A 576716-nucleotide genomic window follows, 5' to 3' on the forward strand; every position below is an offset into this window, starting at 1 on the left:
GGGACTGATGTTCCAATAAGCTTGAATCTTGGCAGTTTCCCCGCTGCTAAATTTCCTCAGCCTCACCCACTTCCCTGGCCTCAATAGCTAAAATTAGGAGGGCAGAATTTCCAATTCATAGTGTGAGTCCCTGGCAGGCTTGAGTGCTGGCATCTGTTCTATAAAGGAAGTGTAGTCATTGGTCAATGGAATGGTCCAAACAAATGGGAAGTTGAAAGAGAATCCCTGGGTGAGACTTACTGATAGCCATAGTGAATGTCCACAGTGTATTTATGTTGTTGCTTATTTCACCCTCAGTCTAATCGGAGCTCAGCTATGAAAGAATAAAGCACCTGAGCTTTAAAAATAAATTATTGCAAGCCAAACACTTTAAAAGATAGAAAATCCCATGTAGCATCAATCACTAGAATTGGTTACTACAGCATTCCTTTGGACCACAAGGAATTGCTTGTACAGTTTCTCTTAAGCAGGTGAAATTTCAGGCTCATGCCGAATTAAACTCCTTAATTGGAAACAGACCATTTTCATTAGCTTTATGAAGGTTGATCAAGGGATCCATTATAGAATAAATTACTTCCCTCCCCTCTGAATATCAAATTTAAACATTTCGCTTTCACCTTCAAATACCTACACTTTTGTTGTAAGCTTGTACCTAAAACCCAAATCATTTTATTTCACTTCGGTATGCTTTGTTGGCTGGGGAAACCCAGCCAGATGGGCTAGGTATAAATAAATTATTATTAGTTCAAAAAATGTCTCCTCCAAGAAATAATATTTCTCCCACCTTCTTCTCTTAGCTGGGTATGGCTGAAGATCTGAGGCTGTGTTACACTGTGACAGAGGACCTGTTAAGAACAGGGAGACAAAATATTTGGGAGCCGCAATGCCAGTACTTGTTTCCCCACCATCCCCTGAATGAAAGTATGGCAGAGAGGAAGAGTTTAAACACCCACTGTAGTCAGTGTAGTGGTCCTGAGATGGTTGACTCCTCACGTTTAAGGTTTTTAATAAGGTGTTGGGAGACAGAGCTCTCAACTCACACGTCGCTCCTGCCATAGGGTCCAGTGTTCCCATATATTTGCATGCAGTATATTTACAAATGTACAAATCCACACATACGCACAAGGGCATAAGCATTTGGTCATGTGAGAATCATTGCCCTCGCTTACGCATCCGGAAGTTTGACTTGGCATCATGTATCCTCTCTGCACCCGCATTCCTACAATATTTCAGCCATCCATATTATACTCGTTTCTTAATTAGGGCTGCCAGTTTAATCGGTAGATTAATTAACTAAAGCTTTCATTGATTAACCAGTGGGGACTAATTTTAATTAGTGAGGGCAAATTTTAATTGGTGAGGCTGAAAATGAACAGTGCAGTTGTTTATTTTTTTATCCGCAGCTATTTTGGTTGCAGCATATTACTATTATAGGCTGGAAAGAAAAAGAATGTATTAAAGACGGCCCTTTGTTCTAGCAATGAGCTTTTGCTTAATAACTTATTTCCCCTTGTGCTTCAGTGTATTATTCACTATGTAGGGTCAGTGATGTAAAAATTCTGTAATCTTTCATTTTTTAAAGGGCTTATGCAGTTTGCCATATTTACGTAGACCTAATGCGCCATTGAATATAATGCGCACCCTAATTTATGCGATGTAATTTGGCAAGAAAAGGTGTGCATTACATTCAAGTTAATATAGTATATTCTGCTTTGCGGCTTGTTGCTGCTGGTTTTCTATTTGGACCCTGCCACATGGATAATTTTGTTTATTATTATGTTCATATCCCACCTTACCTCCAAAGAGCTCAAGGTGATGTACATTGGTTTCTGCCTCCCCGTTTTACCCTCACAACAATCCTGTGGCGTTAGGTTAGCCTGGCCCAGTATGAGCTTCATGGCTGAATGGGGATTTCAACTCTGGTTTCCTACCATAGGAACCAACTCCTAGGGGCTTTGGGGGCTTTGGCCCCCATAGTAAAATATTTGAGGGGGCCTGGCCCCCACAAAGCTGATGGGCATTCCCATTCAAATGGTGTGTGTGTGCACTGCACCTCTGCCTCCTTGGAAATGAAGGAAGAGTTTAAGGAGCTGGCTCAGTGTTGGGTTCATCCCCACATGCCTCTTCAGAATGGGACAGTTCTTCACTGTTGGGAAAAGGTGCCTGAGTCATCTCAACTAGTTGTGGCCCTGCACTTTGGGGTAACTGGAGGTGGGTCAATCTCCTGAAATCCTGCTCAGCCCTTCCCCTGAATTCAAGTATCTGCCTCCCAAGCCGCTGGTGCCCTCCCTGGGTTCAGACTCCTCCTGAGGTCCTGAACTCCCATACCCCAACCCCCTAGGACCTTCCCTCAGTTCTGTCTCCTCCAACTCCCTGATCTCACCCCACTCCTCCTCATCTGATACCCTTCTCCACGATGTTTCCACAGGGCTCGTGGTATTCGTGCAGCGACTATAACATGAACAATGCCTTTAATGTTTGGGGCACTAACAATCTGTAATGGCCCAGAATTTACCCAAGCCTGGCATTTCAATGTTTGTTTGTTCCTGTGAGGTTCAACAAAAATGTTGAGAACTGCGTCCTGGTCCCCTTGTTCCCATTTTGCTGAACACGGAAGCTGCTAACATCTACATAGAGCTTAGGATTTTAGTTGAATTACTCTGGTGAAAGAGCAACACAAATATTTATTCCTTGTCCAGAACGTCTATTCTGAATGAGTGTGAGATTCTGCATCATGTGTGATGGAAAAGCTCAGTAAGAGCTTCCCAATTTCACTGTGTTCATCTGAAGTTATGAATAGTTGTATGCACTAAGAGCATCTCTCTGCGATTGGGAACCCTGCCGTAGACATTATCCCTGATGTCTATGAATTTGCAACTGTAACATATAAGCTCTTTTTAGATCTTCAGATAAATGCACAAATGTTGGAAGCTGGGATTGCATGCACAACCTGATTCCCCCGCCGCCCCGCCCCAGATGTTCTTTGAACACGTGAAAAGGGCTAATGAGACAAGCAGACCAATTTTGAGCAATATATAATTCTATTTGTCCTGTTATAATTCAATACTGAGAAATGTATCACTTCTTTTGTCCCATCAGTGGGGGGAAAAGACACCAACATTGGTTAAGCTCTTTGCACCACAGAACAGAAGGGAGGGTGGGTGTTGAATATTGGCATCCAATGTAATCTGAGCATGTTTCAGAGGGTGAGTTCAACACAGAGGAACTGAGCCAGTGCAAACTGGAACTGAGCAGGAAAAGCAAATAGCACTGTGGCTTTTTTAAAGGGATATTTACAGAGAGCTTTTATATCTGCCACTGGAGCTACCAGTGGGCCCATTGATACCCATGAGTGTGATGTTGGCAACCCCTGGTCTACCATCGGTGGCAGGAGCTCTCCAAGATACTGTATTTACCTGAATGTAATGTGTACCCTTTTTGGCCAAATTATGTCACTAAAATTAGGGTGTGCATTAGATTTGATGGCACATTTACATTTGCCAGCAAATACTTTTTTGGTTTCAAGGTTCTGAAAATTGAGGTGCACATTAGTTTCGATGCCACATTCAATTTGCTTAAATACGGTGTTGGGTTTTTATACCTGAGGTCCCTTTGTAGCAGGAGATAGCAGGAGCTGAACCTTGAGACCTTGTGCGTAGGGTTCTGCTACTGGGCTATGGCCCTTCTTTCCAGTGGTGTAGAATGGGTGGGCATAGGGGCAGTTGCCTTGGGTGCAATATTGCTAGGGAGCACAAAATTTCAACACCTGGTGCTGCCTCAATACAACTCTTCTTTTCTCATCTCTGCAGCTGTGATTTCCTGGGTGACGCAGATACTGTTTGGCAGCATGTGTACTCCGTCCATTTCCCTCCCTCTTACCCCCCTTCTGCAAAGCCCCAAGCACTGGCAACCCACGCTATGCCACTTCTTCCCTCACATGCATGCAGTCATTGAATGAAGCACATGCATATGTTAACCAGCTCTCATTCAGTCCCTGCTAACTGAGTACCCATATATTTTAAAATAGCAATGTTTTATGGAATAGAACAGCTTTTTTCTCATGTAGTGATGGCCATGTCCATAATCAATTTACCTGTTCTTGGTATTCAGCAGCCAGCAGCAGGCCGTGGGACAGATTTTCACACAGAGCTCGCTGATTCATTGTCAGATTTGGCAGAACTTAACAAGCTAGTTTTGGCCACTTCCCCAACGCTTCCCTGTGAAGAGACAAAAGCAAGTAGGAAACATGATTTGCTTGGCTCCCTGGACCTTCCACCAATCCACTCTGTTTAAGACAATCAAAAACAAGCCTCATGCTGTTTTGGATGGCGAGTCTCCATTTCTGAATCCATTCTCCTTGTTTGGCACAGATTGTTTTTCAAATCTGTGTGCATTAAAGAAGGAAAAGAAAAGCCCTAAGGAGAGAATGATTTCACAACGGATGGGCTCCCAATGACGCCGCTTCATGCACAGATTATACAAGCCACCGTACTTATGCCAATCTGCTAGGATGGCAAAAGGAGCCTGTTCACAGATTGGCCACATACCCTGAACTGGCCCTTGTAACTTGAGCGCAAGCCAAGCTGGCCTTAAAACAGCAGGTGGGCCACTGTCCGTGTTTCGTCTTTTTTAAACAAATCCTGTCATGTAGCTGTAGCAGATAGTAACATTTTGGGCTTGAGCTGCAGCCTCAGTCTGCCATCCTTGGCCCAATTACCTGTGAATAAGCACTACAGAGCTCAATAGAATTTACTTCTGTGTAGGCATGCATAGGATTGCATTGTTGAATCCTGAAATGGAATTATTAGAGTATTCTAGTTCCAGCACCATTTCAGTAATCCTTACATTGTAAGCTGTACAACAACAGATGGCACCAGCAGAGGTTTCTTTCTGAGCTTAGCCTGTGCCTGCTCCCATGACTTGAACTTTATATTACCTGCTGTGATAGGGTGCCAGTTAATTGACAGAATGCTGGTCCAGCTCTGGATTCAGCCCTCTGGCCAGATTTACTTCCTCACCTATTATCTATGTAATGTGGATGAGGCACTGAGACTGAGAGATTGGCGAATTCAGCCTAGCTAGGCACATTAATGGAAGTAGCAAAATAAACATTTGTATTGCTTTTTAGTACTACCAAAAAGTGGCATTCACTGAAGGTTGCATGTGTGCAATACTATTAAATTATCAGAGGATGGAATGATCCGTTTAAGAAAGGGAATGTGGCACAAGAAACCTAATCATTCTGATATTGCTGTGTGAATTATTTTCATTTGCATCTCTTCTCAGGCTTCTTGGGTTTCAAAGAGTTTGTTGAAGAATAGAGATGCTTAGAGGGAGCTGTTGGAGAAAAGCAAATACCTTTCCTTCTTCTGAGCTTCTAGTTAATGCATGTGTTACTTTAAAATACACAAGCACTGTTTGTCTAGCAATCTAGCCAACACTTGCTTATAGCCTCTCTGCCTAAGTCAACTCCACCCCTAAAAGCTGAGCCATTTTTCTGTTATTCTTTCCCAACTTGTTGAGACAAGATGTCAGCCATTTCTCTTTCATCTCTACCCACCTTGTAAATAGATCCTGCATGAATGAAGCCTTTGAACTCCTTAAACTGTAAGTTGCCCATGCTGCAAGCTCTCCTAACAAGAGCAACTGAGGACTCCTCATCTGTTTTCAGGAAGACCAAGGCTGAGCATCACACATTTATGGCAATCTGAGGCCCGGTTACAGAATAAGCCCTATTTCAGACGTTAGTGGTCACTTTGGCCTACCACAAAATTACAAAGAGGCTAGTTCTACCTCCTTACTAACTCTTAACCCACAATTTAAAAGGCCCAGCCAATTCAGACCTATTTTGCTATTGTGAAAAGAGCTTAATTCCTGGACACTTATTTCAAGACTTGGGTATGCTTCTTGCTACTTCACAGTGAGGGGTGGGTGGGTCACCTATAATCCCCAAATACTCTAGGTGGTGCTGTTGAACTACATCAAAATGTAGAGGTTCCTCACAGGGCAGCAGACCACATAATAAGGATATATGATGCATTGTCAGAATTCAACAACTTGTGACCTGGATGGGAGACTGCTTAGGGGTTCCATGCAAAATGCTATGAGCTTCCAAAAGGAAGAATGAGATACCAACGTAATAAACAAGCGGGCTTTGTTTCTTTGAACAGGTGTGATCCAGCAGATGGTTAGCGTCTGACAACTGCAAAAGTTGTCTACACTAGGAAAATATGCTGGCTGTGTTATGCCCAGCCCATTCAAAACAACATTGTTTTTATGTACCTCATCAACTATTTGAGAATTATTTGTCTGTCTTTAGAACAAGAGTAGATGATTTATAATTTTCATTTCCTTTTACAAACCTGCCCTTGTGTAGGTGTATTTAGTTCATAATAGACAATAGGCAATGAAGATCTGCACAAAGGATATACTGATTACTAGCTGGCAATGGAAGCCAGTTGTGCCGGAACTGGAAAACAAGACTTGCTTTCTCTCAGCTTTGACAGGGCCTCCAACGGAGCTGGGGATGGCTGACTACAAAAGCATAGCTTGTTCCTTTACGCCCCCCTCCATATTTTTTTTTTTAAGTAGTGTGTTCATGTATACCATTTTTACCATGTACTGGGAGGTCAAGGTCAACAGACCTGACTGCTTAGGGCCAGGTTTTGTTTATGATTTAGCTCTATCCTGCACCGTTACCACATTGGTATTCTCAGGACAGTTTACAGTCTCAAAGGCAGAATAAAATGATGGATCAGGTCCCTAGCATTTAGGATCTAAACATGCTAAGTCAGGTATAGGAGTGAGTCTTAACATTTGTATGCAGTATTTCCCCTATAGGAAACACAACATGTGTCTATGAGTTCCACACAAATGGGGCATCTGAGGAACTAAATGTAGACCTATGTCGCTTCCAGATACCTACCTCTCTCTCTCTCTCTCTCTCTCTCTCTCTCTCTCTCTCTCTCTCTCTGTGTGTGTGTGTGTAAATGTGAGGCTGAGTTTTCATCCTGGACCCTACCACATAGAGATCTAGCACACCGGGGACTTATGTAAACCACTGTAACTAATGAGGCCTTTCCCCTCTACTTGTGTAACAATCCCAACACATTGTGGCACCTGAAGCAAATCACAAAATGGCGCCCACTCCCCTCCTCACCAGGGAAGAGGGGGGTGAATGAGGATCTACATCAGGAACTAGGGGGCAATACAGATATACATCAGAATCTGCTGCCCCTGTGGATCCTGCCGTCTGAGGCACTTTCCTCACTTTGCCCCATGGGTGGGCTGGCCCTGATAACAATGGAAGAAGCAAAGTCCACAGCACATGGGGTTTTGGGGAGTGGTGATTCCTAGGCATGAGCTGCCAGCAGCTGTCATTTCCCTGCCTCCCAGCTTTAAAAAAACCCTACTCTCATTTCTCATGTGCTAAAGGGATCGTTTGTGCACCACAGTAAAATGAGTCTACTGCCCAGATTTCATTTCATACAGCCAATGTATATAATACCATGTGGGTGAAGGAAAGAAAATTGTTTTGAGCAAGTATTGGAGCCTTTGTAGCTTTTTAAGAGTTTCACCAAAAGCAGTAGGTTTCTGACCTTTCATGCCTAAAACTTCCACAATGGAATTGGATTCGGTTTCTAAAGTTATCACCTTAGAGACCAGGAGACAACTCTGAAATTGAGGCATGTTTTACTTGGACAGCTACCATTAGTGGAACTAACCCTTTTCCTGCATGACAAAAGGAGCTTATAAATCCGTGGTTGGATGCAGATGAGAAATGTATGTTTCGTTCACATAAATCGTAATAAGCTCATTATGGGCAAGCTCTCCACTGATGCAGTACCAATTGTATATGCTGGAAAAGCTTACTGCAGGACCAAAATTGTATGGAGATTTCAACTGATGTCAAGACTGTTGTGGAAGGAAACATAGTCAATATGCGACAAGCATATTGGCCTATGGAAACTACCTGAGCTTAAGAATGATCCACCAAACCTTTCCTTGTGGCAGCCCCTGACTCAGTTTTGTCTCAACAGTGCCCCTGCTGGGGGGTGGGGGTGGGGCAAGCACACAGAGACAAGGGAATTTTTCATCCCCAGCACCATGATGTGGATTAATATTGCCTTTCCCCACCCATCAGATCAATCATTTGATGACTGGAGAGGGCGTGATAACCTGTAAATGGCTGTCTGGGTATGGTATATGATGGAGAGCGTGGAGGGGCCATGCCTTCCACCAGCATGTGGTCTCTAGAGAGTTGACCTAGGTTGAATGCAGTCCTAGAGCTGGAAAAAGCTTATCCAACCCTTTTGAAGAAGATCCTCCAAGTAACGTGGTATCAAACTATATCAAACTATAAAGGTTAGTTATATTGAGCTTGGATACAATTTGGGTAACCAATGCAACAGATGCAGAATGCCTTGACATGAACAAATTTCCTAGCCCACACACACACATTCTGGCTGCTAAATTTGTCACTAGCTAATATTTTTGGACAGATTTTTTAAAGGCAGCCTTATGCCCAGAGCATTACAGCCATTTAGTCAAGCTACAGCCGCTGTGGTTGCAACTGAGACCAAGTTCCCCTTCCTTCGGATGGGGTTGCAGTCAGTCAGCCAGCCTGAGCAGCTAAAATGTGTGCAGTGCTGTATGCCTAAGGCTGCAATCCTGTACACACTCACCTGGGAATAAGTTTCTTTGAACCCAATTTAACTAAGTTCTGAGAGAACGAATGAAGAACAGAAAGGAGACGTTTTATGAGATGAGGCAGCTCTTGCACTTGCAAGCTTATTACTGGAACTCTGTGCAAATGGCAATGCCTCATTAGCATTTAATTAACAACTGTTCCTAGTGAGCAAGTCCAATTAATATCCCGCTCATATGCAGCCTCTACAATCAACAGATTTCCTGCAAGAACATATTTGTGTGCACAGGACACAAATTGTTTACCATTGTTTACTATTACCCTGTGATAAGGGGAGTGAAATCCAGTACTCCCCAGCAGCAGGGTTTACTGGGAATGGTGGTGCCAAGAAACGTAATTATTTCTGGTGCTTCTACTCCATTTCACTCCGTGACTGAAGATGAGCAGTAATGAGATATAACCGCGAATCTCTATCCGTTTTCTCTTAGTCGAGTTCTTTATGGAAGTGATGATCCTTATTAAACTGAGTCTCTGTGCCTGCAAATGGAATGATAAACCTTGTGTTAACTAGAATGCACATTTTTAAATGTCTCTCAGGGGAAGGTAAAATTAGCATCCTAAAATGGATGTTTGTTCTCTTTGTTCTCCCTCTCAACAGCTGAATGGTACCCCCCCCACACACACCAGCATAACACCGCTTAAAATATGACAAGCAGAGAAGGAATAGAGGCATTCCTAATTCTGTGAAAAATCTTCCCAAATTTCTTGCCAGCAAATGTTTAGGATAACAGAAGTGCAGGAATGGTCTCAGAGGAGCGAATATAATATCAGTCTAACAAGCACTTGACAACTTCAAACTCTTGTTTTGATGATATAAAAAATGACTTTAATGGTGTTAACCCTAAGTTGTGAGGATTGAGTAAATTTCCAAGGGTTTTTTTATTCATATGTTTTGTTTATATTCTTCGCTTTATTTTTAGATTGCCGTTGCAAACAAAAAAAATTATATGATAACTTTTGATCTAGGCTACTAACCACACTCCCCAAATGTGTCCTGTAGCTCTCCTTTTTTTTTTTTTTTTTTTTTGCTTTAATCATAAACAGGCTTTACTAATCATTTAGTCGAACCAAAAAGTAAAGAAGAGGAAAAAATAGAAATAAAAAGCTGGGGGAAAATTGGCCCTAGTAGACATTTGATGTTCTTAATATCGTTGCAGGAAAACTCACAAGAAAGAAATTGTAGAACTTTATTTAAAACAAACAAAAAATAAGAATCCATCAGAGAATCATTTCAGAGAAGGGAGTTGTTGGCACAATTAAATTACTTAAAAACAACAAAGTTCCTTTTATTAGAAAATATTGTGATTTTAATTTATTAGTATCTACTGCTCAGACTCCTGATTCATAGACGGTGGGCAGTGGTAATACCTAAGCCAGGCAAAGCCATCAGTGAGCTAAATTTTACTTCCATGGTCTCCTCTTTAATAAGGACTGTTTCAAATAGTGTTAGAATAATAGAATCACAGAACTGCAGAGTTGGAAGGAACCACGAGGGTCATCTGGTTAGAGTATCATCAAGCAAATAACTCTATTTAAGCGAGCTTTCTTTAACTTCTCTCTCCGACCCTGCTGCTCTGCTTTCTGTGCAGAATCGCTTCCTGGTAGTTGTTCCCTTCACCTGTGCCTTCCCTCTGTATCATTAAGTCTCTCTCACTGACTGCTGTTCTAACCCTTTTACTTACATTGATACAAGGACTTCACATATTTTTTTATTGTTTACTTTTTTCTGCTCACAAAATGAAATATCATACCGCATGGCCAAAATGTTTTCCAGCCAGAAACAGACACAAACATGAAAAGGTAACGGGAAGCAAACACTGTGCAATATGGGGTTGAATTAAGCAATTGCAGAAGAAAAACCCCTGCCTATTTCAGTGCCTGCTCATTGTTGACACACGTTTTTACTCAACGCTCTTTCCATAAAACAGTCAACTTTCGGGAGATCATATCATAACCTCCACTTTGAACAAGTCAGAGAGGCGCAGCAAACAGCAGCAAGGCCTTCACATAAATAGTAGTCTTTAACAAATTTAGCACACATTTCGTATGAACTGAAAGCAAGTTGTGGTTTGAATCTGCTGGAATGGGGGCAGTAAAGTGGGAGTGTGTGTGTGTGTGTGTGTATTCTATACCCTTCAACATTTCTCTGATGAAAATAGGGGTGTCCTATTTAATAATAATGATGATGATGATGATGATGTAGCTAATCTGTCTACATACGAAAGAATTGCTTGTCAAAATAAGAATGGATAAATACGAAGAAATTTGGAATGAATATATAAGTGACAAGGCGGATAACAGTGGGAAATAGAGGGGGGAGAGAGTGGTGATAAACAAGGAGTAGTAGGCATAGGGATATTACGGTATCTAAATTTGTGTTGTCAATTTCTGTTATTATTATGTTTTTTTGTTGTACGTGTTTTTTTAGTTTGGTGTTTGTACTGATTGAAAATTAAATTTAATAATAATAATAATAATAATAATAATAATAATAATAATAATATCCCACCATCTGATTGGGTTGCCCCAGCCGCTTTGGATGACTTCCAACATGTATAAAAACATTAAATATTTTTAAAAACCTTCCCTGTTCAGGGCTGCCTTCAGATGGCTCAAGGGTTGAATAACTCTATACCCTCCAACATTTTTCCAGTGAAAATAGGGTCGTCCTAAGGAAAAGCGGGACATTCTGGGATCAAATTGAAAACCAGGATGGCTTCTGTAAATCTAGGAAAATAAGGACACTTGAAATAACAAGAAGTGAAGCAGAACAGCCTAAAGTTTAATACTGTTGAAATACTGTTATATATGCTAACTTAGAATTGTGACTCCACAATCCAGACAGAATTAGACTGTGAATAGAGATTTATGTTCACATAACAGCTATGGGGAGGGGAAAGAAGCTTGCAATGCAACACTGAGGATGATGTATGTACTCTTGACATCTTGAGCTACTTCACAGCTTTATTTAACAAATGGCAGTCATACATTTTATTGATTGAAACTCCTTCCTCTACTCTTTACTTGGTGCAAGAGTGTCCCCTTCAAGTGATAGTCACACCTTCAAAAGCACCACTTCCTCTATACAGGGCAGTAGATCATAGAAGTGAGCTGTTGCTTCGGTATCTCTTGTCAAAGGCAGAATTTTATTTACTGAGCCAATCATTCATTTTTAAGAGAGACACTGATGAAATGTATTTACTTCTCCAGAAAGAGAAAGAGTTGTTGAATTGTCCTGGCAAAGTATACAAACATGGTAGCACCTTATAAAGATTTAACCACTGGATTGTGGAAAAAGCAAAACAAAACAATTTTACTGAGAATGCAGGTACGATGACCTAAAATATTTACAGGCAAAAGAGCAGCAGAATGTAGAAGGAAGTGCCACATTTATTGGAGACAACTGTCCCAAAAAGGGACTATACCCTTATCTTCCAGTAGTACATTATTTCCATGTAGATGAAAGCAGTAATTGTTGCATCAAGAAGCAGGTGTCTACCTGGAAAATAAAAATGATGTAGAAGGATATTCTTCAGGTAGCTTTTTGCTACCTTCGTATTTGTAACATCTGCAGCCATGTGCACAATGACCCACCGGAACTTTAGCTCTGTTGTGATGGCAGTTGCAATATAATTTCAACAGAAGTAATTAACAACCAGGGCTTTTTTTCAGCCAGAACTCACCGGAACTCAGTTCTGGCACCTCTCAGGTGGGCGCCATTGCCATTATAAGAGAACGAGGGAGGTGCTTTTTATGAGAAAAATGACATTGTTAACAACCATCTTAAAAAACAGAGATGCCACCAGGCATTAATTATGTGAAGTGGGTGTGGGAGTTGGAGAAAATAGGGGTACAAAACCAATGGAGTTAAGCATTTTAGAATTCCATCTATTTAAGCGATCAACCCTAGTTCTGGAGGAAAGGGGGTACAGAACATGACTTATTGTACAGAACTAACAGTGGGTGGAACAAATGAAGCCTGCAATGTGTTGCCAGCATGGCACGCTACCACCCACGATGGTAGAAAACATTCCACATGCTAAAGCAAGGATACCAACTATGAACCCCGACATTCTCTGGTCCCGGAGCAATTATAAATAACCCTTTGACTAACTGTGATAGAAACAAATACTGAGGACTTGGTGCCGGGGCAGTGTTCCATGATATCCCTAGCGCACCCATGGAGCAGTTCTGCAAGGAGTGTCACATCTTCACTGTTGTGGGAAGGCTTCACATATGCTCTCAACTTCTTGTGCACAGAAGGAGCCACTCGGTGCATATTGGGCGCGTGCAATTTTTCCAAGTGTGGCAAGAGATGTTTTAGACATTGTGCTTAGGTGGCTTAATATTTCATCCAGTTTAGCTCTCGCAAACACAGTTCCAGTGCAGGACTACAGAGCAATGGAAAGCATGTCACTTTATATTAAATTATTTAGAAGATTTATAAACCACTTAATCACAGAGCTCTCCAAGCAGTGTACATAATAAAACTGTAGATGAAGCACAGCTAAAATCCACAGAAGCATAAAACATATACATAAAAATAATAATAATAATAATTGAAACACAGATAAAATCGGTAAAACTTTTACAAAACCGATATAGGTAGCTAAATTATACATCTGAGTAGGCTCATTGAAAAAGGTTTTAAGCAAGTTTCCGAAGCTGCATGCATTCCATGTATTTAAAACAGCCCCCGCCAATGAAAACTCTAGTTTGTTAAGGGTGTTGGTAACAGTAGCTCTGCGATGAGTTTACTACAGTTCCCATAATTCTTGGAGTGTGCTTTAAATGTATGGTATGTATGCAGTCTATAATATTTAGCAAGGTCAGCTGTTGTTATACTATATAATGAGTAACCAAAAAAATCACATAAAATACAAACCCATTTAAAGTAATAGGTAATTCTCATTTTTGTTGAAAACAAGATTTCATTGAAGTACAAATTAAATTGAAAATTGAAAACATACATAAGTGGCCCAGTTGAGCAGGCACAGAACACTGGATTGGCAGCTCACTAGAGAGAAGTCCCCAGGAGGAAGAAGAGGGTAGGGGCGAGAAATACATTGCACCCCCACTTCTTGCAAAAATAAAGTTGATTGATACTCATGTCACTGTATAGTGGCACAGCTATGTCCACCCAGCTCCAGCTGCTGTGCAGGTAGTTCTTATCCAGCAAGGGGCATACATGCAAATGTCTGCCTCCACACATACATGCCTCCTGGTTGGATTGTCCCACTACCATTTGAAAGGGAGTACAGCACATAGGGGGACGCGGGTGGCGCTGTGGGTTAAAGCCTCAGCGCCTAGGACTTGTCGATTGAAAGGTCGGTGGTTCGAATCCCCGCGGCGGGGTGCGCTCCCGTTGCTCGGTCCCAGCGCCTGCCAACCTAGCAGTTCGAAAGCACCCCCGGGTGCAAGTAGATAAATAGGGACCGCTTACTAGCGGGAAGGTAAACGGCGTTCCATGTGCTGCGCTGGCTCGCCAGATGCAGCTTGTCACGCTGGCCACGTGACCCGGAAGTGTCTGCGGACAGCGCTGGCCCCCGGCCTATAGAGTGAGATGGGCGCACAACCCTAGAGTCTGTCAAGACTGGCCCGTATGGGCAGGGGTACCTTTACCTTTTACAGCACATAAAGGTAAAGGGACCCCTGACCATTAGGTCCAGTCGTGGCCGACTCTGGGGTTGTGGTGCTCATCTCGCTTTATTGGCCGAGGGAGCCGGTGTACAGCTTCCTGGTCATGTGGCCAGCATGACTAAGCGCTTCTGGCTAACCAGAACAGCACACGGAAACGCCGTTTACCTTCCCTCCTATTTATCTACTTGCACTTTGATGTGCTTTCGAACTGCTAGGTTGGCAGGAGCAGGGACTGAACAATGGGAGCTCACTCATCGCAGGGATTCGAACCACCGCCCTTTTGATCGGCAAGTCGTAGGCTCTGTGGTTTAACCCACAGCACCACCCGCGTCCCTCACATACAACTACTCATAAAACACAGTACTTTTCCATTCCCCCTTCCAAGCCTGACTTATCCTGCGTTGCTCCATGTGAAAAACAGCAGCAGCAAACACTCTTAGCAAACATGCTTGCGTCCCAGAGGACAGTACATTTTCTGGTTTAACACTAAGCCAGCCAAATAAATAATTGAGAGCTCTGTAATCTGACATGCTTTTAGAAAGCCCTGCAAGTGCTGATTGTATTATGAGTGCATTATTATTATATTTCAAGAGGAAAAGCCAGCATATTAAATGATTAGTGAAGAGGTTAGCGAGCTACTTCATCGGCAATCCATGGCTTGAGGGCTGGGACCCGTTCAGCATTGACAATGATGGCATTACGAGACGGCCCACAGTGCCATACGGTTGTAGTCCTGTGAGTTGATGCTGCTGTGGCAGCAATCGCCAGGTGCAGGGCAGCAACAGACAAGGGCGTTACCCAGGTGGGAGCATGGTGGGATAATTCACCTCCATGACATTTTGGTAACTGGGGAGAATCCTAATTTTTTAACTTTGCATTGGCTACATCCATATACTTCTATGCACAAACCATTTGGAGTACCTGTCTATCATGGGATTGTAACTGAAATTTGGCCTGCACATCATTTGGAAGAGTGGTATCTCAGTGCATGAGTTGCTCCACTGAAAAGCACTGCGTGCAACATGACAGGGAAGCTTAGGTGGTACTATATCTATCATAGCCTCCATCCCAGGCAATCACCGGATGTTGCAATATTCAAGAGATGAATGAATATAAACCAGGCCTATCTGGTACCTTTGCCAGACCAATTTATGCACCGTACGGTTTCTATGCTGATTATTGTGCTTCAACCATAGGAACTACTCTGTCTGAGTCACCAGCTATGGCAACTGGAGTGCCTGTTTCTGCTTTTGTTCAGAGTTCCTAGACGATGCCCCCCCCCCCAAGTTATGGTTGACCAGTGCTATTTTTCTTGAAAATGAGGTGCCGGAACTTACTATAAACACCTCCCTCATTCTCTTAGAATGGCAATGGTGAGGTGCTGGGACACATCTGAGAGGTTCCGGAACTGAATTCCGGCTGAAAGAAAACCCTGGTGTTGACTTATATTTGGCTTCCGGCAACAGTTGTAATCAAACAATACGAATCTTTTAGTCATGAGAGAACCAAGCAGCATTCTTACAATACTTAAAGAGGTGGGTATTCTCAGTCCAATTAAGCTATAAAAGCATGGAGAACATCTTGCAGAATGGCAGGTGTTTTAAGCTATGTAATTGGGCAGACAGATTTACATGTCCCATGTATCAGCATGTTTTATTGTACCATGCAGACCAGTTTACTAATATATTTATTCAGTATTGGCTTCTTTACATACTATTCATTGATACAAAATACTGGGTTAAAAAAATCTTAGTTCCGATTGAAGTTAAAAGATGATTTGCTGTCGTCTTAGGCACTGAATCTTTTATGGAATATATTATTATTATTATTTTTGCAGAGAGTCATGCTATGTACCTCAGTACTGAAGGAGGTAATAAATCTTGATAATAAGAGTAATAGTAAGAAATTATAACAAAACTACACTGTATGATGGTGGCAGTAAGAGCCAGAGAAACATTTCCCTCAAGTATTGTTTGTTGAACAGTATTTGTCTAAAAAGTTGTCTTTCTGCAGCTAAATAAAAAAGCTTAAGACCTGCATATAGTAGAACTAATCTGGCAATGCTCTTACAAGGCCAATTTACATTGTGTGTTGCCTCCATAGAGTAGAAAAATAGAACAGCCACGCAAACCTATTATTACATTTGAGAAATCATTAGTCTCAAAGGAGTAATAACAGTATGCTATTAAAATTCTGAATACATTTTCAGCTTCTGTTTTGTTTAAGAAAACTTTATAAATATGCAAATTTCCGATAAACAAATCCAAAATAAAATGCACTGAAAATACTGATATGTAGACAAAAGTTTATTTACACCATACAACATTTTAAATATTTTATACACAGCTGCAGCAGGAGAAGCTACTCTGAGCTTTCCAGAGAAAACTGCAATAATAAAGATGTGAAATATATTATTCATATAAAAGTGAGATTATTACTTTATTGCATTTAAAGCAATGAAGAATGTAGCTCAACAGACATTCATTTAATGACGACAAAACTTTGCTTTTTTATATTATAAAGTAAAAAGTGTAGTAATGGCCAAACAGACTGTTATAAACTTTAAAAACTGCATAAATATATACATTGTGCTTCATGGTGAAGTTTTTTGAAAACTAAACCAGATGAAGCTGTTACAACATGAACCGTTGCTTGAGGTTTATCTATAAAGATTTACCTTACAAATCCATTCCACGGGTACTTACAAGACACGATGGTAAGAATTGTACACCTGGGCTCTCCACTAGTTTTGCTAGTGGGAATATATCGTACGAAAAGAAACCACTGACATTTGGCACATGAAGGTGCTGGCACGCCTCAGCCACAATGTTCAGATTGGCGTGTCAGGCTTCCCAAGTCTCTGGAGTGTCAGTGCAAACAAAATTGTTCTATATCTCGCTTTCGCTTCAGTTTGTTTCCTCTTTCGTTAAACCTCCGTTTGAAAATCACCTTCTTGTACATCTAGAGGCAAGTTCAGACACTTCTCCCATTCTGATGGTCTTAGTTCTAAAGCATCTTTTGCCTCTGTATCTAATACATTTATTGTGGTATAATGTGGGTAGTCACTTGTGTTTTTGAAAGTGTCCCAGGGAGCCTTGCTGGCTGCTGTTGGATTTTCCTGCGGGAATGAGGTGGGGTGCGGGAGGGAGAGGGAGAGGGAGAGGGAGAGGGAGAGAGACAGAGAGAGAGAGAGAAACTTTTTAAAACTTCCTCTTTGCCGATTTGATCTTTCAAGAGATCACATGTAAAAACTGACATCAAGAGAGATAAAATGGCTTTGAAGGGTGCCAGACTGGCCAAAATTCAGCCAGTTTTCTCATCCTTTTATACACGCAATCGGCACACTGAAAGGCTTGCCAGCAGATCTGCCAACAAACTCCCAGTAGCAGGGTTGGAACTGAGTGAAGCAAAGGTTCGCTGACCATCTCTGACAGCTATATATTTACTTGCAATTTCCTAGAAAGGTGAGCAGGAATTAACTTGACAAAGAGCACTTCCCACCAAATTGGATTAGCTGCACGTTTTACAGCCTTCTTGGAAACCGACTGTGTGTTTGGGTTAGTGGTGGGCCCTGTAACATTGAAAGCTCTCCTCTCAATTGCAAAGTGGGATTTAAAGGCTCATCATAGCCAGTGTAAGTGTCCCTCGAATACAGCATGTGACAACTTGAGGCTAAGTGTAATCCAAGCTCCCAGATGAGAAACATCTCTATCCAGTGCTGGCTTTTGACTTTGTAAGGCCCTCAACAGCCTTTCCTTGCCTCAGCCCCATCACAGTATCTAAGATTAATCAAGGATACTTGTCTTGTTCATTGTAGCTGCATGCCAAGAATATATGATGAGGGTAAATATAGGGAAGCATAATTGGTGGTTGCCCAACAGTTAGATGATTCTTTTCCTCGGAGACTCATCAAAGCTTAGTTCCTGCCGGATGTGTAGTCTATGTCACTTTTCATTGCCTTGGCTGATCTGATATAGGAGCAAAGGGATTAAGCTGATACTTAATCTTTTAAATATTTTTTTTAGGACTGAAACGAGCTAGTTTCCATAAATTCTCTTCAAAATTGGCAGCAAAGTGGGAAATCTTTTAACAACTAGTCATCAGATCCCTAATAATAATAATGATAATAATAATAATAATAATAATAATAATAATAATAATAATAATAATAAAATCTACTCAATTCAGTACATGGCCATAAAATTCTAAATAGATATATTGCCATTCCTTCTCTGGGAGCAAGAAGAGAGCTTGCAAAAGTAATGGAAGCCAGATAAAATTCTGATAGTGGCACTAAATGTGTGAGCTTCTCATTCTAAAGAAGCTCTCATATCAGAGAAGCAAACAAACAAAGGGCCTTACTAATCCTAAATATTTTTCTTCTAACCCGACATCCTTTTCAAGTTTACACAGAAGCTAATAAAGCACTTGCTAGTAAACCCTGAAATACAGCTTATTTTTGTATATTGAACCTTTATTTTTAAGACTACCATAAAGGCACATCACTACAGCTGGTCTTAAATTAACAGCCTAGAGATATGATGTTGGAAGGCTTTGGCATATTTCAGGTTCAATTTAATGTTTTTGTTATAACTCCAAATTGTAATTCTAAACTATTTTATGAGGAAATAATATATACAATTATTTAAAAATGGTCTTCTGTGAATGTTGATGTTGAATATTCAATACATATTCATTCTTAAGGCAATTGTTTTACATCCAATAACATATAATACGAATATTTGATTGCAATGATTTTTTTATGTATTTGGGAGTTGATGTTACTGTTACTTAGGCTGCAGCCCTTTAAAGCTATTTGTGCATTTAATCATCTGGGAAGTGCAAGTCCCTGAAAAGTATGAAAAGGAGTAATGGGAGAGGGAACACCTTGAGGTTTTGTGTACTCCATGCAGACAACTGCATGGCTGTCTCCCATGCAAGTTCTCAATTTCTGTCACAGTGAAACATGACAGAAGTGAAAGAACTGGATATTATTTATGTATCCCACATTTGACCCAAGAAACTCAGGGCACCGTACATGAAGTTGCTCTCACCCACTTAAAAGTTGAGTAAGTGCTTTAAGCTTGTCCAAGACTCTCCAGTAAAATTTGCAGCTGAGCAGGGGATTTGAACTCTTGTTTTCCACACCCTCATGGCCCTAGCCCAGGAATGGGGAACCTTTTCCAGCTCAAGGGCTTCATTTCATTTCTGAGGGTGGTGTGCCAGTTGTGGATGGGGCCATAGACACAAATGGATAGAATAATGGATGTAATTCTTACCTTTGTAAGCTACCCTTTTGCCATATAAAAGTCAGAGGGCTCCCCCCCACCCCTGGGCATACACATACACATTCTTCATGCAGGAAGCCAGAGGTTCATGGACACAGTTCAAGGACACAGTCAAGCTTAGAAAAAGTACTCAAGTAGTAGTGGAAGCAGGCCAGTGGGGAGCATGGCTTGGAGTATGGGGTGGTCTGCCTAAAGAGACACACCTGGCCCCTGAGCCTGAAGTTTCCCACCTCTGTTCTAGCTGCTAGAGAGCTTTCTACTTATTAGGCAATTCTCACTGAAAGAGAATAATAAGTTCTCATTTTGAGATGACCCTACCTTAAATTCACAACTTTCTTAATAATTCTTAAATGGTAAGAGATTAAAAGTACAAAAGAGGATAGCAAAATAAAACAGTATACTTACCATACTGCCTGATTTTGGTACATCTCGAAATCTGTCTAGTGTCTGAAATTTCTGATTTAATTCCTGAAACAATTCCATGTGCCTCTTCCTCGTATGCATGACCTTCTGCAAAATAGAATATAATTGCTTAATACTTTATAATGAATCATGGCACAGTTTTAAAAGAACCATTATTTCATCCAACTTAATAAAGCAAATTGAATTTGGCTGGGCTGGGCTGTCTCTTTCCTATAGACACAATGAACTCAAAATTAATTGCACCGTCTCCTATTTGATCTTTGTAATATACTTCCCAGATACAGAGCGTTGCCTTTTCTCCTTCCCTTTACTGAGTTGCCCAAACCACTACCCAATTCCTTTGTGCTACCCACATATGTGCTATGAATATAGCAGCTATCACTAAGAACAGGCTACATTGCTTGCCAATTAAAGCCAGTTTTTTGTTTTCTTTAAAGTAAGGGCTCACCCACACTTACCTTTGCTGTATGATTTCTACATATAGGTTCGGGCTTTCCTAGTCCATGTCTGAACAGTTCATTTTTTTGTCCTAGTGCTTTTCCCAGGAAAACCCGTTTTACTGCTGAATTGGAGCAAACAGCAATCCACAGAAACCCTGATTGCTGTTTGTTGTGTTTCAGCAGTAAAGCACGAGTTTCCCCAGGGAAAGTGCTAGGATACACACACCTTCTTGGACATGGGGCTAGAAAGTCCAGACCTTTGCCTAGAAATGCAGCACAAAAGAAAGTGTGGCTGAGCCTTAAGTGTTGAAAATGTCAACACAACCCCAGGGGAGACTCGTTTTTTAATAGGTTGATCATTAAAGGTCCCAAAGTCTCTTAGATGAGGGATTGGCAGCCTCAGGCTTGGAAGCTAAATGTTCCCCTCTAGACCACTCTTATCCTAGGCTGCATCTATATTATTCTTAGGGTACACACATTAAGAAAAATGCGACATAATCATGGCCAGCACCCATGGATTTCACTGGGTCTACTCTACTCAAAGCATGGCAAAGTCTGGATCTGAGTTCTGCTCCAGTATAAATTAGTTTAGGATCAAGGTTATCAGAAGAAATCTGAATCTGAGATTATATTTCTGATGCCTCAAGCAGTGGCAACATAATTCACAATGTGGGCATGAGAACATAGCAAGCAATTATAAACCAATTAACCTCTAAAGAATTGTGGGGTTCTGCAGGATTCAGTGAGATCCTTCTTGCAAACATAATTCTCCTAAGAGATAGTAGACCTAGATTTATGAAGGAAGTCTCACATAAGTGATTTCCTGGGTTTCCAAGGTAATAATCTTACTGTTAGTAATGCCAGGTAGCAAACTTGGCCCTACACACATACCGTAACTGGTTCCACTTCCAAAGATAACAGGATTGTGGAACAGTGGCTACAATCTTAAATCCACTTATTAGGAAGTAGTCCTCTCTCCTGAATTCTGAGTCTTTCTGTGAGTAAATGTGGGTAAGATTGTGTTGTAAGAGAAATTCCGTTTTGTTTGCATTTTAATGAGAACTGCCTAATTCGCACTTCTCAAACCAATATGCGAAATGAAAGACAAAGCCAACTATCCTACAAAATATTCACTTCTCCAAATTTTGTGTTGTGGTTTTTCAACCAGCAGGTACAAAAATGCACATGGTGGGGGAAAGTGTGCATAATAATGCATATATTTTAGAACACAGCACACAAAAATACACTATATTAGGAGGAACTACTTGCAAAAAATGTGAATATTAGCAACAACAGCATAAATAAAAGTGTTTATTATGAAAAATCCACACTAAAATGCTGGTTCATTTTCATGAGGATTTTTCTTTTAATTAAAAATTGCACACTGTTGTGGAAATATAGAGAACTGAATTTAATATTGGGCAAACTAGAAGCTGAGAGAAAACAAAATTAACAGATTCATCTACTCCTAAGTCCTACTCATGCATGATTTGCATATAGCACATGGATTCAAGCCTGAGGGGGACTGGGCTTCTTGCCTCCTCACTGCACGAGCTCTGACAAGAAAGCATTGAGCATAGCAATCCGCAGAGACCTCTCTGGAGAGACAGTATGGAATGGGCTGTGGGGGACTGCAAAGAGAAAGAACTTTCCTTTTGGGAACTTACTTATGTAGAACACAAGCTTGATTTTGAGAGATTCCCACCTCCCACATTGGCCCTCCATTGTGCCCCATCCCACATTGTTCAGGAGGGGAGCTTGAACTACTGGAGAGGCTTCTCAAGGGTGGGAGGTATGAGAAATTTCCTTTATGCAAGCTTCCTGAACATCTTAGGATCCAGCCAATATATATATATGTGTGCCTTTCCATACTGAAGGGGCACCTGTGGTACTCCCGCTTCAACAACAAGAGGAGCAACAGTTGGTGAGCTTGGCAAAATGTACACACATCCTTGCAATCACTTTGTCAGACAATTTAAAACTATGTAACAGGATGACAGATAAGGGAGAACAGAATGTTTTAGACGTGCAAGGCATCATCTGTATTTATCAGATGCTGAAATCTGCTCTCTTCAGTGATAGGAAGGATGTCTTCAAATCAGTTGCCATAGAGAAAAATTCTCGAAGAAAGAGAACCAAGCTGAATATCTGACTTTCTAAATGGCATAGTTATGAGTCACAGTATTTGCTCAGGATGGTGATTATATAATTTCTCCTTATATACTTTTTTAAAAAAGTTTTAATTGCCTTTAAGGTAGGTTGATTTAGTTGTTAATGCGTCATAGCTTCCTACTCGGTAAGAAGATTCATTAAGTGGATGCCTGGAGAAAAAAATCTTTTGGGCGGTGGGGCAGGGGATAATGACACATAGCCAAAATATGCAGAATAATCAGGACCTGTGAGTCCAAGCTTGAAATGCTGCAGACTGAACCTGCATCTTTTCTCCATTTCATGTGCAAATGACAGTTCTTGGAGGAAAACAATTGAGCCCACAGGCCTGCCTTCCAATGTTGCACGTGCACAGATTCTGTGTAGAAGAGCCCATCTACGTGTGGGGATGAAGAGGTGAGACAAGCAGGCTTAATTTCATTCTCCCCTCCTCACCTCCGTTGTAAAGCCCAGAGATGGGGAATGGCCAAATACAACCCTCTGTGCCTATCTATAGCCAGTCCCTTGGGCACTCCCTAGGTCCCAGCCCTGCTCTGCACCCTCTTTGAGTGCTTTTGCAGGAAGGGAGTCTGAAAAACTGAGGCAAATAGGGTTGATGATAGATGAAGATCTAGGCCTAGCAGACAAAATAAAAACTGACAAATCACTGTTTCTGGATGGCATCTACCTGAGAGTTCTTTAAGAGCTCTAATATGATCTTCTAACAAGGATGTGTAACTTGTTCCTCAGATCAGCTTCCATGCCTGAGGACTGGAGCTGTGCCAATGTAACACCAATTTTTAGAAAGGGAACTAGGACGGAACCTGAAAGTTACAGGCTGGTTAGCTTAATGTCTGCCCCTGAAAAGCTGGTGGAAAGTGTCAAGAAGATGCTCTTGCACTTATGCTTACTTGGATGAAAGGGCGTGGGTGTGAGAATGTGCAAGCCTCTTAATTTTACATGAGTGGAAAGTTGCCTACTGTTACAAAAGGTAAGAATTAGTTGCCTTGCCTATTTTTCCCTCTGGTCTGACCCCATACTGACATGTTGCTCCGGTAAGGTTGCTCATGAGTTAATATGGCCCTCAGGCTGCAAAGGGTTCCCCACCCCTGATATGGGGTTACATTTTCAAGAAGTACAGAGTAGAATTGCATTGAGTGTTCTTCTCCTCCCCACTTCCTTGACCTAAGCTTGTATTTCGTTATGTAACAGCAAGCGCCGTTTCATCCTGGTTCACACTTTTGTATCTGCCTTCTCCTCCGCTGTTCTTTCCCTTGCACTCTGAATCAGCAGTGTGGGAAGTAGGGACGGGCTAATCTGTCAAGTTTGGTTTCTTTCTGTTTTTCATCCCCCCCCCCCCCTAGTTTTAAGTTCTATTCTCCACATCGCTTTATGATTCTTTAAAAAACCCTTGCGAGAATTCTCCAGCATTTTAGTGCAATTTTCTCCTAATAATACAGATCCGTGCGCAGTTTTGTCTAATGTACATGTTTTTGCCAAGCCTATATTCCCTAATATTTATGCTCCCCCTAGTATAATGTATTTTACATTTTCATTCACGAATATATGCATTTTAATGCACATTTTACCCTAAAATATGCATTTTTGTACCCCTTATGTGGCTGCAGAAGGGTGAATTTCAAAGGATGGCCATCTGTCTTGGATGCTGTAGTTGAGATTCACGCATTTCAGGGGGCTGGACTTAGATGACTCTTAGGGTCATTTCCAACTCTATGATTTTATAGTCAAGTTTCAGTTCGCATGCTGGTTTGGAAACTGCAAACTGGATTCGCTTTTAATTGCAAACTGAATCAAATTTCTCCCCCACCCCATGGAAGTTAATGTTCTAAAGGGGGCATAATTTCTTCCCTCTAAAGAACTCCTAGGGCACGGCATTCTTCCACAGGTGCCACTTTCCCCTTCACTACACCGCTGTGTCAGGAGAAGCTGCACCTGCAGAATGTCTACCATCTTCAGAGCACTTGCAGAGTTAGAATCTCTGGCATTTTAAAAATCTGACCACCCCAAAGCTAAGTTAGTGTGGCTGATGATTGAAGGGGGGTGGGTGGGAAGACAGCAATAAGCAAATCAAAGTGTGTGGGTAAATGATCCTTATATGCATTTCTGCTTTTATTAGATCTCCCACTTGCAGAGACAACAGAGTTTCCTGGCCATTTTTCCACACACACAGTGGGGCTCAGATAGCAGCAACCTGAGCAGCTTTATAATAGTTTTGCCCTACAGCAAGTTTGCAGCCTGGATTTTGAGGCAGCTGGAGAGCTTTTGTCAGTTGCCGGGGAGAACCTTTAACTGTTGAATTCAGATTCCTGAGCCAGTGACTCATTGATCCTACTGCTGCTAGGCATTCACTAGCCAAAGGAAAAAATATATATGGAAAAACAGATAGTTGTCTTTGGTTCCTTTATAGATGTTCAGTGGCTGTTTAAGTGCCACCTAATGCTACAAGGGCACAAGCGCTGACTGACATGAATCATGGCCAGGCAGGGTTTCTAATGGTTAGATATTTCAAGCTCAGCAATACATTACAGACACATTCTTAAAACTAATCATATATATTATTATTAATCACATGTGACATTATGTTGTTAATATCAATTTTTTTGGGAGGAGGGGAGGTAATCACTGTCTGTCTGCTTGTAATATGAAAGTTTTAGCTGCAATCCTAACCATATCTACTCATAAGAAGATCCCAGTGAATTCAGCAGAGCTTACTCCCTGGTAAATGGAGTAGGATTGGAGCCTCACTCTGCAAGTGAAAAAAATCATTCTGCAATCAAAATCTTGTACTGCAGTTATTGGTGTGGGTTGAGATTACTGTCTGTTCTTCATAGTCATACTATGATGCTCCTTTGAATTAACAACAGCTTCTTAATTATGCTACCTGGGAAATGCTGAAGCTCATTGGTAGAGCACCTGCCTTGCATACAGAAAGGTACCAGGTTCATTCCTTAGAATTTCCAGGTAGGGCTGGGAGAGACTTCCTGTCTGAAACTTTAGAGAGCTACAGCTTGCTTGTCAATATAGACAGTACTGAACTAGATGGACTAGTGCCATGGTTTGAATACCTTTCCTCTACCTCCTGGAACACTTGAAAATTGCTGGTGGTCTTGGTGGACCACTGAATGATTTTTCTCCCCACTGTAGCAACTGCAGTGCACCGTGCTACAAATGCTGTATGGTTTTTAATTGTATATATTGCTTCCATTATTATCATATTGTATTTCATTGTATTACAGTTTGCAATCTATAGAACTTACATTGTGTTTTATTGCATTACAGTTTCAGAAAGGAAGCAATAACAATACAATTAAAATTTAATATGACTATTTAATGAGGATAATGCTGCAGACCACCTGAATGAAGCTTGCAGATCAGATGTAGTCCATGGGCCACAGTCTGGGAACCCCTGGACTAGTTGATCTGACTCAGTATAAGGGAGCGCTCTGTGTCCCTATGACAATTCAGGCTTTTAAGATTAGAGGTATTTTTTTTATAAGGAACAGTTCACGAAACATTAGGCTTTTCTTTTAATAGCATTTTTATCAGGTATGTGCTAATGGTAAATCAGATTCTTCTCTCAAATGCAAGAAGGCTGTTCACAGCATATCTTGTGCTTTATACTGCTCTGCGCCCATTCACATTAATATGGATTATTTTTCAAATTACAGTTACTACATGCTTCTCAGGCGATGATAAAGTGGTCCTAAGTGTATATTGGCTATGCAAACATGGTGAAGCTTCAGCTTCACAAGAGGAACACATAATTAATTATATCAGATAGTTAACTTGCGTGAACAGGAAGCTTATGCATAAACCAAGATCCCACAAATCATTAATATTCCACTGAATAGACGAGGGACATTCTGCTCTGAGTATACAGAGGCGCTGCTCAATTCTAAACACATTTCTTGAAAGCATCTTCCACTGAAACGGGTGGCACTCATATTCATGTAGTGGGGATATGATCAGAGTGTTAGGTACTAATCCTATACATTTCATTAATGACTTTGAACTCTCAAGACCCTCTGGATAACAATTGTGTTTAGGATTAAATAATCTTAATAGGTGGAGATTTTATACAGCACCCATATCTCCATTGACTGAATAATCAAGCCCAGGCTTTCCAAAAACAATCAGCTTTAATATTTAGATATCCAATTTATAATAACCTAAATGGACCTGAAACTCCAAAATCAAGTGCTTAGAAGATCTAGAACAGTAGATGATAAGTGACAGTGTCTCAGAACAGAGAAAGCTGGAGCTGCAGGTCATGGCATCTTCAGTTAAAAGCTCTCATAGCAAGGCTGTGACCACAGAGATCTGGTCTGATTTGGTAGACAGCAGCTTCATATAAGTATGTTTCATTTCTCTCCATGCCTCATTACCTAATTCAGTTGCAGGCCTGATTCCCACTCACTATGTACAATTGCCTCCCTGCATGTTCACAGCATACCCCCAGAGTTTCAGAGGCCATAAAGACCTGGGAATATTGTCATGTGTACAGCACAGAGTTACAGATTTCTCTGGAAGTACCTATACAGGCTTCAGTCCAGATTGTTAAATATGAAATGGGTGATGCTATCTGGCCATTGGTCTGGCTGACAACAGCCTAGCTCAGCATGCAAGAGAGCGTTATGACCTTTTTTCCCCTTAACTGTTCTGGCTGGTTGCCCTGACTGCTAGCTAGAGTTTCTTTTATCCAGCTCAATCTCAAAATTCAGCAATGAGGCTCTCGCTGTGCAAAGCGTTTAAATAGATCAACATATGTAAATAAGCTCTAGTCCTCTTCTCTCACAGGGAAAGCCATAATCCTCAAGAAGGGAGGGAGTCACAGAATATTGTATAGATATTTAAAATAGGGGGGGAAGTTCCATTCATCCAAGTTCAAATGGACTGTGAAAGTGGAGCTTTGGAAATACTTTAAAAAGTGAAGATTTATGATACATTGAAAAGACAACTCTAGCATAGCTTTCAAAAAATGAAGTTTAGCAAAAGCTGTCTCTATAAAAGCTGTCAAAATATTTATTAAGATAAACACTTCACATTCACATTGCTTTAAATCAAATACAGCTGAAATAATGCAAGAAAACTTACTTCAAAGTCGAGGTCAGAATAGCGTGATTTTCTTCTCTATTAAGGATTGAGTGAGGGAAACAAAACAAAAAAACACAAGTGCATATTAATTTGAAGTTTTCACATTAAGAAACGGCACACATTTCTTAACTGAATATTAACATGACAACAGAGATTCACCTTATGAAATATTTTTCAGTTTCATCTTCAAGCAGATTTCACTAGCTCATCATGTGAACTTGCAGTTTTTGTTTTAAATCACCATCCTTCTGTACAACTACCGCTCCAAAGTTTGCAATAGTAACTGGTTACCTACAGAAGTGAAAACTGAGATCCTCCTTAAACTGGGTTTTGTAAATGATAAAAAAACTTGCTGGTTGTTTGGTTGTTTTTTTTAAAAAAGCTAAGAATATTTGAGGATGCCACCAGCTATCTGCCATGAGCTTAATGATCTTCTTGTGTGCCAAAGCGCTGTGAAACTGCTGCTTCACTTGAGATTATTGAACCACACATGACAACATTCATTTGGATCAAATAAGGCCACAACTTTATTGATTACAGAAGTAAGGGGATTTGACCTAGGTATTGGGTGTATCCTATATCAGCCAGCCCACTTGCTGGATGTTTTATGGCCGTCGATGCAGGGATGAGGAGGACCTATGTGTCTACTTGGGGAGTACTATGGCTGTAGCCCCCTCCTGGGCTTCTGGACAGAAGCACCTCCTCCTGGATCTGCTTAACAGGATACTCCGTTTCCTCGGAGCAGAAGACAGAGGCTAACAACCTCTCCTCTGAACATGAGTAAGGCTTTACCCAATGTCTAACCCATCAAAGTTGTGGCAACTGCTATGAGGAACTGCTATGCAATTAGTCCTCCCTGGCCCCAAATACGGCAACTGAGATTATCCATAGTGAGGTCTACCACCAAGCAACTACTCCTGGAATGGGGAGGCACATTCCTCTGTGTGGGTGGGTGGGGTTTTGAGTAGAGCCTGGCAAGAAAATGATGTGTTCTGGTAGACAATGGTGGGCCCAAAACAATCCAGATTTAAATGTGTCAGGCACTAGAAGGGCAGGCAACCATCTGCTTCCAGATGCACACACACACACACACACACACACACACACACACACACACATATATATTCACTACATGTCATTTATGTTAGTTACAGGACACTAATCCCATCTTACACTAGATAACATGCCATGTAGGTTATATGTTTCTACCCTGCAACAGAGGGAAATGGAGGTGGGTGGTGGTCTAAGGAAGAACAACCAGCATCTGCTACCAAAGGCAATTGCCTCCCTTTGCCCAATGGTAGATCTGGCTCTATATCACTGTAACTAAAAGGCATGTACTGTCTAAAGGGCCATTTAAGTGTGGTGATAACTCTTTGCTTCAGTTTATACCAAAGGCGCCGGGAGGCGCCAGGAGGGGGGGAGAATAAAAAGTTGCTTTTTGAAAAGTGGGATCACTACAGTCTCTGAAAGGCATGGCTATCCCAACTGAAATGGGACAGTTAGAAGGCAACTGCGAACAATGCTTTCATTTTTGCAACCCCACTGATTTCAGTGAAGGCAATTTAAAGAGAATTAAGGTGCTGCTATATTTTCTACTGATTTTGCAACCAGAAAGTTAAGAGTTTACAGACTGACCTTATGCCTGTTTACACAGGTGAGCCACTTCATTTGGGTTTACTTTTAAGTGAATGTGCAGAGAATGTTCACAGAGTTCAGTAGGGCTTATTCCCAGGAAAGTGGGTATAGGATTGCAGCCCTCATGATAGAAAAGAGATGATTAGGTTTCTTCCCCCCCCAGTAACTAAAGAGGCTGTTTAAATATTGCTTAGAACACTTACAGTACAAAAATAAAAAGCCAAAGGTTTAAACAAGAAACCTTAAACGTGGTTTTACAAAACAGTAATTTTATAGGGGTTAGGATATCCTCTTAAATCAGAATGTCAGATACAGCAGATCTGCCTCTATGACCACAGAGAGAAAATAGATGATTCGACAAGTAATTAGGTCGTTAAAATTGTCATTTGAAAACCATCAGGTGACAGTAAATTTGTTTTTGCTCATTGGCTTGATAGCTGTTATTAAAAAATGGATGGATGTGGTCTGCTGAAGTCGGCACTTCAGGAAATGAAAAACGAAGTGGTTAGAATCCATTTTGCACTCTCCCCGTTTCTCTGCTAATGAGTGACACAAATACAGCGGCATTGTGTATGTAAGTACATAACTGGGCAATTAGTCTTGAGTGCCCACACAACACCTGCTTAACGGGTCTGTTTAAGGCTTCTGGTAAAGTTGAGAAACTTATATTTTCATGATATCCTGAAGGTGCTCCTCTTTACCCTGCCCTTTGACACTTGAGATGTATATTTCTTAGGACTCACCCTATACTTTTGGTTGCAATTTGTTTTCAGTATTGCATTTTACATTGGTGTGACCTGCCTTGGGACATTAGCATGAAGTGTGGGTCATAAATCAAAACAGTAATAACAATGTCTACTTCAAATAAATTCATAAATCAATTTGTAGCCCTCCTCCAGATTACCTCAAACCCAAGTAGTTAGCGGAGCACCCACGCAGATGGATCCAGTTCAAAATCAAATTTCCTTCAATTAATAATTACCCATTTCACTCCATAGTACTCAGTTCAAAATAAATAGAGTGTGTCCAATTCTTTTTAGATGAAAGGTAGGGTATATCTTACTATAGATGGCCAGGCTGCTAGGGGGGTGGTCTTTTTTACTCAATCAAAAAGCTGAAAGCTCTGCACAAATTGAAGCCTCACGTCTGCCCTGGGATACAGCGGAGAATGATGGCATTTCATCAGTTTTACTGATAGGGTCATTGGACAGAGAACTAAATGGCTGTCCCCATGGGAAGCCCATTGGGGTAGCCATTTCTTTTCCAAACAGTGTCCCAGGAAACGACGACTGTGATAGCATTCAGCTGTTTTCCAGTGCCAGAGTCAAGGCTTCATTTTTTAAAAAAGCAAATAACTTTATAGAGCAATTGCATATGAAATACTTTAACATGCTGAACTACTTCCTACAAGTTATGTGGTATCATGATGATGATCTGATGTTATTATGATGTTATGCTACTTTCCCAAGAAAGTAAGATATCTATTGTGCTGGAAGAACAATAGATGTCAGAAAGTAAGATATCTATTGTAATGGAAGAAACAAATGACAAACAGGTCAATGCAGGGAGATGTTGGAGCCAACCTTTTTGCACTATTTCTGATATACTCTGCGTAATGTCACTTGTGAAATGTGCGTATGGGGTGGTGGGGTGGCAATCTGTCACTTCAAGAGTCTGGCACCTCTTTTCAAATTGTGCGCCGATGCGCTTAAAATACTTTCTGGCAACTTATGTTTCTAAAGGAAATGGATCTTGCATAAACTGTGCAACTCATAACCTATTGTTTGTGAATGCCATCGTTTTCGCAGTACGTAATGGTCTTGGACTGTAGCACAGCGAAGCTGACACTTTCCATTGACCTTGTTCACAACCACCCATTGTTCTAGTAAGCAATCGGACAAGCTTAAAAAGTAAGTGTCATGTATTAAAATAGCAGGCTAAAATGTTATATCAATTAGCAAAGAGAGAAACTGCACATAGACTTAGGGCTGCTTCACATACTAAAAAATGTTCTGTGTACTGTAAGGATTGAAATGTACCCAAGAGTGTTTCCTATTGTTTCGTTTTTTTTGCTGTACTTGATAAATAATCTGACTGGACAGCTCTTTGTGACAGCAATGGTTGGGTGAATTTGTCAATGTTTGTTTCTCTGAGTTTCTCATTTTTCCCATTTTAACGTTCTGTTCTCCACATTTCCACACTAGTTTGTGAATTTAAAAAAAGTTCTCATAAAGTATTATCAGCATTTTAACTCAGATTTCTCCTAATATACATACTTTTTTTGCAAAGCAATTCCCCCTAATATAATGCACACATTATGTTGGTATATGCATTTGTATTCATATTACCTGGCACTACAAAATTTAGAGAAGGCCAAATATTGAAGGATTGCTGTTTGGGTAGGTGCATTGTTTTGGAAATTGCAAATTAAGTAGGTTTACCTTTAAATGCAACCTGAACCATGCATCCCTACATACTACATTATACTTTCCTGCTATGTGCTTTTTTCGTACATGGAGATCAATCACCATATACAAAATTGTCTTCTAGTAAGTGCCCTTTGACAAATAACGATGAGCAAAACCCAATTATAGCCAAGTACATTTAAATCCCTCTGACCTCAATTACTTATTCATTCATTTATTATTACTCTCTCCCTGGAATCAACACAGGACCTAAACATAGGTGGTTCATGTCCCATATTATAGTTGATGAGATCATTGCCCCTCCCCCAACAAAACCTGGTGACTGAATAAGTCTGTGGCAGTAATGCATACTGAGTAATCTCCAAAGGGAGGGATGGGAAACTTGTGGATCTCTAAAGCTTGCTGGACTCCGGTGTGGCCAATGGGTAGGGATGATGGGAGTTGTAGTTCAGCAACATCCGAAAGTTCACAGGTTCCCCAGCCCTGTCAAAAAGTAAAGGTGAGAGCTGGGGGTTTTGTGAAAGGCTGAATGGCAAGATAATACCCAACGAACAAACAAACAAATAAAAAAGTTTTTTTTTACAACAGGTAAAAGTAAGTTTAAAAGCCATCCAGGTTGGATAAGCTACTGTTCTGAGTCTGGGGGAGGTATTAGAAGTAAATAAATACCAATTAATTAGGCATATATTAGGGTGGTTGTTGCTTGAGAAGCTGTTCATTAAGAACAATGGGCCGAAATGAAGAAAAGTGTATCTAGGTTGAATGCCAGAGCAAAATTTTCCCATTAGTTACTTTGACTGTAGAACAAATTAATATGGGGACTGCATTGGGCAAGAGGTTTGAGAGGGGGCGAATGTAATCTATTCACACTCCTGCATTGACAGGAAATGATGACCCAGTGGCACCTTTTCCATCTCGCTTATTTCCATGGTTATATGACAGTGATGAAATCCACATTATAGGTACAAAGCCTCATCCTACAACGGAAAGCATAAGAAAGAAAGAGAGAGAGAGAGTAAAAAACCCAGGGAGAGGAAGACTGCAGCAATAATTCATTTTAAGTCAATTTAGCTTTGAACTAACCATGTAGAGCTTTCGCTGTATAATTCCAGAACAACTTTGAACTCTGCTCACTGGAGGACAAAAATAGAATAGCGCTGAAGGATAATTTTCATGCAGCAACCTGCACTAAGCTGCTGGCAGCAAGGAGGGAACGGCTCCCACCCAATGACTAATGCAAACCCTCTCCTTCGGTGAGACAGGGTGAATGCCTGCTGTATTCCTTATTATAATCGGCCACCTGATTAATTACATAAGATATCACTCAAGATACATTATGCAGTGCAGGCTATAATTGAAACAAGAGATATAATATTATGGTGAAGCTTGTACCCATGTTTCCATTAATATAAATCCCTATTATCGGTGATTTATAATTCACTCTCAGATTAAACTTGATATCCAAGATCCCAGCCCAGGACAAGATTTCCTTTTCTCTCTGCAAAATTAAATGCAAAAAGTGAACCCCCTTTTTTTGCTTGTTTTAGATATTTTTAAAGTGCAGTTGAAAAAACGACTTGCTTGTTTCTCCCCCTCTCCACCCCCACCCAAACTTAAATATCCTTTTATGAGGATCTCTCTACTGCAGAAGTCAGGCTATAAGGGCTGGATATAAGGTTTGCAGGCTATTAGTCACTATTATGGGCTAGTCATAGAAGAATGATTTTGTATGAATAAAAATATTACACATGGAGTTAGAATCACTTGAGTGCTGAAACAGACTGAGCAGATTTATTATATCGAGTTACTATATATCAGAAATATATATGGGGTGCATCAGTTCAGAACTGTTCTGGGTGACATATGAGTGACATATCTATTTACTTTAACAGATCTCTTCTAAACTATGACTCAAGCTTTTTGTTTGGGTCTATGCTACAGCGAAAGTTGAGAGTCAGAAAATCAGTTCTTGAACATTCGCAAAATGAATCTGGAATTGCTGCATGTAACTATCAGCCTTTATCAAATTTTGGCCTCGCACAAAGGTTGCTTTCACACTATTCCTTTTTAAGAGCCATTGTTTGATAGCTCCTTTTACACAGAATCTAGAAGATATATATTATATTTCAGGATGTGAGCCATAGTTTTTATTTTATCCCCTTCCACTGCTATTGCTGGGATGTCAGATCTCACTCTTGCAGTGTAAAATGACCCCAGTGCTATTCTGGCACTGTAGGCTTTCCATGGGTGCGTGCTGAAACAGCATGATAGTGGAGTGGTGTGAGTCAATTGTGAACTAGGCCCACTGAGTCTGGTTGTACAAAGCCCAGTTCTCAGAGCTTTTGCTTTACTGTTTTGAGCAGGAAGACTCAAAGGAACCAAGCCTCTGTATTATCAGCAGCTCATGTGAGGCACCACTGTGGTGTAGTGGTTAGAGTGTTGGACTAGGACCTGGGAGACCAGGATTCAAATCTTGGGCCAGTTACTCACTCTCAGCCTAAACGATCTCAGCAGTGTTGTGAGGAGACTATGGGAGGAGGAGAACTATGTGTATCACCTTGCAGTCGTTGGGAGTAAAGGTTGGATATAAATTCAATAAAGATATAAATAAGTGTGGCAGGCAAGAAGGACTTGATGTGCCCCTCCTCCACCTTACTGTTTCAGCACCCCCTGGCTTCCATATGTGGAAGTTCTACCTTATTTTATTTTCATTGTAATATCTCATTAACAGAGCACATCTTGAAAATGCTGTTGATTTAATGAAACATACTTCCAAGTAAGTGTGTGTGCTTGAGCACAACCTTAATTAACATAGTGCAGTTTTGCTCGGGGGTTTGTTTACGCCACATTTCTTGAGAGAATGAACTGTTCCTTCTCCCTGAGGATGTTTGTGTTTGATACATTTCTGAAAAGACAGAGAGGCGAAGATCTGTTTCCTTTGTGTGTGTGTGTCTGCATTTTCCCACATCATTAGAAGACAGAGTTGAGCTTAATTCGGAGGTGGCTTGCAAAGATCTCCACCTTCTCCCAGACTCTCCCGCCCTTCATCTGTGAATCGAGACACCTGGGAAGCTGCAGCTCCCTTTCAAAGTAATTTCCTTTAAATGAGAACAGTTGTCTGGGCGTATTCTTTCAAAGCACAACCCAGTTCAAAAGGATGCAAAATGATTTTGTCAGGAAAACCAAACACTTTGAACTGAAGGAGTGCACTCCAAGAGATTTCCTTTGAAGCCAAGGAAGTTGAACCAACTTCAGTCTGTCAAGACAGGAAATGGCTGGATGAGAGTAGGTTTGTGAAAGCAAACTAACACACACCACAGTTGTGATGGCATGGCAGAAGGAAGAAGATCTTAAGTGCATTGTGGCTTAAGAATAATATAGTATACTACTCCCAAAATATAGACACATTTGGATATAAAACTGCAAAATGCCTGCATGCTGTCATCATCGCATGACTTGATCCCAGGTTCAGCGAAATGTGTGTGATGATCATTGCTCTTGATGTGACTTCTTTTTGACCTGTGGACCAGGCTTCAATACAAAACGAAAATGTAAGCCACATTCACTTTGCAATTAAGCTGAGATGTGTATATATTTAAGAAAGCCAATGTGAATGGGCAGAGGATAGTGTATATTGACAGGTGACAGCTTCATGAACAGGAGTAGGTGTGGGCTTCAAGGACGGGGGAAACCAAACAGATAATGCACATTGGGTGGAGACATCTCTACCCCTCCTCTGGTGTGTACAACAGTTAGCTTGCTGCCTCTTAAACTACTAATGTGTACATAATCTTAAAGTCAGGTGAAAGAGTTCATACGAAATTTAATGGAGAAAAGACAAGGCAGGCTGTAGCTACTATATGGGGTGGTGGGAAAGGAAACACGCAGATCATATTCTGTTGAAACTGAACGCAGAATACGTAACAGAAACTGACTATAGCTCCATCTTATTCCTGACAAGGTACGATCAGCAAGATGCACAATTGGGACCTAAAAAACAAGTTCATCGACTGAGGTTCTGCCAAAGCTATCTTTTAAGACTGACAGTGATGGTACTATTCAAATCAAACTACCCAGAAGGCTTTAAGATTTAGAGATGAGTAGCTGGAAAGATTCATGCAGGAGAGGGCTATCAAAGGCTACCAGCCATGATGGCTATGCTCTGCCTCCACAGTTGAAGACAGCAAAGCTTCTGAATACCAGTTGTTGGAAACCACAGGAGGGGAGAGTGCTCTTGTGCTCAGGTCCTGCTTGCAGGTGTCTGGCCGGAGAACAGGATGCTGGACTAGGTGGGCCATTGGCCATAGGCAACAGGCGCTTTCTCTAGTTTAGATACTAGATGGCACTCTGAGTGGCATCAGGAGTTTCAGGTTATTGTTCTAGTCTTCTTTAATAGAGACAGCAATGTTTTGTCTAGCTTCCTGACTGGCATGCCCCCCGAGAAGATGACACAACCCAACCACTACTGAAGTATGATCCAATGTTAGTCATACTTTAAAAAAAATGTGTTTTTAATAGTTTTTTTAAAGTTTTATATGTATGATTGATGTATTTGGCTCCTTTGGAAGGCAGGGTGAAATAAAAATAGAGTAAATAATAGAGTGAGGGACGCGGGTGGCGCTGTGGGTAAAAGCCTCAGCGCCTAGGGCTTGCCGATCGAAAGGTCGGCGGTTCGAATCCCTGTGGCGGGGTGCGCTCCTGTTGCTCGGTCCCAGCGCCTGCCAACCTAGCAGTTCGAAAGCACGTCAAAGTGCAAGTAGATAAATAGGGACCGCTTACTGGCGGGAAGGTAAACGGCGTTTCCATGTGCTGCGCTGGCTTGCCAGATGCAGCTTGTCACGCTGGCCACGTGACCCGGAAGTGTCTCCGGACAGCGCTGGCCCCCGGCCTCTTGAGTGAGATGGGCGCACAACCCTAGAGTCTGTCAAGACTGGCCCGTACGGGCAGGGGTACCTTTACCTTTACCTTTAAATAATAGAGTAGACTCACTTAAATCAAAATGTTCTAGTAACTTGTCTATTGATTTCACATGGTCTGCTCTGAGTATGACTAACATTGGCTCCCCCCTTTGCATATATCAACTGTAAAACTCATAGAAATGCTATTTTACACCTTGCACTGGAGCACTGCTTGAGCTTTTGCAAAAGGATAAGAATTGTTAAAGGACCTACTTATTATAGGACTGAGCAAACTCTTCCACCAGTGATTCCAGAACAGCACTAATGCCTATTTTCCTTTTGCCAAAGGTTCTTTGGATTCAACCCAGTGATTTCCCAGAAAAGGATGGATATTAGTTTCAAATGACTCATATAAGTGTTCCTTTCCTTCAGCATGTGAGTACAGTTACAGCAATGGGCCTATATGTACTGCAATAGTTGCAATTCTGCAAGGTCCATTTGATGCTAGCAGTAAAAATACAAGATCAAAGAGGAGCCACTAACAACCCACCAAATTTCTGTTGGAAAGTAATATTTGATTGCTCCATCATTATCAGTGTTCTGCCTGTTAGAGTGAAAAAATATTCTGAGGTTAAGCTACACCCAGAAAAGTATGAAGTTGATCAGAGTCCCCACTGGAAATGGGAGCTAGAAGGACTATTTGTATTATGGTAGTTTGGTAAGTAATTTCCTAGTTAAACAATTCCCTTAATTACCTTGGCAATCTTTCCTCTCTTTTATTATGCATCCAACAATCTTTGGTATTGCATTTTTAGATTTTAAAATTGATGAGCAGAGGCCACAAATCACACAAGTGCCCTTTACTGACATGACTAATTAATTACATGGAAGTAATGATAAAATGGCAATGTAAATTATGCAGAAAGCTATCATGATAGCAGAGGTTATGATTAGACTGAACATTGGGGAACACATCTTCCTGTCATCTGCTCAATGGCATGTTCAATGGTAGCTTCTGCTTAATGGAAGGGAATTCCTTTCTGTCTCTGACACCTGTACTGGAGAGGGACAATTCCATAAATATGACAGACCAATCTATAGCCACATAGATTATATGACGACATGGCTTTGACAGCCACTATGGTGTAGTGGTTGGAGAGATGGACTAAGACTTGGTGACCAGGGTTCAAGTCCTCATGTAGCCTTGAAACTTATTATGTGATTTTGGGCTAGTCACCATTCTTTCAGCCTTACCTACTCTCAGGGTTGTTCTGGAGGAAAGGTGGGATATAAGTGTAAAAATAAACAATTATTATTGCAATGAAGTGATATCGGCCAAATTCTCAGGTAGCCATCCAACTGAGTTTTCTGAGTGGTTTTCAATATGCAAATGACACCCAGCTCCATTTCTTTGTTACAAGTCAATCAGGTGTGGTGATGCAAGCCCTGCATTGGCCAGGTTTATGGTTTTGCGGTTTAACTTTAGAGCTCTGAACAGCTTGGGACCTGCTTATCTGAAGGAATGCCTTCAACCATATAGACCTGCCCATCTATTAAGATCTTGCAATGAGTCCTTTCTAGTTGTTAGATGCCCTGAGCCCGGCTTCGGCTGGGGAGGGCGGGATATAAATAAAATTTATTATTATTATTAGTTGTGCCACAACCTGCCAAAGTACATTTAGTGGAAACCAGGGGGAAGTCTATTCCATTGTAGCATTCAGTGTGTGAAACCTTTTCTCTCTGCCATCTCTTGAAAAAGGCAGATATTAACTATTTTGACGTTTGGCTACCTTATGAAAGTTCATTTATTCACTCAGACTTTTGTGGGCTATTGACATAGCAGTCCATGAGATTATCTGGCTCCTGCTTATTACTGTTTGTGTTTTGCTAGTGTGTTTGTGTATTGTGATGCCCTGTTATTTTACCTTGCTTTGATATACGGTGGTACCTTGGTTCTCAAATGCCTTAGTATTCAAACAACTTGGAACCCAAACACTGCAAACATGGAAGTAAGTGTTCTGGTTTGTGAAATTTTTTCGGAAGCCAAACGTGCTCCGTTTTGATTGCCACACTTCCAATTTGAGTGTTACGCTTAAGTCTGTCTGTTTTTGCTATTTATTTTGTGTTTTTTGTTTTTGTGACTGTGTGGAACCCAGTTCAGCTACTGATTGATTGATTGACTGCAGTACATTGTTTATTGCTTTCATTTTATGGTCTCGTCGTAAAATTCATGTTAAATTGCTGTTTTAGGGGTTGTTTTTAAAAGTCTGGAATGGATTAATCCATTTTGCATTGCTTTCTATGGGAAAGTGCGCCTTGGTTTGGGAACACTTTGGTTTTGGAACGGACTTCCGGAACGGATTAAGTTTGAGAACCAAGGTACCACTGTATTGTTTTCTTAAGCTGTTGTATCCAAATATTTTAGATTAATAAATATAAACCATAATAAATTTTGCATGTATCGCAGATATTCCAGTGTGAAAGTAGATCCCAAAATCTGCCATTTAATTAGTTAGAAGAATTTGGCAGTAAACTCCCCCCCCCCATAAAATAGAAAGAACTACCCGTTCCTCTTGAAAGTAGTAGTAATAATAATAATTGAAAATGACAATGATGCCAAAAACACATGTGGTTAAGAAGCCCACTTATAGGCAATCCAGCTTCTTTTTTCTCTCAAGGAACATCCAACATCACTCTCCCTCCTGGTCTGTCACAAAGGTCTTGTCTTGTGATACATCTACCCCCCCCCCACCCCTAATGTCATGCCCTGAGTCTTAGTACTTGCCCAAACCTTTCAACAGAAAATCTCTACCCATCCAACATCACGGCCCTTCTCTCATAAAAGAGATATAAACAGCTGCAGGATTCCAGTTAGCACAGCCCATTATGATGCATTAAAACCAAGGAAGTGGCTAACTACACATTTTGCTAAAATGGGTAAGTTGGAGTCCTGATGGGGACTAAGAAAAATGGTTTTGAATGTGTTTTTTGAGAAGCAGGGGAGGGATAAAGCAGTGCCATAACCCTTCCAACATCCCCATTTCTGCATTACAAATCACTCCAAAGCGGACGCTTGAAATACATGTGTGCCCTTCAAATGCATTTTTAAAACCCTTCCTTTGTGGAGTAGAGAAACAGCAGGCAGGGAAAGAGTTCTGTCTCCAGAGAGCCTCCAGTTCATCTCTCAACTTCTACCTTGTCTGTTTATAGTTGCTAGGCTGGCAAAGTTCTGGAGAACACACCGCACTCAACCATCCCATTATGTTTTTAAGATAAAAAGCAATGGTAAAACCCAGGAACACTGTGCCAAAGTTCCTGCTCACCCCTGCAAAAGCAGCTGAAAAGTGTACTTTGGTTACATTGGGGGAGCAGGAAGAAGAGTTTTATTAAATAGGTTGGGGCTTCAGCACTGGATAGTTTTGTAACTCTGAACTAAGTACATTTTCTGAGAGCCATCACATAGGCATACTTCCCAACTTGGACCTAGAACCACTCTTCCCAAGCCTGGTGCCTTCTTCTACTTCTCTTCCTTCCAAAGTCCTACTTGGTCAAAGCTCTCTTGTGGCTTGGGAACACCCGCTGTCCCTGCCTTTGGATCTACCCTATCACTGAGGATCATACACGCCCTACCTTCCTTTGCATGTCTAAGCAGACACGAGGCTAGCTAGTCCTGCTCATTTTCAATATTGTGACATTAGCACAGCACAGACATGGTGATGTATGGCTGGTGAAAATGCACCCCAGGGTATGGTTTGAAGGCAAGTGAGGCCACCACCTTGCTAAGGATGTCTGGGTCTGGTCTGGATGGGAGCCTGCCTGGGAACCTCATGTATACCACACTTTCTTCCATGATGGAAGAAAGGTGGAATATAAATGTTAAGAAAACAAACAAATGGAATATTCATTGCACCCCGAACCACACCATTCAACTATTCAAGTCCTCTATACACAAACACACATATAACAGTATGGAAGCCACTGCCTCATGGTGCAAGCTGATGTCACTGCTCTCTAGAGAATCAAATCATAAGAGCAAGAGGGGGCTCCTGGAGGAGACCAAAGGCTCATCATTCCAGTATTCTCTTTCTCACAGAGGTCAGGGTGGTCCACAAACAGGACATGAGTGCAATAGCCCCTCACCCAAGTTGTTACCAACTGGTAACTGAGAAACACAGTGCCTCTGAACTGGAGGATAGCATACCGTCATTATAACTTGTAGCCACTGCCAAATTTATTATCCATGAATGTGTATAATCAGTAACCCATGTAGGTGTGCATGATCGTGTCAGTCTTTCTCACTGAATTAGTGAATGATCAGTACTACTAATGCAGGCTTCCTCAACCTCAGCCCTCCTGTTATTTTTGGCCTACAACTCCCATGATCCCCAGCTAGCAGGACCAGTGGTCAGGGATGATGGGAACTGTAGTCTCAAAACATCTGGAGGGCCGAGGTTGAGGAAGCCTGTACTAATGGAACTTTGATATTCACCAGTACTCCTCACTACTATATGATTGTACCATGGGGAAGTAACTTCCATGCTGCTGCTGCTATTGCTGTGTATGTGAAGGGGGTCAGAGACCCACAGCTACCTACATCCAACACACCTAGAACAGCACGATGAATACACTTAAGTTTTTATATGACTGACCTCCAGAGAACTCATTGATATGGTTGATCCGGTTTCACTTCTTGCTAGTCCTGTGCTATCATCCATCTCTGAAGCCATGAAATTCTTTACTGCTGTGCGAGGTTCAAAAGGCAAGTTCTGCATGTGTTCCTGGGTAGGGAGATGTTGATCTAAATTCATACTGAACTGGTCCATTACATTGGGGTTCATACTAAACTCAGGATTAACTTTGTAGTGCAATAGCCTTTCATGAGGCAAGGTCTCCATGCCTAGATTCAATTTGCTGTCATCCTTTAGAGATGTCTGTGCATTCACTGAGCCTCTGGGCATGACTATATAGTCACTCTCCATCATTCGGTCCTGAGGGTGGACTATGTCCATATCTGCACCTCTCAGGTTGTCATCAGTACATAAATACACAGTCCGCCGCAGCTCTGTGTTGTCTTTTTTCAGACACTGATTGGCCAGCTCACTCATGCTCATGGGCATATGCATGCCTCCAGACTGCTGAATGATAACTTTAGAAATTATATTCCCAGGCAACGTTGAGTAGCTCATTCCTTCGGGGTTGGCAGGTTTCTCCTCTTCGTCATCGTTCAGTGAAATTCTAGAAAGGGTTCCTGTTATTGTAGCTGCTCTGCAGGGTCCAATATCCTTATGGAGAACTGCGAATGAGAGAGCAGGGCCACAAGTTTTCAAAAGGTCCTGCAGGTAGAGTTCTCACTCTGGTTGCAAATATGTCATCATCCCCATTTAATTTAGGGCAGGAGTGGCTGTTTTTTCTTGGCCCGGGGGCTGCATTCACCCTACGCTAACCCTCGTGGGCTGTGTACCAGTGGGGGACATGGCTTGCATGCACCCAGAGGACACCCACACAGGCATTCGGACCTCCTTTCTTAGCTGATCTGTGCAGTTCAGCTGAGGAAGAGGGTTATCACCCCTTCTGTGCTAACCAAATTAGTATTAATCTGCTGGGTTCTGTTCACCCCATTGCTATATCTACTTGAATTTATTTTCTTTTTTGCCACTGCCAAAATCAGTGGTGTTTTGGGGGTCCAGAAAAATCAGGCCCTCAAACTGGGAGTTGGCCACCCCCAATCTAGAGCAAGCTTTTAGCAATGTAATAATGCCAGTAAATATAAAGGTGGAATATTGTCATTTGGGGATACATTGTGAGAAGAAGCGAAATCATTTCATTTCTCCCTTAAGATTTGTTTCTGTTTTGGATAACACAGGCCCTGATATTATAACACATGTCACACTATCCAGGTAATATACACCAAGACAGCCTTTTCAATTAAGACAGATGTGATTGCCTTTCCACTTTCAATCAATATTGGCCTTGCAATATTGGCCTTGAAGCAAGGATATGTATGAAAGAGGCGAGGCCATTTCAAATCTCCTAACAATGCAGTACTTAACAGAAAATGAGAAAATACATTTTAGCAAATGTTAAAGTGGTCATTACACTATTTCTAAGCACACACTTCTTATTAAGACTCTCATTTATTTTATTTTAAAAAATTAATCCCTTATTTTTTCAAGGCAAAGTCCAATCATGTCTGCCCTATCTTCTTCTGCAAGGCATCTTTTTCTTGTTCCGTTTCTAATCATGAATGCTCTGGAGAGCAGTACCACATTCCCCCTGTCATTAGGGAGCTGACCTGGGTGCTCATGTTCTTAAAGGCCACACCTAAAAATCGCAGGACCATTAAAGTACTAAGGAAGGATGATAAAGGCATTATGACAACTGTTCATACTCAGATGAGGCAATGCAGTTCTGAACAGGCATCATGGTGCATAGCTAGCGTTAATGTACTGTTTCCAGTGTTACTCTAGGACATTTTACCATATCCAGTACCAGTCCTATGCAGAGTAGACCCATTGAAATTAATGCAAGGATTTACTTAGGTCCATTAATTTCAATGGATCTACTCTTGAGTTGGACTAGAATTGGAATGAACTCACTGACTGAAAAAATCTGTAGCCTGGTGACTATTTGCTGGCACATCAGAGCCCAGGATTAGAACCGAGGAATATCCCATTCCCGTTCTTAAGCCCTCTTAAGCAACATTTTGTTTGCAGTTGCCAAAGCAAACTGCTGATCATGAACCCTTTTTTAGCCAGCACAATCAGAAACTCTGAACCATTTAAAATTCAGATTTTTTGAATTCATTGATGGCAATTTGCATTTAATTCAGAAGAACGATAAATGCACTTTAATCTGCTATAGTATTAATTGTATATTTAGAGAACATGTTTTTTTTGGGGGGGGGAGATAGTAAGGTTGTGTATGCTTGTTTAATTGCTATTCCTATTACAAGCAGCTTTTCAAAGGCTTCTTACATGATAGTCTGGCTGCATATAATTACCCCAATCCAGTGAATGCTTGCAGATGCAAGAGCTCTGGTGCGTGCAGACGCAACAGCTTACAAGGAGCTGTTTCTCAAGCCTGTTGCACATAAGGATTAGACATTTATTAGCCTCTTCCTGTACCCTAGCTTCTTTGGCCACACTCATGAAGATTACTAGAGACTGAATTTTCAGAACTCTGTGCCTGCACTGTCATGCACATTTTGTCATATTCCTGGTGCATAGCAAAATACATTTCTGGCCATGGCATCAAATATTTATATCCTGTAAAGAAATTTCTACCTCCATATTGGTAAAATGGTCTTTTTGGTAGAAAAAGTCTTGTCTAAATACATATCTGACACTTCAGTTACACTAACAAAGTAAATTTTTATCTGATCTTCCTACATTCACATGGTGATCTGACAGCCTTACCTGATCGACAGGCAATGTCCACATCTTTTTCAAAATCTGTCTGTAACAATAACAAATAAAAGTTTATTAAGACAAGCATTGCCACTCATCAACATCCGTGGCACCATTCATATAACAAAAGCTACCATAAAGATATCAAAATTTTCAAAGTAGGGTGTTCATGGTTTAGCTTTTGAAAAACAGGGGGCCTGCAGTACTTAGCTAATTGTGAACCACTGCTCTAGAGGTTTGGGGAAACCCCTATAACAAATTTAGAGGCATGTTGGACAGGGGAGAGGGGAAAAAATGTTCTCTTGTGCAAGCAAAAATCCTTGCACGCATTGAATGATTGCCACACTGCTACGTTGGATCCTACACTTTCTGTGCTAGTGTGTACTCAAACTCAACAATGGGCTAACTTTACTTAATTGTCATTTCTACAATGTAGCCCCTTGGATTGATGGCTCCATTTACCGTATTTTTCGCCCTATAGGATGCACTGGCCCCTAGGACGCACCTAGTTTTTTGGGGGGGAAATCAAGGGGGGGAAAATTATTCCCCCCCCCCAGGTTTGCGCAGCCATCCCAAAGCTAGAAGAGGGAGACGGAGCGCTCCGTCTCCCTCTTCTGCCTTCAGGGACAGCCTCCCTAGCCTCCGTGGGGCAGCGGCTTGCCCTGCTGTCCCCGGAGCTTGTGGGGCTGGCGATGGGGAGAAGCAAGCTTGCTTCTCCCCACCGCCAGCCTCCAAACCAGGTCAGGGAATAGCGGGATGGCGGCGCTTCACCTCCCCGCTGTCCCCTGAGCTTGTGGGGCTGCCCGATATCTGCACCAATCGGGATGCAGGCTGCTATTCGCAAGCCTGGAGAGCCCCCGCGGGGCTCCCCAGGTTTGCGGATAGTTTCCTGAAGCCTGGAGAGCGAGAGGGGTCCGTACGCACCGACCCCTCTTGCTCTCCGGGCTTCAGCGAAAGCCTGCATTCGCCCCATAGGATGCACACACATTTCCCCTTCATTTTTGGAGGGGGAAAAGTGCGTCCTATAGGGCGAAAAATACGGTACATCAAGCGTAGGGATACACCATGGAATATTTTAGCCCAAATTAAAGAATCCAGAAGAAGGCATGCTGCTGTTGAGTATGCCACAGGAAAACTCTCACTTAAATATCTCCCTGTAATCCTATATTTGCATAACCAAAAGAATCAGCTCTATAAAGCTTCCAAGCTTTCCGTTGAGGCAGGTGGCTTTGGTGAGTTTCCACATAAAAAAAACCACTTCCACACTTAACACTGTACACATAAATATACAGCTGAACATTTCACAGCTACCGTTTTGTAACATTTTCAAGGGCATTAATTTGCTCTTTGCAAGAAGAGCCTTCCAGAGTGCTCCATGTGTTCTACTGCGCATTTCCTGTGTGTACATGCAGTGGGCTATTATGCAGAGCTTAGTCAAAGCAATTTCCCCAGTATTAGTGTGGAATTCTAAGGGAGCTGCTGGGATTCACTAAGTTCCTTTCTGCCATATGCCATTCAGATGACTATGCAGAAGACCATCTGTATACTTATTTCTTGTAGTCCCTTGCATCAATCACAGTGCAATTCCCAAATTCCAAATTGAGCTTCTGAGAAAGGCAGGATAGAAGGATAAGTGAATTCTGCCAAAGTCACTACCATTTCAAAAACGGTTATGGTGTAGCATAATGGCCAGCAGTCTGAGCTAGCAATTTTACCTCTGGCACGAGCTTGCCTTAAGAAACCCACTCTCACCCCCTAGACTGCAATATGGGAAGTATAATATTGTTCTATAGACTCATATATCATATAATTTTAGAGTTGGAAGGTACCTTGGAGGTCACCTCTCTCAGTGCAGGAATCTTGCAATGACAGCATCCTTGACAGATGGCTCTACAGCCGCTGCTTAAACACCTCCGGTGGAGGAGAGGCAACCATCTCCCAAGGCACTCCCACTCTTAAAACAGCTCTTACCATTAGATATTTCCCCTATCATCGAGCCAAAGTCTGCTCCCTTGCAATTTCTGCTCATTGGTTCTAGCCCTGTGACTCTGAAGCAGCAGAGAACCAAGTCTGCTCCACATTCTGTTGCGTCTTACCCTTCTTAGGTGCCTGTTGTAAGGATTACTGTGATAATGTACACGAAGCACTTCTGAACATTTGAAATGCACTATGCAAATGGTTATGTTTTATTACTATTTTTAACCCTACATGACCCTAGCATTCTTTCTCAGAAATTATAATTCCATGCAGGAAAAGTGGCAACTAGTCTATATGAGCAAGAAAAGGTGTTCATAGTGTATGTATAAGTGTGTATTTTGTACTGTGTATTTGTGTGTGTTTATTCCCATTCCATCTTCATTGACATAGAAGCTAGAGTGTTGGACAAGGACCTGGGAGGAGGAGGAGGAGTTTGGATTTGATATCCCGCTTTATCACTACCCTAAGGAGTCTCAAAGCAGCTAACATTCTCCTTTCCCTTCCTCCCCCACAACAAACACTCTGTGAGGTGAGTGGGGCTGAGAGACCAGGGTTCAAATTCTCACTCAGCCATGAAACTCACTGGGTGACGTTGGGTTAGTGACTCACTCTAGCCTACCTCACAGGGTTGTTGTGAGAACTATATACACCACATTGAGCTCCTTGGTGGCAAGGTGGGATATAAATGTAATAAATAAATATAAAATCAAAATGATAATCTGACAGATACAATAAACATTAGAACAATATAAAGCGAATATATATTACAACTCCTCCTCCATATACCAGCCAGTGACTAAATACACCAAGAACCCACATCACTAAGAGCATGGCTAAAGAATTATTATTATTATTAGCTGATGCTGAAATCCAACCAATACCAGTGCCAGCTGGATTTCAAAAGAGAGAAGGCATTCTATTTACAAAATATAATCTAATAAATTGAATAATGAAGGCAAACTTATCCTTGTGGGGTACCTTTAACAACCAAACCCTGTACACTATTGAAATGTTCATTTTGCCCACAAGAGCCAACTGGAAATAGCAGGCAAGGAGTTATAAAAACTAACCATGATTTGAGCGTGTCCATTAGGAAATGAACTTGAAGAATCTGCATTGATTGGATCCTGGCAGTTTCTTAAACGGCATCTAAACGCATCTTGAACCTGGTGAAAGATGCCAAGAATTCAGCACACCTCTTTAAAATATAGACAAAATTATTAAAAAGCAATAATAGCAACGCTTCAGTTGTGACAGAGTAGCGTTTAGGATGCCATCTTTGGATGATGCAGTACACTTGACAGGACTGAAGCAAATACATAAAATGGTACCACCATTGGGTTAATGCACAACACACAAGTGTGTGCCTCCCTGCCCATACCTCAGATATCAGGAGACACAAAAGGCACGTGCAACCACTGATAGGCCCAAGAGCACCCCCAACGCTGCAAACCCGGTGATAAATTTAATGCATGCTTTGTAAGGCCAGCCAGATGGAGAACACTTCAGACTGGTACTGTTTGTTTGCTAGCTTTTGCTGAATGCCAAGAGCAAGCAAATGACGGCTACCATGCTGTGGGTGATCTCCAGTATTTGAGCACACTGCAAAACAATTGAATGTGAGAGCCTATTAAATTCTTCTCTGTAGCTCCTCTGGCTTTTCTGATATTCAGTGCTCAAGGTATATTCTTTTAAAGCGGTTTCTTCAGGTTTTTTTTCTTACCCTCTGACGTGAAGCTGCAAGCTTCTCTCAGAGCCAGACACAGCAAGAGAGACAGATGTGCTGAACGTGCGGGTACCAAGGAAGTGGTTTCCTTAGCAACAGTAACCAATTCAAAGCTCTTAAAACTTGCCCTCTCTCCTCACGTGTCCTCCATTTTTATTTTTTATTTTTAGTCTGTGCAATTTAGATATGGGGTGGTAGTATAGCTTTAAATGCTAGGCATGGGTTAAAAAGATACAGATACAGATATATATCCCAATAATTAAGAACACAGGAAAAGGAGAAAACAAATAAGTTTTTTTCCTCACTTTCTTGCCAATCTTTAGTGTTTGAGATAATTCAAATTAGGATCTAAACACCCCCCTCCCCCATATCTATCACCTATCTCAATAAAACATGTTTAACAAATTGCTGAATTCAAACCTAGTAATTAAGGATTCATGACTTGGGGTCATTTTACACTTGTACTGAAATAATGTCTACTTCTGCCTACTTGAGATAGTAGCCATTCTATCATTTACATCAAGTGTGGGGGACTCCCAGCCCTCCAGATGTTGGTGGCACATGCACTGGTTATTTCCTGCTTGGACTACTGCAGTGCGTTCTACCTTTGAAGGTGACTCAGAAAGTACAATTAATCCAGAATGCGGCGGCTAGACTGGTGACTGGGAGCAGCCGCCAAGACCATATAACACCGGTCCTGAAAGACCTACATTGGCTCCCAGTACATTTCCGAGCACAATTCAAAGTGTTGGTGCTGACCTTTAAAGCTCTAAACAGCCTCGGCCCAGTACACCTAAAGGAGTGTCTCCACCCCCATCATTCAGCCCAGATACTGAGGTCCAGCACCGAGGGCCTTCTGGTGGTTTCCACACTGTGAGAAGTGAAGCTAGAGGCTAAAAGCTAGAGGACCAGGCAGAGGGCCTTCTCAGTAGTTGCGCCCACCCTGTGGAATGCCCTCCCATCAGATGTCAGGGAGATGAGTAATTATATAACATTTATGAAGCATCTGAAAGCAGCCCTGTATAGGGAAGTTTTTTAAGGTTTAATGTTTTTATATATTCTGGAAGCTGCCCAAAGTGGCTGGGGCAACCCAGTCGGATGGGTGAGGTACAAATAAATAAATAAATAAATAAATAATAATAATAATAATAATAATAATAATAATAATAATAATATAATAAGAAGAAGTGGTACCCTGGGTTAAGAACTTAATTTGTTCTGGAGGTCCATTCTTAACCTGAAACTGTTCTTAACCTGAGGTACCACTTTAGCTAATGGGGCCTCCCGCTGCCGCCACACCTCCGCCGCGCAATTTCTGTTCTCATCCTGAAGCAAAGTTCTTAACCCAAGGTACTGTTTCTGGGTTAGAGGAGTCTGTAACCTGAAGCGTCTGTAACCCAAGGTACCACTGTAATGGACTTGGTTGGTGGTGCTTGTCTTCATTTTGTGGGTTTACTGTGCAACATTTTGAAATCAACATTGTGAGAAGCTTCAGATTGTATCAGAAGCCTCCCTGGGTTTTTTCCAGTCCTAGAGCATCCCTCGAAGCAGACTCAAGTAATTACGGAGAATTCTTCTGGACAGCGTGATGAGATTTAGTAAGACACATTCTAAGACATATAAAAAAAACTCCAACTACAGCTGCTTTCATGTCGGCACTGATATCATTTGAAACTTTTTATAGAAACTGAAGTTGCCAGTTCATTTATTCACCACACCTATATATGTTTCTCTGTTTTCATGTACTAAAATGTCTGTTGCCGAGAATGAGAGGAAATGGACTATTTTCCAGTCTACAGTTTAAAAATGCATTATGAAATCCATGTTTCTTTAGATAACCATCTTTGATGGTGAGTCAAACTCTTAGGTAAGCCTTTCAGTGTAATATTTTATTAGCATTGGTTTAATCACATAAGGTTTCCAGGACAGATCCATTACGAGGATCTCGGATTTCAGATGGCTCATGCTCAAGGATTCTGCTCTGCACAAACGGTACAGATGCATGTTATATGGGAGCTGGAAGGAACTCAAGTGGGGAAGGATCTTGTGATTACCAAATGGTCTGATCCAGATTCTGAAGCCATTTACTATTGTTGGTTGAAATACCAGAAGGTTGTAAATGTCAGAATCACAGAAGACCTCTCAGAAAAAGACAGAAAAGAAAACCTTTAATTTGTTGGGCTATTGGGCTCTTTTTTCCCTCTCCTTTTTTGCTACATTTGCATCTGAAATTAATCAGGTTTCTCTTGACTTTAGCTCTGCCCAATCTCCACTTTGACTTTTGGTTCAGTCCACTGGTTCTTTGTAGCTATGCATGGTGGCTTTTTTCCTCAACAGGCTGTCACATCTGTTTGTCACAAAAGAACATTACTCAATTGCCCTGCTTTTGATCCCAGATTTTTCCTTGATATGCAACTGAATTTCGTGGAGCGTTTGGTATTGCTGTAAAATTTCACAGTGGCACATGACAAATGCCATTGGGAAGCGGTTTCCTTACCTCCCTTCGGAGAATGCAGTGGACCATGACAATGACGAAGCCCTGCAATGAATCAAACACAGCAAAGAGTATCTGAAATAATATCGATCTCTTGTCAGTCATCGCCAGAACTGCAGACATCCAAGTCAGAGCCAGGAGAGGCAACACAACACAGGAACTCCAAAGGGATGCCCTAGAGAGTGACAAAGAGGAAGGAAAAGAGTGACAACAGTGACGTTGTAGAACCATAAGTGGACAATACAACCCTCTCTTCACACATATATGCAAATGTATAGATAACATATTTAAGGGTGGCAACTTGTTAGTTAATGTGAAGACCAATGACAAATATTTAGAGATCTATAAAGATTGATATTTTATTTTCTACATGTTACTCCAGTTGAATTAAAAAGTGTGGTTGCCATTTCTTTTCCTTTAAATTAACTATATCCAGCATTACTAATCATAGTTTTTCATCACTGTAGCAACCCCGCCCCCCACATGCACTGTATAAGATTTGTAACAAGAAGATGTAAATGATTAGGACTAACATGGCATTACTGGCGGTGGTGGCTGACAAAGCTGTTGTTGAAACTACTCCACACTTGGCACATTTGAGCGTCAAACCGCTATGAGGCTCACTCATCTGACTGCAAACAAACAGAACACCCACAAAAAAGAACAAAATATTGAATTTTTCGTCACCAAAAAAAGTCGCGACTGAAATTTAGCTTTTTAAATATGATGTCATGCAAGAAAATAAAATAGCAGGTAGACTTATTCAGAATTTACAAAGCTCTATTTGAATCATACATTGTTTTACATTTTTTAAATTAAAAAGTAATGTTATTTGGGGGAGGGAAGTTTCATTTCATGCAAGGCCTAGTTCTTTCATTTAAGTCTTTTTTTTTTAAGGCCTTCAGTGTCCAGAGATAAATGTCACTTGATAACACCGAAGTAAACAAGCACGTGCTAGTGTAGGACACACAAGGTGAGATCCCTCTATTCAGACCTTTAAGAAGACCAAAATGCTCATGATCATTTATTCGCTCAGAATGCAAGAGAAAGACAAATTGCCAGGGCAGCGTGTGCATACCTCTAATTAAGAGGTGAACGAAGTTGGAAAATGACCACACACTAAGATGGCTCAGTCAATGTGCACTATGACATTGGCTGAAAGGTTGAAAGAGCTTTAAAACAAGATAGAATAAGCTCTTTCTTAGCTTACTCCAAATTTTTACCAGAGGCTGGTCTGGATACAGGGTTTGAAATGTATGGAATTTAATGAAAGTATTATTTCAGGCTTGAAAAAAACAACATTTTAATAAAACACAGTACACAAGCATTAAGGTTAATATATGTGTGTACAGTACATGTTTGTTTGTACAACACACTGTATCACAACATTGAACAACTGGTTCTGTTTTCTTGCCTCATAAATTATAACAACTGAATTGCCTGGCTATTTCCAGACTTTCATCCACCCTAACAGTTTCAGTGCCATCTAGATACAGGCTGGCTGCCAGTTAGCTATCAAGCTAGGCTTAAGGTCCTACTATTAACATCTGAAGTCCTAACAGCTCCAAACCAGGTTACCTCTGAAATATGGCAAGCACCAGCAGTGATGCACTAACCATTGCTCATTAAAAACAGGCATGTTTCCCCAAGTGTTTCCCTGACTGCTGATGCAAGTTTTTAATTATTCACCTACTGTAATGATTATTTTAACTTTATGTTTTCATTTATATCCAAGGAGCTAAAGGTGGCCTGTGTGGTTCTCCCTCTCCCTGTTTTATAATTTGCAATATCCCTGTGAAATAGATCTGAGAGAGAGTAGCTGGCGCAAGGTCACTCAATAATGTTTTTATTATTTTACGGATATGTTTTATTACTTTGTTATACAATATTTTATGATTACATTATTTCACTGTAGCAAACTTCTTTGTGTATGTTTTCCCCCCCTTTGATTAAGAGAGTGATGCATTACTTTATTAAGTGTATTAAATGCAAAAAGTAATATGTAGTGGAACGGTTTTAATTGATTGGCAGAAGTTGCTGCAGATGAAATCCATGGGTGTCTGTCCAACAGCAGAACAGACTCCATTGGCAGAATGGATCCCGCTCCCTGCTGCAGCTCTACATATGCCGCCCCCAATCTTCTCAGGAGGGTTTTCAGAACCTTCAGATTAGATATGGGGCAGGTCGCAGGAGGATTCGGGGCAAAGAGAGGAAGGAGGAGTCTTGCTGTGCAAGTGAAGTCTGCTCATGTAATATTGGCTGTCACCCTGAATTTTTATAAAATGAAGAAAAAAATCTTATTACTCACCCCACCCCCTCACACCATCTGCCTGTGAAAGCTTACATGTACCAAACAACTCATCCTATAAGATGAAATTTACTATTGGAATAAGCAATAGATAAAAAAAATAGAGTGACCAACTTGATTCCTGGGGTCCCTAATGTGATGGATGTGGGCACCATGGCAGCCTCGGACACCCCCTTGGTCTGTTGCAAGGTCCTGCTGCTCCTTCCATTTTTTATTTATAAAAGTGCACGATGCTTCACTCTTTTTATTAATTTCGGGTAGTATTGAGCTGGCTGGACAAGGAACTGCAGGCTTGCAGTCACTCTGTCCTCTTATCTCTTTCTCCTCAAAATGCCTCAGGGTCCCAAGTAGGGACGTTTTATCTGCTTTGTTTCCTTGTGTGCTTTTGGTTTTCCTGTTTATTTGGTGTGCGTGTGTGTTTTGCATCCTTGTTATTTTGTTTGTTTGTTTGAGAGGTGTTTCGCCAATTTCAAGGGAAGCTGTTGCCTGCTGCTTTCTCCATTTCATTTGTTTTGCAATGTGTGTCGGCCTTTGGAGCATTCCTTGGTTGTGGTAGTGTTGGTAGTTTTGCTCATCACCAGATTATTTGTGGTGCCAACAACAGTTTCTTAGATTTTCAAATGCGTTCTCAGAATCCAAAAGGCTAGGGACTCTTGGTGTAATGGCTCAGCTATTTTGAGGAATATGGTAAGAGGGATCAGCTTGCTTGAGAGATGGAGCTCAGTTTTTGTTTTTTGTTTTAGATTCTGTCAAGAATATAGATGTAAATACTGTAGCCAAAATCCATATAAACACGAAAATCTACATAACTATGTTGATGTTTCATCAAACAGGTTCTTGGAAATGAGAATGTTATGTTAATGTTTTTTTCATGTTGCTTTTTGGTGAAAGGCCCATAAAACAGCATACAAGAAAAATCAAATACACAATAAAAGTAATTTAAAATTGTCTGGGAGATAACATAGTCCCTGAGAATGGAGGCTAGCCTTAGCCATCACTGGCCTCTGGTATGCTCAGAGTCATCATTTGCTGGGAAGATTCAGAATTGTGGGTCTGGAAACCAAGCTTTATGAGGAACAGTTGAGGGTGATGGATATATTTAGCTTGGAAAAAAAAGAGGCTGACAGGATATGATAGCTGTTGTCAAATTATCTAAAGGGCTGTCACATGTGAGATGGAGCAAGCTTGATTTCTCCTGCTCTGGAGGGTATGACCTGAACCAATGTCTTCAAGTTACAAGAAAGGACACTCCAACTAAACATTAGGAAGAACTTTTTAACTGTAAGAGTTGTTTGATAGTGCAATGGACTCCCTTCACTGGACTCTCCTACATTTTTAAGCAAAAGTTGGGTGGCCAACTATCATGGATACTTTAGTTGAGATTCCTGCATTGCCAGGGGGTTGGGCTAGATGAACCTCAGGGTCCCTTCCAACTCTACAATTCTATGATTCCATGATTCTTTGTCAGATACACCTCACTGTAGGAATAATTCTGGGTTCCATACAGACATCATGCAATTTCCATTCCTGTACCGGAGATGAGAGTGATTTTTATTTGGAGAATTTTTGGCCTCTTGAAGCTATAAAGTGGGGTACAAGTATTCTAAGTGAACATATATATATGTATATATATATACATATATATATCTTGAACTTTGCAAAGTTCAAGAGGTCAAGACACAAAGGCTTTAGCAACTAATCCACACCTAATGACCCACCTAAGTGGTACTCAGGATACAACTCAAGAAATCACTCAAGATATCCCTCAAATAATTAAGGAACAAAAGAAGAAAAGGCACACTAGCCTGGGAACTTCCTCTCTGCCCAGAACATTGGAGGCCACACCTCCTCAACAGTATTTATAGGAACTCAAACACTGAGATCCTGCTCTGTTCCAGTAACAAGAAGCCGAAAGCACCAGCCTGAAGATGACGAGTGAGACCTCGTCGAAACGTCGCCTAGACACCCCAACTTTTACACGGGAAGACACCCGAGGACACCAAAACCTGCATATATATATATATATATATCTGTGTGTGTGTGTGTGTGTGTGTGTGTGTGTTGAGAACAGTGCTGCAAAGAATTGCTTGTTTCTGAAACTTGGATCAAGCAATCTTAAATAGGAGATGATTATGTGAAAGCATATGAGACTGGATCTTACCACCTTAAGGTATGTTATAATATTCCATAACCGTTTGTTACATTCCTTGAATGAAAATGCATAGAGCCCCTTGACACCGATTTTGCAATGTGAAATTGGCAACAGCTGCTTTATGGCTGCTGATTCACATAGCCCTATCTAGAGGATAACTTCAACAATCCTAACCTGTGGTGTCTGAAGATTGACAAGTTTGCATGGACTAGAACCTCCTTCATCTGATTCAATTAATGGATATACATACATATTGGTATTTGTGAGGGGATATAAGTGGGACCAAATCACGTGTCAACAAGTCATGGTATAGTCTGCCTGTGAGAAACAGCTATTGAAGAACAGCTTTGGTTAACAGAGCAGTCTTATCATGCTAATTCAATATTCTTCAAAGGATGCAATCTTATCAAGATTAAATAGAGCATTAACAATCAATAATGAAATATCATGGAGTAGGAGCTAGTCAGAGTTAAGCACATGTAAGTCTCACTGGGAGAGTTAAGCCCATGTTTAGATCTTCCCCACTGGATCAATGAACCCTGATCTAAGAGAATGTATGCTTGCCTGAATAAAAGAAGCTGAAATATTGATGATCAGCTGTTTGGTGGAGAAGGGAGAGCAGAGGTAACAGAATCTAGCACCCAGACTCTCTTCTGGACAGCCCCTAAGTTGTAGAATTCCCTTATCCGAGTGGTGTGTCTGGCACCTGAGATGTATATATTTTAGGGCTTAAACTACTCTCTTTATTGATTTTAATATTGTATTTTGAAATTGCTGTTACCTGCCATGGGACCTTATGGTGAAGGATGGGTAAAGAAAATGAATAGATAAGCAACAACAGATTGGCAGGTATCCAGCTTTTTCATGGACTCAGGCTCCCAGGCCCTGTCTGAAAGGAAATGCCTCACAATTGCATGGACAGAACCCACTCAATGCAAAGAATCTCCTCTCACAGACAAAAAAGGGGATCAATTTATAGAAAACCTTAACCATTAGCAAAGTAATATTTTGTTTGCCTGGTGTTATATTCTGATACTTTGTTGTGGTGTATTACATATGCAAGCAAGCAAATGGTCCGCCTACCACCCATTTTATCTTAGGAATTACCTTGGAAAATCTTTTAGGGGAACATTCTGACTAAAGAGCATTACATAAGTCTGCGTCTCCATTCTGTACAAAGCCAATATTTTAGAAAGCCAATGAGTTTGACATGCATAATCATTATTCAGGCTTTTGACTGACTTAATACCACTGTACTTGTGTTTTATTATTTTACTGTTGCTCAATCACATTTCCTCAGTTTTGGAGATGAATAAAATTGGTTAGACAGCTTGTTAAACTATGCAAAAAAAGATTCAAAGTGCAATCAAATAAATAGACATTTGGTAAACATAATATATACATAGAGACAAAATAAATAATTGAAAATAAGTAACAGATTTTCAGTAGGCCTGGGGGGGAAACCCAACTTCTGCTTACCCCGCTCTGTGTTTGAGTTTTTTATCTAGGATTCCATCTCTGGAAACCAGTTTATTAAACACCAGAATGCCAATCACCATGTTGACCTGTTAAATATAAAACAAAGAGACGAAAAACAAACAGTCACCCCTTTAAGTGATACTGAATTAAGGACAGGGCAGGGGGGAAGATAATAAGTATGTAGTGCAGCACAGGCAAAGGGAAATGCATGGCATTCAAGGGGGGGGGGGGAGAAAAAGGGAAATAGCAGGGCATTCCTGGTGAAAGGGAATACCGTATTTTTCGCCCCATAGGGTGCACCGGCCCATAAGGCCACCTAGTTTTTTGGGGAGGAAATAAAGGGGGGAAAATTATTCCCCCCCCCCCGGGTGCGAGGCTGGGGCGGGGGAAGCCCAAGCACCCCCCGACCCCAGCCCCCAGAACAGGCTGCTCTGCGCAAGCCGGGGGAGGGCTCCCGCGGCTTGCGCAGAGCTACCCAAAGCCCTGGCGCGACTGCTGAGCGCACCTGGGCTTCGGGGTGCAGGCAGCTCTGCGCAAGCCATGGGAGCCCGGCGGGAACTCCCGCAGGCTCCCAAGGCTTGCGGATGGCTTCCTGAAGCCTGGAGAGCGAGAGGGGTCGGTGCGCACCGACCCCTCTCGCTCTCCAGGCTTCAGCGAAAGCCTGCATTCGCCCCATAGGACGAACACACATTTCCCCTTCTTTTTTGGAGGGGAAAAAGTGCGTCCTATAGGGCGAAAAATACGGTAGTTTTGCTGGTATGCACCACTTCTTATATCTTATATAAATGCATCAGATTCAGAGGTGCTCCACTATGAATGGAAGGGCTCCTTTGGTAGAGGGAACTGTGATTCTACTGAAGTTCCCACCTAGAGGGAAAAGGTAGTATCCCCCCCCCCATTCCTCCTCCTTTATTTGCAGGTTCCAGTCGCTTTTCAGACATTGCGGTGTAGGATCCCTGTCAATCCAGAGCTGATTTTTGGAGCTGCAGAAGTAAGGGGGACTTAGAAAACAAAATCACTTCCACTCTCTTGCGAATGGGCTTATCCACTTCACCGACATCTGCTCTGCACAACACAGAATCCAACTCCTCCAATCCCTATTTTGCAGAAAGGATTAGACTAGGCATTTAGGTTTGTGATATAAGAGACTTTTTGCGGTAAGGAAAGTGATGGAGAAAGGCACTAAAAAGTGTGGGATAACAACTGATAGATGGGAAGTCTGCACGAAGAAATTAGAATTAACTATCACTGTCATATAACTTTCCCACAAACAAATCAGAACAATAAGCAGCAGTCACCAAACAACCTTAGTGCAAGCTTTGTGCAACTGAATTAGGATAAGTGCTCAATGAATAGATTGTCTGAAGGATCTCTCTCGCCACCCCCTCTCTAGACTACAGGAGTGCTTCCACAACCTTGTCTGAGTTTAAAAGGCAGGGCTGATATTAATTGGAAGACACAGGCAAGTAGTTTGATCAGGCAAGTTGATGCTGATGACATTCAAATGACCTAGATTATTTTCTTGACTGCTATCATTTTTAAGGCATACAGCCAAAGTTGATGGGAAAATGCGCATTTCTGACAAGAAGGCGATTATGAAAAGTGACATTGCTTTCTTTTGCTTGGATTACTGAAGTGTTTCAGATACGATGGCTTGTTCCTTCTGCACTGTGTTAGTTACAAAAAACAAAACCAGGCAGAGATATAGATTCTTTGAGGCTTCAAAGTGCTTCAGAGCCAATAAATATATGGTAGTTTCGGCTCAAAGTCAATTCACTTCAAAGGATTAGTAAGATTGGAGGCAGATCTGCATTCAGAATATTCAGAGGATCAATAGACACACAGTCAGCGTTTTCTGTGTTTGTGCATTGGGGGAAGGAGTGAGTATTAAGCAAGTAGGTGATTGTAAGCTTCTTAAATTAATTTCCCCCTCATACTTTCACTAGAGCTTATTAATTTGAAGGAATGAAGGAGGCAAGAATGTAAGTTTGCATGCTCTCTTCTTGCTTTTTCTGAATTTCACTACAAGGTGATTCTACCCTCCCCTTGCCCTGAGAAACCACACAAGAAGTTCCAAAAGAAATTGTGTAACACAGCCATACTGGGACTGCAGGCTGAGAAAAGTTTGATTTTGTATTCCTTTACAAAGTGCAATTGTTGAAAATAATCAAAACATGGGGCAAAATTCAGGGATGGCGAACTTGTTAGTGGGGCCAAATGCACCCCCAAAGCTCTCTACAGTGGTGCCTCGCAAGACGAAATTAATTCGTTCTGCAAGTTTTTTCTTCTTGCGAGTTTTTCGTCTTGCGATGCACGGTTTCCCATAGGAATGCATTGAAAATCAATTAATGCGTTCCAAGGGAAACCGCCTTCAGACCAGGTCCGGGGACAGTCTCTCCCCCGACCTCTTCTGAAGGCTGGGGGGGGGGGAACAAGGGCTTCTGAAGGCTGGGGGGGGCTGGGGGGGAACAAGGGCTTCGCTGCCGACCCCCAGCATTTTAAAATCTCACCGGGACACAGGGAGATTTTAAAATGCTGGGGGTCGGCAGCGAACGCTTCGCTGATCCCGGGACGGCAGGCAGATCTGCACTTAGCGCCCCGCTCGGGATGGCGGCACAGATCTGCCTGCAGTCCCGGGACGGCAGACAGCTCTGCGCTGGCATCCAGAGCGGGGCGGGACTTAGCACCCCGCTCGGGATGGTGGCGCAGATCTGCCTGCAATCCCGCGACTGCAGGCAGCTTTGCGCGGCCATCTGGAGCGGGGCGGGCTTCGCCCCCGGCTCCCGATGGCCGCGCAGAGCTGCGCTGATCCCGGGCGGCAGACAGCTCTGCGCCGCCATCCCGAGCGGGGCGGGACTTAGCACCCCGCTCGGGATGGTGGCGCAGATCTGCCTGCAGTCCCGGGACGGCAGACAGCTCTGCGCCGCCATCCCGAGCGGGGCGGGACTTAGCACCCCGCTCGGGATGGTGGCGCAGATCTGCCTGCAATCCCGCGACTGCAGGCAGCTTTGCGCGGCCATCTGGAGCGGGGCGGGCTTCGCCCCCGGCTCCCGATGGCCGCGCAGAGCTGCGCTGATCCCGGGACAGCAGACAGCTCTGCGCCGCCATCCCGAGCGGGGCGGGACTTAGCACCCCGCTCGGGATGGTGGCGCAGATCTGCCTGCAATCCCGCAACTGCAGGCAGCTTTGCGCGGCCATCTGGAGCGGGGCGGGCTTCGCCCCCGGCTCCCGATGGCCGCGCAGAGCTGCGCTGATCCCGGGACGGCAGACAGCTCTGCGCCGCCATCCCGAGCGGGGCGGGACTTAGCACCCCGCTCGGGATGGTGGCGCAGATCTGCCTGCAATCCCGCGACTGCAGGCAGCTTTGCGCGGCCATCTGGAGCGGGGCGGGCTTCGCCCCCGGCTCCCGATGGCCGCGCAGAGCTGCGCTGATCCCGGGACGGCAGACAGCTCTGCGCCGCCATCCCGAGCAGGGTGGGACTTAGCACCCCGCTCGGGATGGTGGCGCAGATCTGCCTGCAATCCCGCGACTGCAGGCAGCTTTGCGCGGCCATCTGGAGCGGGGCGGGCTTCGCCCCCGGCTCCCGATGGCCGCGCAGAGCTGCGCTGATCCCGGGACGGCAGACAGCTCTGCGCCGCCATCCCGAGCGGGGCGGGACTTAGCACCCCGCTCGGGATGGTGGCGCAGATCTGCCTGCAATCCCGCGACTGCAGGCAGCTTTGCGCGGCCATCTGGAGCGGGGCGGGACTTCTCTGCTGTCCCGGGGAGATTTTAAAATGCTGGGGGTCGTCAGCGACCGCTTCGCTCCCGCCCGCCAGCATTTTAAGATCGCCCGGGGCAGCGGAGAAGTCTCCGCTGTCCCGGGAAGGCAGGCGGGGGGGAGCAAAGACTTTTGCCCCCCGCCGGCCTTCAGAAGAGGTCCAGGACCTCTTCTGAAGGCTGGCTGTGGGCGAAAGTCTTTGCTCCCGACCGCCAGCAATTTAAAACAGGTCCCCGGAGATTTCCCTATGGGCTTTCGTCTTGCGAAGCAAGCCCATAGGGAAATTAGTCTTGCGAAGCGCCTCCGAAACAGAAAACCCTTTCGTCTTGCGGGTTTTCCGTCTTGCGAGGCATTCGTCTTGCGGGGTACCACTGTATTTGCTTCTCGGAAATCTCCTCAGCCCACGCCCCCTCTGTACAGGCCACACCACTCATTGGCACACATATTATACATACCCCTTTTATAAATACAAGTGCACAAATTTAACATGTGTTAAGAGGGACAACCGCCCTTTAATCACCTGTGTATTTGAGATACTGAAAGTATATGCAAAATAAGTTTGCATTCCTAACTTCCATATCAGAATTTAGAACACTTAACATACTAGCCAGTCAGTGATTATATTTCCATGGTTACTTAAAATAGGTGATTTTAATGTTTACCAAGACAACAGCGGCTGCAGGTCCAACAAAAGCATAGAGAAGTCCTCCTTCGAGAGAGAGCCAGCAACTGGAAAGAACATTAGAAAAGAACTAATAAAAATTAATAAGGTTTATTATTTGTCTGTCTATATATCTGTCTACTGATTGTGGGGCCTCACTGATTTTCTCAGTCTTGGAATATCAAAATGTTTAAGATACTTTCTGTTAGCAAAGTCACTTAAATAACACAGACAGGAGAGAAAAGAAATTCTAATTATATGAGGAGAAATAAACAGAGATTTTGTCTCTCTTATTTCAGGCCTTGTTTATAGCAGGGTGACATTCAACCAAATTTACAGAGGAACAATTCTCTCATATCTACACAGCCAACCAGAAGACATGCTATTTCACCAAGTATCTGCTTAGTTACTAAGCAACACCTCCCCCTCTTGGCTAGATGACTTTAATAACAGAAGTAATCCTTATGTTCAAATGGAATGATCCTGCTGTTGCACTTTCAACACTTTCACAACAAACAGAAAACAGAGATTTATTGCACATGTAGGCCAACAAACCCCAATAAATCAGGAAGTCTGAAAACTAGCCATTTCCAAGACTATTTAGCTGCAGTCTGCAATGTATCCAACCCTGCAGAATGCAACCTGTACTTAATGTTCTACTACAAGGACAGAGCATATATAGCTGTAATATCTTGTGTATTACTTAAGAAATATGAAACCTGGTTTACTTCTATGTGGAAGAATATGTCTGAGAAGATATTGTGTTTCATGTTCGCTAAACATTTCAAATAAACTGTCCATAATTCCCCCCCCCCCCCGCCAGTAACTGAATATTTAACATTTTTCATTCAGCAGTTTTCAAGTTACGGCACCATGGCAAAAAGGAAATCTACCTTCAAGGAAACTCTTTTTTTATGTGTGTGTGTTAAATGCTAAAATAGCTAATTTTTAATACTGTTCAACGTACAATTCTAATGCTAATTTCTCACACTTTGTTGCATTCAAAGCATCTTCCAAGTATTTTTTCACAGGTTGAACGACACAATTTAAGTATTTTTCTGTTAATGCTTCATTGATGACTTGCTTTTCTATTGAAAATACTTCATGAAGTAAACACCAAGTCACTCATCTAAAGCTCCTAATAAGATGTAATGATTTTAATGGAATACATGTAGCACACTCTCAAAATATGGAGCTCTTAATCCATCTAAATTCTAAGTGCCTTTAGAGCAGAGCTTTCCAAATTTTTCATGTTGGTAACACACTTTTTAGATATGCATAATTTCGCAACACAGTAATTTGGTTTTACTAGCAAACTGGAGGTTGAACTAACCCCTTTCCAGCCCTAGGAGGAGTGTGAGGAGCGTTCACATGACCCATCTAATGAGTTGCGGCACACAGTTTGGAAAGCTCTGCTCTAGAGAGCTGTTGAATGCCCTCTGTGCTCTGGGAACTTTAGCTCATTTGCCCAGCATTTGCAAGAGGAATGGTGAAGTAATAGCTGCTTCAAGGCAGCTTTCCCAAAACTGTTGTCCTCCAAATGTTTTTGTCTGTAACTCTCATCAGCCTCAGCCAGCATAGCTCTGTTTGCTGGGGCTGATGGGAATTGCAGTCCTAAACATCTCAATGATCGTGCGCTATATTCCTAAGCCACCTGTTTCCTACTCACTGGCATTCCCTACCCTGCCACTACTGAATCTCATTTCCTTTTCCATATCAAATCCTGCAGAATAGTTGTTCAGGGAGAGATAAATGAATAGGAGTTGATATGGGCACACCATGCCTCCTTTGCCGAACTCTTATTAATCACAGTAACCTCTTGGAAGAAAGGGGATGGTAAATCTGCATTTGAGTAAGAGGCTGTTTGCTAGAAACAACTGAACAAAGAGGCCAGAACAGGCACACTAGGGAAGAAGCCCCAGGCTCAGGTACTTCTGTAGTGCTCTGACAAGATGAAGACAATTTCCCCATTCAATAGATAGCAATTTGATATCCTTTGGTAGCTTTCTGCCACATTTCTCCTCAACTGGGCCTGCCCATTGTTAACCAGTGCACTTATTATTCACCTTTAAACAACTTCCACGTCAGCACAGAAGAGTAAAAATACCCAAAAGCAGGTTGTGTGATAAACAGGGATGGAGGAGCTGGCGGTCATTGAAAACATTTATTATTATGGAGTGACTTACTAGTTACTGGTTCCGTATCCTTTTGTCTTGGTAAAACCTATTGATATAGCCACTACCAATGCTGGTAGACCTGTAAGAGAAACCCCCAGTGATTAGCTTAGTGTCAGGCATGTCCAAAGTCTGTTTTGGGGGCCTAATCCGGCCCTTGTGGCAGTTTATTTCCTGGGGTAAAATCCTTAAAAAAAAGCTTAAGAACTTTGGTCGGCCCCCACGGCCCTTCACTTCATCAAATCTGGCCCTGTTTGGAAAAAGTTTGGACAGAGCATGAGATACTTAATCCCAGGGTCATGGGTCTGAGTCCTCCATTGAGTGAAAGATTCCTGCATTGGGTTGGACTAGATGATCCTCATGATCCCTTCCAACTCTACAGTTCTGTGATTGTATGATTACTTCCCTACACGTTTAATGGCTCTTGCCACAACATATTTGTCAAGTCTCTAAGGTGCCACAATGCCTTTGTGGTTTTTGCTGAAATATGGGCTACTCTCTTAGAATTTATCCAACAATCGTTATTCCTGTGAGCCACAATGCATGCTTCTTATGGGATGTGAAAAACCACAGCTTACTATATTAACCTATAGAGATTGATTTCATAGGGAGGGGTGGGGGGGAAAAAACACCTTTTCACCAGCATGTCATGTTAATGCACACTTCACCTACCAGGAGCTTGTCAACAGTTCAGCTTCCATCCCAGCATGCATCATTTTTATGTTGCTAAGTGACCAGTACATTTGACATAGTATACAACAAAGAAACCACACTGAGCTGTGATGTATTTCAGTAAGGGTCTTTAAAATAAAATAAAATAAAACATTGCTTGTGTTTTTGTTATTACCGTGCTTTACTGAGAATCTGCTAAAGGCTGTAAGTTATGGTGTGATAAACTCTCATAATCAATGAGACATTCATCACCAGCCATATCTTGAAGCAGATCAATAGAATTAAATTATATTCCTGCTTGCAATTCTATAGAAAATCTCCCAGTACTAATATTCGGTTTAGAAACCGTGCAATCTACTACCTGTCAGGATTATTGAAACATGCATTCATGTTCCAAAGGTTATCCGTGCATGAAACATTAAGCTGAAAAACATCTTAGCTGAGTCATATGAACTCACCCCATCCAAGGCATAAAAAGCGTTTCCTTATGAGTCGTGTCCTAATTTTTCCAGTAACAGCCATGTAAGACTGCCACGCTTCCGTCAAAACCCAACAAAACGAAGCTAAGAAGAAGAAATGTAAAAATGCTGTGGTCGTGGTACAGATCCCCTGCAGACAGAGAAAAAGAGAGATTGGTTGTATTTAAAACTCAGAGATAGTCAGTTAATCAAAGAACTGATAAAATTTCAACATTTTGATTTCTACTATGCAACAAACTCAGCTTTTATACCAGAAAAGGATAAAATGTCTGACTACATGCATTAATGTACACTAATTATGTGTGGGATGGCGTGTCTTCTGATGGAAGCCCAGACTGGCCTCTTTGTAAACCATCCATGTCTCCAAGCAGTTTCCTTGTCCCCCCAGTTGGAAGGAACAGTGGTCATGCTGTCATCATAGGGAACACTGAAAGTGCACTGCCCAGATAACAAAAGGAACAGGAAAATAAAGTACAGTACAATTTATAATCCCTGCATTACACAAATGTGAGAATTAGGACAGGAAAATAGTGTCTACCTGGTGTGCACTTGTGTGCAAGAATTCCAACACATATGTGCAGGAATAATGCACCTGGATGCTGCCTTCTATCACAAACTCCTTGCATGTGAAAAGACAGCCCATTGGGGGACAAGGATTTTGTCTATACTGGAGTTTAATGTGGATTTGAAGCTGCTTGTGTCTCTATTTTGGGGGAAGAGAAGCGTCCACATAATGTCTTCCTTGTCCAAAAAGCAGCCCACAATTCCCACCCCTGCTAAATTTGGATGTTTCCGATCCTCAGATAATTTAACGAGGGAAGAAAAAGCAGTACAAGATAGCACATTACCCAACTAGGAATTCATTGACGCACATTGAGTGGGTAGGTCTCTTTAAAAAACCAAAAAGCGTGTGATGGCATTTCTCTGGGCCACATTTATCAACACATTCCCTGCTTCCATTTTGTTTCTATTAGCCCAAAGGTAATAATACCACCTGCCTTTTTCCACCACTTGTAGTATTTGTATTTTTAAAGCAGCTCTTTTGCATAGACCTGCTCTTGTTCTAAACAGCCGTATTACATTTTTAATGCCCATGTAAGTGCAGGAGGCTGGAAAAGGAGAAGAAAGGAAGTAGCAGCCTCCTGTGTGAGTGACTCCAAATCCTTTCCTGCCTTGAAGCAACACATTTATTTTAAAAAAAATGTTGGCTGCACTTATGGTCAAATCTGGTATATAAAAAAACTTGTGTGTGAGCACAGGTAAAACGAGTACCTGCATGCATGTGTACAACACACCTCAGGTTTCCAGAACTTATGGTGCATGCAGAAGTACTAATTGAGGTTAGGAGAGAACCGTGCTCAGCGCAAATGCATCTTATCAAGCACTGCCCACTAGTGTGGACAGGAAACACAGAGAGAGACTTTGGAGGCATAAAACTGAAAGTGCTCATGTGTGGCCAAAAGTGCACAAACCCACGAATACGGCAACACCCCAGTGTGGACACAGGCTGGATATCTTTCAGACATACACTAGTTCTGCTAACCATCCACGCTTAGTTTGAGTAAGAAATGCAATAGGGCAGAAAAGGAGGTTGCTTCTTGTGTTCCCTTTGGCTATGAAACCTTACAAAACATGCATGACACAACAGCTGCAGAGCACTCTTCAGCTTTCGAATAGAACCAATGCAAACCAACAATCCTAACAGTATCTCTCCCCCCCCCAACAAATTGCGAGTGTACATTTGAACTCCAAAGGGGGAAAGGGCTAAGCTCCTTGCCTTATGGAGATTTCACTGCAAACTGCAAATAATTTCAACCCATGGGAAGCCTCTTTATATATTCAGCTGCCATATCTCTATATATTTTGAAGTGTGGTTTACACAATGTAATAAAACTACACCGTTATTTGGGTTATCCCCCTCCCTCCATGCATGTCAGCTTCTACCATCTGAGAGGCTCTTTGAAGCCATCGATAGAAGGCTCTCATCTGACACTGTACCACTTAATTAAACTTGACACAATGGCTCATATAAGTGAGCTTGACTTTCCTATTGGAAGTAAATTATGATCCATCATGTCCCTGCTTTGCATTCACTACAGAGCCCTAGATACTGGAGATTTCATAATATAATATGAAATGGCATAGTAGCACTCTAGCATCAAAGTAACATGGGTAATTTAAAGGGATACACTGCACAGGTTACATTTCCTGGCAGCAAACAGTTGTTTGCAACAGACAAATGAACATTTAAAATTATTAAGTTTTTAGTGTGGGATGGGTTGCTGATGGCTAGGAGAGGATATACTAAATACAATTTATCCCTCCAGTCTCCCATGTGTGTGTGTGGGTTAAGCAGAGCATTAAATTTCCATCCTTAGCAACAAAAATATAAGCTTTGGAACTAGGCTGTGAAGCCTTTCCTTTTCTGAGCAATTCCAGCTCATGAAAGGGAGCTGGCTTCCCCCCATTTTAAACCCCTCTTAACAAACAATCAGACGACAACTTAAAAAGGAAACTTAAAAATAGCCTTTGCTTACTTAACAGTATTGCATTGGATCACAGCAAAGGCTGCAGAACTATGCAGGTAAAAATAGTTCTAGGTTTCAAGATACTTAGTTGATTACAAAAATGGATTCTGTGCTCAAGGACGGTACAGACACCCGTCCATAGCTGTCAACTTTGCCCTTTTCTTGTGAGGAATCCTATTTGGAATAAGAGAATTTCCCTTTAAAAGGGGGGGGGGAGTTGACAGCTATGCACCTGTCTGCACTGGAGACTTGGGGGGGGGGGGAGAGGTGGCAGGAAGAATTAAATGTCTTGGTTTTCCCTGCTACAGTAAACAGAGGAAATGACATCGCACAGAGCTCTCTCTCCACCAATTGCATTATAGTGGTACCTTGGGTGACAAACACCTCGTGTCGGGTTACAGACTCCGTTAACCTGGAAGTTAAGTAAGAACTTTACCTCAGGACAAGAACAGGAATCGTGCACCAGTGGCGCGGCGGCAACAGGAGGCCCCATTAACTAAAGTGGTACCTCAGGTTAAGAACAGTTTCAGGTTAAGAACGAATTAAGTTCGTAACCAGAGATACCCCTGTACTATGGTAAGAGCCTGCTTATCTAGCAGTACAGTTCTGTGGTTGTTTGCCCCTAGACTTTCTAACTGTTAGATATTTGACTGCCAATGTCCCACAATTAGAGTCTTTCTACTCTCTTCCCAGCTCTGTATACAGGCGACAGGCACTTCTGTGGGGAAGGATTTTGCTGCCAGTGTTTATGTATGCAGAGACAAAAGTGGATTTGGCAATTTAGGCACTTATCCTGGGGTGGGTTTCAAGCTCATTTTTTAAATGCTTCATTTTCTGTGATCTCAAATCAGCATCTAATCCAATTCAGTCATAAAGTGCTACTTGACTTCCTGATCTTAAGTATATAAACTGATGTACCTGCCTGCTATACTGGTGTTAAGAAGATGCCTTGTCACAACACAGAAAGAGAGCAGAATTATTCCTAATCACAAAATGATAAATAGAAACAGCATAAACGTGAAGGTAAAGATTACTAAAATACTTCAAAATATATACAAATCATTTATGCAAACCGAATGATATATCCATCAAACAGCACAAGTTTGCTCTGGCTCCCAGATGACTGCAGCTAACCACAAAAACCATATATGTCCCATAATAAATGTTTTAGGCCTTTAGAGTGGCACACGTCTCTCCTTTTTTTAAACAAAAGAAATAGTAGAGCTATCAAAATCAAAATACTTTCCATAATATTTTGTCGGTGAACAGTATTACAAGTCATAATGAAACCACAGAGTTGCTTTAAGTGAAAAGATAAAGGGATGTTGCTCCATTTTAGAGCATCTTTGTTTCATGCAGAAGCTTCCCTGTTCAATCTCTGATGTCTCCAGGTAAGACTGGAAATATCTCCTATGTCAAAGCCACTGCCTGTTAGTCGGAGACATTACAGAGCCAGGCAGAATAAAGGTATACAGCAACTTCTCACAATCAGTGGGCTGAAGTTTTAGGTAGCAAAGCTCACACCATGGCAATCCTCAAATAACTTCCCAGAGTTTAGACTTAATGGCTTGAATTCTAGAAGCCCACTGCATTACAAAATGGGAGAGGTCACCATTTTCTGCTAATAACCTCCCTCCTGTATCTCCCCCCTCAGTACTGCATCGCATGACATACCGTCTAACTTTTTCAAGCCTCAAACTAGGATGCACTCCGAGGCAAGTCTTGTGACCTGCGCTTTTGCACTTTTGGGGGGACAAGAGCACAGCGTGAGAGCATGCAAGGTTGTGGCACCCCAAATGGCCCCTGCGATCTTGCTTAAAAAAGGGGATGTCCCATTTTTTTTCCCTGGGGCACTTGGGAGGTATGTGTTGATCTGGAGTCTCCCTGCCACCCTTAGAAGCAGCTTTTCAAGGAGCGCCTGGGGGCTACAGCATGTGGGGCCATTGTGGGGTGGGTAGAGAAGCTGCTTTGAGCCATCAGAACTTAGCCTGCAGTTTAAATCCAAATCATTAGTTTCAGGGCTGGTGAGCATATGATCTGAGGGTGTAATGAGAGTTGCAATGTATAGTGGTTTGAGAATCAGGCTCCAAGTCTATGCAGAATGTTTAGCATGGCAATTTCTAAAAAGCATGCTATTTTAATCCCCATGAAATCAGGGACAAACGTGTTATTGACTTCGGTGATTAAAAATTTAGGCTCAACACGGTGTACCTGCGAATGCCGGCAGTGACAGGCAGGGAAAAACATACTATGCACTAAACCTACTAACTGGATTATTTTCAGTTACAGGAACAGACAGGGGAGAATAGAAGAGAGGGAAGTTATAGCGTGCATATTGATCTTCAGAAGCAACCACAGTAGGTAGTTGTGGAATCAAACTCTATTTTATTACCATTCATCCTTATATTTAACAGCTTCAGCATGCTATCCGATCATCCCATTCTGGTTGCTTGCCGCCTCCCCTTGACTGGGTAAAATACTGCAGTATACAAGATTGTCCACATAAAAAGATGGTTTTGAAATCCAACCAAGGAAACAAAAATCCCAACCATGTAAGTATACTTGAGCTACTAAGTTTATGACGGATAAAAAAGAATTCAGCGTTTAGACCAAATGCAAGTTGCAGAAGATAACACTTAAATTCAGATGATTAACAGTGCAATTATTTTACTGCCCACTCAGAAATAAGTCCCATTGACTGCAGTGAGGCTTATTCATAGGTAGATGGGTATAAGACTTTAGCCTAAATGTGTGTGTGTGTTTTATCCCCCTCCCTAAGTAAATTTAAAATTACATTTGGTTTTCTTATGAACAATAGAAGTGTGTGTTGGTATGCGGGAGAGAAATCCAATTCTGGATTAGGTGAACCCTGTTACATAGGCTCTGGAGCTCACTGTCAAGAATGTGATTGTGCTTGGATCCCACTTGTGGGTTTTCCCACAGGCATCTAGTTGGCCAGCCACTGGGAGAACAGGATGCTGGACCAGAAGGCTCATTGGCCTGATCCAGCAGCCTCTTCTTATGCTGTTGTATAAAGTTTAAGCTAACACACCATGGCATGCCTGCTCTGGGATCATCTCAGGGTCTGCTCCCCTTCCTTAAGTTCAGCAGAAAGGGAAATTTCTGGTGATAAATTCCTGTTTTATGCATCTCCCGGAGGGTGGGACCTTGGGGCAGCATCTCCCCTGGACGGTATGTAGTGTCCAATCATGAAAATCCTCTCCAGGAGCAGTGTCCTATTCTGAAGGTTCTAGAAAGCCTTCTGGAAACTATACGAGAACTAAATATTCTTCGTTCTGGAGGGCTTTTGTTTAACTTGTCAGGTGGTTAATGGGACAGTTCATAAATGTCACCTGTCACTTTGAGGATTCTAGGTGCAAAGCAGGATGTAAATCAAATAAACAGCATTCAGCACATGCGTTAGGGCTGCCGTGCAGGAGTTGGTGATAAAGATACTCAATGTCATTGTCAGACAGTGGTCACCTGTAGTCTGTATAGCCTTGCATGACCTTTTTCAGTTACAAAACACACAGCTGTTTTCTGATTAAGAAAGTGATGGGAAAATGTGCCAAAAAGTTTGGGGGATGAACAAATTCTTAATTGGAGGATGTGTAAGCATTTCACAAGCAAATTCAGGATGAATGCTCATTGTCAAAGCTCGTTGTCATAAAATGTCATAAAATGAATGAATACACAACGGCGACTGGAAATAGCCTAATTTCCTTTTACTCTGAGGTGTTTTTAAAAGGTCTTAGTCATGCTTGAGACTTAATAAGCTCTGTTGAATCAACATGCTAACAGTAAGTGGAGAGTCTAGGGCATCATTTGGCACTGATGTCACTTGCTGAACGATTATACTATGCTGGTGCAACTTGGTGGATTGATGCTCCTGCATTGACAATACGTGCAACTACTAATATATAGCACAGAAATGGATGGGCACAGGATGAGGTGGGGGCAGAAGTCATGAAAAAACTTGCTTATGGGTTGCATGGTAAAAACATGTTTAGTATGTATGAGATTGCAAGTCACTACCAGGAATATTATGACAGTGGAAGCACAGAAAATCAGAGGATACCCGTGCTTACATGCTGTAGGTGGGACATAAATATTAGGAATTCATTCTGCACAGTTATTATTTGCCTTCCATGGCAGATTTTGTAAATTTTTAAGAGTATTTTTATATTGCAGAGTTTTGCAGCAAGAGAGCTCTTGCCAATGCAGAATCCTTAACTGAAAGATCACCAAGGAAACCTATTCTGCGTGAACAGAACACTGATCATGTTGAGAAAAGTGCACACTCACTACACTGATATAAGGAGAGAAATAAAGACATATATAGTTATGGAGAAAATTGGTCTCTTTAATTTAGTCAAAATGTTCTATTCAACACACATGGAATGTGAATACCTGCACAATACAGGTTTGAATAAGAGTTACAATGGTTGGCTTGGATTTTTCAAGAAAGATGATCTCTCAGCACTCTGAAGTAATGGAATATAATGACCTCCCTCACATAATTTATATGAAGCTGGATGTGATGGCGAATAATTCTAAAATGAAAGCACTTTGTGCACAGTGAAAGTGGTATAAAATTAATATTAATAGCTGGCATTGGGTTACTTTGTGCCATGTAGAAGTAGCCTTTAGCAGTTTGTATTTCTTTTCTTTCAAATGATGTAGAGCAGAACCTAGGAAGTTGTGGCCTACCAGAGGTTAGGTAAAGGGAAAGGAACCCCTGACAGTTAAGTCCAGTCGTGAACAAATCTGGGGTTGAGGTGCTCATCTAGTTTTACAGGCCGAGGTAGCCAGCGTTTTTCCGGGTCATGTGGTCAGCATGACTAAGCCGCTTCTGGTGCAACGGAACACCGACACCAGAGCAGCGCACGGAAATGCCTTTTACCTTCCCGCCGGAGCTGTACCTATTAATCTACTTGCACTTTTTGGTGTGCTTTCGAACTGCTAGTTTGGCAGGAACTGGGACTGAGCAATGGGAGCTCACCACATCGTGGGGATTCGAACTGCCAACCTTTTGATTGGCAAGCCCAACGCTCAGTGGTTTAGACCACAGCGCCACCTGCGTCCCACCAGAGGTTGCTAGACTGCAATCCCCATAAACCCTGGACATTGGTGATGCTAGCTTGAGCTGATGGAAGCTGTAGTCCAATAACATCTGGAGAGCCACAGGTTCCCCATTCCTGATGTACATGGAAGATGAGGAGTATCCCAACTGGATCCAGAACCTAAGATTTAGACGTTGAAGATAAGTAGGTAAAGGTAAAGGGACCCCTGACCATTAGGGCCAGTCATGGCCGACTCTGGGGTTGCGGCGCTCATCTCGCTTTATTGGCCGAGGGAGCCGGCGTACAGCTTCCAGGTCATGTGGCCAGCATGACTAAGCCTCTTCTGGTGAACCAGAGCAGCGCACGGAAACGCCGTTTACCTTCCCGCCGGAGCGGTACCTATTTATCTACTTACACTTTGATGTGCTTTCAAACTGCTAGGTTGGCAGAAGCTGGGACAGAGCAATGGGAGCTAACCCCGTCGCGGGGATTTGAACCGCCGACCTTCTGATCAGCAAGTCCTAGGCTCTGTGGTTTAACCCACAGCGTCACCCGTGTCCTGTTGAAGATAGGTAATCTGGCAATATAGTAATCTCCTATCTAGTACTGAAGTATCTTGAAAATGGAACACTTTGGTTTGGTTTTGTTTTCTACAAAACCTGTAAGTTGATTGTGTATGTGTGTGTGTTTTAAAAATGCCAGGAATCTCATGCACAAGACAGGGAAGTTTTAAGGCTCACTTAATACATGAAACCTTGAACTTGGCTAATAGTCTTTCAACACCCATGTGATATGTGTGAATCCCACTAAGCACTTTAGCAAATGTATTTTTCACTAGCTGCAGTTTCTGAGCCATGCACAAGAGTTCCCCCAAGTACAGTGCACTAATAAAGAACACAAAGTTACCAATGTATGGACCATGGTGGAAAGGCTACTCTTGTCCAGGAATTGCCATAGTTTGTGCACCAACCAAAGTTGGTAATGGGTGCTCTGGCCTATTGAGGTCAGTAAAGCCTTGAGTGACAGTAATGCTCGTTAAAACTATTCCGGGCTATTCATTGGGCAGATGCCACTGATGTACGTTTTCCCCACAGGTTCCAATTACAAGAAGAGATGTTATAACAAAGCATGAATAACAAAATCTGCTAGAAATAAAATAACTGCAATATCAAATTTTATGAATTGTTTATAAAATAAATAAATAAATAAATATCTATCTGAGCGAGACCAGTGGAAGTGAAAGACTCCACCCCGATTATAAGATTTTCATCCCCACTTTGGACCTGTCACTATCTCTCAACTTAACCTACTTCACGGGGTTGTGATGAAGATAAAATGGGAATGAAGAATGATGTATACTGCCCTGAGCTCCTTGGAGGAAGGGGTGCAATAAAGATAAAGAAACAGACTCAAGGAAACCCAATTTGATGCTGATAACCTCTGTGAGAATATTTATGAGTATGAAACTTATTTCACTTTCATTAAATGAAGTTTATATACCGGTAAGTTTCATACTCAGATATATTCTCAGAGAGTTTATCAATTGTCTCTCTGTGAGTCAATCTTCAGTAATGGAGTGTAAGTTCTTATGCAGGCTATATAAGTACAGTAAGTAAGTAAGTAAGTAAGTAAGTAAGTAAGAGTTGAAATAATCTTAAGTGACTGTCTTTGACCTCCTTCAGCTTTCCCCAGTACGGCTATATTGGGACTTGGGTAATTTATAGGGCTTTGGTTTTTTCCATTGCTCTTTTTTAGTGCACTCGTGAAGCAATTTTATCTGGCTCCTGGTGGCCTTAATCCAATTGTAAACAAGGGGTAGTGAAATGCTTCCCCTCAGTTTTTCTCATGAGGAGAAGGCGGGAAATGATCTTAAAGGTGTAAAAGAGAGAAGGAGAGCCCACATTTTAATGTGGCATCTTGCCGTGAATTCTCTAAATGATGCCCTGACTATGCCTGAGCATCTGTGCTCTACAAGTGTGAAGCTCTTAATGCCAGATGGCACCAACTTTATTGTAAATCCTGACCCATCCATATGGAAGTCAGTTAGTGTGGCAAAGTCTACCAGTGGCCCCAGCGGGTAGGGATGCCTTATTAACATTCAGGAGGAATTTTAAAAACATCCCTGTTCACCCAAGCATTTGACAGCTGAAATATACTGACCCTGGCAAGCTGGAACTTAATAGCTGTAAGGGCATTACTGCTTTAAAGTGTCTTAGGAATTTTAAAGTGATTTTAATTGTATTGTTTTGCTGTTTGCTGCCCTGGGCCCCTTCAGGAAGAAGGATCAGGCATAAATGGAATAGATTCCTTTGGAATTCCCTTCCCTTGAATCTTATAGACAGGTTCCATTTTTGTTGTCTTTTTGGTGCCTACTGAAGACCCTTATCTTTCAACAAGCCTTTTTAAGCTGAGACCTACTGCAGTCTGCATTTGTATTGGAATGGTTTTTAAGATGGTTTTCTATCTCCAGCACCACTTTCTGGAGAACATAGGGCCACCCAAGAATAGAGGAATTGTCAATGCTTGGTTCAGTGTCTATGTAGTTTGAGACCATTTTTGGGTAGCCATTGTTCTAAGGTAAGCATTTCAGATGCTTTTGGATTCTGCTTGCTGGGCGGTTATATCTAGCATAGTTCTGATATGGCATGTCAGTTTCCTTGACTGGAAGAGAGGGGGGTGGAGATGGGGATGCTCACACTGTCATTGTTTCAAGGTAACTTGACAGTGAAGTGGTCTTTGGGTACTCTTATCCCACAGACACCACAAGGAGAAAGATATTGGCTTCAGCTTTTCAGTCGCTGCAATTTGCATTACTTCTCCGGTTCTTCAATGCAATCTCTGTCTCTGGAAGACTTAATTGAGCTTTCAATGTTTAACTTGCATGAATATCTGAGTAACCTGCTTCTCCTCTCTTTAATAAACAATTTGCCTTTGAAGACAGATGTCTGTGTCAGGTAGCAAATTATTCTGTTTTTTTCATGCTTCTAGGAAATGCAGTCACAAGAGGGAGGGAAGAGAAGAGAAGAGAAGAGAAGAGAAGAGAAGAGAAAGCTGCTGCACACTTCAGATATATAAACAACAAATATTGGAAATCCAAACCAATTCTTAAAATCTCCTCTTTCCTACATCCCTGGATTATTATTTTTTAAGTTCTTAGATTCATCTTTTTTTTATTAGTGTTGTTGCTAAATCCAACCATTTGAAAATTCTCCACTGATTTCAGAATACTAGTTTGAGCCAAGCTCCCATGATATTCAACAAAGAGATAACATAAGGAATTTGTTTATATATTTCTTGTTAATTTGTTATTTCAACTCATGGCAGCACAAAGTTTATTTGGATTCTCCAAAGCCCTATTAAACATGAAAGCGAATAGAAAGGGGTTAAAACCGTGGCTGTTTTAAGGTAAGGTTACCAGATTTATTTTCAGTGAATCTGGGGACACTTTTCAACTTCAATGGATTTTGTCAGGGGACTGATTTGTAAATCCGGGGACTGTTCCCGGGAAACGGGGACGTCTGGTAACCTTATTTTAAGGGGTATTATAAAACTGTTCATTTAACAAAGAAACGCACCCAGTATTCACAGTGACACACAGGCAGTTCCTTCTGTGCTCTGATTTTGTGGCTGCTCCTTCAATGCCCCACCCCCAGAACTGCTGCCACAGAGACAAGGGAGGAACCGTGTCTCAGCGGTAGAGCACATGCTTTGCCTGAAGAAAGTTCCACATCCTACTCTCCAACATTCCTCAATTTATATTTTACCATATAAAAACATTAAAATATATACCTACATATTTTAGCACTGATAGTTCTAGATCACCCTTGGCTAAAAGGCATTCAGCTGGAGAGGGATTTAATGTGAGCAACATGTCCTCTCTTCCACACTTTAGACTGTGAAGTAACATCAGTGCAGCTTTTGTGAAACTCAAGTAATCCCTGCTTGGGTCCTTTGTTCCCTTTGGGTTTCTGTTCCCAAATATTACTTTTAACTGCCAACACCTCTGCAGAACAGGCAAAGACCAGTTTGTTCAGTTTCTTAGCATGTTGCTTCATGTAGAGATGGTGGCATTTTCAATCACCGTTCGCTGAATGGCTTCTCGCGTTCATGCAGAACAGCTCTGTAGCCATGCCAGTTTTCTCAGACCATTTAAGACAGATTGGGCAGCAGTAGTGGGGATTTATCCCACAAACTCTGGCACAAGTAATTCCTTTCCAAATGTTTCTTTTGGAAAATATTCCCTCCTTGGCCTTCCTTTGAGTGGGCTCTAGAATATCTGTAGGTATTTGGATAGTTATTATAGAAAATGTGTTTTTAATTTTCTTCTACAATTTGTTTGCCACTCTTGAGAGCTTGTGCATACAAGCAGCATACAAGTTCCACAACAAAAATAAAAATATGTATACAGTAAAGAAAAGCTGAATATTAAACATGCTTTTTCTCCCTTGGAAGGAAGCACCTAATGCAGTCTGCACAGCTTGCAGCACTTGGAGCTGAATGATGCTTAGAGTCTAACTGCAAGCAATGTTAATCTCACAGCCTGCCCTTGAATGCCAGTTTTTTTTCTTGCCATGGTGGGATCCTAGTCCAGATCAGAAGCCTAGTGTAGGAGTGGAAGAGAGTTTATCATTTTGCTGCATTGTGGTCCTGATCTAAACTGGTCCTCTCCAGCCCCCATGCTTGAAATTTGTATTGGGGAGAAAAGCTCCTATTGGAACAAATGGGTCAGAGAAGTAATACTGCCTTAGAAAATAGTTCTGCCAAAGTATACAGTCCACAAAGTTGAAATTTTATTAATTGCAACTTTAGAAAACAACATGACCCTCAGTGCCTCCTATGTTGAACAGATATTTAGACAAGATAAATGCACATCCTTCCAAGGCAAAACAAACTTACACATGTTAATGTTACGATAGCTAGTGACAATTGGAAAAGCCAGAAAGAAGAAGTGAAAATTGCTTGCAATTGTACATAGCTTATAGTTAGGATTTGTCAAGATGGCCTGGTTCACATGGCATGGTAAACCAAACTATGGCTTAGCAAGACAACGTGAATGTGCAGATTCCTGTAGCAGAGCTCGCAACCTCTTGGCTCCTCATCCCAGGTCCTTTTTACTGCTGCACCATACTGAACTAAGCCAAGGTAGCTCAGCCATGAGACACTTAATCTCAAGGTCGTGTGTTGAAGCCCAATGTTGGGCAAAAGATTCCTGCATTATAAGGTTGGACCAGATGACCTTCATAGTCCCTTCCAACTCTACAATTCTATAATGTTTGTCTTCGGTAAATTCAATGCCATATGCACAGAGTCTTTGATCTAACCAAATATGCACTGAGCAGCCTAGGCTTGCCACATGTTGCCTTTTAAAAATGATGGATAGATTAGATAGATAGATAGATAGATGATAGATAGATAGATAGATGGATAGATATATATAGATAGATGATAGATAGATAGATAGATGATAGATGATAGATAGATAGAAGATAGATAGATAGATAGATAGATGATAGATAGATAGATGATAGATAGATATAGATAGATGATAGAATAAAACATCTTACCAAATATCTGTTTAGTGGGGGATGATGGAATTAAGGGTTGTCTCCAAGAAAGCAGTCCTGTTAGCGCAAGGGCTTCTGCCCATGCAATGTGACTTCCTCTCCCTTTCGCTGTGCTCCCAAAATATGTTCTGTGGTTTCACCCAACCCTCTGGAGCAGATGGGGTGGGGTGCACAGAGAGAAGATGAACAGAACATCCCACTGCACAGGCAGAAGTCCTGGCACACAGCAAAATTACTTTGTTGAATGCAACCATAAATACAAGCTTCTGCTCGCCATCTTGGATCAGAAGGATTTTGGCTTTCAAAAAAAAGATATTGGAGAAGCACAGGTGTTGTAACTCTTCATCCAATTAGGCCTGTGTAAATGGGAGGAGTTCAGGGCCCAGAACCAAATGTGGCCCTCTAGGCCACACCCTCTCTCCCCAGCCCACTTCCCTGTACTGGTTCTGCTCTGCATTCTGCTTGAGTGCTTTTGCCTGGCTGGAATGTGCTCTTGCACATTCAGTGCTTCTCGCTTGCCTGTATGGAGGATAGACTATGCCTGAGTGTGTTGAGAAACTAAGCTGCTTCACATTTGTTGCTCTGCCAATCTTTGGCTCCGGTCATACCCACTACTGGCATGTGGCCCCTGAAGAGTTGTCCAGAAGGGAAAAAAGCCCCTGAATGGCTCTCCATCCTTGCCAAGCTGAATTAGGATGTGAATTGTTTTTCAAAGGATGCTACCCTTTCTGACTCTAGCAGTTCCAGAATGTTTTCAAGAGCCCTTCAGAAGCACATAAAGCCTTTCCCCCCTTTTCCTTCAAAGATAAAATGGAAAATGAAGAGAAATGCCCTTGACAAGGCTACAGGCATTTTTATAACAAAGCTTCATAATTAAATATTAGGGCTATAGATGACTGGCAATCACATATTGGACATGTGCCATAGCCTGGTTTAATTTAATAAAAGTCTGCTGGCCTGCAGTATTCACAGGTAGATAGACGATTGCATTAACAATCACGTAATGTAAATGCAACACAAATTAGAGTTTAGAACCAAAATATTTCCATAGGTTGTTTCTAGAAGGACTAGTCCTGCAGACCCAGGTCTGGTTGTTTTGGAATTGGGTAGTTTTGTCCTTTGTATGAGAGATAACTACATCTCGGAGCCCAATGGCCCAAGAACTGAAGAATAATGCCAAGGGCACAATTAACACCTGCAAGAGCAAATGAATGTGCAAAGCTCCTTAAATGGTTTGATTTTCTGCCCAGGAACTCATCTGCAGATACACATTTTACCTATCTCACTGCTAACTTTCATATCTTCAAAATTCCAGCTACAGAACATTAGAAATCATCACCATCATCATCTAAATCCTTACAAATTACAAAGTGGACTGGTGAGGAAGAGTCATCTTTCAAAAGAAACAAAACAAAACAAATACAGTACACCTAAAACTGGTAAGATTGGTATCACTGAGCAGGATCTTGCCAAAGCAAAACAGTTTCATTTCCCATTGAAATGTTGAAATGATCAGGACTGAGAAATGTTTTAGGTGACCCTTGTTTGATGCTGGGTATTTATTTAGATACAGGACATTGTAGCCACACTAAACATACACCTCTCCCTCCTCTCTTCTGACTAAATGGCAGGTGCAAGTCTTATGTGTGTTTGGAATATATGAGCATTTCCTCATCAAAGTGTGCATGCCCCCCCCCACTCCTCCAGTACAGATAATGCAGGTATTTGGGGGGCATCTGCATTAATTGGTGTTTACCACAGTATACTTCCATCCCACATGCGCCAATATCGATTCAGATTTCATATTAGATCTTATGAACAGAAACTGTTGCAATTTTGAGGGCGTTTCCCTGCTAATCAAAATGATGGCTGGAAAGGGAAAATCAGCAGCAATTCCATTTCTCACTATTAGTGATTAAAATAAGTTGAAGCAGCAGCAATCTGGTTTTATTGCATGGCAGCCTGCCATGGTATAGGATTAAAATAGTGTATTGATTTAAACCCATCCACTTTACAGTTCCATATCAGAATCCTCTAAATAAAGAAGAAACAGGCACCTTTCCCTAGGAAATGCACACTGCATATGAGATCAGTGGGAGAGCAGCTGAAACAAGAAATTATTTAATACCAGCAACTGTCTGGCTGGATGGAGCATGCAGTCTTCAGTGTATTCCCACTGCAGGTATTCTGACTTTCCCATGTTGTCTCTGCTCTGCAGAAAGCCATATCACCTGCTAGAAATGTCCTTCAGCAGTTTACAACAGGATAGTCCCTGTTTAAGAGAACGAAAGAAGCCACGCTGGACATTAAAAATGTCCCACTAGTGGAGAGCATTTCAGTAACTCATGGCACAGAGGCACTCTTACCCTGACCTTACAATTGATATGCTGAAAAGTTGGCTGTGCTGAAAAATTATGCTCCCCCCCCCCTTTTAACCACTTTCCATCAACAAATGAGGGAAAGAAAATTTCAACGAAATTCTCAAAGGTGGGGTGCAGCTGTTTTGTTGTGCAGACTGTGTTTTTTTAGATGGCCAAGGGATGTTTGCGAGTGCAAATAATCTCTTTGGTAGTCTGCAGCCTTCCTGGGTCCCCACTCTTCCTGAAAACCCCCTGGCTTCCTCTGCTGTGCTTTTCTGCACGCATGGGAAGGTGGAGAAGATTCCTACTGCATGCCTGACAGCTGTTCATGGGGGGCAGGTTTATGAGAAGCCCATTTGCTTTTAAATAAATCATTGTGGAAAGATTGTTTTTAAAGCTAAAAGAAACAAACAAAATAAGCAAGCGCACCAATCTAAGGTGCTTAGTAGCCAGGCACCCATGCTTCCCATACTTCAATTAAAGCTCATGGGGAGATGTTCTGAGGTAAAGTCTCCTATGCCTTTCTTTTTCTACAGTAAATATAGGCAGGTGTGAAACTGGAGAGTGTTGGAGAAATGTATAATGGAAAGAAGAAATACATGTAACCCCCCCCCCCCCAAAAAGCATGTTTACTTCTCATAAAATAGGCAATTTTGAAGAAATTCTAAAATGCCCAGAGTACGAGACAGAAAAATAGGAGTGGGGGTTTTTTGGGAGGGGAAGAGAATTTTTTAGAAACTGGAGTTCAGTCTCACTCAACAGAGCACTAACTCAAGCTAACTCAAACAGATATAAGTAATGGCAGTAATTCTTTCCTCTTTTTGTTAATTTTTATATTATTAATTGGCAGTAATTCAAGACAACTGGTTCTTCTACTACATGTTTCAGAGGATGGCTAAATTACGAACAGGCATAAGAACCACAACTACAACAACACCACACAGGGTTGAGGCCATACTCATGTGAGGCTGCTTCTCACTCCCTCTTTCTGGCAACAGTCCCACATTTTGAAGCTCAGACACCTGGAACAGAACCCCACGAGGCTGCCAGATTCATTAGAAGCACCTTCTAGTAGGGGTGCCAACTTGAATAAAATATTGTGGGGGCCCAGGTAAGCCCTGCCCCACATAATCGATCCCATGATGCAGTGCACACACACCATTTGAATGGGAATGCCCATCAACTTTGTGGGGGCCTGGTCCCTTAATTTTTTTTATTGTGGGGGGCCAATGCCCCCCACAGCCCCTAGGAGTTGGCTCCTATGTCTTCTACACATGCATAGACGCGCCCCTCCAAGCACACAGAAGCACTCACAACAAAAGAGAGGGGATTGTATCCAGCCCAAAAGACCCAATCACTGCAGGGGATTGAACTAAATGGCCCTTGGGGTCCCTTACAATTCTACGATATTATGATCATACAGTACATAGTTTTATTGCAATATGGTAAGTTTCATACCACACAAACACCTGCAAAGGCCCATACCAACTCTCCAGAGACTTTCATTTCTCTATCATGTTAAGGGTCTCCACCAAAATTACTGTCCATTTACCTAGAAAATTATGTACATATGTTGTTGTTTTTTAAACTCATCTGCTTACTGTTAAAAGAAATAACCACACCATGTTCCTCAATGGCATTCCTTTAATTTTAACACAATGAATGAAGCAAGGGAAATGTTCCAGCCATGTGTTAATCAGGTGTTAATGGTTCTTAAGGAAGTGTGAATGCCTGCTAAAGAGGCCTTAAAGGCAACTGCATAGGCATTATAAGGCAGATGGAATCAGCAGGAAAAAGTCTTCATAGCAAAGATTCCTAACATTTTATTGAATTTTTCCATGGCTTCTCTAGAAATAATCTTTGTGCATATCCTATACACAGGATCTCCTTCCTTCTGAATTTGCATGCTTGGATTAAATTTGTCAGAGTTTTACAGCTGTACCAGTGGGTGGGGCTAGGGCAGGGGCATTTGCAACATTCATGCACCCCCAGGTCTACAACCCATCACACTCTTTTATTTCATTAGATTTATACCCTACCTTACTTCTAGATCTGCCATCCAGGCACTGACCTGCCACAGACCTGCTTAGCTTCAGCAGGGTGGTGGCCTTATGTGCATTCAGACAACACACTGGAACCACTCACCCACATGCAGACACACACAGGCACAGGCAGGCACACATGCACACATCTGATGGGGAGAAAAACAGGTGGGAGTGGAGTGGGCTATCATGCAAACAAAGAGACGGTAGATTGTTCCACCCATGCAATGTTCTGCACTTCGGAACACCTGGGAAGAAAAACCTCCTTCTTTGCACTCTCCCCATTTTAAAGCAGATTTCCTTAGACTGTGGCACTAGTGATCTGTTTCAAAGAGGGTTTCCAATTTTAAATCCAAGTACCATAAGCTGCCATCCTCCTTGCACCAGTTTCCATCATCTATGGAATATTTGGCCCCCTCACACACCCATAAGCCATAGTGATTTCCTTCCCATTGTCACTGTATTGGGAGTGGCTTATACAGAATGCTCATATCCCATCAACCATTCATACACAGGCAGCAAAGCTAACCAGTGTGTGTATAGGTGAATCAGGATGGGTGGGCTTGGCACCTGCGCTGGGCCACAGGCGACACATATGGGTTGCCCAGTGTCAGAGACAAGGTGGACTATGCAACAGTATCTGGAAGTTATAATGGATGACAAGGTTACAAGTCTTGATTGCCACATTCCACTTGTAGGTTTGGAGGCAGTGTGGCTCTGAATACCATCTGCTGGGGAACCACAGCAGGAGGAGGTTATTCCTCTCATGTCTTGCTGGTAGGCTTCCCAGAGGAACCTGTTTTACTGGAGTTGGGTAGAAGCTGCTGGACTACATAAGCCTTTGGTCTGATCCAGCAGGGTTCTTACTTGGTTCTTAGAAGCAGCCATTTCTGATGCAGCCTTGACTGTGTTTCTCTGCATTGCAAAGTGAAATTCAGTGTTCCTCAAAGTCATATTGCTGTAAAGCTCTGTGCCAACTTTCATTTTACCTCCAAATTATAGATAAATGTCTATCGTTGAAAAGTTGTGTAGGAGTAGATATTTGCTTCTCTTTTAGGATTTTTGGTGCTTATTTGGAGAGATATGGCTGCTTACATATGCATGTATGTATAGGTAAGAGATTCATGCTTAATGAGGAAGCATGATTTGTGTCCCCTAATAAAGTGCTTGCGATCATTGCACTAAGAGGATATATGTTTCCTGTAAGCTGGCCTTTCACTGAGGATTTACTAAAAAGAGAGAACACATTTAAATATCCATGACTTCTAATTTAGAACTTTAAATCATGCCCAATTTGGCTGGCGGCTTCTTGTTTAGACTGCAGTCTCCTTGAGGAAGGAACAATTTCTCCTTCTCTGCTAGCTACACAGCCAGTCGTTCCAGCAACATTCAATACATTTGTGTTATTAATCAATGATGCTATAAATTAGGGCGATGCTGTAATAGCAGTTTAATTTCAGTATTGTCTTCTCCCAGTGGAAAAATGAGATTTCAAATGAAGTCTAGGCCACAGGGCTTCGGAACAATTCTGAGTGGTTTGCTTTGTACATTATCTCAACAGTTGTGTCAAGCTGCTAAGCTTACAGACCTCAATATTTAGGCCTGAAGCACACGTCCCAATGAGGGCAGAATTTTCAGTAGGTGCTCAGCTAAATCTGTCACTGCCTAATAAATGACTCATTTGTGTGGTTTTTTTGGTGCCTCTCGTCATTGATTTTAATTCGTCTCTTTAAATATGCCATTATTCACCCCACTCCACCCACGATTCCTTTCCTCATTAATATTCCCTTCCTGATGCATGACAAGCATATCATTTCAGGAGATAAATGGTTCCCCATCCTTCAAGGTGTTAACACCATGACAGCTTTATGGTAAATCCTTGTTACTAATTATTTTAGAAGTAGGGCTGTGGCAACATCTGGATGAGGCTGCAATTTTGCCTACCTCTCTCCCTTCTATCTGTAATTAACATTGCTATTCTTAGCTGCTAAGCACAAATCTTAAGTTGTGGTACTTGGCTATTTCATTTTGCATCGAGTTGGGTGGCAGCACGTTTGTTTTCCACCCATACTGTACTCTATTATCTTTGGTTGATATCACTATGTATAGAATGATTTTCCATTCTCTCTCCCCTCCCTGTGCTCTTATGCTGATGACACTCTGCTCAGCTAATCAATTGATCCTTGCAACCTGCATTGGCAGAACCATTTCAACACTGCCTTACAAGTTTCCTTGCTCTGACTCACAAATCACTCGGATGCCGAAGATGAAACCTTTAATTAAGGAAATTCAAGGGTTTTTTTGCAGATTTGTAGCGAGCTCGCTAGCCCCTAAAGAAAGCCGGAATGTATTCTGGCAAAGTCAAAATGCTGCACCACACTCTTGGCATGTATCACTGCCTCGTGTCAGTCACTGTGGGAAAATTGGAAAACGAGAAATGGCAGACCACAATGTGGTTTGCCAGTGATGGATCCAGATAAAGAGACAGAAGTTTAAAAAGCAAAAGGAGCTTGCTTTCCATTCTAAGGCTACCCCCTTCCCTGGCCAAAATAATAATAATAATAATAATCAAGGTTTCCTGTCATTCATAACAGGGCTGGGAGCACTCTAGTGTAGAAGAGATGCTCAAGCATTGCCAGTGATTAAGCAGATGGAGATATGCTCAGCAGCAACTGAGCACTTAACAGGGCCTGTGAGATGGCAAGGGAGGCCAGGAGGAATCCCAGGGCTTGGTGTCCTCAGAACCACATCTGATGCTTCCCAAGAAAGCCACTTAGTGAGAATTCTGCATGGCTCTTCCTTGACATGGAGACTTTGAGGAGGTGTGAAGCTTCTCTGAGGCTTTGGGAGAACAGAGGAGAGGGAAAGTCTCTGCGGTTTTATTTTTCTCAGAGTGTGCCGCTTGAAAAGCTGCAAGACACAACCTTCCTCAGCTACTTCGGCATTATTAAGCCATTCCAGGTAGGTGCCGTTTCATTATCGGACAAGCAGTCCCTGGCTCCAGTCACCATATGGGCACCTGGAACTCAGCTGCTCTGGCAAATTACTCTCTTTCTGTCTCACCAGCACATGTTGTGCTTGTAAAATCTGGCTCGATGCTGCACAAGCCAACTGGGTACTCATTCAGTGTATGCTGATTCTTGTCTAGTGGACTGATCACACGCTGGGCATGCATCCAATGTAAAATGACCTGTGGATTTGTGCCACTGCAGGCCAAGCTGGTGGTGAGGTGCCACCAGCAGCCCTGGAAATGGAAGACAAATATTCCTGGCTCATTTCCAGCCACGGCAGAGCCTCCTTGAAAGTGCCTTACCAGGAACTGAAGCAAATCCTCTCTCCCTCCTGCCACAATGCTTTCGTTAAGCCTACTACTACTACTATTATTATTACTACTACTACACAACAGTACCGGAGCCAGCAGGAAGAATCAGGAGGTGTTAGGACCCCTTAAAATAAAATATAAAAAAGCTTAGGGTATTGTAACGAGATGCAAACTGGCACACCGTGAAGATGGTTTTGCTGATCTTTGAAGTTATTTTGATTTCTGTGGTAGTCAAGGCAACCATTGTACAAAGCCTCAGCAGGAACGAGAAAACTACCCAAATGGAAATAAGAGAACCATGCAGAGTATCGCCAGTTTGTTCAAAATGTCACCTATCTGCACATTTAGATCAACACACTGACTTAAGTTCAAAATATAATAATGCCACATCAGGAAGCTGGGGCAGGTGGCTCTCTAAACCTTTGTACAACTCTTGAGCACTATAGGTTTTTCCTTCCCCCACCCTCTTCCTTTTCTCTCTGCTGCATTCTATTCGTCTTGGACGGTTTTAAAGAGTAAATGTAACACAATTCTTGAAATTATATATACGGCAAAATAACATTGGCACACAGAGCCATGTGATTTGTTCCACTGTCAATATGCACAGGGAATTCATAAGACCCCTCTTGGATCAGGTCGAAGCCCCATCTTGTGCAGCAACTTGTTTTCATTTAGATGGAAAGCCCTCAAAGCAGGACGTGAGCAGAACATGATTCTTCTTACCAGTGATCCCCAGCAACTGGTAGACAAAGGCAACTGGTAAGACAGTGACAATTCTGGTGACCCTCCACTGAATACAATGGTGACATTTTTATACACCTCTGAGCCCCCCAAACTGTGTTGTGTGAACAAGGCCAATCACTTTCCAAGCATGGGTTGAGGGTAGTTCTGCACAACCTGTGGCCAGCTAAGCAAGCCTTTCCCAACCTGCTGCTCTCCATACATTTTGGACTACAATTCTCAGCGGGCACAGTCCAAGACATATGGATGGCACCAGGTATGGGAAACCTGGGATAAGCTGAATACAACCCAGCACTGGCCACAAATGGAGCCTAGAGAATTGTAGTGTGGGGTGGGGGTGGCAAGTCACATTACTTTTAACCTACGTTTGGTAGATTACAAGATGTGTAGGCCTAATTTTAGAGTGAACGTGCACAAGGTTTGTTTCTGAATGCGGTCGATATCTTTTTGAGATGATGGAATACGTCCTAGGAATTCAGTGCAGAAACTTTGGCATATCCTCTTGCGGCTAAAGACACTTCCTTCTATAAACTTATTCCATGCAACCCTAACTCTATGTCTTATACACAGGGACAGCATTGTCAGGCACTTTTCAAAGGCCCACATACCTACAAGACACCTGCTGATGATCTCTGGAGCTTCCTGGCTCTCCTCCTCCTTGCTGAAATTGCCCCCTTCAAGTATATACAGGCAATGGCAAGAGTGAGGAGGTGAAACAGTACCCTCCACCTGCCGTGTGGTATGCCTGGGCAACTGTGCAGACTGGGCCCAAAGGGAAAGAGAACATGAGTAGTGCAGTGCTTACTAACGGTGAGGAGGGAGCAGATCAAGTCAGATACACGGGTCCCATTGTGGGTCTCTTGGGCAAGGGCCTCTCAAAATTTGGGGCTGGCATTGCTTACACAGAACCTGGCAATTCCCCTACAAATGGTACGCATTTCTGCAAGGAAAGGCCATGTACTCATTTAGCAGAGTTGTGCTAAATGAGAAAGGAAAGGAAAGGAAAGCATCTTCTGTTTAAAATAATTTGTGCTACATTGTTCATAGTAAAGAAATATTAACCCTGGAAGTTCACAATGTACTTGGCAAATCCCTAATTAAAAAGAAAAGCAAAAAGGAGCCCTCCTCCCTCACACTTTGAATAGTTCTATGTCACTGCCACAAAAGTTGTCAGAGGCGTTACAAAGCACTTAGCAAAGGCACCGGTGTGAATTTCGGTAGTTTACTACTTTTTGCAGTTGCTGACACAGTACAAATGGAATTAAGGTGCCAGTACCCAACCAATTAAATTTAGATGATAAGCCAAGGGGTGCTGGTCTTTCATACTGAAACAACAGGGATCAATTGTTCTCATTAGCCAAGGAGGACCGAAGGAGAAGCTTAAGTTACAGGGGAGAAAATTAGGTTAAATATGAGAGGGGAGGGGTGCAGATTTCTAGGCACAGAGCTGCCACGACATATTACAAAATTGTCCTTATTCTATCCTTGACATTAGCACTCTCAATGGCAGCTTGGGAAGAATGAAATCAGACAAGATGAAGGATGATTGAGATGATAACAAGTCCAAAGGGAAATTTAGTGCACTAACTAATTAAGCAGCCTTCAAGTACATATGGGTGGTGGCCACCTAGGTCTCTCATGCTCAGATCCTAAAAAACTACTCCACTGGCACAAGCTCAATTAAGTAAATGAGCTGTATAGCGAAGGGATGCTGGTTTCACAATCCAAATGCCTCATTTTGAAGATTTTTGAATTAAAGAAATTTTGCTACTTGTAACTTGGGAATACTGTTGAAACCACATGATTTCCATTAAAAAAAAACACAGAATGGAAAGAATGGTGGGTGGGGGAGGGGAAAATTAGGTTGCCGAATGCTATTTAATTAAAATATATTACTCTTTAAAAACAACAACCAAAACCTCTGGAATGTGTTCATCATAGGAAAACAAACTGCAACTCTCAAGATCCTTTGATGTTCTGCAATGCTTAATTCTAGTCCCACTAATCAATGTTATCTCTTAAATTAGATTTTACACATTTGCTTGTACTCTTCTTTATGTTAAATTAGCTCTAATTTTCCAGTTCTTACTTTGCCTTTATGATAAAAGACATCTTAAAAAAAAATAATACTGCAGCAAATGTGTTTAAAATAGATTCTCCTTTGTTATTCCACCCCACCCCCTTATCCTTTTAGCTTTACTTGTATTAGCCATTTTATTCCATCAATACAGAACAACTTTGACAGACTAACTGAACGAATGCCAAAAAAAACAAAAAAAAACAAACAATTTCTCAAGCACAATGATTAAACAAAGAACAAGGCAACTTTAACCATCCTTTCTTTCTCAGCAACCAATCTTTCCCTACTTGCATCACTGGGGATATGGAGTGTTCCCAACTGTCTGCGAACAAGAGGATCTTCTGTTGGGCTTTGGGGTAGGTCACTAGCAATGGACTCCCATAATTTACTCTCCTTTGTGAAGACCTATAATGCTGATGTAATTATAGACAATTATGCAGCTGAATCCTATACATGTTTGCTCAGAAGTAAGCCCCACTATAGGGACGCGGGTGGTGCTGTGGGTTAAACCACAGAGCCTAGGACTTGATGATCAGTAGGTCGGCGGTTCGAATCCCTGCGACGGGGTGAGCTCCCGTTGCTCTGTCCCTGCTCCTGCCAACCTAGCAGTTCGAAAGCATGTCAAAGTGCAAATAGATAAATAGGTACCGCTCCGGCAGGAAGGTAAACGGCGTTTCCGTGCGCCACTCTGGTTCACCAGAAGCGGCTTAGTCATGCTGGCCACATGACTTGGAAGCTGTACGCTGGCTCCCTCGGCCAATAAAGAGAGATGAATGCCGCAACCCCAGAGTCGGCCAAGACTGGACCTAATGGTCAGGGGTCCCTTTACCTTTACCTTTAAGCCCCACTATGTTGATTACTTTTATTTTTTGGTACGTACATCCCATCTTTCTCCTGGCAGGGAACCCTAAGAGGCATATATGTGGTTCCCCTTCCAGACCCAGAATTGCTTTGCTTCAGCAAGATGTGGCCTCAGGTGTCTTCAGACCACACTCTGCGGTTCACTCCCAAGTACATGTGCATAGGATTGCAGCCATATTGCTTTAAATTCACACGTTGTAAGAAAAATAAAAGCATTTCGTGACCTGCATATAATTCTCCCCCATGTGAGGTTCAATATTCACATGTGAAGGAATCTATAAAGCCCTGTTTATCCGCCTGGCACCTCATGCGCACAGAGAAGCGGACCACCAGGACATTCTTGGAGATACTGGGTTTTGTTCGCCTCTCACTGGTGTTCCCTCTCAAGATTTGGATCTTGAGTAACTTTGGCAGTGCAGAGAGGGAGGTCTGGACAGTGATGTGGGAGGTGCACATAGATCACCTGGCCCCTAGAAAGTTCAGGTGCACAACTTCCATGTGTACCCACTGAAGCAGAGCAGAGGAAGAGAAGCAACAGACTCATGAATGCACTCAGGCACTGTCCCCTCATGCAGAGAAGAAAAATGTCCACGGGCCTACATTTTATCTCCTGGTTGCCTCAATACCTCAGTGTACTGGGCATCTTGCCGTTTGGAAACCCAGATTCTCCCAGGTGGTTATAAGCAATTATGCAAAATAAGAATTCACACAAATGCTTTGTTTGAGCTCATAAATCAACCAAACTCCTTAAAAAAGAGAGAAAGACACAAACTGAGTTCAACAGAAGTGGTAACAGTTGGAGATAACACCACCTCCACTTGTTTAGGGCTGCAAAATCAGGCATAGCTGAGCAGCAAGACAGAAAGGAAGGGTAGGGATTCGCAGGTTGTAAGCAGGAAAACGACGACGACAGATGGAAGGTTGGATGAAACTTTCAAGAACCATTCGGAATGTGCGTCAATCTTAAATTTATGGGCATTCATTTTTGCTCTAACAGTATATCTATCATATCTGGGATACAGCTTCAGATACAATGGAAGGCAAGGACCACATTCAGACACTAGTTAATACCTGTCAAAGTACTCTTTGTTTCCTCATTAGCAGATCTGGATGAGCTATTACAAACCTGAAAGGGCACTCCACTTGGGGGTTTTATCAGTGTGCTGGCTGAGGAGCCAAAACATTTGAAATGGCCCGGAAATATAAACGCAAAACATTTCTCAAATTTGAAGATGTCTGGGGCCTGGCCAGCTCTTATGCTGAATTATGATGCAATTCTCTCTGCTAATAAGCATCTTGGGTTGTCATACACAATGAAGAAGTGATGGAGTCTGGGCACTGACAGATGATTTCAAACCTGACTGGATCATTATGACAGCCTCAACAAGCTACATTCCCAGAAGGCTAAGGATGGCCTCTCGCCCTTTTTAAAAACAAGGATTTAATATTTCAGAGTGCAGTAGCCTATCCTGCAGAGAAGACTTGAAATAGAAATGCAGTTTTCCCCCTAGTTTTTTTTTTAATGTTTTAATTAAATTTGACTCCAGAATAGGTAACCTCCAAATAGAGAGAATTATATGGAGGGGTTTGAATCAGGCTAGGAAACCAATCTCGTTTGGTTCCTAATCAACAAAATGTTTATTCTAAATGCCATTTAGCATCTAATGGCTTTGGTTCACTCTTTCTCATCTAATTACCAGCCACAAGCATCATCCTGAAGATAGTTGGTGTCTTTTTCGTTGCTGTGTCTAAGAATCCAATCCAGAGGAATCTATTCTTATTACTAGGGGAGAGCAGCACAATTTTTTTAAAAAAAAAAATCATTCCCTACTAATATGCCATATTTATTCAAAATAAAACCAATGTTTTTGTTTGTTCCTAGTGGCAAAATGCCCAGTAAAACTGATACAAATGCAATTCAGCAACCCAGCTCAACGGTGCTGGCATGAGTCACACGCTTCCATTTTACCGCTGATGGTACTTTGATACTTGAGTGACTCTTATTGCTTCGTTTATTGAAGGCAATAGATAGATTGGTAATAACAGCTGGCGAATGCAAAAGGGGGGGGGGGAGCGCTGTAGTTGGCTCTGCCGCTGAAACGGATGCTAACTTTCTTGAGCTCAAAATCACTGTATCCTCTTTCCTGATTACTTGTTTTCTGAAGTGGAGAAGAGAACTGAAATTAATAATTAGACCTATTGAGAAAAGATTTCAGCTAAGAAAGGGTAATCCTGATATAGCAGGGGTTCTACAATTTGGGCCGGCTTCGATAGTCATGGCTGACATGTTGCCATGCTCACCTCACCCAACAGCAGGGTTCCCCAAATTCGGATCTCCATGTGTTGTTGGACTACAACTCCCATCATCCCTAGTTAGCAGGACCAGTGGTCAGGGATGATGGGAATTGTAATCCAAAAGCAACTAGAGACCCAAGTTTGGGAAACCCTGGTTTACAAAGAAGAACTTAACTGTCCACCACGTGGAATTAACTTTACACTTTTCACTCTAAAAATCCTACCTAGCGCGCAGTGAGAGGGATTTTTTATCTCCCAATCTCAGCACTGTGGTCCTTTGTACTGAAATCAGAGATAAAATATCCCCTCCCCCCACTGCTCTTTAGAGATCCTATCTAAAAGACAGCCAGAGGGGTCTTTTATCTCCTGTGGGGCCAGGGAATAAAATACTAAGTCTGTCCTTGAGCTCTATGGAACAGAGAACTATCTCTCAGTCAGATCTTGAGGTAAAGCTGTGTGGGTTGGCAGGCCACATTCAGCCCAGACTAAACAAAATAAAACACTTCTCTAATTTTAAAACAGAAACGGGTATTGCTGAAAAGTGCTGTCAGTGAACATTTCCGAACATGAGCCAAAGGAGTAAATTTACACCAGTTATTACCAAAATGAAATGCACATTAACATTCATGGTAATACATAGATAATTTCAGTGGATTATAATGTTGTCACAGGATAATGGTCTCCTACCGCCGGATAAATCCTGAGGAGATTTTGCTTTCAAAGCAAAAGACATTTAGCCTCTGACAAAATACTTAATCCATTAATTAATTTTTACTATACCAAGTGATTAGTCGAACACATAAAGAGGCTGATGGATGGCGTTGCGGTGAAATCACACTGACTGACTGTGCCTTTTATGACAGGTTGCATTTTGTCTGCCTAGGAAGGCCCCCTCTGCTCCTTCATTGCTATTGGCAATGTTAAGTCTGGGCCCTTATTGGTAGAGCAGTTCAGGTGGGGAGAAGTTACCACTCAGTGGCAAAGCACATTGGTTGCAGAAGGAAGGCCTCAGGTTCAGTCTCTGACCGCTCCAGTTAAAAGGATCTGGCAGGAGATGATGGGAAAGACCAACTTCCTGAGATCCCCATCTGACGCTTTGAGGAGTTAAGGTCAGGTGCCAACTTGCGCTCTGACCTTAAATATTTGCGCTGCCAGTTCTGCCTACATCACATGTGTAGCATCTGTGCTACCCTAGAACAACATCATAGCTTGAGGTAATGGCAGAATGCTCAGTGCATCACATTATAACTGGGGTGGTGGTGCAATAAGACTTATGATTAGCATGTGAATTTTTTGTGCTAAGCCTTTTCAGCTGGCAAGAGAACTGAAAAGCAAGTGCTGCTGTTGGCCTCCGTCTGTCTCGAGAGACAATGGAGCACACCTCCAGGGGTGAAGTCACACCGCTGGAGAATCACAGCGCCTGCTGTGGCTACAGAGACCGATAACTCGTAACTGCTGCCTCTCACATTGTTTTCGCTGCATTGGCAGCACAGTACTCCAAAACGGACTTATAAAGATAACTAGAAAGCACTCCTCTGAATTTGTTTCCTTAGCTGGACAAAGCACAAAAGCAAACAAGCACTGCACAAGAAGGTTCCTGGAACTAGGAAACCCCATTTGGTGTGCGATGCCCCCATCAGATGATTGGTTATCCTCCTGATCATCTGGGAGTGGAAAGAGGGGAATAGGCAGACTGAACCTCCTATCGATTTCACCTAAAAAAGCATCAGTCCTGTCACAGATGACCAGGCAAGCGCTAACCAACTCTTAGTATGTTAACAGTCTCTTCCCTCAGTCTTCTTTGCCTCATATGGTGTCATTAGGTCTATCTTTTCTCATGCAGGCTGGCAGTATGGCACTAACATCCAGATCATTACGGCTTGCCTTATTCCTTTGAACTGCACAAAACAGGGTTTAAATGGATGGGTTATTTATCTCTCAGCTACGCCATTATATGACAGATGATAAAAAAGAGTGGTATTTTAAATGACGAACATGCGGTGTTTCTGTGTTTTGATATTGCAGACCTGGCGTATGCAGATGTTATTTATTCTCAGCTGTTGTGGGAACTGATTCATCATTATTAGCATGATTATAAACACACAAACAAAGGGAAGCTGGGCACAAGCAATGCTGCTGGAAAATATTTTGTTTGCCAAAACAAAAAGCTGACACTTCATCAGTGCGGGTGTCAGTTATACGCATAATGCATGAGAAGATGCGGAAGCTGGGGGAAACACACGCTGGATGATACAAAATACAACTCAGGAGGCAAACAGCTGATTATTCTGATGGCTGAACTGAACTGCTGTAGCTGATATTACTGGTAAAAAAATGAGAGCACATATAAAGACTTTCATATGGTTCTTCTGGGCTGGTAGGTCTGCCCCTGGTTCTTTTTGCTGCTGCACCAAGCCAAGCTATGGTTTGTCTCAGCATGTCATTTGAATTGGGACTTGTGGTTAAACTACCTCCTCACTAACTACAAGCTATAACCAATGATATTTATTTATTGCGATGTGCAAACTGGGGCATAGACCACTAACTATATATACAGATATTTGCAAGGCTAAACTGCATGACAAACACTGCATCTAGATTGGTCCTGTCTATGTGTTCTGCTACTAGCATGATAATAAAACAATGTCTTCTCAGCACAGCTAACTTACCTAGTTGGTGACTGCATTTGCTATGAGAGAGGGGGTTAAAAAGCCCTAGTTAGAAAATTCAGGATAATCTGAAACTAATCCCTCGAGACGATTTCACTGCCAGGAGCCTCATTTCAAAATATCAGCCCAAGAGGAGAAACCTGCATATCATATGCTTATAACTAATTCATCACCATATTTTTTTTAAAAAAAAATCTGCTGTAAATGTCGTAATGTTGAGATGGCGCTGATAAGAAAAAAGGTGAATTTTCACATAATGTGCTCTATGAAAATGATTACTTCTTTCATCAGCTTAATTGTATAGCCCATAACCAATTCTTGGCTATTTATGGGACTCTTTGCACCCTGAGGCACAAGGATGACCTACAGAATTACATGCTGTTTCCTCCATCTATTTCTTTTTCATCCTGTGTTGTGTGTGTTTGTGTGTGAGCGTGAGTGAGTGTGTGTGTGTGTGTGTGTGAGAGAGAGAGAGAGAGAGAGAGAATGTGTGTGTGTGTGCGAGAAAGAGAGAGAGAGAGAAGGAAGGAAGGGGAAAAAAGAAAGAAAGAAAGAAAGAAAGAAAGAAAGAAAGAAAGTAAGTAAGTAAGTAAGTAAGTAATGGGCAACCCATGGCAATAAAGGAGGATGAGAAAATCAATATATGAGAGGAGGGGGAAGTTGAAAAGGAAATAGAACATTGAAGATGTTAATAATAACACAGCTGCCTTCATCTTATTAAATGAAGTGCTGCTTGACACCTTGAGAAAAGTGTGTGTGTGTGTATATACACATACACCCTGGAAATACTGGTAACAATTCACTAGGCATTGCTTGTAGAGCCTTCAATCATTTCAACAAGAAGAAAACTGGCAGTGTGGCAAGAAGAGCGGCAGCCACCAGCACAGTGGGGACAGGACATCGATAAAGCAGCCTTCTCAGCCCAAAGCCCTCCAGATGTTGTTAGACTACAACTCCCAGTGGCCAGGGCTGATGGCAGTTGTAGCCAAACATAATTGGGAGGGCAGCAGGTTGCGTAAGTCTGCCATAAAGTACATCCTTCATGAAGAGGAGGGGAACATAGCAAAATTGTGACATAGGAGGGGTTTAATATTAGTTTTTAAAAGTGTAGCAAGTGAGAAGTTAGATGTTGTTTTTAATAATCCCGATGAAGTGAGGTATATATTTTTGGACAGTGCCAGAGTCACCTGATTTTACCTACCAATAATTGCACACCCTGATATAGGACTGAGGATCCTTAGACGCCTACATAATAATGGAATGTATGGTTTCTGTGGCTTCAGGTGGCAATTATACACACATTTTCCTAGAAGTAACACTTATCCCACTGGACTCAGTGATTAAAAAAATAAAATACAGAAAAACAGTACCAGAGGGGCATTGGTACAATAAGGAATGACCAAAACAGCATTGTGCCTCACAAATCAAAAGGTAAGTAACAATAACAACAGGTAAGTACTCTCCCCTGCAACTCAAAATTTCACCAGGATATCTTGAAGATACAGAAGTCTAGTATGTTCATTCTTGCTGAATATGTTCAGGATTTAACCACTGTCTTTATTATTTCCTGTTTCACAAGATTACCGGAACTTATCCCAGACAATGGATAACTATTTAACTATTAACTCATAATTGTGTAACCCCATTCAGCCAATTATGAGCCTCTTGCTTCCTCAGTAAAAATCCTCAATGAAATGTTAAATATCATTACCAAGGCACTGGTTAAAAGGGCAACAAAACAATACTTTTATCTTAAAGGCAAAATGGCATGGAAAATGTATTCAAGCTAGTGCCTGTCTTCAGACATAATGCTAAACCAGGGGTGGCAAATGAGGAGCAATCTGATGTTGTTTAACTCCAGTGTCCGTAATCCTTGCTGTCTATTAGCTATGCTGGCTGGGACTTATTGTAGTCAGAGTTCAACAACCACAGGGCAGACACCCCTGTATTAAATCATCATTTAGTGTTACACACAGCAAGCCTTGGCTCATTATTATGCTTTATTATTTATTAAATTTGTTAGTGGCTTTATCTTGCCCAAGGCAACCCAAAACAATAATCAACACCCCTTCTAGATACATTAAAACCGGAGGGGGGGGGGGAGAGAAAGCTACATTACAAACATCCCAAACACTTTTAAAATGCCACAGATAAAAGGCTAAAGGTTTGTTTATTATGACGGCACCAGGTGGGCCTCCCTGGGGAAAGCATTCCGTAAATGGGAAGCTAGCACAGAAAAGGCTTGTTCTTGTGTTGCCACCCTCCAGACCTCTTGTGGAGTGGGCACTTGAAGAACAGCTTCAGGTTATGATTGCAGGGCTTGGGCTGGTTCATATGGGGAGAGGTGGTCCTTGAGGTATTGCAGTTCTGAGCCGTTTAAAGCTTCATAGGTCAAAAGCAGCGCTTTGAATTGGACCCAGAAACTAACTGGTAGCCAGTGCAGTCAGACCAGGATTGGTGTTATGTGTTACTCTTCCCCTGCCCAGTACAGCTGTGAGATGATCAGAAGATTGCTTCTGCTTTCAATTGATCACGTTTCAGGGATATGCTTCGTCTTAACTTTGGCTTATTGAAACAACCCAGATTCATAAGCCAAGCAGCCCAATGATCCTCTGTGACACCTGAGCTTTTGTTAACATATAGTAACTAAGGGTTATAATTGAAGATCTGCAAAGTTAAATCAGATTCATGTTTCACAGCAAATCAATGCAAAGTTTCCATTCCAATAATAGATTTCCTGCCTGGTTCCAGGGCTTTAGAGGCCCAAGGAACAAAGGGCACAATTGCTCTGAGGAATAAACCTGTCATTGCTCCTTGAAACATGATTGGAATACCCACAATGCCTTAGGAGACTGCAGGCAAATCAACCTGCCCTGCCTCAACTCCTTTCAACCAGGGGAGCCTTGTCAGAACTGTGACTGCACAGAGAAAAGTGTAATAGAAAGAACAATAAATTCAGCCAGTTATAAGGTCACAACTATTTAATATAAAAATATTGTCTCGACTCTCCCTGCATCCTCCAACAGGAAGAGAAGTGAACTAAAGGAATTTGGTTGCTGGATGTATTTGTGGGGTTTCAATATTCATTCAGTTTTACGATTTTCTTTCTTTGCTTATACTGTCTTGACCACATGGACCTGAGATGTCACGTGACCAAGAAACCTACAAACAGAGTGCACTGGAAAGCAGGCAACATGTTGTATATGTAATACTTAGCAAGGTTAGCATGACTTAAACTCTAACACAAGAGCTCTGAGGTGTGGAACCTGCATTTCTTGCTTTACTGTCCAAAATAATTGGATATATACAACAAAAAGACTCTCTTTCACGCACACATGCACTAGAAGACACCAAATTGGAGAGGGGCCACTATGTATAATGCAGAAACTGAGCCTCTAGTTAACTAACCAACACCATGACAAATACAAACTCTGTTTTTATGCTCCATCTGTTGTGATTAATCTTTTATGGTATCATCTAAAAGTATGCAGAAGTGTCGCGTTCTGATGTTCTGCCTGAAGTACTTCATGCTAAGGGGTACATCTGTAGGATCAGTTGCCTCTGTCCCATTAACATTTATGTGAGTCTCTAGGCTCTCTCCCCCATTATTTTTCTCTTACGCTGTTCAGAAAACACTTTTCATTTGAAGATCACAGCAATATTTGATTTCATGTTACTCCCATTACAACCAGGCAGATCTCACAATTTAAGAGCCCCAAGCAAGGCTTTGAAAACATAGCCCTAAATAACGCCACTCCTACCCTGGTTCTGGAAACCCCGAAGTCCTTCTTCTTCTGCATCTCATTTCTTGAGAGAGATGTCTGAAAGCGATGAGAAAGCAACTGTTTCGCCAGCATCCAAGCAGGCAGCTACTGAATATCAGCCCAGGAGGCCAAATCCTGTACAACGCTTGGGCTGTTTCCGAGTTGCTCCAGTGATGCAAAGCAGCCACAAACCAGGTGCTTAATCAGCCACTTAAAAGGGGTATGGTTTCTGTCTGTCAGCAGAGCAGTGCAAAGGAACTGTTCAGCTGATGAGAGAGCATATCTTTCACTGCTTTGTTCCATGGGCTGACTTACACCAAAGTGTGTTTCTGCAATCAAACGTTACGCAAGAAAGTGGGGACCCACCTCCTGTTTTTGAAGAGGACTTTGAATCACCTGCCTAAAAAAAATCCTCTTACGGGCAAATTTCATTGAAAAACTCGGCAAAGAACAGTGGGGTGGATAACAGTATCTACATGAAGCGCACTGCTCCCTCGGTGGCTACAAGCCACAATGGCCTTGTTATACATAATGTGTTCTTGTAAGGTTGGCGGTTAGGCATCAGTTCAAATTGGTTGGTGGAGGGGTAAGTGCCTACCCCTCCAATGGTGGTGTGGAAAGGGAATTCCGTTAAAGGAATCCAGGGGCTTGCCATTCTTTTCGTCCTTGTTCCTGGCATCGGACTTGGTCAGCGCAAGCCACCAGGAGCATGAGGGTGAGAAGTGAGGGACTGAGGCCCAGCTTCATTTTCTCCCCAAAATTGTTTCCCTCACTGGCTTCCACTGGAATCTGGAAGTCAGTTCTGTCCCTGGGCAAGGACAGATAGTCGGAACCAATGCCTAAGCAACCACTCACTTATGTGTATTTAAATAAAGTTGTGGCCAAAATCGTGCCAAAAACCCAAACTAAAATTGATGTGTGATGTGTGAATTATTGGGGGGTGGCTTGGGGACCTCGAGACGCAACCACTGTTGCAAGTAGTATGCATTGTTCTCTTTCTGGGGAAAGATTGTAGCTCAGTGTAGAGCATCTGCACTGCCTGCAGAAAGGGCACTGGATAAATCCCTGGTGTCTCCAAGTAGGGTTAGCAAACATTCCCTGCCTGAAAACCCAGAGAGTTGCTGCCAGTCAGTGCAGACAATACCCAGATAGATGGACCAATGGTGAGACTCAGTCTAAGGCAGTTTCTTATGTTCCTTTGAATAACAAGTTGCTAGAAACTGCAGGGGTGGGGGTGGGAGAGTGCCCTTGTGCTTGGGTTCTGCTCAAGGACTTCCCATGGGCCACTCTGAGAAGAGGATGCTTGACTTGATGAGCATTTGACCTGAACCAGCAGGCTCTGTTCATGAACGAGTGAAATTTCCAGCATGATGTTCCTAACTTCTAACAGCACCAGGGGCAGCCTGAGGCAAAATGGGAAGGTGTCCCCCGCAAGGCTGCCCCCTCCCCATGCCAAAGCCTCGCTTACTGGGATTGCGTGGCGGCGGCAGCGAGGGTGGGATGCCTGTGGGCCACTACCCTGCAGGATTCCATTGCTCAAGGTGACTGCACCACCTTGCCTCAAGAGTGGGCCGGCCCTGAACCCTGAAAGCTTGAGTTTAGCCTGGAGGACTTATTTTCCCATATGGCCTCATCACAATACCCAATCTGTTGATTTATTCAGTTGCTCGATCAATTTCTTTTGCTTTTTGCTTTTTGCTTTTTTAATTACAGTGACTTTAAAACGGTTGAAGATAACAACTGGTGAAAAAAGGATTAACTGAATGAGAAGCAAAGGCAACATTGCAAAGTAATTAAAGTATAACTTCATTTTAACAAGTAATCAATAAAATGTCCTATAATCTGATAAACACAAGAGTTACTCTTAGTCAGTTTTACTGATTAAACAGAAGCGTGTATTCAATGATCTGAGGTTCCTTCGAAAAAAAGGGAAACATGATTCACACATCTCCCCAAGTTATTTTCTTTGCAATGGCCTATCTGCCTGTTGAAGGGGGTAATGATAAGACTGTCTTAACTAATAAGGATTGTGAGGGGGAGGGGAAATAGATATTTTGCTACAACTCGAGGACACAGGGTAGGGGGACCTGGCACAAACAGGGATATAAAAGCCATTTTGGAATTATGTTGTGATTAAAAAAAATACAGAGAAAAAAATACAGAGAAGTGCTTCAGGAATTTGACATTTGCGAATTCCCATCCCAAATGACCTGATTCATGACTCTCGGGCTACAGTGCCGATCAAAATTTAGCTATCTACTGTTTCCCTACCCCCACTTCTCTAAATATTGTAGCACAGTTCTTGGTAGTTTAAATAAATCAAAATCCACATTTACATAATTCTTTGAGAAAAGGCACACATTTTAAAGCATATTAATATAATTTCATGATTAATATAATTTATAATATAGAAAAGAGTCAATGGAAGCCTTTCTTTTGCAACAGAGGTAAGTTTTTCTTCAGTCATCTGCATCAATATTTTTTAATGACTAACACTGTTGGAAGTTCCCAGCCACCATGAGCTAAGCCATAAGGAGTGGTTCATGCTGCTGCACTTCAGCTGATGGAGAAGTCAATCAGTGTGAGGACATGTGCAATTCATTGCTATTGAAAGTCTGTCCTTTGAGAGGAATGTTAGTGTATGAGGCGGAAGGTGGAAGGAAGTGGAAAAAGGGAAAGGTGAAGTAAGAAAAGGTGTGAGAATGAAAAGAAAGAGAAGCCAAACTGGAAGGGGGGGGGGGAGTCATAGTTGATACAATAATATCTTTTTAAAAAAACACCTTGAAAAGTTGGGTTGAGAATAGTTTGGGAAATGTACAAGCAGAAGAAGGAGGAATGGAACAGCAAACAATGAAAACCATATTGGGATTACGTTGTGAAATAAATGACAGAGATAAAAGATGAATGTAGAAAGCTGGATAAGAATGAGAGAAGGGCAATCACTGGGAAACACCATGCTTTAAGACAATTAGATGCTTTTAAAATAGATTTGCAGCTCAAATCACTTTTTTTCTGCTCAAATATTAAAGGTAGACAATTTAAAGGAATGTGGCTGGATCTCTTCTGTTACAGACTCTTGCCCTTCAACTATTATGCGGAGACTCGAGTGGATTGCTCCTGCTGGGAAACTTTGGACAAGAAATGAAATACCACTGACTGAATGCTCTTCACACGCATTCACTGTGTCACCAGTCCGGTACATTGTGGTAATACACTTAAAAATACCACGCCACTGAAAACAACTCAAGGTTATTTAATCAATAGCAAGCCATCTTACGAGCATCACTGCAAAGGAATGAAAATATGCTACAGACGTGGATTTGTATGCATAAGAGCTAAAGCCATGCATACCAGTTCCCCTCCCTGCCTGCCCTGGACTGTTGAGTGGTAAATGAATGAATGAAGCCACCCCTGAGCCAGAGAGCCTCAACATGAAGGAGCACTGCAGAGAGAGCGGCAGGGAACCAAAACAATTTGTTCTCTTCCTTGCACCAGTGGCAATGTAGGCTTCTCAGAACACATGGAAGCTTTTTCCAGAAGCAACAGGAGTGGCTGAAGGTGATCCAGTGCTCAGGGTTAATGTGATTCTCAAACAGCTTAACCCACTGTGCATTCATCATGCTATCTGCGGCACAGAAGTCAGGAAGATCATTTAGGTTGGGCAAACGCCACTGGCGGCTGCATATTAGCTTAGCTTTTAGTAGTTTTCTTTTTTAAAAAATACAACTAACAGTTATTAGCAATTCCATGTGTTAAGTTCTCTTCCACACAATTCACATCTGCATGCTTTGTAAGATATATAGCCATTGGCAGTAGCAGGTGATGCATTGGGGCTACAATGCTTACCTAGCTGCAGGTAAGAATGGTTGAGTCACTGTTGCAGGCCAGGATGGAGAGGGGAAGGTGCGGGGGGGGGGCAGCATGGTGCAAGGTCAACTTGCTGCTCCCACCAGTGTGTTTGCAGTGGGTTGACCTTGATGCTGCCTCACCCTTCCTCCTCTTCATCCTGGTATTCAGCATCCACTGGTCTGGAAGGAGATCAGGTACATTGCACAGCCCCACTGCACTGTCTGCTGTAGACTATTAACAATTACAGAATTAAAAATTACATATAGTGACTTAACGGCAGGCCAACATCTAATCTCAGGGCTGTCCTGTGGTTGGTAGAAGCTCTGGCAGTGCTGAATTGGCTGCCATTGCTCCTGTATCCAGACTCTGTGAAATTGAGAGGAACAGACCAATATTTCTCCTTATAAGGGTGACTCTTGCTCATACCACTGACTTGCCATTGAGGCTAGGTATAGGATTTCATTAGCTTCTGTACTGGCAACTATTTCTAAACTATTTCTGGCACTCAGGCCAGGTGTTGTGTGAGACCTTGTCACACCTGACAGCGTGTTAGACATTGACAAATTATGCTGCCAGCTCTGCCACAAAAATCTCTATTGTTATTTGAAGCAGAGCACATCCTATGTATGCAGAAGGTCCTTGGTATCTCTAGTTATTGGAATCTGGGAAACCACTCAGATTTGGTGGATGGATCATCATTATCCTGAATTGGAACAAGGCTGTTCCTTATTCTTTTATTTTAACCATATATATCTACCCTTCAAAAAAGAAGAAGAAAAAAAAGAAAGCAGTTCTATCTCCCTACCTTTTATGCTTTCTTTCATCATGCTGAAATACACATATATGTTTTCTTTTACTGTCAGCTTCCCACCAAAGACATACAAGCTGGGTGGCAAGCAGAGCCCAGTCCGGGCCATAGAGATCATGCCCATGTTAGCCACTCAGTAGTCATTCTCCCGCACATTGCTGAACTAGTGGTTCTGGTGCCTCCTTCACTTTGTTGTAACACCCTCCATTAAGGGCACTCACTCAAGGTAAATCTTAAAAAATGTAGTATAAACACCGACAACTGGGAAACACTGGCCTGCGAGCACTCCAATAGGAGAACAGCCTTTACCAAAGGTGTCATGGACTTTGAAGACGCTCAAACTCAGGACAAAAGGGAGAAATGTGCTAAGAGGAAGGCACGCTTGGCAAATCCACACCGTGATCAACTCCCGCCTGGAAACCTATGTCCACACTGTAGAATTGGCCTCCATAGTCACTTACAGGCTCACTGCTAAAACCGTGTTCATGGAAGACAATCTTACTCGGCTACAAGTGATTGCCGCCAAAGAAGAAGAAGAAGAGTAAGGGCTTCCTTACTCAATTAAGGGCTGCCCCTCAATTGCCAACAACAATTTTACAACAAGCAATGTAGGAATGCCATATTTCCACAAAGACATATCTGGCCACAATTTATTTAACTTGTGTACCACTTTAAATCTCTATGTTGTTTGCAAAATATCATTAAAAAAAAAATACAATGTGAAGTGGAAGTGATGACAATTTCACAGTCAATACCAAACAATACCAGGATTCTGGAAGCAGAATGCCGCCATAGCTGGACACTTGGTCTAATATAATCTAGTAAGGTAATTTTTATGTTCTTACATTAATTCATGATGAAAGTATGAAATGAATCCATGCATTGTTAGCCTTGGGTATAGAAACCAGTTGGCAGAAGGACTAATTCAGGCTAGCTGGCATTCCAGGGTTCTTGACAAAGTGCATTCCTCAACAACTGCATTTTTTTGTGAATGGGATTGCCTTTCTATGTTAGAACTTTGTTGGAAAAGACATATGGTTTAAACAAATGAGTGCGAGTAAAAGACAAAGTAGCTGCCAAAGTGGTTGGGTGAGCAGCATGTGGAGAAAGAGGGAGCTTTCTTGAATCTATATGGCCATCTCCAAGTAGTGAATCTGAAGTTAGGCTTTTCTAAACCAATGTTGAAATCTCCGAACAAGCCATTGAAACAAAATCCTGTATCGACCCAGCGCAGGTACGAAAAGATTTGTTGCAGCAGAGTACTGTTATTGCAAAATCCATCAAAAAGAACTCAGGAGAAGTAATATAAAAATATATTTTCATGAGCATCTATAATTGTCCATTTTGCTATTCTCTGCTTCATTTTGCACCTTTCAGAAATCTCTAAAAGTACCATCTAAGCTACAATAATGCTGTAATAGGGATTTATTTTTTGATTTGCTATTCTTCCCAGCCTATAAAAGAGGAACGTGTGAAATTGACCATTTGGGGAGAAAAAGAAACTTTAAATAATGATAAGAGAGAAAGACAATGAAACACTCATAATTATTTCAAGTAGTAAAATATATTACTAGCCATTCCAAATGTGATTTCTTGTCTCTTCATCCTGGCAATATAAATACTGTGGTAAATTCAAGGTTTTCCAGTCAAATAAGGGCAGATTCTTCTCTTTAACATATATTTAATGGGTTTCTTAGAGGCTAGCACAACGTCTGACCTACCAAGCCAGCACAATCCACCAGCCATGAATTGTGGCCCACAAAGTGCCTGTCTGCCACTCCCCAATGCTTTTTACAACCTGAGCCAAGAGGCAAAATGGGGAAATTTTATTGAGATCCTAGTGGGCTTCTATTAATCACTGCAGGGCTGTGTTCTGCTTGGCCGGTCGCTTAGTGACCATATGCAAATACTAAGCCATGACTTAATGCACCAGGAATGGGCTGCAACGAACCACAGAGTGATGCCCCCCTGCTCTTTCTGCACAGATAAAAGGCTGCAGTTCAGAAGATCTAAACCTGGTGACTTAAATGTGAAAAGTATCAGTCCCTAGTGAATTGTTCTCTCTGCAAGTTGCACTTTTAAGTCCCATGCAGTTATACTTATCAGCCCTTGATTATGAGAGTTTATGCTAGTTATAAAGACAGTCCGAGGGCCCAAGCAACACTTTATGCAGGAGATCCATACTGGATCTCCAAACCTTTCTCTTTTTAATTAAATGCAACTGTGGAACCCTTCCCACTTTATCAGATGCAGCAAGGGAGTGTGTTTAACACCTTTCTATTTGCCACATTCCCAATTAAAATCCTCCCAGAGAAGAAAAAATGTAAGCTTATTTATTTTGCTCCCTGTGGGGCAAATAGCAAGATGGTGGTGGTGATGGTTAAAAGGGCAGGGGTGTACGCAATGATGATAAGCAAAATAGCCTAAGGAAAGGGTTAAATATTCTTACTGCAGTGTTCCAATCAAATTGGCAACCCAGGTATCTGCATTTCATTAAGCACAAATTGTAGACCTCCTTCTACACAAGGTGTAGCTTGGCCCTAGGATGCCACACACTCATCTAAGTAGTGCAATCAAATTGTAAATGTGTGACACTCCCCACCCCGAACCCAGTCACCATATGAGGCCAACTCTGCAGTTCCCTGTATCAGACTTTTCTATGCCTTGCCATGCATAATGAGGCTCTAAAAATAAACTCCATCAGATTTTAAATTTGCAGAAAGAAATGCAACTTGCTGCATATTGATGGGTGTGCCAAGATGGTGCCGAACATGATCTGCAGTTTCAAGTCACTAAAATCAAGCGAAGGGTCTATAAGCGGATTAAATGTTATTTGATTAAACTCCCAACATACAGTGGGATTAAGACAGGGATGTGGTTAATCACTGAACTACATCCACTAAAAACTAAGTCTTTCAGATTAACTGTGTTGGCCTTGACTTCATGTACACTAGCTTACATGGGTTCTGGGTGGTATCACGTGATTAAAACTACTCTTCTGACCTTAACTATAGTGGCATGAAGTGCCTGTGATAGGGCAAGGGCCTCCATGCTCGGCAATGTTGGAAATGTGTGGTCACAGGGGAGGATTCCACACAGGGCTGGCGCACCCATGAGGCAAGGTGGGATGACCACCTCAGGCAGCAGGATCAACAGGGGCCCCCAAGGAATGCATCGCTTGTTGCTATTGCCATGCAGGCAGCAACAGCTGTGGCATGCTCCTTGGGGGTTGAATCTGCCTCCTCTTCAGCTGTCTCCCCCATGCTGTTAGGAGACACTGCTAGTCTCCTCCCACCCCTAGGGAGGAAATGGAGGGGGCTGCCCTCTGGGGTCTCCTGAGCGTGTTTCAGAGTGAGCCCCCTCCCACCCCATGATGGTTTACAATCTCCAATTCAACTGTTGGATAAAGTTCAGTTGATCCTCTCCCCCCCCCCCATTGATCCCAATGTAGATCTTTATTCCCTTCCAACCCCATTCCCAACATAAATCTTCACTGTCCACTCTCCCCCCCCCCCCAAATGCCGAAACGTCTTGGGCTGGCTCTGAGTCCACCCCTTGGTGTCTTCCCATGCCAGCATTGCTCCTATTACCATCAATGGTAACACCAGCATGGGAAGGGGTCACAGTGCTGGCTCTTCCCATGTGGCCACAGATTTCCAGTTTTACTGGGCAATTCATAAAGAAGCTGTGCTGCTAAAGGTAATATGAAAAGTGCACACACAAGTTATAATTTGTAAAAACCTATACACTTGGCAGGTCTAGGATGTCATTCCAGAGAAAACCATGTAAGGGGCTGGGATAGGAACTCTTTTCTAAATCATCATTCCAATATTCCCTATATCAAAAGGACAAGCTTGTTCCCTGCTGAACAGGGGTGTTTATTTACGGAAGTCACATAGCTGCTTTTAAAGCTTCTCATCTTTAGTGCCTTAGAATTCCCTTGCCTTTTTAAAAAAATGCATGTTTTATTCATATATAAGCAATGGAAAAATGGTTTAATGACTGCTGGCTAATGAACACAAACATGGAATTCAGATATTTATGGAATGAGTTATTAATTCATTTTGCAATTTTAAAAAATCTGTGTGGAATATGTTTATATAGACACTGAGTTATATTCATTGTGGTGTGGAACTTCTAGCTAATGGCTGCCCTCTGCAATGTGTTTTTCAATGCTACACAGAATTTTCACCTGTAAAAAAAAATCAGGGCAAAAAAGGATTTTTTCAGGAGGTTGTACAGTGTCACCCGGAAAAAAAGAAGCATTTTCTCCCCCCCCCTTTTTTTGTGGCTGTGTGCAGGTAGATTGTTTCCCTCCTCTCTTGCTTTTCCAGAGCTATTTTCTTATTTCGCACTATGTTATCCCAACCAATTAGGAACCACATAGTGAGTGAGATTATGTCATGACACAAGATAGCCAATTAGATTTGCCAACACAGCTTAGTTGCATAGAGCAAACAAAAAATAATTTTCATGATGGTGGGGGGAAGGAACATATCCCATGTTGTCAAGGCAACTGGTTGATGCTCATTATCTTTCCAGGCTCTGCTTTGAGGACTGTTTCATTGCCTGCCCTCACAGCATATCTCAGTAAAAGGGGGAGCATCAACCAGTTGCCTTGGCAATGCAGTGATGTACTGCCTGTCTTGTTATGTTGCGCTACAAGGGTGGGCAACAAATTCACCCTTGCAGCACAGCAGGACAAGATAAGGAGCATTGCCTGGTTGCCTTGACAACATAGCAATGCATTCCACACACTCCTCCTCCATGAAGCAAAGAAATTGTCCATAGACTAGGTTGGGCAAGCGGCCTATTGCTCTCTTTGAAAATCATTTGGGCCCTTCAAACATTTATATCAAATGTCTGAAACCTCTTGAGGAACAAAAGGCCCAGTTAATACAATTCGCCTACCACCAGTCACTCCTTTTCCCTCTCCCATGGGAAAAAAAATCCACCTTGCAGAAGTAGGATAGGGGCCTCTCCTTCAAGGAAGTGATGCTGACAGCATCATTTCTCTCTGTCATTCAGTCCCCAGTGACAAAAGACATGAGCATATTCTGTGGGATATATCCAGTCTCATATAACCAATATGGTTAAGCCTAATTAATACTTGAAGGGGTTAAGACCACAGAGTAAGCTGTCCTGCCAGGCTTAACTAGGTCACACCCCCTCACCTTGGGAGGGAGTGTTACCAAACTCTTTGTTATTTTTTCTTCCACTATGTGAACCCGCAAAGGAAGGACGTTGAAGCTAGTCACTCCAAGCTCAGACCACGTGGCTTTAGCAAGCGCTCTTTGTGTTTCTATAGAAATAATTTATAAATCCTTGCCGTTTTTGAACCTAAGTTATATAGCCTGTCTTTTCTTGCTGTTGCATGGAAAAGCACATGAACCTGACCTTTGAAGAGTTTGTAAGTAAACCATTTTAAACTTACCAAACATGTGGTCTCTTTCTATGCTAAGGGGAAGTGTGTAACTTTGGAAGGAACTTAAGGTAAAGGTAAAGGTACCCCTGCCTGTACGGGCCAGTCGTGTCCGACTCTAGGGTTGCGCGCTCATCTCGCTCAAGAGGCCGGGAGCTTTTGCAGTAGATCGACTATGCCTGCTCCTTAACGAGCATTCATTCTGGGGTGTGTAGTTATACAACAACGAACAGTCATCCTGATTTACTTGTAGAATGGTTCTGTGGATGTCCTGCTAACCAATCATTTATCTCACAACTTTTAATGCATTCCCCATCGCTTTCCTAATGGCAAAAGGTAATCCCCCCCCAGAAGCAGATTCATTGTGATAGAATAGCAGAGCACTTCAACCTACTTTAATTCTGCAAATCTAAATTTCTAGTGTGCAATTGAATTCCTCCCACAATATATTAAAAGTCTGGAGACAACTGGAGAGAGGCAGAGACGGAGAGGCAAAGAGAGAAATGAGGGCGGATAGTGATCCTAACCTTCCTCTTTCCCCTTGTCACCTGCATGAGATTTGGCTAAGGGCCTTGAAACCACATTTTACCCATTTCTAGTACAAAATCTTGCCTATGTGATGACTGAAGTGAAGATGCATGTAGTATAAATGGAACTGTTCTACACAAACTATGTCCCACTGCTGGGATCCCTTGGCTCAGTGAGTGACACATACTAGTATTCTTTATCTACTTCCATTCATTAGCTGCACCAAAATGTGGCTTTTTATAGCGGCAATTAAATTGGTAACACTTAAGACTGAATTCTGACTGACATGGCATAAGAGGATAGGCAGCCAAAGGCAGACACTTGAGAACCTTCTGAAATACGAAATACATGAAATCTCAGTGCAAAGAACAACAGATTTAAATTAATCCCATCTTCTTAGAACTCAAGATTCAATGAGCAGTGTGTTTCCTGACTTGCTGGGTTTAGTCATCCCTCAGAGGGCTCAGTGAAGATTTTTAAAAGACAACATTTTGATTCTGTGCTTTCACCTTACTGTACATTAAGCTTGGGAGCATTACTCAGACCCCAGCGCTTTGAGAAATTATTAAATGCAGTATGTTTGGAGATTTAATCATCATACTGTAGAAAAATAAAACCCACTTCAAATTATATGCAGTTGTTCTTTTCAAAGCCAGATTATATAACTGCTTGCTGTCGTTTCACAATTTTGTTGCAAACTCAATTGTGTCGCCATCCAGCTGCTGGACTCTTCTTATGCCAGGGACACTTCAGTTTTAATCAGGGGAGAGATCTTTGAATGTGTTCTTTACCCTAGCTTAAAAACTCACTAGTCTGAACTTTCCGACACTACAGAAATTCTATCAGGCTAAACAGCTTGAGGGCTATTTATTTATTTATTTATTTTTTAAAAAATTGAATTAAATTAAAGTTTCCCTACGGGGATCTGAACAATCTGCCTGCTACGTTTGTTAACAAGGCCGTGATTACTGGAAAAGTTAATGCTTCTTAACATTTTGCAGCTTTTCCTTTTGCAGTTTTTCTTTGGACAGTCACATACTGAGAAAAGCACAATGGGACTTCATTATTTGCCTGCTGTATCCTTCTTTGTCATAATACCGACAACCACAACCATGGAAAAGGAAGAAATAAGCCCTAGGTGTTTGTCTATAATTGTGGTCCTACTTACACGGCAAACCGGTATAACTTGGTATGCCTGGTGTTCTCTCCCCAACCTCCTCCCTCAAACACCATCTGATGATCTTTACAACAGGTGATGGGGGAAACTCGACCTGAGACCCGGGATAGATGCTGCTCGTCAGAGAAGCAATACAGGGCTAAGTGGACTAACCCAGGGTTTCCCAAACTTGGGTCTCTAGCTGTTTTTGGCCTACAACTCCCATTATCCCTAGTTAGCAGGACCAGTGGTCAGGGATGAGGAGAACTGTAGTCCAAAAACAGCTGAAGACCCAAGTTTGGGAAACATTGGTCTAACCTAATATAAGATAACTTCCTATGTTCCTTTACTACTACTACTACTACTACTACTACTATCCACAAAGATGAAACCACATTGCAGTTGACAATTGCCCCCATCTGGTATCCGGTGGTGGAAACACATCATCAAAACTAGCCATTAAACAAAACTCTGCAAACACAGGCAGTGATAATCCCAGAACTACTTGCTGCCAACTTCCCCGAAAGCAGCTGGTACTGGCCACTGTTAAGGCCTGAATAATGCTCTGGACTGCTCACATATCTTCCTCAGTGTGACAACTCCATTAACAAGTATTTAGAAATAATTTTCAGCCACTGCTCCTGTACAAATGCAGGCATAAAAAGAGCTGCAAGAGATAGCACAGCGGTGAAACCTAACAGAACCCGTTGCCGTCCTGGCATGGATACAAAACACACAAAGCTGTCAAAAATTCTATGCGCTATCCTTCCAGACTTCTTTTTTTAACTTAAAACTATTTATGAGCAAATTTCTGCCAATATGGCCAAAATACTGAAGTGTTTAAGACTTACTATGTGTAATGGTGGCAAGTTGCAGGATTTATCCGCCTGAGTCTTGGAAAACAAAAGAGCGTGAAGGTTTATTATAGAAAGGAATGTTATCTTCACATATCTAATTGCCCTCCGACTCCAGCAGTTATCCCATAGGTAGAAATCCTAATTGACTCAACGAGGATAAGAAAATGCTGCTGAGATGGAAGATCACAAAATAACACCGAAGTTCTACATGCCAAAGCTTTTCATGCATTCACAAAGATATATAGGCACACAACTAGAGGAATTTGGAAAGGTATTGACAGCACTCAATAACCTTGCTGTGCAAAATGCGCATTTTTTGTGCCATTCAGAATCAGAACTAGCCTTCAAAAAGGATTGTGTCATTTTTAACATGTTTTAGCACTCAGGAGAATGAATTGCTTTCAGAGATTTATTATCAAGGAACCAATTTTTAAAACCTGTTTCCCTGCAAGTGCTTTTACTCACGCCTATGTGATATGTGAACTGTCATGGTTTGCCAAGAACGGAGGACAAATGGCCATCACTTCCCTGTTAAACAAAAGTCTTCTCTCATGCAGCTGGATTGCCAAATAAATGGTTGGCCATTACTAGAATGATTATTTCAGATACTGTCAAATCAGAAAGGTATTTGCTTTTAAGGATCCTTGTTTGCCATAGCTACCCCTACTTAGCATCAGCTCAGACACTGTATTTCTTGTGTGTAAGAGGGATGACTGGCTGAATATATGCTTCTGAGTAAAATAAATAAATTAATAAAAGGACTGAAAAAATAAGTGAACCCAAGCTATCATAGTTACTGGTGGACATCAGCTTGCATGACTATAGCTCTTCTTCCTCAGCTGCCATACTTACAAAAATTCTAATCAATTGGTAACCCTACACACAATGCCTGAACCAGACTTTAGAATCTCAGGGTTACTTCCAGGGATCTCTTTATTGAACATTCATTCTGATTTGTTCACAGGGAGGTTAGATGATGTTGGCTATTTACTGAGCATCCATTCTGATTTGTTTACAGGAAGGCTGGATGACATTGTGCCAAGCAAGTGTTGTGCCATACTTTCCAGTGCATTTTCATATCACCTTCGATACCACAAACGGTCCAACTTCGTGTGGAAGCAGGTTTTTGGTCCAGACTACCTCCAAAGCAACTTTAACTGTGTAATCTGAATTTGCAACCCGAAAATAGTGATAGTGGCCCATGTTGTCACCTCTACCAAACACAAAGGGCAGGAACTTTTTTCTTTCTTTTTAACACATCAGGGATTGTTCATTTGCTCAGTTGCAGCTTTTGCCATTTGAGCTGGAATACGACCAAATGTAAAAGCATAGGAAGGGGGAATAGTGTCACACCAGGAATAGCTTCCTTGAGTCATCAACAGATTGCCTGGAACTATTGCAACAGGTGCTTTCAAAGGGACGTGTTGTTGCTCTTCGTGGCTGTGGTGTGGGGTGATTTCCAGAGGAGAAAAACAATTAAAAATAGGCCTAAGAGAATGCACAGCAACAAATTCCATTTTCAGAACAGCATGTCATGATGTCATTGAAACAGTTCAGACAGGACTCTGAATCCTACAGGAGTAAATTGCAGCAAAGTGCCTCAAATTATACACTTTCCCTGTTGCAGTGATGCTTTCAAGGGCTCACTGCAGCTCACCACAGGGGTGTCTCAGCTAGGTCACCTAAATGCCGTAGATCATCTTATATTCTAATTCTGATACAGCCAAAGTGGTAGCAGCCACACATTATAGGAGGGCATCAGCAGACCCGAGGTTTGCAGAAGTGCAACAAATATTTAGGTGTGCCACCTATCTCCATCACCCACTTTTTGCCTACAGGGAAAAATCACCATGGTAGCTGCCAGCTAACCTCTAGGTAGATTGGACATTGTTGAAAGCTTCACGCTACACTCAGATAGTGAGGCAGGTAAGGGATGGCTGTAGCTCAGTGGCATGGCACATGTTTTGTGTGTGAAGGATCCAAGGTTCAGTCACCGGCATCTCCAAGTAGAGCTCCTACCTGAAACCCTGGAGAACTACTGCCAGTGCTGGATATGATTCTTAGATAGCCAAACCAAAGGTGTAAGGCAGTTTCCTATACCCCTATGCTAAGGCAACATGAAGTTTGCATTGGCAGAGCAACATACAGGAATGTAAAATAGGAGCTGGCAATGGATAGTTGGCATGTCAAATTTGGGCCGCTTTTAAATGCAAGCAAGTCCGTTCCCTGTTCAGTCAAGCCTGCCCCACTTTTTTTGCTTGCCAGAAACAGCTACTTTGGGGCATTGCTTCACAGTATTAAATGAGATGACCTCTAGGAGCATGGTGTATGGATTTCCCCTCCCTGAAAAGCCTTAAGTAGAGCATAACAAATGTGATGCTCTCATTTGACAGGGTATTCTGCCTGTGTTGTGAAAAGCTACCTTGCATTCTGCCTTAAAGGATCATGTGTTGTGCAAACTCCTCTAAGGCAGTAGGACATACCAGTAGACTGAAGCATATGCACACCAAGAAGGAGGGAAGGTGCGACATAATTAGCTGCCTCCATCTGCCTTGATGCATTTTTGCAAAGGGTGCAGACTTCTTGTCTTTACAAGGAAAATAGGTAAAGTGTTTTCTTTCATTTACATTGCCATTGCTAATGAAGCTGAAAAAGGCAGTTTCAGAATATGAATAAAATGAAAGTGTGTGTGTGTGTGTACACACACAAGTTATTCAGGCGGATACCAATCACAGTCTCAGTAGGGGAAAGCCTACAATTGTGTTAAAGCTGGAACATAATCAAACAATTTATAGTAGCAAGCAGCAAGGTCCAGAGTGACAAAATGCAGCAATTTCTCTTGGTGGCATGGAGAGCAACAGCAAGCAGGTAATAATATGGAAAGAGTTATGTGATATAGGCCACAATCTAAAGAACCACGCAGCACACTTTTCTGGAAGCTATGAAACTCAAGGGAACTCCAGAGGCAGCTTTTCATGCAGTGCAAGGAGCAGCGAAAGAGAGGAGAGGAAATAAGAAAGCACCTAAGACGGTATGAGAGGCCAGCAGAGACTAGCGGGTAGGAAGTGGCTGCAATGCTGAGCAGCAACTGTGGCAAAGAAGGGGCTAGATCAGGGTGCTGCAACACGAGGTCCGCATGCGGCCCTCAGTGTCTTTTTTGGTGGCCCTTGAAAACATTTGACACCCCCCAGGCTTCTTGCTGCCTTCCCAAAGCCAGGAAAGTGAGGCACTGGGCTTTGAGAAGGAGGCATGAGGGCTTTGACAGGGTCCTAGAGTCCTTCCACCTCCTTCAAACTTTTGGGAAAGCCTGGCACCTCCTTACCCATCTTTCGGTAGACAGCACGAAGGTTGGGGGCATCAAATTTTGGCCTTGGTCCCCCTCCTCCGTGCAGCCCACGGGTTCTGTGTCAAAGTACACTTGGTATGAAAAGTTGGGCCGTTCTGGTCTAGATCTTCACATATCTAAATTTCCCTGTACCCCATAACCTATCCCCCCCCCACTGTCCATCTTTTCAAAAGAGCTAAAAAGCTATGTGACCTACACTTCTGAAGCTTTAAACTTAAATACTAGTTCACAGAGCAGGAAGTGGGGGTGGAATGTCTCTCTGCAAGCTATGTGCATTTGAAATTTTTAGAAAGTACTTCAGCTTTGAAGAATTCAAGGTGGTTTTGTAGGATCCCAACTATACAAGCTTAAGCTTCTTCTTCCTGTGGCACAGATACTGCTTAACCCCATTTCTACTGAAGACAAGAAGTAATTTAACAAGGCAAAAGCACAATCTTCTGAAGTCATTGAAACTGCTATCTCCTCTTAATTCATACAGGGGAATTGTATAAAGCTAACAGAGACATAGTCATAAGACCTAATTTATAAGAACTGGTGTTTAATATCATCCTAAACTATTCCACTGCAATGATTTCATCCTATTTTCTTGCAGACCTCCTAAGATAACAACATATTCTGTGGGCACTTTCGGTTAGCTGGCAAGAACAGCTTATCTACATGTTCCTCATGCATATTAGTTATTGTATTCAACTCTAAAATATATATTTAAAACAACCTGGTTTGATGTTTTATTCTATTTAATAATAAAAGTCAATTAGGTATTTGTTTGTTTCTATGTTTCTCTTAAATGTTCACCATCAAGACAAATGCCTTTGGATTTTGAACACATGCTTTTATTGGGTTTGGAGACCTGCTATCATGAAAGGCTTATTGCCTAGTAGAGGCCCTGCTGAATTTCTATGGTCTGGCTCATGTAATAATTCAAGAAATGAAATGCAAGGCATGAAGTGGGCAGTCATGAACATAATGCATCATAGCAATTAATGTTGTTGTCACTAGAGGTAATACAACCTTGATCATGGGAATGGCTGTAGACAAGCCTTCACTATCCTGGTGCCTCCAGATGTTTTGGACTAACTCCCAACAGCCCCAGCCAGCACAGCCATGCTGGCTGGGGCTGATGGTGCAGGATAGATACCAGGTTGGCAAAAGCTGATGTAGCCCAATAGAGGCTGATCACCCAAAAAAGGGGACACAGATGTACGTAAAATGTGCACACACTAGTTTATATGCACTGATGCAAATTTAGAAAGGATAGTTATAATTTAGATACAACGCATCTCACCATAATTAGGTAAACGGTGACCAGGTGACATATGTTCCTGCTTAGTCTACTATCAAGGTGCTGCTAACTCTTGATGGGCAACCTCCAAGCCCCTGCTCTCCCTTCTGATGCTTCTTTATCAAACAGAGGGCTGTTCTCTGTAAAGTAGGGCACATGGCCACCCTAGACGAACAACAGCTGCCTGGCCTTTATCCATGTGAGTTATATGTGCCCAAGGACAGTGAGGCTGCTGACATAAATTAAGAGAGTATTGCATGAATTTGCATTAAGGAGTTGCTTTGAAGAAGGGAGCCAATCACAATGCTACTGCTGAGATGACAGAACTGATTGCCCTAATGCCAGGGTGCAGTACAGGAGGGCAGTTTATCTTGCCACCATCTGTGGCAGCAGACAGATGCTCAATAACCCAGGAGCTGTAGATCTTGTGCTTGTCCAAAGAACAACAACAACCCAGGAGACTTATATATTGTCACTGTGTCTTCAGTAGCAAGGAGACAGAAGCAGCAGCCAGTTACCGTAACTGTAGTTAGAAGAGCCAGTTCAAATACCGTATTTTTCGCTCTATAACACGCAGATTTTTTCTCCTAAAAAGGAAGGGGAAATGTCTGTGCGTGTTATGCAGCGAATGTGTGGTCCCTGGAGCCGAAAAATGAGGCAAAAATCAAACCGCGCTTCAGGGAGAAGGGAGCTCCGTGAGAGAGGAAGTGGTGGCTTTCCTGCATTCTGCCTCAGGGTCTTACTGCCCACCCTGCTCTGTTTCGTTACTGTGTTTGCTCAAACGGAACAAAGAGCAGGGAAAGCCCCTCCCCTCCAGGCAAGTAGAGGGGAGAGCAGAGCGTCCCTCGTTCTATCCTCTCCCTGCTCCGGAGGGAACAATGTTTGTGAAGGGAAGAGAGATTACAGGTTCGGCTTAAAATTCTGATTTGACTTCCTGCTTTTTGTTTTTGGAGACACACAGCATTCAAATATGCTTTCTTCCATTTAAAAGGATGAAATCCTTAAACAGTGTTTTGCCTGTAAATTCATGCGATCTGGAAGATTACAGTGTCTGTACCTCTTAAGGGATGGCAAAGCTTAGGTTTCGCTGCTAAATAGTTCTTAATGCAGTTAAAATGCTTTCTTCTGTCATGCTGGTGGGAGGGAGAGGGAGAGAGAGAGAGCGCAGGCTGGCTGGCTTGTGTGGGTGGGTGGGGGAAAACTTTTGCCTTCCTTTCCTCACGTTATAGCCCTCCTGCATTCTTAGCCTTCTGTGTTTTTCCTTCCCTCCCCACTTAAAATGTGGTTACAAAGCATGGATCCACATGGATCCTCAGGATCTTTGCATTGGGTCACCCCAAATTCACCATCAGAGCACACAGCATGTCCATGGCTACAGCCTGCCCCCCCAAAATCACACACCCATTGTTGCCTGGGGCTGCAATGGTGCAAAAACGTGGTTACAAAGCATGGATCCACATGGATCCTCAGGATCTTTGCATTGGGTCAGCCAAAATTCACCATCAGAGCACATAGCATGTCCATGGCTACAGCCTGTCCCCCCCCCAAAAAAAAATCATGCACCCACTGTTGCCTGGGGCTGCAATGGTGCAAAAACGTGGTTACAAAGCATGGATCCACATGGATCCTCAGGATCTTTGCATTGGGTCAGCCAAAATTCACCATCAGAGCACATAGCATGTCCATGGCTACAGCCTGTCCCCCCCCCCCAAAAAAAAATCATGCACCCACTGTTGCCTGGGGCTGCAATGGTGCAAAAACGTGGTTACAAAGCATGGATCCACATGGATCCTCAGGATCTTTGCATTGGGTCAGCCAAAATTCACCATCAGAGCACATAGCATGTCCATGGCTACAGCCTGTCCCCCCCAAAAAAAATCATGCACCCACTGTTGCCTGGGGCTGCAATGGTGCAAAAACGTGGTTAAAAAGTATGGGTCCACATGGATCCTCAGGATCTTTGCATTGGGTCAGCCAAAATTCACCATCAGAGCACATAGCATGTCCATGGCTACAGCCTGCCCCCCCCAAAAAATCACGCACCCACTGTTGCCTGGGGCTGCAATGGTGCAAAAACGTGGTTACAAAGCATGGATCCACAGGGATTCTCAGGATTTTTGCATTGGGTCACCCCAAATTCACCATCAGATCACATGTCTGTGGCCACAGCATGAAGCACAAAAATGATACGTCCACTGTTTCATTCAGAATATTTTTTCCCTTGTTTTCCTCCTCTAAAAACGATGTGCGTGTTATGGTCAGGTGCGTGTTATAGAGCGAAAAATACGGTACTTGGCAGGGGTTTGCTGCATAACTGGTCCCTTTGCCTTCAAAGGCTTGTGCTCATGTCAACACTATAACAAGAGACGTGCTTTTCTGTAAACCACTAATTGCATGTTTTATATTTTTTGGAGTGATACATTTTCTAAGGTAAGGTAAACAACAAATGTTAGTGTTAATCCTTGGCCTTTGATGGAATATTGTCAAAAAGTAGGGTTATTATTTAGCCATTTGCCACATTTGTATCACCAGTTCTTCTTCATCCAAGGACATATGGTACATACAGTTAAGACTTAATCACTGAACAGGGATTTTAATGTGGTTTTCTTACATCTACACCAAACCATTCTTCCTATATACATAAAAATGTAATGCTGTCATTGTGCAACCCCCACTGGAAAATTTGTAGTGCCACATCACAATCCTGAATTTGCACGGTGGGGGTGGGAGAGGGAGCAAAAGAGAAAACAGAAGATAGAGAGACACATAGGAAAATGGCAGTTTTAAGCAACAGCAGAGGGTTGAACAAAGCAGAGCTGCAGAAAACTGAGAGGGGAAAACTGGTGATTTTAAGCAATAGCAGAAGTTTGGGTAGAGTGAGCAGGGGGTGATACTGAGGAGGGAAGTAAAACAATGGTTGAGTACATCATTAAGGGAATTTGGGAAGGCTTTGTTGTGTTAGCTTTTTGGTGTTTGCTTCTGTGACTATCCATCTCCTTGTTAAACTGGCCTGTTTTCTTGAAAAATAACCCCTTAGTGTCATTATATCCCTGCATTATTCAAACCTCTGCCATTGTTTGAAATCAGTATCCTTCCACCCCCACTTTACTTAAACTTCTACCATTATTTGAGTACAGTGAGAAGGGGATGGACGGACACAAAAAGGAAATAAAATGGCTGTTTTAAACTTCTCCTTCTTCTATTACTCAACTCACTCATGTGTGAGAGATATAGAATGTGGAGTTCTTAAGTATCCCATAACAACTTCCGAGAATATAGTTCACTCCTGCCACCATTTGTTGCTTTCAACATAGTTCCAGATTCTGTGTGGCAATTTAGAGAGGTTTTATTAACAACTGAGCACCCACTTATATACAACACCCATCAACTAAAATTGACCTTCTCTAACTGAACAAGCTAGCTGACAGCCTTGCTCTTAAGATTCTACTGATCTTAAAGATACAGAAACATATATCAGCAAGGGTTGGTGCGAGCCAAGAGGGCATGCAGAGAGAGGAGGAGGCATGGAAAAGTGGAGTGGTCTGTGTGCCCTGGAGAGTTGAAAAAAGAGGAGGTAGAAAAAGGGGGTTGATAATGGGGTATGTGTGTGCAAAGGGAGAGAGGACAGGGCATGAAAATGAGAGTGATATGTGTTCAAGGGAGAGTTAAGAAAAGTAAGGAGGAGAGTGAAGGAAAAAAGAGGCTAAAGGTAAAAATGAGAGTGCAGAGGGGGTTGCAAGAAAGGAGAGATTAGGAGGCATGGGAATGCAGTTGAAAATGAAAGCAGGGGCACAAAAGGGTCTGAAGTATGAGGGTGTGGCTTCATAATTGGGTGGATGTGAAAAAGGCACTCAGCAGCTGAAATGCGTGGGAAGAGAAATGCAAGAGGTTGCCATGGGGGTCCTATAAGAAGAAAATATTTTGAACATGGCCTCAACTCTGTTTTGAGTGGGAAGAGCAGGGTTACATCTCCCTTTCAAAAATCCCCAATAAGTATTATTGTTCTGTTAAATACTGAATCAGAGTACAAAACCCACAAACTGGAATCTCAAATAAGAATGTGGTTATAGTAATTCACCCTCAACCTGTATTGGACACTATAGATTAGATTTACAGACAACTTTGGAGACATGCTAGTTCCAAGCTTAAATATCTTCATGTGCATGAACAAATAAATCATACAGGCGAAATATAAGCACAGACCTGGTTTCACACCTGCATTTTGAAGTGTCATATCCACCAATTTTAATCAGAAAGGTATGGCAATATCTGGCCTCCATCAAAGCAGCACAAAGCATTGCTGAATTGTGTCCATACATGGGAATTTATCATTAAACACATGAGATTGCAGAAAATGAAAGGCTGAGCTGGTATCAAAATATATTAGCTAGGCAGCAAACAAAAGTGTTAAAATTAAATTTTGCTAGTAATTAATGAAGACACATTTTGGCACAGAATGTCTTACTCTGTCCTCCATCCATATAATATACTTTCTCAGCAATTCATATCTATGGACTGAGAGATGATATAGACTAGGGGTTGGGAACCTTTTGCAAAATCGTTTTTAAGCTAGAACAAAGCTGGGTTGTAAATTTGCTTTGATTTCATTTTGGGGGGTGGGGAGGAAATCCGGTAGCACTTAAACAAGACAGGGCATTAAATCTCAAAATACCTTTTCAGAAGTGATATAGTGAGCATTTTCTCACTGATAGCTGATACATTTTGTTGGAAATGCCAATTATCTGAATAGATCAAGATGTACACACCCCTTTTCTAGGCACACACTTTCCTCCTGCTGGAAGGATGTTGGGAATCTTCACACACATACAAAGGGAGAAGGAGAGGGAGTTTCCAACAGTGTGGGATCACACACCATAGGAGAAGGCTCATCTCTCTCTCTCTCTCTCTCTCTCTCTCTCTCTCTGTGTGTGTGTGTGTGTGTGTGTGTGGCTCTGTATAGGGAGCTATAGGTGTCATTTCAGATACGAATGATAATTCATGAATTATATTTAAGACCTCACATGAACAATCTATCTGAGTGAGCAGTAAAAGATGGGAGGAGGAAACTCACCCAGTTTTCAGCTTTTTGCCATGCTTTGTGCTGCTGCTGCTGCTGCTGCTATGGTAGTTGCTTGAGTTACTTCCACACTGCACTACCACTTGAATGCATGACTAAGTGTAATCTAATAACCCACCCTATGACATGAGGTGCAGGAATAATGGAATATCATGGTGGCCTAAAGCGCCACAGTTTTATGATACCCATAGCTGTAAAGTCAAGACTTTTGAGGTCTATTTGCTTTCCCCTTCTTGAGAACAATAAGAACATCTAACTGAAGTCAGTGGTAGAATACTCCTTGATTTTGATGGATTGGTTAGAAAATGGCTAAAACGAGTAGCAGCTGTTTTTAAAGTATCACACATACATATATTCAACATCAATCTGGCCCAGATGCAGTTAAAGGCAAAATGCTGATATTAGCTCTTCAGCTTCATCCCACAATCCTAAACATTTGTCATGGATCATCCACTGCAACACAGAACCCTTGCAACACATTTGCACTAACAATATTGGAGTGACACAGTGCTAGGTATACCCTTCTAATTATACATTTGCTGGGGCAGCAGGTTTTAGAGATCAGACCATGCTCTCTCTCTCTTTCCAACTAATCAATTTACCAGCAACTGGAAATATTAACGAAGCCAGGAATCCCTCATAGAATTTAGAACAGGAAGACCACAGAGTACAGAATCCATGCACCAAACACATGTGCATATCTTAAAACACTAATTTGCCTTAACCGAGAAAGCCAATGTACTCATACTGCAATTTTCATTTGTTGCCTGCACAAATGCCTAGCCATGATCCACATCCTAGTTATACTTCCACATGACTGAATATCATCTTGATCCATAAGACAGTACAAAGGTAAATGGATTGAAGCTAATAGGTAATATGACCCAAAACCAATACAGGAAAGTAAGCGACATTGGTTTGAATGGAACTGCTGTGTACTGGGTTTAGGATCAGATTGAAAGGATCACGGAATAACCTCATGTATTTCAACTAGGCTGAATCATGCCTGACAGTCATGTCCCAATACACAAATATAGGCAGAAAAGAAGTCACATTGTAAAGAGAAGATGAGCAATGAATATGCAGAACACAACAATTATCACCAGCTAAATCAGAGTTTTTATAGCATTCACATGGCATATAGGTCTGTTCAAATCTTCAAGAATAATACCTTAAGGCTGAAATCTTTTGTGCTATTTACTTGGGAGTAAGTTCCACTAAACTCAATGGAGCTTAGTTCTGAGTAATACAAATAAAATTGTGCTATAACTATTTTCATACCTCCCATTGAATGTCGGTATGCTACCAAAAATGATAAAAATACAATCCCATCACAACACCAATTTGAGCCAGAATCTGTGTTTTTGAAGTATCATGTCTTTGAGGTTTTTTAGCTCTGAAATTTACACAACTTTGCTACACAAAATGCTAATTATTGAGAGGGAAGGTTATCAAAGGGAAGTTTGAAAGGGGGGTTCTTTGGCAACATAGGCAACATGTTGAATAATTTATTTGGCTTTTATCTGCAATTTAAAAAAAACACCTTAATTTTTTTGGACAAAAAAAGAGAGCAAATGTATTCAGCTATACAAAAACAGAATGCAATTATAATATAAATGTAGTTTATTCATACCTTATTATGTGTCTGCGTTTGTCCAACCAGTATAAGAATATTTGATGAGATAATAGACAGGCAGAAATTAATTAGAATTATTGACCTCTCAGATCTGATGTATCTGTCCAAAGAAAGACACACAACAAAAGGCTATCTAAATACATTGCATACCAATATTGTAATTTAAAAAAAATTAAAAATAAAACATTAATTCTGACATTTTTAAAAGTTTTAAATAGCACTTCTGAAAAATAAAATGCCTTCTGTCTGAAGGTCTGAAGATAACTTTTAAAATCATTATTTTTTTATTAATAATAACAGCATTGCATAAGAAAAAAACAAGTACTCCATAATGCTCCAACAATTCCAAGAGATTTGCTACATGTGTGTTGGTAATTGGAGTTCATAGCCCTTGATGCTTATGACACAGCATTTTGAAATTAGCAGCTCGCACCACCTAGTTCTAGAGCAATATAGCTGCTTATGACTGGCTGCAACCCCCTGGGAAATGATTTACAGAAGCCCTACTAAAATTAGTGCTTTTGCTCAGCTGCCACTCATTTCAATGAGACACCCACCGCTTATTGTCTGATAGGAATATTTGAGCATATAAGTTTAATCCGCTCATTAATTATGATGCTAGGTTATACTTACAAAATAGCTTGTGTATAGAAGCTAGAATACAGATAATTTATGCTACTGCCAAATAATGCATTAAGTTGACAGTTCCACATACACACCACTGCCAATAGTTGCTTTGCCAGTAATTTAGGAAACTTTTTTAGTGTGTGAAAGTTCAAATTTTGTATACCTTACATACACTTTTGCATGCTGTTTGATATGGAGAATCATTCAGAGCAAAATATTATGGTTCAAGATCAAGTATCTACCAAAAAGTAGCCATCTTTCAATTATTGGCTCTGCTGCACAAGATGCCTCCCCCCGTTCTTTGCTGAACTCCTTTCCCAACTGCAGCAAAAACAGGCAAACAGAACACCAGCCTTGCATAATGAAGAATATTAGTTTTGCATTGAGAAAACTTTATTGAAGGGTGCATGGGCATTAATCCACTTCAGTAAATTACGAAAGCATTAGGAGTACTAGTCAAGTTTTACTTAGAGTAGACCCACTGAAATTAATGAACCTAACTTAGTCATGTTTATTAATTTCAGTGGGTTTACTCTGAGTAAATCTTAGTTGAATACTACCCCATGTGATCTAATTTTATTGTTGCACTAGGGAACTGATCATCATAGGATCAACACAAGTCCATTTCACTTCTAACAAAAAATAGAGCTAAGTAAGCAAACTTGTAAAGTCTTTTTTTTTTTTTTTAGTCATAGGAATAATTTCACAGGAATAGGAAACCAAATAATTTGTTACCCCAAACCCTGATACTTTCATCTGTCCTTGCCAGTGAAAAAATGTTGCCCTGAGATATTCCTGTGTTAAATTATCAGTGTGATGTACAACCCAGTTGTGCTGAAAAGATTTAAGCACATCTATATGGGCTGTGATAGCAATCCAAATTCTTCTACTCAACTGGGTTGTGGATCAACTAGAAATATGTTGGGGTTTCTAGTGGTTTGCTTTGCATTAAGTCGGGGATGTTCTACTGGCAGCCCATGGTGCAGATCTGTTCTCCAAAGCAATTTTATCTGCCCATTGTTACTCCTCCTGGTTTCTAATCAAAGTGTTGTGAGAGCCTGAGTATACTTTCATTCATAAATAAATAATAGTGTGTGTGAGAGAGCCATTCCACTCTTTAATGTTACATCTCTCTTTCAGTTTCATATAAGACACCTGGGGGTATGCCTGAGTGCATGTGCCCCATAATTGTGAAGTAAGGCAGACAGATGCAAAAGAGGGCAGGACTCCCACACCTGCGATAGATGTGCAGGAGACGAAATTTCAGCTATTGTAGCTTGCCATGCAAGTTAAGCTGTTGCAATGTCCTCTTCTGCAGAACTATTAAAGGTGGGGAAGCCTTGTCCTATTTTGCATCCGGTCACCCTACTGTAAAGCCTTTATGGCTAGGAAGTAAAACATGATTGTACCATACATGAAAGTATGCATGTTTGTTCCTATCTTCAGAATTAATTTTTAGAAAGTTAAAAGAAGAAGAAAGTATTGGTTTGTGTGGCCAAAATCCCTGCCACCTATTGGGATTCTGCCCTTAGAACAAAGTGGACTCCTCAGATATAGGTCCTTCCCTGTACTAAAGAAAACTCACTGTTTCCCCACATGCTACCCAAGGATTCAAATAACTCAGGCTTTGCTGCATTTTGTTCTTGCTGCTGTTTATGCATTACTACTTTTAGTAAAGACTGGGGTGCGTAACATTTCCACTCATTTTGGAAACAAACAACCTCAGTTGGGTGTAACATTCATGGTTATAGACACTACCATTTAGAGACTGATACTAACCCTAGGCTTCCTTAGTTTTAGACTCCATCAAGTGCTAGAAAAGTAATCCCACAATGCACCGGGCCAGCTCTGCCAAATAATTAGGTGTGAGGACAGTGATGTATTAGCCTTCAAGTTTCCCCACCATGATGCTGCTAGGCTCACTGTGTTCGTTTAGATCAGAGCTTTCCAAACTGTGTGTCACGACACATTAGTGTGTCAACTTCAGTGTGTAAGTGTGTCGCGCAAACGCTCCCAGCGCTCCTCCTGGGGCTGAAAAGGGGTTAGTTTAACCTCCAGTTTGCTACAGTGTCACAGAACGATACATTTCTTAAAAAGTGTGTCACAAGCATGAAAAGTTCAGAAGGCTCTGATTTAGATAAATGTGTAACTATATGAGTATTCACCTATGGTTTTTATGTGGATTTAATCATTTATTTGTTTCATCAGTGTCATGTGGCAATAAATAGTACTGATAAACCATCAGTTAGTACTACAATGTTCTTTTAAAACTATTTTAAAAATAATAATTTCAAGAAGTGTCCACTTGGGAAAGGATGAGCTGTAATCATAATTCACTGTCATTTTACAACTCACAGACAGATTCATCCCCCACTTCTAAACTGCAGCAGCTTCAGTTGGAATTTCTCCATGGCTTTCATTTGTGAATGTGATCTATGGGCAGCTCACATAGTCAATCCTCAAGATGATCCATGAGGATGCGTTCGCATAAGAGCTGTGATAAGGAATGTGCGACCATCCAGATTTTGTTGGATGACAGCTCCCACAATCTCTGGCCATTGGCTGTGCTGAGATTTGGATGGGAATTGGAATCCAACAACTGGAAGGCCACAGATTTCCCCATCTCTCACACAGAGCCTGTCTCAGATCTCATCAAATAGAGCTGGGCATGTGGAAATCACTATAGGAAATCTCAGTTTGTGCGGGATGTTCACTGTGCTAATGTTCACCTGGGGACACTCAAGGAACGTTGTGTTAAGGCAAAATTGAATGTGTGAAGTTGCCTCAGGTCAGAAATTACTGAGGAACCTTTGAGACCAAAAGTCTGGGTGATAAAGCAAACAAAAGCAGCATTTTTTTGTGTCATAAGGCCAGGATCCTGGAGTAGATACCATCTAACTTCTCATTTTAAAGAGAAATCACTGATTAGAAGTGTGATTACAATGAAGGGCTATCACTTCATCCCAGAGCTCTTTTCATCTTATTTATTTACAGTTTATTTATTTGATTTATCTACTGCCCTTTATCAAAAGATCCCAGGGTGATGTACAATGTTTAAAACATATCTTACAGAGCATAATAATAGACAGCATAATAACAAAACAAACTTAATAACAATCCTTCCCTCACCACCTTCAACAGGCCATACATTATTTAATGGCTGAAGGCCTGGGTAAAAAGGAATGCTTTCCCCTGGTACCTAAAGATATGTAAAGATGGCACCAGGCAAGCCTCTTTCGGGAGAGCATTCCACAGATGAGGAGCTACTACAGAAAAGGCCTGTTCTCATGCTGCCAACCTCCAAACCTCTTGAGAAGGGCCTCAAATGTCAAGTACAGGGCCTGGGTCTGTCCATTTGGGGGAGAGGCAGTCCTTAATGTATCCCATATGTGGGATTCTCAACTGAAATGCCAGGCCAACACACTCTTCTCCAGTGAATTGAAAGGGGAAACCCTTGACGGTGGTGGAGCTTTGAATGTGGCTCCCCAGTGTTGAGAAGAAATGGTGATAATAATAGCAGATTCATGAATGCTGAATAGGAAGAGAAAAGGGGGCATTTGATCACCACCAGGCCAAGCTTGAACAGAAACCGTGTCAACCTAATCAGACTTATTAATACGTTACAACTCTTCCGCAGTAGCGATCTTGTTTTTCCTAGATTAATAGAAACCCTTCTTCAATGACCCCTCAGTTCTGAATAATTGCACATTTCTATAAACCCACACGATTCAATTACATACCTCCATAGTGCTGCATAGACAACTGCTAGGGTGATCAAAGCCAAGCATGAAAGGCCACTGCCTACTATAAGGGTTACTGAGGGAGCACCAGATGATTCCATGATCTGTGGGTCATAACAAACATCTATCAGATAAAACCATGTTCCAGTAACTAAAGCACAAAACCAAAACAGGAGAGATGGATATCTGATGTAGTGATTAGCCACATCATCTAAATAGCATTGCCAACAAGTAACCACATCTCTCTACTTCAGCCTCTGACCTAGCTCCTAAAGTAGCCGAGGCCTGGGATTTACAGAATACCAAGACAGTAACCCCACTGGTCTTTGATGATATCCTCAGCAGTCTATTTTATCTCATGAAAATAAATACATAGAATTTTTTAAAAGAGAGAACAGGGAAAGCCAACAGTCTGATGGGCACCCATAACATTAATTGACATTAAAAAGCTCTCTAGGTTTTGCTTTGAGGGGAAAAACTACACAAGTAAAAATGGCTTTCCTCCTTGAAAGGCAGACGTATTTGGATAGCAATGTTCTAAACAAATTGTGTGATTTATTCTGACAAATGTAATGCCAACTAATTTCTTATCCAAAATACAAGATCAAACTTTCTAACTCAACAGTAACTTTGCCTTAAAGCCAGCATTCATTTTCTTTCTGTCTCTTAGCAGCTAAGAGAGTACCAATTTAAGAGAAAAAGAGAACAAAACGTATGCATCATTTGTAAGATCTGGACCTCTGAAACAATAGCACTTCTAATGTTTAATATTTATAGGAGCTGAAGTATAAATGACCTTGAGGCAGAAAAACCATTTTTTTGAGCTATGAATTTACCCCCAACACCCCACCTTTGCCCTAAACACAAGCATTTACACTGGTTTTTTATTTTGTTGTGTTTCAAAATGTACACATTCAAAACAATTAGACCTGGAAGTTTGCAGTGATCTGCTGCTTGATTTAGCAGTGTGCTGCTGAAAAGCCTCAAGGCTCCAGTATAAATTGCATTTTATCAAGATACAATTTGTAACTGAGGTGAGGCAAACTGTATATCTTATCCAGGGTTTTAAGTTTATTTCTGCCAAACACTTCTAGTTTACTGCTGAGAAGAACCTTGGCCACACACTGAAAATCTTTTCCCCTTAAAGCTTCAAGGTGCTTGCTCTTTAAAACCAAAAACCAAAAAAAACCCCCCAACCAACCTATTTTATAGGCATTAATACTGTTGAGTTCCTATTTCTCAATCTTCCTCATTGCATTCATACTAGAGGGTCTATTTTACAAGATATCAACAGACAGCATAGATTCCTTGTAATGCCCAATGCAGAACTGCAATCTGTTTAACTAGTGTAGCTAGGTTCCTGCTTCTACCAGCAACAATAAAAAAAAACCTTGTACATTCTTTTTTTCCTTAAAAAAGAAAACCCAGGACTGTAATACATTGCATTACAGTTGCTAAGTTTTCTCTAAGAAAACAGGAGTACCTCAGCACCTGAAACTGGCTAGCATTTAGTTATAAGGCAAAACCAGCAATTCGTTCCCAAAAACTATGAACAGCTAATAGATAAGAGAAAAGCCAGTCTTTTCCAGACCTGCAACGCTGATACAATTTCTCATCTGAGTTAATGCTGGACACATAAAAAAACACACCAAAAACCCTCCCAGTCGTTGCATTAAACTCAGGGATTTTTTCTTTTTCTTTCCCCCGTCCTTTGTTACTTACTATTTCTCTAGGTTGCTGAGCCAAAATGGCGAAGGTAGAGAGACGATCACATAAGCATTTCGTATGGGATGCATCGGTAAGCACAGTTTTACATCCCTGGGTGGACCAGGTTCCCAAAGAGTCGTTCCTGCAAGAAGAGAGAGGGAGGGAGACAGAGAAAGAGGGAGGGAGAGAGAAAGAGAGAGAGAAAGAAAATCGGGATAATTACGGCTGACGGTCAATTCCTTGAAGAGAAAATGCAGTTTAATTGAGAGCAGAGTCTAGTGTGGTTCCCGGACAGAAGAGATCTACTTGTTGTTGAATAGGACTTAATTTAGATGCATCTCCAGCTGTACAGTAATGCGGGGAGGGGGGCGAGAGAGGCGGCGAGGGAGGGGGACAGAAGGCAAGCAGGCAGCTCGGCGGCGCGCAGTGAGCTGTCCAGAGCTCTTGGTGCTGAAAGGGCTCTGTAAGAGCTCTCTCGGCTCGCCGTAGAAGCGGAAGCCTTCCCCGCTGCCCGCCGCTTTCCCAACTGCTCAGATCACTGCGAAAACTCATAGCGGGGGAAAATAAAACAAAAGACCCTTGTGGTTCCCCCACCCCCCGTCTTTCATACCAGCTCTGCCACGTTTTTGTGAAGCTATTACCTCGCTCCCTCTCTTCCGTGCGTGCGTGTGTGTGTGTAATTTAAATGCAGATGGCTCTGTAATATCTGTCTGATTAACACTGGTTAGATTGGCCAATTCTGGGTCTTCTTTTTTTCTGGCTAGGATTTCGTAGGTGGTGTAGCTATTTTGTTCTCCTTGTGGGTTTTAAAGCTCAGCCTTGCGGATTTCACCCTGGAAACGGGCGGCAGCGGCTGATTCCTTCTCCAACTCTTCCCTTTTTCGCCTGAGCTCCAGCGCAGGGGTGGATTTCAGCAGGGCAGCGCATCGTTCAAGAGACACCAGTTCGCCCTCCAGACATCCCTCCGTCCAACTCGCCCTGCTTCCCTCCCTCCTTTTCCTTTCCATGGTGCTGGTGGGTGTGTGGCGGAGGCGGGGGGGGCACGGGACACACAAGCGCGAAGAGATCGTTTGCTGGAGCTTTATCCACTACCACCCTGTTGTTAAGGGGGGGGGGGGGCTCAAGAAAAAAAAGAAAACGCCACCCTTGATTTGATTAGCAATTTAAAAAGTACAAAAGCTTCTTCTCTAATCCTCCCCGGTAGAACAATAAAATGGTATCAACCCGCGTTTTCCTTGTGCGGAGAAAAAGAGCAAGGCGGGAGCAGGGGTGGGTGGTGGGTGGGAAGAGAGAATCGCCTTGTTTTTCCATGTGAATCAAAGGGGTTACGGGGTCTCTCCTCAAGGAGAACTGCTCGGCTTCTTCGGACTCAAACCAGTTTTCACGCATTTAGTGTTTTGCGAATTGGAACAGGCGGGTGTCGTTTTCTCCCCCCTCACATGCCTCCGCACAAGCTCTCTCGCCCCCTCCCCCCGTTTCCAGAACCAGGCTCCGTATGCAGGGATTCATGTATTGCCTAAGCTATCTGTGCACGGATGCCAGGAAGTCTCCTGCCAGCAACAGCGAGTGCTGTCAATTCCATCCCCAAGGCACTTAAAAACAAGGGGGAGGAGGAGGTGGCGAGAGAAGGAGAGGGAGGGGAAGAGCGCTTTCACCTTCAAATTCCTCCTCCTCTCAACTCCCTTTGAACCAGCCCTCCTGCTCTGGCTTTCCCACGTCTGTTCGCGGCGATGACTGCGAGCGCGGATTCTGGAGCCCCGGCCATTTGGGCTCCGAAGCGCGCGCCTTCCTATCCCACCAGGCGCCACTTGCCTTCCACACCCCGCGAGCTCAATAGTTGGCACTACAAATGGCTTCGGAGCCGAGTCATAAACAAAGCAAAAGACGGGGGCGGGGGTGAAGAGAGTCCCCCCAAGAGAGTCAGGATCTCATTCGGTACCCTGTCCAGGCCAGCTGTAGCCTTCAAACTCACAAACGCCTAAAAACTCCAGGACTATTTTCCTTTAAATTGTGTGTGTGTGAAAAATTAGTATTTATGTTGTAATTCACACAGACATATATAATTGGTATATATTGTCTAATTTCCATACACACACACATACATACATACTGGAATCTACCTGCTACTGATTAACCTCACCTACTCAATTTATTCATCCCTCTGAATCTTGTCTTGTTGTGACACGCTGTTAAAGCCCAAATGAAATACATTTATCAGGGGTGATTAAATATTAAAGAAGATGGGAGCTTAAGGGAAACTGACGTGGCTTAACACATAAAGGCAGTGTTATTATCCATTCTCAGAGACGTTTAATACACTCAGGGGTGAATTGGCCATGGAAAGGATAGGGCAGCTGCCTGAGAGGTGGGTCTCATGAAAGCTACCATTTCCAGGAGTTGATTAGTGCAGCTGGACTGGCTCGCTTGATTGCCACCATACCTTGTCACAACCCTCAGTTTGTTTCTAAATTACACCACTTGTATCCAACTCCTAGGTTTGCAATAACACTACAAGCTGGAGAGCAGAGTGAGATTTTCTCGGCCTTCTAAGAACAGGTAAATTGGCTCACACACCCATTAGGCTTAGATAATGTAAGACTCTTTGCCCCTAACCCCCAAAGCCCCTTTGGGCAAACACAAAGTTTTGCCTGCATGTTGTAGACTTCTGTTTTCTTTTTCTTCTTCTCCTCCTCCTCCAATATGCTAACTCAAACTCCACAACTACAATTATCCTGAGGTTTGAGGCTGGCTTGTCTGATGGTAGAGAGGGACAGAGGAGACCGAGAAGCCCTACTGACTGTACAGAGTTTACAATGCAGCCCTTTGGACACTGCCTTCATCTGAGCTACTCTGCAAGTTACTTTTGCAGCCAGACTGCCTTTGAAAAATCACCTCTCCTGGGGCTGATTCCCATGCCTCATGTCATCAGAACCACTCCACCTAGTTGTCCAGAATGCCATGCAGTTACTTCCAATGCCAGCATCAGAGGCCTTGATGGAGGTGTGGTTGTAGCATGGGAGATACTCATGAGATCAAGGCAAGCAATATAGTGCAGATTATGGAACTTCGACACGCTTCTACTGAAACATGAAAGCCAGCCTTGGGGAAACGGCTTTGCAGCAAGCAAGCAAGCAAGCATGCTGCAATGGCAAGCTGCACATTGGACCTAAGCTAGCTGAAATGTGAAGGATGTGCCATTTATATTTATTTACTATGAAGAACTGCTCTACCATGTGTGCTGCTCTACCAAACACAGAAGTGCAATTCTGACCCATGGGATTCAGAAAGGAAAGCAAATATTGACTATTTATACACCATTGTGTCAGTAATATCCCGAAACGTGGGCCAGTATTAACATGCATGGCCGATTCAAAGAGGTTTGCCTACGTCCACCTATTGAGCTCATACTGAACTGTGAATTGACCCATGGGCACTTCTGTTTGTACTCTCAAGCCATTGCATTGCAACTGGACAATGCAATGGAGGGAGAGAGGCCTTAAATGAGCGTTGAAGGTATTAGTGAGCATGGGGAATGAATACAAGCAGAACTTACCCCTTCCTGCAGTGAGTGGAATGATGCATGTGTGTGGAGAGGTTATGGCCCATCCTGGGTGAAGTGAGGTGTCTGTGGACTGGGCTGGCCACTGTGGCATCAGGAGCTGCCTTTGCAGAGACATGGAAACCTGCTCATGTCTCTCCTTAGGCAAAGTGCTCAGGCATGAACAGACCACCCAAGAACAACTGCAGCAAAGAAATCCAGGTCAGTACCTTGGGTGGATAAGACCCTACTCCCTGCACACATACCCTCCAAAATTTATTCCGTCTTATTGGTTTATGATTTGAATGTACATGTTTTAAAAGTTGTGGCCATTATACTTCATGGGCTTACTCCATCTCTTTTTTCTATCCACAGGGACCTCATTTGAAGGTATTAATGCATGGGTGACCTAGTTTGCCTCTGGAGTCACGTTCAGTAATTGACATTTCCAAGTACAGGTGGGAAAGACTCCCATGTGAACTCAGTGTAGATGACACCCAAGACTGATGAACAAATGGTAATACCAGCATCTCAATGTTGTTTCCAGAAGGGGAGAGAATAAAACCCATTGACTGAGTGGACTAAAACTTGCTCTACTTTGGATCCAAGCCAAACACCATGATTTTTGCAAACTGTCTCCTGAGTATCTTACTGACATGCTTTCCTTATTTGCCTTATGGGAATGCCTGATGTTAAGACTGACACAGAGCAGGGTTCAATATTGTCAAAAGTTCAGCTCTCATGAATATGGTTTTGAGCTCCACACTTGGAGAAGGGTAACAAAATCTTATTGGCAGGTCTGGCTTTTCAAAAAAAGAAAGAAAAAAAAAGAAAAAAAATGAAAATGAAACAGCAGTCATGAAAACTTGCAGAAAGTTATACCAGAGAATTGACAGAATAAGGATAATAAATCAAGGCTGCATAATAATGTGACTAGTTAAATTTATTCCACAGCTTCATTGTTCACAACATGCATTTGTGTATGGGGAGTATATTCTTGTGTATTTATTTAGAGGGGTGTATGGGATGTTAGGGGAGGGGGGGTCATACCTCTGGCGGGGGACACGTCATGCTCCTTCTGGGGTAGTTTGTCAATCTTTGGTCCCCACCCTACACTCAGCTCTCACCTGTGGCTTCTAGAAGCTGTCAACATGAGACAGCAGCAACACCCTGGGAACAGCTTTGGCTGGCTGGCTAAACCAGGTGAGGATAGCCATGGGGTGAGCACACTTGGTGCGTTAGGAACTGCCCCTTCATGCCACTGTCTGAGTCAAGATAATGCAACTGTATATTGGTACTTCTGGGGCTCATGCTTTAATCTGTTTATATTCCTTAAATGGAATCTTGGGAAATGTATTCTGTGTGGTGAGTGGCATTCTACCATGGAGAATTCTCAGTAGCACCACAAAAGTTTAATTTTAAATTCCTTGGGGAAAGCTATGTATTAGAAAGCAGTTAACTTTAAAGGTTTGCTAGTCATATACAGTGGTACCCCGCAAGACGAACGCCTCGCGAGACGAAAAACTCGCAAAACGAAAGGTTTTTTCGTTTTCGAGTTGCCTCGCAAGACGAATTTCCCTATGGGCTTGCTTCGCAAAACGAAGCTTGCCCAGGGGACAGCGGGTCTTCTCTTTTGAAGCAAGGGGCGGCGGGGAGAAGCGATCTTCTCCCCGCAGCCCCAGGTCCGGGGACAGCGGGAAGCGCTTCCCGCTGCCCCCGGACCTCTTTTGAAGCAAGGGGCTGCGGGGAGATCGCTTCTCCTCACCTCCCCTTCCTTCAAAAGAGGTCCGGGGACAGCGGGAAGCGCTTCGCGCTGCCCCCGGACCTCCTTTGAAGCAAGGGTTTGCGGGGAAAAGCGATCTCCCCGCAGCCCCTTGCTTCAAAAGAGGTCCGGGGGCAGCGGGAAGCGCAGCGCTTCTTCCCCGCTGCCCCTGGACCTCTTTTGAAGCAAGGGGCTGCGGGGAGATCGCTTCTCCCCACCGCCCCTTGCTTCAAAAGAGGTCCGGGGACAGCGGGAAGCACTTCCCGCTGCCCCCGGACCTCTTTTGAAGCAAGGGGCTGCGGGGAGATCGCTTCTCCCGGTGCTCCGAAGCCGGGCGGGGGGGAGGGAACACCTGCCCCAGCCGCCCCGCTTCGGAACGCTGCCCCGAAGCGGGGCGGGGGGGCGGGAACACCTGCCCCAGCCGCCCCGCTTCGGAACGCTGCCCCGAAGCGGGGCGGGGGGCGGGAACACCTGCCCCAGCCGCCCCGCTTCGGAACGCTGCTCCGAAGCGGGGCGGGGGGGCGGGAACACCTGCCCCAGCCGCCCCGCTTCGGAACGCTGCCCCGAAGCGGGGCGGGGGGCGGGAACACCTGCCCCAGCCGCCCCGCTTCGGAACGCTGCCCCGAAGCGGGGCGGGGGGGCGGGAACACCTGCCCCAGCCGCCCCGCTTCGGAACGCTGCTCCGAAGCGGGGCGGGGGGGCGGGAACACCTGCCCCAGCCGCCCCGCTTCGGAACGCTGCTCCGAAGCGGGGCGGGGGGGCGGGAACACCTGCCCCAGCCGCCCCGCTTCGGAACGCTGCCCCGAAGCGGGGCGGGGGGGCGGGAACCTCTCACCCCGCCGCCGGGCATCGGAACGAGGTCCTGGACCTCTTCTGAAGGCAGGCGGGGGCAAAAGTCTTTGCTCCCCCCGCCTGCCTTCCCGGGACAGCGGAGACTTCTCCGCTGCCCTGGGCGATCTTAAAATGCTGGCGGGTGGGAGCGAAGCGTTCGCTGCCGACCCCCAGCATTTTAAAATCTCCTCGGGGCAGCGGAGACTTCGCTCCCGCCCGCCAGCATTTTAAAATCGCCCCGGGACAGCAGGGGCTTTTAAAATGCTGGCGGTCGGCAGCAAAGCCCTCCTGTCCCCGGAGCTTGCGGGGCGGGAGGTGGGAAGAAGGGCTTTTCTTCCCACCGCCAGCCTTCAGAACAGCCTTCTGAAGGCTGGCAGTGGGAAGAAAAGCCCTTGTCCCCCCCCCCCCCAGCCTTCAGAAGAGGTCGGGGGACAGACTGTCCCCGGACCTGGTCTGAAGGCGGTTTCCCTAGGAACGCATTAATTGATTTTCAATGCATTCCTATGGGAAACCGTGCATCGCAAGACGAAAAAACCGCAAGACGAAGAGACTTGCGGAACGAATTAATTTCGTCTTGCGAGGCACCACTGTATATCCTAAATAAGCTGTGTCAAAATTAAATTATTTTAATGCCGCAACACTTGAATTCTGTTTGTTTTGAAGAAGGCACATTTCTTAGGGATGGTTGTTTAGCTGTCGCCACAATATGTTTGAAACTTTCAAGGTATCTGGCCACAATAATGGCACCAGACTTGTCCTCCTTCCTATTCCCCCCCCCAAAAAAAAACCCCTATCCAGTCATGCTTCCTTTTGTTCTTTGAACTTCCCTGAGGTTCCTCTATTGAGTCACTGGCTCAGGCTTGTAACTCTGACCTCAAACCACAAAAGCAGCAGCAAATACTCAATGCTCCCAGCTGGAGCCATCAGCTTTTACAAGAGAGGCAGAGCTGCTGACCTGAAGGAATGCCCCTTGTTGGTTTATGGGGAACAGCCTGCCACAGCAGTATGTCATATTGGTCTCATTGCAGAGCATCACACGGGATGCTGTATTTGCTGAACATTTATTTGCTGTACAAAGATGTAACAACATGTGATAGCATGTGTCTCACCCTTTTATCAGGGCAACTCTGCTTGCTTATTTGGACCTAGGATTTAGCCTTGGAACCAATTAAGTTATTGATAAAGAGGACAATATCCTGTTTCCTATTGGGAAAGTTTTCCTAATTATTCCTTCTTTTGTTATAAGGTTATATTGTTATAAAGCAAGGCGTATGTGTGTTTGTGTAATAGTTATAAAGTGGCACACCTACCAATATTACTTGCTGGTTCTATGTCAAGTTAAAAATTAAAAATGCTTTAGCTAAATTTATTTGCCCAGGTTGACCAGTTTCAGAATGGTGCAATACAATTCTCAGCTAGGGCAACTTCTGTGACTCTAGCATCATCCTGATACAATTTTAATTGTTTCAGGATTGCGTTTTTATTGTTGTGAACTACCTTAGAGGCAGAAGATGGCATATAAATGTATTTCCTTATGTCCGATAATATATTCAATATATGAATATTTGAAAATGATCCCTGTTTATGAGGACTTTGAGTCTCAGGACTGCCTATCTATATGATGAGGTTTTAGCAAAATGAATGCCAAGTTATTTCCCATTCATCGTACATAATCACAGCATCTTCTTTTGAGATTAACCTTCTCTTTTGGAGATATTGCAGTCACCTAGCACTGGATGTACTGTATATTGTGCAGGAGAAAACACTGCATTCCTCAAGGTTGCTCATCCTACTCCTATTTCTGGTCTATTCATTAGCAATTTGACAGCCTGTGTTATCACAAGCGAACAACAATACAGTAAAATTATTAACAAACAGAAGAGTAAAAACATTCAATGCCCTGAAAGCCAGAGTTTACATACAATGATAAAACAAATAAGGTTCTGAGCATGAGCATATTTAATTCTTCGGTTCCTCAGTGACTTAGCACTCCCCTTCTCCAAATCCCCAGTACTGGAGTGCTCATTCAGCTCCATCCTTTTGTCAAATGTTACTTTTTATTTTTATTTATTTGAGTTTACATGCTGGTTATGCACTCCCCTGTTGGGCTAAGTCTGCACTTGAAACAATAATTCAGCCCCATTCAGGACCCACATTTTAGATTGAGATGAGACCTGGTGCTTTAAAACGTTACCTCTGAGCATCTTTGAGCAGCAAGAATCAAGCACAAAGATGGCAGCGCCAAAATTGATCACAGAGTTATGATCAGGCCGCACACGATGCACTTGCAGCCACATTTTGTAGATAGCATGCCCATGCATGAGTCTTAAGTCTTGTTGAAATATATGCTGCAAATGTCATATTAACTGCAGTGCTATTTTGTATAATTAAAAATAATGATTACTGAGAATGTGCCAGGGTACTACTGTAAAATACAATTCATGTAGCAATGCACTTATCACATAATGTACACCAATTACCACATTATTCTCCTCTGATGAATCCTTGCCAATATAAGAAAAAAAGGATTTGTTTATTACTGAGTGGATTGTTATTCCCTCACTCACATTGGTGACTCCTGATTCCAGTTACTAATTAACTGAGTAATTGCACACCAGTGTGCTTACAGGATATAAAGCCTACTCTTATGTGCTATGGGCTTACTTTAGTGATGCAGGATGGTGCAGAAAACTCCCACTATTGTCAGATAGTTATGGAAATTTATGCATAGGAAGACTGACCACAAAATATTTCTCCTTAACACCACATTTAGAAAAACAATTATGCCATCTTTGATTTTCACATCAAACACCACTTGGCCAGATGCTATGTGTAAACATGGAAGGAAGACGCAGAATCTGCCTTGTTGAGAAAAGTGCTTTCTTTCAATCTGTCTTGGGAAAGGGCAGGCCAGGAATCTTGCCTCAGGATGGTACTCTTACTTCACTCCTTTAGTCAGAAAGAGAACCTTTGTTCTCCTTACTAGAATTCAGCTAGTCAGAATATTGGAAACAGATTCACAACCTCAGTCATTTCATCTCCTTTACTCTTCCAGTGCACTCCATTGCTATAGGGTAGCACAGGGATGGAGGAGGTCCTCTGATCCTCCAGACTTTATGGGACTTCAACTCCCATCAGCCCCAGTCAGTATGGCCTATAGTCAGGGATGATGGGAGTTGGTAGTCCAGCAACACCTAGATGGCCACAGGTTCCCCATCCTTGGTACACAGTTCAGTGAAGAGAGTGCTTATGGTGTGCTGAAGCCCACTGAAATCAATAAACTCAAACAGGCCTAACTCTATGTTGAATCATGGTCATTGAGTTGAATCTCACAGCCAGTTGCAAGGGAATTTGTGTAAGGGGAATCTTCATATTCCTCCTTCAGGCCACAGCAGCTAATAACATTTTCTCTGAAAAGTTCATATCAATGCATTTTAAACTCCCAAGTGACTCATTTGATTAGCATCTTTCTTATGCTTCATTTAAACAAGGGGGGAAATACTGAATATATGAAATGAACAAATACGAGAATATGGATATAAATATTCTGCCATTCAAATACCCATTGAGTCTGTACAGTTTGGATTACGGACTGCAGTTGAAATCAGACAGATTAGCAATTATATTTTCCCTTCTCAAGTATATAGGAGGATTTCAGCATTTTGGTTAATGTAACTAAACACCCTCTGGATGTGTACGTTTGCCAATAAAACAAAAACAAAAAGCCCTGAGATTTTCTCTTCCTGATCTCTAAATCAAAAATTAATCCCATTTAAATATTATTTTTGCAAAACAAATGTGTATCTGGGCTAGAAACCAAATTTTAACCCAATGAGATTTGAAGCTGCTCAGGAAATAAACCTTAGGAAAAGAAACTCAACTCCATAGGATTTATCACAGTAACACTAAAGTAATGAGCATATGCTATGTATTGCAGTAGCTCAGTTATAATGCCTGGACAGCCAAACAAGATCTTCATACCAGCTTCGCTGCCTTCTATTCTGTATTAAATAGGTAGATATTTCCCCCTGGACTTATGTAAAATTCATGAGGTGTGGATTTAGTATTGACATGGAACACTGGAAAGGAAGTGATTGACGCTGTAGGGGGAGAGCACAATCTGAACTATAATTTGGCCATTTTTCTATCTTCATTCATTCCAGAGATAAACTGTATACATTTTGCCTGCTTCAAAGACATTATGAGGCCGATGACAGATACTGAGACCCACTGGTGCCAAACTGTGGATCCCAGCAATTATGACACCAAGGTCACACACAAAAAGCACATTTGTGCTCCACAGGAGATATCAGGATTCAGACATCTTGGGCCAATAAACAAATGGTTTACTGGACTGGAAGTGAGTTGTGTTACTATATTTCCTTGACTTTCCCTTTCTCTTGTCCCTTCATGCATTTGGCTTCAGCTATTTCCTGGTTCTTTAAGCCATGGTCTCCTGCAGTGTTTGAACTGGGAGACTATAGCTTAAGCTGGCCAGAACAGAGGTGCGGAGACAGTTGTCTCCTTTTGTGAATGGAAGCTCCTACCATTAATGGAATGAAAAATTAGGACCCAAGGCTATGAATCTACAAAGACGCTAAAGTTACGGGATATCTAATTCACATTAAGGCTGCAGTCCTGTACACACTACTGGCATCCTACTGAAGACAATGGGTGTAATTAAACTAAGTTGTTGTGTGCGCAGAATTGTGTCCACTCATTAAATGGGACTTCTCCCTTCTTCTCCACATGCACTGCGTGCCCCTTAAATCTACTATGGGGGTTATGGGGACCCCCCTCAGAACAGGATTAGGGGGTACATGGGGAGGAGCAAGGCCATAGCTAGGGGGTTGTGGGGTGGACCCCCACCAGGGGTGCAGGCGATGCCCCCCCCCCCAAAATTGGCTAAAAAATATGTCCATAAATATACAGTGGTACCTCGGGTTAAGTACTTAATTCATTCTGGAGGTCTGTTCTTAACCTGAAACTGTTCTTAACCTGAAGCACCACTTTAGCTAATGGGTCCTCCAGCTGCCGCTGCGCCGCCGGAACACAATTTCTGTTCTCATCCTGAAGCAAAGTTCTTAACCTGAGGCAATATTTCTGGGTATGTAACCTGAAGCGTATGTAACCTGAAGCGTATGTAACCCGAGGTACCACTGTAAATATATTGATTATTGCCTCATAAGAAATGGTTTTAAATAGGGGAAGAATTGAATGGGGGGTGGGTTGGAGGAGAGGCAGAAATAAGAGCTATTTTGTCCATGGCTAGGGGGCGCAATCTGGAAGGTTCTACCAAGGACGCAAGAGCTACGGCTCTGGGTAGGAGAGGGGGGAAAGTTCCACTGCATGAGTGGATCTCATTCCCTCTATGTGCATGTCCCTTACATTGAATTCCATTCAATGAGGTTTAAGCTAATAGTGTACAGTATGGAATTTGTGCCTTAGACTGCAATCTTATATTCACTTATATTCACAAGAAATCTAGGCAGTCTACATAGAATAATATAATATAATTATCAATGCTACATAGATAATGCACAACTATGCTTTTGAATAGGCATAGATAGGGTTGTGATGTTAAGCTGTTTTGACTAAATCCCTCAAACCAAAGCAGTGCCATTGTCTTGAGGATTGCACTGTTTGGATGCTTTAAAAAGCACGCCTTCCTGAGAACACGCTGAGTTGAGAATCTATATTTTATCTCCTCTGCAAATTCACCTTTGAATTTAGGGACATTTCAGATGTTTTAATCCAGGGGTGGGTAGAAGGCAGATGGTGATGTACCATTAGATCACTGAGTGATTTGGTGCAGATCAGCAGGGCTTCTGACTCTCAGCTGTTTAACAATAAGAAGAACAAAAAAGTTGCTGAGATGAAAAGAGCAGAAGGGTGGGAAAACCAGAAGTGTGCTTCTGTGTGACCAGATCAAGAGTTCTGTCCTGAACTGGATGGGGATAAGCATGTGCTTGGAAGCACTCTTTTCCTTGATTCTGAGTTGCCTCTAACACTATTTTGACCCTGGCTCCGTTTGGTAGATTTCAGGGTTTTATGAAAGAAAAAGAAGGGCTGGTATCCAATGAAATAGTTCCACTAGTGCAAGGACTTCTGGCTGCACAATGGAACTTCCTATCCCTCTCTTCTCCTTGCATGCTCTCATGTGTACTCTCTAGATCTATTTCAGGTTCCTCCCAACCCTTTGGCACAGATTTGGGGAGGGGGCATGGAAGGAGACCAAAGGAAGGGGGAGTTCTGTTGCACAAATTAAAATCCTTGCACTAATGGAACTGCTTCGTTGGACACGGTCCAGGGTAGATCCTTCAAGCCTGAAGTCTACCCACTCTTGCTTTTAATCTATAGATTATAGGTGATGAAGGGTTATTTGGTGATTTTCTCCCAATGTGTACCATGGCCTCTAGTCATGTGCTGCCTTATTAAAGTACTTATTGCCATAGGCCTAAAATAGAAACGTCAAAAACTCTTCCTGGAAATAAAAAAATTGTGTGTTTGCCAATGATTGGTGAAAGGCTGCTGCTGCTGTTAATTTTTCCTTAAATGACAGGGATATTTAAAAATGCTACATAGGGTCACTATAAACTTTGGCAGCGTGGGCAAGCCACTAATCTTTTACATGTAGCCTTGGACAGTTGGGGTGCAGAATAAGCAATAAATGATGTTGTTGTTGTTGTTTAGTCGTTTAGTCGTGTCCGACTCTTCGTGACCCCATGGACCAGAGCATGTCAGGCACTCCTATCTTCCACTACCTCCCGCAGTTTGGTCAGACTCATGTTTGTAGCTTCGAGAACACTGTCCAACCATCTCGTCCTCTGTCGTCCCCTTCTTCTTGTGCCCTCAGTCTTTCCCAGCATCAGGGTCTTTTCCAGGGAGTCTTCTCTTCTCATGAGGTGGCCAAAGTATTGGAGCCTCAGCTTCACAATCTGTCCTTCCAGGGAGCACTCAGGGCTGATTTCCTTAAGAATGGATACGTTTGATCTTCTTGCAGTCCATGGGACTCTCAAGAGTCTCCTCCAGCACCATAATTCAAAAGCATTAATTCTTCGGTGATCAGCCTTCTTTATGGTCCAGCTCTCACTTCCATACATCACTACTGGGAAAACCATGGCTTTAACTACATGGACCTTTGTTGGTAAGGTGATGTCTCTGCTTTTAATGATCCTGTCTAGGTTTGCCATTACCTTTCTCCCAAGGAGCAGGCGTCTTTTAATTTCATGACTGCTGTCACCATCTGCAGTGATCATGGAGCCTAAGAAAGTAAAATCTCTCACTGCCTCCATTTCTTCCCCTTCTATTTGCCAGGAGGTGATTGGACCAGTGGCCATGATCTTAGGTTTTTTGATGTTGAGCTTCAGACCATATTTTGCACTCTCCTCTTTCACCCTCATTAAAAGGTTCTTTAATTCCTCCTCACTTTCTGCCATCAAGGTTGTGTCATCTGCATATCTGAGGTTGTTGATATTTCTTCTGGCGATCTTAATTCCGGCTTGGGATTCATCCAGCCCAGCCTTTCACATGATGAATTCTGCATATAAGTTAAATAAGCAGGGGGACAATATACAGCGTTGCCGTACTCCTTTCCCAATTTTGAACCAATCAGTTGTTCCATATCCAGTTTTAACTGTAGCTTCTTGTCCCACATAGAGATTTCTCAGGAGACAGATGAGGTGATCAGGCACTCCCATTTCTTTAAGAACTTGCCATAGTTTGCTGTGGTCGACACAGTCAAAGGCTTTTGCATAGTCAATGAAGCAGAAGTAGATGTCTTTCTGGAACTCTCTAGCTTTCTCCATAATCCAGCGCATGTTTGCAATTTGGTCTCTGGTTCCTCTGCCTCTTCTAAATCCAGCTTGCACTTCTGGGAGTTCTCGGTCCACATACTGCTTAAGCCTGCCTTGTAGAATTTTAAGCATAATCTTGCTAGTGTGTGAAATGAGTGCAATTGTGCGGTAGTTGGAGCATTCTTTGGCACTGCCCTTCTTTGGGATTGGGATGTAGACTGCAATTAATAGGCATATGCAAAAACACTGAGGACAGAAAGGATAATGTCTTTAATTATTTCCATATACGTTATCATAGACTTTCTGTAGACAGGATCTTCCTTTTCCCCATAGCCTGGGCACTCCATACTTCCATGGCATATGAAGTAGGAGTGCACAGCGGTTTCAGTGAATCCTGAGCCAAATCATGGTGCTTTGGAGCAATTCAGAGTTTGGCCGAGCTGATATAGGATTTGTATGAGGCAACATAAACTGAAGCAGGGACCACCAGAAAAACTTGTTGATGCCTCGGCAATTTGGACCGAAAACAAGAGCAAAACAAACCAATCAGCAAAAACACTGCTAAAAGCAAAAACGAACATCTCTAAGCTTATCATATAATGAAAAGGCTGGGTGCAGCGAGGGAAAGATCTGCAGAAGGGGGCCTTACTGTTGTGAGCATAACTCGTCTTCAACAGAATTTTGTATTTAGATGCTCACCTGTTTGGGTCCCTGCTCTCTTAATGCCAAACTTCTGAAAGGTGCTTGCTCAGTAGATCTGTGGCCTGCTTTCCCAGCCTGCTGTGGCATGCTGCACTCATTTCTCATTCCTGGTTTCTGCTGCAGGAACAACTGGATGATGCTCCTGATAATAATCACTTCTATTGTTTTGTTTTTTTAAAAATGCTGCTGGTATTGAACACTGGTCACTATCAAGTTTCAGAGTGATGTCATAAATCTTTACTCAGGTTTGAAGTCCCACTGAACTAAAGGGGGCTTACTTCTGAGAAAACACACATAAGGTGGAATTGGGGTGTCCGTGATGTTAGTCTCCTGTGCCACAAGGGAAGGAAGAAGGGCTGTAGCTCAATGGTAGAGCATCTGCCTTCCACACCCCAGGTTCAATGGTTCAATCTACAGCATCACTTGGTGTACCTGGGAAAGACCCCTGCCATGAACCATAGAAAGCTGCTGCCCCTCAATGTAGTCCAGGGTTTCCCAAACTTGGGTCTCCAGCTGTTTTTGGAGTACAACTCCCATGACCCCAGTGGTCAGGGATGATGGGAATTGTAGTCCAAAAACAGCTGGAGACCCAAGTTTGGGAAACCTTGAGTAGACTATGCTGAGCTGAATGGACCATCAACTTGATTTGGTATAAGACAACTTCCTGCAAAAACCTCAGACACTTGCTTATAGTTCTCAGAACCAGTCCCAACACAAATATGGTGTTAAAACACGCTATTAACATATTAATACTAGTAAAACAACTAAATATCAATACAAAATAGTAAGCATGATTCTTTCCCCATATCCTTAAGAGTCTCCAACAAAGCCAATGTTATGAGGTCTTTGCATTATGAAGCCCTGGTTTATTCCTCTGCAACACAAGGTAGAAATGTAGTTGAAATGGGTAGGTGCAAGATTTAGACCAGTGTTTTCCAAACTTGGATCTCCAACTGTTTTTGAACTGCAGTTCCCATCATCCCTGACCACTGGCTCTGCTAGCTAAGGATAATGGAAGTTGAAGTCCAAAACCAACTGGAGAGGTAAATTTGGGAAACACTGATTTAGACTAATCACATATTAATTAGAATTATAAAATAATTTAAGTGCATGACATGGATATCAACACTAAAGAGAATCAGCCAAAGCCATAAATCAGGTATCAATTGAGCTACATAATACTAAAATGCTGTTTACAACTAGGAGTGCCTCATCTAGCCCATCAACACCAAGTTTAAAGAATGTGCTTCTAGAAAGTATTGAGGCTCTATCTTGGGAGTGTCTCCGGGATAAGAAATTCCCACATTTGTGAAGTTGACTTTCTACATGTGCTTGTGGAGTGGAGTGGACTTGTAAACTCAATGCATTCAAAAGATTGTTCTTGAAGATCATGATGGAAAATAAGTCACATAGCAGTCTTTAACTGATCAAGATATGCTGAGCAGTGAATTCCTTTCCCCTGCCACCTGAGAAGGATTCTGACTGGATGTTTGCAACTCTTTTATGATCCTTTATGATCCTTCACACTACACCAAAAGAAGACGGAAAAAGAGCTACAGCTGGAGCAAGGAAACAAACCCACAACCCGTTGATTGAAGTGCTCAGTGACAGACTGAGAAGGATATGAATTGCTGTATTTGAAAGCTCCTTCATCTCTGTGGAATACCCTAAATCTGCCAATTTTTTTGACTATCAACTGCTACATTTAGTTCAAAACATCCATCAAAGGACTGTGCAACAATGTATTCAGTGCTGCGAGAAAGCAATCCATTACATTGCTAAATGGCTCTGTATTTAACATTTGCACAGGCATAACTGCTTAAGATGCTATGATAATCACCAAATGACAACAGCATGATCAGTGTCACATCAAGTTTTGGCTTTAGGGTCGAAACAGACGCAACAGGAAGGTCTCTGATCAGATCTCCTGGCTGCCATCCCCACTTTGAGGCAGCTGTGAGGGCTGCTAATTTGATCAGGGAAACAGTACTGGGGTAGGAGGGTTATTCCTCTCTTCAAAACCATTTCCATGATCTACATCTACTCCCAAACCTCCTGTTAGACCCATGTGGAGAAATGCAGATACTAGCACCAAGCCTCTAGTTTTCAAAAGGCAAATAAAAGAAAAAAAGGAGGTGATCCTCAAACAGGTGTAAAGAATAAATGAATTTTTATTAAGTTGTCCAATGCAGTTTGATAAAATCTTCATCAGTAGTGATGCCTGTACCTTATCCTAGAACCAAAAATAAATATTGTGCTGGTCTGGATACTTTGGAAGGACATTTCTGTCCCAGCACATCAAATTAGAAGTATGTCGAGCAAATTAATAAAGCTTACATCTGTCTTAGGCAGCTGCATGAGGGTCACCTCATTTTGATGTTGCTTTCCTCTATCTTCTACTTTCACAATACAGCATTGTGGGGTGGTTAGAGCAGAGAAAGTGCATTTGGGTGGAAGCCCTAACACCACTCCCAGCATTGCTTTCTGGTCAAATTGGCAGTCTTTCGGCTATGCTGAAGTAAAGACAACATATTAGAAGATTCAATCACAGATATCCCGCATTGCATCTGTTTGGGCCATTTGTTCCGACACAACTTGGAGTTTACTTTTCAACAAGACTGGAGCTAACTTCTAACAACAACAACAACAACAACAACAACAACAATTTTATTATTTATATGCCGCCCATCTGACTGGGTTGCCCCAGCCACGCTGGGCAACTCCCTCAAAAATATTAAAAACATAAAAATACCCATACTTAGGTTTGCGCAGTAAAACTGAGCATGTAAAAAGTCTACACTTCAATGGGGATCAGTCTCTGTGCAGAAGTAACTGAACTGCGTTCTTTCTTGTTGTGCAAGCAATTGACATTCTCCTGCATTCTCCTGATACATAGTGGTTTGTGAGAGTGCCATAAAAATGCAGAATGCAATTAATTTATATTAGGTTACTTTCTTCGGAATTATATTTGGATTACTTAATATATGGAGTTTATTATCCTGAATACATTTTCCAGAGCACTCAATAATGATGAATATAGAATAGTTATTGAGGAAGGCAGAGGGGAGTCAACATCTCTGAGACATGTCCTCCTACCTAGCTAGGTGGTGGTGCCACCTGATGATTAAGGACAAGTCACTTCTCTAAAACTGACTGCAAAAATTAGAGGATTCTTACCAAAGAAACATGGCAGCAAACCCAAAATCACAAAACATGCTCACACACCAGAAAACAAAAATCCATTATAGGCCATAACAGGCCTATAAAAACAAACTAGCGCACATCAACTGGATTGCATGCCTGTAAAACAGAACTAAAAACCGTAAGTTATATAGAGGGAGAAATTATAAGGAATGCATCTCAGGGAGCCTAACCCACATATTCCTGTTGTCCAGAAAGAAACATGGCTTCAATGAACACCCGTAGTGGGAGGCTGCCCACTTAACAAGAATGATAACATTCCCACTTTCTCTGAGGAAAGGTAAGAGAACAATCATCATCTACATGAATAATGGCAAGTCTGCTCACAGAGAGGTAGCTCAGGGAAAGATGGAGATAGTGGCCAGCACTTTCAGAGATGCTGATGAAGTTTCAGAGAGTTTGTGCTACCCAACCTATACTCCCTTGTCACATACGACCTTGGGAGCCCTCTCACCCTCTGAAGGAATGACTGCTGAAGAGGACAGTGCTGCAATATAACATGTTAAGTGGAGGAGGACAAAGATGAAGGAGAGGACTTGAGCCAATGTGGTGCAGTTGATAAGGTGTTGCACTAGGATGTGGGAAAACAGGGTTCAAATCCCCATTGAGCCATAAAGTTAATTGGGTGATCCTAGGCCAGTGACTATTCTTCAGCCTAACCTACCTCAGAGGGTTGTTGTGAGGATCAAATGGGGAGGAGGAGAACCATGCACACTGCCTTCTGGGTGAAAGGCAGGATGTCAATGTGGCAAATAAGTGGGGGAAGCCCACCATCTTGAGCTAAAAGGAGGGGGGGGGAAATGCATAACAAGTAGTGAGATTGTGAAAGAGGAGAGTTAATTTGAAGCTGGCTGTATGAAAACAACAACAACAACAACAGCAACAACAACAAATGGAGACCTGCAAGAAAATGTAGTAGTATAATCCCGTCCCTAACAGGATTGCCCATATTCAGGGCTTGTGGGGCAAGGGGACGTTTCAGGAAGCAGGAAAGTGAAAAAGGAAACCCTTTTCTTTCCTGCTCTCTGAAAGTCTTTCCCTATTATAGGTAAAGGTAAAGGGACCCCTGACCATTAGGTCCAATCGTGACCGACTCTGGGGTTGCGGCGCTCATCTCGCTTTACTGGCCGAGGGAGCCAGCATGACTAAGCCGCTTCTGGCGAACCAGAGCAGCACACGGAAACACCGTTTACCTTCCCGCCAGAGTGGTACCTATTTATCTACTTGCACTTTAATGTGCTTTCAAACTGCTAGGTTGGCAGGAGCAGGGACCAAGCAAAGGGAGCTCACCCCATCGCAGGGGTTCGAACTGCCGACCTTCTGATCGGCAAGTCCTAGGCTCTGTGGTTTAACCCACAGCGCCACCCACGTCTCCCTATTATACTTAGTGCTAAATAGCTCTGGTTCAGGGCTGACTGCTTTGATCAACCTGATGCATATGGGACGACATGAGTGTATGAGCCCTCTCCTCACTTATGAACTCCAGCAATTGATAGAGTTTGGAGACAACAAATAGTCATCCTAGCTAGTACTCACGGATAGCGTCCAGGTGTTTGTCTAATCCCCCTTTAAAACTATTCAAGTTGGTGGACATGTCCACATTGTAGTAGCAAATTCCATTGACTAACTATGCATTGTGTAAAAAACAGTACTTTCTTTAGTGTGTCCTTAGTCTGGGACTGAACTTTGGGGCCCGATCCAGAGAAGAACTCTAAACGGGCTCTGGGGTTTTATAGCATTCTAGTAACAGTTTAATCATTGCAAGGAAAAGATTTCATTAATTGGGAGAGGGAGTTTATCTGAAACGTTAGTTGTTCATTCTGCTCACGTAGAAGTCAAATTCTTATTGATTTCCATGAATCCTAAATTAGGCCACCGTAGCAGCTCGGCTCTGCAGCTTTCTGTTAATACCTCCAGACAGATATGGTAGAATTGCTTGCTTTCACAAAGTGCTGCATTGTCAAATGTTTGTATTCCCACCCCCCCACCCCAAAAGGGAAAGCTATTGTACTGTTAAATATTTGTTGTATTTCCAGTAGTGGGTTTAAGAAATGGCATAGAAGCAGAACTGTACCTGTTTATATTCAGAAATCATCTACACCATGCTGCCCAAAGGCTAAATTCATACAAAAATATGATTCTGCCCTCCAAAACTTTAAACCTGGTTCTTAACTATGCAAAAATACATGGGTGCTCTTCCAGGTGTGAAGAGTGAGTTTGCTTGTGTAGAACTAGGCACCTGCCTCCTTACAAACTTGGAATGGACAGTCTGATCCTTCCCTGCTTTGCCACCTATCAAATGTTTAAATAGATGATTCTAAGGTACAAAGCAACATTTTACGTGAAGCCCTTGAATATTTCTCACAAAGCACATGCTCAATAACTCTCCACCATCTTCTTTTCACACAAAAGAGTTCTGATGCCAACCGCAGTACTGGGGACATAAGAGACTGCCTTACACTGAGTCAGAGCCCTTTATCAGTCTAGCTCAGTATTCTACACGGACTGGTGGCAACTCTCCAGGGTTTCGGGCAGGGAAAATTCTCAACCTTACTTGGAAATGCTGGGAATTGTACCTGGGACCTTCTGTATGCAAAGGGAGGCTTTAACCCTTTCAATCCTATGTTGTTATCTCCCCCACATTTTTGCTATTCCCCCTCCCCTTCCCCAAGTGCGATTTCCTACAAATAAACAGGTCCCTGATCTGCCTTTGTTACAGAATGAAGGTATCAGGACCAAGGGATTGTGCGGTGTGAGGTGAATGGGGCTGAGAGACTTAAAGAAGTGTGACTGGCCCAAGGTCACCCAGCAGCTGCATGTGGAGGAGCGGAGACACGAACCCGGTTCCCCAGATTATGAGTCTATCACTCTTAACCACTACACCACACTGGCGGAAGAGGTTCCAGGCAAGGTGGGTTCCAGCAGGACCATTCTCCCCAAAGAGGAAGTTCCAAGACAGTGATAGCAGGGTATCTAATGAAAGTGGTTTTCCAGGGGAACAAAAGAGGTGGAGATGGCCAGACTACTTTCTCAAAAGAGAGGCACTGAATGGTTGTATTTGGTGCTAGATGTAAGCCTGCAGATGAAAGCAGAGCTCTTGGTATTGCTAGTGATTGAGTAGCAGGGTGTTGTCCTGATTGCATTAGAGGGAGATTGGCTTTTGAGAGTCCCAGACTTTCACAGCCGAGGGCAATTAGGATGGCAACCTCCATTTTCTGGCCCAATCAAAGATGACAGTCAGCCTTAGCTGTCAATCATTATTGTCCTGGTTAGAACCCATTGCCAGCTTAGCAACAATTAGAAAAAGATGGAGCTAAGGATGGCAAAGTAGACATGATTTGGCAACAGAGCTTCTGATGTGAACTTGGAAGTTTCTGAAACTAAAATAGCTGTGTCAACATTGTCTATCATGCTTTTATAACACTTTTAAGGTAATGGTCAACACAGCTTATATTAGACTGACTTGTTTTATGTTGGTTTTATGCTGTAACAATGAAAGGAAGCTTTCTCTTGAAAAAAAATGAAGGAAATAAATAAGAAAATATTTGAGATATATACCCAGAAGAAGTCCCTGCAGAGTGATGTCTCCACAAAGGCATGAATGGACAAGTTTCCAGCCTGAGCATTTCACCATCCTGTACCTAAAAATGTCACTGCTTTGAAGTCCTGCCCTGGAGAGTCCTGCAGAGACTGAAGAAGGAACTGTGCAAAAGGAAAATTCTCAGTGCTCTTTTTAGACACATAGTGAAGCTTCCAGCCTTGCAAGGCTGTGTGGAATCAAAATTTTCAGGTCTGACATTTTAAACAAAATGTATATAGAAAGAACTTTTACAGGGACAGTGTATTTAGGTCGTTCAAAACATTTTTATCATTTTCTCTTGAGATCTATCTCACGGGGTTTTTGGATGCCCAGAGAACATAAAGTATGAGCTTGCAGAAATCCCCAAAGGTTGGGACAGTTCAAATGCCTAGTGTAGTCCCACTGTGATTAATAGGGGGACATGAGTGCAAGCGAACATGAACTGCCTTGAGGCCCCTTTGGGCCCAAAGGCAGGGATAAAAATAAATTAAAAGTGACCTGAGAGCCAAGTCCTGAATCACTGCACCAGCAAATAAGTTAGGGCACAGGGTGAGTTGTTCCACTTGTGAGACTTCTGCCACAAGACCTGGTGTTACATTGGCTTTACAGGGTCATTATGCTGTTATTTCAGACATGCATGTCGACCCCACCAAAGTCATTGGTATACTTAGGCATCTGCCAGGGTCCATATGCTAGGAGGAGAAGAGCTGCCTACCCCCTCACCCATCTTCCCCCTCTGGTGCTTTTTAATGAGCTGCTTCTACCTCAGAAGCAGCTCACAGGTGTGTGAGAGAGTGGGAAGAGTCATTGGCAAGTAGGGTGAAGAAAAACACAATCAGGGAAGGGAAGAAGTAGGAAACAGTTAAGTTTAAAGGATTTTATGTGTACGTTGGAATTTGAGTTTTATTTGAGATGCCTCTACGTTGGTCTTTTTCAAGGGGGGGTTCAGGGATGCAATTGTGAAGTTTCAGTTACCGATGCGATTCTTATATTCTGTGGCCGCTTACCTCTGGGGTAGGTGGGGGATCTTCAAATTGCAAAATGAAACAAACAGCACCATCTACTCACTTGCCAAGGCACAATTTGATGCAACAAAGCATCTCACAGAAAGCAGAGGTTATACCACATCTCACTTAGATGAATCCAGCAACTCATTGTATCCTCGCTACTCGTTCCCGTCTTTTGGACCTTCTGTTTGATAATCTTATGGAGGCGTGGGAAAGTTTCTGAGAGACTGCAGTGCGGCATACTACCCAGCACAGTAGCAACTTAGCAAGGAAGCAAAGGATTCTGTCAGACCTCTGTGGGTGTTGCTCTGCACCCAGAGTTCTCAGACACTAAATGTGGGAAATGCATATAAATGGAGCTTTGAAGACACCTCCCCCTCCTTTTATTAAATCTCTGCCTTTTAAAGCAAAAACGTATCTGCAAGGTCAGTGTGTTCCTTTTTCTAAGTTTATTTGGAAAAGTTGTCTTAAGAAAAGTTGGTCGTGCTTCATATATTCATATATATATGTAATATATATATCTATATGTAATATAGATATCTATATCATCTATCTATCTATCTATCTATCTATCTATCTATCTATCTATCTATCTATCATCTATCTATCTATCTATCTATCTATCATCTATCATCTATCATCTATCTATCATCTATCTATCATCTATCATCTATCTATCTATCATCTATCTATCTATCTATCTATCTATCTATCTATCTATCTATCTATTATCTATCTATCTATCATCTATCTATCTAATCTATCTATCTATCATCTATCTATCTATCTATCTATCTATCTATCATCTATCATCTATCTATAGTAAAGTCCACATGTACACATATATTCAGAATATACCAATGACAGAAACCCATTGTCACAACTATATTCCCCTGAACTTTTGATATGGACAGAGCAAATTAAACTCTTTTCAGGCATTTAGCTTGACCTAAGGTAAGGGAGGCAAATCACCAAGGTTATTTAGTGGGGTGAGGGCACCAGGAATCCTTTCCCCAGCCTTTGTGTATTTAATGCAAAAGTAAGAAGGAGGCTTCTAACTACTTTCATCTGAATGTGATTAGAAGCATCTGCTAAGAGTCAATCATTCTGCATTATCAGGATCCCCCAACGTACAAATATTTTTTGACTGCACCCAGTTGAATGTAGAGAAGGACCCTCTTCAGGCCTTTGTTTCTCTATGAATGGAAGTCTGAGAAGTGCTGTTACACATGGGGCAACTGGGGAAGGTTTGTGTGTACCCTTGCCCCTCTACACACTTTGAACCCTTGTGTGTTCAGGTCTTGATTCTCTCCCTGATCTACGTTCAACATTTTCCTGGCAAAATTGTTGCTTCGGTATCTGCAAAGTCAGATGAGATTTAAGGAGTTAGGCCCCTCTCATAAAAAGTCTTGCAGCCAGCAACAAATCTGCTGCTAACACAAGTGGGTTTTTAAAGGCAGTTTTCCTCTGTTGCGCCAAAAGATGTTTGTGCTAGGAAAAATACTGCAACAAAGTGTAGGACGAAGGGTTTGTAAATTTTGCATGCAGGAATGAAGCAGCTAGATGGCTCTGCCCCACTGCAACAGGTGGTCAATGCAGCTGTTGTGGTATGAATTTCTGTTTATGGTGCAGCCTTGAAGTGATAGTCAAGATTGGGTTAAGGCATCTAGACCATAGCCTAAATGAGAAAAACAAATTTAAGTTGATTTATTCAAACATGATGCTTTCCAGTGTAATCATCTAACTGATTCATGGTGAGGCCAAGCTCCTCTGAGCATCTTTGTGGTGGGACAGGGGATTCACAGTGGTTTCCATGAAAGACATCTACTAAATCAATTAAATTAATTTGGAACTGGCTTTGAGATGTGCGTAGGGTATTGTTACCCAGGTTTGACTCGGGGTGTAAAGAGGGAAGGGCAGGTCAGTGGATCCCTTTGCTCTAAAATTAAGATGTTGATCTCTGATTTTTCTAAGGTAGGCCACTGTGTTGTCTGCTTATCTCTCATGTTAGCTTGTTCTCACCAAATCAAGAAATGCTCTGTATGCCAGAGTTATTTCTTAGATGTGCTGCTATTCACTCCCTTTGAAGAAAATTGTATTTAACAGCATGGCAATGACTCATGAGATTTCTACTCTGTGGAAAACACCTATAAATATATTAGCCAAAAATGTTTTTTCTCCTTCCCCGAAGCATAAACATCAGCTTTGTCTTTCTACTTAATGTGCAGGCAGCTGTCTCACACCTCAGCTCTAGAGTCCCAGATGAATGATGAAATTAGGAGTTTTAATAAATGGACAGGCGTTTTTATGAAGCTTTGATTATTGCTCAAAGTATTATGTCACCCCAAGCTCTAAAACGGCAATGTCCTGAAAAGCTTGTATGGCACAATTTTGTCCACCAATCAGGGGCCAATTCAGAAATGATTCTGGAGAAGAATGTAAACCTACCCATGTTACACAGTTCACTTTTATACAAGCCTTTGTGGTTGTATGTATGTATGTATGTCATGTGTATGTATATATATATATATATATATATATATATATATATATATATATGTACCCTGATGTTGGGAAAGAGTGAGGGCAGAAGGACAAGGGGACGACAGAGGACAAGATGGTTGGACAGTGTTCTCAAAGCTACCAACATGAGTTTGACCAAACTGCGGGAGGCAGTGGAGGACAGGAGTGCCTGGCGTGCTCTGGTCCAAGGGGTCACGAAGAGTCGGACACGACTAAACGACTAAACAACAATGACAACAACAACAACAACATGTGTGTACTGTATATATATATGTATGTATGTGTGTGTATATATATGTGTGTGTGTGTGTCACAACTAGTCCTAAGCTAATCCAGAAGGCAGCTGTTTCTGTTGTCGTGCTTCTAATGCATAACTTTGCATTTTTCTTTGACAGCAGACCTTTTTAGTGCTGTTTAATGATAGCAAACTCTAAATCACACACTTGTGAACTGAGAAGCTCCACTTTTTTTGTCATTTCAGTGGATGCCGCATGATTTGAGTGGTGATAAATTGGTTCTTGGTGATTTTTATCTCACATATGGTCCAGATGGAGCACTCTTTCAACTCTGGAGTAATTTTAATAGTTCATATTTGTACTCTTGTCAAGCTTTTTTTTTTTATCATAAGCAGTTTAGGATCTGGACTGCCTGGTATATTTGCAGAGTGCTTGATAAATTAGGGCCTTGAGGCATGAAGAGACCCGTGAGCATGACATTCATAAGGCACATAAGAAAACAAACCTAATATTGCCTGGGCTCCTTTGGGAGGAAGGGTGGGAAATAAATTTAATAAATGAATAATATGGCTTGTTGTGAATTGTGCATATACACAGCTGGATAAGGAGTGCAGAGCTCTCAACATGTTCTCCACCACAACACTAAACACAGACCAGCCTTCCTCTTCTCAATAAGGAAGTATGCCAAACATGAGCACACCTTCTACTTTTGCACATAACACTGCATGTGATGATGCAAAACCATTAATGTTTGTGGTGAGGTCCCATTGGGAAACAATGCTCAGAGAAGGGAAACCAAAATGATCAAGTAGACAGAGCTCCCCTATAAGGAAAAGCTGCAGCAATTGGGGTTTGGTTGTTTAGAGAAACAGGAAGTAAGCTGTGACATAATAGACGTGTATAAAAGCATACATGTTCATGAAGAAAGAGGGCAGAGAAAGATTTGCCTCTTTCATAAGCTGGACTTCCAGTGAAGCTGGACATTGGAAGATAAAAGAAAGTACTTCTTCACACTGCACAGTTAAACAATGGTACTCGCTCCCACAGGAGGCAGTGATAACCACCACCTTGGATAGCTTTCAAAGAAGATTAGACAAATTCATGAAGGATAAGGCTATGTGGCTACTAACCATGATGGCTACATTCTGCCTCCATGGCTCCATCCCCAGCAACATCTCAAAGTAGGGCTGGGAAAAGACTCCCTGCCTGAAACCCTGGAGAAGACACTGCCAGCCAGTGCTGACAATACTGAGCTAGCTGGATCACTATAAGGCAGCTCCTATTCAAAGATGAGATTTCTGCATTATAGAGGGTTGGACTATATGACCCTTAGGGGTACCTTCCAACTCCACAATTCTATGATCTTTTCAATGATCAACTCTTGAAAAGCCACAGAAGAACGTGACGGCTCCTTAAGACACATTTTGAAAGCCAACTTCTTGGAGCATTCCCACAACGACGTTCAGCACCCACAAGAGTTGATGTCATGCCCCCTTTCCCTACAACTGAATGAGAAAGTGTGGCAGCAGAGTGCTTCTGATTCAATTATACTTTGTAATTCTTCTCCCATTGTTGGCTTCAAGGGCAAAGCCATCCATCAACCTACTACAAAATGGCTGTATAGAAACAGATGTTAGTGTTATTTACACAAATGCTAAATTTGCAGAGGAAGACAAAGGCTAATTGCAGTCTTAAATATTCTAAATAAAGGATGCACATTAAGAACAAATTTGATATGGAACTCAGTTAAAGCCCATTTCACATTTACACACTGGGCCATTATAAAATCACAGCTAACCTTCCCTATATAAAAATGCTATTTATAATTTGCTGTTTTTTTCTGAAGTAAGATGCAAAAGGCGGGGGGACATTTGTAGGTTCCAGGGTGTGTGTACTTCATTTTGCTTTGGCCTAGTTGATTTTGTTACCGTAATCCAGTTTCAGGGCCCCCACCACTTTTATTTGTTTGTTTGTTTGATAAGGTTTTGCAGTATTTAGTCACCCCTCATAGCCTTGCCCATCTGGAACCAAACGGTCTCTTTTTCAACCTGGTCTCTGGGTCTCAAAGCATCATGAACAGTGGTGCTTTGCCCTAGGCCAACCCCAACCTCTCTCACCACTAAAGGAACACAAGTGAATAGCAGAGAACCTGCACAAGCGACGCTGACACAAAACCCCACAGATATATTAAGTAAAATAGAAACATTGCCACCCGACCCCACCCCCACTCACCTTTCCCCCCTCCACCTCTTTCCCCCTTTTCTTCCTAATGTCTCAACAAATGAAACTGATCTGTAAAAAATGTTACTTGCAAAAAAAGAGAGAGAGAGATTGCACATACTTTTGTAAATCAAGAAAATCTTTAATAAAAATACATTTTAAAAAACCAGTGGTGTTTTGGTGAGGGAACTACTAGCAAAACATAACAAGAGCCCCTCCCACCTCTTATATTCACTTGAGCATTTAGTATCATCTTTTGTTTTCTGGGTGTATGGAAGAGGGTTAAATTCCTCAAAGAGTCCTTGAAGTAACACAGCAAACCAAAGTTTTCAAGTTCAGTGTTTTTGTGTGGGATTTATAAATAAATTAAAGGGTCCAGTAACTTACTTTGCTGCAGCAGAAACAATCCATATTGGTGCTCACAGAGTACATTTCAATGCATATCAATTTTCCTATCTTCTGTGTAATCCTGAACATCTGATTTCAGGTTGAGGTCCTGAATTGTCTGAAGTTAGCTCTCAGGACTCGGTGCAGTTTACAGTCTGTTTACCAACCGCTATACATTCCCCCCCCCCCCCCATGGTATAGCATCACCATCTGCCTTGCATTTAAAAAGTGAATCTGGTACAGAAACATTTCCCTGGACCACTCATTTCTCAATAAGTGTCCCACAACTGCTTGTTCAGCATCAGCAGTGATGGGTTAGCTGTTGCAAACTTACTGAGTTGGCCCCAAGTCTAGCAAGTTTACTTTGCCCCTTTCTCCAGCTGTCCTTCCCCAATCACATTAAGCATAATGGATAGCATGGAAAGCTGAATGATACATATGAAAACAGATCTCTCTCTCTCTCTCTGGTGCTCACATGGGAATGTCTTTCCAGAATCCCCACTGATATTACTTAGCTTCACCATGCAGACAGAGAATGAGGATTCCTCAGTGAAGTTTAGCTACGTTATAATTTCATAATGCAAAGAACGACAACATCGTGTCTGGTCTTTTTGTTCATCTAGTGACTCCTAGGTAGGCAGAAGACTCCGTGCAAGAGATTTTAGGAAAGATGTTGCCTGTTATTAAGGCTCAATTCACAAGAAGCATATATTTGCGTAACATTGTTTGAGCCTGAAGACCAATCTAGATGTGAAGTATGAAGATTTATTATTGTGTTTCCTAGCTGTGATGTGGGAGGGGATCCCAATTGGATTGGTACTGCATATCTGCTGCACCTCAGACTGTTTCCCCAATCTGCATAGAAGCTTTGGGGGCAATTTAGACCAGGACAATGACATGAGGAAATAGGTTATTTCAATCTAACAGCACCAGGGCTCCAAGTGCTTTGGGGCTCTTCTTCCCCACAATTTTTACAAAAGAATTAGGAGATTGAGTATTTGGCTTGAGAAAAGTTCCACCTGTGCTTAGCTATGGAACCTGGGATCCATGCCAGGATAGAACCCTGGAGGATATTATAAATGTCGGTTATCTGCACATGGGCAGAGTGCTATTCCCCCACCAGCAAAAAGAATACTTGGATCTGTAGCATTGGCAGACAAGGCTTCTAGCTCCAAGCTGTTTAGCCATACCACCACCTCTGGGTTGTTGTTTTTTGCAAACTAAGCCCTGTGACGCTTCATTCCCCCAGCCACCCATGAAACCACTCTTGCCAGTGCCACACTCTGGCCTTGCTTTCTAATAGGCACATGTGTTCCCTAGACAACCTGGTTTATCAATGCAGCCTTACATTAATATTCTAGGGGAAAGCATATTGATGCTCTAAAATTATCTCATAATATTCCTTCAGCCACATCTGCAACATGTGCTTGCCAAACTAATGTGAAGGTTTGGACTGTAGAAATTTTCCATCATTTACCATTTGCAAAATATGGACCAGACTAGAAATTGAGAGCTAGCACCCTATTCCAGAGCTTTCCATGGTGGTAACACACTTTTTAGACATGCATCATTTTATGAAATAGTAATTCAGTTTTACTAGCAAACTGGAGGTTAAACTAACCCATTTCCAACCCCATGAGGTGCATGGGGAGCGTTCACACAACACATCTTCACACTGCAGCCGACACCCTAATGTGTTGTAACACACAGTTTGGAAAGCTCTGCCCTATTCCCTTCTTATAAGGTATATTTGTGGTTCTCTTGAAGAGCATTTCACAATGCATATGAAGTTCTAGGCTCAGTTTTCACATTATGAATTTTTAGTCACAGGAGTGCAGGGGGTTAATGGGACTATCAGAATGATGGGTTCTCATTCTTGCCACTTAGATTCTGTTATGGCCTTCCTCAATAATTGAGCATGCCTTTGAGACGACAAATAGGTCTTAAAAAGCAGGCAAAATTTATATCTGGTGCATCCATAATGACATGGGTGTTAATTCTTCCTATCACTCTTGCTCGCCTTGCATTGATCTGCCCTGTGCCACATGCAGGATTTCTTGCTATAACACAACTGCCTATGGCAAAGTGCCACTCCAGAGGTGGATTCGTGACCCATTACTGGCAGACTAAGCATAACATGAGGAATTTAAACCCAAACACAAGGTTACCCTTTGCTTTCCATTGACCACATCTGACCAAGGGCAAAATCAGAAAATAATTACAGGTGGCAGATCAGAGCACAGAATATATATCCAACCACAGAGAGCAGCATGAATGTAGGGGTCCCAAGGGAAACTTTTCAAAGTGCTTTAGGATCTCAGGAAAAAAATAAGCCAGAGATGCAAAATAAGAAATGGAAAACAGCATGCATTTTTCAAGGCTTTCAAAGGTCTCCAAAATGGATCCAGTTACTACTCCTGAGCAGCTAGTAGTGGTAGTGGAAATACTATCGGTATATAATATTTATCCAGCATCAATAGTAACTAGAGGTGGCGTACTGGCCAATGAAGCTGCTACCATCCCTGCCTATAGAATTAAAATCCATAATAGACATGGCACTTAAGTAGGGGATGGAGGATGAATGAAGTTGCGAAGAAAATATGAAATACCAAGTCAAAGGGAAGGGGGAGCACATGAAGGAATTGATTTTCACAAAGCGAAAATACATGAAAGATTAGGTAGGTTTCAGCGGATTCTAAAGATTGTTAGACCAGTGTAGATATCAGGGGGATGGAATTCCAGTACCAAGTCCTTTCCAATTTTAGATGAAGAAACAGGGCAATGATGACACAATCAGTCCTAAGAACACAAGAACAGCACTGCTGGATTGGATCAATGGTCCCACTGATGGATATAACCTGGTGTCATGAGCCTGGACCAGTTATCCTCAGATGTAGAATCCTTCCACAACAGTAGCTCAGAGGAGGAGGAGGAAGGAGATGAATAAACTCCCTCATCTCTCCCATGTGGATTTGCTAACAGTGGAGGATCAGGAAGGACCTGAGGAGCTTTCCCCAAATATGTTTCTGAAGCTTGAAAGTCTGAGGCCGAGAAGAAGCTATCTGCTGCAGAAAAAGCATTCTGTCTTTACTGGCTGGGTGGGGCTTTCATCTTGGCTATCTGCTATTGAAACACTACCAGTTGCTCCAAGACTAAAACAACTTGCTTTTCCTCCCTCAGTTGTAGGACTTCTAACTGTGGTCCTGACCTTGCTTTATCTTAAGCCTGCAGTCTATTCCAGAACTCTGGGGTACTGCTCTCCATAATCTTCGGTACCCTATTTGAAACATGTTACTAGTTCCTTGTCCACTAATGCCTGCAAAAGGTGCTGAAAGTGATATACCATGTTGCTCCTTTATACTAGGACCTTATCAGTCACGTTGCAAAAGTGACCCATCTTGCAAATTTTAGCTGGCAAAACGGTCTAAAAACACAAAGATGCCTATAATGTTTCTTGCAATATCTCTTTAAAAGCATAGTGCTGGTATCTGGTAAGCCCCTGCGTATACTTCCCACAGACTCACAGTGAAAAGGACAATACAATACATGCTAAAAAGGCCTAGATAGCTCAGTATAATAATATCCTCCAGGCAAGTGATATTGGTATAAATGCTACAAGATTCCAGAATACAGCTAATAAGCTGCAGTTTGCTGCAGTTTGCTTCAAAAAGCAGCAGGAGTACCACCTCAATACATGTGTACTTTAACATCAGAAGTAAATAAACCTTTGGGCAATAAGTGAAATGTGCTGGCCTGAGATTACCCCAGAAAAAAGCCTCTAGTATAATCTCTCTCCCACAATGCCTGGAGAAGTTAAGAAACAAGGAATGACAAGTGAGACTTGCAATGAAATGTTGCAGTGTGGACAACAGAAGCAACCGAGGTCATAAAAATAAATGAATCATTGCCACATTTATTTTCCTAGCCTTTCTCCCCAAAATATTTTTGGTTTTTGGTGTGAGATGAGGAATGCTGCAGCATTTCATGCATTTGTAAATCTTACTTACACAAGTGTTGTTGGCTTTGAAAAGTACATGAAAATCTAGCTATTTGCCAGTTATTCAATTTACATTTTTCAAACTATTGATTTAGGCTGCATTCTCACACAGCTTAAATCCCCAGTCAGTGGAAGAACAGCAACCTGAATGCAGGAGTGCATCTTAGTTTAAACATGTTCTATCTGGTCTAGTTATTCACGCCATGTACTAATTCACTCTCCTGACCTCTATCTTCATCTACCTTGACAGTCAATATGGGTGGTTTCATCTGTTGTGATCCATTGTCAGTAACACTCCCTTGCCATTAAGCTTGCTGCTAGACTTTATTTTGCACCTTTACAACCTTTCTAAAGGAAAGGTGGTGCAGTATCTTCACACTTTTGCCTGTGGAATAATACATTACCACCCTGACATAAAGGATGCAATATAAAATTTAGTGCATATTATTCCCGTGTGATCAAACTTAAGTATTACAAAGGGTTTAGGAGCTACTGTGTTGCTAAACTATAAAGCAAAATCTACAACGACACTTGACACGATGTTAGAGCCCCAGAATCAAGAGTGATAGCCATGTATGTACCAGAATTAGGCTCAGGCTGAAATCCTGCACACATTTACCTAAGATTAAGCCTCACTGAAGGAACAGGGTCTTGTTCATAGGTAAATATTGCTGGAATTGGGACATGAGTAACTGTGACTGGAATCAGATTGTGCATGTATTTACTTGATCGTTTCAGGATGTTTCTATACAGCAGTCCTACACAGTTCTGCCATTTCTTTCCGGCCACTTAAATATTTGTAATGAGTTTTGGTTTGTTTTTTTTGTTTGGTTCTGTTTTGTTTTCTACATGGGTGCTACATGGGTTCCTTCCAACTCTATAATTCTATGCATCTGTGATCCTGGTGGCTCTTGGGTTTGGATTGCTCCCTAAGTCTCACTGAAAGCACTGGCATGGGGCTTAGTCTGAAATCTCATTTATTTCAACAAGACCAAAAGAAAAACCCAGCTGCGGAATTTATCAAATTGCACCCATAGTGTAGATATACCGGTAATATTTTGTTTCTTCTTGGAAGATGTGGCTTAAGCCTAACAGAAATATGTGGATGCATAAATTCTCTTGAATTATTATTATTATTATTGATGAAAATCCATTTAAACAACTTGCACAATTTGCAAGAAACCTGTTGCTAAATCCACTTTGCCAAGGCTGAATAAAACAAAATCCTGAAGTTCCAGAACTATAAGTTTTTAGAAGTCAACATCAAAATGCCCAGCTTTTGACTGCAAGTAAGGATAGAAAAAAACAAACACCACACATTCCTAGGTTCCAACATCAAATCTATAGATGTGCGGAACTATTGCAAGGAATAGTTTTCTTATCAGAGTGTTTCCCTGTTGCAATAAGCTTTTTGTAAACTCCACCTGTGGCCATCATACGCTGAAGTGGAAGTTAATGGAGAGGTTATTTCTTTCTTCCCATTCTTTTAGATGATTCTGAGAACTGCTAACAGGTTGAATCAAATGTCAGCCAAAATCAATAACCTGGAGGTGAGAGTATCTATGGACTAAATCAACCTTAGTGGAAGGAACAAAGTGGCCACAGGAGACAGAGTCCACTTAGAAAAACCGACGTCCTCCTCTGGCACTTAAAAGAAATTGCATCCTGCAGTTATGGGTATTTGCTGTAGGTTAGGAAGGACAGAAAATAACTCATCACACCATATTGTCCAGGTCCCTAATTGCTACATGGTTATTTTGTGTTGTTAAGAGCTTGTATGAAACATAATAAAAGAAGCCCAGAATTTGAAAACTTCTATCAGTACATAAGCCAAAAACCAGCATGACAGTCAGTTCAAAGTACACATTGCTCAAGGGTGCAGACCTGCCCCTACTTAAGCTGCCTAAATCCTTATTGAGTTCAATGGCACTCAACAGCCCAAGTGCTCCAAATCTTAGCCAGTCACTTGGATCTTAAGAACTGCAAGTGGAGTTATGCTTGCGGAGAGGGCTTTCCTGCCTCCCCCCCCCCCCCACGGCTGACCTGCACACCATACAAAGGCTACATTGGATTTGAGGGCCTTGTTGTTGTTTAGTCGTTTAGTCGTGTCCAACTCTTCATGACCCCATGGACCAGAGCACGCCAGGCACTCCTGTCTTCCACTGCCTCCCGCAGTTTGGTCAAACTCATGCTGGTAGCTTCGAGAACGCTGTCCAACCATCTCATCCTCTGTCGTCCCCTTCTCCTTGTGCCCTCCATCTTTCCCAGCATCAGGGTCTTTTCCAGGGAGTCTTATCTTCTCATGAGGTGGCCAAAGTATTGGAGCCTCAGCTTCAGGATCTGTCCTTCCAGTGAGCACTCAGGACTGATTTCCTTAAGAATGGATAGGTTTGATCTTCTTGCAGTCCATGGGACTCTCAAGAGTCTCCTCCAATTCAAAAGCAAATTCTTTGGCAATCAGCCTTCTTTATGGTCCAGCTCTCACTTCTATACATCACTACTGGGAAGTTGGATCCTCCTAACAGAGGGTCCATGTTGTGCTCAGCCCCTGAAACTCTTCCCCAACTGGCTTGTGGGTGGGGTTTGGTGTTATGCCGCTGCCCTTTAGCCAATTGGCATCGTGGCAAAGGTTGGGGGTATCTATTTGGCAGCGCGACGTAGGGACCTCCTTTTGCTTCGCGCTGCCGAACACCCACCCACCCACCCATTAATTAGGTTGTGTTTGGCCTTGCTTTGGACTTCGGTTGGTTTGGAACGGGGGCCAGGTAGGAATTTTTCCCAATGTGGCAGATTGGCTGTGGCCACTTGAATTTTGCCTACCTCTTAGCAATTGTCACAACTTTGTAAGGTTTGGCGGTTAGGCATTGGTTTAGGGGAATGTGGGGAGAGGAGGTGCAGTCATCACCTGCCCCTCCAATGAATAGGATATTCCTTTAAAGGAATCCAGGGGCCTGGATCTCATCCGAAGCCCAGAGAGGGGCTAGGGCCATGCCAGGACCCCCGGGAACCCCAGGGGTGAGAACCAGTCAATATACACTGACAGAGATCCCCCTGCTGGTTGTTTACCCTTACAGGCTTCCTGCAGGGTGGGGCAGGAGCCAGATATAGTTTGATACCAATACCTAAGTCAATACCAGTCACATTTGTGTATTCAATAAAGTTGTGGCCAAAATTTGCCCATTAACATTTAAAGTAATTTCTGTCTCCACTGTGTCTTTATTTCCATGAGGGATGGGTTTTGGGGCTCGGAGCACAAAACTATAGCTTTAACTATACGGACCTTTGTCGGCAAGGTGATGTCTCTACTTTTTAAGAAGCTGCCTAGCATCTTAGGGCCTTGAGGGCCTTAGGGAAAGGCAATCAATGTGGTATACAGGGTGGAAGCTGCAGCAAACAAGGTATCAGTGCAGAAGGCAGGCCCTGCTTGCATGGGCAGGAGTACCTTCCACTTACACTAGGGCTCTGTTGAATGGAACACACCCAAGGAAACTATAAGATCATTCTGTTGCTCTTAATTAACTTTTGAATGGAGCAGCAGCTGCCTGTTCTTTATTCAGCATTCCTCATGGCAGGTTCCTACTTCATGAGATGCATGGACAGTGGGAATTTTCTATCCAGCAGTGAGTGTTCATCCTGAATTGCTTGCACAAAGATTATATATGTTTCCTGGCAATCAACTGTTCTCAGTGCATTTCACCATTCTAATTGCAAAAAAATCATTTCCTTTTCTTTTAAGAGGATTCATTGCATACCCTCCAACATTTCTCCAATGAAAACAGGGATGCCCTATTCCATAACAACAACAACAGTTTTAGTATTTATACCCCACTCATCTAACTGAGTAGCTTCCAACAACTACCACTCTGGGTGGCGTCCAACAAATATAAAAACATAATAAAACATTAAACATTAAAAACTTCCCTATACAGGGATGCCTTCTAAAGGTTGGACAGTGGTACCTCGGGTTACAGGCACTTCAGGTTACAGACACTTCAGGTTACAGACTCCGCTAACCCAGAAATAGTATCTCAGTTTAAGAACTTTGCTTCAGGATGAGAACAGAAATCGTGCAGCAGTGGCGCGGCAGCAGCGGGAGGCCCCATTAGCTAAAGTGGTGCTTCAGGTTAAGAACAGTTTGTGGTTAAGAATGGACCTCCAGAACGAATTAAGTTCTTAACCCAAGGTACAACTGTATAGATACTTATCTCCTTGGCTCGGGGGTCACATCTCCTTACCCTCCGACATTTCCCTGATGAAAATAGGGACTTCCTAAGGAAAAGTGGGACATTCCACGATCAAATAAAAAACCAGGATAGCTTCTGAAAATCCATGTCTGTCCCTGGAAAATAGGGACACATGGAGGGACTCTCATTGTGCCAGAACACTTTAATGCGCTCTAATTGAGCAAACTTAAATTTCTGATATGTGATTCCATAACTCCTGCAAGATACTGACAGAGGTGATCTAGATAAATATGTCTCACTTTTCAAGGCCTAAGCCTTCCCAAAGTGACTGACAATAGGACACCAATAATATATATATTGAAAGGAATAAAAATCCAGCAGAAAACTAAAATACATACATATGTCCAAATTGACTGACTTATGTAAGCTGTCTACTTTCATGTACAGTGTATGTTCAGTTTTCAAAACCCAAAAACAAGTATTTATTTCTTCCACTGTGAGAGAGAAAGAGAGATAGAAAAATGGTCACTGCATCCCATCAAGCAGGGACTTGCCATAAAAACCCCATGGCGCAATGTTTTTGTTGATTTTTAATGCTGATAGCAAACTCCCAAAATTATCAGCATATTAATTACAGGAGTTTCTTCAATGACAAAGGTTGTAATCCGCAAAGTCCAATATTTCTTCCTAGCAGCAGTTCCCATGTCAAACCAGACACCAATAATGAGAAAACATGCACTGCTGGGGGGAAAATGCACCGAAAAGAACAAAATGTTACACCAGCCCTTTGATATTTTAACGGAATGGTGTGGAAGAACATATTGTCATCTACCGCAAGCTCCAACATGTCTATGAAGGAGGTTCCATTTCCGTCCTGAGCTGCTGCTCTGCCTGATGCAGATATGTTATGAACAAATGGTGCAGTAGGTGGGTGTTGCGTGTATTTATCCATACACAAAAGACAGGTACAATTTGACACTGCAGTTCTGTTGTCCACAGAGACAATCTGTGCTTGCAAGCTAAGAACTACTTATTAACACTGAGGGGAAAATGTAACGCCGCCTACACAGATCGTTTTCAAGTCAGATTTCCATATACTATGCCTCATTTATTTACTTATATATTACATTTCCACCCAGCCTATTTGTAAAACAAAACAACACAATAACAACAACAAAACCCCTCGGTATGGCATATAGTTGAAAAAAAGAAAGAAACAATTTTAATAATTAGCAATTTAGAATACCGTACATTAAAAAAACAGCATTCAAAATGAATATCCCAATTAAAAACGAATTCAAGATATGTATCTCACAGCTTTCATTCATCTTATAAAACCTTCATATACAAAAACATGTTGCAGCATCAGAGGGAGGAATCTGCATAATTGGGCTCTGGTAGAAGTATGTCTCTTGGAAGGGAGTTCCATAATTGTGAGACCAGCACAATGATCACCGTAATACTCGCTGATTTGTATTCCTGTGCACAGAGGATACCTTCAACAGAGATCTTAGCCATTCTTACAGTATAATCCTACACATGTCTGCTCAGAAGTATGTCCCATTGAGCTCACATGTTGAAAGGATTTCAGCCTTAAAAATGTTTACAAGATGAGAGTTTAGCTAAAGGTATGCAGGACTAGGGCCATTTAGAACTTTGTAAATGGTCCTCAGAAGCTAGTTCAGTGATTGAAAGTACTGGTCTTACCTGATCTGCCCAACCTACCAGTATCAGATGAGGAGCCACCACATTATCACTAACTGGAGCTTATTGAATGCTCTTTCTCAGTAATACAACAATGATATTCTTGGGTGGCCTAGTTCACCATGAAGAACAGAAGGGGGTGTAACTATCCTCCCTACCCCCACAATACATGGGGACAATATGTCCAAAGTCAGGCTCTGTGCATAAAATCAAATGTGCAAAGACCTCAACTGAATAGTTGATTCCCCAGAAAATACCTGGAGAATTTATCATGAAGTTGAGGCCCATGTATATTTGACACTGGTTGCATAGGCAGAGCTTGGATATGTCACCCCCAGATTACTACCAATACTAATATCAATACTAGGAGTATTATTGCTCGGTGCCTTGGTAGCTATACTACGGGATTCCACAGGACTCTATTTATTCCCTCAGGTTGTTTAACAGGTTGTTGCTTAGATGCAGACCAAGGTGTCATCAATACACAGAAGGCACCTAGGTCTATCTCCCTTTTTCATTAATTCCAGGTGGATGCTCTAATCAGTGCTTGGACACAAGAGTGAACTGAATTAACTTTTTGAATGTTTCAGAGAAGTGTTAATGAGCAGTATAGAAATGTTGCAAATAAATTGATAAATACATGTGACTCTTAATCTCAGGGTCTTGGGTTCGATACCCATTTTGGGCAAAGGATATCTTCATTGCAGGAGGTTGGGCTAGATGACCCTCGTGGTCCCTTCCAACTCTACAATTTTACGATTTTATGATTCTACACCAGAGAAGTGATCTAACCCATAGAGTAGGTTCTATTTTGTTGGTTCTGTAAACAAATGGAATTACATGGACCATAGAAAAAACAAAAAATGAAAGCAGTCTGTTTCTGTGAATTTGGCCTTACTGGTAGAGAAAGAACCTCATTTGTTCCATCACTTTAACACAAACTGTTCACTTTCTGAAATAATGCGTAAGATCCTTCTCAAATCTGGTGCCCTCCAGATCTTGCTGGACTCCAACACCCAACATTTCTGACCACTGATCACGCTGGCTGGGGCTGATGGGGAGAAAGACTGGCAACATCTGAAGGGCATGAGGCTGAGGGCAGGCTGATGTAGAATAACTGGGCAGAACTCTTAACCACCCCCCCCCTAATTTTGGTAACAAGCTGCTGAAGATACTGACAACAGTGACCTACTTTAACGGCAATCAGTGGCACACACACAGTCGTCATGCTCTGATGATAAGCTAAAAAGGTGCAATCTTTTCCTCCCAATACCCAAGCACCATCCTCCACAACAACTAAGAGAGAAAATCATTAGTGCTATATGACTTCATACCACAAAAAGCTCTTTAATGCTGAATGAGTCTTGCTTCTACTGCTGCAAGTCGTGGCAGAAAATAGCTGGCATTAGTGCTTGTCTTTCAAGCAGAGCATGTTTCTAAATACAAGGTGAACCAAAAGATGATTCTGGAGCCATAATATTCCTATGAGAAAGATGCTTTGTAAAACTTGCACAGTAAAAGAAGACTCAAGCAGCAATTCCTGGTTACTAAATTTCTCTCAGCAGGATTGATGCAGACTTCTGGGTAGCGCAGCAGACCAAAATCTTTGCTTAGCCATTCAACCACAATACCTATGTTTACTGAGACCCATTGTTTGGAACACATATGACAGTCACACATTTAAGATGTAACTGAAACTCTCCACCCCCCCCCCCCCATGTTAATGGATTGGAGCCAGACTTCCCATGAGCAAAATCCCTCCCAAGAGATTCTTCTGCTGGAGATGTGGTGGTGGTGGGGTGTGTGTGCCAAGTCCTCTTCCCTGCAGTCCCTGCATCCATGGAAAAGCTGCTCTCTGGAACAATGTGAGAGGCAGCACTGGGACTTCAGTGGGACAAGGGAGCCAGCAGAAATCACATCTGTCTCCTCCAGTGGGGAGAATCTGCTAGATCTCACTCATTTGGGCGAGTGGAAGAAACATTTCCTTTTGAAGACTGGCAAGTCTGAATCTAACCCAAGGTTTGTAGAATTTGAAATGTTCTGATGCATCCTGATAAAACATTAACCATATGAGGTGTGCAGTTGGCTTGGTTATGGCAATGTTCTGTACCCAAGCCAACACTGAATTTATGGTAGTTCAAAATGGTAGCTGAATACCACCCACGGTGAATTTTAGACTTGAATTCCCTGTTTGTAAGCAGCCAAGAAAATTGCTCAAATCAGTGGGGTGGTGGTGGTGGTATGAATTGCAACACTTGTGGCCTGCAATTTGTGTTTGTGTGTGTGTGTATGCTTAGTTACACTTAAATAAATGAAGCCTATTTCTGAGTCAACATGCTTCCATTGTCTTGATAGTATTTTCCAACAAGTATGTATAGAAGCACAACTGTTCTACACAATCATTAGACTGAATTCATGTTAAAAATAATGATATGCCAGATGAAGAAATGGGGGAGGGAGATTGCTCAGCATAAATGCTTACAAGCAAGGGATGTGCTTTAGCAAAAGCTTTCATAAAATGTTTTGAAACTATTTTTATCTTCAATCTCATGAGTAAGCTTAATATCTCAGCCTGGGTGCATTGAATAATATCTGCTGGTAGTTCATTCACTTGACACACTTTTCAGACTAACTGTTTCACTTCTGCAGATCTCAGGGCAGTGCCTTGATCACAGTGAGGTTGGTCATGTGTGTCCTTCAAATATATTTTTTCAGAGCCACAGTTCAAAAGCAAAAAGAACAAAGAAACATCTTAAAGCAGTATTGGGAGAAAGGAATTACATTTATGTCCTTCTATCCCACAGCACATTCTGTCCACTGCTTTATGTTTTTTTTAAAAGTCATAATATTTTCAGGCCCCTGCAGTGGTGTCACAGATTTGAAAGGGTCTCTCTGGAAAATGAAAGATAAGGGTGTTTGGGTTTTTAAGTGAAAGGGATGATTTCAGTGACATGGGATTAGAAGTAAACTTTCTTTCTTCCCCTTCCTTCCAATCACCAAATAGATAACAAAACACCTATCAAGTATAACAGCAATAAATAGCTAATCTGTGTTTATGTATGTTATTTATGTTTCCCTAAGACTTTACTTTTATTTGGTTATGTTGGTTGTGGCATTGCATAAGTGGAATGAAAAATTGCCTGAAGCTGCTTCATTTATAACTCAGGGTGTAATCACTTTCGGTAAGTGGAATTGCTCGGAATGGAAGCACAGATGAAGGAACCGAAATAAAAACAGAGTGTTTTATTGGGTACTCCATGATAAGGCCTTATAATTTTAGGATGAAAAGAACTAAGGTGAGAAATCAGAAGTAAAATAAGTTAAACGTTTTTAGTAACTTAAATCCACGGAGCATAGATTTTTCTTTTTTCTTTTGCTAAGGTGCAGAAGTGAAGGTGGCCACATAGACTTCCTATTATTATGTAGCAGTTTCTAGCCAACATGAAAACAAGCCCATACTGCTGAAATAATTAGTCCCTTGTTGGAGACACATACAGTGGTACCTCGGGTTAAGTACTTAATTTGTTCCGGAGGTCTGTACTTAACCTGAAACTGTTCTTAACCTTAAGCACCACTTTAGCTAATGGGGCCTCCTGCTGCTGCCACACCGCCGGAGCCCAATTTCTGTTCTTATCCTGAAGCACTATTTCTGGCTTAGTGGAGTGTATAACCTGAAGCGTATGTAACCCGAGGTACCACGGTACAAGTTATCGCTGGCAGTTAAGATTATTGCTGAGAAGGAGCAGTAGTAGGAGCAGTAGTAGTATCAAATGATGGTGCACAGAAGGAGGAAGACTATCTGGAGTCAAATGAAAGAAGCATATCTTCCCTGGGTGGGAAGGAAACACAGAGATGGAATGTGGAGAATAGAGAAACAACAGACTTTGCACTTTCTCTTCCTCTCCCTACAGAACTAGTTACTAGACAATGTAGACCCAAATTTAGAACTGGGCTGTTGCGATAGACTCAGATGGACAGGCGCTGTTTGGATGTGAAACTTTATAAAGGTTAATGGATGGAAAACTCAAGCAGGCACAGATCCAGAAAGTGATGCATTATCTCTCAGCTGAAGTGAGATATATTTTATTTATCCAGTTTCTGCCTTCGAAAATGTTAGCTTCCCTTTTAGAGACCAGCATTAGGTTGACTGATGAAGACTGATAAGCATGCCCCTAAGTGCATGATCCAGGAATGACTCAGCTTGGCCTAGAGTCTACTGGACTTGCTTAGATATCTAATGCGGCTTGATATAATATAGTCTTGGCAACATACTTTTGACTAAGCACATACACTCCAACAGGCCTTGGGGAATGTGTAAATCTGTAGAGGATTTTGTACAAAATCTCCCTTCACCTCCACAACCACCTATATGCACCACTCATAGCAGAGGGAAACTGAGCAACAGATAAATGGAGACTGAAGCAACACTTTCTTTCTGCTGCTCCTCAGCTGATCTGAAGGAGGGGATCCCATGTCAACAATAGGCTGCATGTGGCCTGTGGGCTCACCTCTCAATGAGTCAAGGGATGAAGGCAGTAATAGCCAATGTGGTAGATCACTACCTCCCAACACCTCTATTGCCTCAGCTTACGTGTATGATGCTAGGTTAGGGCAGCGCTGGGGTGATGTTGGGACTGTGCTAACGCATAGGTGGAAGTTCTGGATAAGTTCTGCGAGTACATCTGAGCTGCCCAATCTCGATAGCCTGTGGTGATGAATTCAGATCTAGGAAACCTGAGCAACACCGATGATGGGAGGCTGGATGACTGTGTGGTGGGGTAGCACCACAGTAGCTGTGGAGAATGTGATATTGGTTGGAGAATACACAAAATGCATTTGAGATATGTACATTTCCCAAAACCTCCTGGAGAGTACTCAGTGGGCCAGAGATTCAGCTAAGTTGTCGCACTAGTAGAAACCAGCGCAACAAGTTCCACTAGCACAATAACCCTTCCCCACCCCACTGTGCCCTCCTCAAATCTCCTTGGGGTGGTCAAGAGAACCTCAGAACAGCACTTGGGGGAGGAGAGGGAAAACCATCCCGCCAGTGCAAGTAGACTCATTGTGCTACATTGTTAATTTCACCCAATATGCCTAGAAAACCCAATGCTAACCCTAAACAATGCAAAGAACTCCGTTATACATCCAGTTACATCACAGTAGGTCTTTCACCAATTCCTCTTAGGCTGCCAACCCTACATTCTATGCAAGACCAGGCCTGGAGGAAGTCAAAAGAGATTTACAGCAACACTGTTCAGATTATCATGCTTGGATAAATTCAAGATTTAAATTGTTATAAAGCAAGCTGTTCACTCTGTTGTTGTGACTATGTATTCAATACCCATAATAATTACAGCAATGAATCAGCACAGGCCACATACCAAATACCACCCCCCCCCCTTTTGTGTTGATATGATATACCCTCAGGAATAACCAAGCCCCCAAGAACTCCCACCCTCTATTTTGTTATGGTTTTCTCAGGGTAAACTTACATTCCTCAAAAAACTTTAAGGAAAGTTTTGTATATCATTCTAAGAATAGCCCCTCAGAAAGTGGCCTTGGGCAGTATTGTCTATTGGAGAGCGTGATGTCTTTTCTCTTTGACACTCAACATTATTATTTATTTATTATTTTCACCTACAAAAAATATTTGCCTGCGGACAATTACATGCATGCACCTGTGTCCTTCGCTGAGAACAGTCTCCTTCGTGGGTCCATCTGAGTTTTGCATCCCCCATTCTAATCTGTCTTCTTTCAGCAAGACATTTGTTAACACTGCGGTCACTGTAATCATGACAGACCACTGCAATGGCAACATGTGCACAGAGGTGCCTTTTCAATGTCCTCAATCTCCGGCAAGCCCCAAATAACATCATCCCACATGTCAGGTTTTAAATTACCATTTTCTGCTATCAAATTTAACAGATCTCATATAGTAGCAGCAAATGTGCCATTTCATGTTTTGTGGAAACAAGATTATCAGCAAGGTTGAATGGTTTGACTCTTGGATATGCTAAAAGATTAAATTGCAAAAGGCAACCTATTGTAAACACATTTATTTTGGATATACTTGAGCTCTCATAACATCACTATAGTTTCTTATTATCGACAATGGCTAAGTAGTGGCTCCTTTTTTAAGCAATCTTCATCTTTGTGTGGATACATAGGGTTGTGTGTGTGTGTTTTTTTAGAAGTTGCATAGATACTTTCTTTTCTGTTTATATTAAGTGTCTAACAATAAATAAATACTACAACAACTGCCACTACAGGGGTACCTCGGGTTACAGACACTTTAGGTTACAGATGCTTCAGGTTACAGACGCCGCTAACCCAGAAATAGTACCTCAGGTTAAGAACTTTGCTTCAGGACGAGAACAGGAATCGCGCGCCAGTGGCATGGCGGCAGTGGGAGGCCCCATTAGCTAAAGTGGTACCTCAGGTTAAGAACAGTTTCAGGTTAAGAACGGACCTCCGGAACGAATTAAGTTCTTAACCCGAGGTACCACTGTACTTCCACCACTACCACCACGCCAACGTTGCATTAGCTTCTGGGTCCAGACCCAAAGAAGATGGAAGCACACTTAGTTGTGTAGGTGATATAACAACGTTGCTTCTCTGTCTCCCCTGATATGACAGTGAAAAAGCGGCCTAGAAAGAAGGAACCTATGGACTATCTATTGCAGTAAGGCGACTTTTGGTAACGGGAGAAGAACAAACAATGGCAGCTCTGTCTGAAACAAATGGCTCATTGGAAGTATTCAAAACCAGACAAACACCCACGGCCCAGTTTCTGCTACACTCTGCCATACAAGGAGTACTTTGCCCCTTGATAGCAAAAACATTTCCTGGCTCTCTGGAGCTGTGGTTTGAGGAAAGAAATCTATGAGCTTGCCATTGTGCATGGAGCAGCAACCGGAATAATCTGATCTTGGCTAAAACCACACATTACTGCTCCACTGATTCCCCCACTTCCCCAAGGATGCAGATACTTAGGACTGCAGGCATACTTCGTTTTACTGCACTTCACAGATATAGCTCCTTACGGGGATGCAGCTGCACCTGCAAGCAGCCCAGCTGCTTCTCGGGGAAGGAAGCCCCCATTGCCCCTCTTCTGGCTATGGAAGTCTATTTCCCTATAGGTGTTCAGCCTTAGATATTGTGAACTGAGTCTACTTTTTCCTCTGCATTTCCAATTTCTTTTAGCCACATTCTATTATTGATCATACTTCACAGCAATCAGCTATTACCTAAGGTAAAAAATCATTAATATGCTGTTTATGTTCTTTTTGAGGTCATTAACAGAGATATTAAATAACTTCCTGTCTTGGCAATCATCTCTGAGCCATCCCTTTCAATGCCTCCTCTCAACCTTGTACGTTGTTTATTATTTCTGTAGAGTCTTTTAAACTCATTTTTCCATGAGCACGATCACAAATAATGCCAATTATAATATGCAATTGAAGATCTGAAAGGACACTGAACCAATTGCTGCATAGAAACCCCAAATATATTATGCATGCATTATTCCACACATCCATTAATTTTGCAGTTGCATTCAAAAAGTAATCAAAACTGCACGATGAGGGTTTTTTTTAAAAAAAATAAATAAACCCTGTTGCCTACAATTATGTGAACCTTGAGGTAGGAAATTTAAGCCTGCAATCCTATTCAGCTCCTTGTGAGTAAACACTATCCATGCCACCTAGTGCTGGAGGAGAATTTTGTTTGGTCCACAGTTATTCAGAGAGTTGACTCAGTTCACACCCTCTGAACTAATACAGTTTGGAACAATTATCAGATTTCACACTTCTATAAATTTTGTGAGACAGTTCTTGGCTGAAAAAAGCACCAAAATGCATATAAAAACAACATTTTAGGATAAAATACATTTAGAGATGCATACATTTAGATGACACACATATTGAAATACAACCTTGGTATGGATTTTTTTTAAATAAAAAAAAAACAAGATTCAGGCAGAATCGGGACCAAACAGACTTAAAAGGAGCACATGTGAAGTTGACATGGACTAGAAACTGACTGATTTGCTCATATCTAATCCCCTTCCATATATATAGGATGCATGTTGGCTGAAAATGTAATTTTCAAATGTAAGATTTTGCGGCTTTTAAAAAAATACAACATTCTGATTTTCTTCAGTGAACCAAGTCTTTTCAAAACCAATTAGCAGTGGCTATAGCCAAGTAAATATGCAAGAACCTGGAACATATTTCATCCAGACATAATCAGGTACATCTGTATTACATGCACCTTAACTGGCTGAAAATATGCTTTACAGACTTTTCTCTTTTTCAGCTGCAGTAGTGCTATGAATCTGACCCCTAGGGCTTGCCAACAAAGTATTTTGAGCACTGGTATCCAAATTTAATTTGAACACATTTGTAAAATGAGGTCAGCATCTCAGCTACAAAGAGCAATTATTTATTTCTTCTTCCTCTGCTACTTAATGGAGCAGCTTTCTTCCCAATATTGTTTTCTCTCTCTTGAATTGGTTTAAAAGTCACATTTGATTAAAAATTATGTTTTTGGAAGAAGGCATCTAAAATAATTCCATCCTCTAAATTTTGATATTACCTGTAACTGCTAAGTTTCCAAAACAATTCCAAAATAATACACCAACACTCCCATGATTTATATATGTATATACATATATATGTATATACATTTATCATGTATTTATGTATGTATATGTGTATGGGGTGTTAGGGGAGCGGTAGTGCCTCTTGTGGGGGCATGTCATGCTCTTGTGGGGTAGTTTGTCCACCTTTGGTCCCCACCCTGCACTCAGCTCTCACCCATGGCTCCTAGAAGATGTCAGCATGTGACAGCAAATACAAGCTGGGAATGGCTTTGTCTGGCCAGCTAAACCAGGTGAAGGTAGCTGATGGGTCTCAAACCCTTGGTGAATTATGGACTTTCCCTGCATGAGAAAACAGGCTCCAGTGGATTGGTCTCCAGACAAGACCAACAGTGGGTTCAACAAGGCAGTTTCTGCACAAGTTGTAGAGGGAAGTGAGGGTCAGATGGGGCCTGTCAGCATTCCCATATAGAAGAAGGAAAACTCTGATCCTAAACCTTCACTGCTTTGCAGGATATCCTTGCGAGAAGGAAAGGCTAAGGAGTAAACTTGAGACAAATCTGGAGTGAATTCCCTAAGATGGTTGGATGGCACCTTGAACGCCTCCTTCCAGCAACTCCTTCCTGCAGCCAAGCTGGTGCAATACGTACTGCTCTGCTTTCCTTCAAACTACATCAGTGAGGCCAAGAGGGAGGAAGCCCAGGACCTCCATACACACTGCCCAGGCTTGTACACATTGGAAGGTCACATTGGTGCTGCTAGCACAGCAGTTTGACTTCACCCCTGAGATGTACTCCATTGTCTCTCAAACATGACTGACCAGTGCTTTTTTCAGGGGGGACGCAGGGGTATGCATACCCCTAAACATTTTGCGAATCCAAGTTTGGCCTCATTGAAGGGCAGTATTTCAATATGAGTAGGGAAACTAGAATATGCATTGGCAAAATTGATGTGGCCTGATCTTCTAAGCTGCTGCCCTGAGGAAGTAGGAGGCATGAACTTCTGCAACAACATTTCGAGGATGTGGCTTGCATGGCAGAGGTTCTTCAAGAAATGTGCCACCCTAGTTTAAGAACATAAGAAGAGCCCTTTTGAATCAGACTAAAGGCTGATTCAACCAGATATCTATGGGAAGCCTATGAGTAAGACATGAGGAAAATGCCTCCCCCCCCCCTGTTATTTCACATACAAACTGAAGTTTGTATGTAGCCAACATGAATACTAGTCACTGAATTTTGTCTCAGAGTAGAATGCATTCCTTACATGGATCACACAGCATGCTTTGATACAATCTTTCTTTCCAGCTCAATTCCCTCTACTGTTAGGGAATTCTGCTTCTTAACACCAGTTGCTGATAACCACAGGAGGGCAGAGTGCTCTTGTTCTTGGATGCTGTTTGTGGGCTTCCCATAAGCATCTGGTTGGCCACTGTCAGTACAGAATGCTGGACTAGATGAGCCGTTGGCCATTGGCCTGGTCCAGCAGGCTCTTATTATATTCTTATAAATTCAACCTTTCCTCACCTGCTGAAAAGGGAACTTTATTTGTCCAGTTCATAGTTTGTCTGGAATCTGGTCTTTCCTAGTAGCCTATACTCACTTTTCTGGAAGTAAAACAGCAATCCTAATACCATTTTCCCAGGTATAAACCCCACTGATTTCAACAGGAGTTACTTTTGAGTAAGCATGGTTGGGATTGACTGAAAATCGGTGGAATTTACTTTTGAGTAGATATTGGATTAAGTTGTTAATCACCCTCCCTCCCTCCCTGCCTGCAATCCTATTTTCAAAGAAATTAGGCAGGGATTACTCACTGCTGTTTTTTGGCAGAAAAGTAATATTGATTTAAAAAAATTGCTCTGCAATGACCAACTGGTTTTGACAATAAGCTATTATATGCGGTGTATCTATTTTTACATCCCTAGCTGTGGCAAACGTTTTTGTTTTGTTTTGATATTTTGCTACTGATGAGATTTTGCTTCTGATGAGAGAGGCTGAAATATGTCTAAAGCAGAACCTCTCCCAATCCATAGATGTGGAAGTCACCCATACTGAGAAGCATTGATTCTTTATTTCCCTTACAAAAGTTCACTAGCTGTGTTGTGATTTTCTGTAGCTATGTTTATGCTTGTCGTTTGAGAAACAGTATAGCATTGCTTCTAGAGTTACGCTTTTATAGCATGGGTGCCTTAAAACATGTTAGGAAGGTAGAAATGCTGCCTTAAAGTCAGGGACTGGGATTCCTGCATTCCCCTCCCCCTTCCCATGCAAACCCTCCTTCTTCACTGCCAACTAAAACAGGGACTTTGGAAGCAATTCTTTTATTACAGTTACTGTATATTAATGCCATTTCTAAGATTGCAATACATTATCAGCATGCCTCTTGCATAATACATTTTCCCCTCACTTAAAAATGACAGGCTTTCATGAAAGACCATTTTATTTAAATGCAAGTCATTACATTTAAACAAATGTCGCCTAGAAGTAAAACGTCTGTGTGTTCTGATGTGATGCGCACCATTTTATAATAAAAATGAACACGTGGAAACCCAAGTGAATTCACAGTGTTTATGGGTCTTTATTTGAAAAATACTGTTGGTGCCCACTGTTTTTCACTCCCTCAATGCTGCTTCAGTCACAGAGGGACGTCAGCCCTACTCAGGCATTATCCACTGGGGTTAAACAACTTGTGTATGGCTCGCAGGACTGCGCACGCAGCTGCCACCGCTCCACATCTGCATCCCAGCCACCTCCACTTTTGACCATTGGACTTTTATCACAAGGCCTGAAGGGTTCACCTAACCACATTCTGCTAGACATGGTTAGAAGCACCCCCATGACCGAGAACCTTGATTGCAAAGGGTCCCTGGTCACAGGGGAGACTTCTAATGTAGCCAAATGCAACTGAAAGCCCCCTTCAGGCTTTGGGAGAAATGTGCAAAGGCTTTGGGAGAAATGTCCGATGAGGAGCCAGTGTTAGGGAGGGGGGTGCAGCCAGTGTGCAGAATCCCACAGCCCCTGTGCAAGTTAATTCACTCTTGTTCTATGCCTGAGCACGTTCAATGTATACACACAAAGGTGAACTCTATTTATACACAATACTCATGTACTCACACTATTTACATACATACCTTTCTGTAATAGATGGTCTAGTTTTAACTGTGCCTTTGATAATGCTGCTTAGTCTCATCTTGGCTGAAACTTTTCCCAACCAAAAGCGCACAGCCATTTCTGTCCCTAAGCCTGTGTCATGACTAAGGCTGGGCTGGTTTTACCTTGTTTCGGGGTTTGATCTATCTCTATCTATCATCTATCATCTATCTATCTATCTATCTATCTATCTATCTATCATCTATCATCTATCTATCTATCTATCTATCTATCTATCTATCTATCTATCATCTATCTATCTATCTATCTATCTATCTATCTATCTATCTATCTATCTATCTAAAAAGCCCAATGCAAGCTGCAATCACCAGGTGGAGAGGCAAGGCATTATAAGGACATGTGTAAGCTTGTTTACATCAGAGATGCACCCAGCTTTTAATAGTTGTTTTGATATGCTTAATAAGGATGAAGGATACATCATGCTGAATCTATTGTTTCTTTTTTGATATTGTACTCCCTACTCCATGCAACTTAAGTTGTTGTTCCACTGGCAAATTCCACTGCCAGCAACTCTACTCCAATAAGGGAATTTATTGCTGCCTCTGGGTCTATAATGTATTTGGTTTCCAGATGGGATATTTGGGCTGGCTGACATTGCTGTCTGTGACATTAGCTGCAAGGACGATGTTGATTGTTTTGACTGTATAATAATGATCAATGCTCCATTTGCACCAAATCTTTAAATAGCAAAATCCACTGGCCTGGTTTGCCACTGTAAATAGAGAATGGTACACAATCTGTACAGTGGTACCTCTGGTTAAGTACTTAATTCGTTCCGGAGGTCTATTCTTAACCTGAAACTGTTCTTAACCTGAAGCTCCACTTTAGCTAATTGGGTCTCCCGCTGCTGCTGCGCCACCGGAGCACGATTTCTGTTCTCATCCTGAAGCAAAATTCTTAACCCGAGGTACTATTTCTGGATTAGCAGAGTCTGTAACCTGAAGCGTATGTAACCTGAAGCGTATGTAACCCAAGGTACCACTGTATTTCAGAAATCCCTGTGCCCATGCTAGGGTGATGGCTAGAGTGATGAATTTAACTATGGGCAATCCAAATACAAATCTGGCTTTGACTAAGTTATTTTGCTTCAGCCTAACCTACCTCATAAAGTTTTGTGAAGCTAAAATAGTGTTGATTTCTGTGGAGGAAGGGTGAGATCACAACCTATGATAAACAAATGTGTTTGCACACTGGTGCTTTACAGCAACCATTGCCAACTTGGTGCCATCCAGATCTTTTGAACTACAGCTCCTATCAGCCATGCTGGCTGGGGTGATGGGAACTGCAGCCCAAAGCATCTGAGAGGCACCAGGTTGTTGAAAGCTGCTTTAGGCAGTGATATTCTTCTAAAGAAGTGCCAGAACTCACCACAAACACCTCCCTCGTTCTCTTAGAATGGCAATGGCACCCACCTGATGGAAAATGAGTTCTGGCTGGAAAAAAATGCCCTGATTTTAGGTCTATAACACCCAGATGTCTTGTATCAGCTCTAAACATGCCTTCTCAGAATAGGGCCACTGAGTTCATTGGGATTTAGGTATGTATAGCTTAGTGTGTTTAAATTTGTAGCTGGGCAGAGTGATCCAAACAATAAGGGGAGAAAGCGTCAAAGATGGATGATCTGCTTTCTTCCAGTGGCTTGGGCTTTTGTGTGTGTGTGGAAAGAATGGGGAACCAGCTCCAGTTTCAGGGCCTGTATATGCTTTCTCCTGTTTCAGGGGTGTGTTGGGGGAATGGGAAAGCTATGGATACTTTGATCCAAGTCTTCCGCTAGCAGGGCCACCTTTTACCTCTACTGAAGTCAAGAGTTCCAAGGTCGGTAAGACAAGGTCTGAGGACGTTTCTGCAGTGGTGAACAAAGACCTTTAGGATCACATCTCTATGCTTGTCCACCCTTCACTTATCCCATGCCTAGAAAGCATGGGTCAGATCAGTTTTCCACTTATTCCGTGCTTTATAAGGCAGGGGTCCTACTGGTTTTCCATTTGCCCTGCCACTTTCCCTGGGAAAACCCATCTCTTTACCACTGAATCAGAGCAAATGTCATTCCATGGAAAACCTGATTGACATCTGCTCTGATTCAAAGGTAAAGAATGGGTTTTCCCAGGGAAAAGCTGCAGTGGCAGTGGAGACAAGATCTCTGAGGGGTTCTCTTTCATCTTCTGTAGTAGCTTCTTGAATGGAATACCTTCCCCTTTGAAGTCTGTCTAGTGCCAGCTTCAGCTCAGTTTCAGCGTTAGGTTAAGTCATAGCTATTTTCTTTGGCGCTTATGAAACTGTTCACTGTGAAATAATAGGGGTATCAGCCACTCTGCATTGTTGTTGTCTTCCATTCTTGTTTTATTTATGTAATTTTTTTTAATGCATTCTTGCATCCTACCCTGAGAGCAATTTGATAGAGGGAATGTTATTAATATATAAATAAATAAATAAATAAATAAATAAATAAATAAATAAATATCCCTTAGCCACAAAAGTGGTAAGAATTTATCTACACTAAACTGTCCCCTTGAATTCTCAACCTCTGGGGATTGAAGGCAAGAAGAACATTTCTTCACCCAACCACAAATACAGGAAAATTCAATTCCCGGCTTAGTGGAGCACAATCAATATAAAGTTAATATAAACTTTTACTAACTGGTGGTTATATCATATCTGTTTGAAGTATATTCAATAGAATACCCAGATCCTCCAAAGACACTCTGTTAGAAACATTATGTATGCATCTAAAATATTTCTAGACAACCCTCCATCTGCACCGATTCTCGGAGAGTGTGCAATAAGCATAAATAAAAATTAGTCATACCAAGTGCAATACAATAAAAGCAACAGCCTTCATGCAAATAAAAGATTGAGATTGTAAAACTGTAAGGCCGATTGCCGCTGACATAACCATTCCAAAAGCCTGGGCGAATTAAAATGGCTTAATCCAGGGATAAGCAGAAGGTAGATTGGGGTGTACTGCTAGATGTTTGGGTGATTTGAAAAAGATCATGGGATGGACATAAAGAACAGATTTTTATGTGGAAAAATTGTGAGTTTGGTTCAATTTTGGTACTCAAAACAAATTTATGGGCTAATCATTTATTTGGGACCTGGCTCCATTTGGTGGGTGTTGGGATTCTAGTAAAAAAAGTAGATCCTGCAAGCCCTTGCCTTTAAAAGCAAACGTTGTTCATTTGATTGGTTTTGAAAGATAGAAGTGACATTTAAATATGTCTGAGAAAGGCACACATTCCTTAGACTTCTTGCATGGGTAGGCAAAGGATGAACACAGCTAAACATCTTCATTTGGCACCATCCTTGCTTTCGCTTATGTTCCAGGTGAAGTCTGCCCTGTTTTTTTCTTGCTTTCAGTGGGATTTAAGATCCCCTTTATTTGCTATTAGGAGCTTTTGTGTGCTTATTGTTTCATTGTTTTGTTGCACTGTTTTCTGCTGTTTTATTAAGGTTTTTGTTGATTTTTAACTTTGTTGACTGTTTTAAAATCTTAATTGTTGGTAAGTTGCGGTGAGGATTTTATTTGAAAGTCAAGGGGTGGGATACAAATCTATTTTCACTGCAGGCTAGGCACACATAAAAAGGTAAAGGTAAAGGGTCCCCTGACCATTAGGTCCAGTCGTGGCTGACTCTGGGGTTGTGGTGCTCATCTCGCTTTATTGGCCGAGGGAGCCAGCGTACAGCTTCCGGGTCATGTGGCCAGCATGACTAAGCCGCTTCTGGCGAACCAGAGCAGTGTACGGAAACGCCATTTACCTTCCTGCCGGAGCGGTACCTATTTATCTACTTGCACTTTGACGTGCTTTCGAACTGCTAGGTTGGCAGGAGAGGGACCGAGCAACGGGAGCTCACCCCGTTGCGGGGATTCAAACCGCTGACCTTCTGATCGGCAAGCCCTAGGCTCTGTGGTTTAACCCACAGCGCCACCCGCGTCCCCTAGGCACACATACACAGAGCTAAACACTCATCGAGTTCAACCACTCCCAGGAAAATGTGTAAAAACCAGCAACCTTAATGAAAAAACTGTAACAAGTTTTTTAAAAGCATTCTCACCATGTAGACAGATGCCTCAAAGAAATGGCTTCTGTGCTATCGTTAGCACTTGGTTAGGGTTAAATTATATCCAGCCACTATAAGACTTAATCTGGCCATTTCATTCTTTCCTCAAAAATAAAAAAACAAAAAATTCTGCGAGTTGTCACCTAGCTGTCTTGTGGGGAATGCAGCCCATGAGCTTTTTGTTGCTTACTCCTGTCCTATTAAACTAAGCATTTAAATAATAATGTGTTCTAGATTGTGCCCAGTGGACTATTGCTTGTGTTTTACTATCTTATTATATGTCAATCTGAAAGGCATTATAAAAGCTCCCAATTATAATAACATTACGGATCACAGAATGAGATCCTAGAAGACCTCAGGCATCATTGCAACCCTTGAACTACCCAGGAATCTGCAACGTCAGAACAGGTATGAGCTAATGTACTGAAAATGAACAGTGAAAAAGATATCCTTGCTTTTCATGAAGACTGATGAAACGGGAAGATCTGTGCACATCCTCTTTGCATGACAAAGTTTACAGTTCTAATGTTCAAGGGTAAGTAAAGAAGGACAATACATCCTGGGCAGTCCTGCAGCAGACTTGACCCTGAAACTCTCCCATAGGCCACATCACAATTACCAGCACATCTCTTAGTGGAGCCAGCCTCATAGCCAGATACTGTACTTTTGTGGCTGCTAGACTGAAGCCTTCCTTGCCTTTGGGTTCTGAAATGCCAATCAAGACTTATAATATGACCTTGTGTGCTAGCTCTTCCCTTAAGGAGGTCATAAAAGGAAGCCACATCAGAGGCTTCATCATCAAGCAAAACCGTGACTGCCTTTGTTTTACAACTGCAATTTTAGAAAGCCACAGTACTGAGTTCCCTGTATGCTGGCAAACTCAACAAGGTAAACACAAGGTGGTGGTGGTTGTTTTTTAAGATGAAGAAAAAATCCACAGAAATACCAGCTATTTTTCCAAGGTACCTTATTTTGAGCTTTCTTTTGTAATCAACCCAAGAATGAAAAATTAAAGACTACACTTCGTTTCCTGGACTTCCGGCAATGCATTGTAGACTCAATAATGCATTGAGACAGGCAGTAAAACATCATAGCCGAAACAACCAGAGTAATTATTTTGCATGCCTTGAATCTGAAATGGGAACCCGTTTCACTAGATTTAATTAGGTGGTATCAGTGAAATCTCTGCCAGTGTTAAGTAAGCATCCCTCTCTTATTTTCAAGTTGAGCCACATTTCTTTGTAGGGATTCAGTTTAAACCACTAATTTAGGAAGAGATCTACTGATTCCATCCATTGGTTAAATCCACAACGCATCATCTGCAGCTGTAAAAACAGTGAGTTCTAGTGAATACCAGTAAAAGGTAAAGGTAAAGGGACCCCCGACCATTAGGTCCAGTTGTGACCGACTCTGGGGTTGCGGCGCTCATCTCGCTTTATTGGCCGAGGGAGCTGGCGTACAGCTTCCGGGTCATGTGGCCAGCATGACTAAGCTGCTTCTGGTGAACCAGAGCAGCACACAGAAACGCCGTTTACCTTCCCGCCGGAGCAGTACCTATTTATCTACTTTGACGTGCTTTCAAACTGCTAGGTTGGCAGGAGCAGGAACCGAGCAACGGGAGCTCACCCCATCACGGGGATTCGAACCGCCGACCTTCTGATCGGCAAGTCCTAGGCTCTGTGGTTTAACCCACAGCGCCACCCGCGTCCCTGAATACCAGTAAAGGTCTCACTAAAAACCAAGAGTTTGGAAGGATTTCAAAAGGTGGAGTGTTGTGCATCCACCTTCAAGAGCCTGTTCCTATTTCAAATGTAGCTTGGTCATCTGAATGTACCACAAATCTGATGCCACCAATGTGCATTTCTTCAGAGCCAGTAGTTCTGAGGTGGATGGGGCGTGAGGAGGAAATCAGATCATTTGCTACTGCAGTCATTATAGAGACAGATTCACACAGATTACTAGCCCTTCACGTACACACACATGTAGAGTATGGTCAGTCTGGCCCAGTGCACACAGACTGAGTAGACAATACCAAATTAGATGGATCAGCAGCCTGACCATAGGAAGCTACCTATGTTCAGACTGTTGAACCATCTAATTTGCTACTGTCTGTTCTGACTCACTAGCAGAGGCTCTCCAAAATCTCAGGCAGCAGTCTTTTTCACCGTCCCCCACACAATCCCTTTGAAGGGAAATGCCAGATAATCAGCCTGGGACCTTGTGCAGGCAAAGCATATTCTGTACCACTGAGCTATGACCCGTTCGCTAGTACTTCGGTTCTCTTTTGATTTCACTGTGTGCACCTCAAGTCATCATGGAACTTAGGACTGGACTAGAAAATGTAAATAAAGTCACCAGAAAAATTGACATAACTGTAAAAGAAAATTGCTTATTTCAGCTTTTACTGATAAGGGGGAAAATGTTTTGTATTTCCATCTGTTTTAAGCAGATGAATATTTTTAAAAAAGGATTGATGATGCAAAATGTTTTCCATTTCTGCAGATCTTTGAATCTGCTATGTGTAAGTCTTAATATTTTGTAGAAGGCCTACATTAAATAAAAAATAAAATAAAAAGAAGCTGGTGAACTAAATACCATACAACAGAATTACAGGTCAGTTCACCTGCAGTTCAGCATGGTTATAAAATATCCATGCATAAAGACAGTAACCATTTTAGGTGTGTCCAAATGTCTGTTGTGTGGGTCCTTTGGGATCCAGAAGAGGGCAGAATGGCGACGGGGCAGCCCTATGCTTTGACAGGCCTGGAATGTGTCCCTAAGCTGTGATAATGGCTCTTGCTTGGCTGAATGGAAGACAAGAGAGATGTGGTAGGTTGACTGTAGAAACCTCTTGACGTCTGCATAGTTGGACGTACCCATCCTATATTGTAGAAAGGTATGGGTCACATACATTGCTCTATCCACTTTGCCTCTGTTCCTGTCCACCACTGGCAAGCATTCATTGGAAAGCAGCCCAAGACGAAATATGGCCACTGGCTGAAAAATGGTTCCCAACTCCTGCCCTAGGAGTCCTGTGTGAAACTTCCCAAACTGGTAAATTATGTCTCGTAGATGCTGTAAAAGTAAAATATTTATCTCAAGATAAATAGTAACTCATTACAGTGGCTGTATTCAGACATCACATTTGCTAATCCCCCAAGCAATGGGTTGGAGGTTTGGGAATGAGGCATATGTGCACACACTCCATCACCCCTTGTGTTCTTAGTTTAATCTAACATTTCCTGGTTTGCCAAAGTACAGTTTGCCATGAAACTGGTTTTAGTGATACTTCTAAACCAGGAAGGGAGATCTGAATAATATTTGAATGCCAGATGGCATCTGTGGTATCTGAACGCAGGCATTGTAAGTGAGTCAAGATACCTGGTAGACCAAGGGCAATTTAACCATCCATTTCTGGATTTTTGAGAAAGTACCCCTCCCCTATACTAGATATGACTAAACCAATGTGAAACAGGAGTTGGAGAGATACAATAAAAAATATCAAACCTCATGGTAGTACTTCAACATAGCCACTTCTCAGAGTAGAACTGCACTCTTAAGTTTTATTAGATTAGCACGGGGTTTTCTTTTGTTCAATTCTCCACAATATTTGATAATGGACTCACTTTTTGTTTTAAGGTACCCTGATGCCAATTTGTAGTTGTGCAGTTTTGCCTCATGAAACAGAAAATGTGGGTTGTGATGGACATTTAAGCTGCCTACATAGAATTGAATTGCATAATTTCCTAGAGAAAAAGAAACTGAAGAAAAATTGTAAACCAATATACTAAGAATGAGGTGGGGGGAACCACTTTAATATATTATAAACTTTTAATGCTTGCACTTGTCTTACCCATTACCTTGCTTGGTTAAAGGCAAGCAATCTGTCATGAGACATACTGACCGATTCATCAGGACTATGCTCACAGGGGGTTCTCAAAGTGGCAGCAGAAATCCCACATCTGCTGTAAAACTATGTCTATCCAACATAGGTATAGCACTCTGGCCCCTCCCCCCAAAACAATAGCCTCTATTACAGGGTTAAAGAACCTGTGGCTACTCAAATGTCACTTAACCACAACTCCCACCAACCCTGACCATTGGCTATGGTGGCTGGGAAGGAAGAGAATTGTAGTCCAGCAAAATCGGGAGAGCCACAGGTTCCCCCACCCTGCTCTATTAGCTTGGTGTTGTGCAAGAGAGATCTGGGCCTGGCTGGTCATAATGGATCCCACCCATTGCTTGTGTCATACGTTTCCTCCGTTTCCTTGAATCTATGTAATCTGATGCCTCAGATGAATACTTTCACAGTGGGGGAAAAGTGAAATAAAGGTTATTTTACTCAGACTCTACAAGCTGGATGTGTATGCTGAGGTTCAAACAAACAAACAAAAATATAATTTTATTAATAAATTAATTTATATCTCACCCTTCCTCCCAAAGGGGAACCTACCGCTCACTAGTGTTAGTAAGCATGCAGATAACTAGGGTTGTCGTTACCACCCAAGCAATGTACAATGTAATTAGATTTTGCAGTTTCCTGGCAAAGAAAAACACCTGTACACAGAAAAATGATTGATTAAGTAATCATTCATTTTATCCTGAGATTAAAAGGATAAGGGGGAAAACAACACCTATCATTTTAAACCAAAGGAAATAAAGAAAAAGAATAAATAAATAAATAAAATGTTTGCTTTCCTCAAACTTTTATTCCAAAAGGATATGAAAACCGCCCACTGCTCTACAAACTTATTCTCACGCATTATACTTTCTCTTGTGTGGGTGTAATACCTTGGTTTATTCATAACAACTATGTTCTAAATCCCCCCAAAAGGTAAGGTTAGGTGAGGTAAGGTAAGGAAAAAGAAAAGAAAAGAAAAGAAGAAACCCAAAACATTTAGACGGAGATGGTGGAATTATTAACCCCCCAATACTGACCATTTGCGGAAGGGAGAAAAGGAACTATTTCAATATGCACAGCTTCAGAGTATCATTCCAAATAGTTTAAGAGTGTATTGATAGGTTCCATTGGTAATTTATAACCTGTTATTCTTTGAGGTCTCTCAGTACTAAACACTCAAATGTTTGAATATTATGGCATTTCCAGAAAATATGAAGGTAATCTGCATGCAGTTCCCCCCATCTCCAAAAATTATCATGGGGGAACTTATGCATGGGCTTCAATCTACAGGTGGTTACATTGGTGTAAGATTTTATAATAGTTCTCTTTCAAATTCACAGATATCAGTATACACATTTTACTTTCTATCTATTTCCCACACCCTTTCAGGTATATTGATATCCAAGTCTTTCTCCCAGTTTTTGGGTGGGATTTTCTCTTTTCCTCCTTTAACTCATGAAGTAATTTATAAATTCTACTCTTCCCTTTTAGTTATATAATATTACTTTGGTTTTTGCTAGATTTTTAAAAAATACTTCCAGATATTCTTACTAAACTCTTTACGTATTTGAAAATATTTAAATCTGAGGAGTAACTGGGAACATATTATTAGGTACTTTACAAATTAAGACCCTCTGAATACAGCAAGTTTTCTTCTGTCAGAGAAAAGCTGTGAATTCTCATCATTAGACCTCTCCTACAAGGTTTATTTTTGAACACAAACGAATCCCTGGCTTCCTGCAGAGGCCATGTTAAACTAAACAAAACCTCTCGTTCACATCTTAATCTATCCTCCTGCAATCTCTTCAGTCACAGGCTAGGATCCTCTTAACCTTTCTCTGGATCTGAAGCTTTTAGTAGAGCCCTCAACCTCCCGAATCCCTCACTTCTTTCAGCATTATCTCCACATGCACTTTTCTTAATGCTCCAGCCTTTCCCTCACACCCACAGTGGCTGCTCATACTTATCCATCAGCCCTTGCGCTCCGAGTTCTAACCCACGTTTTATGCTGCCCCCTTTCAGAACACCCAGTTCGGCAGCTACTCCAGCTTCCCTGCCCTTATCATCGATCAGTTATTTGAGTGAAATAACCTCTGTGTTATTAGACTTCCAGAGTCTTGCAGAGTGCACAAAGTCTTGCGGAGCGCACGAAGTTCGTTATTTCCCCAATTCTGCCGTATTTCTCTTTGTTTTATTTGTTAGTTATATGTGCAAGACGAGTGTCCAGGAGAAATATTATTTTTATATTTTAACCAGACTTCAAAAGATGCTTGAAAATCCTTCAACCTATATATTTGTTCATTTCCCTCAAGATTAACGAGTCTGATATTATGAATATGGAATGCTGCGCAGTACAAATAAATATCAGGGACTGAAAGGCTTCTTTCCCCCTTTGGAGCACACATTGAAATCAAGGCCATTCTCAGTTTCTTTTTCCTTTTTTGCTGTTGCAAATAAAGCTAGAATGGAGATCCTGCCATTCTTGTCAATGTTGAAGTACGAAGTTGCAGTAAAATGGTCTTTAATCATAATAAGAATTTGAGGATAAACAGACATCTTGATAATTCCCATTGTACCATCCATATTATTATTATTTTTTAAACTGTAGATGTTTTATTGAATGGTTTTCTTTTTTAACAATGGCATGGAGAAAGATGACAGTGAAATTGTTTTTTACCTCTTTTGTAACACAAGTGGGCATCCAATGAAGCTGAAGGTTGGAAGACTGAGGATGGATAAAAGAAAGTACTTCTTCACACAACACTATGGTTGTTAAACTATGGTACTTGCCTCCACAGCAGGCAGTCATGGCCACTAACCTGGGTCGCATTAAAAAAGGGTTTGGACAAATTAATGGAGGATACAGCTGCCACTGGCTACTAACCGTGAAGGCTATATGTTCCGCCTCCATAGTTGGGGGGCAGGCAGTAATGTTTCTGGAAGACACAGAGGGGAGAGAGCTGTCGTGCTCAGGTTCTGCTAGCTCGTTTCTTACAGGCATGTGGTTGGCCACTGTAAGAACAGAACGCTGAACTAGATGGACCATTGGCTCAATCCAGCAGGCCTCTTCTTATCAAGAGAGATTTATTAGGGAAAGGCCATAGCTCAGTGATAGAGCGCCTGCTTTGCATGCTTGAAGGACCTAGGTTCAATCCCTTTCATCCACAGGCAGGTCAGGAAAAGAACATTGTCTGAAACCTTGGGGAGCCATTGCCAGTCTGTGTAGACGATACCGTAACCTCCAACACACCAAAGGCAAACACCAGGTGTCAAATCACGATACCCAAAATGGCCACTTTCCTCTCATGAGAAGAAACGAAATGTTCCGGTTTTTCCGGGTCACTTGTTGGTATGTGGTATGAACTATAAGAATCATTGGTCTGATATACTATATGTATGCTCTATCTATCATCTATCATCTATCTATCATCTATCTATCTATCTATCTATCTATCTATCTATCTATCTATCATCTATCATCTAAAAGGCTGATCGCCGAAGAATTGATGCTTTTGAATTATGGTGCTGGAGGAGACTCTTGAGACTCTGCAAGAAGATCAAACCTATCCATTCTGAAGGAAATCAGCCCTGAGTGCTCACTGGAAGGACAGATTGTGAAGCTGAGGCTCCAATACTTTGGCCGCCTCGTGAGAAGAGAAGACTCCCTGAAAAAGACCCTGATGTTGGGAAAGATTGAGGGCACAAGGAGAAGGGGACGACAGAGGACGAGGTGGTTGGACAGTGTTCTTGAAGCTACTAACATGAGTTTGACCAACCTGCGGGAGGCAGTGAAAGACAGAAGTGCCTGGCGTGCTCTGGTCCATGGGGTCACAAAGAGTCAGACACGAGTAAATGATCAAACAACAACAACAACAACAACAACAACAACAGGAACATCTATCTATCTACACACACACTAAGGCAGTTTATTTAGGGGCCTGCAGGGGGGAGAAGCAGAGGCGGAGCTAGCTGCTCTGGCACCCAGAGTGGCGCACATGCTGTGCACCCAGCGGTGGGGCTAGCTGCCCGCTGGGGCGGAGCATCCCAGGGATGACATTTGAGCATCCCAGGGATGACATTTGAGGTGGACCACACCCACCACTCCCCCCTTCCTCTGCCAGTGGGGAGAAGGGGGTGGTAAAGCTTCCTTCTGTGAAATTCCTTTAATCTTTCTTTGGATCTAAGCCTATGACTGCCACTTCAATTTTTAACTCACTTTTCTCATTTTTTTTGTCTTTGAAACAATCGAAGAATGCTAAAATATTGCTGACAGAAGACAGAATGGTGTGGCAACGGAAGGTACAAATGCACAATATTAATTTTTAGCATTTCTGTAGCACATACTTGAAAATACTTGAAAACATTGTCTTCCTTAATGCTTCCAACAATCCCCGCAAGGTAGGTCAGTATAATCCTTATAATATAGATCGAGGTGTCGTTTACAATTCCCATCATCCCTGACCACTGGTCCTGCTAGCTAGGGATCATGGGAGTTGTAGGCCAAAAACATCTGGAGGACCGAGGTTGAGGAAGCCTGTCATTAGTTGTACACGACCATTTCACAAGTTCACAGATGTAGCAACATCTTCAGTCAAAGGACTTCTTGTTCCACAATTTACAGTCTTCATTCACAGCACATCTCACACATACTGACTTACCGGTATCTAGCAGACAGCAGAATAAAGGTTTGGGGCTTGATCCTTTAAAAAAATGCACACTAACTACTATGTTCTAAATAATATTGATTGGCCCTTTGCTCCTCTTGTAGTTGTTTGGGATTTCAACACATTTTGCTTATTACAGTACATGATTCAATCTAAAATGATATCCTCCTGGAAAGAATGCATAAAATTTAATACAAGGAGAAAAATGTGATATGGTGCTAAACTGAATATGCCCTCTCCTGCACACTGCAGGAATATAAGAATTAAAGGATGCCTGAAATGAGGATGGCCAACATCTTTTCTTTTCAAAATTATCATAGAACTGGGAAAATGTGAAATTACTCAGATATTGACACAGAAGAGCAGGATTTTAATATCTGTGTCACAATACAGTAAACTCTTGTTATAATATAGACTTGTGATAATGCTGTTTAACTGTTAATTAACTCTTGTTATGTAGCACTGTCTGCTGACATCAGTAATCCACTCGCACAATTCTTGCAGCTTAATAAGTTCCAGAGTAAACTGTGACCGTTATCGGCCCTGTTAAATTAGTTTTAATATACAAACACATAAAAGTGGCAGTTTCTTCGGGCTTGAGAAGGAGAAAAAAGTGACACAAGCCACTTCATTCTAGTTGAATTTATATCTTTCAGAATATTAAGAGAGACAGCTGGATCGTTACTTGGTGAGCTTTCTAGCTTTTGGAGATGATTTAAGAGGCTATTAGAAATATTGAGATCCAATTGTTATTAATAAATCAGAAAAGGGTGGTCTCCTTTGCTTTTGTCACTAGGCAAAATGAGGTTGAATTTTCTGCTTCACAAATTTCAGGCCAACTCATTATTAAGAAAATATGACAAGGGAGCTGTAAAGTTGGAATATTTAGCCTGATTGATTCTTTGCCCATATAAACTGATAAATGGCGCACACTTGTTCTGACAGGTATTGAGGCCCAGGAGAAACAACACTGTTGAGAAGAACACATAAAGGGCTGCCGTAAAAGACTTCGTACTTCCCAGGTATCTATCCTTCAAGCCAGAGATTGGATCTATTTGCATGTTAGTAGTCTGGAATGCAGAGTCTTACATCACTTTAAACACAATTTGACAGCTCTGTCGAATCCCAGGAAGGAAATTTGCAGAGGCCTACAAGACTGCAGTTTTCAGATTGCAAGGAAACTGAATTAATATCTGACCACTTTCCATTCTCGTTACAACTGTTGTCATGCAAACCGATTGATAGTGTTCTATTTTCCTATTTGCTACCATTTCTACTCTGTAAGAGGGAGCACACAACATCAATCTGGCAAATGTTAATAGTTTAAGCTCTAATTTTTCTGTCAGCAGGAGAAAGAAATTTTAGAAAAGTAGAACTGAGGCCATGTGAAGTTTCTTAGGTAACCAGAAGATTCCTACCTTCCTGATAATGCAGAGCAGGTAGAAGACATAGAATAGTGGTCAATATTATATTATTGGAGAGCTGACCATAACCCTCACACCAAGACCTGAACGATCTCACAATAAAAAGCTGATTTTTTTTTAAAAAATGTGCTGAATTCCATAGGGGCTTGATCTAGACACATCAAAGAAGCGTTTCCGTTAAACGCGTTGTAAATCTGGTAGGGGAAAATGGGACTCCACAGAGACATCTGCTGGCACAGTGTTATATTGCATATACAATGCATATAAATCACTTTTTCTTTACCAATCTAGCTGAGTCCAGGGTTAGTGTAAGACTGTAAGAAAAGCTCTGCTGGATCAGACCAATGCATATCTAGTCCAGCATCCTGTTCTCTCAGTGTCTGGCTAGTTGCACTTGGGAATTCCACAAACAGGACATGAGCAGAATCACACTTGTGGTGTGGGCAAAGAACCAGGAGCAGACGGAAAACAGTTGCCTACAAGTATTCTGCAAGCACTTGCAAAAAACCATGGATGCTATCCAACCAAGCCATGCCCATTAAAATTAACAGACTGAAGTGCATTGATTTCCATGGGTCAACTCTAAGTATGTCTGATGTCAGATATCACCCCATGTGCCCAAGTTCATGGAGTGCTGTAAGAAACAGGTGCTATAGAAAGATGTCGAGTTTCACCTTATGCCACAGCTTCTGCAAGCTCTTGCAAACAATGGAGGAAGAACAAATTTGGATTTATCTTCACTTTTCTTGTGCAGTGTTAAAGTGTGATGTATAAACAGACAGAGCTCCAGATCTGTGGGGACCTAGGTAAGCTGCAATCAATGAGCCCTTCCATGAGTGGAAGATATGTTCTTCATGCAGAGGGAAACCTTCAGATCAAACTCATTATTTGTGTTCCTGGACCTATATGAGACTTAAACATGCAACAAACTTTCTCAGTTTCCCTCTTTGTTCTCCCCCTTTTTTATTTTCTGACCTGGTTCAGATTTGGGTTAGGGGACGATGGCAAGGGAAAAAAAGACCATGTTCCTCTTTGTTCCTATTTAAATAATGTAAACAATAACAAGACAGCAACATGCAAAAAATAATCTTCTGATTCCCCACCCCCCAGAAGGGTGATGCAAGTAAACAGGTCTCATTCTGCCAAACTATATATTGAAACAATAGGAACAATCTCCATTTTCTGCACTCAAATGATATAGTTCTTGAAATTCTAAAATGAATGCTAAGAGGCAGGGTTTAGCTCTGAGCAGCGCAATATGGTTCTAGAGGCTAGAATAAATGCTGAGACATAGGAGATATTTCTATTTTGTTGTTCTAATCCTGGCTGTAGCACTGCCTCACTTTGCTTTTTATGTTTTCTATTGGCTCCAGATGACCCAGATAGAAAATTGAGATACAATAGTAAAGCTCAGAGGAAATGAAAGGTTGCATGTGACCTAACCCTTCTTAGATAAACAATTACAAACTAGGAAGAAAGAGTGATTGTTAAAGAGACACTACTGGCAGCCTACAATATAAAGGGAGAATTGGATATTTATTTGTTTAATGCGGCAGGTTTCCCCCTCTGATACAGCAAGCTTGATGCAACAGCACAGAAAAGTACATTTTTAAAAGAAAGCAATCTGTTCTTTAATTTTACCTCCTTTTATGTTGAGAATGCTTGCTATCTGATCTATTGTGGCTAACTGTATATTCTATTCTATCAAGTAGCAGAGTGAACAGGTGATGGAAACCCATAATGCTGCTTGGAATTGCTAAATGTAAATCTTATATCTTTCTTTTTTATTAGTTTCCAAGAAAACAGAACCCCTTCTCCCACCCAACCACCCCCCCTCTCTCTCTCTCTGTGTGTGAGTGTGAGTGTGAGTGAGAGAGATTTATACACAAGTTCTTGGCTTTTCTACCTCTTCTTAGTATCCTGCACAAATTCAGAGATTAAGGCGACCAGTGGCTACAAGTCATGATGACTGTGTATTGCCTTTAGTAACAGAGGCGGCATGCCTGTGAATATCACTCTCTGGGGAACAACAGCAGGAGACCGAGAAAGCTATTTTCCTCATGCCCTGCTTGCTGGCTTCCCATAGGCAACAGGCTGACCGCTGGGGGAAACAGAATGTTGGACTGGATAGGCTGGTTGAGCCAGGAGAGCTCTCCTTATGTTCCCAGTAACTAAAACCCTGTCATGCACTTTATTTATTGTTGTAATCAAACTTCAAGAATATTCAAAAGAACTAAGGAGGGAGTGGAGCTGGGCCAGTGAGAAGTGTGGCCTAGGGAGAGGCGGCATGGTCTGGGCAGAGGTTCATTGGCCCTTGAGAGTGTCGTGCATTTGGTATCCCAGGCCCAGGGTTTCCCCCGCCTGCTTTGACAGAAAAGAAACAAGGTGTATGCTGTGTTGTATGAATTCTCACACTTCGTACTTCAAGCTCTCAGTTTCCCCAGTTTGTCAAAAGCCTGTTGCATCAAGAGTTTTATTAAAATAAAGCTCCAAAATGCTAGGACTTCCAATCCACATTTAAGAATAGTATAGGTTAAGCATACCTGAAGTGAGTAATTTGTGAATTGCTTATTTAGTACAAATCCAGAAGATATAAGCTGTCTTTCAGGCAAACATCTTCCAAAAAACAACCATATGTTTGTGTATTATGTGCCAGACACACAAAAAAAGGAAGACCAATTTCCTACTATGGAAGTTTTAACACCTTCTGTTGCTGTTGTCCATGAAATGTCTTTCAAATCTATAGTGGTACTTACTAGAGGTGTGGGACTGACCACCAGATTCAGCTGAACCCCAGCTTGGTGCTTTAACAAACAATCCAGTTGGGCTTAGACCTGTGCTGGTAACATTGCTGTACTTATTAGGCAGTATAAATAAATAATACCAACAAGCGGTTTTAGAATATACTGTTCAGTCATGAACTTGTCCCAGAATGGGTGTCTGAACCTTTGCTGCTGTAAATCTTAAATCTCTTTTGACACCCTCCTCGCCCCACCATCTGAAATACTATGTCAGGGGGATCTTGCACAGAATGTAGTATGGCCAGACTAATATCAATGGATTAAATACCTACAGTAGCTTGAAACATGAATTCTTTGTATGGTTTAGGGCTGGGCGTTCAGGGACAGCAGCCATCAGTTCAATGGATTAAGCCTTTTCATGTATGGAAGTGCAATTGTGGAAAAAGCATCACCTCATACCATTCTGTCTGGCATATCTTTTTTTTTTTTACTGGTGTGTGGCCCCCCAGTTTATTTGGGACACTCTGTCTCACCTGGAAATTTGCATATGGCAGAAAAATTCAATTTTTATTCAAAATTTGTTTCCTCTTTTGCAGGTACGCCAGGGGGCCAATCCACACACAGTATTCTTGGCACCTCTGTGGTCAATTTAGGCAAAATGGCAAACTGATTTACTGAGATACGGAGAAACACGGAGCATGTGATGAGAGGAGGGAATTTTAAGACAGAAGCTAATGTAACTCCAAATCATGGTTTGGTGCTACAGGTTAAGCCAAATTAATATGTCTCGTTTTACAATATGACTATAACATAGAACTCAGTCTGCCTCTCCACAAAGCAAGCCATTCATGTGTACAGTGGTACCTCGGGTTACATACGCTTCAGGTTACATATGCTTCAGGTTACAGACTCCGCTAACCTAGAAATAGTACCTCAGCTTAAGAACTTTGCTTCAGGATGAGAACAGAAATCGATCGTGCTCCAGTGGCGCGGCAGCAGCAAGAGGCCCCATTAGCTAAAGTGGTGCTTCAGGTTAAGAACAGTTTCAGGTTAAGAACAGACCTCCAGAACGAATTAAGTACTTAACCCGAGGTACCACTGTATAAGCTTGCTGCACTGATTCCATGGTCTCTGCATTCCATGGTCTCCTAGAAGTCAGCACCAGAAAAGCTGGATACTAACAAGGAGAGAAGGTACATGAGGGCCAATCCTCATACTGAATCAACATACTTGAAACTCCTTAATGCAAGGAGGAAGGGCTATCATGCTGTGACTATTTCAATAACCCTCCATTGTCAGCCATAATGTGAGAAGCAGAAGTGATTTCAGTGATGGCCCATGGACAAACTGGGTGGGGACCGGATTTGAATCTGATGAGACAGTGCAGACAGCTTGCAGCTGCTGCCACACGGAGGCAATTTCAAGTATTCTCCATGTGAGGCACAATAAATCCGGACTGCAACTCAAAACCTTAATAAAAAATTACTATATTGAGCTACCTTTGATGTAAAGGCAAATGCTTCCTTTATAAGTTAGGGCTATATGTAGTTGACCAATTTCTTCAGCAGCCAATTTCTGCTTAAAAGTGCTGGGCTAACAGAAGGCATGCTATTTATTGCACTGCTAACTGGGACGCTGAAGGACTTTTGGATACTTTTGAGATATCAAAGTATAATTCCGGGACTTCAAAGGTGAGCATTTTGTGCATTGCTGTATATCATGAAAAGGCTTCATTTGGGCTCAGTATAGTAACTGAGTAATCCATTTGATGTCATCCCCCCTTCCTTATTTGAACAGTTTAGGATTGGTCCCCTATTAGGTTGACCTGAGAGTCTCAGCTTAAGATATGCAAAAGTGCCATCTACTTTTGTCTCCTAGCACAATGGGGTCATAAGGCCAACCATTTCAAAGCCGTTGATGGGATAGAGCTTCAACATAAGCTTCTGCTAAAATGCAGTGCTTTGTGGACTGTGCTCTGCAATAAGTAGAAGTGTATGTCATGTTTGCAGCAGTAACTGCGGCACATGGGATTCAGATTCGCAGTGTATTATTTTTTTTTAATTCATTACTGAAGAATAATAGAATGGATTGGAACATATTCTCCAGCACCATCACTTCAAGTGTCTATGTACACATTGCTTTCTCCTAATTAGCCAAGAGCAAAATATATTCAAATCCTAGTTAATGTTATGAGGGAACACAATAACATTTCTTTTAAAAAATCATCACAACAATGTGATACTTTCAGCCGTATTTTTTTTTTAATATAAAACCTATTCATCCATAATCTGGTGGTTATTCAAGAGGGAGCCTTTATAGTGAAATCTCTTAGCCTGATGATGCTCATTTGACACTAATACTTTCCATTTAAATATGCTTAAATCCCAGTATATTTTTGTATTAGTCTTACTAAATATGACCATCCCACATGAGCTTAATAAAAGATCTTACAAATGTAGTAAGTAGTATGAACTTTGTCTTTACTAACCTAAAGAAAATACTCTGTCTATAAGGGGATAATAAATCAGAATTTTATTTCTTATTTTTCTTGCAAGCTATTTTAATGGTTTTTTTAAGGGGTGGGGTGGGGAGCTTAAACTCATATTCCTATGAATATATTCCTTTTGTCTAACACTAGAGGACATAATCTTGGCTTCTAGTATTTATCTTTCAAAAGGAATTCAATCAGTCTAACCTGCATAGAGAATGTGAAATGATTTAAAAGGGAGGGGTGGGAATTAAATGCAAATTGTATCTATTTCTTCTGGAAGGCAGTGTAGTCATAGACTAGATTCAGTGCAGTACATCATAAAGCTGAGCCACAGAGTAACCTCATATAAAATGAAATATTCATTTAATTGTGGTAAGATAAAAAGCAAAATTGAATGCATTTTATTTCAATATTTGGCCAGATGAAACTAACAAAACAAGAATGCATGTCCTCAAGGCATTGTTTTGAAAGTTTTGCATTTGTCTTCCTGTTTAAAATATTATGCATACTTTGTCACATTGATAGGCAAAAGAGTGCACGCCTCTGTCTTCTGAGAAATGACTCCTTGATTCATCCCCCTAATCATTGGAGGCCGTAGTCCCAAACTGTTACCAATCCTTAAACTACGAACAGAGTTCCTAGGGGAGGGGTAGCCATTGTGGTGTCCTCCAAATTCCCATCATCACAGACCATTGACCATGCTAGTTGGGGGCAGATGAGAGCTCTAGTCCAACAACATCTGGAGGACAATACATTGGCTATCACAGTCCAAGAGGTTGTTGATTTGGACAAAAGATAGTAAGAGGGACTAAACTCCATGTCTTTATTCAAGATACCTCAGATGTCCTAGGGCTAGGCAGTGCAGCACTTTAGCTAGCAATGCCTCCAGCAGATGGAACCCAGCTGATCTTGAGGAATACATTTACTCTGCCTCCAGCAGATGGAAGCTAGCTGATCTTGAGGGATGCATTTACTCAGGCTGTTGCTGCTGGCTTGTTTCTCTATTCTGGTCTCTGGAGTGCAACCTCAGAGCTAAGGCTTTTACAAAGCTGAGGTGTTCACATGTTCTGAGGATATCTGCACTCACATTGCTGATCCCAGGTGCTTCTCAGTCCCACCGGTCTACCACTTCTGTCTTTGGCCTGCTTACCAGGTGAAACACAGTACACTTCACATGGCAGATCCACACTCCTCTTTCCCATCAGCATGGGCACTGCACATGGACCACACCTATTCTTCCTTTAAATCCCAGCACAGTCAATTCAAATTTCTGGAAATGCATGTGATATAAACCTCTTGTGGGACTGTGTTGCCTCAGAATGTGCACAAGGGATTCCCTCTCTGACAGTGCCCACCTGGCCAAGTCTTCCAACAAATAGGCAGGCAAAAACACATTGGAGAGCGAGAGAGCTAGTTCTCAGCCTGGATACCTTTGGGCGATATTCTTGTCTGGCTATGGAATGGAATGTGGAAAAAGTCAGAAATTAAGACTAGAATGAGCCGTGGCTTCTCAGGCTACTCCAGATTACCTAGTCCACCTGTGCCAAAAAATGCAACAGTGTTTTATTTTGTTTTGTTTTAAACCCACCTGCCTGAGGTAGTCACACTGAATTTAATAAAACCATTCTGTGGTAAATAGATTGCAGAATTCCCCCACCCTGCTATACTATATTATGTGTATACACACATACACACACATATTACCTATCTATTTAGCTAGCTAGCTATCCACCCACCCATATATATTTGTGTGTATTGTATATAACAGATACCACCATGGCTATGTTAAGAGACTGTTCTACCAGTACAACAACAAAAAAGAATAGACATCAGTCACATTGAGAATTAATCTATGTCTAGCCCCAGCTGAGGCTCCAGTACTTTGGCCACCTCATGAGAACAGAAGACTCTCTGGAAAAGACCCTGATGTTGGGAAAGATGGAGGGCACAAGGAGAAGGGGACGACAGAAGACGAGATGGTTGGACAGTGTTCTCGAAGCTACTAACATGAGTTTGACCAAACTGCAGGAGGCAGTGGAAGACATGAGTGCCTGGCGTGCTCTGGTCCATGGGGTCACGAAGAGTCGGACACGACTAAACGACAACAACAACAACAGCCCGAGTGTGTCCCTTTCTTATGTATGGTCGGTCACACACACACACACTCTTATGGGTGTATTTATTGAAGGATTTTAAAATTGCTACAGCAACACCTATGTTTCTCTAACTATTTGGATGCTTGGAATCATCTAAGCACACAGTTTGTAAATAACTTGATGCAATTCTGACGGAAACCACTTGTGCAGTATTTTAAAATCTAAAACATAATCTTGAAACTGTTAGTCGTCCAAATAACTGCAACATATTCATGCTAAAGTATGGGATACTCCAGTGAACATGGACCTGTCAAATTCAGTCCCAACCCAATGGTGATATCTTGAATTTTCAAGTGAAGCACAGAAAAAAAAACCTGTTCTAGTTTGGGACAATTATGTAGCCGTGGGTTACCCAAGTGGCTAGTACATCAGCTCTAAGGGCATTTTGAGACATTTTGTCTCAGAACAAGCTTCATATGCTGTATAACATAATCAGCAGTGTTATAAGTCATTTACTTAGTGGTGACTCACAACTTCTAGTGCAGTGAATTACTTGGATCTGTGCAGATGGCCTTCATATTAATGCCCTATGCAGCCAGAGGATTTAGGATCCCTCCAGGCTCTGAGCATGTCTTCTCCTAGCCACACCCCCTATGATGTCTTGAGGGATTCACATCCTTGTCACATCCCCACCCCCTGAACCCTTTGGCACTAAGCAGGAGTACAACAGGCATCAACATGGTTCCATTCTCTCCCCCCTGCGAGATGTTGGCCTAGGGAATCCTCCTTCACCAGCTAACCAATGCCTCAGAGGGCCTGCTGAATCACCAAATATTATGCTACCCCTTTAGCAGAATTCTCTCCACTCCCATTTATTTATTTATTTATTTATTTATTTATTTATTTTAATTTACTTTAATTTATTATATTTATTTATTCATTCATTTATTTATTTATTTTGTAAGACACCCTGAGTAATGGGGTTGCAACAGTAGGGCAAAGTACACATTTAAAATCAACACGCCCATAGAATAATAGAACTGCAGATAGAACCCAAGGGTCATTCTTGCTCAACTCCCTGCAATGCAGGAATCACAGTTAAAGCATCCCTGACAGATGGCCATCCAACCTCTGCTGAAAAATCTCAAGTGAAGGAGTGTCCACCACCTTCAGAGAAGTCCAAATTCAACTGGACTCCCCTAGCCAGTTTGGGCCATTGGGGAAAATTCCTAAAGGCAGCTGACGTGTCCTACTTTGTCCTGTGGAAGGGCAAGCGGTGCTGATTTTCTGTTGCAGAAGCAAGTCAAAAGTGGATGCTGGCTTATATTCTGCCCAGCTCTCCAGCTCCCACTGTTCAGCTAGCACAAGGCTGATGCTTTCAGGCTGCTGAGGTCCTGCCCTTCCATGGGAGATAGCCAGCAATGGGATAGCCCATCTGGTCTCGTTATCACCTCTCCTCTGGTCTTCAACATACCTATGTGTGGGGTGTGCGAGGACAGGACTGGGCAAATCTTTTAGAATTTGGCATCTTAGGTTAGCCCAACTCATTTGGGAAGTTGAGAAATGGGGCTGTCAAAGTTGTCCAACTTCCTTGCTAAGCAACAAGCTTTGGTCAGTTTGTGTGTTCAGACTTGGTGGAAGGGAGAAGTGACCTCTTTGCTTGGACATGATGGAAGACAGGAAAACCTGCCTATCTTAGAGGGACATGTTAGGGCAGGTCAGACTTTCATGACAGCATTATCCTCAATAGTAGGTGTACAACAGTACCATCATCACGAAGGGCTAACATACCATATCCATTTTAGGCAATCTTGCGATGTAGTGCTAGGATTTTATGTGAATGAATCATCTTCATTTTTGCCAAACTTACTCCCACTCTGCAATCAGGTAGGCGCAACAGATCCTGATATGTGGATATGTTAATTTTGCAAAACAGCATGATGTATTTTTTTATGTAAATAATAAGCACCTTGCTGGTCCGGGGCTCATTTCAAATAAAATAAACTTTCTTGACTTCTCTGTGCTTCTTAAAATATGCATGTTAGTTGAAACCTTGTCCATGTTGTGATGGCATGCAATGAAGTGTAAAATTAACAAACACACTGCAGTGCAAAATCGTGCACCATTCCACTTACTCATAAATCATTTATGTACATGTTTGATAATCCTGTCTCTTACATTTTCATTCAAGATTTCAAGTGAACCAACTTATCTGCATTCTTTTTCTTTCTTACGCATTTGATTACTGTGAGCTTCACACGTGATACAGATAAAGAAGCAAAATTGCAACATTGGCATACAACCCAGCATTACAAACACACTATTTAAAAGCAGAATATTGTAAAGCAGGCATAGGCAAACTCAGCCCTCCAGATGTTTTGAGACTACAATTCCCATCAACCCTAACCACTGGTCCTGTTAGCTAGGGATGATGAGAGTTGTAGTTCCAAAACATCTGGAGGGCCGAGTTTGCCTATGCCTGTTGTAAAGCATCATCATCATCTTTTTATATTTTTATATGCACATAAAATCCCAGGGCACTATCTTTTTAAAGTTAAGCCAGGCTCCAATGCTACAACCATGTATTTAGGAATAAGATTTGTTGAATTTATTAAACATGCATAGGATTGGGTATTTAAAAGCCACCAATCTTAATGGGAGACTCAAACATAAATATATCCCCTATTGAAAACAAGAAAACTTCTAAGATCTACCTTGCAAAAGCACTGCCAGACTCATCAGATTAGGGTGGACTAGCCATAACCTAAGTAACTCTTAAACTGGTCTTCATTGTAGTGACTTGCAAACACAAGTCTTCTTCAAAATTTACACCTCCAAAATATATTGATTGCTCTTTTGTCACGAAACAGAGGTACAGTATTCAAGTTTCCAGCTGTATTAAAATGTGCAAACTGTAAATATTAGTCAGTATGAGAGCCGGTTTGCCCTTTCTGCATTTTCAAGGCAGGACCTGAAGGGCTGAATGAGAGTGAGAGAACCAAGTTATTGGTGCACATAAGCAGAAAGGAAATTTGAAGGAAATTTGCAAATTTCATGATTTATAAGGAGGTGCTCCTGACTAAGTCATGTTGTTCCCTTAATCTCACCCCACACCCCTGCCTCAGCTATCAAATAGTGAGAAAGGATGTAGCCTCTAAAGTACCACAGAGCTTTTGTTTTTGCAAATTTGGCCAAACATGACTGAAATGGAATAAAGCAGTTCCTGAGATGTGGTCATGACCATTCACGAAAGGCTGGGTTAAAGAAGTTGAAAACTGATAGTAGGAGGAGAAGCTATTCCAGGACCACATGTAGCCTTTTTGTTTTGTTTTTCAAGGGTCTGGCAGTTCTGTTATGTAAAAAGAAAAATCACATCCTGTACAAAAAACACACCCACACCTCGCAACTAATTTACCATGCTCTGAATAAATTATGCAAATGAGCAAAATGTAACTTTGATTAATTTAAATTGCAATACTTGTATTTGAAGGAGTTCAGAATCTTTTTGTGAGTGGGGAGGCGATACAGTGTAAGGAACAAATGGACATAACAGATGGGAGTGGTAGTGGTAAATTAAGCTACAGGGCAAAAGGCAGAAATTCAGAATAGAAGGACCTGACAATTTATTTTAAAACTTTTCTCTACCACAAAGCCTAACAACTTGGACTTTCTAGAAGAAATCAGATTTAATTGTGGAACACAAGCCATCACCAGTTGCTTTCTCTTATTTCCTGAGTTGAAAAATGTCCAGCGGTAACACAAAATTATGGGAGAGGATACTTGAATTGATAATGCATAAATAAACATATTGCTCATGTACTGTGTACTGCAAACAAAACTTAATGTACCACTGGGCAAGTTACGGTAGTTATATGTTGCTCTTGTATTTACATGAAAACCAATAAACATTATTTGACCGGGGGGAGAGAATTATGGGTTTAGAATTATGGTTAATGGTTAATCCCCCTGCTGACTGACCCTTGAGACAAAAACATAAACCTGTTTGGAAATGTGCAAGGCCATTAAAAAGAGAGAGAAAAGTGTCCTTTGTCCAACTACTTACCAATTTACTGCTATTCACTAGATATTCAACTTGCACAAAATGGTATGGGTAAAAGATCGCTAAAATATTTAAGAAGAAATTCTTAGTGCTCAGGTTTCTATCTGTGTCTAATTTTAAGGTTGTCCCAAAACAACAACAGGTCCTATTTACTCCAGAGCATCAACTGAAGGTGCATGAAGCGACTGCATCACCAAAGCTAAGCAGGTTTGGGTCTATTCAGTGCCTGGGCGAGTGACTGTCTGGGAACCAGATGCAAGCCACCCTGGGTTCCATGCTGGAAGGAAGATGGAATATAAATGTAAGGAAGCAGATCAATAAATACATTTCTGATTTAGGAAGGCAATATCTGAGATTTCAGTTTTTTGGTGTGTGTGTTTTTTACCCTGTTTTCCTGATGGGTTCAGTGTGGCTTGGATGCTGTGTAGACGCATCAAAAGCCACTGTGAGTAGTTTTGTCAGCAGTGTGTTGATGGAGAGGAAGGACGTGAAAGGACATGTGGATCCAGAATTGGCCTCCACAGTCACTTACGGACTCACTGTTAAAACTGTGTTTATGGAAGACAATCTTACTCGGCTAAGAGTGATCGCCAAAGAAGAAGAAGAAGAAGAAAGTTGATGGAGACAATTGTGCCTTGCTCAGAAGCTGCATTATGCTAAATGAACCTTACACTGCTCAAACTTTTTAACTCGGTGACACCATGAAAAAACAAATCATCTTAGAGGAGTTCCCTCCTCCAAAACTGTTGCTCTGAAGGAACGCCAATTATGAGAATAAACGGGTTACCAAAAGATGGCATGTTTGTTTCTAAGGTAACCATTTTGTCTCCAGACAAAAGCTAGCTTCGTCCTTGGGACAAACAATACAAATAACTTTGTTTATTCAGGGGTCTGATTCTTTGGGTTTCAGCAACAGCACAGAAATATACATGTTAATGGAAATGGCAGCCCCATGCCAAGTTCTCCTCCATCCTGCCTCATCTAGGGTTACCTGTGTAACCTCAATGCCCCACATTACTGGCTGCTGCTGGCAGGTATAGAGAAATAAAACAGGAACATATAAGTAAATGTTACAAGGAGAGAGGAAAAAATTTGACAAGTTATGAACATGCTCCATCTACCAACAGGAGTCCATTGGGATTTTAAATGAGTACTGCCGCACTCATCTTGACCTTGGACCACATAGTCACTCCACTGTGTTCTAGAACATGTGGCTATCCTCTGTAGACCAATATGACTATATATTTGGCCAACTTGCACTTGCTACATACTGAGTGATCATTGTTGTAAGCAAATGCATGTCCTTGTGTACTGGGCATGAATTAATGGGATTTGTACCTCTGGCATGCCAAAAGGAAACAAAAAAGTTTGAAAACATAGGTTGAAAACATTGCTACAGTTATTAGGATAAAAACATGCTAGCACACCAGATTATATCCTTTTAAATATGTTTGTGGGAGGGGGAGTTATTGTTTTCTTTTTGTTCTTGCTTTTATTATGTATTTCGTGTTTTTATTTAGTTGTGAACCACTCTTTGATCTTCGGATGAAGGGCGGTATACTAAACAAACAAAGAAACAAACAAATAAATAACTGATTATCCAAACACAATGGGTTTTTGTTTTGTTTTGTTTTGTTTTAGCAATGTAGCCTTGAATGGGTGTTTGGATCTTGCTGCCCCTAGAGCCTTCCACCCAAATGTTAATATCTCTTTGCCTCCCCACTCCTGAAATCTGTGATGTTCCTTTCTTGAAGAAGCGGGGGGGGGGGGCTTTAGATGCTGGATCACAGCTTCATAACTTAAAGACTTGGCAGCTACGGGATGCTGTTTTGGTGGCCACAGCATAAATCATGTTGTGCCATTTTAGCTAAAGCAGATCCTTAAGGTCAGACACCTTCTATAATACAGTGTTTGCATTCATTTTACACACTTGGACCTGCAGATAGCAGCGGCAAGGAGGCAAGGACCAAAATCATGGTGAAAGACAGGAGTTACTTGTAAGGTTATTTCATCTTGCTACCATCAAATATGCTTCCATGGCAAAGCGGGATCTCAGCAGGGCAAAGAAGCAGGAAGAAAGTGTGATGATTCACACTACAAGGGAACAAAACTATAGGGTGCATGTGTCCTGTATGCAAGTCAAATACCCCAGAAGACAAAAAGGAACAGCTGGAGCAACGGCTTCACAGGCAGCAAACTGCTGTTGCTACTGTTCTCTTTGTGTTTGTTTGTATGTTACTACAGCAGTTTGCAAGCGGAATGGGGAACACTGTGACTGCTTAACTCAAACATCCAATTCCCTAAGATTACCATTAATAAAAGCCGGAATCTGCTTGGCAACAAGGCCAATCCGCTTAATGCTTTCAGCTAGGTTTTTTTGTTTTGTTTTTGTTTTGGTGATGAAATGCCTACCAATTTGAGGAAGAAAGGTTTAAGTGGGCTAGGCTGTTCAGATTCTCATCACAATAAGCTTCGTGTGTTATTGTAAAATTGGTCATGAAAACATTCCCTGCTCTGCCCAGAATACTGGTGTTTTGGAATATCAATCTGTGTGAAATTTCATGAACATTGAGGAAAAATTGATCTGAGCAAGACGAATATTTTGCCATGCCTTGGAGAAATAGTTAAAGTTCCCAGTCGCTATGGTTTTGAGGCTGCTCAGTTTTCCAGTTGATGGTTATTTACATAAAAATGTGCATGTCAATTGCATTCATGTCTACTTTGGCCCTGAAATGTACCCTAAAACGTACCAAGGATAAATCATCATTCAAATAGCTTCTCAAAAACATATTCCCCATTTTCCAGTGGATCCATTAACAACATGTGAGAATAGCAGAAAACACAATGGTGTTGTGTTGTAATGGCTTCAGTTGCATGTCTCTTTAAACCATGGTGCCCTCCACATGTTGCTGGTCTACAACTCCCATCATTGGCTATGGTGGGGCTAATGGGAGATGTAGTTCAACAATATTTGGAGGGCACTATGTTGGTTAGCCCTGATTTAAACCATAAAAGGTAAAGGTAAAGGTACCCCTGCCCGTACGGGCCAGACTCTAGGGTTGTGCGCTCATCTCACTCTATAGGCCGGGAGCCGGCGCCGTCCGAAGACACTTCCGGGTCACGTGGCCAGCGTGACGAAGCTGCATCGATTTAAACCATAGTTAAGCTTAAATATGGCTTAAAGGTGAAGAAGCAGGATGGTGGTGCACAGGAAGAAAAAAAGCAGCTGTCTCATTTTTCTCCCACTCTGCTGCTGCCATGCTACCAGGAGATGAGCCACGACTTAAGTGTTATGTCTGAACTTGGGCTCATAGTATGTCTCCCCAACACAAACCATGAGTGATAAACCAAACGCAAGCCTTGGTTACAGTTCACGGTTTGTTTCGGGAGAGGCAAACCATGAGCCTGGATTCAGGCAAAATGCTAAGCTAAAGCACAGCTCGGGTCCTTGATTGTGCAGCAGGAGTGAGGGAGAACAGAAGAGGCTGTGATTTTCTTTCCGTGCACCAGCACGTTGCATGGTCCACCTTTAAACCATAGTTAAGCTTAACTGTAGTTTAAAGTGGCGTGCAAACTGGGCGCATGAATGCATGGCCCAGGATATGGCTATTGATTCTTCTGCTCATGGTGATCTTACGCAATGCAATGAAATGAGGACCAATTTCAGTTAAAGCTTTCCCCCGTTTTCCAGAGTCAGCAGTGAATAAGCAAGAACTCCTGACTAGAAACAGTCCACTCTCCTGCTGGATCGGTGCCAAAGGGACTGCCAAATATAAACTGCAAAACAACCGAAGCAAAATGCCATTCATTTTTGAAGGCTGTGAGGACATCCCAGCTTTGTGTGATTTATAAACAGTGGATCAAGACTCTCAACCTGCCACATGTGGAAAATATGATGTTATAGAATGGAATGTAAGTATAAAGAGAGGGTGATAGAGACCTGGAGGGGGAAAAAATGCAGCCTTACTATTATGCATCTGTTCAATGGCACGACGCTGCACATTTTATTTAGATTTATATAGCCTAAGTATCCTTCCATGCTAGCACACTAGAAGCTTTCACTCTAATTCAAAGCCTACAATATCAGAATACAAATTCCATAACATAATCAAATAGAGTAAAATACTCCATCATAAATCACTGCTGAGGGGGGAAAATAGTAATGAATCATAAAACAACCTCAGTTAACATTATGTCCTTACATTCTCCCCCCCCCCAATAAGTTTAGAGAAAAAAGTGATAGCAAAATGAAAGGTGGGGAAAAAAGAACACTTTTCTGACCTCTTGTGGGTGATGAGCTTAAGCTCTGAGGCAGGAGAAAAAAGCACCAGCTCCATAAAATGCATAAGCAGCATGCAGTTGCAAAAGCCATTTGATAAATTACAGAAGCGTAACAAATGGTACTTAGCATCAATCTTTTATGGTCCCACCTACTCTCGGATGACTAATGCATCTCCTGCTGGATTCCCCCCCCCCCCCCGTTATTGAAAAGCTTTAAGCAGCTTCAAGGAGAGCCATTTTTAAAACTCCCAGTGAAATATTTCCTTGCCTGAAATTTGGAACCTTTTCCTAGCATAAGTTATTTTATGTCATTTTCAGGGATTCCTAAAATATGTTACTGAAAGACAGCCATGCTCTGCACGGGCAAAGGAAGGAGGAGAGGGGAAGAGAGATGGAGCCAGCCTGCACGAGAGCCCACTGCACTGCGGGCGGGGGGGGGGCTGCAAAATGGAGCTAAATTATACAAGCTCTGCTCTAGGCCCTCTTTCTTTTACAGCAGCATAGGTCTATATGCAGGAGCGAGCTATTGTGGCTCTTCCAGGGGTTCTACTGATTGAGCATTCACCCTGGTTTGCTTGCACGAAACTGACACAGAGGCTAGATCCTATCTGGTCTTTTTTGAGCTTTCCTTCTGATTTGTATGTGGGACAGCTATATGACTACGAGCATTTATCCTGCATGCATTCTGACTTTCCTGCGGGCTGTTTACATGTCTTCCTGTTAGTCGCTCATTCATTTCACACTTTTTAAAGGATTTCAAACCTGCAAAAAGTCCCATTTTTTTTTATTTTTTTAAGTGGATTTGTTCCACTAGGGTAACATAGTGTTTTGATCTTCTTTAAATACATGAACCTTAAGTCCTGGCATGCGACTGAATCACTCCTGCAAAATACTGACAGCCTAGAGGCACCCTTAATCATTGTCTTTTCCTTCTGAATCCCCGAGTATGTTTTAAATGTAGATGAGCACAGCTGGGAATTGTACTAACTACTACCAAGTACATACTAAAATGCTGAAATGCTTCTTCAGAATCAGTGGCTTTCTGTAGCACCCAAAATAGCAGCATGAAGTTGCTTTTTCTGACAGAATGGTGGTTTATGAATCGCTTGTGATAAAAAGCCCCCAACAATTCTGAAGCACCTTGTTAGTTTTTAAGGTGGAACATTATGAGACTCTTTGCTCTCCAAATGATAGGTACATGTACACATTACAAGAGACACATCAAGTTTCATCCGTGTGTGTGTGTGTGTGTATCCATCCAGCTGAACAAAGACTAGCCAAAAACTGCAGGCTCGTACTGAAATATACTGGCAGCAAACAAAACAGCCTCTTCACCTCTGAAAACATCCAGCTCTTCCAGCTCAGCTCAGTGCTCACTCACTCTCTCTCAAATGAAGATAATGAAATCACATGAACAATACTAGGGTTCAGTGGGGCTGGCTTGCCCCTCTGACTGCGGGTGTCCGGGGCCGCGAGCCATCACTGGGCCATGCATGCTATGTCATCACACCCCTAGCATGTATTATGTCATCATACCCCCCAGCGTGTGTGTGCTGACATCACCGCACCCTCTGGCATGCTGACATAATTTGCACACGTAGCTGTGCCACACCGGTCCCCTCATTTAAAATGTTGTGGGAGCCAGGGCATTCAAGGCCCCAGGGACTCAGCACCTATGCTACAGTTGTCACCTCTTCTGGGGAGGTTCTGTAGAGAAACATAATGAAAATCAGTAATGTTGGGTGCCAAGCCAAGGGGCCCCAAAATTGTTCAGATCCATAACAGTGAGGATCCATTTGGGGTCACCAAATTTTGGCCTTGCTCAGGGTACCATCTTACCAAAGACTTCCAAAGTCTGCCCCTACACACGTGCCCAGTTACTGATTAGTAGGGCATTGGGAAGAGACCTCCGAAACATAGGCGTTACAAAACCATCTCTGTAGTAACAAATGTATTGTTGCATAGTCAAATAAATATATTTGCACATTTATGTGTGTGTGTGTTATTGCACTATATAAAATCTGCAGCAAACAAGTGATGGAGAGAATTGCAAATCCTGAGTCATTTTCAGGGCTTAGTTGTCTCTCAAAAGCTACTTCTGAAAAGAGGCTTGCAGGACTATCTCTCGCAGAAACTCAGACTGTCAAACCATTCAAGACCACACTGGTTAAAAATGGGCTGAGTAGAGGTTAAAGTCATTCAACTGGTAATAAAGCAGCATAGTTTCCTAATATACATACAGAAATGCCTACAAGGAGAAAAAAAATGTGCAAAAATGTTTCTCTGTACACAGGAGAATTAATAAAGATGTAGCCTGCAACACTGAACTTCTTACAATTCAATTTTGTGCTTGTTTACTTGAAGCCCCACTGCATTCAGTGGAGCTTACATCTAGGTAAGGGTACATAGGATTGCATCATAGTCCTATGCATGGGTACTCAGAAGTATGAGTATGTCCCACTGTCAACAATCGGTAAGCACTCATTAGTAAGTCTGCTTAGGATTGCAGCCTTGGTACATTCATTGATTTTAGTGAGGTAAAGATTGATCAGCCTATGATATTTAGTGATGGTTGAATGAGAGCTACCACTAATTGCTACCATGAATCCAAACTATGCACACAGAAAAGCACACATGAACATCTCTATAACACTTGAAGTATTCATTTGCATTTTCTTTACACTAGTACAGGAAACCTTACCTCCTAATTGTTTATTTGACAAACTGGAGAGAATCTAGCAATAAATATATTTTAAGCTATCAGTTTTGAAATCAGTAACTGGAATCCATTATATCAACCACAGGAAGTATTAGGTATTCTTATTTTAAAAGTCGACACTGTACTCAGTATGTTGCCCAGCAACCAACTCTCCAGTAACGAAAGCAGAGACAGGCATTTAATCCTCAGGCATCATCTTGAAATCATGTATTCCTGTAAAGATTTCCATGCACATCTAGGCACTGCCACAACCACATGGGTATAGTGATTTCTAACAGATCTATACCATGACACATGACAGCACACAAATGTGCATGATTTCTAATATTTTAGTATGAATATCTAAAGCAAAAACATTGAAATTAGCTCTGCAGCATATCAGGGCTGTTATGTATTTCGTTCCTAGTGCCTCATAATCATGCCTTTTTATCTACTGGATACATAAACATTCTGATGTGATCTGGAATATTAAATCCCAAGTAATAGCAATAAACATCTGTTACTTACATTTTTGAATCATCCCATAGTGCACAATAGGGATTCAATGTGCCCTGAAACAAATAACAATTACCCATCAAAATTTGTTCTTTACTGACAGAGATAATGAATGGTTATGACCAAATGTACAGAATTTTAAATGGAAAAAACATCCTCAACCCTGAATTTTTAAAAAGGAAGATTTGCTTTGCAAAGGCAATCATTTCACTACCCTTGTGAATCAAAGGATCCCATCACCCACCCATCATCACAGTGTTGGAATGTGGAAGACCAGAATGCAGAAGAGAAGCAGCACATGTTCTTTTCTAGTTGAAGAACTCAAATGTCAAAGGCTGGTGTTGTCAAACTATTAATTGTCCAATTATATATTGGGCAAACTAGCTACACCCAATCGTGTCCTGAGACCTGCAGATGCAATTTGCACATGCTGCAGCATTTATATTTTGCAACTGCTAATTGGTGCTTCCTCTTGTCTCCATAACAGCTCACATTGTCCTAAAAACATTAATATTTGATTGCAAAACTTAGGTAGATTCTTAAAAATCCCACTCTCTGAAAGATGCTGCCCTTGTGGCACTAAAACAGGTCAAATTCATCACACACATTTTACTTTATTGCCCATTTTATGCAAAAATATGTAAGTATTTGTCCCCCTTATTGAAGGAGGGGATTTATCGCGCTGACTCTTCCAGGGTGTCTTGTCTGCTGAACAATTGTAGTAAGGACGTTGTGGAGAATGTGGCAAGATTTTTGAGTGACGCTATAAAATTACATCACCATAGGTCCTAAGAGCCATTTTCATACCTCACAATGTCTGGACAGTTTTATCCTAAAGTATCTCCCACTATGTTTCGTTAACTATGTTGCTTTCTGATCCATGTATACAATGCACTTTTTCTATGCAAGGAAATTGATTGATTGATTGATTGCAAAACTCAGCTTTTTTTAAATAATTATAACAAAAAGACTGATGGAAATAGGGGATATCTACTGGCTGGCATGAAATGAGCCTCGTTTTGCTGCTCTCATTATAAACACTAGCAGAAAAAGTACTTGGGAAGCTGTATGTAAACAACTCCATAAACAGCATTTCGTATTTGGCTGCAGACCAGGTCATTTTGACCTGGATTGCTGAAAAAGTGCAAAAAAGAAGAAGCTTTCCCTTAGATTTTGCTACTTTGCTTTCTTTATTGATTTGGAAACTTTATTGCTGGTGTCCAGAAATTACTGGAAACCTCCTCTTTAAATGCCTGCCTCTGGATCAGCCATCTTATGTCCAAACAGCATAGATAATGAAACAGATCATATACAATCTTTTGTGGCAGTTCCACTCCGGCAAATTCAAGCAGGATATGTACTCTAGCAGGCTGCTGATTAGTTTGAGGTTTCAGCCAGAAATGTGTGTGGGGAGGTCTGTGCTTCAGAGAGGGGCAACAAAGGACAGGGTGATAGTGGCAGTCTCCTGTCTGTGGAGTGTTCTCCTCAGTAAGGTCTGCCTAGCACTGACACTAATGTATTTTTTGGTACCAGGTGAAAACTATTATCTCAGGCAGTTTATGGAACATGATGACTTGGTTGCTATAGCTTATTCGCTGGTGACTTTCTAAGTAGTTGAGAACATTTTTGTTTTCTTTTACTTTTGAAATGTTTTTTTAATTCTACAATGGTCTATGGCTGTCTAAAACTTCTGTTTTAAATTTGTCATAAGTCATCTAGAGACTGCTACTATTAAGCAACTAACAAGTTAAATGAATAAATGAATGAATACGTAAATAAATAGTTCCTCTTCCCCCCTCACTTTTCCAGGCTTTTTGTTTTAAATATCAGCCTCCTGATGCTATATTTGTATATGGTTTTGACAACCGAGCATAAGAAGTGTCCTGTAGAGCATGAAATATAGCTTTCTGATTGGACTAATGAAAGATAAATGTAAAATACCATAGTTCATTTCCAGAAAGGCCTCTGCATCCAAATTCCCTCCAGGATGGAGAGTATTGCATGAATTAAAAAACAACAACACACAACTGCATCTTGCCCTGGGTAGCATGCATACTGCAATTAGTGCTGAATGGGTCTGCTTATCTCCTAACAGGTGGTTGGCATGATCAGTTTTGATTATGCAGATCACCTGTCTGGGAAAAGGTTCTGAATTCAAGCCTGACATCTCTACCGTAGCATGCAAACAAGGATATTCCTGGTTCAAAGCCTACTTCTGTCATGAACTCTCCAGGCTACACTAGGCAAACTACTGTTATCTCAGCTGCAGCAACTTCTGTCTGACTTGAGAGGAAGTCAGGATGTCAAACTAAGCTGGTTTCTCCCTGTTGCAGTAGTTCACACACATTATGTTCCGTTTCTGTCTTGATTTTAGCACAGAAATGGCTTTGGCAATATGGTCACCATGATGGATGACCTATGCTGGGAGAAGAACAGGGAAAGGGAAAGCTTGCTTTTGACTCTACCCATGATGGTATCCTTCCATATAGGCTGCCCAGATTAGGTGACGGGTACACTGCCTCATTGTGCTTCCATTCCTTTCTCGAAGTCTGTTTCCAGAAGTTGGTGCTAGTGAACCGCGGTATAGTATTATGCCTGACATACTACAGAGTTTCCATTCCTCACACTCCTATCTGCCTCTAAAGGGATAGGTATAGCAGAATAGTGACTAGAGTTGTTTCTAGATGTGGAAGATGAACAACTTGGTGCAGAAGTGTAATGTGGCTGATCAGTCCATGGCAGTCATCTTTTGATCAAGTCCATAGGTCGGGCAGACAGGTTATGACTAGCATCCTTTCATACTGGGATCCCGTCACTCAGGTATTATGTCTGTTAAACACAATTCTCACTGAAGTTACAGTTTTTGAAAAACATCTTAAGTCTCCGACATTCATCTGATCACAGTGATTAAATTAAGCAATAAAGAAATTGTTTAACAAATCATACATTGAATAACATTGAGCTGTTATTCATGTAACATGAGAAAAGAGTAATTGAATAAAGAAAGTCAGGATTTTATTTCTTATTCAGTAATTTAATTAAATAATTAGCCCGTTTAATTGGTGGCATGAACATGAGTGCTTTGTGAGCTGTTAATACAGAACATTCAATGTCTATGGATGAAACAAAATTATCTTCACCTTATTAAGTAAAGTACAAAGTTCAAAGACAAACTGTGCTGAATGAAGACATTTTAATTAGAAAAATTACTATCTATTCTTAAATTCAGGTAAATTATGGCAAAGGAGAAAAAAGAAAATCATTAAGATAGCAAGTGGGGCGGGGGCAAAGATACTGATTAATTAGCAATGGCATTTTCAACTAACGTTTTTATCTTCCTCTCCTTTATGCAGCAATAACAACAAAATCCTGTTACACAAAGATATAACAAGATCTCAGTCTCAGACATTTACATTAGGGGTGGGGAACCAGCAGTCCTCCAGATGTTGTTGGACTCCCAACTTCCATCAGCCCCAGTCAACATGGCCACTAGTCAGGAATGGTGAAAGTTTAGTCCAAGAACACCTGTATAGCCATAGCTCACTTGAGCCCCCCTCCCCAATTTACACAGCCAAGTCCACTGGAGTGGACAAGTTCAATCCAGTGATGGTATTTGTGAATCTGTGGAGGGCTTCTGAAAATTCCCTCAACTGAATTGGTGGCTGGTTTCAACTAAGTACTTCTGCTAGTGGGAGCCAGTGCAAGGCCTCCTGCTGGTGCAATGGAGCCTTCTCCGCATTTCCCCTGCAAATGGCTCTGGGGTCTTGGAGAGATACCTAGAACTGCATGCTGGGAAAGGGGAGCTTGCTCCATTAGGCAAGCATAAATGCATTTACTGAGGGAATGCTTGTTTTACCAGAACCCTGAATTCCTCCCTTTGAGTTTTAAGTCACCTAGTTTTGTCTCTGAAGTATAAGAAACTATCTATCTTTTTTTCATTTCTGAATTTTGTACAAAGCACGGTACATTCTTTTCATAACTTCAATGCCCTTCAGTTCATTTGCATCTTTCCCTACACTGTGCATCATCAAATGCTGCAAAAAAGAAGACGAAAAGTAATCCTGATGTGGCATGTTTCCATCAAGATTTATTTTTGTAGACACATTGTTTCATCAATGCACACATGCGTAGGAACCAAAGATACCGATGCTCTGAAAGCTATGGCAAACTGTGCATGTGCTTCATATCCAGAGATAGTTTTAGAAATTCACCCAGTTACGCTAGAATTCAGGAGGAGTGTAATTGTCATGAACTGGCAGGACAACAGGGAGGGGGAAGAGGATCCTGGCAAAGGATGTAGCCGAGACTGGAACATACCAGGGCAAATTGGGAATGGGGAAGGAGAGGTTGGTGTAGGAAGTACTCACAAGGTGATGGTGGATGACCAGGGGATGGTGGTCAGTGCCCAGTGTCTCCATGAACATTGAAGGCTCTGAAGCGAAGCGTAGGAAGCAGTGGGTGGGGTGCTCTGGGAGGCTGAGGCAGACAAGATCCTACAGCCCAGCTCCCTAGCTGGCCAGGTGGGGCTTGCTAGCTCTGGGAGGAGGGGTGTGATTCCTCAGCTGGAGTAGGCTTGGAACAGGTGAGGGTCTCGTGCTTCATCAAGCCCAGATGTTGCAATCAACATGCAAAGTACAAAAGGGCAGCAGAGGTGAGGTGCTGGGTCTGCTCAACTGCCCATGCTGATGGACCTCAGTTTGGATGCTCAAGCATCTCTGTGGGACTGTGCTTTGTTTGTACTTTGGACATGTTGATTGATGCTGGGCTGGGTACTTGACATACTGACTTGCTCCCAGGTAGGCCAGGGGTTCAGGACAGAAACGCAGGGCAGAGTGAACCAAAGAAACAATAAAGGAATGGAATGGGGAAAATACTCTCAACGCAGTTCGTGATGTTGCTCTGTTGCTATTCCCCATTCTTACCTTTAAATATTATTCTGCTAGTCTTAGATGTTTCCCAAGTTAAGAACAGATTTTCATTTATTAACATTTCAGCAGAGGCGTGGTTTGTATGTTCGTAAATTCATGTTCATGAGTAAGGTGTTATGCAAAGGGTATGATTGCTGGTTTCATATCACATGTTGCCCCGGTAATTCATGATGAAGAAAAGGTGTGTGTGTGTGTGTGTGTGTGTGTGTGTGTGTGTGTGCGCACACACACACACACACACACACACACACACACACACACACACGTAAGAGACAGAAGAATGGGGCATCACAATTCCACCACCACATCTTAGCTTGTAGTGTGGATCAACCTGTCTCATGTGATTACCAAACTTCATAAATTGAGGAAAGTGTAGAATGGTTTTGGGGGAAGCAGCAACTATGCTGCTAAGGTAACATATGAACAGGCTCACAGAGAGCAAACCAACAAATGTGGACTATTCAAAGGGTGTTGTAGTATCACTTGAGAAAAGACCTAAAGGGCCCAATAAAGTTCAATGCATTGAGTCCCAGAGATGTCAGTGCTTCAAGACTCCATTAAAGATGGTATTTCTTACATAGATTCTGGCAGATATTAGGCAATGATTCCTGAATGGATTGACTTTGCGTATATGAAGTCTCTCACCCCTTTACTACTGAGTTCACTCAAGGGACTGAATCCGACCTGCTGTCTGAAGAAAATGGAGATTTTGGATTCAAACAGAGCCAAAAGAAAACGACACCTCTTCCAGGATGTTATTGACAAGACTATTGCTTTCCTGCCTTGTCAGCACTTCCTGGCCCTGTGTTAATATGGTAGTCATTAATATCCTGTTACAGAAAGGTAGACAAAGCCAAATGACAATCAATGCCCTGCATTTTCTGCTGCCAGAATCAAGCTAATAAACATTTTAAAGAACTGGCAAGAGGCAAACGCTATGTCAGTAGATTACTGAAAAGAACAATAAAATAAACAAGCTGAAAAAAGGTTTCTAAAAATGGCTTTCAAAGACGTTCGTTTAACCTTCCCATGGCCTTGATGCTATTGGCCATTTTTTAATTACTTATATGGAGTTTATCTGTTGATTCCTACACTGATACAGTTTAGTGACACTATTTTGATTCTTTCTTCTTATCTCAACATGGTGACCAAAGTCACTACAACCTTTTCCACATGCTGCCCCATTCCCCTTTGCTTGCAGTTAACCCTTACAGTCCAATCCACTAACTGGTTTTAAGGCAAAGCTACAGATAGGGGAGAAACTTAAACAAATTTACACTACCTAATTCATACTTTCCATAGCAGTATGAGAGCCAAAACATAGTTATCCTTCAAAATTTGCACTTCCCTGAATTTTACAGTGCAGCTCTCCAGCTTGGGAATGTGTACAAAAATGCATACTGTGGTACCTCTGGTTAAGAACTGAATTCGTTCCGGAGGTCCGTTCTTAACCTGAAACTGTTCTTAACCTGAGGTACCACTTTAGCTAATGGGGCCTCTCACTGCCACTGCCGCGCGATTTCTGTTCTCATCCTGAAGCAAAGTTCTTAACCCAAGGTACTACTTCCGGGTTAGCGTAGTCTGTAACCTGAAGCATTTGTAACCCAAGGTACCACTGTATACTGAATGCAGATTCACATATCCTTAGGCACAACCCAACCAAAGTTAAGCCCTTCTAACTCTCATTGTTTTCAGTGGGACAGCTTAGCATGTGGTTAAATCAGTGGTGTAGTGTGGGTTGTCAGCACCCGGGGCAAGGCAAGTAATTTGCGCCCCCTAACCTGTGGATTTGCGCCCCCTAACCCTAACCCCCAGATGTTGCGCCCGGTGCGGCCGGCCCCCCCTGCACCCCCCACGCTACGCCACTAGGTTAAATCTCTCCTATTGAATTCAATCAAATCTAAAAGTGCTTAATATTGGTTGGGTTGTGCATGTAACTTTTTAAATTAGCCATGGCTAATGAGCCCATATGGATACAATTTAAACCCAAAAGAAAGTATTTCCCTGAATACTTTTTCAAAATATAAATTGAGGCTTTTTTGGACCTTTTTTTTAGGTTCAACATATAGCTTCCTAGACTCTGTTCTTTGTACTACATATATTATGTTTCTAGAACTAGTATGTTTTTCAGGTATATAAAACTGCTTCTGTATGTCACAAAATCTCAACATTTTAAGTAACTTGCACAGTCATGCATATGCATTTTTGTGATTTGCTATGGGAAGAGAATCCCAGAGTGGCAAAACTATGAAATGCAATCATCACATGATTGTCTACAGATGGTTTGCAATTTAATTTCACATCCATGGTATTTAGATGTAAAGTGACCACAAATAAACTGATAAATGGATCATAATAAGAACTCAAATTCTTATTTTCAACAACGAAGTCCTTATCCTTTAGTGAGGACTTCTGGTATCAGAAGACTTGGAGCTTTGTAAGTTTAACTGCAAAGCCACAATCTGGTGTGCTGCTTTTGTGCTGAGAAGCAATCTGTACTGAAGCAGTCCCTACTGTATAGCTAGAAAAACTCTAAGCTATGCAGATTTTCCTTGAGTTCCCTCATGCCTCCGGGATGTGAGAAGGTCAGAATGGTTCTCCAACAATGAACGTATCTTAGTTGTTGAGCACCAACACAATCTAGGCTCAACTTGCAATGATACTCTAATTGATGGAGCGCTCCAGACTGACAAACCAGCCAACTATCTTTCTGAACTCTTGGTCTGAAAGCAATTCATAGCCTTCATGCTGGCATGCTTAAATGCCATCCCTTCAGCAGTCCTGTAGGGAAGATACACAAGCACTCACTCCCACACATGCAGTTGCCCCAGAGACTCTAGAGAGGTCAAGTAGGTGACCCATGTCCTCCTGCACTGCTCCTTTTACATGACTTGCATAAAACCTTTATTGAACATTTCTTATTAGAGCTGCCAGGATGATTAGATGTATTTTATGTCCTTCAACTCCCCTTCAAACCATGTATCCATCAGTGTGGCCTACCTACAGCAAATAAATCCCACCAGGATCTGATCCCAGCCACTCTGTAATTTCCCTTCTTGGAGTTTATTTTCTCTTTGTGTGTGTGTTTTTTTTAATCTACCTTATTTTATTTCATTCCAGATTTTGCTATTATACACAGTTAGATAATGTGTTTTATGTGTTTCCTATTTTGATTCTTTGGTACTATTCATTGAACACAACAATAAAGATTTTATTTGACGTGAGAGTCATTCAGCTAGTGGCCTGAAATATGTGGGATGCAGATTCCCACTGGCATTGCTAGATAGATGGTAAAACATATTCTGTATTGCACAATGTATTGAGTATACTTCATTAGGCACTATAGTACAGCGAATAAGAAAAATGCTTTGAATGCTTTGACTTCACACGCTGATCTGCATTGGATCTATGTCTGTAGTTACTGATATAGTAAGGAGGCCTATGTGTAACTGAAATTTGTGAATGCTTCCAGCAGTTTCTTGTGTTCAGAATTCTGTTAAGAAAGTCCTGTCAAAGATGTTTGTTTACTACACTATACAAATGTGAGAATGTGTATAGAATTCAGCAAGGCTCTCAGATGTATACATTTCTGAACATTGAAAAGAAATCTGTCTGCATATAGGAAAAGGGATTTTTGGACCTCTCAGCAAGCTTAGCCTCTACACTGGAAATCAAGTTGGAAGCTTCCTCAAGTTTTAAAAGCACAAAATAAATAATACATGGGGCCAGTTCAGGTCTTTATCAGGCAATGAACCAATTCCCATGGAAAAGGAGGAGAGTGCACCTCTTCTCTTTTGCATCTAATGCAGGTCCGTCTTTATCACACACAGGGCTGTCTTTAGCATATGCGCCACCAGGGTGCAAAGATCCACCCCCAAATTTAAAATTGTTGAGCTTATTTTGGGAGGATGGAATCCAAAGTTGTTGACCATTTTAAAACAATGACAGAGTGGAAGAAACTGCTTTTCTTTCCTGACTCGTTGGGAAAATTTGATGCTATGGAGTAGCAGAGCGACAGAGGAGGGGGGCAGGGAATTTCGCTCCATTGATTTTCACTGCCGCCAATCAAGAGAGACCAATATACAGTAGGTATACATTTGGTGCCCCCCCAGAATTCAGTGCCCAGGTGCCCCGCACCCCTTACACCCCTGGGTAAAGACGGCCCTGATCACATGTGACATGAGCATTCCATATGGAGGCGTGCATGCATGGGGGCCCAGTCCAAAGGATTCTTCTCCCTCAAAACTTAAAAGTTTGTGGGGAAAGTATCTATATTACTAAGTTTACTTGAGTATAGTCTTGTGGGTGGAGTGTGTGCATAACATGTTACATTATGCGTGTTGTGGAAAGGGGCATGCACCAACCCTGGGAATTTGTCTTGCCAATTTCAGTGATTCCATGCATAAGGGTAGGTACTGTGTGGCTCCATCAACCAAACTAGTGCAGCCAATAGAAATCATGAGAGTTGTAGCCCAATACCATCTGTAGGGTGGCCATGAGAATACCAACCCTGCTATATACCAGTTGAAAAAGCTATGAGAAAGGTAATCATCTTCTACCTCAAAATCAAATGATACTTTGATGATGTCTAACCACCCAATATCAATATATATCACATTATACAGTTGAAACCAAGGATTCACACAAATCCTTACAAAGTCAAATATATACATTGAAATGTTAGTATGGTTTAGCAGTAGAACATAGCCTAGGGAAATCAAGTGCTCAAGCAAGGCAGTTTCTATTTACTTGCGATTGAATTAAACTCTGCTGCTTTAGAAGGTAAAGGTAAATGACCCCTGACAGTTAAGTCCAGTCACGAACGACTCTGGAGTTGCGGTGCTCATCTCGCTTTACTGGCTGAGGGAGCCAGTGTTTGTCCACAGACAGTTTTTCCAGGTCATGTGGCCAGCATGACTAAGCCACTTCTGGTGAACCAGAGCAGCACACAAAAATGCCATTTACCTTCCCGCCGGAGCAGTACCTATTTATCTACTTGCACTTTGACGTGCTTTTGAACTGCTAGGTTGGCAGGAGCTGGGACTGAGCAACAGGATCTCACCCTGTCATGGGGATTAGAACTGCCAACCTTCCGATCGGCAAGCCCAAGGCTCAGTGGTTTACACCACAGCGCCACCTGCATCCCCTTTAGATACACACAATTAACTCGGGGAATTGTGAGATCTGTGCAATGGATCTGGTTTTAATATAGGGGTGGCTGCTCCATTATATCAAGGATGTGGCTATTCTCTGACCCTCCAGATATTGTTGGACTCCTACCTTTCACCAGCCCAAGGCAGCATAGACAATGGTTAAGGATGGTGGGAGTTGTAGCCCACCAACACCTGGGAGACAAAAGGTTAACAACACCTTATGGGACTGCAGTAAGGTAAAGCATTGATTTCAGTATGAATTAAAGTTGTAATATAAAAGCAGCAACTCCAACAAAAGGAAAAAAAAAATAGATAAACCTAATGGGTTAATGAAGAATTTGACAAAACAGTTATTTCAATACATTCTTTGTTTTTTATAAACAAATATAAATAATGAGTTGTATAATAATAATGAACATTCACTACATCAATACTTACATTAGCCAAATGAGCTAACTCTATCTCTAGAAAGGAATCGGATGTTTTGGGCTCAGGCCTTATGGTGACCACAATGATTTTGGAATTTACAACTGTATAATTTCTGAAAAAGAACAGTTAAAAAACACAGCATTTATTAAAACCTCAATATGATGCAATCAAGCAAAGAGAGAATATGACTAGATGAGAATTTAAATTAATATCCCTACATGCCATTTATTGTAAATACAATTCCCCCTGTTCTCAGACCTGGTGAAGAATTAAAGAAAGCCCTCGTGCTGATCCAAGAGCCATTCCTTAAGTATGATTCATTGATTAAAGAGACAGATTGACAACACAAACCTTGAGGCAGGTCTTTAAATGGCTGTAAATTCATTTATCTCAAGGTGAACTCAGTAGGCTTGTTTTACACAAAACAAAACATATTTCTTGCAAAGTTCTGGCCTGGCTGTTTTGCTGACTGCTAACTGAAAAAGTTAAGATGGATGACAGCAATGAGTTTCCTCGGAATCAATTTTTCTGATCTATAACCAGGGAGACTTAAAACCCATTTCATTCCATATATGAATGAACAACGAGATCGTTCGAAAGATACCCAAGGGTTTCAATTCTCAGATCACTTACGCTGGTGAGGCCCCATTGTTTTCCTCTGGGATTCTCATTTATGAGGCCAGGAGGAGTTGACCTCATGCCCACCAAAATCATGTGGAGAGTTTATATCAGTTTCTCGGTCCTCAGATTGGTCCCCCAGGTGACAATCATCAAACTACTTCCACCAAAACAGCCTCATTTGTTTTAAAGGTATTCTTGCGTAAAATGTATTTTGACGACAGCAGCCTTAATAAGCTGTCCTGTTTTAAAGAAGCATTGCCTCACGTTTTGGCCCTCTGTCATTTTCTTTCCAGTTGATTCTGAAGGGTGTTTTGAAGCGGCAGAAGCTACTCAGGGTCACCACTTCAGAAATCAGTGGTGAAGGGTGGGGGCAAGAAGTATTGCCGTTGTGGGATGCAAGCTTACAAAAAAACCCCAAAAAACCCATCACCAAAGAAAAATGTAATGTAATGGGTTCAATCCAGATCTGCTCTTCCACGAACAAAAGGGTTCAGATCCAGAGGGGGTGGGTGGTAAGAGGGGGAACTGGCAAAGAATGCTTCCTTTTCCTTCTGTCTGTAGGAGAATACATTTAGTAGAGTTCCACTTCAGGGGAATCTAACGCTAATTATTTTGATACAGATGGTACTGGAATTTTTCTTATCTGGATTTTGGTGTTCTAAACCACCCAACCATTATGTTAGCAATTTGCCATTGTTTCATTACTTATATCTGAATGTGGTGCAAAGAACTGTTTTACAGCTTTCGGCCCTCTCCCGTCTGTCCCCCTCCCCTTACACTGCCAGCGCATACCTGCAAATTGAGAAACACTGGGGGGTGGGGGAAGCATTTTGATGTGGCTGCATATATACAGTTGCAGTCCCTTTGTGGAGTGTTTGCCTAATGCACAGAAGCGCATACATGGATGCCAGGATTGCTTGTGTCATTTATTTTGCAGAGTTTCATCAATGTAAAAGTGAGTAAATGTAAGAAGAGGGAGAGTATTTGCAAACAGAACTGTTCACGGTTCGATTCTAGAAGCAACGTTAGAAACTCTTGGAAGTACTCTTACTATGTTACCCATGTGAAGGCTCAATGAGGGAAAAGGGGATTTTTGGCTTATGCCTTTGGCCCTGAGCCCCAGATGACATGTGGCTTGCCCTGGTGTCTGTGCCTTACAATGGACATTTAAGACAGGGGGAGCCTACTCAGCTACACTCACCTACTCCTAACTAAAGCACCCTGTTTTCTGTGCTGGTTATTTCAAAAATTAGCACAGCATTTCCTACAAAACTTATTACAATGCAGTGCATATCGTGATATACTGCACGTCTGAAAGCAGTACATACATCAAGTATCAGTTCCTGCAGGATGACGGGGTGCAGTTATCCTGCTTATATTTTCATGCAAAGTCCAAAATTCCTTTATTCATGGCTGTATAAGTTTGTATAGTAGCACCGAAACATTCATCTGTCCTATATTTTACTAAACCTTTAAAAGGAGACAGGAATGTGCAGCTCCTACTTAAACCATCAGTTGGACCGATGATGTTTCCTACTTTGGCAACATTCACAGATTAATTACCCCCACTCCCCCCAAAATATCCATCTGACAAATATTTAGCAAATCCCTTCACCAGATGGAAAACTTTCTGTTATGTCTGAGATGGATAAAAGATGCAGGAGAAATTGGGGTTTAAGATGCAAAGCTAAACAGAAGAGAAAAAAACCCCATTTTGAAGAAAGTGGTAAAATAATATTACAAAAATGAATATTAATAACAATAACAAACACGGCAACTCAGTCCAGAGACTCATTGTGGGGGCAGGTGCTCTTTGGAGCTTCTTCCCCTTCAAGATCTTCTCCATTCATTTTAGTCAAAGAGGGACAGCATATGCCATGTTATGTTAATGGAATGAATGACATGCTGCAGCGTTTGGTTTATGCTTTTCTCTTTTAAAAGCCCTTATATTTCCAGTTGACATTTCTGCTACCGTGCAATGAAGCACTCCTACTGCATGTACTTATTGCAGACAATCAACTGCTGACAAACGCAAGACAAAATCTACTAAGCACAGGAATATATTTTAATATTCTCTCTCTGCACTGGGAATCACTGGGAATAAATATCATGGTTATCCGACTCTGAACGAGTTTCCTCTCTTTTCAACAACACTGTAAATTAGTGTTCTATACTCCCTTGAGAAAGTCAAACATCTGTAGTAAAGACATTTTTAATGGTAAAAGGCATATTGTCAATGCCATATGCAGAGGCAGTTGTGAAACAACCATTCGTATTATGAAGTGCTGCACCTAAATCTCTGTGTGCTGGAAGTGACTTGGAAAGTGACTCAAAAGCATGCAATAAATAGCAGACTGCAAAAGCAGATTGGATTACAATACATACATATTCCCCCTTATATATATATATATCACGGTGGGCATAAAATGGTTCGATTAGCTTTTCAAGCATTCCATCAGTTTTGTTCCATTTCCATCAATGGAGCTGCTTATGTGCCATGTCAAACCTCATGACTGAGTACAGTTATCTAACTGAGCCCACTTTGAATCTCACATTATTATGAATCTGGCCCCTTCATCATTGTACTTAATGTATGAAACTCGGTCGTGCTGAGTCTCAGACTGTTTTTAAATAAAGACTGGCGTTTCAGTTATTCTGGAAGAGTTTATGTTTAATGAGCCTCCACTTATTGTTTATGAGTTTGTGAAACGCCTGAAGACACTTCTGGCATGAAACTTATGTTAAACAGGAAGAAAGCCTATACTGATTGCGAAAACGGAACCTGTGAGATCAGTGATGCAGTGATAGGTCAAATTGTGCCATGCTTCAGTATTACCAAAATTCCTCTAAATTTGTCTTGTTGAAGAGAAATGCACAGAGGTGTGAGGAAGGGCCTCCCAACTCTCCAGACAGAAAAGTGTTTGATAATATCTAATTCCACAGTTCTGCATGTAGGGAAACTATCAATTAAAGTCAGGGAAGTCTTTTTTCCACAGGAAAGGAGATGGAGGGCAGAGGTTATGTCTCAGTGAGGGCTAAATAAAGGCAGCATAGCACACTGATTTCAAGCTTCAAATCCAGGACAGCCTCTAATCGAATTTCTAAATAGAATTGTGCTTCTGAAAGCAGTCATGATGGTGAAGGACTTATCTATATTCAAAACATGTGTGTGCTGCCTTATTTTAGAATTACGGGCAGTTTACAAAAATGAACAAAACACTAAACAATAGCAGTACAAAGTTCAAAAAGGAAGATCAGATAAAAGTGCAATTAAAAGTTGCAGAGTTTATGCATTTTTTTGTCAGCATTGGGGAAAATCCAAACCACCTATGGCTCCTTTTTCCATTTATGGGCCAAGTAGGTAATTTTGTTCAGTACCCAAGGCCTGCCTTCCTCCTCCTCAACTGCTGCTACTGCTGCTGCCTTCTCCTGCCTTGCCGCAGAAGTTCCCTTGTCTCCATCTCAGCTTGCTCCACTTCCTTTAGATCGGAGGTGGGGAACCTCCAGCCAGGGAGCCAATTGTGAGTTCCCTGGGAGTCCAAGGTGGCCCACGATACCATTTTTCCTAAACCATGTCCATCTGGCAACCAGCCGATTGTGCACCACTTGTGCAGCATTCAAGGGACTTTTCCCCAAGGTAGTTGGTGTTTCCAAAAGGTATCTCCCCCCCTTTTTTTTGATCAGAATGGGAGGAAGATCTGTGCTTCAAAGGACAGCTTTCCCCTCCTCCCCTCCCAATTGGGACTTCAAAGCATAGTATCAGTTGATTGACAAGTGGGAAGCCCCACCCACCTGTCAAATTTGGCCCACCAACAGGTGAGGAGATAAGGATCTGACCCACTGGTCAGAAAAGATTCCCCATCTCTGCTTTAGATGGTCCAGTGTCTTCTGCATCTCCATGTTTCTTTTACCCCTTCCTTAGAATTTCTCTAACTCTCAAACTAGGGCTGATCCCAGAGAGGAGTTGAGAAGCAGGCAGGACAGAGTTCAGCTGGTGAGATGGGAGGGCAGGAAAATAATCTGATCTAGGCCCCAGGCCAAGTTGTCCATCCCTACTCTACTGAGGGGGAAAGTCTTGTACTGCATAAAAACCCATGGCAATTGCCGTCAGTTTTCAACTCAATACATCCCAGATGCATATTTTTGAAGTAATATAAATCATGCTGTCTCCTAGTCACAACACATACCTTAAGGTGGGTAAAATCAGTTCTAAATTTTTGTATAGTACTGCTCCAAGAACAAATACGGTGGATTCATCTAGATCTAAAATGAAAGTGGGGAAGAGAGGGAAAACAATGTGTACGTTAAATTTCTTGCCTTTCCAACATAGTCAGCATATGGGTACGTGAAAGGGTATTTATCATTGTGGAAGAAGTTCTATCTTTAAAGAAATCATCATCGCAATGTGAAATATATTTCCAAGTATGCTGTCATAAAAATGTAATATGATATATTAGGGTGCGGGGAGGGAAAGGTCTCTACAATTGGAACATCTCACAAGATTTAAAGCACTCAGAAGGCTGGCTGTTTTGTGAGATTCATCATTGGCCGCTAAACCGTACCAGTATTTCATGATATATTCTGCCCTGATTATGAAAGATCCATAGGAGTTATTTTTAGAAGACTTCCCCCACCCCCTTTAACACTGAAGAGGACAGATTTCCACAGCAGCAATTCGGCTATTGTATTCTAATTCTGAAATATCAAGCCAATGCATATTGCCTTAGGAAAGTCACTGTAGGAGCCAGTCTCTACACTAACGCCCACTCCCGAATGGAAGGCGTTTCACACATTATGCAACAAGAAACCTGGTTTTGGCACAAAGGGTGTACTTAACAGGAAGCCACAGTGAATCTCAGTTGCCTGTCAAGTATACCTGCATGATGCCAATATTTATTTGTATTCATACTACACATTTTTAGATGTATGCACTATACTCCTAGCAATGTAAGGTAAGTCTGTGTGTGGAAAAGGGATAACCATGGGTCTCATAAGAGCCCTCTCCTCACCTCCTGTCCTCCCAGCTGTCCCTCATTTATGTAATGTATGTACAGTGTACCTTGGTTCTTGAATGGCTTGGCTCCTGAACAAATTGGCTCCCAAACGCTACAAACCCAGAAGTAAGTGTTCTGGTTTGCAAACGTTTTTCGGAAGCTGAACATCCAACGCGGTTTCCGCTTGAGTGCAGGAAGCTCCTGCAGCCAATTGGAAGCTGTGCCTTGGTTTTCAAACACTTTCAGGAGTCGAACGGACTTCTGAAATGGATTAACTTTGAGAACCAAGGTACCACTGTATGCAGAAGAGAATAATGATCTCTGTGTACTTTAAAATGGGAGGTTATTACAAAGCTTCTGTAAAGTGATAGGCCCAACCTCTGTCTACTCCTAAGAAAATATAAGGACAAGTGCTCTTTAAGTTTTTACCTGTTGACATAGGGGTGAAGATGTTTTTTGGAATGACAACCCTATCTTCTGAGTTTCGTGCCCAGTCGACCATTCCTTTCCTTCCTTTCATGGGGAAATTGATGTCTGTGAGGACAGATGCCGCAGGAAGCTTCTGAATGCTGGCCACTATTAAGAAAAAGAATAAAAGAAGGGGGAGGGGAATCAAAAGAACACTTGCTTTAACCTTCACGGCAGTAGCACTGAGAAAAGATCACACTAGTAAATTTTGACTATGAGGAAAAAGGGGTTAATAAAAAGTTTTAGAGGGTTATATTTCAAATAATTAAAAATAATGTGTGCAGTGTACATGTTTACTCTGAAGTGAGCACCATCAGATGCAATGGGACGGACTCACAGGTAAGTGTGCATAGCATTGCAGCCTTATAAGGATATGAACCATGAAGAAGACAAGCTTATACGTGACTAATAGTCTGTGGATGGATGTTGTGGCCTTGATTCTCTCGCTTGTCAGCCAGGTTCAATATCTTAGCAGGGATTATTCTCTCTGTTGGCTCCTGCCCTGAAACTCACATGGAAGGACATAGCGGAGCTGTGTCTTCAGAGCATATTCTGAACTGATTAAAAATGACAGAACTAGGGAGAGGATGTTGCGAATTGCTTGGGGAGATATAACTTTTGGAACCAGGCTAATGAAGCAATAACAATGCCGATATCCCTTGCACAGGCCTAATAAGATTTGAAAACAAGCCCCATTAAGTAGATTGACATATTAGCAGTCTGTAGTCTTTTTCTGCACAAAGCAAAAAAACCAGCAACCAGCAGCTCACAAGCCATTTCCCATTACTCCTCACTGTGAAATGTAATTATTACTGTTTTATTACTCTCTTGCACAGCACAGTTGGTGAGCGAAGTTCCATGGAAACTTTTTTTTTAAATTTACCTTCACAACGACCCTTTGAGGCAGGTAACTGATATGTCCAATTTACAAATGGGGAAGTGAGAAACTGACGGATTGTTAATTGCCCAAAATTATTATTTATTCTTATTTATACAGCACCAGCATGGAGTTATGCAGAGTACATTCATGGCACAGTGGGAGATAACTTCGAGGTTTCCCCTCCCCAACTCCACTGGCTCACTGATAATAGTTGTAGGATTTATCATTATCATTATTATTTTGCTGAATAGAGAGGCCCGCTAGGTGCCTACTTTGATCTCTTTTCAGTGCTAGGCACATCATGTTTGGTTTGTCACGCTTTGTAAAACTGATATTAATGTAGTTTCATTATCTAGTATTTTAAACCTGCTTTTGGCAGTGCAGTGGTACCTCGGGTTAAGAACTTAATTTGTTCTGGAGGTCTGTTCTTAACCTGAAACTGTTCTTAACCTGAAGGACCACTTTAGCTAATGGGGCCTCCCGCTGCCGCCGTGCCGCCAGTGCACGATTTCTGTTCTCATCCTGAGGCAAAGTTCTTAACCCGAGGTACGATTTCTGGGTTAGCAGAGTCTGTAACCTGAAGCGTCTGTAACCTGAGGTACCACTGTACTATATAGTTTTTGCAACTGCTTAATGCTGTTGTCATATTTGGTGGTGACGGTGGCGGCTTTTGTTGTTTTTCTCTTACTAGCTTTACATCAGGCAGAGGGGCTGGGTGATTCGGCTTGGGTGGAGCAGGGTTCAATCAGCCGAGATCAACAAAGTGTTTTGTCTGTACTTCCTTCTTCTGCCCCAGCAAGGCTGTGGGCGCGATGGAATCCCCGCTACTCCACAAAGCACTCCAAGGCAGGGGGATAAGAGTAAAAAAAACTTTAAAAACTAAAATAAACTTTTAAACTAACAATTTTACTTATTTTTAATTACAGTGCAATTTTATGCCTGCTTATATGCTGGTATAGGGACGCAGGTGGTGCTGTGGGTAAAAGCCTCAGTGCCTAGGGCTTGCCGATCGAAAGGTCGGCAGTTCGAATCCCCGCGGCGGGGTGCGCTCCCGTCGCTCGGTCCCAGCGCCTGCCAATCTAGTAGTTCGAAAGCACCCCCGAGTGCAAGTAGATAAATAGGGACCGCTTACCAGCGGGAAGGTAAACGGCGTTTCCATGTGCTGCGCTGGCTCGCCAGATGCAGCTTTGTCACGCTGGCCACGTGACCCGGAAGTGTCTCCGGACAGCGCTGGCCCCCGGCCTCTTAAGTAAGATGGGCGCACAACCCTAGAGTCTGTCAAGACTGGCCCGTACGGGCAGGGGTACCTTTACCTTTTACCTATATGCTGGTATAAATCCCAAACGGCCTCTACAGCGAATGGAAGCTGCTTAAAGTTAATCAAAAGATGAACTTTAAATTAATTTTAAACCTAATTTCCAACCAGCATATCAAGGCAACAGCAGTGCAGGTGCTTTCCTGGGCCACACCATCCAGAATGCCTTGCTCTGAGTCCCAGAGTGATGCAGACAGGAGAAGTGGCAGAGCTACCACCCAGCTCAGGTGGGCTAATGTCTTGCACCAGCCCCACTAATATTGATTTCCTTTACCTCTGCCTCCTCTGTGAAACTCTGACTGCTATTCCAAGCCAGTTGCACTGCCCAAAAGCTAGTAAGAGCACCACTGTGTCACCAGTTTTCTTTCTATTGGCCAACAGCAGGAATTGGAAGCAGAACTGCACCTCAGCAAAACAAAACAAAACAAAACCCGAAAAAAATGAAGGAAAAAGCCCCAAGGCCTCTCTGACAGCTCAGTCATATAATAATAATTTAATAATTTATTATTTATGCCCCGCCCTTCTGGCTGGGTTTCCCAGCCAGTCACTTGCAACCATCCTTGGCTTCAATGATTCAAGCCTCCTACAAGCACTTTTCCCATATATTCCTTGCAAACTCAAATGCCTCTTCATGTGGAAAGGCTAAGACCCCTTCACATCCCCCCACCCCCCATCAAAAGCAGTGAAAAACAGGATTCTCAACTCACATGGCATTCAAATCATCTGTTCATCCGTACAACCCTTAACCTCTCTCGACACACACAAACAGAACTGACACCAGCACCCACAGTCCTAAGAACCTCCACTTGCCCAACCCAGAAATCGTCTTACTCCATCTGTATCCAATCTCTCAGTAGAGACAGCTTTCTTTATTACAAAATTAATTCTGTTTGGTGAGCAAGCAGCTGTGCAGTTGCATCAGTTGAGCTCTTGATATGGTTTGCTAAGAGAGCGAAGGTGTGCATTTAACATGTATCATCATTAGATATAAGTGAAAGTAGAATGCACCCTTTAATCCTCCCCCCCCCAAAAAAAAACCTAGCCAGGCTGAAAAGGCATAATTCAACAGGGCAGATGGAAGGGTGGGGAAAGAGCGTGTTGCCACACAGAGATAGGAGGGTGGTCAAGGTCTATGAAGGCACCAGTAAAAGTGTTTTAGCTGCATTATTTCATTTTCAAGGTGCTTACCCCTCATATCTCTGCAGCCAGGTGACCCAAACCAGGTTCCCAAGACTGAATACAACAACAAACTAGTTAGTGTAAAGTGTAAGGTGATATTTATGAAACAACTTCAATACATTCAATACAACGTCAACACATTCTTTATATTCCGGGTTTGCTGATCCCCAACAAGCTGTGGTTAGTAAACCTGGTCAGGTATGGATGTACAAATGAAACAGAATTGAGGTAAACAAATTATAGTTTAGCATTCCACCGGAACCTGGAAATTGTATTGAATGGGGAACTTTATGTAGTAACTATATTTAGGATGTACTAAAGTCCTGAACACAACTTACCAGTGAGTAAGTTCTATTGAACACTGGGGTCTTTCTTCTGAGAAAACATGCATAGGATTGTGCTGTTAAATTTGCAAAACCCAGCATGCTATTACAGTAAAATCAAACACGTAAACACATACCGGCACGCCATAGTTCCAAATGCAAATATGGAATATTAGTTTTTAATGAGAGTGCTCATCCACTTATCTGTTATCATTGTGACAAGAGTGGAAAATAGCACAATTAATAGCAGGCCCGAGCTGAAAAGGGTAAGCTGAAATTTTGTTTACTCACCCCCTCCATTTTTAAAAATAATAATAATGCCTTTGTTATATAGAAATCACTGTTATTGTGGCTTTAACAATCTGAGCATGATACCATGGCAACATTGCCTATTTCAAGTAAGATTCAGGCTACTTCTAAGCCTCCGACAGTCCTATGTACCATTATTCACATTCATACAGATGATAAACAATCTGCTCAGAGCCCCATTTCTAATGCGAGCCAGAGCGATAATTGTTTTTTTGCACACCACTTTTTCTAATCATTTTACAAGAAGGCTAATAGAGTTCATGCCATTTGTACACAGGCAATGATGTGCATAACCAATTTACTACAAGTGCCCCAGAGAGGGGCAAAAGAGAGACAACAGGGACACCTTTAAAAGCAGTCACAACAGAAAAATTATGGTACGGAACCTCTCATAAGCCGATTTCATTTTAAAGGAAATTGTAATTCAAATAGAGGCAAGGATTCAAATTAAGGTATCAGTTCTACAGATCTTGTTCTACACTGCTTGACAACTGGCTCTCAGTCTCAAATTAACCCGGTTATGTATTATAGCATCACTTTAGAAAGGCTACATTTAAGGCTCTTTCAAGCTTTTATTGTGTGAGAGTACTGTGGAAAGTCAAATTCCAATAGGTAGCACTTTATCACATCAATCCCAGCCTCTTCTGCATTTCAGAAAACAATTGCATGCTTCCGGGGGGGGGGGGGATTCAGTACAGCCAGGCTCCCACTTACTGAATGGTACCCAGACATCAGTGTTCACGGCTCAGACTTTACCTTTCAAAGGACTGGCATCATGTAAGCAGACTGATCCATCAGAGCCAGTTGGATTCAGGGTTCTACTCTATTACCTGATCAGGGCAGTGGAGGCACATAGCTTTTAAGACCAAACAGTAGCACCAGCAGAAAACCAGAGATAATTTACTCTATAAGAACTGGGGAGCAGTGGTTGGAAGCAGCTTATGGCATGTATTAAAGGGATGAACTAGACATTTATTGATTTTATAACATATTCCTGCATTGGCAAAACAGTGTATGTTTAAAGGGGGAAACTGGACAAGATTCATATTTCACACGGGGCAAGATCAGCACAAGTTTTCCCTAGCTCCTAAATAAAGATTTAACTAGTCTTCATTATTTATGCTAGAAGAGAAGTAATGGGTTTGTTCTGCATATACAAAACAGACAAATCACTTTGCATTAAGGGTTCACAATAAGCAGTTATGCAAGAATGCCTATATAAATGAGAGACATAAAACAGCTAAATATGGTATATTTAATTAAAATGTTAGTTATTTCAGATCTGCTGCATGTTCTTGTCTCAAATTAGGGGATTTAGACTATCCGTTAGTGTGTAGGCTAAAACAAAAATTGGGTGTGATTATATTATCCAGATTTGGTATCTTGTTACCTAACTCCACAAGGAACAACGGAAAATGTTGGGGAAGATTATCATACCTGGAATATAGTTCAATTCAACCAAACAAATAAATAAGTAAATAAGTGTCCTATGAATCATACCTTCAGGGAATAACAGTCTGAAATGTTTCTTTTTATCTATTAAATTAAAAATAATAAAGTGTCTTGCAGCACTTTAAAGACTAATTTATTATGGAATAAAATTTTGTGGATGAGGTGTATTCCTCAGTTGGCAAGTATGTGTGTTTGCATTACACATGCATGCACGCACGCACGCACGCACACACACACACACACACACGGTGGGTGGATTGTAAATAAATGTCTCAAGATGCAAAAAACCACAGCTTTAATTGAAGTTAAAGTTTAACTGAAGTTTAAAATGTATGCAATACCGGCCAACTGAAAACAATACTTCATGCACCTGATAAAGTAGGCTATAACCCATAAAAGCTTTTGTCATAATAAATGAGGGCTGGTCCAAGACATTTGTTGCAAACCCTTCTTTGCAGGGCAGGGAGACACAATATTTGAGTTCAGATGCTCCCTCTGTTTGAAATACCTCTCTCTTCTCCCCTCCCACATTCCCTGAGCAACTGGGCTCTGCAATACATTTTCAAGGACTGGAGGAAAAGAGTACAGAGGGCAAAATTAAATCTGCCACATAACTCCTAAGACAGAGTTGCATTTGTGAAACACAAATTTATTTTTAATTATATCATGTTGCCTACTGGTGAGAGAGTGTCCTCTGAAGGCCAATTCACACAAACACTGAGCTAATGATGGCCTCTTTAAAATGAACTTTTAATTGCATAGGGACAACTTTTCTTCAAATTCTGTGTGCTGTGGAACTCACTAAGGCTGCATCCTAAGTGCACATACTAGTATGTAAATCACGAAGGACTTCAAAATACTTCTGGGTTAATATGCTTAGGATCATATTGTGCTTCACACATGCCATAGACATGACTTAAAACAATGCCTGGTTAAAATAGGATCTCTCTCTTTCTCTGTATGTACACAGCATGACATAGTAGAACATGTAAAGCACAAGACAATGTGTGTCTACTCAGAAGTAAGTTCTGTTGACTTCAATAAACCCTACTCCCAGGTAAGTGTGCACAGAATTGCATTTTTAGTCTTTTAAGGTGCCATAAGACTCTTCGTTGTTTTCACACAGATACCACCCTCTAGAAGTTTTGATTTCTGAGAGTATTTTTAATTTAGTCTGGATCCAACCTGTAGTAAAGGAGTAAAAAGCTGTAGTACCGGAATAAATAAATAAATAAATAAATAAATAAATAAATAAATAAATAAATAAATAAATGCAGTTTAATCCTGTTCTTCAAAATGTCCCTGGTTTGTCTCTCTCTCACCCACTCTATTGCTCATGTTGATGAGGCCTGTAGATCTGTAGGTCTGCCACCCTCCAGAGAATCACCATTATTGCATATTTATTATTATTATTATTATTATTATTATTATTATTATTATTATTCCTCTAAAAGTGTATTTCTTGAGTCATATTTTGCATGTACAATAGACAGCCATTTCAGAGACATAAAAAGATAAATCAGTGTATTTAAATTCTGCATCCCTCCATAGTATATGCTCACTTCTTTTATGGAATACAAACGATCAGTTCGTCCCAGTCACCCAGATGTCCAGAGAGCAAGATTCTTTGTGGCAGATAATCAAAGCACCAGATGGATAGACTAATGTGTAATATTCATAGGAAGGAGATGCCTTGTATTCATTAAATTATGCCCCGTCATGCTATCCTATTGGGACCTCAAATAATAATGCAGCACTAAACATTAAATTAAAACTAGGACAAAGTCTCACCAAAGCCAACAACAGAGTATCATTACCATGATTTGTGATGTTCAGAGCTGTGCGCCAATTATGTATCCAGAATGGTACATGTATTCAGAGGGAGGTCTCAACAGACTTATTTATTAAGTTAATATCCCATCCTTCCTTCCAAAGGACCCTCAACTCTGGGGCATCCAAAGAGTTGCTGAAGTATTAAAATAAAAATAAAAATGTCCAACCTCCCAACCTTAAAAATTTCTTTGGGGGGAGGGGGCAGACCCTAAGGAGAACCCAAAACAGCACAATTAGGACTAGGCACAATCAGCATCCAAAGATGTTGGGAAAAGAAAACCCATGTGCTTGTTTGTGGTAGAGTCACAGAAACCCCAGAGGTGACACCACTGATCAGCTACCACATTGGCAAGAGATACTAGTTCATAGAATCATAGAGTTGGAATAGACCACAAGGACCATCGAGTCCAACCCCCTGCCAAGCAGGAAACAAAATTTCTAATTCTTCCCCACCCCAGATGGGACTCGAACCCCCAACCCTGGCTTAGGAGGCCAGTACCTTATCCATTAGTTGAGAAAAATAAGGAGTGCAGAGGGCTAAGAAGGAGAGTGGGAAGTCTAAAGTTCTTTCTCTGCATCTCTTTTACTCTTGTTGATTGCTCAGTTTCTTTTCTTTCTTTCTTTCTTTTTTTTTTGCCCTCCTCTGAGAGAAATGGAACAAAGTAACAAGTTGTTTGGCTATGCAAAGAGAGGGTGGAGTTATGGCCACCCTACATTGCAATCCACTGATAATACTGCAGAACAAATATGGGGCTGAGGTTGGTTTGGATTCCCAGTTTGAAAAAAATCCCATTCCTTGCAGGTTGTTGCAAAGGTCACCTGCCCACTCAGACTTTCGCCTGGGCCAAATCAAGTGCACAGTTGCATGCAGGAGACACTGACTTTCATGCAGACTGGTTGCACTTTCAAAATCTTCAAAAATGAGGCAAGATGATACGCTTTGAAATCCCCCCCCCCCCGCCGCACTCTGCGGTAGGCTTTTCAGAATTTATTCTTGCAGATTTGGCCAAGAGGAAGCTGGATCATTTCGCAAGTCAATATTTAACAAATTGATGCTTTTAGCTTTATATACAGAGTGCATTTATCTGTCTATCCTTCTGATTCACAGTCAATTCATTTGCCAGCTAAACGATGCTCAAATACCTAAGTGTGAAACAAAATGTCATAGTTTCATATAACTTTTCCCCAGCTTGCCTCATGAGAAGACTGGTGTTTAAGTGGAGGGGTTTTAAGTGCTTTAAGTAGGCAGATATGCTGTTTATCTGAGGGTAAACCTGGAATCCAGATGTGTTTCCACTCACTACTCTAATCCTCAATTATTTACCTGGCTCCCTTCAGCCACTCCAGCCTTAATTAATTGCACAGCTGCTACAATCAGCTTCACAGCCACCTCCACATTTCTATTTAAAAACCCAAAGTAACCAACACTGGACTACACTTCAGGGTTGCAGTATACTAACTACACTACCAGGTTCCAGAAGATGGTCACAACGTCACAACTTTGCTGAAGCTGAGCAGGTCTGGGTCTGGTCAGTGCCTGGATAGGTGAAACACATGCTGCTTTGAGATCCATGATGAAAGAAAGGCAGGACATAAAGGCATGAAAATAAATAAGACCTCCCATATACAGAAAAAAATAATGCATCATTCATGCTGTCTCAGTCATGGTTCCATTCCCTGCAAAATGAGTATACTAATGTTGGTCTCTATCTTCAGCTTCATTAGCATTTACAGAATTTTTTTTTAAAAAAAATGCTACATCAAAATCCCAGATTACTGAATTGTTTTCTATGGGACAAAATTACTTCTCCACCAGCGAATCCTTGTAAACCTCTGGATGGTGTGACAGCAAGACTGCTAGAGTTTCAGCACCCCAGACAGCTCCAAGTGCCCAAGGCTGCTTTTACTAAAAACAATTAAACAAAGGGGTAAAGTTAGGAACGGCTGTGTGTAAGACAGAATAATAGAATTGTAGAGCTGGAAGGGACCCCGAAAGTCATGAATTCAACAGCCTGCAATGCAGGATCTCAATTAAAGCATCCATGACGGATGACCATCCAACCTAGGAAATAGTCCACCACCTTTCAAGGGAGACTGTTCCCCTATCGAACAGCTCTTATGGTCAAAACGTTCTTCCTGATGTTCACTTGGAATCTCCTTTCTTGTAACTTGAATTTCCCTCTGCTGTAGACACTTACCTTTCAGTAAGTCCCACTGAAGTCAGTGCAGCTTACTTCTGAGCAGATAGACTGTAAGCTTTCCTTGAGTCAGAAGGGCTGTAGAGTCGGAAGGGACCACGAGCATTATCTAGTCCAACCCTCTGCAATGCAGGAATATTTTGCCCAACGTGCGGTTTGTACTCACAACCCTGAGATTAAGAGTCTCATACTCTACCGACGTAGCTATAGGAATGAACTTCAAACACTAACTTGGGTCTGCTGTCTCTAAATTACCAAGAGAACACAAGAGGGCAGGAAAAACTAAAAAATGGAGTTTGTAGAGTCCTGGGAAGAGACTTTCTGGAAGCTGCACTACACTTTCGCCTTATCTTTGGGATCTGCAATTCTGCCACCTATTCATTTATTTAACCCTGGGCAGTTAAGAAGAACTTTGTATTATTCTTTACCTCCTGGGGTGTGATGTGCTCTCTCTCCCACCACCCACACCATTCACATTGTATTGTTGTAGTGTGTGTGTATGTTTTTTTTAAAGAACAGTCAAAAGTAAGATAAACATTTTGTAATATGGGTGTGAATGTTTCTTGGCATGAGTGTTCCTTGTTTCCTGCCTATTTATTTATTAAATTTATACCCCAAACCCTTCCTTCCAAAGTAGCCCAGGATGGCATATGGAATGGATAAACATGCAAGTTGTGATTCATTACCGTATTTTTCGTTCTATAGGACGCACTTTTTCCCCTCCAAAAATTAAGGGGAAATGTGTGTGCATCCCCTCCAAAAATTAAGGGGAAATGTGTGTGCATCCTATAGAGCGAATGCAGGCTGCGCCGCTAAGCCCAAAGCCAGAACAGGGAGACGGAGCACTGCGGAGACCTCCGTCTCGCTGTTCTAGCTTGAGGATTTCTGCGCGCACAGCCTCTCCAGGGCAGCCTGCAGAAGCTAGCAAGGCTGTTCCGAAGCCAGAACAGTGAGGCGGAGGGCTCCGTCTCGCTGTTCCAGCTTGGGGACGGCTGCGCGCACAGCGTCTCCAGGGCAGCGGGGTGCCTTCACCCCGCTGTCCTGCAGAAGCTAGCAAGGCTGTTCCCAAGCCAGAACAGCGAGACGGAGCGCTCCGTCTCACTGTTTTAGCTTGGGGATTTCTGCGCGCACAGCCTCTCCAGGGCAGCAGGGTGCCTTCACCCCGCTGTCCTGCAGAAGCTAGCAAGGCTGTTCCCAAGCCAGAACAGCGAGACGGAGGGCTCCGTCTCGCTGTTCTAGCTTGGGGATGGCTGTGCGCACAGACTCTCCAGGGCAGCGGGCGCTGTGCTCCAAAAGCTTCAGGGATCTTTGAGGCTGGCGGTGGGGGAAAGCACAAGCCTGGGTGAATGTACAGTACCTTGAACGCACCTTGTTTTAGAGGGGGAGAACAAGAAAAAAAAATTTCCCCCTGTTCTCCCCCTCCTGTGGTCCGGTGCGTCCTATGGTCCGGTGCATCCAATGGAGCGAAAAATACGGTAATTGTTACTAGTGCTAAGCTAAATGCAGTGGGTGTTAAAAACAGTTTTCTGCCCTTGAACCATTTTCCTCGTTGTTGCTTTTTGCAGGGAGGGAGGGAGTCTTAAAAGGTGTTAAAATATTACAGGAAATGAGGATTTACAGATTTTTATTTTTAATGCCAGCATTTATGTACCTTTTTAAGAGGCTTAAAAGGTACCTCTCAATGCAGTTTAGCACACAAAACACCAGCAGAGTACCAATTATTAGTTTTATGCATGTAGCTAAAGGCCTTTCCATGGCTTGCTTTATTACTCCAAATCTGTTTGATTTATTCCCTAGAACTTGGAAAAACAGATAGCATTTGTCTGTTAGAGATGCTGTGGGGTCCACTAGCAGCTTCTGCTTTATTTTTCTATATTTATATTTATCTGCTTAGGCTGCCTTTTGACAACTTAACAATAGTAGGTTAATTTTTATAATTCGTACCATTATAAAGCACTGCTAAACAGTGATTAGCAGGAAATGGACTCCATAAACCATTTAGCCAGACATATGCATTTTTTCCCCTGGACCCAAGTTCTCATATGTGATATAGTGAAAAATGTTTTATATAAACACAGGTAAGATCTCTAAACAAAGTGCCTCTCCCTGTCCGCCCCCTGAACAAAAAATCCTGGCTAGTAAATTCATTGAAATCAAAGCAAAAAATAAAAAAAAATGCCAGGCACCTGAATGTTCCGAGAGGCACAGTAAACAATATTATGGAAAATAAAAGCTTTGTTATCTAAAATACAGGAGATGATTAAAAGATCAAAGCCATTAAGGTTGTTGCTTTGAGGGAAGATTTAGTGATCTAAAAATGGTCAGAGAACCAATAGTTACAATATATGTTTCCAGATGTCACCAGTGCAAATTTACTTAATTCATTTATGATGCTGAGAATCTCTCCACCTACCCACCCCACCACTTATGTGGTTGTCATTAAAATTAATCTATCACTAATGTTCTCTGTTAGGTGAACTTTTTACAGCCTGACCATGGCTCTTTATAGTTCAGCAAAGTATTATGCAAAAAGTATAATCTTTTCTGAAGCTTAGAGGCAGAATGGCACAAAGAGAAAATTTCCCTGCCCCACCCCCTTCAAAGAACTCTGCAGTGATGTCATACATTAATATTAGGACAGGGAATGGATAGGAGGTGGTGACTCGTAACACACACGTGCAGGACAGCAACTTGTGTCTTTGGAGCTTAATGGATTGAAAGAGACAGGCACAACCTTACAGTAGCCTCTGGAAATAACAAGGGCAAGAATGGGGATTGCCCGATAAGATGGCTATGCCCCACTTAAAAAAATTCATTTCATTTATTACATTGTTATTCAATCCTCCCTTCCAAAGGGCCCAGAGTGGCTGCCAGGTGCCATTTTATTCAGATGCCATTTATAGTTAAGGTGATAGAGAAAATAAAGGGTAAACTATCTGAGGAAGCAAAACGCTGTGATGAGAAAAAGCTACTGAATGGCAAACACAATCTACATACGCAGCCGATGCACCTGCAGAGTTATTCACTAAACTTAGGTTCCAGGGGTGAGCTTCAAAATATAACCTGGTCCTGCATAGTTATAAGTTAGAGAGACCATTGCAACAATCTTCCATCACCATGTCTTTTCACAGGTGGCAAACAATAGGCACAGTTGTAAGACCCATTAGGCTCCCTTGTTTCTGCATTCTCTCTCTGTGTGTGTGTATATAAGGAACTCCAATGGAAATCCCTGTTATTATGTATTTTACATGGCTGTTTATTTGTATATATTTTAATTTTTTAAATTTTTTATAAATTGATGTTATATGCCATTTCATGATGGCCTATACTTGTAATGCCTAATAAAGGTTTGGCGAAGAAGGGGAGAGGGAGAGAGGGAGAGAAGGAGAGAGGGAGAGAGGGAGAAAGAGAGTATGGTGTGACAAGGCCTGTTTAACTTCAAGCCATGGGCCACACTAGGGGGGGAAAGGCACAGATGTACCAGCACTTAATTGTTATTTCTACGTCCTCAACTTTCCTTGCTAAAGAACCAAAATGGTGTCTGTCTGTGTGTATGTATGTGTGTGTTGGAAAATTCAGTACGTATAGTTGCTTAAACACAAAACTAGTAGCAAAACCTAGCTGCGCCTGAGCTTTTGGCATGCATATTTTATATCTTAAAAAGGTAAAGGGACCCCTGACCATTAGGTCCAGTTGCAGACGACTCTGAGCTTGTGGCGCACATCTTGCTTTACTGGCTGAGGGAGCAAGCATTTGTCATGTGGCCAGCATGACTAAGCCGCTTCTGGCGAACCAGAGCAGTGCACAGAAACGCCGCTTACCTTCCCTCTGGAGCAGTACCTATTTGTCTACTTACACTCTGACGTGCTTTTGAACTGCTAGGTTGGCAGGAGCTGGGACCGAGTAACAGGAGCTCACCCCGTCGTGGGGATTCAAACCGCTGACCTTCCAATCGGCAAGCCCTAGGCTCTGTGGTTTAGACCACAGCACCACCTGCGTCCCGTACACACTTCTTATTCTGTTCCAGTCTCATCAGCTGTCAGATTATCACAGGCTACTCCATGTGTAGTTGTTGTCTGCTATGTGGATTCACTTGTGGGACCTGGGTTTGCTCTTAAAGAGCAACCACTTTTGCAGAAAAATCTCTGGCTGGAAATTATTCTCTGTATATGAAGGAATGCCAAGCCAAAGAGGAGCTGCATAGGAGCAACTTCTCAAATCTAGGCTCAGTGACCGTGTCACAAATGAAGAGATAGCTTGAAGTTAAATCAATGGTCTTATTCACCAAGATCCATTTGGATCCATTCAAACACGTTTCAAACTTGTAAAGTGGAGAGGGGGGGAACCTGTAGCTGTCCAGATATTGTTGGATGCCAACTTCCATCAGCCCCACCCCAGCACACCAAAAGGTCAGCAATAATTGGAATCCAACATCTGGTCCCTGACCCATTCCTGATGTATAGGTTGCCAGGTTGCAACCTGGGGATCTGCACTTGTTTCCTTAAATTGCCCTTTGTGGCAAAGGGATACTGTTAATGTCCCATATAGGACAGTTGATCTTCTTCTCTTAGTGTGGAATGCACAAACATCAAACTATTTTCTCAATGCATAATTCGGCTTGAGAATCATTGATGCCCTTTTCTGAGCCCATCCACCCTCTAAAATATAGTGAGAGGTGACCAGAGACAGAGCCTTCTTCACTGTGGTCCTCTGCCTTCAGAATTCTCTCCTAGGGAGGTTTGCCAGGCGCCACCCTTGCTTTCTGTTGAGAACCAGGTGAAAATATTCTCATTTGTTCCAGCATTTTGGATCAGTTCATTTTACATTTCCATGCTAGAATTTTACCATTTTATTGTGTTAATGTTTATTGTCTTACAGCAAAAACCCTATAAAGGCCTGCTGCTCTGAAGTAAATCCCATTGACTTCAACAAGGCCTATTCCCAGGCAAGTGGGTATGTCATTGCAACTGCGTATTTTATTATATATTTTTTGTTTCATTTTAATTTTCTGTGGGTCCCTTTGAGAGCTTTGGCTAATAAATCTTTTGGATGAAACAATTGTAGCTGTTTTGAACAGGATGTTAAATGACTGGCTATTTATTTTAGAGAGAATGTCATTTTTCTTTGAGTTGCAAACATTGGTAATAATAGTGAAAACATGGTTTGTGTGTCCTGTTATGATTATTTGATTTGGAAATAGTGAAAGGATTAAATCTCCCCGGCACTAGCACCACCACCTTGGAAGCCTGTTGTATTCACATGCCATACTTAGATCCATTCTGCATCATTACGTAGGCAGAATACAAATACAAAAAGGCCATTCCAGAATTTCCATGTGCATATCATTTGCGAATCATGATCCTGGTTGCTTACCCAGAATAAATCATTCCCCCTGCAGCAAGACAATCAAAAAGCACAATTGCGTTTTGTCACCTTTCTCCAACACATCTTGATTATAGAAATGCTACTTAATAGAAAAGGGTATTACAAGGTAGAGGAGCAGATTTCAGCCTTCCACTCTTAAGCCTCCTCACCTCACCTCACACACGCAATGGCTATGTTTTATGAGTGTTTACAATGTGACCAATGTCTGAAGAGTATTTTTTTAAAATAATTCTAAATTAGCTTTCTGTCTCCAACTCCCCAAACATTTAAGTGGTACTTCCTTGGAAACAAAATAATAACGGCAGCACTCAAGCAGCAAGAATTCATGAAAGATGTTCAAACCCAGCAAAAAGGAGCGATAATGGCCAGCTCTGTTTGATCTGATTCCAAAGTAACAGATTGGGAGCAATATGAGATATTGTTAAGGAATTTAATGCAGTCGAGCAGTATCCTCCTCCAAACTACACCTTCAATATAAGCCTAGATTATTTCAATCTTTGAGTTATGGTACAATAATGTGAAAAGAGGCTGATTCCACTTGCATGGCAATGAAGCATCCTTAAAGGGTGTTTGATGATCATCAAGGAGAGAAGTGGGTCTTTTTGCACATTGTGCATAACAAGTTGCCTACAAATGCTTAGAAAACATTTTTGAAAAGACTGCACAGAAACAGCCACATAAACATGAAACGAGAGGTGGGGGGAAGAAGTATGAGCTGATCATTAGCAAGAAATGATGTACCGGTACCAAAATATTTGATGAAGTTATGTGACAAAACTGAACAATCAATTTTATGACTGAGATTGCTCTAGAACGGGATAATTATTGCAAACACCTGTTATAATCAGGCTCACTTCTCTTTGTTTCAAAAGAAAAGAAACTAGAGAAGAACAACTCTTGACACAGAAAATGACCTGAATTAATTGGATCATAGAATTGTGGAGTTGTAAGGGACTTCAAGGATCATGTAGTTCATCCCCTTGCAATTCAGGAATCTCAGTTCAGAAAACAATCTATTGAAATGGGGCAAGGGATAAGGATTCCTTCTTCCGGCAGTAGGCTAGAGCTCTCTACTTCCTTCCTGGCTCCTGTTGTGTTTTGCATCTACCTGCCAGAGCCTCAGGCAAATGCAAGTGCTGCAGTTTCTGCATTTGTCAATGTACTTGTAGGTATGTTGCACCCCATGAAAAAAAGGCTTCCCTTCAACATTCATGTCAGGAAGTAAGGCCGCTCCACTTCCTTGTGGGACGGTGTTGCGGGCAGGCCATGCGCTCTCCCCGTGCACCGCGGGGGCGTGGCAGTGCCCCTGCATCATAGGGGAGTCCTGGCCGCGTCACACTCCCGGCCGACCTATCCAGTTGGCCAGGGGGCGTGGCTTAACATCAAAACCATGTATGTTGCCCTGTCTCTGATAAATCACTGCCTTTGTTCTGTCTTGGTTTTGCTTTAGTTGGAGAAGTTTGGCCTTCAGGAATTAAATCTCTCGAGCAGGGAGCAGATTGACTCTAATGCACACACGTGTACATGCACACAGAAAGACAGGAAATGCCAGTGCACGGCTTCCCTTCAACTCCCACAACTGCTTGTCCCAACAGTACACGTTGCTGAATGTCTTTGAATTGCAGCTATTCCATAGTAAGTGCCACCAGATCCACTGGGAGATTAAACATTCCATTCAACTTTCTTTTTTAAAGCACAAACTCTCACTGTCAATTTTAATGTACAGAAGCTAGAGAACAGCCTTCGGCAAAGTGTGTGTGTAAGCACACCACTCAGGCAGAGAGCCTACTGGGGATACAGGGGTCTTAAATGTAACCATGATTCTCTGTTTTTATCTAGGACATGTTGGAAGGTATGGAAGCCAGGTCTAGCAAACAGGATATCAGCAGAAGCCAGACTCCAGTCTACCCTGGTATATATACCATGTAATTTTAGAATAATGTGAACATTCCACTCTATCGACCTTCCATTTTCACACTTGATGGGTGTTTTTTTATTTCCTGGCAATCATGACTAATAAGGAGTGTTAACAATTCTAATGACAATGACGAAATACTGCCTATAGGAAAAGGATGCATATGCATTGCCTTGACTGCATATGTGTTGCAGGAAGAAATTGTAATTCTTATGTAAAAATAATTTAAGTGCCATTCTATAATGCTGCCTTTCATAAGAACAGAAACAAAATGGAATTTTAACATGTTTCTGAACCGCATGCCTTCATTTCCTTTTACAGTGCAAAATGGAAACAGTATGATCTAAGATTCAGAAAAATTATTCTGATCCATCTTTCTGGATCAAAAGAAAACTAGTTATCCTTGGTGTCTTACTGGACACATAAACACTGAAAAGAGAATATGATACTTATTGGTATATACTTCATAAGCACATCCAGATGAAACCCCACTTGGAGCAAGGGCTCCAAATGATTTATAGATATGTGTTTAAATTGGGCACTATAATTAATTCACTGAACATAGCTGTGCCCTTGATCTTGTTTTATAAAAAAGTAGCAGTCCCTGACACAAGCCAAAACACATGCACACAACATACTGTATTGCCAGCTTCGTAAAGCAGCCAGAATAACTTCCTAATGCAAATGTTGTGATTCTGAGCAAACTCTTACTCTGAAACAAGTACTGTTGTGGTCAATTCCTAAAAGAAACAGTGGTCATTTATTGTACAAATAATGGTCTGGTACCTAAGAGCACAATCCATCTGAGAGTTTTCTGAGTGTATGCCTAGCTTTGGATGGACTATGTCTCAACAAAAGTATTTTAATTAAATTACTACCGCTCCTACCACATTTATATCCAACTCCCCCTGCCCCAAAGAGCTTAATATAGTATACATGGTTCTCCCCTCCCCATTTTTATTCTCACAACAACCCTGTGAGGTAGGTAATTTAGGCTTAGAAATGATGATTGGCCCAAGGGATCCCAATGAACTGCATGGATGGATGGGGATTTGAACTCCCAAGGCCCTAGTCCACCACTCTAACCACTACATCACAAACATGCCACATATATTCTGTCATGTCTACTTCTAAAAGTAGTAGTAATTGTTGTTTTTAAAGCGTAAGTGTAAATAACTGACAAAGCAATAAATTTGCTGTTAAGTTTTCAGACGTTCTGCAAATTCACACTTCATTCCTGCAGGCAATTATTGTGAATATGCATGTTAAGTGTATCAGCATTTTAGCTACAGCTGTTTAAGCAACCTGCGTCTCATCTCTCCCACATTATTTTTTTTATGCCCAGAGACGCAGCTTCTCACCTCTTGTTATTCTGTCATAATCAGTACTTTCAGAACAGTATTTGCCTCAAAATTGATTTTGCTGACCTTCTGAAAATTATGAATAGTGTTTTTCAGTGCCAATTTCACTCTTCCTGAACGACCTCTGATTGGTAGGTATAAGAGCAGACTTCTGCTCTTTTAGCACCACTGAAGCATTTTATATGATTGGACTTGTTGCTAGGTGCAGTATCTTTAATAACCATTTCCTTTTCTTTTGTTTAGCCTCTCAGATTCTGCTACTACTTATTGATTCTATTAACCTCAGACATCCATTCAAGGACATTCTAAGTCCCGAACCAGTTGCTCCTCATGTCTGCAGGATTGTCGGAGCACACAGGGAAAGGCTGTGGCAGCAAAGCCTTCTTCATTTGCTACACTACTGCAATGATGTATGGAAATATCCACAGTTTGCAATATGCAGGCTATTTTGTTTTTCTTTAAAAGACCAAACCAAACCCAAACACCTAATAAAAGACAGTGAAGCTATTTGCACCAAGTTCAAATTCCATTGCGAAAAGGCTTCTGCGAGTGTGCAAATTTATTGTGGCAAATCATGCTGGCTGCATCCACCTCCCAACACAGATATGCTTGTTCCTACAATCAGCATTTTCACGCTGTCTCCAGGAGAAGCATAGGTCCAGTTCACACAGTGATTAGGTGGTAATACTGTTTGTAGGCCAGGGTGTGGACTGCTTGCTAGCTACACTTATGACACACCAGGCAGCACTGGATAGAGACCCCTTGATCACAGGTGCAATGTTGCTTGCATGTGGCCATAAAGGACATAACTGAATACCATTACTCTTAGGCTGCCAGACAGGATCTCCTTCAATTGTGCAGGCTGGTTACAGTAGTTCAGAAGGCCTTGCAATCTTGTTGTGGGCTTCATGCCTGAAGTATGCAAGGCAAGAGCTGAGAGTGGAGAAAGCCACAACCAAAAGTGGGCACTGCCCTGTCCCTCCCTCTCTCTGAGGCAACCCTCTCTCTTTCTCACCTTCTAGCACTCCCTTTTCTATCTCTGTACCACTGGTGCCATCTCTGGGGTACCCTGGATGCCTGGGCACCCACAAAATTTCTACTGTGGGTGCCCAGCCACCATGTTGCACATGCTCCTTGGCCTCAGTCTGCCACCTGCTGCCTTACCTCCGCTGGCTCTCTGGTGCTGCGGCAGCCAGGGGTGTCACAAGGGGGGAGGCAGTGCGTCTCAGGTGCCATGTCTGGAGGGGTGACAAGAAGGCACCTTGCGGGGTGCTTGCCCCGTTGCCCCCAGGTGTGGCAGCATGAGCAGCCATCACGCCACTACCGCAGCGGCATGTGGAGGATGCTCTCTTCATGTCTGCAGCCGCAAGCAGAGGATACCACCACCATCCATACGGCGCTTGGGCGGCACCAGCGGCAAACTGCTATGTACAACGCATGCAGGGTGTTGCACGCATGCAGTGTATGTAGCAACGCCACACATGCGCTCTACGTAGCAACGCCACACATGCGTCGTACATAGCAGCGCAACGTGTGCACAGCCGGCAGTTTGCCCTACCCCGGGTGTCAGTTAGCCTTCGTTCACCCCTGGCAGCAGTGACTGGGCTGGGGCCTCCACCTCCGCTGCAAGGCCTCTGTTGGGGCCTGCTGCGGCCACAGCCATGCTTCCAGAGTGCATCTGTGGCCTCAGTGGTGGCCTCGTGGTGGAGACCTTGGCCTGGTTGCAACGGTGGGGGTTGGGCAGCGGAGTGCCATCTCCACAGGCAGTGTGGGCTGCAACAGAGGCCCCGTGGCAGAGGTGGGGGCCCCGGCCCAGTTGCCACTGCAGTGCCAGCACACCTGCACATGGTGTCATGACATCATGTTGTGCACACGCGCCACTGGGCACCCAAATCTGTGCACCTGCTCTGCTCTTTGCCACCTCTCTCACTCTCTTTTTCTCCCCATGTACCAGGCTCTCTGAGGGGGGCCTGCCAGAGGGCTGAACTCTTTGCTTGAATGAGGTTCACTCCTTCATTCCATTGCCCCATACACTCCAGCTTCCCCTCTGCCTTCTTTGTCCCCATCTGAGCCCTCCTCATCAAAGGCTACATAAAATTAGGCCAAGGGCTGCTGTTATCTTCCCTCCAAACCGATTTATTTATTTATTTTCCTGTTTGCTGAGATAAAATTAAATGAAACCTGAAGTGGCAGGCCTATTATTAACTTTTGAGGGGAGGAATGCATATTTCCATAAGTAATGGTTTAGCACCTTAGAGTTACATTTAGCATAGCAGTAAATGTTTAGGGGATACATGTGTAAGGAGTGTAAATTATTCCAGCCCAGTGGCAGGAACACTGATTCAGGCATACCCAACCTGGGATGTGATTATTAAGCACTGATTGATATTGAAGTGACACTTCTATGTGACATTTTTAAAATTAATGTAAAGGTAAAGGTAAAGGTACCCCTGCCCGTACGGGCCAGTCTTGACAGACTCTGGGGTTGTGCGCCCATCTCACTCAAGAGGCCAGGGGCCAGCGCTGTCCGGAGACACTTCCGGGTCACATGGCCAGCGTGACATCGCTGCTCTGGCGAGCCAGAGCCGCACACGGAAACGGCGTTTACCTTCCCGCTAGAAAGCGGTCCCTATTTATCTACTTGCACCCGGAGGTGCTTTCGAACTGCTAGGTTGGCTTTTACCCACAGCGCCACCCGCGTCCCGCAAAAATTAATGTGCCTCATTCTAAAATTTCAAATGTAGCTCAAACACAGGAAACCACCCAATTACAACTTCTCAGATAATGTCAATTTGATTTATAAATGTCAAAATAGGTTGGCACCAGTGTGTGAAGTGTTTTAGCTTGCGTTGGGGGTGGGGGGACACCTTCTTTTGTGATAATGTTATATATGTGCTAGATAAGCATATCCAGTCTTCTCCAGTTCTATGCAGGTTGGGGGGGGCACCTTTCATGGGCCACCTGTCAGTTGTTGGTCAGACACTAATGGACTATGCAAAACTGAAATCTTAGTGCTTGCTCTGGGAAAGAAAGCCACATCATTTTGACTTTCTTTCCAGGGACAATGTTTCAGGCAGGGGCATCTTACCCAGAGAGGCTAGTGGCGCGGGGCGCCACGGCACCAAGTTCTGGAGGGTGCCAGGGAAGAGGCGGAGGCTGGACACAGCACCTCCCAGCATCAGCTCACTGCCCTTGCCCACCTCCGCCATGCAGCATCACACCGGGAGTCACCTTCTGCCGTGGCCACCACGGCACAAAGCGGTCAGCTGAGCCGGGGGGGGGTGCTGTGTCCAGCCTCTGCCTCTTCCCTGCCGGAGGAGCTGCCCTCCAGCTGCTCCCCGCCTCCTCCAGCCTCGCTGGCAGCACCATCATCCCTAAAAAATGGGCTTAAAATGGCCCTGGTTTCAGGAAATAGATGGAAATGGCCTCCTTCCTCCTGCCAGGCATTGAGATTCTGATTTGCGTGGTGCAGGTCAGCTGACATTTTGCCTTTGCAGGTAAAAGAATTGGGATAGGGAGAAAGACAAACAAATCACCCACCAGCTCCCTCAGCTCATAGTAAGAATCCTTCTTCTGAATGGAATTGCAATGCGCCTTCTATTTACTTTGAATTCAATTTGATTTACGGAAGGTGATGATATGAAGATTGAATAATGGAAGAGATCTGGATGAATTTAAGAGAAACTGTGTGTGGAGCAAGATCTGGATCATCTGGGCTGTAATTAATTTAACAAGAACTGATTTGGGTGATATGCAAATTAGTGTAAGATGTTGGTTTTTTTTAAGGTGGAGGCTGACTTGAATAGGAAATGGATTGGGCTCACCTTCGGTGAAATTTTAATTCTAGTAATTATTTTCAATTTTCATGTATACCTGTAAATTAGTATGTGCAAATCTATGCAGATTGGTGCTCTCACTTTTGATGATGAATATCTTATTTTTCAGCGATGCAAAGCGGCCACCACAGCATTGTAACAGGATTGGAAATGCTGCGGAATCTATTGTTGTGAATAAAAGTGTGGCAACCTGGTTTCCAATAAAATGCAAGATTTTACTTCCTAAGAACCATACCCACTTTCTAAGAAGATCCCACCAGGAATATGACGCATATATTGTACAATGATTAACAGCAAAAGGTAGGTTTGGAAGTGAGGGTGGATCTGGGTTGTATGTGTGAGAGAAGCAGTATTTATACAATGCATACTTTTACAACATATCACATATAAGTATATATGATAAAAGAAATTCCTATTTCTTACCTACATTTCCAGTCATTAAGTATGAATTCTGAAAGTCCATCATCCCCATTCCAACAATGTGTATAAAATCTTCAATCACCTGCATTAGTTCTATCGAGCCTGGATAGATCTAAAAAATGAAGGTCAGGCACACAATTACTACAAGACCTCAAAACAAACGAACGGTCACACACAATGGGACTAATGTAACACATGCATGTCCAGCATAACAAAACTATCAGAATTGGAAACTGTTATCAGGTTGAAATCGGTATATCAGTGACATGTGATTAAAAGGCAAGCTTTATTTTAGCCTTTAGGGTGCATCATGTGTACTCAAGCATCAAGATAGAGGAGCTTTGATCTCTCCCATCTGCATAGAGCAACCATGGGGTGGGCAGTTTTAGCAAAGTGTAAAGCCCTCTCTCCATGGATGATGATGATGCCAGACACCTCTCAGAGCCAGCGTGCCCCTGTTTGCATCTGTGGCGAAGGCCTGAGCAACACTGCCAACAAAGCACAACTTTGCAGGAAACATAAAGGATGGGCATTCCTTGGGATGCATCCTTTTGATTTCTTTATTTTATCCATGATTTGCTGCAGTCTGGGAGGGTTACCGTTTTCCCGTAAATAAAAATTAAAAATGATGATAATAATTATGATTATTTAAAATGTCTACTTTGGGCTTCCCACGCTGACTTTACATGGCAGAGCTTTTGCTGGTTGTGGGAGAATTTAGAAAAGTGCCTTTTCCCATGTGAAAATCTACAGCAGTACAAATTGTTCTTGCTCAGTTGTTGATCCATTCCCACCCAACCCCAAGAAAATGTGCTGCAGTTTTAGACTATCCCCCTCCCCACCAAAACACACACACACACACACACACACACAGCATCCTAACCTGGTTAATCCTATGGAAGGACTTTTGAAAGTCTTCATGTTAAGTTCCTCATCTCATGGGTCATAAAATATGCATGTATGGTTTATAATACACAATGAATATTTTACCTAATCTAAACAATGGCAACTTGTTGGAAGCGAGCTGTTTCCAGCTAAGCAATCTCATTCTGTTTTCTTTCAAGCACTCTGAATTAAATATGTGCAAACCTAGGAGAGTCTCGTCCTATTTTCTTTCCTGGATACGACATGATTTCCTGGATGTGACATGACTAACTGTGCAGCTTTGAATCTGAGAAAGATACCGCTCCGTAGTCCATTTGATAGAACAAATGTCCTAACTTTTTGGCAGGGATTTATTTATTTACTGAAAGCTTATGCCTTTTCCTTCTGCCCTGGATGCCCTTAAAGGCTTATGCCTTTAAGGGCATCCAGGGCAACTTGCAGCAAAAGTAGAATAAAAAGTTAAAATATACATACATCACCATGACATTAAGAAACAGCTTCAAAAACAGCATTAATAAAACAGCAGCCGTACAAAGCTTGATAAAATAAGAATATCTATTTCAAATGCATGCAGTTTATGCAGTTGTGAAGGTTGTCTGCATGTGCACGCACAATGTACACATACTTGTATGAATGGCTGCTATAGCTTTTAGAATGTGAGGAGGAGTCGGATTCTTTGGAATTATATTTGAACATATTTTTTATCAACGCTGGGGTAAAACAGGGATGCTCTTGGCAAATGTATTTTCACAGACTGCATGACTACATAGGAGCAGCCTTGCTGGATCAGAAGAAATGCCCACTTAGTCTTAACATCCTGCTTCCCACAGTGGCCCATCAGTTGCCTATTGGAAGCCCACTAAGCAGGGTCAAGGGCACAGCATCCCTCTCCCACTGTTGTTTCCCAACAGCTGAAATTCAAAGGCATGCTGCCTCTGAAGCTATAATGCCTGAAATATATACATTATGAATAATAGCTATTGATCACCTTAACCTCCATGAATTTGTCTAATCCCCATCTAAGATAGTGTTCACCACCCGTCCTGCAGAAACAAAGTTCCTAAGATTAACTATGTGCTATCTGAAGGTCTTTCTTTCGTAAGTCCAGAATCTCCTGCCAAAACAGACAATGGGAACTTAGGTCATGTATATTGGTTATCTATTTATTGCCAAGTTCAATTTAAAGTCATGGCATTAACCTTTAATGCTGAAGAACTACTTTCTCTCTGTTCAAACCATGAGTTTGGTAGAGATGCCCTGCTCTCTGTCTCATCACCTGTAAGAAAGGTAGGTGCACCAAAAGCTTGGAATGCTCTCTCTAATGTGGTCCAACAAGCACCTTCCTTTTCCAAGTGTGTGTGGGTATTGAAAACCTATTTGTTCGGACAAGCATTCAGTTCTAAACAATTTGCCTGTTTTAATCCAATGATAAATAACCACTTAAATAATGCACACAAGTAATGTCATTCTCTCTAGGTCAGGTAAGGGGGAAAGTTTCCAACAGCAAATGACTGGTAAATCTATACAAATTTACCTGCTGTGCATCTTCCCATTTCTCTTTGTTCTCTTCATCCAGAAGGTTACTAACTATTTGAAAGAAGTTCTGAAAATTCAAGAAGACAATGAGCTTATATAACAGAAATATATAGCATGCAACGCTGTAAAAACTTTGTAGTATGTATGATGCTACTTTATATAAGGCTTGCAGCTGAAACATGGTAACGGAGAGTCCCCCTCTGTTGGCAGTAGCACATGTTCTGCTCTTCAGACGTTGTGGACTACAACTCCCATCATCCCTGACTAATGGACATGCTGGTTGGGGTTGATGGAAGTTGGAGTCTAAAACCTCTGGAGGGTACCATGTTGGCTACCCCTGCCCAAGTAAAAAATAACAGTTGTGGGTTTGTGATTTCTTTTGGCTTTCGACCTGTACCAGTATACTTCTGTCAATACTCAGATGAACTTATCAGGGACATTTTGTTTCCATTGGTCATTTTAAATTCTGTTGGCTGCTGCAGTTACCTTAAAGATAGAATATGAGCATCTGTGGTAACAGAAATGCTCACATGAGAGAGATTTTCTAGGAAGCAAATTTATCATTTATCCCATCCCCCGGATGTATGGGTTTATAATGCATTGCATACATTTCAAAATCAGTATGTTAAAAAAAAAATCCTCTTATCTAAAATGATTTTTTTAACAGATGGAGTGCTATAAGGACACAAACTTGTATATTGAACTGTATGGACTAGTGAGGTTGCCAGCTATGGCAATCAGTTCACATGTTATCACAACCATGCAGGCCTTTCTAAAGTGTTAAGAAAAGCTACCATCTGTTAAGCAAAAGTTGCAATCCATTGTTGAAGAAAGGCCATTTTTCTTATTTTGTCTTTCATTCCCTGTTATGTGGCCAGTACCAAAATGGTCTTAACTACAAGAGCAAACAATTGTGTCCCTGAATCGTTTCTTCACAAATTTTGTCTCATTAATTAACATTGCCCGCCAATAATGAATAAGCCAAACCTATGCAGCACAATCCTATTCTACCCGGTAAACCAATTAAAAGTTTCAGCCTTGTAAATGCCATTACACACTTTTTTCTGTCAGAAGTAGAAACTGAAATATAAAAAGATACTTTTCTCAACCTTTTTGAGCTTAAGTTATTAGTTTCTATAGCCTGCTTACTGGAATATATTTACATGAACCACATCTTGGACAGTCCACATCTAGGATTGTACTAGGTGGCTTTTAAATAACACATTTTCTGTCAATTGGTTTCTTTCAAGTTATTCTCAAAACTCTATTTTTAACCACAATAAATACTTCAATCTATTTATACCACTTCTATCTTTAGCTGTAAAAGTTGGGCTCAGTTTCGATAACTTTTTTTTTAATAAGTAATCCAGGTTTATCCATAGTCTGTCAATTATTCTGTTACTATTTACATTTTAAAATGCAGGCCTTCAGATTGATCCAAGGTCAAAAAGAAGCCAAACTGTACTGTTTTTTGCACTGTGCTTAACCAAACGTGAACACAATATATTCATTCTATATTCCTTCTGTTCCAATCACTTTTTCAAAATGAAAATAGATGTTGCTAGACAGGGCTGGCCTTATCATGAGGTGAAATGAGACAACTGCCTCAGTAGTGGGAGCTGGGGAACAGCAAATCAATGCAACATTACTCCGCTGCTCAGTGCCTGAGGGAACCAGTCCTGCCACTCAACACCTGGCCTAGGGCGGGGCCTGATGGCCTCTATAAAGGACTGCTGCCGCCACTGCTGCTGCTGCTGGGAGGAGTGGGCTCCGTTTTGTTTTGGTTTTGTTTTTTGTTTAAATTGCTGTTATTTGTTACCTAGGTCATTTTAAACAGTGACATTAATGCTGTATTCTTAGTTTTAGATTTTGATTTATGTGGAAATTGTTTCCCATTTGATTGCGTATTTTTTAATGTGGTTTATTTATTGTTTATGACTTTTGTAATTATGTAAATCTTGTTATGCTGCAAGCTGCCTTGAGCATTGTTTTTTAACTGTGGAAAGGTGGCATACAAATAAAAAATGATGATCATGATGATCATGATGATCATGGCTGGCCACTCCTGCAGCCACCACCCATCTGAGAAAGATTCCTGTCAAAGTGTTCTGCAAAGTGCCCATCTCATCGTCATGTATCTTTCTAAGGGCAAGGTCTTATAGCTGAGGTGACCAGGAGAGTGCTCACAATGCTGTAGCTTTACCCCAGCAGCTAGAAATGCTTATTAAAAAGAGATAGAGAGAGCTAAAAATACTAAAATAACTTTAAACCTCCAACTAATCTGTAAAGAGAATTTCTAGTTGCCCCGACAAAGTGGCAGTGGCACAGGCACTCTCCAGGACCACCTTACCCATAATGCCTCACTCTGAGGAAGGACCCCCTTGCTCACAGAAAGTGGAGAGACTCCCCATGCTACACCCACATTGTCAATGGCAAAACAAGTTAAAAGTAAGGGAGGAGAGGTGAAGGAGTAACAGATGAGAGCAGTAGTAGGATAGCTGCTTAAGGTGGTGCCACACATTGTACTGACCCTCATAACAGGTGTCATTAAGGGTTGAACAAGACATATGGGAACCTGGGTTTCTGCCAAATGGCTGCAAAGCAATGTGGGGGTAAACATGATTTCCTAGGGGTGGGGAAGTGGTGGATAGAAGGGTCTTAACCTTTCTTCCACTTGCCTCTTTTTTCCCTCATCTGCTGCCTGGGTCCATTTTTCCCTGTGACATAACATACATACACCCATAAATCCAAGTAGATTAACAGGATCTGGAGGGAGAAGCTATGGGAGGAAGGAGGCAGATGTAGGAAGCATAGGCGCCGACTCCATGGGGCCTGAGGGGGCCCGAGCCCCCTCAAAAATTCGTTTGGGGGGGCTCTGCCCCCCCAATAATTTAAGAAAATTATTAGTTATACGATCTAGAGAGGGGGTGGGGTTGCGGGCTCTCGACCCATCAACAATCTCGCGGGGCTGGCGTCAGCCCCGCGAGAAGCGGGGATTCCCCCTAGCTCATTAATATTCACCGCCCACGGTGGCAGCCAATCGGCTGCCGCAAAGGGCGGGCCTTCACAGGTTCACCCCGGTATGGGCCCCCCCAATATTTTTTCTAAGTCGGCGCCCTTGGTAGGAAGAGTTAAGCACACAAACTCAATGTTTGTGATGCATAATCTAGCCCTCAGTTCTTCAGAAATTATGGCATGCTGGCATTCCAAATATTAGCTGTCAAAATAAATCTAAGTTTTCAAAGCCAGGGCATAGTCTGGTCATCTTGTGTCTAGACCCGTTGTTGCGAATGTGACGTGAGAATGCCAAACCACAAATAAATCTGTGTTCAAATCCTGAACACTCTTTGGAGGCTGAAGCACATCCTTTCTGCCTTGTGGGGATAAATATTTAAAATACTAACCTTTCTGTCTTCCATATTTTACATCTCCACATGGGGAGGAAAGCTTTTCACATCACTCAGTGACTTTGCACAGTGGCTAATTAAAGTTAAAATTCATATGATCAAACACACACACACCGATCCTTCACACTTGATTATAAGTGTGGGGGAAAGGTTTTCACTTTCACAACTACATCATGAAAGCAGCTCCAGATTATGTCATAATGGAGGTCCTCTCCTAAGCACATGCTAAAGATCACTGACTCTTTTTGAACACCCTGGAATTTGTTCCCAAGTAATTCATAATGCATATTACTGCAGAGAAGAGTTTAAATACTTCATCACTACCAATATAATCTTGGTATGTGCATACAGTGGTACCTCGGGTTAAGTACCCGGTACTTAATTCGTTCCGGAGGTCCGTTCTTAACCTGAAACTGTTCTTAACCTGAAGCACCACTTTAGCTAATGGGGCCTCCTGCTGACGCCACGCCACTGGAGCCCGATTTCTGTTCTTATCCTGAAGCAAAGTTCTTAACCTGAAGCACTATTTCTGGGTTAGCGGAGTCTATAACCTGAAGCGTATGTAACCTGAAGCATATGTAACCCGAGGTACCACTGTAGTACCCTACTTCTACAGAAGACACATAAAACTACTCAAAAAACCAGTTCTGCACCGCAGTTACGTCTAAACATACTTAATGTTTGTAAATGTTAATTCCATTAATTATATATATTCATAGCAACATGGCAGCTAAACCAATTGTTGCCAAAACTTTAATAACAAAATCTCTAAGTACATTGTGGTGTTCACCTTGCCTATTTCTGCAACTGACACACCACACACTGTGGATTGTCTATTAATATACTACCATTACATTTCATATCAAACACCTGTCTTCATAACTTATTTTGAATGTTGGTTGAATTTGGGCTATAGGGTGATTTAAAACAGGTAACAAAGAGGCCTTTCCTGAACATAGACTATAGGGAGTTGCTGTATATCATGCCAAACCATTGTTCCATTTAGCTTGGTACTGTGTACACTGATTTCAGGCAGGGGACCATTATCAGCCATACCTGGAGATGCCAGGGACTGAACCTGTGACATTCTGTGTGCCCTGCATGTGCTCCACAACTGAGTTAAAGCCCTTCTCCGAAATTGCTGGAAAGCCATTAAGTGGCATCATAATGTGAATAAACCCTTAATTAGAAAATTCACAAGTGCAAAAATTACTACACTGACTAATTAGAAACGGGAAAGACAATTCTAAAGACTTGATCCAGTCTTCAATATCAAGGCAGTGGGGGAACTCTTTATTTAATTTACATTGGGGATCTGATGAATCAGATCCCCAATATATTTGCCAGCAAATATGTAACACACCCCTCTAATATCCTACACTGCATCACTGGAACAGCAGTAATATATAGCCCATTATAAAACAGAGTGTGAATATGAGATGAGAAGGAGCTTAACCTACAATATTCCTCCCTAAAGAGATAACTTCATTTCTATAATTATTCCCTTCTCAACACCTCTGGAAGCATAAAAGATTACAAGGCTAACACAGACATCCCCTAAATGTGTCCATACTTCTAAAAGGTTAATTAAAGGCCACAAGGAAAGGCTTTCATGTTAAAAATGTCCAGAGAGCCTTATTGATTTTAATTTAGCTTTAAATGTCTTATTAGCACAATGCAAAACATCTAAAAAGCAATGTGATTTTAAGCCAACAAGCTCTAAAAACAGAATTAGTGGTACATTTATTGTTCTCCACCCCCCCCATATTTTGAAATGCTGGTGTTGTTTTCTCTCTTATTAAGAATTTTGCAGCACCTAGGGACGCGGGTGGTGTTTCGGGTTAAACCACAGAGCCTAGGACTTGCCAATCAGAAGGTCGGCGGTTCGAATCCTCGCAACGGGGTGAGCTCCCATTGCTTGGTCCCTGCTCCTGCCAACCTAGCAGTTCAAAAGCACGTCAAAGTGCAAGTAGATAAATAGGTACCACTCCTGCGGGAAGGTAAACGGCGTTTCCGTGCGCTGCTCTGGTTCGCCAGAAGCGGCTTAGTCATGCTGGCCACATGACCCAGAAGCTGTACGCTGGCTCCCTCAGCCAACAAAGTGATATGAGCGCTGCAACCCCAGAGTCAGCCATGACTGGACCTAATGGTCAGGGGTCCCTTTACCTTTTTAGGGCACTCATGGTACTAAATGAGAGGCCCTTCCTGAATAATATTCTTTGTGGGTAGGCACTATTCATGGGTGGACAGTGGAATTATTCCACTAGGCTTGCCTGTCCCTCCTCTGGATATTTCCACTTGAATGTTTGCATGCAGTCTACATGGGAGAAATCCATTGTGGATTTGCTTATAGGCCTCAGGAGAGCTCAAGAATCAGATGGAGAGCATACTGTGGGTGATGGTAATGAAAGCCGCTGAAAGGTCCAGCAGATCCAATAGGGACACACACCCCTTGTCCAATTCCTGGTGCAAGTCGTCCACCTAGGTGACCAAAGACTCTTCTGTCCCACAACCAGGCTTGAAACTAGAGTGAAATGGATCTAGATAATCCATCTCATCTCGAAACCCCTGGAGATGGGACTTCACCACATGCTCTAGTAACCTAGCCCAGAAATGCAGTGCTGGAAACTGCTGATAATTATCCAATATGGTGGGATTCAGGGAAGGATTTTTCAATAGAGGTCTTAACACTGCCTCCTTCAGGCATACTAGGATCCTGACTTGCTGTAAGGAGGCACTGACCATTCCCTTTACCTCCTTGGCCAGTTCCCCAGTGGCCTATTTAATGAGACAGGAAGGGTAACGATCTAGCACACACGTGGTAGCTCTCCAAGGATCCCTTCACATTCTTGGGTTGTACAAATGGGAAAGAATCCATTATCACTGGAAAAGCTGGGGCCAAAGTTACCTCTACTGGGCCTGTATCAACTACAGCAAACAAGTCAGAATGGATCTGAAAGATTTTTTCAGTAAAGTGCAAATTGTTAAGAGTTTAGTGGGCTTTTGTATTTTGACTTTACCAGTCCTTGTACCAGACTTGATCTCCTTCCGCAGGGCCTTCCACCTGGCCTACAATTTGAATTAGCCTGATCCTCTATTTCCTTTTCCCTTTCCTCTTCTATGAAGAAACCCTTTCTGGGACCCCACATTTAAATTCTTATTCACACACATCCTTGCTGGCCCTAGTAGGACCAGCTTGGCCAGTTAGCCCTGGTGATCATTCGATGTCTACTGACTGGGGTACCCCCCAAAAAATGACCCCTGAATTTTTGAATTTTATTGATATTAATGCTCATTTTATGTTGTATTCTATGCTGTTTTATGCTGTTTTAAAGTCACATTTTAATCAATGTTTTATATTTGCTGTTAGCCGCCCTGAGCCCGGTTTTTAAACCGGGAAGGGTGGGGTATAAATAGAAATTTATTATTATTATGATTACCTTTGTGGAAGTTTGTGCCATGTCAAGGCCTGACACCATCACTGATGTGCATGCTACTTCAGAGACTTTGGTACATGCAATGCCAACATCTCTGGACCTCAAATATGCAACCTCACCACACACATGCAAGACCTGCCATGGCCCACAAACATTTATGTGTGCCATTGCTGACATAGTTCACCTTCCCTATGGTGAGATACTTAAATACTTAGCATGCTTCATGTATATATATTAAAAAAAGCTTCATGAACTCCTTGCACATATCCAAAGACTGCAAAGTGTTATGAATCAACTTAATGTCATGATGTAATCAATGTGCATTGCAGGACATACTAGAAACATAGCAGTTGTTCTGGGGCCTGTTTCTAAAGAGATATGCTGGAATCTGATGAATTCTGGGCTAGATTCCAGCTTAGAGAATCTGATTCTGCCAAAAGCCATCCAGGGGAACACTGGATGGCGCCACTAGGCTCATACATTTTTACTCCAGCTCTTTGTTGAGCAGGGTTGACAGGAAGAGAGTGGATGAGTCAAAGGAAGAATCAAAAGAGAAGCAAGGAAAACTTGTTTCCTGGTGGGTCTGGATAAAGAGAAATAAAGAGTGAGATGGGATGGACCGCAATCCTGTGAAGGTCTATTCGGGGGGGGGGGGGAATTCCACGGAATACAATGGGACTTACTCTGATGCAACTATGCAGAGGATTGAAACTTTAGAAAGAAAGGCAGTTGGGGCAGATGAAGTTAGGAAGTGGTGTGTGGTGGGGTGAGAAGAGGTGGACAATAGGTGTGTTATCTCTCAGCTTTAGCATTTTGCTTTCTGCTAGACTGATGCTTTGGGATGCTATGTGGAGTCAAATATGTGGCTTGGTATTTGGGTCTCAGATCCAAACTCTATCTTGTACTCGGTTTTTTGGGTACGTGTCTTCTCTTTCAGCCTCACCATACTATCTATGAAAATAGGTATTGAGTTGTGGCTGCAAATTTTGACTAGCCACACTTATCAAGGCCACCATTTTATTCTCTTCATGACACTTTCTCAAATTTCAGGCCTGAAAAGCTGGTGGACCACTCAGGTTGCTCCTTTTTAACACCCGAGTTGCAACATGTTTTAATAATACATTATAATTGTTTGCAAAGAATTAAGACAAACTAGACTGGTACAAAGCAAATGCTTTGTGACTTCAATTAAATATTTAGCAGATATTTATTCAAATCAATTTCAGGCATTGCTTGGGCACTCAGACGTTTGGTACAACTCTCAAGATATTTAAAAAATGGAGGCCTTTGAGCCTTCCCAGCTGAGCAGTGGCAGAGGTAGAAGAAACTTTAAAGAGGATCCAGTCACATAAAGGAGTTATTGGAACTATTGTCGTAAATGCAGAAGGCATCCCAATCAGAACCACTCTTGACAACTCAACTACAGTACAATATGCTGGTCTCCTTCATCAACTCATGATGAAAGCAAAAAGCACAGTGAGAGATATCGATCCCCAGACTGATCTAACCTTTCTCGGGATTAGATCAAAGAACCATGAAATCATGGTTGCCCCTGATAAGGAATATCTTCTGATTGTTATCCAAAATCCTCGTGAATAGACCATCCACACCAATTTTATGAGAAATGTGCTACAATTTTAAAATAACATTTACTACAGATATATAAAGGCATAACATACCACTAAGAAACGTTTCCAGTAACTTGTCAGGAAGTTTGCAAGCTAAAATCTCTTGTGTGTGCAAATGCATTGTATTTGTAACTGAATTAATAAAAGTGTGTCTAACTGCTTAAAGGACAATTAATGTAAATGCTTAAAGCATGTGTAGAATTTTTAAAGCGAGAGAAAGGTTTAGAATTAAAGCAACAACTTTGATTAACAGCACACATTTCCTCCTGAGATTAGGTTGGCACCTATGTTAGCTAATGTTAACTATGTTAGCTAATTTTCATCACCAGCTGACAAGATTCTTATTCTGCTAGGCCTTCTGAAGTATGAAAATGGCCTGTGATGATTATTTGTTGTTTGATCAAAGGTAATTGTTTTAGATTCGCATATTTGTGTCATTATTTTACTGTTGATTTCACATTCTCATAAATATTATTCTATTATGAATATTGTGATTACTTTCATAACAAATGATGGAAAATATATATACTGGAAACTAACTAACTAACTAACTAACTAACTAACTAACTAACTAACTAACTAACTAACTCTGGCTTCAATCTTAAGCTTCCCTTCTGTTCATATGCACTTTCTGCATGTGGAAGTGGGAAAGAGGATTTTCATTGCACTTTTCTCAGTGCTATTTTTCTAGAAAAAGAGGTGCCGGAACTCACCATGAACGCCTCCCTTGTTCTCTTTATAATGGCAATGGAACCCACCTGAGAGGTGCTGGAACTGAGTTCTAGCGAGTTCTGGCTGAAAAAGACCCCCTGACCTTTTTCTTGCCCCTGTGCTGCCACCCCACACTGTATAGGGGCTACAAGATGGAACAGATAATTGCAAAAAAAAAAAAAAAGTGCTCTCCCCCCCCTCCCCATATGCAAGAATGTGAGCAGAGTTCAGCTCATGGGAACTTAAAATCTAGGCTGCTGTGTTTCTATGAACATTTGAGGCATTTTTTTAAAAAGCAGGGTAAGAGCCTAAGCAACCTGGTTGACTTTAACTCTTCACTTTTCCATGAATCCTTAATGAAAGTTCTGCAGCAGATGATGGAAACATCCTACAGCCAGAGTCAATTTACAGCAACATCTGTTTTCTGTCTCTTTTTTCAGTTTATGCCTCAAGTATAGGTGCTTAGCAAGCTGAGACACATGAATAGGTAATGCTATTCTAGGCTGCATCAACAGAAGTATAGTGTCCAGATCAAGGGAAGTAATAGAACCACTCTATTCTGCCTTAGTCAGACCACACTTGGAATACTGTGTCCAATTCTGGGCACCACAATTTAAGAAGGATGTTGACAAGCTGGGATGGGTGCAGAGCAGGGCAACCAAGATGATCGAGGGCCTGGAAACTAAGCCTTATGAGGAGCGCTTGAAGGAGCTGGGTATGTTTAGCCTGGAAAAGAGGAGACTGAGAAGAGATATGATAGCCATCTTCAAATATCTTAAGGGCTGTCACATGGAGGAGGGAGCATGCTTGTTTTCTCCTGCTCTGGAGGGTAGGACTCGGACCAAAGTCTTCAAGTTGCAAGAAAGGAGATTCCAACTAAACATTTTGAAAAACTTTCTGACAGTAAGAGCTGTTCAGCAGTGGAACAGACTCCCACAAGAGGTGGTGGACTCTCCTTCTTTGGAGGTTTTTAAACAGGCTGGGTGCAGATTCCTGCATTGCAGGGGTTGGACTAGATGACCCCCAGGATCCCTTCCAACTCTAAGATTCTTTGTCAGAAAAACAAAAACAAACCACAAGTGTGGGCCAGTGTTAAATGCATGCTCAACATTTGACTTTGGGATACAGTAGGGTGCTGCAGAAACACCACTGCAAATGTGTTCATATTTGTATGGTTTCAGATCCTGGGTTTATCAAGAAGGTCAGCATCAAGATATCAGCTGTCTTCAGGCAGGGTTTGAGGAGTTGTGGGTAAAGAACATGCAATCCTGCATCCAGCCATGCGTAAATAAACCAGCACATCTGTATTTGCCCCTGCAGTGTAATTTCTTTGCCATTGTAGAAAGAAAGGTTGCATCAAGGAGGTATTGAGGGGGGGGTGCTTTCTTACTTACTTAAAAAGCTGTAAACTCTTAATGACAGTAGTTCAAGATGAAATCTAAAACTACAGGAAATGGTCAGAATAATGTCAATTCTGTGCTGGATGGACATGCAAATTTCTGTGGGGTTTTTTTTAAAGGAAAAGTTTGGTACAGGAAGCCCAGAAAAATGCAGTCCATATATGCAAAGTTATTAGCCTGCATGAAGTTCTTTCCTCTCATAGACTTCAATTAAAGTCACACTGCTATCATCTAATTAAAATAATTTATTGTCCTAGCAGACAGTTGCAGGATCCATTCTGAAAAGCTTAATGGATGGTCATTTTATTTATTTATTCCCTTAAATTAATACCCTCCCTTTCTTCCATCATGAGACCCAAGGCAGTGTACATATGGTTCCCAAGCAATCACCCATGCACACATTGACTAGATCCAGACCTGCTTAATTTCAGCAAGTTGGTGGTCTCATGTGCCTTTTGGTTATATCTGGGACCACCAGACACTAGTGTTCATGGCCATTCTTACTACTTAATATTCTGCTTTAGGTTTTGATACAGGAGGTGTGCTTAAGAAAGATTATGTCTATTGTGATTAGCTAAATATATACAAGAAATGGCTCTCGGTGGCTACTATTCAGGATGGTTTTGCGCCACCGGCAAGATCAGAGGCAGCGCGCCTCTGAATACCAGTCACCAGAGAAGAACAGTGTGAGAAGGCTATTGCCTTCATGTGCCTGTTTGTGAGCTTCCCACTGGCATCTCATTGGCCACTGCAGGAAACAGAACGTTGGAAAAAGAGAAGCTTTGGGGCTTATCTTAAATTCTTCTCATGCTGCCCACAGTGGGTTTTTAAATTTTATTTTAAGGATGAGCAAAACTACTATCCTCTCTGTCTGGGTCTGACTGTAGAGTTGAGTTAAAGCAGCCTTTGTTGTCTTCTCTTTTAACACTAATTAGGATGTGGCTTTATCAGATAGGATATACGGTGTCAAATTAACAATGTTGCCATTGTTATGTTTGCTTTTGCTTTTGCTGCAGCCTAAATGCCTGATACAAAGACTTTCTGAATCAGCACATATGTTCAGGAGGTGGTGCACTTCCAGCTATCTCATAGCTCAGTGTGACAAAACAATTAATTGTGCTGGCTTTGCAACCAATCGAGTCTGTATTGAAGGCAGGTATGCCAATTACAGAGCATCAATTTCCTATCAAATATTACATGCCAGCAATAATGAAAACTGTCGTGCCTTTAATCCTAGTGGCCATTCACTACATAGTGAATGTAAAAACAGAATGTGGAATGCAGAAACAGATTTCACGTAACTGCCAAAGCTGAGCTCTCCTACTCTCCTCTCCTGCACTGGTCATGCTATCTGGGGCAGATGGGAGCTGTAGTCCACAACAGATGGAGGGTACCATATTGGAGAAGAGAGATCTAGTCTTCTCCTAGTGCCACTGTATTCTGCTCTGGTCAGACCTCACCTGGAGTACTGTGTCCAGTTCTGGGCACCACAGTTCAAGAAGGACACTGACAAACTGGAACGTGTCCAGAGGAGGGCAACCAAAATGGTCAAAGGCCTGGAAACGATGCCTTATGAGGAACGGCTAAGGGAGCTGGGCATGTTTAGCCTGGAGAAGAGGAGGTTAAGGGGTGATATGATAGCCATGTTCAAATATATAAAAGGATGTCACATAGAGGAGGGAGAAAGGTTGTTTTCTGCTGCTCCAGAGAAGCGGACACGGAGCAATGGATCCAAACTACAAGAAAGAAGATTCCACCTAAACATTAGGAAGAACTTCCTGACAGTAAGAGCTGTTCGACAGTGGAATTTGCTGCCAAGGAGTGTGGTGGAGTCTCCTTCTTTGGAGGTCTTTAAGCAGAGGCTTGACAACCATATGTCAGGAGTGCTCTGATGGTGTTTCCTGCTTGGCAGGGGGTTGGACTCGATGGCCCTTGTGGTTTCTTCCAACTCTATGATTCTATGATTCTATGATTCTAGTCCAGTGTTTGGTCCTCTCAGTGGAAGTAGCTCTCTAAGGTCTCGGGCAGCTGCTCTCCTTACCAGAGATCATTTTAACTGGAGATGCCAAGAACATTCTACTTACTTAGCTATGGCAACTTAGCTATGCTCTACTACTAGTTTCGCTTACCTGGACCCCATCAGAAGCTGGAATGTAGCTTGCTCTTTTAAATGTATCTGTAACATTTCTGAGAATTTCCACAGAAACCAAGAGATCCCCGGCATAAAAATTCTTCCTCTGAGTTAAATCCAGAAGGGTCTTCGTCACCTGGGACATTCCTTCACCTGCCAGTGTCCTCTGTCCTTTTGCAAGATGTTCTTTAATCTGTGAAAGTTAAAACAGTGTGATAAATATTAGAACCTACTTTACTAAATAGTCCCAGACTCACCACCAAATGAACTTGAGAGATTGCTATGAGGATATTCTAAAGAAACGGGAATAATTTACAGCTTAGCCATGATGTCAATTTTACATAGGATGTCATGAAACACATTTAGGGGGAAATAAGAGAGCTACTTCTTAATTTTTCCACAAAGAAATATGCTGGGCCAGAGTAAACTACTGAGTTGGAGAATCTGGAGGCATGTTATTAAAAAAACACAAAAAACCCCCAAAAAGCCACACAGCTGCAGTCATTATACTTAGCATTCATATACTTTTTTTTGTATGAGAACTTCAGACACATTACATTGCCAGACTACATAAATAACCACTTTATGAGAGCAATCTACATTCTATTCAAGTCACTGGCAAAACCTTGATTTATAGGTTCCTTTGTATTTTGATGCCTTAGAGATAAGAGTGTCTCTCTGAAAACAGTATCACAATAGAATGTGGCTGTTTCAGGCTCACTATGTTTTGGAGCAATTTATCCCTAAAGATGAGCAACCAATAGGTTCCAAGCTTGTTGAAATTTATTTTGGCATAATAAACTCTAATTTGCACCCATGGTTTTGTAGGATGTAAAATCCCATTCCTGTCAGTCTCCGAGTGACATTCATATGCTTCTTCTTTCCTTGTTCTCCTGTTTGTTTGGATTGTGTGGCCTAATCCATTTGAAGAATACAAAAGGAAGCTACTTCAGGGTATGGGTTTGGGTTTGGTGGCTGATGTTGCCTGACATCTTATATGTATTATTTGTAGTATTTTTTGTAGTCTTTATTACTTGCCTTACATGTATGTCCCAAGGCAATGTACCAAATATAATAAAAGCAGTTTAAAATAGTTGCAGAAGAGACAGAAGTGTTTAAAAACTATACAAAGCAAATACCTAGTCATCCAGTTGTGAAAGCCTGACATAGGTAAACATTGAGAACAAAGGGAACCAGTTCCCATGGAAAGACAAAATCTATGAATCACTATATGCATATGCAGAATTTATAAAGTCTATTAAGTCTATTATACTTTTCTCCTTAGCTGCCAGTTGGTGCAAATTCATTAGTTTCAGCTGCCCCTTAAGCCAAGTCAATAGATATATTACAGCATGCAGCAGGGGGATGTTACAAAGCCAGCATATTACTTTTTGTAAAATAGGTAAAAATGAAAAGTGAAAGATGCCCTCCTAAAGAGCAAATGATAAAAGATAAATGGCTTCAGAGAGATGCATGCAACAATAGCCTCCATAAAGAAAAAAATGGCAGTCATCACTTTTTAAACAACCACCTTCAACTTCTTTTTTATCCCTCCTTACAACTATCAAGAAAGGGTCCCAATACTTTACTTGAGGAAGAATGCTCAAATGGGCCCAGGGAGAGGCAAGATGAAGAACAAGCTCGTGGGGACTGCCATCTCTCCCTAACCGGTTTTGTAAATACTTAAGACAAATGCCAATATTTTTTTGCCTATGAAAATAGGTTCTTGCAAAAATCCTTCCATATTGCTATACAGTATTGAGCTCTATGTTTGTCTGTCTGTAGGCTCTGACCATAGCGAGTTGCATAAGCAGTGCATAATCTGTTCAAATCTGGCATGGAAATGAACTTGAAACCAGAGGAGGAATTCAACACGGCACTCTTCTGATTGTTCCATCAGTGCAGGCGTTTTAGCTTGTCAGATGGAACTATCACCTCTCCCTCCCACCCCGTTCTGGGAGCTCTCCTGATCCCCTCCCCGAGTCAATTTCAGGGGGCACAGGGGCATGGGATGAAACTGCATTGTGTAAGTGGAAGTCTTCATGAGTTGAATCCTGCCCTGTGTGTTTTATTTTGTGATCAACTGTGACAAGAGTGTCTGCTGCAAGTTTATCAGTTGAACAGCTGTTACACTTATCAGCCAGGCTGTATATTCATGGCAAATTAAACATTCTTCACATACTCCATATACTACAATATCATTCCATAAAGTGGTCTTTAGATCACAGCTGGGGAACTTGTGTTGCTCTAGATGTTGCTGGACGACAGCTCCCAACATTCCTGATCATTGGCTAGGACAACATCTGGAGATCTGTAAGTTAGCCACCCCTGCTTTAGATTGAAGGTACTATTAGAATGATTTGGTAAGAATAAGCTGGGCTCAGATGGATGGCTTCCCTTTGGGTCTCTGACCTGTAAAGTGAGACAAATGTGTGTTGTGTTCCAAACTACAGAAAGGAGAAGTTGCTACTTGATATATATTTTGACTGAGATTCTGAATATAACTCAACTTCTTGCAGTTATCAGGTTAATGTGTAAGTCACAAAGCAACATGGCAGGGGAAAACAAAGCTTACATTGCTGAAGAAAGTTGCTCTGGTCGACAGTGCTATTCTTCCTATGTGAAGGTCATCTTTTAGTGCACTTACATGCAGGCTTATTAAGATGCAGTTTATGAGCCACGAGATGGTGGAATAAAGGAGCTGTTAAAGTGGTACTTTAGCTGCTGCCTCACAATAGATGTGCATATTGAAAATTGGCTTTCATTAGTTAGTGGACATTGATCTGCGATCCAGAGTGCCCTAATTTTTGCTGAAACACAGTACATAGTGAAAGTTGGAAACCAAAAGCGCAGTGTACAGCTACTTATTTTCCAGTCACTATAGCTACTAAAAACCAATGTGGATCAGTAAGGCTGAAAGGAAATATCACAAGGATTGTGAATGATGTAACTATACTTACTTTGCAACCTTTGCAGATTGATATGGATGTTATGGGTTCATTAGTAATTTGATGTGGGTACTTCAGGTTAAATAATTTAATTATTCATTACATAAAAATCAAACATCACTTAGTTGAGGAAAAAACTCAAAATCATACTTGAAAACATACAAAAGTTAAAATAATAAAACAGATTAAAATTACATCAACAATGTCAGGGCTCCCTGGCTGGGTCAGGGTTGAGAAAGTTGCCAAAATGGCAGGGATCCAACATTGATTCTCCCCCTTTCCTCCCCCCCCCACAACCACACCCACCCACCCACACCAGAGCAGAAGCTCTGGTGCATCCGATGGCTCCTATGTCATCCTCCCAGGGGTCACAGGATCGCACCCTATGGGGCTGTGGTCAACAGTCATTCTACTTACACAGAGTGAACCCATTTAAATGAATGGACCTTACTTTAATTTCAGTGGGTCTGCAAACCTTTGAGCGGTATTTGTTATATAATTTTTGTTGTATGTAGTAGGATTTTTAAAATATATTTTATTAAATGTATAACAAACAAAACTAACAGAGTGTTCCAACAATTCAACAATAGAGGAAAACAATGAAGCATGGCCAGGTATGTGGTAAGAAAATCTGTCCATCTGTCATGGATGCTTTAGTTGAGATTCTTGCATTGCAGGGGGTTGGAATAGATGACCCTTGGGCTCCCGTCCAACTATACAATTTTATAATTCTATGAAATGAACGATCTTTTTTGCATGTAGTAGAATTATTACAAAATTTATTTCTCTATTGTGTTTGGTATAGAATTATTCATGTGAATAGTTTCAAAAATCGGCCTACTTTGGGTGAAACCACTAGCTGCTGCTGCATAACTTCCTTAGGTTTTGTGATTTTTACATATATGTACATATATGTTCTTACTATTTTTGTTGTGCATTTTCTCAAGTCTTCACCTTGCGAAGGTAATTTTTGAAAAAAAGTACAAAATAAATATATATGAAGCAGAAGAATTGAAGCGCATAGGATTTGTAGCACTAAGAGGTACAACATTCATCAGAAAGCGAGGACAGATAGAGCAAATGTAGTAGATACAGCCCTGGAAATAGTTTCATTCTTAAAATTCTCCCCATGTTTGCTTTATAGCATTCATTCTTTTCTCTAAATACTGCAATTGTCACCGATTAAACCAGCTGACACTGGAATGCTGTGTGAACAATTTGGCTGCTGGTGGTGCTTAACCATGGGGCATGTCTTTATGATTTTGTGTTCTGCTTTTACGTAATGTAAATTGACAAGAGGGGGGAAAAATCAAAGGAAAGGAGAATGAGGTCTCAGAAAAGCTTGTGACACGTGCATGCACACGCAGAGCGACAGATATATTATAGCCAGCAGTTAAATTGCATGGGTCTTCTCATTCAGGGAACTAAGATTTTGGGTTTTAAACAGCAAGTGTTCTTCAAATGAACCCTGTTTTTTGACACTGTGTCATGGCACTTGGTTTTCATCTCAATATTGGTATCTCTGGCTACAGATATTTGTTTTGCAAACATGAATTACATTTGTCGTGCTGCAGTGTTTCTCAAATTACGGCCGAGAATTAAAATTCTATCGGTTCATGTTCAGTTCACCAGAGGCATATAGTACCTGGGTGTGGAGGAGTTCCTCCCCCTGCCACTCTCCCTATGTGTGCAAAGGAATATTCATGCAGGCAGAATTATGGGCCATATTGGGGAATGGGAAGTCTGTACACATTCACCATATTCCCACTGATACTTTTCTCATCTGTTCAGAGCAAGTTCATTGTTCCCTAAAGAACAGTGAGGGGGAAAGCTGGGTGGGGGTATGTAAGACACACACATGCACCCTCATTCCCTCAGTGGCTTTGTGTTGGTGGCAATATAGGATGGATAAAAACAGGGCTCTATTGAGCCTATGGTAATCCTGTCTACATGTCTGGATTGTGTCCATACTTATTTGTTACAATCACTATGGGGGGAAAAGAAAGCTTAATAGAGTACAGAACTGAAGACAGAAGGTGAATACAGGGTTGTTGTTTCTTTAAGCACAAAAATGCAAAATTCAAGCAATTTCTTCTCTTCAGCATCCACGTGATAGTTTTAAAAAGCTATGCATGGCTTGTTGCGTAAGTCATTCATTAATTGGCTGCTACAAAAATAGAATCATAATTCCCGAACTATTACATAAAAGGCATTGTGGCATGGAGATATACGATTTTGTTTCCAATTGTTCCTTTCCACAAAATATAAAATGGCATAGATGCTTGATTAATTTATTGCATTCCTTGTTTTCATAGTTATTTGGGTGATGTACTCTCAGTTTCGCAGGAAATAAATCTTATTGCTACCTTTTGTGACAGGAAAAAGCTGAGGTGCTGGCCGCAGAGGGCAAGACGTAGAAATTGCCCTTATTTTATGTCTTGACTCCTCACATAACTGAAGTTTATTTGCTGTTGAATTTCTCCATGCCCTTGAAATGACAAGATGCTAACAGCAGTGGAAATGGTAGTCAAACATTTCTCTGTGATGTGTGGCAACTAGAATATGCAGTCAGTTGGCTCCATACTCCCTGCAACCCCATTTCTGTGATAATCCCTTCCCACATTTTACCTCTTGCCGCTTCTGATAAAGAACCACCACTGAGCTCGCCCACCCCCATCTGCATAGAACAGCTGATGTACTTTCAACTCATCCTGTATCTAAATAAAAGTACAGTTCTTAAGAATTAACCTTTTGAAAAAGGCTAAAGAACACACACTTCAAAACAACTTGTTGTGTGTGTCATGCAAGATAAACAGTTGCAAACAAAATCTAGTGCTGGAAATTAGGATACCACAGTGCAATCAAACTTACCATCATCCTGCATTTAAGACAGAAGGTGGTCTAAAAGCCTCAAAAATACACAGGAATCAGAATTCAGTGCAAAACATGCTGTTTAAGCTGTTTCTGTAGCAGAATAACGATAGGCATTTAGGAACCTGTTGGGTTTGGGGGATTCTGCAACAGCTAAGGTGGCCAGGTGAAAAAGATGAGCTTAATAGTTCCATATAAGGGGCAATTTCAGCAGGTGAAGCATGCATGACAATCAGCTTCTGCTCACATGCCCTCTCTACACAACTATTAAAGGTGCAGGAGCCATGCCTTCTTCAACTGGCTACCCTAGCAACACAGCATATTGGTCCTCTGGCCAATATCTGACAACCGAACAATGTGTATCTATCATATCTGGGAAATGCTCAAACTCCTGAGGCAGGCTTTCTTGAACACCTTTCAAAGGAAAGATGTGGAAGAAAAGGAAGTATAAAGCAGTTATATTTATGCAGAATTTTTCACCGCAAAAAATTGCCTTGGTGTGAACTTTTTAGAAGCCAGAGGATGAACTCTCTGCATTTCCTTCCGCTCCTGTATCTCTTTATGTCCCTTTCATTACACACAACATTAGTACATGGGCGCTAACTCTTGACCTCTAAAGTCTTCCATTGCAGGATGAAGTCTGGAAATAAATACTGCTGCAGCACAGGATTAGGAATAGCTGTTTTGTGATAACGGAACACTTAGCATACATGAGGGGACAAGCTACTGCCTTGACGATTGCACACTTGCTGCCATGGCATTTTCCATGACTATGCCATGTGAGGCATAGTATTTTTTAACAACAAACAGGAAGTGTGGACAACAGATGCAAACACCCTATGCATAAGTCTCCTTGAAGCACCTCTCCCTGAATCATGTACAAGACAAGTATTTGTAACCTTGGTCCACAGAATGGCCATGCAAAGCAGTGGTGGGGATCCTCCATCCCATGGGCCTAATTAGACCATCTGGGCCTCTCCATTTGGTCTGAAAGGCCATTTTAGCAGTGCCACATCCACTTCTCCCTCATCAACTGACATGTGAGGTGCTGGACTGGCGAAGCTGTGGTGCACTTAGTTGTGCTCCCAACTCTTCTTTTCCAGCTACTGCAAGAATTCAACACTTGTGAATTTGGCACATTTTCTGTGAAACACATAACCATGCTAAAAATAAAAATAACCCCAATAGGTTTTGTTCTGCATCAGATGGTAAGTGTTTTAATGAGTTGACAGTGGCTTGTTTCCTTCATGTCTTGGGGCCAAACAAGACATGACACAGTTGAACCAAGGTGAGATCTGATGTCCTTTTCTATGCTTCAAAGCAGCCACAGGGGCCTGCTATTTTGATCAGGGAGGTACGGCTTGAGGAGGATGGAGTCAATGCTTCCTCAAATGGAACTGCTTCCTAGAGAGTACATGCTCCTCCCCACCCAATTACACACTATCAACTTGTGCATGACCACATATACATGTGGTGCCGGGAAGTAAATAAATAAATATAATCATACCAGGAAATGGTGGGAGGAGAGCTGGAGGGTCCCCATGACTCGTGAGGAGGCCCTTCCTGGAGCCCAAAGAGGATGTGAATGGGGACAGAGGAGGCCCCCAAAAGTGCAGCAGGGCTTTGTTTAGGCTGCTCAGCCTCCCTGCCTAACAGCTGGTGCAACTGCTTTCCTATGTGTCCTCCAGCCAGCCCCAGTGCTTCAACTCTAGATATTTTGGTCTGGATTGGAGAGAAGGAGCTGGAGAGCAGGGGGAAACGGGCATTTATATGCTTTTTAGAGAGTGCTTCCCACTTACACTTAACCCCCACCTAAATGGGGGACACCTGTTTAGCATAGTTCCTTGAATTCCCACCCCCTGAGCAGAGCTAATAACAGCTGCTGGGTCCATCTGGGGATGGGGGGAAGGAGAGAAGGTTAACCTCCCCTCTTCTAGGACAGCTTCCTGATCAAATTAACAGGTCCTTAGGGCTGCACTGAGGTAAACAAAAAGTTGTCTCCAGATCATACATCATTTGGCCCCCATATCCCCCTTTCTCTCACCAGAGCAACCACTCCAAATCAACCACAACTCAACTATCTTGCAGTCAGAACCACACTAACCAAATTAAATTATACAAATTTGTCTACATTATTTGTATGATTGTGCAATCTGACTACTCCTGGGGTGGCCTTTCTTTCCAGCTCTTTTGATGTGCACCTTATTTTCCCCCTCATTTGGTGATTTCCTGTTTATAAAACTTGGTATGCTTTGCTTGGGCAGCTATTTCTTCAAGGATCCTGCATTAAGTTAAAGAGCTGTTGGCAGAGCAAAAGACAGCAATAAGATTAAGAGTTTAAATATATGGAAGTGTTAATGTGCTAAAGCTGCTGCTTGCTGAATGCTTAAGCTTCACAAGTCTCTTGCCAACAAAAAAATCTTGCCACAAATACAGTGGTGCCCCGCAAGATGAATGCCTTGCAAGACAAAAAAACTCGCTAGACGAAAGGGTTTTCCGTTTTTTGAGTCGTTCCGCAAGACGAATTTCCCTATGGGCTTGCTTCGCAAGATGAAACGTCTTGCGAGTTCTTGCGAGTTTGTTTCCTTTTTTTTAAAGCCGCTAAGCCGTTAATATCCGCTAAGCCGTTAATAGCCGCTAAGCCACTAAGCCACTAATAGCCGTGCTTCGCAAGACAAAAAAACTGCAAGGCGAAGAGACTCACGGAACGGATTAATTTCATCTTGCGAGGCACCACTGTATTGCTAGTCCTTATGATGGGAAAGGACTAATTTGATGTTTATATAGGTAAAGGGTAAAGGGACCCCTGACCATTAGGTCCAGTCGTGACCGACTGGAGTTGCAGCGCTCATCTCACTTTATTGGCCGAAGGAGCCAGCGTACAGCTTCCGGGTCAGCATGACTAAGCCGCTTCTGGCGAACCAGAGCAGTGCACGGAAACGCCATTTATCTTCCCGCCGGAGCGGTACCTATTTATCTACTTGCACTTTGATGTGCTTTCAAACTGCTAGTTTGGCAGGAGCAGGAACCGAGCAATGGGAGCTCACCCCATCACGGGGATTCGAACCGCCAACCTTCTGATTGGCAAGTCCTAGGCTCTGTGGTTTAACCCACAGCGCCACCCGCGTCCCTTGATGTTTATATACATGAAGGTTAAATTGATGTTGAGCCTGTCTCCCATGAATGGTTGGTTATGATTAATGCAGGGAAAGCAAAAGAGAGGCCTTTATAAGATGCATGGTCTTTCCAGCCAATGTAGTTTATCTGCATGACAGACTGATTGAAGCAAGAACTACTTTAGGCCTGAAAACACAATTGGTTTGTGTGGGGTTTTTTGTTTGTTTTTGCTACAGGAAACAAAGGGTGGATTTAAATGTAGCACTGAGGAGATTGTTCCATTTTTGCTTGCCAGATGGAAAGATCTCCCTTCCCTGCCCCCACTATTATGGGGCTTTTCCCAACCATCCAGAACTGATTTTGGGGTGGAAATGCTAGCAGGCATCCTTGAATGGGCTTCCTCTAGCAGAATGGGCATCATCTGCATTATAAATTGAGAGTAGCAGCATACTATTTTAAGCAGCTATGGCTTCTTCAAAAGAATCCTGGGAACTGTAGTTAAGGGTGTTAGAAGTTGTTAGGAGACCTCTATTCCCCTCACAGAGCCACAATTCTCTGGGAAAGGGGGATGACTGTTAAACCACTCAGAATTATAGCTCTTTGAGAGATCTTCTAACAACTCTCAGCACCCTTAACAAGCCACAGTTCCCAGGATTCTTTGGAAAAAGCCATACCTGTTTAAAATAGTATGACACTGCTAGTAAATGTATAATGCAGATGAGGCCTAAGGCAGTTACTCTCCTGGAATTAGATAAACTATGGTGCACTCTAGAGCATACAAGGAAGACCTCATGTGATTGTCCCCTTTTCAATAAAAATTAAATGGCTTTTATTTCTTCCCTTTTCTCATATAAAAGAATTGGGGGTGCATCCTTTGATTGCAGTCTGGTTTTGCTAAAAATATACGTGCAGTCAGGGGACAATTGTAGTAGTTATGGCAAATATGTGTGGCACCAGTAGAGAATAAAACTGTATTGAACAGAGGAGACTTTACCCTTTACATGTATCTGTAAGTGACTCATAAAAACACAGAAGAGGTCAGAAGAAGCAGTTGGTGAGGAATGTCTTAGTACATAAGAACACAGGAAGCTTCTGTATAACATGGTAGACCACTGGTTTATCTAGGTCAATATTGATGAAACCAACTGGCAGTAACTCTCCAAGGAGCCTTTATGTAGCCTTTCAGAACCCTACCTGGTGAAATCAGGGATTGACCCTGAGACCTTTTGCAAACAAAGAATGGGTTCAAACAACAGCCCTCCCCAGAGGGAGGGGGTACAGGGTTACAGATGCTTCTTAAGAGGAGAATTTAGCCAACTGCAAGTTTACAAGTTGGTCCTTGGTTAAGCACAATATAGGGAGTGGAGAGGAGATGATTTTGGAACAAAGGCCAGTAGTAAAAATAACGAGTCTTTGCAGAGAGTGGATGACCATCATTCCAAATTCAAATCCATTTAAAATAAATAATAATAATAATAACTTTAGGCTGACTCCTTTTTAATAAACTGTCTGGGGAAGGAATAAATTGTGAAAGAGGAAGCCTTTCATTCCCGGTTTCAGAACACTCATTTCGCTGAGGAAGAGAGAGACTGGATGATATGCGGCCCTTGTAATATAATTTGGAAAAAATTGAAATCAGCTCTAATGAGCTGCAGCTGAAGCAAATCATTATTCACCTCAGAGTTCTTTTGATCAAATTACATTTCATCTCGGCATTTGCAAGAATGTGAGGGAAGAGTGAAAGCAAAATTATGGCATGAACTTGAAGGAGCACAGAAGTCTCATATATATATATATATATATATATATATATATATATATATATATATGAATGAGAGAGTTACCTTCATGGCTCCCAATATGTCAGGCTGAGATATAGCTTTGACCAAGAAGATAAGTGTTGTATGCCCTTCCAGACTATCTAGAGTTCACAGATATGTTCATTTTCTTTCTAATTGTGTATCACTTTAGGTCAAAATTGGCCAGTTTGGATGCGACATTCCTGGCGTCCTAAGCCATAGTTGATTAAGGCAGGAATGAGCCTCAGGTCCCTGTGTTCCCTTCACCCATATTGCCTTGCTCATTTCCCTCAAGTTATTCTTTATGGTGCTATGAACCTGGCCTCTTTGAACCATGGTTTCCCATTACATCTAACTGCAGGATGGGGAACTATAATTTAATGATGGCTTTACTAAGCAGGTTCTTAAAGCAGGATCAAACCAAGATCTAAGGTCCACCATAGTGGGAAACCATGGTTTAAAGAAAGCAGAACAACCATGTTGAAGGTGGCATGTTAGGGGAGGAATGAAGGAGGAACACGTGGAATTGGCCTTGTTCCCAGAAGCTGGGAACGTTGCATCCCAAAAGGCCTAATATCTGTCTATGTTTATTGCCTTGGAAGACAAATCCCACAGTTTTGCATTTGAAAGCTGCAGTAGGATGAAAATGAAAACAAACACTGTAAGATGTATCATCATTATTACTACTAATAATAATTACAACCCTCCTCCTCCTCCTCCTGTAATCCTTCCTAAATGGAAATAGATAAATGCCTAATACCCAGAGAATTCAAAATGGGATTTAATTCTCCATTCATCTCCTGCAGGTTAGTCAGCCACTGAACTGACACAGGGCTGGTGAATATGCTCCTCATTTCCTTCTAAGAAACAGCATATCTGATTAAGGCTGAAACTCAAAACACACATAATTTCTTGACAGAGAATGAGGTAGTGACGAGCAATATATTAAAGAGGCTATAAACATCTGAAGAACATGGGATGGTGGCACATTGTAGCTACTAGGCCCTCTAGCTTTCAGTTTCCATAGCCATGTATCTTTTCTGTAGGAGTTTCCACATCGTGGTCCAAATTCCACTATCATTCTGTAGCATGCCATTACAGCCCTTGCCTGAGCACCAAGGGAACTGAATGAAGAGAAACACAAAATTGTCATCTGCTAACGCTCTCACAAGAAACAGCAAAGTGTCTACATTTTGTAGTCAAAAACGTAGAAGTAAAATTAAGTAAAATCACTACAGTGTACAGTGTCAGTTCCAAGTTTCAGGGGGGTCTCTGAGCAAGCTGTTCTCAGTCAAGCCCCTTCCTCTGGACCACTACTGATTCGCTTGCCCCCTTCCTCTGAGCCCAGTCTGCATGGATGCTCAAAAGGGTGAAACAAAGAAAGACTGCTGTTTTCTCCCTCACCTCCCGCCACCCGTTGCTGTTTATTTGCTCACTCATCAAGAAAGAGCAGCATCAGGGCCAGAGAGCTCCAGAAATTGGCAGCTGCCCTCCTGTTGGTGAATGGGCTTTGGCAGTTGCCCAGTGATGCCAGTCCCTGCCACTGCCCCTGGTTGTGTGCATGCATTGGAGGCGAAGAAAAGGACCAACACATATCAGGATGGGCACCTTTCTGTTAATGAAACAGTACAAATATGAAGGGTAAAAAGAAATATGCCAAGAAAATATATTTCAGGGATATTTAAAGGGCACGTTTACTCACCATAGATTTTTTTTTTTGCACCAACAAGCACTAATGCCACCTTTGCAAGGAACAAGTCCAAATAGTCATTTATAAATCAGGGGAAATTAATTTGCATGCTATTTTTATAAGGCTTTTAATTAACTTTTGGAAAGCACCCAGCACTTCAACATGTGAAGCTAGCTACTGCTTTAGGTAGGGGGCTGTGTGTGTGTGTGTGTGTGTGTGTGTGTGTGTGTATCTCCTATGGTAATTTTGTGCTATCGTAGTTGTGTCCAGCCGAAGAGCAACATTTGAACAAAGAAAGATCCATCAGTGTCACTGATTTATGAGCATGGCATTAAAGTGCTGAATGAGTTATAAAATGTTGCACTGTAGCTCCAGTAAATCTAATTTATTCACTGTCACGTTTCCCAATAAACCTAAATATGTTCTTTGCCTTCCAGTCCCTATAAACATTTTATAAAGGGAGTAATGAAAAACCCAGAAACTCTGCAATGTTCTAACAGTTACAGGAACTCTGACGGTGGTTAAAAAAAGAGAGAGAGAAAAAGAAAGGTGGGAGGAAAATAAATTAAGTCTATTTGATTTTTATCTTTTTTCCCCATCTCCTTAGTAGCATTTCTGTCCTTTAAAACAGCAGATCTGACAGGAGAGCAAACAGTTAATCCCATTAATGCCGATGTTTTTGTTTTTAGCAAGGAATAAATAGAGCAAGTACTAAAGCTGGCTTTGCACCTACTGAATGCTGCAAGTGTCTGTACTCATTTGATATGCATCTAGCAAAGCTAGGTTGTTCCCAGAAGGCCACTCCATGAAGACTGAGAGAGCAGCGTCTGCTAGTGGTGCCTGTGAGTCACAAAGAATAGAGAGAGGAAAGGCATTTATGGAACAGAAACAACAGTCAGAGCCAAAGAAGCCCAGTCAGAATAATTCCATATTCTTTTCAGGCACACACACACAAATACAATTTCATGCAAGGAAGAATTAGCACCCATTCGTGTGTTTTTCTGCAATGCTTGACCTTTAAAGCATTCTTTAATTTGAAAAGAGGGTGCCATAATTTCCAGCAAGCTGGCTCTACTATATGCTGTATCAATTACTGTCATTACTGTTTAATACATGGCTGCTAAGCGTGTAATATAGCAACTTAACACATTTCATCTAGATGGTTAGTTAGGGTTTGGGGAAAACAATGAAAAGTCAGTCGCAGAAACATTATGTTTTTTATTTCAAAAACGTGGGTTGAATCCAATGTTGCTCTTATTCAAAGCAGACCTATTGAAATTAATGGACATAATTAAGTTCATTAATTGCAGTAGATCTACTCTGTTTATAATGCACTTGGCTACAACCCCCTCTTATTTCGTAATACTCATATACGTAGTTATAACCCCTTTTATTTTATAATACTCATGCATGCTGGATTTAAAAACAAAACAAAATAAAAGTACCTGTAGCATTAAGAGGACACCGATTGAATGCGAGGTCCCCTGCTGGGGTCCTTTTCCAGACCATCGATATCAAATAATCTTCAGGGCATATTTCATAAGGTGCTGTAATTTTAAAAATGTGGAACGTGAATAGAGTGTTTGACAAACATACATGCCCGAATGTGTCCTTCAATTATGATAACGTCTCTTACTTTCTTGGATAGAAGGGAGGTATGTGTGTGTGTGTGTGTGTGTGTGTGTGTGTGTGTGTGTGTGTGTAGAAGCCTGTGACGTGTGTGTGGCTGGAATGTAGCATTGATCCGCCCACTTGTGTCTTTGTCTCCACCTACACAACTGGTATGCAGTCCCTGGAAAGTTCTTTGTGGGGGAATGTGGTGTTTGAGATGAAAAAAAGTTCCCCATTCCTGGCACATGCTTTGGAGCCAGTTGATGCAACAGACTAATGTGGCTATCCCTCCTGAGGTTTTTATCCAATGCTCTGTGAGGGAGTGAGAGGGACCTCTCAAAGAGAAGGCCACCATCCAAACATACCATCATCAACCATCACTTCAGGGTGTCTTGGGGAAGCAGGGCAATTAAACTGGTTTAATACTAAATTAAGACTGCAGTGTAAACAACTCTTGTATCTGCATCTCTCACCTCCCCTTCCCCCTCCACCAACAATAGCAGAACACCTGGGCCCAACCCAATATTTTGAACATTCAATCACCACATCCATTATTGTGTATGTGTCTCATGAATGGTTGTGTAGTCCTACTTCTGCAACAGGTTCATTGGGCAACTATTTTGCTGTTCATATATTTATATGAGAAAGTAATTTGGCTTCTCAATAAAAGGTAAAGGGACCCCTGACCATTAGGTCCAGTAGTGGCCGACTCTGGGGTTGTGGCGCTCATCTCACTTTATTGGCCGAGGGAGCCAGCGTACAGCTTCTGGGTCATGTGGCCAGCATGACTAAGCCGCTTCTGGCGAACCAGAGCAGCACACGGTACCTATTTATCTACTTGCACTTTTTGATGTGCTTTCGAAACCTGCTTATTGAGTATTCATCCTGATGTGCTTGCAAGGTGGTTCTAAGGTAATAAGCATTCATCCTCATTTGCTCCTGATTTGCTTACACAGAGGTTATATTTCTTCCTATCAATCGTTGTAACGCGGGTTTTTTGTGTTTTTCCCTGTCACTTTCCTAACCACAAAAGTCTGAGTTTTTTTTGAAGTTGAATTTATTTTTTATTCCACTGCAGCACTTGAATCTGCTTTAAATCTGCAAGTCTACATTTCCAGTATGTGACTGAATCCCTCCCACAAAACAGTAACAGCCTGGAGGCGACCCCTGTCTACTTGAAACAATTTGATTCTTACCATGAGGTTACAAACAAAACACATTTCATGGAAATGAGCAAGACCCCCGGTGGCAACAAGTTAGTGCCTTGACAAACATATCCTTGCAGCTGTTTCAGCAATGCCAGTATGAAGTGCATAAAATAGGTTGCTAAATATGCTTCAGCATCAGCTCTCTCAAATCCTTAAGAAAGCTGACAGTGCCAGAAGAGCAAGAATATGTCTTAATGGCAAATGTTTAAGAAAAGGAGTTGTATTCATTTTATCCTAAGTGCTGTAGAAAAAATAATTCTAAAGTGTTCTGTTCTTTTCCCCACAGGAGGGTTTCGTACTGGTGTCTTCTCTTACAGTAGCACTAGGGTATGGGCATAACTTGTGATGAGATATGTTTATTAAATCTAATGGGTGGTATTCAACTAAGTTCTACTCAAACCAGACCCACTGAAATGAACGGTAATGTTTAGTTCATTAATTCCCGTTTGTCTCCTCTGAGTAAAACTTAGTTGAATACCACTCCATGGGTCTTTGGGGTGGACACTCCTGCACATTCTGGAACTAATATTTGTATCACTTTTATCCATGCTGCTTTTGAAAAGAAACCCATATTATTAACATACCTAACACTAACAGGCAGGCAAGGGGCTGAGGGGCCCTCCTGAAATTTTCAAGGAGGGGGCCAGGCACCCTGAATATTCTGCAGCCTGCAATGGAACTCCTTGTGGCTGCATTGGGCCCACCGGGCCTTTCAAGACCTCTCCACAGTCATGGCAGGCCTCACAGTCTTCTCCTGCCACATGACATCACATGACATCACACGAACCCCCAAAGTTGGATGGAATCCAGCACATTTGGTAACAGGAACGAATATGTGTTAAGGGATCTGTGTGCATATTTGGATTTTAAAAACCACAAAGCCACACATAACTAAGAAGTGCAAAATTACTCATTACTAGAAATACAGAAAGCGGGTTTATACCAGGGTCAGGCTATCTGCCCATCTAACTTAATGTTGTCTCCCCTCTAACTGGCAGCAGCTCTCTGGAGTCTCAGGCAGAGGTCATTACCATCTTTTTAGCTGGCAATAACATGGTTTGAATGTGGGGTGTTCTGCTTGCAAAACACAGCTTTATGACTGAGCCTCTCCCTTAATTGGAACAGCACATTACTGCATCTACAATCTCACAGCCAGCCTAATGCCTCATCTGAAAGAAGAGGGAAAATGTCCCAAATGATATGTCTCTGTATTATAGATGACTCTGTAGGAAAGACAGCACTCCATTTCAATATTTTGCTTTCTTCACCTAGTTTGGTATAGTCATAATCAGAAACACGGCCAAGCATATCCTGCAGACTGCACCAGGTGGCTGCAACGTTCTCTGGAATACACCCTGCGATTAAGGCAGACTCTGGAACTGCATATGAGCAACGAAGTTTCCGCATGGACACCAGGACTACTGGCATAGCTGTATGCATATATTGGATATATTCTGCTGGATTTTTACCCAAGTTTGCAGAGAGACATTAGGCAGCCAAATGAATAGACAAGCACCCTCAGTTATTTCATAGGAATCATGATACGAAGTATATTTTGATTCCCGCATTGCTGCATAAGCATAAAATATACAAGGAAAGAGAAGAAATGGGCTCAGAGAGATGTACATCAAGCTTATTTCTGCTTGTGAAAGCTTCATTTGCTCTTTTTGCTTGCTATCATTTGTGCATATTCAACTGCAGTTTTGGGAAACCAAAGCGACAGACATGTATTGGAGTGATGCCTCTGCTCATGCCTATTTGGGTCCAAGATTAAAAGGGGGTAGCTGAGCAACTCTTAACTAGGCTTCCTGATCAATGTGCATCCTATGCCCCCCCACCCCTGCCTGCTGCTGTTGCAATACAGTGGTACCTCAGGTTAAGTACTTAATTCGTTCCGGAGGTCCGTTCTTAACCTGAAACTGTTCTTAACCTGAAGCACCACTTTAGCTAATGAGGCCTCCTGCTGCCGCCGCACCGCTGGAGCACGATTTCTGTTCTCATCCTGAAGCAAAGTTCTTAACCCGAGGTAATATTTCTGGGTTAGCGGAGTCTGTAACCTGAAGCGTATGTAACCTGAAGCATGTAACCTGAGGTACCACTGTATTGTAGAAAGTCAAGGAGTGACTGAGGGCTGTAATGAGGGCAAGTATGGGGAGGAGCGGTGGAGAAAGAGGCAGTCTTGATAGTGGCTATGCAAGATCCTGATTGAGGCCACTTCCATGCATTCAAAGCCCTCCTATTCCACTTTTACTGCCATAGCTTTCCCCACAGAATCTGCAGAACCGTAGCTTGTCATTCATTCTGTGTCACATATCACTGCAGTGTTTCCATCTCCGCCACTGAATCTTCTTAATTCAAAAAGAAATCATAGTTGTACTTCAACAAAAGTGTTGGTGGACCCTCTTCTTTAGGTTAGCTCCAAACCTGCTGAGCCATTGCATACATTAATTATCTAGTCACAAACATTTCTATATTATGGGTAGTTCTTCCCGCCCCCCAGATTTGAGAAGCAGTTCTGCAAACTCTGTTCCTTACTTGACATATTTGTTTTGCTTCAAAATTAAACGAAGTGTGAATAATGCCTTTTAAAATACCGTAAAAGCAAATAGAAGCTTTCAACCTCCAGAAAACATCACTGAAATTAAAAGATCCTGGGTTGGATCATGCCTGCTTTGTAGACTGTATCACAGAGTTCCATTGCTGTTACTACTTCTTGTTTGTGTTGGCTGCATTGCTGTCTTCCTACCCTTGGCAGGTGGAGGGAGAACAATATTTCACCCTTAGGGAGTTTAGACCAAAAAAGGGACACGGGTGGCTCTGTGGTCTAATCCACTGAGCCTCTTGGGTTTGCCGATCGGAAGGTTGGCGGTTCGAATCCCCGCAACGGGTTGAGCTCCCGTTGCTCTGTCCCAGCTCCTGCCAACCTAGCAGTTCAAAATCATGCCAGTGCAAGTAGATAAATAGGTACTGCTGTGGTGGGAAGGTAAATGGCGTTTCCGTGTGCTCTGGTTTCCGTCACGATGTTCCATTGTACCAAAAGCGGTTTAGTCATGCTGGCCACATGATCCGGAAAGCTGTCTGTGGACAAACACCAGCTCCCTCGGCCTAAAAGCTGATGAGCTGATGAGAGATGAGTGCCACAACCCCATAGTCGCCTTTGACTAGACTTAACCATCCAGGGGTCCTTTACCTTTTTTTTTAAAGAACCAAAAACCTCTTGAGTGTGCTTGTGGCTGCTTTAATGAATGGTGTCACATGGTTCCCTTGTTTGTGCCTTTGACTGCAGCCCAGTTCTCTGCAATTTCTTATATGTTGGGAGCCACGTGAGTAATAGACATGTCTCTGAATTGGCTGTGTCTGTCTGTGAGGTGTTTGGGGATCATGGCCAGCTCAGTCCCGGAGTGATGGACTGCGGCAGTGAGATGCTGCACGTGTGTCTTTTTATCCCTTCTTTGGGTGCTCTGGTGTTGTGTTTCCCCCCTTTCTTCCTGGGCTGAGTACACTCTGGCAATGGCTATAGCAACAGTGTATTTCTGGTACTGGTATAATGTGAGTTGTACAGGATTGCATCCAGGTGAAACTCTTCAACTATAACTTTTATGTAGCTATATGTCAATAATAACTGTGTCTGCATCAAGTCTTAAATTATTTATTCAGTCATATTCCACTTTTCCACCATTAGGTGCTCAAGGTGTTGATGCTAATAACATGCGCAATTCCTATAAGCATCCTAATTGGTGGCCTTGATTGAATCAAGACCATAGACTTAATTGGTGAACATCATCTACTATTTACAGTACATGTACCGTATTTTTCGCTCTATAAGACGCACTTTCCCCCTCCTAAAAAGTAAGGGGAAGTGTGCGTGCGTCTTATGGAGCGAATGCAGGCTGCGCAGCTTTCGCTGAAGCCAGGAGAACAATGCACCGATCCCTCTTGCTCTCCTGGCTTCAGGGATAGCCGCCCGAAGCCTCCTGGAAGGGGCTCCGTTGCTCCTCCCGCTTTGCTGGAGAGGCGCTGAGCAGAGAGGGAGATAATATTATTTTTCTTGTTCTCCTCCTCTAAAACAAGGTGCATCTTATGGTTGGGTGCGTCTTATAGAGCGAAAAATACGGAAACTTGTAGCAATCTTTGGAAATTGTATATGTTTGAAATATTTACTAGCGGTGAGAAATATTTTCCATGCTGTTCATCTGAAGGTCTTCTTACTGAAACAATTCACATTTGCCCTATGCTTTATTGAAGTGTGTGTGTGTGTGTTCTCATAGCCACTGCAGTTCAAAAAATGTGCAGCATCTTAAAGTGATACACTTCCAATTGCCTATAATAGATGGTTGCACATGCCCTGTTCCATTATGCACTGTCTCCTTAAGCACCCATATACACTCACCAAAAAGGAGTAGAGAAACAAAGCTCTGTTGAGCCCAACAACAATCCCTCCCAACACAGGTTAAATTCTCATCTATTGGGAAGGTTCAATGAAACCAACCTGCTTGATGAATTTCAGAATAGGGAACAACAATTTGTTAAGTATTAAAACTTTAGGTCAAGCTACCCAGCTACCCGGGAATTATAATAAACCTTGTTTGTTGCACAAACTTGTTTGTTAATTTGCTGCTATATTTGTGGTTTTATAGTTCATGTTTTACTAGCTGGTTTATTTTATATGTATATGATACACACAATGAGAAGGAAGGGGGTATTCAGAAAGTATAATTTGGATGGTGCATATCAGTTAGATCAGTGTTTCCCAACCTTTTTTGGGCAAAGGCACACTTGTTTGATGAAAAAAAACTTGAGGCACACCACCATTACATCCCCGTGACGTCAGCGCGCAGCGTCACGCCGGGAGGGAAGGGCGCCGGGGCGCTGCTGCTGCTGCCGCCGCCGCTCCCGGCAGGCATGGGCCCAGCTGAGGCGGCGGCGGCTGTTGTGGTGGTGGCGGCGATAGCGGGCGGAGGAGGGGGCGGCGGCGGGGCCGAGGTGGCCGGCGGCGGCGGGGGAGGCGGCGGCGGGTGGAGCAGGAGGGCGGCCGAGGCCGGTGAGGGAGTAGGGTTGCCCGGGGCTTGAGGAGCCGTCGCCGGGAGTTGCTGCTGCTGTTGTTGCTGCTGCTGCCCGGACATGCCGGCCTCCTCCTCGTCCGCTGTCTCGCGCTCCTCCCTTTTGCGCGCGCTGCCCCGCCGCCGCCCCATTGGCCGGGTCCTGTCAGCTGATCCTGTGTTATTTCCTGTGTGTGTGTGTGAGGGGAGAATGGAGAGAGAAACCTCGGCACCACCACCGCGGAGCCGCCCCCGGCTCGACGCGGACCCTCGCCGCCGCCGCCCCGCCTCTCGCCGCCTCCCTCCCACGGCACACCAGGCAACGTCTCGCGGCACACTAGTGTGCCGCGGAACACCGGTTGGGAAACACTGAGTTAGATGAACAGCTTCTTAATTTGTTGTTTGCAGAAAACCAGGGATAGAAAGAGTAATATTCACCAATTAATTTTGCCCAGTTATTATTTCAGACGATTTAACTAAAATTTGCCTTCTCCAAGAAGAAGAAAAATCCATAATTATATCTGAACACAAATTAGCCAAAGTTAAGTATGTTTAAGTGTTTTTAAGTGATTTCACTGGATGATTTAAAGACATACTTAAATTCCCATTGAAATAAATGAGACTTAAAAGTGCTTTGACTGGATAGTAGTCCTGCATGTTTTTATTATTATTTTAAGGCGTCTCTCTTGCATAGCTTTCATTCTATATATAACAGGCAAAGGACCGCTGCTTAATGACAGAACATGTACTTTACATGCTGAAGCTTCCAGCTTCAGTTCTGAGAATCTCCAGGTAGCAGGTGATCAGAAAAACCTTTCTTCTTGAGGACTTAAGAGAGCCACTCGCAGTCAGAGTAGACACGATTGACTAGATGGTCCTGATATTAGGCAGCTTCCTAGGTTTTTCCCTATGGATGCCATGAATCTGACTGGCATTCCCATGGAAATGTGTACCATCTCAGATGAATTTTATGAAAAACAGTTGTACATTTAATCACTTTTCAGACTTACAGATGGGAAGGCTGCTAATCATATTTAAAGTGACTGTCAGCTATCACCATTTAATTTCCGAGTTTTCAAACACCCACCAAAAATTCACTTGGGATTGTCAAATATGACTTCTAACAATGTTCATCATGCTTTCAGGAATTAAGCTGTAATGTAGCAGTTCTGGCATGGTTTTGTCTCTCAAACCCAATAGGAGAACACTCCCTTACACCACCTCTGCTCAAAATTATTCTAACTTAATTTGGCTGTGTATCTCATTGCCTTTGGATCATTAGGATGGCCTTCTGTGTCAAAGTCAAAATTGAATTCATGAGTGAGTGTGGGGTGACAAAATTTGTACACTGACCAAACATATAACTCCCAACATTTCTCCCCCAAAAAAGTACCACAGGAATGTTTCTGATGGGTTTTGGGTAACTGTTGTCTTATTCTTAAATGTAAACGCTACACGTGATCGTGTTCAACTAGGACCTCAAACTGCAATACTCTATAAACTTCTTACCTGGGCACCGCTGCTCACTACACCGTCTAACTTCTTCTCCACTTCCTTCACATTGCTGCCCCGTAACAGCTGCTCCTTGGCATATTCGTATCCTCTTCTCCCAGCCACCATCACACGACTTAGAACACCCACTCCAGTGACCCCAGTGATTCCACTGACCATTAGCTACTTGGAAGAAGGCAATAGTCATGATACGAACAAGTGGCATGATCACAAATATTAAGGTACATAAACCAAGCCCAAAAATATCATTCAACACTTCCCCTATCCCACCCTCAAGCACAATATCACTGTTGGTTTAGCCATTCCCTTAGACCAGCCCGCCTGTTTAAAATTAGCTAATGGTCATTTTAAAATTGTATTTACCTATTTAGAAAAAATAATAATTTAAAAAGCTCTAAATGGTGTACACATAAAATAATATAAAGTAATGATTAGTAATACACAGATAAAATCAGGAAAGTTTTTTTTAAAAAACCTAAATTATTTGTCTGGATCGGCTTGATGAAATAAAAAAGAAAATGTTTTTAGCATGTGTCTCAAACACTACAGTTGTACCTTGGATCGTGAACGCCTTGGTACTCAGACGTTTTGTCTCCCGAACGCCACAAACCCAGAAGTGAGTGTTCTGGTTTGTGAACGTTCTTTGGAACCCGAACGTCCGAAGGGGCTTCCGATTGGCAGCAGAAGTTTCCTGCAGCCAATCAGAAGCCACGCTTTGGTTTCCGAACATTTTGGAAGTCGAATGGACTTCTGGAATAGATTCTTTCGAGGTACCACTGTATAGTGAAGGTGCCTGCCTAATGTTAACAGGCAGAGAGTTTCAAAGCATAGATGCTGCAACCCAGCTTAGGTTCAAACCACCTGAAGGTCGCTTGTCTGCACCCAAGCAAAAGTGCACACCTTCTTTATACAGAAAACAACATATGTCACGCTGCCCAGTACTTTCCATCGCCCCCTTTGCCCAGTTAAGGGCACAGTTGGCACATACCCAAACATTACTGAGTTTCCTTTCTGGGCTCTGAACACAGCATCCCCAAGAGAAAGGTAGCATTAAAGCAAGTCAATTAGCTTAAATCTCCACAGCAAGGAGATGGCTGCAGTAGGCTGCAACACACTTACCCGGGGGTAAGTTTTCCTGAGCTGAATAGGGCTTACTTCTGAATAATCATGTGCAGATTAGCACTGTCAATGTGGATTGAGAATGCCAACCATGTTTTCATAGATTCCACAAAAGCACAATATTTTATACAGCTATCCCACGTTGTGTTTATTTAAACTGGTATCCTAACATTTCTTTGTCCTGGTTTCTTTGTGTTAATGAATGTGCTTTTTGTGTTCATATCTATTATGTTTTTCTCAGTATGATTTTCATTAATACCTCGGCACTGTGTTATCTCACTACAAATATTCATTTCGAAGGGCCTAAGAAAGAATCCCTGTAATCTGTTTATAATAGCTGAAATTTGCAGCTTTTGCTCATCCTGCAGAGTATTTTAATCTTTAAGGTGTATTTCAAGAATATTTTCCCCCCTATTTGAAAATTGTTTCCAAACAAATTAAACATGTAAGAAATCCAGAATCTATAGAGGAATCATGGTTTCCTTATAAAGAGCCATCTTTGGCATCTGATCCAACGGTCAAAAGGAATGTATACTTTCACCTTCAGTAACACACTTGGAGGCAGCTACTCATTTGTTTCTCATTTCCCCCCAATTATTTTTCTTGATTTTCCAAATAATTACAAATCATTGTCAAATTAATTCAATTTTTAATACAATTTTCCAAAACTGGCTTCCCACTCTCCTTTTAAGATATGTCCAAGCTGAATGAACTCCAGTTGCTGCTTCTATTCTAAATTAATTCTCAATTAATCTCTAGTTAACACTCCACCCCCCCATTCCAGTATTTACCAGTATTATTATTCCTTATTACATCCCTGCAGACAGCAGAAAATCAAGTTAACCTTAATTTATATCATGGCTAAGGCGCGGGAGCTGGATGCGGCCCAATCGCCTTCTAAATCTGGCCTGTGGACGGTCTGGGAATCAGCATGTTTTTAGATGAGTAGAATGTGTCCTGTTATTTAAAATGCATCTCTGGGTTATTTGTGGGGACTGACTGGTGTTTTTACATGAGTAGAATGTGTGCTTTTATTTAAAATGCATCTCTGGGTTATTTGTGGGACATAGGAATTCATTCATCCCCCCCCAAAAAAAAAATATAGTCTGGCCCCCACAAGGTCTGAGGGACAGCGGACCGGCCTCCTGCGGAAAAAGTTTGCTGACCCCTGTTATATATGTATCCAGTAACAGCAAGTGGGGTTATTACTCTATCTTCACTTTAAACATTTCCTTGATTTTTAATGAGTTCTGTTTTTCATTTATTTCTTTTATATATAATGGGTTTTTTTATTTAAAAAAAAGCAGTTTGCAGGGTCACCAAAAGGCCATCATGAAAACTAAAACAAAAAACACCCTAGCACTAAAAAGTCTGGGCCAATTAAATGGTCTTCACTTGGCACCAAAGAGATAACAAAGTTGGCACCAGGCAAGCTTCCTCAGAAGGCTTGTTCCAAAGAGAGGAAGCCACCACCAAAAAGGCCCTGTCTCACATGTTATGACTGTGGTGTAGCAGGAATGTGTCACGCTGCCATGGAGTGAAGGTCTGAAATGTCGAGTGTGCTTAGAATACTGTAGTGGGGAGAGCAGGGGTGAAATTGCCACCCAGCCATGAAGCTCACTGAGTGAGCCTGGGCCTTGCCACTATCTCTTAGTCTATCTCACTTTGTGGGGTTGATCTTGTGCATCATCCTAACTCTTAGAAGGGGAAAATATTTATTTAAGGAAAATTAACATTTTTAAACAAACTGAAATATTTCATAATAACCTTCATTTCTCTCTCTCCTAGAGAGGACCTTATGTACCTGTACATTCAGGATTGTAACACTCCCTGCTTTCAGCCCATGGGCCTCTGCACTCTGAACCTCCATGAGCAGCTGCCGTGCATTGCCGACTCCTCTGCTGTGTGCCATTGGAACAGGTCACCGAGCACTGACTCCAAGCGCTCCACTCTTGCCATTGTCCATCAACTATTGCAATACACACAAAACAGAGATAAAATCCAGATTACCTTTACCAGCAAAGCTACCATGACAGTTTCTTGTTTGTTTAGTGCAGGTTATTAATCTTATGGATTACAAAATCCTGCTTTATCCTGGAAAATGTAATTCAAGTAAATAATTAGTACACAGAAATGAGGAGTACATAGTCTTCGGCCGGGGGGGGGGGCGGTATTGATGTGCCCATGGAGAGGGCTGCTAAATTGAACCCCTCCTCTGTTCAACCTATACCAGTGGCGTAGGGTGGGGGGTGCAGGGGGGGCCAGCCGCACCGGGGCGCAAATCCACGGGTTAGGGGGCGCAAATTACTTGCCTTGCCCCGGGTGCTGACAACCCACGCTACGCCACTGACCTATACATAGCTTTCAGCACACCAACCATTATGCAAAAGGCTGTGCAGGGGTTACCTGATAGCCTAGGTGCTGGGAAGAAGAGGGAGATGAATATTCTGACCTTCTCTTCTATATAATGGGTGCACTTGAGGTGGCGTGTGCACGTGTGTCAAGAGAGGAGTAAATGTGGTCACTGAGTTCTATTTTGACCTCAAGTGTAGCAGAACCAACATCAGACTAGGCCACACACAGTACCTCCACTATTCACTGCTTGCCTTGGATACTACTCTCTGATTCCCCTAAGGATGAAAGTGTCCCCCCCCCCTTGATTTAGTCACCCTCACTGGTGATGACCAGCTCCTCCCTACCATTCCACCTCACCAGTCATATCTTCCACACTAGCTGGAGCCTTAAAAAGCAAATCTGATTCTCTAGGCACAGCATTTATTGTATGATTAACCAATCCATGCCATGATGGGAGCCACAACCAGCACATTCATCTGGATGGCCCTCAAGCCCAAGTACAAGGCAGAACCATGGTTTTACTCCTGCTCCATTGTACCGTTTGATCCCCATCGCAGCAGACTAGATGAAAAACCATCCCAAGGTGCCTATGTACAGTCAAGTGGCATTGTTTCACACACTCAGGCTTGATTTGTGACAAGATTGCCTGTCGCTGACTTACAGAGTCTTGCTGATGCTACCCTGTTGGACCATGGGCACTAGTACTTGATGCCAGTCCTTCTACATGCCGATGCAGCATGATGCATGCGCAGATTTGGCAGTGTGATACTAATGCTGAAGCATGGAACCTAAGGACCCTGTGAGAAGTCTCAGAGTCTATCTATCCATTTAGTCAAGTGCTTTGTTTTTAAAAAGGAGTCAGCCATGGTATGTGAGGAGAGGTGGATGGCTGTATTATACTGGTCAAGAGTAAGAGAAGAGACTATTTTAGGTGAAACAGTGCAAAACACAGTGTCATATTAGGCTGTATTTTGTTTTACTACACTTCTAAGCAAGTAGCATGGACATTGATAAAACAACATACTCCCTTGTAATATGTTTTAACACAACAATTCTGATCACGTTTAGTAGGGACTAAGTCGTATTAGACATAGACTTGCTTTCAAGTAAGCATGCATAGGATTGTGTTGAGTGACATGGATTTTAAGAAATTTGTCACTTAGATGATAAGGAGGAAAAAGATTACTCAATGCATCTGATGGCGAGAAGAAAGAAGGACAACATTTCAAGAGCAGAATAAAACAAATGTGAATCGTTGGCAACAATATAAAACTCTGAACTTACACAAAGATTAGCATCATTTTGTACATCTTTCATTTCATCTAAGGTTTAGGAGACATACAAAAATGTTGCACGGACAGATGTTTGGATAACAGGAAAAGCTTTTTACATAGAGCTGGGTATGCTAGCAAGGGGATTGCGGGAGACACATAACATTCAGACAGTTACATGATACATATCTAACTTATATTATCATCCTTCGAAGTGTGTGTGTCTGTATCCTGAAAATAGCACCATGTGCTAAGATCTGTTTCAATGTGGATATATATGTTTCCTCAGAAATCTTACAAAGTCTCGGAATATAGCTGTTCGCAGATGATTATGAAGGATTAGTAACATCTTGGTTGAGTAGGAAACTGGAGAAGCATCTCAAAATATGGCTACCCACCAAATCTGCTTATTTTGTGACCTCATCTAAAGATGTCCTACAGAACTTAATTGCACTGCAGGTGGCTGGATCTCTCCCAACTCTACAATTCTATGAACTTAAATTTAATTTCTTCCTATTTCGATTCTACGGCACTATGATATTACAGGGAAGAGGCAGGCCAAACAATGATTACAGAGTATGACATGTTTATGAAACATGATTAGGTATTGTGAAATTGGTTGAAATGAATGGTTAGCAGGCTACCCAAGATTCCTTAGCTACTGATGCCCATGAACTGCACTGTAGTCTTTACACTTGACTTTTGCCTCCATCTACTAAACTTGCTAAGTAACTCTGATGGTACTCTATCATTTAATATTGCTGTAAATCATGGGGATTGTTGCTGCCATATATCTTAAACTACTTTTTCCTTTTCCTTTTCCTTTCAGTAGCAATTTGGGAGAAAGAAAATCATTGGAGTAACAGAATTTGAACACAAGAAATGTTCAGTATAGTCCCAACAGTAGGTGCCACGCAGCTCGTAACATGTTTATGCAGTTATGCTTCTTACTCAGGTGTAGACATGGAGTAGCTGTCAAAGATTTCACTTAAAGTATCACATAGTTATCACCTGGGCATTATACCGGCAGTCCAAAGTTTTGAGTGGTATTGCTTCCACCCTGGTAACAGTGCCCCAACATGCTGAATATTTCAAACAAATGGACCAACATGCAGTACAAAGCAGACATTTATAGAATTTATCAAGGGGTACTATGTACTGGACAATATCAGAAAGATGAGTTTTCAGATGCACCTTATAACAGTTGAATTCCCACATTCTTACTAAATAACCCACTGCTGCCTTCTGTAACACCCTCAAGCATCTCAGCATATACACGTGTGGCATCTAGAGAATGAAATGGGGTCCTTTTTTCATTCAGCTACATTTTTGTTCTGTGAACCACCCTGTGCATCACAAAGTTCCATGACGTGAACAGAGCTCTGTTCCTTGTTCTCTGGGTCCCACTCAGGGCTCTTGAGACATCATTTGGCCATTAGATCTACATATATCCAATGCATGTTTCATATATTTTATCTTTAGTGGCCAGGATTCAAAGAACTAGTTAATGTAAGCCCAATACCATACTCAATGTTGGTATTTCTTTCCCTTGAGCTGCGGACTCCTGTGCCATGTCACCAAGGCTGGATTAAGATATTTAAGGGCCCCAACTACTTAAAAGATTACGGTGCCCTCCATATGTAATTTAAAATAAAAACAATACTAATACATAAAATGAAATAGTTTTATTTTTCATTCAAATTCTTTATTAAAAATATTTCCCTTTTTGTGCCCCTGCTTTGCTTAGTCAGTCTATTGGGTAACCCAGCACTGCATTCTACGTACTGTTTAAGAAATTCCCCTTCATGTCAAAATGGCTTGCTACGTGGCCGTGCTTCTCTTTAAGAACCACAGGCCTGAAGACCCCTTCACAAAATGACTTGTATAGTTCTGTGGATCCCACCTTCTACCTCCAGGTTAAGGGATAAGAAACAGAGCACACCAAAGCACCAGCTCTAAGGATGGAGTGAGAATGCAAGCAAAGCATGCTTGACTTTGCAAGCACTCCTGCTTGAAATGTCACGAGCAGAACTGAGACCCATGTTTCTGCTTTGTTGAACCTCAGCCTGCAACTAGCCCCTCTCCCAAGACCCTAAAAAAAACACCTAGCTATAGAGAAGGAGGATGGAGTGAAAGCTAGTGAAGGACTCTTAATAAAGAAGGTCCAGGTGGGCTGCCTCTCCAGCAGCAAGTGACACACAAGAGTGCCTTTTCCCACTGGAGAATCATGGACTAGACTATAAGCTGTATGATTCCTAGAAGGATATGACTCTCTGCTCATCATTTCCAGCCAATGGTGGCATGTGGGGCCTCTTTTCCTTGGAGCTATTCCTTCTCTACAATGAGGGGTTTCATTTGTTTTGGGGGAAAGGCGGCTGAGAAGCATCCAGCAAAAGGCTGGCTGGCATTTGCAGCCATCAAGCTGAACACTCAGAGAACTCCTTGGAGGACTTCCAAGCATTCAACTTTAATGTCCAAGGTGCACAGATGTTTTCTAGGGAAAACACGAGTTTAGTTTCCTTTTTCTAACTAGCCCTGTTAGCGTCCTCATAATGCTATAGGAATGCATCCTTCTTGTAGAGTTTAAGCTGAAGCTGCACAAAACAACAATGGAGACCACAAAGGTACTACACTGGAAAAACAAACAAACCTTGTAAGTAGCAAACAGTTATTCTATATATGCTCACCAGGGCAAAGAGCAATATTGCAAGGCTTATGCTGTGTTTCAGGTCCATCACATGATCTTCCCCCATACTGGGGAGGTATACATGACCTTGTTCTAGTTCTTTGGCCTCGACCACATGTGAATGAGCACAAACTCCAAGGTGACCATTCCTCCCAAACTCCATGTACTGTAATAAAGCAAAGAGGCTTTAACAAGAAAATAACATGAGCAGCCAAGTGGGTTAAAAACAAACATAGTAAAACTGTAACTTGAATAACTTGGCCAGCATCCGAAGGAAGAAAACAACAACAGCATTTCCACCATTCACAAATATAAGTTAAGCCAAGTTTAGAGCATTGCAGCATTAGTGATCAGCAAGCTAGGCTTATGATTGCAACCTTTCATTTAATCATAATCATAATAGGTCAATAGGACTTATATTGCAGATATGGCTAGAACCACAGCCTTCAGCCCAAGACATATGTTGCTCTTGTGTGTGTTGTCTGCTCCATTCATTTCACTGGACAGCTGGTCTACATGTACAAAGGAAATGTAGACAGAGATCCGTTTCTTCCACAGAATGAATGGGATTCCATTAATGTTTAGAGAGCTTTGAAGATGCAATGGACTGTCTTGGACCTGAAGTAAACCACTGGAGTAGGGTATATGTGTTGTTCAAGAACAACACATTGTAACAAAGCCCATTATATGTCATGTGTATTTAGTTATCATGTGACAAATACAAAACTAATTGATTACCATCAGGTAGATGGATAGACAGGATCCAGTAAATGAACACTTATACCCAACAATCACTCAACTTCTTATGCAGATTATTTACTATACACAGGACCAAACTGATCAGGGCTCAGTTTTGACTAGGAAAATTCTGGGCAGCAAATGATTCAAAAAAGTATATGTGAGACAGTGGAATTTCCATGTAAGGTTTTTCGTAAGAGTTCAAAGCATGAACCACTGACATAATTTGATTTAGTTCAGATAGAGTTGCACTTTACTGCACTTTGTAACAAGAATTTCACCCATTTATCAGTCTTACATAAATTAAAAAATAAGCATTGCTTCAGTCACTTTCCTAAATTAGGATGAAACATAAACATTAAACTTCATTTGCTTCATTTCTATTTGTATACATTCACATGCAGATAGCATCTCTATTAAATCAATGGGGACAACCAAGAGACATTAAGCACGCCTAAGTCTGTGAAATCAACAGGCCTGATTCAATTAAATGATTGTGCTAGCAGGCACCAGCACAGCAATTCCTCCTAGCATAATGAGACTTCCCTTCCTCTCCTCCCCCTGCATGCCCCCCATTGGCTTTGAGGGAGGTCAGGAGAACTCCCAGACGAGCATTGGGAAGGATTGCTGTGCCTGTGCTAACAGAAAGATCATAATAGCATGATGTTGAATTCCTTTCTATAGCTGTGTGCATGCAGACACACACACAAGCACAGTTTCAATGGGACATTATGACTCAGTTCTCATTCAGGTGATAAATCTGTATATGGATTATGTTCCTTCCAACTGCAGAGGAGAGCTCAGAAATCTATACCCCTGTATCCATCTACAAGGAAAAGTAGATGCCAGGGATAAGGGTGCCATCCTAGTTGTCTCCCCCTGACATGATATTTTTCTAGGTGCAGTGATATATTCACAAAATCATGTGAGCTGCCACCACCTGCAGTTTCTTCTATAAAGTCCAGGCTGAGTTTTAGCACCTCAGTGAGAACTAAGCCTAAGTATGCCTACAATCCTTTGGATTGTGTCCAATGTCTATACTAATTGCAATGAAAAAGATACTCATAAACACCCTTTTCCTTTCTGTTTACCTCTTTCGACACATATCTATCTGTTTTAAAAATGGAACAGGCACACCAATAATAGCAGGTTATTTGCAAACGCTGTCAAAGCCTAAGACATGAAGAGGCTAAATTCCTTTATAAATTATTTCGTCTTCAGTAAAATATTAATGAACGAAATGCCTAGAGCAAGTTTTGCTTGTCTGCTATCAATGGGGCTTTGTATGTATGTAGTTTTTTCAGAGGAAGCATCACAAGTGGGGTGAGGAGTTAGCCCTGTTCAAGTAAAGGGGAAGGATGTCAAGTCAACATGTGGTGGAATTCCAGGACTGCCTACCCTGGAATCACCTGGCATACGCACATTTGTTATAATATATAACTGATACATTTCTAGGAAGAGTCTAATTCATATACTCATGATAATGAGCAATTTTTGAATGCTATTCTCTACATTGGCATCCACCAATGATACATTATATCCAAAATGTGTAACAGAGGTCAACCAGGGGTCCATGCAGGTATAATAATTATATATTTTCCTTGGTGACATGATCAGAACTTTTGGTTATCAAGTACTGAATCAGATACCAAGTGGCTTAAATTATCTCCATTATTATGCCTCGAACTACGTTCAGATATGAAAACTCCTGTTTATCAAAATATGTTTGCATTTATCAAATCATGTCGATAATTGCCAATTCCAAGAAGGGTTCCACCAGCTCTATCAAGGATCACATCCTCCTGATGTAAAACAGTATAGGCTTGCCTTTTCTACACACTGTAGCCACAAATGCTGGTCCAACCCTTCTGCAATTATATCTGAAGGGTTCAGCTGAAACAAGGTGTGTGAATTTTTTGTTAAAATGGAATCCAAATTCTATGCAAGGGAAATAAACATTTTGTGTTCTGTTATACATAAATGGAAGTGGGGTAAAGTTAAAGCTCTGACTTAGTCATCTTGAATGTTTTGCCAATGATTGCAGTATCAAGATTGGGATAAAAGTATCTGGCACGGATAAAAGATAAGTGAACAGGGACAAGAAAGTGATGGAGATAAAAAATAAAAGAAAAATGTGTAAGGGGTAAAAATAGCATTTTTCTATTATTGTGAAGCCCCCAACTTCCTCTTGTTTTCTGGCTGGATAATTGCTATTTATATATATTTAAATTTTCATCCACAAATAGCAGCACTTAAAAATGAAAACTGAAGTTCTTAGACTTCATCTTCCCCTCTACAGTTTTCTGATTCAGTGATATATCTGCAGACATATGGAACACATCCCTAAGTAATACCATCAGCTATGGATAGTCATTCTCATGAAAGCTAATTGCTTACTTAGATAATATATTCTACTTTAACTAGTGCCTTTCACTTTGGGATAGAAATTTATGCTCAGCTTAAGGCATGTTTTCTTTTGGAAGGCTATAATTAAGAGATCAGGAGCCAGTGTTGGGAACATATTGCCCTCCCCGTCCCACCACAATGATCAAGTTCCTTCACTCACTTAACCATAAGTAACTCAAACCAAAGTTCCTGTTTAACCAGGATTTCAGTGCAAAAGTTAAGGTCATTCTCAAATCCTCACCCTGGTTAGCATTAACTGTGGTGAAACTCGATGTCAACACTTCCTCTAAACATGGTAAGGGAGAAGGGATAATTGCCTTTAGAGAGTGGAGGAGATGAGATGATAGGGTTGCCATATTTAGAAGAGCAAAAAAGGGACACATTTGCCAATGTGTGCATTTAACTATGGATCACTATGGCGACGCTCATTTTACATACCCATGAAAAAGTGGACGTGTTCTGAAAAAAGAGGACATATGGCAACCCTGTGTGACTTCTCATTTCTTAGCCATGGTCAGGTTTGAGTCAGTGTTATAGCTGCACCAGCCCTATTTTTCTACCCTCATGAGCAAATCTAGCCATTCTCATATGCTGTGTGAGAGCTGGACAGAAAAGTTGTGGGTATGTCTAGGAAATGAGCCTCTGGATTCCTTGAGACTTCTTCCTGAGGAAAGAAATGCTAGCAGACATTACTATTTGATGTTGCCAGAGTTAATTATCACAAAGAATTCCCTAGTATCCTCTACTACTTTTAGGGTGTGTGATCCACTGCACACTCCATTGAACTCAATGATGCTATTTTTTGAATATGAGACTATACTGTTAAAGTGGAAATGTAGTAATGATCAGACCACTGATCACTGCAAACCCCCATTGTACATGTGAATGTTTTGGGGTGGGGGAGATGGGATAGTTCAAAGAAACCAAAACAGAGGTGCAATCTATAAGGCTGTGTTCACATGGCAGCTTGTTCCATTTACATGACTTTCCCCTAATTGTTAAGTTCTGAATTATACTTGACCTTTCACATGATGTAAAAGCCTGTTTTGGAACTATAGGGGAATATAGGCTTTAGAGCTTGCTTCCATGCTATTTGCTTTCAGGTAAAAAATAAATAAATCCGTTTGTAAATAATATGGAAATGAATGCTAAGTCTGCGCTGTATTCTAATAAAGTTCCATTGTACTCCACTGTAGTTCCAGAAATGGCTTTTCTGTTGTGTGAAAGCTCAAATGTGGAAACTAACTGTTATGTACTGAAGTTCTCACCCTGGGCCAGCAGGGGGATACTGTAGATAGTTATGCAAATAAGGGATCGAAAGTGACGTTCAATGATTGGATAGTTTTAGAAAGTTGTTACCGTTACGCTGTACTGGAGCTCTATATAAGCAGGCTGACTGAACCCTTCAGTTCAGTTCTGTCCTGGCCTGTGAATAAACAAGAGCTGTTTGAAGAATCGCTGTGTCGTCTGATACGTTCACCCACAACTTAACACTAATAGGTAAACTTTCTGAAAATGGAACAAACTGCATTGTGAATGCAGCCTAAATTGCCTGAAACAAAATCCACAAATGGGGGCTAACAGGCAGCATCTTCCCCTCATCCCACTGAATTCTCTGTTGTCATAGCATCTGGCAAAAGGCTTCACACAACTTGCTTGCCTCCAGAATTTGGAGGTGGAAAAGACCATTTTGACTTGGCTCAATTCAAAGCAGAGGCAAGGCAAGAACCTTTCGTTGCCCAGCCGTCTTTCTCATGTTCAATTACCTCAGCTTCGGATTAACGTTGTGGTCATGTAAACCGATAAGGTAATGCAAAATATTACAGGGCTATTACCCCCAAGAGAGATAGCAGAGGCTTTTGCTTTAAAATGCTGGAACTCGAAAATATGCTCTCAAAGCTGGTTGGCAGTTCCAAAAGCATGAATACACCATAAAGTTTTAAGAGATGACTAATAATTGCAGTCATTTGTCCTAAATTAAAGTCCCAGTGAGTCGGTCACAATCTTTAAAGAGTTAGCGTTTCAAGTGCTTAGCATTAAAACAGTTCAATAACATCCACAATTTCATTGATTGGCTGCTAACACTACCTGGACAGAGGGCAGTGTTATTGCAAACCCTTGATTCTCTTAAAGGGCCGCTGCAGTGTGTCCCGTAAGGTGATACACAAGTTCTGGTTCGCACCTGCGACCCTTGACCACAAGTAACTGAACATGTACTCCACTGGGCCCACTCTTCCACACCAGATTCACCTGTATCCAAGACAATAAACAAACATGAATACAGCAATGAGTATTAATATAGATTTGTAGTAAAATAATAATAATAATAATGGCATGCAAGCATCATTTAGAAAATAATAAGAATGATACTTTATTTTTAAAATAAAAGATTCACTAAAATAAAGCACCTATGGAAAAATATGCAGCAGAGTCGAAAATAAACACTTGAAAAAGAAAAGTGTCATGTAATATGTGGCATTAAAAACAAAGAAACTGGGATCTGGTTTTACTGGCATTCACCATTTTAGTCTGCTGCCTTTCATTGTTCTAGAAATTGCACTGCTCTCTGGACCCTACACCAACAGAGAAATCTATTTTAGATGACAGAAGAACAAATGAATGCACATGAATTATAATTGTCACATCAAAATGAAAGTGGAGGGATGACAGCAAAAAAACCCAACCACCCTCCATTTTTTAAATAAAAAAACTTGAATGTTGTAACGTGCTTTTCTTTTTTAATCTATCATTTCTTTTTCTACTGGAAAAAGCTCCAAAAGTTTAAAATATGAAACTTCTTCACCCTAGTTTGCGCTTTCTAAATAAAGAATGGCTTCTTCTTCTTACAGTTCCACAAAGCACTAGATAAACACTGGGAAGAAGAAGTTTGATTTTTCTTATTGCCTCTGTTACAAAAAAGCTGACTTCCCACATTCCAAATTAATTAAGGGGGAACAAATTAAAACTTAATCCGGACAAAACAGAGGTGCTCTTGGTCAGTTGGAAGGCAGCACAAGGAATAGGGATTCAGGCTGTGCTGGATGGGCTAACACTGATACAGGCTGACAGTTTAGGTGTGCTCCTGGACTCAACCCTGAGCATGGATGCTCAGGTTTCTGCATCTGTACAGTTGAAGCTAGTGCATCAGCTGTGCCTAGTCCTTGAGATGTCTGATTTGGCTGCAACAGCACACATCTTAGTTGCATCCCATTTGGATTACTGTACTCTACATGGTGCTGCTTTTGAAATGTGTTCCGAAACTTAAAATGGCTCAAAGAGCTGCAGCCAGATTGCCGACCATGGCTGGTTACAGGGAACATAAGACCCATTTGCTTTAATAGATTTTATGTGTGTATAGTTTTCCTTTGGTGCTTTTTTTTAAATGGTTGCTGGGTTTTTCCTATGTATTTAGTAGTTCTCATTTTTATATGTAAGCTGCCTTGAGTCCTGTCAGGGAAAAGGGTAGGGGATAAATAAATAAGCAAGTAATAATAATAGTAATAACAACAATAATATTCTCACTTCCTGTGTGAAATGGAAGGCCTTGAGCGTATTTACTTAACTCACCCTATATACATACAGTATATGAAAGGGATATTTGTCTTGCAGCCCTAATAATACTGACTAATGGTTGGATCCAGAGGAAATCAGTCATGTTTAGTTAGCTAGTTGCCTAACACAAAGCATTCTGTAGGGGACTTACAATCAAGTTTAAAGCATTAAGATTTTTTTAAAGCCATCAATTGAAATCAATGGAGCACTTAAAAAATAATAATTAGAATAGGTCATGACAAATTATCCATGACAGACTTCTCCCATTTATTTCAATGGGACTAAAGCATGGCCAACTTCCTCTGGATTCAATACTCTGGGACCTGTTTAAAACATGGTAAAGATCTTGCTGCAGTAACAATCTTGTACACTCCTAAGTAAGGCTTTTAAATTTTATTTAATTTCCTACACGCCTGACATTTGCTTTTGCCTTTGTCAAGGTTGCTTAAAGGAAAGGCCAAAATGGAACCCATAGTCAAAGCTGTGCTCAGCTTGTTCCTCATTATGTAAATTAGATCTATACACTGAATGCAAATGATCATTTATCCCACAAAGACCTACTTACAGTGTACTAGCGTTAAAATCTAAATATTCAGTAATAATAGTGTTTTCTTATTCTTAATAGTACTTCCTTATTATTGAAATTTTCATTATTATTGAAATGGTCAATAGTATCTCTTAGAGTGGTGAATGGCACTATTTAGTGGGAATAAATTCCAAAGAAAATCCTCATTATGACATATTTTACATGGTTGTTTTTGTATATATTTTTTCAAAATTATATATGGATGTTTTATGATGGCCTATATTTGTAATGCCTAATAAAGGTTTGGCGATGGAAGTAAGAAAGAAATTTTCATTTTCAGTGTTGTGTGGGTCTCTGCAATTTGATTATTAAAAGACAGAACACATGTAATATGACTGGGTGTTGAATTTTTTATTATTGGCAGTGACAAGCACTGCTGAGCAGGTTGTCTGAAATGTAGAGGAGGACAAATGTTCAAGGCAAGCTTCACCTAACCTCAATTTCTTCCTCATATGTAGGGATGGGAGAACCTGTCAATTTTGGTTTTTCCCAGTTCTACATTGAAGTTCAGCTTCTGCATCAGTTTAAAAAAGCATAATGAAAATCAGCAAACTTCTCCTAATGAACACATATATATGGAATTTTGCCTAACATACATGCTTTTGCAAAGCAATTTACACCAATATAATGTGCTTTTATGTTATTTTCACTATTATGCAGTTTTGGTATATGTTATACATACACATTAGTTGGCTGGAGAACTGCATTGCAAAATTCAGACAAGGGTGAATTTTGAAGAATGGATGCATTTTGGTTGCTCATTGTTTTGGAAATTGTGAAGTATGCCTATAGTACGCCTATAAATGCAAACTGAATCAAATCTCTTTCTCTTTCCCTATCACAAGTATCCAGTGGCGTAGCGTGGGGGGTGCACGGGGGGCCGGCCGCACCGGGCGCAACATCTGGGGTTAGGGCAAATCCACGGGTTAGGGGGCGCAAATCCACGGGTTAGGGGAGGCAAATCCACGGGTTAGGGGGTGCCTTGCCCCGGGTGCTGACAACCCACGCTACACCACTGCAAGTATCAAATGCCTTGGACCTTTGTCCTGCTTTGCATCTGATTACCCTACGGACAAATCTAAATGTAGTAATTTATCTCGAATTTCTATATGCACATTTAAGCTGCAAACAAGTGGATATTTATGTAACTAATTCCAACACAGGCGGCAACCATTTTACGATATGTGATCAAACACACACTCATCGCTGCTGACCTGGAAGTCGCCTGAAAATGGGGCCAGAATGGGGTGGGCATATGCACACTCCATCGATGTGCATGGGGTTCAATTTTTTCTATAGACTGAACCACTGCCTATGCTTCATGTTGACTGAAATGAATGGGAGATGATGATGTTTTAAATACCTTTTCCTTGCTTTGCTCCATTCCCTCAACTCTACACAATCTTGCCAGACAAGTGCCTTGTCTTGCTACAATAGTTCCTTGAGAGTCTGGGAACAACATGCAAATGAAACTCCAACATGAACAAGGATTTTGGATTCTCTTTGCTTCCTTTGAAAGAGGATGGGGAAATCTACTTGCAGGCATGTGGGTGTGGGCCAGAGACCTCTGAATTGACATTTAATGCCTTGCACTAAATTAGGATACAAGAGATGTTTTACATAGCAGCATAGTTTTACTTTCTCATGGGCTCGGTCCTTAAAGCATTGATACTTTCCCTCAAAGCACTAAGGGTGATTTAGGCCATAAATAAATATTAAAAATTAATTTTAAAAGGGTTGCAAAAGCATGAGTTATTGATTGGAGCATGAATCCATTTAACACTTACCTGCATTATAATCATACAATCCATTATGCCTAAAGAGAGGACAATCTGGAGGAATGCACAAGTTGTGGTTGGAAAGGAACAGACAGTCATGCTGCAGTCTTGTGCTGTTAGGACCAATGACCATGATGCCCTGCTTGCAATAAGCTGTGTGCTTGCTGTGATATATGATAACCGTCTCCTTCCTTCACCATGCACTCAGCTGCCTAGTTTAGTCATGATTCGGCAACGTATTTCCCACCCACCTCCATCCTGCTGATCATACTTTGAAAGAGAAATAAGATGCATGGAGATGCAAGACGATGACAGTTTTACAATAAGCCAAAATTAATCCACATCTCTGCAGGAGCAGAGATTGTGTCATCTTGTCTTTAGATATGCTTGTAGAGATTTGTTTCACTGCTTATATACAGATCTCCTCATTCTACAAAGGTTTCCCTGTGCCTTTCAATGGAAGGGGGCAAATGATGCATGTACAAAACTAGCTCTCCATGTTCTAGGGAAGTGAAGGGGACAGTCTGCAAGTGCAAAAGTTCTGTGTGAGCATCAGAGTGATAAATGGGCACATGAATGCAGCATAATTTCAGCCCGAAATGTTTGGACATGTTGCATTGCCTGCTATCAGACACTCACAATCTGCCACTCCCTAGCACACACACATCACCCCCCCATTTTTAGTAATTTTGTTTTTGGTTTTTTTGCAGGGGGCAAGGACGAGTTCAAGGAGAGAACAAATCCATTATTCTGAACAATTTCAACCATTTTGTGGAAATAATTGTATGGCATGACACGCAACCAGGATTTTATTTCTAGACTCTTTTTTTAATTAATTTGTCTTTACATAAAAGGAAAATCAACCAGAAATAATCTTAAGTCACAGAAACAAATAAATGCCATATCCAAAAGTCTTTTTTTATCAGGCTTATTAATTTCTGAATGCGTACAGGTAAATCTATGATGCATGTTAGAAGATCCTAATGATTCTACTGAAGGAGATACAACATTAATTTAACCAAGAGAAAAGAAAAGCCGCACAGTGAACCACATACGCAATGATCAGTACCAAAAAGGAAAAGGAAAAGAAAACCAGGATGGAAAAAAAAGTAAGAGATGGATATTAGTAACTATGTTGAAAAAAAGCGCACAGTATTTTGTAAAATAAATTATTCTGCAGTATGCAAGCTACAGAATGGCCAGTTTACATATAACACTTAACCAAACGAGCAAAACTGTGAGTACCCAGAGCAAAAATTGTGGCCACTTCACTCCTCCCCTGGTCCTGTTGCTGCTGCACTACCAATAGGTAAACCATGGTTTGGCGTAGCATTACATGAAGCCTCATGGGTTGTCTTCCCCAAAACACCAAAAGTGGTAAACCAAGAGGAAACCTTGGTTACATCTCATTGTTTGGGAGAGGAGCTAGACAAACCATTAGTTTGGATTTATATGCAGCACTGATCCAAAACATAGTTTAGTGCAACATGAGGATCAAGGAAGACATGAAGTGCCTGTGATTTTTGCTCTGGATATCCACACACTTGTTTGTTCTCAGCAAGCCATAGTTTGGCTTAGCATGGCATGCAAACTGACCCACTGTTTCCTCGGTATTATGCAAGCGTTTTCAAGCGAGGATTTTGGAAAAGAAGCTGGGGGAGAGTTAAAGATTCACCTCCTCTTCCCATTTGCCTCATAAGCATCACCTCTTCATATTTTTACAGTGGATAGAGGGTACTGTTTTCTATGGATCCAAGTAAGTGCACTGAAGTATATGCTAAAGCAAACTGCATCTATATATATAAGAAGAGCTACAGCAGACTATGGCACAGTTCTATGGTAATTCTTTGGGACTAAGAAGCAGACTAAAAGCGGTCAGAAGAAGCTGATATAATAAACCTGCTGGAATTGTCAATAAAGTCCAGTGCTGCTGGAAAAGATATGTGACTAAATATCTTTTGGAATTCTATGTATAATTTACAGCTCTACATGGGCCACTGATTAAACCAAAGTTAAATCCTCTTATGCCCCTTGATTTACTCTGAAGATTTTAAAGCACACCCTTAGCTTAAAACCAATGGGACTTAACAGAGCTTAACTTTGACTGAATCATACTTATATTTTCTAGGCATTATAACTGGGTTTCAAGGTATGATCCAGAGAGCCCCCTTATGTATGCCTCTTTTGAGAGTGATTTATATCAGATGTTTGTGATGCTGTATCAGGTCACAGCCTCTTGTTCCCAAGTTCAGTTAACATCCTTACACACACACACACACACACACACACACACACACACACACCGTAAAACATGGGAGCTGTTTCAAGGTGATATGATACCTCCTTGCATGGGCACGTGTGAATAGTACAAAACCACTTATGTGGGGCTGATCACATGGGTCTTTCCCATGGAATCAGTACACTGTGAGAGAGCATGTCAATTCCATGGGGAAATATGCAAATGGTCAGCCCAGCCCATGTGGCCACATTATTCACAGACATGCCCCCACAGTGTAGGATTCTACCATATTGAAGCAGCTCCCCTTAAAGGTGATTTTGCTAGAGTGTTTTGAGTGTTCCTGCTCTAGGAGTATAGTGGCATGCTATACTATACTATGCTTTGGAAAATCAAGATGCACCATAATGGAATTATAGCTAATTTACTAATGTGGGTCTATAAGCACTATGGTTGGGGGAAAATGTGGGTGAGGGGATTGGTGGGTTCGTGTTTAATATCTTGTACAGAACAAGACATTTCAGGAAACACAGTGTGCCATTTAGCACAATCAATGGATGGTAAATTCAGAAACTGTGCTATTTGGGTGAGAACTATAAGGTATCACTTGATAACTTGAACTTGTGCAACTTCTATAATCAGTCACCCCACAAGGGACCACTGATTACATCAATTACCCAGCAATGGATATCAAGGGTGGGAGGAGATATGATTATCATATGACCTACCACACAATAGCTAAAGCTTATAAGGCGTCACCTACTCCTTAGATACAATGAAGGCCTCCATATTAAGATGTTAGATTTTGCTAAATCTTACAAAACACTGTCGTAACAGGTACAATCTATTCCTTGATTGCATTCTGAATACAATTTACTCCATCACACTTACACTTATTTCATGGAATTACATGGAATAAGTGGTTGGGCATTTTTCAGTGTAGCTTCTATGAGTAAATAATTTCATTTAGCGACCAATGTGCATAACTTTTTATTTGCCTTGATGTATTTGGCCAGGTTCATTTGCTAGTTTTCAAGTGCTTTAACTGGTTTAGCAAACTTTCTGGCGTCTGATCCAGATATAGCCATGTGCAAATATGTATCCACAGCCTAAGACAATGACTGGGATCCCCTTCTGAGATGCAATGCACTAGTACACTTTGAAGTACCAATGAGAGCTGCACTCAATGCCTAACACTCACTCATCTGGGAATAAGGTAGTGGAACTTTTTGTTCCACCCATTCATATTTACTTCTGAGTAAGCATATACAGGTTTGTACGGTAAGTGCAGGTTTTTATTTTCAAGTCAACAGAATTGGATAATCAGGGCCTTGTTAAGGGAGCATTACAAAGAACATCTTATAAGTTGAACACTGAGGTTCTTTTATTTTCCTTTAGTATATTACTTCTGGTTTTCTGATTTCCCATTGAGTAACTATCCAGTCACTTTGAGGAGGAATCAAGGGAATGGGCCAACTCTGCTCCCACCCAGGAGAAGTGCAAACAAGTCTCATGGCTCCATATATCAGTACCTCTTTATTATTATTGTGCATGCTAATTGGCACCTTGTGTGGGGAGAGGAAAGGCACTCCCAGGGGCACAGATATGGCCCCGAGACTATGCTGTGAGTATCTAGGCATCTTATTTATGAAACAGGCATATGTGTCCTTAATAGGGGCTACACTTAATTTCCTTCTAAGAAGCTGTGTTGTTGTTTTGTGTGCTTTTCCTTAAATGTTTACATTCAAAATCATTATTATATTAAAAGAGATATTGCTTTATATTTAAAGGAGGACAAATTTGACAGTATTCACATTTGACACTGTTTTTAAACAATCTGTCTAATTTTCGGCTACTTTATTTATGGACTTTAACTGGTGGCAAAAATAAAAATAAGAAGAAATGGCTTTAAAAAAGTATCAGCTTAGAAAACTGACAAATATGCAGCAAAAGATTATGGAGACATGCAGTGGCTTTTCTAAAATTAAACACAGTAAGTAGAAAAAATGTAACTAATGTATTACCAGTTTGTGCCATAAATTTAGCAGCATCAGCTTGTTCCTGAGGGACCCTTTTCTCATGAACAGATCGAGGTCGCTGACTTTTAATTGTATGATCTCCCATCATTCCAAATTCTAAAGACAGAATAAAGGTTTATGAAAGCTTGTGTGCAGACATTTCTCAAAAATTTACATACTATCTCATGCAATATGTTTGTCAAAAAATAACAAAAATCATAATAAAAAAAACCACCTGGAGAGGGCACTGGTAAAACTTCAGACCATGGCAATTAACATCAACTTAGTTTGCTAGGCTAGATAAAAAATTATAATTAGGCTTAATTCTGTGTCTGGAGAGAGTTTTAAACCAGAAGCTTGTTTAAATAGGAAATAGAAACATATCAGTATTTTGACACATACTAAAAATCAGTTGCAGGACAAAAATCAGTTATTTAGACTGGAGACATTTTACTCAGAATATTTTAAATCAGTGCAAACCACACCAGAGAACTACCACCACTGAGTTAAGTGTTGTTGTTCTATGACAGAAGCTAGTGTTTCCTGTGGAGATCAATACCTTCCCTGCTCATCATTCAGCCTGATGGACTGGTAAGCATATCTTCATGAGAACAGAGACAATGTCACATAATGAAGTGGCCCATAAAATGCTCAGTGAAAAGCTGGATGCAATGGCAGCTGTGTCTGTTACTTTCATTGCTTCAGAAAACTCTCATAGTTATTAACAAAGCGTGTGGAAGGCCCAAGGCTTTTCCCCCCTGCTGTTGATTCTAAAACAGAACTCTCTTTGATTTTAATAGGGGAAAATCTATGTTAAAAACTCCCATGTGGGAATCGTGAGATGCTGCTTGGAATAAAACCCAGCTCTGCTGATAATTTTCTTCACTGCCTTTGGCAAATCACTTAACCTCTAACAGCTTGAGCCTAAGATTTGCTATGCCTGTACATAAATGCTTATGACTGGGTGCCTGGACACCTACAGCCATGCAACATCACAGTGTGTTTATATCAGTAACAGAGGCAGGTAAGCCATCATAATAAGCGCCAGGGCGCCAAATTCAAGATGTACAGATGAGTTCCCTACAGCACACACAAGTAGGCCTCAATCACACTCATGGTGGGAAGTTCCTCAGGAGTGAGCAGGGCCACTGTGTTGGTTGAGATCACTGTAGCAGACATCATTAGTCCTTAATAATGTGAAATCCCACATTGCAACAGCCCCTTTTCCAAGCTCCTTCCCAGTGCTATTTTTCTAGAAAAGGAGGTGCCAGAATTCACTGTTCTCATGGAACAGCAATGAGGCCCACCTGAGATATGCCAGAACTGAGTTCCGGCAAGTTCCGGCTGAAAGAAAGCCCTGCTCCTTTCTATGAGCCGTTTTGTATATATGACAACCTCCATGCAAATGCATCGGAAGAGAGTGAGAGCTGAGTGGTCACTATTGGGCTCACAGTCAGTTTCCATTTGCCTGTGTATTGATGGATGAAATCTGGAGTCTCGATGTGAAAGTTATATGCAAGGCAAAGATAGTTTGAATAAAGGCTGCAGTGGTCAAATTGTGGTGGTTGTGCGTATAACTCACACCTTGCTGTGCCAGTGCTCACAAATGACACCCTTCTGTGAGCGGGGGGCTTGCTATAAACCCAGTGACAGGTCCCACACTCCTAAGAAATTTTGAGTTCTCTCTCTTAATACTTGAAAGGTTTTCATTTTTCCAAAATGATACAAGTCTCTAAATATTCATGGTTCAATTTTATTTTTTATTTAAATAGTAATAATTATCCATGCTAAGAATAGCTGCACATTTTGCATCTTACAGCGAATATTTTAAAAACCTTATTAATAAAATAAATTTGTGAATTTTCTGATACATTTTACATGAATTCTAAAAATGCCTACGGAATTCAATGTTTAATATTCAACCCATTCCTCCCCCCAATGCTAAATCTAATCTTAATTTTACTCGATGGTTTGCATTTCCTGGTGCAGAAACAATATTTTTTAAAATTATGATCATTACTACTACTAGTAGCATTACTACAATTATTAGAAAGTTCACTGGGAGTTACAGTTAAAAGTTGGAATTAAACAGATACTGTAACTACGGGGTTAAATATATATATATACGTTCCAATTAATAAAAAAGTGGGTAGACACTTCTACCCATTTGAGGCCCATCCGCTTGTGTGGGATCCAGGCTACTGAGGGGCCCCTGAGAATGATGGTCTCAGTGGTTCCCTGCTCTGTGGGTGGCATCCATGTTTCTCCTTATCACCACCCCTGTTTTCACTGCTTCCTTTCTTGCCTATCCCTCTGTGCCTGATCCCCTTCACTTTGGATGGAAGACAAGGTTATTTCTTCTCATTTTCCTCATCTTTTAAAGTTCTTGTTTAGATATGCTGAACAAACCCCAAAGATAGTAGATCTTCTAACATCACAGTCCATACAGGTCCTACTGAGTTAAATGGAACTTACTATCTCATATGTGTTCATAGGACTGCAAATTCAAGATATTAGGTGATTATCTAGCTTGATTGCACTGGACAGTATGAATAATAGAACTAATAGGAGGTTCAGATCTTCAGGGGTGGACATTGGCAATGTGGCACCCTGTGCAAGGCCAAAATTTGATGCCCCTACCCAGCCCTCATACTGCCTTCCCAAATCAGGGTAAGTGAGGCTCTAGGCTTTGGGGAGGAGGTGTGAGAACTCTGGCAGGGTCCTAGAGCCCTCCCGTCTCCTTCCCAAAGCTGGGTAAGCACTAATAAGACTTTGGAAAGGAGAGAGGAGGACTCAAGGACCCCATCAGAGACCTTACACCTTACAAGGCTTTTGGAAGGAGGCAGAAAGATGCCCCCTCAGCTCTGTGCTCTGTGCATGGAAATTGGTTGTGTTGCCCAAAAACTACCTCTGTGGACTTTGTCACACAGGGGTCAGAGAGCAAGGCAGAACTCAACCCAATATGGCTTCTAAATGGTGACAAATGTCTTCATGTCATGGGATAGCAGCTGAGTAGGATTACAGTTTGGTACCCAGCAATGTAGTGCTACCAATGATATGGAAAAATGTGTGCACACCTGAGGGGAGATTATTTACCCAAACAATATACCTCATTTTTCGCCCTATAGGACACACTTTTTCTCCTCCAAAAATGAAGGGGAAATGTGTGTGCGTCCTATGGGGCGAATGCAGGCTTTCGCTGAAGCCTGGAGAGCCCCACCGCCAGCCCCACAAGTTCGGGGGACAGTGGGAGAGGCACGGCGCGCCTTTCCCGCTGTCCCCCGACTTGGTTTGAAGTCTGGCGACGGGAGAAGCCTGCTCCTCCCCGCCACCAGCCCCACAAGCTCGGGGGACAGCTTCTCGCCCCAGCCCCGTGCCTGGGGGAGGGAATAAATTTTTTTCTTTATTTCCCCCCCAAAAAACTAGGTGCGTCCTATGGGCCAGTGCGCCTTATGGGGCGAAAAATATGGTATATAGCAACAAGAAATGCCCTGTGCTTACAGAACATTGTAATATGCGTGTGTTGGAGAGAAGGCATGCAACCATAGGGCTCCTCCTGGACTTTAATGCACCATTAAAAAAAATAATGTAAACAGTAACAGTGAATGCCAGGCTGCTGAATCTCCAGTCTGTAGGTAAGGATTCACTGGGCTGTTTGGGGCTGATTGAAAATGCAGCTCAAAACATCTGTAGGGTACTAGGTTGATGAAAACTGCTTAAGGAACACCGCTTCGTAGCGCTATGCTGTAGTGCTGAAGATAAAACATCACGATGAAACTGGCCCACTAATGTGCTCTATGGTGTACCCTTCCAGAGCTACTTGACATTATGTACTACTAGTTACATATGACTGGAGCTGGATCATGGCCAACAGGTTTAGCACTGAGGTGCCGTATACAAAATATATCAAATTTTCCCAAAAGCACATTGAAAATGGCACAAGGGTTGAGGGACGAAGAAGAATGGGGATTCCCCATGGATGTATCTATGTACTTCTCTGGATTGTGGATAAGTTTCAGGGTTCTGCGTCACTCCTGGTTTCAGCCAAAACACTGCTGTGTGATTGCCAGGGGTGGGGTGGGAAGATAAAAACCTGTATAAAAATTACTGCTGCCTCCTTGATATGGGTGCCCATACCAGCACATATGAAAATTTCCCAAGCCAAAATGCAAAATTGCCTGTCTGGAGAGATCTGCAAATAATCAGTATGAAGAGCTGTATTAGACGATTAATGCTGAAACCAGGAAAGGTGCTTTGCTTCTATAGATAAGCTTCATTTTAAGACCCAGGAAGCTTGACACTTTTTAATGCATTATTCCTTTTTTCCATATTTCCTAGCACAGTTCTGTCACACCAAGTGAAAGAGCACAGAGCGTTCAGCATCATTTGCTGTTACTTCACGTTGTTTTTCTAAATTTCCTCTCAATAGGTGTTTTAGTCACACCCACAACTGGCTGGTATATATATATATATATATCATCACTAGATGGCAGGATGGGCCTTAATTTTAAGCTGCAGATCGCTGCAGTAAAAATGAGAATCTGCTTTTTCTTTCTGTTTTTCCTCCTTCCATATTCTGCTCCAGCAAATAAATAAATAATAATAAAAATCAGTAGGATATTCTCCTGAGTACAGCTTGAGTGAAAATCCCCCCAAACCCAAATTATTAATATGAAGGATGAAGAAAACAGGGCAATTCTGATAGTCGCTTTGATTCACCCTGTGCTTTGCTAAACTAACTGAACTGAAAGGATAAACATGTCCAAGCAGGTCACTGTTCACTCCTGCTTCTGAATACATTCCAATTAAAAAGGAACTCTCAGGTTATGTATTCCCACATGTAATTCTCCCTGGGGAATTCCTCAGTATGATAGCAAAATACTAAAAAAAGAGGAAAACATATTCCAACCACCCTTCAACAGCTGTTGAAGAGTATCTGTTGGGTTATCCCAACGGCCAGGAATAATGCTACAGAGAGGCGGGGGGGGGGGTTATATTTTCTGTGGGTGAAATCAATGTTGCACTAAAGCAAAGGGGTCCCTCAGGCAAACATTTCAGCTTACCAGATGGAACGAAACCCCTATCTTCCCCCTGTGTGCTATACCTGGAGTTCTCCCCAATTGTCAATTTTGGCTGCAAGTGTGTATATGCAAGGGGAGGACTGGGGCGGTGGTGGTGGTGGTGATTATTCAGGATTTCTACTCATTAGTTCAATCCCACCCTGTGAGTGTGAAATGATAGCCAAAATGTCCTCCCAGTTCAAATCTCAGTGCAGTGAGATTTGAATAGACAGCCTTAGACATGCCCTTGGCCTGGTACACACAAACTGCTAAGCCATAGTTAGCATTCTAAGACTCCATACCAGGGGCCAGCAAACTTTTTCAGCAGGGGGCCAGTCCATTGTCCCTCAGACCTTGTGGGGGCCAGACTATATTTTTTTGGGGGGGGGATGAATGAATTCCTATGCCCCACAAATAACCCAGAGATGCATTTTAAATAAAAGGACACATTCTACTAATGTAAAAACATGCCAGATTTAGAAGGCGATTGGGCCAGATCCGTCCCCCAGACCTTAGTTTGCCTACCCATACTTAGTTTGCCTGCTCCATACCCTCCAACATGCTGCCAATTAAAATTGGGGTGCTCATTATTTATGATTTTGCTTAGTCACAACCTGAAGGGATGAGGAAAGACAGAGCCTCTCCACCCCCCAATGTAACAAGAACTTAAACACTCTGCATTGCACTGTCATTATTAAGTCAGGTTGGAGCGTGTTGAGGGGAGGGGAAGGGAGGCAGAAAACATTCCCCCATGCAAGCTAGAGGTAGAGGATCCAAGAGCAACATCTGACAGAAGGTACGTGTGGGAAAGGAGTGGGGGGGGAACTTATTACTTCCCTACACCAAACCTATGAGAGCAAGAGAATGGGGGAATGATGACAGAGCAGGACCCCCTCCCCACAAATGAAAACAAAACCACAACAGGAGGTGTTGGTCAGGAAGGACTAAATCTGACTGTCTTTCTGGAGCAGCACTAGGATTCCTGCCACAACTCTCCTCTCCCTTCTTGACACCTCAGCTGCTTTCCACCTAAGCCACTGCCATCCCCTCACACCCAGAGGTGAGGGGGCAATGCAGCGGCATGCAACAAGGGTGGAGAGATGGAAACGCATTCAATGAGGGTACAGAGATAGCTTGGACTGCAAAGCAACCCCCAGGATTCAGAGGCACCCGCCCACCCACAATTCAGCATTCCCCAGGCTTCTATCGTTCCCACCCAGACATGTGTGACCAAAAGCTGAGCCACCGATTCCTCCACTCACAATGAAGAACCACGTAGAAACCAAACTCCCACACTTAAACTGGAGGTGGTAGAGGGAAAGAAAACAACACCCAGCCCTTCCTGCAATTCTCACTCAGCACCAAACACAGCCCCTTCCACCACTTGGGTCTGATGATCTTGACAACAGATGCAGCCAAGAAAGCACTATCAAGGAGCTCACACACTCCAGAGGGAAGGGAAGGCAGTTTCTGACTCAACTTGTCTATAAGCGAGCTTTGCCTGGCTTGCCACAGTTGCTACTATCACCTGAGGGTGGGAGCACGTGTGAGTGCACGCGCATGCACATACACCCCTGGTCCCTTCTTTCCCTTCACCCCTCCCATGACTGCTCTGCCTGCTCATCCATGCGCATGAGGAAGTGTGCAGCGGGTGTGTGAGAGGAAAGAGGGAGGGGGCTGTGCTTGAGCTGCAGTGGGGTTGCAGTTGCTGCCGCCTGAGGGGAGTCCCAGCCTCGGGGTGTGCTGTGAAATCCTCTCTGCTCCAGCCAGCTGCCATGGAGAAGCTCAGGACAAGTGCTAGTTCATCCTCCTCCCTGCGACGCTGGAGGGCAAAAGCAGGACATTCCCAGGTTAAATCAAAAGTCAGGATGGTTTCTGTAAATCTGGGAGTGTCCTTCTAAAATTGGGACAGTTGATGGATATGGACCTCCTGCCATATGGGCACATGAAAGAGATTGGAAGCTTCATCTTCCATTTTTGATTAATCAGAGTTTAGCATGATGTCTGCAGCAAAAACAGAACAAGACTGTGGTTAACCTTAACTATGGTTTGTTGAAACAAACCAGCTTCTTTTCAGCCTGCCTGACAGATGTTGTTGGACTCCAACTCCCATCAGCCCCAGCCAGTATGACCAACAATCCAAGATGATGGGATTCTTACAACAGATTGTGGTTAAGCTTGACCACTGTTTGTTTGGTTCAAAGAAACAGCAAGCTGTGATTACCGTAATCTGAAACAGAATAAACATTCCCATGGCCTTTTTTTAGCTGCACCAGAGAGGGAGAAAGGAAGCAGATGAGTCTGAGGCTTCCCTAGGCTCATTCTCATAACACTAGAGTATGATTCAGCTTTTTGTCTGAACCAGCCCAGTATTTCTTTATTTCCCTGCACTGGGAGGACTGTTCTTTTGAACACTGTAAGAATGGCCCTGCTGAGTCAGGCCAAAGGCCCATCCAGTCCAGGAGCCTGTTCTCAGCATGGGCAGCCAGATGCCTCGAGGAAGCCCACAAGCAGAACTATTATTAGAACTACTTTGAAGACTGTTGCAAGGATGTGAAGTGCTTTCAGCCCTTGTAAAATGTGCTACACGTTATAAAGCTCTCCACACTTACCTTTTGCCCCACTCTTTCTAGGCTCAGGTCTGAACTTTTCACCCTGCAAAAAAAGAGCACTCTTTCGCACTCAATCGGAGCAAACGTCAATTTGGGTTTTCTGTGGATTGCCATTTCTTCTGATTAAGCTTTAAAGAGTGGGTTTTCATGGAGAAAACTGGAGGGGGGGAAAGGTGGGGCACTCAGACATGGAACTTTAAAGCCTGGACCATGCCTGGAAAGCACAGAAGAAAAGTAAGTGTGGATAAGCCCATAGTTACCTCTCTGAACTACCACTACTATTCATAAGATCACACAGTCTGATGAAAGAGACGTGTGGAACAACTAGAAGTCTTGCATATTGCACTCAAGAGATTGTCTACACTGGATGGGCAATGGTTCTGCAGGGTGTCAGGCTGGAGTCTCCCCAGGCCTAACTCCAGATGCTGCGAATGGAACCAGGGATCTTCTGCATGCAAAGCAGATGCTCTACCACTGAGCTGTACAAATACCAAAATGGATAGGTATAAAATGGATAGGTATAAAATATGGACAGCACCTACAAAGCTTTGATCAACAGACTCTCCATAATTTAAACTTTGACTTTCCAGATCTGTTGTCTTCTGTTGGATGAATTTTAAACATACTTGTGTTAAACTAAAAATTCAAAGACTGCAAGTCTTCTTGACCCAGTTTAAAAGATGCCTCTGCCCCACATAGGTTGCTGATTTATCTAATGCATTTCAAACTAAACCCAAATCATTTGCCAATCAATTGTAAGATGGCTGGCCAGGGACCACAAAATTGCATATTGCTGATACCAAGTACATGCTCAGTAATGGAAGCACCATTTCCCTCCTAAGTATAGCTTTACTTGGAGGCAGGTTGGATATGCTACATTTCCCCCTGTTGAAACAGGTTTGTGGGACTGGAAGCCCCTGATTTCTGAGGAGAGCAGCTCACTTCTGACACCCTAAGGCATGGTAGCTATAGCAAAGAGCTTACCTACCCAGCTAGCGGTCCACCCCTTGAGAGGGGACAGGCCTTGGCCCTTGTGAATTCTATTGAAAATGAAAAGTGCATAAATCTACTTAAATAGAATCCTCTGGAGAAAAATAAATTAATTCATGATGAGTGTTGGCACTTAATAAGAAAAAACAGAGTAATACAATTTGCATTAGGTTTCCCCTTTAATATAATGTGTACAGAAGTGGATCCCAGTTTTGTTTTAAAAATTAAAATACTTTAAGAATGTTCAAATTCAAGGCTTGTGGCTCTCAAATTTTTTGAACTAATGAACTAAAAATAACCCATAGCTGATTTTTATTTAAAACCATTCTGCCTCGACACTGTACATTTATAATGGTTCGTCAGTTACTGTATATATTTTTAAGCAAGCTATTTTTAGCAGTAAAATATGAGTGGCTTAAAGAACCATATTTATTGCATCTAAAACTTCCTGTCACATACTTTTATTTACTGTGGAGAATGTGTCAATATCTGCTGTTTGTGTTAACGATTCATAAATTGAGGGAGTGCAAAGTGTATGCGTACTGTTGATTCACAAAACAAAAAAAGGATTTGATTCCATAGAGGCATGATGTTTTGTTTTGTGCCTAGACAATGCTGATCAGCTTAGATCTGTTGCCACTGTGATTTCTCAGGAACAATTTATTGCCAGAACAGAGAATTGACAGCTGATATTGGTAACTATGCAAAAAGCAGAAGAATTTATTTACTGCCATTTAAAACTACCGGACTGAATAAAAGATTGCTGGGCATTGTTCTGCTATACACCTCCAACTAGGGGAAAGCATAATAAAATAATTACCTAAGAGATACTATAAATCATTGGAGTGATGGATTTAAGTACTCCATATTACAGCATATGGAGTTTTTCTTGTTAGGTGTACGGCACAACAAAGTGAAAAATAGTGTTTTCTTTTTCCACACAGGTACATTTAAGCCCAAGAATCACATTTTGTAGTTTTCTGCCATTGGAGATGTATATAAACCTCACCTACAGTGGTCACTGTCTGGTATTGCAGGTATAAAAAAATGAGTAATGAGACAGCTTCTCACATAGTTTTTGTTTGCCTTTTTGGCTGTGTTAGTTCCATGGAGAATGGCGTGATATCAACTGTGGCACAGATATTTTATTACCTCTGGCTCAGATCTCCCCACTCAGTCATGAAGCTCACTGGGTAGCCTTCGGCCAGCCACCATCTCTTAGATTAGCCTACCTCACAGGGTTGTTGTGAGGGTGAAATGGGAAAGAGGAGAAACATGTACACCACCTTGAGGTCCTTGGAAGATAAAAGGTGGTATATAAATGTAATAATTACATAAATAAAATAAATAAATAAACAAAACTATCACCAGTTTGACCAGTATTGCTCGACAGTCGTTAACGAGGGGCTGTATATATACACACTGAAACATATACTATAGTGCTTATATTTTCCAACATTATTGATCACAGTGGGTGATGCAGAACAGAAAGTGGATCTGATCCAATTGTACGTTGAAGTTTGCATCACTTAACTCACAGATGCTCCATAAACATCTGACAACAATAAACAACTACCCAGATTTAAGTAAAAACCTGATGATTTGAGCATTTCAATAGACAAATGCAGACAATATTCAGCTAATTTCATAGTGGAAATATGGACAATCGTTATACAATATTCGGCACATAGCAGACTTTAATAAACCATTACCAATATACTACCATGTGTATGCAAACACAAAACTTTTAGTAAAAAAATGAAGTGCCTAAAAAGCACTTAATCTCTCTCCTACCATCTGCAGATATTGTAGGCAGAAAACAGTACTAATAAATCTGGAAAGTATTACTTATCTCTGATTAATGCAATAAATTCTGGCTCTGTAATATCTGAATTGAGGTGGGGGGGGGATGGCCACCAAGCTTAAAATTAAGAATACAGTGGTACCTCGGGTTACATACACTTCAGGTTACATATGATTCATGTTACAGACTCCGCTAACCCAGAAATATTACCTCGGGTTAAGAACTTTGCTTCAGGATGAGAACAGAAATCGTGCTCCGGCGGTGCAGTGGCAGCAGCAGGAGGCCCCATTAGCTAAAGTGGTGCTTCAGGTTAAGAACAGTTTCAGGTTAAGAACGGACCTCCAGAATGAATTAACCCGAGGTACCACTGTACCTCACAATGGATGAAACTTAAAGGAGCAGTTCAATGCCTTTTAGCTGCAGCATCTTATACAGTGGTACCTTGGGTTACAAACACTTCGGGTTACAAACTCCGCTAACCCGTAAGTAGTACCTTGGATTGAGAACTTTGCTTCAGGATGAGAACAGAAATCGTGCTCCGGTGGCGCAGCGGCAGCAGCAGGAGGCCCCATTAGCTAAAGTGGTGCTTCAGGTTAAGTACAGTTTCAGGTTAAGAATGGACCTCCAGAATGAATTATGTACTCAACCCGAGGTACCACTGTACCTCACAATGGATGAAACTTAAGGGAGCAGTTCAATGCCTTTTAGCTGCAGCATCTTATACAGTGGTACCTTGGGTTACAAACACTTCGGGTTACAAACTCCGCTAACCCGGAAGTAGTACCTTGGATTGAGAACTTGGCCCCAGGATGAGAATGGAAATCGCATGCTGGCGGTGCGGCGGCAGTGGGAGGCCCGATTAGTGAAAGCGTGCCTCAGGTTAGGAACGGTTTTGGGTTAAGAATGGACCTCGGGAACGAATTAAGTTCATAACCCGAGGTACTACTGTACTAGATAAGTAAGTAAGTGCATTGTAGCTTTGCCCCACTTTCCTTTGAAAAGTCATAGAAGTCCTTATTATAAAGTTATTATTATAAAGTGAGTACAATCATGTCTCACCACTAGAGAGAAAGGGCTATGCTGATGGCCCTTAAGATGTGGGGGTAAGATTCCATCATTGGCCTCTCCTCATCCTCATCCCCTCCTTAATCTGATGGAATTCATAAAGGAAAGCTGGATCCAGAAGGTGTGTTGGTGGGTACCGTGCAAAGCACCAAAACAGGCTGTGCTTCCATTCTACAAGAAAGGACCAGAGGAGCATCTTGCATACATTCTGAAACTCTGCCATGTGCTCTGTGCCCTACTGTCATCATGGAGCAAGCTCCTGCAGGGCCTAGATTGCTATGCTTCCAATCAAGAAAAGAGAAACCATGCAAATCTTGATTAAGTGTACATCTGGGTATAAACAATTTCGCCCCCAGCAAACATACTCGCTGCTGGAGGTAAAGGACACCCCCTCTTTTCCTTGTTCTCCATCTTCCCTGCTCTATTCACACATAAAGAACAGGTAGACCGGGAAGACCTTGTGCAACAAGGATCTGCCTGGAATGAGTGACTCAGATCAATGCTTAAACAATAAAGCCAAATGAAAAATGGCTTGCAGTAAACCCAAAATGACCTTTCTCAAATTGACCAGGTAATGTAGATAAACACAGGTTACTGGCGATTATCAGGGGCTGACAGCTCTGTAGTTCCTCAGGTGGCAGAAAGGGATTCACACACAAAAATAGTCTTCCCTCCCTTCCCATGAAGCTTCATTTGAAAGCTGTTCGCAAAGATGAGAAAAGGAGAGAAGCATTTGCTGGAAAGTCACACAGGTGGTCCAGTATCAGCATCTTCCCTGCTACCCATGTAGGCATTTCATAATCTATGCTGCATCATGAGAACAACAGTAGGTCACAAAGCAAGAATCCTATATATGAATAGAATAAATCAGCTGGCTGAAATGAATGCTGTATTAATACTGCCAAGTATGCTTATCTCCTGCCACATAAATTGCTGAGACTGACCCCCACCTCCCTTTGCATATGCTAATTTCCCTTTCCACTACAGTCCTTCTTAATGCATCAAATGCCACTCTGGAGAGTCTCCTGATCCTTAGACCCAGCATTTGAGGGAACATAAAGAACAGCAGAACCATTAAAAAATGTTGGTAGTTGTGTGAACTTTTGGATCTCTGTCAATTTTTTTAGAGTCAGTATGTCCCATCCTAACAGTTTCATCTTGATAGTTCCACCTTGTTCATAGTTAGCTCACTGAACATTCCTTTCCCCATACGTGTGTGACATTAGGCTTGTTCACACATCACACTGAACACAAATATTTGTGTGAAAGAGTGCACTCTGCTGATTTGCACAGTTGAACTATTGCGTACATGGACTGAACATTACATGTGAATGAATGTATAGGAACAAAGACGCTCACTGAATATGTAAGACCCAAATTACCATCCTTGGACCACACTTTTGTATTGGAGAAAAACAACTATTTTCTTTTCCCCCACTGAAATTTCCAAACCTTAAATAAATACTTGCATAAATCTCTACCCTTCCCTCTGTCATGTCCCATTTCTCTCCTCCAAAATACCTCGCAAAATGCAAGTTTAAGAAGGTGACAAGTGGAATGTCATAAATACACACAGAGGGGGAAATAAAAAATGAAGCAAATATCAGCGATCTGAAGCTAACCCATCATAAGATGATACAAAATCTGACAAGTATTGTAGAGACAGAAACCCCTCTAAGCCACAATGGACCAGTTATGGCAAAAGGAGGGAGGGGGACTCTTTCCAGTCAAAACAACAACTGTATTACCTCCAGGTTTCTTGAGACAAGATGGATAGACTGCTAAGCTAAAGAAATAGCTATACCCTAGAATAGGGATAAAGCCATATTGATAATCTCGTAACTTCTGCTAGAGGTTTTGTGTTTTGGGGAGATGCTGCTCAGTGGCCATAACTGTTTCACATCATTTATTGATCTGTTGTTTCTCTTTTTATGCGTATTAAAATACTAGGCACATCATAAGTGGTCTAACAAGAAATCCATCAATGCTCTTATCCTTTTCCAAACAAATATGGAACCTCTAACGTACACATCAGCATTAATATTCATTGGCTTGCCCTACTGTAATTGTTTTGGCTAGAGAGGTTGACAAGAAAACTATTTAGTTCTGTTCTTATTATTTCTGAAGATTTCCATTCCCCAGTTTAAATGTCCATTCAAATAAATAATTCCATGTTCCTACATAATAATGCACACATCACTGATAACTGTAATTAGAACCAGATGAAAGCTTAAACTTATATAGTAGACAGAGTAGTCTGCTTCCATGTTGGAAACCCAGGTTTCCTACATCTGTGCTCACCCAGAGAGCAGAATGGGTGACTTAGTAAATGTCACCATCTCTTAAGTTAAGATGCAATCCAAGCCTCTGGTTGGCAGAGGTGGGGCTCACGGATGGCACAAGACATTTTGGCACCTGAGGCGAACCAAAAAATGGTGCCTCCCTCCCTTCAAGGAAAGAATGAGTGAGTGAAGAGCTACAGTACATCTCTGCTCAGCTTTGCTTTGGGATCTACTTCCCCTGTGGATCCTGCCACCAGAGGCAGTTACCTCAGCTTGTCTCATGGGTGGGTCAGCCCTGGTGGGGCTTAATGGACCAGGATAACCAATACCACACCCACTAGTCAGGGCAGGAGGAAAGGGAAGTTAAAATGTCACTTCACCACACCAGGCTGGCACAGCTTCAGAGTGAAGAGGCCTGGACAAGTCTTTTGGTGTGGCAGCATTGCAGGCCACCGATGCTTCCTTTCATTGGGATCCAGCCAAGAGCCATGGCTGCTGGGGATTTCCCTTCTCAGCTGGAAGGATCTTTGAGCTCTCTCTGCCGGCTGGGAATTCAGATCCAAGCCTGTCTGCAAATTGGCAAATGGCTGGCAAGCTTGGAGGCTGGCTTCCCTCAGGTCCGCTCCCAGGATATTTAACGTGGCCTGCGCCAGCCCCAGCACCTGCTTCTCCTCCTATGCCAAACCTCTTCACCTGTAGTCAAGAAAGTTGTGGTCTGATTTGATCCTATTTTGAATGTGTGGTGTCCTTTATATCTATCTCAGTTGGTGAGGTGAGGAGAGTGTGGGGCCTGGGCCTGCCATGGGGTGAGGAGTTATATACCACTGGCAATGAAATATTCTGTATTGGGAATTGATGCCTTACACATTCATTGTTTATTTTGGGGGTTGTTACCCTTTCTAGACATGTTCTGACATTTGAGCAATGATAATGGACGTCACCTGCTGCGCTTGCTTCTCCCACAAACCAAATCCCACAAAATGAGTCTGAGCCTTAAAAAGCACATGGAACTGAAGTAAGAGTCATTTTTCCAACTTCCTTCTTCAGCTTTGTATACTTTACAAAGGAGGGGGGGGGGAATGACCACCTTCTGCTCATCACCAAGGAGGCCTTGAAAGGTGGGGTTCTCAGAGGCTTCATGTGCCATTATTTCATGCCTTTCTTCCAAGTAATTCAAGGCAGAATACATGGGATTCCCAAGTGGTTTCCTATCTAGACACTGATCCAATCCAGACCTTCACTTCAGCAAGATTGACGCATATTGTGTCTTCAGGCCATGCCCTTGTTCCATTTGGAATACAATCACAATTATTTATTGAGTCATTAAAACTGGGAGAAGGTCATTTTCAAATCACCCTATCAATGCTATTTTGAATAAATGTTACAGATGCTCCCAACTGCAGTGAGAATAAATATTCTTGCATTGCTTATTTCCCATATTGTTCTTTCCTTTGTCAGGCAGATTTATTTCTAGATCTGTTTGCTTTGTCTAATCTCAAATGTTTTCTTCCTATGTCTTTACACTGAGAAACTTTTGTAATCTTTTATTTATGCATTGGTTCTATTTCTCTCTTCAAGCAATCATGTTCAAAGATCAGCCTTTGTGTTTCTGTGGTTTGACAGGAAGGCATACAGTAGGATCCCCAATAACTATATGGCAAACTGAGAATTCTATATACCAATACTTTCCCGTTTCAATAGGGGAAAAAATCTTTCCCTTTTTTGATGCTATTCAAATAAAAATAGCAACACTTCCAATATTCTACATATGCTTATTTTACTTGACATACTACAGGGACTTGTGAAATGCTGAACTGTTAGACTCTCCTGTATTATGCTTTTCTGAAGGCAATAAGGAACTATAGAGAAAACTGTAAAAAAAGGGGGGAAATGAGTTGAACATCTGTGATACCCTATTCATATCCAAACACCCAAATCCAAATGAAATCCAAGAAAAGAAGCTTATCAGAACTTAGTTATGAATATGCAGTTCAGAATCTGCAATCCCCAAGCCATATTCCTCTTCAAGACCATATTCCCTTATCAAAACCTGTTTTTAAGGGCTTCCATCAAAACTATATATTTACTAAAGGCCTCAATAAGAATACTCTTGACTGACTGTAGACTGGAAACAGAGTCCCTTTTCTAGTAGAAGTATGGAAAAGAGGAAGTTTTATCCAAGTAAAATGATAAGATACTCATGGGATCAAGTAGGCATGGTAGGATGTGAGTTTATGGTACAATGATAGAAAATCAAATAACTCCCTGGGGCCACGAATAAAGAGAAAGTGTGCATAAGAAGAACATAACAGAATGTAATATGTGGCAAACAGCACAAATATATGTACTGAGACAACATTCAAATCAGTATATTCTTTACAACTATGTTTTTCTGGCTCCATAATTTTATATTATAATAGCAGTCAGAAGCATCCCGACAGGTCCGCATATGAGCTATTAGCTATCCTGCTCTGACATGTTAAACCAAGGCCAATAAAGGAAATAAGTAGCCCTTGCTCACACTTAATGCTAAAGAGGGCTATGGCTTCATGTGAACCAGCAAACATGAGGGCTCCTGGTGAGGAGACTGTGACAGCTTTGCTCCTTCCTAGTTGTTTTGCTGCTGGTCTAAGCTGTGTTCTGGCTTAGTGTGTCATCTGAACCCACGTTAATGGTATAGCTGTCCCAGACAAAGTACAAATCTTGGTTACAGCTCATGGGAGAAAGCTAAACCCCAAGACTGTGTTTGGCTGACATGCTAAGCCTAACCATGGCTTAGCTCAGTGCAGTACAGCAGCAAAACGACCAGAGAGAAGCAAAGGGACCATGATTTCCTCTCTCAGAGTCTGCAGGTTTGTCCGTTCACATTAACGTATGGCTTGGCTTTGTGTTATATGTGAACTTTATGACACCCGTCTTGAGTGACTCATGCAGTGCACACCATCTGTGCCTTTCATAGACTAGTAATGGAATCATAGAATTGTAGAGTTGCAAGGCATCCCCAAGGATCATCTAGTCCAACCCCCTGCAATGCAGGAATCTCAACTAAAGCATCCGTGACAGATGGCTATCCAACCTCTGCTTAAAAACCTCCAAGGGAGGAGAGTCCACCACCTTCCAAGGGAGTCCGTTTCACTGTTGAACAGCTCTTACTCTCAGAAAGTTCTTCCTAACGTTTAGCCATAATTTCTTTTCTTGTAATTTGAATCCATTGGTTTGAGTCCTAGCCTCCAGAGCAGGAAAAAACAAGCTTGCTGTGTCTTCCAAGTGACAGCCCTTTAGATGTTTGAAGATGACTATCACATCTCTTCTTTTCCAGGCTGAACATACCCAGTTTCCTCAACTGTTCCTCATAAGGCTTAGTTTCCAGACCCTTGATCATCTTGGCCACTCTCCTAGTCCTCCAGGATGATGAAACCAGCAAACACAGGCACATCATGCTATGAAAAAAGTGTAATTTATGCACTCTCATATGCTTTGTGTACAAATGTGCCGACTGAGATGGCTACATTCTAAGCAATTACTGTGAAATAGGCAATTACTGGAAACAGCCAATATGAAAGCGATGCGTGCTCAGCTCTCTCCTGTAGACTTTTTTTGGAGAGAGGGGAAGGGTGGGGGGAAGGGAGAGAGAAGTGCTGTCAGAGACACTCACCCGACACACACAAACACTAACCTTCATAAGTCTGTGCATGTTAACTTATCTACATCTTTTTACTTTCAAGTACAGAGTTGGATTGCTTAAGGCGGTAAAATCAATTCATCATAAATAATAAATTAAGCCAAGTTGTAATGCAATTTAGATATTTATGACCCAATTCTGTCCTACACCGACTTCAGTGGATTTAGAGCTGAGGGCTAAATTGGGCCAAACCCTATTTTGTTACTTATGTTTATGCTCCAAGCTGGAATTTATATATTTACAGGTTTCTTCTTGCATATGTATATTTTTTAAAGAAACTCCCAGTGCCACCACAGCTACATTCCAACATTGGAACTATGATAATATTAAAAGATTTGGAAGCTGCATGTTATGCCATGACCATAGATACCTTGCTGCAACACCCTCCGTCACAACTACATGTGACAAAGGCAAAGGAGCCTCCCCTACTGACCCAAGAAGCATGAAATTGAAGAAATTGGAAAAAAAATCACAAGTACTTCCCTATGTTGGGATGTTAATACATCTGTAAAAGGTTTATCTGATGTGGGTTTTTTTTTTTTAAAAAAAAACGCTTCATAAAGGAAACTGGCTTCAGTGAGGTCCTTTTTTACAGCTATCCTGATTTTTCAAATATAAAATCATGGGGAAATGGGTTCCTATAGTTTGTCGTTCTTGACCACAGCGTTTTTCCAGTTGGCGGTAGAAAACTCGGATGTGTGCAACTCTTCTCAAATGCTGCCACCTCATGGCTAATCTAGAGTACCACCAAGAGATGTCAAAAGCAGAGATCAAAACTAGCAGCAAGAAGGGATGCAATGAAGATCTACAGCGATTATTAGTCACTAAATATATTTTGGCTGCTATTTTTTAAGCATCACACTGATTTTGATTACTTCTAACATTTACAAATACTATATATATATATATATATATATATTTGCTTTCGTAGATTTTCACGGGTACAGGAATGCAGGTTTTGGTGTCCTCGGGTGTCTTCCCGTGTAAAAGTTGGGGTGTCTAGGCGACGTTTCGACGAGGTCTCACTCGTCATCTTCAGGCTGGTGCTTTCGGCTTCTTGTTACTGGAACAGAGCAGGATCTCAGTGTTTGAGTTCCTATAAATACTGTTGAGGAGGTGTGGTGTATAGCCTCCAATGTTCTGGGCAGAGAGGGAGTTCCCAGGCTAGTGTGCCTTTTCTTCTTTTGTTCCTTAATTACTTGAGGGATATCTTGAGTGATTTCTTGAGTGATATCCTGAGTACCACTTAGGTGGGTCATTAGGTGTGGATTAGTTGCTAAAGCCTTTGTGTCTTGACCTCTTGAACTTTGTGAAGAGTTTTTCTGAGAAGATGGCTGTACTGCACTTAGTTGTGCTCTGGCTTGGCTTCGTGTATAGGGGCGAGCTGTGGTTTTGTGGCCTGTGCCAGCCAGATCTGTGTAGGGATTGCAGGGGGGTGCAGCATCCGGAGGTCTGGCTGGCACAGGCCGCAAAATCAGCCAGACACAGATCTGGCTGGCACAGGCCACAAAACAGTATTTATAGGAACTCAAACACTGAGATCCTGCTCTGTTCCAGTAACAAGAAGCCGAAAGCACCAGCCTGAAGATGACGAGTGAGACCTCGTCGAAACGTCGCCTAGACACCCCAACTTTTACACGGGAAGACACCCGAGGACACCAAAACCTGCATATATATATATATATATATATATATGTAAAGGTAAAGGTACCCCTGCCCGTACGGCAGACTCTAGGGTTGTGCGCCCATCTCACTCTATAGGCCGGGGGTCAGCGCTGTCCGCAGACACTTCCGGGTCACGTGGCCAGCGTGACAAGCTGCATCTGGCAAGCCAGCGCAGCACACGGAACGCCGTTTACCTTTCCGCCAGTAAGCGGTCCCTATTTATCTACTTGCACCTGGGGGTGCTTTCGAACTGCTAGGTTGGCAGGCGCTGGGACCGAGCAACGGGAGCGCACCCCGCCGCGGGGATTCGAACCGCCGACCTTTCAATCGGCAAGTCCTAGGCGCTGAGGCTTTAACCCACAGCGCCACCCGCGTCCATATATATATATATATATATATATATATATATATATATATATATATCACAACCTAAATAAATATATGTTTAAATATGTACAAGTGATTTATTTATTGCTTCATTATTATAATAATATTGCACAAACAAGTAAATGAAATTAGCGGTTTTATTTTTTAATTCGTAGGAAAGTTTATAAAATGTGGTAGCACCCGTAGCGATACACAATAATAAAAATAAAAATAAAACCCATGTTAGTGCTTAGAAGACAGTTGTTTTGACTGTAGATGGCAATAGCTCTCTTCAGGTTATGTGAAAAGGTGATGTGTTAAATGTGGGGCTCCCTCTGAAGACAGCTGCAAAATTCAATGGTCAGATTGTGGATTGGGGTAGGACAATCTGATAATGTGACGCAAATTCTGGCAAAGCTCCACAGGCTACAAATTAGTTTCCAGGACAAATTCAAAGTGCTGGTTTGGACCTACAAAGCCTTATGTGTCTCAGGAACCCAATAATTCATGGACTGCCTTTCCTCGCATGAACCGATCTAGACTCTGAAATCTTCACCCGAGGCCCTTCACTGTGTGCCTGCCTCCATCAGATGGGAAAATGATGGAGATATCATTATTTTTCATTCAGTCAAGGGGTATCTGGAAGGGAGGAAATTCTCCCTTGCTCAGGCATCCCGGGTGACCCCAGTTCATCCCATCCCCAGATGAAGGAGGCAATTAGTGGGGTGACAGCAAGTCCTGGTCATGCATATCCTATTTATGTGAAGGATTCGCCACTACAAGCACAGCAAAATGTTAGAACTGATCCTTCACTATGGCAGCCCCAAAACTTTGGATCTCCCGGACAATTGTTAACAGGCAGCCGCCTCTGCTGTATTTTTATTTTTTTGCTGGGGTAAAAAAATACAGCGGCAATATTATTTAGACAAGCCTATTCGGGTGTTTAAAAAGTTTGTTTTAGTCTATTCTACTGTAGCTTTAATTTCCATATGTTTTAAATTATGGTTGGGTTTTTTTAAGTGATTATTTTGCTTTAGCTTTGGGGGGTTTCCCCCCCCTACTATCAAGCAGGATATAAATTTCATGAAACAGACAAACAAACAAACAAACAAACAAACAAATAAATAAATACATAAATACATAAAGTGTTCCTGGACATGATAAAATGTGAAAATCTATGGCTTACTAGAGCATCATTAACCATTTTTCTGGAGAAGACCTAAAAATACCACAGTTGCCAATTAAATGATATTTTTAAGATAGATCAAAAGAAAGATTTTAGTTATGAGTTATCAAGATTTCAAAAAGAGGTTTTAGAAAACAATATAATTTTTTTGTCAAAAATGTATAATCTGCTCCTGGAATGGCAAACAAAAGACAAACAGGTCAAATTGGTGATGATACATTGGGGAAAAGATTTGGGACATAATATGCAAATAGTAGAATGGAAGAGGCTATGGAAAACAGATTTGAAATTTACGGCATATTGCTCACTGAAAGAAAATTATATGAAAATGATGTACCGGTGGTATTTGACTCCTATTAAGTTAGCAAAAATGTATAGAACAAGTACAAATACTTGCTGGAAATGTAAAGAAAAAGAAATTATCTTTTACCATATGTGGTGGATGTGTAAACCAACTAAAAATTTATGGTAGATGATATATAATGAAATGACTGCTCCCCACATCAAATGGGGGGGGGGGCGTACTTTGTGTGGACGCGCACAGTACCCTTGATCCTACACAGATCCTAGCAGCATTGCCTGGCATCGCCCCCCGCCCCAGGCTGGATACCTGGAGGTTCCCACCCAACCTCGGGCAGTCAACCAATCCCAGTGGAGGAGGCGTTGCCAGGGGAGTTGGCCAGGGGTGGGACTTCCCTACCCACACAATAGAGGGTGGAACTTACCTATAATGAAATGGGAAAAAATGTTTAAAATAAGTTTTGTTAAAAAACCAGAAGCTTTTCTATTAGGAATTATAGGTACCAAGATACCAAAGGATCAGAAAAGATTGTTTATGTATGTGACAACAGCTGCATGGATACTTTAGCCCAGAGACGGAAGGAAGAGATAACCCCAACCAGAGAAGGATGGGAAACCAAGTTGATGGATTATGCCGAAACGGCAAAATTAACTGGGAAGCTCAGAAATGAAGAAGACAAGGACTTCAAAAAAGAATGGGAAAAGTTTATAATTTATATACGAGACCACTGTAAGCAGGTTAAAACATTAGCATGATTTTAAGCACACTTGTAAAGTAACGAAAAGTATGGATAATTTAGAAGGATAAAAATGTGGATAAATATTGATACGCAAATTGTAAATATTATCATTGGGACTCATGGAAAGTATGGGGGGGGGGAGCTGATTCAGAGTAATCTCAATATTTGGATTTTGAATTGTTTTTTGTTGTATGTTTATACTTTTTAAAATCAAATTTAAAAATTATACAAAATAAAAATAAAAATACCACAGTTGTGGTACAGTTGCCACACACACTCACCTCAAAACCCAACTTCAGTATGGTAAAAAAGGAAATGATTGTTTTCAATAGCAAGCATATAATACGAGTTCTTGTTTGCCTCGCACCTTAAGCATGCCAACAACTGAGAAAACGGAATAATAGAAAGCACTCAGGACACAGAGCATAATGTCAATGAATGCTAAATAGCATATTTGCAACCACCTGGGTGTGCTCTCCTCCATCTCTCTTGATTTCTCTTTTAATTCAGGGCACTCAGTTTACATAATCGGGGTAGGGTGGGAGAAATAAATCTTTGCCTTATATTTCACACATTATAGAAAACACATTTTCTTCTACATGCAAATAACTTTCTGTAGGAAAGAAATCCATAACTGTGTGTAAATATATTTTCATTTGACCCCTCTCTTAATCCTTTCCTTCATGCTTTCCTTACCACATTCATTATTACAAAACTGATGGATAATACATGTCAAAGCAGATATATCTGCTTTTAAAGCAAATAGATTTGTTTTTTACAACTTTTGGCTTCAAGTCAGAGCCACTCGTATGTGCTCAGTCTTTTTGCCACTAAAGGGCTTAAGAGGGCATAACTCAACAACTGCAACATCAATAGCTAATGAAGTTAAAACTAATGAAATGCAAACATACATTGTAAACCTCTTGTAGATAATACTTCCACTGTGTTTGGCAGTAAATATTACTTGCTTGAGATCCAATCCCAGCCTCTGTTTATTTTAAACATGCACATGCTTATTTAATTATTAAGTAAATAAATAAAAAATATCAAAAAGGAGCTATCACTTTGTTTTTAAAAGCATCCTTTAAGTCATGCTTCTGTTCACAGATTTAAGGGTAGAATTCCTGTCCTGAAGTCTGCAAACTGATGCACATAGGTGGTGTCTGCTGTCTAACTGCATATTCATCTCATCAATGATGAGATGAACTAGTTTACATGTTTAGCAGACCCTTCCCCTGGGGTACCTGTTACACAGAATGAAAGGTGACTGCTTATATGCCACCAAATGATGAGTTTAGATGGGGAAACGTGGTGGATAAGGCAGAGGAAAAGAAAAGAAAAAGTGAAGGGTGGTGTGGTTTTTTAGAGCTGTTACTTTACAACTGGAATTTAACTTAATCTGTGGCCTCCAAGAAAAAAACAACTACTGATAGTTCTGATACATTCTATCTAAGCTCACAGATAAAGCAGAACCTTATTATTAGAACTTTAAGCCTCTGAATCTCTTAACTTAACCAAACAATCCACAGAAAGCCTGATTTTGCCGTTTGTACTGATTTAGCAGGAAACAGCATGTTTTCCCAGGCAAAGCAGCAGGGCAAAAACCAAACTGCTCAGACACAGACCCGAAAGATAGGACCAAGTGCAGCGCAAAAAGAAGTCTGGATGGGCCCCTGTAGTGTGTACTTCTTAGGCAGGCCCATGGCAAAATGGCACCAGGGAAATGGCAACCCTCTGTAGTAGGACTGCATGGGAATATTTTGGTGCTCCGTAGACAATTCCTAGCTGCCAACTGCTGACAATATTTCCTAGCTGCTTTTAAGAATCATTGTATATGTTCCAATTGCTCACAGCTCAGCTGCAGATGACTCCCATCTCTTTCAGGGCTTGAACCAGTCAGTCTGTTACTGCCACCTTTATTCCCTCAGAACAGCTCTGGGCCCCAGGAAATGAAGATCATGATGGCTGCAACAAACAACTCAACCCAGTGCTTCTCTTTAAAGTGCAGAGCCTTAAGAGAAATGGTTTGGGGCGGGCAAGTTAAAATTTAAAAGAGGAAGAGGAAAGGAAATCTAGAAGAACTTTCTGGCAGTAAGAGCTGTCCAATTAAAGAGAGTCCACCACCTCCTGAAGGAGTCCATTCCACTGTCGAACAGCTCTTGCTGTCAGAAATTGCTTCCTGATATTTCCAGACCATTGGTCACTCTCCTCTGCAAATATGCTTATGCTCCATGAATGTACCTGCCCATTATCTAACCTAGTTGAAATCAACATGGTAGCTATATATACAGATATACAGTGGTACCTCAGGTTAAGAACTTTGCTTCAGGATGAGAACAGAAATCGTGTAGCAGCGGCACGGCAGCAGCAGTGGGAGGCCCCATTAGCTAAAGTGGTACCTCAGGTTAAGAACAGTTTCAGGTTAAGAACAGACCTCCAGACCGAATTAAGTTCTTAACCCGAGGTACCACTGTATATATAAACCTAGCTGCAAATCTTTATCTATATCCACTATTCAAAAAAGTTTCATTGCAAACACAGTGCATGAGCCAGTGTTTTCCAGACATTTAGCCTCAAGGGCATACCACTAAAATAAAAGTTTTTATCACCTTCTGAGACATCAGCCCCCCACCAGAAAAAAAAGAATATATTAGTTATATATTTTAAAGTTTATAACTATCAGTTGTATTCAGTGGTAGTTTTGATTAGTGGACAGGTGTTGGGGGATGCCCTGGAACAGAATGAGATAAGAGGAATTGACAAAAATTGGGTGCCCTGATCTGCAGTAAAGTAAAGCCATCTGCAGTGAAGTAAAACCACCACTGAACAGAACCCAACATGTCTTTGAAATACTTCTCCTATTGACTGTTATCTTATTTTTCCAAAACCCAGTATTTTTCAAGTAATTGAGTTTGCCCAAATAACAGCTTGATGTGAAGCAGATGTCTTAGTGACTCACAGAATCCTTCTGGCTGTGTCAAAAGGTATCTTCTGGGGAGACAGGCCCTATTGCAAGGAATGGGAACAGGAGCGATAATGAGTAATAGAAAAGTAAATCAATATGAATTTAAGATCAAGGGTAGTGCTTACACTGTACTGCAAAAACTCCCAAGGCCTGTAGGAAAAGGCCTGCAATCTGGAATAGTCTCCAAGTGCACAAAGACAAGGAAAATGCCTGTTTTACGGGTATCAATACTTCCTTTCATTTTGTGCAACAGATAATTACAGACACATCATGAACTGAACTGGATTAAACCCTATGGATTAACCTCAGCCACAGATTGACAGTTCGGATAATTGCTGCTGTGGGTGCCATGACATTGTTCATACCTGTAAATCACAGTTGAGCACAAAGGCAACCTTTCTTTTTCTTCCTTTTAAAATACAGTCATCTGTGAAGTTGTTGTCAAATCTGTCTCTAAGATCCTCTCTTGATAGGTGAATGCCAGAGCTTTGTGGAGGCAAACTCATTTCAGTCAAAACTGATTCAAACAATGCCAGCTAAGCTGAAGGCATGGTCAGGAAATGTAACCTTAAATTCCTACTGTATTTCTTAGAGGATTTCCAAATGTATGCACTAGGACTCAGAAACGGCAAAAACATTACACTGTAACATCTGAATGATCCAGAATCACTATTACTGTAAATGTGGGCTCCTTTGTTCAGGAATCAGACTGAACCAAAACTGAAAACTAAACCAAACCATTATTTGTTCATAAACAAAGAGCTTAAGCATTACTGAAAATATTTTTGAAAACTGGAAACTGAACTAATAATGTTACTTATTTAATTTTATCCTGATCTTCCTTTAATGAATTCACAGCCTCCTTTTTTATTCTCACAAACCTGCTATGAAAGTGCACTTGCTTGCCTACAGCTAAGTAGGAATACTAGTTTGACATTTTCTATGTCTAAGAAAACAGAAGGGTAAAAAAATGAGCTCCCCAGCCTCCTAGCTGCTACCATGGTGCCTAAGAAACACCTTTCTCATTCTTACAAGTCCTTAAGAAACATCCTTTGTACATGCATATCACTTCTTAATATCACGTGAGATATTGACAAAGTAAGAAAATATCAGATTCAACAATCCGTAACCCAGGGAGTGTGGATTTTCTATTAAATTTCCACTGAAATCACCAGATGTGAGCACAAGTAAAAAAAACACCCCAAAAACCCAGTGTGCATTTGAGCATCCTTAACCATCTTCAAAGTGCATAATCCAGCAGATATGAAGTGCCTGTATGCTATAATACTTCCAATTAGCTTGCTCTTAGAATTTACAAGGTTCATGTGTAAAAAGTACACTGTTCACCCAATCAGATGGAAGAACTGAGATAAAACAAACAGGATTTATTTATTTATTTAGCTGTGAATCTAAAACAGACGTTTCACCTCATTTGCAATATTTATGAACCGAGCTGTCAATTTGCTTTTGCTATGCAAATATTGTTTACTTTTTGTCTTTCCTGCTCTGCAGTTCTCTGTATCACCACACACTAAATTTTAAAAATTAGACTTTGAAGCTTTTGAACAAATGCTAACCATGTTTTCCATGCTAGAAACCCCAACACTCCTGGCTGCTAATTTTTTTTGTTGCTAATGTGAGTTTTTTTGAAGTGCGGTTGAAAGTCCTCTCTGTGAATCAAACATCAAAACTGTAATATATATTATCTTTCTGCATCTTTGATCAAGCACTTGATTATACAAAGAAAACCAACTATCTATCAAGTAAATTCAATTTAGCAGCCATCTGTGTGATTGCAGCTACTTATTATCAGCCATGTTCCAAATATGGTTATTATAACAGAAAACAAGGGAGGAACCTTTGCTGGAGGATTACTCTGGTAATGATATATTAAATATGGGTCAGGATACTACCTGCACAAACAAATAATAAAATGAAAGGACAATAAAATGCCATGCTTTCTACATTTGCTTTTTATGTACTGCAGCAAATGTTAACATTCTTACACTAAGCACAAAAGATTCTGAAGATTAAACCTTGCAGAAAATAAAATGATTAGACTACCATTAAACTTTGTGTGTGAGCAGTTGTGTGTATCCATTATATTTATGGTGAAGGCTCCACTGTGAGCTTTGAGTAAAATGTCAGTGTGTGTGCCCACACTTAAGGTGTGACTGGCTGAAGACCATGCATGCAGAACTCTGTATAATTCAAGATCAACACTGGGCATGCCAGAGAAGTGGTGTTTTTGTGCTGTTTCAGCGTGAACAAAAATCTACTCCATGCAGAAATCTATATGCACAACTGGCCGTCACAGGGCTGGGGCACTGGTCAGTGTGTGCAGTGCTTCTCACAATGCAGCTGACTCAGCGTTGATCAAGGAGAGTTCCATATGCAAAGAGGTTTCTCTCCTTACCTTACACACAGGGCTGGCCCAATAACTTTGCTGCCTGAGGTGTAGCAGCAAATGATGCCCACCCACCCCTTCCACTAAAGGGCATAGTTCTTATGGATTGACAAATTGGGTCACTGCACATACAACAATAATAAGCTAAGGCTTCGATCCTAACCTCACTTATCTGGGAATAAGCTCCATTTCATTCAACATGAAACATGACAACTTTGCGAGTATACAGAGTTAGGCTAACACTGCACATTATTAAAAATTTGCTGTCCTTACATGGCACCCATAATCAGCTACCTGAGGGAGTCGTCTCACCATAACACATAAGTCTGTCCTGCTTCTTCAACATTTAGAAAAGCTCTGTATGTGGTTCTGTAGTGCACACATGGAACTGCCCTAACACAGAAGTGAGCTTTGTGCAGAGGCCTTCAAATGGGTGCAATTAACTTCGCGTGAATCTTCTTGAAATCAGTGTGAATTCAGTGTCCTACCAGGTATTACTTTTTGAACACCTGAATGGTCTAATGCTTGATGTTTTCTGGACTGCACTCTGTTCCCAGGAACAGGTCATACATTTTAAAATCTTCTGCTTGGCACTGCTGGGTGGAAGCAAGGGCATAATGGCAGACGTGGCTTTCTGGCAGTGAACTGCAAGAGCAGGGTGGCCGGAAAATGTGTTCAAATTGCTACCAGAAAGCAACACTTTTTAAGATGTTGGTGACATTTCGTGTTACTTCTTCCAGTTGGCAACAACAATGGGTTTCTCGATTTGGAGGACTTTAATCTAGCATGAATGAATTGACCCACGAAATAGGCAATACAAAGTAGCTGTGAGGATACTCAGCTGAACAGCTTGACATATCTAGCATTTTGTTATGACAGGTATTCCAAACTTTCATTTTTTTTACAAGTCCCACTTACAGGAATGATTGATTCCTCTTGATCAATAGCAGCATGAGAACCAGGATTTATATGTTAAAGGGGCACTTTTCAGCTCAGAGGCTAAACCAAACATTGTAACGAAAAAGCAAAGGAAGATGGGCAAGACATCTTTGTGCAATGAATCATGGTCATTATGAAATTGGATTTCTTGGAGTTTGAGCTTCAGTAGGATGCAATTTTGCTGATCGCTGTTTAAGTTTGACTGATTCCATTTTGGAGAAATTATACAGCCTATAAGAGGGAGGAAATGCAGACCAGAAGACCTCAACTTGCAAAAATACAACTGTAAATATATTCCGAAGAGACAGTGATGCACCCTTTCATTGTATATCTCAGATTGCCACATGTCTCCAGTCTGTTTCTCACATTGCTTTCAAAAGGCACTGTGGCACATTTACAGGCACTATCTGTATTTGATACATGTCTCCAGAATCTTGTCATCCATGGACTTCATTCTTAGGGACATCCTCTTAATGGTGTAAGGTTTTTTTGTGATGTGGTTCAGGAATAATATGATTTCCTACCAATTTGCAGTAGCCTTAGAAATGCCATACAGCATCATAGCCAGAGGAAACTCAGTAAGTTCCTTGATCACACTGCATGTGTTGGGGTAGGAAGGAAGGACTGGGAACTGCACATAGTTTCCCCCCTTTAAACTGTTCCTTTTCAAGAAGCTGGAAAGTGTCTTGTTGCTTTTTGCTGCTTCTTCCAATAGTGAAGTAGCAAGTGAAGTGTCAGACATATTGTAATTCTCACATGATTTCCCCATGTATATTTAGGCACAAGTTTTAGTGTTATCTTTTAACAGATTTATATGAGGTACATGAATCATAGCAATTGGTCATTTCCCAATAAAATCAAGCTATTCACTATAGTGACTGGCACTATAAGAAGCCATTTTCACTTCTGGAAGGAGACATCGCAACATGTCTGCTTATACAAAAAGCAGTAGAGATGAAGAAACTAAATCTAAAAAAATCAGTTCTGACTACATTTTTAAAATAGGGAAAATTGCCAAATATATGAACTGTAAACCAACCATTAAAAGGGCTTCCAGCTCTTAAAAACAAAACTCTTGCATCTAGGTAGGGCATGGGCAAAACTCACATTGATTTTGAGTAGGGCAAGGAAGAGCTCAATGGGTTTGTGAATAGTCAGGGAGGGTAGAGTGCAAAAACTGGAAGCGTTAACATGTATAGCTACCGGTAAAACAGTGATCAAAAGCTGGAGAGTAAATGGCTTATCCTTTTCTCATTTGGCAGACAATTCAAAATAAATAATAGTATAATGTCCAGTTCATTTTTTTAATGGTTGGCTGACACTAATGGCAAATGACTTGCAATTGTAGTGTTTCTGACTTTTGTGACTTTGAAATTCTTTTCTATCTGTGCCTTCTAGAAACATTTACAATCAAATATGCCAGAAGAAGCAAGCTGTCTTTTTAGAATGTACGAATTCGATCTGAAGAATTTCCCCCAGTCATTGTTTTGCATTCATGCATTCCTTGCAGTTAAAAATGAATAATTGAGAGGGGGGAGAGGGTGTACCCACTCCTCAAATGATATACTAACCTTGCAAAGTCCAGCCCAGAAGGCTTCAGAAGCTGAAAGGCTTAAAAGGGCCATTGAGGAAACATTACAACATATATAGCTTGCTGTAGTACAACCAGGTGCTCAGGCTGATTCATAAAGTGAAGAAAGCAATATTTTACTAAATAAATAAGCTGTGTCATTGAATCTTAATTGCTCAGTGCACTACACGTTCACCTTAGGTAAGTCATTTTGCTTTACTTTATTAATATTAGCCAGAGAATCAATGGCTATTTGCACTACCATTAAAAACCACAGCAACTTATTAAAGGAATGAATTATATTAAGATGAGGCGACATCACCATTGCAAGTGGTTCTTAGGCTGCCACCTAATTACAATGCAGCTTATTGAATATGGTTCCTTTCTGCTTTTCAAACCACCCCTTTCTTCAAAAGTAATATCCACAGCTGAGCACATCAATGTAAGCTTTCCTCAAAAGTCCATATCTTATAATTTGTAACTAATGTAATTAGTACTCATGCAAAGCTAGTGAGCTGTTGATCACTCATAATGTTAACTTTGTGCTTCAAAAGGAATAGCAGCTCTACCTAAAATTTGGCAAGCTGCAAAATAAATTAATAATTTGTAAATAACATTGACCAATAAAAGGATATTGAAAGAGGTGAGTGAGAGAAGACAGTCTGCTACTGTCATAGAATCACAGAATCATAAATGGTAGAGTTGGGAGGGACCCTGGGAGTAATCTAGTCCAATCCCCTGAAGGAATCTCAGCTAAAGTATCCATAACAGCTGGCCATCCAACCTCTCCTATAAAACCTCCATGAAAGGAGAGTCAACCACCTTCCAAGGGAGTCAGCTCTACTGTCTAACACCTTTTACAATCCAAAAGTTCTTCCTGATATTTAGTTGGAATCTCCTTCCTTGTAACTTGATTCCATATCTACACTGCATCAAATGCCATCTTTAAATCAGGCAAACCTCTATTTGAAGGCATATGATTGCATTGCAGCAGGGCTGGGAAACCTGTGGCTCTTCTGATGTTCTTGGGACTGCAGCTCCCATCATCTTTGACCACTGGTCATGCTGGTTGGGGCTGATGGAATTTGGAGCCCAACAACATTGGGAAGATTGCATGTTAGTCACACCTGCACTGGAGGTTTTTTAAGAAAAGAATGTGAGAAACTGGATCAGACCGAAGGCTAATCTGGCCTGTACTCTTAGTAGCCTCTTGGAAGCTGCCTATGAGAAGCTCAAAAGCCTATGAGAAGCTTGCAAGCAAGACATGTGTGCAGCAGCACTCTCTCCATTGGTGTGCCCCAGGAACTAGCATCCAATCATAAATCAGTGTTCTAGTAGTAGTATCCTGGCATTCACAGGAAGTTGGACTAGATTACCTTTGATCCCTATTGTAAGTCTGTGTACTCACTGTAACAGGTGGCATATGCAATAGAGGTACCAGCATCTCTTACAAGATATTTGGCAAGACAATGGCCTATCCCCCCAAAACAGCATATGAAACAATATGTCTAATCTGACCCAACAACCCACCTCTCACACATACAAACAAACCACACTGCAACCAACTGAATGCAACCAACCAGGCTCTGGGCCCTCTCATCTCTCGCAATGCCAATAAAAACAAATGTACAAATAAAGGACCTACGTACTCACGTGATGCTGACACAATACCCTACACAAACACTATGCAAAAGAACAAAAAAAAGGTTGCCCCCATCTCTCATCTTTCCCTCCTTTTCTCCCTTCTCTTTCCCCTCAACTGCATAATGTCTATGACAATAGTGTCTCATACAGAATGCAAACGAACTGTGAAGAGGACTATGAATCAAAAATGGAGATGCCATACATACTTCTCCTTGTTCCTTTGTTTACTTTGTAACACAAGAAAATCATTTTAAAAAACTTTTTTTACAAAAAGATATTTAGCTCCCAGCCTTAGTAAAGTAGGTGTTAAGTGTGCATATAGGCCTACAGAAGGAGAGCAAGAATATTCAGAAATATTATGTTTCAAAGAAAAACCCCAAACAACATGGCATGTGCATGCATGCATGCACACACTCACAAAATAATTAAGACCAAGCTGAAGCTATGGAATTGCAATGGCTGCTACATGCTATTCTTAAATGTGCAAACCTTTACTAAAAATGGAATAGGTAAGACCGAAGAGTGAACTTTATGCAGAATTATAGCCATGTAGTATATTAAAGGACCATGCAGAATTATAGCCATGTAGTATATTGAAAGACTCTGAAAGACAGAAGATGCTTTATTACACATCGGTTGTATATGTATGCAGCACTATCAATCTGCATGGGACTTTGAACAAGAGAACAGATCCTGTACAGAGAGCTTACAGCCTATAGTTCGGCATAAGGAAGCAAAAAGAAGAAAGCGGAGGTGGGGGAGTGGGGCTTGTTTACACAGGGGAAGAAAATACACATAATTTTAGACATATGTAGGTTTAGTTATAGTTGGGCATGAAGACTTGAAGATTATGCCAAAACTTACCTGGAGAAGGTAGATTCTGAAGGGGAGTTTGGAGAAAGTAAGAGAATCACATCATGCAGGTAAACTGCTTCCATCAACTATTTGAGGTAGAAGCTAGTCTAAAAGCCTTAAGCTACAGGAGAAAGCCTTCATTGGGTATGTGAGGAGGCTAGAGAAGCTACTGAGGCTGCTTTCCTTCCCACTCACACCAGCTGTTGTGGATTGAGCCCACCTGTGCTGCTGATGGGTGGGGCTGGGAGAACCAAAGTAAGAAGTTCCTTGTGCTTGAAAAGCCACATAGAAACAGCAGGAGAGCAGGGTCCTTGTAGAGGATTTGGAGCATCGTTAAAGGATTATAGGAAGGGATAACTTGTTCCCTTGTCTTTCCCTATGATGAGCTGGGACTCTTGGGTCCAAAAACTAGGACCAAGAATGGTTCTAGGCCCTGCCCCTCTGGTATAACAGGTGACTGGGAATGCTCTGAGGGTGCTTGGGGAGTTCGCCATAGGGTCAAATAGCTGAGAAACTAGATTCATTCTGCTTCCATTTCAGCTGATAGGGGTAACAGATTTATATAAAATGTGCATATGGCAACTTATACATTTGTATATAATTAAATTCTAATTTATAAATATAATTCAATTATATGCAAAGTTAGAAATGACTAATTTAAATAGAAAAACCAACAACCAGCCATATGCTGTGACCAGATGATCTGTGTGTCTTCTCTAGATACAAACTTGATGGACAATTTCAAGGCCCCTCACTTCATTTGTCCTCTGACAGTCCTTCAAATAGAGGGTTGTTTCTCTACAGTACGACAGGTGGTTTTTGTAATCTCTCCCACCGGCAGAGGCAATGATCAGGTAGCCCTTAATGTATATAAAAACTGGCTGCATTCTGTTTCATCTTTTTTTTAAAAAAAGAGTATATTAATCCATTAATATTTTAAAATGCACATTTCACCACAATGCTGTTTGCTGACCTTCTCTACCCCCATTTCTGACTTGAACTATTGGCATCAATAGGAGCTCCATCTACAGGATAGGCAGCGATAACATTACATAACAAAAAATTACATTTACTTTGCAGTATTTTATCTGCCAAATTCCAAATGTGTTAGGATCATAACCACTGATTCTACAAACATGCACACACAAGAATGGCCACCAAGAAAGTACCAGTGGACACTTGAAACACAGTACTAGGACAAAGACTCTCTCCCGTCTTCTAACAAGAATCATAGACCAACTGCTTCCCCTCAGCCCACCTATCTGTGCAAGAAAGAGGTCCTTTTGCCATTTGAGGCTCTTTTGCTTTTAGGTCAAAGCATCTAAAAGCTGCTTACCTGTTAACTTTTCGAGCACATTACAAGGAACAGAAATACAAGGTAAAATGGTATTGAAGTGTTTTACCTGCAAGTTCATGTATGTGCTGGTGAGTTGGAAACAAGAATTACAGCTGATTGAATGGCTCAAGCAACTTGTAATCTTATAAGTTTAAGTGGTTAATTTAAGTCAGGCTAAGGTCAGGAATGTAAAAGCAGAAGGACTCAATTAAGTAAAATGTTTTGTTGAGTTGTAAACCATATTGGCATGGTTTGGAAAGAAAAACATACCTACTGCATTAGGATCTAAATCTATTCTGAAGTAGAAAAGCTTTGGGCTTCCAAATGAAACTGCAAAAGCAAATCGCAAAAGCCCAACATCATTGCTCACTTTCTGAAAAAAACCACAAACGGGTTCAAAAGAGAAAATTAAGTTATAGAGACAAATCAGCAGGAAACTTTATGAAAACTTGTACCATTTTGCAATGAGTTGTGATGCTAATGTGGAGAAGCATGTAAGATTACTTGCATTCTTAGTATGTTACTTTATCCTTGGAAGAGCAGCTAGGACAACTAGATCAGAAGCTGTTTTTTACAGTTGTGAGGGGTGCAAGTGTATGGGAGTGGGGGGAGTTCAGTATACAAAAATTCAACAGGGACCTCTGTGAGTTTTACTTTTCTCCCTAGGCTACAAGCCAGTACCAGCAGAGGGTTCTGATTTTCATGGGTGGTATGCAACAATGGTTTGCTCAGAGCTACTTCAACTCCCCTCAAATACAGCTTGCACGAGCTACAGACGACTTGGCCTGTTCCTTCAGAACTGCTGCCACTGTTGCCTTGTATAAACTCCTCCCATCCCACAGCTCCTTGTCTTCTTGCATCTGCTTTAATTCTTTTTGCCTTTGTCTTTATCCTGCCCCTTAGTATTTCCAAGGAGTTCCTCTCAGATGGATCCCTCCACAATGACACCACCTGTCACACCAGCTCCAGCTGAGTTCCCATAACTGAGTTTGACTCACTTGGACCATGTCTCCATCCTTTGCTCCTAGCGTAAATGGCACACCTCCTAAACCATAACCATGCAAGCCAGACCTTGCCCCCTCCTCAGTTTCAGGTATCAGTTAAGCATGTACAAAGCCCCTTCCCTTTGTGTGCATGTTTCCACCTTTGTACATTCACATCTTGCATATTTTTTACACCCCCACCCCTCCTTCCCTTCCTCCTGAAGGAGTTCAGGATAGCTTTCAGCAAAAAGAAGCAAATCACTAAGAAATTATTGGTTTTGAATAGTGAAACACTGTGCAACACGGACTGTACTTTAAGGTAATAACATGATCGCATTTTCAGCTGCCAAGGAACAAAAAAGAAAGGACTATTCAGGACAGAGCCTTTGGGATGTTTACACCTTTAATATCACAATCAGTATATTACATGACTGCAATATTAGATATATATTTTTTTTACCTCAAGCATCATAATTAGCCACTTCAAATATTGCAGACTAAACTTCAGCAACAGGGAAAGAAAAGACTTGTTGCTTGGAGAGGGAGGGAAATGTTAGTATGATGGAACACTTCACTGTGAGCTTGATCTTCCTTACTTTGGTTCATGAAAATATTTGATTACAGGATTAATGCTAGTATCCCTCACTGCTAAGGCCAGTTTCCTCCCCAGTTCCCCTAACTTAGGGGTCCCCAATGTGATAACCCTCCCATTATTTCCTAAGGTACTCAACAAAAGGACTCAGTAAATATCCCCTCAGAAATCCACACTGCGTGAAGGAGTATTTGCTTTTCGTGCTCAGTTCCTGTTTGCATTGGCTCAGCCTCTCCTGCATTGAACACATATGCTTAAACATGCCCACATTTCATTAGATGATAGGAATGGTCCCTTACCTTGCATCTGCTCTAAAGAAAGGAAAGGAAAGGTGCAAAGAGCTGAGGCAAGCATCTTTCCCCCTATTGATGGTTTTGTCAATTTTTTGTGTTCTGTCAATTTCTCCTCTTTTAGATGTGGGAACCATTATACAATGCCCTAGCAACAGCCATTTTGTGTTGTGCCTCAGGCACACAGCAGCCATTTCATGACTGGCAACGCTCTCTCAAAATTCCAACTTTGCTCATTGGCTCAAGAAGGTTGGCAACCTCTGCTCTAATTGCTTCCTTTACTCATGAGCAGAAAATGTGCCATTTTTATTGAGTTGTCCCAGGCCACCATAGGCAAAAGGAGCTTTTAAGGAAAATGCTGACAGAAAAGGAACTTTAATTTTTACAACGAAAACATGATGACGTTACCATTCTGACTAAACATACTACCTTACATGTGGCATTTCAAACGTAAACTGGTAAATTCACTTTCAAAAGCCACTCTCTTCTCATCTAGAGCAGAAATAACCCTATATGGTTCTATCCAGATGTGGTTGGATTAAAATAATGGTAATCCCTGGCCATTGACAGTGCAGGCTGAGGTTAATGGGAGATAAAAAACAAACAAAACCGTGATATGTTCGCTAACCATGCATTTAGCATCACATCCAGTTTGGCTCTAAGGGATATAGCATTCCATGTGTTGCTGGACTACAGCTCCCATCATTCCTGACCTACTGGCCACACTGGTTAGGGCTGATGGGAGCAGCAGTGGCAGAAGCTGCTCGGGTGCCTGGAACAGTGCGCCCAGGGGTGTGGCCACCCATAGGTGTGGGTTGCCCCGCGGGGCCTCCGGAGTCAGCCTGCCTCCTCCCTCTCAGCCGCCCTGCAGCTGGAGGGGGAGGCAGTGGGCGGACTGTTTGGGCTGCATGCGCCCAAGCCACCGTGTCTCTCCCAGGAGAGAGGCATGGCTCGGGCACGCTGCAGGCACCGCAGTGAGTGCCATCCAGCATTTTGTCAAACCCACCCCCCTCAGTGGTGACACCTGGGGCAGCTCGCCCCTACCACACACTCCTTCCTCCGCCCCTGGATGGGAGTAGGAGTGCAACAACATCTCAGGTCTGCAGTTCCCTGTCTTTGTCCTATGTCCTCATATCATTTAGGTTTTACTTCTAGTTATGAGAAATGAATGAAGAGAGGTGGATTTGAACCAAATACATTTCCTACTGCAGAGCATGTTCTACATGATGTAAAACAGAGGTGAGGGAGTAAAGTTCTCACCTGAAAATTTATGAATTACATAAATGCTTTAATTATACGCTCTAGAGATAGCAATGACTCAGTTGGTGGTCTGGTAACAATGGCTTCCCAAGCAGGGACAAGCAACCAAGGAAGCTGAATCACTTTCCATTCTCTCTCTCTCTCTTTCTCTCCACACACACACACACACACACACACACACACGGCAATGTTAAAGAGAAAGCAGGGTGAGACATGGGCTTAGCCTTGGACCCTATTAGCATAGCTGTCAACTTTTCCCTTTTCTTGCAAGGAATCCTATTCAGAATAAGGCAATTTCCCTTTAAAAAAGGGAAACGTTGACAGCTATGCCTATTAGACCCTTCAGTCAGAATTCATTTATTCAAGAATCACGGAATGTTGTGGAATAGATGAAATGTTGCATATCTTTGCAAATAGAAAAGCTGTTGTCTGCCTGAACACATTCTTCTTCTAATCCATTTATTTTATTTTTTTGTTAATAGGCTCTCAAAGTACATATTTTAAAACATAAATGCAAAAATTATCATATTTTAAATGCAAGAGAGAAAGAGAACAGAGTAACAATCATGATGAGAGAGTAGGAGGAGGAAGACAATAATAATTTTTAAGCAAAGTTGTTTTAATTCAAATTAGATCAAGTGCAGATAATAAATACATTCTCTGTTTTATCAAATTCTGTTAAGCTACTAAATTCTGTTAAATTGTTTGTCACCGTAGTTAATATTTGCCACCAATCACACTGGTGACATAGGTTTGTGTTCAATGGTGGTGTTTCCTTAGTGGAAAGCACATCGGCTTGTGTGAGATGGACCACCGAAATTTCACAGATCCTCAGGTTATTGAGAAGCTCATTTCAACTGGACCTCTGTATATGCCCTGGGTTGGGGCAGTCTGTGTTTTACCTTGGACTGAATTAACCACCTTTACAATTCTGTACCACCACATACCAGTGCTTCAAGCTGGAAAGCTTCAGCAATTTTGTGCAAATAAATGTTTCAACATTAGTTTTAACATTGATTCTTGCTTCTTCCCCTAACTAAGCAAGATAATGCTGACATTTATTGGTTTTTGCTAGTCTCTTCAAAATAAGCAATAAAATACTGGTATTTGTGGACTAATAATGTCCATTGCAGTCATATTTTTGTTGCACAATCATCTCTAGTGAAGACCCCCAAAGCAGCAGTAGCCAACATTGGATAAAACCCCCACTGCTGTCATTTCAAGGCTAAAGAAGTGAGTTTTATTATTCTACACGCTGAAAGCCAATGGGTTTCACTTGAGACAAAATTCCAACAAAATTATTGTCAGATGAAGGAAGGCATTAATTCACTTCCTCAGTAAGTTGGTTATCTTGCCTTTGATAGCTTGCATTGTTCTATCACATAATGCTGCAGGCAATAAAGTTTTTAAAAGAAGTGAGGGAGACAAGATATTTTCACAATTATAATATGTATAAGCAGCAGCATAGTGTTACAATGGTATTTTAAAAGGATGCCAAAGCTGATTTTTTGGAACCAGTCCTAGAACAAGTGGATTTTATTGAGGTTTCAAACTGCATTAATTTTTTAATATAAAAATTGTGCTATTCAGTTTCAATGAATTTATTTAATATCAATTAAATGGAATTATTGGTAGAGGCTGTGGGCTGCTTCTGGCAAGCATTTGATAGCTTCTTTCTACAAAATAAATCAGCCATGCTAAAAAAAAAGAAGCTACAGGTGACATTAGGACTATTTCCCCAATTAGCACATGATTAACATTCTGCCTATATTGCCTGAAATGTTGTCATCCTTATCCACTGCACAGACCTCAAGGATTTGTAGCCCTTTTTACTAAATGACTTTAGTCATTGGGATAGATGTCCTTTTTATTGCATCCTCCAGTACTAAAAATACCAGAGTGTTGGGAATTGAATGATCCAACTGCAGATTTCAACAAATGAAGGCAGGGCACAGGCAAAGGAACACACACCATCTTTCCTGAAGAAAAACCTCTTTAAGAGGCTGTTTTATCTGAAATATTGTGTGATATATAAATCGGCAGCAAAAAATAACAAAGAGTGAGCCAGAACAGAAATGAAACATTTATGTGAAACTCTAAAAGCAACCTTTTCCCGTAATGACTAAATCACAACATCATGTCAACCCATGTGGGAGAGAGGGGGCAGTTAACCGTCCAATCCTAGGCAGAAGTAATCCAAAGTAAGTTCCATTGGTTTCTGAAAATTTCCTTGCATTCTTACATTATATATCCCACCTTTTTTTTACCACGAAGCCCCAACCTGCACATGTGTGGTAACCACTGACCAGGCCCAGGCCTGCTTAGCTTCATCCAAGTGGGGGCTGCATGTGCTTTGAGATCATACCCTGGGTCAAGACACAGGTAAAGGTAAAGGGACCCCTGACCATTAGGTCCAGTCGTGACCGACTCTGGGGTTGCGGCGCTCATCTCGCTTTATTGGCCGAGGGAGCCGAAGTACAGCTTCCGGGTCATGTAACCAGAATGACTAAGCCGCTTCTGGCAAACCAGAGCAGCGCACGGAAACGCCGTTTACCTTCCCGCCGGAGGGGTACCTATTTATCTACTTGCACTTTGATGTGCTTTCGAACTGCTAGGTTGGCAGGAGCAGGGACTGAGCAACGGGAGCTCACCCTGTTGCAGGGATTCGAACCGCCGACCTTCTGATCGGCAAGTCCTAGGCTCTGTGGTTTAACCCACAGCGCCAAGACACAGGTAAGTGTATACAATTTCAATCTGAGTATAGCATTATGTTAAAATGTGAAGCCTTATGAATCAAAATACAAAGAAATGCGGACAAGCACTATTATTCCCTGCATTGGCCAGTATGGTGTAGTCAATGATGGACAAGGCAGTCAGGGCCAGCCAGACCAAGCTGCAGCACTTCTTCTGAAGGAACTTCCTTCCCCCAGCAGTGCCCAACATGCAAGTGTTTGAAAAAGAAAAGGTTCTGATCTCCTTTTTACTCCTTTGCCTCAGACCTTAGTTGGCAGAAAAGAGTATTTGAGAAAGAGTCTTCTTGCAGAGTATTGCTGCTTTTATTCTTAAAAAGTCATCTTCTCCAACCACGACCGACAGCTTTTTACACACACCAAATGCAACCAGCTTTCTACCATCTAACCAACCCACATCAACACTAACATTGACCACTCTATATATACAGGTACAATTTGGTGAAAGGTTGCATGAGTCATTGTAGGCCACTGACTCAGTTCTTTTAGCATTAAAGAAACAGCGGTCAATTTTTAGCTGTGACAGCAAGGTGGTGGAGTCTCGGCTGTGCAAGTGGAAGTACTACTGATTCGGAGGGCCCAACTGGGCTATCTTGGCATGGGGAGAGGGAGGGAGGAGGGAAGAAGAACTTGGTCTCAATTAATTAGTACATATGCACATGTCTAAAATCATTCTCTGTGAGAGAGCAAAGAAGGGGCATGCAATTGTTAATTGATATTTTCCCCCTCAGGAAAAAAATAATCAGTATATTAGTTGCCATCCCACCACAAAAGATAATTTCTGCTTGCACAGAATTATACACAGAATTATACAGGCAGAGGGCCTTCTCGGTAGTGGCACCCGCCCTGTGGAACGCCCTCCCATCAGATGTCAAAGAGACAAACAACTACCTGACATTCAGAAGACATCTTAAGGCAGCCCTGTTTAGGGAAGTTTTTAATGTGTGACATCTTAGTTTATTTTTTTGTCTTTGTGGAAGCCGCCCAGAGTGGCTGGGGAAACCCAGCCAGATGGGCAGGGTACAAATAATAAATTATTATTATTATTATTATTATTATTATTACACACACAGGACAATTTGAAATATATTGACCTCCCATCACTTCCTTGCTATTTCTATGCTGCAAAGTGCATATGTGTCTTTTTTCTCTCTACTATGTCATAGCACTGACAGTACTGCAAAGATCAGTCAAGCACTGGACTGCATTTGAATCATTTCGGCCATTTTGTTCTGTTTTAACTGCTTTTTGGCTTACACCATGATTCAAATGATCATGCCTTAATACAGTGTCGCTGATTTAAGGCCAAGGGGGTTAAACAACAACAACATGGTCTTCATAAAGATTTCTTCGTGTAGTCTCAAAAGCTGTAAAGGAGCTTTGAAGTAAGGCACTTGAATATACAGAACTCTACACTATCCCAAATCTCCTAAGTTTCTGTCCTACGCACATTTCTTTGGGAAGAAGTTTCGCTGGAATCTATGTAAACATGAACAGAATCAGGTAGTTACTGCATTTAATCTTATATCCTTAGGATTCATTAACTGCCTAAAAGCAGAAGAAAACAAAACCCCACTAAAACTCAACAGAGGGGAATTTGCATACAAAACTTTTGCCATTCTTCTTAGATATTTGAAAGTGTAGCTTGTGTTATGCGACAGCAGAATTCAAATGGTATGTCGTGGAGGAACTTTTTACAAAGGGAAAAATAAATGTAAGAATGTTATTACATTGCAGGGTTGCCAACTTGAATAAAATATTGTGGGGGCCCAGGTAAGCCCTGCCCCACATAATTGACGCCATGACGCAGTGCACACACCATTTTAATGGAAATGCTCATAAACATTGTGGGGGCCCCACAGCCCCTAGGAGTTGGCTCCTATGTTACATTGTGAACACCATTTGGATTGTAAATCATTAATTGTTTAACAGGTGAAAACTGGTACAGTAGTTTAATCTAAACTGAAACCAGAGAGATACATTGTATTGGGCTTCAACTGACAATCTGCTAGGTTGATATAAGCAGCTAGGCTGCTACAAATATTTAAAAGGTGTGTCTGTCTTGCAAGGTTTTCCATGTTGACAGTTGGAAGTAACGGTGGGTACTCTTAATTTATAGTGCAGAGCTTTCCAAACTGCACGTTGTGACATATCACATTAGCATGTCGGCTGCAGTGTGTAGATAATGTCCCATGAACGATCCCCACTCTCCTCCCGGGGCTGGAAAGAGGTTAGCTAAATCTCTGGTTTGCCAGTAAAACTGAAATACTGTGTTGCGAAATGATGCATGTCTAAGAAGTGTGTCACCAACATGAAAAGTTCGGAAAGCTCTGCTATACTGTATGTGGAAGAGATTCTGCATATGATAGTATAAAGATGGAATCTTAGACCTAGAGAAATGTAAAACAAATTGAAAAATAAAAGGGCAGCATGGTGGTTCAGCAGTGAGAGACCGCATCTTTTGCAGAGATGGGTACTCCACAATCTAGTGGGCAGTGGTGAGATAAGTAAACCACACCACAGCAACATGTGAGGTATTAGGAGACCTCTCTCCTTCAAACATAAACTTCCATCAACGCATAACACTGTTACTTTTTGCAGAGATTAACCAAAGTATCACTGAGCTATAGTTCAAAAACAACTTTCTTTTAATTTTCTCCAGTCGTTTCCACTGAATAATGCATTCCTTCCTTCCTAAAAATAAATGTTGTGATGTAGCAATAGAGGGCAGATGAAACCCAACATAAAATGCATAGATAGATATCTGTTCCCAGCAGAATTTTAGACAGAGATAAAGTAAGGTTAAGGATTAAGAAATGCGAAACAGCTCTTAAGTGAATTCTAACGTAAGGAAACCCAAACATGCTCATATAAAAGATATCACTATGCCTGTATTTCTATAATCTATAATAGTAACGCAGCAACATTTTACACCACATTTACAGGATTAGATGAGCAAAAGTTGCCTAGCCAAAGTTGGAAATCATTTCCAAAACATAACTTTGCATTATGAAAGCAAATTATCCACCATCAGCACCCATGCAGCTCGATGGAATGAGAAACAAATGCTTTATATTGCTTTCCCAGCCTTAAATAGTTTACAATGTAAATAGCCACAGATTTTTGTGTGTGTTAAATTTTCCGTGACCGAACACTTACATAGCTAAATCTCTGAATATTATTCTCGATACCCTAAAAGCAGAGGCGCAAAATCCCACACATAAAGGCTCACCTGGCGCCTTGTCTTTGCTATTTCATTTCGAAACTTGTAACATGACACCTGTTTATGAGCATTTATATATCCGAGCTATTATATGCTTTTTTAAAAACACACACCAAAAACTCATAGAATTGCTGTATATGCATGCATAAACGTCAATACTTTCACATTTATTTTTTCCCCACATGCCTATAGAACCCACTACTCATGCAAAACATGGCAGACATATTTCATTTATAACAAAAAGGGCAATTTCTAGTCCTCGTGGTTGCAGAGATCTGCTTAGAAAGCTGCTATGAAAATCACAACTGATACATGCCCAAATTCTGCGAAAGAAACCAATGCAGCAGTGTGAGGATAAGTGACATTCGCACAATATCTCGACTGAACAGAAATATATATTTAAAGCATATATTGTTTTAGATTGTTGGTTGAAACATGGTGAACCTTTACCTTTTTTGCAAGGCCCTAACTGAACAGCGGGACGCAGGTGGCGCTGTGGGTTAAACCACAGAGCCTAGGACTTGCCGATCAGAAGGTCGGCGGTTCGAATCCCCGCGACGGGGTGAGCTCCCATTGCTTGGTCCCTGCTCCTGCCAACCTAGCAGTTCGAAAGCACGTCAAAGTGCAAGTAGATAAATAGGTACCGTTCCGGCGGGAAGGTAAACAGCGTTTCTGTGCGCTGCTCTGCTTTGCCAGAAGCGGCTTAGTCATGCTGGCCACATGACCCGGAAGCTGTACGCCGGCTCCCTTGGCCAATAAAGCGAGATGAGCGCCGCAACCCCAGTGTCGGACACGACTGGACCTAATGGTCAGGGGTCCCTTTACCTTTGCCATTAACTGAATAGCAATTGTCCAGCGACTGAATCAAGAATACTGGTTCAACAGCAACTACCTGAGCAGATTTGAATGAAAAATGCCATTTCTCCTTAGCACAAATTGGTGCACTTGCATATTCCATATTGTGGGAAGGAGTCATTGATTGAGTTTTCTGAAACACCAGCAACCCGACAGTACTGTCATTTCTTCAAAAGAAGGATGTTATATACTTTTGTGTGAACAAATTACAACAAAGGACGGGCTGACACACATACAGATCAAAGCTGGAACTTTTTGCTCGGCTATACTTTAAAGTGCCTGGCATATTGCTGAGTCTATGCAATAAACAACAATAAGAATAAGCTAAGGGGAAAAGGTGTGTAAGCTGTGATTCCTTTAGACTGTGCTGAGATTGGGAGAGTATACATTATTAATAGGGCAACACATGGTGCTGAATCAATACAAGCCCTGCATTCGCATCTAAAAAAAGATTTTTGATACCAATCTAGATCTGCCACAGTTATAAAACAAAAGACAGACGAGAGCTGGGTTCCTTCGGGCTCAGAGCAAGTCACAGTATATTAAAAAGAGATGGGCTCTCTGAACATCCTACAAATCTTGAAAAGCAAAAAAGATGATAAGCACTGGTTTGATTCCAAAGAGGTCACCAACTCTTTCTGTGTGTGCATATAGAGATACTGTAGACTTTAGTTTGCATTGATATTGTATTATTTTATTATTGTTATGCTTCATGACCAAACAAGTAAAATTTATTGTCTGAAGATGGTATACAGGCTCCCTGCTCCAACACCCAATGTAAATAAGTAATATGCATGTTATGCACCTGTTGAAAAAGTTACTTTCAAATAAGCCATTTCTATGGTGCTTTATGGAGGCATGCGGGTGGCACTGTGGTCTAAACCACAGAGCCTAGGGTTTGCCGATCAGAAGGTCGGCAGTTCGAATCCGCGTGACAGGGTGAGCTCCCGTTCCTTGGTCCCTGCTCCTGCCAACCTAGCAGTTTGAAAGCATGCAGTACAAGTAGATAAATGGGTATCGCTCCGGCAGGAAGATAAATGGTGTTTCCGTGCACAGCTCTGGTTTGCCAGAAGCAGCTTAGTTCTGCTGGCCACATGACCTGGAAGCTGTACGCCGGCTCCCTTGGCCAGTAAAGTGAGATGAGCGCCGCAACCCTAGAGTCGTCCGTGACTGGACCTAATGGTCAGGGATACTTTACCTTTAGCTTTATGGTGCTTTTATTTCTAAATGATGTGTATAATCTTGTGCAGAATCATAGAACTGTTACCTAGAAAAAGTAAAATACTGCAAAAAAGTTTACATTGAAGAAACTTTGAAGATGATTGAAGATGATATGTAACCAATCTTGGGATTAGCCAGAAATAATTGTTGTGGGCGATATTTCTCAGTGGGCCTCTAATTTCTCAAGGAACCAAAGCATAACACACCAAGGGATTCACATCCTCCTCTTGCAAACAAACCTTTAGAAATAAGTACTTCCTGGAACTCATTTCACAAGTGTGGAGATATCTGGACATATACCAAGTTGAAACAGTACTTAGCAAAGTCCTAGTAATTCTTCCCCTGCCCCCTCTGAAACAAACTTCTTGTCAGAACAGAATTTTTTTAACACAGTCATCATGGCAAATTGTGGCATGTATTGCTGGCAGTTCCACCTCAGACTCTTCATCAGTATTTGGGCTATTCATACATTTCCTAATTATCTAGATGCAGACCCTAAAAAACACATTATTAGACGTAGGATCAGAATGTTCACTGGGGAGATAAAACCATTAACTAAGTATGAGTTGGTTGAGGCTTGCTGCTATTTTCCGTTTTGTTTGTTCTTATGAAAAAATAAACCTCCGCTTTCACAGTCTGCAGACCACAGTAGTCTGACTTAGAACTGCAGACTCCTGAATCACCTGACTTCTGCTTAAACAATCCTCTCACAAATTCCTTTCTAGCCTCCTGTGCTTGATTATGGTGCTGAACAGACATTTAACTTTTATCAATCATGGTAGATGGCAATCTGCTGTATTTTCTCATTGGATCTCCAACAGATCTCAATGACGACCTCTTCCTTTACTGTGGAGACAAATCAAAGATCTGTCTGCTGATGCTTACAATGGCCTCTTATTAAGTGAGCTATAAATGTTGAAGAATGTGCTTGCACTTCATCTGCACTGCAGACGATGTAACCAGAAAAAAAGAAAGATTTAGCTTATGTCAATAAAGTAGAGTGACTTGGCTTAGTTGAAATAAATCACAGCAGCTTTCAGTTTGTAGAGCCAACTGAATTTTGAGAAGCAGATACAGTGGTGCCTCGGGTTACATAAGCTTCAGGTTACATACGCTTCAGGTTACAGACTCTGCTAACCCAGAAATAGTGCTTCAGGTTAAGAACTTTGCTTCAGAATGAGAACAGAAATCGTGCTCCGGCGGTGCGGCAGCAGCAGGATGCCCCATTAGCTAAAGTGGTGCTTCAGGTTAAGAACAGTTTCAGGTTAAGTACAAACCTCCAGAACAAATTAAGTACTTAACCCGAGGTACCACTGTACTTCCTTTTATTTAAAGAAATCTGTGCTACATTTTGCATCAAAAGCTTATTACAGCATAAGTATTTCGAATTATGTATAAAATATAGAACTTTATTATTATTATTATTATTATTATTATTATTATTTGAATTTATATACCGTCCTAGACCCAGAGGTGTCAGGGCAGTTCACAGAATAGAATATCTATATGATATTAGCTTGGAACATGGATGTTAGAATCAGATCCAAGGCATGTCATTTGAGGCTTATGGAAATACTTTCAGATCATATGCCTATTTGTGAAACTGGCCTTCCCAATGTGCAAATAACCCTGGAGCCTGTGTGTGTGTGTGTGTGTGTGTGTGTGTGTGTGTGGTATCATCAAGGTAAACTAAGTCTCTATAACTGGCAAACCATCTCTCAAGATTTGCATAAAACCCAGTGACCTGGTTCAGACATTCATTAATAAAAAATTCTAAGCGGTTTACACAGAAGCAATGTGATTACAGCAACATTCACAGAATGGGCAGGTTTCACAGAAACATCCAGCAGAAAAAAACTGTAGACAGTATCAAAGTGGTAATAGTGGATAAGGGTGGTCAAAAAGAACAAATACGTGTACCTAACAGTTTGGTATGACCTAGCACTATAGTACTTTTGAATAAAAACACTTATTCACTGTTAAATATAAATACATCTTAACAAATCTAAGCAGATTTGCAATGGTCTTTAGGACATCAAAAGATTACATGCCTGGATAAGATGCCCAAAAATATACTACAAGGCTAAATTTAAATGGACAAGTATCTCACCAAGTACAATTTGTATTTCATTGTAAAATATATATATTGGAGCCAAAATGCAAATGAGGATATAGAATTGATATCGAACTACAAACTACAAATATGATATAGAACTACAAGAGATTTGTTTGCTGTTCTCTCTGCAGGAATTCCCATTGCTGAGCAAAACCACGTTTTAAACGGATGTTTGTCTCTCACACAGTGGGCAGGATTGCCATAAAAATAGCAGGCAAGTTTCCAGCTGTGCAGATGCATTCCATCCTGTAGAATCCAGCCATTTTGTCCATTTGGTGGTATTACAGGGGTAATAGAGATATTAAAACTGGTATAATTCAACAAAGAGTCTCATGACAATGCAATTGTGCAGAATAAAATGCTTTTCTCCCTGTTTTTGTTCCCTAAGTATACAAACGTGTACATATACATACGGTACATGTACATATACACATGAAATAGTAGCAATGAAAAGTATTGATTCCGAATAGGGAAACCCTACTTCTCAGGACAGGGTCTGATGATGTTTGCTCTGATGCTGCAATGGGCAAAAAGTTGTTGATTTAGTGCCATGTATACTGTAGAGGCATGATGTGTGTGTGTGTGTGTGTGTGTGTGTGTGTGTGTGTGTGTACGCACGCAAATGGTAGCAAATGAACTAAGATAAGGTATATGCATAGCAATAAAGGTCATTGGATGGTGTTAATATTTCAGATAATTCAATGCATGTACATATATGCTTGTTGCTTTGAAATTATTCAAATTTGCTAAGTATTAGGCTAGATCTACACAACTATAAAAACGCTCTGAAAACCATCTGTAAAAAAAACTGTTGTAAAGCTCACAATTGAAAATATCATTGAGTTGTGATTTCAGCTCCACAGTGCCATCTGGTGCCACGGAGTTATAACGCATTTACAACGCTGTATTTTTACTAATGTAGCTGAGTCCTTAGCTTGAACGTGGTTATAGGAGAAGTACAGAGGCCTTCACTGATAGCAGAAGTATGTGCTTTCTACACATATCAGAGACAGGTATGAAGGATCTGTCTGTTTAATTAGTTTAAAAATAAACCTTTTGTGTAATCTTCCTTTATTTACTGCTATTGTCCTGATCGAAGGTTAGTTTATTGTACTAACTTGTACAGTTACTCTGACCAGACCGTGAAGATGTCCTGTCAAAGATAACGTGGAATTGACAACGTATAATTAATGAAGTATTTGGAAGGTATAAAGGCTGTGTGAAACCTGTGATCATCACAGTACCCATCACTTATGTGACTGCCCTTTTCTGCAATAAAGTTAATAAAAGGGTATAGTCTTGTTTGAATAGTGGTTGCATTTTCTTATTTAATTCCCTACCTGGGCAAACCTGACGAATGGTTTTGGCCACTCCCTTGACACAATGAATTAGATTGGAAGACCTCCATTAAACACAAATGTTTCCTTAAAGTCCAAACATAGCCATAGATGGCTCTGGGATTAAGCAAAGCATCAGACATTCAGTCTGATTAATCGCTTCCCTGTTAGCCACTTGCCCAAAATTTCACCCAGCTTACTCCAATGAAAGGATGAAATATATTTCTTCCCCACAAGGAGAAAAGCAGCTTAGGTTATGGGATATTTGGAGCATACAAATGTTTAACAGAAAAAGGTTGAATGCCCCCTACCCTGTTTTCTACTCAACCTCAAAATCACAGAAAGCTGCTTTGCATTAAAGAAAGAATAGGGGTGGGGGGGACACAGACATGGAATTACTCAGAAAATGTAGCTTGGCCCCAAATGTAAAAGCAATTTCCTCATTTCATCAGACCAGAATTAACTTTTCAGCTTATTCTGATATTGTTGATCAGCAGCTCTGCTGGGCAGTGAGGGGCAGAATCTACACCTGCTAGAGTTCAACTCATTCTATGTAATGTAATGGGTAATGATATATCTGCCTGCGACATGAGAGTAGCACCTAGGCAATAATAATACCACGGCAATGCTGTGTAACTGTAAAGCACACATTTAAGCAATTACATAATTAGTGAAGTGTAACTTCTGAAGTGGCCTTCAGTGGGCAGCAGAGGATCAAAATGTTTGCATCAGGCTCCGTGAGATCATAAACAGCAGGGGGAAGACAGAAGTGTGCCATTATGTGGCCAAAGGAATCTCAAAGGGTTCTCTCGGTTTTTTTCCACAGCTACGCATTTCAAGTGGCCTTCCCTAGAAGGCAATTTGATAAACAAAACTGCACTCACAAACTTCAACGTTTTGATGTGATGCTATGGCCAAATGGGGAAGTAATTTTGAGACAGGCTCTTTGCTGAGCTGAAGCCCTACTCGACTAAGGGATGGGTGGATCCACAGTGACTAAAAGCAGACAGAAGAGCAGAAGGGAAGGTAATGACACCAGATACAATGCTGGGGGAGTGGTGGTTGGTCTTATGCAACTTTGCAGGGGTATTTAGAGGTTGGGTGAACCTAGTTACACCACCCTCTGGGTGGTTTTGTGAGTAATATTGGGATAGGAGCTGGTTATCCACACCAGCTTACCTGAGCATCTCAACAGGTTGGATGATTGACTCCCCTTCACAACTCCCCTTACCCAACTGCAAACCATACTCATTTAATAAAGTTGCTGTTTAAATCCCAGTCCTCTGTATTTCACTTTGTCATACTTTGCCCCTACCAAAAAGCAACAACCAGTCAGCCTACTTTGCAGGCATCTAGAAGTTTGAAGGTATAATTTTGTTCACGTAAATGTTCTGGCATTCTCTAAATGGGAGAGAGTGGGAGACAACGGTGCTAGGGGAGGGAGATTCAGCAGGAAAGTACATAAGAAAGAAGGAAATAGACAAAGAATGGAGAAGGGGAAAGATGGAAAGCTGAGTCTTTGAGCAGATTGGAAGTGGGATGGATGTGTGTGTATGCGATGAGAGCAAGACAGATCCACTGATGTGAGGAAAGTAAAAGGAAGGGGGTGGGGGGACCTTCACATTTATATCCCTTGCTTTACAAAAAAAGGGAGACAAACAAAGTATGCACTCTTTCACTCCAGGCCTGAGATGCGGTGGTATATCTATTTACTTTTTAGAGAAGAAATCAAATATTACGGAGACACTGACTAGCTAAAATAACCTCCCCCACCCCTGCAAGGGCTTATTCATACTTCTCCCACATTACTTGACACTGTCCTTCAGTTTTAAATGTGATAAAATGAAGCCTGGTAGCAAAATAAAAATAAAGCGACCTCTTTGGACCAGCCTCCCCTTGGTTAGTTTTGAAATGCTCCATTTCAATGCATACTCCTGTCCCCTGCCCTTTTCTTCACAGAGCTGTTTCACTAAAAGATTTCTACAATTTATGTGATTATTTTTAGGCAACCAAATGGACAAATGTATCCTTTATGCTAATATCTGAGGATGCAGAGAGCCATGCTGATGATGCCCTAACCGTATTTATTCTCATCCATTATACATACACACATTTATTACCATATCTTAAAACTGCAGCAAGATTATGCCAGCGAACGTAATTACACATAATTATTTGATCATTATATTCTTAAAATATAATGGGGCCCCAAACCCAGAGAAAGCTGGTTACATTTAAGTCCCATTGAAGTCAATGGGAGAACTTAAACTGCAACCAACTTGCATCTTGCTGATTTCAACAAGACACGCTTCCTATTCTTTGTATGGATTAATTATCATACTTCAAAAACGAAATGAAACTGCAAATCGCTGTCTGGTTTCTTGGCATTATGTCTGCCAGAAAAAAAAAAGGGGGGGGGGAGTCAATATATGGGGAAAAAAATATTTCAGTGAATGGGAAGAATGCAATCTGACAGGAAGAGATTTACCTTCTTAACCCTTTAATCTGACACACAATCACAACAAGATTAAAGATTCTTCAGAGGATGCAGGGCCACAATGATTGCTAACCTAGCAGCAAATGGATGGGTGGATGGAGATTTTATATATATATATATATATATATAGAGAGAGAGAGAGAGAGAGAGAGAGAGAGAGAGAGAGACAGGCCTGGAACCTTCTTGTGCACATCCAGGAGATAAGAGTCATCTGACCTTTCCATTCTGGGCTGGATCTTTACAAAACTGTCACTGCTTTCTTTCTTTCTTTTTCAGTTTCTGCCTTTATATATAAATAGTCTGCTCACACAGAGCTTGCTCAAAATGCAGAAGGAAGCCCAACAGGCTTTAATACAAATGCCACTGTCATATAATTCAGAAATGCTTTGACTTTCCCAGTTTCAGGTTTCAGTTATCTATGGACAACATGGTAAGTTTTTTAAAAAAGCAAAAAGCAGGAGCATTTAGTCATTGAAAACCAAATCTACACAGGAAAAAACTTGAACAGATCTGTCGATTTAGTTGAGATTCCTGCATTGCAGGGGTGGTGGATTAAATGACCCAAGGAATCCCTTCCAATTCTACAATTTTATGATACTCTGATCTCACAATGTTCAGTGCCTTTCCTTATAGTTTTTGGGTCCATTTTGGGGAGCGGGTCAAGTCTGTTGCACACCAACACCCGACTGATTTTGTTTGTGCAACCTAAATTTTCCAGCACACACTTGAATCCAGCAAAAAGAGCAAAAGCCTTGGAGCTCCCTGGGTTTCTGTTGCTGATTTGCAACTTAATATTGAATGAAGACTTTGAATCTTGCCGTGAATGTTGTTCCTTTACTGAGATTTCTTCCAGATTATCAAATGGAGCCATTGTTCATATGGAGAAAAGTAAGCATCTGCTCACCTTGAAGAGTCACTGATACCTAACTAGAAGAAAGAGAAACAGAGGAACCAGTGGCTGTGGAAGATAAATCTGGGGCGTATGTACATCCTTATTCCAAAAAATATGTTTAGAGAGAACAGGAAGAGACAAGGGGGGGGGGGGAGAGAGAGGAGAATAAAATATGCATGTTTCTCTGAGGAAAAAACCTGAAACAAAACAAGTCAGAATCTTGTGTACCTTCTCTTGGGTATGCATAACTGGATTTCCAGCGTTCTAAATCACAGGCTCAAAGTAAACAAACTGTAATGTTGAATTTTCCACTTCTTTCTACAAGTGAGAGAATCCAGATATCAGAAAATTCTGTGCTATAAAGTATGGGTGGGCAAACTGCAGGGTTGCAGGATCCTGTTCTCAGTGGCCAACCAGATACGTGTCATAAACCCACAAACAAAACCCAAGCAGAAGAGCACTCTCTCCTCGTGCCATAGGGGCCAACTCCAGGGGGGAATGGGTGCTTGAGCACCCATAAGAATATAATTGTGGGGGCTGGGCACTCACAAAGTCAATGAGAAAAGCTGACAGGTGGCAGTGGCGCTGCCTCCGAGAGACAAGCAGTTCAGCTCTATGAGCAAGACACCCTTTCCCAGGGTGTGTACTCCTGGGATTCCCCCCCCCCAAACACTATATCTAGAATTTGAAATATAAATGCAATAAACTTTTTTTTTTTTTACATACACAGGTATTCCTCTTAAGGAGCCATAATAACTCCAATCCAGTCAAGGCTCCTGCCAGAGGTGATTTTTGCCTGTTCCCCCTGCAGGTCTGAGCACCAGCTCCCATGCTGTTCAGGAGAGTCCTCTCCCCAATTCTCTGACAATGTGTGGCGAAGGAAGAATTGGCTAAAAATGCCTTCCCCCTTCTTTAAGCAGAGCACTTGCTGCTCATGGAAACGCTAGACCCAGTCCTCTATGAATCACAATCACAATCCAACCACCTACTTGTTCATGTCTTTAGTCTTCTCTGATTCTATCTCCATCATTTATTAGTTAGTAATGCAAAGATTTTATTATATCATAATCTTCCCTTTTGTGGATATAATAAAATTACATAGTATTTTTAATATTTAAAAAACCTCCTCCAAATGTTCATCAAGCAGTAAAAACCTACCAGGTTATTTTGTTATCAGAATTATTAATTGTGGTTTCCTAGCAACTGTTTGGGAGATGACACTTCTTTTTCCCTGCTGCACATCTCAAATGTCACATACAACAACAACAAAAACTGGAGGTTTCACATGATATATGCAGGGATGTACCAATCTCGGAAGCACATTTCTATTAAATTAATACATTTTTTTCTTCATGCTTTTTTCAGATTTCTGAACTTCACTGTGGTAAGATGATGGTGAAGAACAAAGTCTGCAATGCTCAGGAATATAAAAAGCTAGCCATGGAAATGTCAAAAGCAATGCTTCTTACTGGATAAAGGCAACTACTGCGGATTGTGATTCATAGTAAAATAAAAGCTTGATTTTAATAAGCGTCTCATCTGCCACTATTGTTTTGAAAAATGAAGTTTAAGTTATTTAAACACAGCTGCCTTTACAGCTTACATCTAAGGGATTACATTGTTGTAATGTTCTGTTCCACTAACTAAACCACCAACAAAGAACAATGAAAACCACACTCATATAGAGCTATTCAAATATGTAGCACTACCTCGCACACAAAAAAGGGGGATTTAATATTGAATTGCTTGTTATTTTCTAGCAAAAAAAGTTGTTTTATCATTTATTAATTTTTGACCACCACAACTGGTCATTTGGAGTGTTGGAAGGGACCGTGGGGGTCATCAAGTACAACCCCCTGCAATGCAGGAATCTCAACTAAAGCTCCATGACAGATGGTCACCAACCTCTGCTTAAAAACCTCCAAGGAAGGAGAGTCCTTCGCCTTCTGAGGGAGTCTGTTCCACTGCTGAACAGCTCTTACTGTCAGACAGTTCTTCTTGATGTTTAGTAGGAATATCCTTTATTGGACTTGAATCCATTGGTTCTGGTCCTACCCTCCAGAGCAGGAGAAAACATGTGACAGCCCTTGAGATATTTGAAGACGACTAATATATCTCCTCTTTGTCTCCTCTTTACCAGGCTAAACATACCCAACTCCCTCATAAGGCTGGGTTTCCAGACCTTTAATCTTGACCCCCAGTTCTCCATGAAGGATTTATCTACAAGAGCTATTTTTCTACAAATTCCAAAATGCATCTTGTTCCAGAATAGACGGAAATTCACCATTCTTAAAGTTTAAAATATTTATACTCCACCTCTGTTGTACAATCGAAAGTGACACACCACATTTCGAACCTTAATTACTATCCCATAAAGCACTAATTTCCAGCTAGTTTAACAGAGATAAAAAAAAACACCCAGCCAGCAGTGCATCAGCAGCTATAATCAGGAGATTAACATTAATATTGCTGGTATTCAAAGGCATTCCAGGCTTTCTGAATACCTGGAACATTTGTGCTCTTACTATGCTAACCTCCCTGCTCCCTCTCCCTCTTGGTTACTAGCAGTAGCCTCTATGTTGAGATGCCAAGGAAGCAGTGGTGCTCTACTCTGCTCTGCCAGCCTCTGGTGTCCCCAGGATGAATTGTTCTCCACACCAGGCTACCAGAGCCATTCAAAGCTTCACTGTTAGTGTCACTGTTATATTTGAGATGGAATCAGATTTAGGTGGTAACTTAAGAACTGACCATAAAATTTGTCCTATGCAGTGCTTTTTCCCCTAAAAAATGTTTAGGGGTACTCTTGTTTTCCTACTCATATTGAAATACTGCCCCTCAATGAGGCCAAACTTAGATTCACAAAATGTTTAGGGGTATGCGTCCCCCTGCGTCCCCCAGAAAAAAAGTGTTGGTCCTATGATAAGATGGAACAGATTGCAATTATTTTTAAATGTAGAATTTTCCAACAAAATTTGGCACTGTCAATAGAAAGAGTGGGGTTTTCTTTTAGTATAAAGACAATGGCAGATTGTAATTTAGTTACCATTTGTTTATCTACAACATATATATAAAATCTATATGTATGTTCAAATATCATTTACTATATATTTTTTAAAAAATAAGATTTAGCTGCTACCTTGCAAAAATAAATTCCTAAAATGATATTTGCTTTTATGTCTATAAGCTGTCATGTCAAATTCATATTCACTTTTAAACTGATAGGTTCTCTTGGATGGTTTCACAACTACGCAAGAGTGTAATATTGGGAAAGCCATACCAGGAAATGTTCATGGCTCACGAGTTATAAAAGTAAAATATTGCAATTTCTGCTCTGGAGAATTATGGGGTAGCTTGTTCATTTAGATAGCAGTGTGTGTTGATGCATTTAGACAGCAGTGTATGTTGCTTTCTGCAAGAAAAGGAAAATACAAGATTAAAATCAAAACAAAAGAGTGCCATTGCCAGACACCCAAATAAGAAGTGCTTATGTTTTCTTTCTCTATGTTGGAAGTGCTTCTGTGAAATGTGAAAACTTCATGTAGATGATCCTATGACTGTACAAACATTTGTTGTTGTTGTTGTTTAGTCGTTTAGTCGTGTCCAACTCTTCTTGACCCCATGGACCAGAGCACTTCCACTGCTTCCCGCAGTTTAGTCAAACTCATGCTCCTAGCTTCGAGAACACTATCCAACCATCTCGTCCTCTGTCGTCCCCTTCTCCTTGTGTCCTCCATCTTTCCCAACATCAGGGTCTTTTTCAGGGAGTCTTCTCTTCTCATGAAGTGGCCAAAGTATTGGAGTCTCAGCTTCAGGATCTGTCCTTCCAGTGAGCACTCAGGGCTGATTTCCTTAAGAATGGATACGTTTGATCTTCTTGCAGTCCATGGGACTCTCAAGAGTCTCCTCCAGCACCATAATTCAAATAGAGTAACATACTTAGAGCCCTTTTTGAGCAGGCGAAAGGTCCATCTAGCCTCGCATTTTGCTTCCAAGATGGGCTAGCTTGATACCTCTTGAGAAGCCCATAACCCTCCCTTATTTTAGCACTGCATACACACAGGGTGAAAACACTTTTAGCATTTATATACCAAGCCATGTCTAGTGGTGACTTCCCACTGTATGCCCCCTCCCCCAAATGAAATCATTTTCCTAGGTTTCCTCCCCACCTAAATAAGGAAGTGCTTTCCATGAGAAGAAAGTGTAATGTTAGAAATAGCAGCCCTGCAAATATTGCCCTAAGTTTTAAAAGATTAGAAATGTACTTATTACTGAGTTAAGCATCTTAAATGAAGAAGCTGTAAGAGGTTTGTTGAAAATATTTAGATGGGGGGGGGGGAGAGACAGAAAGAAAGATCTGCACACTACTCTGTCTCAAGCCAGAAAGAGGTTTAAAGGAACTTCTTAGGCAAAACCATTCAGGAGTAGCCCAGTAGTGTCCAGAAATCTTACATCAAAGGGAACAGCTTGACCCATTTTGTTTGTTCTTTAGTAAATTCTTTTCTCCACCCCTCACCCCCCATCACAAAGGCTTTTGGACATAAGGTTTTAGGATTTGTCTGATTCTAACTAAAGAAGTTGCAAGAGCAGCAGAAAGCGACTGAGTGAGATAAGTGGTTCTCCCCCCGCGAGCGCCTGTTTTATTCAGCTGAACCAATGCCCTCCCCTAGCTTGGTATTCTGTATCTTCCTGAATTGAACAACAGCTTGGCATCTCCCCCTTTTGTTCTTTTCCTTAATATGGCACTTCAGTATTATCTTTTTTCACTGCAAGTGGTGCCCATGCATTTTGTACACATAGCTACAGAGGAAGCAGAAAGAGATTCAACCTGGTGCAGCAGGCTGGCAAGCTGTGTGAGCTGCGAGCTGGCAAGTCCCTCAGTCCCCCATCTGCAATTTGGAAATGATAATAATAACACTCCTCATGGGCCACTATAAGAATTTCTGATCTGATTTATGCAAAGCACTTGGAATGCATGAAGTGTGCTATATAAAAAGGCTAAGCACTATTACTGATGCACAATTGTGGGAGGAGGAGAAGACAGAGGGTGAAGAAAGAGCTTTCCCCATCCTTAAGGACACCCAGGGCAACTTAACAAAGCTTCTATATTTGGTACAGGTATACAGGTGGAGAGTGCAACTGGTTGGGTTACAGCTGTGAGCAGCATGAGAGATTAGAGTGATATCCACTGTTTCCAGGAACTCTTGTCACTGTGAGACTTTTGTGGCTGAGGTGAGAGTTTGTTTGGAACCTGGGTGAAAACATGGAGGCTGAGAGGGAGGGTGTGTCAGAAGGAAAATGAACTGTAATAATAATAATAATAATAATAATAATAATAATAATAATAATAATAATAATATATTATTATTATTATTATTATTATTATTATTATTATTATTATTATTATTATTTATTATTATTATTATTATTATTATTATTATTATTATTATTATTATTATTACCCCAACCATCTGGCTGGGTTTCCCCAGCCACTCTGGGCGGCTTCCAACAGAACACTAAAATACAATAACCTATTAAACTTTAAAAGCTTCCCTAAACAGGGCTGCCTTCAGATGTCTTCTAAAAGTTTGGTAGTTATTTTTCTCTTTGTCATCTGGTGGGAGGGCGTTCCACAGGGTGGGTTCCACTGTAATATTGATTTTTATATGTTAACATTTTTATATGGAACTGTATTTTTTGTAGTATTTTGTTTGTTTTTGTCTGCCATTGCTTCAGTTTCCTGTACACTGCTTAGAGATATGTCTACCATATTAAGCAGTATAGAAATTAAATAATCAATCTTTTGATTGCCTTGTGTTCATTGGTTAAGTGAAGGGAGAATTTCTGACTGGGGGCAGCCACCTCCAGCCTCAGGGTGCCCCTGGGAATGACATTACATCATGACACAGTGTTATGCCAAGCACGCATTCGGCCCCAGGAATACAGCTAGGCTACTGCTTGAAGCAGTGGCAGGTCATTTTTTTTTTCTTTAGCAAATGAACCACTTCATTTTAAAAGGTAAGATTACCCCCTGAAAGTTATTATGAATCTTTCTATCCCCAAAGCTTAATATGATCTCTGGAGGTTTTTCTTGCTGTTTTTGTTCCTCAAATTTATAAAGATCACTGGACCACCATACATTTAAAGCACATTGTTTTCTCACAAAGACTTCTAATAACTGTAGTTTGTTTACGTTGTTGTGAACTGCAGTTCCCATGATTTCTCTTTTTTTGGGGTGGGGCCATTTGCCTTGAGCAGCCAAAAGACTTGGGTCCACTACTAACAGCACACACAGATGTAAATTACAACATCTTTGTTCAAACTTTCAAAGATGACCTACTTATTTTGTGGATAATCCAGGACATTTAAATGAGTTTTTCCTGACAAAGAATCTTTCTGGCACACCTGGCCACTTCTTTCACTAATTGTTCTAGCCTCCATTAATTATTTTCTGTTCAAACCCAGACTTATCCACATCACAGCAGTAATCCTATAATATTATCAATTATGAATGTTCAATGTGTATAAATCATATTCTGTTTGCATATTTAAAGTAATCTAGAGGACAATGTCAATGCTTTTCTAAAACTGTGTATTTATTTTGTACATTTTAAATCTTATTTTAATTATCCTGGAAAACAAACAGTAATGATGCTAACAGTGATCCAGATATAAACATAGGCGCCGACTCCATGGGGCCTGAGGGGGCCCGAGCCCCCTCAAAAATTTTATTGGGGGGGCGGAGCCCCCCCAATAATTAAAAAAAATTTCGCGCGTCCTTGGCTCCTGCGGCCGGCGAGGGGAGCCCGGGCCGCGCGCGGCTGCTACTGCCGCCGCAGCCTCTCCTGGGGGCGCCGCCTCCCCGGGCGGGAACGCTGCGGGTGCGCGAGGGAGGAGGGCGGCCCCCGGGGGCTGGGAGAGCCGGGCTGCCGTGGCCGAGAGGGCTGCTCTGCCGGGCGCCGCTGACATAATTTAATAAAATTATCGCGCGCCTTGGCTCCCGCGGCCGGCGAGGGGAGCCCGGGCCGCGCGCGGCTGCTGCTGCCGCCGCCGTTTGTGGTCATGGGCGAAGCTGCCGCCTAGGGAGGAGGGGAGAGGGGGCTGGCGGGGGGGCGGGCGGTGAAGGGGGCTTGGCTGCTCTCTCTCTCTCTCTCGGGCTCTCTCTCTCTCGGAGTCTCTCTCTCCCTCTCGGGCTCTCTCTCTCTCTCTCTCTCTCTCTCTCTCTCTCTCTCTCGGGCTCTCTCTCTCTCTCGGGCTCTCTCTCTCTCTCTCTCTCTCTCTCGGGCTCTCTCTCTCTCTCTCGGGCTCTCTCTCGGGCTCTCTCTCTCCCTCTCCCTCTCGGGCTCTCTCTCTCTCTCTCTCGGGCTCTCTCTCTCTCTCTCTCTCGGGCTCTCTCTCTCTCTCTCTCGGGCTCTCTCTCTCTCTCGGGCTCTCTCTCTCTCTCTCTCTCTCTCTCTCGGGCTCTCTCTCTCTCTCTCGGGCTCTCTCTCTCTCGGGCTCTCTCTCTCGGGCTCTCTCTCTCTCTCTCTCTCTCTCGGGCTCTCTCTCTCTCTCTCTCTCTCTCTGGCTCTCTCTCTCGGGCTCTTCCCGCCCAGGGCTTGTGGGCATCTGCTCTGAGAGGAAGATGGAGGTGACTTCCCTTAAAGGTCATGGAATCATAGAGGTGGAAGGGACCCAAAGGTCATCCAGTCCAACCCCCAGCAATTCAGGACTCACAGCTAAAGCATCCCTGGCAGATGCCCTCCCCCCCCCGACCTCTCCCTAAAAGCCCCTTCCCCTGTCTGACTGCTCTCACCACCAGAAAGGCCTTCCTAATGTTTTGTGGGAATCTCATTAAGCCTACAGAGCTATATATGCAAATGGATCTACTTATTCTTTCCCTTGAAGATACATTGATTCGTTTGTTACTGTGGTTTCGATCAATACTTTCCAAAGATCTTTACATTTGTCCATGCATGATCTTTGTCTGAAAGCTCATGGGTTGCAGGAGTTGTCATAGGAGGTTATATTTTTGTCCTTCCAACTGTTATGGAAATTACAGGGGGGGGGCACATCTTTAAAGTTGTTAAATGTTGCAAATATTATGCCTGAATGTACCCTTTCAACTTGACAGCTCAGGGAAGTTACCTAGATAAAATCCTGTAACACAATGTATCAGCCTTAATCATTTTGCAGATGTTAGGGGGGGCAGAGCCTGCAGTCACCATCCCTTTCCAGTGGGGAGGGGGCAGAGGAAAGACAGGAAGCTTTTCCCTGCAGAGTTAGACCCCTTGGCTGCGTGGCCCTCGGGTCCCTTCAAACTCCTGGGCGTTTTGCTGGTGGGGGGCTGCGTGGGGGCCTGGGCGATGTCAGAAGAGGAAGCTTGCAGGCCTGGTTTTCTGTTGGGGGAAGCAGGAAGAGGCGGAGGGCAGGATGTGCAGCCCCTGCCTGGCTTTCCTGTGGGACCAAGGAAGCGGCTGGGGGGGGGGGACTTGGCCGCTGGCCTTTGTTGCGGAGGTGGCAGTGTGGGAACGCCAGTCCCAAGGGCAGCCTCTGGGGTCTGGGTGCTGCTGCCTGTCTCCTGCCATGGACTTGGCGGGGGGGGGGCTGTGCTATTGGGCTGGCAGAGACTTAACGGGGGGCTGCCTCTCCCAGCCAAAGCTGACCCACAAAATTGCAACCCAGTGTGTGTGTTTGTGTGTGGGGGGAACCAGCCTGCGCAGGGTAAGCCCCGATGGGGCTCCTGGGCTCCTTCTGATGCATGAACATTGGAGGTTGTCCTTTACAGCTCAGCTCCCCAAGGGGCTCAAAGCCTCCCAAGTCCATTATCAGTCGGAGACGAATGAGTGGAAGCTGGAAGAAAGGGGGAATCTTTATTTTTCTGTTGAAACAGAGCCCTCCTTCCCACTGACATTTGCAAGGAGGGGAGGACCCCAAACAAAGGTGTGCAGCAGCTTTGAAAGACTTTTCCGGCTCAACATCAGGAAGAGCTTTCTGACAATAAGAGCTGTTCAGACGGTCTCTGCTCCCTGGGAGAGGCTAGGTGGCCATCTGTCAGGGATGCTTGAGCTAAGATTCCTGCATTGCAGGGGGTTGGACTAGATGACCTTGGGGTCCCTTCTGTCTCTATGATTCTATGATTAGCATAATACAAGCATCTCAGGAAGAGGCATCTACCAACAGAAATCCAAGAGTGTGGCTTCTCTCCTGTCTGTCAAGGGACCTGCAGATGCTGATTGCCTTACTTGGCCAGTTCCTTAGGACTGGTACATACAGTCATACCTCGGGTTACAGATGCTTCAGCTTAAGCATTTTCAGGTTATGGATGCACTGAAACCCAGAAGTACCGGAATGGGTTACTTCCAGGTTTCGGCACTTGTGCATGCGCAGAAGCGCTAAATCACAACCTGTGTGTGCGCAGACGCAGCAATGTGAGTTGTGAACACTGCGGGTTGCGAACGTGCCTCCCACATGGATCACGTTCGCAACCCGAGCGTCCACTGTACCTTGGTTCTCGAACAGAATGCGTTCCGGGAGTCCATTCGACTCCCGGAACCATTTGAAAACCAGAGTGCGGCTTCTGCCAGAGGAGCCCCCTGCAGCCAATCGGAAGCCGCACCGGATGTTCGCCCTCCAAAAATCATTTGAAAACCAGAACACTCACTTCCGGGTTTCGATTGTTCAGAAGCCGATTTGTTTGGGAGCCAAGGTGCTCGGCTTCTCAGGTACAACCGAACCTGAGTCCTTGGGGGCGCCGCCTCCCCGGGCGGGAACGCTGTGGGTGCGCGAGGGAGGAGGGCGGCCCCCGGGGGCTGGGAGAGCCGGGCTGCCGTGGCCGAGAGGGCTGCTCTGCTGGGCGCCGCTGACATTGGAACTTAGAAAACTTCCCGGGGCAGGACCCCGGTATGGGCCCCCCCAATATTTTTTATAAGTCAGCGCCCCTGGATATAAACTACCTCGTTTTTGTATCTGTGGTCAGCATCTTGCTGCAACAGCTGAATCATAAGCATTGGAAAATGAAATATTTTAAAGTAGGTTTTTGAGGGGAGGGCATTCTAGAACTGTGGTGTAAGCAGTAACAATGTCTTTCTAAATATGTATCACAACATGGTATAAACCCCTTTCAGAAATTTAACGTCCATGGAAAATGAACACGGGAAAGGTGTTTGACTCTTCATTTAACATTTCTAATGTCTCTTAAATAGGTTTAGTAACACTGCAATCTTTGCAACAAAGTATACAGTGAAGATAGACAGACTGATGTAGGAATGTACTTTTTGTTTAAATATTTGGTCAAACATAGTTTCCTTTCTTCTTAAAATATAACTTGTTTTCTTATTGACAGGATGTGTGATGGTTACATTGTAGTACACCAATCTCTCAATGTCTGAGATCTGACTCAAGTGACCACAAAACACTGGGAAAGGGGGATCTGGATGCATAGTGAGTGGAAGGTGTGTAATTAAAAAAAGAAAATGACTGCAGCTTTGAATTGAACTTTATACAATTCCCTTCATCTTTCATGGTTCACCAATGGGATTTCCATGTGGGTCACTTTCCTGTATCTGTTTCACCACATACAGTGGTACCTCAGGTTAAGAACTTCATTCATTCTGGAGGTCCATTCTTAACCTGAAACTATTCTTAACTTGAGGTACCACTTTAGCTATTAGGGCCTCCCGCTGCTGCTGTGCAATTTCTGTTCTCATCCTGAAGCAAAGTTCTTAACCCAAGGTTCTGGGTTAGCGGAGTCTGTAACCTGAAGTGTCTGTAACCTGAAGCGTCTGTAACCCGAGGTACCACTGTATTCTAAATTTGAGATACCAATGCAGGATTTCCTTCCAATGCAAATAGCAGCTTCTCAAAAGGTCTGCAGCAGGGGAGAAAGGGGTTAAATTCCCTCTGCATTCCTGTTGTGATAATCAAAATCACCAGCAGATGCTTCTTGCTTCTCCTCATCCTTCAACACCAGGTCTCTTTTGCCCCTCAAAAGACACATAAAAGGAGGCAGGCACATCACCATGGTGTACTTCATTAATTGGCAGAAAGCTCCGTTAAATTCCGTAGCACTTCAAGGTTAAATATGCTTAATTTGCAATCTTAACACATGACAACATAACCTGTAGCTACAGATTTATTTCTATATGCCATGAACTCACAAAATGGCAATATTTTCATATTCCTAACAACAAGGGTATAATATGAGTTTATTACATCTCATCAAACCTACTCTGAAAGCCAATCCTTATGGAAGAAAGGGAAGTCAAATAAACCTTCAATGCATTGTCTAATTATTTATTATTTTAGCCAGAGGGAACAATTTGGCATAATCTCCTAAACAAAGTCTTAGGAAAATCGCATTACACTCTCTACCTGCAAGTAAAATGATTGATGAGCTAAACCCAGAAACATTTAGAGTTCTTTGCTGCAATAAATGACAGTTCTAAAAAGGTGAAAACTACATAAATACCAACCTAGTGGATTGCACCATTTAACTCAAATGATCTTTAGATAGAAAAATCAATCTTCCAGCAAGCCTCTCCAGGCAGCCTTCTGAAAATTTTCTCTCTCCTCCAGACCAGAAAACAAGGAAGCCTTTATACTGAATGTATTATTCGATTGCAAGAATGAACAGAACTGTTTAGAGAGGTATTGTAATGGCCATCTGTCAATGAAATTTAACAGTTGGGGGAGACATAACTTAATTCCATCAGCATATACCTTCCCAATAGTTGTATAATTATGATGGGAAAGGGAAGAATATTTATGGAAAAGGGTTGTTCCATAGGTAGAATTCTTTCCACTGTGTGCTTGAAACAACTAATGGATTTATATCTAAAGCTTTCAATTGTTTATCACAACTGTTTGCCACAAGAACTTCATGTGGGCATCTTACTTCACCCTCATCACTGAGAGAGGCCAGGCAGTGAGGTTTTCATGGCAGAGAAGTGAAATGAATGACTTTGTTGGTTCAAGTCCAGAACTTTACTACATTGGCTCTTATTTGAAACAAATTATAACGTGCATAACTTGTTCCTGTCTAACATTCAAAGCAGACAAATGTCTGTGCCATGCATTTTTCCATTATACTAATTACTACTTCACACTACAACACATTTATGGATCTTCCTAACTTCTTACTGATTCCTGGTCTTTTGAAAGCATGTAGATTTTTATTAAAGGATCAAAAGGAATATCATTTATACTGTTCATATTTCCAAGACTCTCCTCAAAAGAGTAATAAAATTTAAAAAATCACTGCTGCATAGTTAACTTGGATATATTCTTAACATCATTGCTGATCCTTCAGCCCAGAGGTCTTCACTTGACACTTCTTTTGTTGTGTTCTTTTCTATTGTTTACATTATTTAAGAAAAAAATGCTTCCATGTAAATTCAGGTAGGAAAGCTCAGATCTGGGGACTGAATCTGGCCCTTCAGCACTTTGTCAGGCCAGATGCGGATTTAGGGGAGCATGTTCTATTCACCCACATTGGGTGCCACAACAATGACTTGGTGTGGCATGGGGGCTTCACCTGCTTTTGCAGGTGCCACCTACCATGGCACATAGCCCTTGAAGTTGCCCATAGGAAATATGGCTCTTAGGCTGAAAGAGTTCCCCTACCCAATTTAGACCACTTTACTGCTGACCACAGAATGAAAATCAAGCTAAGTATTGCATGTAGAAAGCAAAAAGTTAGTCAATAAATATGCATATTCCTTAGACAAGATGCTGACTTTGTTGAATGTAGACCATTCTCGAGTTCCCAAAAGAAACCCTAAACTGCAGTGCAATTAGAGAGCAGTCATGATAAATCTTTAGGGCTGGATTCAACTAATGAGTCCCACCAACAGAAGCCACTGCAAGGACTTCTGCTAGTGCAATGGGACTTTATCCTATCCCCCCATCCCCAATCTGGCCTTGGTGGGTGTGAGGAGAACCTCCAGAACAGGGCTTGGAGGCAGAAGGAGGATATTACTCCTTCTGGCTAGTCAAAATACTTGTGCTAATAGAACAATTGCCATAGTGCTATGTTGAATTCCTGCCCAAGTGTTTTATGTAATGCCTTTAAAGCAACTGGGAAGATGGGGTTAGCTACAGCAGCTTAGGTATAAATAATAAAATTATTATGATTATAGAAGACATCTGAAGGCAGCCATGCATCAGGAAGTTTTTAATGTTTGATGTTTTACTGTGTTTTTATATATGCTGTAAACTGTCCAGAATGGCTCGGGAAACCCAGGGCAGGGTATAAATAATAAAATAATAATAATCATTTTTTATCATCATCATTATTGTTATTATTATTACTACATTACTGGCTTAAAAACCTAGGTCATTCTTTTTCTCAGTACAGACCAAAGCTGGTTTGGGGAAAAGTGCATCAAAACACAGTTTTTCCAAAGAAACAACAGGATGGATACAAATAGATGTGGGTTGTGGCTAACAGCATGAACACTTCCCCCAAATAACTAACTAACTAACTAACTAACTAACTAACTAACTAACTAACTAACTGACTGACTCATTTGATTGTTTATACCCTGCCCATCTGGCTGGGTTTCCCAAGCCACTCTAGGAGGCTTCCAGCATATATAAAAGCACAGTAAAACATCAAACATTAAAAACTTCCTGATGCAGGGCTGCCTTCAGATTTTGTCTAAAAGTTGTTTAATCCTTTATCTCCCTGACATCCGATGGGAGGGTGTTCCACATGGAGGGCGCCACTGCCGAGAAGGCCTTCTACCTGGCTCCCTGTAGTGGTGGAAGCGCATTGGATTCAGAGTAACGAGGAGTTTACTTTGTCTGGAGTAAGGAAGGGAGGAAAGACAGATGGATTTGGTGAAGAATGAATGGGAGATTCTGAAAAGTGTGTGGCTTAGGAAACATGCAGTTTCTGGGAAGTACAAATGGGTATATTGAAGAAAGCGATCATTCATGAAAATAGATCGATTCTCTTAATGAGAATGCTTGGGAGAAGCAGACCAAATTTTGCTTAAAGGATTGTAGGCTGGGTTGGGGAGAATGGTGAGATGGAGGAGCAGCATTGAGCAGGAAGCACAAACAGATGGCATAGAAAGATTACATGGGGGGAGGGGGGAGGCCCAGAGAGGGAGAGGATGCTTAAGTATCATTCATGGGCTAGAACCCTTAACTATCTTATGAAAATCAACAATAGTCACCAATTCAAAATGGCATGAAAAGTGAAAAATATGGGTTGATAACGACAAAGCTATCTACTTTATGCAAATTAAGGCAATTTCCATTCGCCTCTAGACCAGTAAAATAAGTCACACAGCTCATTAAGCTTTCAATGGTCCAAAGTAGTCTTTATCATACAAAGAGGATATTTACTAAAGGTCTCTGAGAACTGGTAATTAAAAAAAGAAAGGTAAATCCTGCACAATAATCATAGTAATTTCTATTTGGAATTGTAAAAAAATGACTTCACGTAGTAGCTAGTATTGTTTTAGAACTCAGGATGAGGGCTGTGTCTGTGTGTGTGTGTGTGTGTGTGTGTGTGTGTGTTTAGAATAGGAACAAATAAAAAGAAGGCTGGACTGGAGGTGGGGTAGAGAAAGCACCTCTTTAATTTTGTCATTAATTTTGTAGGTGCTATTCTTGCACTCCTCCAGATTCATTATGGACTAGTTTGGTTTAATTAGATCTTAATGTTTGCTGAAGCATTTGCAGTTCCTAATAATACTCAACAGTGGTGTTGCTCGGAGACTTTTATACACTGTGGATCAGACACTGGAAGCCCTTTGTTGTCTTGAAGTACCCCTAAGAATCTTTACTTAAATGTAACCGAACATTAGTAAGAGATGATTGTCTGAACTTTATTAACTGCCCCCAAAGTATTTTTGGTTTTAATCAACATGGACTGTTTTGAACCTTACAGAAAATGAAAGGATTGAAATCATTTTTCATTCCAAAATCTACTGTTTCACCATCTGAATTTATACCTGTGTATGTATTAATATGATACAGGATGAGCGCCGTAACCCCTTTACTGAAACGAATTGGATGGGAAACTAACTCCCAGAAATATTACTGATGACAGCATGACTTTTTAGAAAAACAAACTATGCACAGAATCTGTTCAGGGTTGTATAGTTTCAAACACAACATATGCTACATAATAAAGTGGCATACAGACCACAAGGATTCAGCCATAATATATAAAACCAGGGATGTTTCCCTTTGTGCTATTTGGCACTTGAATCAAGCAAGTGAATCTTGTTATTTGGGGGGGTCAAGAATGCAACAGGTCAGTTACTCACCATCTGTGTCTTTATTTCAGCAGTACAAAAGTATAAAAACTTCCTCTCCTCATTTCCTGCCCCCAATAAAAACAATACAAGATCAAAACTAGGAATCAAGGATCAGTGTATGTTCCACAGTGCATATGCAGGATGTGCTATTTGAAGGCTACAAGTGCATGATATGCAGCAATTTTTTCAAAACAGCCACTCAGTTTTGTCATCTGTGACAAGTAAGAAACCAACTAGGAATAGTTTTATAAAGCAAAGAAGTTGATTCTTCTTCATCCTTTTCAGGCTAAATGAAGCATAAATCACAGGTCTGGGTTTTTTGCCCAGCTTTATGCACAGAGAAAAAGGCACATCCCTTCATAAATACACAAAGTTCCTCATTAAATCCTTTCTAGCACTGGGAAGAAGAGGAGGAGGAGGAGAAGAAGAGTTTGGATTCGATATCCCACTTTATTACTACCCAAAAGAGTCTCAAAGAGGCTAACATTCTCCTTTCCCTTCCTCCCCCACAACAAACACTCTGTGAGGTGAATGGGGCTGAGAGACTTCAGAGAAGTGTGACTAGCCCAAGGTCACCCAGCAGCTGCAAGTGGAGGAGCGGAGACATGAATCCGGTTCACCAGATTACGAGTCTACCGCTCTAAACCACTACGCCACACTGGGATAAGGGGAGTCCAGTGGAAAGTAATTTATGAGCCCTCCAGGTGGTGTCCTAACTGCCAAAAGGTGTCAAACTAACTTCCTGACAAATGTGCCATGAGTATTGGTTGGCTGGAAAAGACCACTTGCCATTCAAGACCCACCTGAGTCAGATGTGCTTTAAAAGATGACAGGTATGATGCAGTCTTTGTTCTTCTTGAAACCCCACCACTCTGCCAACGTGCAATTGATTCCTGAAGCTGCTTGCATGAGAGGTAACTACAGATAGTAAGTTCTGCCCATCACAGGGCTACAATTCCCAGCACCCTTAACAAAATACAGTTCCCAGGATAATTTGGAGCTAGTCATATGCTTTTAATGTATGGTGTGTTTGCAGCTAAATGGATTCCTGTGCAAAATTCAAAGTGTAACATGAAGCCTTCAGATTTAAAAGTTTTAACACCCCCCCACCCCCCGCAAAACACATACAAGGGACTAATTCAGTTTACAATCAGACATTACAATTTTACAGATTAACTGGATTAAAGATGATTGTGTTGTCAGTCATGACATCTCTCATTCAAAAGTAGCCAGCTGAACTAGGCAACTAATTCTATTAGTACACCCATAGTCCACCAAATTTTATTCTTGTAACCTACAGTGATATAAATTATTCTGATCTAGTAAAGGAACAACACTGTTAGTTCAATAATCTTTGTCTACTTGACAATATTATTACCAGGTAGCTGATCTAAGTTCTTCATGATCTACCAGGCAACTGAATATGAAAATTCATTGTTTGTCACATATAACCTCTACAAATGTGTAAAATAGGATGGGTAGCATTTAATGCTGTGAGATTGCTGACAAATGGGATCCTCCTAAATTAAGGGTCTTGGCTGCGCTAGGGCCCCTTAAGCCACACCCATGGGGTGAGTTGTCAGTTGGGCCCTGGGATCATGCCTGGCTGTTTGGGCCAATTGGGGCAGGTGGCGTGATCCCGGGGTCCTATAAATATGGCAGTGCAACGTGGGTGGGGCACTTGCTTCACGCTGCTGAACACCCGCCCCCCCCCCCCCAATTTGGTGCTACTGATTGGCCTTGCTTTGGATTGGGTCGCCTGCTTTGGAGCAGGGGCTGGGTAGGAATTTTTCCATTTGGCAGATTGGCTTTGGCCACTTGGTTTTCACCTACCCCCTTAGCAATCGTCACAACTTTGTAAGGTTTGGTGGTTAGGCATTGGTTTATAGAAATGTGCAGGATGGGAGGTGTGGCCATCACCTGCCCCTTCATAATTAGGGTATTCTGGTAAAGGAATCTGGGGGTCCTGGATCTCGTCCGAAGTCCGCTTGAGGGGATAGGGCCATGCCAAGACCACAGGAACCATGGGATGATCTTCAATCGATCTTCACCATTGTTGCTCGCTCATTTGGTGTTTACCCTTTCAGACTGCCAGCCAGAGAGGCAGGAGTCAGTTATAGTCCCTGAGCAATGCCTAGGCCAATACCGCTCAATTTGTTTTGTAATCAATAAAGTTGTGGCCAAAATTTTGCCCAAAAACTTAAACTAAAATTATGTGTCCGTTTGAATTTATTTACTGGGGAAGGGCTTGGGGGCCTCGGGGCGCAAACTCAACCTGTCATCAGAAGAGGGAGGTGAGGCAATTTTTGGTCAATCCCAGTTAGTCTACACAGAATTTCCCCCTGCCCCCAATCACAATCTTCTTTGGAAGGCTGGAGGACGTTCCAGAGCAGATTTATGAATGAGGGTTTGGGAGGATATGGGAAATCACCAAAAACTGCCTCCCTTTCTCTGTTCCACCAGTGGATTTCTTCCACTGGTGGATGGACTCAGTTGCCTACCACTCTGTATTTTTTAAATACTGTAGTAAAGCTTAGCATGTGAAATCAAGCAGTTTTACACACACATTTTAATAACTCCCACAGTACTTCTAAAAAGGTAGCACTGAGAGCACATTATAACTGCTCCATTCCTGTATTTTCACACACATTACACTTGGAAGTAATTTAGTCTCTTTTGGTTGGTGCCTGTCCTTGCTTGAAGGAAGCACTTTACAACATTATTAAAATAAGCAAAAATTTTGCCCAAGGCATTGTGTTGATCCTGCATTCTGTATAAATATTAATACCAGCATTGCCAATGCATACTTCGAAACTTGATTTTTTTTCCTCCAGGCTGGTTTTATCATCCCCCTGCAGATATGTTGGTCTGTAACATAATATTAGCAGCTCTCCTGTGTTTTCGTTATATTTTCTTACTTCTGCTGGAGGAATTTCTGTAATGCAATTCCACCTTCTATGGCTCTGCTTACATCCAAGGGATTTTCAGATACTCTTGTTCTCCAGGGAAAACTTCAGAACCAAGACTGAATTAGCCCATTTACATGTCATACCCATGTAAAATGAATGTGTGAAGGAGGAAGGGCACAAATGCTCTTGTTTGCCCCACCTCGGAACATTAATCAGAACTTCTGTGCAGAGCCTATATATATAGAAGCCATATAAAGAATCATTGATTGGGTAAGATCATCTGTGTGACTAATCAAGGAAGCATCGTCCTCATTTTCGTTGGCTTTGTTTGTATGTTACTTGTCAGGGAGCTGCCATCAGAGACCAGAGGAGAGGGAGGTCGCCCCAATGATGCAGGGGAGGGGACCAGCAAGGAGAGAGAGAGAGCTTCCGCTGGGGAAGGCAATCAAGGGGACACCAGGAAGAAAGGAGAGGCTGAGAGCACTTCGGAGGGAGGGCTCCGAGACTCTTCAAGTGAGATCAGCGGGGAGAGCACCGGACCCCCGCTTGGCACGCCCACTCTGCGCAGAAGGCTTCCGCGCAGAGAATCTAGGCGGAGACTGGGCGTCAAGGAATTTTTATGTTGGAACAAGTTTAGAAAACGCCCACTGACGGATTCTGCCAGCGACTGAAGCAGCCGTGCCTAAGGGCTGCTCAGCCAGGGAAAGGCGCAACCACCCCAAGCAGCTTGGAGCAGTTGGTGGTTTACACACAAGCAACCCCGATTCCCATTACATTACTGTTGCTACATATACAAACGTGACTGCTAAGTGGTATCCAATAGCTGGGATAGATCAGTTGTTGGAGCATGAGATTCTTAGTCTCAGGGTTGTGTGTTCGAGCCCCATGTTGGGCAAAAGATTCCTGCATTGCAGGGGGGTTGGACTAGATGACCCACGTGGTCCCTTCTAACTCTACAATTCTACATGTGGTGGAAGTGGCACCGATGCCTACCATTTCAAGAATCCAGCAGAAAGGGCTAGATTTCTCAGCTCGAGGTGGAGCAGGAGGCTGCAGTGGGGAAATGAAGGAGCAAATGGCTCAGTATAATATTAAGTTTGCTTGTATGCATAGATTCATAGAACTGTATGGTTCATCTAGTCCAACCCCCTGCAATGCAGGAATCTTTTGTCCAACATGAGACTTGAACCCACAACCCTGAGGTTAAGTGTCTTAACAGTTTGGTTATGAAGGAAGGCTTGCAAAGTAGCTGAAGTATGCTCTGCGAGCTCTCCTTTAATATTATGTCCACAAAGGGCAGTTACACCCAATTTGTTAAAATAGCCAAGTATGGGACAAACATGAGACACATAGACTATCATAGAATCATAGGGTTGACCACAAGGGTCATCCAGTCCAATCACCAGCAATGCAGGAATATTTTGCCCATCATTGGGCTTGAACCCACAAGCCTTAGATTAAGAGTTTCATGCTGTACTGACTGAGCTATCAGAGCTACATGGGCCATGGAATTTTAGCTGTTGTTTTTTTAAAGTTTAAATCATGCATGACTGACAGGAAGTCAGCCCGACCATATAATACAGAAATAAACCTGTACAGGGTATATACTCTGTTCAGACTGAAACTGTGTTTTAAATCCCTCAATCTCTTAAGAGGATGTCATTCTCTTAACAAGTCCATGTTCTTTAGAAGTTTGCATCTTAGCCTGCAAGCTCCTTGTCTGCCTGCATCTCTCTGTGTCTTTCTCACTGAATCTTGAATCTTGCAAAGGGCACACTCAAGGACAAATGACATCTTCTGCTTCCTGTGTAGTGCATAGCAATGTCTTCAATTTTTGCTAATTACATTATAGGTATGGGGTGTGAGAGGAGTCTTACCTCTTACCTCCCTAGCACCGATCAGAATGAAAATTGCTCCTCCCATGTGGCTAGGGGGGAAATTCCCATTCTTGCTCTAAGAGGAAACAAACAGTCTCAAGAGGAAGGGAGAAATCTGAATCTGTTAAAATGATCTTCAAAAACCTATAAAAATTGAACTTTAAAAATATAGGATATGTGACAACCATAATTACTGAATGTGTATCAAAGATTGATTATGATTAAAGATTCAAAACAAATCACAGTGTTATTATTCCAGATAATTTTCTAACCACAAGGTATTTTGTTCTGTAGTGAATATATCAGTATGGATATTTTTTAAAAAATATATATATATAAATCTGTCTTACTGTTAACACTCTTAACTTTTCAGAAGGCCTGATTCAGAGATCATTAAAGTTAACAGGAAGTTTTTGATCATAGCCCATCTGAGCAGTCATTATGCACCTGATTAAACCTAGTCAGCATTAGTGTGAACAAAATCTGTATGCTAATCTTGTCCCTTTGTACATCATATATTAAGTTTTAATATGCTCCAGAGGTTGCTGCAGAACTACAATAATTATACCTAAAACTTACTTTGCATTTCAATTTTTAATGCATTATTAAATACAGCACATTTATAATAATCTTTTCAGGAAACAAAAGTTGTTAAAAAAACAACCCAACAGCAAAACAAAACTAGAAGTTAATAAATGCATTATAGTGGAACCATAAAGGGACCCCTGTTTTAAAAACTGCTCAGCCTGAATCATAAGCATCAGTCATGTGGATGCCAGGCTGTAAGTGGTTAGGCTGACAGTGACCCAGTTCACATGCAATGCCAACCCAAGAAGCAGCACTCCCCCACTGATTTTGTGTCAATAACTGAGCTGTGTCAATAACTGTTCTTTGAGAAGGAACTCCTCCCGCCCCCCCCCCAACTTAATATTATGTTTGTACCACCCTGAATTAAGTTTATACCAGCCAAAGGGCTTGGGCCAGCATGTCTGTCTACCTACCTGTAAATCCAATACACTGGCCAAAGGGAAATGTGATTTTCTTTTTTTAAAAAAGCTACTTCCTCTTTTGCTTTAATGTCCCCCCCCCCCAACCTAATAATTAGAAAACACTTCAATAACTGCACTCATAACAGGCTCGGCCATGAAGCTCACTAGGTGACCTTGGCCCAATCACTACCTCTTAGTCAGCAGCAGCAATGCAATTGCCTGGAGGTAAAGCGAGTGCCACCATGCCACCCGCCACTGGTTTAGGGTGCATGATAACCAAACCATATTTTAATACGTTTGAATATAAAACCAGACTATTTCTCATGTTATATTTGAATCCATGCCAATCTATGATTAATTATACACTGATGAATTAACAGAACAATCCTATGGGTGTTGGGGTGGGGAGGGGAGAGGCTATTGCAGAGGTATTGTCACATCCTTAGGTCAGCTGCATTCATATCAATAATGGAACACTCCTGCAGGCCCCATGGCCTCCTATGGCAAATGGAACAGCTATGCAGCATTCCTGGGAAGGGGTCCTGCTGTTCTGGGACTCACAGCTGCTCTCTTGTGAGCACCCAGTCTTTACAGAGTAAAGACAGCGCAGACGGAGGTGAGGAGGTATCTGGGCATACCTACTTTATTTCTACTAATTATAGATTAAAGAACATAACAAAGTATGAGAGGAGCAGCCCTCATACAGACACCCTGTCTCGCCTCAAGACAGAGTAGAAAGAAAAATTACAATAGTACTAGAGACGGAAGTCACACAGACAGGCTTCCTTTCTCACGGAACAGAAAGTAAACAATAGGATCAGATGATCCTTGCAATGGGAGAAGTGAAATACTAACAATCATATCAAGGTAGTGATGGAACGTGGCTGTATATAGCTTCTTCTGTCTTTATAGATATATTCCCTTCCCATTCTAGGGCTTCTCTAGGAGATGAATGGACATGGATCTTCTGCTGAACTGCTCCCCAAATCCACTTTTGCTTTCAACACCTACGGAGGACTGCTGGTGGGGCAACCACAGTAGCAGAACCTGTTAGTATTTGTACCGTACTTGTCAGAAAATGTATTTTACAAAGAATAAATTGTACTGAGGGAAAGAAAACATATGTAATGTAACAGCTGCAAAGCTGGTGGCTCAAGGTCACAGAAATGCTGAACCATTGCCTCGTTAACTTGTTAACTGCCTTTAAAAGTGTAAGTGTGTGTGTGTCTAAGAACGAGGGTGGGAGTTGGCTGGGAACATGGGAGTGTGAAGACTTCAAGCAGACTCCAGAAGAGTTTATGAAGACAGGCAAGCTAAGGACTAATGGTTTGTGCATTGCTACGAAAGAGTTGTCTTTTTGGAACAAGAAGACCAAACCCTCTTCTGGGCTCAAGGGAGAGAAACAAATTGTATTGAATTCAATATATATAAATAATAGAGTTGTTCAATCATTGCCCACCTGACATGTGAAGAGTCAAATCTTGTGTAAGTGGTCTACATTATCACTAAGATTTAAGAGTGAAAGTACTGAATGACTCAAAAAATAGATAACAGAACCTATTCACTACTAGACAATGGAGGCTCTCTGCAGCAGACCTTTCTCTCTATGGGTGGACATCCTTCTCTGCCCGGGGAGTGGCCCTCAATATCCTATGACTCATGGGATGCCCTCCCAGAGACGACAGAATCACACTCTCACATACTATTCCTGACCATTTCTATGTGAGAAATAGTGGATTACATTTCTAGTAGATAGGATCCCAAAAGTCAGCTTGTCAGGTTTCTCCTTAAGAATTGGAATGGCACCTTGCTATAAGTCACCCCATTACCCACTTCAAACTTGCATAAACCATAAATTATTAATATCTTGTACAAAATAATATATTCACAATTCTTGCAGTGTTCCCCATTTCATGGAAAATCCTTTGTGATTCAAGTGACATTTTATAAAAGGTGAGAGTCTAAAGTTAGGTACTTTAATCTATATTTAAACACCAGGCTAGAGGTTTCTTAAACAGTTCTACTAGACTCACAGACCCGAGCGAGATCAATGCCTTTTGAGAATCTGAGCTCGAAGTTTGAAATGCGATTCCCAGTGGCACTTCATATTCCAGATATAGCTCTGAAATGAAGGAGAACTTCGGGATGTGGAGATGTTATAAAACATAAAGCACTGCTTTATAATTAAAGTTGCATTAATAAACTAAGTTTGAGATGGTGTTGGCAACAACACTTGGAAACTGCAACAGAGTCTGGCAACGTTTTGCCACTCTTAAGACACGTGACTGATGCAAGCAGCGAAATATTAAGAGAGATAGGGTTGTATTCAGTGCAGCACTAAGCAGAAATTTGTGTGAGTGGAATGACTTCCGTTTGTGCAATGAATTCTATTTGTGCAACAGGACTTCCTCCCTCCCATCCCTACTCATGCCCACTAAATCTGTTCTGGGTCACCACCCCCAACTCTCCAGAGCAGCTTTGGAGATGGTGTACAGTGCATGTGGAGGTTTGTCTGTGTGAATGTCCCATTGCAGAAGTGGAAGTTTTTCCGCTGTGCATTTATTCAGTTGAATACCACCCATAGAGTATTTTGTTTTTCTCAGGCTGTCTTGTAGGCTAGCCAGAACTGCAGAGGAACCTAATTCTATCCCAAGTGACATAAGAGATGGGTAGAGCAAAAGGCATCTTGGGAAGAAGAGGCAGCAGGTGTTTTTCACTGGGCCCTTGTAGGATTGGATACACTGACAATAAAACTACCCAGTTTCAAACTACCTTTGAAAGCTTCAAGCCTCATTTAGTTTGGAGGCTCCCAGTGCAGAGGAATACAATGCAAGTAGCAAAAGAACTGCAGCAGCAAGAAAGGAAGGCAAGGAAACAGTAACAGAAAGAAGGATGCAAACAAGCTGGTTACTTTTTAAATATATTCCTGCAATTCAGAAGCTTTCCCAAAATGGTTGCACTTCTGATATTTAACAGCACGCTTCTTGCTTTTTATTGTTATTAATAATTTATTCAGGATTTTCACCTTTTTTTTTTAGCATTCTCTTCCATTTCCTCCTCCTTTCCTTCCCTACCTATCTTCTGGAGGTAATATACCTATCCTTTCTAAATAACTAAACTAGCTGCAATAAAATAAAAACAACAACACAATTTAAACAGTAATTAACAGTACTTTTACTTCACTCCTACTGGCACTAGAACTGTCACATCTGAAAAATGATGGGGCATTTTCAGCACACAATAAACTGAGAGTTTCCTTTCCAGCAGAGGCACCTATATTTCTGCACCAATGTTTTACATGGACGCTTAGCTGTTCCACATAGAGTGGATATTTTATATGCTGCATGAACTTGGGCCACTGTGAAGAGTTGTGCAACAGCCAATGTGAGAGTAGCTCAACCAGAAATATTATTTGCTAATGCAAAGCTATCAAAGTTAACTCCTCTTTCAAACTGCCCAAGATCCAGTGCTAATGAGGAGGAGGTGAGACTTGGAGGGCCCTGCCATAGCCTTGCAACAGGCCTAATCCTGATCCTGTGGACTGCATTTGCTGGAAACAGTGGAATATGTGAAGAGATTAGGCAGGCAGGCAGACAAATGCAGGCGGCAAAATATTATACTTCTCTATTCTTAAAAGTTTTGTGCCGCTGATGGAGATTCTTTCCTACAACACATATTGCGAATAATATTGAGTTGCTTTCTTGCCTTAGGCTACAAAACGAAGCATGCTAAATAATGAAATCTAAATTGGTTAAATTAATTTCTAATGCCAAATGAGAATCTTTCATCATATTAATCCAGAGGTAGAAGCTTACTTGTAAATATTGCCAAACCTCATTTAGCTAAGCGTAGCAGTTAAGTGTGTACAGTGGGGGGGGGGGGACGAGACCAAACAACTCCAGAGCTACATTTTCCTACAAAGAAATTAGGTTCTACTGACTTTTTGGACGAATTCCTTTAATAAGTTTAAATGGGTTACTATATTCTATTAGCTTGCTAGCCCAAGGGCCTTTTCAAAGTTTGACTTAATTTGATCTCTGTACATAGTTCTTTAATCTCACATATATGTATCGGCCATAAAGAATTTGTCTGTGATTAGAAGCTTGGAATTTTTGACACACACACACACACACACACACACACAAGCACATCAATATACTCTAGCAGATCATGCAGTATGCTGAATGTTCAATGTTCTTAGTTGGAGCGGGATTTGTTTTGTAGGTGAGATTTTTCATTGTCATTGTGGATAATGTTTTCGCAGTTTCGTTCTTTTCCCATTCCTTTCAATTACTTTTGCTAATTCAACCAAGATGGTTTAGTTAACACTGTCATTAGAGGACCAATTTAACACTCTCTGAAATCAATGAAAAGCATTCCCTCAGGTCCAGTGGATTAATGTCAATCTGATCAACTGGGAAACTTCACAATGAAAACCATTATCATACTATTTGTTGAAGCAAACTTCATATATTATGCAAACGTAATGAAGGACATTTACTTGAACCATATCACTCTTACACAACGATCACTATGTGGCGGCTACTCTTCCTTTCTAGTTTATTGTTCTCCAGAAACATGGAACCAATCATAGTACTATTTGGTTTCTACTATCAGTCACAATGATTGCTCCCTTAAATACTGTGGTCCTGTGACCATCAGTTTGGAAATGAAATAGGAAAGTTAAAAAATGAGGGAGTAGCTTCTGCACATTTGTGAGATTACTCAGCTATGCAGAAGTATACTTGTTTTTAAGTAAAAACAATTAATAACCAACAACAAAGCATCCAAACAGTGCAACATGGACATATGCTCAGTGACTTATTGTTATGGGATGTTGAAAGCTGAGCCACATAATGTTGAGTGTATCTCTAGCAGGGGGGAGGAAAATTGTGGTGGGGTGGACCTCTAACAGAATATACTATAGTAGAGGAGAATAAGAATGGGGAGGGGGAATGCATGCAATGGGCATTAAAACCTCTATTAGCATTCTTTTTCTTTTCCCACCTCATAAAACTTACCTCCTCCACCACCCTCACCACCTGTAAGTACAGTGGTACCTCGGGTTAAGAACTTAACTCGTTCCGGAGGTCCATTCTTAACCTGAAACTGTTCTTAACCACTTTAGCTAATGGGGCCTCCCACTGCCGCCGCACTGCCAGAGCACGATTTCTGTTCTCATCCTGAAGCAAAGTTCTTAACCTGAGGTACTATTTCTGGGTTAGCAGAGTCTGTAACCTGAAGCGTATGTAACCTGAAGCGTATGTAACATGAGGTACCACTGTAATGAATAAGGCTCATGTTGCATATAATGTGGCAGGATGGTGGTGGAACTCCTTGGCATCCTGATGCTGATTGCAGAGGCATGGTCATGGAGATGATCCACATAAAGCTTTGCAAGTGGTTAGATTAAAATTAAAGCCTTGCTGGTACAGTCAATGACACACCCCTCCCCCCCGCATTGTTGTTATAACCTGTTAATCTTTGCCCAGTTTTAGCTCTGTATAAATGCATCTGGTATATAGACCAGCAGGGTGATCCCCCAGAGTGACTTGCCATTGTTCTCATTTGAGAAGAGGTGATTGGCCATGGTAACACCCTCTTTTGGAATGCACTCTTTTAAGACACATATTGCAACAGAAGCAGCAGCCGGGAAGTTTGATGAAAACGAATGATAGCTCAATGATAAAGCAGTCTGAGGTGTATCCAATCTCAGCTAGGAGAATGTGATCTGTGAGGATTCTAGGAGATGTAAACAAGCAGGGACTAGTTCTTGTGTTTGAGTCTGGTGCTTTATTCAGATTTTTTAAAAAATCAGTTAAAAACAAATATACTTCTGTATAAGTAGGGAATCTCTCAAATGTGCACAAACCATTTCAGTATGTTATATGTTTGCAAGCATGGCCAGCTGAAGAGAAGAAGAGAAGAAAAGAGAAGAGTTTGGATTTGATATCCTGCTTTATCACTACCCGAAGGAGTCTCAAAGCGGCTAACATTCTCCTTTCCCTTCCTCCCCCACAACAAACACTCTGTGAGGTGAGTGGGGCTGAGAGACTTCAGAGATGTGTGACTAGCCCAAGGTCACCCAGCAGCTGCATGTGGAGGAGCGGAGACGCGAACCCGGTTCCCCAGATTATGGGTCTACCGCTCTAAACCACTACTCCACACTGGCTCTCAGGTGTGGATCTGCATTCAGTTTGAAGCCCCGGCTTTCAGGAAGTCATTACCCAGTGGTCTTAGGAGCTACATGAGCATTAGCCACTTGACAGCCATCCAGTGTCTTGACAACCAGTGCATTCTTTCGGACTAGCTGTTGCCATAGATTCATCACAGAAGGGAACCCTTCAGGTGATAAGCATTTGTCTGGAGAGAATAGTTTGTGCATCACAGTTCTTGGGTTTGTAGTTCCAATGATGCTGAAGTTTGTGTTCCCCCTCTGGATTTAAACTGGCATGAATGCTGTTTTTTCTGACTGTGAGGCTTGTGGATAGCTAATAAGTCTCACTAGTGATCCCAAAGGTTCATACCTCTCTACCCCCTGTGATGAACCAGGGATGTAGTTTGAAAGCCAGCCTGAAAAGCGGGATTGTATGGTGGCCTTGTCCTTGCCAGAAGGCTACACTGGGTTTGGAAATTAGAGGCTTAAACTTGGGTAAACTAGATTATTTTTCAAACTGGAGTGGAATGCCTTACACCTGTGGTATTTAATAATGCTTTTCCCGCCAGCTCCTTGTGCCCACATTGTCATCTCAATTGCCTCTGCAAGATCTCAGCTCACACCATTTGACATTATGTCATGCAAATAATTTCACAGCACAATGAATGAGTAGAATTCCCACAACTGAATCAAACCACAGAGTTCCTCTTACTGGGAAAGTTTCAGGGGTACATTTTCTCATATATTTGCACAAAAGTAAGTTTAAGTGGGACAAAATAAAGGGGGAGGGGGGAAATAACCCAGATTCATACTGATATAGAATGTGCCTGAAAGCATACTGTACTTACTTGGATTAACACTGAAAGAACAGTTTCCTAATCCTAGAGAATATGCACACATGGATTTTAGTGCTTTAGGAATAAGGCAGCAATAGCAAATGAGCAATGTCAGCTATATACTGAATTTTAAAATGACTGATGTTGCACAGGAGGAAAAATAAACTTAATATATACTAGAAAGATACAGTAGCACTAAAGAGTTAACAATGCACACTCTTCCTCATCCATAATCAGATTTGCATCCTTAATCAGATATCATTATATTTATAAAAAAGCATGAATAAATATAATCAATTGTTGTTGCACATCTTTAGAAAAATCTGCTATTTGTTATAAACTGCTAGAAGCATATGCCTTTTCTAATTAGCTACATGCTGATACATAGATCTGTATACTAACATGTTTTTTATAGCATTCCCTCCATTGGGAAAATTTCACAGTCCACAGTGTGAATTTTTGCAAATGAAGGCATTTATCATTCCCAAGTGCAAATTGATACTTTAGCAGGTAGAAATAATTAATATAATAAATAAATAAGTGCAACACTATAGGATTAGTGCTCCACACATAGGGAAGATCAAAATGCATGAGAAAAAACCATACACTGTCATTACATAACAAGATTATAGCTTATGCTTCAGGAATCAGTGGAAGTATTTTATGTAAGAGAAAGTATATAGCCAGGAGAATATAGTTTTATATATATATATATATGGTGCGTAATCATGTTTTTTCATGAACTGATCTTTCAAACTGCTGATAGTGAAGGTCACATAAGTTTGTTTATAGAAAGTTCTTGCTGATGTCTCCTGCAATTTAGCACTGGCACCTCAAGTCCAGATCCCTTTCCCTTCAAGTATTGTTGAGCTGTTGTCCAAACATGTCACTCTGCACAACAGAAATTAGAGAACTGATGTTCAGGCTGTTTTGGCACTTCTAAAATGAGATGACAATGTGCTAGCTTTGAAATGGGAGTGACATTCTTAAGGAAGAGAGAAATGGCCTGCCGGAGTGTAGCTCTCCCTCCCTCCCTTCTCTACACGAGTAAGAAAAATCAATATTGCCCTAATTATAAACATCTAAATGTTTGCCTAGAGCTAAGCCAAAATTTAACAGAAGGCCTCTTTCCCCCTGCCCCAAAGAAACCTTCTGAGTTTTTCTTCCTCAGCTCTCCACCCCTAGAAAAAGAAGGCTGCTGCAGAATTTTATCACATCTTCCTTACTTGCACACACACACACACACACACACACACACACACACACACACGTCTTTGACCCCCACCCACCCCACCACTTGCTTATCTTCAACACATTTCAGCTATTCACCAGGCTTTGGTAGAGACAGCACATGAACCTGGGTGCTGCACAGTGAGCTGGGAAATCTGTCCCTCAAGGATTTTGTTTTTTGTGTGGGTGGCAGCCATCTGTCCCACCCCTGCTCTTGTAATGCTCTATAATAACATTAAGTCTGCAGCGTTTTGGAGGATGCATAATGATGGCTAGGTGCCCAATACAGTTGTTGCTGCTGCAGCAGACTGCAATGGTCATAGAGGTGGGACCTTTGAGGGAAAAGGAAAAGACTGTACTACTGCCACTGCTGGTTGCCTGTGACCACTCGCTTGGTGCATTCACTGTGAAACCTGAGAGTGATGACGTACATTTCTCCTAAGTCGAAGGCAAAGTGTCACTTTTTAATATTTAAAAGCCAGCTTAAATCACAATAAAGTTGATTCCCATGGACTTACACCAAATCTCCCTTAGCTGATTAATTTCATCAAGCTCGTAAACTGTAATCTTATTAATGTAACAGAGTGTTTATTTACTGTGCCACAGACTGTGACTGGTTGTCAGCAGCAGCAATCAATAAATGATAGCAGACAGCAATTCAAACCAGCCGGTGTAAATAACTGTGAAATCTTGTCAATGAAGACGGAGAAAAGTAATGGTAGTTACAATGAACCAGTAGCAACCTATGGCAAAACGTGCAGGCCTATACTCTTTGACATCAGTAGAAACTCTCCCAACAATGTTCTAGCATCCATGTACAATCAATCATATTTCTGAACTTGTCACAGGGCATGTCAGCAGACACTTCTTGAGATAAACTCGGGGTCAAACTACACACTGCATTTAATTTGTAGTCTGCAGACACACACTTTTGTGTGAGTGCAAGGCTGATCTGGATGGGGTGTGTGAAGTTTTTTGTGCGTGGGAGGGGGGGTACATCTGAGGAAGGGGGGGATCAAACCTCCCCTGCCTGGATGATGGAGTCCCAGTCCAGACCAGGAACCCCACAATTACTTTTCAGCAGGGGTGGAGAAGGTTAATCTGAAGTATGCCTGGAGGTGCATCACCAGTACTTTGTGGCCCTAGACATCCCTGAGGTCCCCAGGTATCAATCAGGTTCAACTCTGAATACAGACCAGTTGCTTGCCATTTCTTGGCAGATGGGGGGAGTCAGTCACTTTACCAGGGCACCATCTATGGAGCCTTGACTTTGATTTAATTTCTAACAAACATACAGGTTTCTTTTTTATGTGCAATTTATCAGATCTATTGTGGTCACAATGCAAGTTGACAAGAGCATGCAAACTAAGCATAAAGCTTGGCCCACCCAAATGAGCACTTCCGTTCAAGCAGTCACACCAAAGGGACTTGCATGATGTTCAGACAACGCACAATTTTGCCCCTAACCTTTGGGAAAATGTGCAAGTAAACATGAAAATGTAATTGGTAACAAGTTATCAAATATCACAGAACTCGAGGTGAGATTTTGACACGATATTCCCTTTTCTTAACTAACGTCTTCTCAAAATCATGAACATCCTTGTAAAACAAAGCCCGATTATTTAATAGCAGTAAATAATGAATAGCTTTACCAGTATAACTATACACATCAAGTATATGCTTATTAAAATTACATATAGTTCTGCCTAGAGTGCAAAAGAGCATAGCTAATGCATTATGGATATTATCATGCATTTTTGAAAACATTTATAAACTATGCAGATGTGCTAATATGGTGTTCAGCTCATATCAAATATTGCACTACAACAGTTTGCTGAAAATGCTTGTTTTATATGCTGCACAGAGTGTTTGTAGAATTATTGTTTTTACTAAAGACTCATATACCCAACTGATCACTGCACCTGAAGGATAGGGCCTCCTGCAAAATGTCCATTCCATATGATACGAAAATTGGTTCTTGAGCATGGTAGCACCTGTCGGCCTGGAATTCCCTCCTAGGTCATATCAGACAGGTGCCTTCTGTATTGTCTCTTCAGTCCCGACTGAAGACCTTGTTTTTTCAAGTGGAGACATTTACTCCCATCTGCATCTCTATTAGACCTGGAATTATTTTTACCTATGGAATTACTTTTAATTGTTTTTTATACATAATAGCAGTGCTTTTTTCCTTCTTAAAAAATGTTTAGAGGTACTCTCATTTCCCTACTATATTGAAATACTGCCCCTCAATGAGGCCAAACTTAGATTCACAAAATGTTTAGAGGTATGTGTACCCCTGCGTCCCCCCCCCCCCGAAGAAAGCGCTGCATAATAGCATTTTGAACTGTTTTTGAAATGTTATAATTCTTTTTAGATATGAGATTAGAAGTGTTGGTGAACTCTCCTTCCTTGGAGGTTTTAAAGCAAAAGCTGGGTGGCCACCTGTCATGTATGACCTAGTTGAGATTCCTGAATTGCGGGGGGTTGGACTAGACGACACTTGGGGTCCTTTCCAACTCTCCAATTCTCTTGTGTCATTGTTTTTATTGCCATTGTTTTTATTGTGAAACCACTTCAAGATATTTGATAGGAAATGATTTATAAATGGAATGCACCCACCCACACTTTACAGCTTTTATTGTTTCACTTTAACCATACTGTATTTTTTTGGAGTGACAATGGCATTCTTCTTTTTAGCAGGTTCATTATCTGATTCATCCTGCAAATGTTATATATATATATATATATATATATATATATATATATATATATATCTCAATCACACTATAACACACAAAACAAAGTCAAAGGTCAATCCTTCATTGCTATGCAGCTATACACAGTAGATGCAGAAATAAATACTTAAGGGACACAGAAAAGACAAGAGCAGAGCAGAGAAGCGTAAATAAATATCATTAGTAAAGGTAAAGGTAAAGGGACCCCTGACCATTAGGTCCAGTCGTGACCGACTCTGAGGTTGCGGTGCTCATCTCACTTTATTGGCCGAGGGAGCCGGCGTACAGCTTCTGGGTCATGTGGCCAGCATAACTAAGCAGCTTCTGGCGAACCAGAGCAGCGCACAGAAACGCCGTTTACCTTCCTGCCGGTGCGGTCTGGGGTGAAAAGGATGGCAGCTGCTGTAGTTGTATTGCTTAGTGCTTCTCTGCTGACCACTGAGCAGCAGTGGCGTAGCGTGGGGGGTGCAGGGGGGGCCGGCCGCACCGGGCGCAACATCTGGGGTTAGGGCAAATCCACAGGTTAGGGGGCGCAAATCCACGGGTTAGGGGGCGCAAATCCACGGGTTAGGGGGCGCAAATTACTTGCCTTGCCCCGGGTGCTGACAACCCACGCTACGCCACTGCTGAGCAGGCAAACAACAAAACTATTTTTTAAAAAATGGATGTCAGAGTCAGCCCATGTGGGCCCTTCAGAGCCCTTTAGTCCCATTATCCTGCCCACCATGCTGGGCTCAATTAGTCTACTTCCTATATAGCAGAAATGCTTCCAACTGGTACAATTTCTTTCATACTTGCAGAGCTAAGTGACTCTGGTGCTCTCAGATAGAAGCCAAAGAAAATAGTAAATGTGCTAAGAAACCAGTTAAAACCAATTCAATGTTTTCACAATTATTAACTAATTTGCTTCTGTCATTAGCAAAAGTATCAAGCCTATTGGTGGTTAAAGTTAATTTGGTTCTAATAACAAAATCTGATGAGCAGTAATGGAATGCTGTTCTGAGCAGTAATAAATTTTTTTATCTATACTAATGCTTCAAAGATACCTGATCAATATTTGACTAATACTGACCTGTCAATTCACCAAACCTTTTCTTATCAAATAACATAGGAAATATTTTCAACCCTGAATATGTTGACCGAATAAAGAGGCAAAATCAAAACTGTATAACTCCAGCTATTTCTGTTCCCCACCAAATGGTTCACAAAATGGGGAGAAAAGCTTCTGGCTGAGTAACGTACACATAGCTGGTTCTTCTGCATGCCCAGAGTTGAACTGCAGGAGAGTCTAAAAGGAGAGGCATCCAGGTACCATTTAGAATTCTCCTTCAATGTGATTGTGTCATGTTGCTGTGCTCTGTTAAACAGAGACTGTGTTCTAACTAGAAAGGTAGCTGAGTTTCAGTGGTGCATGAAATAATCCATCACTGCAGTTTGTAAAGCACTTAGAGCTCCTTTGGGATAGAAAGCACTTTAAAATGTAAGACATTGTTATTTCTTATGTGTTTAACTTGTCAAGCCATTTCACTTTCTCTGGATTCAAATAACTCCCTTAAAATAATTTCTTCAGTAAAGCCCATGACTGTTAATTCCTTTGAATGGAAATATTCCCCTCACCACCACCACCAAACTAGTTTCCTGCTCCCTCCTCCAAAACCCATATCTAAAATGTGCCGGGGAGATTCTCTTCATGCAAATAAAGAAGCCCCAAAGCAATCAACACCTAGTAAAATTCTGACCTTCGAAAGGATTTTTAGTTTTCTTTTATCTGAATGAATGTGCCGTCAGAAAGAGAGGGGATGTTTCATTCTGCTCTTAATTTAATTGATACACCTTTTTCTCTTCCGATTCCCCAAACTATCTAAACAGATTGCATGATTATTTTGATGCCATTTTCACAATACCCTTGTAAGTGTATTCTTGGCGCAGCTGAACTTGGGTGCAAAGTGATCTGTGTATTACCTAAACCCTACCAGAGGAGGCTGTAACTGGGGGCCAGACTGCATGAGATATGTGAGATGCATGAACAGTTCCCCGTGTTCTGATGAGGTTTATATCTATCTATCTATCTATCTATCTATCTATCTATCTATCTATCTATCTATCTATCATCTATCTAGCTTAGTTGGTTAGAACATGGTGCTGATAATGCCAATGTTGCAGGTTTGATCCCCACAATGGACAGCTGCATAGTCCTGCATTGAAGAGGGTTGGGCAGGATGATCCGCAGGCTCCCTTCCAACTCTATGATTCTTTGAAAACATGCAAGCCCCAACAGAGCAGACCAAGTACCTATCTAGCACAGCATCCTATTTCCCACAGTGACCAACTAGATGCCCCCAAGAAGCCCACAAGCAGGACATGAGAGTATCTGTTGATTTCCAGAAACTCTTATTCAGAGACGTACTATCTGCAAACCTAGAGGGAGCATAGAGCTATCATGACTAGAAGCCATTGGTAGCCTTCTGCCATGGATTTATGGTTTTCAGTTATTGATAGCAACAACAAAATGACGTCTTCCAATTAAATCAGGCTAATGGAATGGGGAAAGTGACCTTGGACTGAGTTTTCTGTGTGGAAATATTCAAAAACAGTTCAGTTCTGCTGTTAAAAGCAAATTCCCAAGCTAAAAATGTGCTCAGGGCCACCATGTTCTTTAATTTAAGCTGTATCTCTTTTGTACCTGGCTGATCCAAAAGTATTAATCCCAGTACTCATTTTTAGCATGTTGGGGACTAGCATAAATGGCACTTATTTGACCTTTTTATGGATTAAGACCCACCATTTGGGAATTAGTTTTAGAATGGTAGCTTTCACGTTAGGTCTAGGAAAGAAACAGATTTTAGTTAGAGTTATAACTTCCATGCCAAAGCTGGCGATCACTAACAATATACAAAGGATCCATTCAGCGAAACGCTAACCTAGGAGTCATTTAAAAAGCATAAAATTAAAAAATGCAGTTCCTTGTGAATTCAAGGCAGATGAAAAATGAATGAGGCTTTGCCTTATGAGGGTGTTTTCCTTCTCATTTTAGATTTAATGTTTCATAAAAATCAGGAGGAATAATTTAGCCATGTTATTTATTTGATCATTAGAAACCCAAGTCCAAGTCCCTGTTGCTGAAAAGCAAGGGGTATAACATGGTTTGTTGGTGAAGGCTACAAGCCCTCACAAGTGTTTGGTTGGTATCAATGTCGTAACCCCCGTTTATCAAAAGATGAAGGCTTGCAGTCATTATTGATCAGCATACCAGAAGTCAATTATGTGTTTTAAAAAAGAAAAAAGGAGAATGGTGGTATTTTTGCATAGACAATATCATTCATTAGGTCAATATTAGAGGTTCTCTCAGTGGCTGTTTTTTCTTTTTCATTCATTCATTCATTCATTCATTTATTCATTCATCATTTTATTTGTATGCTGTCTTTCCATATTTAAAAAAATGCTCATGGCATCTTACAACATGACAATATTTACAAAATTTATATCTTTTTCTTTTAATGAATGCTGACAATTAATCATGATGAAGATCACTTTTTTGCCACTCTTCCTTTCTTTTCATGAGGAAGTGCTCACCTGCAACATCCAGAATCAGCAGCTGAATAAGTTAAAGCCAAGTATTTTACTTTAACTCTATTGATGGATGTAAGCTAGATGCTTAATGTCACTTAAAGGTAGTTTTCCATAGTATAATTCTCTTTAAGTCTGTACATTTGCACTCCTTTGATACTTTATGAATTACTTATCTCCCATTAATAAGGCTTAACATGGAGTATTAACCTCCTATACATTCCTAATTAGTTTTTAATGAATTTTGGTTCCTTTGTAAGGAAAAAAAAAAGCTAGCTAACTACCACAAATTTAATCTCCATTACTGAAGCATAAGACAATCACCCTTGGGGATGCATGTCCTTGAACTTTTCATGTTAAACTGGCAGTATTATAAAATAACTCAAACAAATGAAAATGCACCTATGCTTTTCCCATCAGCTTTGATTGTATAATGAGTTCTGAACTATATATACACATACCTATTAATGAAAGTGTACTACCTCATCTTCAGTACAATAATGCAAAAGGTGATATTCATATGCTGTCAGAACAGAAGCTCCGAATCTGTCCAAAATTAGTCCCTTTGAAAGCAATAAGACTTGTTATTCACAACGGGCTTGTTCCCTACATTTTAGTGAAATTTAGTCATGGCTTACTTTAGTTGTAAAAGTGCTAACAAGTTTTAGAAAGCCAGGTATGTTGTTAAGTGCATGTTTAGCATTACGTATACAGACAGAGGAAGCACACAGTGAGATCCAGTTCCCAATCAATTTGTGGCTAGCATTTAGTCCTAGTGAAATGAATAGGACTTGAGTTAGTTGCTACTAACTTGCTCCATTGCTTTCAAGGAAACTTTGAATGCCTCTGGATTGAAGCAGTTATGCATAAAACATGCCAAACAGCCTTTGCAGGACAGTTTTGGGGTAAAAGGAATGACACCTTAATTGGGAAATTCTATAGGTTTAACTGACTCATCTTAGCTGTCTCCCTGCCATGATCACAACATGCTCTAAAATATGTAAATAATATACTGTCACCTTTTTGAGATGTCTCTGATTATTCTCTTAATTAGAATGTGCACAATTAACTTACCTGCATGTTTAATACTGTGCTATGTATATTTTACCAGATGCAAACACTTCTAAAGCAAGCTAAATGTACTAATTTTGCTCTAGGGCAACTTGCTCCCAGGCTGCCCCCCATTACACAATACTGCTCAGTTAAGGAATCTCTTCATAATCCAGAAGTTAAATGCCATTTCCATTGCTTCATTATGTACCACTAAACACAAATGCCTTGTATGTTATTAAATCTATAGATAACAAACACATTGCCAATGTGCACAAGAAGTCCTTTAAACGATTCTCTTTTTATCCATTATAGTTGCAATAAGAGAAAACATCCCTCACTTACCTTAAAACTTTGCAATTCTCTGTTTACTAAAAAAATGGAACCAAACACTGAGCACCACTATTCTTCCCTGACCACCCCAAATCTAAGATATCACCTTTTGCAACCACTTTGAAATTAACATGTTTACGCATGGAAATAAATTGCAACCAAAGGGGTGAAGGGGGAGCTCTCTCTGCAAGTACTCCCTCTGCACAGCACTAAATTAGCACTCAAGAACAGGCAACCTCCCATCTATCTGGCCTCGGGAACTGCCCACTAACAGTGCCACATTCTTATTAGGATTGAGCTTCAGTTTATTGGCTCTCATCCAGCTGATTACTGAAGCAAGCCATTGGTCCAGCACATGCACTGCCACGCCTGTAGATGTAAAGGAGAAGTAGAGCTGTGTGTCGTCAGCATATTGCAGACAACATACTTCAAAACTCCAGGTGACCCCACTCAGTGGTTTCATGTAGATCTTAAATGCCATGGGGCATAAAATTGAACCTTGAGAAGCCCGGCATTAAAGGCTCCAGGGGGCCAAACAGAACTCCCCAAGCATCACCCTCTGGAAATGACCATCCAAGTAGGATCAGAACCACCACAAAGCAGCGACGCCCACCCCTAACTCAAACACTAAATAATGATCTCAGGGCCAGCTGCAAGGAATAGCAAGCAGGGAGTAGGAAGGAATGAGATAGGTTTTAGGTTATGTTATGCCTTTAATAGGTTATGTTATATTCTGGATTATGTTATGTTTTTATAGATTATGTCTGAATAGGATGAGAGTGATGGAGATACGTGCAAATGTGTATGTGAACCCGGTCTTTGGGTGGGTGTTTGATTTTCGTTGTTGTGTATACTGTGTATATACGGACAATGACAATAAATTTATCTATCTAAACAGCTGCTTCAGAAGGTTATGATGTTTGATGTTCTCAAAAGCTGCCGAGAAATTGAGGAGAGTTAACAAGGTAGGAATACAGGGTGACCAAATCAGTTTCTGTGAGAAAACCAGGCCTAAACCCCAACTGAAATGGATCTAGAAAATTGGTTTCCTCTTAGAGCATCTGGATCTGGTCTGCGACCACCTGCTCAAGAACCTTGCCCAGGAAGGGGAGATTGGTAAATATTGGCCGATAATTACTTAGATTTTCTAAATCCAAGGAGGGTTTCTTGAGGAGTGGTTTTTACCAAAGACCACACCAAAGATTTCTCTAGTCTAACATCCTGTTTCCTAAAGTGACCAACAAGATGTCAATGGGAAGCATACAAGCAGGACCAGCTATGGCTGTTGTTGCCAAACATGTGGCATCCGGAGCCATGTTACAACCTTTGGAGAGGTGACTTCCTCAAAAGCTTTTTGGAAGTCTCAAATGCAGTGTGTTACTATCATTCCTATCCATATGCTCCAACTTTAGAAACCAGTGTCCCATGGACCACATTCTTCAGGCATTTCAGAAGCATTTGAGGTTATGACACATTCCATCTGCTGGAATTTCCTGAAGTGTGCAGTTAATAATAGCAATGACCTTTCTCATGGCCTTTGTGATTCCTGATAAGCCACAAGAAATTCACATAATACTGGCAAGAATTTGGAACCCTGGAAACACTTCAAACAAAGCAAAATGATGTTGGCATCATAGTGACTGGCAGTGGGGGGGGGGGAGTTACAGAGAGCAACAACTGAAGACCATGAAAAGTATCAAACTCACAATTGACACCAGGAGAGCTTTATTTAGCTTATGCTGAATTGTAGGCCACATGAAGTTTCTGAGAAAAGGGGAATTATTTTCCTATGTAAAGAAACCACTGAATATTCAGAATGTTATTTTTAAAATATCATTAAAATGTATAAAAAGTGATTGGAATCAGTTTTGGACGTATCCAAATTTTGAGCCATAAAGCCTTTACTAATTCAATCCTTTTAACAGTTTTTAATGTTGATAATGAGTTGTTAATCAGTTTCTGTTACATCTTTGTCATGTATGCAACCCAGGATTTGAAGGGGGGAAGCACTCTCAATCATAGAGCACATTTACACCTACCCAAAGGTAGGTAATCTGTCTAATTTTAGATGACCAGCCTAGTAGCACAGAAGAATGGTGAAGTGGGGTGATGATGGAAATTTCCTTGGATTGCTGCAGAGGTCTTTGCCCTCAAAATGGCTCTGTCATCAGGGTTCTTGCACTCTACTCAGTCTCTTATTATATGCTGAGAAGATTGACTTCATGATTGTAGACCTATCAGATTGCACACGCCTTTTCCTGGGATAGGCTGTTAATTGGGCTGTTTGGATTATTTGACATTTAGTGTGGGCAGGTAAAGAGGTTTAGATGACGGCCAGCACCCTGACACATGTTGGGTGAAGGACATTCTGTTAATGACCAACTTTTGCCAACCAGCTTCAGGGGCTGATTGCTGTGGTGCTTATATAGCCTAGCAAGTGCCACCGGCTGAATGCTGAGCAGACTCATTTTGCAAAATTCTGTATGTGTGACTTCACCATCCTAGATAAATTCACTTGTAAAGTCCTTTGATTTTCCTGGAATTTACTTTCTTGCAAACCTCTTAAGAGCACAACCTTAGTTAAATTTAAAGATGGCACTTCATTACAGTCTACTGCTTTGCTGTATGTATGGCTCAAAGTCTTTACAGCCACTTGCAGACATAAATTGATTAAATGAAAGGCAAGACTCCAGCTACTTACTTACTTAAATGTATAGCCTACCTTTGATAAATTTAAGGAAGTATGTGGATCATTCTAAAAAGTAATACTATAAAACAAAATAGTATATGTTTTGTAACCAGGCTTTCTGCCAAAATGTATTAAATTTGAGATCTTATATGAAACAAGAAGGCCCAAAGGTTGATTGTGTGCGGATATAGGCCTAGTTTGGATGTGATGCCCTTACATGCTAAACAATAGGTTAGGAAGCCAGGAATAATTTGGCCTCATGCAGTCTAAGCGAACTTCAGCGATCCTTTAAACCCCACTTCCACATTACACCTGAAATAGAGAACATCCAACATGTATGGTGAAGCAATAGGTAGCTTCCATAATTATGAGAGCCTGTTCTAATGCCACTTGATATTGTCACTTGAGCTTTACCCATAGGAAATTTGCCTTCCAGATTGATAGAAGCAAGGACTAAGAGTGGGTGATTTCAAAGCATGTGGCATGCTAATACAGGAACGAGAACAATTTGATAACCCAACCCCTGTCAGGTTCAGACAGTCAAAGGGAAGCGAACTATAGTCAGTGATAACAAAAGAAGGTGTTGGTGCTATATGGCAGAGTGAGGAGTCTCCAAACTGGGGACCAAATGCAGCCCTCCAAGCCTGCCCTCCATTTCTTGAGATTGTCCCCAGGTCATCTGCTTCTCCAGCCACACCCCTTGCTTCACAACCTCCTTGAGTGTTTTTGTGTGACTGGAATGGTGATAATGACTCCTGCTTGTCTGGATGGAAGCCGGAGAGGTATGTATAGCTTACTGTACATTTTTGCTTCTTGTCCCACCAATCACTGGTATGCAGATCCTTGAAGATTTCCCAGAAGGGAATGCACTGCTCGTGCTGAAAAAAGTTAAATGTGGATTGCTCTGGAATGTCAGCTTTAAAATATTGTTAAATACAGACTGCTATATATCAGATACCGACTGGCATTGCCAACCTTTTAATGTCAAATACTGATGCTGAAGATCAAACATATGCCAAATATTCACACACTTGTTGACATTTGGAAACTATTCAGCATCAGAATTTGAAGGAAATTTTGTAGAGCATTTGGGAAGGAGGGGGTCCATTTGAGCTCTACAACATAGCCTGGTCTTGTCATATATTAAACTAACGTGTTAAAGCTCTTCCACCTCAGGGAAACACATACTTTAGCTCTCATCACACTAAAAAACCCCCAAAGGAGCAGTGTCCCTCAGGCCCCATTCATTAGTTTTTACTTATCTCTGTCTATAATGTTGTTGTCGTTTAGTCGTTTAGTCATGTCCGACTCTTCGTGACCCCATGGACCAGAGCACGCCAGGCACTTCTGTCCTCCACTGCCTCCCGCAGTTTGATCAAACTCATGCTGGTAGCTTCAAGAACTATAATGTAGATCTCTATAATGTATAGTCTATAATGTAGCCTCCCGATAATACTCTAACCTGAATATTGTTTTACATTTGTTTTCTAGGAATCTGCTGATGAGAAAAGATGCAGGAAGCTGTGTTATTCATCTTATCATCATCACTTTTGAAAAGTATACACTGAAATAAATTGTCAACAAAGAAAAGGAAGAGCAAGAATAATTGTGCTTTAACAAGATGTATAATTACTATACCAGTGCAATTAAGATGCTAGAAGCACAACTTAGATTCCCCATGGTGAGCACTTTCTCCTGCTAGTAGTGCCATGGGGACATTTGCACGTGTCACTGCTCATTAGAAGAAGGCATTGTGCATAGTTGAGCTACCAGCCATTAAGTGATATCTGAAATAAGTCTATGAACTCTGTAATTCTGCAGTCAGGAAGCTCTTTTATTGAGGCAAAATGTGTTGAATTACTGTTTGGTTTGATATTATATCCAACATGATTATTTTTTATTACTCACAACCCATAGTTCTATATGTAAGTTTTAATACATTTTTAATATTCTTGCACAATCCTCCATAGACACCACTGTAGAATCTTAACTACCCTATTTTTTCCCAAGCTTGCAGCAGCAGTGAAATCATTATTTCTGCAAAAGATTATGCTAACGTACTGTGGTGATTAAAATGCAATGATTTATTATACTTTTAAACTGCACTATTTCCTTCTGACTGTTGTAGCTATATTGGCCAAATTCGCATTTACAAAACCCTATCATGATGCAGCCATTTTAAACCACTTTCATTCAGCACTAAAGCATTTCACTAATATGGATATAACAGTGCCAATAAAATTTAAATACTGAGAACTGTTGCATTTTGCCAAGTGATAGAACAATGCCTGAACATAGTATGATGCCAGCAGATACCTTCACTGGCTGCAACCCTTTTCAGATTTTTAGAGGACATCATAAAATCCATTTTACACTTTATGGGGCTATTCAGTTCTAACCTTAAATGTATATACACTTACTACAATTTCAGTTTAAAGAAACTTTGCTAATTAAAAATCTGTTTTTAGACTGCAGAGTAAACTTAGCAGTTGATTTTAAAATATTGCAGCAACAATGAATGGTGACCACACATTAATGGGTCTATTGATGAATTACGGTAGTTGCTTTGTGGGGGCTGGGGAAAGAGTCTAAAATGTCATGCCATTTATCCATCTTTTTATTTTTATTTTTAGATGCTCACTATAAACTACCGGTATTTAAAAAGCAAATCCCACATATCCATTGTTTAAACTATTTGCAAAAGGGGTACTTATCCTGCACTATGCAAGACATTGTCCACTGATGTGCTCAGAGTGGTTACTTCCAATGGAAGCTGGTGAAGCATTTAGCAGGGCAAAACTGTTTGGTGATAGAATTGAGAGGAGCATTCCCACTCTTAATGTTTTGAAGCTCAGCAATGATTGATGGGAGAGAGTGATACAGCCAGCACGGTGCTGTGTACTGTTGCTTACTCAATGGTTATCCTGGCATGGGCACTAAAGATGTACAAATCAGTCTGTTTCTAGTCTGTTTCTCATTTTATCATGTGTTCACTCGTAAGTCTGTCTATTCCATGGCTGATTTAATTTAGAGAAAGCAACACGCACACATACACAAATCCAGATTCTCCAAGCATTCCTAGTGGCTGCAGGCCACATAATCAGGGATTACAATCTCCTCAGCAGTTGCATGGTGCACCTCCCTGGTGCTAGGAAAAGGTATATATAGTTTGCGGACTGAACACAACAGCAACAGTGAATGCCGATTGTAGTTGCTAGATTGACCTCTACTGGTGGTGTCAGTTCAGGCAACCAAAAGGCTACAATGTAGGAATGAGGGAGAGGGAGGTTAACGGAAGTGCTGGAACCAAGTGGCAATACCTTGCCAACTCTGACCTAGCAAACCAAGTCGGGGATGGAGGATAGAATCAGACTTCCTGCTGTTACAAAGGGTTGTAGCTCCTTTCTAGTAGGAAACTAGAAACTCTCATGAAAGTAGTCTAATCAGATCATGCCCTTAATTAAGGGTTCATCCACACTTAGCTTTTGCTCTATGCTTTCTAAGCACAGGTCTGTGCATCATATCTGAGCACTTTTTTATTTTTATTTTGCCCTGGCGCCTTCCCTGTGAATACCTGCTCTTTAATGCTGAATTGGAACAAATGACAATTTGGGTTTTCCACAGATAGTTGTTTGCTCCAATTCACCAGTAAAGAGCAGTTTTCCCTGGGGAAAGTGTCAGGGCAAAAAATAAATAAAGCTGCTCAGACATGGTGCTTTAAAGCACAGACCTGTGCCTAGAAACACAGCACAAAAGGAAGTCTGGATGAGGCCATACACTGGTGTAATGTTATAGCCAATGGAAAGATACTACTGTAACTGAACCAACATCATGATTTGCAACACATCAATCTTTTGGAGACATAATCCCTGGAATGCTACAATAGCTTCTTGGCAAAGCACTCCAAAAAAATAAACAGAATTAGAAGTTGATTGAGTAGCATGTAACATTGTGTTCTTACAAGGATATCCCTGTAAGGGAAAGGACCTGTCACATGCTCCCCACCACAGCAGCTCTGCTTGCTCACATCACCTCCAACCAACTTTCCCCCTGCACTTCCTGCCTCATATCCTGGTACTTAATGAAGGGTCCTCTGAACCTCATTAGAGGTGGGGTGGTAGTACAGGGGTAGTGGCTATAATGGGGAGGGGGGAAACAGATACTTCTGCTTGCATAAAGATTTGGCTGCAGTCTGTTCTTTCTAAGGAATTTCACTGTCAAAATATTCAGCCTACCAAGCTCATAACTTCACTATGGACTCCCACTCCAATTAAGAATTTCAGAATACTTTTAGTTGATATTCAGGACTAAACAGAACTGTCAACCAAGCAGAACAGAGCTTATTTAAAATTCTTACTCACTTAACTGATATTTCTTCAGCTAAGGAGAGACTCCTTCCTTTGTTAGCAACTTTACATTTAGAGAAAATGGAATTATTCATGACCTACTCTCCAGCCTATTTTAAATTTTATTTGTATGATAGCCTGTTAACTATATAAAACAGTGGCATCTATCTATATATCTGTCCATCTGTCTTCTCAGGAGTCAGGGGTGAGGTTATTTGCCGCCTGGTCCACAGCCTAATGAAACCTTAGTAATTGTACTAAAATGGATTTAAACATTTTGATATCAATGATGCAGGTTATAAAGCCCTAATTCCAGTGTAACTATGCAGATTTAAGGCTAATTTACTAAGTGTAACTGAGCTGTGGACTGAACAGCCCTCAGATAGTTGCTACTGCTACTGCTATATCATCATCATACTCCAAATGTTTCACATAAGTTATTTCAATATTTATTACAGAAGCCCTGTAAATCAGGTCAATATTTTTGCCATTACGTTTCAGAGCAGAGGCTGAGATAATGGTGGTTAGCATGAGGCAAGTTCGTGAGTCATCCTGTTAACTACTATGTTATGCCAGTTTCTTACTGTTTCATTGTGAATGCAGCAACATAGGTGAGCTGTACATAATGGTGTCTAGCTCATGATCCACATATCTTTTAAGAGACAAATTCCCTGAGTTATAACCAAAACAAATGTCTTGCTTACCATAAAGGTAAAGGTAAAGGTAAAGGGACCCCTGACCATTAGGTCCAGCCGTGACTGACTCTGGGGTTGTGGCACTCATCTCGCTTTATTGGCCAAGGGAGCTGGCATACAGCTTCCGGGTCATGTGGCCAGCATGACTAAGCCGCTTCTGGCGAACCAGAGCAGCGCACAGGAAACACCATTTACCTTCCCGCCGGAGCAGTACCTGTTTATCTACTTGCACTTTGACGTGCTTTCGAACTGCTAGGTTGGCAGGAGCAGGGACCGAACAATGGGAGCTCACCCCGTCGCAGGGATTCGAACTGCCAACCTTCTGATCGGCAAGTCCAAGCTCTGTGGTTTAACCCACAGTGCCACCCACGTCCCTTTGCCTACCGTAGTAAGGAAATATTTATTTATTTATTTATTACATTTATATACTACCTTTATCTTCCAAGGATCACAAGGTGGTCCACATGGTTCTCCTCCTCCTCCCCAACAACCCTGTGTTAGGCTAAGATACGGTGACTGGGCCAAGGTCACCCAGGGAGTTCCATGGTTGAGTGTTTGGTTGGGTGCAGAGGAGTTGTGGGAGAAACTAGCTGGTGAACCCCCAGGGGAAGAAGGCTCAGAGCCTGCAGATTGGTGGTAGGGTGACAATGAGTGGTCAGAAGGAGAAGAGGGAAAAGAATGGGAGGAGAAGGTGTTGGAAGCTGAAGAGAGAGCAAGGGTTGGTGAGAAAGGAGAGTTTGTGGCAGAGGGAAGTCCAGAATCAGAAACATAAGCAGGAGAGTGGGACGAGGGAGGCCAAGAGGCAGAGATGAGTCCAACTGGTGAAGCATGGGTTTCTCCCCCTCCAGCTGTAGCAAGCTCCCTTCCCCACTGGTCTCTCAGGACCAGGAGTGGCATGAAGCAGGAGGAGCAAAGATGGACATGTCTCAGATTGCTTGTGAAAGACTTGGGAGAGGAAGGGACATAGGCAGCTGTGGGAAGGTGGGGACCTTCAGACCTCTCACGGGAGTCTGTTCCACTGTCAAACAGGAAGTTTTTCCTGATGTTTTGTATGTTAATGGGTCTATTTATTTAGAGTTTAGTAGTCCTCTGTTTAAAATGTGTTTACTAACCCTATAAAGTAGCCTTCCTCAGCTTCCAGATATTTTGGGCTACAATTTCCACCATCCTTGACCACTGGCCATAGAGGAGGGGGCTGATGGTAATTTTTTTATACTCCCATTCTGCTAAGCCTGGCAGGATTTAAGTAGGAGTTCATACCGGTCAACTCAAATTGAAAGATTTAACGATGACTTAGATTATTTTTGCATTTGCCACATGCCTTCAATAATTATGATAGAATCAAATTGTTATGACCAGTTCACACATAAGAACAGATATGTTGCTGGTTGGTGGGATCTCACACCTCTTGGCAATTGTGCAGTAAAATGCTTCACAAACTAAAGCTTCCAGACAAACTGCAAGGGAAGCTGCGTGCAAGGTATATTTCAGCAAGCCCATATTGAAATTATCAATGTATTTCTGTGTTATTCCTAAATACTATCCCATATTTGGTCTCAAAAAGTGTGGGAAGGGAATTATTCTTGTGAAGTATTTTCATGTTGTCTTGGGCCAAAGTCGAAACTAATTACAAAGGATCTACTATCTTTTGTGGTGTCTATATTTCCTGATGCACCAACCAATGAATTGATTTCCCGTAGTTTTAGGGTTAGCATCAGGGAGAGCAAAGAACTGTTCTTTGAGGTGGTAGTGAAGCAGAGCCCAGCACCGCAAACCTATAAACAGAGGTCTGACCAGAGGCAAAATTTCATTAAGTAGTCCCTTAAATATCTGAAACATCCTAGAAGCCAGAAGCAGCAGGAAGAGCCCGAGGCAGAAGATTATCAGTGTAGCATCTGTTCCTGGTTGTGAGTGGTTTTGCTAGGGTGAAGGTTAGGCAACTATGGCCAGAGGGAAAAGCTATTTAACTGGGGTAGACTCTCCTGAATCTTACAAATCATAATTAAGTATATTTAACCATGTGTAACTTACAACTGTACAACTGTGTGTATCTGAAGACGTGTGCATGCACACGAAAGCTCATACCAAGAACTAACTTAGTTGGTCTTTAAGGTGCTACTGGAAGGAATTTTTTTTGTTTTGACTATGGCAGACCAACACGGCTACCTATCTGTAATTACAACTGTACAGTTACACAGTCTTATTCTACTATCTTAAAAAACAACAATTTAAATCCTTATATAAACAGTTCCCTTAATGAACATACCCAAGCTATTGTGTTTGTAAAAAAAGTATAAAATGTTTGTTTTTGTATTTTGCTTTGTGATTAATGTTGCATTCCCTAACTGAGAGGTCTATCTGAGAATTTTATAAGATACTGAGGCAGATAAGACACCTAAGTTGTTGTCATTGGGAGAGTGTTTCTCTTCCTCCCATATATCTTGTTCTCAGTGTATGCTTCACAGATGCTTCAGGGAAGCGATTAAGCTCACCAACATAAAACAGTTTTTAGCAGAGTAGTTTTATTTGGCACACACAAAACACACACTCTATAGTTACACACTATATACAGGTTCCATGAAGGCTTCTTTCTTTGAGCCCAGAAAGGATTCTTTGCTTCAAAGTCCTTACTGTGTTAAAGTCCACAGCCAAGTCTTAAGTCCAGTTGCTTCTAAGTCCTGCAAAGGCTCCATCAGTCTCATAATATTCCTATAATCAGATTCACTAAACCTTAGATTAGGTGCTGCCACCTGATTTTTACTGATTCCTCTCCCCACTGCAATGCCCCTGAGTGATATTGTTCTGGATAATCCTGACAAGGAATTGTCGTAGGAAGGCAGGTGTGGGAAAGCCCAGTTACTGCCACTCACACAACTCTGGATATACAGTACTTTGCCAACAGAAGTTCAGCAGAAGTTATTCCTGCTTTGTTTTAGACATCTTTTAAGCACTGTATTGTTTAGACAGGCTCAGAAACATTTTTTTTTGCCAGCTATTTTTTACTGATGTTTTTATAAATGTAATTTTATTATTGTTTTCATGTCGTACACTGTCTTGTTAAATTATCTAGGAAAGCGCGGTTTATAAATATTTAAATTAAATAAATGCTTTTGCTTGACAAAGTCACTTGGAGAAGTGTGCCATAGCATCTACTATATGTTTTGGAAAGTTGCTTGCTCGCTATGCATTGGGACGCCTCTTGAGACATTGTAACCAAATTGTGCTCCTGAGATCGAGGAGCAACTCTTCATCAATATTTGGATGCAATTGAACACAACTGAGACAGTGGCTTGAACCTTTCAAAACTGCACAGATTTTGTTGTCGTTTCTTAGAATACCCAAGCAACATTGGTTACAAGGCTTTGAGTAGTATGTAAGTATATAAATGAATGAAAATAAATGCATTTGATAAACAATTTCAAGAAAAGGCAGATTCATAGATGCCTATAACTAATTCAGGAAGCCCTTAGTCAATAAGTACGTAATTTTACGTAGTAGTAAGCAGTAACTAGGTGTAGAAATGACCTTCAGCTGACCTGGATTTGGACTAACATCCAGTTCTCAATTTGTAATCTATTTTCAATTGTTAGCCTATTTGAAGCTGAACAACTTTTCTAAAGGTTTATAATTTACTTTGGTTCAAAGCTAAAATATCAGCCTCATGCAATAATGGATTAGGAAGCAGGCTTTAAGTGACCTATCTTGAAAATCCAATAAATGACTGGTTTGCAGTGACTATTTACTTTCTCCTACCTCTTTCTTCTCTTTAACACTGCTAAAAACCTCACAAGACATTCAGGCTTCTGATGTATGCTTACTCAGGTGTAAGTTCCATTGAAATCAACATGCCTTGCCACTAGAAAAACCTGTTTTGTGCCCCCTTCAAAATTAGAATTAGACACATAGCAGTGTCTACCAGTTATATACCAGACACTAAGTATGCAAAAATGGGGCATTATCTACACTATGCTACTTATTTGGTACCAGAATTTGTAAATTTGTGCTATGTTTTATTCTCTCTGAAGGAATTGAAGGACTCTGTTACAAAATCAACTCCAACATTATAATAACCAGCAGAACTGTCTGCATTCCCTTGGTGTTTCCCTGAAATCTTTCTTAGTGTGCAATCACAAGTAAGATCCAGGCTTCTTGATGGTGTCCAATGAGTTGTGTAAAGCTTGAATGAATTTTCCAAAAAAAAGTAATCATTATAAGACAATATTTCATATATTTTTCCCGTTGCCTTCTCCCTGCCATGTGTGTTGTTTTTCAAACTGCTCAATAATGAGAATTAAATATAAAGTCATTTGTCATTCTTTCTTCCTTTTTTTTTAAGCAAAAGTGCTGAATGACAAAACACACACACACACACACACACACTCTTAACTAGATTCTAGACCTAAACCAAGTTTAGCCTAGCCATTTGCATTGTACTCCTAGAGAATTCTGACAAATTGTGCTCTACCTATGGCTTCCAGATTGCCTATTAGTCAAAACAGTATAAATTGCGCTGCATGTGGCTAATACACCACCTGCACTTCTGCAATTGTAACCCTAGCTGTGAAATAATTTATCACATTTTGTAAACATTGACTATGAGAGGCTACCTTTGAGGAAAATGCATGATATTAAAGTAATAGCCTTTTACCAAGTGGAAAACATGGGATGATTCAGTTAAAGGTAAGCACTTTTAAGTTCCATTAATTTCAGTTTGAATTCTATCCCAGCTGAAAGCCACGAGACTGCTGGTGCTTGAAATGGACTGGATTGTTCATTGCATTAAGCAACAAACAATTCCCCAAGCCACACACCTGTGCCTTGTTTAGATGTCACTGTTTCCTGTTGTTGCTAGGGGACAGAAGTACAGTGGTACCTCTGGTTGTGAATGGGACCCATTCCGGAGGCCCATTCACAACATGAGCAGAACACAACCTGCATCTGTGGGTCGCGATTTGCCGCTTCTGCGCATGACGTTATTTTGCGCGTCTGCGCATGTGTGAGTCGTGAAACCTGGAAGTAACCCTTTCCAGTACTTCTGGGATGCCGTGGAACGCAACCTGAAAACGTTCAACTGAAGCAAACATAACATGAGGTATGACTGTATATTTTAAGAACATATTTAATAACATATCATTTTAATCATGGCGCTGTGGGTAAAAGCCTCAGCACCTAGGGCTTGCCAATCGAAAGGTCGGCGGTTCGAATCCCTGCGGTGGGGTGCGCTCCCATCGTTTGGTCCCAGCGCCTGCCAACCTAGCAGTTCGAAAGCACCCCCGGGTGCAAGTAGATAAATAGGGACCGCTTACAAGCGGGAAAGTAAACGGCATTTCCGTGTGCGGCTCTGGCTCACCAGATGCAGCTTGTCACGCTGGCCACGTGACCCGGAAGTGTCTCCAGACAGCGCTGGCCCCCGGCCTCTTGAGTGAGATGGGCGCACAACCCTAGAGTCTGGCAAGACTGGCCCGTACGGGCAGGGGTACCTTTACCTTATAGCTATGATTTAAAGGTGAATGCAACATTTGCTCCTGATGTAAGCTATGTCTTGGGCTGGCTTAGCACTGCATCCAAAGCATGACTGTTAGTTTGTTTATCTCCAAACAAACCATGAGCTGTAACAAAGTTTTGTTCTGGGCTTACCACTCATGGTTTGTTGGAGAGGATCCTATCATGAGTCCAGGTACAGTTATAATGCTAAGCCAAATTCTGTCCAGCATCAGGAAGGGCAAAGCACCTGCAGTTTTAACCTCATGCGCCAAAATGTTGCATGTTCAGCTTTAAACCAGTGTTAGATTTTTTTTTTTTTAAAAAAATAGTTTAAACTTAGGAATGTGTGAATGCCACCCTAAGTTAGCATGGTGATATAATTTGACATCTAATAATGTAAAATGTTGCAACAGTTATTAATGTCTGATAATACAAAATGTCACAAATAATTGACATGAAATTGCCAAAGGAAAAGCACCAGCATGCACGATTGTTCAAAAGACACATTGAGAATCAAGGAAAATTTTGGTGCACAAGGAAAGTTTGTAGCCTACTAACAGAAGCAGCTTGCTGGGTGGGGTACAGCCACATTATCCGCTCACCTGGGACTCCAGGTAGACAGCCTGGCAGTGGTGTTACTGCCACTTACTGGGAAAGAGGAGGATGGAAAAGGTGGCAGGGAGGTCAGTGCAGTGTGATAGACATTTACTTCCAAAGACCTGCAATAAACACCACTATGAAAGGAGATGGAGTACACCCTATATGTGTGGAAACACAGCATATTCAGGAGTAAAACAATTCTTACTCTGTATTCTCTATAAACATTTATAATGTAGCATAAATTAGGTTATTACCAGTATGCAGTATTGTAATTCAGGTGTGTGTGTGGGGGGGGAGGGAATCAAAGTGACCAAAAGTAACAGTATTAGTTATTAACTAATGGATATGGCAGCAGTTCTAAACTGTCTGCATATCACTTTGGAGACAATCACAGCAATAACATCTCATCTGCTCCTGGGCATTATAACTATTGTCTCAGTTAAATCAAGAGGTATTTTAATATACATGCAGTTAATGAGGCAAAAGGTTGAAAATGTCCAGGGCACTTAGCTTTAAAAGTTGAACAACTATATTCTAAATGAGCCACACTGTGAGCTAAATGAATTTTCATTCTGCCAACAGGCACTCAATGCCCAAATGATTTATAATCATTTCTGGACATCATAAGTTTATATAGGGAGCAACTAATGCAGATCAAAGATTTCCTTTCTCCTTTTGATTTCAGGTTGAATCAAACCAGAAATTGGGGAGGGGGGAGGGATCCATATTTGTTGGACAGTTTAAATGCCTATATACCATTTCAAAAGCTTCAGATCTCTTCTATATCAGTAGAAGTGTTAGTCTGATTTTTTAATCTTCTCTTTTCTAATTGGCCCTTAAAAACACCTGAGGGATGGATTAGCAAGTATGCTAATTACATTACAAAGTAACCTCCAGCATGAGTGCATCTCGCCACATCAATATGATTTCTCAAGAGATTGGGGGCTGCTTTATGATTTCTGAACATAAGAACATGACCACCACAAGGCTGTTTTTCTAATTATAAAACATGAAACAGTAGTACACCTGAATAAGGATAATATCCATGGTACTGCAGGGATGGGATTTTTTAATGGTGGATTAGGATATGGTGAACAACAGTGAAGAATGTTGCCCTCCGTAAAGGAGTTCTCACAGGAGAATAATAGTGTGAGTTGTATGTCAGAGGTATAACCAGTATTGATATCCTAATTTCATTCAATGTGAGATTTATATGTCCTTTAATCTACTCCTGAGTAGGCACATCTTTGATGCATTTTATATAGAAGAACTCTGATTTCAAACAATGTTTTTCTCTCTGTTTGCATCCAGAGAAAATCTTGAAAGACCCTCTAGTACAGTCCAATAAATGTACTACTGGTAACATCACTAATTTAACATTAACGGGATGGCAGGTCGTATGCTTAATGGAACATGAATATACATGTGTATACATTTATTTGGCTGCTGGGAGGAGCACAGAGAGAAGAAATGCTGTGGTGCATCTGCCTTCATCTGCCCCACCTGCAATAAAACATATCTCTCCCATATTGGTCTCTACAGCCACAGCAGGCGATGAAACTCTCCAAAGCACCTCCTTCTGTGAACAGATGCAAATTTTATGCTTGGATTCATATATTCCTGTCTTCTCTGTATGCCCAGAACTCTCCAACTGTTTTACTTTAAACCCGATGGAATACTCTTTCATTGTCTATGGAGACAGAAGGATGCCAACAATAACAAAGCATTTATTTGATTTGATTACTTAATTTCTATACTGTTTAATCTATTAAAATAAGTGGTATAGAGAAAACTGAAGCAGCAACAGGCAACTTAAACAAAATGTTACAAAAACACACAGTTACATATAAAATGGTAACATTAATACAAAGTTGCTAATATATAAAAATCAACATCAGTTTATTTTCCTTCTGACACTCCCTCACTCTTAGCCTCTGGGATCTCACCCAGTGTCCAAACAAACTCTCAGCTCACCAGCAAAATCTCAGAATGAGAAGAGTTCTTGGAAACAGTGGGCATAGCCCTAGTTTCTTACTTTAGACTTGCTTTTTATGGGCAAGCCCAAGGTGGATTTACCAGTCTGGACTACTGGTCTTCCACTAGTGGGTTGGGACCCATTACTGGCTTGCAGCCCTATCTGAAGTGGGTGGCAGCAGCAGAACTGGTACCGTATGGATATATGGTAATATATCTATATCTATATAGTAATGATGAAGTTGGACCCAAGATGCATGTTTGGGTTAAAGATAGGGCTTGGGCTGGAAAAGTTGCCATTCTGCTGCCTGAAGTAGAACACAAGTGATAGCAGGAGAAAGGCATATTGATTTCACTTATTAACTGCTTTTCTACTAAAACAACTCACACACATGTACGTACACACACACACACACACACACACACACACACACACACACAGTGGTACCTCGGGTTACATACGCTTCAGGTTACAGACTCCGCTAACCTAGAAATAGTGCTTCAGGTTAAGAACTTTGCTTCAGGATGAGAACAGAAATCGTCCTTCGGCAGCACGGCAGCAGCAGGAGGCCCCATTAGCTAAAGTGGTGCTTCAGGTTAAGAACAGTTTCAGGTTAAGTACAGACCTCCAGAACGAATTAAGTACTTAACCTGAGGTACCACTGTACACACACACACACACACACACACACACACATGATTTAAAGCATGGGTAGGCAAACTAAGGCCCGGGGGCCGGATCTGGCCCATTCGCCTTCTAAATCCGGCCCGTGGACAGTCTGGGAATCAGTGTGTTTTTACATGAGTAGAATGTGTCCTTTGATTTAAAATGCATCTCTGGGTTATTTGTGGGGCATAGGAATTCGTTCTCTCCCCCCCCCCCCCAATATAGTCCGGCCCCCCCACAAGGTCTGAGGGACAATGGACTGGCCCCCTGCTGGAAAGGTTTGCTGACCCCTGATTTAAAGTATATGCTTTTTTTAAAAAAACAAATTTGAAAAAAATGGTATAAAAACTATTACAATGTAATTGGATTGCTTCCAAATGGGGGCTTCCAGTTGGGGAATTCATACTGTAAAGGGGTCATTAAGATGTTGCAAGCGGGATGCAAGTATCAGGCTTTAAAAACAACAACAAAAACACCTTATCTGATTACCCCAGAAAAAGCAAATCCCTGTTAAATTTGTGGGGAGTGTGGAGAGACATTTTGATGATAATGTGTGGACACTGCAAAAAAAGGGGGGGGCATGCACCAGTCCCACAGTAAACACCCACCCACCTGCAAGTACTCTGCATCTCGCTCCAAGCAACTCAAAGTGGTAACTCATAGGGACCCGGCGTTTTGTAACAAAAATGAGTCAAAAACGTAAGTTAGGTAAAGTTTCAAAACAAGCAGTCTTCCTTGTTCATTATTTTAAAGTTTAACATAGAGCTTTACATAATTCTTCCTCATTTGGTTCTTTAATGAGTTAGGCCTTCTCCCCAAACTGTCACCAACATTCCCTTTCCTGCTTTCTTTACTTCGTTAACTCTGATGGGCTGCTTCACTCTGATAGGGTAAGAAGGCAGAACACAACAGACTGAGCGTGGGAAGCAATTGATTTGCCTGAGTTCTCTTCCGGATGCTTCCAAGACTCCCCCTCACAGCGCTGCTTTTGCCTTTGTTTTTCCACTTCGTTTAATAAGCCCAAAATCTCCTGTCTGCATAGAAAGGCTGTGGGTGTTTTTGTACTGGCTGTGTTCATGAGATGTTTTATTTATTTATTTTAAAACTACACTGATTTTATATATATATATATTTTGGTATCTAAATAATAAAATTATTAATTCAAATCCAGTTTGGGAAGCTCACTAAAACTGTGTTAGTTTGCAACAGGCTTTCCTTCTTCTGTGCTGCAGGTCTGGATTTAAATCACAGGTGACTCTATGAAGCAGTCCTTAGAAGTCAAGAGAATGAAAACACATTAAAAATAAATAAATCAGTGTGGTGGGGCAGAGGTGCCTACTTGACCTTCTGGCAGTTGTGTTGTTGCTGCTTACTGGGAGGTGGCAGGGAAAGTTGGCATGTTGCAAATGCACCTGCAGGAGCATCAGGCTGGATTGGCCTTCCAGTAAGGAGCAGTGGCTCACCTGTTGGGAGGTCAGGTAAGCACCTCCACCCCACCTCCCTAATGCCATTGATAATAGTAACAAGGCAGGTTTATATAAAGAGGCATAAGCATTTCCTTAAAGGTAAAGGTAAAGGTACCCCTGCCCGTACGGGCCAGTCGTGTCCGACTCTGGGGTTGCGTGCTCATCTCGCTTAAGAGGCCGGGAGCCAGCGCTGTCCGAAGACACTTCCGGGTCACGTGGCCAGCGTGACGAAGCTGCTCTGGCGAGCCAGCACCAGCGCAGCGCAGCGCATGGAAACGCCGTTACCTTCCCGCTATAAAGCGTACCTATTTATCTACTTGCACTTACGGGTGCTTTCGAACTGCTAGGTGGGCAGGAGCTGGGACCAAACGGCGGGAGCTCACCCCGCCACGGGGATTCGAACCGCCGACCATGCGATCGGCAAGTCCTAGGCATAGAGGTTTTACCCACAGCGCCACCCGCGTCCCAGCATTTCCTTAGGTCATCTGAAAAACTAACCAAGGAAGGCATCTATCAGGCATAGGCAAACTCGGCCCTCCAGATGTTTTGGGACTACAACTCCCATCATCCCTAGCTAACAGGACCAGTGGTCAGGGATGATGGGAGTTGTAGTCCCAAAAACATCTGGAGGGCCGAGTTTGCCTATGCCTGGAAAGCATCAACAAGAAGAAAAATAATTGCATTTTTAAAAGATGCTTGTGATTTAGCACTTATGCACTAAGGTCTTAGGACAACATAGTTAAAGGAGAAGCGGAAGGATTATTGAAGCTTAAGGCCTCATATGAGCCTTTTTAACATAATTAGGAGAGGTCCTGCTCTGTGTACTAACCCATACCAAATGCGGTGAAGGAGCAAGGCCTTATTGTTGCTGACGAGGTCCTTTTTCTTTGGGTCTGCCTTCCTAGTGAAGCTTATCAATACGCACTCCTGAGGTTTTTTTGCTGCTGCCCAGGAGGGTGGGAGGAGGGTCGTACAGTGCTAATGCATTGGCTGAGCCAATGTGGCATTCCTGCCAGCATGACAACACCCTCCCTGCCACCTTATTCCTCCCAGGTAAGCAGGAGCTAGTCAGGGTTGACTAAAATACTCATATTCCTATTTTAACAGATGTGGAATTTAATTTGTTTCTCCTTTTGATGCTACCTTATTTTTAAACCTGTGGTTATTGATGCTTTTGAGTGCATCAGAAAACATTCTAATTTGAAGAAGGATGAGATATTAGAATTTGAAACAAGCACACATGTATTCATCGCAAGCTATGACTTGACTTGCTTTGGGCACAATCTGCTTCTACATGGCCACCAAAACAAATGAGATTCACATATGAGCACATTTGCCTCTCATGTCTATTCTTTCTGAAGGCAACAGAAAGCCCTTTTCCCAGGAGGCCAACCAATAGAGACATGATCCAAACTAATCACACTGGATGCAAGGTAATGAAGATAAGTGTCCAGTCGTAAGGACAGTTACCAAAACCAAAGCTGTCCCTTTCTCCAGTGCATGTAAAACCACAGAGGTCTAATCAGGGAAGGCAAGACTATTCTGCCCTCAGAATGACACGCACTGTTTCCTGTGTGGCATCAGAGCAGCAACAGCAAAACCAAATCTCCCAAAATGAGCTTATGATTTTTCTGACATTTCAAGAAAAATCGTTTTGCCTAATTCAGTGATTCCCAAGACAAAACACCCTGAAGCCTTTTGTAGAGCATGACCTTGCCTCACTTGTTCACATTCTCTTTTCTGTCCCCTCCTCCCGCATGGAGGTTCTGCTGCCTAAGGATTTATGCACTCAAATTTACTTTTTTTAAAAAAACAACAACAACATGCACCACTTTTACCATCTTGGCATTACACAGCAGCCTAGTCTAAAACTGCACAATGACAATATTTATGTATGCATATGCAAGAAAATTGGAAGGCTGAAAATAGGCCACACATCCAGGTACGAAAGTTTAAACATTAATGCATGCATGAAATTGCTTGTCTGGAAAACAAGTAAAGGTAACTGTGCTATCTCCACAGAAAAAGAGTATGTGACAGAAACAAGACTCTGGTGACCCCCCTCTGAGATGCATCCATCTAAGTTATGAAAGGTAACACTTTGCTATTTGGCTGCGTAAATTTGTCTCTAGTATCATTTTATGTTATCGTAGCATGTCCAATATATACACTCAACTTTGTGCTTTACCCACTATATTTTGGGTTGTGTCCCCCCCCCCCCAATTTGGGCATACCCAGTTTCCAAAGCCTGGCATGCCCAAATGTCTCTGACCAAATGTATGGGATCAGCTCATACCCAGCTGCAATGTGCTTGTCCCTACCTTCATCTTCTGAACAAACTCATCTAGGCTGGGAAGCATCCACTCTTTATCCTTTCCCCTGAAACCTGTTATGTACATTCAGGAGTAGAGGCATTAATGGTAAGCTTATTCTCATCCTCATGAAACCTGGCTGGAAAATAAGCCAAGACATTTCTGTCCTTACTGTTTCTTCCCCTATGGGGCAGCAGTAATATCACAGGCCATTTACTATTTATGGCCCTATACACCAGTTGGCTATATGGACTCAATATATTTTTTATCTTTATCTGCAAATACTATACATAGGTGGTTATTAAAGGAGGCCACCTTACTCTCAAAAGATAGCATAAGCTTGAATCTGAATATAGTGACAGGAGCACTTCTCCTTACAAATATGTGCAAATGTTCACTTGCTCTGGATGTAAAATGGTAAAATTTTCTGCACTGCAATGGTGTCCAACCACGAATGTGTGCTTACATGTGATGTGTGCATGCCACACACACACACCACTGGAGGCAGCAAAGGTCCTAATTTTCTCTCTCTTTGCCTCTCTTGATGTAATTTCCCCGTAGGCTCTGCCCCATTTCTCTACCACTTCGTCTTCTGTTTCTTTCCTCCTCTCTTGACCAAGCCTTCACTTCGCCTGAAGGGAAAATCTCCAAGAACATTTTATTTCTTTCTGGCCAAGTCTGAATTTTGCCCTAATTCATTCAATTTATTCAATAGGTAGTAGGAAAATGAGAGCAGCTGGGTAAAAAATGCTTAAGTCAGATGTCAGAAAAATAAACATAATAATCGTTCCACATATACATATTTATAGGTGCTTTGCTGATGGCTGGCTGTGGCTGAGGAAATGGATTCAGGTGAGCTAAATCTAGTTAAAGCTGGAAGTACTGAGGCTCAGAAATTCTTATGAAAAGTTGGAACCGCAATTGGGGAGCATCTTCCCTCATTTTCTCACATACCAATGAAACATGAATTATTTTGCTTGATCTCCCATATCTTGTAACTATTTAGTGTTTCAAGTTTAATGGTTCCAGGTTCAGTTCACCTCCAGTTATGGTTTCTGTAGTAATAAGATGTGTCGTCCCTCATTCCCAATCCTGTGCAGCATGAAGACAGCAAGTTTTTATGGTATGTTTGTATCTAGCAATCATATTTTTTAAACTTTTGAAACCTCAAGGCTGCACTATTATAATATGCAGCACTTTGAGCAACTTAAACTTTTAAGGCAGGGTTCAACCAATCAGTTCTGTCAATGTGTAAGGACTTCCACTTGTGCAATGGGGTGTTCCCCTGCTCCTGCAACCCTGCCCCATGTTCCCTCAAACTGGGCTGGGGGTGGTGGAAGAGCCCCCAAAACAATGCATTGGGGAAAGGGGATCATTTCATCTGGCAAGCTGAAATGCTTGCCCCAACTTTATGAATGCATACATATGTGTGTGTTGGTCCTAAAACAAGCATGGATTGGATACCACAATGGATGGAAAGAACTGAACACTGTTGCATCGACAAGCACTACTTAGTTTGCACTACTTACTCCGAACTACCTTAATTGTGAGTGTGAAAGCTTATGTGAAAGCATGATGCTTGCAACATGAGAGGAAAGGGATGCAAGCGCCAAGCCAAACCTTACAGCTTCTTCTTGCTGCTGCCACCATGGCTTCCTGGTTGCCTCCACTAAACAACCCTTTAACCCAGGGGATCAGCAAACTTTTTCAGCAGGAGGCGGGTCCACTGTCCCTCAGACCTTGTGGGGACCCGGACTATATTTTGGGGGGGGAAAGAACGAATTCCTATGCCCCACAAATAACCCAGAGATGTATTTTAAATAAAAGCACGCAATCTACTCATGTAAAAACACAAGGCAGGCCCCACAAATAACCCAGAGATGCATTTTAAATCAAAGGGCACATTCTACTTATGTAAAAATGCTGATTCCTGGACCGTCCGCGGGTCGGATTTAGAAGGCGATTGGGCCGGATCTCGCCACCGGGCCTTAGTTTGCCTATCCATGCTTTAACCTTTTAGAGTGGAGCTGTCCAGCCTGCAGAATAGTATGGCATTGAGGCATTAGATGAATAACAAGACCTCAGACCAACTTTTTCCAAGAAACAAGCAGCTCCCTGAGGTTTAACTTACAGTTTTATTAAGGCAACAAGTCACTACTTACACAGTTTTAGTAGTTACCCATAAGAGAAAATTTAATTTATACAGCTGATTAATTTATACAGCTGTACCTATTATAATCTGTTTCCCTACCAATCCAATACTTAGCAATTTTGATCCCTAAATTCAGCTTCTGTACCCCTTTGCGGTCCTCTCCTGGCTTATTGCTGCAGGAGTACTTCCCTAAGCTTTTAAACTCTTTTCAGAGCTGCAGCTAACAGAGTTTCATACCTTCATCTTGCTTGCAGCTCTTCAATTCTTTATCTCCTAAAGTGTCTATCTCTAGAAGTTTTCTTCTATTCAACTAACCATTCCAAACAATATTTTCACTTCTCCTCCTAAACTTTTACCCAATCTGAACAGAGTAGAACATCGGTTAAGTTTCAGTTTCTCCTTAATTGCTAAGAGCAAAACATCGCCTTGTAAACTTTCGACCTTCTAGTTCAAAACTTCCTGCTGGGTATCTTTAACCTTCATATGAACCTTTGCAGAAGAACCTATAAACCCAAAAGCAACCATTTTATAGCAACCAAAAAGAACATAAAATGACTGAATGCCCTATTCCTTCACAGCTTATATTATCCTAAACAAAAATGGCAGTCCACTATTCATTATACATTTTCAGTATCAGCTGTCAATACTATTATTTATTTATTTATTTATTTATTTATTTATTTATTTCATAAATAAAAATAATTTCATTTGAGGCATCTCAAAATGATTTCATGATGCAATAAAAACATGCATTAATATATCTTTATATATACAAAATCAATTGCATGCATTCAAAAAGACAATTAAAATAAGGTCCCAGTATCATGCAGAACAGTGAGATGACATATGTGATTTGATGGAAGCTGCAGAATGCCCTTTCTTGCAGCGTGCTGTGATAAGTTAGCAATATAATGGATGAGACAATGTTTTAGGTATCCTAATCCTAAGCTGTATATGACTTTGTACACCAGTATCAGCACCTTGAACTTAGCCAGGTGGCTAATGCAACACTTTCAGCAGTGACATAATAAGATGGCAAAATTCTGCCCTAAGGAGTTGTGTTTTGTACTAGCTGCAGCTTCTGGGTAAACATCGTGGGCAGCCCACATTGCAGGAATCCAATTGGATGATTACCAACACATGCATGACCGTGTTCAGGCTCTCATAGTCTAGAAATGGCTGTAGCTGTCTTACCAGTTGCAGCTGTTAAAAGGATTTCCTAGCCACTGTGGTCAGCTGGGCTTCTAGTGACAGTGATGGATCCAAGGCCACCTCCACACTGTGGACTTATCCTTTCAGTGGGATTATGACCTTGTCCAAAGCAGGCAATTGACCAATTATCCAGACTCAGGAATTGCTCACCCACAGGATTCAGAGCCAGTTGGTAGGTCTTCATCCAGTCAACCACCAAGCTTCGGCACTGTCCGGAGTTTGCATGGCCACTCCAGATTCAGATGTTACAGAGAAATCGAACTGAGTATAATTAGCATACTTATGATACCTCACCACAAATCCTCTTTTTCCCTTATGGTTGATTAGTTTTCACATAATGATAGTGCCCCAAATTCTTAAAAAAAAACAAAACATTCCTACATAGATTTGTGGTATTCTTTTTCTAGTGGTAATCTGTAGTTATGTTTCCAGCAGGAATAAACACAACATAAATTGCAAATCAACTTATTCAACTATGCTGCTTGGAGAACTTTGGTATTAGCCTTAAGGTTGAATTATATTAGAGTGTGCGGGCAGAATCCAATGTTGCAGAAGCATACTTCCACTTGTGCAATGGGGCTATCACCTCCTCCTACCCCCAGCACACCCCACATGCCCCAAAACTCTGCTCTGGAAGTTCCCCCAGCTTTCCAAAGAAGATGTTGAGGGCACTTGGAGGGTCTACAAGGAAAGTCAGGGAAGGGGAAGTCAGTCCTGTTGTGCAAATGGATAGTATTTCATGCATTACAGCTTTATATTTCTACACTTTAGCATGAAAACTTACAAAATGTATGAGCGTCATCACGGGTTTAAGAAGAGAAGAGACGAGGGGAATTGTAAATGAGTCCAAATTGAGGTGGGAAAATTCCTTACATCATGATGTAGATATTTTCCAATCAGCAGTTTTAAAATGCATTTGAATGCACTTTTTAAAAGTAAAAAGTAAAAAAAAGATGTGTGTATTATAAGATATAGCAAGCCTGCAGGCAGTTTTAGCTTGCATGATTGGTTCTTACACAGCAGATCATTCTGGGTCTTGTTGACCTTGGCAGCTTTATGGGGGTCATATTAGTACACAGATGAAATGTTCTTGAGCAATTTCAGCAATGTAAAGCTGAAGGGGAAAAAAACCTTCAGCATTCTGCATGCATGACAATTTCCCCCCTCAATATGCATGTTTTAAGTGCATTAGGAAAATACCTAGCCCTCACTGATCCTTGCACCCAACTACACTCTCAGCACAGTGTTGAGAAGGCATATAATCCATTTTCTGTAATGTCTAGTTTCAGACGTTTCATCTTCCAATGTGCCGAGGTTACACATCCTGCCGTTTCCTAACATAAGCTTTACTTCTGGTGAGGTTTAGATTAATTATCCTCATCTTGGCATGTGATCATCCGTTGCATGTCCCTTTCCTTCTCACCTGAGGGATACCAGCAGCAGATAGCATAGAGGTAATAGACTTCAGCAGGAAAAAAGGGTGGCAACACCATTAGACGAGACCTATTTCCCAATTAATTCAAACAGTTTCTGTTCACTACCCACTGATTAAATCTGTTGCTTTTTGGCTGAGTACCATTTAAAATGGAATATTTCTACCATCCATGCTGTTCTTCAAGATGAGCAAGCAAAAAAACCAAAACACCCCCAGAACCTAATTTCCTGCAGGAAAGCAATTGTGCCAGTAATGAAACATGATTTTCAGATTGCTGACAGTCATGTGCCTAACAGACAGGGTTTAAGCACACATGAGTTACCATACAGGAGTTTATATCAAGAGAAACAGCTGTTTTGCAAATGAGATGAAGCTCCTGGCTAGATCAACAACTGATCTCTAACACAAAAAGGAGAGGGAAAATGTAGATGCGGCTTGTCATGTTACACGGCTGCCAGGGCAGAAAGGGCGAAAACCCAGCATCTGCCAAAAGCCTTTTTTCTATACAACTGTTAAAGGTACCTGAGTCCTAGCCTGTACTGCATTTCATCACCTCAAAGGAAAGGGTTGTTCTTAATTTCATTAGCAACATTAAGCAACTATAACTTATGGACCTGTGTAACCAATAAATAAATGCATTATAGCGGTTAGAGTGGTGGAATAGGAGACCCAGGTTCAAATCCATACTCAGTCATGCAGAATGAATTTGGGCCAGTCATGTCCGAGTTGTTGCAAGGATAAAGTGGGAGGTAGATAGAGAACCATGAGATGCTCCAAGGAAAAGGTGGGCTGTAAGTGAAATAAGCAGCATGTTCACTCTCAAAAGTGAGTTAAGGCTTACATTGCTAAAAACAGAAAGATCAACAAAAAAATAATAAATGCATTAGTAGCAGGAGACCAGCTATGGGCGTAATTTGACACTTGGATGATAAGGGAGCTAAAGGAGGAAAAGGAGACTGCATAGAAACTAAATGAGTTATTTACATCTGTTTCCACATTGAAAGATGTTGAGCAGATCTGTGCGCCTGAACTAACTTTTGCAGGAACTTTGCTGCAAGTCTTAGTAGTGTGTTTGCTTTGTTCATGCAAAGTATTCCCATTGTACAGTGGGCAGTTTAAATCAAAGTTCTATATCGCTGAGTTGTCACTTGCATGCTCATTCCTCTATGCATATATGAGTGACATAGTGGTATGCCTTGATATATGAGTGAAATACAGGTTCTACTAAAGCCATTTCCACAAGGAACAGGTCAGTTTGTTGAGAGAAGCCCTGCTCCCTTGACTTCCATTTAGCCTAAGCAAAGCAGGAATGTACATCACCCAAGCACTGGCTAGGTTTTGTCTGGTAAATAGACCTGAAAATGCTGGTGGTGATTTCCGTCAGTAGTATCCCTCTTCCCCTGCCCACAAGGACTGTTTGCCATTTCTGCAACTCTTGGAAAACTGTCACACAGATCACTTGGCAACTGTGATTGGCTGAAAGAGTACCAGCTAGGAAGCCCCTTTGTGCACCACACAAGGGCCCATTGTCCATCATCAGCCATTAGGAAACCAGCAACTGACTAGCTACATTGCATTACTCATGAGGAGACCAGACGCCTGTTTATTAGCGCTAACATTGCTCCTTTTATTTTTCAGTATTCTGCTTTGTCCCTTTGTGTTCTCCCTTGTCAGTCCTAATAAATGTTATGTAATTTGACATGTTGCATCTTGCTGCATTGCTGCCAGTTTGCAGAATGGGTGAAAATCCCCCACAAGCCTAAGCCAGTTGGCACATGCTATAAAGATATAGGATTAGGGTTGACAGAGAAAATCAGGTAGAGATAGGGAGCTGGGTGCAGGCTCCACTCCCCTAAGAAACTGAGAGGGATCGAGCTGAGAAGTGCAGGGTATGCTGTCTCAAGGCCCCTTTGGAAGCAATTGCTTTGACTTACCAGACTTTACACTGCTTAGGGGTTGCAAAGGTTAAGAGGGTGTGTGGTTGGAGCAATTACTGTGTAATTTGGGGGGTGCATCTGACCTATCTGTCCAGGCCATTCTGCAAGGAAGAGAGTAAGCAATGAGCAGTGATATGGGTTACTATTTATGCATTTTATATTAGACACTAAATCTGCAACCCTGCACATACAGCTACATTACTGAAGTCCTGTTGAAATTTGATGGGATTTAAGATGCCTGTGCAGTATCGTAGCCTTGAACATTATCACATTCCCCACTTTCTGATTTTATACAGCACACCACAGACACAGAGCTTTGAAAACCCCGCATTCTGAAACACTTGGGCCTCAGCAAATTTTTGTTGTTGTTCAGTTTGGGAACACTTCAGTTGCAACAATCATTTTCCTTAGTCTGACCTCTGGATTGGATCTTCTCTGCTTCAGTTCTCCAGCCCCTGATGTCACAGAGGCCTCATGAGCCTCCGAATTAATCCCAAAATTGTTTACCCTTCCAGCTCTGCTGTCAGAGATATTTCTTCAAGTCTTTTACTCTAGATTAGCATGTCTAATATGTGTATAATTAATTAGGGCCTCTTTCACTCACATTAGGCCATCACCTCAAAGCAGTAGTTCTGTTCCCAGATGAAGTGACAGGAAGGAGATTTATGGCCTGCTATCTCTTAGTTCTGATTCCAGAGGTATTGTTTATATTTATTTATTAAATTGAAGTATTAAACGGATACATTTTTAACAACAACATTTTAAAACCTCTGTGTGAATTAGTGCCGTGATGCAATTACTTCAGGGCTAAACATGACATGAATTCTTACATGATAGTTGTATTTGCATACCAATTTCCCCCTAGTTTGAACGATATTTTTTTTCCCATGAATGCCTGAATTTATTTATAGAACATCATTGGGGCTTTCCCCCCCTGCATCCAGAATTTGCCAGAATGCAGTTCTGACGCCTCTCACATGGGCACCATTGCCATTGTAAGAGAACAAGGGAGGCATTAGCACTGAACATCACACACACACACACACACACACACACACACACACACACACAGTCTTTGCATATTATCACTCTGAGTAGATAATAATACTGGTTCTTGGGAGAATAAGTGTACAGGGATTGCAGCATGTTGATCAAAGCATCGAGATTTTGATAAATTAGAAAGGATTATGTTAAAAATAATAAATGTTATGGTTGAAGCTAGCCACTTTTCCACCTGTGTTTGAATACAGATGAGAAAGAGTGAGTGGTGGAAGTTTCCACCTTTCCTTTTAAAAAGCACAAAAACTTAATAGTGGCTATTTACATGTGTCATTTTAAAGAGCAAAACATTAGTCTGGCAGCTCTCCAAAAACTGAATTATCAATATACTGATACACATGGGGAAAATTAGTAAAATAAACAAACAAACATACACCCCCTAACTTGATTATTTGCAGTGTAATGGATGGCCACTGACAATAAGATCAACTGCAGGAGAAATGGGAAGCAGATGCTAGACAAAAACAAGAATCGGGAAAGGAAGAATCAATGAAAGTAGATAAAGGTAAAAGGTAAAGGACCCCTGGATGGTTAAGTCCAGTCAAGGGCGATTATGGGGTGCAGCGCTCATCTTGCTTCAGGCTGAGGGAGCCAGCGTTTGTTTGCAGACAGCTTTCCAGGTCATGTGGCCAGCATGACTAAACCGCTTCTGGCACAATGGAACACAGTGACAGAAGCCAAGTGCATGAAACACCGCTTACTTTCCTGTCACAGTGGTACCTATTTATCTGCTTGCACTGGCATGCTTTCGAACTGCTAGGTTGTCAGAAACTGGGACAGAGCAACGGGAGCTCACCCCGTTGCATGGATTCAAACCACTGACCTTTGGATCGGCAAGCCCAAGAGGCTCAGTGGTTTAGACCACAGCGCCACCAGCTCCCCTTCAGTGAAAGTAACCCTTTATCCATGCACAGGTCACCCATTCTAGAGTGTATCAGGGTCTTGTTTGTAAATGACACGAGGTAAATTGACTGGAATGGAATTGGTAAAACCTGCTCCACTCATATATGCGCATGTAAATTAATCATCATTCCTAAATTTGGTCCTTTATGAAGGAGTGCAGACAGGCTGAATAGCTCTGTTATCACCTTGGCAACAATAAATCACTGACAGAATTCCACAAGATAGTCGCTTATTCTGTAAATAAAATTCACCTGCAAGTAGCTTCCTTCTCTGCACATGACAATGCCACAATTTGGTTTGTCATTTTGTTTTGCTAGTCAACATTTTGTGCCAAGATCTGGATGATTAATATTCCCCTCCCCCAATTAGAATATATCTGACATTCAGCCGTGGCCATGACTCCTTGAACACACCCAGTTTGATCTTGGAAGTGAAGCATGGTTGGGTCTGGTTAGCAATTGTTGGTACTTTCTTCCTGGCTATTGCCTGCAAACAAACCATTACAACATAGTGAGTGCTTGAAGTGCGGGTGGGAATGGGATACCATTCTACTTTCTTCTAAAGAATGTAAAATCTTCTTAGAGATACTGGCTTCATTGACAACTAATTATTTCATAGTGTTAAACTACTAATGTAGGCTTGTTAGAAAATACTTTAGTTTATGTGCTTATAAGCTTGGTAATGGACCACAGGCTACACTGAATCTGGCTTAATCTGAAGTTAAACCATAGCTCTTTAAGCAACTCAGTCAATGATAGGCAGACTTATACCAGACAACTACAGCTTCAAGTACCTACAGAAGTCATTGTCAACATCACAAACCCTTCTTAAGGGTTTTGACTTCCAAAACTATAGAAAATAGAAAACAGAAAAAACATCATGCAACAGGTGAAACAGGGTTCTTGCCTACAAAACCTCGTGCTGAAACAAATGTGTTACATCTTTAAGTTGCTGGAGGTTCTTCATTTTTTAAAAAACAGGCTAACTATGATACTCTTCTGGAAAAAGCTTAATGAAAATGTGCCTTGCTTCTAATCCTGCAAAATGTTAACCATTATTATATTTTCGTTGCCTATACAGTGTGCATCTCTGAAATATACAGTAGATGTCTCTGTTCACATTTTGAAATGATGTTATCCTCTAATGACTGACAGCATTACCGTACATCTTGGAATGACCTTGCTACCACTTTACTAATGAAGTTTCCTACCTGAAAGAGATATTGAGGTATGGGTGTTGCATTGCTTCTGTTGTAAGGACACAAATGCGCTTAGAAACATTGGCCCAGATAGGCACATGCTTGCATAGCTAGTCCCAAGGACAAAAGGGAAATTTGTCCTTGGAGTCTGGGAATAAAAGATGTTTTATTTCAACTGGTCCAAGCCCAAGACTCACATCCCGACTCCCAATTTGCAACATGGGATCCAATTTTACATAGCGATGCGTAAATGGATTCCGTGCTCTGCGCAGCAATGAACTATTCCCCTGATCCAGCCCTATTTCAAGCTGCAAGGAGTGGGATGAAGATAATTTGGCATCCCTGCTCCCTCCCGTCATTCTCATCTCCTGCAGTCACCAGACTTCTGATATGACTTCCTGTGCCCATGATGGCAACCAAGCTAGTCCCCCAAAAATACCACTTTGGAAGAAGTCTAGGAAGCTGTTGAAATAGACAGCCCCTGCTCCATAGAGAGCTGCCTCACTACAGACATAGCTTTTGGAAAGTGGGGCATATGAGATATCAGAAATATGTATCTTATTGAAGAAGGCTTGTGCTTTTCTCCTGCCGCACTGCAGTACTCATGGAAATTGATAAAAGGAGTGTCTCACCAGAAGAATGTGTCCTAGGGCAGACAAGACATATAATGCTCCTTTGGTCTGGTTAGCCTTAGCTACAGACCTTACAACCTACCTGTGGGTCCTTTCCCACTGGTTGAAGACCTATATTTTATCTGATGAGATGGTGGGACTTTACCAGGCCAGTGAATTGGGTACATATGGTAGGACACTGAAATAACTGGAGAAATGTTTTGAAAGAAATGCATGACTATTTCTCTGAAAATGTGAGGCCTTTGAATAACATCTTCCATGTTCAAAACCTCAAATTCCTGAATTTGATTCAGAAAAGTTCAGGATTAAAAACTACAGTACCCTAATGCTGGTGGTTCAAAACAACTCCAGATTAAAAAAGCAACAACCACAATCCTGACCAAGGACACAAGCCCTAATAAACTGCAGTGTCTTCCTTACAAACTTCATAGCAATAAAACACTGTGAATGAGACATACAGTATAAGCAAGCTGAAATATTTCACATATAATTAGTATATCCAACAAATGAACTTTATCAGTGAGCTATATGTGAAATATATTAGGGCTTTTGTTACATTTTAATTGGTTAAAGAAACCCATTTATAAATCCTCAACTACCATATTTTTTGTCCAGCAGAGTTTGCATCTGATTAACAATACCTGGCTTAAGAAGCGGCTTTTTAATTAATATTTGCATCAATTACATTACTGTAACACAATGGTAGAAGCTTACTGGTTAAATAAAATTATGCCCTTTACATTAGCAACTTTCCAAGCAAAAGCAAAAATTTATTGGATTAATGAATCATATCATGGCCCATCAGAAACCTAATTTCTCTGTAGAGAAAAACTCCAGGGGAAGAGAAAACCTTATACACATTATACTGGCAAATCTTTTCTGTGAGTTTTATTAATATCATAATGAATAAAATATCCTGGGGGTATCAGTTAAACAGTTTTTAAGTCACACAGTGAAGCTATCACTCATTTGCAACCTAGATAAGCTTGCACCAAAGTAAATGAGAGCAGCGTGCTTAAGTAACAGTTTTACTCTTCGTTGAATCTTTTTCTTTTCTTTTTAAAATGAACCGGTGAGTTAAATGTCTGGCACTTCCACACATCTTAAAGGTAGCAAGCAGAAGTAGTTTTAAATGGGGTATATCTCCTATAAGTTGGTCTATTAGTTTTCAACAAACTCAGTTTATTTCTGAACACACTTCCTGCAATTCAAATGGTTTTGTTTTTTGCTGTCTGCCACCAGTAGGCTTCCTCGGAAGAAAGGCAGACATAAATTGAATGAATGAATAAATAAATAAATAAATATTTTACCCCACTCCCAGGTCACCTGCCATGATTCTCTGCTGCCATTTTTTTAATACCCCCCCATGTGTATCCTTTTAAAAAGAAAGAAAGAATTGCCTATACCCACTTTTACATTTTGGCCATGACTAATTTGACCCTTGGCCCCAAGATAGGTCAATATGGCCCCGGTCCCCCCTAAAATGCAAGCCACCCCGAGGACCAGATTACTAAATAGGGCCCCACGACAACGGATCAAAATAATATTGATTTGATATTGAAAGAAAATTACCATCAAGCTTTCTTAGTTCAATATAGGCAGGGGAAAGTTTAGAGTGCCTAGGGGCCCCCACAGGGGCCCTGTGGCTACCCGTGGTGTATTTGTAACCACTGGAAGAGATCCCTTATGAACCTGGAGTGATGTCACCCATCTGCTGATGGCACTAACCTCTAATTTTCATTTTCTTCAAATCCAGGAATTGTGGCATTTGTCTTGGTTATGGTTACAGGCTGGATGAGTATTAACAAATCAAAATATCAACCAGACAAGTCAGAAGTTATGGTGGTGGGCCAACCTAGAGCTAGAAGGTTGTTTGTTTTTACCTATTTTGGGTAGGATTATATTCCCTCTTAGGCACAAGGTTTGTAGGTTGGGGCCACTCCTCAACTCCCCATGCCTCTGGGTGATGAGGTGGCAGAAATGGCCAGGGGTTAAATGTTACTTTTGGGGCTCAGTCATCCATGCTTTCTCCTTCATATCAGCTACTGTCGTGTCAGCTATATGGGAATGTCTTTGGAAATAGTTTGGAAACCTCAGCTAATGCACACACAACTCAACCCTTTGCAGAGAGAAACCACAGGTCAAATGTGACAACTATACTGGTTCTACTATATTGATTTGGTTTTTTCAGTACTGGGCTCAGTTCCAAATGTTTATGCACATCGACTGGTGCCTAGAGGGCCTCCTCCCATGCATACATTCTACTCCCTCAGACCACTGGGAGAGGCACTGCTTCATGTAAAGGCATGAAATCACATTTACTCTACGGTGACTTCTGCTTTGACTCTTGAGCTACATAGTGTCACTTCTCTTATTCCTGTATTTTCTTTTTAATTCATTGTATGTGAAGTTGGCATATACAGTTTTTATACATAGATTCTCTCAGCAAAGTTAACTCAACGTAAACTTTGATTTTGTATAACTTCCACCTAAAACTCAAGTTGGGGGGGGGAGATAATTAGAAACACCGAGAAAAGAAGATGGACAGGCAGAGAGAAAATTGTACATCTATTTTAACTTTCCCTTCTACTATTTTTTTTATTGGAGGAAATGAATTCAAATAAAAATTAAGATTTACAGCCAGACAAGAGAAAAGATTAAATGATTAAGTAAGCTTTGTCTTCTTAAGTTTATACTTGAATATAAGGTTGTTTGAACCCAGTATTACTGTCTAATGTCTTGTCATGGCTTTTTCAGAAAGTATTTTTGAAGGCTAATGGTAGCTGGAGATGGTTTCTTTCTGCTGAATTTTTTACTGACATGGTTTGCCTTTTTAAAAAGCAATTTCTGGTTTAAAATGGTGTTGTGTTGTGCTTTATTGTTTGTATTTGTTTTAATGTGACTGTACACTGCTTTGAGCATCATCCATTTGGCAGACAGCATGGCATATAAGCTTGAAATAATAAAAAAAAGAATGACCTGCTAACCTGCTTATGGCGCAGCCTGCAGTGAGTAATAAAGTCACCAAGAACCTAAGCAGAGGCAACTATATTTTCTCCAAACTGATGGTAGTGTGGATTTAGTCATCTACCACACATTCAAGGATCTACCTTTGGAAAGGCTAGAAGATAAATGGTGAAATGCTGTTACAACAACGTAGTTTAAAACAAACAGCCTTTGTTACACCCCTTATGAGGCTTCTCCATTCAATCACTAAGAGCTTATTCTGAGCTGGAAGCCAGCCAGCCCTTTTGTCTTCCAGAAATAGCTTTGCTAAATTCCAAACCAGTTCCTTTTAAAATATTAATTCCAGTTTAAATTTCATTTATGGATGAAAGCCAACTTTGCTGGTTTGCAGACCATAAAAACAAGTCAACTTAAAGGCAAAGTTAACAGAACTGCGTAAAGAAAAAAATAGTTCTGTACTGGCTCAGCAGAAAAATACAGCATTTTTTTTTAATGGTTTCAATGGTAGACCACATACTTTGAATGTGGAAGGTCATTCATCCAGTCCCCAGCATCTCCCATTAAAGGCTCTCTGAAAGCAGGGTCAGGAGGAACCTCAGCACCTTGGAGAGCCACTGCTGGCTAGAGAAGACAATACCAGCTTAGATGGCTAGATAAAAGGCAACTAACTGCTTGTGTATGATTTGCCTTAAAATGACAGAGATACAAGAAACAAAATTGTGTTTGTGTGTTGGTATATATTACAGTATTAGGAAAAGTCAAGCTGAACATGTTATGGGAGATCCAACACCTTCTTCTTTGGTCAAAAATAAACCTTGGGACATGATTTCAATTGAAATCATGGTGCCTGAGGGACCGGGGATGGAACCCTTTTTCCTCACCCCTAATATAATTATCAATTCCAAAGCTGTTTTTAGCTATTGGTACAACTTCCACAGCTTCACAGAAAAGGGATTTAAGTTGGGGAAACAATGGGAAACATCCCGCCCTGTGGAACACCCTCACATCAGATCTCAAGAAAATAAACAACTATCTGACTTTTAGAAGGCAGCCCTGTTTAGGGAAGTTTCCAATGTTTGATGTTTTGTTGCATTTTTAATATTCTGTTGGGAGTCGCCCAGAGTGGCTGGGGAATAAATATTAAATTATTATTAAATTATTATTATTATGGGGGGCATATGACCTATGAATCAGCTTTATACTACCTTACAAAGAGCAAAGCGGGTATAATGTTGGATTAGGTTAAAATCCTCACTATCATGAACATCATTGGGTGACATTTCAGCCCAACCTACCTCACAGGGTTGCTGTGAATATAAAATGTAGGCCACTTCAAGCCCCTTGAATCAAACTATTGCTCCATCTGGCGCAGTATTGTCTACTTTGTCAGTGGCTTTCTGGGATTTCCAAATATGGTCTTCCATCTCTTATTTATTTCTTCAAAATATTTATATGTTGCCTGGTCATGACTATTAATTATTATTATTACTTACAACAAAGGGCTTCAGATGAAGAGCAAATTGTCTAGGTAAGTTCATATTGCAGAGGTGCACCAAGAGATACTGGGGTCCTCAGCCATATCAGAGCAGCTTACAGCAAACGTAAATTAAAAACACTAATCATAATTAGGGCTTGCAACATAATATTGCAGCATGGAATGTTCCTGTTCAGTTTGCAAATTGTAGGGTCCCCTAAAGTCTGCTGATACCTCCATCTTGTGAATGGATAGTGACTCTTTGGCATACTTAAACATCCACACTCACCTCTGAACTTCCAAAATAGAAAGGATAATAAATCAACAAAATATATAACAACAACAACAAAAACTGTAACCCAATTACAGCAATTGTAAGCATTATTTATTTACTGTGTCATTTAGCTGGAGATACCGGAGAACACGGCCCCAATCCAAATCAAACTCCTCCCCAAGCTGCTTTTAACCAAAGCAGAGACACAGACAGACAGGCAGAAATGAGAGAGAGCACGTCTCTTTCACACCATATGTATCTAGTTTGGTTCTATGAGTTTCATAAAATCAATTTATCCAAAATATTATTTGAACTAAATCTTCTCTAAGAGCTCAGGCATTTGGCTAGGTGGGGTAGACTATTGCATCAAAAACTCATGAAATAACAAGCCTGTTAATATCTGAGTTGTTACAGCATTCTTTGTTGCTATGAAATTATAAGCAGTATCACTCATTCACTTTTTGAGCCATTTTTGTCATGACTGCAGACCAGGAATCCCCAGAGGCAGAATTCCATAATGACGGCAGTCCCAATGAAGAGGTTGAGCTAGTCCCTTGTCCCTCATGTCGAGCCACAGTCACTGGAGCCAGCATCTCCACCCCTGAATCCAAAAGAGCCTCCTCTGCAGCCAAGCTCTGCTGATTGGTTCACAGATTCTCTGGAGGCTCAAGAGACCACTGAGAAGAAATCCCTACAGCTTCAAACCTCAGGGCCTAGACATAGCCAGTGAAACTATCCCTTTAGCTGACCAGATGCAATATACATAGGGTGAAGCTTCTAGCCATCAAATACTTAAGGTAAAGGGACCCCTGACCGTTAGGTCCAGTCGCAGATGACTCTGGGGTTGCAGAGCTCATCTCGCTTTACTGGCCGAGGGAGCCGGTGTACAGCTTCCAGGTCATGTGGCCAGCATGACTAAGCCGCTTCTGGTGAACCAGAGCAGCACACGGAAACGCTGTTTATCTTCCCGCCGGGGTGGCACCTATTTATCTACTTGCACTTTAATGTTCTTTTGAACTGCTAGGTTGGCAGGAGCAGGGACCAAGCAACGGAAGCACACCCCGTCGCGGGGATTCGAACTGCCGACCTTCTGATCAGCAAGCCCTAGGCTCTGTGGTTTAACCCACAGCACCACCCGCATCCCTTTTATCAAATACTTAGCCTGGCCTATAAAAACCTGTCAGTTGCTCCACAACAGTGCTTGTACATTATGTTTCAGCTTCAGGGTCACTAATGTCCCTCTCCAAGGTACTGATCCTCCCTTGCTTTGCTTTGCCTCAGCCTTTGGGACAATTATCCTCCCTTCTCCTTGTGCCATTACCTACCCACGGTTGTGGGCATGTCTATGGATCAAAACATTTATTTTGTGCCTGTATCTTGCTTTCAAGCTGTGGTGTATGTTGTTGTGAAGCAGGGTATCACAGCATCCTTTAGTGTACTGACACACTGAATTCATTCACGTTTGCTCACCTTTTTTACTCTTATCTCTTGAAAATATGGAGAAGACTCAAGACCCTGGTTAAAATTAAATTTTAGCCAGAAGATCAGTCAGCCATGTTTTCTTGGTCAGAAGATCTAGACAGATCATTTATGTAATGGGTAAGCAGTTTAAAAGAATTAGTGTTAGTGTTCAAAGAATTCCACAACAGGGTAATGAAGACAAATTCATCTAAGTATTTATTAAACACTGAGCAAGCTACCATTGATCACAATTCAAGCCACAGCTCCTTTAAGCAGGTAGTACGGTTAATTAAAAATAAGCCTAAAGCTAAAGCTTAAAAATCAATTTTATTTACATTTTTAAATGAAATACACTGCTTGAATCTAATGGAATGGAACAGCCTAGTAATTGTAATAATGCCCATTGCTGCAAAATATTATTGATTCTTGCAGCTTTTATAACCTAAACAGTAACAGCAACCTAGTTTTAGTTTAATATTTTTAAAGGAAATATTTAAAACAAAGCTTATTTTTATGAAGCTTAGTTAATCATGTTAAAGAATAGAGAATCTTAAAAAAAGGGGGGGCTATTTCTAAATAATGGTGTTTCCTTCCATAAGGTGGGCTACCCAATTTTAATTTATTCCCCACCATCCACTTAAGGTCCCTATCCCTTCTGGAATCTGATCTTGAGGGTTAGGAGACTCTATGAAATACAACGGTATATGGAGTGAGTGGCTTCATTGGGCAGCAGAGACTGGTTAAAATTGGGTGCCTGGACTTGTGCAATCAAGTGGAATGATAACAACCAGTGAATGATAACAAAAATAACAGCAATCACTTCTGGACACAGCAGTTCAAATGTGTGGCTCCTATGCAGCTTATGTGCCTATAATTATTCCCTCATTTTCTTCAATGGAAGTGATCCCTTTCAAAGAAATGACACTTTCAGGTAGAAGGAAAGCTCCTATGGATCTGCCCTTAAATATAACAAAACAGGAGAATTTCATTTTTCTGGCCCAAAATTTTTTAGTGAAACGTATTTCTCCAAAATGTGTGTGTGTGTGTGTGTGTGTGTGTGTTGATACTTGATCAGTTGATGTTCACAAGCTGAAAGAAGACTGAACAGAAAGTTGAAAAATCTGTGATGTGCAATTAGAAAGGACTTGGAGAACACATATTTCTAAAGATCACATAGCACAAAATATCTATCTGATAATTTTTTTTATGTTGCAAGTATAACAATGATGTTTTTCGGGGGAGGGGGGGCACCATTTGCATGTTGACTGTCTTCATGAATAGGTATAATGAAACTGTCTTTTAGGAAAACTACCAGTAACTCATCAGATCCTGCTAAAGAAGCAGATGGCAGTACTGATTCAGTGTTTGTATCTTATCTCTATTGTTCTCAAAGAATATGAGTGAAATATGACTTTTCTGAGAACCAGAGAGCTCATCAGTGAGCTACTGTGACACATACTACATTTTAGCTGATTTTAACTTTATTCCCAAAAATGCAACTGCTGAAATACAGATAGCAAAAGTTTTACATTTAGGAAAGCCTGATAATCATGCAGCCCCATGCATTCCCCTCATGCATTTCCTAATCCCCTGATTTTATCATCAAATGTGATTTTGCCCATACACACAAATTTCATGAAACATAAATGAGCTTCCACATCTTCTTATAAACATCCAAGGGTATCTCGCTGAAAATTAAGCTTGGATTTATTTGCAGAAAATGTATGCAGTGTAATGCAACTCCCAGCCCTCAGCTGCCTTCTTTGATTTGAAATAATTTGCTCCTTGGACAGTCTTTCCTGCTACCAGCATTGACCTCATAGTCTTCTTCAGAGAGAGGAAACAGCAAGATAAGACCTGATCTCCAACTTCTCATCCCTTTGCATTTTCTTCTTGTCACAGAAACACACATTTCTCATCTTCTTTGTCATTCAGGCTCCATTACATTCCCTGGCAACCTTCTCCCTTCCCCATCATTCTGTCTCAGAATGCCCTTTCTCTTTGCTTTATTTCTTTCCCTATCTTATATAAAAAGCTTCACTTTGCCCTGCCGGCTTCCCACAAAAATAATCTTCTGTGCTGCACGATCCATACCTCTGATTGGCAGTAGTGGGGTTTAACACAGTGGTGGAGCCAACACCATGTCCACAGCCCCACAACTCAACACTGCCCAGGGCAGAAGGTATGGAGGAGCAGGAAAAGAAATGACAGCTCACTATGCCTGTTTGCTGGTGCAGCGCAAAGACCTGGGTCAGGCCTGACACCATGGCATCATGTATGCAGGGCTAGTTCCAGGAAAGAAGTTTCAGTATCACTCCAGCTATCCAGCAAGCTATCCAACCACTGGTAGTTAGGAAGCATCTCCAGCTATCCTGCAGTGTGTGTTTTTTATTTGGTAATTTTTGAATGCCATTATTCTTGGCTTTCCCTTAAAGGTACTTTTGGAATACGGCATTTTATGGCTTTATTTTAAATGCTTTAAAACAATTGCCATTTTATCACACACAGCCTCACATATCGTTTTCTTTTCTTTTCTTTTCTTTTCTCTGCACTAAACCAAATTGGATTGCTGTACTCTGAGCTGTGTTGATCCAGTTACAGAAATCATGATTTTGTAATGTACTTGAACTCCACTCCAAAAAGTAGTATGCTTTAAAATTAAGACTAACCAACTCAGGAAAAGGAACCCACGCCTCTTTAAGGGTGAACTTAAAGGGTGAACACATTTTCTCCTCTTGCACCAGAGCTTAACCATATTCCCTAGTCTATCAAACAGAAAACACTTAGTTTTAAAAGCATTCATAGGATATCCAGCTACCTCCATAAAACACAAACTTCACATATGCTGGGAAGCTTCATGAAGATCACCTGACAAGTTAAAATCAATTTAACTTTTCCTCATTTAATAGTTTGTGATAGGTGTCTCATAATTATCAGTAGTAGAAAATGAATATGCTACTTTGTTAAAAAATAAAAATAATGTCGAGTCCTCATGGTCATAACAAAAGGAGCTTTCACAATAAGTTTATGCCTTTGCTGGACTATAACCGGTGAATGACAACCGGTTTTGTTTAGCACTAAAGGATTTTACTTAGCCATTTACTCCCTATCAGTTCAGAACCCTGTAGCACAGTAGTGCAGGAAAAAAATAATTGGTTTGAGATTGCCTAAAACATAAATACAGCTCAATCTGCATCAGGAATAGGAAACGTTGATCGTATACTCAAGACAAATTGCTAGAGCTCACAAGATTTCACTGCAAGAGATCTGATGTATACATTGTGTATAGATGACCACCATATACTTGTTATTGGTGTGAGGAGGCAGTCTACACTTGCATTAAAGAAAAGTAAATATACAAATAAGGTCCCAGCTTCACTTCAGTTTTACAGTTTCTTCCTCATGATCAGAGAGAAATGTTTGACAGGAGAGCTGAAATGGGCTTTCAAGGCTAGCAGTGTAAAATTACACATGTAAGGCATATTGAACTCAGTGGGAATTCCTCCCAGGTGAACTTCAATTCTGTAAACCACCGTCAAATCAAAAATGGTAAAGAGCAGCATATAAATATTTTAAATAAACAATACCAACCTACAGTACCTTAGGCAATCTGTTATTTTGTCCCCTTGCGGACTGACAAAGCAAACAACCAGCCAGCCAGCCAGCCTTGGGTTTTCTAGTTGAATATACTAGCCTATAATTTCTACACATGTAATTAACTGACCTGCACAGCCAGCAAATAGTTTAACAAACACTACCCAGTTGGGTTCCTAGCAGTTTGTTCACAGGGAATCCCATGTATTGGATTCAGTTCTTCCTGCCAATTAAACAAGTGTCAGAATTGTGACAGCCTCTCTTGCAAGTGTCAAATAATTAAATTTGGACTGGAAATATTAAAATGTGCTTGATAGCATAGAACATTGTCCTTTTATAAGCAAGATGATATATCCTGTAATTATTTAAACCCAGTGATACAAGTGTGATTAGTAAGGATCATAATCTATTTAATGGAGACACCTTTTAAGTGATTTACAGACCAATCCCATGCATCAAAAATAACTCCCCCATGTTCAGGGGGTGCATATGTTCAAGTGATTGTGCACAGGATTACATCCTCAATGTTGCTTAGGTTTTCTTTATGCTAATTTTGTTATTTTGCTTCTCAGTGAACAGCTTCCAATGCTGCAGAATGAGCAGGAAGCAGAATTAATTATTTCAACTCTTGTCTGTATGGGTCAGTTTGCTTTTACCAAATGAACAGCTGCAATGTGAGAAAGCTTACAGCAGTCCCACTTCAGACACTTCCATCTACATGCCAAACACATTTACACGAATGCAAAAACTATCCACTTCAATACAACCCCCTCCCCAATAAGAATGATTAAGGACCGTAGATGTTGTGCTTGTAGGGAAAAAAATACCAAAATTATGCAAACAGTCATTCCGTTTATATCGATTTCAGTGCATGTAAATGTGCTCAGAGGTCTGTGTCTTTCCAGCATGTAGATACTACATATAAGCCCAGCAAAACAGACATGTGATTATCTATTCTTGACTTTCATGCTTATTCCTGCATTGAAATCAGGTAATGTTTGAAGCAGCTCTAAGATCCTAGTAACTTCTCCAAGATCAGGAAGCCTGAATACTATGCCATTCTTTGTACAGCATTACTGAGTAATAACGCATTATCTTATGTTAATCTACAATTCCTATTACGAGGACAAAAGGTGTCCCAATTAAACAGAGCTTCCCAATTAATGACAACACTGATAATCTGACAAAGAGGAAGCAGGGAGCTGTAGTATGAAGCTCTGGGGATTTTCCTGAAGAAGTCTTAGTGGCTTTCTAATGAGAGCAAGGGCAAATGTAATAGGAAGCTAAAGCTGATTCAGCCCTGGACACTTTATATATCAGCATTCAGTCGGCCCACCCTTCAACACTCTTGCTATGAACATGAGTTTGCAGACAGCATTACTGAGATGTGAATCTGTGAAGAAGCTTTGAGGCAAGTGAACCAAGGATCAAAAATTTGGGGGTGATGGATACCTTTCTCTGTTTCCTATGCTCTCCACAATTCAGTTAGCAGGTTGAGGTAGGGCTGGGCCTAAAATAAGGCCGCACAAGCGGTTGCCTGGGGTGCCTAATCATGCAGGTGCAATTGCAATAGTTGCTGGATTTTAATTTAGCTACATTCCCTAGATACATAATGACTAGAGTAACATTGAGCCCAAAGCATTTGTATTCCACTGAATACTACTTGGTATAGGTAGGAATGGAGGGTGTAAGAAAGGTGACAATTTAACCATGTTTACTTTTTCTGCAACCTGAGGTATGTTTCGTGTATGGTATTTTTTGTGGGAAACCTAGAAATCCACCAAGTGCCTCAATGCATGCAAGTGTTTAACCCCCATTATGGACTTTTATTTTTATTTTAAAGCATTATTTAATAGTCCTGATTGCTGGTATGAAAGAGTGGCTAGTGTGTGTAAAAGAAAGAGTGCAGTAGAATTTTAAAAGAACCTCAACTTACTGTTAACTAAGTTGTTAATGATAGGAAGATGATGTTTAGATTTGCTTTTAGCAAAAATGGTTATTGCCAACAGCTTTTATAAGAATTATTAAAATATTTACATTTTAAATTATATAGATTACATATCAGTGAAATCATGCTTCTGCTTTTAAAAATACCCTGGTTTAAAATGGTGTAGAAAATATAAGGAGTCGTTCATGTACTTTAAAAAGCATTGGAATTGATTTATAGTGACTTAACACATTCCACTAAGGAACAACAATATTCAAGAGATGCAGAGTGATGAGGGAGATAGCTCAATCAGTAGAGTGTGAGACTCTTAATCTCAGGGTCATGGGTTTGAGCCCCACATGGGTGAAAGATTCCTGCATTGCAGGGGGCTGGACTAGATGATCCTTGGGGTCCCTCCCAACTCTACAGTTATATGATTCTATGACATCCTTTGATTACTGGACAACAGGACCTCTACTGGCACAATAGAGGACCCTGTAGAGCAAATCTGAGGAAGCATAGGGGGCAGAGAAGTTGGAAATTGTCCATGAAGACGATATTGCACGATGCAGAATATCACCCCTGAAGATGTTGTTAAATTGTACATATAGATATAAACAGTGATATACGTATCTGAGACACATGACTGAAAAACTAGGTGTCCTTAGATCTAGTTCTCACTGAGGGGTAATCCTGTATCTTTGCTGTACCATTTAATACTACATGTAAGGGCTCATATGATGAAGGATTCTGATATATATAGTCCGTACACATAGAATCCCCTTGATGGATCACTGCCTTGTCGTGGCAAAGGGGCTTGAATAACTCCAAGAAGCTAGGAGCTATGCCGTGCAGGGCCACCCAAGACGGACAGGTCATAGCCAAGAGTTTAGACTAAATGTGATCCACATAGAGAAGGAACTGGCAAACCACTCCAGTATTTTGCCCAGAAATCTCCATGGACATAAAAAAGGAGAAGCTTTGAGAAGAAAGTGAGAGTTTCCAAGGCATGCACTGGTTCATGGGGTCACAGAGAGTCAAAGACGACTAAGACGACTAAACAACAACACGTAGAATGCCATAGTTCTAGAACAGTTTTAAGGGCAAGGAGACTTGTACTGAGGAATCTACTCCAGAGAATTCCAGACTGAAGTAGTACGGCACAGACACAGGATTACCATGTCTGAGAAAAACTAGGCCTCAGCTGATGGAAAAATGAGGATACTTTAAAAAACTAAAAACTAAAAACCAGAAGACCACAAATTAAGAACCAACTTTGATGATCTTGATTCCACCCCCCACCCCCCGCTGTGCTCTTGGTGTACATAAATCAGTGCACATGGCTAAAATTCATACATACAAAAATCTTCCATTATTTTTACCTGGGTCATGTATAATCCTTTTATCTGCTGAAAGGATTTTCGTGTGTGTGTGTGTGTGCGCGCGCAAAATTCATTGACTCTGTGATTTTGCTATTGACTTGCATGCTTTTAGAGGAAATTAAAGTGCACTGAAGCCTCTCTGCCATGCAGTTTTCATTCTGACTAGTCTATAATTTATAAAGATTATTGGAATACTATTTTATCTGCTATTTCTTTTCTTTTTCTTTTTGCTTCTCATCACATACACAGAATTAATAGATTTCTAAAACACATTATAAAAAGAATGAGAAGAGAGAGAGAGAGTGGAATATCATTTCTTGTCTATAACAGCTAGCTCCATGTGCCTAAAGGAGCAATTCTAAAATGCATGATCTGTAATCATATCTCTGGGACATAGCCCTGCCTTCTGACACGCACATTTGGCTCCCGAAGAAATGAACATCACCCATCAGCAAAAGTGGAAGCCTTCTCTGATGTTTGTTTAATACAAGTAACATTTGTAGAGACATCAAGGGCAGTAGGAAATAATTTCTGGCCATATTTTTTTTAAAGAAAACAACAGCAACAAAACAAAACAAGAAACAGCTCCTTTCTTTCTTACACACAATGTTGCATCCCCAAGAAAGGAAGAGGATGTTTTCATTTAGGGCAGATTGGTACATCATTATTTTGAAGTAAGACCTCTGGCAAAATCTTCACAGCGTGGTGTTCAAAACAGTTTTGACTGATGAAAACCTAGAAGCACAATGCTATGAACTAGAAAATAATTTAGAAATGAGGCACAATTATTGCTCTGCCACAACATTCCAATCCAGACTGAGAAATCAATGGGTTCAACCATGCCTAGTGGGGCAATACAATGGGTGGTCTGAAAATACTGCATTGGCGCGGTAATAAGGGTTTGTGCGCTGCACACCAGATGCAGCATAGCATCATCCCAAGTTCCTGAGTGGGACAAAACTGTAAGAACAGCACTGCCTGATGTCTAAACTGAGATATGCCAAAGCTCCAGTGGCAGCCATATAGGGTATGTGGGGCATAAGATGCAAACTCAGAAACCTTATTAAATTATCATGCACTGCAATTTTGCAACAATTTTGTTGGTTTTTGGTTTTTTTAAGTCTAAAGCTCACCTGCCAGTACCAATCAGAGAGGCCCATAATGAGAATTTCCCAGTATGCACATCTTATGTCTTCTGACTTTCTGCCAATATAGTCTAATATAATGTTGTCATATTATTACATATAAATATGCACACGTAATTTATTTATACTTCGAAGATTTGCACTTCATATTTAAATACATTTCTGCGTCACGTAATAATTTTTCGGCTCCTGTAAGAAGGAATGTAACTGGATATGAAACTAAATTGAAAGAGGGGCATTTTGGGGAATGAGGTGCCTGATCAGATGGCTAGGAAGCCTTTGGGACAGAAGGACCATCTTGTGGTGCCACTGCCCTTTCCGGAAGTTAAAAGCGGGTTTAAGCAGTCTTCATTAAGTGAAAAGCAGTGAGAGGTGGGTTCTATGAGTAGAAGAGTATTGTACTTTGGCCCACCATTGGTTTTTTGTTTTTGCATTTTCAAACTGAAGAGTAACAGAGACAAATTAATCTGTTCAGAGTTCTGATGGAGCGTTGTGCTCTTCAGAGATGAGACGATCAATTCTGAATGTTGTGATGTTTGTTGGGTGGAGGAAATAGTTGTTCATGTTCTGTGGGGTTGTTTAGGGTATACAGAGGGCCTCTCCTTCATGGGTTTAGTGCTTTGGGTGTTACAAATTTGTCTGAGGGTATTTTTTGGTAGTTTGGAAGGATACAAGGGTGAAATTTTAGAGAACCACTGGTTTCTGCTAAATAAAATAAAGTGATGGCTGATATTTTATTGCATTTATTATATTGTTATGCCCTTAAAGCATTCAAAGCTGTATCGTATTATTTGACCAGCTGTTCTCTTGAATGATTTGCCTTTTTAGTGAAAAAATACACTGTTCTATTAAAATGCATAATCTGAAAATAGGTTAGTGAAGCTTCTGAACAGACTGGTTAAGGATATTCCTACTTATCTGACCTGGCTACTTCATCCCCTAATGGTTCTAGCTAGCTGCTCTCTGATGCCACAATCCAGGAAAAAAAACCCACAAAAAGGCAAATTCATTGAAAACCTTGGAGGCAAAACTATGCAAGGTAAATATTGATTCAATTTGTATAATTTATTATTTATGCAATTACTTGTTTCCCTTGCTGCAAAATGTGTACTTTATTGGATCGTATAAACAACTTGTATTGCAGACATTGTTTTACGATAAGACATTAAGGCTTTTGCTTTACATATTTTACCCACTTTATAACCTATGCTTAAACAATAAATTATTATTGAGTTCTGCATACTACAATGTAGCGCCATTACAATTTTATACATGGTCATTAAATCAATCATGTTTCATGTCAAAGCTACTTTTTTTGCTTGCCAAGTTATGATCAATTCCTCTTTGGAAGTAGCATTTCATTGAATGATGGGCAACACGTTTTTCTGTATACCTCTATGCTTCACTTCCCAACTTCTTCCCACATTGCTATTCCACAATTATTTCTGTTACATACAACAGCGTACCTCTAAAATTCGATGGGAACTGAAAAACTTTGGTAGTAGTAAATGTACAGTGAGATTAATCTTGTGCATGATTGCCAAATTAATCAATTTTTCAGGTGACATATTATGCTCGTCTTTTAATCATGTAGAAATAAGCACCTCTTTTCTAATCCTCTACAGACGAATTTATCAGTTCTTCAAGCATGCTTCATGGATAAAGAAAGCTGAAGGAGGAGTTGGGAAATGCCGGCAAAAGCAGCAACTTACAAGCGCTTATCATAGCAAAATGTAGTTTCATGATTGACTGCATCTGCATACACTGCATCTCCATAATTTCAGGTCTAATGTGCTCTAATTTGAACGACTCCAAGAGCAAACACAGTTTTCCTTAATAAAATATCTAAATATTGCAGAAGGCATGAAACATATTACACAAATGCATACATGCACCTGACCAACATGTTTAGGTTTTGGGTTTTTTAGCCAAGATTCATGAGGGTGAATCCAGTTACTTGGTGCTCTTAACTAACAAGGCCATCGATTTCAGTGAGTCCACTCTGAAGATCTCTTAGTTGGATTCAACCCACGGTATGCCATGGAACAAATCATGGGAAATTAACAAGCAAGCAGTTAGGCAGAGCTTAAGAGTAAAACAGCATGCCATTTATTACAAAATCTGGACCAGTAATTATTTGGATAAAGCTAAGGGATGGTAGGGGACCAAATAGCAAATAAGAAGCAGGAGGAAGCAGATACTAGACAGAGACATTTGGGCCATGAGGCACTTAGACTGGATATGGAATGTTCTTGAAGCTCACCTGCCACACCTGCCCAGAGGGGGAGCCTGGGAGGGGCAGGAAGGCCTCCCTACTCACCTTAAGGTAGGGCCTAGGTGTTGGGACTATGCCTTGTTACGTTCCTTAAAATGGGCAAGGTTCAGCTCACCCAAGGTTGAAGCTAAGTTAGCACTGTACTCTTGTTGGCACCACTGATTTCAGCAAACTTAATCAGGTGCTTAGATATTTGTAGCAATTCTAATCTGTTTTAGTATTTTAACTTTTGCATGTTTTAAAGCATCGTTGTGGTTTTTTTCTGGATTTTACTGTTTTGTCTTTTATAAACTGCTTTGAGGTTGCTTTTTTTTAAAAAAACAGTCAAGTGGTGTACAAAATTAAACAAACAAACAAACAAATGTTCATCAACACCTGGCATGCCAAAAGTTCCCTACCCCGGCTCTATAACAATCAGTAATACATAGGTGGCTTCTGCTACTCCACGAAACCAGTCAAATTAAGATTTGCTATGAAAAATGTTTCTGCTCACCAGCTGAGACAATTGGGATTTACCTCCCCTAACATAACAAACAAAAAATCTGAAGAACAGCAGCAACATCTAAACCTTTCAACAATACTCTTCTGGGTCATTAGTCTTTTCATGATCCTTTTTTTTTTTTTTAAATCAACACAGACAAGAGTTCAGAGTTTTCTTCTTCGGTACAGCTGTTCCTACATAGGCTTTCCCTACACAGCCTTGCAAAATTAAGGGGAAAAACATGTAGAACAGCAATTATTCATGTGCAGTATCTTTTATAAAATGGAGCATTGGGTGGAATCCCAATGGATGCCCTTGCACTCACAGGATGACTTTTGATCCAGCAGTTGTGTCTGCTAACAGAAGAAGACAACAAATGGGGTTTGCCAATTTACACTCAACCTGCAGCCCACCCTGCTGCTTCCACCCTCTTTTGTAGCATCTCCCAACTCTCTGGAGCTCATAGGTGGGTGGGTGGGTGGGACTGCAAGAGAGAGAGAGAGGAAAACTTACCTCCTTTTGTCTTCCATGATTGATGCTTCATTGAATCAATAACCCATCTGTGAATAGAAGGGCACTAACTGGATTCCACCCACTCTTCTCTTAAAACTGATCACATCTTCATCTGTTGTTTCATTTAAGATGACATTTTATCTTTACATGTTATATCTTGATCATTTTTAGCAAAAGAAAACACTTTCAATAACAGATTGCAATGTGCTTTGGCAAATCTTATTTCCTGTAAAGATAACTTTTCTGTCAAAGTATATACAGATATTTCAACCAATGGTCCAGCAACATCTTATCAGACAACTGTCAGAGTTCCTGTCAATTTATACCTTGACACACATGCTTTTTTAGTCATGTGATCACTGAGTACTTTATGATGCTGATTGCCATATGGTGATCTGCCATTTTCCAGTTTTTTCCAGTTTTCTCCCCTTTGCCATTGCTCTAAATTTTTCTTTAGCCTCTCTTTTAAACCACAATTAATTCATCTATTTTCCTCTCACACAGTTGTTCCTCTCTGCTCCATATTTTAATATGAAAGCCTTTATTATTATCTTAACCCCTTGGGCTAGCATAAAACCCTCCCCACTCTTTCACTGCCTTATCTTTTCCCTGCAAGCTTTAACTGATTCTGAATAATTTTGTTTGTCTGCGTTGAATTTCCAGAGCAGGATTCAGCAGTGATTTCTTATCATGTCTCTCAATGCCAGAAGCTATTGGGAGGCATGGAAAAGCCAGGGTGAGATTCCACAGTAAGAAGCAGGCATGCAGCATGACTTTTGCTTCATTTTGGCTTACGGCAGATGATTTTATGTAAAAAGGATTACGTTTATTTCCTCTGACTAGGTTTCATAGAAAGAATGTTTAGAATAGCATAAATTTGTAATATAAAACTGCCTAAAGTTTTCTAGCATTCACTTTACACAAAAGCAAAACATATGGGTGTTAGGATGTAAACAAACCTAATTACCTATATGGTCACCACTGAACAATGCCAACATCCACTAGGGAGTTCTTCTGTACAACCTTATTATTATTTAGGGAAAGCAGAACTTTTTTTTTTTAAGGATAAATATCCCATAACTCTAGATTTTTCTGAAGCAGGCTCTTAAATTCAAGGCAGGCCCAAGATATTTTGACACATGATGTAGAAACAGGTGATCTAATCATAGACCTCCACTGTCTTTTAGTTATTTATTCTTTGTCCCTCATAAGGGTCCTGAGGCTGTCTCCATCACTCTAATTCTAACAGCCTCTACACATATTTTTTATTCTCTTGGTGAGCTCTGGGCTATGAAACCTTACGCCGCAATAAATTGGTTAGTCTTTATGGTGCCACACATCTCTTTGTTGTTTAAGCACTATTGTAAAGCACTCCGTGCATTGATCACACAATACAATGAGAAATCTATAAATAATTTAGAATGAAATCAACTGCACGCCAGTTGAACAGCTACAAATATTTTCCCTTAAATAGAAAGCTGCCTTGTACCAAGTCAGGCCTATGGTCTATCTTGCTCAGTACTACCTACACTGATTGGAAGTGGCTCTCCAGGGTTTCAAGCAGTGGTTTCTCCAAGCCCTACTGCTTAATGCTGGGGATTGAATCAATGACCTTCAGCATACAGAGCAGATGCTCTAACACCCTTGCAGTAGTTACAGAATATGCAGAAAACTTTCCAATTTTATCCCAATAATATCTGATAATATGAGCCTCCAACTGAGTCATAATAAAATGCAAGAAGGGATACTTGCAACAAGGGGCATTCTGCGAAAGCTTCCTACTGTATACCTAAGGGTGCGGGCACACCAATCTGTTACAGAATTTTTGAATCCTGAAGGAGGCAACAGAATCTTTACACTGCAATCCCATACTTCCCCACTCAGAAATAAATCCAATTAGATTCAGTGGGGTTTACTCCCAGATAGGTGGGCATAGGGGCTGCTTCCCAAAGCCTATAAGCAGTTCTGGTTCTGTGACATGTATGTAAGAACTGTAATATAAGCCTGCTGGATCAGACCAATGGTCCATCTCTTCCATCTCACATTGACTGTCCAGGTTCCTGTGAGAAGCCTGCATGCTAGACATGAGCACAATGGCACTCTGCCCGCCTGTGATTCCCAGCAACTGGTATTTAGAGGCAAGCTGTGTCCAGCACTGGAGGTAGTACATAGCCATCATGGCTTGTAGAGATCACTAGCCTTTTGCTCCATGAATACGTTTAATCCTCTTTGAAAGCCATTCAAATAGGTGGCCATCACTGCCTCCTGTGGGAGCATATTCCTTAGTTTAAATATGCACTGTGTGAACAAGTACTTTCTTTTATCTATACTTAAAGTTCCAGTATTCAGAACTTTCTCCATGGCATGCATAATTTTATGAAATTCTATCATATCACTTCGTTTGCCTTTTCTCCAAACTAAACGTTCCCAAGCATTACGACGTTTCCTCATCAGGGAGTCACTCCTGGATCATTTTTTTTTTAACAAAAGAAACCTTAATAAAGTTATAGATATGTAAAAACATTCCACTTTCCGTAAATCCCCATTGGACTTCCCCACACCTTCCAAATCTGCGTTCTTTGCAATAACAATATCAGCAATTTGTTACCTTATTTCAAACCTTATTACAACTTTCAATTATTATGTCTCCGCATTCAATATGTTGTATCTCAATTTTGATACCTTTAAAATAAACATAATATGTTTGGTTCACTTATCTTCTTTTCTCATTTGTGACTTATTTTACTATTTGCTTACTCATATTTGCTAAAGCATAACATTTTCAATAACATGCACTATCTTAAGATTCACTCCTGGATCATTTTTGATTATGATATTGGCATCTTGATTTTCAGTTCCTTTCATAATGATCCCTAGCATGGCCTCGACTGTATATCTCTCTCCATTCAGAGGATTGCCTATTTATTCTTACTCTCTGCTTCTTGCTACTTAACCGATTCCTGGTCCACAAGATGACCTCCCCTCTTATTCCATGACTACTAAACTTACTCAGGAGTCTTTGGTGAGGTAACTTGTCAAAAGCGTTTGGAAAATCAAGTACAGTATGTCAACCAGATCACCTCTGTCTATATGCTTGTTGACACTCTAAAAAACAACAACACCCCAATAGGTTTGTGAGACAGGACTTGCCTTTGCAGAAGCCATATTGGCTCTGCTTCACGAAGCCTTGTTCTGCTTGGTTACTTTATCTTTAACAATACTTTCCCATCAGTTTCCCCAGGACAGATGTTAAGCTAACTTGCCTGTGATTTCCAGGATCACACCCAGAACCAGTTTTTTTTTTTAAAAAAAAATTAATTAGGTGTTTCATTGGCTACTTTAAAGTCCTCATGTATGCAGGACAGGCTGATTTGGGACAAGTTACATATTTTTGTTAGAAAATCAGCAATCCCACATTTGAGCTGTTTGCAAATTGTTAGGTGAGCCTGGAGATTTGTCAACTGACTCTCTCCCTCAGTTCCTCCTTTCCGCAAACATTTGTTCAGGCACTGAGATCTGCATTATATCTCCCACTGTGAAGACCGATGCAAATAATTCATTCAGCTTCTCCACAACCTGTTTCTTCTCCTTTAGCACACCTTTGACTTCCTTGTCATCCAAGGGTCCAGCCACTTCCCTAGATAGTTTCCTGCTACTAATGTGTTCAAATAACTTTTTGTTTGTCTTACTATTTTTTAGCAATGTTCCCCTCAAATTCTTTTTTAGCATTCTGTCTGCTTGCACTTTTTGTGCGTGCCAAAGTTTATTCTCCATTTTGCTCTCTTCATTTGGGCAAGACTTACAACAACAAAAAGAATAAACTAAAAAATGTATTTATACACCGTGCAAATATGATTATACTTCACATCAAAATCTTTCATTGAGAACAAAAAAGCATAACCAAAAACTTTAATTGCTAGTATATTCATAAGTCACAGATACATCATTTGTACAGTTGCACTTTCTCTCTTGTACAAAGACTTTCTCCACCATGTTTTATATTTCCTGTTAGCAGTAAATACAAATAATGCCCAGTGGAATACTAATGTGGCCTTTAGTTTATTGTAAGTAATGTAGATTTACAGAGGAACAGCTAAACTTCAATTTGAGATATAAAGAGCCACAACAACTTTGAATGTGGATGCTTTGATAGAGCCCATGGAGTATGACTGAATAAGCTTAATAAAGATTAATTCCCTTGGAAGAAAGAACTCTTCTCTGAATAAATTACTTTCTCTATATTGAAATGTTAAACAGATCATTCTAGTACAAATTAAAACTGAACACTGAACACTGCATTGCTGATATTTCTAGATGATAATATTAAAAATAACTTGGGAGAATAGAAAAGTAATTCAAAAACTTAATACAAAAGGAAAAATACTTTTTTATAGATTACTGTGCTGTCATTCAATATGTGCAATTGTCCAGGAATTTAGTGGCAGTTCTGTGTGAATTATAAAACTCTGGTGTGTGAACTGGGAACGGAATGAAACCACCATTTTCTTGTTTAGTCCTCCCAAGGCTTTTGCATTCTCTCAAAGGAGTCAACTGCAAGCTCCCCCAGCACACCTAAATACAACGCAACCAAGCACACTCTACAGTTGATGTCACTACTAACCCAAAGGAGTCATGCAGCAACTGTTAGCATGCTCAAGTTAAAGGAACAACACAACTAAAGATAGCAAAGTGACTGATATTAGATAGCATGAGTACATTACTTCTTCCTAAATATCTAATTACTATCTCTAGCTGTGATGCAAGGTTTCCAGCACATGATCCAAAGCATGCTTTCATCTGTGCAATAGACAGAATAAAAACAGTACAACCATGTTATTAAATCTGACAATCCTTTCCGAATGGATACAAAAATGCAATTACAAATATTCATCAGTTGCATTCTTGGCAGCATATTAGTAAATTTATGTAATATTTTTCAGCATACTGCTGTCTACATTTTAACAGTTCCATTCCAACATTTATGTTTATGGCAAATTAAAATGAACATCCATTCTCTTTTTTATTCTCAGTAAGGTCATGTAGAACTAATGGCAATTAAACTTATTCCATATATCATCTGTATTTGTCTGGTCAACACAAAGAAATGCTCATTCAAATTTTGACACTGTACTGTTGAAATAATATTAACAACTGTAGGCAGTTGCAAATATTCCAGTGCTTTAGAAGGAGCTTTTCACTCCTTACATATCCTGAAAAAGAGACACACTGACTAGGATCTACGGTTGGCAAAGATTACTCAAGTTAGGATTAAACAGAGGGGCAGGGAAAATGTCACTAAAACAGCATGGGAAGGGCAGTGGCTGCAAAATGACTGATAGATTAAGGAGTTATCCAGAGTGGACTGTGAGCCTGGCTGGAATTGCTACTTTTAAGTGGTAAAGAGAATTGGAATATCTTTGGCTCAGCCCTTGTTGTAACCTGCACAGTGAAAAACTATCATATTAAAATCAAACTTGCAAAACACAGAATTGCTCCTCATAGCAACTGTGAAAACAACTAATGGTATTTCAGTGAATACCAGTGGGCTAGCCATGTTAGGCTGTGTACAAATGTATGTAATTTCAGTAGTGAAGCTGCTGTGGAACACAGTCAGACACAACATTCTGTTCTGAACTGAGCCAACAGGGAAACCTGTTCTGCTAGGATGCAACAGAAGCTGGCTCTACATAATACTGATTGACTTGCTTCTGTGATGTCACAGATTACTTACAGTAGTACCTTGGTTTACGAACTTAATCCATTCCGGAAATCCATTCTTAAACCAAAGCGTTCTTAAACCAAGGCATGCTTTCCCATAGCAGTGGGAGACTCAGTTTACAAAAGGAACACACTCAACAGGAAGCAAAACATGTTCTGCTTCCAAGGCAAAGTTCACAAACCAAAACACCTACTTCTGGGTTTGCAGCGTTCTTAATCCAAGTTGTTCATAAACTAAGCTTTTCTTAAACCAAGGTACCACTGTATTTCTTTTTTGCTTTAAAAACAGTGGGGGGAACCTAATTGGTGTCACTCTGTTGAAGGAGGGAGGAAACTTCCTGTGATTCCTCTTCCTCTCTGCAGACCTCTCCCATTTACTCCACAGCCTTGGAAACCCTATAGAGCAGCTGGGAGATTTCATGGGAGCTGCAGGAAAGAAGGAAGTGCCTAATATTGCCCCTCACCTTCTAATTACGGTATATGTCTTCTGGCAGCAGAACACCGCCAATGGAATCTTTCTTTCTTTCCTTCCACTAAATTAACTTTGAAATTGATAAGGATATAAATGACATTTTAAACAATACAAGAGATATCCCATCTGAAGCTTTGGAGGAAGGGGGTGATGAATGCTAAACAAGCATTTGATTCAGAGTCAAGTACATCTGTTGCTTATGTAAACGCAGCAGAAACAACACTCAACACATGGAGAAAAAAACACATCCAGTCCAGCTTCAAAGTACAACCATATGCAGTGATGAAAAAAGAGCCCTAACACACTTTGAAGGAGGCATGGGGAACTTGTTGTTCTTGGACTGCAGCTCCCATAATCCCCGAACATTGACTTTACTAGCTGGGGCTGATGGGAGTTGGAGTCCAACAGAGCTTTTCCTGCAAAAAGCTTGGGGAACAGAGAGCTTCTAAGTGCAAGCTGGTGCCTGGAAAGAGCAGAGCAATGGGTAAGTGTGGATAAGCCCTCAGAGAATGAGCTAGTCTTTCATTTCCCACTTCTGCATGTGCTGTTTCATATGCAAGATTCCCCTACTGCCAACTCCTTCCCCATGACTGCCCTTCTCTTACTTACGGAGAGCTGTGCTCAGAGTAGGCCTGTGAACATATGCACAAAACACAAGACTGAATGATGCCTTAACAAGTTTATTGTGGCATAAGCTTTTGTGAGCTAAAGTCCACTTCTCTAGATTCCCTTGGATGCTCTGTAAAAGTGAAGTACTGAGGGGATTAGAGGATTTCATTGAATAAACGAAACACATGGCATAGAGCTAGACCTTATTCATGACCCAAGAGAATTTGCTTTTGGAGGGTTGGTTTGCACACACCCTGAATGTGACGTTTATCTTACAATATCTACAGTTTTGTTCTGACCCTGATGCTAACCATGAAAAAAAAGACTCAGTGAATGTGCCTCAGTTACTGTGTGTCAACTATTAAAGTTAATGTACTGGCATACCTAAGAACATTAACTCTTAGGGTAATACAATGCAGCTCCAATCTAGCAAAACTATGATGGTGTTCAGCCAGTAAAGGTAAAGGTAAAGGGACGCCTGACCATTAGGTACAGTCGTGACCGACTCTGGGGTTGCGGCGCTCATCTTGCTTTATTGGCCGAGGGAGCCGGCGTTTGTCCGCAGACAGCTTCCAGGTCATGTGGCCAGCATGACTAAGCCGCTTCTGGCGAACCAGAGCAGCGCACAGAAACGGCGTTTACCTTCCCACCAGAGGAACCTATTTATCTACTTGCACTTTGATGTGCTTTCGAACTGCTAGGTTGGCAGGAGCAGGGACTGAGCAACGGGAGCTCATCCCGTCACGGGGATTCGAACCGCCGACCTTCTGATCAGCAAGTCCTAGGCTCTGTGATTTAACCCACAGCGCCACCCGCGTCCCATGTTCAGCCAGTAGCATGAGCCAAAACAGGGCATATCCAGGTAGCAGCATTCAAAACTTTGTTCCCTCAAGCCCTCTCCCGAAAAGTACCACAAGCTATGAGATCCCTGGGGATGGAATATTAATTTTCCTCCCATTGGAGTCAGTGGGAGAGGTGGGGAGGAATGTATAAAGGAAGAAGAAAGTGACCCCCCCCAACTTTCTGCCATAGTCATAGCTCTGTGGCATGGCTTGTAGTGCTAACTCCACCATGCGATCTCCCACCATAATTTGCATTAAAGCACAAATAAATCGACATTTTCTTTCCAATATAGAGTTACAATATGGAGTTACTCTTCAGTGAAGAGTATCCAGCTGTTTATATAGAATTAACTATGTTTGTTTCAGTCATGCTTTTTAATCCAATCCTTAAGAGGGAAACTATCTCACAATTAATGCCAGATAGTTGAATCTACATGCATGCCCAAGGGCTTCAAAGTTATCAAACCCTCAGGGTTATTAGTTATGTCCTGGAATACACAACATGTTACACAATTGCAAGAGGAATGGGAGAACTTTTGGCATCAACTTGCTTACCTGTATTGTCTGGTGCAATATATTTTGGAAACCAATTTGAGGTTTGTTTGCTTTTACAATCAATATAAGTATATAAATTTTGTGAAGTAAATAAAAAAGTTGAAACTGCTATTAATTTATTGTTTTTACTGATGCTTTAGTGATGTTGTCATGTGTGGTTTTTATATTTGTTATTATTGTTTCTGTTTTATTGTACTTTACTATATTTTTATTGCATTTGTTGACCTGAGAACATTTGTTGCAAAAGCAGGAAACAAATTCAACAAATAATGAACAGAAAAACTATAATGTCATTATCAACCAAATAATAACAAGATAAATACAGAACATAAATTACAATAGTGCATCATTCAGCATAATACTCTTAAATATTGCCATCGACAGGCCTTCCGGTTGGAATGTAGTCATGAAAGCTGAAAATAAAACAATTTGTAACTGTCCTTTAAACTAGTTTTTCATAGTAGCAAACAGATCTCTTTGTTTGAACAAGTATCCATTTGCTGTGTACCCTAAGTCAATTGAAATGTGTTCAAAGCAGCTATCATTTCACATACAGAGCTCCTTTTATGTTGGTGATAATAAACAACTTTAACAGAATAAAGCCAGAATTGGATTTGTTTACATAATGATGCTGTAGTCAGCATCAAATTTTAAAAGAGAGGAGCTAATATAAAATTAGTCCTATAGGGTGCCTAAGAGTCGCTGCCCAGCAGTCGCCACACAGAAAAAGTTTCCTGGCCTTTGCAAAACCTACCATATTTTTCTGTGTGTAAGATGATATTTTTTCCTTAGAAATAATAGGCAAAAATTATGGGTTGTCTTATACATGGATAGCAGAGGTGGGACGGGCGACTGGTGGCAGCAGGCAGCAGGAGACTGGCAGCAGTGATTGGGTGTGTGATTGGTTGCTACGGCAAGGCCTGCTTAGGATTGGCTGCAGCTACGGCAATTGGACTTTGATTTACAGCAGTGGCGAGGCATGCGTGCAATCGGCTGTGGTTGTGTCAAGTGTGCAGGTGGGCCTGGGCGGCGAACATGCAGACAATTAGTGGCAACGGTGATACAAGCGATTTGCACTGGCGGGCAGGCTGTAGAGCGACTGGCGGGGGTGACCCCCCCCAAAAAGCTCAATAACTCTGGGCAATTTCCCCAAAATTTTAGTTGTGGTCCCCCAAAAAAGGGGGAAAATATGGTATATGCCATTTACAAATCCGGGAAAGAACATAGTATGGCTTCAAGCACCAGACCTGAAGTGTATTGGGTCTATTCAGCTTCTATTTCTACCAGCCATGAATAAACATTTCTATTATCTTTAATAGAAATAACTAGTATATTGCATCAGTAAGGCATGTCTGTTCAACAATGGGATCTCAAATTTCAGCAGAACCCTGTGTAACACCAAAATTTGGCACCTCTATGCCTCTTGTTTTCCATCTATCGCATAGTTGCAGTGTCCTGAGGTTCCACGCCCTGTGTAACCAAACTGGTCTCGCTCCCCTAAATCCGTCTCTGTGTTCAACATGCTGAATTACAATCTGGATTCCTATCACAAGCACATAATAGAAACAAACCTGAAACCTGTTATTACATAGATAGATTTGCAGCTTTCAAACTAATTTTTTGGGGGACCATATACTAGAGAGTCAGAGGTTTACTAATATATGGTATTTACGTGCTGCATGAATTTGTTAAACATATTGTTAATTTACTAATCTGAAATGTAAAGTGGATTTTTTTAAAAAAAGAGATTAATTATGGCCTCAGTATATCAACTGAACCAAACAAAACCATAGTTTAGAGTGTTTGGGCTCCTGGAGAGTACAGTAGATGTTCACCACTTTGCTCCTCCCTAGTCATTTTGCTGCTGAGCTGCACCAAACTGTGCTTTGGCTGAGCATGTTGTCTGAACCCAGATTCAAGGTTTACTTCTCTTCGGACAAATCACAAGCTGCAATCATGGTTTCGCCTTTGCACAACACACTAAGCCAAACCCCAGTTTAGTGTAGTGCAGCAGGAAAACAACCATGGAGGACAAAAATGACCACAACCTCTGATCTGGGAGCTCACACATTTGCTTGTTCATGCTAAGCCATTGTTTGGCTTAACATTACATGCAAATGAGAGCTATGTTTGTTTATTTCTGCTTTTATTGCTGGTTCTTACCTGCTTTTAATCTCGTTGAAGAAACAGATGTGACATAATTTTGGAAAATAAACTAAATTAACTACACACACACACACACACACACACACACACACACACACACGTAGACTTAACCTTAAGGCAATGATTTTACTCTTTGAAATGTTTATTTTCTATTGTAGAGTTCTCAAATTCCTTTGAACTCTTAAAAACAGAGTACAGAGCTAGATACCTTTTTCACAAGAAGTTGAATTTGATAGTTGATAAAATACAGTCAGCTTTAATGTATTAAAGTTTCACTGATAAAATTCAAAAACACAGAAGTATGAAAATGTATTTTGCATCAAGATCTAACACCATATAAAAGAAAACCTATCCCCTACAGTGAAAGAGATAGAAATAATATTTTATGTTCTAGAAAAGAACATGAAATCTTTATTTTTATGTTAATATTATATGTTTGCTAATGTCATGAGAATATTATTAATGACAAATAGGAGTCAGTGCAAATAAAATATAAGTGAAATTTAAAGTGAAATACATTCTCTGCATGGTCCATGACTTTCATGTTTTAAAACACGCTAATAAAATTCAGTTTTCACTTACTATCCCTATCTTTTCTGCTTGGTACATTACCACAAGCACTGAGTCACAATTTCCGCCTACATTTTTTAAAAAAATTTAGGTAGAAACATGTATTTGGCAAATATAATTATCACCCACACATGTCTTCATTTCCTAAGTATCCTGTGGCTTAACTGGAATGGATGTTGAGAGAAGCACGTACAACAAGAGGAATGGCATCTCTTTTGCAATTAAAATTTAATTGCTCCCCAAATACAGCAGCTGAGAAACGACACTATAAATGCTCTTGCTGCATGGCCTCTGCATTCAGTGAATAACTGCTCCATCCAAAGCTCTGTGGGAATCATAAGCCCCAATTTGCCAAAATGTGCTAGCTGTCAGACTAGCCTAGAACATTCAGGTCTGACTTCCTCTGGTATATGAGCATCTAGGTTGCCAGATGCTCCACTTTGAAGGAAGCTCCCCTTTGCCTTGCTCCTAAATATGACAGCTTGATAGATTATCATGGGTGCACATACTGTGTCCCATAGGATAGGTGTCAGAAACATCACGTTTAACTCTGTGAAATTCTTAGCAATAAAACACAAGGAGGTGAGAAAGCAATAATCTATACTTTGCAGCCTCTTCCACACTATGGAATTCCAAACAGTACTGCACCCCAGTGTTTGTGCCTTTTTCTGGGGAAACCACTAAGATCAGCATTTGTGGGAACTTCTATTGTGTGCCAACAAAGGATCTGGGTACTCACATTAGTCATATTATCCCATCAGTCCCAGGACTATCTTGATGCATCCATCACAAACACAACCAGCAAGCTCTGTAAATCCATCCACCTACCCTTCTTCAATTGTGTTAACAGCAAACTGCCCCACCACTGCTGCTCTTCTACAAAGCTGGCCATTGGGGATTTGGGCGGGTGGAGGGAATAAATGCTTGTCCCACGCCCCACCCCCTTGCCATCAGGAATGGGTTAAAGCCCGCAACAGCTCCCAATAACAATTACAGCCTTCAAATGCTAATGGGTTCCCATGTCTCTCAGACACTTTCTTCGGTTTAATTGTCTTAATAGTCAGCTTCAAGCATCACTATTTGGGGGGGGGGGGTTCTTCTTCTAAGGGACATTAATTAGTTTTAAATGATGTTAAATACCATCCCTGCCGTTACAAGGGCTTCTATGGGATCTTTACAAGGAACAAGCAGTTGAGTAATTTAAAATCACTTTGTCGTCTTTATCCCCAGCTGCAGACTGAATATGGAGAAACACTGACCTGAAGGAAATCAATGGCAAGCCTTGCTTGCTCCCTTACTACTTTACCCTGCCACCCCTTCCCCCGATTTCCTCCCTGCAACCTTCATCCTCCTCTAGCTTAAAGGGAGTTGAGCTGCTCTCCCCCTGCCCCCATCCCTTAGGAGTATCCTTGGCAGCTCAGCAGTTTGAGCAGCTTCAGCTTTTCTTCTCCCACACCACTCAGCCTTGGCTGCCCTTAAAGAAAATCCTCACAGAACAACGTGTCAATTTTGCATTCCTTCACAAAGGCAACTTCTATTAGGGAGACTGGGAGCTTGGCTCTGCCTCCCCATAGACAGAGAGCTTTGTGACCATGTAGGAACCAGGGAGAGAGAAAACATTTCCTGCATTAAAATGCAACCTTCTCCAGCACAGGGACTACGTTAGGGAATGTCAGCCTATCTAACTAGACCATTTTGAATTTTAATCACACACGTCAAGTGTTTTCTGTATTTATAGCTTAGTTCAATGACGTTTCTACATTTCGTTGCCTCCATTCACATCATTCTCTGTAGCTTTCTGACCCTGGTGCTTGTTTCCTTAAGATTTTACTACATCCACATTTTCTCCCTTTTTTTTTTTTTTTTTTTTTGCACCTGTCCATGATCAGCCACGGTACGAAGGCATGCAGAAAGAAGTTATTGACAGCACAATCCTATACTCAAAAGTTAAGTCCCATTGAGTTCAATGGGGCTTACTCCTGTGTAAGCCCCATTGAACTACAATTGTAGCCTGAATGAATTTCTAAGTGGCTCTTAGAAATGTATTGATAATAGTCTCAAGATCTTTCATAGGTCAGCCAGCTATTTCTTTAAAGAATTGCTTCTTAACATAGCTTGCTGCTTAGTTATTTAATTAAAATGCAATCTCCAAATCATTCATATTTCTTTTTGAGACTATGGCTTCTTCTGGAATGTCTCTTGCCTAGAGATTTATTTATTTTTTTTAAGTAGCAGCTGGCCTCCTTGTGGACTTCTCTAAATACCATGAAGAGATGTGGATGTCTCCAGTTTGTGTGCTTCCTAAAGTCTGATCTTACAAATCCTTATTGAAGCTCCATAATGGATGCTCCCTTATTTCAGAATACCTTGAAACAGATCTCACAAGGTGCCTTATGATTATCCCCCACCCTTGGCCTCTGGGATTCTGGCCAACCTGGATCTTTGGAACTTTGTTCAGGTTACCCATATGCCTTTGGAAATATCTTCCTTGCAAAGCCAAAGCAACAGGATCACATGTGAATAAGCATATGGTAGCTGGGTGGTTGCAGTGAGAAGAAAGATAATAACTTGGCTTCCCAACCTGTCACAATTATTCTTAGCAGGTTTGAAAACAAAACCAGAAGTCCTCAATAAAATATGAGCACTCTTTAAAGGAAATAATAATAAAAAACCCTGCACTTTTCTATCAGATTAAATAAGAAAAATTAAATCCTCCCTCTTGGAAGGAATCCAGAGGATGACTGTCTGTGGACCTTCAGATATCCTTTCATGCAGGCAGCTGGTGTGGAGTGCAACTTTGACAGACATATATATCAGTTGAATCAAAAACAAGAAAGGGCTGTAGGACAGCTGAGCCTTCTTGAAGAGCACCTACCTTCCTTCGGTGGTCGCTTGGCTTCCCTGGTGAGATTGCAGACCTGGGTGGTTTGCAGCTCCTGTGTGAGGCAGCCTTCCGTCTGCTCATTAAGGGGCAGCACTACATTATTGAGCAACACCAGGGAGTGGTCATCTCCCCCCCATTCTCCCAAGTGCTGAGGGCAGGTGCATTTTGTATACATGATCCCACAGGACTCTGTTCTCCCATTCTCAGATTTCAAGCAGCTCTCCAGCCAAGTGCATAATACGTGACAACCAAACTGGCTTGGGCTCACCTTGTTCAACACCAAAAATTCAAAGAAAGACTTTTGATCATCTTCCTTTTTGTATAATCCTATGAAATCGAAGGGGTAGACCCGGCGAATCTGAATGAAATTCTTATCGTACTGCAGAAATACAAAAGCATTCTTGGAATCACAGAGTTGCATTATAGAATGGTTATTCTTTAAGAGATCCTTAATTTTCTCATGGGAAAAATGATCGAACTGATAAGCCAACAGTGAAAAGTTAGAGCAGCTGAAGTCCTTTTTGGAAAATTTCAGGTAAATACTATATTTGGTTGGATCTGGGTTTTCCAGCGTCCAAGTGCAGTTTGTAAAGTTTTTGGGAAACATTTCGCTTACAGAATACGATCCATAAATGACCCCCTTCACCAGCGTTGAACACCAGAAGTCTTGGGCAGCATTAAATCCAAACATAACCAGTAGATAGGTGGAAAATATATAAATCAGCAAATTACGAACAGCCTTCATCCTATGTCATTTGGCCTGTAGGAAAGGAGAGGAAAGAAAAATGCAGGTCGGATGCTTCATGCAATGAAAATTAAACTCCTTCCAAAATTTCAGCCAGCTGTTTTCAATATTTCGGTTAGAATGTGCGTATATTTTTCCTCTAAAGGAGGACTTCTTCACCTTCTTTTTTATTTTTATTTTAAAAAGAGAATTATAATACAAGGAAATTTTGGATGCTGTGTGAACAGTGCCACCATGTGGCCAGTTTAGCTGTCAAATTCTCCATATCCAAATTTTCAAAAATAACATTTGCTACATTATTAATTGGAATGCCTCCTCCTGCTTAAAACATATACAGTTTGGCAGCACATGACTCTCAACCCCAAATTAGGGTTCAATGGTCTTTGTCTGATAGATCACAAGAGGAACAGTAATTGACTTTTAAGCTAAGGAGCCTTTCTATATAACATTTTCATATACTGCCAGAGGAGGGGGATTGGGAGCAGCTGTTGTTACACAATGTATTTTCTATTATGTTTTAGAAATAATTGTGGTGAAGTAGAGTCATGATTTTTAAAATGCACAAATTATTATTTGCTACAGATGGGGTACTATCTCCCATATGGCTGCATGCCATTGCGGTAGCATCCTGGTTATATTAAGATTTCATTTAAAAAGGAAACTCGGGAGGACATATCAAGATTGAGAAACACTGAAATATTGGAAGTGTTATCTTCAAAGGGAATATAGCAGGTTAGACAGCAAGAACTTTTTGCTAGCTATCAGCAGAACTAAAATTTAGAAATCTGAATGCTACAATTTCTGTGTGATATACCCTCTTAGGATACACAAAGTCGATCTATAATATTTCACCCAAGATGGAGCTAGGCAGCATTTCTGTGCTAGAACTTCCCTCTGAAGCAGACCTGGATTATATGTCCTGGTTGTTCCTTGCCCTCTGTTGCTAACAGTTGTGTTTTCAAAATGTGTTGGTTAATGAAATCTACTGTCACCATTTCTCCTTATCAGCACCCTTTCCAAATATAGTAGTTATATTAGTCCTCTACCTGCAATCTTTACTTGCTCTTCTCTAATACAGGTGTAACTAAAGGAAGTGAGTCTTGGGTACATTTAACCACCTACGGAATAAATGCCATATAGCCCATTTTCAGCATTAATATTTATGAAGTTGTTTAGCCCTTAACAATTCTAGTTCTCTTTGTAAGTGGTAGCTGATAAAAGTGACATTGAGGTAATGTTTTTAGTTGGCAACACTAACCTCTTCCATTGTTTGTCTGGAGGCAAACATAAAGAGTTACTGAGTTTTTGACACAGTCTCCCCTCTCTCTAGCTTTTTCATCTTCTCTCCGAATGACCAGGCATCTCCCACCCCCAATTGCGTAATGCTGAACAAATCGGAGGATTCAGTTCCCTCAAAGAGATTTTGTGCTTCCCAGATTATAAATTGCAGGCTCTGAACACTGAGAAGAGAAAAACAGCAGTGACTCTCTTTAAATGTGTAGTTTTAAAGAGAGAGAGCTTTCGGGAGGGGTAGAGGTATAGTTGTGGAAATCCACCCCCCCCCCATTACCCAAACCATTAGATTTTTTCTCTTTGCTGTACATCACAAGCAAATGGCTTCTTTGCAAAACACACACACAACCACAGACTTGATAGGCCATTTCAAGGCTGCGAAGTGAACTTGCTATGGGTAAACACTGCAAATAATCATCTACTCTTTACAAATGTTGCTGGAGCACTTTACAGGCATTGCAGTTGTGCGCAGCATTGTTCAGGAGGGTCTAGGCACTGAAAGACAATTTAGCAGTAGAGCACTAAATTAGGAATTCCATCAGTGTGAGAAGAGCTGCCTCAAAATCTGAAGGGAATGTATTTGGTTTAAGATAATAAATGTCTGAGGAGGGCATGGGTGGGGGGGGGGCGCGGGGGGAACAGCCAGGTAAGATTTTTAAAATACTATGGTCTGCAGTGCTAGGCTGCTTCCTATAAAGAAAAGACAGCATTTTGGCTTTCACCCTCCTTCCTTTTCTTCTGAACAGGAAAGAGGAGATCCTCTGTCAACTACACAGGGCTCTCTTTTGGGTACACTGGAGAGGAGAGGATTTTGGGTGACGATGCAGCAAATGCCAACGACGCGAAGTTCATCTTCTAAGCAGGAGGCTCCGATGGAGGTTTTTTGGAGGTGAAGGGTGATATCTACTTTAGGGGAGGGGGGAAACAAAACTGTCCCCAAAAGATCTAAGACTGCTCGTCGAAATCTTTCCCACCGAAAAGCATCCTCGTCTTTTCCCACCCTCCTCGGTGACACTGTAGTTTAATCGAACCTAGACGGCGCCATCACTCCACGGATCTGCTCTGCCACGGAAGACCCACACACAGACTTCCCTTAAACTTCCTATTAACCTCAGGATCCCCCACTTCCCTCTTCCTTGCGAGAAAATCACCCCGATCGTGCGCTAGACCTCCCTGGGTCGAGCGCGAGGGCAGCCAATGCCTTGCCCAGTCGCCGAGGAGACTTCGCCAACTTTTTTCCAGGGGCGAGGAGGGAGCACTTGCGCGGAGGGGTCCCGCCAGGTGGTGCGTCGTGTCTCTCTCCCACCCCCACCCCCCCACCTCCCACGGCTCCTGTCTCTCCTTCAGCCCCGAGCTCCCTCTCCTCCCCTCTCCCGCCCCAGCCTTACCTTCCACTCCGAAAGCAGGCAGGCTATTTCTCTAAGAAGACCCCACCGCCACAGGCACACGTCCCAAAAGCAGGCATGGAGAGGTTCCCCTTCGGGCGGAAGCGCCGTTGCCCATTTTCCTCAGCGCGCATTCAAAAAACCAAAAGCCGAAGAAGAAGAAGAAGAGGGCTGCTGAGGGGGAGGGAGAGAAGGGGAAGGGAAGGGAGGGATGGAAAAAAAAACCCGCAGCAGAGAGAGGGGGAGGGAGGCTCAGCACGGCCAAAGGATGGCTTCCCTCAGATCCACCAAATCCAACCACATATAAAAAGAAGGGGGAGGGCAGCCCAAGCCCCCGACCTGAGACTGCAGGAAAGACGGGCGGGGGGCGGGTTGCAATGGACTTGGCTGGAAAGCAGAGGTTTTCTTGTGTTGTTTCACTTGGGAATAAAGTGTCTCAACCCAACAGCGGAGACAGACCCGGCGAAGGAGATGAGCCCAGAAAGCAAACTCAAAGAGATCCGGCTGCCCTATTGCAGATTTGTTGGCGGGCTTTGGCTCTTGGCGGTTGTTGTCAGTCGGCTTGGTCTCGTTCTCTTTTCGCCGCCTTCCTCCTCTTCTTCTTCTTCCTCCTCCTCCTCCTCTCCCTCCCTCCGGCTCTCAAGTACCTGAGGGAAGGACAGCGGCTGAGGTGGAGAGGTGGATGGGGATGGCTATACAATCTCTCCCTCGCAAGCTATAGCCTCGGCCGAGGATGTCGAAGAGCTTCTTCGAGCGCGGAGGGGAGAGGAAGGAGTCCGCGAGAGAGCGAAGGGAAGGCGGCGAAGCTCGGCGGGAGCGCGGGAAGAGCGAGCCACGGTGAGTGTGGGGCTGTGTGTGTGTGTGTGGCGTGCGCGCGCGCCCCTCTCTGTGTGAAGGAAAGAGAATGGAGATGTGTGTGAGCTCCAGTGTGCGCGTGTGCGCTTTCCCCCCTCTCCTCTGTGTGTGTGTGTGTGAGGAAATGAGCGCGCGCGCGCTACTCCCTCGCGCTGTCTCCCGTGGCGAGTGCGCCCCGCGCTCGGCTGTCCGCGCGCGTTTGTGGCTCCACCACCTCGCTCCTTTCCCTCGCTCCCTCCCACCCTTCCTTTCCCTCCGCCGACCGACAGCTCAGGCTCTAGGAGCGCAAGCACCGCGCGCTCCGCTCGACGTCCTCTCCGCGCCTTTCTCCGCCGTGTGCGCGTGCGCGAGGCAGGCTTCCCTCTCGGCTCCGGCAAGTGGGCCCGGCGCGGCGGTGTGATTTCGCACGTCACAGCTACTCAACCCCAAGCACGTCTCTCCCCCCCTCCCCTCCCCACAACAAGCCGGTCTTTTTCTGCGTCTGGGAGGTTTTTCCAGCTTCAGTTCCCACACGGCTGTGGCTGGCTGCGAGCGAAACTCGGAGGCTGGGGAAGAGAAGGGGGCGCGCGCGGGAGAGAAGAGCGAGAGCGCAGCCTTTGATTTCTCTCTCTCTCCGTCCTCTCACCCCCCCCCACCTCTACCACCCGCCGCCTCCCCCTTTCGCTCTTTGCTCCTAAAGCGTAAAGCCCTCTGTCGCAGCCCCAAGAGCTGTCAGTTCGCCGCCGCGATGCAGATTTAAATGATCTGGCGCTCCGAGGGAAAACATCGCAGCTCTCAAAGTGCCGCCTTCCACTGTTGGGAACAATAGCAATTTCTTCCGCGAGGCTGCAATTAACACCTTGTTTGTTCTTTGCCCAAAATCTAGGGGGCTCTTGCTTAGGATTGTGGCAGCATTTTCATGGCTGGAGAGAGAGAGACTCAATCAGTCTGCAAATAGCAAGTGATAGTGACTCCGGAAGGCTGAGATTTCTGCTTCTTTCCCCACTCTCTCTTTTTTACCTAAGTTATCGTCTGTGGGAAGGGCGGGTGGATTTGAAGAGAGGGAATTGTTCCACTGATTTCTTGCCTGTCTTGTTCGCGGCGACAGGAATTCGCCTGCTTTAATTTCTTTGTCACGATAGGGGGACGCCTGATGGCGTAAATATGTGATCAGTTGTTGTTGTTCTTGTTGCTGTTGTATTTTTAAACATCTTTTATTTTTCGCGCTGGGACATGTTTAAGACTGATGGCAGAAAACTGTATGGCCATGGAAAGTAAGATTAGCCCGTCCGGAATGATTTCTGGAAAAAAAGGAACGCAACTGAATGACAATAGGCATGAATAGGTTTTTTTAAAAAAATATATCAAAAAACCACACCAATGCATCAGAACTGCACTGCAGAAGAAAGGAAAGGCAGGTCAGCTGGTGTAACTGAGCCCTGGGGTTTGTCAGTAGGGCTCAAGGAACCCAGAGGAATGCCACAAATATGTGCATGCTGTGGGGGTGTCTGTGGAACTGAGGAAAGAAGGAAAACTGCAATGAGTGGAGTTGCAAGGCACAAATATGAAGGACTGGTCTAATAGGAAGGAATGTGCATCAAGATGCAGTGTTGGTCTCCAGAGTCCAATGGCAGTCCAAGCCTGAATTATAGCCTCTGAAATGGAAACAATTTGAAAAGCAAAATGACAGCAGAATCACAGTGTCCAGAAAAAGGGTGGCTTGTGGGATGATATTGTCTAGGTGAGAATGATGGCATGGAATGATACTGTCCAGATTAAAGTGTCAGTGTAATGGCAGAGCAGATTGGTAGTGGAACGGGCATGGAGAGCAAGCTGACAGTAAAATGACAGTGTCCAGAGCACAGAGGTATAGCAATGCCCAGCGTGACACAACAAAATGGGTATTCCCAAAGTGAAACGACGTTAGGCAGGCTAGGGCACCAGTATGGCCGGGACTGGGAAGTTCTCAAAATGGAATGACATTGGAACAGGAGAGGATTAGTGAGGCTAATGGAGATAGAGTACAGCTGTTGAATAGAGAATGTTGAAGGGGGATAAGCCGGAATAATAAGCAGCTTTTGTGGAGTCACTGCAGTCACTCAGAAGCAGCTTTGGGAAATGGATGAACAGTGGCAAGGAGCACATTGTGGTGAGTTGAATGAGAAAGTGGACACCACTGGCAGTACCGTAGGTGGGTTGAGTGGCAAAAGGGAGAATGCGAAGAATAATATGAATGCCAAGAGACCAGATGGAAATGAAATTAGCATGTTGAATTGAAATCAGGATGCTGAGCAATGGCTGAATTGTACCGGGCAGGTGGAAGGGGTGTGGGAAGGAGTCTAAAGTCAGAGCAAACATCACACAAGATGGCATCAGGACATTGAGGAGGACTCTAGGAATGGAAAAGATAAGTCTGCATTGGAGTGGTAAGAATGGCAATGAGGAGGCAAAGAGTGTATTGGGAATGACTTGTAGACAATGTGGTGGCTATGTAGAACCATTTTGATGGTTAGTTTGGACTAGGGAAGAAATGCATGAACTCAGTCTTGGAGAACTTTGATGGGAGATGATTGAATGACAAAGTGTGTGGGATGGAATGATAAAACAGCGAGGAATTGCAAGACAGACCCATAATGGAATAATAGAAGTGTGATGGCACATGTAGATTGATAAGGTTGAGTATCTGAAGGAGAAGACGTAGTAGTTTGGCTACTGGTTGTGTGGCCCAAGTAACTTGATTTTGTTGGACGAAGTAAAGGACAAGTTCATGGAAGAATGGGTGTGTGTATAAATATGGGTGGGTTTATGCACACCCACTCAAGAATGAGGCAGAGTTGGTAGATATCCTTCACATAATGAAGTTACAAGCAGGCATAGCTATCAATGGAAATTGTGACAGGCAGTGGTGGAAAAACCGTAACAATGACTATTGAATCTTTTACAGGAAAGCAGGCCCTGTGGAGCACATAAGAAATACATCCTGAGAGAATTACTGTGCCCATCCTTCTGTGAGTAAATGTGTGATGCACAAAGCAATATATGGTGCGAATTCTGCCAAGAACAACACATTCTGTTATCACTTCAGTCAAAGCTGCAGAACACTGACAGACCAAAACAAAGCACATAAGTAAGAACAAATCTAAAATGGAATTTATTAATTCTATTAGTTATATTTTTTATCCATCCCTTGCTCCAGGGATCTTGGGATCTTCTTCTCTGGCAATTACTCGTAGCCAAGTAAGATTGTCTTCCATAAACATGGTTTTAACAAGGAGTCAGTAAGTGACTGTGGAGGCCAATTCTCCACCCACACCTCCTTCCACAGTGGGGACATTGGTTTCCTGCTGGGAGTTGATCACAGTGTGGATTTGCCAAGCGTGTCTTCCTCTTAGCACATTTCTCCCTTGCATCCTGAGTTTGAGTGTCTTCAAAGCCCATGACACCTTTGGTAAAGGCTGTTGTCCAATTGGAGTGCTCACAGGCAAGTGTTTCCCAATTGTTGGTGTTTATACTACATTTTCAAAAATTGCCTTGAGACAGTCTTTAAACCTCTTTTGTTGACCACCAGCATTATGCTTCCCATTTCTAAGTTTGGAATAAAGTAGTTGCTTTGGAAGACGATAATCAGGCATCCGCACAACATGACCAGTCCAACTAAGTTGATGTTGAAGAATCATTGCTTCAGCACTGGTGATCTTGGATCTCAGGATAGAGCATCTGTGGTCTCCCCACATTTTAACATTCCAGCAATCCTGCGAGGTAGGTGAGGTTGAGGGCATCTAGTGAGCTTCATGGCTGAATAAAAGTTTGAGCCCAATCTCCTTGGTTAGTGCTCAACATTATTTCCATACTCTGATCCCAGACACATGTCATGGGCCAGCACCTTGCTGAAGTTTTTCTGAAGCTCTGGATCTGATCCATGTGTGTATAAGAAACCACCAGGGTAACACGTGTATGCCACCTTGGGTTCCATGGTGGAAGAAAGGCAGGATATCAATGTATAAGAAAATCAAAAACAGCATTAAATAACCACAGCAGAAGACCAAATGCAAACTCACACGAAGTGAGAGGATCTTTCTGAGGCATGCTCATAACTATTGCATTAGGAACAGTAGGGCGAGACCACAAAAAATTATTCTTGATATTCCACAATTATTATATGCTGGACATTATACTTCTCCTTTGGGAGTTGGCGTTGCACTGTGGTTTCTGCCATCATATCATGAACATTTCACTTGTCATGCCATTCATTGGCCATGGCCAACCTTTCTTTCTCCTTCAGCCTTCTAACCTCCACTCCCTCACATGTTTCTCCTTCCCATTTCTACTTTGAATAGCTCCCTAGGTCTACTGTTGCTCTCTGAAAGTTATTTCCCCTTTCTCTGCATCCCTTTTGAAGCATGTATTTTATAAACCAGTTCACACTTGTCACTTGCTTTCTATTTCTTATTTGCTTTCAATGATCATGCAGATGTATCCATTACTAGAAATGGGCATTCGGCCATCTATAATTTGTTTAGAATCTCCCTGTTTACATCCTTGCATTCAGTTTATTTCAGGCTGGATATTGTTAGGCAAACAATGAAGCAAAGTTTGGGTAGGAGGGCACGGTTGGGTGGGGGGAACAGTATGTAAATCTCTTGAAATTTAACAGCTTTTTGTTGAAGTTCAACAAATATTTTTCCCACTCTGCTGCTCTCTGTTGTTGCTCTCTGGCTGAATTTCTCTCTCTCTCTCTCTCTCTCTCCCCACCCACTGTGTGTGTGTTGAGCTATTCACCAGCCAGTGTTCTTAGATGCTGGAGGGGGAAAGTGCATTGTAATTAAAGGTGGAGAAGTACATTGCTTTCTAACAAACACCACTCACTTAGCATGGGAATTGTTTTGTGGCACACACACACACCTCTGCTAAATTCTGCAAAGGGAAGAGAACATTTAGAGAGGGCTTTGCTAAATCTGGCAATGTCACTCACTTCAAAGTTCATTTAGTTAGCTGCAGGATGCATTTTTTTGCTGATTGAAATTATGTCGGGGAAATATGCATTAACATTCCAGAGAGCGTGCAAGCCAATTATTTTTGTAATCATAAAGGTTTGGATTTTTAAAAAGGAGATTTTATTGTTGCAATTACACACTGCGTGAATTCTGATCTGTAGTGTTACTGATCATAACCACTTTTGACCCAAGGAACTAAATATGAGAACATTTATCATGTTTCCTCACTAGACATTATTTTGGGGTTACAAAAGTTGTAGGAGTCCAGCTGTATTGTTGCCCAGAAGAAGCCATAAATAAATAAAAGAAATGAAATAAAAAAACACAACAACAACAAAGGCTACAACACTCCTAGCATACTGCCAAGCATTCCTCTGTTTCTTCCCATATTTAAAAGAGAGGGCGATATAACCCCTCTCAGAAAGGGAGGGATCTCAGGATTGTTTGCTCCTTGTACTATTTTCAGGACAAAAGTGGTACAAAGTGTTTTGCAACCACACAGGGAAATTAAGAGGCAAGACACAAAGGCTGAGTGAACAGACATATATATTTATTCAACTCCAAACAGATCTGCATATAGGGGAACTAAGGTGTGGGATCTATTAACCAAACTGTGGGTGAGCCAGCGATGCCAAGGCCCCTTCCTCTATCCCCCTCCTTAAGCCCCACCTTTTAGGTCACCCCTTCACCCCCTCCTGGGACCCCCAACTCCAGACAGGTATCACAGGTTGGCCCCTAAGATGCTCCTTAACCTTGCCATTGAGGCCCACAGCCCTGAAAACAGGGCTCAGGACTACATCTTCCCATTCCAAACTTTAACTAACTCATAACCTCCCGCACCTACCTGCCAATATGGCTAATTAATCTATTTAGTGACTACCTGCCACTAAGTGCACCCAACAGCACATCAGAACAGAGTAGGTAAAACAACCCTGTCAGCAAGACCAATCAGGTGACAAGCAAAATATTCCTACTCAGCCCCTCAGAAGGCAATGAGCCGAGTTTGCAGTGCCTCTAGGGTGGGCAGGTGAGTAGCCTGCCAAATGAAGAGGCAAAGAGAGAGGCAGGTATAAGTAGCCCCCTCTCACACCCCAGTGACAGCACAACATGCACCTATATGCTAAAGCCGCTTGCCAGGGCCCTCCATTCCCTCAGTGGTCACAAAAGCTGCTCACTACTACAGGTGAGAAAGGTGTGAGATGCCCTGAAAAGAAACAAAACCATTTTTGTGTTTGCTTCTGTTGTTTTCCCAATCTGTTGCTGCTGCTTCTATGTCATTTTGAAAACAGAAGAAACCACAGGGCATTCTCCTTTGGAGTAGTTCCCCCAGCCCATTAGAGATTACATTGCGAATGTGATGATGTCACAACAATACGTAGCTGATTAGATTGCACTGCGTGATGACATCACAAGGCCTTTGAGAGTGAGGGTGCAGCTTTCTGGATCAGCACTGCTGTCACTCTGAGCAAGTAGACATTTTCTCCACCTTTTGGGCAATTTCCAAGAAACATATGGGGGGAAATTGGCCCACCTTGAGATATAGGTTAGAAAGAATGAGATTCTGGTGGAAAACAATTCTGACCAAGAAGTTATGGTCTTGGGATAAGTAGTAGCTGATATGCTGAAGGTGTAGTTGTCAGCATAAGTAATGAACAATTGGGTAACTTAATGTGATACTAAAACTGTGGCAGAGATGAAAAACATCTAAATGGTCTCAGCTCTTCTTGGTTTTAGAGCATTAGAATATTGTAGTATAATTTTAAATATATTGATACTTATGTTTTAACTGAATGTATTAAATGTGTTATTAAGAAAAGAAAAGGAGTTGTTTTGTTTTTATTTTAATTTATTTATTATTCTTTTATCCCATACTTCCTCCTAAGAGTGAGCTCAGGGCTCCTATCAACCTAATATAACATAGCAATATAACTTTAAATCAACAATCAACCAGCCATCATTTATTTCATTTATTATTAATTTTTTACCTTTCTACCCACAGGAGCCCAAGGCAGCACAAAATGTCACAAAACATCATAAAAACAGTACCAGATGAAACATCTGGCGGATACCTAACATCCCTTATCTACTCAAAGGCCTGAACAAAGAAAATAACATTAAATTTCACCTGAACATAGTCAAAATGGGGGACAAGTTATTGACACTTGTAAAATTGGGCATCACTATGGAATATGCCTTAACTTATGTCACTGCTGAAGGGTTCCAGAAAAGGCACTCCATGTTTGACTCAGTTCTAATTTCTTACACTTCATGATAGGCTAAAAGCCTCACATGTCCTTTCTCTATTTTTAGGAATAGCAAATTGTCAGCTTAGCTGTCTTGCATAATATTTGAATCTGCCACCAGACCTCTAGGACTTCCTTCGGCGTAGAGCACTTCACTACTGCCATAATTCAGGAGAAGGGTGAAGACCTCTTATATTTGAAGTGTTGGCAATCTCATTATTTTGACAATCGTTAGAATAGATTGGTTTGTGGCATGTTGATTTGGCATCATGGCAAATTAATATTTGCAATGCAAGAAATAATAACGATTCAAGATGAATTTATATCCATCCAATGACACGATGGGCCAGAAACATTCTAAGCTTCTTTTAATGATCTATTTAATTCAAGACACTAACCAGTGACAGGCTGGTGCGACCTTTGCAAACTGCAGCAGCTGGCATGATTGCAAACATGGTGAGGTGTGCTTTAACAAAACATATAAGATATGACTATGCTAATGATGAGATATTGTCTGTTGCAAACCTCCAGATAACACAGCCGTGTAATTAACTTCTATAAAGAGGTCAGACCTGGAGGACTCTCGGTGAATTTCTGGGAGACTCTTCAGTGGAAATCAATTCGTGAAGATTAGGAACAAGTGGCACAGAGAAGGAAAAGAAAAATAAGAGTCACCTGCACCGTCAAGACATGATGCTGAGTAGAAATAACACTGGGGTTAGGTACAGACCCTGAAGGGCGTATGACGAAGGGCCAGTTCATGGCAAAACAGATTCCACGCAGATTTGGAAAATGAGCAGACGTGGTTAGGCTCAACTAAATAATTTAGATACTACGGTAAATGGATAGCTCAGTTGGATAGAGTGTGGTGTTGATAATGCCAAGGCTGCAGGTTCAATCCAGCTGCGTATTCCTGCATCGGTTGGGCTAGATGATCCTCAGAGTCCCTTCCAACTCTATGATTTTAATAGTTTATAACTTTCTCAAGTTCCTAATATTGAATCACAAGGTGGCTGGCAACTAAATGCTGCAATGTATTCTGGCTCCCTAGCAGAAATGCTACTCTCCAATATTACTGTCCTATGTTGGTTCCAGTCATACCACCACCAGAGTTGACTATTCAGAAAGGCTCTGCTAGGGCTCATCTAGACTTCTGATTGTCCACCACTTACTCACTCTTTGCCACTGCATCAGAGCAAAGGTCAACCAGGTTTTCTGCGTATTGCTGTTTGTTCTGATTCAGCAGTAAAGAATTTCCCGAGGCAAACGGCAAACTGCTTGGGCCTGTGCGGAGAAAGCACAAGCAAGTGGGCAACTGCTCAGGCCCATGCTTTCCAGGTGCAGAACAAGTGGAAGTGCGGATGAGCCTTTATGATCAGACCAGTCACCCACAAGGCACAGTCGAGACAAAGCAAAGCACTTTTTAGTTCTTTTGATTTCATGGTGTTCTTAGCAGGTATTCTTCCATTGAAATGGTCAGGACTTAAAAGTGTTTTAATTTTGGCTGGATTCTGTTGAAAACTTTTAACAACAACAACAACAACTAATAATAATAATAATAATTTTATTATTTATACTCCGCCTATCTGGCTGGATTTCCCCAGCCACTCTGGGCGGCTTACAACATATATAAAAATTGTAAAACATTAGACATTAAAATTTTCCCGATACAGGGTTGCCTTTAGATGTCTTCTAAAAGTCAGATAGTTGTTTATTTCCTTGACATCTGATGGGACGGAGTTCGACAGGGCAAATAATATATATATATATATTTTAAAAACCCCACTCCCACATCATTTATACTGGAATAACCAAAACTTGGCAGTTTGAGATACATTATTTCCATATGGAAATGAATTAGGTTGCCCACATTGTATGGAAATGGTCTTCATGTACTGGTGAAAGCCTTGTTTTGTATGCAGCAATAAGGTTGTTTTTGTTTTTTAAGAAAAAGCTTGGGGGGAAATTGACAATCAGGATATTTTTCTTCCTGGCAACTTCTGCTCTTCTGTACAAACAGAGTCATCTCATTAAGCAGCCACACATTGCTCTACTGTTACCGTATTTAGGTTGGCACCTCCAGAGAAGTGTGACTCTAAGCCATTGCTAAATACAGAAGAAGATACAAAATGCAGAACTAAGAAGATGCATCTCACCACCATTCATTTGCATGTCATCAGGAACAAAACAATGAGCAGAAGCCAATAAAAGTCCCATATATTTCAGCTGGAGAATGTTCAGCATATGCTTAGCTCAAACATTAAAATGCACAGGAATTAGGCTACATATGTTACTGGAGGGTAAACCTCAAGGATCCAGTGAAACTTGGGTGCTTTCACATGACTGTTTATTACAGACTTGGTGCTGCTCATACAGGCAACTTGCTTTGCGGCGTCATTCTCATAAAAATGCCACCCCATATTTTATTTCCCTATTTAATCTAGACTCACCATTTCTGCAGGATTCCCCCTCCCCTTATTGCAATGTCTGGAAATCTGGATTAAATGGAAAAAGAACATGTTGACGATGATGTAATGTGGATGTTGCAAAAATACTTGCATGCACGAGCAGCACTGGGTCCACAATGACCTGCCATATAGAAGTCCCTTACAACTGTGTAGAGACTCGTAGGATTCAATAGGCTCAGTAGTGGCCAGCAGGATGGCACAAGGGGAGCTGCATCACTCTCCTGGCTTCCAAACACTGTGGGAAAGGCTAGGCAGTGGGAGGATCTCTGCAGGTGCAGCAGGACCATCCTATTGGCTCCATCACTGCACCTAGGCATGCCAAGCTTCTTGCTGCCTTGTCCATCTCCCAGTGAGCAAGAGCAATGCATGGTGTTCAGAAGCCAGGACAACAGCACAGCCCCACCTTTGCTGCCCTGACAACTGTTAATGCATAGGGTGTAGTGGATATAATTTTTTGAGGTAGGCACAACCCTCCTTGAACTTGCCCATACTTGTTTGGGATTTGCATCCCCTGCTAGTTCTCAGTGAGTTTTCCTTCGCTAAGTTGCAGCAGGTAACAATATGTGTCTGCCATGTGTACATCGATGTTTGCCACTGTGAATTATTAGGGGGAAACATACAACTATATTATAGGTTCTATCAAAATAAACATGCTATGGACCCTTTCTTGAGGCCACACCCAAACATGCCTTTTTGGCACATGTGCCTCCCTGTCTTTAGAGCTGCATGTCTCTCTCTCTTTTATGATAAGTCACTCATTAGGATAGTCACTAAACCAACACAAATTAAGGGTAAATCAAACAGGCAGAGGGATAGCACAAAACATTTCCTTGGCTAGTTATTTCCTAGCCAATCAAAGAAGGCTCTCCACATTTCACACAAACTCTTTTCAAAGCTTTTTTTTTTTTTAATCAGCAAGGAAATTTATTTTCATCTTCCTTTAAATAGCTTTTTAAATTATTGATCACAAGTAGTTGAATATATACAAGTGGAATACGCCAAGTGGGTTCTCTATTCCCTCCTTTTTAAATGACTTTTGCTTTCTTTGGACACCGGGGCTCTGCTGTTGAACATGCTGCTTTCTAGTTCATCCAAAGGTTGTTGAGCTAGATGAACTAATCAATGAATGAAAGGCAATTATATCCTGTGTTCTACAAGCAATTATTTCTAGCACTCAAAGCAGAATTTGAGACTAGCCCCTTGGGGCTTGCGATATCTGTGTTTCAGTGTTTCACCTCCTTGCTATTGACTGTTTGAGCTAGTGTTATCAAGGTGCCATGAAATAAATTCGCCACCCATTCATTACAGCACACTCTAGGCTTCCCTTGGCCACAGTGCAGTTTGAAGTTAGAGATGAATGGTTTGCAGCCAGTAGATGGATGTCAAGGGCTTAATCCTTACTGTATTGACTAGCAAACAGTTATGCAGAGGTGGATAATATAAAATGGAGCCCCTGTTTTCCCGTTAATTATCTAAATGCATCCAAATCCTCTTTATACTAAGAAGAAGACTAATTTTTAAAAATGCCCTTTCATCTGTGATATTATTAATCTTCTCTAAAATGTTGCCTGGTCATTAATCAAGCTGAAGTATAATAAATATAAATGGACACACACACACACACACACACACACACACACACACACACCCCCTCTGTGATTCTGGCTCTCTTCAACAGAACCTGAGAAATCCATCATTAATACTGAATTGTTGTCCTTTGCTCTTATACTTTCTTTTTGGTTATACACTGTACAAGCTTGCACAGCGAATGACGTGCATCTGCTGTGCGTCTGTAAAATCTGAGGTTATGAAGTTAAATATAAGAGGCAGAGGTTGATTAAAAAACAAAAACAAAATCCATAGCCTATTTTGAAGAGCCGAGGTAAGCTCTCATTCAATAATCTCAAACTATAATGCAGATGTGAGCCCAGAAGTCTCAATTGCCACAAGCACTCATTTCATCCCAGCAATATAACCCTAGCGTAGCACTGATCATTCACATTGGTCCATTTCAGTTATGCCATACATCCTGGCTTGCTAAGCCATCATCAGAATTCCTTCCCCTCTTTCCTCACTTCCAAGTGAATAAAATATTTTTTGGGGGGGGGCATGTAAGCTTGCCCTGCATAATTGATCACAGGATGCAGTGCACTCACACCATTTGAATGACAATGCCCATCAATTTGCGGGGGCTGCCAAATATTTTATTGCGGGGGGCAACCCCTAGGAATTGACTCCTATGCTCACTTCACATCCTGGCTTTGGTGTGCCAATCCTGGTTATCTTATATTTACTTACTTACTTACTTACTTACTTACTTACTTACTTACTTACTTCGCCAAACCTTCATTAGGCTTTAGAAATATAGGCTATCATAAAACATCCATCTATAAAATTTTAAAATATATACAAATAAACAGCCATGTAAAATATGTAATAATGAGGATTTTCATTGGAGTTTCTTCCCGCTAAAGCTCCCCATTGTTTGAAACATGAAAGGTAGTTCAATGCCAGTTTACAAAATAGGATCTGAAGCTAATAAGGCTTGGTGTTGCAATGAAGGGAGAAGAGGAGGAAAGGGATTAGGGGAAAATGGATGATCATTCATGGCTCCTAAAGTGACATTTCCCTTTATCTCCACCTTCTCTACAGCCCCTCACAGGCCTTAAATTTGCTTCTGAGGCCACCTAATCCTTTGGGACAATTTTTGGGGCTGGGGGTGGTATAAGGTAGAGGAAAGGAAGTCCTGTTATATGACTGGAAGTAACTTTTGATGGTGGGAAGACACAGTGGTGTGTTAACAACCATCTTGGGCCATCTCTGCATTCTACGAGATATAAATCTAATGAGTCCCTCCATGTTTTTCCCCACTTTCAAGGTATAAGCATCTTTCATGACTTCTGGGGACACATAATATGGGATGTGCCTTCACTAGTAATTTCTCTGAAAACTTGTTACTCCATGGACACAATTATTTCAGCATTGCACCTGTCAGAGCTGTTTAAACAGACTGATTCTTTAAAAGTTGGCATCACTTGCTCATGCAAATGGAATCACGCTGAATTTAAATAGGATCACTATAATGATGCACTTTGTTCTCTCCATTTTTGTCTTTTGGAATGTGCCTTTTAAATTTGCCATTTCATTTCAGTAATGCTGTACAATTCAGAGGCATGCATTGCAGACATATGTAGGAAGCACCCTCAGGTTCATGTTCACTTCTGGCTTCCTTGATTTCTGTCGAAATTCAAGGTCCCCAGTTATTTCTGCAGGACTCACTTGAATATAGTTAGGAGGAAATGCTTACTGGGTATAAATTGAATTACCATGATGAAGTGGGTGGAATAAAGGTGATTTACATAAATCTAACAGGAACTTGTATCCCAGAATAGGGACAGACAATTTTCATATTCACAGAAGCTGTTCTTTTCTCCATACCTCTCCTGATCTTTTGTTCATCAAGCCTTTTTCTTTATCCTTCCAGTTCTTCTTCATCAATCTGCTGCTTATTCTGTCCTCTTCTTCAGCCACCTTTGCTCTCAGCTCTGTGACTCTTAGCTTTTCTGTCTCCTAGTACCAATCCCACTAGGTTTTCTAGTCCTGATTTTTTAATACTTTCACCATACAGCCCCTTCTGAGGGTTTTTCTAGACTAAACTTACTTTTCACTTCAAGTTTCATGAAGTGGACTGATGTGAACATTCTGTTTTTGGTGACTTCCTACTGCTTGTGGGCTTCTTGGAGGCATTTGGGTTGCCACGGTGGGAAACAGAATATTAGAGTAGATGGGTCTTTGTTCTTGCCCTGCAAAGTTTTTCTTTTGTTCAAATATCAGTCCAAAAGGATATCATGCGACAACAGCTGAATGTGGTGATCAAAATTTACTATATATATTTTTGCAAGTTGTTCTCCTATCTCTCTGTCTGCTCTCTATGCATTCAGACACCTCTTAAAGTAGCATAACCAAATTTGGCATGGTGGTTCCTGAGACTGAGGAGCAGATTTTTGTCTCTGTTTGGATACCATTGGACGCCATTTTGAATCAAGACAAAAGACTGAACCTTTCAGAACTGCACTGATTCTAACACCTCTTAAAATATTGTAACTGTCGTGTTATCACTGGAAGAATTCTTTTCAAAGGAGGAACTGAATACTCCCCAAAATAAATAAAGAAGCCAAAAGAAGGCTTATTTGAAGCTTAATTGTGATACAAGGGGGGCACAACTATAACTCCCCATAAAAAAGGTAAAGGACCCCTGACAGTTAAGTCCAGTCATGAACGACTCTGGGCTTGCGACGCTCATCTCGCTTTACTGGCCGAGGGAGCCGGCGTTTGTCCACAGGCAGTTTTTCCAGGTCATGTGGCCAGCATGACTAAGCTGCTTCTGGTGAACCAGAGCAGCACACAAAAATGCCATTTACCTTCCTGCCAGAGTGGTACCTATTTATCTACTTGCACTTTGACATGCTTTCAAACTGCTAGGTTGGCAGGAGCTGGGACCGAGCAACGGGAGCTCACCCCCATTGCGGGGATTCAAACCGCTGACCTTCTTGATTGGCAAGCCCTAGGCTCAGTGGTTTAGACCACAGCGCCACCCGCGTCCCATAACTCCCCATAATCACAATTAGGCTTGACAAAAGCCTTATATTGTCTACAATAGAACGCTTCTTTAAAGTCTCACTTTAAAGTCTCACTTCAGCTGGTGGGAGTGGAAGAGAGAATATGCCAGGGAAGTCCTCCGAGGGTGTATATGCACCTGCGGGCACTGCAGTGGCAACCCACTAATTTTATAATGCCAATAATGAACTGCATAGGATGGAATAAAGCATAAGTTTGGCAATCCATGATATAATGCCATTAATGAACTGTTTAAGATGGAATAATGTGTAAGGGCATTTCTTTAAAAAAACGTTTTTTCACAAGTGTTGGAACTTGTTCCAATAGAAGTGTGTTGTCATAACTTTGGAAGCACTTCCTTCTTGCATGACCCAGCTGAACTGGTCCATTTCAATCAAATGTTCAAATAAAGCTGATTGTTCATACTGTAACATTCACCTTTCATTTACATCAATTTGCTTATGATTCCTATTTAAGAGGTTAGCAAGCAGTAAAATTAAAGAACAAAAAAAGACGTGCTCTGAGTTTTTGATGGGTAAAAAAAAAACATTAAATCTACACACTTGCCAATTTTTCTGCTTAAAACAAATGACAAGGACGGTTCAGGAACACAGTGGGAAGATAGGACTTACGGAGTTTCGTCACAAAAGCAAAACGTTTTTGAGACCTAATATATTGGCTGCAATCAAACTGTAGGCTGAGGGTGGGTCTGCATGGACCCATCTTATTTCTATGATTGTTGGTTGTTTTAAACTGTTTTTAATATGGTGTGTTGAAGCTGCCACCTACCCTGTGACCTTTGGGTGAAGGGCAGGTTAATAATAATAATAATAATAATAATAATAATAATAATAATAATGTTGTAGTAGTAAGAATAAGAATATTGCTATAGTTGGATCATAGAGGACAATCTTTATCATCATTGGGGCTGAGGGAGAGAAGGAAGGACTGAATCCAGCCCCCAACTCTTTGACTGCCAATGTTCTTACAGGGTCTATGATAGTGTTGTCTTCTGGATCTGAGGAGGAAGTGGGTGTACAACACCACTTTTGTGCACAGTTTCTTATCCAGCTAGAAATACGTAATAGAAGAGAAAGTTTAAGAGAAGAACACCATGGGTCTCGTGTACATCAAGAAAGCACCGTCCAATAAAGTGGGGGAGAAATTAGCAGGAATTTCCTGCTGTCCTGCTGGGTCCTGGAAGTATGCCTGCAATCAAAAATGTAAAACAGCCCATCTTAGGCACTCTAGTGAATTAGCGAGCTATTGTACTTCATTTGATTTGCCGCCTGCTGTGTCACTAAGGTACAGCAATAGAAAATAATACGTTGGCAGCCATTTGCATTTGAGGACTCCCAAAGGATAGATTCTGCAATGGTGCAGAATCAATAGTGAAGTATATTTCTGCGCCGTTCTTTCCAGAAGACCACTTTTATTGTCCAACAAAATGGCCTTTAAAATCAGCTATATTGCCATTCCTGTGAAAGTCATTGCTCTTACAATGGATGCATTGGAACAAGCTGGCTGAGACTGGTGCGAGAAATGGATGGCACAGGAAGCAGGCATAATCATGGTCATGTATGGAAAACGGACACTAGTTTAAGCAGATTCTTTTCACTAGGGATTAGAACAGGGCAGGGATGTATTTTCCCCTAGCATACAATTTGAGATAAATTTCTCCCAAGCATTCATATTCTCAAAGAGCTTATTCCCTAATCATGAAAACTAGTGTTATCTCTCCTTGGAAATAATAGGGAATCAGCTACCCTGTGTTTTAAATATTGTAATTTATTGTTTTATCAATGGAAGTATTATTGTATCCTGCCCTGAGATCAATTTGATATAGGGTAGGCTATAAATAGGTTTGCAGATGCAGTCTGAGCAATGAGGGAATGAGGTGATGTTTTCCCAACATAGAGTTAATGGCCATGGAGAAAGTTACAGCTGTTGAATTTCCATCTGTTGAATTTCTGCCTATCACACAGCTGTTAAGGGCACAGAGATGGTTCCAAGAAAAGGCATTTTTACTCATTATACCCTTTACAGTATTCTCGAACTCTGTTTTTTCCTCATATATATATGTGTGTGTCTGTGTGTGACCTTTATTATTTTGCGGTCAGCATGTCATCTGATGGTGTTAATTTGCACTGTGGGAATCAAATGAGAATCAGTCAAAATCTTAAGACCAGGCATTCATATACAACATGACAATTATTGCAGTAAAACAAAGGACATGCAGTTTGTTATGTGCGCCGAAGCTTTAAAAATAAAATATTACATAGATTGAGTTTCTTCTTTGTATGCAATCGTGTGCTGTTGATATAGCAAAACTACTTACATCGCATTGCTTGTAACATGATTAACTTTCAATATTTTTTAAAAACAAATGTTTATTGGTATTTAATACAAAGACCATTAAACACTTATCCAGCCGTACATCTAATGGTGTTTGTTCTATCTTTTAGACATAAGCATATACACTGAATGTTCAAACCTATTGTTTAACATAACCTCTCCACTGAGAAGATTGTTATACCAACTGCTCAGGGTCTTGATTTGGGTCATCAACATTTCTTGGAGAGGTGTCTCTTTTCATTATGCCTTTAATTGTCCTCCTGTGACTGGTGGGATGCTCAGACATGGTTATTACTCTCCCATGGTTGGTCCCACACCACTCCTGATAACATTTGAAACTTTCACTCATGTGGTTAAATGTGGCATGTGGGCCCCCTAGCCACGGATGGCACTGAAAATGTCATGGAAGCTGTCATGAGAGAGCAATTACCTGCCTTCCTGGTATAGTACAAGTTGGTGCCAAAGTTTCATGTTGGTTTCCCACCCCCCCACCCCTAAAAGGAGGAACTAGTGCAGAATGACCTCGTTGGTTTAGGATCAGTGGCTGATGATGGTCCAGAATTCTGGTGGGTCACAGCAGCTCTACCCACCAGCCCTGTACCTTTCTCCTGGTAAAACCTCCTATAAGCAACACTAAGGCTACTTGTAGATGAGAAACCATTAATATGAGAGAATATGCTTCTATTGTGCCTTGTCTCAGGTGGGATTGCCAACTTCCTTCAAGGCAGAACAGCTCCGTAACGCATAGGCATTTTATTATTCATTATTATTTTATTCATTAGCAGTAGTTCTAGACCACCCACTAATCAAGTTTTCTGTGGACAAATAGCAAGAGAGAAATTCAATGACGAACTGAGGTTTTTTTAAATTGTTGGGCTATCCTTTCGAAATGGCTTAGTGTATGTTAATCATAAGGCTGCATTGATTTGTTTTGTTGTGATGCGCTTTGAACATATTTATGGAAAAGGGACATATAAATGTAATTATTAAATAATGAATAAAAGACCATTGTATGCCATAACAAGTATATATAATGCAGCAGTTCAAAGATAATGACAGTAGCAGCGAATAAAAACAACAATCTCAAATTCTCAAGCAAGACCAACAATATTTTAAGCCAATTTTAAATGGCCTTGGAAAAGAAAATAAGGCACCCAACATCTCTGGGAAGACCATTCTGCAGCCACCAGTGAAAAATCTCTTTCCCCAGTAACCACCCATTGCACCTCACTTGGAGACTCATGGGAAAGGGCAAACAAGGAAGACCTCAAAGCCTGGGTTGGTGGGTGATGGAAGAAGCAACTGTTCAGGTAACCTGGTCTCAATCAGGATGTGGAGATTTTCCTGCCACTGGGTGTTAATGCTGAGAGAAGTTGTTGCATGCACTGGAGCCTCACCAGAAAAAATAACTTGGTAACGCCATGAAGGATACTTTACATGTGAAATATTTTGCATCAAAACAGTACATTAGATTAAATAACCCTCTGATGCAATTATTTCAGTACAAACTATTTTTAGGGTAATGGAATTAACGCAGATGAATATACCTTTGAAATGATGTGATACAGAAATGGTTTCCGATGTACAGTTTTAAGAGAACACCATCTGTTAAGTGGCTATTATAAAAAGTACAGAAAATGGCGCTATTTAAATGGAATTGAATAAATCCAAAAGTCTGAGTTAATGAATCACTAAAAGATGAATCACAATCATTACTTCAGAAATAGTTATCTGTTACCATTACAGCTATTAATGCAATGGTAAATGGAATACAGTGGAAGAAGGCTGCGGAAGTCAGAACAGGAAATCTATTTGTAGAGCTAGGTTGCTGGTCACTTGCTAATTCATTTAAAGTATGCAATTTGGGGAATATTGCATAGGACAGTGGTACCTCGGTTTCCAAATGCAATCTGTTCCGGAAGACCGTTCGACTTCCGAAACGTTCAAAACCTGAAACTCAATAGCTGACAGCTAGAACTCAGGATCTTGCATTCAGCAGAAGCCGTGATTCCTGTTCGACCTCCAAGGCACATTCGAAAACTGAAACGTTCGACTTCAGAGGTATTCGAAAACTGAGATACCACTGTACTACAAATGTAACTAGACTATGAAGTAAAGGGAAGTGCCATAGGAGGCTGTGAGTCAGAAATCCTTGCAACTCACTAGGAGACCTACGAATAGATCCCAAACTCCCTTCTCCGCATCTCTTGCTTGTATCACCCAGATCTCTTTAACTGATTTGAAAAAGGTGGCTTTATATTACTCATCTAGCAAATATAAACCTATGAAAAAAGCAGATAATGTTGAGCAGGTATCCAGCAATGTACATCCAAATATGTACTTTCAGGAAGCTAGATGTTAGGAAGCAGAATGTCCGTAGAATGTGAAACTTCTTGTGGAGTGTTTTCTTCCTTCATAGCTGCAGTTTGGATCGACAGACATTCCCCATTTCCACATATAGCTGAGAACATGGCTAGCCCTGCTAGGTATTATCAATGGTCTGCATAATTCAGACTCCTCCCCACCCCCCAGTGCCTTTGGGAAGATCACAAGCAGGACATGGAGGCAGTGGGGGCCTCTCCCACTGCTCTTTGCAGTGTCTGGCTACAGTCCTATTAATTTTACCAACTTTAACTGGAGCAAAGCAAATATGAAAATTAGAACTGCTAGGTTTAATTGATTCACCAGTTAGACTCTGTTAAAAGTAGCTGATTTTTAAAAACCCTTTTATTCAAAGTAGAAAAACTGCCCTTGATTAAATTGGGAAGTTTTTTAAAAAAATTATGTATAATACAAGTGCTTATCAAAACTGCAGGTAAAAAACACAATCTTTCCAAAGAGTCTTTTGCCCTTCTCTCTCTCATTGGACGGATTCCCTCTTCTTAGATGGCACAACACATGTATGCATGTAAAAACAAATAAAATATGCTTCCTGCTTGAGAAATATTTTTGTACTCATATGCAAAGGCATGTAAATTTAATCAATAGATTACTTGATCAAGTAAAGGTCATTCATTGATTAAAATTCATTTAATCAGGCTGCAGCCCTAATTAAAAATGTTTACTGTGTTTCAGTGTGAAAACTGTAATAATCCAATGGTTTATTATTCAGAAGGCTCTCTTAGATAATTACAAACTAGGAAATGAACAGATTATTAGCTGCTATAAAGATATATTTGGCTATATGAAAGAAGTGGTAAAACAAGTTATTCCCCTATTCCCATAATATGAGGTGAGCTGACATGAACTTCAGACTTCCCCTACCTACTCACTGATAGACCAATTAGTAATTATGGTAATAAATTATTACTATTCACAACCTAGCCTGTCAGGGTGATATCCCAGAGCTTAGCAGAAGAACCAAAGCAACAAGACATCAGAAGGCTGACAGAGACTATAAGCAGCAGGAAGGAAGGTTTTCAAGCTTCAAATCTGAGTTGGTTGGCATCCTTCTATCTCGGGAGACAATGGAGGAGTGTGCCTTTGGGGGTGAGGTCAAGCTGTTGGAAGGTTGCAGCGTCTGCTGTGGCTGTAGAAACAGATGCGGAAGAGACATGTTTTGTTGCAGCTGGGGCAGATGAAGGCGTACAATTGTGCTTCTGCAGATGCACCATGGCGTTTCTTCTCTCTGTGCTCTATTTATCAAACATGATTATCTGTTTATCTAACTTTGCCACCTATATCTTAAGCCTATAATACTATATGTACTATAATATTATACCTACTTACCTGTGAATAAGTCCCACTGAACGAAGTGGAACTTACTTCTGTGTAGATAAGGGATGTGGAACCTGAAGCCCTCCAGATGTTGTTAGACTTTGATTCCCATCAGCCCCAGCCAGCATGGCCAGTGGTCAGGTATTATGGAAGCTGGAGCTTCACACCCCTCTTGTAGATGTTTCTAGGACTGCACTACCAAACTCATGAAGAATTGCTTTTCAAGAGACTTAGTGAAAAGACCACTATGGAATATCTTGTATTTTAAAACTCCTTCTCCTTTTCTGATGTGGATTAGTTTTAGGATAAATGAAAAACTGATCTGAATGTGACTCATTTGGCTCAAATCCACAATTTGTTTGCAAAATGAATACAGTGGTACCTCGGTTTTCAAATGTAAGACCATTCAACTTCCGAAATGTTTGAAAACACTCAGCGGAAGCCATTCGACTTCTGAGGGACATTTGAGAATGGAAGCATTTACTTCTGGGTTTTCGGCGTTCAAAAACCAAAACGTTTGACTTCCAAGAAGTTGGAAAACCGAGGTACCACTGTACACAGATGTAGAAATGGGACAGTTCTTTGACACTTGGATGTTAACCATTTGGGGAGGACTTACCTGTCTCCAAATGCAGAAGTGGCAAAAGATCTCACTCCGGTGGCCAATACCTTCCACCCCTAGGAATACACTGTTCTGTAGCATGCTTGCAAAAAATGTCTGCCACCTCATAAAAAGGTTTGTCGCCAGTGCCCAAATCTGTGGTGGTGCCCAAATCTGTGGTGGTACATTCAGATTCTTATGCTTATTCTTTATTGTATTTAATAACACCTTTCAGCTTAAACTCACAGGGCAGTTTACAGTATAAAAACACAAAAAATATATACCATAATGACGAACAAAACAATACCCCTTATTATAATAGGAAGTGACTGGAAAAAGATGAACACGAGAAATGAATGAAATAATGAAACAAATGAAACAGCACAACGGATGCAATATTTAATAACCAAATGGCATTACACAACAATAATACACAAACACACATACACACACCAGCTACTCTCTACAATGCAGAATCAACATTCTAGTCAGCTTCCTATGGTTCCATAGAGCCACTTCACAGATTTACCTTCCGACAAGATATTACAGAATTGGAATCTTTCATCTGCCAATAAAGGTTACTGATTCAGGGTATATAGCGCTGAAGCACCTCCATCTTTCGATATTTGCATGCTTTTGCATGCTCTTCTCTTGCAAGGGCAAAGTGGACTCCACAAATGTGACTACAGCAGCTAGGTCACTCTGCTAGCATATGCTTTCACCAGGAAATTTAACATGAATAAAGTTTGCTTTTGGTTTTGAGCTCCTTTTTCAGACTGTCACAGTCATATAACTCAGGGGTATCATTTTACCTGAACACTCTGTGCTGCAATACCTTCTGAGAGTTCCTTTTTTTTCATTTAAAAAAAGCATGTTGTGTTCATTCTCACTTTTCTTCTTCTTTCAGGAAACGAAGTCCCTGGGTTTTTCTTTTTTTATATAGTAATGAAGAAGTCAAATTACACCAGAGTTATGTATTAAATGAAGTTGGTAAAATATGAATAAGTAGGATATCCATGGTGTATCTTTCACAGATGAGCAAATTATATTCATGGTTCAGTGTCATTCATTCACTGGTTTATGGATCACAAAGTCCTTCAGGCAGTGTGACAAATCCACATAAAGTCCCTGAGTGAGAGATTTTGCATTCTGTAGATGTGTTAAAAAAAATATTCCCCATGTAGCTCCCTGTGGCTAGACATCTGAGAAATCTCAGGAGCATAATGTTATTCCAGCTAAAGTTGGCGGTAATTTACACTCAATGAATTGGTTCCACGTCTGTCTGTTTCAAATTATTTGAGAGAGAAACAAGGCTTTGTGCTGAGTGCATTTACCTTTGGTCAAATTGTGCTTTGTACAGGAGATTTGCCATCACAAATGAAGATTATGTGTAAATAAACTGAGCACCTCATTACTATTTCCTCCCTACCCACACCATGTTACTGCTTACAAATGGTGGGAGCTTAACTCCTTACTGGGAAGTCTTTTGGCTGTTCACCTGTGACTTACACAGTATAATGCAATGCTAGAAAATGGAAAACACAACTTCCATCCTCAATCTACTGACATGTGCCCACAACACTGTTAGGATTCAATAAGCCAGTAAGATAAGGAATATACATAGCAATAAAGGTCATTGAAGGTTGTTAGTATTTCAGATAACTCAATGTACATATATTCTTGTTGCTTTGAAACACATGTATTCTTATTTGCTAAGTATCCATTAGCTTGAACATAATTTTAGGAGAAGTATAAAGGCCTTTACTGATATTAGCAGTATGTTCTTTCTATACATATCAGAGACAGGGATGATGAAAGATCTCTCTAAATGAAAGATTAACCATTTATGTAATTTGTTTTGTTTATTGTTAATGTCCTGATTGAAGGTTAGCTTACTGTACAGGATAATTTGTAGAGTTACTCTGATCTGACTGTGAAGATGTCATGTCATAGCTTACACGGAATGTACAATGTGGAAATAGTTATGCAATTAATATGATGTATACTGTTTGTGATAGAGTATAAAAGCTGTGTGAAACTTGTGAGCATTATAGTACCCATCACTTACTGGAAAGTCCTTTACTGTTAATAAAAGTGTAACGTTTCACTTGAATATTGTCCCTGTTTTCTTATTTAATTCCCTACCTGGGCGAACCTGTGGTTTTGGCCATTCCCTTCACACACTCATAGAAAGCACCCCAGTATCCAGAAAAAGCAAAATACCTGCTCCTTCAGGGGAGTGCCACTTCAACCACAAAAGGTTGAACAGCCTCACCGAGATCACCAGTATTTTTGGCTAACAGCATCACAGTCTTGTCTGGATTAGGTTTTAGCTTGTTAAGTCATAGTGCCAGTGGACAGGCTTTGCATTCAGAAGGTTCCAGATTCAGTTTTCAGCAGCCCCAATTAAGAAAATACCTGCCTTAGACACTAAATAGCTACTGGCAGTGAGGACAAAAGAATAGGGCTGGATGGACCAATTATTTGACTTAGTAGAAGGCACGTAACATGACAAAGACCCAGCAACTCTCTACTTTATGCATAACCAGGAGCTCTAATAAAGGGAATAAGCTGTCTTTGTCCAGCTGGAGTCAAACAAATGTAGTAAAAGCACCAGGCGTAAACCACTGACCGCATGCACCAATCCATGGGTGAAATTCAGCTGGTGTCCTGTTGCTCACAGAAGGGCTTTTGATCCAGCAGAGGTGTCTGATAATGAAGAGGAGGTGGGACGATATTTTGCTGATTTCCCCTGCAGCCCCCAAATGCCACCTTCTACCACGTTCTGAAGGATCCTCCAAAATATCTGGAGCTGTCTTATTTATGTGGTGGTGGTGCTACACAGGGTGGAGAAGCTGTCAACAATCACTTCCTCTCTCCTTCTGCATGGGGCTCAACTGCTGATCCATGAGGTCAAGGGCATCAACTGGATTCTACCCCATGATTCAGCAATATGAGAATTTCACCTGATTCCACCCCACCCCCCAAGCTTGGGTATTTGAGACCTTGAATGGAAATATAGGGTTGTATCCAACTAAGTTGTCCTGTTGGCGCAAGGGCATATGCCTGTGCAGTGGAAATTTCCTTCCCTCTCCTTCCCCCATGCACCCCGCTAAATCCCCTAACTTTATGGAGCCAACTGGGGAAGCACAGGAAGAAAAGAGGAAGGGGAAGTCCCACTGTACAAGCATAAGTCCTTGCATACATGGGACAACTTGTTTGGCTACAACTTACAGTTCACAATAATGTGTCTGCACTATCTGCATGCCCTACAATTCTGGAATGACTCTATGATGTAAGGGAAAAGCTGCAGCCACTACCACTTTCTGTTACATCTCCACAACTTAGAAACTCCCCTATCATTTGTTTCCGCTCCCTTTTGACCCTCTGCTACCCTGAAATTCAAGCCAAGGGGGTTGTACTGAAAGAACTGTAAATACAGTTCTTGTTAATATATTACCTAAAACGCTTCATGTTTCCAAATTCCATTATCTTTTTCACAGTGCCTTATCTGTTTGGGAGGCTAATTGTTATGGTTGTACTCTGTAGCAGGTTTGCTAGTCAAATTACTCAATACATACAACTCATTTATAATATACACCTACAAGGTCTCACAAGTTAATGGTATGAAGGACTTGCGAGATATGGAAACACTTGTGACATGTGTCACTGAAAAGCAACTCATTTTTTAAAACAAAATTAAGGGGAGAAATGAGTATGGTATAAAAAATATTACTCTGATTTGCTTCAGACTTCCTGAATATATATTTTGCCTGTTCCAGAATTTTTTTTTTTTAAAAAAAACATTTTTCTTCAAATGTTTTGATGGTTCTAAAGGCACAATTTACATAAATTCAAGCATCCTCGAGTTGCAATGTGTATGACCTATTTTGCTAGGGTATTATGTCTGTGTTGTTATATTTTACCATTAATATGCACAATTATAATTGGAAGTTTGGGTTACATTAAAGGGGAAAAAATTAATGTTGAAAACCAGCTCAAATCAGAAATAAACCTTTGAAGCTTAAAGTATTTATAGTAAAAATAGTCACAATTATAAGAAGCATACAGAACCATGGAAAAGTACATATTTCTGTAACAGTTGCTTAAGCCTCAAACTGACCTGTATATGAATTTTCTGTTCTGTCACCTCCTTGTTTCCTCGACTTACAGTGCAATCTCATACATGATTACTCAGAAGTCAGCCCCAGTGATTTCCGTGAAGCTTATTTCTATGCACTTTAAATGGATATAGAATGGCAGCCTCACACAGTTAACTTCTTAAGGCAATCATTCCTTCTGACAACAACACTGTATCACGACCAAGGAGAAGGGTCATTATAGAGCAGGGGTCAGCAACCTTTTTCAGCTGTGGGCTGGTCCACCATCCCTCAGACCATGTGGTGGGCCGGACTGTATTTTGAAATAACAAATGAACAAATTCCTATGCCCCACAAATAACCCAGAGATACATTTTAAATAAAATGACACGTTCTACTCATGTAAAAACACGCTGATTCCCGGACCGTCCGCGGGCTGGATTGAGAAGGCGATTGGGCTTCATCCGGCCTACCCTTGTTATAGAGCATATGCTTTACCTGCAGATGGTTCCAGGTTCAATCATAGGGCTGAAAGGATCTAGTCCTCGCCACAGAATACTGGATGCAGTTGGATGTTCCTTTACAGATGGCCACCCAACAGTTCCCTTCCCTGTTGAACTTCAGGCATCTGCTCAAGTTCTTTTTTTAAAACCCCAGCAGGATTTTTAATGGAATTCTGATTTCACCGTGTCAGCTCTTTTTAGTTCTATTTTATTGAGCCTTCTGTAAACCCCTTAAAGACTGTAAATTAAGCAGTATATAAATTGTAAAAATATACATATCATACAGAACGGACACCCTGATAAGACTGTATCTGCAGAAGGCCCTCTGCAGCAGAATGCAGTGATCAATTAAGGAGTGAGAGAATATTTTAGGTATCTGAGCATAAGTGATAGTAACCAGTTAATTATTGCATATAACAGTATACTCTCTGGGAAATGATATTTTACTAATAAACTACTATTCCTTCAGAGAACCAGGAGTTTAAAAATAGACATACTTAGAGTGACTTGTTTTTTTTTTTGCAAATGTCTCATATCAAATTTGTAGGCATAATATTTACAGCACAGCAAAGCTTTCAGCCCACTGCTGTCTTAATTCCTTTTCACAATTATCCATATCCCTTATGCTAAATGAAATAGTCTGATAAAGAATCAAAGGTGGTAAACAAAAACAAAAAAAGGACACAAAATAGGCAATATTTAATTTTTTTCTCATTTTAAATGCTAATGGCACAAAACATTTTTTTTAAAAAATGTAAGTCACTAGCTAACTATGAATGATAATCCATTTTTTTCTTAGGGTGTATAGCCAGAAACTCACTATGAGTCACCTCTCATCTGTGATAGAGAAAGCATATGGGGTTGCAAATGCTGGGAGATCCAGAGCTGAAATGCAATATCTATTTTTCAAGCACGGTTTAGAACAGTTTCACACCATTACTTTCAAGGGTTATGAGTCTATTACATGTCCATTAGGGCACTTACCAAAGACAAATCAAAGAATTATATCTGCAATTCATGCCTGTAATGGGTGAGGACTCAACAAGAAGTTCCAGATGGCAAATGAATGAAAAACCTGTTTTGGGGGGAGAAAGACAACAAACTTTGGATTTTGAACATATGTGAACATTCAATGTATCCGTCTTCTCAGCGACAGTGTGGCGATTATTTGACATTATATAATCACATCTTCCTAAAACAGGCACAAGCAGGCAAATCGCAGAAGCTCAGCCGCTGAGATGTAGCATAGCTCTAGGTCTAAATACTCAGCCCAGTGATGCATCACTAAAATTAAGTGCATTCTAGATCACATCCATTCACCATAGTTATATATCTGAATGCAGATGTCTTCATATGAAGGACTCTGCAAATCGTGTCCTTAGCTAACCAGTAATACAGAAAATTCCATGAATATTTCCACCATGTGACTAAAAGCAAAGGCTGCCTGATTTGTGAACAGGGACTTCTGAACATTCATGCATTTTACTCAGAGAGAGAAGGAGAGAAATATTCACATTTACTTATTTGTATCTAGGCATCAGACAATCACAAACAAAGGGAACTACATTCCTGTATAAAAGCAACACGAGTTAAAAATAAATAAAAATTGCAAAAACCCAAGTAAGAAAACAAACAAACAAACACAAAATGCTGACAATACACAGCATTTTACATTAAAAAAATTCAATTGGAAATCTCAAGCTGAGAAATGAAATAAAGATGTAGTAACCATTTCTAGAGGGCTAGAGGCATCAGGCTGTTGCAGCAAAATCAGCAGAGAGCCTTGTGGCACCTTAAAACTAATACATTTCTTATGGCATAAGCTTTCCTGGACTAGTGTCCACTTCATCAAATACATAGAGTATTCTAAGTTGTAAGTATATATTTTTGATCTCTCTCTCTTTCTCCCCATCTTCTGCCATCCCCCCACCATACACATGCAAACACACCCATACACATATATGCATGTACAGTTTTTGAGGACGAGGAATTATCTTTCCTTCAACCTGCAAAAGAGGTAATGCTGGAATGAGAACTGCTCTTGAGACAATAGCCACAGGCTTCCAGCATAATGTCTGGCTACTTTTCCTCTTCACAACTGTGCATTCAGTTGTCAGTCTTAAGCAGTCTAGAGTCACTCATGGATACCTGCTGAGAATGTATGTGTACATAGCCAATTAAAGAAGTCATTGCAGATCCGCCATCTAACTTGTGACCAGTTAATCAACTCCATTTAAATACAGCTTCAATAAAGATGTTGTTTTGGGATATTGGGTTGGCTGCAAAGAATTGCAAGAGGAATGAAAACAGATACAAGTGCTGTCCCACAAACATGCCTGAACACATCTGAATGAGTGTTTACGCCTGTTCCAGAGTGGTTCTTACGCTTTCATTTGGGCAAGTGGTTGTGGAAACTCTTGAACAAGAGAAGGAACATTGCTGGAAATCCTGTTTGCAGCTGCCTCAAATATGAACCTATCACCCTGGGTAATGGCATATTCTCAAGTTCTGGACTGGCTCATATTACCCAAGCTAACCACTGGATCCTACTGAACAGGAAGGTGTATAAAGCACTTCCTGTCTCTGCCGAGAGAGTGACTTCCTGGTTTGTTGGCTCTGACTTCTGGATTGCCCCTCAGTCCTGACCCCCTGGCACAACCTTCATTCCCTCTGACTGCTATGTATAATAATAATAATAATAATAATAATAATAATAATAATAATAATAATAATTTATTATTTATACCCCGCCCATCTGGCTGGGCTTCGCCAGCCACTCTGGGCGGCTTCCCCAAAAAATACTGTAATACATCAAATATTAAAAGCTTCCCTAATCAGGGCTGCCTTCAGATGTCTTCTAAAAGTCTGGTTGTGATGGCCTGGGAATCCGATTCAGAGGCTGAACCGGAGGAATCCCAGCCTGCACAGGAGTCCCTGCCTCCAGGGCCAGCTGAACTGGGGCAGGGCCTTGATTCTGAAGCGCCTGCACCTGTGCCGGATGCTCAGGAGCAGGCACCAGGTGAATCCACTCTGGCTCGGGAGGTGGTTGAGGACTCAGTGCCTACAGGTGAGTCTCCCACTGGGTCCAGTAACCCTTCAGCCTCTCCTGAACTGCAGAGGCTCAGGGCAGAGAGGCGGAGGGAACTGGTTTCTCCCAGGAGGAGTGCTCGCCTTAAGGCCAGGAGAGGCGGGGCTCCTGGGGGCCGGGACCGCCCCTGGCCTTAGAGAAGATAAAGGCCAGTCAGCCCGGTCCCAGGTTGCGGGAGCAACGTCGTTGAAGAGCTGTTTTGGCCAGCACCCAGTCCGGTTCCCCCAGAGTTCCTGTCCTTGCCCGGCTCCTCGCTGTGGACCCTGCTTCGCCCGTGGAGGACTGTCTGCCAACCCTCGACTCAGGTCCTGGACCTCGCCCCATGGTAACCTCCCCCCTGGACCAGCACACAGGTAGTTGTTGTTCTCTTTGACATCTGGTGGGAGAGCATTCCACAGGGAGGGCACCACTACCGAGAAGGCCCTCTGCCTGGTTCCCTGTAACCTCACTTCTCACAGTGAGGGAACCGCCAGAAGGCCCTTGGTGCTGGATCTCAGTGTCCGGGTAGAACAATGGGGGTTGGAGACGCTCCTTCAGGTATACTGGGCCAAGGCCGTTTAGGGCTTTAAAGGTCAGCACCAACTTAGTCTTGATGCCTACCCCCTAAACCAATGCAAGTTTGCAGTCTTGTGAACATCATATGAGATACACCTAGTTGCTCAGCACATTTGAAAATCATGTCCTCCCTAAAAGAGGGCACGTGTTGCGGTGAGACCTGGAGACTGACCTCCTGGTTGTGGGTGGGTATATTGGACAGCCACAACACCTGATTGGTAGGTCCCTCATTGCTGTGTTTAATCTGGCCAATGGGGTGCAGTCTAAATGGATCGAGGGACCTATATATACCTTGCCATCCCTATGTGAAGGGTATTCTGTTAAAGGAATCCAAGGACTCAGCTTGGTTTGGTCAAACTCCGAGAGGGGGTTGTGCCCGTGTCTGAGTCCAGGGGAGCATCTGGGGAGTGAACAGAGTCTGTTCCTGGGCTTTTCACCTACCACAGGTGTTCACCCTTGGTTGACCTATGCTGGAGCCCTGGGTCAGCGCTACCTGCAAGGGTGCAGGGAGCTAGTCAGACCAGAGGCTATGCAACCACTCACTTTTCTGTAATCAATAAAGTTGTGGCCTAAATTCTGTCAAAAACCAAAACTAACATTTGAGTCAAATGTGTGTTTATTTAGGGGGGAGGTCTCTGGGTCTGAACACGCAAATAGGGACTTCCCAGTATTACACCACAAAGAAACCAAAAAAACGAATGAACAAACTTTCAAAAATCTGGTCCATGTTGAACCATATAGATCATCTATATGGTTCTACACTGAGAGAAAATAAACCACAGTTGGGAAATACACTTTCCTTCACTTCCTTTTCAGTGTATTAATGCCTGAAAAGATAAACCATCTCTGCTTTAGTGTCTCTTGACTTTTTGAGAAGTTCAAGGTTAGCTTTAATATGTTCAACATAATTTCTAATGCGGCAATTAAAACTCTTAAAACTCTTAAGAGAAGCAGCATAGACCAACCGTTTTCATTTTCTTTCATTTTCTTTTGAAATGAATGGTCTTTAATTCGTGTTAAAATTACAACAATCTAGTGGAGAAAACTGCCTTGTTTTTTTAATCATCCGTATGTTAATAGGCTTGCTTCTACAAAACGGAAGGCAAGAAAAACTGTCACAAGGAAGCAAAACTTGAACTGGAATAATACGTTTTCTGGACTCCTTTGCCAGATGCCTTCATTAGAGCCCACTTGAAGCAAACTTTTACATGACAGCGTTTCCCTTCTCCATTTCCCAGACACAATCTTGTTGTTCTGCATAGCCCAACCAGGACATTCTGCTACAGAAATGTGCAAATGATGTGGAAGACCAAAACAGTGAGTAGCTCTACAGTACACACTATGGAAGAGATAGAGGGTATAATGAAGAGCTCATTTGAAGCAATCTCCCTGAGTTCAAGGGGGAAAGTGCACAGGCACTATTTTAAATAATCCACTTGAGAGTGCTAATCAAATAAGCTTTATTCCAAGTAGACCCTTTGAAATTAATGGTCATAAATTAGGCTTTCCCCAATAGTAGATTTCCATTCCCTTTGCTCATATTTCAGTTGCCTAAGGCTGCAATCCTTTGTAAGAGTAAGCCCCACTGAACACAATGGTGCTTGCTTCTGAGTAGACATCTAAGAGTGTATAAGGTTGTCTTAGATATTTCTTTGGCAACATTTGCTCATGACTAAACAGCCATTGTACTCAGTGAGATATTGTATTCAGTGAGCAATTATATTATGTCCCAATTGCACCATACATTTAAAGTAGTATATACCACTTTACATGGACATAATTTCTCCCAAAGAAACCTGGGAATTATACTTTGTTAAGGGTGCCGAAAGTTGTTAGGAGACCTCTATTCCCCTCAAAGATCTACAGTTCTCAGAGTGGTTTCGCTGTCAATCCGACTTCCCATGAAACTCTGATAATTGTAGCTATGTGAGGGAAATAGAGGTCCCCTAACAACTTTCAGCACCCTTAACAGACAACAGTTCCCACGGTCCTTGGGGAGGAAACCATGACTGTGGTATGATGTTGCTTTAAATAATTGCGCAGATGGAGCCTTAGTCTAGTCACAGGAGGACTGTCAAGCACAAGGCAGACCCAAGGACTTGGCAGGTTTCGCTGAAAGTGGCTTGCAAGCTATGTTTAAGCTTCGTCTAATTAGATATGTAAGGCCTTCTGTGCTTCTCAGTTTTGGGGGCCATAATAATAACAAGCTCAGATTTATTTCTGTATTAGTTGCAGCATATCACAGAAATGAAGGATGCAGTGCCTAGGCATGATTATTAACAAACAAACAAACAAACAAACAAAGTATTATCTTACAAATTTTCACAGTGGATGGGGAGTAGGCCAACCAAAATTAATTGTCATTGCAGTGATCATGATAGTACAGAAAAATCAAAGGAATCAGGCTGGTCTGTTGGGGGGCGGGGAATCTTTTGAGTTCTCCAAAACTCTGCATCAGGCTGGATGATAAGCAAAGAGGGGGTGGGGGGAACTGGCTTGATAATGTAGCTTAAGGATATAACTAGGTACCTTATAACGTCCAACATAATCCATCTAGTTCAGTTCTATATACCATGATGGCCATTAGTTTCCTAAGGTCTCAGGCAGACATCCTTTCCAACTCTATAACTGAAGGTTCATTCACCAGAGGTGTGTGTGTGTGTGTGTGTGTGTGTGTGTGTGTGTGTGGATATAGGCTCATCCGCTCATCACTAAGAAGAGTGTTTGAGATAGTGTTTTTTTGTTCTTTGGGGCCAGTGGAAATCAGCATGCTCAAAGCCACACCATCCACCAGTTTGGGCTGAAATGTTCCAGTGTGGGACCCTGATCATGCAGAACTGGCAACAACATCACTAAGGCAAACATATCATAAAGGATTCAGAAGTGAACTATACCAGCAAGAAATAATATAGGTCATATTAAGAATTGCCGAAGAAACTGAGACTGTTTAAAGGGGGAAAGCAAAAGTATGGTGGCAACTTTAGAATACTCAAAATGATATCAAAAAAGGAATCCAACTTTCTCTGCCCTCTCCCCTGAGAACAGAAGCTGAAAAACTGAGTTTCAGCATGCAGAAAGACATCACTCTCGCTAATTTCAGTGGGACTTCCTTCCTAGTAAGCATGGTTGGGATTACTTCCTTAAGATAAAACTATACAAGCCACTTAGCTGCAGAATATGCTGAAAAGGGAGGTTCTAGAATCTGGTTCTTGAGAGCTTTCAAAGAAAGATTGGCTGGGCATCTGCACCTACAGCATCTACTTCTTCAGACCACTCACTGCATTGTTTCCTACTTCACAATTCTACTTAAATGCCTCTCTTTAACTATTTCGTACAATTTAGTTTTTCACATGTATAAAAATAAGGCTGATGATAAGATAGGGAGGTTTTTTCAATGAAACAAAATCTACTGCCTGCTGTTATAGACTAATTGCTCACAATCAATGAGCTCTTATCCCTTTCATTGTGAAATTATTAGCATTACTTAGGTTATTAAGGCTACTTAAGATTAGGGTTGTCCTCCCCCTCTAACATTCTCTAATTTTAAATTAAACACACACGATAGAAGACTCCAGTGTGAATTAAAAGTTTAATTATGTTGATAGTGAATAAGCATTTAAAGATTCTCATAATCAATATTCTCACACAATATAGCAAAAGACCTTACAAGGGTAATTTATGGGCAAATGCAAAGAAAACAAGAACGATCATGAGCTCCGTGGGAGAGCTTTCAAAACACCTGCCCTGTCAATAGCTTCTTAAGACAATACGTTTCCCTACTGATATTTGGAAAGAGGTGTTTCCAGGCAGGAGGTTGCAGGGAAATATCAACAGCAAACTAAAACTGGAATCTATCCATGCATACTTAGGAAGAAGCTCCATTGAACTCAATGGGACTTACTTCTGAGCAGATATGCATAACATTTTGCTGCACTGGTATGAATCAGCAGAGTCAAACACTTTAAGTACCATAAAAACCACAACAGTGGAGCTGAATTTTTCATAAATCAATCCTGAATCCAGATTACTGAAGTGACACACATTGCCTTTCAGTCTGTATGGATCCCAAAACCTGGAGAAGAGATCACTCCGAACTTCACTCAGGATTAGACCTAGTTCTTTGACCTCTGCAAGAATGTGTTTTGCCTGACTCTCTTTCCTAGCTTTGTTGACCTCCTTTTGAGACACCAGCTTTGTAAATTAGATTTTTTTATTAGCTGCTGTCCTAGGAAACTAGAAAGAGGATAAAAGGAGAAACGAAGGAAAAGAATACACCATACAGTTTCCCCCCACAGAATAAACATACAACATTCTCTCTTCTCTGATTGTACACAGTGTCCACATGTATACATCTTAGAAAAACATTTGCAACTTTCTGCAGATGATAAAGTTGAGAGGGCAGTGGCAAAGCCTATGACAGAGAGAAAGTGAAGTGGGGGGGGGGGTGTGATTTAGAAGACCTGATTCTCCATAGCATGAAATCACATAACTGGAGCAGGTGTTCTTTTCTCTCGCTTGCCTGAATTGGGCTGTCAGCTTTCAAGCACTAAGGGCAAAACTAGATGTGATGCTAAATGCATCACTTCAAGTATCCCAAGTGTAAATGCCCACCCCCAAGAGGGAGGAGAATGCGGATTTCTCTTGGGACCTTGGAGCATGGGAAAGGAGGTTAATTCTTACCACCACCACCCCATTAGTCCCAATGCAAACTACCTCCCTCCTGAAGCTATTATTTGCTGTGGGAGGCAATCCCCTTCCACATAGAATTTTCATTAGGCTGCAGGCAGGGAGGAAAGGGTCATCCCACTGTTGTTGACCATAGTCTCAAGGAAATTGGCAGCTACTTCGTATTGTCACAACCCTCATGGCTGTTTAGCATTGTGTCTTGTTGTTATGGTGGAATGATAATTGCTTTGAGGTGACTGGCATTTTCCCCCACCCCTTTTGTCTAGGAAGCAGTGCATCTGTTGGCATTCTTTACCACTTGTTGCATGCATACAGTAGCAGCAAGTGTGAGGGACCTCAGGCATGGGTTCCAAATGTGGACCTCCAGGCCTTGCAGTCTGGCCTTTGGGACACTACACCTTCTGAACCACCCCCTTGCCTCAGGTCACACCCCTCACCAGCCCCACTTCTCATACCCCTTAATGTTCTCTGCTTTCCCCGTTGAATCTCGCCAGAGTGCTGCATACTCTAGTTATCTCCCGCTTGGACTACTGCAATACGCTCTATATGGGGCTACTTTGAAGGTGACCTGGAAACTACAAATAATCCAGAATGGGGCAGCTAGACTGGTGACTGGGGGCGGCTGCCGAGACCACATAACACATAATGACCTACATTGGCTCCCAGTACGTTTCCGAGCACAATTCAAAGTGCTGGTGTTGACCTTTAAAGCCCTAAACGGCCTGGGCTCAGTATACCTGAAGGACTGTCTCCACCCCCATCGTTCTGCCCAGATGCTGAGATCCAGCGCCGAGGGCCTTCTGGCGGTTCCCTCATTGCGAGAAGCAAAGCTACAGGGAACCAGGAAGATGGCCTTCTCGGTAGTGGCACCCGCCCTGTGGAATGCCCTCCCATCAGATGTCAAAGAGATAAATAACTACCTGAGATTCAGAAGACATCTGAAGGCAGCCCTGTTCAGGAAAGTTTTTAATATGTGACATTTTAGTGTATTTTTGGTCTTGGTTGGAAGCTGCCCAGAGTGGCTGGGGAAACCCAGCCAGATGGGCGGGGTACAAATAAATTATTATTATTATTATTATTATTATTATTATTATTATTATTATTATTATTATTATTAGACTACTGTACAAAAGTGAAATCTAAATTTCTTGCTTTGCCCACTTTCCCCTGTAGTCTCACCCGCTGTAGCCCCTGGAAAGTTGCCCAGATGGGAAAGCAGCCTTTGGCTGAAAAAGTTTCCCCATCAATGTGCAAACAGTAGAGATGGAGAAAGTCAGGGGCAGCTGTTCATGCTGGTCTGCACACCAAAGAAGAAAGGAGAGCAGGCAGTAACTGAGCGTCATCAGGACCAAATCACTGGAGTCTGGGAGCTGGCATCTCTCAGGTACTCAGGTCCTTCCTGCAGGCTTCCCACAGGCATGCGACTGGTCATTGTGCAAACAGGATGCTGGACTAGATAGGCCTTTGGTTTGATCCAGCACAGCCACCTCCTCCCCTTTCTCTTTCCTGTGGTTAGCATTTGATATGGGGAAATGAGAAGTTTTGATACTGCCTCAAGGTTTCTTTTAACATTCCGCTGGATAGCTACGTCCAATTTTACAGAATGCGATAGCTCCTACAATGTTTGCAATCTCCTATTTTCCATGCGGAAGATTATAGTCAAGCTGCAGGTGAGAGGCAGCAGAATACACACAATGTACACAAATTCCAAATCACTTGCTTCACCCCTGCCACTTAATATGTTTTCCTTACACTAAGACATCTTTCACAGCGGAAACACATCACTCTTTTCCCACTGCTCATTGCTTTCCACTGACCCATTCAAGATTGAAAACCCAAGTGACTCAGCAATCTTTTTGAGTAAAATGCACTAAGAAAACAAACAGAAGTCTTTCAAGTTTTGCACCTCTTTAATAAACTCTGGAACCCTCGTTCTTTTTTAAAATAACAACAACAATAATCTGCATTTTAAAAATCAAGACTGTTCTTAAGGGATACAAGTAGTATAGCATATACAGTGGTACCTCGGGTAAGTACTTAATTCGTTCTGGAGGTCCGTTCTTAACCTGAAACTGTTCTTAACCTGAGATACCACTTTAGTTAATGGGGCTTTCCACTGCTGCCGCACGATTTCTGTTCTCATCCTGAAGCAAAGTTCTTAACCCGAGGTACTATTTCTGGGTTAGCGGAGTCTGTAACCTGAAGCTTTTGTAACCCGAGGTACCACTGTATAGCTCCTGTCAAAGTCAGAAGTGACAAGTGCCCCATGCATGTTGAGATTTTAGCCCCAACAGCTCCTTCCCACACCTCCACCCTTAGGATCCCTCTACCTCTTTTTATTGAACCCCTTATTTTTAATTCCTCATTTTTATTGTTCCCCTCTTTTATTTCAACACCCCCTGTTTTTATTGATCTCCTCTTTTTAATTTTGTTCCCCCTATAAAGTTTCAAAATTGGGTCCTGTCAGATTTCACTAGGACAAGACCTACACATAGTATACTACAGTGGTACCTCGGGTTACAGACGCTTCAGGTTACAGACGTTTCAGATTACAGACTCTGCTAACCCAGAAATAGTACCTCGGGTTAAGAACTTGCTTCAGGATGAGAACAGAAATCATGTGGCGGCGGTGCGGGAGGCCCTATTAGCTAAAGCGGTACCTCAAGTTAAGAACAGTTTCAGGTTAAGAACGGACCTCTAGAACGAATTAAGTTCTTAACCCGAGGTACCACTGTACTACTAATATTCTTAACCATGTGGAAAAACACTATCCGAGCCAGACCTGTTTTGATTTGTTCAAGCTGTGTTGTATCAACACAAGACGGATGCTTTGTACAGACAAGAAGAACTAATGAAAATACATTCCCTATCTAACACCAAAGAAAAAAACCATCAGCAGAACATTTGCAAATTGTGACTATTGTCACTTTGCAATGATAAAGGATGAAGCCCTGCTACAAAACAGGCCTAGCCAATTAAACAGATATATAAATAAGCAAAGAAATCAATTAAGCAAATAACAAAAGAGAACATTTTCTCTTGCATGGAAGTGACAAATTGTAATTATTGTTTACATGGTTTCTGATTCCCCCCGCCCCTTTATGAGTGATTGTTTTCTGTTACATTTAAATGGTGTGAGTGATACCACAATTCCACTGAAACTGTTTTTAGCCTGAAGGAATGTAGTGCCACATAAGGAGAGAAGGCAAACAACAAATAAAGGGAAATGATGAGACTGTTGGTATTTTGTTTTGAAACAAGAAAGGAAGGGTCATTTCAAGAATTTATTCTACGGCATCCTGTTGATATTCATTTTGTTGTTGGTAGTCAGATCAAACTTGGTGGCTTGCAAAGGATGTTACTTCCCACTTGAGAATTGCTGCACATCATCATGGGATGCAGTTTTCACTCGCTTTAGACCACAAAGAAATAAAGCCGAAAGAAATGGCACATTTTGGCTATCATTTCTGTTCTCTGCCCCCTAAGATTGCATTGAGGGCCGAAAAAAGGAAAATGTGAGAAACCTGAAGCTGCTGCTGCTGCTGCTGCTGCTGCTTCTTCTTCTTCTTCTTCTTCTTCTTCTTCTTCTTCTTCCTCCTCCTCCTCCTCCTCTTCGTCTTCTGATATATATGCCGCCCTATACCCAGAGGTCTCAGGGTGGTTCACATTCAGGGGGATGGAACCTCAAAGTGAACGACACTGTAAAAACTTCACAATTATAGTAATTGCCAATGCCAGGAGGTTATTGTTATATCTGAGTGTACCATGGGGAGAGGGGAAGGTTAGCCTTACAATGGACAAAGCTCTGTTGGTATCACTCTTTCATAGGAGAAATGTTGGAGGGGGTGGAATAGGACATACCTCTTTTGACAGGAGAAATTTGGAGGGTATGCATCATGTAGTTTATCTGGGAGGAACTGAGGTTCTAGTACATCTGTCATGGATTATGCTCCAGGGCCTCACAGTGCCACCAAACAAAACAGATGCCTACCACAAAGAAGATTGCTTGGATGTTCATCCTGTGCTCAGAAGCTATTGTGATGGTAACCATGTCCAGGGCCATGCAGAGTAAACCGTCTGCAGGATTAGCAGAGGAAAAACCATGATGGAACAAAAAAAATCCAGGAAGTAGTAGTTTCCTCTTTCAACTTGAGATTCAGAGTATAGTGGTACCTCGGGTTAAGAACTTAATTCGTTCTGGAGGTCCGTTCATAACCAGAAACTGTTCTTAACCTGAGGTACCACTTTCGCTAATGGGGCCTCCCACCGCCGCTGCACAATTTCTGTTCACATCTTGAGGTAAAGTTCTTAACCCGAGGTACTACTTCCGGGTTAGTGGAGTCTGTAACCTGAAGCACCTGTAACCTGAGGTACCACTGTATAAAGGACAGAAGCAATAAGTTGATGTAGTGTGGGCTCCCTTGCCTTTCGTGCTGAGGTATGCCAGATGTCCTTTCCTTCAGAAGCCTGCCCTGAGGAAAGGATGATAGCCGGCTGTCTCCTCCAGAGCAGTGATCAAGGTGAGTAGTGATAACACTTCCCCTGGAAGCTTCCTGCCTGGTCCTCTCCTCTTGGGACCTAGCTGTGGATACTTCCCCTCTGCCATCTACTCTCATTCCATGAGAGGATGGAAGCGTTATTCATGGTTGTCCTGCTTTTCTCTCCAACCCCTCTTTTCTTCAAAACTTCCTTCTTGCGGCTGCTGCCCATGTCATGTTAGGCACCAGCTGTGAAGTGGTGCAGCCCTCATGGGCACCCAGAAAGCTGAGTACAACCGAACTATGGCATGAAGAGGGTGCTCTCCCACTTGGAGCTGAAGCCAGCGGCTGGCCATTGCAGTCCAGAAAAGGACCAGCCCTCTCAGGGTCATTTGGGTACATGCAGCTCTCTTTGATGGCATGCCTAATCCAGAGCCTCACATGCTCCTTAGAACTCATGCTGAATATTAGCCACAAGGATTTCCCCATTCCCTCCAGTGAAATATATGCCATGCAGTTGAGAAACCATTTTTGTTTTATACCTCAAAGGATGGTTGGATATGAATGATCAGGAAACAATCACAAGATTTGGAGTCCCATTTCAGTTAATCCATAACCACATTGCCACCATTCCCCTCTATAGCCAAACCCATTTTAGTCGATCTGTATTTTTAGACAAAACCCTTTGCTTGAAGGGTATGGTTTTGCATAGCCTGCTCACACTGATCAATTAACTTCACTACAGATATATTTAAAAAATATATAAAATAATTCAAACAGCTTTTCTGAGTTTGAGAAGAAAAAGGAAGTCACCGATTGAGCTATTCGGTTATTGAGTGCTTTTGTCATAAAATAAAAAGGCACACAAAATTAGCAGGGACACACAGAATGACTTTGATAAACAGCAGCATGATTTATTTGGAGGTTTGGTTTCACTTCTAAAGCTGGTAGAGTGCGGGGGGGGGGGGGCGGCACGACAGACGGGACCCCTTACCCAGGCCTCGTATTGTGACATGGAATTCTGTTATCACCCCAAGAAATAAACAATTGTTTAAGGAAATGGGTGATGATAGTTGTACTCTGTGCTCTCTCTGATTCAGTCATGCAAGACTAATTTCCTGGCTGTGTCTGAATGCATATAAAGCTGCTCTGTAACTGCTGCTGACAATGAACTAGTGACTGGAAAAAGGAATCTTAAATACAGTCACATCTCCTGACTGTTAAAATCCTTTTTACAATGCATGGTGGTCTAATGAACTCTCTCTCTCTCTCTCTCTCTCTCTCTCTCTCTCTGTGTGTGTGTGTGTGTGTGTGTGTGTGTGTGTGCAAAGATGCACACACACACACACACACACACACACACACATGTGCATTTCAGAAGTGCCAGCAGCAAAAAAAGAGAAAAAGGAAAACGAAAAGTTTGGATATCCGTTACGTCCTACAGCAGTTGCTAGGTAACCAAATGCTCTTTAAATAGAACTTCTTTACCAACCTTGCATTATTGACTCCCCCCCCCACTCCCCCCACGCCTTTATTTTTCTCTTAAATAATTGCTGTATGTTTCAAATTTTAAAAGTACATAATTTTGAAGCCCGTAATTTAGCAAATACTTCCCCCTCCCCAGTAAAAAATGATGTGGATATCTGAACATGCAATAGTTGTCTATGACCAGGTTGTATTCAATATGAAGCTTCTAGGAAATTTGGGTGTAAATAATAAAACCAACTGGTTTTTTTGATTGTTTGTTTGCGTGTGTATCAAATAACAAACTGTCTTCCTTTGCATCTTCCTTATCTGTCTTCTTAACCTACTCTGTACCAGAATGCTAAGAACCTCATGAAGTGTATGAAACGACCATTTACACCCCCATCCCTGAGGAAGCAGTTACAGTATTTTGTTTCTTTGCTGGCATAGTGGCCCCTCACAATATAGAAAGCAAACAAGAGTGGTAAGAAAATAACCAAAGGCGTTTTACTGCACAGCTTTAGAGCTATTCATAGATTAGTTTGGTCATTTATGAATGTTGTCATCTACAAGAAGAAGCAAGGCCCTAAATTCATTGAGTTTATTGCTGGGTTAAAAAAATGCAGTGCCAGAGGGAAGGAAGATAATCTGCAACTGGGCACAGCTATGCAATACTGTGCTTCACACCAAGATGCAAATGGAGCTTCGGACACTGTGAATCAGTGAAGCAGATGGTTCTACTGGCTCTTAGAAAACAGTGATCTTTGAAAAGGCAGGCAGGCAGGGAGAGCACAAACAGGGCCACTGGGTTGATGGCTTTCTCTGTCTCCTCCCACACTGCCCTGTCTATTTGTAAACATCCCCCAGCAATTCAAAATGACTATTGTGTGAGTCCATTTCCTGCATTTTTGGAGTTATGCTGTTCCCAAGCCCTTCACAAGTTGCAATGGTGGATCACCCATTAGAATAAGTAGGGCACCGTCCCACCAGCCTCAATCTATGCACAGCCAGTCCCCACCTGCATCCTTTAGGGTTGCCATATTTCAAAAAGTAAAAACCAGGACACCACAGAAGTTGTTGAACTTTTTTCCGACAAACCCCAAAGGGTGTTTTGTTTTTTTACAAAAACGCCCCCCAAAATGTAATTTTTCGATTGACTTGCCTAAGATCCAGGACAAAGCACCGCCTTTCAGGAATCCCCCCGGATGTCAATTCCACCTTTGAAATCCTGGTAATGTCCGGGAAAATCCGGAAGTATGGCAGCCCTACATCCTTACTTGCAACCAGTTCATGGTGTGAGATTAGCTGTCAGTCTCCTCAGTTTTACTGCGGAGGAACCAGAATTGGTTGCTTCTGCTTCTCAGTAGCTCTGGTGCCACCTAGTGTTTGCCTCCTTGCCATCTCCTTTACAAGTCCCAATGGGCACCAGCTTCCACTGAAAGGGTGTGGCTGGAGATGAGAGAATGCTTTGTTCCTCCACACCAGAGGAGGGTGTACTAGAATGGTCTGAATACAGGTATTTCTCTTTTATTTAAGTAATCTAGTGGAGCACTATCTATCTCTATCATCTATCTATCTCTATCATCTATATCTATCTATCTATCTATCATCTATCTATCTATCTATCTATCTATCTATCTATCTATCTATCTATCTATCTATCTAATCTATCTATCATCTATCTATCTATCTATCTATCTATCTATCTATCTATCTATCTATCTATCATCTATCTATCATCTATCATCATCTATCTATATCATCTTCTACATAGAGTATATGTTTCAATGCAAATTTTTTCCATCAATTCTTTTTGCATTATGGAAAGAAAATATCTGGGACCACTGAAGAAAAAACATGTGACCAGAGAACTGAAAAGGATCCATTACGCGCCCCCCCCCACTTAATATGCAGCATCGTTGTACGCCACATTTGGTTACTTTTGACACAAAACTGAAAGGTACTAAAGGGAATATTAATATAGGTATTAGGAAAGCAACATAGATGTAACTATATTTGCTGCCGTGCTTCAACTTGCATGCAAGGCATTGTTAGTCACATTCAGAGAAGATCCATTAAAATTAATGGACTTGACTAGCTTGGGCCCATTATTTTCAATGGTTCTACTTTGAGTAAAAATGAAAATTTGCATTATGTTTTTAATCCAAAGATCAAAGAAATCCTAGCCAGACCTTTATTAGATAGTGCGTACATTTTTGTAATGGTATAGAGCTGAATGGCTTACTCATTAGAAGTCACCATGCCTTATCCACCCTGTTATTTTCCGCCCACCACAAAGTCTTTTTGAATCAGCAGCAGAAATCAAAATGACCAAATCAGTGGAGCTGTGAACATTTCAAGATGCATACAGCGACAATCAAAAGATGCATGAATGCTTGGTGAACATTAGGAAATCTGTCACTAAATAGCAATCAGAAGTGACACATCTAAACAGAATAGGAATTCAGATGTTAGCTTCCTTTCAAGCATGAAACTTAAAAAAACTTTGATCCAATTTCTTTCCACAGGATTAAATGGATTAAAAGAAAGCAAACCTGAAAAAAGGGATCCCTTTCTTGATAAAGGCAGAAGACAGGGGTCCCAAACACTTTTAAAAATAGTACCATTGTTTTCCCAGTCAAAATTCTAGCAATTAAAAGAAAAACACCTATGGCTGAGCTGCAAGGAGGGAAGTCTCATGTACATTTTCACACCGCCCCCAAAGCATTTTCCCTTGGGGTTAACTGAAGGGTTGAAAGGGGCATGATCCATCTCCTTTGCCAAGCCAAATGGACTAATGCCCCTTGGTCATAAAATGCTCTTGTAAAGATAAAAATATGTGAGTAGTGGTGCAGATGAAAGGTATAATGGGGTAATAAAAAACAACACTGTGTTCTTCAGCATGTTGAAGTTTGAAACCCCTTGCCCCAAACCACCTCTAACTGTGCATAATTACAGATGACCAGTTGCCTCGAAATATGAATGAGCATGAACATAGGTATGGGCATCCCATGGGAAGTAATTCACATCAGGATGCACATCTAGGATGCTCCAAGTATTTCCATGCTGTCATGAAACTGACACACAGCAAGACATGCAGGTCACTCCTGGCTGGTCTGTTTATTGAGCATTCATCCTGAGTTGTTTGTTGGGAGGTTAGATGAGAATGGATCAAGCAATTGCTATGTCATACTTTCCAATGCATTTGTCCTTCCTCTGTCAATTGGCGTGCCAAACGGCAAAACAATACATTGCTGTGGGGTTAGAGTAGGTTGCATCCTCCCAAACCCTGCTTTCATCTGAAAAACAACCATGAGTGAAATTTGGTGCAGCTCTCACAAACAAACCACAACAAAGTTCTGTTTGGCACAGATCACACACACACACACACACACACACACACACACACACCTCTTCTTCTTCTTTTCAGCAGGGAAAAAAAAGTTTACAAGGCAGTTCCTACAACAGGGGTTTGGAACCCGTTTCAGCCCGAGGGCCACAAGAGTGATCTTCAGGCAGAGGCAAAGTGCCAAAGTTGGCAGAGCTATGGCTGCAACTCTTATGCTTGTACAGTAGGCTGTATTCTAGAGTTGCCATATGTCTAGAATTTCCCAGACATAACCGGGATTCAGCCTTTGTAAGCAGTGTCCGGGCAGAATTTGTTGAAATGCCTGGGGAAATCCCATGTTGGAAGTGTAGATTTTGGTGAATTTCCTTTAAAATAGCTGAAAAAAACTTATTTTGGGGGGAGGGGGCAGGAACTGGGGGAAAAAAGCTTAAGAACTTTTGTGTCCAGATTTTCACTTTTTGAAATATGGCAACCCTACTCCAGCTATGAAAAAGCCGGGGTTGCTACATCTCCATTGATCCATCCCGGCAAGCAAAAGGCAATGTCACGGTTCAGAGACCTTATTCCATCCCGGCCAAAGCACTCAAGGAGGGGGTGGCCTGTGACAGGGGTGTGGCCTGGGCAGTGTCTCAAGGGTCAAACAGATGGGTCTGGATCTAAAAAGATATTCCACAAAAGGCAAACAGTTTGGGAGGGAGGAGGAAGTAAACCAATGCAGCTTCAAGTTCTTTGTTACAAGTTCTTCTGATGACCAGAAGGGGTGGAAAAGTTCTTCCTAGAAAACATATCCTTTTCGCCATACCATCGGAGTGGACCTCCATTCCTTCTCTTCCCTAATTATGATGTCATTAAACTGTAATGAAGGTGCCCGTATAACCAAACACTACGAAAAAGCCCTTCTTCAGAGCTTCACAGACTATACACCAGTGAATTTTTTTGTACGGGAATAGTTAGGACCATAGGCACCAGCTTGTGAGAGTGATGGGGGGGGGCGGAATGTTGCACATGTGACATTGTGATGTCTGCACATCACACGTGAGCATCATGCCTCCCTCCCTAAGCCAGGCAGAAGCTTCCCAGGCTTTGGGAAGGAGGCACCAGGGAAACATTTAGGGGACTTTCCTAGTTCCCCTAGTCCACTGACCGTGCATGCCAGTATAATTCCACTCAGGCAAATTTTCTTTGGATTACTCCCCCTAACAGGGGAAAATATTTCAAAGTTGTACCTGACTTCTAATCAGAATGCTGGCAAATTTAATCAATAGGGTATAATTTTCTCCATCCATTTCTAGGACAAGAATATCAACAGAGACCACCAATGCAGAAACTTAGGTCCATGTAGCTTGTAGAGAGTAATTGTTTTGATGAATTGAGGATATATATATAGAATGCCGTCAAAAAAGAAGAAAAAACTTCCTCTCTCTTCCAACACATGAAAGAAACAGGACACGAAATTAATTTTGCAGATTCCAAATTGCTCTCTAACATGGAACATCACCACAAGAGAATAATCATGGAAGCCATCGAGATAGAGAAACACCCTCACAACATGAACAAGCGTGACGACACATCCCGCTTGCCAGACATCTGGAAATTAGCCCTCCCCACAAAAACTGACACCAGATCCAGAGGCACACAGAACGCCATCACCAATCAACCACACCAGACCCAAACCCAGACCCTCTCCACAGATAAATTACAGACACCATCCAGTAGCCAAACCATGGTGGCACCTCCGGATGCTGCACCCCCCTGCAATCCCTACACAGATCTGGCTGGCACAGGCCACAAAACCACAGCTCGCCCCTATACACGAAGCCAAGCCAGAGCACAACTAAATGTAGTACACCCATCTTCTCAGAAAAACTCTTCACAAAGTTCAAGAGGTCAAGACACAAAGGCTTTAGCAACTAATCCACACCTAATGACCCACCTAAGTGGTACTCAGGATATCACTCAAGAAATCACTCAAGATATCCCTCAAGCAATTAAGGAACAAAAGAAGAAAAGGCACACTAGCCTGGGAACTTCCTCTCTGCCCAGAACATAGGAGGCCACACCTCCTCAACAGTATTTATAGGAACTCAAACACTGAGATCCTGCTCTGTTCCAGTAACAAGAAGCCGAAAGCACCAGCCTGAAGATGACGAGTGAGACCTCGTCGAAACGTCGCCTAGACACCCCAACTTTTACACGGGAAGATACCCGAGGACACCAAAACCTGCATTCCTGTACCCGTGAAAATCTACGAAAGCATATATATATATATATATATATATATATATATATATATATGAGATTGTTCGACCCTTTGGCTGTTTTACAGAGGGAGAACACACACAGTAGACAAAACCTAATATATAGCAACCAAGTTTTAAAGCACCAGCGAGTTTTAAAAATCCCCATGTCTTTTATGACATATTGTAAAAGTATTTCCTTCCTGTTGGTTTTAGACATGATAAAAAAAGCCTCTCATGTACTGTCTTGTGGCTTCCTTGCGCTACTCACATCTGCTTTGGAACATTAAATGCAACCAAACAGCTCATGAAAGCACTTCTTAATATTTAAATGAGACAGAAAGGGAAACCTTTTGGAGCTATGAAGGGAAGATGCTGTCCAAGTAAGCGTAGACTTGGTGCTCTGCTTTTAAAAATGGTAGTTATCAAGATGTCAGTGGGTTGGTGGGACAAATAAATGTCAAAAGGCGAGACATTCAGATGGACACTGGAGGATACTCTCTTGATTATTTCTGCTTTGTTCAAATCATGTTTACTTGTCAGGAATCGTATCTCCCTTGTCACCCAGAGTCCTCTTGGTACCTTGGAACTGAAGGCAGATTTTAGTAGTCTTACGGAGCAATCTTATGCCTCTCTACCCAGAAGAAAACCCCATGATTTTGCAGACCATAGTTCACCTCCACACGAACAATGTTCACCTCATTCCCAACATGGGGCCCACCAGAGAGTGAGACCTGTTCCTAAGCACGACTCTGCCACCACATTGTAGCATCTAGTCCCATAACACCAGCGAGTCATATGTTTTGGATTGTGATTTTGCATAGCCTCAGGTTATTAAAACAAATACCACAGCACAGTGTCCAGTCAACATTTCAGTGAAAAAACATTTATTTTTAGAATATTAACTACAGAATAGAAGGCATTTCAAATGCCACATGTAACAGATTACTTGCATTAAATTGTCAATTTTAATAACTCTTTTCAGTACTTTACTTCACCCTGTAGCTTGCAAAAGCAGTTTATAATCCCCTTAAGAGAGAGGCAAGGGAGTACTTAACACCTAAATATTGCAGAAAATAAGTTCTGTTACTTGAGGCAGGTAAAACAGACTCTCTCATTTTTCAAAAGAGCTTTGGCTTTTTAATTAAGGCACTTTACTTAGTTTGTTCTTTCTTTTTTTAGAGTGTCATGCATTTTCTGATCACTGTAAAAAGGTCAATGTGCATATTGCTCAAGATAGACATTGCTGACAGATATCACTATTTCATGTCCAAATCTTGATTTTAATAGTGATGTTGCATAGGTTCTCTGGCAATTAGATGGCTTTAAAAGAGGACGTCTATCAACCGCTAACAAGAACAGTGTTTAATCTATCAGATTTATTGAAACCAAATACTTTTACAAGTTCCTTCATAAATCTAGGTCAAGTCATGAGAGCCCTACCTTATTTCCCATAAACTAGTCATTTTATTGCAGGCAAAATGGCAGATTGAACAAGAACTCCATCTCATCAGCTCTCTACATACAAATGAAACTGGAAAAAAAAATTATACAGAATCTGATTTCGTATATGGATATTATATCTATGGAATGCTTCACCATAAATCAAAATCTCCTGAAATATGGCTGGCAACAGAATTGCCTGCCTTTCAGCTAAAATTTCACCCCATCCACTACGCCTTGGATGGGGTAAGAGATCATTCAGCTGCTGATAAGGCCAAGGAGTAGATATATGGTTTGATACCTTATTGGTTATTATTGTGCCGTGATTTTACTTTTACGTTACCTATACTGTGAACATTTATTTGATGGAGGTTAGGATAGGGATATTATAAGAGCGTGAGCAATGGGGGTGGGCAGGGCGGTTGATCAAATTTCTGACAGCGTGGCAACAATGTAGGTGGCTCCACACCACTGTCACCTTGCCCCAGGGACCATCAGCACTGCCATGGGAAGCTGTCATGTTGCCACTGGCATTGTTCAGCAAATCCTCCAGAGCTCTCCTTCATTTGGCCTTACTTAAGGCCAAAAAACTGACACTGAGGGCAAACACCTGCCATGCCCTCCCACTTCCTCAAGGACAAGAAGCTTACCATGAAGCAAGGGATGGGGAAAGGGAGAGGTGGCTCCCCTCTTAGGCCCCAGCAAAGGAGGACTTGGACTACAAATCCCATAATCCTGGATAGAAAAAAATGGCACTCTATGAACCCCCATAGTCCCTTTGCACAGGCAAACTAGCATGCAGAATATCAGTTTTCTGCTGCGGGTTTTAGGACATATCATCCTCAACAAGAATGACACTCTGCCTACAACTGCCTCTACTTTCCCCTGTACTGGAATAAGGTTCTTGGCCTTAGGTTGTGGGTTGCTCCCTCTGAATCAAGCAAGCACATTCCTATTCACCCCAATTTATGATCAGGGTTGTTCTGCTCACAAGCATCTAAATAGGAGTGGTAACCTATAGGAACATCCCCTTCATAGAATCGTTGAATTGTAGAGTTGGAAAAGACCCCCCAGGTCCAACCTCTTGCAATGCAGGAATCTCAACATGGAAACAGATTTGTAGAGTTGGAACAGGACTATCCATTCTTAATAAACAAGGAAGGGGTGCATTGCTTGGAACCCATCACCTCTCACTAAATTCAGGGGTTTCTCACCACAAAACAGGTTTTCAGTGCATGCTAATTTCCATTTCCACATGTCCAGAACACTTTCTACCTCCTCCTCCTCCAAGTCTGCAAATGAGGAAAGGCGAACTAATTAGACATTTTTAGGGTGTCGGTATATTAAGATCCAGCTTTCTGTTTAGTGCAGATGATATAAATTCAGCTATTGTTCGCTATTAAGAAATGCATGGCAATACTCTGTGCCTAATGGCTCAATTGAATTGCTTTCAATTAAACCCTAGAGCTAATAATTATCATTTTCTAAAATCTACACACACAAAAAGGTGCTCTAATATGTCAGTTCTATATTCGAGGTCTCTCTTCCCAAAGCATTTCTGTGAATTTTGACCAGGTTGGGCCACATATTGAATACAGACCTTAGCAAGATGTGAACTGTGAAGGGTGAATTGGATTGAGGGTAAGATGGTCCTGACTTATCACTGAGATCAGCTGGGTCTCCTCCCCCACCCATTATACAGTACACTTCCCCAACCTGGTGCCCCACATGTTTTGGAGTACAGCTCCCTTCAGTCTGAGCGAGCAGAGTAGTTGATTGGCTGGTAGCTTTTTTATTCAAAAACATCTGGAGTCACCAAGCTGGAGAAACTGTGTGTGTGGAGAAAGAGGGGGGGGGGCATATTCTGTCACTCTTCATGATTCAGCACTTCCAGCATGCTGGAAAAAGAATTATTATTTACTTAACATTGGACCTTGTTTGCTGATTTTATTCTGAATACAGCACTTCCATTAAGAGAAAAAATTATTCACACATTGTTTTCTGTCTGACTGCCATCTCAGATGCTACTTCTACCATGAACATTAGCAGCTTCGATGCCAAGATGTTGTTCCAATAGAGCGAAGGAAAGTGTTTTCCACCAGCTCCTTCCATTGGCACTCGCCACAACACCCCCAAACTATTACCAACGGTATTCCAATTTTCAGGTCTACAGGAGGTTTCAGGGGGAATGTTCCATTTACAGAATGGAACTTGGGAGCTGAAGCCAATAATAATAATTTCACTTTAGAGAAGAATGCAAATGGGTGTTATTCTTCTCCCATATTCCAAGTGAAACAGCAAATTTTGAAATATCCATCTGGTTTGGTGCCTTCTCACCTTATTCTGGTTTTTGTACCTTTTAAAATTCTGTTATGGTTTAATTACTTTTTAGCTATTATATTATATTTGTTTTTAGCCTTCCATATTTTATCTGTGTTGTTTTAATTTATGTAAGCCACCTTGAGTCCCAGTCTGGGGGGAAAGTGGGATATAAATGATGATGATTATGACTATTATTATACCTGATGGAATATAAATACTGATATCCCTGGCAGACACATATACACAAGGCTGCGCTGCAAAACACTTTAGTGAGACATGAACGAAAGTGCCTGCAACAATGCCAGTTCTGGCTGTTATCAGAAGATACAGCCAGCAATTAGAATCGGATCAGAAGGAACTCTTTTGAACTATCACTAAAATAGTCATGATTTGCTTATACGTGAGCGCCTGAAGCTTCAGTTGCAATGGGACTGAATTAGCTTGCTAGAGGATAGTTTGCTCATTAAGTTTGTTTTAAAAGACTTCTGTAACATCACCCTGACCTCTGCATTGTTAACTGAGTGGGTAGAAAATCCACACGAGATGTGGCTGAACTTATTAACTCTGTGATAGTTTGGGTTTTTCCCTTACTGAATGAGAACAAATGAGGGCAATCTTAGCTTGAATGGATGGGGGATAGAGAGGTGGACTGAGGAATGCTAAGCATGTTTATGAAATTCTCCCTATTTTAATTTCTCCCCAGATTTTGGAGCTCCTGAGTTTAGCTCATGTTGTTTGTGGATCAGCACAATGAGTTACTAGCCACCCACTATTGTTCTGGGGTTCTTTTATTTATTTATTTATTTTTATGGCCTTTTTAATATGTTAAAGATGCAGCACAGATGGTACCTCACCCCCTCAAGACTATCGAAGATGTATAAAAATACTTGTTGGAGGTGTGGTGGGAGTAATCGCGACATGTATCATATGTTGTGCTCATGTAGGAAGATCAAAGTGTTCTGGGGCTTAATTTACGAGGAGTTGAAAAAAATGTTTGGAATAACTTTTTTAAGAAGACCAGAGGACATCCTGAAGGCCTTTAGGGAGGTATTCTTATATGCAACGGCCGCAGCTTGGACTATTGATATAGGAATGTATTAGATAAAATGTAACGAAATATACAATAATAAGAGTACATTCATTTGTGAAAAAGGAATATACAACGGGATAGACAGGAAGTCTAGTGTGTATATGATTTGGGGAGGGATTTGTTTTTGTTTTTTGTTTCATTTTCTTTCTAGGTATATAAAATTTGTATATAATTTTTGTATCCATGTTGGAAATTATATTATAGTAAGTCCTGTAATGTAATATGACAACGTTTACCGATGTAATATAAGAATGTTAACAAATAAATAAAATGCTAATTCAAAAAGAAAAGAAAAAGAAAAGTGATGCTGCATAAATCTAACAGGACCCAGTACAGAATACAAACCTAGAATTACAGAATCGTGGAACTGGGGGCCACACCAAGGCCATCTAGCCCAACCCCCTGCAATGCAGGAATCACAGTTGAAGAGTCCCTGACAGATGCCCCCCCCCCAACTTGCTCTGCTTCAGGACCCTTTGCCTATTGCTTCATTACAGAGGCCATAATTTTGCTTCCTCTCATATTCAAGATTTTTGTACTTGCATTATTGTATATAAAACAGGGACCTTCTGTATTGTCTTCTAAATGGAGAAATTGATTGTTGGTCCTGTGGAGAAGTTAGCTTGCTTGTTTTCAGGGTAAATGACTTAAGAGGAATATTCATAGGAAACTGCCTTGGACAGAGTCAGACATTGACCCATCCACCTCAGCACTGTCTAAACTGACCGGGTTTCAGACAGGGGACATTCTCTGCCCCAGCTGGAGATGTAATCCAGGATTATCTATGAGGATGATGATAATGCAAAGCAGATTGTCTAATCCTGTACTATGGACACCCCTAGACTTGGGAGTCTTTTACTGCATTTCAAGGGATGTTGGGATTGTCTCCTTTTGGAAATGGGGCTGCATGAAGAATGATCCAATATAGAAACATGAACTCCAAAAGAGAAGATTCGCCTGCAGACGGAACAGCAGGTGCTTCAAAGTTCTTAAAAAACATGGGGGGGGGGAATGTGGGTGGGTTGCCATGGTAACAATGGCTTGCCCTCCTTTGTGACAGGGTCAATGTGGGTGGGTTGCCATCGTAACAATGGTCTGCCCTCCTTTGTGACATCTTCTGCTTCTCCCTTAAAAGCCACCAACTACAGGTGTCCAACGTGGAGTTAGTGAGGAGAGAGGTGTGTAGGTGCAGTTGGTGGTAAGAGAGAAAGCAGAGGATTTGAATTTTTTTCTGATTTTTCTGAGGAGGTGGAGCCAGAATCAACCATGCGGTCCGTTCCAGACCTTCAGGAAGAAGGAAGGTTCAGTGGACTTTTCCTTCGTGGAACAGAGTGGCTCAGACGACTGAGAAGCGCAATGCAGCTCAAAAAGAGCAACAAGGTGGCCCCGCTCCAGCACAAGGAGCAGCCTCCTGTGGCACCACTTGTGACAAAGCTCTTCAAGAGCTTTCCAGAGCTCGAGAAGACAATAGCCCGAAACCGGGCCCGTATTAGACCAGCACCTGAAGACGACATAATTATAGAAGATCTGGAATGAGCGTCCGGCGTGACGGGAAGGCTTTGGAAGAGTTAAAAGGGAGTAAGGGAAGAACGAGGGCAATGAGATCAAGGTAACCCTCCAGCCTCTCCTGAGCTGCAGAGGCTCAGGGCAGAGAGACAAAGGGAACTAAGTTCCCGCAGGAGGAGTGCTCGCCTCCAGGCCAGGAGAGGCGAGTCACCAGAGGATCGTGGCCGCCCTATGCCTCAGGGCAGATAAAAGCCGGCCAGCCCCAGTCCCAAGTTGCGGGAGCAACATTGTTGGTTGCTAGTTCCTGCCTGAACCTGTCCTGCTTTCCTGCCTGAGCTCCTGACCCGCCCTGGCTCCCTGCTTGCAAGCCTGTTCCTGACTTCACCTGACTCCCTGCCCTGCACTCAGCTTCAACTACTACGGACTGCCTCCACGTTGCACCTTTGACCATGGACCGGACTTGGACCTCGCCTCTCGGGTAACCCACGGGACCAGCACAACGAGGAAGGAGGGAGAAAGGATTGAAGAGAAGTGAAAATGGGGACAAAAGGCTGACTACTGACTCACCCTTACTGTGCGAGGAAGAAACCAGAAGCAATGAAAAAAATTAGGCCTTTTGAGGATGATGTCTATTTCTTTTTGTGTATCTTGTTGGTGTGTAAGCATAAATAAAGCAAAAGCAATATGTTTGTCGGGCTGTTGGGTGTTTTTTTTTTGTATTCTCATTTTATATTGTTACGTTGTGAACTGCCCTGTGATCTTTGGATGAAGGGCGGTATATTTATTTAATTTATTTTAAAGATTTTGTTCAGTTTAGTTATTTCCCACTCACCAATGCACAGGAGCATTATATTGTGGTTCGAGGGCCCGACCCCCGCAAAGTGAAATGAAGACACAAGGACACGTGATATAAGGTTAATGGGCTAGAAAAGGCCACAACTTTATTGATTACAGCAATGAAAAGGTATTGGCTTAGGCATTGGATCGAAACAAGTGGGTTTATTCACCAGGGGTTCATCACCTGTTGATGCTAATCCAACTATAGGCTCACCCCTGCTGTCACCGAGGGTCGTGCCATGGCCTCCCGCCAAGCAGGCATCGGACAGAATACACGACCGCCAGATTCCTTTAACGGAATACCCCTAAAAATTGAAGGCATAGGCGATGGCCACACCTAGCACTTCAACACACCACAACACATTATTCCAATGCCTAACCGCCACCCGAGCCAAAGGCTCGCTGCCAATACCCTCAAAGCTGCAACCAATCCCAGATGCTTTTGCTGACACTAGCTAACCAAATGTCGTTCCCCAGATCCGATAAGTGGACGCCGTCATTCCGGTATAAAGCTTGGTCGCCGATCCGGATACGGTCATGATAAATGACTCGGCCATACATAAAGCGCACCCAACGGGCTACCGCCCGATTTACGAGTTTCCTGGTTCTTTCAATGGCCATACAGCTTTGCGCACCGCGCCAAACAGTTCTTTTCAAGAAGGAGGACCAGAACACCGTTGTTCTGGGACACAAGGCTGCAAATGCATTCAAGTCTCTCCACAACAAGTCCACACTCCTTCTGTTAGCGAGGTCATTCTCCCCCAAATGAATTACAAGGATGTCGGGAGGGCCGAACTTGGCTACTTTCTCACACAGCAATGGCATAAGCTGCTCCCAACGCATGCCTCTTCTCGAAAACCAGGAAATTCGAACACCATGTGGAAGGCCAAGATTGAACTATACTGTGGCTGCAAATCTACACGCTTCTCCTGAGCATAGCTGGGGGTAAAAGACAGAAAAGAAAAGGCAGATAAGTAGGGTAAAGCTGCAGGTCGCATATTAGACTTATAAGCATTGGATTTCCACCGGCCCATTTCTTTGATCCTGTCCGCCGGTAGCCCCAGGTGCGCGGCCGTGGTTGCGGCGCCAATCCTAAATGAGTGCGCAGCGTACTCCTGGGAGGATAGACCACAAGCCTCAATAGCCTTGCGAAGTACTCTAGTGAATTGGTGCCTCAACAAGGGGGACCCATCTTCATGGACCAGAAACGGACCCGGGCCGAGCAGTCTGAGGTAGAGGTACCGCCTAGTGTCCTTTACTGGGCATGGGCCCTGCTGTGCCAATGCCGTGAGCTTAACTAGGACACCCTTACCAGCCTGATCAGTCTTGGACTGACGTATACGCACTGTCATGGTAATTTCGGACAACTGCACGTCCTCGCACAGGAGGCCGCGTGTTGAACCACGTGCACTAACTTCAAACACCACCTCACCAACTCTAAGCGCGCCAAAAAAGGCGATAGCGTATACTGAGGAAAAGAGACGTGCCTCGAACCTGGACCAGCAAATTGACCTGAGTTTTATGCGTATCTGAGATAACAACCCGTAAGAAATCGGCTTACGGCTCTTGGCCCTGGGAGGTTGTAACCTGCCCCAACCCTCAATGGCTCTCCGGATCATCACATACAGCTCCCAAGTTAAAACAGTACAACGCATCATCAGAGATCTACAACCTCTCCTGGACAATGACAGTTCTCTTTCTCAAGCTCTGGGAGGAAGACCTTTCATTGCCTACAGACAGCCACCCAATCTTAAACAACTCCTAACCCACAATAATACTACAACCAGACTTAACACGGACACTGGCACCAGAGCCTGCAATAAACCCAGATGCCAACTTTGCTGCCACATACACCCGGACAACACCATTACTGGCCCCAACAACATCACACATACCATCTCGGGACTATTTAATTGCTCATCGTCTAACATTGTGTATGCCATCAAATGCCAACAGTGTCCTTCAGCTCTCTATATTGGACAAACAGGCCAAACCTTATGCCAAAGAATAAACGGACATAAATCTGACATCAAGAATCACAAGACAGAGAAACCAGTAGGAGAACACTTCAATCTCCCAGGGCATTCTATACAAGATCTCAAAGTAGCTGTTTTACTACAAAGGAATTTCAGAAATAGACTGGAAAGAGAAGCTGCTGAATTGCAACTCATTACAAAACTTAAAACCATGGAGAAACCTGGTCTGAACAAAGACATTGGATTCTTATCTCATTATACATGACAAAGCCATTTTTCACCTTCTCACCCCTTGCTTTTTCCTGTAAGACCTATTGCAGTCGTTAAGAGTCGTCAACAAGCTCATCTCAGCCATCTGCCAATCACCCATTCCCACCACCCTTCTGAGTAATACCCCTCCCCACCTTCACACTATATAGAAGGATCTGGCAACTTCTGTTTCAGTGTATCTGAAGAAGTGTGCATGCACACGAAAGCTCATACCAAGAACTAACTTAGTTGGTCTTTAAGGTGCTACTGGAAGGAATATTTTTTTGTTTTGACTATGGCAGACCAACACGGCTACCTATCTGTAACTGGTACTATTATTATTATGATAATTATTATTATCATACTACTATTATTATGATAATTAATTAATAATTAATTTAATATTATTACTTATTCCTACTCTAAATATCTAAATAACGATTTATTACTATTATTATAATCATAAACCAATTATTAATTTATTATTATTTATTTTCACTATAGTTTATGATAAAAATTGCTTGAAATTGTCAACCAATTGTGTAACAACAACAGCTGATTTGGATTACTGACGACCGAATCAATTATAGCCGTTAATCCTAAACCTCGGATTGGCCAGATAAATTGGTGCTACCACTGAGCTTGAGAAGGAATTGATATCACTGTTGCTGCCTAATAGATGTTGTCAAAATAATCAATTTCCTAAACACTTATGAAATTATATCAATTATACTGTTGCTGTGCGGATAAATCAAGTGCAATGCCTTTGTCAGGTAATCAAATAAGCAATTCTTAAATGAGAATATCCTAGTATCCTGCCACAGCTTCCAAGGAATCAATTGCCCCCACGGCCAGGCCCCCTGGCTGCACTACCCTGAAATGCAGTGACCAGCAGCACTGGAGCTCTGGCCACTCCCACCAGGACACAGTATATGCTGGCTCCTAAACAACTGCAAAGCTACACTTTGTTAACCAAGGCAGGAAGATGCTAATTGCCCAGTTGCCGGGCGACCAGCAACAAATAGCTTGGCGATCCTCAAGCTGCACAGGACACAAAAGCTAACCCTGAGTAGTACCCGCAGGGCACACCTCCTCTTACAAATGGGCAGGCAGCGGAACAAACGGGGGGACGACGAGGAATGAGGCCAGGGAAAGGCTGGTGCTGCAGCAAAAGGCTGCTGAACACGCCCCCACCGCGGCACCTGGTTGGATGGCCACGGGGGGGGGGGGGGCGTGAGCGCCAGCCAGGTGAGCTGGAGGCAGGGAGCAACGCCCCCTGCTGGGCGGTGCTCGGGCTCCCACCCACAACCACTCCCCTCTCTTTCAGGGAGGAGAGTCTTTCAGCAGCACTTAGGCAGAAGGTCAGGACTGTACTGTAGATCAGCGTGTAAAGAGGAATGTTGATGTGACAACGCCGTTGCATTCTTTTTTTGCACTCACTTTTAGTCAGAGCATGTTTACAATGTGTCATTTGCAGCTCACTAAGGGGATCGTGGGAGCTGTGATGTGTTTGAGAACAGCTAAATCTAAATCTAGGTGAAACAGAGAAATTGACAGAAATAATGTGTAGATGAAATGAAGAGGATCACATGCACCTTTCCATCTGACAGTAAAACAAAATGCAACTATGAGTTATTGGAATACATCCTGAGGAAATATAAAGCAGGAAAATGTATTTTTATCCATTCTTATTGTTATTGTGATGTGTTATATGTATAGTTACTTTTTCCCTGGAAATAAAGATGTTTTTGGCTCAGTCACTTGGTGAAACATTTTCATCATTTATTTTATTTTGTTTAATTGCTTAAAATAAAGCTCTAATTCAGGCCTGCACAACTTGTTGCTCTCCATTTCACATATTAGGTACTCTCTCTCTCTCTTTCTCTTTCTCACTCTTTCTCTTCTGTAGTCTTCGGCAAGCGGCAAACCCCCCCAAAGCTTAGGAAGCTACCAGAGCATGGCTGGTAAACTATATTTAGCTTGGTAGGTCATAAATTGTACAGGCTGCCTAACCTGTAACATACTTTCTATTTTCAAAATGTACAACAATTGGTGCAGCTGCTTTGTCTGGCTGCACCAACATTTGTTGCAACATTTCCTTGCTAAAAGATGCAAAGCCTACTTCCTGGCGAGAGGCTACTGTGACTTCTCTGGTGGGTCACAAATAGCAATAGTAGCAGGGCTGGTGCAATCCTGTTTCATCGCTTGAGGTGAAATAGGAAGTGCCTCCCCACACAGCCACCATTGCCTCTGCGCTAACCTGCTCTGCCATCTGTACTGATTTCTGATGAGATTTCAGCAAGATCTCGCTGGAAATCAACACTGATGCCAACACCGCTTCTCCAGTGTTGGTGGTGGGCCAGGACAAGACATCTTGGGGATTTCTGCAGCCTGAAGTGGCTGCCTCATTCTGCCTCATGGGTGGGCCGAGCCTGAATGGTAGTAGTTTGTGGTATCTGAACTACTGACATACCAAAGCTTTTACCAGGTTTTACCTAGAGCTGATCACATTATGGCAAAGTTGTGGATTGGTTGATAATGAGCCATCTAAAATGAGGTCATCCAGCTCTTTTGAAAAAGCTGCACAAGCTGTGAATTTTCACCTCCACGAATCCCACAGCCCAGCAGTGGAGAACCTGTGGTCCTTCATATATCGTTGGCCTTGAACAGTCCCACTCAGCATGGCCAGTGGTCAGGGATGATCAGAGCTGAAGAACAACAACAATCCCTTGGCAATCCCTTGCCATCACCAAACCAAGATTTGTTGTTATAGTTTTTGCCATTGTTAGAACCTACCGGTAATTTAAAACTGCATTGATAAGATTAACCAAGATTAACTCCAGAATATATACATTTCAATCTTAAATTTGGTAGTTCTATGGTCTGTTAGTCGTAGTGATATAGTTAAAACCTAATTAAATCCAGAAAGACCAAAAGCATTGCAAAACTTTCAGGCAGGTGGAGAAGTACCTGAGGAGAAGTACAGAAGAGACAACGTGAAGAAATAATGGTTGACCTCAGAATAATGAGCTGAGAGATCATCAAACACACTTGATGCCTACTATGAAATTAAATAAATGATATTTAATTGCTGGGTTTTTTAAAAAATAAAGGGGGGCACAGAAGCATATGGTTTTATATTGGACTTAACAGCTTCTATAGCTCCTCATGTTTTAAAATAATGAACAGACATTAAGAATAGAAAAAGTGACCTGTTTAAGTGCTGTGAAACTGCAAATTTAATTAGATAGCTTGTTTTGATGTAGAAGGAGGATCGCCAGATAACAGGGTTATTCTGTTAAGGGTGTGTGTGTGTGTGTGTGTGTGTGTGTATTTAGAAGAGTACTTTTCTACATACTCCCCATAGCTCTATATTAAAAGAATGCTTGTTTTCAGACAGGAAGCTTTAATCCCATGATATTCTTGCAGTGTAAGCCTCTGTGATTTCACACAGAGTGAAATATCAGGTTTTTGTTATATCAGTAACTCACATGCTGTTAGGCAAAGTTACAAAGCTGAACTATTGTGCACATTCTATCTAGCATACCCTGATTATTCGAAAAGCTGAAAAAAACCCATTGTATTTACTTTTCCACCTCTTTCCTGGAATTCCCAACATAATCTGCCTCATTCTGTTTTAATCTTCAAATCACATAGAGGTGTGAGTCCTCCCACATGCCTCTTTTAACACCAGGAATAAAAAACATATCATGCCCTTTGACATTCACTGTGGCATTCATGCTTGTTTCTTTTGACCTTTTTGCAGATATAACTTCTGAACTGTACATATATGCTGCGGGTGGCACATCCAATGATATCTGCTTGTTCTATATTATGAATATACCCTTCTCTTACCTCAAAATACCAATCTAATCCATTTTTTTTAATTTCTTGCATTCATTTGATTCTGTATTGGCCATTTGTTCTGTATTGTATTTTAGGACTTTACAGTGATTTATTGTATTTTTAATGAGTGTGTGGTTTGTAAGTATTCGTATAGATAAATGATAAACTAAACAACATAACCTACCTTCTTAGAAGGTTCTAAATGTCATTCTGCTTTTATCCATCACAAAACTTCTAATTCTCATTTGCCACTGTTTCATTTTTAGCTGTGTCATGCCATAAGAATATATATCTCAATAAAAAGTTTATCTTTGTAAGGACGTTCATTTTTATTGTCACAATTCTCCCTGAGAAAGATAATCTAACACACACTCTGGAAGAATGGCAGATGAAAGTGATGGAGTATATGACATTGGCCGAGATGACAGGCAGAATCCGTGACCAACGAAAAGAGACAGTGGAAGAAGAATGGACAAAATTTAAGAGTTATCTTAAGGACTACTATAAACTTAATGAATGTTAAAATGTTGTGGTTCCTAGAAATAAAGGGGTACAGGGATATAAGGTTAGAATTATAAAAGAGGACTAAGATGATAGAGAATGGAAAGTAACAATGGGGAGTTGCTAGGTGAATTATGGACATTGGGATGCAGAGAGGGGGGGTATGGGGAAGTCCAAGAAAAGAGGTTTATGAAAATATGTTCGAAACTATACGTGTATGTTTGTCATTTTTAGTGTGTGTTTGTTTCTTTTAAAAATTCTGTAAAACCAATAAAAAATTTTATAAAAAAAAAAAAAAGAGAAAGATAATCTAACACAATTCCATCCCTCTATGTCTTCCTTTATCTTATTTTTCCAAAACACGTTAATTTAGCACCTGCAACTGTTCATTTACTCCCAAGAAAACATTCCCTAAGCATCTCACTGATTCACTATGAAGCTGGATTTTTATCTTATATCCAATAGCTTTTAATTATTGGTCTGTAAGATAAAAAAGTTAACAGCTCTGTTCTGTCTGTTCTGAGCTTATAACTTGTAATTTTATTAAAATCCTTCTGCAACTTTTAGAAATTCAAATAGAGATCCATCTGATTCTGTGAACAGGGCAACGTTGTCTGCATACATGGAAACCTTAATTTCCTGTTCACCTATCTTTTGTCCTTTTATTTTAAAATTGTGCCATACAGCCACAGAAAAGGTTTTGCAAATATAAATTAAATCCATTATGGAGACAAAGGACAGCCTTATCTGGTTCCTCTTGACAAGTGAAATTGAGAAGATCATAATTCATTGACCAATACTCGTGCCTATGGATAACTATAAATCCTACTTATTCGTTTTTGAAACCTTGTGCCCATTCCATAAAATTTTATGGCTTGTAATGGATATGGCCATTCCACCTTATCTCTGAATTTTCTTTGCATGATCCTCTGAGTGACTTCAAAGGTTTTGATTTCACATTCGTTTTCAGAATGAAAAAGGAATTTCTTTCCTAAGCATTCACATAACAGAGGCACCACAATCTCTTATGTAAGCTAACACAACATAATTTATTTATAAAAATCAGAAGCTTGTGGCTATGAGCTGGGATCTAAGCAAGTGGTGCTACGAGCAAACTGAGTCCAAAGGTTAAGGCTATTTCTTTGGAGTGGTTTCTTTGCAGACATTAGCCTCACATTCCAATTGCTTTTACAAGCTGCCGAGTTTCAAAAGCATTTTATGATACGGCATTGAATCTGTATTTTATTTTATTTAAAAACTGAATTAGTGCAACCCACTTGCAACCCTCTTGCATTAGCTTAAGCAGTTCTTTGGATCCTGGCCACAGTTTCCTAGTAACTGGAATACATACACTTATTTTTTTAAAGTGTGCCCTTTTTTGATAAAAACGTTATCTGGATCAGGCCAATGGCTCTCTTAGCAAAGCCGTAGCTAGATAATCTTGCGCCCTTGCAGAACCGTCCAGATTGCGCCCCCTAGCAATGGACAAATTAGCTCTCCTCCAACACCCCCCCCCACTCATTCAATTTACCCTCTATTTAAAACCATTTCTTATGAGGCAATAATCCAATTCAATTCCAATTAAACTTTTTATTGCACTAGCCATAGGCTATGGCATCTTCAGAACAACAACAACAACAACAACAACAACAACAACAACAACAACCACCACAAAAATTATCGGGAACAGACATACAATAAAACCATGGTCACAGCTACTAAAATTATTTGTTGCATTAAATAGTATAGAATAGCAGAAGATTCTCAGGTAAGATGTGCCAAATTAAATATCCGAATCCCCTTTGCAGTTGACCGCTATTTTGTCTAGTTCCTTCCTCCTGATCTTCTTAGCTGCCAGCACACAGAGTGCTACTTTATAAGTAACAAAGTCATCGGTGTCGCTCAGCAGCCATTTCACCCTTTCCACCCTATTCAAATGTGTTCCATTTGTAAACAGGAGTTTGATAAATCGGTCTCTTGGGTTTATATATAACAGGCACTGCAACAGATAATGGCACAGGTCCTCGACGCAGGGTTGTCCACACAGACAGAGTCTCTCTTCATAATGTTCTGTGCCGTACCATCCATCCAACACCGCTGAGGGCATTGATTGGAATCATAGTTCTGTAAAAGCTATTCTTAGTATGGCAAGTGGGAGCTTTGTCAGGTATCTGGCTTGGGCATGCTCCATTTAGATAAGTGGGAACCTGTTAGGAGCTCAGCTTGCACTCGAGTAGGACTCTGGCAGAGACACATGCCCGACTGGCATGTTCCCTCCCTCCTGGTCGATCGTTTGGAAGCTTCATAAGCTTTCTTTAGCCCGAACATCACAGCGACCGATGCCAACCGACACCGGCACACCTAGGGATCCGCAGAGTTTGCGTAACTTGTGTGAGAGACCTCTGCAACTCAGCATTTTGGCTAATCTACTTATTTACATATAAACACACACGGAGCACTGCAACATGGCTCCTTCTCTCTCTAGCATCAGACAGCAAAGAGAAAAAGAACAAAGGACAATAGTCCCACTTCACAGAACATAGTAACACAAACATCCTGTCTCTGTCACTTCCCACTCTGTGGAATTAAAACATATACTATCATGTGATAGACAAAAATGCCATGACTGTAATCACGGAGCAGGAATTTTAACAGAACCATGGTGAGCTCTTGGTAGAAGCAATCATGGTTAGATCCCTTTAATCGATATTTATATTTATGGACATATTTTAGCCAATTTTGCACTCCCCAATTGCCTGCGCCCCTGGTGGGGGCTGTGGCGTTTGCCTCCTAGGATGCGTCAAGGAAAGGGTTAAAATGGGTGTGATGGGATTGGCCAGTGAGAATGCAAGGGGGGAGTAAAAGATAGAGTGGGAGGTTTTGAAAAGTTAGTTGAGGTTTGGGAGTTGGGAGTTGAGGGTTGTCAGTTGGGAGTTGAGGCTTGGGTGTTGGAGAAGGAAGAGGGAGGCTTAGGTGTGGGTTGGTAGAGTTGTATTGTGAGAGAGTGAGAGGAATTGTTAGGTTGAGTCAGATAGATAGTTGGAATAATCAGTTTGGAGTTGTTAGGAACTGAGATTAGGAAAGTGACAAGAGAAAAATAAACTGTAACCATACGCTTGTTCCTGCATTTAAAAATAAACTTGATTATTTGTTTATGTTAACAACTGTCTGGACTCCATGTGTCCCCGTGAGAAGTGGGGTGGTGGCAGCGAAGAAAGCTAACCGCAGTGGTGGCACAGGGTCAATAGAAGAAGAAGAAGAGAAGAGTTTGGATTTGATATCCCGCCTTTCACTCCCTTTAAGGAATCTCAAAGCGGCTAACATTCTCCTTTCCCTTCCTCCCCCACAACAAACACTCTGTGAGGTGAGTGGGGCTGAGAGACTTCAAAGAAGTGTGACTGGCCCAAGGTCACCCAGCAGCTGCATGTGGAGGAGTGGAGATGCGAACCCAGTTCCCCAGATTACGTGACTACCGCTCTTAACCATTACACCACACTGGCTCTCAATAGACCGTGAAACGTCCGGGGGCCCTGTGTGATCACCACAGGGGCCCACCTCACCACTCCCTAGTTATGGCCCTGCCTCTTAGTCCGCAACCTGTTTTCACAGTGGCCAAGAATATGCCTGTAGGAAACCAGCAAGCATAGCCATCATGGGTGGTAGCCACTGATAACAAACCACCCAGTCTTATAGATGTCTACTCAAGAAATAGGTTTTAATTGTATTCAGCGGGATCTACTTCCAGGAGAATGTGTACAGAATTGCAGGCTAAAAAGCTCTAATATTATATGCATAAATGTCTTACTTCAGTTATTACCCAAAACTATTTTAAGAAGATAAAAGACATTGAGGTTGTTAATTGGATGAAGTATACACTATGGAGAACTACGTAGAGCAGATTCGCTTGAGTTCAAGCCAGAACACAAGGAAACAGTATTTCATTTTTTTAAAAAATAATAATATATTTTTTAATGCTGTTTATCATAAGAGTGGGGAAGCTTTTTAAAAACACATTGGCAGCTATATTCCTTTGTGGGTGCTTTGGGCTGCATAGTGATGGTGGATGAGGCCAGAGCCAGCATTTGACAAGACCATTGCTGATAGTGGACAGATCCGGGGGCAAAATTCTCTGTCTCTCTCTCTCAGCTCCCTGATAATGGCAAGCAGGTTATCAGCATGATACGGCAGAGTGGTTTCTTTTCAGACATTAGATTATGAACCTTGAAACGTGACAGGAAAGGCCTTAAAAGGTGTAGTTAGTTGTTTAGTGCCATTGTAAAATAATAATAATAAGGAGGCTATTGAAGGAGCTTCCTTTTTGGTTTGGTGTTAGCACAGAAAGAAGTGGGAGAGGCTACCAGGCCCAGGAGAATCAGGGCTAAGTTGTGACAAGAGGTGTGTGCTGTGGAGCCAAGCAGTGGCACCAGCCTCTTGGCCACCATCATCATTACAGCTTACCTTGTTGGGCTTCTGAGCTCATGGAACTACCAGTAGCAGCTGGTGTGGTGAGCCAGAGCCAACCTCCTGTCACTGGTGTTGCTGAAAGGTACCTGGATGGAGCAAGGGTAGGGCAGTGTCATAGTGAGTTGGGCTCTGTATGGACACACCAGCAGAGCCAGTCTGGTACTCCATTGGGTCTACACAACCCCAGTCTGGATGCCTCCCCAGTCCTGTCTGCGTAATCTATAATGACCCTGGTGTTGGGAGAGCGGCTTTGTGATTCTGGCCAACAACACCAACTGCTACTGGGTGTTACTGTTTCATCTAGAATGCCAAATGTATAAAGCTGGTCTGACCTTGATGTTGCTGAGGTTTTGGTGTGCAGCAGCTCTCTGATGTTTACGAGGAGACTGGGATGCAGGCAAGCAAGTGCTTGGGGACCTGCCCATGGAGCTTGGTGGCTAGAGTGTATTTCCAAAGGATGCCACACTACTCTAGCTGCTTTGCTACTTGGTGGCTACTTCGAGCTATATGTGTATCTGCCTGTCTGCCTCCTGCTTCCTCTGCCCTCTCTCTGGCAATACCCTCAGACAAGAGGGAGAAAGTAGGTTGCTCACTTTGGAAGATGAGTAATTGGCTAGAGCTCAGGATGGGAGTGAGCCCTAAGTAGGAGAGGCCCTGGGCCCAACTGAAAGGCACCATAGGCTGAGTGTGCTGTGGAAGTCAGCCTTTCCCCATCTCTGATTTATCATATTTGATGATGAGAAGCCTGCCTTCATTCTACCTTTGATTTATAAAGTCTTTAAAGCTTAGACCTATCATTAAGTAATTGCCTCCTTCAGCTGTGAAAACACTCTCGATTTGTGCCAGGTTAGGAAGCTTTAGTAGATCCAAATAGTGATGAATGATTTAATGCTACCTTTTTTGATTATGTTTAAGAATTATGGAATTTTAAATATATATATATATCTGACCTGCATTTTACTGTATTTTTGATTTCTATTGGTGTGAACTGTTCTGGGGCCTTAATTGGCAAAGGGTGGCTTGTTTGTTTGTTTGCTTGTTTAAGATACCTGTCCCTCACTATAAGGTCCCAGGGTGGTTTATAACCATATAATCATATCATATAAGCCAAATAAATAAATGTTTTCATGTTGAATATCTCCTGCTAGTGAGTAAATGAAAGCAGAATACTGTAAAAAATATAAACACACACAGACCCATTAGAGTAATTCACATATTTTAAAGAGTACTTTATATTCTACGGACGTGTACAGTTTTGGATGAGAAATGAAAAAGCATAGTTAGGATACTCAGCATGACAAAGCTGGTTATGAGAAATTAAAAAAATACCCACCAGCTACCCGTATGCTATATAATATATTTTTAAAAAGAGATGGTATGGTCTAGATATAATAACTTCTCCAGAAGTAAAGTAAGACTCACAAACCTAATTGCTTTATAGAACACTTCAGTTGTTGTAGTTTATGTGAGGTCTGGATGCATAAATTCTGCTGCTAACATACTATGCAGAGAGAGAGAGAGAGATGTGCCCCCAAAGACCCCTAATATGGTGAGCCAATCACAGCTGCTCTGCTGAAGTCTCAAAAGATCTTGTTGAAACCTTTCCTAAAAGCATCTCTTCACAGGATACTCTCTTCTATTTTGTGTTGCCAATAAACTTGGGTTTTGACAAATATTTCAAAAATGTTTTGAAACAAAGGAATTTGGTATTGGGGAAAAAATGCTGGCTCAGTTAGCAATAACAGCTGGGAAACTAAAGCCTGCTATGCTCCAGATAAGACTGGAGGATAATGAGCCCATGTGCCCAATGCACAACAACAACAACAACAACAACAACAACAACAACAACAACAACAGTAAAATGCCTTTAACATGCTAGCTATTGCTTATTCCCACGGATGCACTGTTACCACTGGAACTAGTAAGGAATATTTTTGTGCAAAGCGCACAGCCAAAGTAAGAACTCTACTCATATTGGAGAACATTGTTCTATACTCATCTATTTATACAATGCATATATTTTTGGCATGTTGCATTATGCATACAGCATGGAGGGAAATGTTGTATATAACAGTGCAGCCCCACACACCCCATTTATTCAATGGAGTAACAACACCAATTTATTTCATTGTGGGACTATGATTCTCTTTGTTGCTAAACCGCCCTCCCAAGGCAATCAAATCCAGACCTGCACAGCTTCTAAACCTGAAAGCTGATCACAGTGCAGTGCGGGCTTGATAAACCTCCTGATTTTGTTGCCAGCCTGGGGATGAAAAAAAAACAAAGGCTATGTCAAGCACCTGGCCAGCCAAAATACCTGACTGGTAGGCTGCTTTTGGCTTGGTAGGGAGCAAGTTGCATAGGCTTGCATTGAACTAGTTCACCTCCCCACCACAAAATAAAGCTTTGAATGGAGTCTGTTATTGTCTGCATTAGCAATACTTTGTAGACTGAGAAGGATGGCATGGATGCAATGAAAACAGTACTGGTGTTTTGGCTTTAAAAAATGTGCCTTGTGTTCCACCAGTATTGTTTTCATTGGCTTCAAAAATGTGTGTGAATGAACATGTGAGGTCATAATGGGTTCTCTGTAGACAGAATCTGAAACATGATTGTTATCTCACTTGTCGAATACATCTTTATTCAATTGCTCTTGGTCAAAAGATGAAGCACGTGAGAGGTTTTCTCCCTTCTGGTTTATGTTTTGCACACACACACAAAGCGGATTGCTATAAATTTCTCTTCCCCTGAATGTGCAACTAAGGTTGTGGGAATCTATCACCAAGTAAAAACTTGTCATTTTTTTCTGGACCTTCAGAAGAAATTAACTTGACAGCTCAAGGTTCTAGGTTTCTATTCTGTGCTGTTTGATGAAAAGTTGTTTTTCTTGTGTGTATTTTAAGCATCTGTGTTTTAAAATGGTTTTTATATGTTGGAATCCACCCTTGATCACTATGAATGATAAATAGTGGTCTAGAAATGTAGCAAATAATATGCACACATAACAAGAATCTAGAAATCATTGATGCAATGCTTCTGAGTATTCAGTGTCTATAATGTCTCAGCAATAATACCAACAACCTTGGAAGGTATGTCAGGTTTATTTTCTCTGTATTACATTGATGCTGAGAGACAGTTGCTTGTCTAAGGCTACTTGGTGAGTTGCTGAGGTGAAACATAAACTGGGGGTGTTCCTGCCTTATGAATCATATTCTGAGCAACTATACTAATGCTGGCTATCAAGATGGTGCAGTACGTAGCATTTCTGTATGATTGCAAATTTTGCATAGTCGTGTAACTCTGGTACTTTTGCAACAGAAGCAGATTGAGTAAACAAATTTACATGATATAAAGGCACTTCAAGACTGTCACTGTTTTGGGATGGGATTCCACCAGTTACCAGCAAATTCAGGTAGTCCAATTAAACTTGGTTAGGGGCTCTTCTAGAACAAAGCCATCGTTCTCAGAATTTTTGCAATAAGGAAAGTGACAGACAAAATTGAAAGCATGGGATGACAATTCATTGATGCAATGACCTCCCTGCAAACAAACCAGAATGAATGTACAATGGTCTAAAGTACCTTCAAGCTTTGTCAAATTAATCAAGATGAATGCTCAATAAACCAGTTGCCTGGAAGCAACCTAAGGTGCATCTCTTAAAAATGTAGATCAGGGTTAGGTGCATGAGCCATGCAGGTTAATGAAAAAGTCAGCTAGTAATACTCATCTAAAATCATACTGTTTCTAATTTAGTCTACCATATTTGTACCTTTGTGTGTTAGCGCTGGTTATTATGATGTACCAATAAAGATAGGTGGAAGTTCTGGAGGCCAACAGAGAGATGGAAAGGAGGAGGAGGAGACAAGCAGGGAAAACTGGAGAAAAGTATTGGGAGCTTGGGATGTTGATTCAGGAACAGCAAAAGTTTGGATAATGTTGAGACAGCTTATGTGGAATTGCAACTTGAAAACACAAGCAGGGGCATTATTTCAATCTTGCATTAAGAACCTCATAATTCTATTTTGCTCCGGGTATTCTCTAGGAAAAATATATAGCATAGAATGGATTTATTAATTGAACATATGATATATACCCAAGGTTTACTCATTTCAGACATCCATCTTTTAAAGAAAGTTCTCACTAGTTGTGCCAGAATTGTAGGAAGGTGACAAATTCTCTCTCATTAGAATTAGAACCTTAAGTGTATGTTGCTCAGGAAGTCATTTGAAACAGAAGAATACTTATGACCCAAGAGATTATTTAATTTTAAAATATTGATGTTCTCTGCTTAAACAAGTGACATTTTTCTAGGAAAGAACATTAAGAGCCTTATTCATCAATAATTTGACTCAACAGCCTGCATTTCTATTTCTATGAGCACTCGATATGGATGGATAGGTGAGTTAGCAGTAATGCAAAATGGTACTTGAAATGCCAGGCAGTTTACTGGAATCTGGAATGGGAGCGGGAAGCTGAAACGACTGTTTTTGTTTCATAGTGAAAGTCAAGTCAGATGCCTACCAAACGGTGAGAGTGGGTCTTGAGACACTGACCTAAAAATGTCCTGTGGTTAGTGTGACTGAGATCCACATTATTCCCCCAAAGAGCCACATGAACCCTAGCCCACAACTGTGGGGATGCTCCAGGCAGTGTAGATTCACAACTGAGAGATAATTGTGGCCAGAAGAAGTGGGAGGCTTCCGCAGACTGGGGCAAAATGGCCACCATGCACAGGTAAGGCTATGAGTAAAGGAGATGGGCAGCCCTCTGATCTCTCCTTAGTATGCTAACCTTTCCTTCTCTGGGCAGCATGTAGCATGTGAAAATGGATCAAAACATGGCAGTAAAGATGCCTTGTAGTTCTGAGAATACTCAGGCCCAACTTCTCTTCATTGTTCCCACCTGGCTTTGCTGCAACATGACCGTGAAACTGACAGGTCCTTCCATCCATATTCCCAAACATAATGACATAGCTATGCGTACCTCTACAAGGAGCCTTGTGAGGGACGCGGATGGCGCTGTGGTTTAAACCACAGAGCCTAGGACTTGCCGATCAGAAGGTTGGAGGTTCGAATCCCCGCGACAGGGTGAGCTCCCATTGCTCGGTCCCTGCTCCTGCCAACCTAGCAGTTTGAAAGCACATCAAAGTGAAAGTAGATAAATAGGTACCGCTCTGGTGGGAAGGTAAACGACGTTTCTGTACACTGCTCTGGTTCGCCAGAAGCTGCTTAGTCATGCTGGCCACATGACCCAGAAGCTGTACGCTGGCTCCCTCGGCCAATAAAGCGAGATGAGCGCGCAACCCCAGAGTTGGTCACGACTGGACCTAATGGTCAGGGGTCCCTTTACCTTTACCTTTACAAGGAGCCTTGGACAGGAATAGCTTGAAACTAATACCTGGTGCCAGAATGGAGTCACCCATATAAGGTAGACAGCAGAGCCAATCTCTGCTAGCTCTCACCAGAAGGGTTGGCAACGTACGCTGAAGGGTGGAGGAGAGTGTTCCTGAATTGCAAATGTCACTGCAAATCCTTTAAATTGATTCTAACAGAGCTGAGATTTTTTTTAGTTCAAATCCATCTATGTGTCTCAAGTATTCATCCTGGGTGCGAATGCAAACTATGGTTGCAATTCTTTTTTTTAAAACCAATACAAAGATTTGCATGAAAATATTGGGTTGGATCTAAAAGTTCCCTTACTCCGAGAGAAAGAGCATGAACTTTCAAAATGACACCTTCTATTCCAGTAGGGGAATCTATTATGTTTCCATATCTCAGAAAAATAGGTGGAAATCAGGGCTTCCCATCTAACTGTAACCTTACTACTTAACTCATCTAAACATTGCTCATTTAATTTTGACAGACATTCATTTGAGTTATACTCCAGTCTACACATGCATTTAGATTTAGTAAGGGCAGCATATTTTAAAATATTCTAACTGCATATTTGGGGATGTTTTTTTAATCTCTTTTATGATCTTATGTCATAATTGGAAAGAAAACCAAAAATACATTATCTCCTTAGAAAAAATGATACAATTCTTGCTATGGTATTACCCCTTTGCCTTTCAAACAATTCATTGTTTCTCACCATGTCCCGGATTTGTACTCCAGTCCTCAGCATGTTACTGGGGAGCAAATAGTCCTGAAATCAGTGGGAAAGGCATTTAAATAATATAATCAGGACCGGTGTGTTAAATTCCCTGTGACAACTTATACATTTCATCCAAAGCATGTAACAGAGACATGATAATGGTCTCTTTGACCAACACAGCATGGTGTTCTTAAAGTCTAATACATGGGGTGAAATTTTTGTGATGGTAAGTAAGATAAACATAAACACGCTTCATGTGACATTTTTCATCTAAATCACACACTTAATAAATCCATATACTACAAAAGGTCTTTACAGTGAAAGCTCAAACAGCAAAATGGTGGTTTGGGGATTTACAGAATAACACAGTTGCTTTTCAGTTGTGCTTACTTTCTGTATTTAAACAAAAGCAGCGGAAAATGTGATCAGGTATTGACATTGCAGTATTTAAAATAACACATTTCAAAATGTCAAGTGAACAAGTTTGTAAATAATATATCCAAATGCACATTTGGCCTAGATTATTCTTATTGTTTCTCATAACAAAACACAGGGTTAAAATAATGTCCACCCTTAACCAGAGTTGAAATTTAGGTACATCTATTGTTTCTTTAGTTTCTCGAGATCTACAGTGTTACTATATATAATTCTGCCTAATATAAAAAGTAGCTTTTTATAATGTACCTTGTGCTGCCATCAATATAGCTGTGTCAGCAAAAGGAATTGGCCCTTTAGAGAAAGTCAATACCTCACTGAGGATGAAAGTCCTAAATACAGTTATGAAGAGGTACTACTGAAAAGAACAGGTCTAGTGTCGTGCTGTAGGAACAACACTCACCGTTGCCTTGATATTTTAAGAGTAACCCTGGAATATCTAACACATTTTTATCCTGAGTCTTTGAAATTATTGCTGTGACAGTAGACTCACACATAGATGCAGGGCCTTGTAGAGCCAGGCAGAGGCCCGGGCCAGGTAGATAATGTGGCCCCTCTTTTTTTACCCCGCCGGGGACTCTCGTGCTACTAGCCATGGCCCCAGAGAATCCGCCCACCGCCGCCACCTTTGTGCCTCCACGTTCGCCCCAGTGTATCCCCTGCAATTGTGAATATGCTGACTGAGGCCCCCTTTGGAATCGGAGGCCCGGGCCAAGTGGCCCATATGGCCCCCCCCCCTCTGTCTGGGCCTGCATAGATGTGTTTTCCTGGAAGGGAATTTGGACCAACAGCATCTATTCCCCCACCCAAAGGTTTGCTAACATTTGTTATAACAAACGAACCCTGATGGTCATACCATGGGCCTTGGTATCATGACCATGCAATCCAACAGTGACACAGACACAGAGAGCAAGGAAGCTATGATGCTGATTCTGGAGGTACTAGTCCTGAGTATTGTTACTGTGACAGGAACTCCCAAGTGCAGTTCGCCTGAGCCTGGAGACAGCAGGCCCTGAGCCTAGCTCCCTTGAAGGGCTAGCATACATGTCTGCAAGTGCCGCACACTCCTTTAGGCTGGTGCACCAGTGCAGAAAGCATGGCTTGCCTTAGCCCATGGAGACAAGATATGCCAGAGTGCCAGGCTTCAGGCTGAAGGGCTGCCCCTTTAAGTTTATCAACTCCCAGCTAAGGGAACTTAAAGGGTTCCATTGAATCAGGGCTCTCTTTTGAACAAATAGGCTGCTCCCTGGGCTCTGCGGTCCTGAAAGACCTGCCACTAACTTTCCTCATGCCTGTCTCTCCTTCTGGTCCAGACTGCGTCTGGGGATCGTATTGCCCTGGTTCACCTGTGGGCTTTGCTTTATCAGGACAGGATACTTGTAAGTACTTTCACACAGTTTTGCAATGAACTTCGAGAACACTGAAAAGTAATGTCTAGAAATAATAGCCGTCGCAGCAATTCTAAGCTATATATCTGATATGTAGGTCTTTGGAAGAGATTAGGCATGGCTCATTGGTTCCAAACAGAACAGTTTTGTAGAACTGAAAATCTGAGGAACCACCTGGAATAGGACAGTGGGAACTGGAGCTATCTGTTTCACAATTGGAAAGAAGCTATGTATAGAAAAAGTTTAAATGGATACTTAATTTTGAATGTGAACAGTATATACCAATGCATGGAATAAAATATGAACAAATTTGAATAATTTTACTGAGAAGGACTAGAATGAACTAAAGGATGTGAGTAGCAAGGAATCTGAATATTGTATATTCAGTAACACTTGGAAATAACTCACACATCCTCCTACCATTTCATCTTTTAAAGAGTTTCCATTGCATCTTTGTTCCTCAAAATATTTCCCAATATTGCTTTTCCTCAGCAATACATTATTTATCCTTTTATTCAAATTAAAATAAGAGGGATGGGAATGTCTCAGCTGAGGAGACAAAGTGGGAATGGGAAAATGCAAAGCAAATCTTTAAAATAGTGTAAGTATTGCTTTCAGTGTCTCTTATGACGGTGTGTTTACCAATTACAGAATAAAGCAACTTCAAATGGGAAGAATGGTTTTGCTTTGAGTTACACAGATTCACTTGCAAATGACAAACACAGCTTACATCTCCCCTTTCTTCCTTCTAAACTTGTTATACAAACATACATGTGATGTCTTTAACCCCCCCATATAACTTTAAGATACAGGTGGAGGGGCCAATCCAACTCACCCCATTCAAGAGTGTAGCTGTTCTCCTGTTGAGCTCAGTGGGTGTTAGACTGACCACATCAGGCAGAAATTAAATATCATTCAACAGCTTACGACAGGGCAGGTTAATTAAATGGAGGAGCCATTGAGAATAATACATAGGAAGAATGTAGTTATAATGGCACTGCCACACGTGTAAAGATTACAAGAATGAGCCTGCAGGGATATTGTTTAAATTTTAAAATGTATAAAATACAGATTCTGATATATTACTTTTAATAGATCTCTAAGGTAAGCTAACTGGTAAAAATCACTTAAGTTGCTGCATTACACAAGTCTTTTACAAGAGGGAATATACACGTGCATAAAACAATCACATTTTATTACATATGCCCAGCAGCTGCATGAGTCTGCAGTCTAATCAGTCACTACAGGAAGAATCAGTGATAAATACTGAAGGTAATGCTACAATAAATCTCAGTGGGTAGAGGTTTGATTCAATTTGAGTGATACTTAATTTTTGCCCTGCAAAATCAATCACCATCATGATTGTATTTGATCAGCATATTTTCTTTGAGGGTAACTTTTCTTTGTAGCGTGGGCATCAGATGTGTCAATTAAATTTATAAATACAAGTCTGTAATTCCCATGGCGCAACAGAGTAGACATATTTTTAAGAGTTGTAGTGGCATTTTGTTTTGATGAAGTAGGTTTTAGTTTTGTCCGAGGCATGAAAATGGAGACAACTATTTGGAAGGGATTCATTTAAATGAATCATTTGTTTGTTATTTCAGATGGATTACTAACTTTCTTTCTCATCAGTAATTTCAGAAAGAATGAAATTTCTACACTAGTTATACACCAAGTCAGATTGTCTTGATAACCAAGTCTACATTTTAGATAAGAACTACATGATGGAATAGATGGCTGGATGATAACATGCATCCATATCTGTTTATAAGAATGGGAACTAAATATTGGAATTTAGCATTCAGCCACCAGGAGAGACTACATGGTATCTAAGAACATCATTTTGAAGTGATCCACAAAGAGAACAACATCTTTCAAGGATGCCTTGCCCTGCTCTGACTTTCTCTGAGAAAGTCTTTCTGACACACCTGTCCAATATTTAACCCTCTTCTGAGGTTTTTCTGTTGGAAGGATAACACAGGAAGGACTAATGCCAACACAGTAGGACCTACACTTCTGAAGGAACTTTTGAATAGTATGTGCTCAACTTAAGGTATGAACTAAAGGTATTAATATATAAGGGACACCATATTTCTCTGAAGAAGAACATCCTTTGAAACGGGGAGCCCTTGTGCTGGTCCCAGGGGGAAGGTTACTGTTATCGTAGTCAAGGTTCAGTCCTGAGTCACTAGCCTGGTAATAATCCACAAGGTGCGAGGCAAGGTCCGAAACAGGGAGCCAGGCGGGGACAGGAACACTCGAAGACCAGAAGCAGGGAGCCGGGCGGGGAACAGGAACGCTGGAAGGTCAGAAGCAGGAAGCCGGGCGGGGAACAGGAACACTGGAGGAACAGGACTGGATGCTGGCCGAAACAGCTCTCCAATAACGACGTTGCTCCCGCAACCTGGGACCGGGCTGACTGACCTTTATCTTCTTCTAAGGCCAGGGGCGGTCCCGGCCCCCAGGAGCCCCGCCTCTCCTGGCCTTAAGGCGAGCACTCCTGGGAGAAACCAGTTCCCTTCGCCTCTCTGCCCTAAGCCTCTGCAGTTCAGGAGAGGCCGAAGGGTTACTGGGTCCCGGGGGAAGCTCACCTGTAGACACTGAGTCCTCAAGCACTTCTGGGGCCAGAATGGATTCACCTGGTGCCTGCTCCTGAGGATCTGGCACAGGTGCAGGCTCCTCAGAATCTAGGCCTTGCCCCAGTTCAGCCGGCCCTGGAGGCGGGGACTCCTGTGCCGGCTGGGATTCCTCTGGTTCGCTCTCAGAATCGGAATCCCAGGCCATCACACCCCTCATTACATGAATGGATAAAGTGTGGATAGTAAATTAAATTATGTATACCTGTCTTTTTGTGATAACTTGCTCTACCATCCATAAAGGTAAGCTGTTCAAGCAAATCCAGTGGTTCCCTCCCCCTGACAAAAGAAGTCTTTCACAGATAGAAGAATTTCTTCTAAAGACTCTCCTCCCTACAAGAGAGGGGAGTGGTTGTGGCCGGGAGCCGGACTCCGCCTCAAGCAGGGGGCATTAGCCCCCTGCCTCCCACTCACCTGGCTGGCGCCCACGCCCTCGGCCAGGCACCCAACCAGGTGCCTTCAAGGGGGGGGGGTACAGCAGCCTAAATTGCTGCGGCGCCAGCCTCCAGCCCTCACTTTTCGTTGTCCCGTCGCAAGTCACCCACCCTCCACTCCCTTAGAGCAGGGTTCCAGTTTTCTTTTGGCCTTGCTATGGACCTTAGGTTGGTCGCCCTGGTTGTTCGGGGGGCCTGGTAGGAATTTTTTCCATTTGGCATTAGGCATTTTGGTTTTTTCGCCTACCTCGTAGCAATCGTCACAACTTTTGTGGTATTGGTGGGTAGGTTAGGCATTGGAATAATGTGTTGTGGTGTCGAAGGGCTAGGTGTGGCCATCGCCTATGCCTTCAATTTTTGGGTATTCCGTTAAAGGAATCTGGCGGTCATGTATTCTGTCCGATGCCTGCTTGGCGGGAGGCCATGGCACGACCCTCGGTGACATCAGGGGAGAGCCTATAGTTGGATTAGCATCAACAGGCTCCACCTACTGGTGAATGAACCCACCTTGTTTCAGACTCACCCCTCTCTGAGGGGGTGGAGTCAGCTGACGTAATCCAATGCCTAAGCCAATACCTTTTCACTTGCTGTAATCAATAAAGTTGTGGCCTTTTCTTGCCCATTAACTTTATATCACGTGTCCTTGTGTTTCATTCCACTGCACGGGGTACGGGTCCTCGAACCACAACTAAGATCCATGCCAATCAATGATCCAACCTAGTAGGTCTTCACAAAATTGTAAATAAGGATCCTTGATGGAATAAGAATTGCCACATATTTCTAGATCTGCTTTCCTCTATGTCCTTCTCCCATGTAGACACAAATGCTTTCTTTTCTAAAGAATTTGCTTTCTAAATTATAAGGGCTGGACCCATAGTTCACTTGTATTAGCGACACATCCACTGAAGACTACAAGGGGAGAAGGGCATTGACAAAAGCTCCCTCCCCTTTGCAGCACCAGCAAGATTCCTCCACCGGAAGAGAAGCCTTCCTGATGTGAAAGGAGCCTTTCTGTCTACAGAAGGTAAAGCCTTGATCCAACCCAGTGTTGTTGTATGACACTTTTGTGAGTCACCTTGGAATATTTTTTTTATTAAAAAGATCCTTGAATATGGACTATAAAGTAAAGGACAACCGACCATTAGGGGAATCAAACATGCACATGAAGATGTGACACCTTGATGGTTAGGACATCATCCCTACCACTGAGCTTTTCCTTAATGGGTAGAAGCAAACCAGCATGTCATCCCACCTGTGATGTAATACCCAAGTAGTATTTGTATCTCTTCTCATGAGCAGGATATTAATGGCAGAGCTTTTGTCCAGTTCAACAAGCCTTGCTAACAGCGCTCTCAATATTTCTTTATATTTTTCAAGTGCTATTCAAGTGTTGTTCAATTATAACTTATTTTGCTGTGTGATTAAAATGTTGAGTATTCAAACTGGCATCAGTTCAAACATCACAGTTCATTAAATTACTCTGGAGACTCTTGGGCTGCGGTCGGAGAGGCCCATGCGGTAAAATGAAATGTTCTATTCATCAAATTGTACCCTGCTGTGCTATTCATTTGGTAATAAAAACTTTATTTTCTCCACTTGTGTCCTCTCTTATTAATGAGATAAAAAGCATAGTCAGGTAACTGATTTGTATGAGTACATGAATAATCAATCATTGACACGCAATATATAGGTACCACAGCCAAGCAAGCAGGGCGGGGGGGGGGGAACGATCAGCATTTAATTTCACATGGCTGAGTAGCTGTCAGTATATGCTTTGTATTGCTATTCCTTCTCCAGACTAATATTTTCCCCATTTTTTCATATACACAGAATAAATACATTGGTTCATATCCAACTATGTTCTATTCAGACCCATTGAATCCAGTTAGTGTCCTTTAGTTTCAACAGGTCTACTCTGAGTATGACTAACACTGGATACAATGCATTGCTATTACATTTTCAGGGGGGGGGGGAGGATGATGGCAGTAGATAGGTGTTTTAATGCAGTGACTTTGGTATGCTTTGTCTGGGAACTGGGAAGTAACAGGGGTCAATAGTCATAAATCCCAAGCAAATGCATGGACAGTTAGGGCCTTCTTATTTTAACAATAATCTGTCTACTAAAAAATTTGTAAGCATGTTATTGACTGATGAAGGTAGGTTTACATACATTCATTTCGGCAGTTTAGTGTTTTGCTTTTGTTCTGTGCAGCATCCCCCACCACACAGACATCAGCAAAGTGTGATAACAAGTCTATTTCTGACATTGCAGTACTGGGTATAAAACAAGGATAAAGCTGGGTGTGTGTGCACGCACGCACCCATGTGTGCATGTTATATTTATATAACAAACACGTAAAGATACTTTGATTCATGCACTGATTATATCAGCTATCACATATACTAGCCAAGCTCTAAGAGCTCCTGAATCACATAGAAATTCAGTAGGCCTGCATGATTGATACATACACATCCTGCGTATAGCATAGTCTGATTAAAGAAATATTAAAATAGGAATAAAATAGGAAATTACATTTAAAATAGCCAACACACTGGCAATGGTGCTTGTTATGTAATCTCAGAAAAGTACAGAAACCAAGAACGAAAAATGAACCTTCCCAAAATCTGATCATAAATATAAACCTTTTCTATTACAGGAGTGCAGAGGACTGAAACAAAAGGCAACGGAAGAAGACTTTCCATGCAAACTTGTAACATTGCAGTGAGCAGGCAGAATTCTCAAACCGCAGCAGGATACTTTTAGAAAACCAATATTAGTTGAGCTGAATTTATTCAATGGACCAAAACATCTTATTTCCTAAAGCTGCATATTTCATAGGAGAAAAAAAGTATCACTTACCTAACAACATGATCCTAACCCATCTACCATGAGCCAGACCATCTATTGTATACATGAGGTTCCTGCATGTGCAAGTTGACATGTACATGACAATAAAGGAGGCGGCATGAATGGAAAGGGACACATGCATGGAGATGCCCTTTGAATCACCAGGCCTTTTGGTGGGTGTCTGTGTATGAGTGCCGTAGCTACAGCATCTGTGATGCTGCCACAAACAGCACATACAGCTGGACTGGGCTAATGGGCTCTGTGCACATTTGAAATGATATTCCAATGAGTGGCAGTAGCGATTGTGTTTGTGTGTCAAAGCCCCAAGCCACCCCCATGAGAATAAAGACACAAGGACACAGAATTATAGTTTAATGTTAATGGGCAAAATTTAGCCCACAACTTTATTGGTTACAGAATGTGAGCGGTATTGGCATAGGCATTGGCATCAACAGACTATATCTGACTCCTGCCCACCTTGCAGGGAGTCCGGTAAGGGTAAACCACCAGTAGGGGGAGCCCTGCTGATGTGGATCGACTTGAGCATCCCCTGGGTTCCCGCTGGGGTCGTGGCATGGCCCTAGCCCCTCCCTGGGCTTCAGACGATATCTACACCCCCAGATTCCTTTAATGGAATACCCTTGAGCAAGGAGGGGCAGGTGATGGCAGCCCCTCCCTTCCCCCACACATTGCCCAACCGCCAAACCTTACAAAGTTGTGATGATTGCTATGAGGTAGGTGAAAACCAAGTGGCCAGTGCCAATTTGCCAAGTGGAAAAAGTCCTACCAGGCCCCTCTACAGCGTCCAACTGAAATCCATAGCAAGGCCAATGACGCAACCTGAACATAGGGTGGGAGGGCGGGAGATCCGTGGCGTGAGGCTGAAAAGGGGCGATTCAGCATCGCACTATGGTTTAAATTGGCCCTGGCCACGCCCCTGATTGGCTGCTTGGCTAACTTGCGTGACAGGGCCTCCCCAGCGTAAGGCTTGGCGGCTTGCCCGCAATGCGTCCCCACAAAGAAGTGGAGCCGATTTGCCTTCCACCCTGCTTCAGAAAATAAAGACAAGTGGATTTTATTCCCACATTGTTAGTGCTCAGCCCTTAGCTGCAAAAGCAGGCAGGGGTGCAGTTTACACATACCTTTGTACAGCAGTGGCACCCAATTCAGCCTCTTCAACTCTGCTGTAGCAGTCCTTCCATCTTCCCTGGTACAGCATTAGCCAGTCACCCTGTAGGATTTTTGTGTGTATGGTTTGTATAATTGCTCCCCGCACTATACTGTTCAGATGGATTAATATGATTGTTTGGCTTTCCCCCTTTGATCACAACAAACAGGTAGTGCTGGCAGCTAACAATACAACTATGTCTACTCAAAAAAAAGTAGAGACATCACCTTGCCAACAAAAGTCCGTATAGTAAAAGCCATGGTTTTCCCAGTAGTGATGTATGGGAGTGAGAGCTGGACCATAAAGAAGGCTGATCGCCGAAGAATTGATGCTTTTGAATTATTATGCTGGAGGAGACTCTTGAGAGTCCCATGGACTGCAAGAAGATCAAACCTCTCCATTCTTAAGGAAATCAGCCCTGAGTGCTCACTGGAAGGACAGATCGTGAAGCTGAGGCTCCAATACTTTGGCCACCTCATGAGAAGAGAAGACTCCCTGGAAAAGACCCTGATGTTGGGAAAGATGGAGGGCACAAGGAGAAGGGGACGACAGAGGACGAGACGGTTGGATGGTGTTCTTGAAGCTACCAGCATGAGTTTGACCAAACTGCGAGAGGCAGTGGAAGACAGGAGTGCCTGGCGTGCTCTGGTCCATGGGGTCACGAAGAGTCGGACACGACTAACCGACTAAACAACAACAATGTCTACTCAGAAGTAAGTCCCATTGAATTAAATGAGGCTCACTCCCTGGGAAGTGGGGTTAGGGTTGCAGCCTTAGTTGGTAAGTTAGGCTACACTGAAGAATGAAGGAACTGATTTATTTCGGTCACTGTTCAGAGTGCAATATATACAACAACAGAGAGCATACAAACATAGATTAAAATCAAGCTCTATGAGCTAATATACAATAAGTATTTCAGATATAAAACAGCTAAAATATATAAGTTAAAACCTTAATTAATTCAAAACATATTAAGATATTGGCCATTAGATTCATTCAAAGCTTGTTTCCTTAATTTTATAACAGGTACACTGATGAGCACCCAGGGTGGGGTTTTCTATGGGGAAGACAGTTGAGAAACCTTCCTCAAGGAAGCCAGTACCACCATTAAACAAGTTAAGATGAATTAGTGAAGACCGCAGATCCTGTTAAAGCATGTTCTCTTTCATAGAGAGCATGTGTTGCGGTGGGGTCTGACAGGCCACCTCTCTGTTGCTGGGCGAATTAGTATGGATGACCATCTGCAGTGATTGGGCGGTTGGGTTACTGGGCAAATTTTGGTGTTGCCATTTAGGGGAATGGACCAAAGCTTATAAGATCAAGTCATGCAGCACTGACTGGGCTTTTTTGCTGCGTGCATCGGATCACCCACCCACCCTCCCTAATCTAGGGCTATTGCGTTGAAATTGCTATGCCTGTCATGGGGTCACCTGCTTTTGGGGCAGGGGCCTGGTAGGAATTTTGTCCATTTGGCTGATTGGCTGGTGCCATTTGGTTTTTGCCTACCACGTAGCAAATCGTCACAACTTGAAAGGTTGCAGTTAGGCATTGGTTAAAAAATTGGTTGGTGGAGGGGTAAGGATTGGCTGGGCCTGTCCCTCCAATGCTGCTGTGGAAAGGGAATTCCATTAAAGGAATCCAGGGGCTTGCCATTCTTTTGTTCGTACCCCTGAATGGGGCTTAGGACCGCACAAGCCCCTGGGAGCATGCGGGGGGCGGGATGAGGGTCTGGTGACTGGCACCATGCTCTCCCCAATATTGTTTTCCCTTACTGGGTTTCCCTGGAATCCAGAAGTCAGTTCTGTCCCTGGGCGTGGGGACAGATAGTCATAACCAATGCCTAAGCAACCACTCACATTTATGTATTTTAATAAAGTTGTGGCCAAAATTATGCCAAAAACCTTAAACAAAAATTATGTGTGAATTGTGAATTATTTAGGGGTGGCTTGGGGGACCTCGACACGCAAATAATAAAGCTGAGGCGCTTAGAAGCTTATGTTTTCGTTCAGGTGGGGGCCAAACCATGGTGTGCATTTTAACGTTGTTTCACAAAGCTGTCTTCCTGCATTGGTGCCAAAAACCACAGCTGGAATTCCCTGCAGTTTTAAACACAGTTCTCAATATGGCTGGAGAGCGGTTATTTGGAAGGGGAAAAAAGGAAGCAATACTTCAGGAGCATAAGCAGGCACATACCAGAAGTGCTTAATGAACCACAACCTTTACTGGAAGCAAATCCCACGAACCTCTCTGATGCTTTATGAAAAAAAACAGCCCACCTGACGAAGGCAGCAATCCTACCTGCAAATAAGTCTCCTTGAACTCAGTGGGGCTTACATCTGAATAGGCATGGAGAGGATTGCCCTGTTAAGTTAATTCCAGTGCTGGAAAACTCTAAGTGCTGACAGCTTGAAAGAATTTTTCTTTTTCTTTAAAAAAGAAAATCTTGAGGTGTGCTAATTTAACTGGATGCCTTCTAGCCTGGGCTTTCCATGAAACTGCAACAAAACTGAGACAGATTTCCTGTTGCATGTCATCCTGTATTCTTTTGGCAGGGATAGAAGGTTTTAACTTTTGATCCCAGAAAAGGAGACAATCCTCAAACTTTCTGCCAGGGTAAGGTCTTTTAAAATCTCAGAAGCTTAAATTCTTCCCCAAAGCAAAGATTTGATTAATACAATTTCCTACTTAATATTTCAGTATTTAACAGTGACCAGCAGCACACAGCTATTGTCGAACACAAAATGCATCTTCTGCTTCTTAAGCCAATACTTGAGAAAGCGATGCAATTGCCCAGCCGTCTTTTAAAAGCTCGCCGCAATCAAATTACTACCTTGGATGCTTCGCTTCCCCTTCCCCAGTTCAGACCATTACTTTGCTACACTTCTCTTAACAACCTGAAATAATATTTCCCATTGGGAAGTGCACCGCCAAAAGAGAAGGGAACAGGTGGTCGCAGGCACTCCTAGCTTGAAGTGCAAGAGCCCAGTGAGTTGACCAGGGTTGCTAAGGGGGATATTAAACAGCCAAATGCAGAAGGCTGTTACATTTATGTGAGCAAACCTCAACAGAAAAGACAGGTACCTTACTGCCAATGCACAGAATAATGTTCCCAAAATGTGGCACACATCAGCATTCAAGAACAGGATCAAAGTGTTAATACTTTCTCCGCCAAATTAACTGCTTGACTTCAGGATGCACTTTTTGTTTAGACAGCCCATATTTGAGCGAGGGTGGTGTTGTGGTCTAAACCACAGAGCCTAGGGCTTGCCGATCAGATGGTTGGCGGTTCGAATCCCTGCGACGGAGTGAGCTCCCGTTGCTTGGTCCCTGCTCCTGCCAACCTAGCAGTTCGAAAGCACATCAAAGTGCAAGTAGATAAATAGGTACTGCTCCGGTGGGAAGGTAAACAGCGTTTCTGTGCGCTGCTCTGGTTCGCCAGAAGTGGCTTTGTCATGCAGGCCACATGACAAATGCCAGCTCCCTCGGCCAGTAAAGTGAGATGAGCGCCCTTAACTTATTTGAGAGAGAGAGAGAGAGAGAGAGAGAGAGAGAGAGAGAGAGAGAGGCAGGCAGGCAGGCAGACAGACAGACAGACAGACTGCATTTTAAAGCAGGATATTTGCAGTTGGTAGTACTAATACACTCAAGACTGGTTTTTCATCACACAATGAAGGACTTCCTTTTAGCTCGTTGATTTGGGAATTAGTTTGGAAATTTCTCCAGAAAGCAACAGTAGGTATTCAATTAATTCCCTGCACAGTAGAATGAAGAAATTTACCCAACCTCTACATTTTCAAATTCCCACACAGGGATTTAGTTAATGATTCTTATTAGTCCACTCAGTCTTTTGCTACCTGGTGCAAAATGTGTCTCAGAATGAATATCAATAAGAAGACATGAGGCTAAATTCCCAATGGGCTTTGAACATTTGCACCTATGATGCCCACTCATTGAATTAATATCAATTTGTTCCAATAACATAGAGCTGTCTAATTTAACCCTTTCCTTTGCAACGTGTATTGCTTAAAGGTAAGGTAAAGGTTCCCCTGCCCGTACGAGCCAGTCTTGCCAGACTCTAGTGTTGTGCGCTCATCTCACTCTATAGGCCGGGAGCCAGCGCTGTCCGCAGACACTTCCGGGTCATGTGGCCAGCGTGACAAGCTGCTTGTATTGCTTGCTACTTCTTAAATGGTTAGAACTGAGGTTTCTTAACTACCAGTGATTTGTGATCCACCAAACCTAATATACCTATCTCTCTAAACCCTTGTGTTAAGTGCCTAGGAATGCAAAAATACAAAGAGGGTTTGTGGAGCTGCAGTCAGCCTTCCTTGCTAATAGGGGAAGCCCATTTCTAGGTGAGACAGGTCACTTCCAGATGATTTGTTTATTGAGCATTCATCCTGATTTGTTGGCACAAAGCTTGTGTGGAGGTTATACAGTGCCCACTGTTTAGAAAACGTGCCCTGATTTATTTGTGTAGAGGTTATACAATTTCCCATAAATTGTCATCTCCCATTCTCCATCACATTTCTTATTGCAAAAAGTCCTTTTTTAAAAAGTGGGTTTCTTGGGCCAGAGCATTTTAAGCCACTTTTAATTGTGCAAATCTGTATTTGTCACTATGTGATTGAATCCCTCTCACAAAATAGTGACGGTCTGGAAGCAACCACTGTATCTACATATGTTTCAGTGCCTATGAATTGTTAGTCAACTAAAACAAAGAAGGTCACCAAGTGTATGAAAACAGGCAAGGTCATGGGAACCCCCCAAAACAATAAAATTGGCATAAAAGGTGATTTATGAATGAAAAAAAGCAAGACGGTGTAAAAGAAACACCCCCTCCCCAGTGATAGCCACTATTGTGTGACTACTACAATTTCTCCTAACACCTCAAATTGTTAGCTGAGATCTCCTGGATTGCATCCCATTACATACTTCATCAGAAAAAAATATGGAGAATGTCTCACAGATGGCAGCTGTCGATCCCATTATAGCCTCTTGTTTGGTTTTTCAAAACTATGTTAATCTTGCTTATCTTTTTTTAAAAAAGCAATATAATAGATGTCACCCATTTGAACAGAATCCAAAACTTTAAAATTAAAGATCATTATAAACTGAACACCTGGTATAGTTCTTCCACAAAAGCTTAATCAATGGAGCTATAACACAAGGGGGTTGTTGTTCTCAAAGACTGCAATGTAAAAGGATAGCTTGGTTGTGATGAATCCTTCTAGCATAGCACATATATTAGTTGGTATAATATATACAAACCTACAAGGCTAGCAAAATCTGGTGAAAAACAAACAAAATAGCTTACGTTATAACTAGGAAATGAAAAAAAGCAAAACAAAGCTGCAACTTTTGATGCCAGCATTAAAATAAAATAAAATACAACCATAAATGGCAAATTTGTTTTATTTAATAGATTTTTATCTCGCTTTTTAGGAGAATCTCCCCATAAGGCAGCAAAGATATGATAAAAATTCAAAACTTTAAATTATGTTGCACACTAATAATGATAATAATAAGTAAATATTATTATTATGTAGTGCTTTTATATAGCATCACCTGCAGGGCACGCCTTCTTCTGCCAGCACAGCCAGGAGCTAGGAAAGCTCTGCAGAAGGCCTGTGGTGTATAGATTGGGATTATTTCAAATTTGACTGCAGGACCAAGCTAGCCCATGGACATCTAATGAAGCAGAATGTTGGAAGATTCAGTACAGCTACAAATGCCAAGGTTGCTGAAGAGGCCAGAGGCCATCATGGCTGTGAGTCCTGTCACTGCCTACTTCTTACTTGGCTAAGGGGACAGGGTAGGGTGGCAATGTTGTCACCATGTGGGTGTACTGGCAGATCAGGGTCCCACATAATATGGGGAACCTATACAAGTAGAGGAGGCTCCTGAGTCCTGAGGCATCACCAGGTTCAGGAGTGGAGCAGCAAATTGAGATGGACAAGGAGCATTCAAAACCATAAAAAGAGCTTCTGTTGTATCATTGACTTTGTCCTTCCGACAAATATTGTGACATGTAGCCAATTTAAAGAAATTCAACAAACTACATTCTGAGTTTGTATATACTGTATGAGCCACAACAGATGCATATTAAATTGGATTCCTTCAAATGAGTCATGCATGCGTTCTATTATTTTTTTCTGCATAGCAGATGCATTACTCTTCAGAAACAAGCCATACATGCTTTTCAGAAGACAACCCAGGGCTGCTGGCATCATTGCATATCCATTTCTGCCAAGCCAGTAGGTGTGCAAAACAGCAACTGGCCTTGCTTTCCAAAATCTTTTATTTGAGAGCTGATCAGCAAAAAATAAAAAATAAAAATAAATAAATCAGTCAGAGGAACAAAAGGGCAAGAATGACCACTTTGCTGCTGGAATGCTTTGAAGTGGAAGTAGTCTGCTAATTGGACAAAAAAACAAGTTGACAAAATTTTACACTTGAGTAACCAAAAATAGACCCTTGTTGCATGTCACTGGGCTGCCTACAAGTTTCTGACACTGATAATTGCTGACAGTCTGATGACATATAAATTAATGTTATAAAGGCAAAGAAGCAATAAAATCAAACTGACTAGAGATGATTAATATTAATATTTCTCTGATACCCTGTTATTCTGCATTGGCTTTCCTATCGCTAGCATTAAGCCGAGTACTCTTGTGGAACTGATTTCATGACTTTTCTGCTGATCCTTGCAAGGTTATTTCTCAGATTTTGTGGAAGTTTTGAAGGCTCACTCAATAGTATTCTCTGACTGTGTTGGGCACAAGACACCAGAAGTCACTTTAACCTTTGAAAAGGGAATCTGTCCCACACTCAGACAATGTCTACTCCCTTCCCATGCAGGAACTTCCCCCTCCCTGCACTACATCACAAATGCATACTTTCGCTAGCCTCTGGCACTAGACTGTCTGTGCCGTGTCTACCTTAGAGAAGGTGAGTACTTTTAACACTCTGGTTGTGTTGCTTATAGCATACTAGACTAGCTTTCCATGGTTTATATACAGTGCAGTGACTCATAATGTCTTCTGAGACTATAGTATGTACTGGAGTTTCTTACAGCACAAATGGATGAGAGAACTTTGCTAGCAGGGATGGGTACAGACTGGGCACCTGCTCAGGGAAAGTGACTTGCGTAAAAAGAGCATGGTGATTTCATCCAGAGATTCATATGGTACTTTCAGGAGAAAATCCTGACTGCTTGCACAACATCGAGAAGTGATACTAGCTCAGTTGGTGGAGCATGAGACTCAGGGTCGTGGGTTCGATTCCTGCATTGTGGGGGGTTGGACTAGATGACTCTTATGGTCCTTTCCAACTCTACAGTTGATTCTATGATTAAAAGGAACACCTCAGACTTAAAGCCCCATTAGTCCAGAATTGAAATTACCGTAAAACATTTGGTGTGTCACTGTAAGTTGAGACGGAGCACCCAAAAAAAGATTAAAATGAAAAAGAAGATGGGTGTGAGAATAAGAACTTCCATTAAAACAGAAAAGGAAGAAAGACACTCATTTTCTCATTTTCATTTTCTTTAAATGAATGAGGAAACACTGAATATTAATATTCACATCACCATATAAACCAACAGGTCAGCACATTTCCATTAACTAGAATAATGTAGATCTGCATATGCCAACTAGTTTAAAGTACACAGTTGCTTGTGCACACTATTATTAAATGAATAAACAAAACAAAACACAAAAAAATTCCACACAAATGTTGGGAATAAAAGAGCTGTCAATAGCACACAGTTCATGTGGGGTGATCTTTACAAATTCCAGAAACCCATGCTGGAAGACTGCTGGAAAGCAAACACATTGATTGCTTGACAACTTGTTTGCCTTGTTGAGAACAAAAAGGGATTGCCAGGAGTTTTAAAAAGATCTCTCAAAACTTAAGCTGCTGCCATAAATTACTGGCTTCCCATACTTAGGATTTCTCCCTTAGATTGTATGGGGATGGACGCTGCAGATTTGAAATGAATATGGGAAAAGGTTAATGAGTAATTCTGCAGTTGTATAACAAATATTGTACAGATACCTGTAACTGTTTTTTTTAAAAAAGCTATTAAAAAGAAGTAAACTATATTGTAAAAAAGCTTTTTTTAAAAGAAAAGGAACATTAAATCATTTCTCTTTTTTATGTTTTTTTAAAAATAATAATGATGATGATGCCTAATACATATACATTTATTTCTAACCTGCTATTTTATAATCAATGCACTCCAAATGTCATTATATCTCTCCATACACAATCTATGTCTATAAACACTCCATTCATATGTTGCAAGAGTTGTCATATCTTCTATCCATTGATTAAAGAGAGCCATAGATTTATATTTCCAGGGAATCAATGTTAGTCTTTTAGCCATAGTGAGGGCATGAAGACTCCATTTATGTTGACCAGTTGTCAAATCCCATACAGCTCTCCTTACTTGCAGTGTAGCTTGCATTAATGGTTGTGAGAGGGGCATTCAGAACTGGGATGACATAACTTAAAGTAATATTATCCCCTGACAGTACTAGCTTTTTCTCAATGAAGCTACAAACATTTGTTCTGCTGAAATGATGGCCTCAGGTATGGGGATTTGGGCAAGCCAAGAGTTCAGGATTTGGTGCCGATAGAGCTTAGGCTGGAGACTTAAAAAGAGCAAAGTTCAAATGTTGTATTGGCACCAGCCAACCTCAGACTACTTTCCCCTTCTGTCTTGCACGACGGTATATTGCATCTGAGAGATCCTCTCTCTCGTACTTTTGCAGAGAAGAGATTTGAATGTGTTTGTGTGTTTGTGAAATCACTCTTTCACTTGCAATCAGAAGTATGCTGCCTCTGAGGGTCATCTTGTAGCAACCAACAGAAATCCTCCTGTTTTCCTTGATGGCTTGGAAAGCAATTAACTACACACACCTCAAACTGCAGGTACAATTGCTGCTCCCTGAATGTATATCCCCAGAACTCCAGTATGGTAGAAAATGACCCTATACAGCAGTGTTGACATATACTACTCTCCTTACCAGCCATTTGAGTATAATAGCACTGGGATACTTTTGGGGCTGATGTAACCTATACTCTGTCAGACACAGTGATGCCCCCAAGCACATGGGTACAAAAATTGTGGACTTTATTTCTACATTGGCAGCATATATGTTTTTAACATTTACAAACTCAGGCTAAATATATAAATAAAGAATTGAAAAGGTCAGGAACTCCTATCTTTGCTGCTCCCTTTTAATTTGGAATGCTTCTACCCAGTCATAATTGCAGTACAATTCTGAATTCATCCACTGTTTCCTAAGATTAAATACTACCCCAGAAAGAAAGAAAGAAAGAAAGAAGGAAAGAAAGAAAGAAAGAAAGAAAGAAAGAAAGAAAGAAAGAAAGAAAGAAAGACTCAGGAATTGCCCCCCACTCTACACTTTTTAAAATCTCTATTCTTTATAGTGCTTCCCTAAATTAAGGTTACCAGACGTCCCCGTTTCCCAGGGACAGTCCCCTGACAAAATCCATCTATTTAGTAGGAAGTTGAAAAGTGTCCCCGGATTCACTGAAAAAAATCTGGTAACCTTACCCTAAATGCCAATCATAGCTGTGCCATCATTCTTTGCTAGCATGCTTGTTTCTCACAAAATGACCGGGCAGAATAATTTTTATAAGCATTTTTGTACACAATTTTGCCTTATATATGTATTTTTCCAAGCACTTCCCATATATATGTGTGGGATACATTTTTATTGTTTTCATGAATATAAGCATTGCTGTTGGATTTCCTCCCCGTATGTTCATTCTCCTGTATGTTTTTTGGTTGAAGAACTGTATTGCAAAATTTAGAAAAGTGCAAATTTCAAATGATATTTGTTTTTATTGGTTCTGAAAGAGAAAGAATTTACACAGCCATGTAAATAGAAATAGATCGGTTTCTTTTGAGCGGCAATAACTACTTAATAGTAATAATAATTTATATGCCGCCCATAGGAGTTAGATAGAATCACTATCAATTGTTGTGGTGATTTGGGCATTTTAATCTGAAATTAAACTGGATTTGAGTTTGTTGATGTCTCTGGTAACTTTTCTTTCTTATCTCATGAATTGTAACACATATTATGGGGGTATGTTCTGTATTATGTTATTAATACTATTGCTATAATTTTGTCATAGCCTTTGGCAAGAACAATAAAAATAAGAACTTGATATAAAATTAAGATTGGAAAAATGTGACTCAGAGAAACCAGAATGGACAGATTTTCCCATCTCTGGTGGACATTAAAAATCATGGCAGGTTGTCCCAAATTCTGTGACTGGTTCTGCTATGTCTTAACAAATTTGTGTATTTCTTCAAGAATTGCTGTCCAAGCTACCACTCACTGCTCTTTTTTCCCTTTCTGAGCTATCTGATTTTCAATACTAATGTAACTCATCAGGAGAGCAAGCTGCATCTTAAGAAACAGGTCAGAACAAGCATAACTGACTCTGAGGATTTCCAGCTCTCTTTTTTAGCATAGGCATTTGCCAGTTTCTGAACAAAAAACATGAGCATATATTTCAGTGTAAGTGAAAAGAAGCCGTGTTGCCGTTGATGCTGTTCATTTATTTCTTGACTGTCCTTCATCCAATTATTTCAGGGTTGTATAAAACATAATACAAAACCATACAGGACCCCCCACAAAATTGGCATTAAAATAAGGTGAATTTATCAGTGGAGTCAAAAGATTCGAAACATGTACAGGCCTAGTGTTTTGTGATTTCCTCCCCAGGCCTGAGCAAACAAATGTGTCTTTAAAAGGGGTCTTTAAAAGATAACAGTTCTGAGGGGGCAAAATATACCACCAGTGGGATTGAGCATCACTAATATGGCCGTCACTATGGAGACAGCTCTGTGTCACAGCCACAGGCAGCATCCATTAGTGGGATCATAGGACTGCATTGGATCCCTCCACATATTTCCTCAGTTGTCAAGACACTGTCACCTGTTATTATTAGAACTTTTAATATGTTTTGTTTGGATATTGGATACTGCATTGTACTTTTTGACCAGGATCCAAATAAATTGGTGATGAGTTTTGCCTGCTAGAGACTGGAATTTCTTGACAAGCAGGTTCCCGTGTTGCACGGCAAACCATTTTTGAGAGTTCACGATGAGGCAAGGGAGCCAGCTGTTCAAAGATCAGAAATCCACTTGATTTGATGCTAAAGTATGCTCTTTGGATCTCAGCCTACATATTTTACCACATTGCTTTCATGCCATTAATATACTGGAAGGAATACGGCAGACATTCACAGATGCTCTTCAAACAAAAAGCAAGCAAGGCAGGAATAGTCTGCATGAGTACAAAAGGTACCTTTCTGACTTAAAAGAGCCTCAGTAAAATTCTGAGAATTCATCTAAAATCATCATAGGGTTATTAAAAAACAATGTTATTTTGCTTGGGAACAATACTTCTGAAAAAAGTATCATTGTAGCTTATATTATCTGACACAGACCAGCCTGGCTGGGTGGTATTAATTAATCCCATTATATGAACTAATCTATTTTGCACCTAGCAGTGTAAAATAAATGGCTACAGTTGATACTGAGGGTTGAAAAGAAGGATAGGATGAAATGGGAGCAGCACTTGTGGCAAAGAAACCACAAATCCCAACCACCTCAAATATTAATAGCCACTTCACTTGAACGGGAAACCAGACTGTTTAGTTGCAAGAACATATGGCATCATGCAAACGACTGAAATTGAATGATTAAACAGGCAGGAGGAACATTTAAATGCAAAGCACAAAGCCTGTAGCCTTTTCGAAATCAAAGACGAGCGCTCATTCTAAAAGCTAATGAAATCAGAAGATTTTTTTCTCCCTCTCCCTCTCCCCTGAAAGCAACAGATAAAACTTCAGGATGCTGAATATGCCCTGATTACCTCAATTAGTTCTAATGTGTATGCATTTACTAGTACTTCCAAACCAAGATAGAAAGCTACTAGCATTAGCAGTCCATTGCAAGGCTGTGCACATGGAGGGAGGAATAGTTAGAGAAGGGGGAAAATGGATTCACCTTTATGGAATTCAGCTATGGGAATGATTGGGTCTTCCTTGTCTACTGTGGCCCCTCCCTCCTCTCCACTGTCCCTTGAACCTTACTGGCTGTGATGCCATCCTGCATCTGTCATCAAGGTAACATGGTTTGGAAACAAAAGCTGCATGACAATATAAATATGTGGAGGAAGATTGCTAGATTGAGGATGTAATCCTGTACACGCTGACCTGGAAGTATGTCCCATTCTACTCAAGGTCCATAATTCAGTGGTACAGCATCTGCTTTGCATGGAGAAAGTCACAAGTTCAGTCTCTGGCATCTCCCAGTGGCTGGAAGAAACCATTGTCTGAAGTGCTGGCAAACCACTGCCAACCAGATAGACAATACTGAGCTAGACAGAATAGTGGACTAATTCAGTGTAAGGCACCTTCCAATGTTCCTATGATTATGTAAGAGCCTGGATAGCTCAGCTGGTTAGAGCTTGGCGCTGATAACACCAAGGTTGCAGGTTCAATCCCCATATGGGACAGCTGCATATTCACGCCTTGCTAGTTGATCTTCAGGGTCCCTTCCAACTCTACAATTCTATGTGGTACCTTATAAAGAGAATAAATCCTATGAACTGATAATGGGTGTGGCAAAAGGTCCAGGAATTCTCATTGGTACAGATTGGTTAATAATAAAAACAATTTTATTATTTATATCCCACCCATCTGGTTTCCCCAGCCACTCTGGGTGGCTTACATCATATATAAAAACATAGTTAAATATTAAGCATTAAAAACTTCCCGATACTGCAATGTCTTCAGATATCTTCCAAAGTTGTGTAGTTCTTTATCTCCTTGACACCACTACTGAGAGGGCTCTCTGCCTGATTCCCTGTAACTTCTCTTCTCACAGTGAGGGAACCAGCAGAAGACCCTCGGATGAGGTTCTCATGCTTCACAAAAAAAGTAGTAAACAGGAATACTGATTTGGAGACTTTGGCCCACTTAACATAACACTAAATAAAGTGAAAATGAGATGTTATTAATTTAAAAATGCTGTTGACTTTCTCTTATATCTTTAACACATCATGTTATGAAAGGTCAGATCAGAATAATCAATTTAATTTATTTAAAGTATTTTTGTCCTGCCTTCTGTTTTAAAAAAATGGTCAAGGTGTCTTACCACCTGATCAGCATATTGAAACAACACAAATAAAATAGAAAATAATGATGAATGGAAGAGACAGATGGCAAATAAAGCACATCAACTAATGTACCAGGAAGATTACATTAACAGCCCAGCAGGTCAAATGCTTATTGGAAAAGAAATGTCCTTGATAGTATTAAAGTCTGGGTGCAGACACAGAGAACATCCTATTTCATATCCCAGGAAAACAAAATTCAGGTGTTGTTTGGATATGGAGGAGATTCTCTGTAGAAGGTTGCAAAACCCAATGTTCTGCACCCCCAGAGAAGATTTTGGGGATGTGTGGGAAGTTCTGGGATGGCGGGAGGAAATAATGATAAAGTCCTGTTGTACAAGCGAAAGTAAAGAGGATGCTTCACTTCTGTGTCACAAATATGTACACTAGCAGCATTAGCTATTGTACAGCGGTGTGAAGTCATTACCACATTTAAAGACCAAGGCAGTATATAAACCTCTCTTTGTACACAGCATTCCTGTAATAACGGTGGGCATTTTGTTAACCGTATTAATAGAACCACGTTTGTAGGAAGCTATTCCTCTTATAAATAACTCTGTTGAACTTGGGCTGCTTACACACCATACATTTCACATTTGCCCCTCCTCAAAGAATCCCAGGAACTCATAGCAGAGCTACAATTTCCAGCACCAGTGATAGACTACAGTTCTGATTATTCTTTGAGGAGAAAAAGTGTGCTTTAAATGTATAGTATCTTGAAGTTACCAACATGAGTTTGACCAAACTGCGGGAGGCAGCGGAGTGCCTGGCGTGCTCTGGTCCATGGGGTCACGAAGAGTCGGACATGACTAAACGACTAAACAACAACAACATCTATACAGCCTTGACTACTCCTGGTTCTTATAAAGCCTGGACTACTGTATTAAAATAGCATGTGGCATACAAGAAAATGTTCCAGTCTTTATCAGTGTACTTTTCTTCAGTCTGTCTCACACAACATAGCATTTTTACACAGGCTTAAGAAGCAGGGGAAAAAATGAACACAATGTTCTCCATATTAACTACATTAACATTTATGAAGACATCTGTCAATATAATTGTATTTTCATAAAAGCACTTAAGATGTTCTAAAAAAAAACCAAATGCTTCCAGTTCATTGAAAAGGGAGCAATGTTTCTGTGAGTAACTGCTATGTTGGAAGAAGCTTCCATGCTGATTTGTGGGCAAAATTGTTCAAAGGCAGAACTGGTAAGTTCTTATGGGGCATCATTTCTAAAGCTAAGGTGCATTCTGGAGTCTGGTCCCCCTCACCTCCAACCCATGACTTGTGCGATGTCACCCATGTGCTTGGGGCATCCAGACTCTCTCTTGGAATCTAATGCACATGTTAATAGTTCTTACTCAAGCAGTTTTTAATGATCGTCATCCTAAATTTTCTCCTCCTCTAACCTTCTTTCATTACTTTTAGTTACACGCTATTTTACCCAAGGGTGGGTAGAATAAGTACATTGTACCTATTTCAATACAGAGACGAGGCGGTGGGGCGGTGGCTTCGGGTTAATAGGCATTACACTTGAGAGTGTGCTACACTCCCACCAGCTGGGAAATTGTATTTAAATGCCATGCTTCCCAGCTGGGCTAATCACAGGGAGCAGAGAAATGGCTGGCTGCTCCTCCAACAATCCTGCCATCACTCTTTCCTTTTTGGTCTCCCAGATTGTCCCGTTCAGTAATGTCAGGGCCTCAAATTGGATAAAACTGCACAAATGTGTAAACCTATTTAGGAAGGTAGCCACAGGTCACATTTGAGCTCCCATTTCTGCTCTCTGTTCTCTTAGTCTTTTCATTCAGCAGACACAGGCTGTTGCAGTTTAATAACTAGAGCTATGCTGAAAAGGTCTTTTTTTTTGGCCATCTCTTGGGAGGAAAATGAACCCTTACTGCAAACTCAAGGGGGGAGTGGGGGAGGGAGGGAAGAACTTTCTCCAATTTTGAGGGGAGAGGGTTCCACATATTTAATGGTATGAATTGGGCAAGAATTTCCTATTATTTCCCATTGCTTTTCTTTCTAAAAAAATGCCATGTGGCACTCTTAGTTGTGCAGCATCATTGAATTGTAGAGTTGAAAGGGACCTGAGGGTCACCAAGTCCAATCTCCTGCAATGCAGGAATCTCAACTAAAGCATCCATTTTATGTTGTCAACACTAGAAGGGAATTTGTGTTGCTAATAACTATAAAACCATTTCCTATTCCTGCATTTTGAACAAACAATATTTTGCTCACTACCTGCTGCAGCAAACATATTACATGGTATCTGCGCCACAATGCAGCTTTGACTGTGATATGCATGGTCAAAATACATGACACAATTTTCTAAAGATCCAGGCTGAGGAATTATGCATGGCACTGGCACTTTAAGTCATGAATTTCATCACGCACTAAAACAAATGCTTGCATCATTTAATCAATTGCAGCCACAAATCTTCAACATAAAAATTAAATTCACACCTCCTTGGAAGCCACATTTATTACCCACTAAGGTCAGTAGAAAGACACAAAGTATAGCACTGAGTTCATGTTTCCATTGATCCTTGAGATGGCTGTATATGAAATGTGAAGGTACAAATGTCTAAATTCCAGGTCTTTTAAAAAGACATTGTACAATGAAAATAAGTAGAAGTGTTGTTCTTTAACTAACTGATGTTGCAATCCTATACCCATTTACCTGGGAGTAAGCCACATTGAATTCAGAAGGCTCTATTTCTGAGAAGACATGTAAAGGATTGCATTGTAAGCCAACTAAATATGATTGTCTCATGAAATCTGTTATTTGTCCTACGGGCTTAACTTGCAGAATGTATCCTGGTCCTTCTTATTTACAATTTGTACAGCCAACTATAAACTGCTTTTGTATGCCTCAAAACACAGTAAGATCATGCTGAATGGCCCATCTAGGCCAGCATCTTGGTTTTAACAGTGGCCTGCAAGATTCCTGTGGGAGGCTTGGAAGCCACATAAAGGTTTAACAGCCCTCCGCCCATCACTTATTGCCAGCAAGTGGTGTTCATAATGCCTCTTCTCCCATGGCCCACCATTCTTCCAGGTCTCCTGTCCCTTCCACTGCTACAGTTTCTTTGTTTCTCATTCCAGAAAACTATGAGATTTCCTAGCTTGGGGTCTTATATGTTGGACTTCTCCCAACACTTCAATTCTCTCCCCCTCCCCGAAGCTCCTCCTTTCTAGGAACACAAATAGCACATAATATAAAAGGGAGGCCAGCATCTAAACCCTGAACCGCCCGGGAAGGGCACTGTATCTCATTTAAGTGGAATTCATGTGGAAGCCACAGTATGGCCTCTCCTGTTTTGATAGATGGCTTGTTAGAAATATCTGGTGATGGATGTTCTTGATTCACATGAAGGGGGCTGCATTAGAGCTGCTTCATGCCCCTTTCTCTGTTTCATTTCCATCACTGTGATTGCTAGCTAGTTTTCTTTCTCTAAAACAGAATTTTATGAAACAACATTCCTTGAAGAATGCAGAACTTGGTTCTTTAAGCCTGTCTGATACATGAGGGTTTAAGGCTACCATACTTCATTGTGTAGTTGTTCTGCATTGCTGTTTCCCTGATCTTTGCAGGATTGAAAGACGTGACAGATAGACCTTTGCAAAGCCATAGATGGCTATCTGCACTCATCCAGTGCCTCTGCCCCTCTGTGATTTGAGCAGTGCAATATGGTCCAACAGAAGGACAGGACGTGGCATTTGCATATGTTGGCAAAAAAATGAAAACCAGTCTAGTGTAGTGCATGAGTGACCTTGGACAAATCTCCCCTCTCTCCCTCCCAGTTGACATGATATTTAAATGGGATTAACCCTATTGATACTTCCCTGAAAATGCTATGCAAATAGCATGAATAAATATACTTGGATAATAGCATGAATAAATATACTTGGATGAGATCCAACACAGCTGACAAAAATGATCTTGTATGAAGATTAGATGAAGGAACTCTTTTTAATGTATTTCTCAAAATATACACATTTTTAACACCCCCCCCCTTTAAATCTCATGACAGATATACCAAAATTGAGAGGTGAGCCCACTTTGGATCTGCCATCACTCCTTTTCTGACTGATAAACAACCAAGTTTTAATGTGAGTTGAACCTAGGAGAAACCTAGCAGGACTGTCTCATGGACTACTAAGCAGAGTGCTTATTGGCTGGCTCTTATGAGGTCCCCAAGAAGCCACCTTTTCCTCACCACTCAATCCAGCTATGCAGATCACTGGTTGGCTGGGTCTTATTGGAAATCACAAAGTTACCCCCTCCCTCCCAATGCTCAGAGATAAAATAAAATTTATTTGGGGATTGGAGTTTCAAAGAAGACTAACTATAAGACTAAACTATAACCATATTGTGTGCCTGAAGCAGTGTAAAATAAGAACCTCAATACGTGACAGTGGAGCAAAACTTCACATTGGGATTGGAGAAGACATGTGCAACAGGAGAGGAGTAAGAGCAGATCATGGGGTGGAGGGTGGGAAAGTACTGAAAAAATATTGCACTCACTCCAAGCTAGAGAACCTTTTCTGCCTCAGGTCTTAATTCACCAAACTCCCCACCCCTGTTTATGCCAATACATGCCTTGCCATTTCAAACCTTCCATAAAAAATTATGGAAGGTGCTTTTTAAAAAAAATGTTTTCACTCTAGATCTAATTTTATGAAATATTGACTTCCCAGTCACTCAGATGACTTAAGCCAAGCATTCTGTACCTTGAAAATACAATTTTTGCTAGACAAAGTTGACTTCCTCCCCGCTCCTTTGCTGATGCCCCCAGCAGTACAGCACCCTGTGTTGTTACATGTGTTTCTTTCATTTAAACCTAACCATTGTGGAGATGTCATCTTTTCGGCGTTTCAATAAAAATGTGCCATCAGCAACGTGTTAACACATAATGCTAATTAAATTGCACCAAATTACTCAGCAGTAGTTCAGACAGTTAAAAAAAAAACACAACAGGTAGAAAGCACTAATTACTCACCCATGACATATTTCTAAGTCTAATGGGAAATGTATGCGTTGTTGAACTTACATTGCTTCACCTTACAGTAGTTGCTTTTCAGGTTAGATAAATCTCATCGCTGGTGTAAGGAGAGAAGGAGAGATTGCAAATTGCAATTACACTAAAGCCTTTCATTCTCACTGAAGAGTAAAACATGTAGATCAACAGGCTCTTCCCATTCATTTTTGCCTGCCTGCTCTTTGGACTGGAGACAGAAGTAAATCCCCACCACCACAGAGAATTGAAGACAGTCTAAGGAAGGATTTCTGCTTGTAGTGTGTATACCCATTCCACCTTTGCTTCAGGTAAACAGATTTTGCTGATTCTGAGCAGCTTCCCCACCTGTTTTGTGGCCCCATTTGTAGGCTGCGGAAGCACATGTGTGTTTGAGGGCTGGGTGCAAACATTACTAGCACTTCACTCGTTTCCTCACTGCTTCACGTGCTATTTTGGTTTTCTCCAGAATTCTCTGGAACAATGCCACATCATAACGCCACATTGTTTTGTGGGGTATTTGAGGAGTGGGGAGGTGACCATTAGCAAGTGCTGTGACCTGACCCTGCGTTTATGCCTTTCATAATGACACTGAGTTGTGACATACCATAATTCCAGGTCATAGTTTGAAACCCAAATGGCGGCCATTATGCAGCAGAATGGATCTGAGTGGAGGAGTGCTTTGTCCCTTATCTTTGAAATTCAACCTCCACCCTCAGAAATGCCTCAAAAAGATGAAAGGGACGTTGGCTTCTCTTTCACTTGCATTCTTACTCCACCTCAGCCAAAAGGGGGGGGGGGGCTAAAAGAACATTTGGCCCAGCATTTCTTGACCAGAGGTGTGTGAGAGTAGATCAAAAGAAAGTTGGGTATATACCATAAGAAGCAAGGTCTCTCTTGAAGCACTTTCAGTTCTCTAAAGCCTATTTCTCCCTTCAGTGTTAATGATTCTATCATTTTAAACTTTCTCGGGGCTTCTGTGACACTGTCCTCTGCCAATTTGTCTCCTATCTTGCCAATCACTCCTTTTCAGACTATTTTCACGGCTCTTTCCCTTTATCTCTGCTGCTCCCCAAAAGGGGCCTGCAAGGTTCATTTCTTGGTTCACCTCGTTCCCCTGTCCCTTGCTTGGCATGTTCGCTCTCACAGGCTGCTCTCATTAGTTCAAGGCTTTAGCTGCTGCTGCACTGTGGTGATTTCCAAATCTGTTTTGCTTTACACCTTGATTTATCAGTGCAGCTATGTTATTCTTCTCTGGTAGATGAGGAAAGCAATTCTAGGTTCATAACAAAACTGCTTGTGGGCAAACCAGGGCGCAGTTCCGGCACTGCTTAGGTGGGCACTATTGCTATTATAAGAGAACAAAGAAGGTGTTCATGTTGAGTTCTGGCACCCTTTTTCTAGAAAAATAGCACTGGGACAAACTATAGGCATCTGGTAAGCCACTGTGAGAACAGGATGCTGGACACGAAGGGCCATTGGTCTGATCCAGCAGGTATCTGATGTAAACGAAAAATGTAATTGTCCCATAATATATATATTTTAAAATCTTACCAACTCTCTGTCATCTGAGATGTGTGTTTTCATGACTCATCCTATTCCTGTAACTGGAATTTGTTTTAGCTGTTTTTAACTTTTTATTATTGTCACCCACCCTGGGACTTTGGGGTGAAGGGGTCATAGAAATCTAATAACGTAGCACTGAGGAGAAAAATCCATGATGGAATGTTCTCCCCCCTTTCTCTGCACACCCTAAATCTGTTCTAGGTCCCCGCCCCAAACTCTAGAGGTGGTTTGGCACAGCACAGGGTATGTACAGAGGGTGGAGATGGTGGAAGTGCTAATCTTTGCACTAGTGCAAATGTTCATTTGAACCTTGCTCTCTAGAGTAGCAGTAGTAACAAAAACCTAGGGCATACTGTGTATTGTAAATATATTATTGTGTCCTGTAAGCATATAGATGGGAGCAGTAGCCTGATTTAACAGTGTGCAGCCTTCAGGCATAGTCTCCTTTGACTGACCTCTTCCTTAGACTAGGAGAAAACTCTGTAGCAAGCCTCTGCTAGAGTTCAGCCCGGAAATATATAAATCTGTTAGGTGACCAGCACCTGAGTGGAGTAGGCAAGGTTCAACAGACAACACATATAAGTAAAGGGATGTTGAAGTGGATTCGAAATAGATTCAGTGTCTTCAGCCAACCTCTGTCAGGAGGCAGAGGAACCAGCCCTCACACTAGGTTGCCAGGAATGGATAAGACAAGGGAAAGTCCTTACCATCTGCTTTTTATTCAATATTTACAGAGAGAGGCTTAGAAATGCAGCCTCTTGGAATAATGGCATTGCCCCAAGTAAATCTCTAGCCCCCTTCTTTATTCGTCAACAGCATCACCACCCCTATGGTTGTCACTTAGGGCCATCTGTCTCCGAGCTCTTTGCTCTCCTACTTTTAAGGCTCACTGGGTTCTGGGAGATGGTGGGTCTGGAATGCTTTCTAGTGATAATGTGTCAGACAGCTGCTCTGGCTCTGCCTCCTCCTCTCCTATTATTTCCCAACTTTCCCCCTCATCCTCCTCTTAGCTGTGACCTCCCTCAAACCCCTGTTGTAATTCTGAACTGTCTCCTTCTTCTCTGGAAGGTTCAGGCTGGGGAGGCGATCTCCACCATTCCTCCTCTGCCCAGTCCCTGGCAGCCCGTAATGACATTTAAGGGATTACAATACAAAGTGATGGTATTTCTTTTTAAGAAGCTGTCTATGGCTGCTTGTTTCCTCCTTTTCTATGCTGTTCCCTATATACATGTGCTGACCAAGTGCTGTACAATAAATTAATTTCCTGACACATCTCTCTCCTTGACCCAAATGGCTTCCCAGAAAGCAGCATTTTGAAAGCAAAATGCAACAGATGTGCTGAACAAAGGCATATTTCTCATGAAGTTCTTGGGGGGGGGGGAGTTTATTTAAAGAGAGCTTACAGGAGCTTTGATAATGCATTGATGCACAGATTACACTATTTGTAAGTGTGGCCTCGGCTGCTCTGTCCTTGAAGGCGATTCAGAAATAGGAGTGCCAAATCCACAGTTTTATAAAAGGGGACACTTAAGCATGCTGTGCTATTAATATTCCATTTAAATAAAAGTACCACCAATTGAAGAAGCTTTGCTCTATATAGAAAAATATTCAGCGTTAGTAGCATGCTTCAGATTTATTATTATGTTCAGTTTTACAATAGATCTCTATTATTCTCAGGTTTGTTTGTTTGCTTTTTACAAAGGTGTAACTGAGGCTTGGGTGGCGCTGTGGGTAAAACCTCAGTGCCTAGGACTTGCCGATCATCAGGTCAGCGGTTCAAATCCCCGCGGCGGGGTGTGCTCCCGTTGCTCGGTCCCAGCGCCTGCCAACCTAGCAGTTCGAAAGCACCCCCGGGTGCAAGTAGATAAATAGGGACCGCTTACTAGCGGGAAGGTAAACGGCGTTTCCGTGCGCTGCGCTGGCTCGCCAGATGCAGCTTGTCACGCTGGCCACGTGACCTGGAAGTGTCCTCGGACAGCGCTGGCCCCCGGTCTCTTAAGCGAGATGGGCGCGCAACCCCAGAGTCGGACACGACTGGCCCGTACGGGCAGGGGTACCTTTACCTTTACCTTTAACTGAGGCTTAGGGATAGTGGTTTGGCTAAGATCACACAATGACAGGTGGAATTGGAACGCAGGTCTCCCAAATCCAAAACTCACCCTTTATACCCTGGACCCCACAATTTTCATATTAAAATCAAAAGGTCTGGATAACTCCCTGATCTGCTTCCTCTTTTCCAAACCAGGAAATACCCACAGATGCAATCTTTCTTCTTTAGCTATTTAAGAGGAGCCTCTGTGGTTCTGCTTCCTATGTCTGTGAATTATTATTATTAGCCCACCCATCTGCCTGGGTTGCCCCAGCCACTTAGGGTGGCTTCCAACACATATAAAAACATAAAAAAATGTCAAACATTAAACATGCATGTGTGATCCTACCTGCCGACCTACATTAGCATATTGAAAGTCCTCACTTCGTCCTTAACACTCTGTTCCTTTTCCAGTCCTTTCAGCCTCTCATGCATTAAAATTATGTTTGCAGCCGAAGTCGCATGAGGGTGTTGGTTAGATAGGACCACCAATACAACAGACCAGTATCATTCTTCTGTTGACATAGAGCTTGGCGGAGGCAGGAGTTGAACCAGCAATATGACAAACTGGAAACATTCTACAACATACAGTGCTGGTAGTGGGAGCACTGTAGCAACAATAATAAGGAAGGAACAAGAACATGGGGAGAGAAAATGTAAATAAAGGCTATACTTGCACTGACCCACATAGACACAAATACAAAAAGCTGTTCTCTGAAAAGGGAGGGATGGACCTGACAGATATGCATGGAAGCCAAGTATGCCACCTTGCCCCCGCAATTTAGGGGGCCGGGGCTGTGCAATGTCAGTACGTCCTGCGGTGTGTGTGAGTGGCATCAGCACAACCCACAGCATACCTGCATAAGCACCAGGGACTTTTGTGGGGGTCCAGCCCCTTCCTTGATTTTCTGGGGGGGGGGGAGGACCCCACCCCCTCCACGATGGTGTACCTGATGGATGCCCAGAAAAAGCATACAGATAACTGGATACAAAGCCAGGTGGATTTAATTTTAGGGAGCCACATAAAGTTATTCTTATAATAAAGGATACTCACATTTGGGCTGCGCTTAGTGGCCAACTGGATGCGGGTGGCGCTGTGGGTTAAACCACAGAGCCTAGGACTTGCCGATCAGAAGGTCGGTGGTTTGAATCCCTGCGATGGGGTGAGCTCCCGTTGTTCGGTCCCAGCTCCTGCCAACCTAGCAGTTTGAAAGCAAGTCAAAGTGCAAGTAGATAAATAGGTAGGTACCACTCCGGCGGGAAGGTAAACGGCGTTTCCGTGTGCTGCTCTGGTTTGCCAGAAGCCGCTTAGTCATGCTGACCACATGACCCAGAAGCTGTACGCCAGCTCCCTTGGCCAATAAAGCGAGATGAGCACCGCAACCCCAGAGTCAGCCACGACTAGACCTAACGGTCAGGGGTCCCTTTACCTTTACCTAGTGGCCAACTATTCTCTCTAGTAGCCATCAAAGTGTACCTAATTTCTTGGGCCCAGCTTCGGCTGGGGAGGATGGGATATAAATAAAAAAATATTATTATTATTGTTGTTGTTGTTGTTGTTGTTGTTGTTGTTGTTGTTGTTGTTATTAGTTCCTGCTCCAAAAAGGGGAGGGTAGGGAAGCCTATCCTTTTGTACCCACCAACTGTGGTGGGGTTACTAAGGAAGATTTGAGGAGATGGAAAGCAGGGTGGGAATGGTGCCACAGGGAATGGAGCATGACCACTTACATACATTGTAGTCCTGCTAGCAGCGCTGCACTGTGCTTGAACGAGAGAAACAGGAGAGATGTGCTCCAGTTTTGCAATGGGCTGTCCCTCCCACTGACATGGGAAATCCTCCCAGCAGCCTCTGGAATGAGACAGGGGGCTGTGAGGCAATGGCTCATGTTCTGTGGGTGGGGGCATGAGAGAGAATAGAGGGCAACTTTCTTAGGTGCCTTTTGTCCCTATCAGCACCAGCCTTCCCATTGGTGCTAGTAGACCCCCAAATGAGCAGAGGACAAAGAGGCCATCAGCAATTATCAGAGCACAATAAAGCCAGGATGTAAGGCTATGCTCATTCTCAATTGTTGGAGGCAGCATGCCCCTGAATACCAGTTGCTAGGGTTCATGAGTGCAGGGAGTGCTCTTGTACACTAGTTTTCTACAGACATCTGGTTGGCTTCAGCGGGGACAGGATGCTGGACTAAATGGGCCTTTGGGAGCCAGCAGGAGTCTTCTATGCTGTGGGTCCTGGTCCTGACAGCCGCCCACCAGGGGCTTGATAAACCTCCAGTTATTTCTACATTCCTGGAACTGCAGAACCAATGCATTTGACAAGCACAAATGGTAAGCTAGCCACAAACCTCGGCTAGTGGGTTGTGTTTGGTTTGGTGGGCCACAAGCTGTGCCAGCCTTTTTTAGAATATTCTTGCCAGTTTTATAAAATGGGTCAGTCTCCTTCTTCTCACGCAGCGGCAATGTTTTCTTAAAGTTTCCTGAATGCAGAACTTTAATTAGAGAGTAAAATAGTCAATGATTAGGGTCATGGCAATTTTTGTCATAGCGGGAGATAAAATTCAAAGGGAAGTGGGACAGCTTCGCTTGTTATATACACAATCTTAATTGTTGCTTTTAGACTGTATTTAATTTTTTAAATATATGCTGTGTGCTCTGTGTAGGCACCATATGCAATGATGCTTCATGAGTCATTCCAACACAGAATAAAAGAAAGTAGATAAAGGCCACCTACCAGTTTAGCTTGGCATATTTTCATTAAAACAAATATAGCCATTCATTCAAATGATGAGATTCTCTCAGAGTTTCACAGAGGCCATATCAATGCAGTAATTTCAGAATGCTCCCTGTGAGCTAAATTAAATATAAACAATGAAGGATGGAATGTTCCTGCTCCTTTTACCTGAGTCTCTCCTTCCACCCATTTCTTTTTCTTCCTTTAAGCTTGGGTCCTCACTGGCTTGAAATGAGCTTGTTGTAATTTAATCAGAAGTGCTTTCCATCAATGTAAATTGATGACTGGATGCAACCCATATATTTACCTCAATTCATAGCTTTTTAAATATGTTTTTTTCTGAAATATGCAGATATGTTCCTTGCATCCACATGTTCCTTGCAACCACATCTCACTGTACTTGGATACAGACACATAGGAGAAACTTGCTCCTACAGGAGGCAGTGATCACCACCAATTTGAATGGCTTTCAAAGAGGACAAAGTCATAGAGGAAAAAGCTACTGATGGCCATGTTCTGCCTCCACAGCTGGATGCAGCAATGCTTGTGAATTCCAGCTGCTGGAAACCACAGGAGGGAAGAGTGCTCTTGTGCTCGGACCTTACTTATGGCACTTCTTTTTCTAGAAAAATAGCACTAATGAAGCAGGGCTATTCCAACCTTCTTATGAAAAATAAGTGGAAATAAACATGGGAGAGAGAATAAGCAGGAGGGGAGGGGTGCACATGACATGGATGTAGGGTAAACAGGCGAGCAAGACTGAGCTTCATATATTGAACTGAAATGAGCAACAAGATATTTAAGAGGATGCCTGCAGTGTGCCTTTATTTTACAAGTAGAATTCTGCTGCCGAGCTAACAGAAGACATTGCCTATAATCAGATACAGCATGAGCTTGTTTCCCCAGAACTATAAATTGACTGTACACCTACCTCCACATGTCAGCTTTGCTTACCCACTTCCAGTTGTCACCAGCCTACACAGTGTTTTATGAATACTGCTTTTGGCTTACATGTCACCATGGATGAATAACCTCTTTGATTAATGGAAAAGAGTGTTGTTAAGTAAACAGACATTTCTTAATATGGTTTTGAATAAATAAAAGCAATCAGATACTTGGAATCTCTTTACCTGTTAGGAATTCCCTAGCTAGCATGCTGTTCAGTATCTATCTGAATGTAACCATCGGGGGAAGTCATCCTGAGGTTTGGGTTGCTGCGTTATCAGCATGTGGATGACACACAATCTAATCACACATTTCTATCTACCAATCCCAGCGAAGCTGTTAGAACTCTTGAACAGATGTCTGGAGGCTGTTTTGAAATGAATGAAAATGAATAAACTGAAACATAATCCAGGCAACAAAAAGGGACTGTGAGTAGAAAGATCTCTCATTGTGGATTGAGGAGCCAACTGGTTCTGGATGGGGTTGCACTCCATCTAAAAGACCAGCATGGGAAGCCTCCTAAACACAACAGTGCCTGCAGAGGCAGAGGTGATGGCACTGGCTAGGAGTAGCTTTCATCAGTTCAAGCTGATTTGTCAGTTTTGAGCTCTCCACCTCTAATGTGGCTTCAAGAAACTGGTATTCAGTGGTACCTGGATACCAACAATGGAGGTAGAGCATAACCATCAGGGTTAGTAGACATTGAGAGCTTCATCCTCCATTAACTTGTCTAATCCAGGATGTTGTGACACTGAGCTTCATTGGATGTCCCTGAGTTCTAACATTATGAGGCATGGATAAAAACATTTCTTTACCCACATTCTCCATATGACACATATTTTTTATACATTTCCATCAAAGACAGGGACTGGCCTAGTGGGAGACTCCCTCACTTGAAACAACTCAAAAGGCATACTGTGGCGGGCTTCCACTAGTTCCAGATTTAGGGTGGTGTGGGCAGTTTGCTCTGCACAGGATGCTGAGCTGAGGGGGTGTGAAATTGAGAAGATCCATAATTGAGAAGATCCATTTGGAGTCGCCAAATTTTGGCCTCACACAGGGTGCCATGTTATGAAATATTACCAAAGTCTGCCCGTGCTACCACCCAACTGTTAGGTGTTGCCATTTCAGGGGTTACACAGTAGTGGGGACACTGATCCCTTGAGTCTTTGTTTTTGATTCCAACTTGGACAAAACTATGCTGGCTGTTGATGGTTGGAAGGAAGTTATTGGACACCAGGCCTGTACTACCCAGGTGAGAGATGAGATGGGGCTCCTAGATATTTACTGAGGTCCAGTCATCAATGATGTGAGGCAGTCATATATTCTGCTTATCAATGCCTCTGTGTGTCTCTTGATATGCTTGAATAGATACTCTTATTAATATGTACTTAGGCAATTTTTCTGTAGAGAAACATGAAGGTAGGTACAGTACCTACAATCCTCATGTTTTGTAACCTGCTGAAACATATTGATTATGCTGAGAGTCTTTAGAGAATTACTTTGGTTTCAGTGCTTGTATTTAGTTCCATCTTATGATTTTATAATTTTAATATTCTATGCATTTATGGTGTTTTGGGGGTTTTTTGAAATAATTTTAATTTGATTTTACAAGTATAAGATTATAACAATACCAAATACTGGTACATGGTGTTTTAATGAATATTATTGTACACCACATCAATAGTTTGTGATTTGGCAGTTTATAAATACTCTTATAAATTATATAATGAAAGGTAAAAGAAGAATTTTTAACTGTGATTGTGTTGCTCCATATTTTATATTGTTCTAGATTCTGTAATCCACCATGGGAAAATACTATATATTGAACACTGGATAATAGATTGGTTAAATGAATAAATAAAATAAATCTGCCTGCTTTTTGTCTTTTTTTATTTCTGTCTATGTCTGCTAATGTAGCTCTTCTACAGTTCCTTGATAGACTTCAGACACTTCACTTAGTGAAGATTTGTCCAGGCTCATATTTAATTGCATCTAAAGTGTGTGAGGTCACAGTTGTTTTAAACCTGTATCTAAAATGTGACAGCAATATTGTTGAGCAATGCCTATTTTTCATTAGTTAATACATTTTATGAGTGAAAATCTGAATGTCATTCAACTTGATTGTTTCACTTAGAATGTTAAATGGCTGAAGTGTATTGCTTTCATGCATCCACTGTTCAAGCCATGGAGAGGCATGCCTCAAGAAGGCTTTTAGGTGTTTCAGGAAAAGAAAAGTTACTGCTCTTTTTTTTTCTAGAAAAAAAATGAAGTTTTGGAGCTAGGTTAAACTTTTCAAAACTTATTCTTCTTTATTTCAATTATCTTCATGTGATCTTGCCCCTGGACACACCATCTAAAGGAATGACAATAATTTTAGAAGAATATTATTACTGTCAGTTTTGTGATAGGTGTTAAGATGCTCCAGTGATGGGTGGATCAATTATGCATTTAGATTTATAATTTAAAACTGCAAAGGTGCACCCAGTTATGCATGTTTAACTTCCAGGGACATCAGTGAGAAATACATGACCTGAGCATTAGGCACAGGAAGGAAGTGCTGCGCATCCAGTTTGAGCTACCCAATAAATCTGAAACGTCAGTCTGGCTAAAATAGACTGGCAATAGCAGGGATCCAAAATGCCTCTTGTACAAGTGGAATATCTGCTCATACAAGAGCAGGATATCCACCCATTCTCTCTTGGTCCTGTGCCATGGCACACACCATGGTATAATATCAGGGGTAGCCAATATGGTGTCCTTAGGCTGATTCACCATTCTATATGGATACAGCAGATCTAGCTACAGCAGGTCTCACCAATGTGGTGCCCTGCAGATGTTGTACTTCAGTTCCCATAATCCCTGACCATTAGCCATGCTGCCTGAGGATGATGGGAGCTGGAGTCCAACCGCATCTGGAGGGCACCATAGAGGGCATCTTTAGTACAGTGGTACCTCGGGTTAAGTACTGAATTCGTTCCGGAGGTCTGTACTTAACCTGAAACTGTTCTTAAACTGAAGCACCACTTTAGCTAATGGGGCCTCCCACTGCTGTCGTGCCACCGGAGCATGATTTCTGTTCTCAACCTGAAGCAAAGTTCTTAACCTGAAGCACTATTTCTGAGTTAGCGGAGTCTGTAACCTGAAGCGTATGTAACCCGAGGTACCACTGTATATACAAATTGTAATATCAACTCACATGTCTTTTGCCACCCAGATTTTAAGAGATAGATTGGTCCACAAAAGTAGTAAACTGAATTGCTTTGCAGTAGCTGAGTGAGGCTAACAAAGAGAGAATGTAAGCTTTTTATTTGTAGTTGTATCATCCAAACAGCTTCCTATTCATTATAATATTATATATTTTTCCCTTGAGTACACCCAGCCCAGCTGACATCTAGACATCTGTTTCTCTTCCACTTCCTTATCTTTTCCAGACATTTTGACCCTCTGTGACACATTGATTTCATCTGCTGGGAATGAAATGCAAAGAGGGGTGTTATCAGCATGGCTATAAGGAGGGCACTTGTTGGATAGACAAGGCTAGATCTTCTCAGATAAATGTTCGAAATTAATGAAGAAACAGTATCCTAGAAAAAAAAATCAGTCAAAAGCATAGTTGTTGGACTGATTTACCATTACCTCAAGCAACATGGCAGCAGCATTTATTAAAGAATGGAGATAGACCGATCCTGATATTGCATGGAAAATCTAAAGGATACTTTTATGCCTTCATGTCAACCTATCTCATTTATTAGTAAGTAACAGATGAAAACCATCACTTTTTTAAATCCTCTGCTGCAGTGGTGGGCATACTTTTTATTTTGAGGCAGGGCCAGTCTAAGGCATTTTGCTGCCTGAAACAAAGGGTGAGAAGTTGCCTCCTTCCAATCCTACGCCAGGTACAAAAGCTCAGCAAGGCTGTTGAGTGGCTTCATTTAGTGGATGCAGGACAGGTTGCACAGCACACACAGACAGAGCTTCTGCCACCTGCTGTCCTTCAATATTTGCTGCCCGAGGCACCTGCTTCACTCTGCTTGATTACAGAGCCGGCTCTGTTATCAGGACCACATTCCCTCAGGGGTAATCAGAGGCTGCATACTAGTGGTGAGCAGGACTGGAGTGAATAGCAGGCACGGCCAGAACCTACATGGAGGAGAGGAGCAGAGTGAAAAGTGAATGAGGCTAATCTCTTCCCCACCCCCCTCAACTCCTTTCTCCCTCCTTTCCTTTTGCCACTCCCTTTCCCCCATTTATACACCCTTCCCACAAACATGAAATTAGGATAAGGCCCACATTAAATTTGTCAGAGGGCTGCAGGTTGCCTGCCCCTGATTTGTTGTCCCTCGGTGAGACCAATGAGCTATCCAAGGAGTTGAAATTACTTTCCTTTCCCATCAGTTCAGAATTCCGTGTGTGTGTGTTTCATTGTACTAGTGACAGCTTTGTAGTATATACCAATATTAAGCAGGTAAATGCAGCCAAGTATAAGAAGGTCCAGATGGCATCACCTACACTTCTCACTAAGACGTGCAGTATACAGCAGGGAGCGAATGGAGCTTCTTGGATAAAGATTTCCCCTACCACCACCACAGAACATACACCTAGAATAACATCCCCCAAAGACTGCACAGCCTTTGCCTACACTACCAATTCACACCTGCTACCTGCATAGGTTGGTAGAGGAATTAATGATGCCCACAGTAATCTTTTCTGCGGACTAGAAACATTCCTGATCTCTAATTGTGAGTTCATGAGGACATCTACTGAAGAAGAAGAAGAAGAAGAAGAAGAAGAAGAAGAAGAAGAAGAAGAGGAAGAAGAAGAAGAAGAAGAAGAAGAGTTTGGATTTGATATCCCGCCTTTCACTCCCCTTCAGGAGTCTCAAAGCGGCTAACATTCTCCTTTCCCTTCCTCCCCCACAACAAACACTCTGTGAGGTGAGTGGGGCTGAGAGACTTCACAGAAGTGTGACTGGCCCAAAGTCACCCAGCAGCTGCATGTGGAGGAGCGGAGACGCGAACCCGGTTCCCCAGATTACGTGACTACTGCTCTTAACCACTACACCACACTGGCTCTCACTGAATGGGAGAAAACTCTGTGTTTGATTGTTCTGATACCATGCATGATCCACCAGGCCCCAATGGTTGCTGAGACCACACAGTGTGGAAACAGGTTGTTATGCAGATCAGCAAAGGGCGGTTACATATCAGCGCCAGAATGGATAAGTGTAAATGTGAAGTGCAGAAAGCGAATTTTAGAACATATATTCCCTTGCCAAGAAGTATCAAGTTTTTTTTTTTTTTTTAAACAAGATTAGCTTTGTCAGTAGTTGGGAACTTCAGCTACAAAATTTTCAAATAGATTACTATTGCTGTCAAATCTTGAAAGAACAGCACTTGCTATTGGTCTAATCCCAAGGTCTGGTACTTTCTGGAAGGTTGGGTACTCTCTGTTCTGCCTCGACACACTTGTAACAGTGCAATCTGATTTGTTAACATGGAAGACTACTCCGAAGCACCACAAGTCACATTTTCATTTGGGGTACGCACTGTCAATGCACACCATCATGAACCTGCCTTAGTTCTAATGCCCTTCTCCAAGTCCCCTTGCCTTCTGAAGTGAGGCCAGTGGTGGTTGGGGAAAGGGCCTTTTTGTCTTTTCTCTCTTTTATGCTGCAAATGTATTTGCGTTTCATAATATTTTGCTACCGCCACTTATATTTTTATTCTTTGAAATTTTATGTTGCTCTGAAATTCTTAGGACTTAGGACTTTTAAATATTTGCAGTTGGAAATAGATTACTGATAAATGAGCATTAGTTAAAACAATGGGTGGTTTATATATGAAGGGATGGAACTGTTTCAGCCATTTTGTGTCCTTTTTCTGGTTGCAAAATTGTTGGGTTTTGTTTTAGAGTCTCTTCTGTCCAGATAATGCCATCTGCTACATGAACCTCCCTGATACTGGAGATAACATGAAAGGTACTTTGTGTGTCCCACCTTCTGAAGTTAGGCAGATGACTGCCAGAGTACAGGACTTCTTCTGTGATGGCGCCTGTTGTGTTTGTAGCCTTAATTTACACAAGTCCATCAGCCCATACCTTACAACATTTCTCCAGTGAAAATAGGGACATCCCATTCCATAATGATAATTTTACTATTTATACCCCACACATCTTGTTGGGTTGCCTTAGCCACTCTGGGCAGCTTCCACCATATATAAAAACATAATAAAAGATTAAACTTTTAAGAAACAAACAAAAAAACCCCACCACCTTCCCTATACAGGATTGCCTTCAGACAGCTTGGGGGTTGGATAACTCCATAACCTCCAACATTTCTCCAATGAAAATAGGGACACCCTAAGGAAAAATGGGACATTCCGGGATCCAATCAGAATCCGGGATGGTTTCTCTAAATAAGGGAAGTCCCTGGTAGATAGGGACACATGGAAGATCTGTCAGCCATGCTAAGCTTCACTGTACTGAACTGAGAGTCAAACAGGAAGTAACATTCCAAGGTATCGTACAATTTTAAGGAACAAAACCTATCAGCACCCAATTTACAGAACTCTCACCCTAGATACATTTGTCTGGCCTTTTTTCTTATCTTTTAGGTGCCAGGTGAAGTCTGTCTGTTCACTCAGGCTTTTAGTGGCAATTAAGTTCCTTTTGTTTTGTTATGTTTTGTTTTACTATAGCTGATGTTATGCTATTTATTACTTTTTTACTGTTTTGTTGCTCATCTGCTTTTTATTGATGATGGCTGCTGCTTTATTTCTATTTTTAAGGGCTCTAACTGATATTTTAAATGTATCTGTTTATAAGATTCCATATGCACAGTGTGGGCATTTAACATTGACAGGTAAGCTGCGTACCTTTTCAATCACTCCAAAGAATCCATCCCAGAACCTAGTTGGCAAACTGGAGAACATCTCTGAGTCTTGTCTTGTGGTAGATGATTGGGTGACTTGATTTTTGTCACATCTGGCTCAGAGGACTGGGGTACATACAGACCTTCCATGAACAGCTAAGCTCCTCCTCTTTGAGAAAGGGGCTTGGATTCAGTGGAGGCTCCCATCTTCAAACTGGAGAGGTGTTTTTTTTTTTGTTGTTGTTTTTTGCAGATTCCCTGATTTCCCTGTGGCCTCCCACACACACCATACAGCTTTATCAGGGACTGCGGGGATAATCCACTGGAATCATTTCCCCCTCCCAATTACATAAGTTGGAGCATTTTCCACAAGTGGGCAAGAGCTCTGGATCCAAGCCTACAATACTACAAATAGGCTGCAAATTCACACAAGGTGTTTCTCTTTTCCTTCTGGTAATAATAGCAATTGTAATAAGGAAAACAGAATATCCATATATCCCCATTCATAATTTCTGCACCCATGCATCACAATTAGCATATATCCTTGCAGGTTCTAGTTCTGAGATAGCTCCTATGGCTGCCTTGAGAAGTGTGAGTGGACAGCTGGACTAAATGACTTTAGACACTAAGAGTGTCCAAGTGGGGGGGGGGGAGGGGGAAACAAACCCTGTTTTTACCACTTTCTATATAAACTTTATTTGAACTTCCTTGAACAAAGTGGTGAAAGAATAAAAACATTTTTCACACGCTCCATTTTAATGATCTTTGACTATAATTTTTGGGGTGGTGTTATTTCCAGCTCAGCAGAGCAAATCATCACTCTCAGTTTCTGAACTTTCTGCGAACAGCACGAGATGGCACTTATGGCAAGAAAGTGCAGAAGAGAGCGGAAGATTGCAGTACGAAAGAAAAGGGGGGGGTGAATCAGTGATTTATAAGAGATTATAAATGTTTTATCATCCGTCACATTGCAATGGTGCATTAACCCTGTTACATTTCACATCTCAAGAATGATCTAACAATTAGAGGATTCTCATTTAGACCTCCAATATATGACCAGGATGCATCTGGAGGCTGAATATCTCAAATAACCATCCTTACTGTCAGCAACTCCCCCTTTTTTTAAAAAAAAGGGGGAGAAAAAGAATAGAGTAATCATGAATGCATATTCAGAAAGCCATTTGTGAGCAATAAAGATTTAACTTTTATTTAAAGGAACATAATTGATACCTTGGAATTGTTATAATGTAATTTGGTTTAATTATTATACTGGTGTGTAATTCTTCATGGTCTTTTATTTTTAAACCAGAGGACATTTACAACCAGTCATCTTCCAAAGGGCACCTAAAGGGCATCCACAAAATAACTTAATATTACTGTTTAGCTTTACATATCCATTAATTCATACTGTGAGGATTTTATTTAGAGTCAGCCATTGGGCTCACAAGACACGTTGCTTAATGTTAGGCATGGTGCAATACAAGGTGGAAAACCTTTTGCCCTCCAGATATTGTGGGACTCCAACTCCAATCGTCCCCAGCCAGCACATGGCCATTGGTCAGGGGTGATGGGAGTTGTAGTCCAAGAACATCTGGAAGGTCACAGGTTGCTCAAAAATGGCTTAATATAAGATTGGGATAGAATAATAATAATAAAAAAAAATTATTTATATCCCGCCCTCCCCAGCCGAAGCCGGGCTCAGGGTGGCTAACAACAATAAAATAGTGCAACATTCTAAAAACATTTCATTATAAAAATTAATTAAAATCAAATTGATGGCAACCATTAAGCTAAAGTTCTGTGAAGATTGCCAAAGGAGGGAGTCAGGCTGCACCCTGACCAAAGGCCTGGTGGAACAGCTCTGTCTTGCAGGCCCTGCAGAAAGATGTCAAGTCCCGCAGGGCCCTAGTCTCTTGTGACAGAGCGATCCACCAGATTGGGGCCACAGCCGAAAAAGCCCTGGCTCTAGTTGAGGCCAGCCTAACCTCTCTGTGGCCTGGGACCTCAGGATGTTTTTATTTGAAGACCGTAAGTTCCTCTGTGGGACATACCAGGAGAGGTGGTCCCGTAGGTACGAGGGTCCTGGGCCGTATAGGGCTTTAAAGGTAAAAACCAGCACCTTAAACCTGATCCTGTACTCCACCGGGAGCCAGTGCAGCTGGTATAGCACCGAGTGAATGTGATCTCGCAGCGAAGACCCCATAAGGAGTCTTGCCACGGCATTCTGCACCCGCTGGAGTTTCTGGGTCAATCTCAAGGGTAGCCCCACATAGAGTGAGTTACAATAATCCAATCTGGAGGTGACCATCGCGTGGATCACAGTGGCTAGGTCAGGGTGAGAGGGGTAAGGAGCCAACTGCTTAGCTTGGCGGAGATGAAAAAATGCCGCTTTTGTTATAGCTGTAATCTGCACCTCCATGGAGAGGGAGGTATCGAAGATTACACCCAAACTCTTAACGGACGGTGCTGGCACTAATTGCACCCCCGCAAGAGATGGGAGTTGCCCCCTCAATCCCATATTGTCCTGTCCCAGCCAGAGGACCTCTGTCTTCGAAGGATTTAACTTCAACCGGCTCCCACATAGCCATCCAGCCACAGCTTCCAAACATCTGATCAGTGTGTCTGGGGCCGAGTCAGGATGGCCATCCATCAACAGATAGAGTTGGGTGTCATCAGCATACTGATGGCAGCCCAGCCCAAAACTCCGGACAAGCTGGGTGAGGGGGCGCATGAATTCCATGAACATTTTTGAGACTGGGCAGGAGGAGAAACAATGAACCAAGGTTTTACCACCCTGATTTTGGAAGCAAATATAGTTGTTCAAGGCTATAAAGAGATTGACCATGTGTGTTGTGTGGTTTTGACAGTGGAGTTAAGATTTCAACCCATTTTATATTGAGAAGATAGTAGCCCTCTGCAGCCATTCAGCAAAGACATGCAAGGGCAAAGTTGTGTAGAAAGGCTTGGGCATATCTGTTGGCCAAATGTCTGTATGTGCCCAGGCATGCCTGCTCTACTGTCGACTTTCACATGTTTACCCAAAGGCACTGGTGGAGGAATGGGAGTGCGGGGGGAGTGGACCACCCCCAGCACCACTATTCCAGTAGGGTGCCATCACGGTGGCCCCTCAGGATGCACACCATGCACCCCCCTGTGCACCGAGCGCCACGCCCCCACAGACGGTGCACCACGTCCCCAGAATGCATGCCACACCCTCTCAGGTGGTGTACCATGCCCCTGGGGGCGTGTCATGCCTCCGGGGGCATCAGCCACGCCCCTGCCTGCTCTCCGCCCCGGTAGTGGAGTATGCAGCTTCACCACTGCCCAAAGGTTCCTAATTTCAAGGAGGCTTGTAAGCAAGACCAAGGAAACATGCTTACATGCCATCTTCTGACCTTTGCATTAAACGTGTGAATGTTGGTAGAGAGGAGATGCACCCTGCAGTGTTGAGGCTGACACATGCTACATCATATATGGGTTTCTGCCCTAAGTGCCAGGGCTGAATTTGAAAGCTAGTCTTTATAATGGACCATAGGAATATGAAATTATATGCTACAGTCTTGAAAAGGCACAAAACACATACACTTTTCATGTTCAGATTTGTCCAGGACACCATTATTTGATGATGTGTGAAGCCAGCATAACACCCAGTAGTTTGAAACACATTAAGCAATTAGGTGGATACGTGGTAGAACCAATGGAGGCTCTATTTCAATTAGGGGTGGCATGTTCTGGGCATGATCCAACCAAAGTCAAGTGCATTTAGGTCCAATTGATTTCAAAGCAAGCTTTTCCCCCCCGGTTGAAGCTAATTGGTTTTGTTAGTAATAAATTCAACCCAGAACTTCAAATATGAAATCCTAAATAAATGTCCGTTTTACTTTGCAAACAGGTGACTTAAAAAAAAATAATTATGTAGACCTCAAAAGAAGCAATCTATGCAAGTTATTTCCTCCTGGGATATCTGGTGCTCACATTTAGAGGCATGAAGAACAGATGGTCTCATTTAGAAGGCCTGCTTATCAGATGGTCATTCAAAGCATGCTTCATGTACATTGTAAATTCAAGATTTATAGAAAGTGGTTGAGTAGTAAATAAATACATTAATTAGGGCTTCTAATTTGCCACGAGAGCACGAGAGAGCACAAGAGTCCTGCTTTCACAGTGGCCAACCAGATGCTTATAGCAAGTCCACGAGCAAGACAAAAACAATCACCCCAACTACTGGCTTTATATACTGCCTCTGATACTGGAGGTAATACACATCTATGACAGCCATTGGGAGGAATCCAATATTATGCTGTTCCAACCATTCTACAGCATATTCTATAGGGACGCAGGTGGCGCTATGGTCTAAACCACTGAGCCTCTTGGGCTTGCTGATTGGAAGGTCAGCGGTTCGAATTGGGACAGAGCTCCCGTTGCTCTGTCCCAGCTCCTGCC

General features: G+C 41.6%; 2 protein-coding genes and 1 long non-coding RNA gene across 7 annotated transcripts; 2 read left to right on the forward strand and 1 right to left on the reverse strand.

Annotated features, from left to right (window-relative positions):
- Positions 1-16638: 16638 nt before the first annotated feature.
- Positions 16639-461743, reverse strand: ADGRB3 (adhesion G protein-coupled receptor B3). Of its 5 annotated transcripts, none has more exons than XM_028722674.2 (32): positions 460293-461582; positions 456858-457626; positions 306385-306495; positions 298297-298458; positions 293066-293230; positions 288557-288721; positions 285631-285795; positions 277709-277810; positions 276997-277103; positions 263837-264031; positions 251123-251191; positions 248707-248815; positions 226259-226405; positions 225023-225098; positions 220224-220326; positions 209717-209760; positions 127352-127478; positions 125630-125733; positions 121260-121362; positions 63992-64142; positions 62874-62943; positions 60689-60755; positions 56266-56351; positions 50860-50958; positions 50330-50501; positions 47177-47272; positions 44139-44178; positions 41373-42016; positions 32177-32308; positions 27762-27797; positions 20041-20145; positions 16639-17465 (listed from the first exon to the last, which is right to left on the reverse strand). In XM_028722674.2, exons 2-32 carry the CDS (start codon positions 457609-457611, stop codon positions 17274-17276), a joined length of 4698 nt encoding a protein of 1565 aa, XP_028578507.1. In that variant the 5' UTR covers positions 457612-457626; positions 460293-461582; the 3' UTR covers positions 16639-17273. The 5 variants fall into 5 exon arrangements, with proteins under 5 accessions (XP_028578507.1, XP_028578508.1, XP_028578509.1 ...); XM_028722678.2 differs by lacking the exon at positions 16639-17465 and adding an exon at positions 17537-18315 and having other exon boundaries at positions 460293-461742; XM_028722675.2 differs by lacking the exon at positions 50860-50958 and having other exon boundaries at positions 460293-461743.
- Positions 256842-259580, forward strand: LOC114593248 (dynein light chain roadblock-type 2-like). The gene is made up of 2 exons (XM_028721627.2): positions 256842-256932; positions 259278-259580. The coding sequence occupies exons 1-2, from the start codon at positions 256842-256844 to the stop codon at positions 259565-259567; spliced, it is 381 nt and encodes a 126-aa protein (XP_028577460.2). The 3' UTR covers positions 259568-259580.
- On the forward strand, positions 461034-484231 carry LOC114593853 (uncharacterized). The gene is made up of 2 exons (XR_003705805.2): positions 461034-461126; positions 483026-484231. It is a non-coding gene; the product is annotated as an uncharacterized LOC114593853 (long non-coding RNA).
- Positions 484232-576716: the final 92485 nt, after the last annotated feature.

This window comes from Podarcis muralis, chromosome 3, assembly GCF_964188315.1.
Source record: "Podarcis muralis chromosome 3, rPodMur119.hap1.1, whole genome shotgun sequence".
NCBI lineage: Eukaryota > Metazoa > Chordata > Lepidosauria > Squamata > Lacertidae > Podarcis > Podarcis muralis.

Coding starts and splice junctions, on each gene's coding strand:
- LOC114593248 (XM_028721627.2), top strand. CDS start 256,842: ATGCAGTCTACATGGGAGAAATCCATTGTGGATTTGCTTATAGGCCTC. Junction 256,933..259,277: donor AGAGCATACTGTGGGTGATG/GTAATGAAAGCC, acceptor CCAGCTGAGCAG/TGGCAGAGGTAGAAGAAACT.
- ADGRB3 (XM_028722674.2), bottom strand. CDS start 457,611: ATGAAGGCTGTTCGTAATTTGCTGATTTATATATTTTCCACCTATCTA. Junction 47,273..50,329: donor ACTGCATTCTCCGAAGGGAG/GTAAGGAAACCG, acceptor ATCTTTCACCAG/GTTCAAGATGCGTTTAGATG. Junction 42,017..44,138: donor GGACATTGCCTGTCGATCAG/GTAAGGCTGTCA, acceptor TCTCATTCGCAG/TTCTCCATAAGGATATTGGA.